Raw genomic sequence first — 542,226 nt, forward strand, 5'->3', positions numbered from 1 at the left:
AAAGAATCAGAAATCCAAGTTGCTGTGGCGCCAAGGTGGAGGTAAGTTACCTTAGCCTGATGTATCATTTCAGGTATATTTTCTTCTGATACTAAAATGGAGCCTCAACTGGGGTGAGGGGGAGGGGGAGTAAAGCACTAGAAGTTTTTAAAAAATATTATTTAAAATGATCATGGGGGAGGCAATTGAGAGAACATGAAGTAAAACAATTTGAGGGAGAGATATTAAAAGCAATGGACATTTCTTATCCAATTTTATGCTTTTTTGGGCATTTAGAGTCAGAAAAGTTTTCTAGAGAGAGAGAGGTTTAGCTTTTAAAAGTCTTGTAAATGAAGGTCTTATTTTCAGTGAACCTTTGCTTACTTGTGCTAAAATACTTTAAGATAAACAGAAAAGAATAATCACAGAATGAGTTCCCCTAGAAAATTACAAAGGTCATTGGGCCTTACATTTCTTTTTGGGGGGAGAGGTCAATTTACGTGGCATGTTTTAGCCAGGTATTTATTGACCTGAGATTTGAAAGCACCTTCGCTAGCTGCTGCACCCATCCCTGCACGTTCTGTCTGGTCCTGCCTGTGTATGGTGTGAAAGGATCAGAGGCAGTAGATGACCTCGCAAAGTCTGGCATCTGATGCACTTTGTTCAGAGCCCACTTTCACCTTCATGCTCCGCAGGGGTGGAGTGTGGGCGTACCATCTAGACTGAGGTATGCAAACTCTTTTCTGTCATAATGTTTAATCCTGTGACTGAATCAGCATTCTATGTTTCATACCTCTGTGGCTCAGTATCTCATGGGTTTACTGTTTACCCACTGTTCTGTAGATTATCATCATATGTGATCTGATCACGTGATAGATTATCCAGCCCCAGACCATCCCTCATTTAAAGCAGAAGTGACTGTGATCTCTGATCACCAAGGAAGTATCTAATTAGGAAATCTGCAAAGTTGAAGGCTTCATTTCAATCATCTGTTTTCTCCTGTTTTAATATTTTCTTTCATCTTTTTCATTATCAAAATATGGAGAATTTAACCTAATATTTTAGAAGTTTCTGTATATAGCCATCCTCAGATATGGAATAGCATAACTTGGGATGTTAGAGTTGCAGGGGGTGTTAGAAAATCATCTTCTCCAATCTCTTCATTTTAAAGATGAGCAAACTTCCTCTTATAGATTAAATACCTTAACTTTCCAAAACTGTTACATGGGCAGAAGCAGAACTTTATCCCAGATCATCTTACTCTTGTCCAGTGATCTTTTTCCCACACCACAGTGCTATGGTGTATAAACATGAGACAAGGTGAACGTAGGAATTCTTGCAGAGTACTTTACATACAGCCTTCATCGGTGCGTAATCTATACCAAGAAAGCTTGGTCATTTATTTTTCCAAAATAAAGCTTGCTGGTGTTCTTATTAGTTTGGAGATTAATGGCCTGTTTCCAATAATCTTTTTATTTACAGCCTTATGAAATAAAATTGTTGTTTTTTAAATACTACCCCATTCTCATGAATAAATACCCTATTTAAGTATATGGCTTGCAGGATTACATCTCCACAAGAGCAGGGGCTGCCTTTTATTTTATCTCCAATGTTTAACACAGTATTTTTTATAGTGGGCAGTCAATAACTGTTTTACTGAGTTGATTTATGAGGACAGCCATATGGGATTTTGAGTTGGATGAGTTAAAGGAATGAATCATAGAAATCTGCTAACCCCCCTGGGATCCTTGCTCCAAACTTCTGCGTAGATTGATGAGTTGCTGTATGGTAGCTATAAAAGATAGCTCAATGTCAGATCACCTTTTATCCAGTATTAAATGCTTCCTGGCATTTATCAATATCCAGCAGTCATCTAAAAGCTGACACAGAAATATACCAAGGGTTACCTATGTACTTCCATCCCACTCAACCCCACTTGAAAACTTAAGTCGCCGAAAGGCAAGACCAGTGGTTGATAATACTAATTAAGTGAGGACTCCCAAACAAAATTATCACTATCCAACTTAACACAATTTTAGCTCACTCTCGTTCATTTCTTCTCTGTCTCCCTGTCTCTTACCTTAGGAGACAATAAGTTACACCAAGGTATGAATTAGGAAGAAACAGAGAAAAAAAAGTCACAAATCTCAATTCAGTACGTATTTTAAACACCTCACTAATCTGTAATCTTGAAGAAAAAGAACTGGGAGAGTGTATGAGAGAATCCATATTTCATGCCCAGAGTCATTTCGAATGTAGTTGAAGCACCCTGGCTGTATATCAAAAAAACAGAATTCAACAATCTTTCAGCATGGTGGGAAGAGCAAGGGACTTCGACATCAGACCTGGATCCTGGTTACTGTTTCTGAGACCCATGTGACTTTGAGCAAGTCACTTAAACCAGCCCAACTGAACTTTCTCATCTGGAGTATGTGAGGATTGGACTTCATTTTAAAGGTTCCTGGCAGCTTGATAACCAAGATGCAGTAATATGGACAAAACAGCTGCGTAGTTGCTGAAGAGAGCAGAATGAAGGAAGGTTTCTTGATGTCAAATAGCATGTCACCATGTTAGTCATTCACAGAGACAGGGCTGGCATTGTTAATTGTCCTTACATCTGAGAAGTTATGTAAAATCCTGTTTAGGAAGCTTAAATTCTAAATTCTACATGCTGCTTTTAAAATATGAGATCTAGACTGTCCATATATAAGGATGAGCTCTAAGCTTTAGGCTCCTACATATGAAAATTGGCCATGTTTCGTATGTGATTGTCCAGGGCACTTAGGGGTTTGCAGTAACCATCTGGTTACTTAATTTTGATGGCAAGGCCATCACTTTCACAGCCCGGCTTTTCAGTCCCTTTTCCAAATCATTACTAATCCCAAACTAAACATTGTTTCCAGGATACCTCCTTGGGGATCCAAGCCTATCCAATTAATTTTTTTTTAATATTTCCTTTAACTGCTTTTAATCATGGCTCAAAAGAGAGCCAAACCCTCTCTTTCTCTCTCTATCATTCTCTCAGGAGAATCAGAAAATCAGAGCTCTGTTTGTAGGTAGGGGAGGGTATATCAGTAAGACTGTTTCACACTGGTTCCTCTAGCCGCCTTCCTGCCCCAGATTTTAACAGTTAATGAGATTTGATAACTGAATGAAAAGCAGATGTACGCACATCTGGAATACATAGAAAACCACCCTCCTCCCATGAAGAAGACGACAAAGGGAAGAGCCGCTTACTGGACAGCCTTCCACTTGTTCCCAATATTGCATGGCTTTCTTGAGGACATCTCTGAAGGGAAGGAAACTTGATGGGGACAATCCACTAGGAGGAAGAAGAATTGGCAGAGGAGAAGGGTGAACACTCTAGCGTCTCAGGCATTGGAGTATAGGATGTAACCTCCTAATAGAATTTATTCTCTGTGTGGCATTGGGGCAACAGGCAGAGCTATCAAAAAGAAGACTTCACAAGTCTATAAGGCCTATCTGTACTTGGTGGCCTCAAAGCAAACTGAGTGAGAGGGAATAAGCTTTAAACAAATACGAAACTATCACTGTAAAAAACCAATAATCCTGCCTCTGCAAGGAGAGAGAAGAAAATTTAAATGTAGAAAACTTTTTTCACACACACACACAGAGAGAGAAAATTCTTACAGAATGGTTTAAACAGTAGTGTGGGTTCTTGACAATATTATCAAGCCATACTATTAAAAAAGTCAATACTCCACTATTATAAGAACTGAAGAAAAGGTTAAAACACAGAAGAAAACATTCTTTGATGGTTACAAGGGTGGGGAGGGAGGGAGAGGGAAGAATTATCTTCGGTGAAGGGAAGGACAACACACAATACAGGGGAAGTCAGCACAACTGGACTAAACCAAAACCTGAGAAGTTTCCTGAATACAACCAAACACTTCAAAGGACAGAGTAGCAGGGGCGGGGGCCTGGGGACCATGGTTTCAGGGAATATCTAGGTCAATTGGCATAACAAAGTTTATTAAGAAAATGTTCTGCATCGCACTTTGGTGAGTGGCTTCTGGGGTCTTAAAAGCTAGCTAGTAAGTGGTCACCTAAGAGGCATCAATTGGTTCCAACCCACTTGGAACAAAGGAGAATGAACACCAAAGACAAAAGGAAAATACGAGCCCAAGAAACAGAAAGGGCCACATAAACCAGAGACTCCATCAGTCTGAGACCAGAAGAACTAGACGGTGTCTGGCTACCATCAATGACCGCCCTGACAGGGAACACAACAGAAGAGTTCCTGACGGAGCAGGAGAAGAGTGCAGAACTCAAATTCCAGTAAAAAGACCAGACTTAATGGTCTGGCTGAGACTGGAGGGACCCCAGAAGACATGGCCCCCGGACTCTCTGTTAGCCCAAAACTAAAACCATTCCCAAATCCAATTCTTCAGACAAAAATTAGACTGGTCTATAAGACATAAAATGATACTTGTGAAGAGTGTGCTTCTTAGCTCAAGTAGATACAGACTAAATGGGCAGTTCCTTTCCAGAGGTGAGATGAGAAGGCAGAAAGGGACAGGAGCTGGTTGAATGGACTGGGGAAATACAGGGTGGAAAGTAGGAGTGTGCTGTCATATTACAGGGAAAGCAACTAGGGTCACATAACAAGGTGTGTATAAATTTTTGTATGAGAAACTAACTTGAACTATAAGCTTTCACTTAAAACACAATTTAAAAAAAAAAGCCAATACTTGTTAATCCCTGATGTATGGAAGCAAAGGATAGGAGTCCCCAGTATTAAACAACGTTACCTCTCCTTTAGACAAATGAGATAATCTCACCCCTTTTGTTTTAAGACATCTTTCAAATAAGCAATTTTATTCATGTCAAATTTCAAAAAAATGGCCACTACAATTGTGAATTGTCCTTAGTGAAGTTATGCCAGGAAATAGCACAAATTTATTAGAAGACAAACTCATGAGAAATTTGCTGATAGTTGGTCAAAAGCAAAGATGCTACTTCTGAGTGTCTGGAGCCCTCAACCCTAAGATGAAGCTGCCCCAGCTGCTGACCCAAGAAGTCAATAGCCTCCTGGCAGGTGGATGTATAAAGAGAAGATCTCTCCCAAAGCCAGTTTCTCTTACACAGACAAGGCTGAGAAAAGTTCAGAGAGACAACACAAAAAATAGAAAAAACAGAAGACAGGAGAGGATCTTAAAGCCAAATGTCACCAGAGGACACCAAAGTCTGGCTAACACCCCCAAATCTCAGAATACAGATTATAAGCCTAATCTGGAGGACCGAGAGATTATCTGAGTCCTTATTCAATGCAAAATCTATATAGTTGAGTACAAAGAGGTCTCAAGGGGGTGAGACTCAAGGGATCTCAGATATGTACCTTATTACCAAGGCAACGGTCCCAGCCCATAGTAGCAAGGTCTTGGCCAAATCTCAGTGGAACTTGAAAAATGTCCTACTCCATTCATCCCACAACCACTGGAAACAAACCTGTGGTCCATGCAACAAAATACTATGGGGTATCTCACCGAAGGAAGAGATAGAGCCATTATGGGATTTGGGGGGAAGAGGAGAGCTCAGGTAAAATTTAAATGAAGCGGTGTTTTAATAAGTGCAAAGCAGGACTGTGTGTGAAGGGGCCAACATCAGGTGTGGACTACAGAGTGGACCCAGGCACCTGTTTCCTTAGGAGCCACAGGTTAACATAAATGTGGAATGTTGTCCATCCAGAAAATCCTTCTCCGAAGTTCTGCACCTGCGTTCAAAATCAAGGCTGCCTTTTTCTGTCAAAGTGACTTAAATCTTCCAGGCAAGAGTGTGATATTTCATTCTTACTGACATTATTTCAAACAGCAAAGTTTCTCATAATGCATGGTTTTAAGAGAAAAAGATTTCTCAGGGGGTCCTTATAACACCTCACACCTGCTATGTGTCCTTGGGAGAAACATTAGCATTTTTTTCTATTTTCCCAGTCTGATGAATAGTAGGAGTTTTGCTTTCTCAATCCAAGCTAATTTTTACCTTCTCATTAAAGTAAAAATGATGTCAAGTAAACCTGTCTAAAGGAGAGACAACTTTATTTATTACATCATTATTGCTAGGTGCTGTCAAGTCGGTTATTATGACGCATAGCAACCCAGTCCTGCACCATCTTCTCAATTGTTGTTATGCTTAAGCCCATTGTTGCAGCCACTGTGTCAATCCATCTCATGAATGTTGTTCCTCTTTTTTGCTGACCCTCTACTTTATGAAGCATGATGTCCTTCTCCAGGGACTGATTCCTCCTGATAACATGTCGAAAGTATGTGAGACATAGTCCTGCCATCCTTGCATCTAAGGAGCATTCTGGTTGTACTTCTTCCAAGACAGATTTGTTCGTTCTTTTGGCAGTCCATGGTATATTCAATATTCTTGGCCAGCACCACAATTCAAAGGTGCCAATTCTTCTTTGGTCTTCTTATCCATCATCCAGCTTTTTGCATGCATATGAGGTGATTGAAAACACCATGGCTTGGGTCAGGCGCACCTTAGTCTTCAAACTGACATACTTGCTTTTCAACACTTTAAAGAGGTCTTTCACAGATTTGCCCAGAGCAACGGGTCATTTGATTTCTTGACTGCCGCTTCCGTGGGTATTGATTGTGGATCCAAGCAAAATGAAACCCTTGACAACTTCAGTCTTTTCCCTGTTTATCATGATGTTGCCTATTGGTCCAATTGTGAGGATTTTTGTTTTCTTTATGTTGAGGTGTAATCCATACTGAAGGCTGTGGTCTTTGATCTTCATCAGTAAGTGCTTCAAGTCCTCTTCACTTTCAGCAAGCAATGTTGTGTCATCTGCATATTGCAGGTTGTTAATGAGTCTTCCTCCAATGCTGATGCCCTGTTCTTCTTCATACAGTCCAGCTTCTTGGATTATTTGCTCAGTATACAGACTGAATGTTGTTATTGCTGTTAGGTGCCGTCAAGTCGGTGCCGTCGAGTCGGTTCCGACTCATAGTGACCCTATGCACAACAGAACGAAACACTGCCTGGTCCTGCGCCATCCTTAAAATCGTTGTTATGCTTGAGCTCATTGTTGCGGCCACTGTATCAATCCACCTTGTTGAGGGTCTTCCTCTTCTCCGCTGTCCCTGTACTCTGCCAAGCATGATGTCCTTCTCCAGGGACTGATTCCTCCTGACAACATGTCCAAAGTATGTAAGACGCAGTCTCACCATCCTTGCTTCTAAGGAGCATTCTGGTTGTACTTCTTCCAAGACAGATTTGTTCGTTCTTTTGGCAGTCCATGGTATATTCAATATTCTTCGCCAACACCACAATTCAAAGGCGACAACTCTTTTTCGGTCTTCCTTATTCATTGTCCAGCTTTCACATGCATATGATGTGATTGAAAATACCATGGCTTGGGTCAGGCGCACCTTAGTCTTCAGGGTGACATCTTTGCTCTTCAACACTTTGAGGAGCTCCTTTGCAGCAGATTTGCCCAATGCAATGCATCTTTTGATTTCTTGACTGCTGCTTCCATGGCTGTTAATTGTGGATCCAAGTAAAATGAAATCCTTGACAACTTCAATCTTTTCTCCATTTATCACGATTTTGCTTATTGGTCCAGTTGTGAGGATTTTTGTTTTCTTTATGGTGAGGTGTAATCCATACTGAAGGCTGTGGTCTTTGATCTTCATCAGTAAGTGCTTCAAGTCCTCTTCACTTTCAGCAAGCAATGTTGTGTCATCTGCATATTGCAGGTTGTTAATGAGTCTTCCTCCAATGCTGATGCCCCGTTCTTCTTCATACAGTCCAGCTTCTCGGATTATTTGTTCAGAGTACAGATTAAATAGGTATGGTGAAAGAATACAACCCTGACGCACGCCTTTCCTGACTTTAAACCAATCAGTATCCTCTTGTTCTGTCTGAACAACTGCCTCTTGATCTACATAAAGGTTCCTCATGAGCACAATTAAGTGTTCTGGAATTCCCATTCTTCACAGTGTTATCCATAGTTTGTTATGATCCACACAGTCGAATGCCTTTGCATAGTCAATAAAACACAGATAAACATCCTTCTGGTATTCTCTGCTTTCAGCCAGGATCCATCTGACATCAGCAATGATATCCCTGGTTCCACGTCCTCTTCTGAAACCAGCCTGAATTTCTGGCAGTTCACTGTCGATATACTGCTGCAGCCATTTTTGGATGATCTTCAGCAAAATTTTGCTTGCGTGTGATATATTAATGATATTATTCTATAATTTCCACATTTGGTTGGATCACCTTTCTTGGGAATAGGCATAAATATAGATCTCTTCCAGTCATTTGGCCAGGAAGCTGTCTTCCATATTTCTTGGCATAGACAAGTGAGCACCTCCAGCGCTGCATCCATTTGTTGAAACATCTCAATTGATATTTCATCAATTCCTGGAGCCTTGTTTTTCGCCAATGCCTTCAGAGCAACTTGGACTTCCTCCTTCAGTACCATCGGTTCCTGATCATGTGCTATCTCTTGAAATGGTTGAACATCGACTAATTCTTTTTGGTATAATAACTCTGTGTATTCCTTCCATCTTCTTTTGATGCTTCCTCAGGCATCTACTATTTTCCCCATAGAATCCTTCGCTATTGCAACTCGAGGCTTGAATTTTTTCTTCAGTTCTTTCAGCTTGAGAAACACTGAGCATGTTCTTCCCTTTAGGTTTTCCATTTCTAGCTCTTTGCACATGTCATTAAAATACTTTACTTTGTCTTCTCAAGAGGCCCTTTGAAATCTTCAGTTCTTTTACTTCACCAATTCTTCCTTTTGCTTTAGCTGCTCAACATTCGAGAGCAAGTTCCAGAGTCTCCTCCGACATCCATCTTGGTCTTTTCTTTCTTTCCTGTCTTTTCAGTGACCTCTTGCTTTCTTCATGGATGATGTCCTTGGTGTCATTCCACAACTCGTCTGGTCCGCGGTCACTAGTGTTCAATGCGTCAAATCTATTCTTGAGATGATCTCTAAATTCAGGTGGGATATACTCAAGGTCATATTTTGGCTCTCGTGGACTTGCTCTGATTTTCTTCAGTTTCAGCTTGAAATTGCATATGAGAGCACTTGATGGTTTGTTCCACAGTCGGCCCTGGCCTTGTTCTGACTGATGATATTGAGCTTTTCCATCCTCTCTTTCCACAGATGTAGTCAGTTTGATTTCTGTGTGTTCCATCTGGCGAGGTCCATGTGTATAGTCTCTGTTTATGTTGGTGAAAGAAGGTATTTGCAATGAAGAAGTCGTTGGTCTTGCAGAATTCTATCATTTGATCTCCGGCATTGTTTCAATCAATCACCAAGGCCATATTTTGCAACTACTGATCCTTCTTCTGTTTCCAACTTTCGCATTCCAATCGCCAGTAATTATCAATGCATCTCGATTGCATGTTTGATCAATTTCAGACTGCAACAGATTGAATATGTGTAGTGAAAGGATACAACCGTGACACACACATTTACTGACCTTTAGCCATGCAGTAGCTCCTTGTTCTCTTCGAACAACTGCCTCTTGATCTATGTACAGGTTTCTCATGAGCACAATTAAGTGTTCTGGAATTCCCATTCTTAGCAATGTTACCCATAATTTGTTATGATCTACACAGTTGAATGTCTTTGCATAGCCAACAAAACACAGGTAAACATCTTCCTGGTATTCTCTGCTTTCAGCCAGGATCCTTCTGACAACAGCAATGATATCCCCGATTCCACCATCCCAGTTGTATTTTGAGGGTCGTATTCCAACCTGAAGGGCTCATCTTTCGGCACTATATCAGACTGTGTTCTGCTGTTATTCATAAGGTTTTCACTGGCTAATTCTTTTCAAAAGTAGATCGCCGGTTCCTTCTTCCTAGTCTATCTTAGCGTAGAAACTCAGTTGAAACCTGTCTACCGTGGGTGACCCTGCCAGTATTTGAATACCAGCGGTGTAGCTTCCAGCATCACAGGAACACGTAAGCCACCAAGGTATGAGAAACCGACAGATACGTTATTTATTATAGGACCCTTTTAACCTTTGCTTCCATACTTCAGGGATTAATAGGTACTGACATTTTAATGGTATGGTTTGACAATATTGTCAAGGGCCTGAGTTATTGTTTAAACCATTTGTGAAGGAAAAAAAATAACTTTTTTTCACTTATTTTCTTTGTACCTAACTCTAATTCTTCCCCTATTTTTCAATAGCCTTTCAGTACAATTTTACAAGTTATAGATAGCCTAACACTTCCACGCCTTCACCCAGAGCCCTCCATTCTCTTATTCCAATACTGCTAGGTTGGTTTGTAGGCCTGGTTGAGCCTTTATCCTGAGAATTCCCTTTGCCTTTTTTGTGTTGAATCGCATACCGCCTGAATCCTAATTGTTCCTCATTCTGTTTGCTCCCTGACTTTAGCGAAGCGCATCATCTAGTAGCTTTCTGAAAAGGGATTGCGTGAAAGCCATTTCATGTTTTTGGAGATATCCCAGTAAGCTGCTTTAGAATGGCCTTTTAAATATTACTTATTTAACCAGGCACTCAGTGGGCCCTTTCAAATTGGAAATGCGTGTCTTTCAGTTCTGGGAAATTTTCTTGCATTATTTATTTGATAATTTCCAACCCGAGAACTTTAAGGATGTCAGACCTCCTAGATTGATCCTCTTACTTTTTCTCTCCCAGTAGTCACCTGTCCTGGTCATCTAGTGCTGCTATAACAGAAATACCACAAGTGGATGGCTTTAACAAAGAGAAATTTATTCTCTCACAGTCGAGTAGACTACAAGTCCAAATTCAGGGCATTACCTCCAGGGGAAGACTTTTTCTGAGGACTCTGGAGGCAGATCCACGTCATTAGTCTTCTCCTGGACTAGGAGCTTCTCTGCACAGGAACCTCAGGTCCAAAGGACACGCTCTGCTCCCAGCACATCTTTCTTGGTGGTATGAGGTCCCTGTGTCTCTTTGCTTCCTTCTCTCTTTTATATCTCTAAAGAAATTAGCTTAAGACACTATCTAATCTTGTAGATCTCATCAATATAACTGCCACTAATCCATCTTATTGCAATAGGATTTACAACACATAGGGAAATCACATCAGATGGCAAAATGGTACACAATCATGCAGTACTGGGAATCATTGCCTAGCCAAGTGGACAGATACTTTTGCGGGACACGATTCGATCCATGACATCATCTCTTTATCTTTTTATCTTACATTATGCCCTAGCAACTGATTGTGAACTCCAGGAGGACAGAAACACATTTTACTCCTGTATCCCTAGTTTCTTTCCCAGGATCAAGCAAGTCCTGGCCAATTATATACGAACCTAAATAAGAAAGTCTAGAGAGACCAGAATTACTACTTTGCTGATTTGGAAACTCTTAATTGAATAATTACTCAAGAAAAACAAAAATATCAGGCAATAAAAGGGTTGAAAAGTCATGAACATTAAAACATAAGTTTCTGTAACATCTTCTGACTCATTGCGTCTGGGCTAGGCGCTGCTTGCTTTTTTGTGCATGCTGTGAGGAGTTGGCTACAAAATTATCTGACAAGGAGTGTAGTGAGAAGTTTGAACTGCTCAGAAGAGCAAACTTCTTCTAAGTACTTGATTTAATTATTTTTATTAGGATCATTGCTGATTATAAAAATAATGCTCATCATTTTAATTAGAAGACTGATGTCATACCTATTTCTAAAAGCTGGCCATCAGAAAATTAACTCTAGTTATTGTACGTACATAAATGTACAAAACCAAAAACTTTTTTTGGTTATATTGTTGTAAAATATATATGTCTTAGTTATCTAGTGCTGCTATAACAGAAATACCACGAGTGGATGGCTTTAACAAACAGAAATTTATTTTCTCACAGCATAGGAGGTCCCAATATAGAGCAACCAGCTCTAGGGGAAAGCTTTTTCTCTGTCAGCTCCGGAGGAAGGTCCTCCTCTCTTTGGCTTCTGCTTCCTGGTTACTTGGAGATCTCCATGTGTCTTGGCATCTGTCTTACCCCATCTGTCCTCTGTATGCCTATTTAATCTCTTTTATACCTCAAAAGAGATTGACTCAAAATACACCCTACGCTAATCCTGCCTCATTAACATAACAAAGACAACCCATTCCCAAATGGGATTATAACCACAATCATAGTGGTTAGGATTTCCAACACATTTTAGGGGGCTATAAGCTATAATTCAATCCATAATAATATATAACATGAAATTTGTCCATTTTAAACATTTTTAGGTGTATAATTCAGTGACAATTACATTCACAGTATTGTGCAACCATCGCCACTATCATTACCCCAAACAGAAACTCTGTACCCATTAAGCAGTAACCCCTTATTCCTCCCTCTCCCCAGCCACTGATAACCACTAACCTACTTTTGTCTCTATGGATTTGACTAATCTAGATACAGCGAAACCTGTGAGCCGGAACTCACTGAGACTGGCTTGTTTTTCCCAGTCTCAAAAGTTTTCAGCCTTTGACAGGGTGCAGTTTTACCACATTTCTATCACTCTTTATTCAGTATCCTACCTCATAGACATCCATTTCTTTTCCATTTTATAGAACTGAGAAAAAATCCTTTTTTGTGATTTGCAAGTTTATTCAAGTTATGTGCAAATACGTGCATATACTACTCAAGTGAAGATATGGGTAAAATTCACTCGTACTTCTTGGAACTGTTTCTGGCTTTTGTATCTGCACTTCCTCGTATTCGAGTTGGAATACCAGCAATTTTCTGATTTTGTCCGTGTCCCATAGGTTCCAGCTTTCAAAGAATATTTATTAAGCTGGGGTTATTGTTTTAGTGGAAAATATTTAAGGTTTCCTTCTCTGACAGGTTTCTGCCTTACACTGGTTCTGGCTTTCTCAGGTTTTACTATATTTCATATAGTGACAGCATACAATATTTGTCCTTTGTGACTGACTTATTTCACTGAGCATAGTGTTTTTGAGGTTCATCCACGTTATAGCATGTATAGTAAAACCTGCAAAAGCTGGAATCTGTATAAGGTGGAAACCTGTCAGAGAAGGAAAACTCAAGTATTTTCCATTAGAACAAGTGACAGAAAAGTGGTAAGACTGCACCCTTCAAAGGCAGAAAATTTATGAGACCCAGAAAAACAAGGCAGTCCTCTCAAGTTCTGGCTCTCAGAAATTTCACTGTGTATATTTGAATCTCTGCTTTCAATTTTTTGAGTGTATACTTAAGAGTAGAATTGATGGGTCATATGGTAATTTTATGTTTAATTTTTTGAGGAACTGCCAAATGGTTTTCCACAGTGGCTACACCATTTTACACTTCCACCAGCAATGAACTAGAGTCACGATTTCTCCACATCCTTGTCAACAGTTGTTATTTTCTGTTTGTTTTATTTGTTTTTGTAATAGCCATCCTACTGGGTGTGAAGTGGTACTCAATATGGTTTTGCTGTACATCTCCCTAATGATTAATGATGTTGAGCATCTTTTCATGTGCTTATTGGCCATTCGTACATCTCCTCTGGAGAAACATCTATTCATGTCTTTTGTACGTTTTTTAATTTTTTTTTTTTTTTTTGTCTTTTTTTGTGGAGTAGTAGAAGTTCTTTATATATTCTGGAAATTAAGCCCTTATCAGATACATTATTTTGAAATCTTTTTCTTCCATTCTGCAGGTTGTCTTTTCACTTTCATGATAACGTCATTTGATGCAAAAAAGTTTTTAATTTTGATGAAATCCAACTTACGAACATTTTCTTTTGTTGCTCGTGCATTTGTTGTGATATCAGAATCCATTGCCAAAAATCCCACTGTTTTCTTCCAAGAGCTTTGTTTTTAATCCTTATGTTTAGATCACTTGTCTATTTTGAGTCAATTTTTGTTTATGATATGAGGTAAGGACAAACTCCATTTTTTTGCATGTGGAAATCCAGTTGTCCCAGCACCATTTGTTGAGACTATTATTCTTTCCCTGTTGAGTGGACTTGGCACCCTTGTCAAAAATCAATTGACCATAGATATGTGGGCCAAATTTCTTTTTAATTTTTACTGTGTTTTAAGTGAAAGTTTACACATCAAGTCAGTCTCTCATACAAAATCTTGTATACACCTTGCTATATACTCCTAGTTGCTCTCCCTCTAATGAGACAGCACATTCCTTCCCTCCACCCTGTGTTTCCCTGTCCATTCAGCCAACTTCTGTCCCCCTCGACCTTCACATCGCCCCTCCAGACAGGAGCTGCCCAGATAGTCTCATGTGTCTGCTTGATCCAAGAAGCCCACTCCTCACCAGTATCATTTTCTGTCTTGTAGTCCAGTCCAATCCTTGTCTGGAGAGTTGGCTCCGAGAACGGTTCCTGTCTTGGGCTAACAGAAGGTCTGGGGACCGTGACCTCCGGAATCCCTCTGGTCTCAGTCAGACCATTAAGTCTGGTCTTTTTACTAGAATTTGGAGTCTGCATCCCACTGCTCTAATGCTCCTTCGGGGATTCTCTGTTGTGCTGCCTGTCGTGGTAGTCATCGGTTGTAGCTGGGCACCACCTAGTTCTTCTGGTCTCAAGCTGATGTAATCTTTGATTTACATGGCCCATTCTGACTCTTGAGCTCATACTTACCTGGTGTCTTTGGTGTTCTTTATTCTCCTTTGCTCCATGTGGGTTGAGATCAATTGTTGTGTATTAGATGGCCACTTACTAGTGTTTAAGACCCCAGATGCCACCCTCCAAAATGGGATGCAGAATGTTTTCTTAATAGTTTTTATTAAGACCTAGATGTCCCCTGAGACCATGGTCCCCAAACCCCCACCCCTGTCACTCTGGCCTTTGAAGCATTCAGTTTATTCAGGAAACTTCTTTGCTTTTGGTATAGTCCAGTTGTGCTGACCTCTTCTTTATTATGTGTTGTCCATCCCTTCACCTAAATTAGTTCTTGTCTACTATCTAATTAGTGAGTCCCCCTCTCTCTCCCTCTCTCCCTCCCCCGTCTCATAACCATCAAAGAATATTTTCTTCTCTGTTTAGACTATTTCTTGAGTTCTTATAATAGTGGTCTCATACAATATTTGTCCTTTTGGATCTGACTAATTTCACTCAGCATAATGACGTCCAGGTTCCTCCATGTTAGGAAATGTTTCACAGATTCATCAATGTTCTTTATCAATGCATAATATTCCATGGTGTGAATATAACATAATTATTTACCCATTCATCCATTGATGGGCACCTTGGTTGCTTCCATCTTTCTGCTATTGTAAACAGTGCTGCAATGAACATGGGTGTGCATGTATCTGTTCATGTGATGGCTCTCAATTCTCTGGGATATATTCCAAGGAGTGAGATTGCTGGATCATATGGTAGTTCTATTTCTAGCTTTTTGAGGAAGCGCCAAATTGATTTCCAAAGTGGTTGTACCATTTTACACTCCCACCAGTAGTGTATAAGTGTTCCAGTCTCTCCACAACCTCTCCAACATTTATTATTTTGTGTTTTTTGGATTAATGGCAGCCTTGTTGGAGTGAAATGGAATCTCATTGTAGATTTGATTTGCATTTCTCTAATGGCTAATGAATGTGAGCATTTCCTCATGTATCTGTTAGGTACCCGTATGTCTTCTTTAGTGAAGTGTCTATTTGTATCTTTCGCCCATTTTTTAATTGGGTTGTCTTTTTGTAGTTGAGTTTTTGCAGTAACATGTAGATTTTAGAGATCAGCTGCTGATCAGAGATGTCATAGCTAAAAACTTTTTCCCAATCTGTAGGTAATCTTTTTACTCCTTTGGCAAAGTCTTTGGATGAGCATAGGTGTTTGATTTTTAGGAGCTCCCAGATTATCTAATTTCTCTCTTGCTGTTTTTGCAGTTCTAGTAATGTTTTGTGTATTGTTTATGCCATGTATTAGGGCTCCTAGAGTTGTTCCTATTTTTTCTTCCATGAACTTTATCATACTGGATTTTATATTTAGGCCTTTGATCCATTTTGAGTTGTTTTTTGTGCATGGTGTGAGGTACAGGTCTTGTTTCATTTTTTTGCAGATGGATATCCAGTTATGCCAGCACCATTTGTTAAAGAGACTGTCTTTTCCCCATTTAACAGACTTTGAGCCTTTGTCAAATATCAGTTGCTCATATATGGATGGATTTATGTCTGGATTCTCAATTCTGTTTCATTGATCTATGTACCTATTGTTGTACCAGTACCAGGCTGTTTTGACTACTGTGGCAGTACAATATGTTCTACAGTCAAGTACTATGAGGCCTCCCACTTTGTTCTTCTTTTTCAGCAATGCTTTACTTATCCGGGGCCTCTTTCCCTTCCATATGGAGGTGGTGATTTGTTTCTCCATCTCATTAAAAAATGTCAGTGGTCAGGGAGCACAACAGAGAACCCCTGAGGGAGCAGGAGAACAGTGGGATGCAGACCCCAAATTCTCATAAAAAGACCAGACTTAATGGTCTGACTGAGACTAGAAGAATCCCAGCGGTCATGGTCCCCAAACCTTCTGTTGGCCCAGGACAGGAACCATTCCCGAAGACAACTCATCAGACATGAAAGGGCCTGGACAGTGGGTGGGAGAGAGATGCTGATGAAGAGTGAGATATTTGTATCCGGTGGACACTTGAGACTGTGTTGGCATCTCCTGTCTGGAGGGGGGATGGAAGGATACAGAGAGTTGGAAGCTGGCAAAATTGTCATGAAAGGAGAGACTGGAAGGGCTGACTCATTAGGGGGAGAGTAAGCGGGAGTACGGAGTAAGGTGTATATAAACTTATATGTGACAGTTTGACTTGATTTGTAAACGTTCACTTGAAGCTCAATAAAAGTTAATAAAAAAAATTAAAAAATAAAAATGTCAGTGGTATTTGGATCAGGATTGCATTGTATCTATAGATCACTTTGGGCAGAAGTGACATTTTTACAATGTTGAGTCTTCCTATCCATGAGCAAGGTATGCTTTTCCACTTATGAAGGTCTTTTTTGGTTTCTTGCAGTAGTGTCTTATAGTTTTCTTTGTATAGGTCTTTTATGTCTCTGGTTAGATTTATTCCTAAGTACTTTATTTTCTTAGGGGCTATTGTAAATGGTATTGATTTGGTGATTTCCTCTTCATCGTTCTCTTTGTTGATGTAGAGGAATCCAACTGATTTATGTATGTTTATCTTGTATCTTGAAACTCTGCTGAACTGTTCATATTAGTTTCAGTAGTTTTCTTAAGGATTCTTTAGGTTTTTCTGTATATAAGATCATATCATCTGCCAACAGAGATACTTTTTCTTTGCCAATTTGGATGCCCTTTATTTCTTTATCTAGCCTTATATCTCTGGCTAGAACCTCCAGCACAATGTTGAATAAGAGTGGTGATAAAGGGCGTCCTTCTCTGGTTCCTGTTCTCAATGGGAATGGTTTCAATCTCTCTCCATTTAGGATGATGTTGGCTGTTGGCTTTGTATAAATGGCCTTTCTAATGTTTAGGAATTTTCCTTCTATTCCTATTTTGCTGAGAGTTTTTATCATGAATTGCTGTTGGACTTTGTCAAATGCCTTTTCTGCATCAATTGACAAGATCATGTGGTTCTTGTCTTTTGTTTTATTTATGTGATGGATTACACTGATTGTTTTTCTAATGTTGAACCATCCCTGCATACCTGGTATGAAACTCACTTGGTCATGGTGAATTATTTTTTTGATATGTTGTTGAATTCTATTGGCTAGAATTTTGTTGAGGATTTTTGCATCTAAGTTCATGAGGGATATTGGTCTGTAATTTTCTTTTTTTGTGGAGTCTTTACCTGGTTTTGGTATCAGGATTATGCTGGCTTCATAGAATGAGTTTTGGAGTGTTCCGTCCTTTTCCATGCTCTGAAATACCTTTAGTAATAGTGGTGTTAACTCTTCTCTGAAAGTTTGGTACAATTTTCCAGTGAAGCCGTCAGGGCCAGGGGATTTTCTTTGTTGGGAGTTTTTTGATTACTTTTCCAATCTCTTTTTTTGTTACAGGTTTATTTAGTTGTTCTGTCTCTGTGCTAGTTTAGGTAGGTAGTGTGTTTCTAGAAATTTGTCCATTTCCTCTAAGTTTTCAAATTTGTCAGAGTACAACTTTTCATAGTACTCTGTTATGATTCATTCTTTTAATTTCAGTTGGATCTGTTGTAATATCACCTACCTCATTTCTTATTCGGGTTATTTGCTTCATCTCCTGTTTTTCTTCTGTCAGTCGGGCCAACGGTTTATTGATTTTGTTAATCTTTTCACAGAATCAACTTTTGGTCTTGTTAACTCTTTCAATTGTTTTTTCTGTTTTCTGTTTCATTTAATTAGGCTCAAATTTTTATTATTTGCTTTCTTCTGGTGCCTGAAGGTTTCTTTTGTTGCTCTTTTTCTATTTGTTCAAGTTGTATGGATAATCCTTGGATTTGGCCAAATTTCTTTAAACAATTATAAATAATTCTGATTTTTTATTCATTCAGACTAACATTTTCCAGATCTACCTAACTGCTTTGATAAGGATTTAGAAATGGCTTTGAGAGCCATCTGTAGAAGGATGTGGAGACTGCAGCACCTCTACCAGCACAGGCGCTCCCTGGCCTAAAAGGGGGAAGAGATTTGTGCCCCACCTCACCCAAGAACTGGCCCCGTGCAGCTCCCCCAGTTGCACTGCCTAAGAGACGCTGGTGATGTTTGGGACCAACCCCCCAAACCCCTTCACTGTCGTCATGCTCAATTGTGTCCCTATGCCAGGTTCAATACTATAATGGACAGGAAGGAGGTGGGAGAAGGTTAAAGCAATAGGGAGCTGAGGAATGTTCTTTAATGGAGAGACCCACCCCCATTCCTTGGGCAGTGGCAGGAGAAAGAGGCCCAAATTTCCTCCTGTGAGGTAGAGATTGGGATCCCAATCATATTATGAAGCCTCTGTTACCTCTCACCGCCCTCCCCCTCTGGGCTATATCTTCCATGGAGTATGTGCTCAGTGTTTAGGGGGTATACCTAGAGACAAAGACTCTAAAAGTAAGTAAATACACTCAGGCCAAAATCAAGGTCAGGGAAGTCTTTACATTTTGAAAGCCCTAAGCTGATAGGGGCACTACAAGTTGGAACTGACTCAACGGCAACAGGTTTGATTTTTTTTTTTTTTAAGCTGATAATCTAATGCTGGAAAATGACATATGGGTTCTATCATGGGCATAAAAGAAGAAAGAATAGTATCACTAAGTATAAGGGTTGTGGGTAATATTTTCTCCATTCCATGTGTCTATGTATATCTGTTTTCCAAATTTTCATCATTATGGTCATTGCCATGTAGTGAATGGCTACTATACATCTGTAATGCTACAAGTTAAGTATTATTATTCCCCACCCTACTTTAAGAAAGCCCTGGTGGCGTAGTGGTTAAGTGCTAGGGCTGCTAACCAAAGGGTCAGCAGTTCAAATCTGCCAGGTGCTCCTTGGAAACTCTATGGGACAGTTCTACTCTGTCCTATAGGGTCACTATGAGTAGAAATCGACTCGACGGCACTGAGTTCAGTTTTTTGGTTTTACCCTACTTTATTGTGAATGAAGAAGGGGTTTCAAAGGCTCAAAGGTCTTAAATAACTTGCCCAGGTCATTCATCTAATAAGTGGTATAGTCAGGGGAAGTGAATTTCAGTTTCAGCTATACCTGAATTTGAGCTCTCTGCCAGCCTTCAGAGCTCTCTTGAGTCTCTTCCCCAAATAGTGGAAGCCCAGCCCTTTTGCTTGTTTGGTTGACCCATCTCCATAGGAGAGGGGATACTCTCTGAAATGACACAAAGCTCAACTTTTGAAGCTTCAAAATTTTAGTTTCACACTTACAAGTTCTTCAGAAATAGGAAACTTTTTTGGAACACCGGGAGACATAAAAGCAAATGCCTTTAGAAATGAATTATGTATTCTATGACATGGTTTTCCAGACAGATCTGGAAAGTTCAGTCAAAGTAGAACACCTTTGAAAATTCCAAAATGTCAATGTTACAGAATGGATCTTCTCCATGCTAGAAACTATTCGTTCATTCTTTGAGGGCATATAAAATAAAAACAGAAATTGTGACAGAATTTCGGTTCGACAGATGTCAGGTCTATTATTTTAATCTCAGCTCCTGTGGGGGAATGTGAGGGAAATTGGCAGGGACCTGTCTTCAATTTCCTTTCATCACCCAGTAAGCACAGGGGTAGGCCCATGAGAGCTACCTGCTCAATGCTGTTGATTAAATACATGGTTAAGAATTTTTAATCATTTGTCCTACCCTCCCTCTCCTTCCCACCAACCCCAGCATGCACACACAAGCCCGCACACATTTATGCACACAACACACGCCTAACCAAGCCTCTTATTAAGAACAATTTTAGGATTGGCAGCCAACTTTAGGTTTGGATGATCTGTCTCCTTAGATTATTTGCAAAGAGAATTGAGAATTTATTGGTGATAATGACTATGCAAGTCGTGTGCCAAGAGTGTCATCTCAAGAACTTAAGAGCCTAGAAACCTCCCTCTCCCCCCAGAATTTACCCTCTTAGCTGTGATTTCCACACCCATCTCCCACCATTTCAGCCTTACAGGAGCTAAAGAGGTTGGGAGTGCTGACACTGCTATGCCCCTGAAGGGGTTTAAAACCAAAACCAAAAAACCAAACCTGCTGCAATTGAGTTGATTACGACTCATAGTGACCCTACAGGACAGAGTAGAACTGCCCCATAGAGTTTCCAAGGAGCACCTGGTGGATTTGAACTGCCGACTGGTTAGCAGCTGTAGTACTTAAATACTATGCCACCAGGGTTTCCAGAAGGGGTTTAAGATGCAACAAAATCTATCTAGAGCTAATCCTCTTTTTCGACTTGCTGTTGCTTACAGCTTTGGTTCTCAGCTGTTTTTCTGTCTTCACAACATGCTCCCGGAAAAACACTTCTCACTCTACCCAGGGATGTCAAGACCAGATGCAGGGTCCCAAAGAGGGGGCCACCCACATTTTGAGAACTGCTTTTTTTTTTAATTTTGGTAAAAAAAAAAAAAAAAAGGAATATATATATATAGTTGTCAATGTTGTGTGCTGCCAAATCAACTCCAACTCACAGCGACCCTATATGACACAGTAGACCTGCCCACATAGGGTTTTCTAGGCTGTCATCTTTACGGGAGCAGATTCCCAGGTCTTTTCTCCAGTGAAGCTGCTGGTGAGTTTGAACCACTGACCTTTCGGTTAGCAGCCAACCACTTAACAATTGTGCCTCCAGGGCTCCTTATATATATATATATATATATATATATATATATATATATATATATATATATATGTAACATAAAATTTACCATTTTGTGTGTACAATTCAGCGATGATATACAATGGTACATTGACAATGTTGTATAATCACTATTACTTATTTCAAGATCTTATTTTATCATCCCAAACAGAAAGTCTACACTCATTGAACAGTAACTCCCCCATTGCTTCCTCCCCTCAACCCCTAGTAATCTCTGTTCTACTTTCTGTCACTATGAATTTGCCTATTCTAAATTCCTTGTGTAAATGGGATTATGCAGTATTTGTCCTTTTCTGTCTGCCTTATTTCACTTTGTGTCTGTCTTATTTCAGCATAATGTCTTCAAGATTCATCCATGTATCAGAACTTTACTCCTTTTTGTGGCTGCGTAATATTCCATTTTCTCTGTATAACACAATTATTTTATCCATTTGTCTGTTGATGAACATTGAAAACCACTGACTTTTTTTTTTAATAATTTTTATTGTGCTTTAAGTGAGAGTTTACAAATCAAGTCAGTCCGTCACATATAAGCTTATATACACCTTACTGCATACTCCCATTTACTCTCCCCCTAATGAGTCAGCCTGCTCCCTCCTTTCAGTCTCTCCTTTCATGATAATTTTGCCAGTTTCTAACCCTCTCTACCCTCCTATCTCCCCTGCAGACAGGAGATGCCAACACAGTCTCAAGTGTCCACCTGATACAAGTAGCTCACTCTTCGTCAGCATCTCTCTCCAACCCTTTGTCCAGTCCTTTCCATGTCTGATGAGTTGTCTTTGGGAATGGTTCCTGTCCTGGGCCAAGAGAAGGTTTGGGGACCATGACCACCGGGATTCCTCTAGTCTCAGTCAGACCATTAAGTCTGGTCTTTTTATGAGAATTTGGGGTCTGCATCCCACTGTTCTCCTGCTCCCTCAGGGGTTCTCTGTTGTGTTCCCTGTCAGGGCAGTCATCAGTTGTCGCCGGGCACCGTTTAGTTCTTCTGGTCTCAGGATGATGTAAGTCTCTGGTTCATGTGGCCCTTTCTGTCTCTTGGGCTCATAGTTATCGTGTGACCTTGGTGTTCTTCATTCTTCTTTGATCCAGGTGGGTTGAGACCAATTGATGCATCTTAGATGGCTGCTTGTTAGCGTTTAAGACCCCAGATGCCACATTTCAAAGTGGGATGCAGAATGTTTTCACAGTAGAATTATTTTGCCAATTGACTTAGAAGTCCCTTTAAGCCATAGTCCCCAAACCCCTCCCCCTTGCTCTGCTGACCTTTGAAGCATCTATTTTATCCCGGAAACTTCTTTGCTTTTGGTCCAGTCCAGTTGAGCTGACCTTCCCTGTATTGAATATTGTCCTTCCCTTCACCTAAAATTTTTTTCACCTAAAATATTTCTTATCTACTAACTAATCAGTAAATAACCCTCTCCCACCCTCCCTCCCTCCCCCCCTCGTAACCACAAAAGCATGTGTTCTTCTCAGTTTATACTATTTCTCAAGATCTTATAATAGTGGTCTTATATAATATTTGTCCTTTTGCCTCTGACTAATTTCAGTCAGCACAATGCCTTCCAGGTTCCTCCATGTTATGAAATGTTTCACGGATTTGGAAAACCACTGATTTTTAAAGTGCAAACTCTTAGATAAATTCAAGGCCACATCAATCCCGCTCACATCTAGTCTCATATCTACACACTTCCTGCATCACATCTGTCTTAGTTTTCTAGGGCTGCCATAGCAAAATACCACAAGCTGGGTGACTTATAAGAACAGAAATTTATTGTCACAATTTTGGAGGCTAGAAGTGCAAATCAGGGTGTCGGCCGTGTTGATTCCTATCGAGGGCTCTGAGAGAGAAGCTGTTCCATGCCTCTCTCTTAGCTTCTGGTGGCTCCCAGCAATCCTTGGTTTGCACTTCTGTCTGCCTTTGTTGTCATATGGCTGTCTTCCTCTGTCTCTCTGTATCTTCTCTTTTATAAGGATACCAGACATCTAGGATTAGGACCCACCCTACTCTGGTATGACCTCATGTTAACTGATAACATCTTCAAATACCCTATTTCCAAACAAGGCCATGATCATAGGTACCAGGAGTTAGCATTTCAACTTATCTTCTGGCAGACACAATTCAATCCATAACAACGTCCTCTGATCTCACTGCATCTGAATCCATATTATACTCTCAATGAGGGATTGCAAACTTATATGCCTGTGGAAACCTGGACACAGAACTTAAAGGAATGACAGAGGTCGAATATACAAAAAACTGGAAATGGTGCAGATTATGGCAAGTTGAAGAACTCAGGTTCCAGCTCCATCCCTTCATCCACTTGCTGGACATCAAGTCTTAGCATATGGAAAATATTTTCATTTCATTTGCTCATCAAACTTGCTCTGCACCTGTTTGAAAATATTTGTACTTATGGTACTTATTACCATCTTATACTTTGAATCACAGTTATTGTGTACACTTCATACCTGTCTTGTAGATTATGGGTCTGAAGTAGAATATACCAAGAAGGTCACTTCCTTTTTTAAAGAAGTTTTAAAAGTAGCCTCACTTCTTTTTTCCCCTCAGTTTTTAGCAGAGATGACAAGTGTAAAAAAAGATGTGGTGGGAGTATCTGACCTCCTCTAACTTCCTGATGGAGAGAGAGAATCAAAGCCAACAGCCCAAGGCCGATTCTACGAGGTGGAGGTCAGGCATACATCCTCTCTCCAGCCATTTTTACCAGTTCTCACACCAGCTATCCCTTCCACAGCACTCTCTACTTCTCTGCTGGGTTTGTTAATTTGTTGCAATGGCCACACAAAACTCACAAACAATACTCAGGATTATGGGGTTTATTAAGTAAGTATTCAACCAACCCACAGTCGTCGAGTCGATTCCAACTCATAGCAACCCTGTAGGACAAGGTAGAACTGCCCCATAGGGTTTCCTAGGCTGTAAATCTTTAGGGAAGCAGACTGCCACACCTTTCTTCCATGGGGCAACTGGTAGGTTTGAACCTCTGGCCTTTCGGTTAACGATGTAACAGGTTACAATTCAGGATCAGGAACAACTGGGAATATAGTTCTTTGACCAGGAAATCTTTTCAGTTGTGCCTACAGGCAGGCATCTCTTTTCTCTCAGCCTCTTGGCCTGGCCTCTGCTCTGCTTGGACAAGTGATACAAAGTTCTTTAGCTCCACCAGTAAATGCCCAAGGCACTCCACTCTGCCAACAAGCCTCTGCCTGAAGGCCCTTAGCTATCTTGCTCCATGAGTCAGCACACCCACTGTAGCTGCCTTGCACTGTGGGCAGGAAGCCCACCGTGCCATTTGGTACCAGTCTCCTGTTCTGCTACCTCCCTTTCTCTGCTGCTACTTCTCGTGGTCTCATACCCTCTCTGGTGTTATGGTTTTCCTGAGCCTAGGAGATTCTCAGTGCAGGGACCCTGGGTCCAAAGGATACGTTCCACTCCCAGCTCTTCTTTCTTGGTGGTAGTGAGGCCCCCTCCCCTTTCCACCTCTGGGATGGCTCATTTTAAACCTAACAGGATGGCCAAACTGACCAATAACTTCATTAGGGTTCCATACACCGTATTTGCATGGTCCACCCCTCCAAGAGTGCCATACACCTTATTTGCATCGTTAGCAAGCTGTCCAATGTGCTTGGTGGGCCACAAGCAACTTATTTGCATAGTCCCACCCAATCATTTGGTGGGAGTTACAAGACCGTGGCTAGAAAGGCCACATAAAAGTGATCCATCAAACGCTACAAGTAAAGGGGCCCAAGCACCTCTTTCCTCATGTCTTCCTTGGAACAGTCATACACATTCTCCCACTCCTTTTTCAGCCTTTTGAAGCCCCATCTGCTTGATTTACTTGAGTTATAATGAGCCTTGGCTACAAAAGGGAAAAACGGGCTGGCAGGTGGCATTGGTGAGTGTGGGTGAAAATTCCTGCAGGCCCAGAATTTGTTTAGCTTTGCACTTGATTTTTGTAAGCCTACTTTCCTACTGTTCTCTGCTCTGGAGTTCCTTTTTTCTTACTGGTAGGGTGATCGGGAGCATGTATATCTGCTGTCAGGACAAGCTTGAGAATAAAGATCATTTGATCAGTAGATAAAACAAGTAGATCATTTTATCTACTCTGATGTATGTAAAAGGAAAGGTTGGAAAAGGCATAAGTTCAGCTTGTTACTCGTGTCTGTTTGCTGCAAAAAGTGTCAAGTCTGAGCGATGAGCCAGCTGAATGAGGGATCAATGTCTGCAGTGAGATCATCTCCCAACAGATGCTAATTATGCTAATTATTGCTGAGCTTGCAGTCATTTTCAACATATAGCCAGAGGTCCACCTGCTTCAGAGCTACCTGGAGTGATTATTAAAACTTCCCATTCCCACACCCCTCCAATCTAAGGCTTGCTGGAGGAGGCACTGTGGATCTACATTTTTAACAAGCTCCCCAGATGATGCTTATGCTGTCCTTGGCTTGAGACCTGCTGAGCTGCAGAATCATGTCACTGAGTCTTGGTGGGTCCTTCACACTCAACCAAGGTTACCAGCTGAGCACAAGGACTAAGGACATGGTCTGAGGTCAGACTGGCTGATCACATATTGGCAGGGTGATTGTGAAAATGCAACTTAAATGCTCTGTACCCACCCCCAGTGTCTTCTTCTGTAAAATAAAGATGATAATGGTAGCACCTGTCACTTAGAAATGTTCTAAGAATTAAATAAATTAATGCATACAGAGCTCATGGTTCTTGGCATCTAGTAAACAGAAACCAGTTGTTGTCCAGTCACCTGACTCGCGGAGACCCCATGGGTGTCAGAATAGACCTGTGCTCCATGGGGTTTTCAATAGCTGATTTTTTGTAAGTAGATTGCCGGGTCTTTCTGCCAAGGCACCTCTGGGTGGATTTGAACCTCTAACCTTTCAGTTAGCAGCTAAGAGTGTTAACTGTTTGCACTGTCTAGGAACTCTGGCACATCATAAGTGCTCAATAAATGGTAGCTCTCATTTTCTGCCCAAGTCCATGTTGCCCAAATGTGAGTCATTCACAGACCACCTTCACAATTTTTGCCATACTTGCATAACCCTCTACTAGCATTTTCTCAACATTTTTCCTTAAATAACTCACCCTTTTTACTTAGCCTCAACTTAAAAGGTGCTTTCTGGGAAATAATAGAATCGATGCACTATTATATTCTCTTACACATTAATATTAATATATAACTACTGAAATTTTAAAATGCTAGTTTTAGGTACCACCATCATGGGAAACACTGATCTAATTTAACTTTTACTCAGGAAACTGAGGCTTAGAGATGTTAAGTAGATTTTATGAGGTCACACAGGAAGTTGTTAGAAAAGCCAGAAATAGAGGGAGCCATGCCTCCTTCTAACTAGGCCAATATTCTTTATTCCACATCAGCTGGTTTTGCACAGTGTTCTTAAAGGGCACATTGAAACCTACTGAAAAGGAAGCATCCTTTGTTAATGTGAGGTTAGGAAACCAAAATAAACATTATGTATTAAACTGGCCCACAGGAAACCTACCTTTAGAGTAAAGCAGAGAAGAGAGTTTAAAGCGTGGATTCATCTCATTTCATTCCCAACAGCCCTTGGATGGAACCTGGGTAACAGTGCTCACGACAGGTGAGGTTTAAGAAGCTTGAGCCCTGGAGGTGCCACATAAGTGACCCTTGAAGCTGTGACCCCTGGCCACTCACAAGCTTGACCGTGGACAAATTAGTTAACCTTTCTGAGCCTCAGTTCCCTCATCTGTAAGAGTCTCACAGCATTGCTGGAAAAAATTAAGTGCTATGTTGAGAAATGCTTAGTACAGAAGGCAAGCATTTATTTTTACCTCACTGTGCATTTTCCAAGACTGAATGATAGTATGCAGTGTGTTATGGACGAATAGTGTCCTCCTAAAATGTGCGTCAACTTGGCTAGGCCATGATTACCAGTACTGTGTGATTGTTCACCATTTTGTCATCTGATGCGATTTTCCTGTGTGTTGTAAATCCTGCCTCTATGATGTCAATGAGGCAGGATGAGGCAGTTATGTTAATAAGGCAGGACTCAGTCTACAACATTAGTTGTATCTTGAGTCAATCTCTTGAGAAACAAAAGAGAGAAGCAAACGGAGAGACAGGGGGACCCCATACACCAAGAAAGCAGTGCTGGGAGCAGAGCACATCCTTTGGACTTGAGGTTCTTGGTCTGTAAATCTCTATGGAAGCAGACTGCCACATCTTTCTCCTATGGAGCTGCTGGTGGTTTTGAACCACCAACCTTTCAGTTAGCAGTCGATCACTTTAGCCACTGCACTATGAGGGCTCCCTACAAACCCATTGCCTTCAAGTGGATTCCAACTCGTAATGACCCTAGAGACATATAAAATAAGTCCATGCAATTAGAGCCAATCCTGGATCTTTTGATGGAATTCTTAGGAAAGAGAACCCTGTTCACCAAACATAGGCCTAGGACTGCTGATGGCCATCTTGCCACCACGAGAGAGGACCTTCCTGAAGATGGAGCCATCACAGAGGAAAGGAGAGCAGAGAGATGCAGATAGATCAAGGGCCAATGATCTTTTTGAGCCCCTGGATACAGCTGTGCCTGAACGTAGTATCCTCTACACTTAGTATGTGCCCCAATAAATTCCCTTATTGACTTAAGTCAGTTTGAGCTCGGTTTCTTATTTTAATTTTTTAAAAATCCTGGACAATAAAATAGGCAGTATGGTTTGTTTGGAAAAATACGGACAAACCTAAACAACAAGTTGTTCAACCAAATCATTACCATGACAAGCAAAGAGAAGAGACAGATCTCAAAGGACCCAGTCTTCGTATCTTGTGGCAGCCCAGCTTGGTAAGAGGTTCTCTGTCTTAGCACTATGTTTCTACCAGGCTACCTGAGATTCTGCCAACTTTTTTACCAAGCTACTCTCATACTCAGAAGAGATTGACCCCATAATCCTGAAGTTACCACAATCAAGATCATGAACATCTCTACCATCCCCCAAAGCTTACTCATCTCCTTTCATCCCATCCAGCCCTCCCGTCCCATAGTAAACTCTGATATGCTTTCTGTCACTACAGATTAGTTCGCATTCTCTAGAATTTGGTATAGATGAAATTATATAATATGTACTCTTTCTTTGGCTTATTTCGTTCAGTAAAATTATTTTGAAGTTCATGCATGTTGTTGTGTGTATCATTTTTATTGCTGAATAGTATTTCATTGTATGGATATGCCACAATTTGTCTCCCTGTTCACTTGTTGGTAGACATTTGAGTTGTTTCCACCTTTTGGCTATTACAAATACAGTTGCCTTGGATATTTGTGTACAAGTCTTTGTATGGACGTGTGCTTCCCTATCTCTTAGGTAAATACCTAGAAGAGGAATAGCTGGGTCTTATGGTAAATGTGTATTTAACCCTCTTGTGCCAGGCGGTACATATAGTCGCCACGAAATTTTTAGCCTCTGGGGTTTATTGGGAAGTTGCGGTACCAATGACAGTGCATGCCGCCGCAAGGCAGGGGCCTTTACGGGTGTTTGAAATTGAAGAAATGAGCATGTACTACAAATTACTGTTTTTTACAGGGTATTGTATAAGGTATCTGAATTTTTGGTAGGAAAAACAGAAATTTTGAAAATTTTTGTTTGTTACACTTGTGTACCAATAGATCCCAGTGGGGTGGGGACTCTCAGGTATAATTAGTGGTACTTCATATGTACTACTAAACACTTAGGGTAGGCTTGTGGGAGGGGGCAAGAGAAAAAAATCCATACTACCTACCAAAAATTTAGACACACTCAATGATTCAGCATGCTTCCGTTAATGAAAACACATGGTACCAACAAAAAATTCCAAGCAGAAAATAATTGGGTCACCAAAGAGCCAACTTATTCCAAAGCTGTCAAACTGAAAACTGTTTACTAAAGTGACTGTACCTTTTCACATTCCCACCAGCAGTTTGTAAGATTCCAGTTGCTCCACGTCCTCACTAACATTTGGTATGGTCAGTCTTTTTAATTTTGGCCTTTCAAATAGGTGTGTGGTACTCCTGGGTGACACAAATGATTAAGCACTCAACTACTAGCCAAAATGTTGGCAGTTCAATCAAACCCACCCAGAGGCACCTTGGAAGACAGGACTGGCCATCTGCTTCTGAAAGGTCATAGGTTTGAAAACCCCATGGATCAGTTTTTCTCTGCACACATGAGTTGGAATCAACTAGATGGCAGCAAATAACAACAACAATAAATGTGTAGTAGTATCTCATTGTGATTTTAATTCACATTTCTCTAATGACTAATAACGTGGAACCTCTATTCATATATTCATTTCCCATATGTACATCTTCCTTGGTGAAGGGTCTGTTCAAATCTTTTGCCCTTTTTTTAATTAGATTGTTTGCTCTCTAGTAATTATGTTTTGAAATTCTTTATATATTCCTTTATCAGATCTGCCATTTACAAATATTTGCCCTTAGTCTGTGACTTATCTTTTCATTCTCTTAACTGTGTATTTTAAAGAGCAGAAGTTCTTAGTTTTGGCAAAGTTCAATTAAACATTTTTTTCTCCTGGGAATTGTGCTTTTCACGTCTTAACTAAGAAATCTTTGTCTAACACAAGGTCTCAAAGATTGCCTCCTATGTTTTCTTCTAGAAACTTTAGAGCTTTAGGTTTTGTATTTAGGCGTATAACTCATTTTTCGTTAATTTTGTACATGAGGCAAGGTATTAATTGAAGATTGGGTTTTTTGTTTTTTGTTTTTTTTGGCATGTGAACATCAATTGTCCCAGCACCATTTGTTGAACAGATTGTACTTTTTCTACTGAATTGCCTTTGCACCTTGGTCAAAAATCAGTTGACCAAGTGTATGTGAGCTTATATCTGAACTCTATGTTCTACTTTAACATTTTCTTCTTAATCTCACACTTTTTCTTAAAAATTCTTGGGAATTTAAATTTTTATTCCACAATACTCCCAGTTTTGTTTTAATTTAAAAAATAATATTGATGCTCCAAAAAGATACACCATGTTTAGCCTGTAGCTTTGTGTGGATTCTGTGGCACCCCTCCCTCCCACCCCACGGCTTGCGAACTCCAATTTGAGAATCTCAGAGGAAATCAGAGAATTTACAGGGACCTTAGAGGTCATTTAGAAGCGCCCCTTCGTTTTTACAGATGTGAAAACTGAGAACCCAGATCACACAGCTGCTAAGTGACAGAGCCAGCTGAGAAATAAGAAATGCTATTTTTGTGCTGCTGAGAGGTTGGCACCAAATCCTGACTGCCTCCCACTATGAGGTCTGGAGGTGACATCAACTCTCCTCTCTGCCTCTGGAAATCGGAAAAGTGAAACAATGCAATCTTCCTCAAAGGGTTTACCTTGACGGTTTACCAAGGGACAAAAATGCCTCGAAGCCAACAAAAAGGGGAGATGAAGAGACAAAAAAGCACAGCTCCCTGTAGGATTTCTAACTGTTAGGAAGGCAGCCATCTGGGAGAGAACTCTTAGAACCGGGCCATATACAAGGATGACGCTCACCAGTTCTTCTTTCTCTCAGGATGGATTGCCGATTGTAAACTCAAATAGAAAACAGTCCCATTTGTGAACTGGGATGAAAAAATGCTGACGGGCAAACATTCCTCTTCTCCTAGTTCTTGACTATTATTATAATGGTCTCTTTCCTCCAAACACAAGAATCATCATCTAATCCATCATATAAAGTGGGGTTTCCCTGTATTCTTTGAAGGAGTTAAAAGCCACTGCCCTGATCAATCAGCAGTTCCCTCGTAAGTGCAAGCTTTCTTACCAAGGAATACCTGGGGTATCTAAGTAGGCGATAGTATGAATGGCTAGCCCGTGTAGAGCGGTTAGTATAATTCTCACACTTTTCACATACTAATTCATTGAAACTCAATGAGAAGATGAGTCGAACTAGACGGTGCCTGGCTACCACTGCCGACCATTCTGACCAGGGACACAATAAGAGCTTCTGGATAGAGAAGGAGAATAACGTAGGACAAAACTCAAACTCCTAAAAAAGGCCAGACTTACTGGACTGATGGTGACTAGGAAAACCCCAGAGACTAAAAAAAAAGTTGCCGCCTAGTCGACTCTGACTCATAGCGACGCTACAGGACAGAGTAGAACTGCCCCATAGGGTTCCCAAGAAGCACCTGGTGGATTTAAACTGTCGACCTTTTGGTTAGCAGCTTTAGCTCCTAACCACTATGCCACCAGGGTTTCCAACACCCAAATAATAGATTGGCTTATAAAACAAACAATATCACCTGTGAATACTGCGCTCCCCCTAAATAATCAACTATATGAGATCAAATGGTCAACATTTCCCCCAAAACAAACATGAGAAGGTAAGGAGGGTCAAGGAAGCTTGATTAATGAAATAGAGCAAAAAGAATGTTCTGATTAATGGCAACAGAACAAAAAGAATGGAAATAAGGAGAATGTTGACACATTGTGAAAAATGTAACCAATGTCACAGAATGAGCTGTATAAAACTTGTCAAACGCAAACGTAATCTGCTATGTAAACTTTCACCTAAAACACAATAAAAAAAAATTTTTTTTAACTCATTGGGATGGTTACTGTTGTTGATAACACTAAATTATACACCCAAAAATTGTTGAATTGGCAAATGCTATGTTATATATATTTTTACAAAAATTGGAAAAAAAAAAAAAGCTCTGTGAGATGAAAACTACTATTTTCCTCAGTTTATAGAAGACAAAACGGAGGCACAGAGAACTTAAATAATTTGCCAAAGGTCACACAGCTCACCTGGGCTGCCTGGGTCCAGAGGCCTGAGTAACCCCATTGCTGACATCTCTGGTCAACATTGTGGTCTCTTCTAACGTGATTTACGGACATGGTTGTGAAAGTTCGACAGCTCCGGGTAAGCAGTGTTGCTGACCATGCTGGGGGCCAGTTGGAAAGATCATAGAGCGAGGGAGTGGACGGAGGCCAGACCTCCTGTCTGGTGGGCTCTGAGTCACACAGGTCTGCTGGGGCTGGCCCTGTCAGCCTATCCCCTTCAGCTGTCTGTCTGTCTCATGGTAGGGCCAGATCTCAGAGATGGGAACTGCAATTTATAAGCTCTCAGGCAAGATCAACTTTCAGGTGAAGAAAACACCCATTCCCAGTAGGTTACCCTCGGTTCTGACTTTCTGGTGGCACCGGGGCTGCTGGGAGGAATGAGTTTCCTTCGTTGGTTCAACTGCTTGTGCCTTTGATGTTACAAAAAGACCCAGCTGGCATTCAGGGCTAGGGCTAAGTGCTTCGGGGCCTACTTCTTTTGTTTCTTGTCATCTGAGTTTGTTTATAAGCCATTTCACAAGTAGGCAAATGTCCTTTCAAATTTTGCATGAGTTAGACAAAGGATGGAGACAACAGAGCCTTGCAGCTTCTTTCTATGACAGGACAGCTCAGTAGGTTTAATTTTCCATGACAGATGTAACATTCACTCCAGCGTTACTTTGACCAGTTACAAATATCAAGGACATGTGTTTTGCAGTTCAGATTCTGCCTTAAAGGATTCAGGGACTTCCAGGCTTTCATCCGCAGCTCGCAAGTCTTTCGTGGAAAGCAGTAGAAATGCTTTTCAATTTGCAGAGCTGGAAGGAGAATTGTGGGAGGGGGCCCAGCTGCAGGGGCACACCTGTAAAATGCATGGGAGAGCCTGGGATGTCCTGTGGCTTCAAAAACGGTAGATCTTTACTTCCAACAGAGTCTAAATGGAGCTTCAATAGAAATGAGATGTTAAGGAAAAAAGGAAGGTCTCCCACTTTTCTTTTGCTAGTGGCTGATAGATAACTCATCCCAAGGCTAGTAACAAAGATCTCTGCAAGGTTGGGAGTGGGAAGGAGAAGGCCCAGAAGTTGTGTGTGTGTGTGTGTGCGTGTGTTTGTGTGTGTGTGTCTTCAGAGTGAGAAGAATTGGAATAGATTTAGAGAAGAATTCTACCTGGTTTTAAGCCGTGATCTGTCTTGTTTCTTGGCATAAGCAGCCTTTACACTAAAAAAATAAAATATATATATATATATTTTTTTTAAGCAGCCTTTACACTAAGCTATGGGAAATGTCAGTGCTGTGTGTCTGCCAAGTGACCATTTTACTATCCTTAACTACAGGCTTTTACAAAACCAATAAGTTGTTGTTTTTCTAGCACAGAAAACAACTGTCTGGTTGTAACATAATTCATTACCATATTACATCAAATCTAAGACACCATCAGTTGTGATATATGCCATCATTTTACATACCGCTGAGGATGGTAAATTCTGTCAATAACACTATGACATGCCATTCATTGTAAGATGTATGCCCATTTCAGAGATGTTTACATGTTAAAAATATACCTTTTAGTATGGATGAAATTCAGTGGATAAGCTTCCAAAGTTCTTTTTAGTATTATAAATCAGTGCTTCCCCATAAGAGTATTCCCACTCTATTAAAACTCCATTTATAACAAGGGATAAAAGTTTCCTTATGCTTGGGTTTAGTTTTCCTTTTTTTTTTCTTTCAAGTAGACTTTTAGTGGACGAAAATAGTGGGCCTGCCTTAGGCTGTACATTCTAGAGATAGAGATTAAAATTAATTATGAATAAGAAACAAAAATGCATCAAAAGAGAAAATTTTTTTTTCATGTCATTAGTGAATTCTCTGTTAGAATCATGTTGACTAGCACACAGCTCTCTGATTTAATTTGTCTGTATCGGGTTTATTACCACATTGTTGTTGGTGTTAGTTGCCAGTGAGATGGCTCCAACTCATGGCAGGCCCGTGTACGACAGAACACAACATTGACTGGTCCCGCGCCATCTTCACAATCATCAGTGTGCTCAAATCCATTTTTCAGCCATTGAGTTGCCACATCCAAACCAAACCAAACCTGTTACATTGAGCTGATTCTGATTCATAGCGACCCTATTAAGGACAGAGTAGAACTGCCCAATAGGGCTTCCAAGGCTGTAATCTTTTTTTTTTTTTTAATTTTCATTGTACTTGAAGTGAAAGTTTACAAATCAAACCAGTGTCTCATACAAATATTTATATACACCTTGCTATATACTCCTAATTGCTCTCTCCTAATGAGACAGCATACTCCTTCCCTCCACCCTTTCTTTTCACGTCCATTCCGCCAGCTTCTGATCCCCTCCGCCCTCTCATCTCCCCTCCGGATAGGAGATGTCAACATAGTCTCATGTGTCTACTTGATCCAAGAAGCTCATTCTTCACCAGTATCATTTTCTATCCCATTGCCCAGTCCAATCTGTGTCTGAAGAGTTGGCTTTGGGAATGGTTCCTGTCCTGGGCTAACAGAAGGTCTGGGAACCATGACCACGACCACCGGGGTCCTTCTAATCTCAGTCAGACCATTAAGTCTGGTCTTTTTATGAGAATTTGGGGTCTGCACCCCACTGCTCTCCTGCTCCCTCAGGGGTTCTCTGTTGTGTTCCCTGTCAGAGCAGTCATCAGTTGTAGCCAGGCACCATCTAGTTCTTCTGGTCTCAGGCTGATGTAGTCTCTGGTTTATGTGGCCCTTTCTGTCTCTTGGGCTCATAATTACCTTGTGTTTTTGGAGTTCTTCATTCTCCTTTGCTCCAGGTGGGTTGAGACCAATTGATGCATCTTAGATGACCACTTGCTAGCATTTAAGGCCCCAGATGCCAAGGCTGTAATCTTTATGGAAGCAGATGGCCACATCTTTCTCCTGTAGAGCAGCTGGTGGGTTTGAACCGCCAACCTTTCGGTTAGCAGCCAAGCACTTTATTACCACATAGGCACCCACAAATAATAACAGTGTTAAAATCTACTTACACTTTTCATTTAAGAAAGGAGAATCTTGAGACTGTATCAAAAAAAAAAAAAAAAGAAAGAAAACAATGGTGCACAGCCTTGGAAGAGGAAAGAATATGGAACTGGAATGTATTATATGTCTCATTTTATTTTTATTTAAATCAGAAATCCTATAGAATTTTACTTCTAGTCCCATTTGGGATAGACAAGAACAGAAGGTGAGCAGACAGGTGAAGGATTTCATGTCCTTTTTCCTTTTAATATTGTATCTGTATTTTACTGAATAAGGAAATACACAGCTCATGTTCACATGTTCACATGTTCTTTAAGGCACAGCTTAGTCCTATTCTCCTTTGATTCCCCCCACTGCCTAGCATAATATAGTTAAACAACCTGGAAAGATAGTCCATGCCCTGTCTTCACTCCCTTATCTCTCATCTGCTTCAAGGATATCTCTCTTTGCTCCTAAACTTCCTAATGGCCAAATCACCTTGTTCTTTTCTGTGCTTATTTTACTTGACTTCTTTATGACACATTACATTGCAGACCCGACTATTTTCTTGAAACTTTCTCCTATCTTGACTTCCTTCACCACCCATAAAAAAAACCCATTGCTGTCGAGTCGATTCCAACTCATAGCGACCCTATATACCACAGTCTTGTTTCTCTTTTCACCTCTCTGCCTTCTACTTCTCAGTCTCCTTTAAAGCTTGCCTTCCTCTGAGCACTCCTTTAATATCAGTTCTGTCCTTGCCCTAGTTCTTCCTTTAATAACAATAGCTGTCACTTTGTGTAAGCTGCTACTCTAGAACATTCTAGGACTAGGCGTTGCATTATTTAAGCTTCACAAGAGCCCTGTGAGGTTACATTATTCCCCCTATCTTACAGATGGTAGCTTGAGGTTCAGGGTAGGCCCTGGAAACAGGCATGAGGCTATTTTGGCAGGAAATTCTGAGTCCAGGTACCCAGAAAATAAGATCAAGAAGAGAGTGGTGTTGGCTCCAGGTGGGCATATCCCTTGAGCACTGTGAAGAGGGCCCAAGACAGGGGCCTTGGCAATACTATGTGTGTACCCACCAGGGGTGTGCAAGATAATTCATTAGGGACTGAGAAGATATTGGACATTCCATTTATACTTAGTTTTCAATATCATCCTTGAAAATCTCTAATCTGCTAGTATAGTAGTAAGGAGCCCTGATGGCGCAATGGTTAAGCACTCGGCTGCTAACCAGAAGGTTGCAGTTCAAACTCACCAGTCGCTCCATAGGAGAAGAGACCTGGTGAATTACTCCTGCAAAGATTTATAAGGTCGTTATGGGTCAGAATCAACTCGATGGCACACAACAACGACACATGTATATGGTGTCATTATACATGTATATAATTATAAACAAGTATATGGCATACATTGGAGGTACATTTATTTTTCTTTTTATTGACAGCAGTATGGCTTCAAAACCATTTAGAAACTTTACAGTAGAGATTATTTTGATTACTAGTGAAGTTAGTGAAACGGGTTTTAATTCACCTCCTTCCCTTGAATCTTACAGTAACCCCATCCACTCCCACACACTGCTACCAGATGGGTTTTTTTACAACATAGACCTGACTTCATCAAACTTCTGCCTAAGACCTTTCGGTTGTTTTCCATCGCCCTCTGGTTTCTGCCTGCAAGGCTTTTCACACTCTCCCACATCTCTCACCTGCCCCCACATACACTTTCTGTAATCATCCTGCCTCACAGCCCCCTGTGGTCAGTCCCTGAGCCTCTAACTTGCCTCCATAGCCTGTATGTGAAGTTTCTTCTGCCTGGGATGCCCTTCCCTTACCTCCCACCATCCCAGTCAGTTAATTCCTAGACCCAAGTGTAACTGCCTCTAGGAGCCTTTCTCGACCTTTCCAGACTGCCTTAGATGCCTCTTCTGTCTCCCCACCGTACGGGGTAGCATTCGTTGCACTGTATTGTGAGTGTTTCTTCTCTCATCCATTTCCTCCAATAAGGGTAGAGACTACTTCTTCTATCTCTGCGTTCTTAACTGTCTAACACAAGTCCTGGCACGAAGTAGGCATTACCTTTTTTTTTTTCTTTTCTACCATGAATTTAAGAACATATACATGCATGAAGAATGAATAAGTCTCTGCAAATTAATTGAGTTTGACTCTAGAGACTGGTTTCTAGGTCACCTCTGGATACCATTTGGTAAGCCATGTGCCTGCTCCCCTCCTATGTGCTTAATTCTGGCATCAGCACATAAAATCTTTTTTATAATGATGATGACATAGACTGCTTTATTCTTGGCTGCAACAAGAATAAACTCACTCCAAATTTTTCCCCAGGGTTTTTCTTGCCCTGCCGTCACTTTAATAGGTAAAGGTATTTTCATAATAAGCTCCCTTAAGTATTTCACAATCTAAGACCTCTTTTGAATGGGTTCTATTACTAGACTGGTGTTTAGAGTATTCTATTTATGATAAATAGAGTTGTAGACGTTCTTAACTATTTGCTGTAGTGTGGCTGAAAGAATTCTTTTTAAAATATTTATATTGGAAAACAGCTTGGCAGTTCCTTAAAAAATTAAACATAGAGTTATTGTACAACTCAGCAATTCCACTCCTAGGTATATTCCATATACTCAAGAGAATTGAAAACATATGTCTACATAAAAACTTGTACATGAATGTCCATTATTCATAGTAGTCCAAAAGTGGAAACAACCCAAATGGCTATCCACTGATGAATGGATAAACAAAGCGTGGTGCACACATACAATGGAATATTATTCCGCCATAAAAAAGAATGAAGTACTGAAATTTGCTGTAACGTGGATGAACTTAGAAGTCATTATGCTAAGTGAAAGAAGTCAGTCACAAAGGACCATATTGTATGATTCCATTTGTATGAAAAGACCAGAATAGGCAAATCCCTAAAGACAGAACGTAGATTATCTGTTGACAGGGAATGGGGTAGGGGGAGAGGGGAATTGAAAGTGACTGCTAATCAGCACGGGGCTTCTTTTTGGGGTGATGGGAATGTTCTGGAGTTAGACAATGGTGAATCCTTCATTTATGAATGAAACTATTATTCAGTTTAGGGCTAAGAAGCTGATCCCTCACTGCCCCTGACCAGCACACAACGTGGTGACTATACTAAAAACCACTGAATTTTATACATTAAAATGGTGAATTTTATCTTATGTGAATTTTGTCTCAATAAAAAAAAAATGCAAAAAATATATATTTAGAGTAACCTAACCTCCTATCTTTGTGAAACAGATTCACTGATATTGTCTGGATTTCAGAGAAGGCCAAGACAGTCTAGGTTTAAATGGTCCAGGATATTGTTGTGAACAGATGGACCAGTGGCGTCACTAGGGTTGGTGTCACCCAGTGCGGTAACTCATGGTGTCACTGCCCCCCATGCCTAATTACCTCAATACTGTAGCTAAAAGATCAGAAAATTTGACACAACTCAGAGGCTATAAAAACACCGGCACCAATGAAAACAACAGCACATGTTTGTAGCAGGTGCAGACGAAACTACTGATTCGAAGCATCATTGTATTTGGGTAATAATGACAGCTCTGACTGGGGTCCATTAGAAGGTTCAAAAAGTAAATTCGCATAGAGTTTTAGCCTTGTAGGTATATTGATACATGTAAGCTGGGCTTATGAAATTTTTTTTTGTTGTTATAACTATGGGGATACTTTCATAAAAAAATAATAAATTTCTGCTGAAACACTGCAAGAAAATTTTATAGACAGTCATTTTGGTGCCACCCCGTCTGACAGTGTCACCTGGTGTGGTCCACACCCCCACATCCCCCTAATGATGCCACTGAAATAAGCCTTACACAAACGCTTTTTATTACTCCAGCTCAGATGCTGGCTTTTGTTCTGGGGCCTTAAATTCCCTCTACCTGCCAGATAGATGGAGACCAATATACATCTAAAGAAAAATCTTGTGTGCTTTCTCTTTCAGAGGGTAAATATATGTGTCATTCTCACTGCCGAGACCTGGTGCACCTGGATCATCTACCAAATGGGAAACTACCAAGTTGTGTGCCCACTTGTGAAGTAACACATTCAAGCAAAAAGACCAGTCAGGTAGGCACTACTTGGTGTTTGCATAGGGCTGAGTTTCAGGCCATCCCATCACTCATATGCCAGGAGAATGGTCTGTATACCTCCATGCCTTACCCATGTATCTTCACAGGCTTTAGCTCATGTTCATTCTTTGCTACTACTTTGCTTAGAGAGCATCATATTGGAAGCTTAACTATGGGTGTTGATTTTAGCAACAACATAATAGAACGTGTCAATTGTTTTATGCAACAAAACTGCCATAAAACACGAGGGTTTAATCTGCTTGATTACTTGTCAAGTCCAGGATGCAGTCCTGTTGGCAGATATTCCTATTGTCGTTAGGCGCCTTTGATTCAGCTCTGACTCATAGCAACCTCATGGATAACAGAACGACAGATGCCCTTTTCTAGTGATTGGTCTTTCCTGATGACAGGTCCAAAGTAAGGGAGCTGAAGTCTCTTATCGCTGCTCAAAATAGGACACGAAATTTGAATGTGCGTGTTATTTTTCTGATAAAGAACCTGAGCATGAACACACTCATAGGGAATCCATCAGCTTTTATTGGTTCCATTAAATCAAGGATTGCCAACTAGTAGATCAGGATCTACTTCCTGATAGATTCTCCAGCTGGTTTCTGCCAGCACCTCCATCTTCACTCTGTCCTCCCTGGCTTGCCGAGGTTTCCAGAAGGAAAGGGGGTACAACTGGCAGTGATATCTGTTCCTCTGCATCCCTTTTCCACTACACTACTTTGTAAAAGGTTGAGGGCACTTGCATTAAATGATCTTTGAGTGTTATGTAATGCTCCTGGATCTTTGCATGCTCATCGGTGTGTCTGAGTAGGATCACTGAAATTTATGCAATATTCATTCTGCCTTCATTTATAAACAAAACTATTATTCAATTTGGGTCAAAAGGCTGATTCCCCACTGCCTCTGACCAACACTGAGAACAAAAGACCAGATACATGCTCTTGCCACTAGTTTTTCCCCCTTTCAAAGTCAACTTTTGATCGGAATGGTAACCACTGTTTTGAACAGTTTGTTCAGCATGTGTGGTTCACATCTGCTAAATTCCCATTCAACTTAATTACACTTGGCAGGGGCAGAGCGAAGGAATGAGGAATCTATAGAAGGCATGAATAATAGCTTTTCTGGCAGACTGGTGGTTTCATTTTAAGTAGTGACTGATGTAAATTTTATGACTGGAGCCCATTGGAGTTCCTGTGGAGTTGTACAGCCTTAAAACTAAACTTCAGAAAATGCCTTCATCTCAGGAAGAAGAACTTGGATTAGGGATGCAGCTTGTAATTTAATAAGATGACTTTGGAGAGAGCAGGGAGGATAATAGAAGTATTATGAGAAGTTCTAGGGAGAACAAATATATGCTTGTTTGGCTTGAACAAAATGGAGAGTTCAAGTGTAAGGTTTAAACAAATGCCTTAGGAAGTTTCTTGAAAGGCACTTGAACTACCAACTCTTGAATAACTTACATTATTTTCACATATAAATTTTTTCAAGAAATACAGAGTATTCCTGAGTACACGGGCAAATTACCCAGTAGGTAAGGTAAGCCTGGTGCTTACCTTGCTTATCAGATCACCTGTAGTGAACAATTTCACATAGATTTCACCACATCTTTGAGTGTGAATAAGATTAGTGGTTAAGCACAAGTAAGCCCATGCTCACCTTGCTTACTAGATCATTCACCACGGTCAGGGATTGTAAATTTGAAAAGAGGCTCTGATTCTGTGGGAAGATCCTGTGAGGCTGGGAGAGAGACAGATGCCAGCCATACCTAGAAGCAGAATCTTTGAATTGTTCACTACAGACGACCTGATAAGCAAGGTAAGCATCAGGCTTACCTTGTCTCTTGGATAACCCACCCCTGCCTATGTGGCTGTAGAAGTCTTAGAAAAGTGAAAATTTGCCATTTAATTTATTTTAGCTCGATTATTTTCATATTGGTGAATTTAAGACCAGAAGCTGATACTTTGGGGAGCCCTAGATTTCGTTTGTAGACAGGGCCATGCAGAAGACATGACAGAAGTTTCCCAAACAGGTTGAGTATAAAATTCTTCTCTATTAGGGTGAAAATCTCCCCATCTGGGAATGCCATTCTAGCACATAATTTCCTGTTTTCACATCTATGGAGTCCCCGAGTAGTGCTCGGCTGCTAACAGAAAGGCTGGTGGTTTGAGTCCACCCACAGGTACTTCAGGAGAAAGGCCTAGTGATCTACTTGTGAAAAACCAGCCATTGAAAACCCCACAGAGCACAGTTTTTCCCTGACACACATGGGGTCACCGTGGGTTAGAACTGACTCCACAGCGACTGTTTTTTGTTTTTGTTTTTTATGCATCTATGAAATAGGGATAATGAGATGTAACACACAGGGCATCGTGACAATTAGCTACTGAAGTTTTCCTTTTTATGAGGCATACTCAAAATTAAAACACAATCTTTAATAACATTCTATCTAATCGATTTGCTCTTATCAACTGGGATTTGAAATTCTACTTAGTTTTATTTGTTTTAAGGTACAAAATGATAAATGCAATGATTCTAAAGACATTAAAAAAAAAAAGAGATTTAATGTCTTGGCAATATCTCAAGACTTAGGATATTAGCTTTTTGGAAATGTGTGTCAGCTGATTATATAACAAGATCTCTTAGTCCAGTTATAATTCCCAGTGCTATTGGCTTCAGCCACTAACAAAAGGATAAACTTCAGAATGGTTTCACTTGAGTGGAGACATTTAAAAAGAACAGTTCATGCAGAATCTCCTAGAAGCTGTAGAATTTGGCCAATAATCAAGAAAACAATGTTCTCACGATTATTTTCCTACCATTTTTTAATATGGTGAGGATTCTGAAAGATTGTTGAAGAAAGCTTTATGACTATGAAACATACTTTAAAATATATTTAGTTATTTTTCAACATCAGATGTTGATGAGATAGGGTATTCAGTTTCTAAGTTCAATATCACAAAGACTGAAACTCAAATGTGGCTGACTTTTCAAATCAAATGACTTTTGTACTGCACATATTTTTGTGATTGTGAAAGTAATGCATGATTATTATAGAAACTTTGGAAAAAAGCTTAAGGAAAAAAATTTTTAATTGGCTATAATCCTACCACCCAGATGTAATCACTCTTTTAGTGTCTTTTCTCCCTCTCTCTTTTCGTGTCTTTTCTCCCTCTCTCTTTTCAGTGTCTATTGTCTCTCTCTATATTTCTTTGTAAAATTAGAATCATTATATACACATATATGCTGTTGTTAGTCGCTGTTGAGTCAGTTCCAACTCATGGTGACCTCAGGTGTGCAGAGAAGAACTGCCCCAGAGGGTTTTCAAGGCTGTGACCTTTCAGAAGTAGATTTCCGGGTCTGTCTTCCGAGGATGGGTTTGAACTGCCAACTTTTGGCTAGTAGTCAATCAAGTGCTTAACCGTTTGCTCCACCCAAGGATCCATACATATATGTATGTGTGTGTATACACATTTTTTCCAGTCTCTACGTGTTCTTTGAAAACATGATTTATCAAGTATAATATCTGATGCCTTTGAATTTTACTGTTGGTGAAGATTATTGAATATACCATGGACTAAATGAACAACTCTATCTTGGAAGAAATATAGCCAGAATGCTACTTAAAGGCAAGGATGGTGAGACTTCTTCTCACATACATTGGACATAACAGGAGGGACCAATCCTTGGAGCAGAACATCACGCTTAGTAGAGGGTCGGCGAAAAAAGGAAGACCCTCAGTGACATAGATGGACACAGTGGCTGCAACAATGGACCCAAACAGCAGTGATTTGGGGGATGGCCCAGAACCGGGCAGTTTTTCATTCTGTTGTTCATAGGGTCCCTGTGAGTTGAAACCTACTTGACGGCACATAACAACAACAACATTTAAACTTATGGATATTTCGTACTTAAGAATTTTCTTATTGCTTTTGGTGTTGTTTATCACTGTCATGAATAAAACTGCAATAGTATCTTTGTATGCAAATCTTTTCCCACATTTTTGCTTGTTTCCTTTGCACAGATTCCTGAAGGAAATCGAAAGCTGTAACACCTCTTGATACACATTGCCAAACTCTTTAACAAAAAGTTTGTCCCACTTCACACCCTCCCAGGCAGTTCCTAAGCAGCTTATCTCACTATAAATTCACCTGTAGTCTCCAGCATAACATATTCAAGTTTTAAAATTTTGTGCTTAAAAAAAAAAAAGCTTTGAGAGGTTGGAGTCAGAAAACGTTTGAGTGGTTTGGTCTATTCCAATTTTTCAAAATTGCAAGTAGTGGAGTTAGGACTTAGAGGTTGGTGACTTTCCGAAGCTGTGATCTGGTCCTTCTCAGGAGGGCTTCGCAGAGAGTGTGGTGAAGATGAACTTAAACAACCAGTTACCCTTGTGGGGCTTTGAGAGTGGCTCTTTCTCCAGAGTCAGGAAGGAGACAGAAGGTCTGAGTGAACTACCAGGTAAGTCGGCACAATACCCCACCAACACATGTGATTGAGGCATGGGCGGGGACTTACCTGCGAAAGTTGTCGGAAGAGACAGGGGAGATCAGAAAAACAGCCTCAGTTATTAAAGTTATTAAAGTTCAAGGGATTTGACTAAATATGGACAGAGACTTTCTACTCTTTCTCCAACTTCAGGTCCTACAGGCCACAATACGTATCTTTTTTTAAGAACAGTTTTTATTGTGGTAAATATATATATAACAAAATTTGCCATCTTTATCGTTTTAAGTGTAAAATTCAGTGGCACAATACATATTCTTAAAGTCACTATGTGTTTTGTTTCCTTTGTGTGTGTTGGTTTCTGATGTAGCTACTCAGGCTTTTAATTACTCCACATATAGCAGCAATTATTAAAGTTGACCATATGAAATTGCCATTTTTATAGATCAGAAATCGTTGAACACTGGTTCGTTTCATATAATTCAACCTCAAACATACCTAGGGAATTATTCTTAATCATCACAATTCAGTGGTAATGTTTTCTACTGAAAACACCTGTACCACGGACGTCACTGTTCTTCTGTGCTTTTGGTAGCTGCTGACGTGGCAGTCGGTAGTAAAACAGCTTTCTCTCCCTTAAGCCCCACCAAGGCTGTTACGTTTGTGAAAGAAACATCACCAGAGGGAGCTCTAGCACTGACTATGTTGGTGTGCTTGCCTTGGATTCCAAAGAAAAATATATTGCTAGAACAGACCTGTCTTGGAAGAAATGCAGCCAGAATGCTCCTTAAAAGCAAGGATGACAAGACTGTGTCTCATTTACTTTTACTCTTGTTTTGGACAAGTTATCAGGAGGGTCGTCACGTTTGCTAAAGTAGAAGGGAGTTACCCTATTGGCTGGTGTGATTGATCCTGATTACCAAGAGGCGATATTACACAATGGAGGTAAAGAAAATACGTCTGGAATACAAGAGATCCCTTAGGGCAACTCTTAGTACTACAATGCCCTGTGATTAAAGTCAATGGAAAACTACAGCAACCCAGTTCTGACAATGACTGGTAATAGCCCAGACCCTTCAGGAATGAAGGCTTGGGTCACCTCACCACGCAAGAACCACGACCAGCTGAGGTACTTGCTGAGCGCAAAGGGAATATGGAATGGGTGGTAGAAGAAGATAGTTCTAAATACTAGTTATTACCATGTGACCAGTTGCAGAAACAAGGACTGTAATATATTTCTTTCTAGTTTATTATAAGTGTATGTGTGTGTATATAAAAACCAAAACAAAACTTGTTGCTGTTGAGTGGATTCTGACTCATAGTAACCCTATAGGACAAGAAGCGGCTGGTAGATTCAAACTGACAATTTTTTGGTTAGCAGCTGAGCTCTTAACCAGTATGCTACCAGGGCCCTCTGTGCGTGTGTGTGTGTGTGTGTGTAATACTTTTGTTTTATCCCTTCCTCATCCCATTAGTTATGAAATATAAGATGTAAACAGGGCTAATGCATTTTCAGTGGTAAGAACGTTAGTTGTATCACGTTAGATGTAAGTATGACTTTCTAATTATCTTTATTTAGAGATTATACATGGTTTAAGGAGATGTCCACAGGTGCGAAGTTGACCAAGGGTAAACTGTAATGGTTAATGTTAGCAGACATTGGACTGATTGCTCTTCAATAATGCAATATAATATAATCACCTCTCTGCTATGAAAAGAGAGTTTCCTTGGGGGTGCGGCCTGCCTCCAGTACATAAATGGATGTTACAGCAAGGCTCACTCTCACTCTGGATCCTTCATTTGACTCGTCACTCTTTGACCTTCAGTTCTTGAGATGTGAGCCAGAAGCCTGCCACCTGACTTGCTGATTTTGGGGTTGTCAGCCCCTGCAAACATGTGAGTCAGGAGAAGCCTCCAGCCCGATGCCTGACCCATGGATTTTGGGACTTGCCAGCCTTCATAACTACCTGAACCATTTTCTTGAAACAAATAAATATATCTATATAGATTTTTTTTTTATATAGATACATATATATGTTGCACTGGTTTTGCTCCTCTAAATAACCCAGCCTAAGACAGTATTGTTCCCCCCTTATCTTTCAAATATCTGGATCATTACAGCTGCCATAGCATTCCCTCCACTGAGATATTTTTTCAGGTGCAATCTTTAGCATTTGTGCCATCACCTGTGTCAAGGACGGTCCATGCCCCGCCCCCCCAACACATACCACTCAGGATGGGGTCCTCTTAACCTGCTGGGCAGTGAGGGAGCCAGTCTCTAAACCCTATCTTCCCTTGTGTCACAATACTACTGCCACCACTTGGATCAGTCTGGGTCCTCTGAGAAACAGAAGCCAGGACAGGATTAGACATGCAGAAGACTGACTGGGGGAACCCTGGAGAAGGATCAAGGGGAGGGAGCCAGGATAGGCAGGTAGCGCCTTCACACAGAGATGCAGGTCTGACCCCTGTGTGAAGAGGAGAGGGGTAAGGAAGGAGGATTGAGTAGAAGATGCTACTCAACGCACCAGCACAGTTCTCAGAAAGGTTTGGACAGGCTGATGCGGAACCCTTGGGCCAGTGTCATTCATTAAAGGAATCCTGGATCTTGCAGAAATGGGCCTGCATAAGAACCCACTCCGTGCTCAGTCAGGCTAGGAGCAGCCTGTAGGAAATGTAGCCCCCAAGTGATTATGGAGGTACATCCAGAAGGGTTCCAGCGGGGGCTCTCCACAGCAGGAGATCTGAGCAGTGATTTTCATGGCCACCACAACCTCCCACCATGTCCCCTAATGCCTACTTATGTCACTGTTTTTTGTGTATCTTGTGAGTCATAGACTAAGAGGCTGGAACTAACATCAGAGATGATTTCATCTAATGTCATCATTTTAAAGATGAAGAAAGAGAGACTCAGAAATTTTAAATAAACTTGTCCAGAGTACAGGCATTTTGGACTGGACCTTTTTCTTGTTGTGAAGACTATGCATTGCAGTTTAGCTGCTATTCATGTTTTCACAGGCTAAATCTTTTCAGAAGTAAACTGCCAGGTCCTTCGTCCTAGTCTGTCTTAGTCTGGAAGCTCAGTGAAACCTGTTCACCATTGGTGACCCTGCTGATATTTGAATATAGGTGGCATAGCTTCCAGCATCACAGCAACACACAAGCCCCCACAGTATGACGAACTGACAGACACAACCTTGCTTGCTGAAAGTGAAGAGGACTTGAAGCACTTACTGATGAATATCAAAGTCCACAGCCTTCAGTATGGATTACACCTCAACACAAAGAAAACAAAAATTCTCACAATTAGACGAATAAGCAACATTGTGATAAACGGGGAAAAGATTGAATTTGTTAAGGATTTCATTTTACTTGGATCCACAATTAACAGCCACAGAAGCAGCAGTCAAGAAATCAAATTATGCATTGCATGGGGCAAATCTGCTGCAAAAGACCTCTTTAAAGTGCTGAAAAGCAAAGATATCACTCTGAAGACTAAGGTGCACCTGACCCAAACCGTGGTGTTTTCAATTGCCTCCTATGCATGCGAAAGCTGAACGATGAATAAGGAAGACCGAAGAAGAATTGATGCCTTCGAATTGTGGTGTTGGAGAATAATATTGAATATACCATGGACTGCCAAAAGAACGAACAAATCTGTTTTAGAAGAAATACAACCAGAAAGCTACTTAGAAGCAAAGATGGCGAGATTACGTCTCACGTACTTTGGACATGTTATTAGAAGGCATCAGTCCCTGGAGAAGGACATCATGCTTGGTAAAGTAGAGGGTCAGTGAAAAAGAGGAAGACCCTCAGCGAGATGGGCTTAAGCATAACAACGATTGTGAGGATGGCGCAGGACCAGGCAGTGTTTTGTTCTGTTGTACATAGGGTTGCTATGAGTCGGAACTGGCTCGATCTCACCTAACAACAACAACAACAACAAATGCATTGCAGCACATTTCATGTTCCTGGCTGCAGAGACCAGATGCCAGTAATCCCCCCACATATACACCCTGCATCATGACAAACAAAACTGCCTCCCTCCATTTCCAAAATCTCCTCAAACCAAAAAAAACCAAACCAAACCTGTTGCCTGGAGTCGATTCCAACACATAGCGACCCAGATGGAGTAGAACTACCCCATAGGGTTTCCAAGGAGCGCCAGGTGGATTCGAACTGCTGACCTTTTGGTTAGCAGCCATAGCTCTTAACCACTACGCCACCAGAGTTTACAAAAGCTCCTTAGAGGTAGTAGATCCCAGTTAGTACCCCTGAACAGCTCACTGATATCAGAGTATGAATTACTATCCAGATATGACCCCTGTAGGATGTGCTTTCCAGAACACCGAAAGCACCACTGTAACAAAAATGCCTCGGGGACCATCAACCATTCCTGCTTCTGAGGGTAGTCTGCACTCTAATGGCATCGATCTTGCATGTGTAAGTTCCTTAGACATCCTGATTAGGAGAACCATTCTAGGCAATTCTGTGATATTTCAAATGTCCTTTTTCGTATCTCCACCTGAGTGGATGAAAGATGCCTGAAAGCCAAACTGTTGCTTTTCCATCCTCTCCCTACCCCACACGCCCAATCTTCCCCTTCTAGATAAATAAGTCCACTCTTTGTTAGTTGGTCAAAGCCTGAGAACGTTCCTCAATTGTTCTTTCTTTTACTTCCCAAGTCCAATCCATGAAACAACCCAGTTGACTCTGTTTCCAAAATTATAACCAATGTCTATCTATGTCTTTTCATGTTCATTGCTACCACCCTTATCAAAGCCACTATCATCTCTCACTTGTATCGCTGTAACAGCCTTCTCTTGGTATTCCCTGCTTCTTTTACACACAGCTGTCAAAGAATGTTTTTTTAAATGCAAATCAGATTGCATCATGCATCTATTTAAACTCTTACTTCCCTTAAAAATAGAGCCCTGGTGGTGCAATGGTTAAGAGCTTAGCTGCTAACAAAAAGGTTGGCAGTTCGAATTCACCCAATCACTCCTTTGAAACCCTATGGGACAGTTCCACTCTGTCCTATAGGGTTGCTATGAGTTGGAATCAACTCAGTGGCGATAGTTTCCCCCCCCCTTAAAATAAAACCCAAATTCTTTGCTATGCCTTACAAGGCACTTCATGATCTAGCTAGCCCCTGCCTCCCTCACTGATCTTGGTTCATAACACTGCTCCACTCAGGCACGGCGTACCAGCTATACTGACTCTCTGTCCCAGAAATATGCCAAGCTCAGTTCTTAGGTCCTTTGCTGTGCCTTCCTCCTAGAACATTCTCCCTCAGATCTTCTGTCAACTGACCCTTGATTCAGGTCTCAGTTCAAATGTCACCTTCTCAGTGTGGACTTCCCTGACCACCCAACCTAAAGTAGCCTTCAACCCCCCACTATCCTCTAACATATTGCTCTGTTTTATTTTCTTCATATCACTTACCATCATCGGATTTTTTTTTTTTTTTTTTTGCTTGTTTCTTGCCTCCTCCATCTAAAATATAAGTTTCAACAGGGAAGGGGCTGTGTCTGTTCTGTTCATAGCTGCATCCCTAGTACTGATCCCAGAACCTGGCACAAAGTAGATTCTCAAAAATATGTGTTGACTGATTGAATGGTACCTTTGGTCTACGGCATCTCTGCATACCTCATGTGTCGCTGAAGATTGGCTTTTATATGATCATTGAATTAGAGCTTTTGGCTTTCGCTACACAGTAGCATCCCAAATGCTAGGGTTTATTGTCTCAAACATTGTCAATTGTCAAAATTGACTTCGACTCTCAAATGATAAGTCAATATTTGCTATTTATAAATGGAACATGTGTAATTTCAAAAGAGATTTTTTTTTTTTTTTTTTAAATAAATAAACAGCTGAGGGGCCCTTGCCTTCTGAAAACTACCATCCTAACTTTTTGGATTGAGAGCTGATCTTTCTTTATTAGCTCCCTAAGCACAGTAAATGCCTTCTCTCCCCATAACATTCCTATATATTCCTCTAACAGGAAAATAAACATGTTTGATTAAACAAGTCAGTTGTATCTTGTTTTACATTCCTAGGGCTATACTAACAAAAAATCACAAAATGGGTGGCTTTAAAGAACAAAAATTTATTTTCTCAGTGTTCTGAAGCTAGGAGTCTGAATTCGCAGCTTAGCAGAGTTATGCTGTCTTTGCCAGCCCTAGGGAAAGATCCTTTCTTGTCCCTTTCAGCTTCCGTAGCCCCAGGCGTTTCTTGGCTCCTTTGGCTTGTAGATGGATCTTCACAAGCTGTCTTTCTCCTGTGTATGTGACTCTGTTTTCATGTTTGTCTTTCTCCTTTATAAGAGTTACTCAGAAGGAATTAGGGCTAGGACCCACCCTGCTCTGGTATGACTTTCTTAACTGGTAACATCTACAAGGTAAAATCCTTTCTCCAGACAAGGTCACATTCACAGGTACAAGGGTTAGGACTTCAACATACCTTTTTGGAGACACAGTTCAGCCCATAACATGTCTCAATACTTTTTCTGTATATATGTGCATATATATACACTTTTTTGTATATTTTGTAACAAACTCAAAACTAAACTTTGCTTCGGTTTGGGGTGTGTGTTATGACGGCACTGGGGGTGGAGGGGAGATGTGCCTTTTTGCAGCAATTACAGATACCCAAAGGACTGTAGAGATTTTGTGGATGGAACTCTATCCAAAATAAGAGAGGAGGACAGCTTTTCTAAGAATGTCCACTATTCTAGACATTTCTGTGTTTTTTCCCCAAAGAATGTGAACTATCTTGTTTTACATTTCTATTTTATCATTTAATCCATTTGCATGGTACTGTTGCAAAGCATTTGAAAAACACATTCCAAGGCTCCACCCATAGGAAGCAAATTCAGCACCCAGTGGTGAGTACTCAGAAAGTATATTAAAAAGACCCAGAGATCCAGAAAAGAGACAGAGCCCATTATTTTCAGTGGCTGAATCATGAGCTTGATTATCAAAATTACCAAGAGTGTAAGTGAAAAAGTGGGAAGCTGAGGTGGTAATAAACCCTAAAACGGCAATGCTGGGAACCCTAACACAAATATGAATTGAAGGTTCCACATGCAGACACTCAGGAATTTTCCCAGGCAGAGACCAATAGTCCACAGACATGCATTACTGTCAGAAGCCCACTTGTTGTTTGTTGTTAGTTGTTGTCAAGTCTGCTTCAACTCATGGCAACCCCATGTGTGCAAAGTACAAGTGTGCTCCATAGGGTTTTCAAGGCTGTAACCTTTTGGAAAGCAGATCACCAAGCCTGTCCCCTGAGCCGCCTCTGGGTAGGTTTGAACCACCAACCTTTCAGCTAGTAGCCAAGTGCTTGGCTACTTGTGCCATCCAAGGTCTCCCAGAAGCTCACAGTGTGGTTTAAATTTAACTATGGCAGGCAGATTTCTCACACATAAACAAGGCTTTTGCTTTTCCAACGATTCTATACAAATTTGCATCTGTAAAATGGACTTTATTGTGAATGCCTGTCCTCTCTTTCCTGAATGCTAGGGTTTCCAGCCTCTTGGAAGTCGGAGGTGGTGTTTCTGTTGTTGCCAGGTGGGGGCCAAGGGCAAAAAGCAGTTGTTCAAGTGATTAGGCCCAGATTAAGCACAGCTTTATGGGCCGAGGCTGAGACCTTGACTCATATCCCTTGGCAGATCGGCAGACACTACAATTCACTGAGGGCAGGGATAATTGATTCTCTTGCGACCAGCCTAAGGAATAAGGGAGCAGCTGGGGTTTGCAACTGTTGGGGCAGATTAATTTCAAAGGAGGCCTGGTTAGAAGAAGCCTGTCACAGGAGTGCGACTGAGAGAGACAGACGTGGATGACCACAGCAGTCTGCGTGGGAGGAACCCGGGGGATATTTTGCCTGAGCCCAAGAGGGTTATATTCATACCCCGGTTTTTGGTCCTGCTTTTATCAGTCACAGCTACAGCACTGTCTTGCCTGGGCAAGTGCAGACACAAAAAAAGAAGAGGAAGAGAGAAACAGAAGGAATCCTCTCCCCATTGGCCACAAACTAGTACTTGCTCTCCATGACAACAACTAGCAGCACTCACTATATCAATGCTCTCCTCTTCTTCCTGGGCACAGAGCTGTGCTACATTTTCCAGCCTTCTTTGCACTAAGTGTGTCCTAGTGACTGATTTCCAGCCAAGAAAATGGGGTTGGAACTGATAATATAGGCCGCACTCATGGCCTGGCCCCCCACAAATTCCCATCACAGCCATCACTCTCTCTCCTATCCATTGGCTAAATGGGGACAACTGAGAACCTGCGAGATGATAGAGCCATGGGGTAGAAGGGGCCTGGGTCCTGAATGACCACTCATCCATATTGGGCTATGGTACAGTGACATGAGTAAGAGAAAACTTTGGAGTTAAACCACTGAGCTTAACCTATTACACTCTTTGAATAATACACTTTTGGACCTGCAATGGCTAGAAATGTCGTTCTCACAAAGTCTCATTGATGTAGCTGCTGGCCTGGGAAATGTGGCCTATACACCTGTGCCGCTTCTTCAAATGCTACTATTCTGCGCCACTTGGCCTCCACTTCTGCCTCTGCTTCCCAGTCATTGCTGGCAGGAGAGAAGCAGCCTCTTACACCAAATAGAATGAAGGTGTTAATGGCTCTGTAACTCAGGTTGAATACTGGAAGAGAGTCACTGTCTTTTCCCTCAAAAACTGGTGTATGTGTACGTGTTTGCTTGTTTTTCTTATTCCTATCATTGCAATGGAGTCCCTACTTGGTATAAACACTTAACACACTGGGCTGGTAACTAAAAGATTGAAGGTTCGAGTCCACCCAGAGGTGCTTCGAAAGAAAGGTCTGATGACCTACTTCCAAAAAAGCAGTGATTGAAAACCCTGTGGAGCACAGTCCTATTCACAGTGCCAATACATGGGGTCGCCGTAAGTCAGAATTGCCTCAGTGGCAGCTGGTTTGGTGTTTTTGTTTTATTACTAGAGCACCCTACCGGAGTCCTTGGTAAGAATCACTCGCTTCCATTCAAGTTGGAATGAAGCCATTTTCCACAGCTATTTTTCCTCTCAATTTAGGAACTCACCCTCCAATGCACCACATTGTGGCCATACTTCTTTTCTGAATCTCTGCCTCCAGAACAGCCTCTGGGCTCCACCAGATGAAGAGCTGTAGACGGGCACTTCCCTGTCTGTTTGGTGGCCCCACTCTACAGAAAACTCCAAAAAGTATACTTTTCATTCACCCCCTAGCTCTAGACCTAAGCTTTTTCAGAGTTAAGTTTTACTGCCATCACCTCATTAAAGTAGTCAGCCAGTTAAGGAATCTAGAAGTAAAACAGGAGAAGGGCTAGTGAGGACTAAGCTTTGCTTCCGAGAGAGGCTTTGGTCAGTACAGGTTTACACTCACTCAAGTTTTTCGGTGACCCAGACATAAGAATATATATGTCAAAATGGATAGTGGTGATGGTTGCACATCATGGTGATTATAATTAATGTCACTGAATTGCACACTTAAAAATGGCTAAGATGGAAAAAATTGGAGACAGGTAATGGTGACAGTTGCACAAGACGATGAACACAATGTCACTGAATTCTACGTGTGAAGAATGTTGAAATGGCAAGTGTTTTGTAACATATATGCAGATGACACAACCTTGCCTGCAGAAAACAAAGAGGGCTTGAAGCACTTACTGATGAAGATCAAAGACTATAGCCCTTAGAATGAATTACACCTCAACATAAAGAAAACAAAAATCGTCACAACTGGACCAATAAACAAGATCATGATAAGTGGAGAAAAGTTTGATGTTGTTAAGGATTTCATTTTACTTGGATCCACAATCAACGACCATGGAAGCAGCAGTCAAGAAATCAAATGACGTATTGCATTGGGCAAATCTGCTGCAAAAGACCTCATTAAAGTGTTAAAAAGCAAACATGTCACCTTGAGGACTAAGGCATACCTGACCCAAGCCATGGTATTTTCAATTGACTCATATGCATATGAAAGCTGGACAGTGAGTAAGAAAAACTGAAGAATTGATAACTTTGAATCACGTGTTGGCAAATAATATTGAATATACCGTGGACTGCCAGAAAAAGGAACAAATCTGTCTTGGAAAAAATACAGCCAGCATGCTCCTTAGAAGTGAGGACGGTAAGACTTTGTCTCACATACTTCGGACATGTTATCAGGAGGGACCAGTCCTTGAAGAAGGACATCATGCTTGGTAAAGAAGAAGGTCAATGAAAGAGAGGAAGACCCTCAACAAGATGGATTGACACAGTGGCTGCAACAATGGACTCAAGCATAACAACAATTGTGAGGATGGCGCAGAGCTGGGCAGTATTTTATTCTGTTGTACATAGTGTCGCTATGAGTCACAACTAATTCAACGGCACCTAACAACAACAACAACTGTATTTATCACAATAAAAAAAGAGAAAAATGGTTCAAATGGTAAATGTTTTGCTATATATATTTTACACAATTAAAAAAGAAGGGAGAGGTGGGGCCAAGAAGGAGGACTAGTCAAACACTTTCTGTAGTCCCTTTCACAACAAAGACCCAAAAAGACAAGTGAATCAATTATATATGACAGTCTAGGAGCCCTGAACATCAAAGATACAGTTGAGGAGTTGAGTGGCAAGGGGAGGCAGAGACAGTTGAGAAGCAGCGAGGATTTGCCAGACCCGACCTGGCCAGCACCCTGCAGGCTTGACTGGCTGGCACACATGGGCTAAGGCAAGCAGTGGCACTCGGGACACATTTTCCACACCTGGAGAAACTAAGCTGTGGAGAGCCTTCTCAAGCCTCCTGAACTAGGGAGAAATGGCACCGAATTGGCAAAAGATAAGTACAAACCTCTAAAAAAAAAACCTACCACGAACTTCTTGGAATTACAGGAGGTAGAATTCAAAAGATTAATACACAGAGCTCTTCAAGAGATCAGGGAGGAGATCAGGCAAAACACAGACCAAGCCAAGGAACACACAGACAAAGGAACGGAGGTGCTTAAGAAGGTTATACAACAGCATAATGACAAATTTAACAGGCTGCAAGAATCCACAGAGAGACAGCAAACAGAAATCCAAAAGATTAAGAATAAAATTTCAGCATTAGACAACTCAATATAAAGTCGTAAAAGCAGAATTGAGGCAAAGGAAGTCAGAATTAGTGAGACTGAAAATAAAGCACTTGACACCAATTTATCTGAGGAAAATTCAGATACAAGAATTTGAAAAAAATGAAGAAACCCTAAGAATTATGTGGGGCCGTATCAAAAGGAATAACCTACAAGTGATTGGAGTATCAGGACAGGGGGCATAACTGAAAATACAGAGAGAATTGTTGAAGATTTGTTCGCAGAAACTTCCCTGATATTGTGAAAGATGAGAAGATATCTATCCAAGAATCTCATTGAACCCCACACAGGGTATATCCTAAAAGAAAGTCACCAAGATGTATTATAATCAAACTTGCCAAAACCAAAGACAAAGAGAAAATTTTAAGAGCAGCTAAGTATAAACAGAAAGTCATCTACAAAGGCGAGTCAATAAGACTAAGCTCTGACTACTCAGCAGAAACCATGCAGGCAAGAAGGCAGTGCAATGACATATATAAAACTTAGAAGGAAAAAATTGCCAACGCAAGAATTATATATCCAGCAAAACTGCCTCTCAAGCATGAAGGCAAAATTAGGGCATTTCCAGATAAACAGAAGCTTAGAGAATTTGTAAAAACCAAACCAAAATTACAAGACATACTAAAGGGAGTCCTCTGGCTAGAAAGTCAATAACATCAGATAACAACCCAAGACTAGAACATACGACAGAATAACCAGATATCAACCCAGACAGGGAAGTCATAAAAATAAATCAAAGCTAAAACAATGAAAACAAGGAAACAGAGACATCAATATATAAAAGACAACAACATTAAAACAAAAAAGAGGAACTAAGTAATGTACTCATAGAACTTTCATATGGAGAGGAAGTCAAGGCGGTATCCAGAAATAAAAGATTGATATAAACTTAGAAAAATAGAAGTGAATATTAAGGTAGTCACAAAGGAAGCTAACAATCCTACACATCAAAATAAAAAAAAAAAAGAAAAACATAAAGACTCAGCAAATACAAAATTGATGACAATGAAAAAGATGAAAAGAAAATACATAAAGAGAAATGATTCAGCACAGAAAATTAAGTGAAACAAAGATACTGTTAACAACATACAAAAAATACATCAGAATGTCACCACTAAACTGATCAATAATTATGCTGAATGTAAATGGACTAAAGGCACCAATAAAGAGACAGACAGTGGTAGAATTAAAAAAAAAAAAAACAGAATCAGTCCGTATGCTGCCTACAAGAGACACACCTTAGACTCAAAGACACAAACAAATTAAAACTCAAAGGATGGAAAAAATATATCAAGCAAACAACAATCAAAAAAGAGCAGGAGTAGCAATATTAATTTCTGACAAAATAGGCTTTGAAGTTAAATCCACCACAAAGGATAAGGAAGGACACTATATAATGATTAAAGGGTCATTACTCCCGGAGGACATAATGATAATAAATATTTATGCACCCAATGACAGGGCTCCAAAATACATAAAACAAACTTTAACAGCATTGAAAAGAGAAATAGATAGCAGTACAGTAATTGTAGGAGACTTCAACAAACCACTTTTGGTGAAGGACAGAACATCCAGAAAGAAGCTCAATAAAGACATGGAAGAGCTAAATGCCACAATCAACCAACTTGATCTCATAGACATGCACAGAACACTCCCCTCAAAAGCAGCCAACTATACTTTCTTTTCTAATGCACATGGAACATTCTCAGAATAGACCACATATTAGGCCATAAAGCAAGCATTAACAGAATCCAAAGCATTGAAATATTATAAAACATCTTTTCCAACAATAAAGCCATAAAAGTAGAAATCAATAACGAAAAAGCAAGGAAAAAAAAATCATATACATGGAAACTGAACAACACCTTGCTCAAAGACTACTGGGACATAGAAGAAATTAAGGACAGAATACAGAAATTCACAGAATCAAATGAGAATGAAAACACATCCTACCAGAACCTTTGGAACATGGCAAAAGCAGTGCTCAGAGGTCAATTTACAGCAATAAATACACACATCCAAAAAGGAAAAAGGACCAAAATCAAAACATTAACCTTACAATTTGAACAATAGAGAAGAGGAAAAGAAGTCCACAGGCACCAGAAGGAAGGAAATAATAAAAATTAGAACAGAAATAAGTGAAATAGAGAATAGAAAAACTGAAAAAGTTAACAAGACCAAAAGCTTGTTCTTTGAAAAGATCAACAAAATCGATAAACCACTGGCCAAACTGACAAAAGGAAAAACAGGAGAGGAAGCACACAACCTGAATAAGAAATGAGTTGGGCCATATCACAACAGATTCAAATGAAATTAAAAGAATCATAAAAGAATACTAAGAAAAATTATACTCCAATAAATTTGAAAACCTAGAGGAAATGGACAAATTTCTAGAAATACACTACCTACTTTACCTAAACTAGCGCAGAGGTAGAACAACTAAATAAACCTATAAAACCAAAAGAAGAGATTGAAAAAGTAATCAAAAAACTCCCAACAAAGAAAAGCCCTGGTTCTAATGGCTTCACTGGAGAATTTCTATCAAACTTTCAGAAATACTAAAAATATTTCACAGCACAGGAAAGGAAGAAATACTCCTGAACTTATTCTGTGAAACCGCTGTAACCCTAATACTAAAACCAGGTAAAACCAGGTAAAGACACCATGAAAAAAGAAAATTACAGACCAATATCCCTCATGTACTTAGACGCAAAAATCCTCAGCAAAATTCTAGCCAATAGAATTCAACAGCATATCAAAAAAAAAAAAAAAGAAATCCACCAAGACCAAGTGGGATTCATATGAGGTATGCAGGGATGGTTCAATATTAAAAAATATTAGAAAAACAATCAGTGTAATCCATCATATAAATAAAACAAAAGATAAGAACCATATGATCTTATCAACTGATACAGAAAAGGCATTTGACAAAGTCCAACACCCATTCATGATAAAAACTCTCAGCAAAATAGGAATAGAGGGGAAATTCCTCAAAATAATAAGGGGCATTTATACAAAGCCAACAGCCAACATCACCCTAAATGGAGAGAGTCTGAAAGCATTCCCCTTGAGAACAGGAGCCAGACAAGGATGCCCTTTATCAACACTCTTATTCAACATTGTGTTGGAGGTCCTAGCCAGAGCAATTAGGCAAGAAAAAGAAATAAAGGGCATCCAAACCAGTAAGGAAGAAATAAAAGGACCCCTCTTTGCAGATTATAACATTGTATACACAGAAAACCCCAAAGAATTCACATGAAAACTGCTGGAACTAATAGAAGATTTCAACAAAGTATCAGGATACAAGATAAACATACAAAAATCAGTTGGATTCCTCTATACCAACAAAGAGAACTTCAAAGAGGAAATCACAATATCAATACCATTTACAGTAGCCCCCAAGAAGATAAAATGCTTAAGAATAAATCTAACCAGAGATGTAAAAGGCCTATACAAAGAAAACTACAAGACACTATTGCAAGAAACCAAAAGAGACCTACATAAGTGGAAAAAATACCTTGTTCATGGATAGGAAGACTCAACACTGTGAAAATGTTTATTCTTCCCAAAGTGATCTACAGATACAATGCAATCTCAATCTAAATTCCAATGGCATTTTTTAATGAGATGGAGAAACACATCACCAACTTCACATGGAAAGGGAAGAGGCCCTGGATAAGTAAAGCCTTACTGAAGGAGAAGAACAAAGTGAGAGGTCTCACACTACCAGATTTTAGAAGCTATTATACTGCCACCGTAGTCAAAACAGCCTGGTACTGGTACAACAACAGATACATAGACCAATGGAACAGAATTGAGAATCCAGATGTAAATTCATCCACCTATGAGCAGTTGATATTTGACAAAGGCCCAAAGTACATTAAATGGGGAAAAGACAATCTCTTTAACAAACAGTGCTGGCATAACTGGATATTCATCTGTAGAAATAAGAAACAAGACCCATACCTCACACCAGGCACAAAAACTAACTCAAAATGGATCAAAGACCTAAATAGAAAAATCTAAAATGATGAAGATGATGGAGGAAAAAAATAAGGACAATGCTAGAAGCCCTAATACCCACCCACCACAGCCCTAATACATGGCATAAATAGACTATGAAACATAACTAACAATGCACAAACACCAGAAGAGAAACCAGGTAACTGGGAGCTTCTAAACATCAAACACTTGTGCTCATCAAAAGACTTCACCACCCAAGAGACAGAAAAGGCCACATAAACCAGAGACTCCACCAGCCTGAAACTGGAAGACTAGATGGTGCCTGGCTACCACCAATCACTGCCCCGACAGGGAAGACAACAGAGAATCTGTGATGGAGCAGGAGAACAGTGGGATGCAGGATTCAAATTCTTATAAAAAGACCAGGTGTAATGGTCTGACTGAGACCAGAGGGACCCTGATGGTCATGGTCCCTGGACCCTTTGTTAGCCCAAGATTGGAACCATTCCCAAAGCTAACTCTACAGACAGAGATTGGATGGGACTATAAGATAGACAATGATACTGGTGAGGAGTGAGCTTCTTGGCTCAAGTAGACACTTGAGACTATGTGGGCAACTCCTGCCTGGTGGTGAGATGAGAGGGAAGAGGGGGACAGGAGCTGGTTGAATGGACATGGGGAATACAGGGTGGAGAGGAGGATTGTGCTGTCTCATTAGAGGGAGAGCAGCTAGGAGTACATAGCAAGATGTATATAACTTTTTGTATGAGAGACTGACTTGATTTGTAAACTTTCACCAAAAGCACAATAAATAAATAAATAAATAAGACTTCACCAAAAGAGTAAAAAGACAACCTACAGACTGGGAAAAAAATTTTGGTTACGACATACCCAATCAGGGTCTAATCTCTAAAATCTACAGGATACTGCAAAACGCGAACAACAAAAAGATAAATAACCCAATTAAAAAATGGGCAAAGGATACGAATAGGCACTTCACCAAAGAATACATTCAGGCAGCTAACAGATACACGAGGAAATGCTCACGATCATTAGCCATTAGAGAAGTGCAAGTCAAAACTACAATGAGATATCATTTCACCCCAACAAGGCTAGCATAATCCAAAAAACACGAAATGATAAATGTTGGAGAGGTTGTGGAGAGACTGTAACACTTATAAACTGCTAGTGGGAATGAAAAATGGTATAAATCGATTTGGCACTTCCTTAAAAAACTAGAAATAGAAGTACCATATGATCCGCAATCCCAGTCCTTGCAATATATCCTAGAGAAATAAGAGCCATCACACGAATAGATATGTGCATACCCATGTTCATTGCAGTATTGCTTACAATAGCAAAAAGATGGAAACAACCTAGGTGCCCAACAACAGATGAATGGATAAACAAATTATGATATAATCACACAAAGGAATACTATACAATCATAAAGAACAATGATGAATCAGTGAAACATCTCACAATGTGGATGAATCTGGAAGGTATTATGCTGAGTGAAATTAGTGAGTCGCAAAAGCACAAATACTGTATGAGCCCACTATTATAAGAACTGACGAAAAGGTTTAAACACAGAAGAAAACATTCTTTGACGGTTACAAGGGTGGGGGAGGGAGAGACTGGGGAATTCACTAACTTGGTAGTAGACAAGAATTACTTTAGGTGAAGGAAAGGGCAACATGCAATTCAGGGAAAGTCAGTACAACTGGACAAAACCAAAAGCTAGGAAGTTTCCCGAACACAACCAAACACTCTGAGGAACAGAGTAGCAGGGGCGGGGGGCTGGGGAACATGGTTTCAGGGGGCACCTAGGCCAACTGTCATAACAAAGTTTATCAAGAAAATGTTCTGCATCCCACTTTGGTGAGTGGCGTCTGGGGTCGTAAAAGCTTGCAAGAGGCCATCTAAGAGGTATGAATTGGCCCCAACCCACCTAGAGCAAAGGAGAACGAAGAACACCAAAGTCTCAAGGAAAATATTAGCCCAAGAGATAAAAGGGCCACATAAACCAGAGACTCCATCAACCTGAGACCAGAAGAACTAGATGGTGCCCAGCTACCAGCACTGACTGCCCTGACAGGGAACACAACACAGTCCCTGAATGAGCAGGAGAAAAGTGTGGTGCAGAACTCAAATTCATCTAAAAAGACCAGACAATGGCCTGAATTAGACTGGAGGGGCCCCAGAAGACATGGCCCCCAGATTCTTCGTTAGCCCAGAACTAAAACCATTCCCAAAGCCAACTCTTCAGACAAAGATTGGACTGGACAATAAAACATAAAATAATAACTCATGAAAAGTATGTTTCTTAGTTCAGGTAAGTACAGGAGACTAAATGAGCAGCTCCTGCCTGGAGGCGAGATGAGAAGGCAGAGGGGGACAGGAGGTGGTTGAAAGGAAATGGGAAAGCCGGGGTGGAAAGAGGGAGTATGCTGTGACATTATAGGGATTGCAACTATGGTCACATAACAATATGTGTATAACTTTTTGTATGAGAAATTAACTTGAGCTGTAAACTTTCACCTAAAGCACAATAAAAAATTTAAAAAACTGGGGGGAAAGAATGTATATGTCAATGGCAGCTTCTTGCTTGCCTCTCTCCAGGAGTCTCCCCCACCAATGTTCTCTCTGCCAAAATTACTCCCCACTCTTGATACCCCTGGAAACCCTGATGGCATAGTGGTTAAGAGCTATGGCTGCTAACCAAAAGGTCGGCAGTTCAAATCCATCCTGCACTCCTTGGAAACCTTATGGGGCAGTTCTACTCTGTCCTATAGGGTTGCTATGAGTTGGAATCGACTTGACGGGAGCAGGTCTTTTGGGTCTGGTTGATACCCCCTTCTAGAAAGGCCATCCTTTGCTGTTATAATTGGAACCGCTGGGGTACCTTTGGGGTACAGCTTTTCAGCACAAATGAGGAAAAGGCTCCTTCTCTGGCAGGCACTGCTCTACACTAGGATGCCCAGGTTGGCTGGTGGAGTGCAGGCTGGATTTCAGCCTCCACTTGGCCTCCAGCCAGGTGACTTTGTGCACCTGCAGAGCTGGCCCCTTCCACCTGGCTGCTGAAATCTTCACCACTACGTGGCCATAATTTACAACTAGTTCCTCTCTCACCCTGAGGGCTCAAAGGCACAGTCTCGGGGTTCTCAGGGTGACCAGAAGTGATTTTAGTTACACTGTGCCAAATAGAATTCTGTGAACTGATCTGAGAACACAGCTAGCTATCTTAATATCCTTGTTCCTATGGGAAAATGTATTCCTAGGTCTTTTCAAACAACCAACTTAAAAATAAGACTTTAGGGTACATTCTGCCCATAAAAACTACAGGATCTGCTTATAAGGTATTTCACTTTCTTCTCCTAACCTCTGGGGCATGTGAACGTCACCGGCTCACTGTAACTTTGGCTGTAGCTAGCTCACATTTGGCCTCAGTTCTCTCAGACTTTGGCCTACAAAGTGTACTAGCTTTGGAGAATAGATTTCTGGCTGTAGTATTTCCTTTGAAACCTGAACCCCAAGGAGAGAATATGTCTTGGTGAATGATTGATTTAATGAAAAAGTGGGCAGATGCTCATTATATGCTTTTCTCCTCCTCGAGCGCTTATTATGGTGCCCTCCTAGCTGACGTGGAGTGGCTGGTGGATTAGGCAGACAGATGTTTTAGCTCAGCCTTCTCTCACTGATATTTCTCATCTGGGCATAATAATAACATCAAGGGACAAATGAAGCTGAACTCAACACCATCCATTGACCTCATTCCTGATTTATGAATCTCACTGTGATCATGCAATTTGAGGAGAAGAGCCATCTCTGAAGTGTGTTTTGAATTTTAGTATCTTTTCGTACTGGCCTTTCTTTGTCAAACTACCACATGTACATCTGGCTAAACTTGCCGACTAGAAAATTGAAACATACTTCTAACTGACAGCCAGAAACAAAGGGAAAAATAGTCTTTCTAAAGAGCCATTTAGCTGCCTGCATTACTCCACCCCACCCCCACACCCCTATCTGATATGAAAGGATCTAAGATGCTTTTTGAATTAATGGCAGTCATGGTCGCAATGAGTTGGAATCAACTCGACGGCAATGGGTTTGGTTTGGCTTGTTTTTTTTTACGGCATTTATCACAGGGCTCTTGTTTAGCCTTGAACAAGTATGGGTTCTACCATTTCAGCATGGTTCACTACAGTTCTGTGAAGTGTTCTGCCCTGCCACAGAAGAGGAACTTGAGATGCTTCTTAATCTGGGGGTCTCAAGTCATCTGGCATGCCAGAGTCAGGGTTAGAAAGTATCTAGAAACCTTGCTCAAGGTTATGTCCTTTAAGCTCTGCCTGCTTCCTGGTTCCTTAGAAACCAGTCAAGCTTGTTTCAGGGAACTGGCGGTGACTTCATCTGGAAGCATTTTCCTGAAACATGTAAATATTTGTACCTCATGAGACTCTGAGTCCAGAAAGTCTTGCCCCAGTGTCGGCTCTGTGGAGATAAAGCATTACTCAGGGGACACCCTCAGGGGAGACCAAGTTTTACCTCAACCGTAAGAATTTTGAATTCCAGTGAGAAGAATAACCCATGACAGGAATTAGTCCAAATAGCAAGGGCACATAAGAACAGAGAACTAGGGTGGGCATAAAAGAGGCAGTACCTGAAAGTCAGGCTTCCAGCTGTTAAACAGTTAAACTTTTCTCCCAGCGATACCTGGCTGCCTAACTCTCTTGCATGGCCAGATATGAATGACATTTTTCTCTGAGTTTGTGCTGCTCTGAGCTTTATCATGACACTCTGCAGATGCTGGGCCCTGAAATCTCCAGGCAAGAAAGAGGGGCTGTCAAGGTTTTCAAGACAAGGGCTTCGGAGGACTACGAGGCCACCTGAGAACAGGAAATGAGAACAACTCCCTCAAACCCGTGCCGGTGAAGGCAGCTATGAAGCCGGGCAAAGAAAGGGAAAGCACAAGCGATGATTTTTGTCTGGACATCCTCTGGGCTGGGCTGAGGCTTCCACATAAATAAGCGCTCTGATCATTCAGCACTCTCCACTGCACTTTCTTTTCTTTAAGACACCTGTGCTTTTTGGCTGCTGCTAGGGAAAAAAAAAGCCAAGCTCTTGGCAGCCTCCTCTGGTTTGGTGTTAACAGCATCACACCAGTCATTTCCAGCAATTATCTCCCTATCATAGATGTTCTGTAGGGAGATTTGTGACACTTTCTTTGTGAGGTTCCAATGCCCACATTTAAACTGGGAGATAATTCTGTTCAAATGGTCTCTTCTCTCTCCTCCCCCTGGTTCCCAAGTACTTGGCCAAGCCCAGCCTTAATGGCTGCACGCACAAAACACCGAGGTAGGCTGATGAGGACAGCAGGGGCAAGCAGAGTGATTTTTCAGGTTCTGCTGGTGCTGGGATCACTCACTTTAATCTACTCTTTCTGATAGCTAGAAGACAGAGATCTTTCCATCAAGCTCAAAATTCATAGACAAGTCATAGATTGTGATGTTTATAAGGTTTGCCTTACCTTGTGTAGGTTCCTGGGTGGCACAGATGGTTTGTACTCAACTACTAACTAAAAGGTTGGCTGTTCGAACCCACCCAGGGACATCTTGAAAGAAAGGCCTGGTGATCTCCTTCTGTAAAGATTACAGCTAAGAAAACCCTACGGAGCACAGTTCTACCCTGAAACACATGGGGTCACCATGAGTCAGAATCGACTCGCGGGCAATGAGTTTGTTTTGGTTGTACCTTGTGTGTTGATCAGAATTCTCTAGAGAAACAAAATATATCTCTGTATGGATACACCCGTTGAAAAACCAAACTCGCTAATGTCGAGTCGATTCCGGCTCGTATATGGGTATAAAGAGATTTATTTTAAGGAATTGGTTCACGTGACTGAAGGGGCTGGAAAGTCTGAAATCTGTAGGGCAGGAGGGCAGGGTAGAAACTCAGGTAGGAGCTGATGCAGAGTTGAGTTGATTCAGGTAGGAGTTGAGGAATAATTTATTCTTCTCTGTGAAAACTCAGATTTTGCTCTTAAGACCTTTAGCTGATCGGATGAGATCCATCTACATTATCAAGGGTAATTTCCTCTACTTAAAATCAACTGATTAACTGTATTTAGAAAATACCTTCTCACCAACATCTAAATTAGTGTTTGATTAAATAATTGGGTATTATAGCCTAGACAAATTGACACATGAGATGAACCATCACCCCTTGGATTGGGCCATATTCATTTCTCCCAGGACTCCTTGAAACCTTCCTTCATGGCACTTATCACAGTTTGTGATTGTAGATATCTGTGTAGGATTATTTGTTTTAGGTATTTCTCCAGTTAGACTGTAAGCTTCATGAGAGCAAAAACCACAACAGTTTTTTGTTCATCATTGAATCCTAGCACCAAGCACAATGCCTAGCATATTGATGGAGTCCAACAAATATTTGCTAAATGAATGAGTACTTGACTGGAGCTAAATAGAGTAAGAGTAAGGCTAGTACCTTCACTTAATAGAGGTGAAAACAGAGGTTAAGTGACTTGTCCAAGTCTATCTATGCAGCTTGTTTTGTTTTGTATACATGAAGCCATTCGATTTGCCAATTAATTCCAAAGTATTTATTAAACATCTATTCTGTGGTATTCAGGAATTTGAAAATGAATAAAGGACAATCTCTACATCTAAAAAGTTTTCACCTTAACAGTAGTTAAACTGTTAGGATAACAACACCCATACCTGTTGCTGTCTAGTCGATTCCTATTCATACTGACCCTACAGGACAGAGGAGAACTGCCCCATAGGGTTTCTGAAGAGTAGCTGGCAGATTTGAACTGCTGACCTTTTGGTTAGGCCCTGAGCTCTTAACCACTGCACCACCAGAGCTCCAAGATAACAGTAAGGACTATTAAGGACATTTTAATACATTATTTCATTCAACCCTCACAACAATCCTGTGAAATAGGTCTTATTATTCCCATTTAACAGATATGGAAAGGCAAGCTCAGAGATAATATTGCTAAATTGTATTGAGCTTTTACTAGGTGACAGCACTGTTCTACATTTTTACCTCCATTTATCAATTCGTTTAATCTTCAAGGTTTGACTGGGGAAAAATCCACTTTAAATTGTGGTAAGGTCATGCAATGGAATATTATACAACAATGTAAATTAGCTACTGTTACACTCAACAGTATGGATACATCTCACAGAGTGTCGAGTCAGAGAAGCCAGACTCAGAAGAACACATGCTATATGATTCCATTTATATAAAGTTCAAAACAAAATGAACCTATGACATTGGCAGTCTGGAGAGTGATTTCCTCTGGGGAGAGAGAAGAGATTGGCAAATTGTGTTGAAATTTTCAAATGGGAACCTAGCTTGCTGTGTAAACTTTTACAAACAACACAATAAAATGTTATTTTAGAAAAAGAGAGAGAGAGGAGCAGGAATCGGGATTGGGAGGGGGCTTGAGGGGCTCGATGCTGCCTATGTTGTTTTTAAAACTCTAGCTGATGATTACATGGTTGTGTTTATTTTGTGATAATTCATTGAGCTGTACACTTAAGAGTTTTGTACTTTCATGTGTGTAAGTTATACTTCAATTTAAAATCGTATTTTTTAAGAAAAAAGCCTTCAGTTTTGAGTATATGGGGCTGTGCTCTGGGGAATGGCAAACTCTGATTGGCTCAAGATTGCATACCCCAGACAATCACTGGTACAAGGGTTAAGGGATTATCTTGACTGATTTTATTTCTCAACAGCACGCTTTTGGCATTTTGGGAGAGTAATTCTTCATTAAAAAAGATGGTCCCACAGCATTCCTAGCTGCTCAGGCTCAACATGCCTGTTGATACTCACCACACAGAGACAGACATTTCACAATGCCTCCTGGGGGCATTCTTCTTTGTTAAAAAAAAAATCAGTTTAGACTAATCAGGACCAAATGCTTGAGGTAGGTTCAATTCCTCAAGGCTGCTTCATAATAAGGAGGGTGTGTGAAATGGTTGTGGAGTCCCTGGGTGGTGCAAACCATTAATGTGCTGGGTCGCTAACAGAAAGACTGCTAACAGAAAAGTTGAAGGTTCAGATTCTACCCAGAGGCACTTCAGAAGAAAGACCTGGAAATCTACTTCCAAAACAGAGGCTTAGCGAGAGTAAGGCGTGCCCAGGGGCAATCTCTAAATTGTGCCCCCCCCCCAATTTGAGCACCCGAGGGACAATCTCTAAGTTGGGCACCCCCCCAAATTTCAAGATGAGTAGATGTTGATAGCAGCAGCATGTCAGCAGAAACACCTTACCCGCTCTTGTCCAGCTGCCTCAGTCAGGCATCTTTCATATTTGTGGCGCCTTGGAACGTCATTCCGGGTCTTGTCTGGCACCCCCTCGGACTTGCACCTTGGGGAAAGAGCCCATCCCTTTCCCACCTCCATGCCTCTGTTTCAAGAAATCAGTTATTACAAACCCTATGAGCACAGTTCTACTCTGACACACTCGAGGTCGCCAGGAGTCAAAATCCATTTGGCAACTGGTTTGGTTTGGTTTGGAATGGCTGTGGGGAAAAACCCACAGCGTCCACTACACACTGTTAAAAGTGAAACAGAATTTCTGTAAAATAAATGTTTTATTCAGATTCAAATATTTGCAAATTGGGAAGTGTCAAAATGAAAGTTCAAAATGGCATTCCGAAGAAGGGTGTAAGTACATGTCTTTTACCCTTAATTTTGCAGAACTCTGTACAGAGCTGGGAAAGAGTGCGGGGGTACATTTGATTGATTGATATTCAACATGCTGTGTAAGACTTCTGGGCTGGGTATAAGACTCATTTACTGAGAATTTCTATAGGCTGGAGTACTCAACCTTACCCTCAATTTCCTGCCCTTAAGTTCCAGAGCTAGTTCCTGCAACAATCTGGGTGGGCCACCTCAGAATGCTGCAGAAAATTTATCTTGGTCAAGACTGCGGTCATGGGTCACTGTTTTAGTCATCTAGTGGTGCTATAACAGAAATACCATAAGTGGATGGCTTTAACAAACCAAAGTTTATTCTCTCACAGTTTAGCAGGCTAGACTTCCGAATTCAGGGTGCCAGCTCTAAAGGAGGGTTTTCTTTCTCAGTCAGCTCTAGAGGAAGGTCCTTGTCATCAATCTTCACCTGGTATAGGAGCTTCTCAGTGCAGGGACCCTGGGTCCAAAGGACACACTGTCTTCCCGGCACTATTTTCTTGGTGATATGAGGTCCCCCTGTCTCTCTGCTTGCTTCTGTCTTTTATATCTCAATAGAGATTGACTCAAGACACAACCTAATCTTGTAGGTTGAGTCCTGCCTCATTAATATAACTGCCTCTAATCCTGCCTCGTTAACATCACAGAGGCAGGATTTACAACACATAGGAAAATCACAGCATATCACAAAATGGTGGACAATCGCACAACACTGAGAATCATGGTCTGGCCAAGTTGACACACATTTTTGGGGGCACAATTCAATCCATAACAGGCACATACTCTAAAAAGCAGAAGCAGTGGCCTAGGACAAAATGGAGTCTAATTCAGACCTGTGTTAGCCATTTTAGTTATGCCAAGCACCTCAGTTTTAGAGTGCTCTTTCACAACACCTATGAAAAACTGGCACTGAAGAAATACTAATCACCTTCTTCTGTCTGTATCCAAGTTGCCTAACAGTTTCAGGGGGAAATTGAATCTTTCAAGGGAGGTAATCTGTTCAATTAGTAGAAATGCTAATTTAATTGCTTTGCCTAGGAGAAGTAGGTAGATAGAAAATAACTGGTGAGCTGGTAAACCTTTCTTTGTTTGCAAGTTAGTCTAATATCTTCACCATACAGGAACTTCTTTCTGCTCACACAGAGGGGAGTAATTTTGATATATATGCTTTTGTGAAAGCACAAATAACTCCTGAAAACTAATTTAAATGACCAAAAATATGGAGTGGTTTACTAGATTGTAGCATATTCACACAGTAATCTAAGATGCTTTATCATGAAATGTTGTTGATGTTTTTGTGATGTTCGTTTGAGTTGATTTCAACTCACAGCAACCCCAGGTGACAGAGTAGAACTGCCCCATGAGGTTTTCTAGGCTATAATCTTTACAGGAGCAGATCTCCAGGTCTTCCTTCCAAGGAGACACTGGGTGGGTTTGAACTGCCAACCTTTTGGTGAGCAGCTTAACATGAGCACTTAACCACTGAGCCACAAAAGCATCTCTGATATCATGCAGGCTGCACAGAGGCATGCACACTATAACGGCAACTGTGTAAAATATGAATCCACCTGACCACGGACTGAAAGGTGTTTTGTAAAAATAAAAACAATTACCTTAGCATAGTGATTTCTTTTCTTGTCTCAAAATTATTACCAAGATTTCTGCATGACCTTTTTATAAATGATAAACTGAAAAAGAAGAGAAAGCCCTTCTTCCTTTTGAAAAAATCCCATTTTGTCCAGAAATGTAGTACAGGTTATTAAGTTCTACTCTGATGAGGTTCTTTCAAGGGAACTGGCCCACCCCATAGGGGTCCTTCCTGGAATTCTGGCTTCTATTTTGAACCGCGTTGACAGACTGATGATGGACCTCACACGTGTCCTGTAAGCTTTTCCCATCTTTGAAGCTGGGAACAGTTCCACTTGCTGCTACCATTAAGCGCTATAATATCATAAAGATTAATGAGGTGCGTTTAATTCCCATGAAGTTCATTAGCCATTTCAAGTGATAGTGTGTCTTTGAGTATTCGGTATTGTTTGTGAAGGAGGAAAAAACAGTAACAGTCTGTTGTGTTGTTACAAATTGAATTCAACCAACATTTATTACACACTGTGTGCAAATTGCTGTGTTTGGAGTTACCTGGTATATACAAAGATGTCTAAATCATGGTGTCTGCCTTCAAGGAGCTTACAGTCTGATAACAATTTTTTTTTTTTTTTAATCCTGGTTCTTTGATGAGGAAACAGACCTGGAGTCCTTCAGAACTCTTGGCTGTGTTTTGGTAGTCACACTTTGAGAAACACACAAAGGCTGTGCCAGAATTCAATAGTTAAAGCATTGGGCTGCTAACCAAAGGGTTGGCGGTTCAAATCCCCCAGGTGCTCTGTGGGAGAAAGGCCTGGTGATCTCTCCCATGAAGATTACAGCCTAGAAAACCCTCTGGTGTAGTTCCTCTGTCACCTTGGGTCTCTATGAGTTGGGATCAACTGGAGAGCACCCAAGAACAAAATTGATTTTCCTATGTGATTTTTGCCAACTTGCATGTCCAGGGGCGGATTAACCAGTTTGCAAGGTACTCACGCAAGGGCTTACTTGTATTTACTTACTAGTCTGTTGTGCACGATTTCACATGGGTTTCATCACATCTTTGATAATATATGCCGTGTTCTTTTATTTCCTCACTTCTCACATAGGAGGGCTGGAAGTGTAGAGGGAGCTCTGAGACACTACTTCTCATTCTGAAGAGCTCAATCAATCTCAGTACATCAGCTCTGGGCCTCTAAGTGCACACAATAAAAAGAGCCCTCTCTTTTTTGCTTGCAAAACCTGCAGTTCTCACCCCTGCAGAAAGTACCTTTACCCCACCTCCACCCCTCTTTCTACCCAAGGCAAGGGGAGGTACTAGAAGAGCTGACACTGGAGGGGACAGGACATTGAGGCTTTGTCCCTGAGCAGGAACAAACTGATCTCCACCCTCTGGCACAGTTAATGCAGCTGCTTTGTTTGGGCTCTTTCTGAAATTAAAAAGAACCCTTTTTAAACCCACTGTTAGTAAGTGAAAAGCTCAAGTGTTCCTTGTCAAGTAGGGGAAATGAGATTTGTGTTTCATATAAAACCAGTGGTTCAGTCATCCATATGTTGCAATTGCTCCTCCTTCCTTTCCCTCCAGTTCCTCCCTCTGGTCAGTCCCCACCTTATAATAAACAAGAATCTGGGTGGTAGAGTTTGCTGGACTGCTTGTCCCTCAGTCAGGTCCACTTCCTGTTTTCTTTTAAAGCTCGCTGGCAAAGTCTTATTTTACATGAAAAAGATGGTGGTCTTATCTATGCTATCAATTTCTGATGAGGTTGTGTTTTAGTTTCTGTCAGCCAGTCTACCAGACACTAACATTGCTTAAATGTAGCTGCACAGCTCTTGTCCAGAAATGGTGTCGTCCAACTAAAATCATATATTCAGGCAGCTGATTACAGCGAGAGAGAATGACCTTGAGCTACATTACTGTTCAGTAATCCAAACCATCTGCACCCCACAACAATTAAAACCTTCAGATCTCTCCGGCGTTTCCTTCCTCTGATTATAACTTATGGGTTGCAGTAAAACTCAGAGGGAAACAGAGTTAGATAGAGCAGGCCTTGGTGCCAGCTTGATTTCTGCAGGGCAGTTCTAAACAGAGAAATCTTACTTTATCTAACAGTTCTTTTCTCTGCGGAAAGGCAGGTACTTAACATCTAACAAACCCTGAGCAATTAATCATAAAGATTCTCCCTTTTGTCCCACAAGGGAAGAAGGACCTTTTGGTTATGGAGTCAGGCAAAATCACAAGCTTAAGTTTGTCCTGGAGATCGCATATTTCCCGTTTTCCATACATCTCTCTTAGAATTTATTGTATTTAAGGCTTGTTGAAGTGCAGGATCAGAGAATAAGAGGAAGACCCTCAACAAGATGAATGTTCTGTTGTACACAGAGTTCCTATGAGTCGGAACCCATTTGATGGCAAATTTTTTTTTTTTTTTTTTAACAACGGTACCTGGTGACCAAAGGGTCAGCAGTTCGAATTGGCCAGGTGCTCTTGGAAACTCTGTGGGGCAGTTCTACTCTGTCCTATAGGGTTGCTGTGAGTCAGAATCGACTCGATGGCACTGGGTTTGTTTTTTTTTTTTTAACAACAATACATACAATAAATACATTCACACCAAAGTGTCAATGAAGGACATCTTGTCACCCTTGAAGATGGATTTAAGTAATGGTAAGAAATAGTCTTGTATGTTGTTGTTGTTGTTGTTAGGTGCCCTTGAGTAAATTCCAACTCACAGAAACTCCATATACAACAGAACAAAACACTGCTCCGTCCTGCACCATCCTCACAATTCTTGTTATGCTTGGGCCCATTGTTGCAGCCACTGTGTCGACCCATCTCGTTGAGGGTCTTTCTCTTTTTCACTGACCTTCTGCTTTACCAGGCATGATGTCCTTCTCCAGGGGCTGATCCCTCCCGATAACATGTCCAAACTACGTGAGAGGCAGTCTCGCCATCCTTGCCTCTTAGGAGCATTTTGCTTGTACTTCTTCCAAAACAGATTTGTTTATTGTTTTGACAGCCCATGGTATATTCTTCTCCAACACCACAATTCAAAGGCATAAATTCTTCTTTGGTCTTCCTTATTCATAGTCCAGCTTTCGCATGGATATGATATGATTGAAAACACCATGGCGTGGGTCAGGCACACCTTAGTCTTCAACGTGATATCTTTGCTTTTTAACACTTTAATGAGGTCTTTTACAGCAGATTTGCCCAATGCAACCTGTCTTTTGATTTAACTAGATTTCTAAGGGAAAGCATCAAACCCTTAGCAAGCCACTGGGGGAAGGAAGGTTTGGTTGGCTGGAAGCTATCAAGTCTCACTAAACCCACTGCAGTAGCTCTCTACTGGAGCTCTCTGGAAAAGCAGAAAAGGAAAAGCTCCACAGGCTCCCCACTCCCCCCTCCCCCCCGCAGGATGGGTGCTGCCAATCTCATCCTGGGGACTCCATTAGGGATTTATTGTGTGATCAATGAAAAATCCAAGACCACAAAAATTTCCTTCCTAAACTGGGCACCAGGCTGGGGAGCAAACTTTAGGGATGTATTGCTTTTTCTTAAGCATTGGGATTTGTCAGAACGGCTCCTACAAAATCTATCTCGATGTTTTAAATTCATTGTTTCACCAGTCCTCTTTAGAACCTGACTTAATAAGCATTTTTATTTTCCAAAAAAAAAAAAAAAACTTTAGGAAGTGACAATCTCCCATAGCCTACTCTCCAGAGAAAATCATTATTATGTATTGTTGTGTTATTATTACCTGCATTTTACAGAGGAGAAAACTAAGACTCAAGAAAAGTAAAATAATTTACCCAAAGCCACTTAATTAGTAAGTCAAATGTTCTGTTTTCAAACTTTTATGCTCTTTTAAGGCTACTTTTTCATATTTCTTTCTTTTTTTAAAATAGTGGAGTTGTGGTGTGTGTATGTGTGTGTTTCTTTTGTTTTCTTCCCCCTAAGGGAAAATCGGAGCCTGAGTGGCCCAGTGATTAAGAGCTTGGCTGCTAACTGAAAGGTCAGCCTTTCGAACCTACCAGCCGCACCATGGGAGAAAGATGTGGCAGTCTGGTTCTGTAAAGATTTCAGCATTGGAATTCCTATAGGGCAGTTCTTCCCTGCCCTGGAGGGTCGCTATGAGTCGGAATCAACTCGATGGCAGCGGGTTTGGTTTCACTTTGTTTGGAAGGGGGAAAAAAAAAGTTAATAGTTTGAGAATAACCTAGTGTAGCTGCTTTACCTACAAGACATATGTTGCCTGGACAGAGAATTCTCAAATGGAGTGTAAAATACATCATTTAATTTAAAAGGCCTTGGTTTTGATAATTATGATGTTGGTGAAGAATAGTGAACATACCATGGACTGCCAGAAGAATGAACAAATCTGTCTTGGAAGAAGTACAGCCAGAAAACTCCTTAGAGGCAAGAATGATGAGACTTTGCCTCATATACTTTCGACATGTTATCAGGAGGGACCAGTCGCTGGAGAAGGACATCATGCTTGGTAAAGTAGAGGGTCAGTGAAAAAGAGGAAGATGGATTGACACCATGGCTGCAACAATGGACTCAAACATAGCAACCATTGTGAGGATGGCACAGTACTGGGCAGTGTTTTGTTCTGTTGTACACGGGGTCTCTATGAGTGGGAACGGACTCCATGGCATCTAACAACAACAACATTCATAGGATTAATGTGTCTGAAACCTAGTGGTATTAAGTCTCCCCCTCTCCTTCTCTTGTGGGATAAGAGACAGATGCATCTGGAGCAGAGGGTGGCATTTTGTTGGTATTTGCCAAGCTGCTGAACTTTCACAGTTGTGGCTTCTATACTAGGATGGGAGGTCTTGGTTGGTGTTTATCATTCCAGCCACTTCCAACATGTAACTGTTTGAAGAAAATAGAAACTGGAGCAGTTCTATTTTTGTATTAGTTAAAAATATACCAACATAGACAATGGTATCTCAACACAGTGTTTTTTCCAGATCATAGTATTTGGTTGTTTCACGGTATTACCTAAATGAACACCACCCCCTAGCTGCATCTTGGAAGTTTCTGTGTTTATCAAAATCTATGCACTAAATCTGTAAATCAAGAAAGAGCAAGTTATTCCAAGCTTTGCTCATATGGTTACTGAGAGTAAAAAGAGGGAACAGAACAAAAATATCACAGGGGAATTTTTCTTCGCAATTGGGCTTTCGCTACTAGTGAAAGATGGAAAATTAGAAAAGTGAATTTTTGAATTGTCCAATCAACTGTATATTTTACAGTCCATTTCTACACGCCATAGAGTTCCTGGGAGCTGTGTGTAATCACTGTTAAAAATATCCACTATTGTAAATTAAAATCTGGAATAGAACAGACTTTAAAAAATTTTTTTCTTATGATGAAAATAATGCATGTTTATTATATAAAGTTGGTGAAGCGTAGAAAAATAAGAAAAACAGAAGAAAAATGACCCATAATTCTACCTGTCTAAATTGCTTGATAAGCATTATGGTGTATTTCTTTCTAGACTTTTTTTCTGTGCGTATATTATTTTTGGAAGCCCTAGTGGCCTAGTGGTTAAGTGCTATGGCTGCTAACCAAAAGGTCGGCAGTTTGAATCCACCAGGTGCTTCTTGGAAACTCCATGGGGCAGCTCTTCTCCGTCCTATAGGGTTGCTATGAGTTGGAATCGACTCGACGGCAGTGGGTTTGGTTTGGTTTTTGGTTATATTATTTTTAGACAAAATTGGGAACACTGTATTTTTGATTTTGTATCCTACTTTTTTTTGACTTAATATTAAGTCTTGAACTATTTCTCATGATATTGAATAGTTTTAAAAAAGAATTTAAAGACTATATGATATAAACATATAAAGATCTCTTTAAATGTAACTTTAAATGTGATTGAAGATTTTTAATAGGGTCAGTATGCATGCTTTTAATTCCTATAATTTCTTACCATACCTCTTTTTCTTTTTTAATTTACAAAAAGCTGTTATGACCTACTTTACAAGAAAACCAAAAAAAAAAAGAAATTGTTAGACTGCCTTTTGAAAAAATAATAAAACAAAACATTCAAATAATACCAAATGTGCTACCTCAATCAGACAACAAGGGCAAGAGTTTAGGTTGGAAGTCAATTCTCTTTTTCACATTGAAAATGTCAGGGTAATCAAACAGTTAAAAATGACACTCCACAATTAAAGACTAAAGATAGCAATTCTGTATTTAAGGCCATCTTACACACCAGTATTGCTTCAGCAAATATAGGCATGGTTTTAAAACATTTAGAGGTACTGTTTTAAATCAAAAACTTTACATATATATGCATATAGAAAAGGTATTCAGACTTATCCTTGCCCTGTAATGATACATTTTGTTTATTTGATGAATGTTACCTTATTAGCTCAATTCGTCTCTATAGGAAGGAATGGGGACAAGATAGCACAAGCACATTTAAAAACCAATGTGTTCTACCATGATTGCTTTAGACACAGTCCATGAACCTGACTTTCAAATAAAGATAAAGGGACACCCTTGATTTTACAGTAGTGTTGAGAAAGGAGAAAGATATACACACATTCACACACACCCAGAGGCTTTTAACTAGTCCTAGACTATGCATGTAAACCCTGGTGGCTTAGTGGTTTAAGAGCTACGGATGCTACCAAAAATGTCAGCAGTTCGAATTTACCAGGTACTTCTTGGAAACTCGGTGGGGCATTTCTACTCTGTTCTACAGGGCCACTATGAGTCGCAATCTACTCGATGGCAGTGGGATGATGATGGGATGAGACAATTATTTAAAAACAAAACAAAACCCATTGCTGTGAAGTCAATTCCAACTCATAACGACCCTATAGAACAGGGTAAAACTGCCCCACAGGGTTTCCAAGGCTGAAATCTTTTCAGAAGCCAACTGCCACATCTTTCTCCCTTGGATTGGCTGGTGGGTTTCAACAACTGACCTTTCAGTTAGCAGATGAGCGCTTAACCATTGTACAACCAGGGCTCCCAGGACTATGCATTACATATGAAAATTAGGCTTTTAGTGGACCTTTCTAACACATATACTATTTAACCAGGGTGCTGGAGTAAAAGTCAAAATATTGTGAATTCTAATCTCATCTCTTGATGTTAACTAGCTGTTAGGAAACCTGAGTCCCAGTGTCAGCTCCACTATGATCATGGACAGGTCAGTCAAATTCTCAGAGACTTAGTTTCCCACCTGTGAAGTGATGATAATTACAGACCCTTCAGGTGAAACTGAGATAACTACTTGAGAAAGTGCTGTGAGCATTTAAAATAGCATGGCCCATGACACATGGAGCTATTATTATTACCTTCCTGCTGTTTAATTTCTCCATGCAGAAAGGCAGCTATTAATTGAAACACCTTTCAATGACACAGTGACACTCTATTGCTAAGATTTTTAAAGAGCTTTGAAGATGAAAGGATGCTAAGAGATTTATATACTAGAGTTCAGATCTGTTCCCATGTGAATTTGTGTTAAATGGCAAAAAGGGGCGGTGATTGTGTTCCAATGGAGTTATTATAAATGGAGATCTTGTGCTTCTTTTTAAAATGTTTATTATAAAAATGATTATCAGATAGAGTAGTAAAATGATCCCCCCATATACCGATTACTCAAATTCAACAATGATTAGCTTTATCCATTTCTTTTGTTTTTTTTGCTGAAGCAAGTCCCAGACATCATGTCATGCCATTCATACATACTTTAAGATATATCTCTAAAAAATATGAACACTGAAAACAATGCCCTCCTTATCATTTAATTGCTTTATCCTGACAAAACAAGTACCAATATAATAAAAATATATATATATATATATAATACTAACAAGAAATACTGTTTAAGATTACTTGGTGATTAGTAGGTATTTAGAATATACTGCACCAAGGAATACACAGTCAAAATACTCTATTTTAAAGTCATTTAAAGTAATACTCTGAATGTCTTTGAATACTGTATATCTCTGACACTAAATACTCATTTGGGTTCATTTATTTTAATTTGTTTCAAATTTGTAGTGCTGGCTTCCCCACTCCCCCTTTGGTAGTTTTGCTATTTCCAACATGTTACCCAAAACACAGGAGTCCCTGGGTGGTACAAATGTTAACACGCTTGGCTGCTAACCAAAAGTTCGGAGGTTCAAGTCCACCTAGCGGCACCACAAAAGAAATGCCTGGTGATCTACTTTCAAAAAATCAGCCACTGAAAACCTTAATGGAGTGCAGTTCTACTCTGACACACATGGAATCTCCAAGAATCGAAGTTGACTCTAAGCCAACTGGTTTACCCAAAACACTGAATCTTATAAGTCCAGTGGGAGATTGAATTTTGTTTAACCGTTTTTGACAACAGCCATCAACGATTAGCAAAGTTCAGGGACTTGAGGTTATAGTTCCTAATGCCCAACCAGTGCTCATCCTCTGCACTGTAGAAGTGCCTCTCAAAACCACAGGAAGTTTCACAAGAAATTGTCTGCTTCTCTCTAGTTTAGTGTTACAACACAGCCCCTCTCCGCCCCCAACACTGCTTTCTTCAAGTCATCCTTTGATAGTCCCCAAGTAAGGAGCCCTGGTGGTGTAACCCAGCGAGGGTTCTTGTCCTGTCCTATTAGCCGATCGAAATACGACAGATGCCACATCACCAGTTGTAAGGGAAACAGAAAGTGGAAATTTAGGAGCAACGGGGTCTAGTGACCATAAGGCCACGTGCTCGCTGTCCCGCGGGGCTGGGGAGGTTTTTATTTCCAGTGGCGTCTGGGGGTTGGGTTTGGTGCCCGGAACTCTCTGCCCTTAGCCCTCCCATGTCCACATTTGGAGGTCCAGATGTTGAATCATGTCGGTAATGTTCAGATCCAAGGACAGACTGAGGACACAGCTCTTCAGGTCCTGTGCATGCACCAAAATCTTGGTTCTTGTATGTGCAAGATTCTGGCACCAAATTCAAACTGTGGTTATGGCCACAGCATGGTCGGGACAAACTGCAGTTAGAAGCTGTGACTTGGTGGGCTGCGAGGGGGTCGGGGAACCGAGGCGAAGTGGGGGGAAGTCTTGGCAGAGGCTTCAGTGGTGCAGTAGTTAAGCACTTGCTGCTAACCGAAAGGCTGGCAGTTCGAACCCACCAGCCGCTCCTTGGGAAAAAGATGAGGCTATCTGCTTCTGTAAAGATTACAGCCTTGGAAACTCTCTAGGACAGTTGTACCCTCTCCTATGGGGTCGCTATGAGTAGGAATCGACTCAAAAGCAAGGGTAAATTGTTGTTATTAGGTGCTGTCGAGTCACTTCCAACTCATAGTGACCCTATGTACAACAGAACAAAACACTGCCCGATCCTGCACCATCCTCATTATTGTTATGCTTGACGCCATTGTTGCAGCCACTGTGTCAGTCCATCTCATTGAGGGTCTTTCTCTTTCTTGCTGACCCTCTACCAAGCATGATTTTCTTCTCCAGGGACTGATCCCTCCTGATAACACGTCAAAAGCATGTGAGACGAAGGACAGATAAAGTTGTAACTCCTCAGATTATCTTCAAGACCTTAGTCCTCACCAACCTACTCCATTTTCCTCTCAACTTTAAGTGTTTGATTCAGCATACGAATAGGCTGTGCTTAAATTTTTGCTCAGGACCTTCCTTCTACACCCTGAACTTCTTATTCCCTTCCTCTTTATCTATCTCCTCAATTCCACCTCCTTTGAAGGCTTCCCTGGCCAAGTCTTACCACATTCTTTTGGTCTTTGTTTTACATTTTGAAACAGTCTTCATATATTTATTGATTACCTAATCAAACTCTAACCCAACCTGTTGCCATCAAGTCGATTCCGACTCATAGCGACCCTATAGGACAGAGTAGAACTGCCCCACATGGTTTCCAAGGAGCGCCTGGTGGATTCGAACTGCAGACCTTTTGGTTAAGAGCCATAGCTCTTAACCACCAGGGTTTCCAAACTGAAAGTTCAGGAGTTTGAACCCACCAGTCAGTTCTCAGGATAAAGGTGTGGCAACCTGCTTCTCCAAGGAGCAGCTGGTGGATTTGAACTGTCAACCTTTTGGTTAGCAGCTGTAGCTCGCCATAGCTTTAACCATTGTGCCACCAGGGCTCCTCCAATCAAACTCTGTCATTATTATGTAACTGTTCCATGGGGCATGTCTATCTCACCAAACCAATTGGAAGTTCTTAGAGGGCCTGGGACATATCTAATGTCTCTTTTATATCTCACCCAGGTTTCTATGGTGCTATGCATATAGTAAGGTCTCAATCAGCACTTAATATTAGAATGGATGTTGCTATAGCAATGCTAGGGAGTAGAACTAAAGGGGAGCTGGGGAACTTTAGCTCCCTTCCAGGATCTATCTCCATCTGGAATTCTCCCCTTTAATATGCAGGATTTATGCAGCCCAGTTTAAGCGGTCCCTAATGTCTCCTCTATGGAAATTCTGAAGCCACCATTATGTCTGCATTTGTATTTATTAAGGCAGATCACTATCTCCCTGCAATGCCTCTCCGAACAACAGTGCATTTCTGTGTGTCTAAAGCTGTCCTCATAGGATACAGATTTCAAAAGCAGATATTACAGGCTCTGTGTTCAGGTACTATTTATTGAAAAAGAGCCATCAGATCATCTGTCCTCATAGGATACAGATTTCAAAAGCAGATATTACAGGCTCTGTGTACAGGTACTATTTATTGAAAAAGAGCCATCAGATCATAGCCTTGTTTGAGAAATTTTCCATATTTAGCCACAGAACACCTTCTGTTTCTTCATTTCCCTCTCAACCCTCTGGCCCTCTGAGATTAAATCTCAAGCAAAAAAATTCAGAAAATGTCCTTTTATTCTTGCAAAAGGAACAAGTGGGCTCCAACCTGGCACTGACTGGTGATTCCTCACTTTGAAGGACAGCACTAATCTTCTGGCTACAGCTCAGCTTTCGGAGGCCCTGCAAGAGATAATACCAATGTGAATGGGCCACCGTCATGGTCAGTAATCCACTGCAGTGAGTTCAGATTCTCCCCGTTTTCAAAATAAGGTCTAGAGAGGGAAAAGCCTTTAGCAGGAGAGTGGGGTGGGGTGGAAAGACTGATCAAAATAAATATTGGTGATTTTAATGTCTTGGTCATTAAATAAAAATAATCTTACCTCAATTCAAAAGTTTAAATAGAGAATATCTCTCATACCAATGTATTCAGTGTAATTCACTGCAAATCATTACTGCCTGCCAGAAGCCTTCTGATTGTTCTTTGAGGCAACTGGACTCTCCTTGCACCCTAGGCCACTTCAGCCTAAGAAGCAGCATAGAAACAGTGGTTAAGAGGGTGAACTCCGGAGCTAAGAATGCTTCACCACTGGAATAAGAAAAAAAAAATTTTTTTTTTCCACTGGAAGAGCACAATAAACGTCCATTCAGTTATTTTTGTCTGTATTTGAGGGGTCTTCTTCGGGAATAACATCTTAGTATAGTATCTTATTATCGCACATGAATAAACTAGCACTTTAATGAGGGCAAAGAAAGTGTGTTTACTCAGTAAAATATGAGGACGAACTATTTGAGGAACAACCCATCTAATTAAGTTTTAGTTTCAGATTCCCTTTGGGAGGACTGTACGTTTGCCAAAAATTTTTTTTTTCTCATTTTGAGGTAGAGTTCTCTGTTGTTTTCATTCAGCCATTAACACATCCATCTATTTAGCTCAGCTTAAATAATAAGAGTAAAATTTTAATTGGGACCTACATATAAATAATAACAACAAAATATGTCATTCCAACAATTTCTACACGTACAGTTCAATAACAGTGATTACATTTTTCAAGTTTTGCAACCATTTTCGCTATCCTTTACCGAATCATTCCACCACCATTAACATAAATTCAATGTCCCCGAAGCAAAAACTCCCTCTTCCCTTCTCCTTCCCACTCTAGGTAACCACTAATAATCTTGGGTTTCTATATATTTGCTTATCTCGTATGAGGCCGTACAATATTTGTCCTTTTGCAACTGACTCATTTCCCACAGCATGATGTTTTCAAGGTTCATCCATGTTGTGGCATGCAGCAGGACATCACTTCCCTTTATGGCTGAGTACTGCGTTTTCTTAATTAAACTGATTTTTGCTCTGGAATATTTTTGCTCTTTTTCTGTTTATGCTTCCATGGGAAAAGAAATTTTTACACATAGAAGTGCTAAGTCCTTTTTTCTTCTCTTCCCAATCTTCTCTTCTCATTCAAAACCTCCTAAAAGCTCCCAAACCAGAATCATATTAGATTTTTATTCATCTAGGCTCATTGGAAGGAGCCCTGGTGGTGCAACAGTTAAGCATTCGGCTGTTAACCAAAAGGTTGGCTGTTTGAACCCACCCACTGGCTCCTGGGGAGAAAGACCTGGTGATCTGCTTCCATAAAGAAAACCCTATGGAGAAGTTCTAATCTGTCACATGGGGTCACTAGGAGTACAAATCAACTCGATGGCACCTAATAGGCCTATTAGAACTATTCTAGTAGTTACTGCCTTTTAAAAATAAGCTCTTTTGGAAAATTGTGAGAGAGTCTGCTTTCCTACGATGGCTTAAATTTTCTGGAGTTTAAGGGTGGAAGTTCCCTACTCTCATTCCATAATCTGTAATCTGTGGATGAGTTTCCTTGTAGTGTTAAATGTTCTAAAAAAATTGCCATTTTTATCTGCCCTTTAGTTTTTTTTAATGATAAAGAACTATTCCGGGTATACAAAAATTCATACAGTACTATAAAAAAAAATCCCTATGTTTCTGCTACCCAGATAAAGTCCGTATTAACATTTTGTCATATTTGCTTCAGTCTTTTTTTTTTAAAAAAATGAATTTTGTTTTTGTTGTTGTTGTTAAGAATATACACAGCAAAAAATACACCAATTCAAGTTTCTGCGTATACAATTCAGTGACACTGATGACATTGAATTGTGCAACCATTCTCACCCTCCTTTTCTTAGTTGTTCCCCCCCCTTAACATAAACTCACTGCCCCCTAATGTTCCTATCTAATTTTTGAAGTTGCTGTTGTCAATTTGACCCTGTAGAAGTTATGACCCCAAGAGACAGGAAGGGCCACATGAACCAGAGACTACATCAGCCTGAGACCAGAAGAACTAGATGGTGCCTGGCTACAATTGAAGACTGCTCTGACAGGGAACACAACAGAGGACCTCTGAGGGAGGAGGAGAACAGTGGGATGCAGACCCCAAATTCTCATAAAAAGACCTGACTTAAGGGTCTGGCTGAGACTAGAAGGATCCTGGTGGTTATGGTCCCCAGACCTTCTGTTAGCCCAAGACAAGAACCATTCCCAAAGCCAACTCTCCAGACAGGGATTAGACTGGACAATGGGATAGAAAATGATACCAGTGAAGAATGAGCTTCTTGGATCAGGTAGACACATGAGACTATGTTGGCCGTCTCCTGTCTGGAGGGGAGATGAGAGGGCAGAGGGGGTTAGAAGCTGGCTGAATGGACATGAAAAGAGAGAGTGGAGGGAAGGAGTGTGCTGTCTCACCGGGGGAGAGCAATTAGGAGTATATAGCAAAGTATATATAAATTTTTGTATGAGAGACTGACTTGATTTGTAAACTCACTTAAAGCACAATAAAAAAAAAAAAAAAAAAATATTGACCTTGTAAAGATAGATCTTAAAAGAGCATTTTGCTTGAGGCAGACATAGTGTTTTTCTTTTTAAAGAAATAATATGTCACAGCTACATTTAGAAATTGATCTCTATTCTTTTTCTCTTCACGCTCCCAAATGTGGGGTATAGTATTTCCATCTGTCTCTTTTGTTTGCCTTTTAAATGAGACAAGTAATTGTCATTTGGAGAGAGTTAAAGTAAAGTGCTTTGAGGGTCTGAGAGAAAAGGTAAGAGGATTTCTAAATATTATTATGATCAAGAACTTTTTCATCAGATATGTTCCCCAGGACCCCTGGTGGATCAGTGGTTAAAGCACCTGACTGCCAACCAAAAGGTTGGTGGTTCAAACCAACCAGCAGCTCTGCTTCTAAAAAGACTTACAGCCTTAGGAACCCTGTGGGGCAGCTCTACTCTGTCCTATAGGGTCACTATGAGTCACAATCAACTGGACTGCAATGGTTTTTCTTTTTTTCTTTTGGTATGTGCTTCCCTTAGGCCAGTTCTTATCACAGTAATGAGGAAACGCTGGAGCCAAGGAGGAGATCTACTTAGACATAGCCTTCGAACTACGAGGTTCATTTTGGAATACTCACATCAAATAGTACTCCTTGCATGAAATATTTCGGCATGTTGTAGAAGGGCCTGGGTATGCTAGATTGGTAAATCTGGATGGAAAATGCCATCTTTTTTTCTCCTCCACCTTGCCCTACAAACCAGGATAACTTCCAGGTTCACAAGTAGCATACAATTTTCTTGGGTTCTGAGGGTGTGCATAAATCAGGCATTGAACCAGTTCTGCCTGGTTCAAGCATGGCAGACCCAGTGACACCCAAACAGATTCGAATTTTTAAAATGTGGGTGAAGCGGAACAAGAAAAATTATGGGTTGAAGCCCTGCTAGAAACTTAATCTCCCTCTTAGAAAACAAGGGCAACATGCCCATTGCATAACAACCAAATCTCTTGACCAGCAGAGTTGGAAACAGCGGTGCCCAGCTCAAATATGGCAGCCCACCAAGCCGTTTTGAATATGTCGCTCTCCACAGGCGTGGCAATAATCCAGTCTCCCTCATCAGGCTCCTGAAAGGGCTCACTGCAACTCTTCCAAGTCTCCCATTTCAGGGTTGGACCATAAATTTTCCCGTTCAGCTTCACCCAAATTTTAAATATTTGGATCTGTTCTGATTTCACTTTGTTGGCCATAACTGAACTGGTTCAAACTGGCTGGAATCCCTGGCCTAAACATGGAAATATTACCCTTATGTGTAATTGTTTAAAAAAAAAAGTTACCATTGAATTGGTTCTGACCCACGGTGAATCCATGTGTCCAGAGTAGAACAGCACTCACTCCACAGGGTTTTCAAGGCTGTGACCTTTCCAAAGAAGGTTGCCAGACCTTTCTTCTAAGACATCTCTGGGTGAGTTGAAACCTCCAACCTTTGGGACAGCAGTTGAGTACTTAACTCTGGGTGATGCAAACAATTAAGCATTCGACTACTAGCCGAAAGGTTGGCTGTCTGAACCCACCCAGAAGCGCCTTGGAAGACAGGCCTGGTGACCTGCTTGAAAACCCTATGGAGCACAGTTCTACTCTGTACATGTAGGGTTGCCGTAAGTTGGGATCGACTCAATGGCAACTAACTAGAAGAAGTCTGATTTTTGAGCCCACATATTTAGCCATCAAACACACTGCCTTCCAGGTGCCATACTTTGCATTTCCGCTGTTGCAATGAATAAAATGTAAGTAACCAGGTGATAATGCCACAGGCACTAACCAGACAGAAACGATGCTGATTGTCCTGGTTCACAACCTTATGTATCACAGCACTGGAAATAACCAGCTTACGTCATCTTGGATTTTCAGTGTCATAGACTTTTTGAGAGAAATTTTTGCACTTTTTTTTCCTCTTTAAAGACAATTTAAAGACCAGCCCTTTGTGATGGGTTTTGTATTTTAAATGCAGGGGAGAATGACCTTTCTAACAATTTAGTACTATCATTTTGAAAATCTTATTTCTGATTTTATCTGTGTCTCTATTGATTCTACCCAATGTTGACCATGCGTGGGAGTGGAGGGAAGAACATAATTTGGTAGAAACACCACAGTAGGAACTCTTCCAGAAGAAAGAATAAATCAATAAAGGATGGGATCGGAATAAATCTGTTAGGATGATATGGGCTTCAAGTGAAAGAAAACTGACTTAAACAATAAAGAAAATATGTTATTTCACACTATAAAAAGTCCTAATTAGGGCAGCTTTGGTTAATCCATGGACCCAGACAGGTTCTTTCCACTCTTCTGCTTTGCCTTCTTCAGTGTGTCAGCTTGTCCATAAAATGGCTACAGAATTTCCAGCTCCACATTCAGGTGTGACAAGGTCCAGTGAAAGAAAAGAGGGTCTCTCTTTTTTTTTTTTTTTATTGTGCTTTAAGTGGGCCTCTTTTTTTTTTTTTTTAATTGTGCTTTAAGTGAACATTTACAAATCAAGTCAGTCGCTCACACAAAAACTTATATACACCTTTTTATATACTCCCAATTGCTCGCCCCCTAATGAGACAGCCCATCCCCTCCCTCCACCCTCTCTTTTTGTGTCCATTTAGCCAGCTTCTAACCCCCTCCACCCTCTCATCTCCCCTCCAGGCAGGAGATGCCAACATAGTCTCAAGTGTCCACCTGATCCAAGAAGCTCACTCCTCACCAGCATCCCTCTCCAACGCATTGTCCAGTCCAATCCATGTCTGAAGAGTTGGCTTCGGGAATGGTTCCTGTGCTGGGCCAACAGACGGTCTGGGGGCCATGACCACCGGGGTCCTTCTAGTCTCAGTCAGACCATTAAGTCTGGTCTTATGAGACTTTGGGGTCTGCATCCTACTGCTCTCCTGCTCCCTCAGGGGTTCTCTGTTGTGTTCCCTGTCAGGGCAGTCATGAGTTGTAGCCGGGCACCATCTAGTTCTTCTGGTCTCAGGATGATGTAGTCTCTGGTTCATGTGGCCCTTTCTGTCTCTTGGGCTTGTAATTACCTTGTGTCCTTGGTGTTCTTTATTCTCCTTTGATTCAGGTGGGTTGAGGCCAATTGACGCATCTTAGATGGCTGCCTGCTAGCGTTTAAAACCCCAGACACCACTCTTCAAAGTGGGATGCAGAATGTTTTCTTAATAGATTTTATTATGCCAATTGACTTAGATGTCCCCTGAAACCATGGTCACCAAACCCTGTGCGCCTCTTCTTAAGGTGTGGAAACTTTTCTCAAAAGCCACCTACCAGACTTGCTTTCCCATCTCAGTGATTGGGATCGGCCTGCCTGGGCCTAAAACAGTCCCTGGCAAGGGGATGAGACCATCACAACTGACTGGAAATCTGGATTCACCCCTGAGCTGGGGATTGAGCTTCTTCCCTGAGAGGAGGGCCCCTGAACTAAATTGTTTGGTTAACAAGGAAGAAGTAGATAATGGATGTTGAGTATGCAACAAGGTCTAATATTTGAGGCAAGAAAGAGTAATATTTGCTTAGCCTTATTCTGTGCCAACGGCTTTCACGGATTCTCTCATTTAATCCTTATGGTAACCAGTGATGAACCTGAGACACGGAGAAGCTAATTTGTTAAAGGTCACGCAAGGCTGACAGTTTCAGCATTCAAAGTCAGGTCTGCCCGGCCTCCAAGGCCATGCTTTTTCCAAATCACACAGGTTTCAGTTATCTGTCAATGTGGCCTTTAATATAAATTTATTATGTATCTCCCTGATAAACTACCTGTTTCTAGCACCAGAACAACATTTACCTACGATTATATTTACATAGATGTAATTATATTATAGATGCTGATTCATGACTTGCTTTTAAAAAATATTTGCCAATTTCATGAGTGAAAAATGTACTCCTTTGTTTTCATTTACTTATTCTCCATCCAGGTGCCAAAGGGGTCCTTTAAAAAAAAAGAAGTGAAATAAGTCAAATCATGTGACTCCTCTGCCCAAAACACTCCGGTGGTTTCTCATCTCAGAGAAAAACTAAAACCAAAGTTCTCACAAATGTTTTCAAGGTCTTGTAGGAATGATAACCTCTTTGTCCGTGTTACATTTCTGATCATAATTCCTGTTGTAGGGAAAAAACATCACAAAGTTTAGTAAAGAAAAAGAAAGTTTTATTCGGCATATATTCAAAAAGGCAAAACTGAGAAGCGGACAAGCGTGCTGTCCGAGCCATGTCTGCCCCAGTCCAAAGAATACTACAGAATAGCCAAGAGTGGGAAAACGGACAAGCATGCTGCCATAGCTATGTCTGCCGGAGCCCAGTGAAGATTACCATCATGAGTACATATTAACATTGCAAATGGGCAAAACCACTGAAAGCTTTGCCTTTTCACAGATTGGCTAAAAACTGCGATCCTACATTTTGCATTATCTTTCTTAATAATCAGTGGTACAGGTTTCAGTAACAACAGTCTGGAGGGTCTTCACTGGTCCAACAAATTTTCTATTCACTAAATGCTAACAGAAAAAGAGTGGGAAGTCTATGTTCTGTTTGATTGGCTTATGTGAAAGCTTCCCTAAAATCCATTTTCCAAGATTATCCTAGCTATTGTCTTTATACCTCAGGGCCCAGTTGATGTGTCTTTGTGAATCCTTGTGAGCCAGGCTCCAGCTGGGTCACATTCTCTATGCTCAAGGACAGGGAATAATGATTCCAATAATATTTTCTAAATCATTCCTAATATTCTCCCCTCCACCTATTCATTTCAGACACACTGGCTTCTTTGCTTTTGTTTAAACATGCTAAGCACTCTCATACCTCAGGACATTTGCACTTGCTGTCCTCTCTGGCTGAAATGCTTTCCCACAGATATCTGCAGGAGTGGCTTCTTCATCTCCTACATTATCCTTGCTCAAAATGTTCCTCCACGAGAACTTCAATAACCAGGCTACGTAAAACATCCTTTATCTTTTTTCCATGATTTATGTGAGTATTTATTATCTTCTAACACACTATGTAATTTTTATCTACCAACACCCACTAAAATATAAGCTCTATGAGAATAAAGATTTTTGTCTGTTTTGTCCAAGTGATTTATCCTTTGTGATGAGATCAGTATCTGGCATGTAGTATGTGCTTAATAAATATTTGCTGACTGAATGAATGTTTTAATATACTTATTGGTTATTTACATTTCTCCTCTCATGAACTGCTTGTCATGTTCTTTGCTTATTTTTCTGATGAGATGTTCAACTTATTTACTAATTTACGCAAGCTCTTTGTATTTTAAGGATATCAGCCCTGTGTCATTTATACGGCAAACATTATATGGCAAAAGAAAAAAGTTTGTCTTTTGTCTTTTAGTATTGTGTATGTGTATGTGCAAAATATTTGGATTTTTACATAGGCAAATCTAGAAACCTTTTCCTTTATGATGCTGTTTTACATTTATTAGGAAAAGTTGGTAAAAGAAAAATTTTACTTTTAATTGTAGTTAGTCAAAGTATGGTTGTGCCTTAAATTTCTCCTACATTTATTATAAATGAGTTTCTACCATTTGTGGACTCAGATAAACACTACTTAAGGAATCTGACTAATGATTTAAACTTTTTGGTTGATAATTACATTTATAGGATTGTTGTTCTCATTGTGGATTATCTGGTGAGCAAGAAGGTTAAACTGTTACTTAGGCCTCTTCTTTTGTATTAACTTAAAATAATTTGATTGCAGGGTTACTAAAATACAATTACAAAACGGTTGTGTGTTTATAATATTTGCAGGTATTTACTACATTTTAAATATATTCCCCACATACACAGAAATTATACGGTCTTTCTCCCGGACCGTAAATCTAAATCATTAGGGTTTTACAAATTGCTGGAACATTAATGGTCACAGAATCTACTCAAACATTCAATTCTGTGTTTGACAGCAAGTCCTTTCAAAACTAACCTTGGTTGCGTACATGTTGTTTATTCCACTCCCTTTCCCTGAATTTTAAATGTTAAAAATGTCAAGTTGCTTAACGTAGTATTTTGAATTTTTACAAACACTAAATTCATTAACCAAATTTTAAATTTGTATTTTTATTAAGAATGCTATAAAATATAGAAATATGATTATTATGCTGGTTTTGGAAACAGAAGGCCAATTCTTCTTTCATTTATTATTTTTTTGCTTTTTGTTGTTTGAAAGTAGTGCTTCTACTTCATTATTCAATCATGCCTTTTCGCTATAATTGATTCTGTTGGTTTGCTGAAGGATATAAAAATTAATTCGGTCCTTTGTAACTTACAAACAATAGAATGAAAAAATTGGTTTTTATGGCATAAAAAACCCAAACCAACCCCATTGCCATTGAGTCGATTCCAACTCATAGAGTGACCCTATAGGACAGAGTAGAACTACCCCATAGGGTATCCAAGGAGCAGCTGGTGAATTCAAACTGTTGACCTTTTGGTAGCAGCTCAGTTTTTAACCACAGTGCCACCTTTTATGGCATGGTCGACCATAAAGCACTTTCATGTATTTTCTTTTTAATATTTTCCTCAGAGTATTCAGAAACTTTAAAATAATTTGTTCTGGATGGGGTTATTTCCCCTTTCCACTCATAATAAAATAAGTTATTTGAATTCTTTAACGTACACATCACTCTTAAATTGGATTATTTAATAAGGATTACATTAATGAAGTAGTGTAAGAATGGAAACCAAATAAGAAAAATCTTTCATAAAGTAAGTAAATCGTTGTATTCTCTTCCATGAGGTTGTGTGGAACATACAGGAATCAGTTTAGACTGGGCAACACAATGTGGGGTTAGAATTCCTGGCTTCTAACCATTTAGTAGCTGTGTGACTAAGAAGGCTTTAATGTTGTGGATACTTTAAAAGGTGCTGTATGCCAATGGAGTTGTTGTGAACCACGTGGGGGTAATATACAGCTTTGCCAGTGGGATGTGTGCAAAGTGGGTCTGAGGCAAAGTAAGTAGGTGTGCAAGCCTTGTTTTTGCCTGGGGGCTAGATAGGTGATTTATGAACTAATTTTACTTCTCTCTTTCCGGCCATCTCTGGTCCAGCGCTCCTTCCACTAGTACACAAATGAGCAAGGCTGACCACCAAACAAGTGAGGGCCTAGAGGGGTATTTTTTAACATGTTAACACTTTTTTTTTTAACACCAGGATAAAGCAGAGCGGAGTGGTTCGTGCCCTGACACCTACAGCTGGCTCCCTTCCTCTCTCTAAACCTCGGCTGTTTTCAGTGTAAAAGAGGCATAAAACAGTACTGACTACCTTATAGAGTTGTTTTGAAGGTTCAGGGAGAAAGCTTAGCTATGATAGGTGAAAATTTTCTCTCTTAACCCTTTTCTTCCCCTCCTAATAAAACCTCTCCTGAAGCCTACTTACTGTAGCTGTGCTTTTCAACATCTTAGGGTTCAAAACAACCTTCAGGATCTCTGCTAGGAAATGAGTATAATTTAAACAATTTAGTACACACAAAGGTGTAAATGACTGGTACCTATAGGTGGTTTGCAGGGTGATTGTTCATTTTAAGAGAAGATTTGGGGACTTGTAGAATTTTAAAAAAGTATGGCAACTTTTTTGGTAGGTGGATGAATGAGATTCTTTGATGCCCCTCACCCCCCAAACTACTTAAACCACACCTGTAGGTTCACCATGTAAGGCAGATTTAGGAAGCGGACGTTTAAAAAGTATATTTAAATAACAAGCACACAATTGTTTAACACTTTCTCTATTGAACCAGTTCATTCCCCTCTGCACCAGGTGTCTCTGAGATCACAACGACCTTGGCTGTCCTCAACTGGGAATGACCCCGCGCTAGAGAGAAGGGGAAGAGGGAAAGAACGGAGCTCAATTAAATTGCCAGAGAGGACATTTTCATTCGAATAAACTTAACCCAGTTGGTAATTTCCCCGCCATCTCCGCTAACTTCTAACCCGCCATAAAGGGCGATCTGTTGGGAGTTTGGGACGGCAAGTTCCGGCTCCAGGACGCCCGAGGTTTAGGGTCCCCCACCCCCACCCCACCCCACCCCACCCCACCCCACCCCCACCCCCACCCCCACCCCCACCCCGGCCAGGCAGTCTTCACCGCCACCCGCAGGGCTCAGAGTGGGAGCGAGTAGGGCCGCGACCGCGGGGAAATTTCCCAGCTCTGCTCCCGCCCTCCCCAAAATGCGAACCAGCGGAGTAGGGGGCGGGCGGACAGATCAGAGACGACAGTTTCCGGGAGGTTGGGGAAGCGATCCAGGGCACCGCACCACTCTACGCAGCTCCCGAACCGGGTTTTCCCGGTTGCACAAAAACGGTTAAGAGCCGAGCGCCTGGCAGGGGCGGGCCGCTCCGCCCCCACCTGCGGCCGCCAGGGGTGGGGCCGACCGGACCGCCCGGCCCAGGCAGGCCGGCTGTGGGGCGGGGCCCCGGAAGGCGGGGCGGTGGACGCACCGGGTCCCCGGCAGCGCCAGGAGTGGGGTGGCGAGGCAGCTGGAGGGGCGGGACGGCCGGGCTGAGCGGCGGCTGCAGCTGTAGCAGGACGGCCCGCCGGCGCTTGGGGGCCGCGCGCCGGGAGCCTCGCGGGGCAGGAGGGCGCGGCGCCCCCTGCTTGGCCGCCTGCGCCCCGGAAAGGCTGCCTGTACGCGACGGGACCAGCAGCATGAGCAGCGGCTACAGCAGCCTGGAGGAGGACGCCGAGGACTTCTTCTTCACCGCCAGGACCTCCTTCTTCAGAAGAGCGCCCCAGGGCAAGCCCCGCGCCGGTCAGCAAGTGAGTGGTGCGCTCAGAATGACCCGCGCCCCATCGCTCCCTGGGGTTAAGCGGTCCCGGGCCCCCAGACTCCACGTGGCTCCGTGGGGTCGCGCGAACGATACTCGCCGCGTATAGCAGGCGGCCTCCGAGAAGTGGCTTCTGCCTCTTTGGATCCCGGGAACGTGCCTCGAGTTTGTGCATGTGGGCGTGCTCGCAGGGGGCGCCCTGGGTGAGCGAAGGAGGAGGAAGAACGCGGAGGCTGAGGCGCCCCCTCTTGCCTTCCGCGCCAGATGGGCTCTACGGCTCTGCCCCGGGGCTGCTGGTGATCGCCGCGCTCTCGGCGGAGCCGGTGCGCTGAGCCGGCTGCCGGGGAGCAGTTCCGAGAGCGATTCTGGTGCCCCGGACCACTCCTGGCGTTTCCCCCGCGTCCGGGGAACGCCCTTCGCGCCCCCGTGGATAAACGGTTGGGTCGGCGTGCCAGCCCCTACTCTTAGTCTTCTCAGTGACCAGTGGCCCTCTGAGTGCCTTGGCGGGGGGGTAGTGGAACCGGGTAACAGCAAGGGGGTGGACGCGGTGACCAGGCCGCCTCCCCCTTATTGGTCCGGGAGCGTCTTGAGGGAAGCCGAGGGCCTGACGACAGTAGACGATCAATAAATGTTGGTTGCGGGAGTCAAGGTTGTGCGTTTCCTGTGAAGTCAAGTTTATAGGTGCCTAGAATGTTTTGCAGACAAGTTCTGGTGCTAGGTAAATATGACCGCTCGAGCTAAGCTTTAGGCCGGTTTCTTCCTTTTTTGGAGGAAGCATGCCCTGGGAAGCATGACTTGGGAAAAGATGGGAAGGGAACTTGGATCAGTTTCGCCGGCCGTGACACTGTTTTTCAGGGAGGTTTTCCCAAAACTGAGTACTTCGGCAGGACTTCCAAGTCTGGCGCTTGAACTCGCACCCTCCAGGCCCTGGGAGCCGCACCAGGGAGCCCTGCCAACTCAGCCATGCTCACATCAGATTAGAGAAGTCTAATGGAACAAATTTGTTGCTCTTAAAAAGCAGCAGGCACACCAAACATTTCTAACTGACTTAGTCCTGGAGACTAGAAGCAAGAAAAATCATTCAGGGGCCTGGATGATGAGTTTTAGGGGGTCGGGAGGCAGTAATCTTTCAGGGTTTCCTTGCCAGACCTTTTAAGTTTATTTAACCACGTTCTGAGCTCAGATTTCTTTTTAAGATTCGGAAGTTGTAGTCTTTTCAACCTCTTAAGTTTCAAACTAGAAGGAGGGGGAGAGGGGACGGTTAAGGGCAAGAGTGAAGTCAAGTGCGCTTATTCAGTAACAGCAGTTAATTCAAAGTGAAGTTCTGGTGTAGTAGTTTTTCTTTGTTGTTTCTGAGGCTTAAAGGTGCACACTATTTATTAGTCTCTTTGAGTGATCTCTTGTCTTCCGTGCAGTGTATTCTAATGGCATGAGATTTCTGTGAAGTTTGGAAGCCAGAAACCAACCTATAGCCCCAATAGGTTATAGAAGAATTGCATTTTGGGGGGCCTTTTTTCCCTTGGCCCATTTGTTCCTCTCTATTCTTTCTTTCCTTTCTCCACTCTGTTTTCTCCTTCCTCTTATGTTGCTGTTACCATTTGACATGCAGTTGTCAGACATGATTATAATAGTTTGAAGTTTATTCCAGAAGTGCCTGGTAATCTCCAGTAACTTGCAGGTTCTTGGGTTCTCCTGATGTGAACTGAGAATCCTTCAGTGCTTAAAGATAAGAGCATCGATTTTTTCCTAAGTGTATGCACTTACAGTGTTTCTGTGTTACACTCATTCATTTATGTAAGTCATTTAGCATATGTATTATGCTCGTTCACGTAATATTGTTCATTTAGCATTTAGAACTAGCCTACCTTAACGAGTGTTTTCAAGTGTTGTGCTGAAAATCAGGATTCTAAGGTCTAGTTCTTTGCTTGAAGAGGTAACTACATGTGTTCTGAAGCTTTGTTGCCTGTATACTTCCCCTTTTGACCTAACACATGCCAGGTCTAGAGATAGGACTTATTTGACGGGTGAAGAAAGTGTTCTAAACTTTGAGTCTTAGATGGAATTTTGGCTTATTTAAAGAAGTGACTGAGAGAATCTTTTAAATTCCTGCTAAGATTTGTGAGTTAAGGAAGTAAAACATAATAAATACAAAGCAAGGCACTCTTAATGTAGAGGATTTCTGTCACCTAAGGCTAGGCAAGCCTTCATTGTATTGTGCTGGCAGTTATAAGGAAAAGATAAACACCACTGACGTATAATGTAATATAATCTTTTCTCTAGAGAGATGGAAAGAGAATTGTTGCCATAAGAGCTCTTATTGATAATACTGGGTTTTTTTGGTACTGTACCACCTGGTGGAAAAGCTGGGAAAACTCTTGAAAATATCCAGAGAAAGCAAGATGTTTGTGGTCAATACAGGATGAGGAGAAAGGTGGGGGCAGAAGAAATCTTTCTTCTCTTACCAGGCAACGGAACATATCCCAACTTCTGTCTCCCAACTCCTTTCCGTCCACAACAATAAAAAAAAAAAAAAAAAAAGTTATTTTCCTTCTTATTTTGGTATCCTGTTCTCTTGGAAACAAAAAAAAAAAAAGGAAGAAAACAGTTAAAAATTCACTTATATGGGTGTCAAGTGAATGAACATATGGCCTTTTGTAGCTGTTTGAATGTCACGTTTGTCACTGTATCCTCAGGGCCTAGACCAGTACCAGTTGTTGCTCAGTGAATACTAGTGACTGAATTAATGCTTTCCTGGTTTGATAATAATTGGCTCTTTGTTGTTTTCAAAAATCTTATGATTCTTCCAAGAATCCTCTGAAGCACTAACCTAATGAAAGGTGAGGTGCTGTTAAGCGATCACCCTGAAAGGCCCACACTTGGGGTAAGGGCTGGAACTCAGGTATTCTGATACAAATCCCAGTCTCCTTTTTGTTGCTTTATCAGCTATAAAAATAATTTAAAAAAATCCGTTTTCATTTGGCAAATGTGGACAGCTATAATTTAGGAGTTGCTTAAAATTTCAATCTGCTGCCCTACCTATAAAATCCTGGGTGGCACAGACGTTTTCTGGAGTAATGCTTAAGAGCTACAGCTGCTAACCAAAAGGTCAGCAGTTTGAATCCACCAGGTGCTCCTTGGGAACTCTATGGGGCAGTTCTACTCTGATCTATAGGGTCGCTATGAATTGGAATTGATTAGAAGCAAACAAGGTTTTTAAATTTTTTATTAACCAAAAGGTTGATGGTTTGAACTTACCCAGCAGCACTGCGGAAGACAGGCCTGGCAGTCTGCTCCAAAAGGTCACAGCCTTGAAAACCCTGTGAAGGAATTCTACTCTGCACACATATGGTCACCATGAGTTGGTTGTTGTTTCAAGGAGACCATAGGTAATAGACAGTTCTGTAGCTCATAATTTGCCTATTCGGGTATTCCAATAAAATCAAACTACCTATGGATACAGGACACGTTCAGGACACACAGAATGGCCTAGAATCATTTATATAATCTATTGGAGCACATCTTGCCTCATAGCTTTTTCTTCTTTGGTAGTTAACGGGAATAAGGAAATGGGACACTGATTTTGATTTAAAGTATAGTAGTCAAGAAGTCTTGAAAAGCTTGAAATTGTCTTCTAAACCATACACAGCTTTTAAAATTTTTTACTGAGGGATTGTTTAGTAAGGCAAGCTTGTGAGATGCCGTGTACCAGGCCTCAGATATCTCCCTCGGTGTTTTCTTCTTCTCGTAGTTTAGATATTTTTGCGGCTCTTTATTTGGTTCTGTGTCTTATTGTTAGAATCAACAGCAACGAGTCCACTGTTTATTCAGTATTTCCATTAGAAGTTTTGGAGGTGGATCACGGTGGGCAAAGATACTTTGGCTGTAACTTATACTAACTTTTAATCTTTTAATATGTTTAATGTATAAACATATACATTAGTCATTTTGCCTTGTCCAAGGTGGTTTGGGTCACTCTAGGGTCACTATGAGTCAGAGTGGACTCTGGCATCGGGTTTTTTTTTTAAAGGTGATTGGTACATCTCATCTCCTTTTTTGATATAGTCCCTTTTTTACACAGTATGAATCCTTTGGAATTTTGTCTGTTTGCTTAGGACTCACAAAGGCATATTCCATTAACTGAATTTCAAAAGACAATGGTCACTGGTCTTATATACCCTGTTATGTGAACAGTGCACTCCTTGCCACATTCCTCCTTCTGGCTAATTTGCAGGATTTGGAATTATTTGGAAAGCAGTGACACAAAACATTTATGAAAAGAAAGGCTAAAAATATCCAATAATGTGGTTATTCTTTTTAGACTTCCTTTGGCAGTGAGTGCACGTCATACTGTAAACATTCTTTTTTCTGGGAGAAAAAAAAACAAAAAAACGAGGCTGACCAAATTCTTTTCAGTGTGGCCTCATTACCAACTCTTAGCCCTAGCATCAGCCTTTGATTCCCTCTCACCTCCCAGCATAAGTAGCTATTCTTTGAAAGGCCCCAGTTCAAATTTGCATATTGGGTTAACTCCTCATTTGGCCCAAGGGGCACTATTAGCTAGTCAGTCCTTCTGAAAGGATGGTGGAAAGACGGAATAGGATATATGATTAAAAAACAAACAAACCAAACTTGGGGCCATTGAGTCGATTTCAACCCATGGTGGCCCCACGTGTTACAGAGCAAAACTGCTCCATAGGCTTTTCTTGGCTGTAATCTTATGGAAGCAGATCACCAGGCTTTTCTTCCTTGGTGCTGCTGAGTGGGTTTGAACTCCCAACCTGTAGCTTAGTAGTCTAGTGCAAACAGTGTGCGCCACCCAGGGACTTTGGATATATGACGTTACTGTTAATTAAACTGATAGAAGTTTCCTTTAAGTACCTAAAGGAGCAAGCTCTTTAAAGGTCCATTAGAGAAATGTTTTAATTTGTCCATTTTGGTAAGCTTTAAAAAAATATATCACTACCAAGGCTGGAGACTGTTTTGTTCACTGCTCTGTCCCCAGAGCCTAGAACAGTGCCAGGCACATGGTTGTTGTTAGTTGTCCTTAAGTCATTCCAAGTCATGTTAATTTTCGACTCCTAGACCCCGAGTTACAGTAGAACTGCCCCATAGGGTCTTCTAGGCTGCAGTCTTTAAAAATTTTTTTTTTTTTTTTAGTCTTCACTGGTGCAGACCTCCCGCAGAGCAGCTGGGTGCGTTTGAACCTCCAGCCTTTCAGTTAGTGGCTGAGCACTTAACTGTTACACTACCAGGGCTCCTTGGATATATGATGCATACATGCAAAGGAGCTGATCTCAGAGGAAATACATCTGGGTTTACTTAGCCTGCTTGTGTTCAAAGTCTCATTGAAAAGCTATATACATTGCCTAGTAGGAAGTTTTTATTCTTCCCATGCCTAAGCAAGCTTTACCTATATCACAAGGCCCAGCATATTGCTCACCCTCTGATGCAACGTCCTTTAAATAGTAGAAGGTAACTGGGACTCATATTAGCCGTCTCAGTCTCTTTCAGAATCTAAGTGATTCTCTATTTCAGCTCCTTCCTCCAACCTCCTTCACATGTTAACTTAAGTCTCACCTTTTCAGAGATGCCTCCCAGAGCCTCCAGGCTAAAGTAGGCAGTCTCTCTCCCCTCTTGAAGTCTTCTGCTCTTTCCCTTCATAACAATAATTATAACTTGTAATTATATATTTTTTAATGCCTGTTTCTCCCAGGAGACATGGGGACAAGAGACCATGTTTGTTTTATTCACTGCTTGTTTACCCAGCAGGTAAAGTAAATGTGTCTGGCACTTAGTAGGCACTCAGTAAATATTTGTTTAATAAATGAAAGCCTGCTCATAGGTTGTCCCTATACCTTATGCTGTTAGTTTTCTGTTACATACAAGTGTACACATTGTTCCCCCTTCTCCTGACCAAACCTTTGGCCATCATAGTTATAAACTTAGTAGGCATTTAAAAATGGGTGATTTTGATGATATGTTATGATAGCTAGGTATAAAAAAAAAGGTATAACTTACTTTATATACTGTCCTTACCCCACATTTTAAGAAAGCCTATCATTCATTCATTCATTTAGTCAGCAATTTATTGAGTACCTACCACTCAGAAGTGCCTTGAAGGCAGGCCTAGCAACCTGCTTCCGAAAGGTCACAGCCCCGAAAACCCTATGACTTGAGGGCAGTCAACAACAACAACCACCACCACAACCATGTGCCTGGCACTGTTTCTAGGCCCTGGGGATAGAGCAGTGAACAAAACAAAATCTCTAGCCTTGTTAGTAATATTTTTTAAAAAACTTACCAAACGGACAAATTAAAGCATTTCCCTAATGGATCCTTTAAAGAGCCTGCTTGCTCCTTTAGTGTATTAAAAGAAAACTTCTAATTGTTTACAGTTTTTCAGGAACACACGTATTGTGTAAAGTATGGTAAAGCTCATATTTGTCTATTTAGACTGACATGTTAATGGAGAAATGTTTGCCTGTAAAACAAATCGTATTTACCTATTGACATTTGTCATAAAATTGTAGGTGCTGTATTCTAACAGAAACATTTTCAAGGATGTAAAATGTACTAGACAGAATTAGGAGCCCTGATGGTGCAGTGGTTAAGATCTTGGCTGCTGACCAAAAGGTCAGTTGATCAAATCCACCTAACTCTAACCAGAGTTAACCAAACTCTTCTGAAAGGTAAATTTTCCAGGTTTCTCTTAATAGTTTAGTTCCGGTTTGCGCTATTAGTGGCTGGTCAAATGGGTTTTTTTCAACTTGTTAATTTTTTTTTTTTATTACTGGAGAGGGCCAGATAGGCAGTAGGAAAGATATCAGAGCCCATGAAAAATTATTAAAATGTGAAATACATGTAAAAAATGTTACAGTTGGTGCTGAGATAGAAGAGCCATGCTATCCAATATGGTGGTCACTGGTCATGTAGCTACTGAGCGCTTGGAAGGTGGCTGATGGGAAGCGAGCTGTGCTGCAAGTATGAAGGGTACGCACTCAATTTTTGGGCACAGTATGAAAGAAAAAAGAACGTAAAATAGCTGTCAATATTTTATATTACATATTGAAATGACAATATTTTGCATATGTTGGGGCAAATAAAATTACTTTCACTTGTTTATTTTTACTTTTTTACAAATGATTTTTTTTGTTGAAAATATACAGAGTAAAACATATACCAATTCAACAGTTTCTACGTGTATAATTCAGTGATGTTGATTACCTTCCTCAAGTTGTACAACCATTCTCACTCAGCCTTTTCTGAGTTGTTCCTCCTCCATCATTATTTCACTGCCCCCTAAACTTCCTATCTAATCTTTCGAGTTGCTGTGGTCAATTTGATCCCATATAGATAGTTCTTTAAAAGAGCATAATGCTCTCACCTGTCTGTTTTTAACATGGCTGTTGGAAAATTGAAAATTACACTGTAGCTCTTATTGTATTTCTCCTGGGCAGCGCTGTGCTAAGCAGAACTGGTAGCCCTCCCTTGCCAGGGGCTCGGATCTTCATTGCCTAGGTGGCTGGAGATGTGGACTGTTGGGTACAAGCCAGGCGTGCTGGGGAGGTTTTTCTTTGTAAGGGGAAGTTGCCCTTTACTGTTATAGTTTCTTCTCAGCCTATCTTGGGTCACGGATACCAGCATTTTAGGGTTGTGAAACTTCTGTGTTGGGGCACTTTCCTCTTTTTTGCACATATGAGCTGGTAGGATGAAAACTGTCATAATGGCATCCTAACTCCAACTCCTGCCTTTAGTTTACAGAGAGACTAGTGCTCATTACTTTACAGAATATTAAAACAGCAAGCTTAACGTGCATTTTATGGACCGTAATCGACTCGACGGCAGTGGGTTTAATTGCTAACTGCTGCTACAGGAGTCAGTCAACTAAGAATAATTTACTAATTATATATTGCAGCACTTTTAGTTCTTTTTCCAGATGCTAAACAAAGTGAGATAATTAGAGGAGGAAAAAAAGGATAAATTTGGAAATTAATTGGAGACCAGAAGAATAGATTTAGAAGATCTTGGATTTAAGAGTATTAGAATGTAATCAGCTGAGTGTTTGTGTGAAATTAATGTAGTTTGTGCCAGGTGTGTGTGTCTGTGTGTTAGTATTGGTGAAAATAGTTTTCTAAATTCATTTCCCAAATATTTATCGAATATTTACAATGTGGTAAAACCTCCGAGGTGCTAGGAATTCAGTCGTGAAGAAAATAGAGGTGAAGCCTGCCCTCATGGAGCTCAGGTAGTAGTGGTCTGTATAGGCCATCTCTCATCCGTGCTGAAGAGCAGGACCTTAGTTTAAAAGTTGCCCCATCTTTGTTTTATATACTCTAAAAGAATCAGTGATTTCTCATAAGTATGCCATTTTTCCTGGAAAGATTTTAAGCTTGGGGTTTTATGGATAGCTAAAGCTGTATAGGAGCCCTGTTGGTGCCGTGGCTAAGAGCTCAGCTGCTAACCAAAAGGTCAGCAGTTAGAATCCACCAGCCACTCCTTGGAAACCCTGTGGGGTAGTTCTGCTCTGTCCTATGGGATCACTATGAGTCAGAATCGTCTGTTTTTTTTAAGCAGTATGTGCGTTAATTTTTTAAAATAACGTCAGTGCTATAAAAAAATGACATGAGAGTTTGGGGTGGTACAAATGGCTGACAACTGAAAGATTACAGGCTCGAGTCCACCCAGAGGGATCTCAGAAGGAAGGCCTGATGATTGACTTCTGAAAAAAGCAGCTATGGAGCACAGTTCTACTTTGACACATACGGGGTTGCCATGAGTTGGAATTGACTCGACTGCAACTGATAATATAATTCTCATGCTGTTGAATTGTTTTCTGGTCTTTTTCATTTATCTGTTTTAGATACATATAATCTTACTTGCTCACAAATTTCAGTTATACTCTTTAAACTTTGAATTATGGGATACTGCTACATGACCGTAGCTCTCATTTTGATGTCTACATTGTATTTTATTGAGTATGCAGACCATTATTCCCCAGTATTGGAAACTTTGGATTTTTCTAATTTTTGCTATTAAGAATAGCACTGTAGTGAACATTTGAGCATGAAGCTGTTTCCGTTATGGCTTAAATTTTTTAGGATAGAAGTACAAAAGTGAAATTTTACTGAATATGAGGTAGAACTGTTTTTATGGCTGTAGTAACATATTGCCATGTTTTGGTGACATTTTAAATTTATTTCATCTTACTCTGATGAACTTTGATCATCGTTGGCTGTAACCATGAAAACAGAAAAAACAAAACCCGCTTCACTGTTGTTTAAGTTGCATTTCTTTAGCTAACAGCGAACTTCGTATTTTTCTGTACTTCTCTGTGGCTCTTTCTCTTTGTGTGACCATTGCCCATGGCCTCTGACCATTTGCCTGTTAGGTAATGCTCTTGAGAGAGCACTACTCCTGAGCACTAAGCATATTCAGCGAGGCAGATGGTTCCCTTTTTTGTGGTCAGCTGAACATCAGGTTATTTTTTGACTTTCTGTTTGTACGAAAGGGCCATTACATATTCTGGTATTTTGAAATACTTTAGAATGTGTTTCAGACTGACATCACTGAAACTTGGAGCAAAATACTTTACTTGTTACTCCTCTAATTACAGCATAGGAAAGGCATTGCTAAGAAGGCATCACCGTCCTGTGAACATACTGTGGCAGAAATTGGGTGGGGAGTTGGATGATGTGTCTTTTACTAACAATAAAAAAAAGGAGTGACTCGAAGTTCCTGTTTGTCTTTGAATTTTTATAAGTTTTTTAGGTCTAGTTTTTTAATCACCCCTGTAAAATGCAGAGGAATCTTAAGTTATCTTAAAAATAGACTAGGTAGTGAAAAAAGGATGTTAGGGCATAGTACAAAAAACCTTACCCACCAAAAAGTGTCTTTATACTGTTTACTGACAAACTTACTGTCTTTCGTTGCAAAATTACAGTTAGGACAGAATTGGCATCACTCTGTACTTTAAGCTTTGTTGGCACCTCTCTTGAAAATTGTTACTTAATCTGATATGCTGATAACCTTGTCAGCTGATTTATCTTCTTTTAGAATGTTTTTATCAAGTGACTTTTTAAAAAAGGTGTGAAGAGTTATTCTTGACTTTATTTATGTATAATCCCTCCCTGGTCCCCGTAGTTTTAGACAACCAAAACAAGCTTACAACGAAAACTTCCCACAAGTGCTTGTTTCAAGGGATTTTTTTTTGATATTTTGCTAGCTAGTCATGAAATTTGTGTGTATATGTTACAATTCTCAAACAGCAAAGTAAACAAAAAAATCATGAAAAAAGAAAACAACATAGCTAAATGTTTTACATGGCAAGAAAAGTGCAATACCAAAATTAAGTTCAGTACCCCATGTTTTACAATTAATAGAGCATTCGGAGGGAATTAATATACAGTTGATTTTAATTTCAGTGGAACTTTAATATGAAAAAACTTTTCTAGGTTTAGGCCTTTAGTTAGATCCAGGTTTTTTTTTTTTTTTTTTTAGAGAGGAGGTGAATTAGGGGTGCTTTTCTACTCTGTCCTGTGGGGTTGCTGTGAGTCAGAATCGACTCAATGGCAATGGGTCTGGTTTGATTTTTTTTTTTTTTTTGGCTATAGTGAGTGATTTCCCAGCTATGGGAAAAAGTCAATATTATGTAAATAGTTTAAGAAGGAGTAATATTAATATTGTCCATTTAAGGCCTGTTTCTGTTTGTTTAAACAGGCTCGTCGATTGCTTTTTCTTGCCAGTTTTCCTTTAGGGGGGAAGTACTGCCTTTTTGAATCTTCTAAAGTTTGAAAATTGCTTTCCTGCTTTTCCTAATGACCAGCTGTGGTCACGTGGTGCTGTCCGCTAGCCTGAATGTGGTGGTGCTGCTGTGCTGAGGTGGGGGGTTGATCCTGGGCTGTCTCTTAGCCTCTGCTAGGGAAGCTTGTTCTACAGAGGGTACCCAAAACATAATCATTCCTGCCATTTGGTGGAGAGGGTTTGAGTAGGTACGTCACGTAGGGGAAGACGGGGTACCTTTTAAAACGATAAGCCTAGCACCAGTATCAACAAAAGAACTTAAAATCCATTCCCACTGGAGGTAGACCTCCGTGTTCTGTTACAGTTTTAAACTTAATTTTACAGTGGATCAGAATATCTTGAGGTGAGGGCTAAAAACTCTTAATATTGAAAAAGGTAAACAGGATTTTGTCATGAGCTAATAAAAAGGTAAAAAAAGGTATATGTTCTTAATTCATTGACTGATTGCAAGCAGCTTTGTAAGGTACCCTGTGTTTAAATAAATTTAAAGCCTCTGTTTTCTCATCAGTAAAGCAGCATGCCTGGCTTTTATAGTAAACCAAAAACCAAACAAACAAACAAACAAAAAACCAAAACCTGTTCCTGTCCAGTTGATTCTGGGTCATAGAGACCCTAAAGGACAGAGTAGAACCATCCTATAGGACTTCCAAGGAGTGACTGGTGGATTCGAACTGCTGAACTTTTGGTTAGCAGCCATAGCTCTTAACCTCTGCACCACAAGGGCTCCTGGCTTGTAATAAGCAGTGATAAATGTTAGTTAGCAGTTGGCTGTCTTTAAAAGATTCTACTGCCTATGGTCATGTACCTCTTTCATTGGAGAGTCCTAGTCTGTATGGAGAACTGACAGTGGTTGAGAGATTTGAGGTGAATTAATAATTCCGGAGTCCCTGGGTGGTGCACATGGTTAAGTGCTTTGCAACTGACTGAAAGTTTGGAGGTTCAAGTTCACCCAGAGGAACCTCCGAAGAAAGGCCTGTTTGGTGATCTACTTCTGACAAATCAACCGTTGAAAACCTTGTGGAGTACAGTTCTGCTCATGGGGTTGCCATGAGTTACGTTGTAGGGAAAAAAAATAACAAAATTTAGTATGGCAAAAAGAAAATTTTATCTGGCATATATTCAGAAAGGCAAAAGTGGGAAGCGGACAAGCATGCTGCCTGAGCCATATTTGCCTGAATTCAAGGAAATATTACAGAATACACAAAAGTGGGAAAACGGACAAGCATGTTGCCACAGCCACGTCTGCCCCAGTCCAAGGAACATTACAGAATTGTCAGTATACGTTAACATTACAAATGGGCTTCACCTTTTCACAGATTGCGTAGAAACTGTGATCTACATTTTGGATCTTCTTTCTCAACAATCATTGGTACATGTTTCAGTGAGGACAGTAAAGAAAACAAAACAGAACAAAACCCTTGCCATAAAGTTGATTCTGACTCAGGGACCCTATAGGACAGAGTTTCCAAGAAGCGCCTGGTGGATTCGAACAGCCGCCCATAGCTCTTAACCACTGTGCCAGCAGGGTTTCCAAGGACAGTCAGGAGGGTCTTTATTGGTCCAGCAAATTTTCTATTCACTCAATGCTAATAGAAAAAAATAAGAGTAGAAAGTCTTGTGTTTTGTTTGATTGGCTTACGTGAAAGGCTCCCTAAAAGATACTTTCCAAGATGATCCTTGCTATTGTCTTTATACCTCAGGGCCCAGTTGATGTGTCCTTGTGAGTCCTAGTGAGCCCAGCTGCAGCTGGGGCACGTTCTCTATCCTCAAGGACAGGGAATAATGATTCCAATATTATTTTCTAAATCAGTTGGGATCCACTTAAGGCAACTGGTTTGGTTTTAGTACTAAATAATCCAGTCGAAAGAGGGAAAGATGGCAGGAAATCAGATGTGCCTCTTTGAAGACTGTGTTGACCAAAATGAATTGGGAGTCTCAGTGTAATTGATTAGGAAAGATCTTCAGTCATTTTTGGAGGCTTCACTTTTTTTAGCCACATCACTGTGGCTCCTTTGTTCTGGTAAAAGAGCAAAGTTTCCTCCTGACCAAGCCCGAGGCCAACTTCACAAACACGTCTTCTTTTTCCTTCAAAGAGCTCCGTCCCTGTGGTCAAGCATATGAAGGTATGATTCTTTTGCCCAATAATTTATGTTTGAGTTAACACATTGTACCATATTTCCTAAGATTTATTTATTTTTTACTTCCTCTTCATTCCCTCTCTTATCTACCTCTGACTTCAGGAATCTGGCTGCAGAGTTCTGCACCGGCATGACCCTGTGACAAATTCTGCTTCTTTGGGGGCGGGGGGCGGAAAGGGGCTCTCCTTTTTCCCTCACGCACCCCAAAGCCTCATGTGCTCATTGTGTAGGAACTTAGTCACTACCTTGCGTCTGGTTTTCAAAAGATCAAGTCACATGAGATACTCTATGTGACCTGTCAGCTGCTGTTATTAGGGTCCAGTTCTACTCCGGTGTTCTGTGCTCTCTGGTCTCCCACCCACAGAGTATCTGTCTCACTATAAGGGATTTCAGGGTGCTGGACATATTCACAGTTTGGAGACAAGCCTGCTGATGCAGAATTGGAATGCAGGCATTAAAGACACACACTCAGTGAGTCCTCTGATTCATTTCATTTGGCCAGTTATTCAGAGTTCATTGATACTTTATAAAAACTGGTAGGAGTTTTGGAATCTGGTAGAAAACCTCTTCCTGTGGGTGGGATGAGCCTCCTGGGTTTTGATATTCCCTTTCCACCCCCAGTCTTCCCCCTTCCCTTGGTTGTGTGTTTCTTACAGTAAATTGTATGTCTGAAACTAAAGCCTGAAATAGTATGGCTTTGTTATTTGTATTAATTCCGAACACCATTGTGAATATTTTTAACCACCTTTAATAAAAATTTTAATTTGAGCTGTAGTACTAATGTGGTTCCTGAGTGGTACAAATGGTTAACAAGTTTGGCTGCTAACTGAAAGGTTGGAGGTTCGAGTTCACCCAGAGGTGCCTTGGAGAGAGAGACCTAGTGATCTATTTCCGAAAAATTAGCCGTTGAAAACCCTATGGAGTATAGTTCTACCCTGACACACATGGGGTCACCATGAGTCAGGGTCAACTCAATGGCAACTAGTATTGCTGATGTAGTCGTATGTATATTATATTATCATTTAACTGAACTCATATAAAGGACTCGGAACAGTGTCCAGCATGTAGGTAAATGTCAATATAGGTTATTTATTATTTTTAGTATGTGCAAGAGCTTCTATTAAGATAGTGTAGTTCAGTAGAAAGCTCTGGGGATCTAGAATCAAGAGACTTGTACCTTAGTTTTTGACCTGTTACTTACCAAGCTCTTGGGGCTTCAGCAGTTACCTTGAATATCAGCTTCTTTATCTTTAAAACAGAAATTATAGGGGGTTTAAGTGAGAATATTTGTGAGAATTATTCCTAGATTAGAAATTGGGCAATTGTAAGTATGACACCTTCAAAGCATTTTCTTTTGCTTTCAATATATATCTTGTCTCTTGTAAATTGATTATAAATTCCCAGTCTGTCATAGTATTGGAGGTGACACTTGATAAATGATTGTCAAAAAATAAAAAGTTTCCCTGTCTCTTTAACACATGCCTATTTATATTTTTATCTGCAGAGTGGTGAATTGTGTTTGGGGACCTGAACAACGTATAACTAAGCAGCAAGTTTAAATTACTTTCTGAATTGATTGTGGTGTCTGTGAAGCACTTTGATGCTTTAGAGAATGAATGCGTTCTAGCTCATCGTTGAGTGTGTCAGGGGACTCAGAGTAAATTTAATTTTATGCCTTCCTGATTATCCTGACTGTGAGCTTCATGAGAGCAGGCCATACCTGTCTTGCTCACCACTCCTCTTCAGTGCTAGGACTGTACCTGGCATAGAGGGATGCCCAATCCATATTTGTTAATTGACCAACTGGTTTTCATATGATCAGGCTAGGGCAGAATTATATTCCAGAAAAAGAAGTTGGGTGAAGGCAGTGAAACAAGTTTCTTTTGGTTTCAACTCATTTCTTATAATGTCTTGTCCTGTGATCGGTACACAGGTGTATTTAAGTATTTCCTTTCTGGCGAGAATGAAGGCTTCAGGAGTAGGGACTTTTGCTGTACAGAGGGCACTGGCATGTCAAATGATTCATGAATGTGATGGTTAACTTGATTCATTGAGACATTGCCTTTCCAGAGAAAGATTATTTTTCATCCGAACTGTTTATTTTTTTTATTTAGAATTTCCCCCTAGCTGTTTCTAACTTCGTATATTTCAGCAAGAACTGATAGAGAGAAGTAGTTTTTAAAAATTGAAATTTTAAACATTTGAGGGATTATTTATTTAGCTAAATAATGCCACTCCAAAGGAATGGACTTTTAAGGAATGGTCCCTTTTAACCTGAAGAGTCTCGATTTCCCTGCTCTTTTACAAAGTTTTAATTATACAACGTTTTGTTTTCAGAGACATGATAATTGTATTATTTTTCTGACAACCTTTCCTCTTTTCATTAAACTCATCCTAGTATCTCTGGAATTCCATATTGCATTTTGGATTTGGAAAATATGTGAGATAATTTGAAGAAACAGATTTAGCTAGCTGCGCACATGTTGTGTTCATTTTAATTTTAAATGTTGGCAGTATGAAAATGAGTATTGTGTTAAAATGCTTTATGTGAACTAAAATGCTGTGTTAGCATTTTATGGCAAGCATAGCACCAAGTTCCCAAATCCTGACTGTTACAGTTATTAAACATTATTTGAAGTATCTGAATTTACACACAGGCAGTTCATTTATTTAGGCACGCATTGGTTTTAACAACTTTAGTGATCAAAAGAGAAAATGTGGGCTGAACTATAAAAGTAATAGATTCTACCAGATGTCTAATTTATGTCAACACAAAAGATACCAAACCAAAACCAAACTTGTTGCCATTGAGTTGATTCTGACTCATAGCAATTCTATAGAAAGAGTAGAACAGCCCCGTGGGGTTTCCAAGGCTGTTATCTTTGTGGAAGTAGACTGCTACATCTTTCTCCTGGAGAGTAGCTGGTGAGTGGTGAGTTCGAACTGCCGACTTTTCGGTTTGCAGCTGAGTGCTTAACCATTGTGCCACTAGGGCTTCTTAGCAAAAAAGAAAAAAAAAAAGATATAATAAACTTAAGCTGTTTGGGAATACTGACTTGTCTTTGCAGCTCTCAGTATATATAGATATACAATCATATGTCTCTCCTTCAGGAGTAAGTTCTAGCCAGTGACTGTTCAGTTATTGAGGTAGAATGAAGGCAGTGACAGTAGGAATAAAATGGAGGAGGGGCCATGTTGGAGATACTTGTGGATTGAGAGGATTTAGTAACGTTGAATGTGGATGTAGGCAGTGGTGAGAGAAAGAGGAGGAGGGATGAATGGTGGGCTTCTGGCTTGGGTGACTGGGAAGGTGGTGCTGTTATTCATCAAGAGGGAATATAGAAGACAGATCAGATTTGGAAGGGAAGATGAGTTAAGATTATATGTGGCACCTTGAGGCAGTCAGTAAACGTTGAATGAATGAATCTGTTGTGTGGTATCAAATTTACTGGGCTTGTCCAGAAGGTAGAGAAGGTACCTGGTCTGGAGAGCTTTTGGAACTGTTGAAATCATGGATTGGATATAGACACCTGGAGTATGTGTGTGTAAAGCAAGGAGTCTTCAGACAGAAGTATGGAGGCACCAGCATTTGGGGGGTAGGCAAAGAAGGGGGGTATCCATAGAGGAAGCCAAGAAGGAGTGGCAAGAGAGGTAGGAGGAAAACCAGGAGAGCTGGTGGCCTGGGAGTTGAGGTTGGGGTTAGCCCCAAGAACAGAGATGTGCCAAGACTAGAACTGGGGTTGAGCCATTAGGAGGTCTCCAGAGACCTTGGGGAGAACCTCTTCAACAAACTGGAGAGGGACAAAACCACATTGCAGTGGGTGGAGGAGTGAATAATTGGGGAGAAAATGGGAAAGTAGGTGTAGACTGCTTTTCCATGAAGCTTAGCTGGGAAGGAAAGGATAGAGGTTGTGGGGTTGTTGTTGTCATCATTTTTTCTTTTCTCGTGGGAAAGATTTGGTGAGGAGAAGGGAATTATTGAAGGAAATGGCTGCCTGCACAGTGGAAGAGATGGTGTTTGGACCATACGTGGTAGAGGACTGCTGACACTGAAGAGGGCTTATGGTAGAGAACAGAGGAACAGTTAACCTGGGAACATCTACATGATGCAAGGAGGGAAGAGTTAGGAGTTTGAGTTTATGGGCAGCTGGATATTGAGGGAGGAGGTGATATGCATATGTGTTGGGTTTTGTGGAGAGAAACCCACAAAGGCACAGAGGTGAAGAGGGAGGCTGGTGTATCTGGAGAACCAGTTGGAGCAAAGGATGTTGCGTTCTGGCTGGAGCAAAGGTGTCACCATATGGGTGTGGTGGGAAACTAGACTGGAAAGGGAGGGTTGAGGCAGGCTCTGAAGTACCTTGCTTGCCAGCCTGAGGACTTTGGATTTTATTTTGTGGGTGAGGAGGAGCCATTTAGGGAGAAGTAATGTGGTTAGATCTATGATTTTGAAACCAACAACACAGTTTAAGGCATAGTTTGCAGTAATTAGGTAATTAGTAATTAGGGCTAGAAATAGGGTCCTTGCAGTGGATGAGGTGAAGATTCCAGAGGTTAACTGGGCAGATTGGCACCTGATTGACTAGGTTGGGGTAGGGGCAGGGAGGAGAGGTGGAAGAGGCCCGAGTAAAAGGGGAGGAATTGGCCGAGATGGTGGTGATGCCATTGTGGAGAGCACAGAGAACACAGGAGGAAGAGAAGCGGATTTAGGATATGGTAGAACAGGTGAGCGTTAGGCACATTTACAGAACATTTGTGGAGAACCCAACTGGCAACTGGTATCTGAGGTCTGATGCTCAGGTCAGAGGTCAAGGCTAGAGATAAAGATTTGGAAGCATGAGATCATCATCCTTGAATTGCAAATGGTTAAGATTAGCATGAAGGAACAGAAGAGATATCAATCTTCATGTGGACATGGTACTGTAAGAGCAAACTTTGCAGATCGTTTGAGCATATTTTTAACTTTCTTAGAAAAGCCTTTGATGACCAGAATGTAGACATATCCCCCAAATAGCTCAAAATTAACCCGACAAGAGTAAGTTAGAAAATAAATTCAAGACATTTCAATGGAAATTCTGTTATCTTGATTTGGCTGTTCTTTTTTTCCTATCAGGTCAAAATCCTTTTTGTTTGTGCTGTTTGATAAGAGACTTCAGAAGGCCGAATAGGGATTAGCTGGTTGCATTTTGTGAAAGTCTTTGACGCTGAAACATGTTGTCTTGAGTGTAGTATCATTGTAATATGTTCCCCAGGCTTTGGCACCAACAGGTACCTGATAGATATTCTAATGCAGCATCTAGAGATGGATTAAAAAAAAAAAAACCTTAAGTGGTTTATATCTCTTTTGGGGAAATAGGCTGATTACAATTTATATTTAGCCAAATACTAATTTGTAGAACCTTGCTGTGGATCTGCCATAAAAAAAAAAAAAAAAAATTGTAAAGGCTACATTTTTTCCTGCTTTCCTTCCTAAAATGTATAAGCAAATAGTACTGCTGTTCTGTGGAAATGTTAATTAAACGAGGAAAATTCCTCATTCCTGTGGAATTCTCAACAGTGTGATGGGGATTCCAGAATTCGTGCAGTGATGTGAGTGATATGGTTTGTTCTCCCCAACTCCATGCTACTCTGTTGAACTGTCTTCACTACTTGCCTTTGATTTAATGAAGTAGAAGAGAGATTACCATTCCTGCTGTTATGATATCAACAGTTCAACCAACATACATTGTGAGTGCCTGCTTTGTATCCAGTGCTGTGCTTGGTGCTAGGGATTCAAAAAGGAATAAGTCAGTATCTCTGCCTTCAAGCCCATGCAGTCTAGTGGAAAGACGGAGCCCTAAACAGACCCTGATAGATACACGTGGAAGAATAGTGAAGAGGCACACACCGTTGATAATGTCTATGGCACACTTACAGTGCCTTTTATAAAACTTCATCGACTCATCCTCACAATAACCCTGTGAGGTGGGCATGATTCTTCAGATGAGGCATAGAGAGATTAATTAGTAGCTGGTAAATAGAGAAACCTACGAGCCCTGGTGTCTGGTGGTTAAGCTGCTCCATGGGAGAAAGATGTGGCAGTCAGATTACAGCCTTGGGAACCCTGTGGGGCAGTTCTACTCTGCCCTATGGGGTCTCTATGAGTTGAATACAGTGGGAAATAGAGGGACCAGCATTAGAACCTGGGCAGTCTGAGACTAAAATGCATACTTTAAAAGTGTGAAGATGTATTCCAGTGTACATTGCAGCACTGTTCACCATAGCCAAAAGGTAGAAACAGCTTAAATGTCCATCAGCAGATGAGGGGGTAAACAAAATGTGGTATATGCATACTACATACAGAGAAATGACCTCTAATACATGGATGAACCTTGAAAACATTATGCTGAGTGAAATAAGTCAGTCACAAAAGGACAAATATTGTATGATACCACTATAAAATATCTAGAATAGGCAAGTGTATAGAGACCAAAGTTTATTAGTGGTTACCAGGGGAAGGTGGGCGGGAGGGGAGAAAGGGGACTCATTGTTTCAGGGGCACTGAGCTTTTGTTAAGGGTGATGGGAAAATTTGGAAATGGATAAAGGTGATTGTTGAACAACATGATAAATGCAATGTCACTGAATTGTACGTGTAAAAAATGTTAAAATGACAAATGCTTTGTTACTTATATATTTACCACAGCTAAAAATGCAAAGAAGAGTAGGGGAAGTGGCAGTCTAATTAAGGAGACTTTGCCCACATTAACAAAAGTCAGGGGATGGGAACTTAATGCTGTGAGAATGGAGCTTGAGCTGGGGGCCAGGAGGCCATGGGAGAGGAAATCTTAGGGCTAAGCTTAAATTATGGCTGCGCGGACTACTCTGAAGTTTTGGTAAAAGGTAAGGATGGAGAGAGGCTGGGGACCAGTTGTGGAAATAGGCAGAGTGTCTCTTTTTATATCAAGGGTTACTGTGAACTTCTTAAAAATATATTTATGGTTTTGCATCTATGACGCATTTACATGGAGATTCAGAAGAAGCCTAGGAGGGCTTTTTGAGTTTACAGCATTGTTATTCCAATACTGATTACATTCATTGTTATTTAAAAAAATATACATGTATAATATGGGTGGAAATTATAATGAGATCCACTCACAACTCTGAAGAATTTGGGAACTTTTGCAAAGCTTATTGTAATTAAAAAAACAATTTCATTAGTAGGCCTTAGAAACTTCTTCCACATAGTGGTAAAGTGAAGGAATTCTAGAGTCTGGTTGTATACTGCATGTTTGTTTTCTTCTCAGATCAGAAAGGAAATTAAAAGGACCTGGGAGGGTTCCAAAAATTGAAATAAGTTATACACACCCTAATTGGCACACTGGAATTGCTCAAGTGTTTGTGGTAAGTATTATTGAGCATGGCCCATGAGCAAAGCTTTGTACTATTTACAATTGGGTTATTAAAAAAGAACCCTGCTTCCTCTCTGTGAGGAACTTTCTTGGGCTTATTGAGTAGACCCACATAATGTAATGTAACAAAAGCTGTATAAATGAGCATAAAGCAACTCTGAAGAGGTTAAAATAAGCACATTTAGTAGGACCATAATAATGTTGTTGTTGTTAGGTGCTGTTGAGTTGGTTCCGACTCATAGCAACACTATATACAACAGAATGAAACACTGCCGGGTCCTGCGCCATCCTCACAGTCATTGCTATATTTGAGCCCATTGTTAACAGCCATTATGCCAGTCCATTTCATTGAGGGTCTTCTTCTTTTTTGTTGACCCTCTACCAAGCATGATATCCTCCAGGGACTGGTCCTTCCTGATAACAAGTCTAAAGCAGTGAGATGAAGTCTTGCCATCCTCGCTTCTAAGGAGCGTTCTGGCTGTACTTCTTCCCAGACGGATTTTTCCATTCTTCTGGCAGTCCACAGTATATTCAGTATTCTTGCCAACACTATAATTCAAAGGCATCAGTTCTCACTCGTTCTTCCTTATTCGCTGTCCAACTTTCGCGTACATATGAGGCAACTGAAAATATTGAGGCTTGGGTCAGGAGCACCCTTGTCCTCAAAGTGACGTCTTTGCTTTTCAACACTTTAAAAGAGGTCTTTTGTAACAGATTTGCCCAAAGCAATACATCATTTGATTTCTTGACTGCTGCTTCCGTGGGGGTTGATTGTGGGTGTCTTAGTTATCTTGTGTTGCTGTAACAGAAATACCACAAGTAAATGGTTTTAACAAAGGGAAATTTATTTCCTCACAGTAAAGTAGGCTAAGAGTCCAAATTTAGGACGTCAGCTCCGGGGGAAGGCTTTCTCTCCGCTCTGGAGGAAGATTCTTTGTCATCAGTCTTCCCCTGGTTAAGGAGCTTCTCAGGCACAGGGACCCCAGGTCCAAAGGATGCGTTCTGCTCTTGGTGCTGCTTTCTTGGTGGTATGAGGTCCCCCTGTCTCTCTACTTGCTTTCTCTCTTTTAGGTTGAGTCCTGCCTCACTAACACTACTGCTTGCCCATCCTCCCTCATTAACATGATAGAGGCAGGATTTACAACATATAGGAAAATCACACAGTACCAGGAATCATGGCCCAGCCCAGTTGTTACACACGTTTTTTTGGCGGACATAATTCAATCCATGACAGTGGATCAAAGTAAAATGAAATCTTTGACAACTTCAGTATTTTCTCTGTTTATCATGATGTTGTTTATTGGTCCAGTTGTGAGAATTTTTGTTTTATGTTGAAGTTTAATCCATACTGAAGGCTGTAGTCTTTGATCTTCATCAGTAAGTGCTTCAAGTCCTTTTCACTTTTGGCATGCAAGATTGTGTCTTCTGCATATTGCAGGTTGTTAATGAGTCTTCCTCCAATCCTGATGCCACATTCTTCTTCATGTAGTCGCCATACAGTCCAGCTTTTGGTATTATTTGTTCATCATACAGATTGAATAAGTATGGGGAAAGGATATATCCCAGACACATCTTTTTTTTTGTTATATTATTTATATATTTATTATGCAGATTTATTACTATATAATAAATATATAAAACTATATATAATACATAAATGTATAATACTTTAGATGAAGGTTTACAAAACAAGCTAGCTTCTCATTAAACAATTAGTACACATACTGTTTTGTGACATTGGTTACCAGCCCCCCTCATGTCAACACTCTCCCCTTCTCGACCTCAGGTTCCCTATTACCAGCTTTCCTATCCCCTACTATCTTCTAGTCCTTGCCCCTGGGATTGTGTGCACCTTTAGTCTCATTTTGTTTTATGGGCCTGTCTAATCTTTGGCTGAAGGGTGAACCTTAGGAGTGACTTCTTTACTGAGCTAAAAGGGTGCATAGTGGTTAAGTGCTATGGCTGCTAACCAAAAGGTCGTCAGTTCGAATCTGCCAGGCACTCCTTGGAAACTCTATGGGGCAGTTCTACTCTGTCCTATAGCTAGGGTCGCTATGAGTCAGAATCGACTCGGTGGCACTGGGTTTAAAAGGGTGTCCAGAGGCATACTCTTGAGGTTTCTCCAGTCTCTGTCAGACCAGTAAGTCTGGTGCTTTTTTGTGAGTTAGAATTTTGTTCTACATTTTCCTCCAGCTCTGCCCAGGACCTTGTATCGTGATCCCTGTTGGCAGTCAGTGGTGGTAGCCGGGTGGCATGTAGTTGTGCTGAACTCAGCCTGGCGGAGGCTGTGGTAGTTGTGGTCCATTAGTCCTTTGGACTAATCTTGCTCTTGTATCTTTGGTTTTCTTCATTTTCCCTTGTTCCAGACAAGGTGGGACCAGTAGACTTATCTTAGATGACCGCTCACAAGCTTTTAAGATTTCAGACGCTACTCATCAAAGTAGGATGTAGAACATTTTCTTTATCAGTTGAGGTAGATGTCCCCTGAGACCACGGTTCCCAGCCCTCAGCCCAGCAACTAACTAACTTGGTCCCTCAGGGAATTTGGATGTGTCTGTGAAGCTTCTGTGACTTTGCCTTGGTCAAGTTGTGCTGACTTTCCCAGTATTGTGTACTCTCCATCTTCTTTTTTTAAAATTGTGCTTTAGATGAAGGTTTACTGAGAAGTTAGTTTCTCATGAAATGACTAATACACATATTGTTTTGTGACGTTGGCGGCCAACCCCATGACTTGTCAACACTTTTCCCCTCTCGACCTTGGGTTCCCCATTACCTGTCATCCGCTCCTGCCTTCTCATCCCTGCCCCTGGGCTTGTGCGCCCGTTTAGTCTCATTTACATGGTTGAGGTATGTTTATTGTTTGTTTTATGGGCCTGTCTAATCTTTGGCTGAACAGTGAACCTCAGGAGTGACATCAGTACTGAGTTAAAAGGGTGTCCGGGCACTATAAGCCTTCCATCTTTTGTTGCTTTGTGCCTCGTTCAGTTTTTTGCCCAAAGAATCCTTCAAAATTGCAACACAAGGCAGGAGTTGTTTTTTTTGTTTTTTTCCTTTCAGCTTGAGAAATGCTGAATGTGTTCTTCCATTTTGGATTTTTATCTCCAGGTCTTTGCATATTTCATTATAATTGTCTTCTGTAGCTGCCCTTTGAAATCCATGATAATACTCCTGATTTATTCATTTGTGCAACTGTTGCTGAGCACTGGTCACCAGGGGGCTGAGTAGAAGGTGGCAGGTGTAATTCCGGAGACCCCTTGAGGGAGGTGGGAAGCTTGGGCTTGGGTTTTGGAAGGATAGAGGTTAAACAGTGACCAAACTGGGTGTCTTTTATTTTTCTGTAGAAAAAGCACTAGTGTATATTTTGAAAAGGTTTACATCAGCCTGAACAGTATTAGGAGTTTTATAGATAGACTTTCAGAAATGCCATGTATCTCTCTAATGGGGTTATCTCCAGGAGTCATTGCGTAGTACGAGTAGTTACTTTCTAGAAAACATTGCTAAGTATATCTGTGAGGTTTGGGTAGTTCTAAAATTAGGGTATTCTTTTCTACTCCTTTCTATTGTCAAATCAGGTATTTATCCTAGAGGATCTAAGATTGCAATAGAAAGGACGTTAATTTTAGACTGTTATATTGTCAAAATAGATCTTAATTTCTTGAAGCAGGTGAAAATAATAAGTCAGAATTTTTTTGTTATTATAAAGCAGTCAGACATACAGAAATTATTATAAAATATTTTCAATACCTTTTTAGCCACCATCCACCTTAAAAGGTACAACGCTACAGATATATTTGATGCCCCTGGGTCTCACTCTTCTGCCCATTTCTCCCCAGGGGTCACCACTGTCATGAGTTCCGTTTTTATCAGTGCCACCATGTATTTCATTCTCTAACTCTGTATGTCTATGTATATATTCAGTGTTATTTTACACATTTTAAAAACTTGTACAGTGGTATCATATTACATATTTTCTCCTGCAGTTTGTCTCTATTGCTCAGTGTTGTTTTTTGAGATTAATTCTCTTCTAGTTCATTTCTTTTTAACTGTTCAACACACCAATGTATCCATTTTCCTGTTGCTGAACATTTAATTATTTCCTTCCATTTTTCTCAGCTATATTTTTTTTTTTTTATTATAAGTGATACTGCAGTAAACATCTTTATATGTCCTTTTGCGTGTGAAAGAGACTTACTTTAGGTTGTTATCCTAGGAGTGGAATGCTCAGTCAATAGGGAGGAGACTGTGTGTCTTCATGTTTACTGGCTACTGTGTAGGTAGGTTCTTCAGTTCTTTCAAACAGGAGGTTTGAGGATTTAGAAATTATTTCTCTTTAACGTGTATGCTAGTATTTTCTTGAAACTATAATGGAACTGGAGCCCTGGTGGCTCTGTGGTTAAGAGCTTGGGTGCTAACCAAAAGGTCGGCAGTTTGAATCCACCAGCCAATCCTTGGGAAGCCCTGTGGGGCATTCTCCTGTGTCCTATAGGAGTTGGAAACCACATGACAATAGGTTTGTTTTTTTTTTTTGGTGTATTATGGCACTATGAAGAACTTGTGGTTTAAGGGAAAAAAATGGAAAAGGGAATTGCTAATATCTATTGTATGTTAGTGGTTTTAACTTTTCAGATTTATGTAAAGTACCATTTAATTAAGGAGTCTCCAGGTGGCACAAGTGGTTAAGCGCTCAACTACTAGCTGAAAGGTTGGTGAACCCACCCAGGCAGGCCTGACATTCAGCTTCGAAAATGTCACAGCTTTGACAACTGTGTGGAGCAGTAATACTCTGACACCCATGGGGTTGTTGTGAATCAGAATTGACTGGACAGCAATTAACAGCAAACATCACTGTTTAATTGAATAATATATGATTGTACTTCTTACCGTGTGAGCATAATGAGAAACTCTGTGGAGAAAAGAAATTCCTGAACTCTATTTCTTTGGCGTATCAGTGCCCACTTGAAACTTGAGATATGATAAGTATGGCTTAGTGTGGCAGAAGAGACTTTTGAACATATAAGATTTTGTGGCATTTGAAATTTCTATAATTTATTCAAAAATCTCTTTTTAAACCCTCAGTAAGTCTCAGCATGATAAAATAGAAAGGGTATGTGACTAAATTATGAAGAATGGCACAAATTATGACACAGGGTATTTTTGAAATAGCCTGGTGTTGCTCCCTTTGGGTGAAAGAGGGTTCTGTTTTCTTATCGTATTCTTCCTGCTCAAGTTGCCCAGGTTTAATTTGTGGTTTCCAAGATTAGCCGTTGGACTGGCTTTAGGCTGATAATATCAGTTCCTTCATATTTCCTCCACATCTTTTTTTAGAACTTTAATGTAACTCTCATTCGTTAATGAGGTCCCAAAACAATTTGCTGTCACACTTGCTTCTTCAAACATGGTCCTGTAAGGACAGATTTTTTTTTACCTACTGGCAGGAATCAATAAGAGAGCCACTTTTATTGGATCTTGGCCACAAGCTCAGTGATGTGTCATTGGCAGAGACCTCCTGAGAGAATGCTAACATGAAAAATCTCCTTGCCACCTGTTGTGGGTTCAGTTGTACCCCCTCAAAAGGATATGTTGAAGTCGTCCTATACTCTCGTACCTGTGAATGTGACCTTATTGGAAATAGGTTCTTTGCAGATGTAATCAAGTTAGGATGAGGTCATACTCAATTAGGGTAGGTTCTAATCTGATATAAGAAGACAAGACACAGACACACATGGAGAACTCCACGTGACAGCAGAGGCAGGGATTAGAGTGATGGGTCTACAAGCCAAGGACTGCCAAGGATTGCCGGCAACACCAGAAGCTAGGAAAAAGGCCTGAGACAGAGCACCCTCTAGAGCCTTCAGTGAGAGAGCATAGCCCTGCTGACACCTTGGTTTTTGACTTGAAACCTTCAGAACTGTGAGAGAACAAACTTCTGTTGTTTTAAGTCACCCAAGTTTGTGTCCTTCCTTACAGCAGCCCTAGGAAATGAATATGCTAACCTACGAAGAAGGAATGAAGGGTAAACTTTGCATGTGTGCGGACTTATTGTAGGTAGATCACTGACATATTTGATTGACATGAGGCTTCTGTGGACCTTTTACAGTCTCCTCCATTCTGCTAGTTTGGACTAGAACATCAAGGCAGGTGATGTAAAAGTTGTAAACAAATGGGAAACCCTGTGGATGTGGGGGCTGGTGGGTCTGTACAGTTGCTGAGACTGGGTTTGAGAATTCATTGACTCCAAGGGACACTTAAGGAGTTAATCTATTTTTGAATTACCAGCATTTCTTTAGTCGTCTGTATCCTCTCTTGCCACTGTCAGAAGTACCTAGTGATTCTTATCCTTATGCTAGGAGTCATCTAATTACAATTATTTATTGCAAATTATCTTTTCTGCAACATTAGGCCCCCTTACAAGCTAATGAAAATGTGCTGTAGTTGACAGCTTATCTGATTGTTTATTTACTTTGTCCTCTGACCTAGCAGTTCTATTTCTAAAAATTTATCCTAAGGGGGTTGGGATCAAGGATGTATGGAAAGATCTCTTACAAGAAGGCTTATCAAAGCATTTCCTTTCTTTTTTTTAAATTGTGCTTTAGGTGAAACTACAGAGCAAATTAGTTTCTCATTCAACAATTTATACACAAATTGTTTTGTGACATTAGTTGTAATCCCCTTGATGTGTCAACACTCTCCCATTCCACACCCCAGTTCCCCGCTTCCACCCATCTATTTGTCCTGTCTCTTCCTGCCTTCTTGTCATTGCTTTTGGGCAGGCGTTGCCCTTTTGGCCTCCTACACATGGTTGAACTAGGAAGTATGTTCCTCATATGTGTTGTTTGTTTTACAGACCTGTCTACTCTCTGGCTGAGGGTGAACTTCGGGAGTGGCTTCAGTTCTGAGTTAAAAGGGTGTATGGGGGCCATAGTCTCAGGAGTGCCTCCTATCTCTGTCAGACCAGTAAGTCTGTTTTTGTTTTGTGAATTTGAGTTTTGTTGTATATTTTTCTCCTGCTCTGTCCAGGACCCTCTATTGTGATCCCTGTCAGAGTGGTTGGTGGTGGTAGCCAGGCACCATCTAGTTATTCTGGACTCAGACTGGTGGAGGCTGTGGTACTTGTGGTCCATTAGTCCTTGGGACTATTATTTCCCTTGCGTCTTTGGTTTTTGTCATTCTCCTTTGTTCCAGACAGGATGGGACCAGTAGATGTATCTTAAATGGCCACTCACAAACTTTTAAGACCTTAAACGCTAATCACGAAAGTTCAATGTAGAACGTTTTCTTTGTGAACTTCGTTATGCCAGTTGACCTAGATGACCCTGTGACCATGATCCCCAGCCCTCAGCCCCAGTAACTCAGTCCCTCAGGGTGTTTTTGGATGTGTCTGTGAAGCTTCTGGAAGCCCTGGTGGCGTAGTGGTTAAGACCTACAGCTGCTAACCAAAAGTTAAGCAGTTTGAATCCCCCAGGTGCTCCTTGGAAACTCAGCAGCAGTGAGTGGTGGGTTATGATGCTTCTGGAGTCCAGGTGGCATGATGTAGTTAAGAGCTAGGCTGCTAACCAGGAGGTCAGCAGTTCGAATCTACCAGCTGCTCCTTAGAAACTCTATGGGGCAGTTCTCCTCTGTCCTTTAGGGTTGCTATGAGTCGGAATCGATTCCATGATAATGGGTTTGGTTGTTTGGTTTATGAAGCTTCTATGACTTTGCCTTCATCAAAGCTTTCTTTCTTCCAAAATGTTGTTTTTAATAGTGGAAAATTTGGAAACAAATTAAAGGTGACAGCTCATCTGTTTACTTAAATTATTTACTTTGTCCTCTGACCTACAATTCTACTTCTAAAAATTTATTTTAAGTGGGGGTGGGGGGTAGGAGGGACTGGGGTGGTGGTGTGGGAGGGGGGAATCAAGGATGTATAGAAAGATCGCTTACAAGAAGGCTCATCAAAACATTTTTTTTTTCCCCTCAAAGCATTGTTTTTGATAGTGGAGAATTTGGAAACAGTTTAAAGGTACAACATTAAACCTGTTGTATAATGTAACGCCAGATGTATAGACATTCAAGTATTTAAAATTATTTGTAGAGGTAGAGTACAGTAGTTAAAAATACAGTTTCCAAATCCAGACTGAATTTTAATCCTGGTGCTGTCACTTAGACCTGTGTGACCTTGGAAAAGTTTTTTATATACAATTGATCATTGTAACTATTAACAGCCCTCCTCGGGTTATTTTGAATATGAAGTAAGTTAATATATGTCAAATGCTTAGAATATGCAGGGTGCATAGTAGATGCTCAGCAAATGTTAGCCATTATTGTTATTAAAGATGCACAGATATCCACAAAATAAATTTTAAATGGCAAAGATTTTTAAAGGGGGCATGTATAGTATATCATTAAATTGAAAGACAAAACTGGAAGAAATTTCTCTGGGTGATAGAATAATGTTTCCTCCCCCCCCGCCCCCCCAAACTGTCCTGTTTTGCTTTGTAATAGGGAAAAAAATGTATATGAATTTTATTCTGGGATCTTCACTGATCATGTAAAAACACCCAGAGGTTACTAACAGGTTAATCCTAAAAAGAACAATTTGATTTTCCACTTCATCTCAGGGTTTCATTTGCTCCCTAGTGAATTTAAATAAAATAAAGATTCGTTGTGGCTTGTATACAGTTGTGTTGAAAATATACTTTCATACAAAGGCAAATTCCTAAGGGTACTCTTAAAAATTGTATATAGTCTGTTAATCTTATTGTGGTATTTTGTTTTTCTTAAATATAGTTTCCTGTTCTTTTGCTTTTGTATGTCGACATTGCTGAAAATAAATATTTTGCTCGACTAAGTTAATAGGCCAGATGGAGTGGTGTTTATAATTCAAGGAAATAACCTAAACCGTCATCAGTTAAAATTGCATTAAAAACAGGAGTGCTTTGGTTAGAGTTTATAATAAAGGTAAAGAGCCAGGAATATTCTAAATTCTCTATGCCAATGCTGTTAAAATTTTCCCCTGACCTAGTAATTCTACTTCTACAACTTTATCCTAAGAAAAAAATCTTTTACTCCTGAGTTAAGAACAGGGCATGTTGTACCTTCAGTCACAGAATCTTCATCTTTATTTGTGTAGATATTTGAATTTTTTAAGTTGAATTATAACTCATATACAGTAAAATGTACAGATCTTAAGCGTACAGTTTAACATCTGTCTTTCTTTTTCTTCCTCTCTCTTTCTCTCTCAGATCAGATATAGAACATGTGTGTCGCCCCAGAAAATTCTCTTGTATGCTTTCTCATCCAGTAACCTCTCCAACCCTTGAGCCTAACCACTAATCGGACTTTTATCACCATAAATTAGTTTTGGCCATGGTAGATGTGGTCCGTTAGTCCTTTGGACTAATCTTTCCCTTGTGTCTTTGGTTTTCTTCATTCTCCCTTGCTCCAGACAGGGTAAGACCAGTGGTGTATCTTAAATGGCTGCTCACAAGCTTTTAAGACCCCAGACACTACTCACCAAAGTAGAATATAGAACATTTTCTTTATAAACTATCTTATGCAAGTTGAGCTAGATGTTCTCTGAGACCTTTGTGTCAGTCAGTCTTTTTTTAGATGTTTGATTTTTAATTGTATCTTCAAGTGGGGAGCTTGGGAGAAGGTTGTTGATTAGTGTGGCTTGGATGTGATAAAGATAAATTCCCAATAATGCAGCCATAAGGCTGTGCTCAGCAACTTATTTAGACATAGAGGTTATTTTCCAAGATAAAAGACTTAGTCATTTTTTCCATCATATTCATGCTGAGATATTAAAAAAATCATTTGACTTTAGATTCCTATAGGAAACATTATACTTCAGAAGGGATCAATGTTTGGTTTCTCCCCACTCCAATTTACATGCCCACCAGCTTGTAAATTGAAAATGTTGAAAATGGAGTGAAAGACACAAATACCACTGTGTGTACATTTTAAGGATTCAATAACAGTAACAACTCCAGCAGTTATTGAGAGCCTTCTCTATATCGGGCCTTGTGCTAAATGATTTGTATTCCTTAGCTCATTTATGGTCCATTACAACCTAATGAGGTGTAAACCAAACCAGACCAAACCCAGTGCCGTCGAGTTGATTCCGACTCATAGTGGAACTGCCCTATTGAGTTTCCAAGGAGCGCCTGACGGATTCGAGCTGCTGACCCTTTGGTTGGCAGCTGTAGCACTTAACCACTACGCCACCAGGGTTTCCTAATGAGGTATAGGTATGGTTATATGATTCCCATTTTACAGACGAGGAAATTAAAGTTTTGAGAGGTTAAATAGTTTGCCCAAGTTCATGTAGCTAGTAGTGGGGAAGCTGGAATTTTGATTTGGGTCTGTCTAAATATAAAGAACCAAGTCAGTCTCCCTGCTCATGATTATTAGCTTGTCAGTAATTAACCAAATGATAAATCTCTGCATAGTTACGATTTACTGATCTAATTTCTCATCTTTTTAACTGATCTTCTCCCTCCTCTCCTTCATGGCAAAAGAAAAATGAAGCCCTTACTTGTTTTATTTCCAGGGTTGTGACTTTAGAGAAGGCCTCTTAGGCCCTTTGAGGGGTATAAAACAGAATGAATGGAAAATAGGTCCAATCTTCAAGAGGTACTGCATGTATTACCCAAGATTAGAAATGCATATGGCCAGCCATAATATAGGAAGTGAGGAAAGTTGCAGAAGTGCTGTGGCTGTCTGCGGCACCAGGCCCTGCATAGGAGAGGAGGTGTTTGAGCTGTGTTTTGCACAGTGGCTGGACCTCAGACATTTGGGCACGAGGGCTGGGGTGGGAGGTAGAATTAGAATCTGTGCCCAAAATTGCAGACACTTGAGTTTGATGGGAGTATAGGATGTATAACAAGCATAAACTTGAATGTCTGCCTGTGCAGTGTTTGAGGTATTTCGCTCTTTGGGAAGATTAGCTGGATAGTGACATGGCAGCATGTGGAGGTAGAGGGGTTGGTGGAGAGTTTGCAGGAATACTGGCCATGTGGAACCAAAGGTGTAGAGGATAGCCTGAGCTGGAGAAAATAGATGTGGGAGGCATAAAACTGGTTGTAGGAGCCGTGGGAGTGGACAGAGTCTTCTTGGTACAGCTCTAGAGTTAGCCAAGGGTGGGTGTCGAAATTGCTCTTAAAAGCTCTTGAGAGTACACCAACTGAGCCTGACCGTGGACTGTGGTGGGCTGCAGACATCTGAATTTAAAAAAGCACCTTGGTTTATTTTAATGCGTAGTCTTCCCCACCCTACAAGTAAGAATCAGTGAGGAAAATAGTCCAGGGCATCCTTCTAGAACAGATTCACTTCTCAGGGACAGGAGAATCAGGAGAAATTCTGCTGTTCTGATAGCTAAGAGAGCAGCGTTAAATGCCTTGAAAAAGTCTCATTTTCAAAGTGGTCATGCTATTTCTGCTTAAACACTCATAGAACAAAGAGCTTGCTAACTTCTAAGACAGCGATTGTTGGACAGTTTTGAGGATCAGAAAGTTTTTTGGCAAAATAAACCAAACTGTCTCCCGTATCGCTTTCACAAAATGGGTCTTGCAGGGAGCGCAAGGCTAATCTATCCTACATACGATATTTTTTTACGGTTGTGAAGACAGTTTTCACATCTCATCAGTTTTCCTTTTCCCCCACACTAAACATCCCCTGTGTATTACTGTATAGTTTTCAGTCCTTGCTATAAAAAAACCCAGTTGTCATGGAGTCGACTCTGACTCGTGGTGACCCCATGCGTCTCAGAGTAGAACTGTGCACCATACGGTTTTCAGTGGCTGATTTTTGGGAAGTAGATGGCCAGGTCTTCTGAGGCACCTCTGGTTGGGCTCACCCTCCAGCCTTTCGGGTAGCAGCTGAGCACATTGCACCACCCAGGGACTCCATCATTATGATCTCCTCTAAACTGTTCGTCTTTGCCAGTATTGTTCTTCAGTTGTTGTTGTTGTTAGGTGCCATCCAGTTGATTTCCGGTTCATAGCGACCCAGTGTAACGGAATAGAACTGCCCCATGGGGTTTTCTAGGCTGTAATCTTTTTTTTTTTTTTTAATCTTTACGAGAGCAGATTGCCAGGTCTTTTCTCCCGAGGAGCTGCTGGGTGGGTTTGAACTGCCAACCATTTGGTTAGCACGAAGTAGAGTGGAATCATTTGTTTTTCTCATGATGTAGATAATGTACTTGTGCAATTTTGTCGTTTTGGGATCCCAAGTGTAGACCTTAAATGTATCTTTAGTTTCACCCTGTGGATCTTAACTGTGTTAGCTGGCTCATTTGCCCAGGTGTCATCTGTAAATTTGAAAAAGTTCATTTAAGCATCTCCATGCAAAAGAGGGAGCAGTACCTCAAACCAGGGCCCTGCCTTGATGTCTCCATCACATGACACCCCTGTAATGTGTATAGTTATGAGCTTATTGGTAAGACCAAATTCAAATATTTAATCGATATCTGATTAACGAGTTGTTCTCAGCATGCCAAAGCAAAAATTGCTTTTTCATCTGGAAAATCTTTACTAGCAAAGAAAAAGTTTTAGGAAACCGCACTAAAGCCTTTTCCTGCACCTCATTAAAGAAACAGTTTCACTAAAGTGATCTGCTGTTTTGACTTTTTAATACTGATTCTTAAACACATCTTTACTTCATTTGCTTAAATGTATTACACTCATTGGAAAGTCCCTGCACTGAGTATTTACTTTAGTTACACTGTCCTGTAAACTTTATGACTTGTGTATGTGAGATTGTTTGTATGGTAGGTTCTTTGGCTTTTGCCTCTACTGCCACTAACTGATTTTTTACATGCTGATAAAGTGGTTGCCAGGAGGATTTTGCTGTACATGCTTTGCTGTTTGATATAAATAGATTTGGACTTGAGGTTACACACACACACCCGTTGCCATCAATTCGGACTCTGTCTTAGGTATCTAGTGCTGCCATAACAGAATTATCACAAGCGGACGGCTTTAACAAACAAATTTATTTTCTCACGGTATAGGAGGCTAGAAGTTGGAATTCAGGGCGCCAGCTCGGGGGGAGGGCTTTCTCTCTCTTGGCTCTGGGGATAGGTCCTTGTCTCTTTTTCAGCTTCTCTTTCCTGGTTCCTTGGAGATCTCCCTGTGGCTTGGCATCTGTCTTCCTCCATCTCTGCTTGTTCATTTGATTGTTTAATCTCTTTTATATCTCAAGAGAGCTTGACTCAAGGCTCAGCCTACACTAACCCTGACTTATTAACATAAAAGACAGCCCATTCCCAAATGGGATTATAACCACAGGCATAGAGGTTAGGATTTATAACACATTTTGGGGGGGCATAAGTCAATCCATAACATTCCACCCTTTGTGCCCCCCAAATTCAAGTCCATGCCATGTACAAACACATTCACCCTATCACATCATCCCAAGAGTCTTAAATCAACTCCAGGTCTCAAATCTCATCTTTTGAACTGCCCCATAGGGTTTCAAGGCTGTACACATCTTTCTTCTGAGGAGTGGCCGATGAGTTGAACCGCCGAGCTTTTGGTTAGCAGCTGAGAGCTTAACCACTTTGAAAAAGCCATATAACCATATACAGAACTAACTTACTAAAGATATGTTACTACATTTCACACACTTAAATCTAATAATAGAAAAAGAGACTCTTAAGAGGCTGTGCTCTCTCTTCTGTCCTTCCCCCTTTTAAGTGAGGACTGAATGTCAGGGACTTCTGCAGCTCATCTAATTTAGGTCTGGGATATTTGGAGGGACAATGAAAATGATAATGACTATAGTGTCTGTGGATGCCTATGTTAAAAAGTTATTTTCAAGACACCATTTAATGTTTAATTGTAGATTTGGCGATTCTTATGCATAAATTGTTAAGCATTCTTACTTTAAATAATTAGAAGTGCTAAGGCAGTAGTTAAAATAGACCAGTTGGTGTTTAGATATTACCTTACCATACTTTTGAATATTTGCTTGAATTGGCAATTTTCTTTGACGAATAGGGGTGAGGAAGGGAGGTATCTTGGTTCTAGAGAGCGGAGGTTCTCATGGCAGAATGAACACAGTAGTTGTATGATTCCTTGAATAATTTAATTTTCTTAATAGGTATTATATTTTTATTTTGGTTTATAGAATTAGATCTATACCTCTTTGAAGACACTGTCCATTTTTAAACTTTATCTTTCACAGTGTCTGTTACTGCAAAGTGCTTCCTTCCCGGCAGGTACTCAAGCCTTTTGTAAACACACCCCAGGACTATAATTTTATAAACATTTTGCCCAATTTGTAGAAGAAACAGACTGATTAATTCATTTGTTTACTCTGCTTGAGCAGCCCCCAGATTCTGGGAACATCAGATGCAAAGATGAATGAGGAGGACTTGTTACTTTTCGCTCAGTGTTGTCTTTTGCCTCATCTTATCTCTGGGAGAGTTCCTTGAATATGTGATGTAATTATGTTGGGGTTCCCACAGTAATCACATACTTACGTTTTCTAATTGTGTGAAACTTGGAAAAGTTGCAGCGTGTAATTCTGAAGCACTGTGTGCAGGGTGATGCAGTCCAGCTCAGAGGCTGCCCCTCAGGGACCACCAGGTTGATGGAGGCAGTTATTGGTGGCACTCCTTCTGCATGAATCTGAAGCATGTTTGCTTAGGAAAAGGATGACGATGCTCCAGGGTCAGGCCGCCAGTTCTCCCCTTGTTTTCCAGTATAATTCCAACTAAAATCAATTTAGGGAAGAGTCATTTCTACTTTGACAAAACAATCCTGCCAATAGTCTAATTTTTAATTAAAACTCTAGATTCTCCTTGGAACTAATTCACTGACATGGTCACCTTCTCTTATCTCCCAGTAAATGATTCCAATAATTTTTTTCTTTGGTAATTGTATTAACTTTTGTGAATGCTATAAAAATTACTTACATGTTATAATTTACCTGCTTCATCCATGAAACAGTTTGGAAATAAAGATCACTCCTCCCTTGCCCTCGTTTCACTTTGGGATTGATTTCTCTGGGGGCAGATGTTGGTGTAACTAGTTTTTTAATGCAGAACTATTTCATGGATGAAGCAGGTGGACAGATCTAGTCTACTCACGGCTGTGGTGAGGCAGGGGAAAAGAGAGGAGCGCCTCTCCAGAAATGTACACCTTAGAGCCGCTGTTACTTCTTCTTTTTAAAAGGTTTTGATTGTGAAACAATAATTGAAACTTCAAAACAACAGCAGCAAAATGTTACTGCTTTAGGAACATACATCTTGTTTTCAAAATATCATAATTTTATTCTTAACTGTAATCTTAAATTATTGGAGAAGGAGGAGATCTTGGGACATGCTAGTAACAAGTTTTTGAACATGATGTTTACTGGAACGAATTATTTTTGAGATTTTTTGCAGTATACATGTATATGCATTTGATGGCAGCGGAAGTAATTCAATTTCTAAATACTTGCTAAGTTCTGTGGGGGATATAGACTGTTCATCAACTAGAATATAAACTGTAAGATCTTATTAATGGCATGAGTTGGGTGAGGAGTGACTTCTAATGGGTAGAAGTTTCTTTTTGAATTGATGAAAATGTTCTAAACTCAGGTCATGGTGATGGCTGCACAACTGTGAATATACTAAAACTATTGAATTGTATACTTTGAATGGGTGAATTTTGTGGTGTATGAATTATGTCTTAATAAAGATACTTTGAAAAAGATCTTAATAAATTTGTGGTACAGAGAAGTTTTCAAAATTGCTTGTGATTCTTGCTTTCTTTTTTCATTCCCCAGATCTCCCAAAGCAGTTGCAATGAAAGATGAAGAACAGCAAACGCTCTTATCTTCTGGTTGTGGGGAAATGCTGAGTGGCCCCTAATTTGTACAGTGAAAGTTGTTTACATGAGCCTGAGTCTGTAAGCCCAGAGATAAGAAAAATCTCTCCAGGCTGAAAGCTCACTCAGGCAAAAACTGACCAGAGTACTGGGCCTGCCCATCTGATGGAAAATCCAGCATTTCCTGATACTGGTCCCTTAATTTGTGGACCATTCTAGGCTGTAAACAAACTGATGTTTTAAAGTTAATAGTTAAATCACTTAGAGGAAAAGAAATGGGACCAGGCATCTTCCGTGATGGCCTGCTCCGCCATTGCCCTCTGAGTGTGAGGAAAGGTGTGGCGGGAGGGCATATGGGGCCCACCTCCACTGGCACCATCTTCTTTCTAGTCTTTCCACCAGGGCTGCATGTTCCAGATACTGATCTCAGCACTTGAGGGGATAAAAATATGCTCCAAGGCGTTTCTAAGCTGAAGGGAGGTCAAGAGAGATAGCTTTGCTTTTTTAAAAGATGGACATATTGCATTGTGCCCATCTGTGGTAGAAGTGTGGGTGGCACTATTTAGGTAGTACTGGGAGTGACAGATGTCTGGAGACCTATTTTAAGGTAGTAAAGTCAACATGTGGGAGAGATTTGATACCCGAAGAAGTATTCTTTAAAAGACAGAGTATCGCTAGAAGAGTTAAGACTTGTCTATAGCCTAAAAATTCTTTATGGAAAAAAGTCCTCACAGTGCCAGAGGAATTGTGCACTTTTTATGAGGAGCTGCCAGGATGAGTAATTTTATGGCTACTGTTTGCTGAGGTGCCATAAAAAGACACAGCCAGTTCCTTAAGGATTCGATGGGTTGGTTAGTCAGTGGAGGGACCAAAATACAAATGTAAAACATCAGAGAAGTATATGTTGTTGCTAGTTGCTGTCAGGTCGATTCCAACTCAAGTGGAAATTAATTTATTAAAGACAAATTATGGAAGAGAAGTACCATGAACTCTGTCTTGGTCACCTAGTGCTGCCATAACAGAAATACCACAAGTGGATGGCTTTAACAAAGAGAAATTTATTTTCTCACAGTCTGGTAGGCTGTAAGTCTAAATTCAGGGCGTCGGCTCCAGGGGAAGGCTTCTTTTCTCTGTCCGTTCTGGAAGGAAGTCCTTGTCCTCAATCTTCCCCTGGCCAAGGAGCTTCTCAGGAACAGAGACCCCTTGTCCAAAGGACGCACTCTGCTCCCCCGTGCTGCTTTCTTGATGGTATGAGCTCACCCACTCTCTGCTTGCTTCCCTTTCCTTTCATCTATTGAGAGATAAAAGGTGGTGCAGGCCACACCCGAGGGAAACCCCCTTTACCTTGGATCAGGGAGGTGACCTGAGTGAGGGTGGTGTTACAATCCCACCCTAATCCTCTCAACATAAAATTACAATCACAAAATGGAGGACAGTCATATAATACTGGGAATCATGGCCTAACCAAGTTGATACACACATTTTGGGGGGGATATAATCAATCCATGACAAACTCCAAAACTCTTAGTTTCAAAACACACTTCATAACACTGTTAATGTTTTTAGGAAGAGACCATTCTCAGAGGCAGTCTTCATCTGTTAAATTTTTTACTGGGGAGGAGGAGGTGAGCAGGTGGAGCAGAGGTGAAATGAGTTAAGGATGTGATTATTTTTGGAGCAGTTTGAGACACAAAGTAATTTCCTGATAAAATTAATGTCCTCCTAAGTTAAACTTGGACTGTGATCACTGTCATCATTTTTTTACTAATAAGTCAGGCAAACTGGACAAGCTTGGAGGAACTGGGTTCTTAGCTCTTATATTGAATTCTGTCCAGAGCACACTCTGAAAACTTGGCTTTAGGATAAGGAGGGATCAGTTTTTGTGGGTTACCTTATTTTGATCTGAGATTTATTTGTGAATTTCACAAAGTAAAACAGTCTTTACTGTAATTTTCTACCTTGGGACAGGAGGGTTGCAACAATTTAGGCTACAGGGAATTTTGAAAGAAAGTTTATAAAAATCAAAACACTAAGAATTATTAACACTGTGTCCTGGTGGCACAGTGGTTAAGAGCTCAGCTGTTAACTGAAAGGTCCGCTCCTTGCGAACTCTATGGGACAGTTCTGCTCTGTCTTATAGGGTTGCTATGATGGCATCGACTTCATGGAAATGGGCTTGGTTTTTGGGTTTTAACAGAACATAGCTGGAAACAAATCCTTTGTTTTTCAAGAACAGGATAACTAGAAAATAATTACAGGAAAAGTGATGCTTTTTTCCTTCCACTTGCTCACAATTCCATTATCATTAACCAGTTACATTCAAGAGCTATTGTAATTTAAAGAAAATATTAAAGAATTATCTCGTGTTTAAGAGTGCAGTATTACAAAGGAGTCTCTGTTGGCTAATATTGTTGAGAATACTGTTGCCTGGACCTGGCTTGGTGCGATTAGGGACAAATACAACTTTATGCTTCGTAAATAAGGCTGATGCTTTTTCATTAATCTAATTTCTTGGCCTTTAAGAAGAAGGTTACAAAGCTCTTAAAAAAAAAAAAAAAAGGTGATTGACTCGTTTGCTTTTTCCTCATAAAAGTAAGGAAACACTTTTTAATATATTTATTTTCCCCAGTGACTAAGACAATACATAAAATAATAATGCTCAATGCAGAAAACTTGGAAATTAGAAAAAAAAAGGAGAACTGAAAAATCTCTTCCTTTCAGACAGTCTTTTTCAGCATAACTGTTGGTTATGCTTTGAAGTGAGAAGCAAGCTTTGTCCCTGCTAACTTGTAGTCTTTATTTCATCCTTAACAGTCCTTTCTGGAGGACAGGCTTGTGGAACGCTTGTCAGGGACAGTCGGGAGGCAACTGGTGTTCCCTCTCCACTTAACTTTCTTTTTCACAGAAGCACATGGAGCTTTATTTTGAATTTATTAAAAATTGAGTTTAGTTGTTGTTGTTAGGTGCCATCAAGTCAGTTCCGACTCATAACGACCCTGTGCACAACAGAGCGAAACGCTGCCTGGTCCTGAGCCATCCTTACAATCGTTGTTATGCTCGAGCTCATTGTTGCAGCCACTGTGTCAATTCGCCTTGTTGAGGGTCTTCCTCTTTTCCACTGACCCTGTACTCTGCCGAGCATGATATCCTTCTCCAGGGACTGATCCCTCCTGACAACATGTCCAAAGTATGTAAGACGTAGTCTCACCATCCTTGCTTCTACGGAGCATTCTGGTTGTACTTCTTCTAAGACAGATTTGTTCGTTCTTTTGGCAGTCCATGGTATATTCAATATTCTTCACCAACACCACAATTCAAAGGCGTCAGTTCTTCTTCGGTCTTCCTTATTCATTGTCCAGCTTTCACATACGTATGATGGGATTGAAAATACCATGGCTTGGGTCAGGCGCACCTTAGTCTTCAAGGTGACAGCTTTGCTCTTCAACACTTTAAAGAGGTCCTTTGCAGCAGATTTACCCAATGCAACGCGTCTTTTGATTTCTTGACTGCTGCTTCCATGGCTGTTGATTGTGGATCCAAGTAAAATGAAATCCTTGACAACTTAAGTCTTTTCTTCGTTTGTCATGATGTTGCTCATTGGTTGTGAGGATTTTAGTTTTCTTTACATTGCGGTGCAGTCCATACTGAAGGCCGTGGTTTTTGATCTTCATTAGTAAGTGCTTCAAATCCTTTTCACTTTCAGCAAGCAAAGTTGTGTCATCTGCATAACTCATGTTGTTAATTAGTCTTCCTCTGACCCTGATGCCCCGTTCTTCTTCATATAGTCCAGCTTCTCGGATTATTTGCTCAGCGTACAGATTGAATAGGTATGGCAAAAGAATACAACTCTGACGCACGCCTTTCCTGACTTTAAACCAATCAGTATCCCCTTGTTCTCTCTGAACAACTGCCTCTTGATCTACGTAAAGGTTCCTCATGAGCACAATTAAGTGTTTGGGAATTCCCATTCTTCTCAATGTTATCCATCGTTTGTTATGATCCACACAGTCGAATGCCTTTGCATAATCAATAAAACACAGGTAAACATCCTTCTGGTAGTCTCTGCTTTCAGCCAGGATCCATCTGACATCAGCAGTGATATCCCTGGTTCCACGTCCTCTTCTGAAACCGGCCTGAATTTTTGGCAGTTCCCTGTCTGTATACTGCTGCAGCCATTTTTGAATGATCTTCAGCAAAATTTTGCTCACGTGTGATATTAATGATATTGTTCTATAATTTTCATATTCGGTTGGATCACTTTTCTTGGGAATAGGCATAAATATGGATCTCTTCCAATCAGTTGGCCAGGAAGCTATCTTCCATATTTCTTGGCCTAGATGAGTGAGCACCTCCAGCGCTGCATCTGTTGAAACATCTCAATTGATATTCCATCAATTCCTGGAGCCTTGTTTTTCACCAATGCCTTCGGAGCAGCTTGGAATTCTTCCTTCAGTACCATCGGTTCCTGATCATATGCCACCTCTTGAAATGGTTGAACATCAGACTAATTCTTTTTGGTATAATGACTCTGTGTATTCCTTCCATCTTCTTTTGATGCTTCCTGCATCATTTAATATTTTCCCCATGGAGCTTTATTTTGAATTTGTTAAAAATTGAATTTAGTAGTCTTTGTATATACATGAAGAGTGCTTAGAAGAGTGTCGAATATTCAATATGTTTTAACTTTTATGTGTGGTATGAAACTGAAAGCTTCAAATAGAAACCAGAGGGACCACTTTATTGGAAAAAGTGCCCAGTGCTAGAAATAGTAATTTCGTAAGTGGGCCAAATTTGGAGCACAGACACAATGTTAATCCCCCTTCCAAATTTTCCCACACTAGTACTTCTCTTTTCAATTTTCCCATCTCCTCCTCTTTTTGCCCCACTTCCACCTCCTGCGACCAGTTTGGAGGACTATGTTCTAAGGCAGGAACACAGGTTAAGTATATAGGAAAGGCCTTCTTGTGTTATTATCCGTGAATCAACAGCAAAGAAGAAATACGTTTTTAAATAATATTTAAAAAAATTTTATTTATTTTGTTGTTGAGAATATACAGAGCAAAACACATACCAATTCAAGTTTCTACATGTACCATTTAGCGACATTATCTTCTAGTTGTGCAACCGTTTTCATCCTCCTTTTCTGAGTTGTCTCCCCCCCGCCAGTTAACATGAGTTCACTGCCCCCTAAGGTTCCTATCTAACAATTCAAGTAGCCCTGGTGGCACAGTGGTGATTCGGCTACTAATCAGAAGGCCCGCAGTTTGAATCCACCAGCTTCTCCTTGGAAGAGGAGGCAGTTCTACTCTGTTCTATAGTTCGACTCAACAGCAACGGGTTTTTTTGGTTGTCAATTTGATTCCATAAAGATCTTAAAAGAGCTTTCTGCTCAAGGGGAAACCGTGGTGGCGTAGTGGTTAAGTGCTACAGCTGCTAATCATAAAGGTCAGCAGCTCAAGTCCACCTGGTGCTCACTGGAAACTCTATGGGGCAGTTCTACTCTGTCCTATGGGGTCGCTATGAATCAGAATCGGCTCAATGGCAGTGGGGGTTTTTTGGTGGGGGAGGGGCTTTAATGTTCAAGGCAGACTTTTTTTTTTTTTTAAAGTGAAAGCTTACAAATCAACTCAGTCTCTCTTACAAAAACTTACACACACCTTGCTGTGTACTTCTAGCTGCTCTCCCCCTAATGAGATAGCACACTCCTCCTCTCCACCCTGTATTCCCTGTGTTCATTCAGCCAGCTCCTGTCCCCCTCTGCCTTCTCATCTCCACTCCAGACAGGAGCTGCCCACATAGTCTCATGTGTCTACTTGATTCAAGAAGCTCAGTCCTCACCAGTATCATTTTCTGTCCTATAGTCCAGTCCAATCCATGTCTGAAGAGTTGGCTTCAGGAATTGTTCCAGTCTTGGGCTAACAAAGGGTCTGAGGACCATGACCTCCCGGGTCGCTCTAGTCTCAGACCATCAAGTCTCAAGGCAGAGATTTTTTACTAGTTAAGTTAAACTATTGTTTGGTTTTAAGAAGACTTCAGGGGATATTTTTGGTTTAAGGTTTAAAGATTATCTCACGGCAACAGTTTCAGCGGTTTATCTAACCTTTATGGCTCCAGGAAGTCTGGAATGCATGAGAATTTGAAATTCCGTTCTGCATTTTCCCTTTTGATCAGGATTCTTGTATAGAATCTTTAGTCAGAATATTCAGTAATGGTAGTTGGGCACCATCCAGTTCTACTGGTCTCATGACAAAGTAGGCAATTGTTCTTGGAGGCAGTTAGCCACACATTCCATGTCTTCCTTCTATTCCTGACTCTCCTTCTTCCTGTGTTGGTTCAGGTGACTAGAGACCAATTGCTGTGCCTTGGATGGCTGCTTACAAACTTTTAAGACCCCAGTCACTATGCAACAAACTTGGAGGTAGAACTGATGCACTAAACATGCTATTAGGCCAATTAACAGGGATGTGCCATGCAACCATGACCCTAAACCTCCAAACCAAGAAACCAAATCCTATGAGGTTTTTGGTTGTACATAAGCAGTCTCAGCAGCTGCTCTTTTTTTTTGGGGGGATGGGGGAGGTCATTATTGCAAATATATCTATCACATAACGTTTGCCAATTCAGCTTTTTACAGGTGTACAACTTATTGACAGCAATGACAATAACTGGCTGTGCAACCTTACTCTTAATCAATGCAATATTTCCGTCACCATTAAACCCTATGCCCCCTTTCCTCCTCCTTCCTGTCCCTGGTAACTACTAATAAACTTTGTGGTCTATACATTTGTCTTTTTTGTCTTTTTATGTAAGTGAGGTCATACAATATTTTTCCTTTTGTGAGTGACTTATTTCACTCAGCATAATGTCTTCCAGCTCCATCCATATTGTAGCATGTATTGAGACTTCATTTCTCCTACTGTATTCCATTGTGTGTATGTACCACATTTTGTTTATCCATTCATCTGTTTACATTCTTTCCACCTTTTGGTGATCGTGAATAGTGCTGTGGTGAACATTGGTGTACAAGTCTCTGAGTATCTGATTTGAAGTCTTTTGGGTATATACCCAGGAGTGGAATTGCTGGGTCACAGGGTAGTTGTATTTTTAGTTTTTTGAGGATATGGGTAGGCTTTTAAAAGTGTACTTGGATAAAGGGACCAATCAGTTGCTGTCTGAGTCAATTCTGACTCATGGAGACCCCATGTGTGTCAGAGTAGAACTGTGCTTCATAGGGTTTTCATTGGCTGCTTTTTCACATATCGATCTCCAGGCCTTTCTTCCGAGGCACTTCTGGGTAGACTCAAATCTCCAACCTTTTGGTTTCCATCTCCAGGGAACTGCCATAGAGTACCAGGTCCTGCTGAGTGCTCCTTGAGTGGCATCTTAAAGGTCTGGTGCATTTGCATAGTCTACCTGAAAATTCCTAGGAAGCTTCCAACTTTTGCTTTCTTCTAAGTCGATCTGTTCACCTGAGAAATAACTGGGCTGCTGCTGCTGCTTCTTAGTTCCCGTAGGAATGAGAGTCCAGCCCGTAATCTCTGTCTTGCAGAGAGGGAAATAGGCTGGAAAACCAGGACAGACACATTGGTCACCAGACACCCTGAGCAGGCCTGGGTGGATTGTGATTTGTATCACGTTCTTCCCTTCCTTCGGGATTCCCGATGTTGGGGCTCTCCAGGCAGCTGTTAACTTGCGTGGTATCAGCATTTGGCTGTTTTTATACTTCATAATTTTGAACATCTGATATACCCAATACTGCAGTTACCTGGAAATGAAAAGTTTAAAGTTAGAATGCAACATTACTTTTTTTCATTATATTTGTGCTTGTTTTTTGTCTTTGAATGTTGACATTTTAGGGAATATGGGTCAAAGTTATATTGGTGTTACAATGTTTTAAAATAAGACCAAAGAGACTTAACAAACCCTCATTGGATCAAAAATAGCTATAATAGACATTTTTGGGGGCAAACAGGGAATTCAGGATCTGGGATGGATATTGGATGATGATATTAGGGAATTATTGATTTTTCTTAGGTACGAAAAGAGTGTTTTGATTATGTAGGTGAGTAGGGTAATTTTTAAGAGATGCATGCTCAAGCATGTAGGGGTATAGTGCCATCATGTCTGTAACTTAGACATCGTTCTGCAAAAGTAAATAAGGGTCACCCCCTGCACAGGGGTAAGTTTAAACCCACTGAGGGCAGGGACCTTATCTCCCCTAAAACCATTGCCGTCGAGTGGATTCCAGCTCATGGCCACTTTACGTGTTGCAGAGTAGAACTGAGCGCCATAGGGTTTTCTTGTCTGTTATCTTTATGAAAGCAGATCACCAGACCTTTCTTCTGGGGGGTAGGTTCAAACCACCAACCCTTAGGTTAGTAGTCCAGCATAAACCAGTTGTGCCACCCAAGGACCTATATCTGCCCTAGTGCTTGACATATTGTACGTACCATGCACTGTAAGGATTGCTGAATAGAGGGGCCGCTCCAAAGAAACCAGCCACTTTCTTTTGTTAACCCTGGCCCTTCCCCCCAGACTGAGTTCCCCGGGGCAAGGGTTTATCTTTGACTCTTCCCAAAGCACCTTGCACAATGACTGGCACTCATTAATTTCTGTTGACTGAATGAAAAATGTGAATAGTATAACTGGCATAAGAGTGGAGAGCATTGGAAATTGTGCTCTTTTGTTTTTGGTACAGACTTGCTGACTGGCAGAAAGCCAAGGATGAGGGGAAATCTGACTGGTTCCTAGGGGATGTTCAAGACAATGAGGCTGAGTTAGTAACAGATCTGAAAAAGGAGTGGAAGGGCACTGAGTGGTCCAGCTAAAATCTCCCAAGACAAATATATATTTGCAGCAAATACGCAGATGCCAGGGTATGTAGTGAAAGCCACATAGACAGATGCCGAACTTTCTGGAACTTTCCATCCCAAACTTTGGAATTTGGTTTGGTCTTAGGCTTGGTCAGTCCAGGGAGGTTTTAAGAAACCAGGGAAGGCTTGGGGCCACGCTTAGGTTATAAAATGTAGTTTAAGTTCTTAGGCAGTGTTGTGAAGGGAAAGAAATTAATTATTGCTTATTGCTTATATGTGTTTTACATTGTTCAGTGTTTTCTCAAAATATGTAGTGAGAATTTAACAGCTGTAGTCAACTTTCTTCTCTCTGTACTAAGCAAATGCTTATGATGTTCAGGCATAGAATGGAATTAGTTATGGAATGCTGTTCATTTTCTCTTTTAAGATGAAAGAAATGAGGTACAAAGAAGGAAAGCCATTTCTTTTTCTTGCTATAGATTTGAAGTAGTTTTCTTAATTACAGTAGTTTTTCATTTCCCCTTTCCTTCCCTCTATCGCTTTCTTGCTTCCTTTCCTTTCTGAAGAACTACTGAGAAGTTCAGTTGTTCACTGAAACAGATTCTAAAAATACCCTTTGGCAGCATGTTGAAGTATTTTCTCTTTGCCTAAAATTAGCAGATTTCAGTTGTGTTCTCTGGTTTTCTAAAGCTTCCCATTAGTTGCACTAGCTACTTCTCTATATACAGTTACGAGCTCTGGATAACATGTTCGATTGGGGAAGCAATTAGGAATGACTTTGTCTTTTACAGAAGACTTTGCAAATATCCTTGGCAGGTTCCAGCCTAGATACCATATCCTCCAAGGAGACTTCTCGATGTGTTTTCCTCCTGCGCCCCTTCTAATACCACCTGTCGCTTTATTATCCTCTGTTAGCACCACTTTCTATGTCCTTCAAGGGCATAATCTGCGCTGTTCACTGGCATATTCCAATGCCTCACACAACTAGTGGCTAAGTATTTAGTTGCTTAACAAATACTTGTTGAGTGACAGAATTGGTCCATTTACTAAGCAGAAAGAATGGAAAATATTATTTGTTGGTGGAGCCAGGGAAGGGGCTTATCTTTTCCCGTGAAAACTAAGGAAGTGGAGACAGAAAAGCAAGGAAGTGGGAGAGAAACCAGTTGAGATTGGAGTGGTTTAGGGTTTTGAAGTGTTGACTTGGATGGGGTGTGGTAGCAGCTGAGAGCCAGATAAGGAGCCACTGAGAGAACACCCCTCCACAGGGTGGTGACAGGGACAGGTCTGGAGGAAATGAGTAAGGTGGGGAGAGGAGACAGTAACGGCCACCTTTCCTCTGCTGGATGGCATTGGACAATTCTTAGGAGTGTTTTTATTTTGAAAACAGTATCTGTGCCTTCAAAAATGTGGTTAATCTTTGCAGATGGGGAACACGTTTATTTTGGTGAATGGAGGTACACCTAGTTAATGGTTTCCATTTGCTAATTTCTGGAAATTTTTTCAGTTGTTTGTATGTGTTCTTTTTTCTCTTACATTACAAATTTGTTGAGAGAGGTGGTCTCATATTTTTTATTTTAGCTTAATAGAATTAGTCTAAATTCTAGACAGCTTTGGAAATTTCCCCATTTTACAAGTGTTGGGGTATTCAAGGAGGACCACATTTCACCCCTTTCCCACCTGCATTCCGAATCAGTTGAGAAAGGAAGACAGGAGTAAGGCAGATGGAGACAAAGCTGATACAGAGAACGTGGCTTCTCCCTGTGGGCAAGTGGCCTTCCTGCAGGTGACCTACAGTGTTGTGCAAGGGTCAGGACCCCTTACAGGTCAGAGCACAATGTTGGTCCCCAAGAGAGGACAGAGGGAGGGGTTGGCCACACCTGCATGCCTGCCTTTCTCCTTGCAGACTCAACTGGTACTGTTGGTTAGTTCTTCCTTGAAAGGGGAGGGAGGGGGGAAGGAAGGAATGGAGACAGGAAGCCTTCCTTCCCTAAGAGGTAAGAAAAGGACACCTCCAGAGAGGTTATATACTTGACCAAGATCACACAGCCAGTTGGCAACAGATTTTTCTCCTGGACTTTTGAGGTCTCTTGGTATGAATAGAAAGGGCAGCATTTTAGAATTGGCCAGGCTTCCTGTTCATATTCTACCTCTGTGACCTTCTCAGCCTTAGTTTATGCATCTGTACAAAACAAACAAAAAACCCCAAACCTGTAGCCATCGAGCCAATTTCCAATTCATAGTGACCCTGTAGGAGACAGAGTAGAAATGCCACGTTGGGTTTCCAAGAAGCAGACTGCCACATCTTTCTCCCGTAGAGTGCCTGGTGAGTTGGAAATGCTGACCTTTTGGTTAGTAGTCCCGAGTGCTTTGACCACTGCACCACCAGGCTCCTTCAGTGCATCTGTACAATGGGGTTAAAAAATCTACCTCAAGGATTCCTGGGAGGGGGTTACATAAGATATAAACCAAAAAAACCAAACCCACTGCTGTCGAGTCAATTCTGACTCATAATAGAACTGCACAACAGGGTTTCCAGGGCTGTAATCTTTATAGAAACATATTGCCACATCTTTCTTCAGCAGAGCAATTGGTGGGTTTGAACTGCCGACCTTTTGGTTAGCGGCCGAGCACTCTAACCACACTACCACCAGGGTTCCTACATAAAATATGTTGTTGTTGTTAGGTCCCATGGAGTAGGTTCTGACTCATAGCAACCCTACGTACAACAGAACAAAACACTGCCCAGTCCTGCGCCATCCACGTTATCGTTGTTATGCTGGAGCCCATTGTTGCAGCCATTGTGTCAGTTCATTTCATTGAGGGTCTTCCCCTTTTTTGCTGACCCTCTACTTTACCAAGCATGATGTCCTTCTCCAGGGACCAGTCCCTCCTGATAACATGTCCAAAGTATGTGAGACAGAGCCTCACCATCCTCGCTTCTAAGGAGCATTCTGGCTGTACTTCTTCCAAGACAGATTTGTTCATTCTTTTTAGGGTCACTATGAGTCAAAATTGACTCAAAGCAAACGGGTTTGGTTTTTTGGTTTTGGGAGTGCATGATATACTCAGTATTCTCTGCCAGCGCCATAATTCTAAGGCATCAATTATTTTTTGGTCTTCCTTATTCATTGCTTTCCCGTGCATATGAGGCCATTGAAAACGCCATGGCTTGGTTTAGGCACATCTTAGTCCTTAAAGTAACGTCTTTGCTTTTTAACAGTCCAAAGAAGTCTTTTGCAGCAGATTTGCCCAATATAGTGTGTCTTTTGATTTCTTGACTGCTGCATCTATGGGCGTTGATTGTGGATCCAAGTAAATTGAAATCCTTGACACCTTCGTCTTCTCTGTTTACTGTGATGTTGCTTATTGGTCCAGTTGTGAGGATTTGTGTTTTCTTTATGTTGAGCTGTAATCCATACTGAAGGCTGTAGTCTTTGATCTTCATCAGTAAGTGCTTCAAGTCCTCTTCACTTTCAGCAAGCAAAGTTGAGCCATCTGCATATCTCAGGTTGTTAATGAGTCTTCCTCCAATCCTGATGTCCTGTTGTTCTTCATATAGTCCAGCTTCCCATATTATTTGCTCAGCATACAGATTGAATAAGTATGGTGAAAGGATACAACCCTGATGCACACCTTTCCTGATTGTAAACCAGGCAGTATCCTCTTGTCCAGTTCAAACAACTGCCTCTTAATCTATGTACAGGTTCCTCATGAGCACAATTAAGTGCTCTGGAATTCCCACTCTTTGCAGTGTTATCCACAATTTGTTATGATTCACACTTTGCATAGTCAATAAAACACAGGTAAACATCTTTCTGGTATTCTGCTTTCAGCCAGGATCCATCTGACCTTAGCAGTGATATCCCTCATTCCACGTCCTCTTCTGAATTTGGCTTGGATTTATGGCAGTTCCCTGTTGAGGTACTGCTGCAGCCGCTTTTGAATGATCTTCAGCAAATTTTACTTGATTGTGGTATTAATGATGTTTCTACATTTGATTGGATCACATTTCTTGGGAATAGGCAGAAATATGGATCTCTTCCAGTTGGTTGGCCAGATAGCTGTCTTCCAAATGTCTTGGCATAGAAATTCCAGTGCTGCATCCATTTGTTGAAACATCTCAATTGGTATTCCGTCAATTCCTGGAGCCTTGTTTTTCCGCCAGTGTCTTCAGTGCAGCTTGTACTTCTTCCTTCAGTACCGTTGCTTCTTGATCATATGCTACCTCCTGAAATGATTGAACATTGACCAGTTCTTTTTGGTACAGTGACTCTTTGTATCCCTTTCATCTTCTTTTGATGCTTCCTGCATCGTTCAGTATTTTGCCTATAGAATCCTTCACTATTGCAACTCCAGGCTTGCATTTTTTCTTCAGTTCTTTCAGCTTGAGAGATGCCGAGTGTGTTCTTCCCTTTTGGTTTTCTAACTCCAGGTCTTTGCACATGTCATTGTAATACTTTGTCTTTTCGAGCTGCCCTTTGAAATCTTCAGTTCAGTTCTTTTACTTCACCATTTCTTCCATTCACTTTAGCTACTCTACATTCAAGGGCAACTTTCAGAATCTCTTCTGACATGCATTTTGGCTTTTTCTTTCTGTCCTGTCTTTTTAATGACCTCTTGCTTTCTTCATGGGTGATGTCCTTGATGTCATTCCACAGCTCATCTGGTTTTTAGTATTAGTGTTCATTGTGTCAAATCTCTTCTTCAGATGGTCTCTAAATTCAGGTGGGATATACCGAAGGTCGTACTTTGGCTCTTGTGGACTTATTCTGTCCATACGTCTGTCAGTTTGTCATACTGTGGGGGCTTGTGAGTTGCTATGATGCTGGAAGCTATGCCAGTGGTATTCAAATACCAACAGGGTCACCCATGGTGGACAGGTTTCAACTGAGCTTCCAGACTGACAGACTAAGGAGAAGGACGTGGCAGTCTACTTCTTAAAAAGATTGGCTGGTGAAAATCTTAGGAGTAGCAGTGGAATGTAAGATATATCATGTTTGAAAAGCACCTGGACCAGTGCTTGACTTGTCATTTTCACATAATCAACGATGCAGGTTATCATCATGCCAGCCTGTTACATAGTCCTCAACACTCGACTGTTCCCAGTCCCTTCATGTTTTCTTTCTAATCACTCTGGCTTGGAGCCTCAGAAAACCTGGTGATTGAGGGAGTTTCAGCATAGTGGGACTTGGAGGTTCACTATTTTAACCTCGATTTTTGGGGGGAGGGGCGGGAGTTGGTTTTAAGGAAGAAAAGTCATAAATTGAGAGAATTTTACACATTACATGCACCCTAGAATAGCTTGAGTTATACCTGGAATTGGTTATGTAGTCAGGAGTTGAACAATATGGCCTATCTAACCCTGGGGAATAAATGCCTTTCATTCTAAATATTCCCATTTCTTTTCATGGTCATTCTTTAAGTGCCTGTTTCAAAAGTTTTGTTTCGCGATGTGTGTTAGAAGACTATGAAAGCGTTCCTGGAGGTGAAATTAGTGACTTAGGTCAAAGAGTGAAAAAGATGAAACATTCACATTTTTGTATAAATTATCTGGCCTCAGGACTTGTAAATGTGATGAAGTCCTCCTTGGCTGAGCGTTTCCTTCTCTGCACTGGATAAAAGAGTTCCTCACGTCCTCAGGGACGCTGTTGTTTCAGGCGAGTCTCACGTGGGGATGAGGATGTAGCTCCAAGCAGGCGCATATCCTGTGTTTAATGCTGTGTGCGTTGACCTCTTTTTCTCTGTGTCTGCTACTTGCTTCCTGTCCAGATACTCAGTTTTGAATGAAGCGCGACTCTGAAGCTGTGCCTGGTTTGTCCATATGGTTGTTTCAGAACCCTAATACTAATAATAGTTCATTGGATTAAATTCCTTTTTTTCTTTCTTTCATTTCAAATCAGCCTTTTACTTTTAGCTGGTTTCCTGTCCAGAATTCCTACCTGAGTCACCGCTCTCCTTGTCCTCCCCCACAACCCCGCACAAGCCGACCCTCCCACCCCCGCCCTGGTGGGGCTGGCTTTGGCTGATGACCCCAGCACTGAGGAAAGGTGGGGTGTCAGGGCACTTCCTCCCAGCCTCTGACTTCCTGTGCACAAAGCCGAGGAGGAAAACTGAGTAGAGGGGCAGGCATGTGAACCCTTAGGTTATAAAAGGCACACAAACACTCCTGGGCTACAAAGAAAATTTAAGTTGCTGTAAATTAAAACCCTCTCCCCACCAAATACTGAGCCCAGTTTCCAGCACAGCTGAAGGGTAGCTTTTATTTATATATCGGTCAACAGATTGGGTGATGTTAAAAACAAAACAAAACTGTCTTTCCTTTGGCAATCCTTAATATAGCATTTTTTTTAGTAGTTGGAAAAGCCTTTTTGTTCCTCAGCTCACAAAGCCATATCTTTACCTAAGGGATCTCTGGTCTTGCTCTCTGTAAAAAAACAAAACAAAACAAAACAAAAACCCCTGTAGCTGCTTCCATATGTTGATCTCTGTAAGTGCAACTGGCTGTCAACGTTCAGGAAAATGGATGGTTTTGCCTGTGTTGGTGGTGCCTCTGTTCTCAGCGTTACAGTTGTTTATTTGGAGGTGGCTTGCCTTGTGAGCGAGCATATCAAAGCTGTGTTCAGTTATGCTGGCAACCTACTGAGTTGCTTTGTGTTTGCTTTTGTTTCCGTGGCTATTTTTTTTTTTAATTAGATTTTTTTTTTTTACACAAATATGCCTCACTATCAGATTTTACATTTTTCTTCCTGATTAATAAAATCATATGGACTTTGGAGGAGATTTTTGAAATTTTGGTAAAGAGAAAAAAAGTCGGGGGAGGGGAATCACCCCCAACTTCACTATCTCGATCCATAACACTGTTAGCATTTCAGCTTCTTTCCTCCCTGTCTTTACTCTGGGCACTTCTTTTTTCTTTACATAGTTTGTCATATTGGATGTAGAATTTCTATTCTGATTTTTTTTTTCCATTAAAAACTCTAGTGTAGGCTTCATGTTAACAGCTCCTACATAGTACCTCTTAATGATATGAAGGTATTTATTTAGCCATTTCCTTAATGTTAGGCATAATAGTGTTCTATGTTTTAAACCAATTCTCTGTGGTCCTGGTCAGATTTGTTGTAGTGGTGTGCCATCGAGTCGATTCGAACTCATACCGATCCTTTAGGACAGAGTAAAACTGCCCCTATACAATCTCCAAGGCTTTCATCTTTACAGAGCGGTTGGGTTTGAACCACTGACCTTTCAGTTAGCAGCTGAGCACTTAACCACTGTGCCACCAGGGCTCCTACCCTGGCCAGATTACTAATTCTCAAATCAGTTGCGGGTTAGGTTAGTATCCCATCCTCCGACATTCAGGTTGAATACTGTAGAAAACCAGCAGTGGGCAAACATGAGGGTTTAAACAAATTTTCATTGTCCCTATCCACATTCTTTCCTCCTTTCTTCCACTCTGTTGGGTTTATTGGCTTTGAATCATACAGACCTGGGTACACACTTCACTTAGACCCTCCACTAACTGTGTCCTTGGGCAAATTAACCCTCCTAAGCCTCCATTTGCTTATTTGCAAAATAGGGATAATAGTAGTACCCACTTACAGGGTTATTATAAGAATTGAGGCAGGCTGTGTAGGGTCGCTATGAGTTGGAATTGACTCGACGGCAGTGGGGTTTTTTTTTTTTTTTGGTGAAGGGTTTGGCATGGTGTCTGAGACACGGCAGTGATGAACATTTACTGAGGGAGTTGCTGCCATCCTCCTGACTGTGCCCAGTCTCAGGGATTTGGGTTGGCTAACCCTGTCTGGACAGGTTTTGGGAGAGGGACAAGAAAGGAAAGGGAGACAGAACAGAGGAGACATAGTTGACAAGAAATAATTTTTTCCTTGTAAGTATAGAGAAAATTTAAGTGTTTTAAGCAGTACCTGAACTCTTAAAGGCAGTAGGTCTGGACTGGGACTGGCCTGCCTGGCCAGCTTCAGTGAGGTAAGGTGGCAGAGATGGGCCAAAGGTGGCCAGACCTTTGGGCCTTCTTCCTGCGGGGATATGCCTCCCTGGTCTCTACAGTTCTTTCAGTGAGCTTCTGTGGGCTCATCCCAGGCCTTCTGACTCCAACCAACCTTGCGTTCCTGACATTCTCCCAATGACCCATGTGTTTCTCATTCTGGTCTACAACTAAGCTGAAAGACAAGGAAGGATTTTGGTAGAAAAGAATGTCTTTAGTAATTGCTTCAGTGAGGCTCTTTAAGGCACCAATCCACCTGATTTTATTTGAAATTGCTCTAACTTATCTTTGAATTGCTACTCCAGAGTATTTTACCTCCTTGGTAGGAAGGAGGAAGGTGATTCCTCAGAAGCAACACCTGGGGTTGCACTTCCAAGAGAAATGGCTGGTAAGGTAGGTGTTCTTGTGCCCGTGTTAAACATCTGTCAGTGTCCTGAGGATGGAGGGCTGCAGTGGGGTATCTTTCATGGTTCTTTGTTGTGTATTGCCAGTGGCAGAAGAATGAGTCCTTGCACAGTTCCAACTTCAGCCATCCCTTTTAAGGGTTATGAACAGATTTATCCAAAGAGCCATCTTGAGTGGAGGATGGGGCAGAGGGGAGAATTCAGGACGAGCGAATGGATTGAATTAATGGGAACAAGAAGAGTGATATAAAATAGTTTAACCCCTTATAGCCCTGATAGTGCAGTGGCTAATGCTTGGCTGCTAACTGAAAGGTTAGTGGTTCATACCCACCAGCCATTCCATGAAAAGAAAAATGTCTGCTTCTGTAAAGATTACAGCCTTGGAAACCCTATGGGGGCAGTTCTAGTCTGTCCTATAGGGTCGTTATGAGTCGGAATCAACTCAATGGCAGTGGGTTTGGTTTGGTTAGCCCCCTTTAGACATTGAAGTTCATCTTTTAAAAAAAAAAGATGTTTATAATTCAGACACCTGGCTTGAAGGGACTGTTGATTCTCTGTCTTCCTAGTGGTGGCCTCTCAGTATATCAGATTTTATGATAGGTAGCTATACAAATGTATTTGGGCTAGTGCATTAGTAAGGCTGCAATGAGTAGGAACTGGAGATTTATAAACCCAGGCCTTAAAAGAGTTAAGTGTGACTCTCTACCTGAACATAGAAGTTGTCATCATCTGAACTTTAACTCTGCAACCAAGTCATCAATAGCGGTATTTGTGTTGCCAGAAAACGTAGAACCCGATGCCTGATTTTATGAGGCACTGGTGTTTAGTGGTAGAATTCTCACCTTCCATGCAGGAGACCAGGTTTGATTCCTGGACACCTGTGCAAAGCTACCACCAGTCCATCAATGGAGGCTTGCATGTAGCTATGACATTGGTTTCAGTGGAGCTTTCAGGCTAGGACACGCTAGGAAGAAAAGCCTGACGATGTATGTTGGAAAATGAGCCAGTGAAAACCTTTTGGACCACAACAGTCTGATCTGCGACTGATCACAGGGATGGTGCAGGACTGTTGTGCATGGGGTTGCCATGCTGTGGGGGAGGGGGGACAACTTGATGGAAGCTAACAGCAAGAACCAAAACCAAACCTGTTGCCATCTCATGGCGACCCTATAGGGCAGAGTAGAACTGCCTCATCGGGTTCCCAAGGCTGTAAATCTTTACAGAAGCAAGACTGCCACATCTTTCTCTTGCAGAACAGCTGGTGGTGCTGGTAGGTTCGAACCTCCGACCTTCTGGTTAGCAGCCAAATGCTTAGCCATTGTGCCGCTAGGGCTCCTAACAACACGAAATTGGTTTCAAATCTCCTTTTGTTATGTGGTGGCAACTTAGACACCATATTATAACAAGTAAGGAAGAAGACACCAAGTATCTTTCAGATAAGCTTGCTTAGGATGATTTTTCTGGTCTACAGGGTGCCTTCAGCAATTTCTGGTTTTCTTGAGACTTTCTGTTCTCTGATCAAATTAGGTTTCAGTTGGCAAAGCTTGTTTGCAAGCCTCTGCCCTTGATTTTCAGATTCCTGCCCTTGCTGTTAGTGGAGCTGGAGTGGCTGGCCCGGAGGCTGCTGAGTCTCCCAGATGGGCTCCACCTGCCTCCCTTGGTTGCTGCAGCATTCCTGCGTGCTTCCTGTCTGGCCCTCCTCCAAATGAGCCTGCTCAGTTCCTTTCTCTGGAACCTCCCCTGTCGCCAAAGTTCAAAGGTTTCATGACTGTGACCTTAGTAAGAGCTATCGACGACGGCGCTGGTTTTTTTTTTTAAAACCCTAAGTAGTGGACTTGTGGCTCCAAAGTTACAATTCTGATTGCTGTTAGCAGAAAGCTGCTGGGTGATCCTAGCACCTTGATCAGTGAGGTGTTTTGGTCTGGAATTGGAGTCATTTTGTGTCACCACTCTGTATCCTGGTGCCAGTCTTGCTTCCCTCCTGGCTTTGTAGTCATTTCTTATATTGATTTTTTTTCCGGTGAATTTTTCTAATACCCAGTGACTTAATTTGTAGGTCCTTGATTAGAGTAGCACCGTAGATAGAATCCTGGGTAGTACAAACAATTAATGCACTCGGCTGCTAACTGAAAAGTTGGAGGTTTCGAGTCCACCCAGAGGCACCTTGGAAGAAAGGCCTGGCGAACTACTTCTGAAAAATCAGCTGTTCAAAACCCTAGGGATCACAGTTCTACTCTGACACACGTGGGGTTGCCTTGAGTTGGAACCGACTGGAGGGCAACTGGTTTTGTAGATGGTACAGAATATTAGAAGGGGCCAAGAGGCTCGTTAACAATCGGGGAAACTTCAGTACATGCATTCCTTTGAAAACCAAAGAATCAGCTGCTGCTTCCATTCCAAGACCTCAGCCTGCAGGGCTGTGGCAAGAGTGCTGACTCACCTGTGGTCATGTTCTTTTTCTAGTTATTGAAGCAGGTGAGCTGGATTTGGGTGTGAACTGCTCTGAGGTCTCTAATAATCTTTCTTTGTTACCCAGCTCACCTAGAATCTGAAGAGAGTTAAACCAGTTGTGAAGTGTATCACCTTTCAGAAATGAACAGCATCTTAATTGGCCCCCTTTGAAAACATGTCAAACAGATTTCTAAGTCCCAGTGTAATATGGTACACCCCAGGGTTGGGACCTCAGGCGGGGCACTGCGGGGAGGCTGGTCCACCTCCAAGTGTGTTTTCTGGCTCCAAACAAATGAGTGGCTGTTTGACTATTGGCACGCGACCCATTTTTAAAAGTACAACCATATAGGGTATGGCGGACTGGTAACCAGGGGGTTTAAAAAGTGAGGTCATGGAAGGCCCAGATGCAACCCTTTTAATGTGTATCACAACTGCAATTAATCTTATTAACATGCTGGGCCTGTGCCCGCTTTCATTGCCCCTGGGTGTGTGAGGGTATTTAAGGGGCATGCTTTGAAGCACAGTGGTTCTTTGATGATGCAGATGGATAACAGAAGCGTGTAAAACGTTCTATCTGGTAGTATAAAGGCCTTTTGTATGTCTCTGCAAACTCATTCTGTTTTGAAAAGTAAGCAAAAAGCCTCAAGCAGAAGCAGATTGATAAGATGTGCAAAAGAGGACGGATTACGAATGCTGCTTGTGGCAGTGGGCTCTAGGACCAGCGTCAGAATCGCCGGCATAGGAATGGAGCCCCTCTCATGCCCAGCCCCTGCTAGTTTCAGCACAGAGTCCCGTGAAAGATTTAAAAACATTGTAGGTAGTTGAGAGGCAAACGTAAACACAGGAAACGGCAAACCATAGCCGTGGCTCCGAGGGTGGGGCGGCAGGTGAGGGGTGTTGTGGTTAGGACGGCCTCCTGCGTGAAGTGGCCGAGAATACGCAGGGCAGATTGGATTCTTAGAAGGGGGCTGGAATGTTCTAACTGAAGGGGCCGAGGTGAGCAGCAGGGTGGGGGGATGAACTTGGTGTTCCCAGGGGAGAGTGAAGCATGGGCTGATGGGTAGGGTGGTGCGGTGGTGGGGGGTAAGGTTAAAGGTTCGGAGAGTATAAAGGCAAAAGACAGTATACTTTGATCTCCCTATCTTTTTCTTTCTTACAAGTATGTTTTAGAGAAGGCTAGTGCAGTATTCCATCCTTACAAGGCTGCTGCTTAGTTCTATTTCTGAAGTCTGTTTTTTTTAGACCAGTACCGGTTGCTGTCTAGTCGATTCTAACTCAGAGCGACCGCATGTATGTCAGAGGAGGACTATATTCTGTAGGGTTTTCAGTGGCTGGCTTTTGGGAACTAGATCACCGGGTCTTTCTTCTGAGGCACCTCTGGGTGGGCTCCAGTCTCCAGCCTTCCATTTTTTAGAAGTCATCTAAAATACCCGCCTAGTCTCCCCTGTGCTGTTCCTGTTACCACTTAACAGGTAGCCTTGGGGATACAGAGGTGGTTTTAAAAATTGTGAAGTTCAACAGGTGTGATTTGGGTATGCTAATCCCCTAATGAATACAGAATCCACTCACTAATATTCCCTAGTGTAAGAGAAAAGAGATATCCATTTGCTCATAATGAAGGCACATTCATTACATTAGAAATCTGTTTTCTTGAGGCTCCCTTGCTCTGCTTATACAGGTTTCTAAACTGCAGGACTTCTCAGAGCCTTTAGTATTCTAAGGAGCATTGGGAATCACTAAGGGTAGTTGGGAGAGGAAGAGGAGGAACAACACCTTTCTGTCCACAGAACATCATGGAGGATCAGTGTTGCACAGAACACTCTTGCTGTTCAACAGTGCTGTGTGCATTGCCCTTGCCCTTGCCCTTGTCCCCTCCATCTGCTCCTCACTTTTCCTGCCCTAATGATGCATCTGCTGATAATGGACGATGAAGGGGCTGTTACATCCCTCCCTTCTCTTCCTTCGCCATTGGAAGCATGAACAGAGTGGTCACTTTACATGGCTGCATTAGAAGAGATGCTGCAAGCCAAATTTGGGCAAGATGAGCCCCATAACTCTCACATAAATGAAAATAAAGCCTCAGCTCTATATCCTGCCATTTAAAAATATCTCCCCATTTGCAGGGGAAAAAATCCCAAGCCTAAAGTGGCCAGGCCAGGATGAATCAGCATGCCAGGGCTGCACACCAAGATAAGCACTGAGTCCCTAGACATGCCACCCGGCAGCTTGTCAGCACAGGGCTGTGAGAACAGGGCAGCAAGTAGCATGCTGTACATTAAGGTCCAGAACAGCAGCATCCACAGCCCCAGAGAGACGCTCAGGAACAACAGTTCTCATTCTTATAGAATTAATTTTGTTTGCTTTAGAACAGTTGTCTTTATACTTTAACAATTGTTTTCCTGTGAGCTTTTTCCTGCCTCACTACATGTACACCTCTATAAAGTATGGTCTGAAGCATTGGTGGTTCGGTGGTAGAATTCTTGCCTTGCATCTGGGAGACCTGGGTTTGATCCCTGGCCAGTACATCTCATGTACAGCCACCACCCATCTGTTACTGGAGGCTTGTGTGTTGCTCTGATGCCGAGTAGGTTTCAGCAGAGCCGACAGACTAGGAACAAAGGCCTGGTGGTCTGCTTCTGAAAATCATCCAGTGAAAACCCTATGGCTCACACGGTCCCATTTGTAATCCATCACGGGCATGGTGCAGGACTGGGCAGCGTTTTGTTCTGTTGTGCGTGGGGTTGCCGTGAGTTGGGGGCCTACTTGGCAGGAGTTAACAACAATATTACAGTCTAGGTTCTCACTGTCCGATACAGAACCATTAGCCGTATGTGGCTATTTATGTTTAAATTATTTAAAATTAAATAAAAAAGTTCAGTTCCTCGTTCCAAGTGGCTACTACGTTGGGCAGTGCAAATCTAGACTGTATGTACACAGGTATATAACATCTCCATTAGTGGGAAAATGCTACTGGGCAGCACTGGTCTAAGTTCCTTATCTGAAAAAACTCTCTGGGCCTACTTTAATATCGTAAGAGGCTATGGTACTGAATGTGAAGAATGTAGACAGATGTTCAGTGTAAACACATGGCTGTCCCCAGCGGCTCATCTCATACACATTTGTTAGGTTGAGCAGCCTAGATCTAAGACCCCCATAGGGCTATGCCGGATTAACTTTATGTGACCAAAACCAAACCAAACCCGTTGCTGGCAAGTCGATTCTGACTCATAGCGACCCTATAAGACAGAGTAGAACTGCTCCATGAGAATTTCCAGGGAGCGCCTGGTGGATTCGAACTGCTGACCTTTTGGTTAGCAGCTGTAGCACTTAACCACTGTGCCACCAGGGTTTAGGATCACCTAATTTAATCTGTTGAAAATTTCTTTGGAGCCCCCATACTGCTGCTTTTCTAGCTTCTAGAAATCTCTGGCTTACTTAATACCATGCTTGAGTGCAGACCTGCTCTGGTTTACTAACAGACCTCTCCCTGATAGTGATTGAAAGATTTCCCCAGAGAAGGTCTTTCTGTTTCAGGCAGGTCCACGGTGTTTGATGTCTTTGCTGGAACAGAACCTGGAAACATCTAAAGGAGTCAGTGCCTGGAACTGATTGACCTCACGCTGTCCCTGAATTCCGCTTGCGCAGGGACCCACTGCTCTAAGGAATGTGTGATCTTAGGTACCAAGGTGCTGATGCTGTATTCTGTATGCAGTACAAGGCTGGGACCTGTTCTCCGTGTATTGTACTGGGTACCCCAGCCTGTTTCCAGAGCTAGAGATGAGGTAAAAAAAAAAAAAAGGTACATTCATGGAATCTAGCCTCACTTGGAGAAAGTACCTGTTGGCCTGGTCAGTTTACCCCTCACCAACACAGGCTGGACCCCAATCCTGGCCAGGTGTCAAAGGAGCTTTGCATGAGAGTTGTGGGATTCCTCCCAGAGAAAAGAGGGCGATGACACCATTTACTCAGTGTCTGTATCATACCCCTGGTGTCAGGCACTGTGCATATATTTTACCTATGCTATGTGCATTATTTTTTTGGAAAAAGGGTACATAGTTTTATTTCTTAAGGAGGTCTGTGAGACAAAAAAAAAGGGGGAGGTGGAATGGGGAGTAAAGATTAACTAGACTATCAGCCAATAAAAGGTAGGAAGGCAGGGACTACAATAGTGTCTCCTAGCTTTAAGAACTTGGCATAGAGCCTAGCACCAGTAGGCTCTCAATAAATAGTTGTTGAGTAATGGGTTGTATTATATTTTTATAACAGTCCTATAAAGTAGGTATTGCTTTGCACATTTTACAGAGGTGAGAAAACTGAGGCTCAGGTTAAATAGCTTGCCTCTGGTCACATAGCTATAAAGTGTCAGAGCTGTGATTCAGACCTCACAGTGTGTCCATACCATAGCCCACGTGTCTCCACTAGGCTAACATAGAGGAGAGGGTCTACGGGTAAACTCTTCTTCTCCCTCTTTCCAATAATTGCTTTATTTTTAGTTGTTTGGTTTTGTCTTTTAATTTTTTATTTGGATATAATTGCCAAATTACTGAAAAGTTGCAGGAATAGTCCAAAAACTTCTCTGACCCTTTACCCAGATTGTTGTTATGTGCTGTAGAGTCTATTCCAATTCATGGTGACCCTATAGGACAGAGTAGAACTGCCCCACAGGGTTTCCTACGCTGTAGTCTTCACAGGAGCAGATTGTCAGGTCTTTTCTCCCAAGGAGTGGCTGGTGGGTTCGAGCCACTGACCTTCGGGTTAGCAGCCGAACACTTAACCATTGTGCCACCAGGGCTCCCTTTACCCAGATTGGTATGGGTATTTTCTTGGAAAGTCTGGTTTGTATCGGATTGGTCCATGCTCCTTCAGCACAATCTGGACCACACTACATAAGGACTCCTGTATCTCTGTGAGGCAGGGCGTGTCCCTATGAGAAAAGACTAAAAACACACACAAAAAAAACTGTGATATGACCCCACCCAGGAACTGCAGCTAACCCAAGAGCAACTCTCAGAGGGCTTGCTGGGTGAATATAGGAGAAAGAGTCCAGGGTTTATAATTGTGCTGGAAAGAACTCTCCCTCTGAGAAGTTTGAGGGTGTGGGGAATATAAAATGAAAGTGACTTATAAAAAGATGACTTGTACAGTAGCGCACCAAACAGACACTTTGAGGTGCAGCATCACACCCTTACCATCTGCCAAGAACAATACCCCATGTATTATTCACGGGCTGCCGCACCCCATGCCATTTCCTCTCTCACCATCGCAATTAAAGATTCATGTTTATATGTTTTATCTTTTCCACAATCACCACACTGTTTTGTTTTAAACCTCTCTTTGCTTTTCACCCTTTCCACCTGTTGTCTCTGCTGTTCCCGTTCTGTGTCCTATTCTCTCCCTCCTTCAGTTAATACAGCTATGTTCCCAAAAGCTATAGTTCCCGTGTGAGGAGAGTGGTGGTTCAGTGATAGAATTCTCACCTTCAGTGTGGGAGATGTGGGTTCGATTCCTGGCTTTGCACCTATGCACAGCTGCTGCTGTCATTGGAGGCTTGTGTCTTGCTATGATGTGAACAGGTTTCAGTGGAGCTTCCAGACTAAGAAGAAAGGCCTGGTGATCTCCTTCTGAAAACCAGCCAGTGAAAACCCTATGAATCATAATGGTCTGATCTGCAACCAGTCATGGGGTTGGTGCAGAACTGGGCACCATTTCATTCAGTTGTATATCATGGGATCACCATGAGTTGGGGGCCTGACTCCACATTATCTAACAACAAATAGTTTCCATTATTATTCAGTGTATTTTGAGGAAGGGCCGGAGGATTCTTCCCTATGTGAGAGAAAAGGGGATGGTCTTTCTTACAGGGCTAACCAACTTGGAAATTTTCCAAACAAAACGTCTCTATCCAGCCCTGACACAATACGAAACCAGTGTTCTCTGCCTTAGGGCCTGCCTTGTGACGTCTGTGCCTTCTCACCCTGCTGCCAGACCCCTCACTGAGAGAAACGGTGCTTAGTTATTTTTTTCATTTTTTAAAAAATAATTTTTATTGTGCTTTAAGTGAAAGTTTACAAATCAAGTCAGTCTCTCACACAAAAACCCATATATACCTTGCTACACACTCCCAGTTACTCTCCCTCCCCCTAATGAGACAGCCTGCTCTCTCCCTGCACTCTTCTCTTTTTGTGTCCATTTCGCCAGCTCCTAACCCCCTCCACCCTCTCATCTCCCCTCCAGGCAACATAGTCTCAGTGTCCAAGAAGCTCACTCCTCACCAGCATCCCTCTCCAACCCATTGTCCAGTCCAATCCCTGTCTGCAGAGTTGGCTTTGGGAATAGTTCCTGTCCTGGGCCAACAGAAGGGCTGGGGGCCATGACCACCGGGGTCCTTCTAGTCTCAGTCAGACCATTAAGTTTGGTCTTTTTATGAGAATTTGGGGCCATCCCACTGCTCTCCTGCTCCCTCAGGGTTTCTCAGTTGTGTTCCCTGTCAGGGCAGTCATCGGTTGTGGCCGGGCACCATCTAGTTCTTCTGGTCTTAGGCCGATGTAGTCTCTGGTTTACGTGGCCCTTTCTGTCTCTTGGGCTTGTAGTCACCTTGCATCCTTGGTGTTCTTCATTCTCCTTTGATCCAGGTGGATTGAGACCAATTGATGCATCTTAGATGGCTGCTTGCTAGCGTTTAAGACCCCAGACGCTACTCTTCAAAGTGGGATGCAGAATGTTTTCTTAATAGAGTTTAATATGCCAATTGATTTAAATGTCCCCTGAAACCATGGTCCCCAGACCCCTGCCCCTGCTACGCTGGCCTTCAAAGCATTCAGTTTATCCAGGAAACTTCTTTGCTTTTGGTTTAGTCCAATTGTGCTGACCTCCCTGTATTGTGTGCTATCTTTCCCTTCACCTAAAGTAGTTCTTAGCTACTATCTAATTAGTGAATGCCCCTCTCCCACCCTCCCTCCCTCCCTCCCTCCCTCCCTCCCTCCCCCCTCTCGTAACCACAAAAGAATGTTTTCTTCTTAGTTTAAACTATTTCTTATAATAGTGGTCTTATACAATATTTGTCCTTTTGCATTAGTTATCATTTTTGAAGCGTTCTCTTTTTTTCTCCGTCATTCTTCTCTCATACTCAACCTATGCTAGACTGTAAGCACCAGGAGGGTGGGGAAATGTCTGCCTTGTTAAGTCTCATATCCCAGGCTTGGGCAAGTGCCTGGCATGCAGCAGAAACTTGGCAAATATTTGTTGAATGACCAGGCCATGGTCTGTGGCCTTGGTGTATGATTGCTAATTAGTTGACTTAAAAAAATACAGGATCATAGCCCTTTAGGTTTTAACTGATCTCTGGAATTTATTTCTCATTTGATTTTTAATAAGGAGATGTTTAGCCTGGAAGGGATTTTTGTAGATTCTTGGCTCTATCTCTTTTCTGTTATTGCTCCCTGCAGTTTCCTTGGTTTTTAATCTGAGAAACCCTGTTGCTATCAAGTTGATTCTGACTCATAGTGACCCTATAGGACAGAGTAGAATTGCCCCATAGGGCTTCCAAGGAGCAGGTGGTGAATTTGAACTGCCGACCTTTTGGATAGCAGCCGAGCTCTTAACCACTGTGCCATTTCTCAGTGACTTAACATGTGAGTGATCTGGGGAAGATTTCTCCTTCTAGACCAGCTTGCTTTTTTGATTTTTCCCCAAAGCCTCTGGGACTGTTGCCTTTGGCCTGCTGATGTGAGGGAGCGTAAGGATGGTGTTAAGTCTGATAGGTAGACTCATGGTGACGTATGTCAACAGAACAAAATGTCTGGTCCTGCATTCTCAGGATTGCTGCCATGTTCGAGTCCCTCATTGTGGCTGTTGTGCCCATCCATCTCACCCAGGGTCTCCTTTACCTTTGTTGGCCCTCTCCTTCCCTTACGATGGTGTGTCCAAAGCAAGCAAGTTGGACGGTGTTCTGTTGTGTGATCTATAAGGTTTTCATTGGCTAATTTTTGAAAGTAGATTTCCAGGCCTTTCTTCCTAGTCTGGGAGCTCTGCTGAAACCTGTCCACCACGGGTTACCCTGCTGGCATTTGAAATACTGGTGGCATAGCTTCCAATGTCATAGCAACATGCAAGCCACCACAGTATAACAAACTGGTTGGCTGTATAACCCACTAGAATATATATATATGCTATGATATACATGGAAACCCTGGTGGTGGTGTGGTTAAGAGCTACGTCTGCTAACCAAAACGTCAACAGATGGAATCCACCAGGCGCTCCTTGGAAACTCTATGGGGCAGTTCTCCTCTGTCCTGTATAGGGCTGCTATGAAATCAGCTCTGTGACAATTGGTTTATTGTACACATGCAACCAGTCATTTTATGGGTGTTTAATGATGAGCCTTTGGTTTCTTTGATTCCCCAAATAGAACGGTCTTGCCCCATCGGTCACAACAGTGAAAGCAGCCTCAGATCTTTGCAATCAGATCCTATTGGACCAGGAAGCACCTTACAGATGATCTTCCTTAGTCCCTTCATGTGGCAGAAAATGTGGAAAGGTTATAAGCCCCAGGGCATGGGCTAACAGTGATAGACTAGAGCCCAGGTCTTGCTGGAATGATAATTCTTTCAAGTGCTTTTGCCTTGCCACCTTCTCCTCCCACATCTGTGAAATCCTGAGTTTCTTATTGTGGATGTTTTAGTATATGCTTTAATAGGCTTTGGACAGTTAGTACTTAAAAATGAGTGTAGAAACAAAGACGACCTTGTTTTCTTCTTTTGTTATGGCTGCTAGCTAGCTAATTGTGGATTAGACAGAGCAGGGCAAGCAGAGAGAGGTAGTGTATGTTTTAAGTTTCTTTGAAAATAGTCATTGAAGCTTCTGACAAGTTATTTTAATCCACAGCCTTTTCTTTCGTTCTTTAACCAGTGACACCAAATCTAAGATTCTCTGGGGTTTTGCACTGGCAGATAGAATGCTCCCAAGGACTCTGAGGCCTGCCCTGAAGCTAGGGAATGAACATACTGTCTTGTGCTGATACCGCTCCAAACAAACCAAACCCACTGCTGTCCAGTGGATTCTGACTCACAGCGACCCTATACGACAGAGTAGAGCTGCCCCATAGGGTTTCCAAGGCTGTAATCTTTATGGAAACAGACTGCCACATCTTTCCCCTGTGGAGTGGCTGATGGATTCGAACAACTGACCTTTTAGTTAGCAGCCAAGAGAGGGCTTAGCCCCTGTGCACTAGAGCTCCCTGATATCTCTCCAGGATTACTTTATCAATTGACCTGTCAGACTTCACCAGGACAGTGGAGTGAAAAGTTACTGAGATAACTTATAATCAGCACACCCTTTTCAGGGTCTAAAAGCAATGTACTTGAGACTTGGAAGATCAAGAACTGTTTTATACTCTATAAGGTGTTCTTGCAAGTTCTGTTGTAGCCACTCCGTGTGTATTTGTCACACCAGCCCGGTGAGCAGTGGGAGCAAATCCTTGCTTGAATGATAACCAGGTGTGAGGGTGGCAAGATGAGATGGCTGGAAGAGGAACACAGCAAGGTTTTATTGGGGGCAGGAGGACATAAATCATCACATTTTAATTGCTCTTCCTCTCTTGGTCTTGAAGATATTTGGGACTCTTCCTCTTCTTTTCTGAGTTGCTTCTGAGGTTTGAATCTGATTATACAGCCTTTCTTTATCTAAGTTTTCAAAACAGTCACACCCAGAACTTTGGGGGCCTGACTGATTTAGTGGAAAGAACACAGAGGACCTGGATTAAAATGGAGTTTGGCGCTTTAACTAGTTGTGTTGCCCTTGGAGAAGACATTTGACTCCTGTAAGGCTCAGAGTTCTTACCTGTAAAGTGGGGATGCTGATTTTGGGGGAGGGTAAATGGGAGGTCCTGTGTGGCAGTACTTAGAGGTCTCAGCTAGTTAGGGTTGGTGGGCTTTGGGATCAGAGTGCCCCTAAGTTCCATTAACTTCCACTTAACAGTTAAGTTTCTTTTGGCAGGTTAATTTACTTAGAACTTGATCTCTTCATCTGGAAACTGGGAGTAATAATACCTATTTGTTTAGGTTGTTGGGAGAATTAAACTCGATACAGGGCAGATGCCTGGTATACTTGGCTTTGTCAGGGTCACAAAACATGCCAGTTTGGCTGGTGGTGATCCCGTATTGGCCATAGCATGTTATGGACAGGGTGAGCTCTAGATAATAGATCATTAGTGAATTCTTCACAGTGATAAGAAGAGCATTTAGCAAATACCTTCTTGACTCTCCACCCAGACTGCCCGGGATATACGTGTGTGGAGGCGGGAGGCGGGAGGCGGGGAGGTCTGAGTACTTGGGTTTTCACAAAGAGGTTTGTTTGGAAGATAAATTACCTCCTACCTCCTGGTAGTTTGATGGCTCAATAATAGTTCCAATTAATATTTATTAACTACCATACAATGGGGTTGCTATGAGTCAGAATTGACTCAAGAGCAATGGGTTTGGCTTGTTTTTGTACCATACTTCTAAGGTCCCTGGGTGGTTCATATAGTTTGCACTTGGTTAGTAACCAAAAGGTTGGTGGTTTGAATCCACTCAGCTGTACCGTGGAAGAAAGGCCTGGTGATCTACTTCCATAAGATTGTTGTTGTTAGAGTCAGTTCTGACTGGTGGTGACTCCATGTATGCAGAGAAGAACTGCTCCACAGAGTTTTCACGGTTGTGACCTTTCAGAAGCCGATCACCAGACTTGTCTTTTGAGGAGCCTCTGAGTGGGTTTGAACCACCAACTTTTGGTTGGTAGTTGAGTGCTTAATCATTTGCACCACTCGGGGAACCCATTCTTAAGATTACAGCCATTGAAAACCCTATGGAGTGCAGTTCTACTCTGATACACATGGGATCACCATGAGTCGGAATTGACTCGACAGCAATGGTTTTTTTTTAACCATACTTTTTGCTGATAAATATTGTAAAGCTAAAAGACCATCAAGTTAATAGAGAAAGCCTTTGGTATATATCTAAATATTGTTTAAAACAGAAATGGCTACCTGAGCAGGTATTCTGAGGGAATGATGTTTTTGCAGAAGGGAAATTAAGCAAGACAATTTTTCAAAATGATATTTAATGAAGTGTTGCTTTTAGTTGCTGACATATTAATTTTATTTGATATATTCCCCAGGAAGACTGTAATCCCAAAAGAAAATGAACCATAATTTGTGGGTGAGCTTGGAGAGTTGGAAGGAGAGGAGAGTGTGTGTCTGTATGTGTGCTTCGACGTAAAATACACCACCAGGGTGGTTCTTGTGTGAAATGTAAAAAGAACCTTGGTTTATCTGCATTTTTTTTTTTTCTGTGATTGCTCATGTGTGGCATGACTTGTTTTTCTTCTAGGATGTGGAGAAAGAGAAGGAAACCCACAATTACCTCAGCAAAGAGGAAATCAAAGAGAAGGTTCATAAATACAATTTAGCAGTCACAGACAAATTGAAGATGACCTTGGTAAGCGCTCAAAAAAACATTGCTGTTTAGGTTGACACTTGTTAAAAGACAAATGTAAGTTGCTGGTATGACAGCTTAATAATTTTTAAATCTCTAAATAACATTTACAGAGGTTTAATGGTCATGGTATGCCAAACAGGAAAATGGAATGTTTCTGCATCTTTCAAATTAAATCTGTATTTAGAAATACCTTATTCTCAAAATCATTTGCTGGGTTGGCTTTAAAAAAGGGAAACACTTCTTAAAAATTGATTTAGAAAAAAAATTGAGATTCCCCCCCCAAAGATTTTTAACATTGAATGTAACCAGTGCTTATTTAGCATGCACATAGGTATACACACATTCGTACATAATGTATGCACATATGTGTACATATAGTAACTCAGATTTTAACAAGACCTCAGACAGATTTTAGCATGTGTAAATAAATTTGAAAGTGTTACGAAAAGGATTTTGTGCCCATGGATTACGGTATAACTGAGCTGGGATTTTTCTCAGCTGGTTGTCAGTGTAAGCTGAAAAAAAAAAAAAAAAAATTTTTTTTTTAAATTTATTTTCAAGCTGAGGCATGTAATATTCAGCCTCCTACCCATTTGTTGTTACAGGTTTCTACATCATTCTACCACACTGAAGCACAGTGAGGAGTGAAGGTGTAGGAGGGAGAAAGGGACAGGACAGGACTTAGGGACAATGAAACAAGAGCTAACAACAAAGATAAGAGTATTCATGTTACCCTGAACTGAGCTGAGCCTGTGCCTCGCCCGCCCACTTGGTGACCTTCCACATGGTGCCTGCCATCTCTTGGTGCCAGTTTCCAGGGCTCTCGGACCCCTGCCGCTCAGTCTGTTGTCTGTGAACTGACACAGTTCAGCAAAGGACAAGGTGACCCGTTTAAAACAGGCTCCACTGAATTCTGTGACCCTTAGGAAAGGGGCTTTTAAATATAAGCCCCCGTGGTAAAGGATCTCTCTCCTTTTTCCAGGGGGACTCCACCAAGGATGGGGATGGGGTCGGATAATTCCAAGATTATTCTTCATTATTCCACCGGTGATATTTCTTCTTTTTTCAGATACATTTTTAATCAAAGGAGAAAAATTCCCCTTGCCATATTCCCCCCCCCCCATAGAGATTAAAACAGACACAAGTTTCCACATGGTTTCATACACAGAACTTTGAAGTACTGTACCATACTTTCTATAAGAATTAACAAGTGAATTAGTATTATAAGTGGTCTTAAGGAAAAGAAAATAATGGACCACAAAAAGGTTTTTAATATTTTACTTGAACTGTGTCATTTATAACACCTGAGGATTTGTTTTAATAAAGCATTACAATCTTTGTTTTCTAAATATACTGAATTAAAAAAAAAAAGTGAAAACAAGACCAGTTATTACTACTTTTGGCAATTCACAAAATTGTAGTTCTACCATAAATTAGGACAAGTGCTTATAATATCTGTAGTTCACATGGTAGCTAGAATTTGTTTTAAAAATGTTGCTTGAGATGCCTGAAATACATCATTATGTGTCCCATGTGATAGGGAATAAATGCCATGTAAAAGCGGGGTAAGCAGAATTTGTATCTAGTACATACCATAATAGCCACTTGGACTGAAAATAACTTTATTTTTTATTGGCTTTAGGTGAAAGTTTACATAGCAAATTAATTTTTCAGTCAATGATTCTTGCAGATTGTTTCATGACCTTGGTTGCGGTCTCCACAATGTGTCAGCACTCTCCCTATAACCTGTTTTCTTATTGTCAACTCATTGTTTACTTAGGCATTTCAGTCTTGTGACCTTCCTTTTTTGTGTAATAGTTATTAGTTGAGGATGATGTTTCCTTTGAGCCTTTAGCCTAGGCATACTCCCCAAGCCCCAGTAAGCATTGTGGTTTGGCTAGCATTGGTTCCCAGGGAGCTGGACACTCACAACTGAGCCCTGACCTTTCACGTGTAGCTGAGGAGGCAGGAGCGATCAGGGGGCAGAATTCATTGGCCACACCATCAGAAGGAGCCTTCAGTCACCACATTGCCCTTCAGACCTTGCCTCTGGAAGCATTTGGCTAGGGTGTGTTATTCTCCCTGTTAGGTCATTGCTTCAGAGGAAATGGCCAATGAAGTTCTGCCACCAAGCTGTAAAAGAAAAGGACAAGGGAAAGACTATTTCACTTTCCTGTTGTCTTGATAAGCCCTGTACTGGATTGAATTGTGTCCCTCCAAAATATGTGTTGGAACCCTGACCCCTATACCTGTGGATGCAGTCCCATTTGGGAGTAGGGTTATCTTTGTTATGTTAATGAGGCTGTATCAGTGTAGGGTATGTCTTAAACCTAATCACTTGAAATATAAAAACAGCAGATTAGATACAGAGAGAAGCAAGGAAGCACAAATGGGGGAAGGATAGATGCTACATGGAGATTGCCAAGGAACCTAGGAACACAGAGGCTAGAGAGGCTGAGAGACAAAGGTTTTGCCCAGAGCAGACAGAGAGCCTTCCTCTAGAGCTGGTGCCCAGATTTCAGACTTTTAGCCTTCTAAACTTGTGAGAGAACAAATTCCTGTTAAATTTCGTTGAAGCCACCCACTCGTGGTATTTCTGTTACAGCAGCACTAGGAAACTAAGACACACTCCCTTTCCCTAAAATGCTACTGTCAACCCACCTAAGCCTGTGCTTTTCTTCCCCCTTCAGAATTCAAATGGGATTTACACTGGCTTCATTAAAGTACAGATGGAACTCTGCAGACCTCCACAGACTTCTCAGAATTCTGGAAAACTCGCTTCCAGTAGCAACGGCTGTATGAATACACTTCATATCAGCAGCACAAACACTGTTGGGGAAGTGATTGAGGCCCTGCTCAAAAAGTTCCTCGTGACTGATAGCCCTGCCAAGTTTGCACTTTATAAGCGTTGCCACAGGGAAGATCAAGGTACTTGGCCATGCTTAAAATGAACGTGGTCTCTGCTTTTGTTTCTGTCTTTTGTCCTCTTTAGCAGGAGGAAGACTTATGGGTGTGTCTGTGTGAATTATGTCAGAGCCTGGGGCACAGATCCTGTAGGCCTTTGTGATGGGGCCTGCACTTAATGTTTCCTGAGTGGGAGATTGTGGGTATCCACGTGTGATGGGTGTTTAGGGAAGGCTTTGTGATGTGCACATGGGGGTGGCTTTGGGTTTTTTTTGGGGGGGGGGGGGGATGGGGGTAGCTTTGATTTTCACGCTCGGTAAAGAAAAAATGAATGCCTCTGTGTCTGAAGTTTTCAATAGCACATTCCACATTTGATTTGTGTCTGAACACAGTGGTGTGGTAGCCTTGAGCTCTGTGAGACCTTGGGGATGGGGAGAGAGACACGGGTGTATTACAGCACATTTCAGACTTAACTGCTGTAAATGGCACAGCCCTGGGTTCTTCTTTTTCCTCAGCTTGTCTCGCTTGGTATTACACCGGGACGTTTTGGCACTCTGCCCCCCAGAGGCACCTAAAGTGGGCAAATAACATTGTGATCTGGGGTCTGTCTGTCTGAACTTAACACTTAGATTCAGTGGATAGAAAGAGACTACTAAATTACTGCATGATACTGAATAAGATATTCCAGGTCAAGCAGTTAGGCAGAAATTGATACCAATGGTGCACAAGAGTGATTTAGTTATTCCCTAAGTGCCAATTTGAAAATGGTGTATATGTGTGAGAAGTAAGCTATTTAAGTCTTGTCTGGCTTTTCTGGATAAAGTCTAAAGCAGCTATTGAAGAAAACATACTAACCTCGACATGATAGGACTGTCCTCTGGTTGCACAGGAATGAAACCCAGCAAGTTGCAGAGCCGGCAAACATTGATTGAACACATACCATAAGGTGTTGTTGGGTGCCGTGGAGTTGATTCCAGAATACAAAGATGAAGAAGCCAGGGTTCCTATCCGCAAGAAGCTACAGGCTTAGCTGCATGGGGAAGTTTGTATTTACAGGGAAATCTGCACCTACATTTAAGATGAACTTGTGCTGGAGATGTGTATGTGTTTGTATCTGGAAATACCAAAATAATGTAGGTGGGCTCGGGTAGCATTTTCATCTTGCCAGCTTCTTTGCCTGCTTACTTGGACTTCAGCTGCACAGTCTGACAGTAAGAGCATCTTGTTGAAATATTACCCTCGTGGCTGGCAAAGCTTTCAATACCACAGGCAGGGTCCGTACCCTACATGTGTATGGATAGCAGGGGATGTGTATAGCTGTGCTTGAAGCCACCAGAGCTTGTGTTCTGATTGCTTAGTGGGAGGATGCTAATTCTAAATATTAATCTGTAGAGAGATTTGCTCCTAGAGCTCTGACTTCATGTTTTTCGATGGTATCTTTTTACTGTCATTAAAGGACCTACAGAATTGTTTCTTATTTTGCTTTCTAAAAGGAGGAGCAGAACTAATTATAGGTGTATTTTGGGACTAAGCTGGTTCCTGTCGAGTCAACTCTTAAGTCATGATGACCCCATGTGTGTCAGAGTAGAATGGCTCCATCAGGTTTTCAGTGGCTGAATTTTTTTGGAAGTAGGTTGCCAGGCCTTTCTTCTGAGGTGCCTCTGGGTAGACTCGAACCTTTAAACTTTCAGCTAGCAGCCGAGTGTATTAACTGTTTGCACCACCCAGGGACTCCATTTTGAATAGGACTACTACCCATTTAAAAGGAGCCCTGGTGGCACAGTGGTTAAAGCACTCGGCTCCCAACTAAAAGGTCGTCGGTTTGAACTCAACCATCGGCTGTGCAGGAGAAAGATGTGGCAGTCTGCTTCCTTAAAGATTTACATCCTTGGAAACCCTATGTGGCAGCTCTGCTGTGTCCTATAGGGTTGCTATGAGTTGGAATCAACTCGACAGTGGTGGGTTTTTTTTTTCTTTAAATATAAATATCCATTTAAAATTATTCTTGAAAACTACTTTATTAATCACAGCACAGTTTATATTAAAAAAAATATTAGGTAGGTAGAAAAGAAAAAGTATAGATTTCATTCGACCATGGGCTACTGGTAATAAGATGAGGAGGATGGCGACTCAGAGGCTGGGATAATATGAATTGTTACCTTTATCTGAGGGGCCCTAGTGGCACAATGGTTAAGTGCTCTGCCGCCAATGGAAAGGTTGGCAGTTCAAATCCACCAGTGGGAGGAAGGACCTAGCGATCTGGTTCCGTAAAGATTAAAAACCCAAACCTACTGCCGTGGAGTGGATCTGACTCATAGGGACTTTATAGGACGGAGTAGAACTGCCCTTTAGGGTTTCTATGGCTGTAAATCTTTGCAGAAGCAGACTGCCACATCCTTCTCCAGCAGAGCAGCTGGTAAGTTCGGACCACCGACCTTGGGGTTAGCAGCCCAGCGTTTTTACCACTGGGCCACCAGGGGGCGTTATGAGTCAGAATTGACTCCATGGCTACGTGTCCCATAAAGATTACAACCTAGAGAGCCCTACGGGGCAGTTCTGTTCTGCCACATGGGGTCGTTAGGAGTCGGAGTTGACTCATGATGCGACACACCACCACCGTTATGTGGAGGAAGGGGTAGTAAAGGGGGGTGATTTAGGGAGTGATCAGATACTCTCTAACACTCTGCTTGTTTTCTTATTCAGTCTACGCCTGCAAGCTCTCAGACCGGGAACATCCGCTCTACTTGCGTTTGGTAGCCGGGCCCAGAACAGATACCCTTAGTTTTGTTCTTCGTGAGCATGAAATTGGAGAGGTGAGTGAGGGTTCATTATTGCCTTCAAATATACAGAAAGCTGACCCCATTTTATTGCTCTACTCTAAAAAAAAAAAAAAAATTTTTTTTTTCTAGTGATGTCACCACTCACTTAGGGTGGGGGCTAGGGGGAGTCAGTGTCTGTCTGCCTGTCTATATGTATCGTGGGGAAGTAGTCCAGTAGAAGAAAGCTTTCTGTGTGTTTTTGAATTGTCAGAAATGAGCCTACAGTTAGTCTACAGTATAATTCTTTTACAGTGTCATCCTGGTCTGTAATTTCCATAGGTGGGAAGCAGTCAAGTTTGCAAATGATCTCCACCGAAGAGAAAGAGTCATTTTCACCCCATCCACCTCCAAATTACTCTAATCCAGCTGAACTTTGAAAGTTGACACCCTCCATATGTTTGCTACTTAAAAAAGTCTCTAAGTTAATTTGTTCTAAAGGGAAATAAAAGGAAATTCAATCTCTTTACCAGGAAAGAGACACTTTCTACAATCTTTTTTTTACCCCCCGACCCAGTCAAATGATTAAGAAATTATGTTTGCATAGGTATCATTTGCTGTTTTCTCTCCAGGGAGGATTGTATTTAGGCCAATTCGGCTGAAGGAAAAAGCACTTTAGACTGTCCTAGATCAGTTATGAACTTTAAATGACACTTGAGCAAATCTCTCAACCAGTTTGCTGCCTGGAACAGGAAATGGTATGAACTGCCCATGTTGAACAATTCTCAATGCAGTGGGCATAGGGCTGCTAGGTTAAAAGTTAGGTAACCAGGACTCTTTCTGCAATTCCTCTTGCTAGATTAGGGGGTAAATCTTCCAACCTCTTAGTTCTCAGTTTTAAAATCTGTACAGTAAGACTAAAGACTCTAAAAGGTGGTTTAGAGTCACAAATGTGAACTGTATGCAAATTTGCTTTGTAAATAGTAAATTTGTATGTAAGTGTAAATTAGAACTTAAGCAGTTTTAGGAAGATTTTTTTTTTTTTAATTGCACTTTAGATGAAGGTTTACAGAACAAACTCGTTTTTAATTTAACAGTTAGTACACATATGGTTTTATGACATTGGTTAACAACATGTCAACACTCTCCCTGCTCAGCTTTGGGTTCCCTATTACCAGCTTTCCTGTTCTCTCCTACTTTCTAGTCCTTGCCCCTGGGCTGGTGTGCTCCTTTAGTCTCGTTTTGTCTCATGGGCCTGTCCAATCTTTGGCTGAAGGGTAAACCCCAGGAGTGACTTCATTACTGAGCTGAAAAGGGTGTATGGGGGCCATACTCTCGGGATTTCTCTAGTCTCTGTCAGGCCAGTAAGGCTGGTCTTTTTTTATGAGTAAGAATTTTGTTCTACATTTCTCTCCAGCTCTGTCTGGGACCCTCTAGCGTGATCCTTCTCAGAGCACTCAGTGGTGATAGCCGGGCACCATCTAGTTGTATTGGACTCCGTCTGGTGGAGGCCGTGGTAGATGTGGTCCATTAGTCCTTTGGACTAATCTTTTCTTTGTATCTTAGGAAGACGTTTTTGAAGTTTCTTTTGATTCTGATGTTTTGACACTTTTAAAATTCCGATTTATTTTGGGGAGACAGCCAGTGCTGAAGTCAAGCTTGGCTTTGCAGTTTGGCATACGGCAGCCTTTCCTCTGAAAGCTTAAACCAGACACATTAGTATAGTCTTCTCACAGTTTTATTTTTCTCGACATTGGTCTTTTAAGTATTGCATATATTTTAGGTGGCTACATGATCTGGGAAGGAATTCTCTTAACTTAGTTTTGAACTTTACATTGTATATGAAGTTCCAGGCTGCTTTATTGGACCTTTGTATATGGTGTAGAAACCCTGGTGGCATAGTGGTTAAGTGCTACAGCTGCTAACCAAAAGATTGGCAGTTCAGATCCACCAGGTGTTCCTTGGAAACTCTATGGGGGCAGTTCTACTCTGTCCTATAGGGTCACTATGAGTTGGAATCAACTGGATGGCAGCGGGTTTGGATTTTTATATATTGTGTTAAGGCTAACTGAAACTGAGGGGGTAGGAGGGGAAGATAGTTGCAGGGGGTGGAGGGGAAGATATTTTATAATGTCTTTTCTTTGGAGAACTTAACATGTACGAAGAATAAAATGGGGAAGGTCCTTAGAGTGAGGAGGCTGGGTAAGAGGCTGTCCCAGGGGTCCAGGAGAAATACGATGGTGGCTACCACTAGGGGGCAGTAGAAGTGAAGAAGAAAAGTAAGTTGGAGAACTGTTTAGGAGGTGATAAGATTGACTGTGTCCCTGGGTGGTGCAAACTGCTCAGCTGCTAAACGAAAGGTTGAAGGTTCAGGTTCGTATCCACCCAGAAGTGCTTTGGAAGAACATCCTGGTGATCTGCGGCTGAAAATTCAGCCACTGAAAACCCTATGGTGCACATTTCTACTCCGACACACATAGGGTAGCCATGAGTCATAACTGACTGGATGGCAACTGGTTGTAGTGAAGATTGATTGTGGGACATGGGAAAGAAGGTGGTGTCAATGGTGACTCCAAGTACAAGGAAGAGAATGTTTTAAGATGGGGGTAGTGGCAGCTTGTTCCTAATGCTTCTGGGGATCAAATCAGGTAAAGAGTGAAAGTGGTTAATGGCATTAGGGACATGGAGGTCTTTGGCCGTAGTGGCAGCCATTTTGGAAGAGTGTTGGGAGCTGAAGGCTGACTGGAGTGAGCTGAGTTGTGAGTGGGAGTGGAGGGGATCCATATAGCTGGTAACATGGCTCGTGTAAACCACTGCTTCTGAGGCGGTGGGCTGTGAGCCGAAGGAGCATCCCTAAGTTACGACTCTGACTTAAGTACCTGGTGTTTTTTCTCTTTTGCGTTCCCTCACAGTGGGAAGCCTTCAGCCTTCCAGAACTACAGAATTTCTTGCGCATCTTGGACAAGGAAGAAGATGAGCAGCTCCAGAACCTGAAGAAGCGTTACACAGCCTACAGGCACAAGCTTGAAGAAGCCCTCAGTGAGGTGTGGAAACCCGATTAAAGTGAGGGGCTTGCTGCCACTCAGGAACGGCGTGGGCTGTTTGGAGTGAGTGGAACGTGCTCACCTGTGTACAAAACAGCAGCAAGTGTCTCTTTTTTCCGAGGGCCATTTTCTTGCCCTGTGATGCGAGGGTCTTCCCCCTTTTCTAATCTCGAGACTTAGTTCTTCAAGCCAGGTCACACAGCATCCTGCACCTTAAGCATCCTGTGTAAGGGACTCAGCAAGCTTGTAATGTCACAGCACTGCGATATTACCTCTCGCCAAGCTGTGAATCTGTAGTGCTCATCAGGCAGCATTCTAGAGTGCTTTGAAGCCTGAACTCTGGGTTGTTTTTATTTTTCTTCTTTTTAGGTATTTTAATTATATGATGATGATGTTAAGCTTAAGGATGTGCAAATAATTTTTAGAAAGCTTAACAAGGAATCTGAATACTTGTTTTATGTTGAAACTACCTTTTTTTTTTTTTTAAATGTCAAAGGAAACTATGCATGTGAATTGAAAGGCACAGGAAGCCAGGAACAATGAGGAGTTTGTGAAGGATTTTGTGGGCGATGGACAAAGAAAGTAAAGAGCAAGTTTGGAAGAAGGCATGAGTTGAGGCGGAGAGTGCTGAGGGCTGGGGAGGACTGTTGGGTAATAAGTTTGTGGTAGAGGAGGAAGGGGTATTTGTAAACTAGTTAAAAAGCATTTGGTTTTGAGATGTTAAGCCCATTTTAGGATGGTTTGATTTCCCGGTGGGTAAAATGTAGGAACCTAGTCAAAGAAGGGAGGAGTAAGCCAAGGAGGGGCTCATGAGCTGACAAGAGACTTACAAACTTGGACAGAGAAGGGCCTTGTGTCCCCTGATTCTGCCTGCGTGGAGTGGAAAGTCTAATTGGTATAGCTTCTCTGGGCGGGGGCAGTTCCCAAGGTCTAATGACTGCTAATAACTCCTGTTAAGCTGTAGTTTTTTCAGAGGTGGTTTTCAAGGTTCAGCCGGAGTTTGGGGGAAGAATGGGGCAGCCGTTTTTCTTGATTGTCAGCTAAGGAGGTTTACCAGGTAGAAGACTCTCAGCAGATGGTTGTTACAGCCGCTCTTCCTTTCCCTTCCCTTCCTTTCTTCCATTCCCTTCCCTTTGTATATTTTCCCCTTTCATCCCCTTCCCTTCCCTCTTCCTTTCCTCTCCCTTACTTCCATTCTTCCTCCCTTTCTTTTATAAGTTGAATATTATGTAGAACAGAGATAGTGATTAAACACCCAGTCCACTTCCAAATCCTCAGTTTCAAGGACTACTTGACTATCAGGAGGAGGCAGCAAGAAAGAGGAAAGTATGTACCCAATTGACTGTGTAACAGGGTTGTTGTTTTTTTTAAACGGAAATATTTATTTTAACAAAAGTGTATGTTCCTACCAACCAAAGAAATGGCCTGTGCAATAGAAGCCTTCCTTAAATCAGGTGAAATAACCTCATTTTATGCAGTGATTATCTGAGAACAATGGGCAAGTTGTGCTGTTGTTACACAGAGGCCTGACAGTCTTTTTAGTCTAGGTATTTTCGGTTTATAAATTCCCAAGGAATTGTTAACACTTTGGTGACACCTAATGGATTCTTTTTGAAATTCCATGGTGCTTTAGTTCTTTGCCTCTTAAGTGAACTGTGCCTTTGATTGCATTTCTCTTCCTCTCTCGGTGGCTCTTCTGACTTTTCAAAGAATACCCATCTTGTTGGAGGCAGATTTAAGTGTTGGCTGTGCTGTGCCACACAATTACTGAGACAATCATATCTTCCTAAGCTTTTAAGGAAAGTTAAAAAAAAAAAAATAGTAGAACTAACTATAAAATATGTATGGCACATCTTGTTTAATTTTGCATGTAACTTTTTAGTGCATTGATGAGGTTTTAGTGACACCGTCATCAAACACTTTGCCTTTATTGTTCAGGGACTACTTCCATGATTTTTATCCTGGTTTTACTATTCAGATTAAGGCTGGGGTTTGCGTGTTCTGTTATCAACCACCTGGTCTTTTTAATTACCCATCCTGGTTCAACTGTAAGCTTATATTCTGTGAAGCATTTGTTTCTCAGATGAAGACACAGTTAGAAATCTAAAGTCCTAGCAGATGGGTATGTGTGAATTTTTTTTTTTTCCTTACTTGAAGTAGATTGTCTAAACAGGCATCATCCTCATCTGTATTATCCAGAACCTCACTTTTTGTCATGTGCACTACAAGTTTTGATTTGGAAAATTTACTGTATTGAAACTCTGTCTGTTCATGGTTCTTCAAGAGACTGGTGTTCTCTCCCAAACACTGGTTACCACAGCAGCATTTTTTAATGTTTCAAAGAAGAAAAAGGGCACTAAGGCCAAAGAAAGATTGTTAAAAAATCATTTTACAAATTCTTATGTTCCATGAAAGTAAGCCTTGCTGGAATACTGTTTTCACCGTGTGATGGTACAGGAGATGTTAAAGGAAGGTGTGGTATTGTGGGGGAGCATTTGAAATTGCAGAAGTAAAATTATAATATTTATAATTTTCAGGAGTCTAATTTTATTTTTTATAGGGAAGATTTTTTTCCCCCTGAAGTTGCTTCTGGAATGACAAATTGTTTTCATTAAAAACTGCAGTTGTTAGCTGGTGCGTGTGGTGTTTTTATTTATGATATATTCCGGATGACAGGAGGTCCCAGGAGTGGGGATGAGCTGCGCTTGCAGATCCATGGGGACAGCGTGACTCTCAGTAGGTTTGGGTGGGCCGCATTTGTTTCCTAAATGTCATTTTTCCTCTGCCTTATGCACTAGGGAGGAATAACCCTAGCTTAGTGTCTGCCCATACAGGACTTTCCTATTCTACTTGAAACAGTTGCTTTAATTGTGAAATATATCATACATTCTAAAGGGTATAAAGCACAGGAATTGTTGTTGTTCGTTGCCGTTGAGTTGATTCTGAGTCATGGTGACCCCATGTGTGCAGAGTAGGGTTTTCAAGGCTGTGACCTTCTGGAAGCGGATTACCAGGCTTATCTTCGGAGGCATCTCTGGGTGCATTCGAATTGCCAGCCGTTCAGCTAGTAACCATTTGCACCACCCAGGGACACACATGAAAATAGTTTAAAGAATTATAAAGCAAACACCCCTGTGACCGCTACCAAACTAGAACACTGTCAGTTCCTTAGAAATCTCCCTCCACCTCTACCCCACCACTGTTCTTGCCTTGAGGCCTCCTACCCTCCAAACAGACCACTTTCAACATGAAGTGAATATCTGTATTTTCTGGTGCATGTAACTGACTTACATGGGATGGTGAGTGTTTGGTGAACATCACTGGTGACTAGGAAGATTTACCTAAGGCTGAGGTACCCGGGTCTTAGCACCCACACCTACTGTAGGTAAGCATTTTTACTACTAGACTGCCCTCTAGAGGGACTGGTGAAATAGAAGCAAGGCTGGCACCAGTCAGTGAGGGGAACACATTTCAAGCACAATAACTGCTTTATAGATGAAAGTATTATGATAGAAAATTATGGTTCTGTATAGATGTTTGTTTTCTTTGATGTATGCAGAAGAATCTAGTTAGGGAGTCCAGCCTGGGTTACTACCCAAGGTGCAGGATGAGTGTTTTAGAATTTTTATCCAGTAAGGGACTTAACTCCCTGCCCTAGGCTGCTTTTCAATTAGTCACCAATTGTTAACTGTTGTTTAAATAAATTATTCTTACGGTGCAAAATGTTCCGCTGCTATTCAGAAGGTTTTCACTGGCTAATACTTTTCAGAAGTAGACTGCTGGGAATAAGGAAGACCAAAGAAGAATTGATGCCTTTGAATTGTGGTATTGGCAAAGAATATTGAATATACCATGGACTGCCAGAAGAATGAACCAATCTGCCTTGGAAGAAGTGCAACCAGAATGCTCCTTAGAAGCAAGGATGGCGAGACTGCATCTTACATACTTTGGACATGTCGTCAGGAGGGATCAGTCCCTAGAGGAGGACATCATGCTTGGCAGAGTACAGGGTCAGCAGAAAAGAGGAAGACCCTCAACGAGGTGGATTGACACAGTGGCTGCAACAATGAGCTCAAGCTTAACAACGATTGTAAGTATGGCTCAGGACCAGGCAGTGTTTTGTTCTGTTGTGCATAGGGTTGCTGTGGGTTGGAACCGACTCGATGGCACCTAACAACAACAACAACAACATGTTGCAAAATCAGTTTTTAAGAATTTTATTCTGGGGAACATGGTTTTGGGGGATAGCTGGGTCAACTGGCATAAGAAAGTTTATTAAGAAAATGTTCTGCATCTTTGGTGAATGGCATCTGGGGTCTTAAAAGTTAGCAAGCGGCCATCTAAGATGCATCAATTGGACCTAACCCACCTGGAGCAAAGGAGAATGAAGAACACCAAAGACACAAGGAAAATATTAGCCCAAGAGACAAAAGGGCCATATAAACCAGAGACTCCATCAGCCTGAGACCAGAAGAACTAGATGGTGCCTGGCTACCAATGACTGCCCTGACGGAACACAACAGAGAATCCCTGATGGAGCAGGAGAAAAGTGTGCTGCAGAACTCAAATTCACATAAAAAGACCAGACTTAATAGTCTGACTGAGTCTAGAGGAACCCTACAAGACATGGCCCCCAGACTCTCGGTTAATCCAGAAATAAAGCATTCCTAAAACCAACTCTTCAGACAAAGATTAGACTGGAATATAAAACATAAAATACTACTTGTGAAGAGTGTGCTTCTTAGTTCAAGTAGATATACAAGACTAAATGGGCAGCTCCTGTCCAGAGGTGGGATGAGAAGGCAGAAAGTGATAGGAGCTGGTTGAATGGACATGGGAAACCCAGGATGAAAAAGGGGGAGTGTGCTGTCACATTATAGGGATTGCATCTAGGGTCACATGTTTATAACATTTTGTATGAGAAATTAACTTGAGGTGTAAACTTTCACCTAAAGCACACAAAAAAATTTTTTAAATCTGCATTTGGGACACTGTCAGATGATCCCAATTATGGTTTTTTTTTTTTTTTGAAAGAAGGGAAAAAGTATTGTATAATAGCAAATGTATATATAGTGCTAAGGATCCCTGGTGGCACAGACAGTTAAGTACTTGGCTGGTAATACTGGAAAGTTGGTGTTTCTAACCCACGCAGCGGCTCCGCAGAAGAAAGACCTTGAGATCTGTTCCTATAAAAATTACAGCTGAGAAAATCCTATGGGGTAGTTCTACTCTGTCACATGGGGTCACTATGAGTTGGATTTGACTCAACACTCAACAACAACATACATAGTGCTTAGTATGTGCCAGGCACTATTCTAAAATATTTGATCTGTAGTAACTAATTTTCTTCCCCATGGGGTAGGTGCTGTTAATATCCCCATTTTACAGATAGGGAAACAACAGACACATTGAAGTTCAACAACCTGCCCAAGACCGTTCTGTGAGTGAGTGGCAGAGCCTGGGTCCAGTCAACCATGCTGCCCTGCTGCTCCAAGCTCTTGTCCTGTAAGCTCTATCAGATTTTTCGGATAAGCTGCCCATTAAAGTCCTCCTAGGTTGCCTCTGGAGCCCCCTGGTGGCACAGTTAAGAATTAGGCTGCTAACCAAAAGGCCGGCAGTTTGAATCCACTCCTTGGAAACCCAGTGGGGCAGTTCTACTTTGTCCTGTAGGGTCGCTATGAGTTGGGGTCCACTGGATGGCAGTGGGTTTGGTTTTTTTTTTTTTTTTTTTTAGATTGCGTCTAATAGAAAGGTCCTCTGAAAGCAGGCCTGTTTTGGTGCAGTTAGAATTTGTGGGAAATGAGAGGACAGCCTTAATGCCTCAGTGCTTTATCCTTTATCATCCTTTCTGTTGCTGTTACCCATTTATCTTTCCATTTAAGTGATTATACTCAGTTACATAGAAGGAAACAGTTATTGTGTTTTCATCTAGAGAGGTTCTGTTGCATGAGCGCAAACCCAGTGTTCTCACTGCAGCTGGTAAGACAAGTCCCTGCAATAGCAGAAGAATAACAGCTTCAGGGAGAAGTCAGAGGTCGGCAGGAGCCACCAAATGCTTGCAAAGGTTTGACTCATTTAATGTTTTTCTCTCCATCAAGGATCATCCACCATAAAGTTTACTACTGGTGTGACTCACCACTTGCTTAATTAAGTGTACAAGAAGTACGCTTCTTGTGGGAGGGGAAAACAGTTAAAAAAAACAGCTTTCTTGTAAAATGCTATTAATTCCATTTGTAGGTTTTTTTTTTTTTTTTTTTGCTTTGTTTTAGTTTTTCTTGGCAAATCTTTCCCTGTTAATTCTAAAGCGAGAGTGGCAGTGTAGGGGACAGACCTTTTTCATCTCAAGTAACATCTTCCAAAAGACATTTTTGATTCTTCCTCTGAGACAGCACTTGGCAGTATCTGAACTTGAGTACCACCACTCTGTTTCTGAGAAACCTCCAGCATTAGAACCTTTAAACGTTTATACACAAACATCAAACCGTTTTGTAAACTTCAAAAGAAGTTGGGATTTAGCTGGGTTTTGGGAGGAAGTTATTTTAACCAGCCTACAGTTCGTTTATCTGTAAGGAAAAAACCAAAAAACCAAATCCATTGCTGTCGAGTCGATTCCGACTCATAGCGACCTTACAGGACAGAGTAGCACTGCCCCCCAGTTTCCGAGGAGCGTCTGGTGGATTCAAACTGCTGTAGCACTTAACCACTAGGCCACCAGGGTTTCCAAGTCTTAATTAAAGTGCACCTTGGCCTTTAAAGGCATCTATCTGGTTTGCGTTTGCCTGGTATAGCACTCTTCCCTCAATTTAGCAATTATGGACGTGTGGGACTAATTAGCCCTAAGTGCTTCCTTTCTCTGGAGTGGAGTTCTGGGGGCTGGCTGCTCTAGAGGGTTTTCCAATTGACAGGTGCAGTAAAATTTGCTTAAATGCTGCTCCAGAATTCCTTAAAAACTTTAGCATCTTGACAAAACTTAGAATCCTTGAATTCTGCTGCAGGCCAGGGAGGCAACAGTGTAAATTCAAAATCTCTTATTCATGGTAGAACTATAAATGGTGTGTTCCAGTTCTTTTCAAAATGGCAAGGAATTCCAATATTGTGTGTGTGAGCTCTCAAGGAAAATGTTCAAAGTGATTTTTAAGTAAGATTGGGCATGTCATCTAGTCACTTTATCAAGAAAAGATGCTTGCTGAGAATATAAAGGCAAACAGGAATTAAGTAAGGAATCCAGGCAGCAGCCCTCAGGCAGCACTAATTAAAAGAAAATTAGAGCATTGGGTTAGAGTGGCTATATCAGCATCAGATAAAGTAGATTCAAAGGAAATATTACCAGAGATAAAGAGGGTCATTTCCTAACGATAATGGGGTCAATTCATCAAGAGGACAGAATAACCCAAAATGTTAATGCACCTAATAACAGAATTCAAGTACATGAAGCAAAAATTGATAGAACTGCATGAATAGACAAACTCACAATTGTGATTTCAACAAACCTCTCAGTGACTGATAGAAACAGTAGAGAGAAAATCAAAGAATGTAAGACTTGAACCACACTATCAACTATTTTGACCTGACAGAGAACACTCCAACAGCAGTGAAACACGTTGTTTTTAAATAACACATAACAAGACAACACATTCTGGGACATAAAACAAATTTCAATAAACTTAAAAATGGTTTAAATCATACAAAGTTTATTCTCTGACCACAAATAAATAGGAGGTCCATGAAAAGAAAAAATACCCAAAAACAAATATTGGGAGATTACTTCTAAATAACCTATGGGTAAAGTAAGAAATCAAAAAGGAAATTATAAAGTACTCTTAACTGAATCAAACACATCAAAACGTGGATACAGCTGAAGGTGTTAATTAGAGGGAAATTTATGCACTAAATGCCTATATTAGAAAAAGATGAAAGGTCTCAAATCAGTGACTTTGTCGTCCATCTTAAGAAATTAGAAAAAGAAAAGCAAATTAAACCCAAAGTAAGCAGAAGAAATGAAGTCATTCATAGAGGCAAGAGTAGAAATCAATGAAATAGAAAATCCATGAAACCAAAAGCTGGTTCTTTGAAAAGGTTAATAAGAGTTGATAAGCCTCTAGTCAAACTCATCAGGAAAGAAAAAGAATTGGTAATTGGTGCAAATTACTAATATATCAGGACTGGGAGAGGTGTCATTACTACAGATTCTACAGATAATACTTGATGTGTTCACATTTGAGATCCTTGAAATAAGTTTCCTTAGAAATTACTGTTATTGACTGCAAAAAAAAAAAAAAAAAAGTTTTACTAAACCAAAACCAAGCTCATTGCTGTTAAGTTGATTTCAACTCATAGCAACCTTATAGGACAGAATAGAACTGCCCCATAGGGTTTCCATGGAGTGGCTGGTGGATTTGAACTGCTGACCTTCTGGTTAGCAGCCATAGCTCTTAACCACTATGCCTTAAAAAAAAAAAAAAAAAAATGCCTACACAGTCCTAATTTTGCCTAACCTCTGAAAAGCTTGCCAAATTACAAGTGTTGATGTTGCTGCTGGTTCCTTGTTTATACAAGTTTACAGTTATCTGCAGTATGTGACTTACATGCATGTATCAGTAACATTCTAACTTGACATTTGACTTTTTATCATTCAAAACGCAGTAGGGTTTACATTTATTAAAATGAGACTATAGTCATAATTTTTTTTTTTTTTTTTTTTAGCAGCCCACATTTTGGAAACTAATTATAATGATACAGAGGGATGAGTGTATCTTGATTAATGCCCTTGGAGTCTGTGATATATATACATATACATATATATATTTCATATAAACCTTTAAATTAAAGTCACTTGAATTAGTTTGTTCTTGCTTTGTAATCAAAAGAACTTGACTAGAACACCTAATTTCTTGATCTCATTCATTCAACCAAAAAATCCCAGTTGCCGTTGATTTGATTCTGACTCACGGTGACCCCATGTGTGTCATTGTAGAACTGTACTCCATAGGTTTTCAACGGCTGTGATCTTTCAGAAGTAGACTGCCAGGCCTTTCCTCCAAGGGGCTTCTGGGTGGATTTGAACTGCCAACCTTTCGGTCAGTAGTGCTTAACCATTTGCGCCACCCAGGGACTCCGATTCATACAACAAATATTTATAAAACACCCCAAGAATGTCATACATTGAGTAGGTTATAGTGAGAAAGAACATTGTAGTCCCTGTTCTCATGGAAATCAGGCCCCGGTGATGCAAACTGTTAAGTGTTGTAAAGGTAAAGTTCTGGGTGCTACAAGAGTGTATAATCTAGGAAGTCAAAGAAGGCTTTCTTGAGGAAGTAATTTAGAGCTGAGATTGTAAGGATAAACGGATACATCCTAGCAGAATTCATAAATTATCTACATGAAATCTTCTACACAACAGGGGACTGGTTTCTATTGGCAACATGTTCTATCAGGGCCGTTCTTGTATTTTTATTATGAGAAAAGAACTTTTATCAGGCTAAATAATTCCCCTAGGTTGAGAGTTCATCGTTGGCAAATGCAGAGTTAAAATTGACATTGGCAATTTTTCTGGATCAAATCCAGTTTCTTGTCCTCTGGAGATGAGATAGCATCACCTGTGTGCTCATTTCACAGGGCTGTTGTGAGAACCAAATTAGTGAACATGAAGGCACCTCATATGCTATAAAGCCTGATAAAAGGTGGGATTGTTTTCTAAGCTCTTGTGCCTACCCATCGTGTTGACACTGAAGTTCATCTAGAAGTACCCTAGGTGCTGATTTCCAAGAGGGACCTTTTGACAGTGGAGATGTATCTGATAAGCAGAACAGTTTTTATTTTTGTTCTTTAAATTCATGCTGAGGGAAAGAAATGGTGTCATAAGCGAAATACTCAAGATTCTTGGGTTATTGATAACCAAAAGATCACCATTCGGTGCCTTCCCCTGTGCTTCCAATAAATACAGTTACACAGCATTATCTTTCTTCCCTGACAAATTAGAGCCAAAATGCTCAGAGCTGCTGGGACTAGGGTTAACCCATGCTGTCCTGTCAGGGTAAGGCAGGGAGTGACGCTGCATGATCCAAACCAGAGGCTGCCTGTAGGCACAGTGAGTGCAGGGGCGTTGGCCTTTGTTCCTGGTCACGTTTCCATGCATGTGAATTCTCCCCCTAGAGAGTTCTGTGCTTTGCAGACTGGAGCATAACTTAAACTCCTTGAGTATCTCTCCTAGCTGCAGGGGACAAACCTTGTGGAACTGAATGTTTCACAGACATGTCGGGAAACAGCCACTAGGGTAGCACTGAGACAGGAAGGAGCTCTTCTAGCAGGAAACCCTGAACTGCAGCTTCCTGCCTCTCTTCCTGCAGCCAGTGTTCACCTTTGGCTGAACTCTTTGACTGCGCTTCCCGTGGCATTACAGGAAGAAGGAAAGGGGCCAGGATGATCGGGGACACAGTTCTGTTTTCACTTACTATGCAGAAGACCAGACTGGGCACCAGGGTCTCGTTCTCTGTGGGAGCATTCACATAAAAGCAGGCTGGGCTGCCCTGATGACTCAAAATGAAGACTGCTAAAAACAATCCAAGTTGTTGTGTTCATCTGAGGCCTAATAAAATTGTAGCTCACCTAATCTGGGAGAGGCTGGGAGATAGGGGGACTGGGAAAGAAAAGACTGAAAAGCAGCCACTTTCTTAGGGACTTAGCGGGATCGGAATCAATTGTGCACCTGAGCTACTTTCCCAGCGTTGCGAGGAGGCAAGGGAAGAGTGACTGATGGACTTGCACAACAGGTGCCTTGGAAACCCAGCCAGAGTCCTGGTATGCAGCAGCTGCTCAAAGAGCTGCTCCTCCCCTGAGCTGCTGCTCTCCCCAGCACTGGCCCCTCTGAGTTATGGAGACCGGCTGGAGAGAAGACTTTGAGACTGGAACCAGCCAGCCAAGAGAGCCCATTAAAATATTTTCCAACATGTGCTGAGGAGCAACATTTTAGCAACCATTCTAACAAAGAAGCTTCTATTGGGTTGTAGTAACAATAGCTGGGAGCCTGTGTTGGTACTCTTGAAGTATGCAATGTACTTAAGACTTTTTTCCACTCGGACAGAAGTTGAGCCTTAAGCACTGGCCAGCTTTACGGTGCACCTCAGGTACCTACAATTGGATGCATTTTGGTTAAAGGCCTGCTGTAATTTCTCTCTTGGCAAACCAGCCATGGCCATTGTATTAGTCATATATTGTCATGTAACAAATTACCCAAAAACTCGTGGCTTTAGACAACATTGAATATTTATTATCTCACATGGTTTCTCTGGGTCAGGAGTTTGAGAGTAGCTTTGCTGGGTGGTTCTAGCTTGGAGTCTCATGAGATTGCAGTTAAGATGTCAACTAGACCTCCAGTCACCTGAAGTCCTGACTGGGAATGGAGGGTCTGCTTTCAAGACAGTTCACATATATGGCTGGCAAGTAGGGACCAGTTGTTTGCAGGTCTCAGATCCTTACCATATGGACCTGCCCACTGGGTCTTCATGATATGACGGCAGGTTCCCTCCAGAGTGAATGATCCAAGAGATTAAGGAGGAAGTGGCCATGTTTCTTATTACCTAGCCTCAGAAGTTACATGCCATTACTTGCATCGTATTCTGTCACAGAGACCAACCCTGATGCAATGTGGGAGGGGGCTATGCAAGGATCATTGGGAACCATCTTGGAGGCAGGCTACCATAGCCATGCTGGAAATAGTTAAATGAGGTGTGACAAGAAGAACCCTCTTTTTTTCTTCTTGTCCATCAGCCATGATGTGGTACAACAAATCTGTCTTGGAAGAAGACAGCCAGAATACTCCTTAGAAGCAAGGATGGTGAGACTGCGTCTCACATACTTTGGACATGTTATCAGGAATGATCGGTCCTTGGAGAAAGACATCATGCTTGGTAAAGTAGAGGGGCAGCAAAAAAGAGGAAGACCCTCAACAAGATGGACTGACAGTGGCTGCAACAATGGGCTCAAGCATAGCAACAATTGTGAGGATGGCACAGGACTGGAGTGTTTTGTTCTGTTGTGCACAGGGTTGCTATGAGTTGGAACTGACTCGAAGGCACCTAGTAACAACATGATGAGGCATAGGATAAGAAACCACTTCAATGATAGTAGCACCCTTTAGTCTGAAAGTAGTTTCTCTGTGTGGGCACCAGAGGGAAGTTCTCTTTGCAGCTTTCTACACAATAAGTTCCTGGAGGACAGGAATAGACCATTCTTTCATATTTTCATAACCAAGCTTACTACTAGGCAGAGTAGGTACTCAGATATATGATGTGCTGGGAGGGGAAATCTTTCATAGACCACAGAGCAAGCAGAGTGTAAAAGAAAGATGGCTTTGAAGCCAGATCTTCATCCAAATCCTAAATCTTTGACTAGCTTTGTGAGCTTGGGTTGATTAAGCTGAGGAAAATACCTATCCCAGAGAGCTATTTTAATCACATAAATAATTAAAGCATCCTTTGTATCTCTCCATCCTTTGAGAACCTGCTAGTCTCCACTGGAGCTTCATGTTAAGAGGACATACATGGATCTCAAGTCTCAATGGCAGAAGGTGGCTATGAAATCTTACTCTCAAAGACTAAGATTTAGAACTGTCACCTATTCTACAGTACTCTAGGAGCTACTTCCCATGTCCCACAATCTAGACCTTACATAGTAGCTCCTAGGACATCAGCAGAGGTCTCAGCACAAGCTTTCAGCCTGCGTCCTTGGTTTCTTTGGTTGGCTGTTGTCTCAACAGTTTTTATATGGTACACATATGACTAGCTCTTTAAATTCATTAGCAGTAGAAGATGAAACCAAGACCAATTCTGTATGGAATCTGGTTCTATAGGGCCGGGTACGGCCTTAGTGGGAATAGGTGGGATAAGTTAGAAAAATGGAGCCAGCAGAGTCTCTACTTCATTTTATGAGTCTACGAACATAAACTCTCTCCTTGTTGACGGTTTGGCTCATGTGGTCAGTAATCACAGAGCCTCTATTCTATTTCCCCCTTTACTCCAGTATTTAGACAAAGGTTAGGTAGTTCTCAAAGGATAACATTGTGTTATCCTTTCCCTCTCCCTCACTTCAACAGGTCTTGGTGGCTCCTGTTTTGAAATCTTAAAGGCCAGCCAGCACCTGTCTTCGTTACTTATCCCACACAGTTCCTTGGCCTTGGGCCCTGGGTAAAGAACTCTTCTTTAAGCATTTAGGTCTACAACTGTTCCCTGGCCTGATCTAGCTCTTTAGCCCTTGTGGAGGGAGGAGGGTAGAGCATCCAACTAGGTGATCCCCTGTTATTAAACAGCTGACAGTTGTTGGGAAGCAATTCATTATGGGCCTAAGTGTTCCTGAATGTTCTTTTTGGGTATGCTGAGAATGCAAGGGCCTGACCACTCTTTACCCGGGCCGTTTCTAAGGACTGTGTTTGCAGTGAGCAACCTTGAGGAGTAAGGTACTATATTTCTCAGGACAAAGAGTAGGCTTGCTTAGTGTTGCTACAGAATGGCAGGTTCTCCAAGCTTAATGTCCCTCTCTTGTAACAAAACCCACCGCATATGCAGGTATCCATCTAGGACCTTCACACGTTGTACGTGTGGGACCTAGGGCGAGGGTGAACTGATGTGCTCGTGCCACTTGCTGTTCTGTAATAGTCTTTTGTCTCCGGCCCAGGAGTCTCAAGTCTTCTGTCAACAACCATGAAACAGAAACAGGCTAACTTATTTGTTTATAAAGAGAGTAAAATCAAACCCCAGACCTACACCAGTGCGCCTGACATTGTGATATACCCAAATTATCTGTTCTGATAGCATTACCTGTCAACTTTTATGAGTGTCTTCTATTATCCTGTTTTTTTTACTTTGTCTTCAGATAGAACAGGAAAGATACAAAGCATCCTATTAAGTGAGGGGTTGGCAAATTACAGCCTGCCTGTGTTTGTATGTAAAATTTTATTAGCCCACAGCCACAGCCATTTGTTTATGTATTGTCTCTGGATACTTCTGCACTACAACAGCAGAGCTGTAAGCCTAAAATATCATCTGGTCTTTTAAGAAAAAGTTTGCTGACCCATTTAAGATTAGGGCAATGGATCACATGATTGGAAATCAAGTACAAAGCATCTTGGAAGGTGAGCTCAGTCCATTTTAAAGCCAGCCAAGATAAGATTGCTTCTCCAAAGCTGTAAATGAATAAAGATTTATCAGGAAGGATTTTCTACATGGTGCTTCATTCAGGGGCTATCGGTCTGTACGGACCAGGTGTCTATGAGCTACGTGGGTAGAGACTATAGATCCCAATAGTGAAATATCCCATCCTCAGTACTGAGCAATTAAAATATTAAACAGCATCGAGGAAAAAAGCATCTTATCAAAATTATTATTTGGGGACTAAAACAAAGGACACATTCCCACTAGACACAGAAATAAATTTTAATTCATTGAAAAGTGCAGCAGTGAACAGGGTCCTTTCAAGGGCACTTTGTAGGTCAAATGATTGAGATGACACAGAGCTGGGGTAGAATAACTTCTAGGAACAGATGATGCAAACATAGAAATTTACAAAATTCAATGAGGCCTAAGTGGTAGTGAAATGACAGAACTCAAATACACTCATCTCTTTCCACTGATGGATCACTTGAAATATCCTTTGCTTTCTCTGAAAAAGGGTACTGGGACAACTTTTCTCCTTTCATTAAAAAAAGCACTGATCCTTAATTGAGACACGTAAAGATAAATTTAATAACATTTCTCACAGATTAAGGTACAACTTCCATGGCTATCATTACTATTTTGTATAAAAACTCCCTGTTGTTGTCAATTAAAATGTATTTGCAACAGCACCATTTGTCAAATTCAAAGATGCTCAAAAGTTGCTCCCTACCTTGTAATTGTATTTTAGAGACAGCTGTGTAATAAGGACTCTTATACTACACAATCTCTATTCATTCCTAAGGCCTCTGTTCATTCTTACTGGTTATATGGCTCTCTGTTGTGCTGGCCAAGAACACTGAATATACCATGGACTGCCAAAAGAACAAACAAGTCTGCCTTGGAAGACGTACAGCCAGAATGCTTCTTCGAAGTGAGGATGACAGGACTTCGTGTCATGTACTGTGGACATATTATCAGGAGGGACCAGTCTCTGGAGAAGGACATCATGCTTGGTAAGGTAGCAGGTCAGAGAAAAAGAGGAAGACCCTCAAGGAGATGGACTGACGCGGTGGCTGTAACGATGGGCTCAAACACGGCAACGATTGTGAGGATGATGCAAGACAGGGCAGAGTTTCGTTCTGTTGTACACAGAGTTGCTGTGGGTCAGAACCGACTCAAAGGCACCTAACAACAACAATTCTGAAAGTCACCAACAGACATGGACCTAGCCTTCTTAAAAGAGAAAATAATTGAACTCCAAGTCAGCACAATTAAAAAGGTAGCAAGGAAAGCCTCTTGCAGTGGTTCGTTTGTATATACACATTCTGAGAAGTGGAGTGTATTTTATAGTCTATTAGGCTATAAACTGAGGTCTCCTTGTATTATTTTAGCACAGATCCAGAATGATGCCAATCCAAGAGAAAAAGTAAAATAAGAGCTTATGCAAAGGTTAGGTAGGAAACGTACCCAAACCAGAACAGGTCCACAGAGAGTGTCTCACCACATCCCACCACCACACAGAAGCCAGCTGAATATAAGAGCACAGGGGCAGAGATACTATTGCCACTGACTTGTTTCATTTTAAGACTTAATGTGCTTTTAGGAACCAGCGTCATAAAGCTGAATAATGTGATGTCATAGTCCAAAACCTGGTAAGAGTCAGTTTCTTTTTATTTGGGAATAACTATGGTCAACCTTCATTAATGCTGACGTTGACTTATAAGGTTAAGAACCAAAGCAGAGAACAAAGCTGATGCCCATATTCAACATTATTAGTTTGCTTTTAGTTACAGAATTTTTGGAATTTCTTTCCCTAAAACATTCATAGCAGAGGTGTTCATTTTGCTTGCTTATTTTACCTCTAGATACCCCCACAGTTGCTGGGTTCACATGAGGTAAAGGAATAAACCCAATGGCTATCTTAAGTTCTGGTAGCATAGTTAACTTGTGGCCATGTCTTACAAATGGAGTGCTTAAAGCTCAACGTAAGACCTTAAATAAAGCTAAAATCACTTATCGCCTGAGTCTAACAAGTTATAAACCACAGCTCTTTCCCCTTCCTTGCTGCTTTACCACCAACTAACCTTCTGGTGAAGAAAACAGTAGAAATGGGATTGGTCTTTGAGCCTAGGTGTCCTAAACAGAAAGGACACCTAAACAGATCTGATTCTGACAGAGGAATACTGAATGGGGGCTGAAGACTTCAAAAACTTAGGAAGAACTTAACTGAAAGGGGAGAAGTTGGGGTTCTCCAAGCTCAATAGTAGCTGGTATTTTGCATCAACTGTAAGAAATTTTTATAACAAACAGAATGACAGCAAGATGCAGAAAGTCCAAACAACTTCACACATGGGACTGAAACCCAGCTGCCAGGCACCCTGCTGGACAGGCACTTAGTTCATCCCAAGTGCAGGCCTTCAACCTGTAAACCTGAAAGCACTATCTACAGAAGGCCCTCAGAAGACACTAACTTTTTTCCCCCATACTGATACATCTAAGTCACCTTTTTTCAGATCTCAAAAGGAAAGAGACATGCCTTCACTATTCCTGATGTTCACTGGCGTTCTATGTGGTTAGCAGCCACTGGAGAGTAGGTGGTTCCCACCTTCAAGAGCTACCTGGAATGAGCCTTTACCAAATGCTTACTGCTATATTTCATTGCAGCACCAGCCCAGAATTCCAAAATAATGAACAGAGCTTCATTGACATATTTTGAATTTGCAACCTTATCACATTGTGATGTATAGGTAGGAAATGTACCAATATATTCTACACATCTGAAAACAGTCGTACTTGCTCTTAATCATCTCTGACGGTTATTTTTCAAGCCATAGTAGTATTTTTGATAGTGAAGTGCTCAATCTGAAATGCTCTGCAAGTCCTTTGCTTTTGGGTCAAGCTGTATTCCAAAAAGTCTTTTTGCCCTAAAGTATTGCTATTTATCTGAGTAGATTTCAAATTCAGACTTTGACCACACAGGGTAGGATCAAGAATGGTGGCCATGGGACAGAAAAGGTATGGTGAGAACAAAGACCTCAGGGGTGTTCCTTATCAGCTGAATGGAGGGACCAAGGGCAGCCACTCCCCACAAATGGGCAGAGTTCACAGTTTAACACATTGCAGGAGGAAGTCAGCTGGTTGGGCTGCTTTTTCAAATAGGACTTAAAACAATGGCAGAAACTTTTCCAGGTATGGTCTTGAAGACTAGCTACAGACACCTACTATCATTTCATCAGAAAGAGGCGTGCAAGGATCCAACTGCAGAGGCTGGGCAAAATCGCTACAGAGGATGTTTAGAAAACCTTCGAGTCCTGACACTGCCATGATTGCTGAACATGAGACGGGGGTCAAACCTGTACCTGGAGGGGGAAAAAAAGTCACATTAACTCTAGTCGGCCATTGAGTATTTTATTCAGAATATTACTATGTGGAAAGGCTAGCAGGAAGGGCTATAAAAGGATCAATTAAATCACCAGAAGGGATTCCAGTGAGAGTCTGTAGCATAAAACATTAGTAAATAATTAAGAACATTTACAGGCCAGCAAGCGCAAAATAATGTAGTATAAATTGAAAGGAAAGGAGAAAAGAAACAAGTAACATTAATCTTAGAAGGTTTTAGAAGAGGGCAAGTTTTGAGCTGGGTTTTTTTGGGAGGTGGCGGAACTAACTGTATAAAGAGGCGAATAGAAGAGTCTAGCCCTTGCTGAATGCCCTACCAGCAATTTCAAAGCCCTCCATTCCTTTAGTTAGACACACAGACTGTGGCATTTAGGAGTACAGGCGTGGACCTCAGACATGGATTTGAATTTGGCTACGAACTTGGACAAGCCATTAACCTCTCTGGCTACAAATAAAATAGCAAGGAAGAGCTCCTAAAGGTCAGGCTCTTGACAAAGGTAAAATGTCTGCATTTATTGCTATAAATATTCCTCTGCCACTTTGCTGAACCCTCCTATTAGTTCCAGTAACTTTCTTGTGAAATCTCTGGGATTTTCTATGTACAGGATCACACCATCTACGAATAGGGATAATTTTACCTCTTCCTTACCAATTTTGATGCCCTTTATTTCCCTTTCTTGTCTTATTGCTCTGGCTAGGACTTCCAGTACAATATTGAATAAAAGTTGTGATAATGGACATCCTTGTCTTGTTCCCCTTCTCAAGGGGAATGCTTTTGATCTCTCTCTGCTGAGAATAATGTTGGCTGTTGGTTTTGTATATATACCCTTAATTATGTTGAGAAATTTCCCTTCGGATCCTATTGTGCTGAGAGTTTTTATCAGGAAAGGGTGTTGGATTTTATCAAATGCCTTTTCTGCATCAATTGAGATGGTCATGTGATTCTTTTCCTCTGTTTTATTTACATGGTGAATCACAGTGACTGATTTTCTAGTATTGAACTACTCCTGCATCCCTGGTATGAATCTCACCTGATTGTGATGTATTATTTTTTTTTGATATGCTGTTGCATTCTGTTAGCTAGAATTTTTGTGTCTATATTCATGAGAGATCTTGGTCTGTCATTTTCTTGTTTCCTGGTATTTTTGCCTGGCTTTGATATCAGGGTTATGTAGCTTCACAGAATGAGTTAAGGAATATTCCTTCCTTTTCTATGTTCTGGAATAGTTTGAGCAGAACTGGGGTCAGCTGTTCTCTGAGTGTTTGGTAGAGCTCTCCAGTGAAGCCATCTGGGCTGGGGCTTTTTTTTTGTTGGGAATTTTTTTAATGACATCTTCAGTTTCTTCTTTTGTTATGGGTCTGTTTAGGTTTTCTGCCTTCGTGTCAGGTTAGGTAGGTAGCATGTTTCTAGAAACGTGTCCATTTCTTCTAGGTTTTCAACTTTGTTATACTTTGTTCAACTTTTTATAATATTCTTTTACGATCCTTTTTATCTCAGTTGGTTCCGTTGTAATGCCACCCATCTCATTTCTTACTTTGGTTATTGTATCTTCTCATTTTTTTCCTTTGTCAATTTGGCTAGTGGTTTGTCAATTTTATTGATTGTCTCAAAGAACCAACTTCTAGTCTTGTTGATTCTGTTGTTTTTCTGTTTTCTATTTATATCTGTTCTAATCTTTATTATTTCCTTTCTTCTTGTGACTGTGGACTTCTTTTGCTGCTCCTCTTCTATTTGTTCAAGTTGTAGGGTTAAGCTATTTATTTTGGACCTTTCTTCTTTTTTGATGTGTGCATTTATTGCTATAAATACTCCTCTGAGCACTCGTTTTGCTGTGTCCCAAAGGTTTTGGTGTGTTGTGTTTTCATTCTTAAGTTTTATTCTAAGAATTATTTAAATTTCATTTTTAATTTCTTCTATTACTCAATAGTTTTTAAGTAAGGTGTTATTCAGTTTCCTTTTTTTTTTCCGCTTGTTTTTTCTGTTACAGGTTTCTAGTTTTATAGCATTATGGTCATAGAAGATGCTTTGTATAATTTCACTGACAAACTCTTAGCATTATTTTAGAGCAGAGGTTGGCAGACTTTTTCTGTAAAGAGGCAGATAATAAATATTGTAGGCTTTGTGGGCCATAGAGTCTCTATTACAACTACTCAACTCTGTTGTTGAAGTGGAAAAGAAGCCATAAAAGATATGTAAATAAATGTGTGTGGCTGTGTTTAAATAAAACTTTATGGGAAAAACAGGTGGTGAATGGACTGGGCCCACATGATGTTGTCTGCCAACCCCATTTCACAGGATTCTATAGGCCTGAACGTTTGGAAGGAAAGAATAAGCCAGGGCTAGGAATTTAAAACAGAAAATCAGATGGAGTTTAAATAGCTTAGGCTTACACCAGCAAAGCTAGCATCTAGAACCTTACCTATAAGCTTCTAGAATGTGGGCAGCCAATTAATTACAACTTAAAAAAAGAAAACCAAACTCTGCTGGGTTATCAGGAGGCCTAGCTATGTTAGTTCCTAACAGGGTGACCTCTAAGCCAAATCACAACTCCTAGGTCAATTTCCTCATTTCAAATTTAACTGTTCATGCTCTAAGGGCTCTAGAAAAATTCTATGATTGAGTCCTTTTAACACACAGGGCCAGATGTTCAGAAGAAACATGGCAGCTGCTGCATCTGCCTTGTGCTGGCCAAGCAGATGCCAGGCGTTGCCATATTCTAGCAGTAGAGTGGTCAAACTGTTTGGACATCAAAGAATTACAAGTTCCTTGATCCTCCAGTCAAGATTTTGTTAGATGTTGGCTTAAAATTCCAAGAGTCAGTCAGGCAGTATATGGTTTAACAGCATTGACTACTACAGACATCTAACTTTATTTGGTTTGATAAAACATTCTGAGCAAAGTTGCTATCGGAAATTGTGAAATCAGGACATGTGAGGTGGAAGCCTTGTGCTTTTATCTTAAGAGACTAAACTTTCTATTTCAAGGAACTGGCACGGAGCTAGGGATGCATTTCATTAAATTGAAGGAAAGATCAAAGCTGGGTAGTCAGAATGCCTGAATGACCTTTTTGTACTAACAGGATGATCCATATTTTAAACAAGTTATTTAAATGGATATAAAAGAATGACAAATATTATCTTTCTATACTGTAACCTAGTTTTAATTTACTGGTATCCATGCCCCTTTGGTTCTATATATAAGATTTAAATGTAAAATTATTACATTTTTAAATAAATGTTCTACAACACCAATTTTTCTACTTATACTACATACATCCCCTGCCCCCACTTTTTTTTTAGATTGAAGATATCATTTAACCTAAAGATGACTAAATCAGTTACAACTTTCCATCAACTTGTGACAACATTCTTCCCTTTGTCCTACAATCAAATTAGTGTTAAGAACAGAAATAATCTTTTCCCAGTGAAAGTCTGATTTTTAATCTTCACTCAAAAACAAATTTGGCTCCTTGCCATAGGCAACTCAAATGCATGGTATACTGACACTCAGTGATACTGACACCCAGTGTTACTGCTGAAAAGCTACTGTTTAAGAGGTACAGACAGGAGTGGGAGGAACAGATCTGACTTTGAAGATGACAGTTACACATCTTTTATAGCCTCATATTTATTTCAAAATTTGAGTGCTTATAACTTCTACTTCACCGTGTGTATTTAGCATATTAAATTTACTGGCAAGCATTTAAGTTTCTATAATTGAGTTTTTTTTTTTTTTTTTTAGGACAGAATAGAACTGCCCCACAGGGTTTCCAAGGAGCAGCTGGTGGATTCGAACTGCCAATATTTTGGTTAGCAGCCGAGCTAACCAAACTGTGTCACCGGAGATTGACCAAATAAATATTGGTATACCCATGATAATAAACCTTAAAAATCTACAACTATTATTGTTGTAACGTATATAGTAATAATGATAATAATAATAAATAGTTAATATCATTGTATAGGAGCCCTGGTGGTATAATGGTTAAGCTCTTGACTGCTAACCGAAGGTCAGTGGTTTGAACCCACCAGGGGCTCCATGGGAGAAAAGACCTGGATACCTTCTCTCTCCTGTGAAGCTTACAGCCTAGGAAACCGTATAGGGCAGTTATTCTCTGTCCTGCAGAGTTGCTATGAGTCAGAGTTCAAAGCACACAACAACAAAATTCCAGGCATGGCGCAAAGTTTTAAAATCACTCTCCCACTCCGTTCTGCTAGCCCTGGGAGGTGGTACTCTAGTTTTCTACAAACAATGGGTGGCCTTGGGTTTGTTCTACCTTTAGGCCCCACCCCCTCACTCCCAACTCAAAGTGACCCTATAGGACAGAGTAGAACTGCCCCATAGGGTTTCCAAGGAGCAGCTGGTGGATTCCAACCATGAATGGATCACTTAACCACTGCGCCACCAGGGCTCCATAACTGACCTAGTGCTGAATTAATTGCTTTTTTTCCTGGCCCAAACGCAAATCATTTCACCTAAATCAACAAATTGTATAATTTGTTACTTTATCATGCATTAAAATAAGGTTGAAACTGAACAGTCTTGGAGAAAAGACAACTTCTCTAAACGTTAAGGAGCCTTGGTTGCCCAGGGTTTTAAGGTCCGTGGTTTGGAACCCAGCCACTCTGTCGGAAGAAAGATGTGGCAGTTGTTTCCACAAAGATTAAAAATATTACAGCCTTGGAAACCCTGTGGGGCAGTTCTACTCTCTCCTATAGGGTCACTGTAAGTCAGAACTTTGTTGTTAAAAGTTATCCAGTGAGTTGGCAGTTTTGATAAGCTACTTTGTCCTTTCTATGTAGAATCTGTAAGCACAAGGCATAAACGCTGCCTGTATGGGACAGGTGTTCCCTTATATGGAAACCCTGGTGGCATAGTGGTTAAGTGCTAGGGCTGCTAACCAAAGGGTTGGCTCTTCAAATCCGCCAGGTGCTCCTTGGAAACTCTACTGGGCAGTTCTACTCTGTCCTGCAGGGTCGCTGTAAGTCGGTATCCACTGGAGGGCACTGGGTTTGGTTTTTTTTTTTTTGGTATTGAAAATATACATGACTGATTTTTTTTTTTTTTTTTTTTATAATAACTTTTATTAAGCTTCAAGTGAACGTTTACAAATCCAATCAGTCTGTCACATATAAGTTTACATACATCTCACTCCCTACTCCCACTTACTCTCCCCGTCTTGAGTCAGCCCTTTCAGTCTCTCCTTTCTTTATAATTGAGTTTTTTACAGAATTAAAATAAAGGCATATACCCTTGGGAACCCTAGGGAACAGTGTAGCACTGGGCCAAAGGTTACTGTAAAGAAGCCCCAGGTGTCACCTGTGCTACCAAGTGATACCACCACAAGATGACAGCAGGGAAGAGGAAGAGCCCCGGAGGGAGGACGGCAGGGCTATGCCTCCAGCTAAAGCTGACTGGCAGTGTACAGCAAGCTTCAAACAGCTTACAATCCCAGCACAAGGGGCTAATGTACTAAGACACAGCAATCCCACTAGAAAGCAAAGTGATAAACACGGCTCAGTTCCAGGCCAAAAGGACCCATCTTGAAGGCTCCCTTTGCCCGCAAGAACAGCATGACAGCTAATGGCAGTTTGGAAAAGTAATTGAAGAAAAAGAAAACTTACCCAGGGTCAAAAACCCCTGGAGTGCGACAGGTTGGTCCAGAACAGGACTGTAACATCATTAGCCGATAGTTCATCTTTCCTAAAAGCTCTGGATCTATAGTTTTAGCAATGTTAGTGATTTGGTCTGGGTCTGCAGTCAGATTATAGACTTCCACGAACACCTACGAGATAGGAAAGGATGGAGGAAAAAAGAAAATGGGTCATGCTTGAAGAAATATACCTAATGGGAATTATTTCTAAACGGGAAAGGAGGAGGTAAGTTAAAAAACCAAGACCCTGGAGAATATCATCTGGTCTCAAGATCCTCAAAGAGCCAAACTGCCTACTTGAGACAATGGAGCATCTGTTCTGGAGTTAAATTGCATGAAGTCTATAGCCCACATGCTGGACAGGGACCCTCCAGCACATGCTGTCTGTGCCTTAAGGCAGTCAGGAAGGAGCACAGGGGAGGATATTTATTACCTTGTGTAATTAAAGCAGAGAACAGAAGGCAGGACCCTCAAATGGCAGTCTCAGAAACAAGACTTAGTGATAAAGGTACTGAAATGAGAGTTAACATATGTACATTTATTTTTGCCTTAAAATAGTAAAGATTCAATTGAAAATGGTATGAGAGTACTTGAACTTGTATTGTTCAGATGTTAGGTTTTCCTATTTTAAAAGGCAGTCTTAGATGTATAATACCAACTGGGCAGAACACAATTCTAATTATCATGTCTAGTGTTGTTGTTAGGTGCTCTCAAGTTATTTTCAACTCACAGAGACCACATATGACAGAGTAGACCTGCCCTATAGGGTTTTCTAGGCTATAATCTTTATGGAAGCAGATCGCCAGGTCTTTTCTCCCTCCAAAGTGCTGGGTAGGTTTGAACTGCCCACCTTTAGGTAAGCAGTTGAGCACTTAACCATTGTACCACCAGGGCTCCTTATGTCTAACATTAGACCTGTCTAGTATATTTTTTACCTCTGGCTTGTATGTTCTTCTCCAAATTGGAGTCAAATGATAGGCTAGGAAGACAATAGGCAAATTTTGCCTATAATGACTTCAAATAGCTGTGCTTAGACTATCACTTTGATAAAGTAGTTATCAAACTGATAAATGTGGAGGTGAGCAGAACAGGAACTGAGTCTGTGATGGTTTCTCAGTAGGAAGGGACTTAACCCAGACTGAGGAGGTGCTCCCGCCTGTTGTCCAAAGTGCTTATGAGCTGCAAATGGAATGGCTGAGCAAGTCAATTTCTGAGAGACACAGATGAGAGTTTCTTCCACATAAAGATATGGTTGCCAGACGGGGCAGGTGAGCACAGGCTGATAAATGGTATGAAACCGCAAGGGACTGGAGTCTATGTGATCCTTGAGATAATCCACACTGATCCGTGCTGGCTAAAAGCCACATTCTTCCAAGGATGGAGCTCCTGGTTCTGCCTTTGACCCCACTGCTGATCTACTTGGGCATCAGAAGACCACTCTGTGTTGGAAACAGAAGTTTCTGAACAAGTCGGTTACTGGTAAGCTTTTTAGAGAATGCCCCAACAGGGCTCGCTCTGTTGAAGCATCTTATGTTCACTCTAAACTATCAGGGAAGCTAAAAGACGAGGCATGTACCATTCTGAAAAAGTGAACTGTGTATTTAAAGTGTGCGTGTTTGGTGGGTGGTGGTAGTGCATAAAACTCCACCTAGAAAGACCGCAGTTAGAAAAGTGAGAGACATGGCCTTGTAGAATTGTTTTTCTGAACTGAAGGAAACCTAAGATTAAGTACAGATTAGAAACACGTCTTCCCTGGGAAGCATCCTGGGAATTGCTCTTATGCCACCAAGCCTAATGAACAAAGCACTGGCAATAAACAAAAAGGGTGGGGGAAGTAGCAGACAGAAGTCCCTCTTACCTCCTGGTCATCAAACTCGCAATACTGTAAATTCCACAATGCCGACATTGTCCTCACACAAGCATATGTGTTGTTATAGGAATCTTCACATACGCAGTCTGGGAAACATTGCTGTAGGAATATTTACCAGGTTAGTGAATATACTTCTCCCACAGTAAAAAATACCTAGTTACCTAGGGGGGCAACCAACCAGGCTTAAGGTGGACATGCATTTGACAGAAATTAGGAAAACTTCCACAGACAAACCAGTAAACCAAAAATAGATCTGAGGCTTTGTTCCTTATTGAGGGCTAACTTGATTACGTGGTTGTAGATTGGTGCAGTCCCTGTCTACTAACCTCCTGACCAGAATTATTTGTAATGAATACCCTTAAAATGTATGGTAAAGAGAAGAAATTAATACTCAGATGAGCCATTTCTAAGTACTCTCAGGAATTATCTTCCTACAGGGTTCGAGAAGGATAATACCACAGGCTAAGATAAGCTTTGTGGAATCATCTCCAGCTACGTTATTTATGAGTATTCCTATCACCCAGTATGACTTAACTCTTATTTCTTCATGTTTCCCATAGCATCCGCTCCGCTACTCTACTTTTGGTTGTGTCTTTACTAAGTCGTAACATCAGTTTTAGGTGAGCCAGCTACAAAGAGCAGCTTATTTCCCGTTCTCCAAAGCAAGGCCAACATAGCTGTTACCGCCTCCCTGACCAGCCTGGCTGCTACCAGTGCATGGTACTTGCGATGGCATGGTCACAGCTGGGAAGCCCGGTGCTACTGGTTGCCACTGATAATAACTCTAATTAAAAATGGTACAGATATTAGGAGGGGGTTGGACACAGGTACTGATAAGGTAAGAATATGGGCAGACAGGTGGATTTGTTACAACAACTGGAAGAATTCAAAGGGCACATTCTGATAAAAGGTCAGCACCATCATTTTCAGGATTGCTGGATTACCTTGGTCCATCTACTAACCACCCACAGTCAAGTGATAAAGACAGAGGAGCAGAGCTCAGATTAAGGATTTCAATAGTTGACATATCTAGACCAACATTGTACTGTGTTATCAATGAAAAAGTTGTCTAAGCCAAGTCCAAGCTATTACTCACAGATACTCCAGGACCCACGGAAGGACATGTTGGGTCGGAGACATTATGGCCTTCTCCTTGATATTCCACCAGGATATCTGATCGCCAGGTCACATTACTAGCTCCTCTCTAGAAATAAGAGAAAGGTGGTTTCTGTTAGGCATACAGACTGTGATAATGATCACAAAGTTATTTACCCTATAACTAAAGAGGACTCAGGAATAAAAACTAATTGGACTGTTCATAAATTAAAAGGAATGACTTCAACAGATGCATATAAAGGCCACTGAGCGCTGTGCTTGGTATTTATAGAGCCCTTACAAGTGATGGTCAAATGCTTTGAACATTTAATAGCTGCTCTCTAAGACTACTGCTGTGAAGCAGGTCAGGAATGGAAACTGACAAAGTAGCTATGCAAGGATTAAAATCACACAGCAAATTGCTGAAAGTTCAGATTAGAATACACAATACTGTGTATACAAGAACTGTCCTAAGCTTATACCGCAAGAAGCTTATAACCCAGCAGACAGAAAGACAATAAATCAATACAGAACAGGGCTGACTGTGCTAAGGACTACAACAGGTTCAAAGTACCTCCTGATGTTCCGAATGAAAACACAATACATATATTAACTCATTTAATCTTCACAGCACACTGATGATATAGAAGGAAAGAAGCAGCACCATTTGAAATGGGCAAGTGTAAGACAGGCACACACATGATAAAAAGAGGAAGAATCCAGGAGTCAGGGGCAGTTTGGTATCCAAGGAACAACATGGGTATAGGACAGAAGCAGAACATTTGGTAGTGTGGTTTCCTGAAACATGGCTTTCAAACAAGAAAGCAATGCAAAGTCAGGGTGGACAGGCAGGCTGGTAAGCAGATAGGAAAAGGCTCTGAACATCAGGCTGCACATTTCTTTCTATGAAGAAGAGAAGGTGATGGGAAGAAGTTTTTGAGCATGGAGTAACACAAGCAAGGCTGTGCTTTAGAAAAGTTAGCCCTGTGGCGGAATGGAATGGAGACAGGGAGACCAGGTTAGGAGGTGCTCTTGAAATGGTCTACAACATTACTATTCAAAGTCTAGTCTGTGGTCTATCAGCAACACCCAGGGGCCTGTTAGAAATGCAGAATCTCAGGCCCTCCCCTAGCCCTAAGGAGCCAGAATCTGCATTTTAATAAAATCCTATGGTGATTCACACCCATTGCCTTCAAGTCAATTCTGACTCATAGTGACCCTACAGGACAGAGCTGAATTGCCCCACAGGGTTTCCAAGGAGTGGCTGGTGGATTTGAACTGCCAACCTTTTGGTTAGCAGCCAAGCTCTTAACCACTGAGCCACCAGGGCTCTGTGGTGATTTAGATGCACATTAAAATGTGAGAAGCACTGCTCTAAAACTGGTTCTCAAAATGTGGTGTGGGCAACAGCAGCATTAATATCACTTGTTACAAATGCAAATCCTCAGGTCTCAACGGGGGTGGGGAGCAACCTGTGGTTTAATAAGCCACACAGGTATTTCTAACGAGTGCTGGTTTGAGAAGCGCCGCCCTCAAGGACCAGCGCTCAGTAGGCCTGGTCGCTGCAGTAGGGAAGGGGCAATACCCTTGTGCTGGGCTCTGAGTGCCACAGCTGTCTGGAGAGGGGGAGTCTGCTGTTCTACAATGAAACCTGAACAGTCCTGTGCAGCTCTGGGCCTCAGCAGCCATGAGTCGCAGGAGGCTTCGGAAGCCACTGACTCCTCACTCTGTCAATCCTGAGCCCCGGAAGCTGGGAGTCAGGGCAGAACTGATCTATCAGACCTGAAAAGACTTCAAAACCCGACACTTGATGTCAAAGAGTCCAGAGGATACGACACTATCTGGGGAGTCTAGGTCTGCAGTTCTCATACTTTGCTGTGTATTAGAATCACTACAGAGCTTTAAAAATCCCAAGGGCCAGGTTATATTTCATGGCAATTAAATCAGCACCCCTGAAGGTGGCACCCAGGCATTTGTATTTTAGTTTCCCAGGTGATTCTAAGGTGTGACCAAGTCTGAGATTAGAGGTACAGGGTACACTTTTGTATGCCAGTTATTAACTGAACAAAGTTAAAAGATACAAAATTTCTCCTAAGTGACCTATAGATTCAAAGCAATTGCGATCAAAAGCCCAATGTGACTTTTCAGGTTATCTGAAAAGCTGATTCTAAAGTTTACATGAAAGAGTTGTGCAGGTGATAAAGGCCTCCTTCAGTTAAACGTTTCCCTTATCACCAGTGAAGTAATCTTCCTGAATTCACTTTTGGTCATTTTTAATTCTTCTGTGACTTGATTAGTCATCATACCTGTCTTGGAAGAAATATAGCCAGAATGCTCCTTAGAAGCAAGGATGGCAAGACTTTGTCTTACATACTTCAGACGTGTTATCAGGAGGGAGGGGACCCTGCAGAAGTACATGCTTGGTAAAGTTGAGGGTCAGTGGAAAAGATGAAGGTCCTTGATGAGATGGACTGACACAGTGGCTGTAACAATGGGCTCAAGCATAGCAATGACTCTGAGGATGGCTCGGGACTGGGCAGCATTTTGTTCTGTTGTACGCAGGGTCACTATGAGCTGAAACTGACTTGACGGCACCCAACAACAACAATCTTTTGCCCATTTTTATCCTGTGACATTAATCTTAGATTTCTAAGGACTCATATTAGGACTAACTACCTTTTTCCACATAGCAACTATTTCCCTAATTTGTCACTTGTCTTAATTTTGTTTATGATGCGGTTTTTCTGGGGAAGGGAAGACATAGAACTTCAATGTCAGTATGTGGTCCATCAGTCCTTTCTTTTAGAAAACTCCTTCTCACCACAAGGGTCAGAGAATAAGTCTATTCCCTGTCCCTAGAATGGTTTTAGTTTATTTCAGAATCTTGACTCAGGCCTGATTGAGGATTCTATACTCACCAAAATGGGCAAGAAAGACATCCCGTCCATCTGTGTCTTATTCAGATCATAGCCAGCGATGTCCAAAATAGTAGGACCCAAGTCAATGTTGGCAACAAGCATCTATGAAAGTAAAGGAAAAAAAAAACAATTTAGAACACAAGTGTTTCCGTTCTTCCCTTTGTAGCTAACCAATATAATGTCAAATATTAAAACCTGCAGAGAGATAAAATGGTGCTTGCCAGTCTCACCAGGAACTGCCTCAATATATATACTTATTCCAACCATACTGCTATGGATGAAAACTTTTTTAAAAAACTCTTCTGGAATTGCCTTAAGTCCATTTATGAATCATGAGAAAAATGTCAGTCTATTTTATATAAAGTCTCTTGTTATCTGCCATTCAGTTGATTTCAACTCATTGTGGCCCTACAGGAAAGAGGAGAACTGCCCCATATGGTTTCTAAGCTATAATCTTTACTGGAGCAGGTTGCCGAGTATTTTCTTCCACAGAGCAGCTGGTGGGTTCGAATCACTGACCTTTCAGTTAGCGGCCAAGCACTTAACCATTGTGTCACCAAGGTTCCTCAGAAAGTGTCTTACAACCTGATTATTCAGATTACTTCGCTAAATTTGGCTTCAGATGAACTCCTGATATATTTTTTAAAGGGTCAAAGTTTGATCATTTGCAACTTAGCCGTTTTTATAGTTTCACAAAGCGACAACACTGCTAAAACATGTTTACGATGGGCTTTAAAGGCTGCAGAAAACATATTCCAAAAATAAAGTTTCCTTAAAAAGCAAAAAACTTAAATGTCTTTAAACAAACATTCTGGAAATTAAAAACACTGTCCTACCTTTATACCGTCCCTTATTTCCTTGGTCTATTAAGCTATCTTCTTTCTGTATACAATGCCTCTAACAGAGCCTAAACCAGCACTGTCCAACAGAAATACAATGGGGCCACATATGCAATTGAAAATTATACAGTAACCACAAAAAAGTAAAAAGTGAAATTTACTGATGCATTTTATTTAAACTGACAAATAAAAAATTAACATTTCATAATATGTGTTGTTAGGTGCTGTTGAGTAGTGACCATGTACAACAGAACGAAATACTCCCTGGTCCTGTGGCTGGAATATCATGCCTTGAACCTACTCATTTTTAGCTCTTGAAGAATGATGGTACTGTATATTTAATGAAAAACAAGAGGAAGGCAATGGGTTCTTAAGAGAACACATCAGGTGTCCAAACAGATACTTAAGCCCTGATGTTAAAAAATTCATTTAGGGCTATCAAAGAAAGGACTCAAAGCATACCAGGCAAGGCCCAAGTCCATTTAATGAAAAGCACTGTAACTGTATAAGTCAGAAAGCAGACAACTACCCACATCCTGGCCTCCTCCAGCTGCATTTGCCTCTCAGCCTCAGATTCTAGCACAAGGAAGAAGTCAAAGCCTTTCCTGCATATAATACTCCTGCCAAAGCTACCATCGGTGGACTTACAGAGTGCCTTATCCAGCGTCCAGTATCCCACACAGCACTGCCTCTGATCAAGGCACTCATTTCACAGCAAATGAAGTGTGGTAATGTGCCCATGTGCATGGAATTCACTGTTCTTACCATGTTCCCCATTATCATGAAGCAGCTGGTATAACAGAATAGTGGAATGGCCCTTTGAAAACTCAATTATGGTTCCAGTTAGGTGGCAATATCTTGCAGGGCTGGGGCAAGGCTCTCCAGAAGGTTGTATATGCTCTAAATCAGCAACCAATATATGGTGCTGTTTCTCCCATAGCTAAGGTTCACAGGAACCTATTAGAATTTAGAGATGCTTTATTTTTTTTCCTGAATGTTACTTAAAAGCAGGGTGACTTGACATCTTCCCACATTCCACAACTGGAAAAACCAAGGCTCTGAGGAGTTAAGTACTTTGTCCAAAGTCCTTCAGCCAATAGGTGGTTGGCCTGAATCCCAGTTCTGTTCCATTTCCCCTGGACCATAATATTTCTAGTTTTCCTACTAACATTTTTCTTTCTAAAAACCCTTTTGAAAAGCTTCCACTACCAAATCTAAAAGTAGGTTAACTTCTAGTCAGAGGAGAAACCAACTTCAACAGAAATCTTTGGCAGCCACACACACTCTCTGTTCTGCTCTCCCAAACAGCCGATGAATAGCTAAGTCCACGGATTAGTCACGCGCACACTGTTTTGGCTGTCAGGTTGTTGACAGCTCAGCTCATTATGCCCCACTCACCCAGAAATGGCACTAAGGCAACCGTCCTGCCAACGCATGATGAATCACCTACCATCTCTGACATTCTTTGTGGTAAATGAAAGCTGTTTCATTTCATACTTTTCAAATGGTATCTGTCAGCACAGCAGTGCAAAAAAGCATAGATTTTGAGTGGGCACAATTAATTTTCAATCCTGGTTCTGCCACTTAATATGTGCCCTTGGCAAAGTCCATACAACCAATGTATATGCCACCCAATGTGTGTTAAGGGCTGTGTATTCTATGTTTTGCCAGCTCCTCCCCTCTAGGAACTCCCAGGGAAAGAAAAGGCAGATGCAACCTGGTGTGATGAGTGAGAGGCCAGCTGGGAACATGTAGAAAGGTTACCTACCCCATGTGGGGATATGGTTTAGAGTAACTTCCTGGAACGGAGTCCTAAACCAAAGACCTAAAGGACAATCAAGTTAGCCCAGTGCAAGGGGCATGAGATGAACATTCCAGACACAAGGAGCAGTTATACAAAGGCAAGGTAGCAAGAGACATGGTTCACTTAAGGAAGTTCTCATTCATTTGTTCTCATTTATCCATCACCTTCTGGTAGGCTATAAACTCCCTCAGGGGTAGGAACCTTATTTATCGCATTTGTCATCAAATCCTGAGTACCTAGGACAGTGTCTGGCCCAGGAGAGGTGCTCATAAACATCTGTTGCCTGAATGTAGCAGAGGATTAACAGAGCAGGGTGGGAGTCAAGAAGCCTGGAGAAGGTGTCAGATTGCTAAGAGGTCTTCAGTCTCTCAAAGAGTTTCTATGGGTGAAAAGGAGCCAGTATGAGATTTCTTACCCATTTTGAAACCCAGTTTCCTTGGGTCTCTAACGGGGCCAATAAAGGTCTATCACTCAGGGCCATGAGAGAACCTGTGAACCAACTGACTGGCAATATCTCAACTGTAGCCAGTTTGATTTCTCCAGCTTTGAGATGAGAGCCTGAGGGCAGCAGCTTTGCTTTATTGATGTTGGGACGGATAAGGAAGACCTTGGACACGGATTTAAGAACTGATCTTCCCTGAATTCAAGGCAGGCTTCTGGTGTACTTTGCTGACATAAGAAGATAATAAATACTGTTGACTGAGATACAGAATAACAGTTAAGCATATAAACTCTGGAGCCAGACTGCAACTAGTTCAATAAAGGGCTCTGCTACTTTTTAGCTAAGCAACCTTGGGCAAGTCATCTAACTTTTGTACCTCAGTTTCCTCACCTTTAAGATACGGGTGATAGTACCTATTTCCTAAGACTGTGAGTTCCTACAGGTAAAACACTTAGAATAGCATCTGGCACATCCTAAGCATTTCATAAATGCTGTTATCGTTAAGATGGCTTCCTAGGGACCAGGCTTCATTTTAGATCTCTGAGAGTGGTGAAGTTCCTGACTTCAACATTTAAATGTGACTCTTAGAAGAGGAGAAAAGGAACATTTTGTTCCATGAGCATTTCCTGACATGTTTCACCGTATTTTTATTCAGCTTTCTTCACCACACTGGTTTGTAAATGGCCCTAGCAGGTCTGCCCCTTGGAAATGCACACATGCTCTCTTCAACAAGCTCTGAACACCAGGCTCAATAAAACACTCTGGTGATTTTAATGGTCTTTTAGATTTGCCTATCTCCTTTGAAAGGAGAAGCCACATTTAGAGGGCACTAAAATTTGTAGTGGAAAGTGAGTGGCTTTATGAATGTGGGTCTTAAGAGAAAAAGAAAACTCCATAGATAATTATGAAGGCCATTTTGCTTCTCTAATAGACTTTTAACAGCACTCCATCAAGAGCATCGTATTTAGCTTAAATTATGTATCTGGCTCATGTTCTCTTGTCTCCCAGAGCTAGGACTGAAATTGTGATATCAGGAAGGAGACATGACATTACTGGTAGAGCACTGGAGGAAAGTGTTTTGGATCAAGGTGCCCATGATCTCTAGGAACAGAGTAGCACAGTGTTAGGCACCAAGTTTGGAAAGACTTTTAAACCAAAAGGAAATGGCAACAAAAGAATGTGCTACACTGTGACTAGCACAGAGAATCAGTAAAGCAGAATGTTTTCTACAGCTGACACAACAGCCACAACAAAAGATTCTAACACACCAATGATCAAGAAGATGGTGCAGGAGTGGGCAATATTTTGTTCTGTTATATGTAAGGTCCCAGTGAATTGGGATCCAACTCAACAGCAACTAACACCAACGTATACTCAAAGTAAGGTCAAATAAGCAACACCCACCACCTGGCTGGTCAGAAATGCAGAACCAGTATTTTAACAAAGTCTCCAGGGGGTTCATACGCACAATAAAGCCCAAGCAGCTCTGCTTTATAGGATATGGGCCCCAAACCAGGCTACATCTTGGTATCATCTGAAAATGTTAAAAAAAAAAAAAAAGCAGATGCTGGGTCCCTATTCAGACCCAGGAGTCAATGAGAATCTTTGTGCATACTGCCCACGCATTCTTCTTTTTCACAATTTCAGAGGGCAACTCTGATTTGCAACCTGGTTGAAAGTCACTGCTCCTAGACAAAGTAAAGATCTTAGTCTCAAAAAATAAAAGCTATCCACACTGATGTTTATTATCCAGGGGGGAAAAAAATCTCATTAATGGGAGTTGGGGGGATGGAAGACTTTAAAAAAATGGAATCAATGTTTCCAAGCTGATAAATATGCTTACAAGATCTTAAGCTGACCAGCCTTCATCCTCACAGAAGCAGATACTCAACCAACTTCTTCTAAGGTGGAATAGCCTCATTTTCTCGGCAAATGCCTATCCTACCTTCTTGTCAGGCACGTACCTTGCTTGTCTGATTTGGTTTGATCCCAGGTCCTCGAACCAACAGTGGAACTTTGATGTCAAATTCATACAGCTGTCTTTTGTCTATTGGTAAAGAAAACTGTCCTGAAAACAAAACAAACAGGGTAAAGATGGAGCCAAGATAGAAGTGCTGCTCACATTTTGCTTCATTCATTCAATCTATAGCAAAACTAAAAGAACTTCATTTTACTAATTATACTGTTTTAACAGAAAGCTTAAGTTTGCCTGGGTCTCTTATTACCATATGGCAGAGAACACTGAGTTCTTCTTTAAGTAAATGCCAAGAAAGCACTTCCACTAGTCTTAGGAAAAACTGAGCAAAAACAATGACTGGAACATACTGAAATACAAATACACAAAAATCTAGGTTTACAATGATACTCAACCTTGATCACAATTGAAGGAGGTTACTCCCTAACTGCTAAATAAAGGGAAATAAACATTTATCCTGCCTTTCCTGAATGAACTGCATTTTAAGATAGCCTAAGAGTTGATGGGAAACCCTGGTGGTATAGTGGTTAAGTGCTACGGCTGCTAACCAAAGGGTTGGCAGTTCGAATCCACCAGGTGCTCCTTGGCAACTCTATGGGGCAGTTCTACTCTGTCCTATAAGGTCGCTATGAGTCGGAATCGACTCGATGGCACTGGGTTTGCTTTTGGTTTTGTAAGAGTTGATGAGGGGAAGTTCCTTTCTGAGGAATGCCAGCTAACAAATGCAAAAGTAAGGACAGAATTACAAGTCAACATTTTGCAACTTCTAAGGGAATAATGGATTTGGGCAACAATCAGCAATGGAAGCTTTAACTATACAAAGGCTCACAGGAAGGACTCAGACTGGTACCACCTGAGCCACCATCGACACCAGCATCCCTAAAAGAGGGGCAATCAGACACCATGGACCTCATGATGCAATGCAACAGAAAGCACCCACCATCACCTATGAAGCATTCTTGCCTGAAAACACAAATCTCCATCAAGTCTCTAGATCTACCTACCAATCTACAGGAAATGCTGCGTACAGATGAATAAAACTACGAGATAGCAATTAGCCAAATTCAGAATGTAATACATTCTAAAGGACAAAACACCCACTTTTTCCAATAAATCAGTGGCAAAACAAAAGGCTTAAGAGACATAACGACCAAATGCAATGTGTGGATCTTGTCTGCATACTGATACAAAATAAACTGCTAAAAAGAAAAAAAAAACAAAGAAACTTGACTATATTCTGGGTATTAGATAACATCAAGGACTCAGTGTTAATTTTCTTAGTGGGGACACTGGCGTGGTGGAGTAAAAGTGATCCTTATCAGTCAGATGTACGTACAAGTGTTTACACGTGGAATCACATAATGTCTGGGATGTGCTTCAAAAGTTTCTAGCAAAAAAAGAAAAACAAGGAGGGTAGGAAGTATTCAAAAGACTGACCACATGTAGTGAAAAACTGAAGCTGGGTAAAAGGGATTATTTTATTAGTCTCTACTTTGTTTAAAAATATTCACAATAATGCATTAAATGCCGAATCAATCTGCTCCTAGGCAAGGTTCATGTTAACTCCATTCAGATTTACAGGTGGGGAGAAAAGAAAACATTTAACTACAGAAGGTCCAAGTAGAAAGGCTGAAAGGCAAGGGCAAGGGTCGGACTCATACTGCAGTTTTTGGAGGTGGAGGGAGCGGGTAAGAGAATCCAAAAAGCAAATTTCACAATTTTTCCCCAAGACAACCTTCTCTTGGTATTCTTGTCTAGAAGGTGTCATCTCTACTAAGTTCTACTTATTCCTTCAATCTAGGTCAATTCCTTACCTCTTCCACGAAGTCGATCCGACTCCAGCTAACAAAGATGACTACAGTACTCCTGACTCCTAGAGTACCATGTAATTTAGAAACTGAAATAGCTAATAACAAAACTTGGTCTCTCCATGTGGGAATGCTTGGCCTTCTAATGAGAGAGGCCTGATGTCAACTTTGCTGATCTCTGGCATGTCCATTTCTATAAAAGGACTAAAGCTCCCTGCCGGGGCTACTGTTCAGGTGAGAAGGGAAGGACACACCCACAAAGATCACAGAAATCACTACCCCTGCCCCTTACCTGTGTGATAGCCATTGTCTGATGTATAAAAGATGTAAGTGTTGTTGAGTTCCCCATTGAAGTCCAATCTCTTTATCAGTTTCTCTACAAGGTCATCAACTGAGAGTAGAGTTTGCCACCTGGATGTGACAGAGGATGGCAATGGTGATTTCAAAGGCAGCGGCTACCATATCACTATCTTGCCAAAAAAAAAAAAGGCAAAAACAAAGTCCAAAAAGAAACAAAAACCACTCCCTCTCCCAAAGCTCAAATTCCAGAGGCCCTGCTCCTAGACATTCAGTGCAAAAAACAAGCTAGAAAATTACAGAACATAATTAGTTCATTTCACATTTAATTTTATCCCAGAAATAAGCCAGGCTTTTTCTAGTCAGTTGACTTTATTTACTATCTCTGGTGATAAGAGTCGTGATAATTGGAAAGGAAGTTATCAATTCAGTACTAATTCCTACAGAGGTATTCAGTTCTATTTGTGCTACAACAGTGTTTATTAGCCCACACCAGGAGTTTGCAAACTACAGCCCATGGACCAAAGACAGCCCACCATCTGTTTGTATACATAAAGTTTTACTGGAACACAGCAATGCTCATTCATTTATGGATTGTCTAGGGCTGCTTTGTGCTACAACAACAGGGTTGAGTAACTGTGACTGAGATGGTATGGGCTGCAGGCCTGTAATATTTACTGTCTGACTCTTTACAGATAAACTTTGCTGATCTCTGATATAAACTATCTACGCAGTAAAAGCAAATAACAGATTTTTAAAACTGACTTAAAAGAATTTCTTAAAAATCCTAAACAGCAAAAGCAAGTATTTTGCTCTAGCCTAAGTCTTTGGGTCTTCTGCCAAGTATCTGGGCAGAACTCTCTCACCAAGTGACCATTTTTATTAGGCGTAGGAGAAAAATTTTCTAATACATGGCTCATTTCTTTAGTGAGTCATAAAAATGGATTATTTAACTAGTCTTGGGATCCAAAGGCCACCTCACACACCTGAATGTAAAGGAATTGCTGCCTGCTTCTTGAGACAGTGGGCTCTAATCATAGCATCTCTCCCATCAACTTGCTTCCCTCTGACTTTGTCTCAAAGATAACAATGTGGCTCGGTGCCTTCTTTATGAGCTGATTTGGAGGGTCCTCAAAGACCACACAGATCAAAAAAGTAGTGGCTCTTACCTTCCCCTAAATGCATTATCTAAAAACTGTATTGAAGAATTACTCATTGGGGTCTTGGCTTGCCTAATTAACCAGTGCTTGTTCTAAAATTTAGAAGAAAAAAAAAAGTTAACACCAAATCATCACAGTCAAATAAACTACCAGAATAGATGATGAAAAGGATCATTTCATACTTTAGCAAGAAAAGAAACTAGTTTAAGAAACCTCAGACCTTCCCTCCCCTTCTCTGGTGTTCCTAAAGTTTTTTCTGCAGGTTAACTCTCAGGTATCACTCATTTTTCAGCTTCTTTCTGCCGCCTCCCAAACCGTAAAAGGTCCTGGCTCCTTTGTTAGCAGCATGAGTAAGAGATTTAGTCAATGAAATTGGGAAACTACTAGCTCAAATGAGATCGGACTTATAACTCTGACCCTATGTTTTGGGTCTACTACAGTTACAAATAGGTTAAGATTAGCTTTACCTTCCTCTGAGTGTTGCCCTGTATGTGATTATTCCATCTGCCCTCTATTTTCCTACCCAAGATATCAATCATCCTAGATCCTTGAGGAAAATCCCATCATACAGATTCCCTAAAATTTCCAGTCCAAATCTGGAGGGTCTTTCCCATTTAAAAAAAAAAATCACATTTTTGAAAAAGGAACATTCCCACGTACCATTAATGCTCTCCTGTTTATAAGAGGATAAGCCAGAATTTCCTAAACTGTGTTCCTCTATGTATTATTTAGGTAACAAATTTGAGAAATGTTACATAGCATATCCCTGTTAGAAATGCAAATTAGAACATAAATAACTCTGAGAAGTCCTATAGCAGAGAGACTTACTTAATCCAAAGTTTCCCAATTATTTGGCCATGGGAACTTCTATTCACTTATATTGAAACACTGTATGAGAATGGCCCTCTAGTCAATAAAACTCAATTCACTCAGCTTTGGAATTCCACTTAAGAAGTGCATGGCTATGATATGCCAGGAAGTATGCCAGATGCTTCCACGTACTTCAATCCAACTAACAGTCTCCTGAGGGATCAAGATCTCCCACTTACAACTGCTCTGACTGGAATCACAATAGAGGATCCTGGACAGAGCAGGAGAAAACTGCAGAACAAAAAGTCAAATTCACAAAAAAGACCATACTTACTGGTCTGACAAAGACTGGGGGACCACCCAAGACTATGGTCCTAAGACACCCTTCTGACCTAGAACTGAAGCCATTCCCAGAGATCACTGCCCAGCCAAACAATAGACAGGCCCGTAAGATAAACAATAACACCTAAGAGGAACATAATCCATTATACAAAATCAAAAGGTCAATATCTGCCCAAAAGCAAAGACGAGAAGGCAGGGAGAGAGAGAGAAAATCAGGACAAAAGGTAACAGGAAACCCAGGGCAGAAATGGGGAGTGCTGACACATTGTAGTGAATGAAACCAAGGTCGGGAAACACTTTATGTACCAACTATCGAATGGGAAACTAATCTGCTCTGTAAACTTTCACTTAATGCACAATAAATAAATAAGTACAACACAATTTAAGGACAAAACCGTATGAATGCAATAAACTACTGAAATCTGTGATACCACCTGAAAGGGAGGTTCAGTTTGAGCATTTGGGAAAGGCTTTATGCCACATAAACAAAACAGAGTAGTAGTTAATCTGATGGGCTTTGACTGCAAATTGCTTTGGTCCAAAGCTCACCGGTGCTGACATTAGTTGCGAGATTTAGGAAAAATAACTTATTTCTGCCTTAGTTTTCACCTCTATAAAATGGGGACAATAAAAAGTACTTATCTCAGAAAACAAACAAGATCTCCCACTTTAGATGGAAAAATAGAAGTCAAGCATTTTGTTCATAGTCCTTAGCCAGAAAGTGATAGTGCTGGGTCTGACTCCAAGACTTCCTCTTTCTACAACCTCATAAGCAATTAAGATATTCAAGTAACAGGCATGAGGCAGTGCAGGCCTTCTACCTTTGAACCTGTGAAAAGCCTATACCCTGTGCCAAGGGAAAAATAAGTAATGCATGTGAGGCAAATATTTAGGTTATTTTGGCACTTAATCATGTCCCTTACCCTGGCTTATTTCTCCATTCAACCTCCCTTCCCAACCATACTGCACTGTCATCTCTCTTCTTTCTATGCTGCAGGCCTGGCAAGGACCACCTAGAGGCTGCTGCAGGCCCAGCTCAGCCCCAAGGGATGTGTATTAGCCACTGCAAGGTGGGAAGACAGCCAGCACAAAGCTTATCAGGAGAACCTGAGTGCTACTCCTAGAACCAGGGAAGATGGCATTTCCTTAACATTCTCTGTGGATTCTCTGGCTGCTTACTGGACGTGTGGCAAGTTTATACATCTGTGATACTAAGGGCAGATGCAGTAACTATAAAAGATCTTGAAGGAAGACCAACTACATGGCTTAAAGGCTTCCTGACAAGTATATTACACAATGAATGACATCAGTATGGCCTGATTCAAGAGTTAGGGGAAACTACCATTCCATGGATGTTGAAGTTTTTGTTCCTTGGTGCAAAGACATTCTGGAAACTCTTCTGGTACTGAGGGGCAGCTGTCCAAGGTGAATGAGGTGCTGGAGTGGAGATCATCATGAAGAACGGCTCCGAGTTAGACTTGTAGTCCAGGAAGTCCAAGGAGACATTAGCCTGACACATACAAAGATTTGTCATTTCTTGCCCCACCAGGTAGCCGAGTACTTAGCAGATAAATGCTCTCTGGTGAAGAGAGGACACGGGGTTATCTTAGCCTTTAACCAATCTCAGCACACAATCTTAAGTCACTCTCATTTGCAAGGGTGTTGTTGGAACAAATACATTTGACTTTTAGGCAACATGTATATACTAAAAATTTGAAAAACATTAAGGTCCTAAGAGATAAGACCTTGAAGATTTTATGTGACCTAGAGATTGCTATGCCTCCCATAAGAAACAGTAATCATTTTAGTACTAACCTACATTAATGCAACTTAAACTGTGTACATATACACTTGATGCCTTAAAAAATGTATAAAGTCAACCTAATCAGAACAGTGGGGAAAGCAAATTAAATTACCTTAGCCTTACGTACAGAACGGATGTCATAAACTATGCCAGCTGAAGCAGTGAAGCTAAATGAAATACATTAAATCCAAATTCTTCACACCAGATCTTCAATTTATATGCACTCACATTTTTCATTTGCTTCTATGGAGAAACTACAAAAATGAAAGCTTCTCACAATATTCTGTATTTTTAATTGTTCCTGTTGATTTATATCTTTGTTCCCATCGGTAAGTTCAAAAGATACAGATGGAACTGATTTTCTACCACTCTTTCACCTGCCTACTTTACTCCAGCCACATCAGCTCCCTTGTAGTTTCTCGAATATGCCAGGCTCATTCCTGCCTCAGGGCCCTCACACCTTTTGTTCCCTCCACCTGTGGCACTCTTTCCCCTAATCTGTCTAGTTCACGCCCTCCTCTTCAGGCTTCTGCTTAAAAAGTCATTGCATACCCTGCTTTATTTATCTAGTTGATCAGCATCCGACATGGTAATAAAGGAGTGTATGTGTACACACATACACACGAAAATAAAATCTCCTACCACTAGAAAGTTACCTTCCATAGAATGAAGGACGCGGCTTCACTCACTGCTGAACACCGCTATCATGGGTGCTCGAATACTTGGTGAAGGAGGGAATACTTTACGGAGGGTTGCTATTAGAAACACCTTAGACAGGACAGGAGAGCCCCAAATTCACCTGATTTCAGTACTTTGTTACACACACACACACATACAGGCACACACAGGCACACATATACACATGACACCTGAGGAACTCCCTGCCCCCCCTCTCAAGATAAAGTCTATGAAGCCCCCACCTTGTAGCCTGTGAGTAAAACTGGGGTCAAGAGCAGGAACTTTTAAAAAGTAAAACCTTTGCAAAGTAATCTTTATCATCTTAAATATTAGCCTTTGTAAAAGGGATTTGTTGCTGGAATTTCATTTAAGATGTGAGCCCAGCTTACAGACAAAGAAAAACACCCTCCTGAGTTTTTAATCTGTTGGAAATATTCTTTGGCAGTTAGACCAAGCTCTTATGCATTTACATTACCCATGTGACCAAATAAGACTAAAGGTATTCCATACAGAGTCTTCAGTCAAATGTGAGCAAAACCTGCCAGGCAGAGCTTCAGTAACTCACCAAAACATCTGTCAGGTAGTCCACACTGTAGTTTTCACCATGCTTCCGTGCCTTTCCATTGATAGAGAGGGTATAATTGTAGTATTTAGAATTCTTTTCCTAGTTAAAAAAATAAAAATGTAAAATTCATCATGATCTCAGCACACAAAATAAAAAGTCTGAATTGAGGTTGGCCTCAACTGTACACTGTTTGAACAGTGATAGGATATAAAACGGAAACCCTGGTGGCGTAATGGTTAAGTGCTATGGTGGCTAACCAAAGGGTCAGCAGTTTGAATCCTCCAGGCATTCCTTGGAAACCCTATGGGGCAGTTCTACTCTATCCTATAGGGTCACTATGAATTGGAATCGATGCGATGGCACTGGATTTTTTTAAGATATAAAAAAAGGCAATTACCCATGTCAATACTGCATTGGATTTTTTTTTAACTAGGGTTTTATTAACTGCTAGTGGAGTTTCCATATATTCTAATTTAAAAGGCAGAAGTGGGTCAGGTAGAACAGCAAACCATGATACATTCCGGAAAGGAGTGACTCACAAATAACAGACTTTCTTTTAAGGAGATAAACTGCCAATGGTAAAAAACAAACCAAATATGTCAATATTAGAGCTAAATTATACAGCAAACCCACTGTCACCTGCAGGGCCACAGAGAGTTGTTACTGACTTCAGTAATTACTCACCAAGGCATACCAGTAACTCCAGCCGAGAGGAACATGTTCCAGTCCACCTGCACCAGGGGCTCCATACTGAAAAGCAACACAAGCAGGACGTTAGCAGTCCCTAAACACAACCAGACCAGTAGGGTAGAAAAATAACAGGTAACTTTCAGCACATTTTTAGATCAGTGCTTGAAACATAGTAGGTGCTCAATTTTTCAAAACATGTAAACTAGTCAGAAAATAAAGGATACCATAATCCTAGGAACTTCTAAAGCAGGAGTTGGCAAACTTCAGCTGGTGGGTCCACCACCTGTTTTGTATGGCCTCAAGCTAAGGATTTTTTTTTAAACCATTAAAAATGTAAAAACGAATCAAAAGGAAAATACTTCGTGGTATGTGAAAGTTATATGAAACTCCAATTTTAATAACCATAAGGGAAGTTGTATTGGAACACAGACATACTCATTCATTTACATAACATCTATGGCTGTTTTCATGCTACAATGGCAGTTGAGTAGTTGCAATTGAAATATATGGCCTGCAAAACCTATTTATTACGTGGGCCTTTACAGAAAAAGACCACACGGCCTATTCCACAGGGGCCATCAACTCAACCATTCACAAGGTGAGTACTGAGCTACTAGTGGCAAAGATTTAATACTCCTTGATTTAACTGACCTTGTGGCTAATAACAGTCACAATAAACAGAAGATAAGCTGTTAGTCTATTACTTCAGTTATCCTGCTGATGGAATCCACTTTTCGAATTCAATTTATCTGATGCGCTGAGTAAGTGAAGAGACCACAGAATGACCTCATTTTATCTCAACAAGATTTAACCTTGCCCTACAAGCAGAATCTAATGCCTGAGAACTGAATCTCTGTACTGTAAAGAATTTCTCCTGATTTTATACACGTTAGATGCCCTTTAATATGAAAGGTAGTGTAAGTTCTCTTTATGACCCACTGCCTCAATCCAACAACCAAGTATCCATACCTGTTCTTACTTCCCACGGTTCTTTTCAAACTTCACTCATCTTCCATTAAACCCACAAAATTGCAAAATCCCCCAATTATTGGGGGAAAGGAGAGAATTAACAGAAAATTCAGATCAGTCATTAAAATGTCTAGCAACCACAAAGTAGATCAGAAAATGTACCTCTTCCCTTTGTCTTGCATTCCCAGTTTTCCTGTAAGTGCTAACCCCAAATATTCCCACATACATCATTCCTTTAAATTTGGATTTTGACTAAAAACTTAGGCCAATGTGGTGAACTTGGACCTGTGAAATCTGAGACTGTAATTTCTTTATCTTGTGTGAGACTCTTGATGGGTCACAATGAGTATCCCTCCATTCAGACATCCGAACCATCTGCTTAATGGCCTGAGTGCTTCAGGCTCAGGGTGCTTATCCTGTTATCACTGATCTCCACATGTCATGCTCTGGTTTTGCAGATAAGAAAACAAGTAAAGCACTAACTTGTCATAATTCAGAAAAGATTCTAGAAATCTGAGGAAATATTCTGAGAGTAAAAAAAAAAAAAAAATCACTCTGATAAAGAGGAAATGGAAACAAAAGATCAAAGACAGCCACATGACAAGCAGGATTCCCGAGGAAAAAGGGACGATGTATCAGAGGGCAGCAGTCTTAAGACAATTTTTAAACAAATGCTCCTGTGACTATTTAAAGGAAGAGTACACTACCCAAATCATGTAAGTACATTTTTATTTAACAGATGAGAAAAAACATACACCAAAAACCCTTTAACATAACTTGAGTTGATACTGATTAAGAAATGATTAATGTGAATTATATTAATTTACATTTAATAAGTTATTACTCAAAAAAAAAAGAGGAGTGAGAAATAATTAAGACCATTCAACACACCTCATTCAGGTATTTCCCTGCAAAAAAGGTCTGATAACCACACATTGATCTGAGGATTGCTGGGAAAGTACTTGGTTCTTGGATCTTCTGCCAAGAGTTACTACTGCAGTTTCCCTCTAAAGTGTTGTTAACCACATGATGGTTATGTGGGTACTTCCCTGTCAGGATGCTGGCTCGGCTAGGACAGCAAAGAGCAGTTGGCACATACTACAAAGGGAACACAAGAAAAAAGGTTACACAAGGAAAATGGATTTCTCATCATTTCTAAAGAGAATAAAGAAAGCTTCTCAACACTATGACTTGGAATTTTTATTTTTCCATGGAATAGAGATTTTCTTTACACGACACACATTTCAGAGCTGCTTTATATCATCTAGTGGAGAGAACAAAGCAGATAAAACAAGTGGAGAGAACAGATTTCTTTTTCAGGTGGTTTCTACCTGCAGGGAAATGTAACAATAATTCCAATCTCATCCCCCTAGAGAAATAACATTTATAATAAGCAGCACAGAATGGCAGGAGCTGGGTGTTAACCAAAGGTAAAGAAAACTACTTGAATCTGATGTAACTGAGAAAAAGAGGTTCATTTTCAGGCTGATACGCAACTTTATACATTTACTGTATTACTTGATACATTTGACACAGATTTTTTTCCCCTACCCTATGTTTCTATTACCTACTGTTACCAATGATTTTCCTCATTCTACCAAATATTGGTACAAGTATACATGACCAAGTCACTTTATAGAAAGTTAATACCAGCTTACAATCTCATCAGCAAAAAGTGAATGCCCTTCTGGAACAAAACTAGATGTCTTCCCCTTTAAACAACCAGGATTTTTTTCCCTTTCAAATGGGATTTTGTATTTTTAAATATTGCTGAGGATGAATGATCTCCACATATATATAGTGACCAACTGTGCTTACATGAACTGTCTGTTCATATGCTTTGCCCATTTTTCCTCCTGGGCTGTTGGCTTCTTGTTACATGAGATTTGAGTTAAGGAAGGATTCAGTCATGTTATAAATACTTCCTACTTTAACTTCTGGCTTTTAATTTTGTTAAGATGTTTTACTTCTGTAATTTGTACACTGGCAACTCTCTTCCTTTTTTGCTTCTGTTCTATTTTATGGCCCCCAATACACGACTTTTTGTATTTTCATATCTGGTACGCTAATTTCTTCTTTTTACAAAATTACCTTGATCGTTCTTACCTACTTATCATTCCAGGTAATTTTTGGTATCACTTAAGTGTGTCTAGGAGAATCTTGTTGGGATCCTGATTAAAATAGACATTCCATAATGTTGTGTCTTCCTACAGAAAATGATATGCACATCTGCTTAACCAGGTGCTTTCATTACGTCACTCAGCAACCTCTGTAACTTCATTTACATAGTTCCTAACCACTTCTTGCCACCATCGGCTATTCTGAGAGTTGAAATTTTGCTGCTATTACACAAGAAATCTTCCCACCCATCCTTTTATTTCTCTAACTGGTTATCCAGAAGTTATTAATTTTTACAAAACTCAACTCTATTAATTAAAAGTTTTCCAAAAATTCTCCTGTGTTTCCTAGGTAGAAAATCCAAGCAAGTGGAAGTAGTAATTTCGTCTTTTTTCCAACAGCTTTGTTTCCATAAGCCTATGGCAATGACTAGGCTTCCCAGTACAACATTAATAAGCGATGTTAAGCCCTCCTCTTGTTTTTAATAGGAATGCCCCTAGTTTTCATTTTAAGTATAAGATCCGTCATTCGTTTGAAATATTCTTCAGAGTAAGGATATATTCTTCTACTAGTTTAATAAGTTACCAGGAAAAGATACTAAATTTTCAGAGGCCTTTTGAGCATCTATTAAGATGATTTGGTCTTCGGCCACTAGTGTTCAATGCATCAAATCTATTCTCCAGATGGTCTCTAAATTCAGGTCGGATATACATCAAGGACATCATACATGAAGAAAGCAAGAGGTCACTGAAAAGACAGGAAAGAAAGAAAAGGCCAAGATGGATGTCAGAGGAGACTCTGAAACTTGCTCTTGAGCGTCAAGCAGCTAAAGCAAAAGGAAGAATTGATGAAGTAAAAGAACTGAAGATTTCAAAGGGCCTCTCGAGAAGACAAAGTAAAGTATTATAATGACATGTGCAAAGAACTGGAGATAGAAAACCAAAGAACTGGAGATAGAAAACCAAAGAACTGGAGATAGAAAACCAAAGAACTGGAGATAGAAAACCAAAAGGGAAGAACACGCTCAGTGTTCTTCCCTTTTGGTTTTCTATCTCCAGTTCTTTGCACATGAAAGAAAAAATTCAAGCCTCGAGTTCCAATAGTGAAGGATTCCATGGGGGAAAATATTAAATGATGCAGGAACCATCAAAAGAGGATAGAAGGAATACACAGAGTCATTACACCAAAAAGAATTAGCTGATGTTCAACCATTTCAAGAGGTGCCATATGATCAGGAACCAATGGTACTGAAGGAAGAAGTCCAAGCTGCTCTGAAGGAACTGGTGAAAAACAAGGCTCCAGAAATTGATGGAATATCAATTGAGATGTTTCAACAAACAGTCTGTGCCAAGAAACAGGGAAGACAGCTTCCTGGCCAACTGACTGGAAGAGATCCGTATTTATGCCTATTCCCAAGAAAAGTGATCCAACCAAATGTGGAAATTATAGAACAATATCATTAATATCACACGCAAGCAAAATGTTGCTGAAGATCATTCAAAAACAGCTGCAGCGGTCTATCGACAGGGAACTGCCAGAAATTCAGGTCGGTTTCAGAAGAGGATGTGGAACCAGGTATATCATTACTGATGTCAGATGGATCCTGGCTGAAAGCAGAGAATACCAGAAGAATCTTTACCTGTGTTTTACTGACTATGCAAAGGCATTCGATTGTGTGGATCATAATAAATTATGGATAACATTGCGAAGAATGGGAATTCCAGAACACTTAATTGTGCTCATGAGGAACCTTTACATAGATCAAGAGGCAGTTGTTCAGACAGAACAAGGGGATACTGATTGGTTTAAAGCCAGGAAAGGTGTGCGTCAGGGTTGTATTCTTTCACCATACCTATTTAATCTGTATGCTGAGCAAATAATACGAGAAGCTGGACTATATGAAGCAGAATGGGGCATGAGGATTGGAGGAAGACTCATTAACAACCTGCGTTATGCAGATGACACAACCTTGCTTGATGAACGTGAAGAGGACTTGAAGCACTTACTGATGAAGATCAAAGACCACAGCCTTCAGTATGGATTACACCTCAACATAAAGAAAACAAAAATCCTCACAACTGGACCAATGAGCAACATCGTGATAAACTGAGAAAAGACTGACGTTGGAAAGGATTTCATTTTACTTGTATCCACAATCAACAACCATGGAAGCAGCAGTCAAGAAATCAAAAGACACACTGCATTGGGTAAATATGCTGCAAAGGACCTCTCTTCGAAGTGTTGAAGAGCAAAGATGTCACCCTGAAGACTAAGGTGCGCCTGACCCAAGCCATGGCATTTTCAATCACATCATATGCATGTGAAAGCTGGACAATGAGTAAGGAAGACCAAAGAAGAGCTGATGCCTTTGAACTGTGGTGTTGGCGAAGAAGACTGACTATACCATGTACTGCCAAAAGAACGAACAAATCCGTCTTGGAAGAAGTGCAACCAGAATGCTCCTTAGAGGCAAGGATGGCGAGACTGCGTCTTACATACTTTGCACATGTTGTCAGGAGGGATCAGTCCCTGGAGAAGGACATCATGCTTGGCAGAGTACAGGGTCAGCGAAAAGAGGAAGAACCTCAACGAGGTGGATTGACACAGCGGCTGCAATGATGAGCTCAAGCATTAACAAGGTTTGTAAGGATGGGGCAGGACCGGGCAGTGTTTCATTCTGTTGTGCATAGCGTGGCTATGAGTCAGAACTGACTCGACAGCACCTACCAACAACCATTAAGATGATCAACTACTTTCCTTCTTTCAGTTCCTTATTTCATATTGGTAAGCAACTACCAACTTTACTCTATCGCCGTAAATCAGGAACCGATAGAAGTGAACTTTACATATATCAACTCACTTAACCTCACAAAAATCCTAAGGTAGGTACTATTACCTCCATTTACAAATGGGGAAACCAAATGGGCCTGATAGATTAAGTAACTTGCCCAACGTCACACAGCTAGAAAAAAGGGAGAGAAAGTATTTGAAACTTTCATGTGCAACTTTCATTTGAAAATGAAAGTTGGCTCCAGAGTCTGTTTTCTCAAGCACAACACTATGGTGCTGTTCAGTGGGTTTCCTACTATGAAGCTACCCTTCATGCCTAGAATACCATCTACATGGTCATGCTGCATGGTTCCTGAATTTAATCTGCTGTTACTATATTTTGGATCTTTCATTTTATGTTTATACATGAAACAAATACGTGCATTTTTCTTCTTTTTACTTTTTTGGTGGTACTTTGTCAGGTTGTGCTGTCAGAGTTAACAAGGCTTTGTAAAGTGACATGCAAGTTTTTACCATGGAACAGTTTACTAAGCATAAATGTTACTTAATTCTTAAATCTACTTTCAAAACTTAAATAGTGAGATTTTAAATAAATTTCTCTAGTTCTGAGTTGTAAACAGATTGGCTTATAAAATACCTGTAATTAATCTTCAATTGTTAAGAATAAATATTTCAATTAAAATCAAATTATATCACATTAAATAAGGTCCTCCTTTCAGATCAGGTATTTAACTAGGGGGAAAAAACAAACATGTAGATTACACTGGAAACCCTGGTGGCGTAGTGGTTAAGTGCTACGGCTGCTAACTAAGAGGTCAGCAGTTCAAATCCACCAAGCACTCCTTGGAAACTCTATAGGGCAGTTCTACTCTGTCCTACAGGGTCACTATCAGTTAGAATCGACTCGACGGCAGTGGGTTGGATAGATTATATCAGGAACCACCCAGAAGACAATGTTCCTTCTCAGACTACAACCACAATTAAAGTCTAAAAAAGCTACAAAAGTTAGCTTCAAAACTTACAGCACTGGAGAAGGTCATTCCCATCTGTCCGATGAGGGCCTTGGTTTTCTTTAGGGGTGTCTGTAAAGTAAGTAATTATCAGTTAAATAATTTCTTCCAATAAATTAAGACATACAAACCAGAATTTGTGTTTTCTTGCAACCTAATTCCCAAATGGTCAGCTCCATCTGACACTAAGCAGTGACCGAGAGAGTCCTGCGTGATTCTGAAGATGAACCTAACAGGCTTGGTTCGTCAATTGGATCCTGTGTCAAAGTCCATGAGGACAGAATGCTCGCAGGAAGGGGGGTCCACAATGATGGCATTATTCTGGCAATGCTGATTTCAGTGTAACAAACGTGTGGTGCCCTTCGCTTATTTTCACCAGCCACCTTACGTGGTAGAGAGGGCAGAATTGTCTCCATTAATTATTTTAGAAGCAGAATTTGAGAAATGACATGAAAGGAGCATTCCACCCTTTAAAATGAAAGTAAAACAAAGCTTGGATTCTGAAAGCCAGACAAGACCCTGAGGCTCAGAGCCTAACTCAAAAATCAGACCCGCAGTGGTGGAGCTCAGGTGCACACTTCTCGGCAGATTCCTGCTTTCTGCACTATACCAGTCACCGCCGTAGAGTAAGGGCTTGAAACACGTGGAAAACAGGTATCCGCAGAACCTGGCCAAGCAAAAGACTAGTGAGACACCACTTTGTTTTTTTTTTTTTTGCTTTCTATCTTTCATTCAGAATTTAAGACCCTGACAAGTACAAAGAACAATTACTTCAAAGCCTAGAGTGAGGATAAAAGTTTGAAAATGGTCCCTCATATACAAGTAAAATGAATGCTAATAATCTGTATTCAGATTACAAACAATAAGAGCAGTACCACCGGAGAGGGTCAATTTTGTTATATTAAATGAGTTAATTTTCATGAAAATTCTGAAGTACCTTTGAAATCTGAGACCATATAAGTTTTAAGTATATCTTGTTATATACTGATTCCTTAAAGATTGACCACCCCATACCTTAGCTAAAAAGAACCTCATTTTCAATACTGTATGATTTTTCCCCGTTGTCTCATACAAGTAGTGGAAAACCTAAGGAACCCATAAGCTCAAAAGGATGAGACTTCTAACTTACTCAAGAGGGGCTTTGATAATTTCATGGGTAATCCATATCATGTTGCCAGGAGATCTGAGAGATGGGTAAGGATAAGGTCTTTGCTAACCTTTGGAAGAAGCAAAGTCATCAACCACGCTCTCCCACAAAAAATTCCTGGGTACTACCCATGGGAAAGGGAGTCCTGGGTGGTGCAAAAGGTTAAGCACTCAACTACTAGCTTAAAGGCTCACAGTTGAAACCTACCCAGGGGTGTCTTGGGAGACAGGTTAGGCGATCTGCTTCTGAAAGGTCACAGCCTTGAAAAAACCTATGGGGCATTTCTACTTTGCATGCATGGGGTCTCCACGAGTTGGAATCAACTCAATGGAAACACACAAGAAAAGAACACTGGGCTCAATGATTTGATGGGAAACCTGAGTTACTAAGAGGATGTTAAAAACAAACAGTTGCCGTTGAGTTGATTCCAACTACTGGTAACCCCATATGTATCAGAGTAGAGCTGTGCTCCACAGGGTTTTCAATGGTTGATTTTTTTTGAAGTAGATTGCCAAACCTTTCTTCTGAGGTACTTCTGGATGGGCTCAAACATCCTATCTTTCAGTTAGCAGCCAAGCACGTTAACTGTTTGCACCACCCTGGGACAGGAAAATGAGGGTGGGAAGTGTAAAGTGAAGAAAAAAGACCATGGAAGTTGACATCAGTATGAGGGTTAATGATCAAATTGTTTGGTAAATACGCAAAGTTACTGCAGAATATGTGACTATATTGTGTGGTTATAATGCATTTATTAAATACTTCATGTATGTCAGGTACTGATCTAGACAATGGTAGACAAAAGATAGAAGGTTGCTGCCCTCGTTACTTGTACTCATGGTAACTTAAACTGACAGGTAAACAAAAAGAATCGTTTCAGGGAGTGATAGTGCTATGAAGAAAATAAAAGCACACGAGATTGTAGCTGGTGAGGGAAAAGGGGGAGGCTACTATAGATGAGTGATCTGGAAAGGCCTCTTTCAGGAGGTAACTTCTAAGCTAAGACCCACATGATAAAGTGTCTGTCATGCAAAGATCTAGGAGAAGATGTTTTCCATCTGAGTGAATAGCAAGTACAGAGGCTGACAGAGGGAGGAACAGAAAAAAGGTCAGGGTGGCAGAAGCAGCACAGTAAATATGTGGGAGAGTGAGGCAAGACAACGCTGAAGATGTAGGCAGGAAGCAGATGAAGCAAGCATGCAAAGGGGATTTTAATCTAAGTAAGAAAGTTTATAATAGTAACTGATACACTACTAAGGAGCCCTGGTGGTGCAGTGGTTATGCGCTCTGCTGCTAACCAAAAGGTCTGAGGTTTGAACCCACCAACCACGCTGTAGGAGAAAGATGTGGCAGTCTGCTTCTGTAAAGGTTTACAGCCTTGGAAACCCTATGGGGCAGTTCTACTCAGAATCAGCTCAACAGGTGTGAGTTTGGTTTTGGTTTATATACTACTAATAGTAAGACAAAACTCATAGTTGAGTTAGTCACTAGCCAACTATGGCAGCAAGTCTTAATCTTCTTTGGGCCAAAGGCTTCCCTCTGTCCACAAAAAGGAAGATACTTATACAAAGTTTTACATGTTAATTGAGGACCCCCACTGGGGTCCCTGAATCTCACCTGAAGAACCTCTGATCTATGAAGTGGCTGTGCTGGTGTGGGCATGTACGACATCTAATAAGTCAGTACTACCACAGTATTCTAGAACAGGAGCAATGGCCTGGGGTTCTGGGATAACATACTTGGCTTTGCCACTTATGAGCTACATGAACTTTGGCCAAGTTACTTAAACCCCTGTAAAATATGGTGGGGTAGGAGTGTCTGGCCTCCTCTAACTTCATGATGGGAGGAGAGAATCAAGATCAACAGCCCACGGCTGATTCCTATGAGGTGGAGGTCAGACATACCTCCTTTCTCCAAACTTTTAATTCTAACACCAGCAGTTCCTCCCATGGCACTCTCTACTTCTCTGCTGGGTTCAATAATTATTTGCAGTGGCCACAAAGACCATACTCATGATTGATGGGGTTTATTAGGGAAGTAACAGGTTACAATTCAGGATGAGAACCAACTCAGGATTACAGTTCTTCATTCAGGACAGATTGTTCTCACCCATGCCTGCAGGCATACCTCTCTCTGGCCCTTGGCCTCCTGGGGTCCCTGGCATCTGCCCTGCTTGGGCAAGTGTTACAAAGCTCTTTAGCTCTGCCAATAAGTGCCTGGAGGCACTCCGCTCTGCCAGCAAGCCTCATGCCCAAAGGCACCCAGCTCTCTTGCACCGTGGGCCAGGAAGCCTACCCACTGTCTCCTGCCAGTCTTCTGGTTCTGCTGCCTTTACTGCCCATTTCTTTGATGCTACTTCTCGCCACCTCCAGTGTTACAGCTCTGTCTCCTCAGTCTAGGAGTTCTGAGCACAAGGATCCCAAGTCCAAAGGAGATGTTCCACTACTGGATCTTCTTTCTTGGTGATTGTGACGTCCCCCTTTCTGCCTCTGGGATAACTCATTTTAAGCCTAGGAGGATGGCAAAATTGACCAATCCCCTCATTAAGGCTCTATACACCTTATTTGCATGATTCCACTCCCACAAGGGTGCCAGGCACCTTATTTGCACAGGCCCACTCAATAATTTTGTGGGAGTTACAAAACCATGGTGAGAAAGGCCATATAAAAGCAATTCATCACACCACACCCTCTCTGAGTTTTGAGTGATGTAAACAGTTTGTACTCAACGACTAACTGAAAGGTTGGTGGTTCAAACCCACCCAGCAGTGCCAAGAAAGGAAGGTCTGACAATCTGCTTCCATAAAAATTATGGCCAAGAAACCCTGTGGAGCAGGTCTGCTCTGTAACACATGAGGTTGCCACGAGTCAGAATCAACTTGATGGCAACAGATTGACAATACCTCCATCAGGGGACTCCCATGATGACTGAAGCACAAGTGTAAAATACCTCACAACCTGCCTAGCTCCAACGAGGTTTTCAAATGCTATTCTTGTCTTAGATCTTCCCCATCAAATCCTGTTTGATGACTTAAAAAACCAGCTTCCTTTGAATGGATTCTGACACATGGTGACCCTGTGCGTGTGACACCAGGACTGTGTCCCACAGGGCTTTCAATGGCTGATTTCTCAGAAGTAGATCACTAGGCCCTTCTTCTGAGGAGCTTCTGGTTAGACTCGAACTTCCAAATTTTTGGTTAGTAGTTAAGCACATTAATCATCTGTACCACCCAGCCACCCCATTTGACAATTAGTGGTAGAATATTCAGAAAAAGGTTACAAGAGAGCCCAGAATTCTCCAGAGAATTCGAAGCATTAAGTTTGACTTATTTCCTCCACTCAGTTTGGTTCCTCTCTCTAGGACAAACACCTACAAGAAAGAATTTGCTACTGCTTTAAAGAAGCGAATAGGAATAGCACGCTGAAAGGAAGAAACCTTAAATATACACAGACCATAGGTTGTTTTCTATGAGAATTGAAGGAACTGAATTCTAAAGTCTTATATTTAATTCATGAATTTTGTTTTCAACAAAGGTATGCAAGTGTGACCTTTTACTTAAGTGCTTTAGTCAGTGAATTATTAGCTCGTGATAGGGATAGCTAGCTTTTTCGGGAGGATAAGTGTAACAGTTGGAAAAGTGGCAAAGCCCAAGTAAAATCTACAACAAATGGGAGGGTGGGTACAATCAGGTTATTAAACAAGTAGAAAAAGATGTGACTTCCTCACTACATCAGATTTAAGACTTAGTGAGGAAGGGAAATGAAACTAAATGACAACAAGGCATATGTGGCTGGAAGAAGTGTGGACTCAAATGCAAATATCTTAATCATCAGCTAGCTAGAAAAGACCCCCATACTCTAGAACACAGCCCAGGGTAAGAAATATAATTTACCTCACAATCTAGGCATATATACATACGGGTATGCCTACCTTACTACATGTAACACATGGATATTTCCCTAATGCATTCTACAGGAAAGCAAAAATGCTGTAGCTACTCACTGAACTGGTTTCACAATTCACTCATGGGTTGAAACTAGCAGTTTGAAGGACACTGGGCTAGGCTGTTACCACACAGGAAAAGCTGAGAACCTCTTGCCTTAAGTGCTTTCATATTTCAGCATTCAGCTGAAAACAAAAAGAGAACTAAAAGCAAGCAATAAAGCACTTGGCGGGACCCAGGACCACAGAGAGGACCAGGAAAGATTTTGACCTGACTCTGCCTAAACCATATATGTGACCTTGGCGAAGCCACTTTCTGTGGCTTAGTATGGATTAAGGTGAATGTTCACCAAGGCCATGAATTCCGGAACTCTAAGATAAAATATATATATATATTCTAAGATAGCAGAAGCAAAATTAACTCTGGTAAAGAATGAAGTCTCATGACTTTTGATACAAAATGGAACACTGACAGTAGCCAATGCATCACCCAGGTGTTTAATTAGGCTGATTGAATTTTCTTGGTTCTTGGGAGAAAAAGCACACACTGAAGACTCTGGCGTAGTGGTTAAGAGCTCGGCTGCTAACCATAGGGTTGGCAGTTCCAACCCACTGGCCCCTTCTTGGAAACCCTATGGGGCAATTCTACTCTGTCCTACAGGGTGGCTCTGAGTCAGAAACGACTCGATGGCAACAGGCTTGGGCTCCCAGATTAGTCCCTTTCAGCACTTTACTTTATAAACGTCAGGAACAGATGGGGTAGCCACAAATGCAGAGGTGGCCCTTCTAAGTCCCTCATAAATGGGGGCTGGATTAGTGGTCTGATCCAAAAGAAAAACAATCAAGGCTTGTGTGCTCTTAGCCAGCACCTACTCCTCCCTGATTTAACCCACCCAAGGAGTCCACGTTTATTTTGAGATTTGAGGGCAAACTCCTGTAGCAGAAGCAGGGTCCGGAATAGGAACCCTGTGTTATATGTACGTGTGTGTATGTGGGAGAGAGAAGATACACGAATACCCAGAAAAGATGAGGAAGAATGAAGAGGAAATAAAATCTGGCTGTCTCTCAAGCCTGAGTAAAGGGCCTGGCACGGCAAAAACAAACCAGGGTCAAGGCAGTCAGTTCAGGGAGTGCGGGACAGGACTGGGAAAAAGAGCAAAAAACCAGAGAGTCCGGAAGGTGGAGGGGGCGGGGCAGAAATGGAAGAGTTACCATGCCGCCGAGCACTTCGTCCTGGTCGTCGGTGAGAAGCAACACCACATTGGGCCTTCGAGAGCTCGCCGCCGCCCCGGAGACCCCCAGGCAGCTGCCCAGGAGCAGCAGCAGCAGCGTTGGGGGCCAGCCACCGCAGGCAAGTAGGCAACGGGAGCTGCCCTGCCAGGGCCCACCTGAGGCCAGTAACAGGAGCCGCATGGCGGACAGGGCGCCGGGGGTACCCCGGGACCGGTGGGGGACCGCGCAGGTGGCGGGAGGGTAGCTGGCTAAGAGCCGGAGAAGCAGCAGCCTGTACAGCGAAGGCCAGGGTTGGGGGGGTGGTCAGGCGTTTTCCCCTCTGGCGCGATCACGTGAGGCGGGACAGGGGGCGGAGCACGCCGTGCGGTCACGTGACGGGTAGTCGCGGACTAGGCCGGACGGGGCGTGGCTGCGGGCGGAAAGGGAGGGAGATCGGGAGCCGCGGGGAGGGAAACCCCGGGAAGTGACAGAAAAGCCGGTAAGGAGCGGGGAGAGAGAGAGTGTGTCTTACCTCAAGCTGAAGCTGAAGCTCAGCTTGGGTTCTGGTAAGACCTACTTCTGAGCTTATGATGGAAAGATTACAGTGGAGGGAAGATTAGATGAAAAGATGGGAGTCATCAAACAGTAACCGATTGAAAGGGAAAGGAGTCATGCGGCTACCAGATATTAAGATCATCTGGTGGGTAAAGTATGAGCTCTACCATATTTACATCCAAGTCAGGGAATACTTATTGAAAATCCTTACACTTAATCATATTTAATTTTCTCTACAACTTGTTAGGTAGGTATTAACATTCTCATTTTTCTCAGCCATTAAATTTAGAGCAATGTCAGCTATTAATTCCAAGCCTAGTGTATTCCTGCTTTTCCACTGATGACATAGTGGTTAAAAAAAAAACAAAAAACGAGTTAGTGTTATCCTGATACCTTTACCTTAACAATCCATGGTGAATTTTTGAGATCCTACTTGGAAGATGTTGGAGGTTGTGCACATTGAACAAAAACAAAATCTCTGAAATATGGTCATACAACCACGTTATTAAGTAATCCTGGGGAAAATTCCATGAGACACAGAGCTCCAAACATTTCTGTGGTTACTCTGCTGAAATGTATGAAAATGTAAATTTCCCTGGCAAGGTGAACCTGTCAAACCTATTCTAACTCAGTACAACAGGATGACAATGAATGTGACACCATTCCTCTTCAACTGGTCATTCCAGGCATAGCAGACCGTATGGTTGTCCAATTCAAAATGGCCAATACCAGTCCATTTCAGCTCACTAATCCCTATAGGGTTGCTATGAGTCGTAATTGACTCAACGACGATGGGTTTGGTTTTTTTTTTTTTTAATGCCTAAGATATAGATCTTTACGTGTTCCACTTCATTCTAGACGACTTCAATTTTCCTAGGTTTGTACTTCGTACATTCCACATTCTACTAATTAATGGGTGTTTGCAGCTATTTCTTCTCATTTTGAGTCATGCCACATCAGGAAATGAAGGTCTCCAAAGCTTGACTCCATCCACATCATTAAGATCGAGACTACGTTGAGGAGGCAGCTCTTCCCCAGTCATATTTTGACCTCCTTCCAACCTGAGGAGCTTATCTTCTGGCACTATATCAGACAGTGTTCCACTGCCATTCAAAAGGTTTTCATTGGCCAGTTTTTTCAGAAGTAGCCTGCCAGGTCCTTCTTCCTAGTCTGTCTTAGTCTGGAAGCTCCACTGAAACCTGTCCACCATGGGTGACTCTGCTAGCATTTGAAATGTCAGTCACATAGCTTCCAGCATCACAGCAACATGCAAGCCACCACAGTACAACAAATTGACAGACTAGTATTCATTGGCAAAAAGAACTTTTCAAGATATGTTCTGAAGTACAACCCCATCCATGATAGAATAATATCTATAAGCCTACAAGGAAGCCTAGTTAATAAGACTATTATTCAGATATACACACCAAGCACTAATGCCAAAGATAAAGACATTGAAGATTTTTTATCAACTTCTACAGTCTGAGATTGGTCAAACATTCAATCAAGATGCATTGATAATTGCTGGTGACTGGACTGTAAAAGCTGGAAAAAAAGAAAAAGGTTTGGTAGTTGGAAAATATGGCTTTGGTGATAGAAATGATGCCAGAGATTGCATGATAGAATTTTGGAAGACCAATGACTTCTTCATTGGTCTTTTTTCAACAACATAAACGGCATCTATACACGTGGACCTTGCTGGATGGAATACACAGGAATCAAATTAACTACATCTGTGGAAAGAGACAATGGAGAAGCTCAATATCATCAGTCAGAACAAGGCCAGGGACCGACTCTGAAACAGACCATCAAATGCTCATATGCAAGTTCACATTGAAGCTTAAGAAAATTAAAACAAATCCATAAGAGCCAAAATAGGACCCTGAGTGTATCCCACTTGTATTTAGAGACCATCTCAAGAATAGATTTGATGCATTGTACATTAATGACCAAAGACCAGATGAGTTGGGGTATGACATCAAGGACATCATGAATGAAGAAAGCAAAAGGTTGTTAAAAAGACAGGAATGAAAGAAAAGGCCAAAATGGATGTCAGAAGACACTCTGAAACTTGCTTTTGAATGTAGAGTAGCTAAAGCAAATGGAAGAAATGATGATATAAAAGAGCTGAACAGAAGATATCAAAAGGTGGCTGAAGAAGACAAATGTATTATAATGAAATGTGTAAAGACCTGGAGTTAGCAAACCAAAAAGGAAGAACACATTTAGCGTTTCTCAAGCTGAAAGCACTGAAGAAAAAATTCAAGCCTTGAGTTGCAAAGTGAATGATTCTACAGGGAAAATATTGAATGATGCAGGAAACATCAAAAGAAGATGGAAGGAATACACAGAGTCACTGTACCAAAAGAATTGGTTGACATTCAGCCTTTTCAGAAGGTAGCATATGATCAAGAACCGATGATACTGAAGGAAGAAGTCCAAGCTGCACTGAAGGCATTGGCAAAAAAAAACAAGGCTCCAGGAATTGACAAATACCAGCTAAGATGTTACAACAAATAGATGCAGTCCTGGAGGTTCTCACTCATCTATGCAAAGAAATTTGGAAGGACAGCTACCTGACCAACTGACTGGAAGAGATCCACATTTCTGCCCATTCCAAAGAAATGTGATCCAGCAGAGTGCAGAAATTATTGAATAATACCATTAATACCGTGCAAGTAAAATTTTGCTGAAGAGCATTGAAAAGCAGTTCCAGCAGTACACCAGCAGGGAACTGCCAGAAATTCAAGCCAGATTCAGAAGAGGACGTGAAAAGACATTGCTGATGTCAGATGGATCCTGGCTGAAAGCAGAGAATACCAGAAAGATATTTACCTGTGTTTTATTGACCATGTAAAGCCATTTGACTGTGTGAATCATTACAAATTATGAATAACACTGCCAAGAATGGGAATTCCAGAACACTTAATTGTTCTCATACAGAACCTGTGCATAGACCAAGAGGCAGTTGTTCAGAGAGACCAAGGGGATACTGTGTGGTTTAAAATCAGGAAAGGTGTGCATGAGGGTTGTATTCTTTCACCACACTTATTCAATCTGTATGCTAAGCAAAGAATCTGAGAAGCCAGACTATATGAAGAAGAATTGGCGGAAAAATTATGTGCCTGCAATATGCAGATGATATAACATTACTTGCTGAAAGTGAAGAGGACTTGAAGCACTCACTGATGAAGATCAGAGACCACAGCCTTCACTGTGAATTACACCTCAACATAAAGAAAACCAAAATCCTCAGAGCTGGACCAATAAGCATCATCATGATAAAGTGAGAAAAGATTGAAGTTGTGAAGGATTTCATTTTACTTGGATCCACAGTCAATGCCCATGGAAGCAGCAGTCAAGAAATCAAAGGACACATTGCATTGAGCAAATCTGCTGCAGAAGACCTCTTAAAAGTGTTAAAAAGCAAAGATGTCACCTTAAGGACTAAGGTGCACCTGACCCAATCTCTGGTATTTTCAATTGCCTCATACGCATGGGAAAGGTGGCCAATGAATAAGGAAGACTGAAAAGAATTGATGACTTTGAATCATGCCGTTGATGAAGGATATTGAATATACCATAGACTGCCAGAACGAACAAACTCGTCTTGGAAGAAGTATGGCTGGAATGTTCCTTAGAAGCAAGGATGGCAAATCTCATATACTTCGGCCATGTTATCAGGAGGAACCAGTTGCTAGAGAAAAACATCATACTTGGTAAAGCAGAGGGTCAGCAAAAGAGAGGAAGACCCTCGACGAGATGGATTGACACAGTTGCGGATTATGAGGATGGCACAGGACTGGGCAGTGCTTCGTTCTGTCATGCATAGGGTCACTATGAGTCAAAACCAACTCGATTACACCTACCAACAACAGGATGTACTTCCTTGCTCTAAGAAATAAAGTATATTTTCTCTAAACTGGGCTGTCAGACAAGAAATGTCTTTTAAAACTCACAAAAGCACTATACTTCAAGTTAAAAATAATTGTAAAAGTACTTTGGAAAGTCATACAACTGTAGGGCTTTCTGCAAAAGGAACGTTGCCTTGTTTTACTGCATGTTTAAAAAAATTATCTTTAGAAGGCAAGAGAATCTTAAAAAAATGATAAAGAGTTCTGCTGCGAGAAAGAATTGTGCTGGGAATTTGGTCAGATTAGTTTCTAAAATAGCTAGGTACTTGATTACAGTCTCTGGATAGGTAATTTTGTGAGCTGGTGGAATAAGTAACCCCTGTTTGTTCAAATGCAGGAAGGCTTTCTTGCCCGTGTGCATGCACATGCGTGCGCGTGCGCACACACGCAAAAGAATTGTTCCATCTGCGTTGATGCCCCAAATTTCAAAATCATCTCATTGTTTTTTATTTAAGGCTAAATTGAAAGCTGTTTGAGGCCAGAGATTGTGCCAACTTTGTTCCTAGTGCTGAGGACACACTGTCTTCCTTTCACATCAGGAGTCAGTAGTCTATCACTTTTTTTTTTTTTTTTTTTGTAAAAATGGTATACATAACTGTCTTAGTCATCCAGTTCTGCTATAACAGCAATACCATAAGTCGATGGTTTTAACAAATAGAAATTTATTTTCTCAGAGTTTCGGAGGCTAGAAGCCCAAATTCAGAGCACTGGCTCCAGGGGAAGGCTTTCTTTCTCTGTCAGCTAAGGAGGAAAGTCCTTGTCTCTACACAAAGGCCCTTTCTTGGATCTTGCAGTCTAGTGGTGGAGAGACAATGTAATAATCACAGAAGTATATAATTACAAATTAGGAGACGTGCTAGGGTTTGCACATTTGGGGAGGGGGTTGGAAATTGACCTAGTCTAGGGTGCCCACCTAAGTGAAGTTTGAGTGATCTGAAAATTGAGTAGGAGATAACTTCGTACTGGGGTGTTGGGGTAGTAGAATGTCTTTTAGGCAGAGTACAGAGTATGCAAAGGCCTTGGCGGTGGTGCATTCAAAGAACTGAAAGAAGCCAGTGTGATTAGATCATAGCAGGAGGGAGGCCCTAGATTCTATATTAAGGACTTTGGTCTTTATCTTAAGGCTGATTAAAACCACTGAAGGAGTAAAGGAGAGATATAACTGTGGATTCTTAGAAGATCCTTCAGGCTGTGGTGTGGAGAACAGATTAAAAGAGGCCAAGAATGGAAAAGCGTTGACCAGTTAGAGGGAGAGCGATGACAGTAACAGGGAGAGAGACAAATTTGGTGGGCCCTAAGTTCATGTACAATTGCAAGTGGGTGGGAGGAGCTCGTTAAGAAAAAGAATAAAAGTATAAATACAAAATTAGGTACAAAACAATATTTATACTAAGAAAAGCTTCAAAACATTACACATTTTAAAAGTTAAAAAATGTAACAAATAATGTAAAATAAAAAATAACATAATATGTTGATTAATTAACTGCCAAGCACACCTTTTTATACTCTTTTGTCTACATTTTATGGCTATATACGATGTGGTCCTCTCTTCATATGAGCCCTGGTGGCGCAGTGGTTAAGAGCTACGGCTGCTAACCAAAAGGTTGGCAGTTCAAATCCACCAGCTGCTCCTTGGAAACCCTGTGGGGCAGTTCTACTCTGTCCTGCAGGGTCGCTATGAGTATGAGTTCTATAGAGATAATAGATAATGTGCAATATTTCCTCTGGTATACTTGATCAGTATTTGTTTAGAAAATTTTTTTTTCACCTTTACAGCTCATTATTGGTAATATATAAATTTTCAGTATTGTCAAATTTCAGAAATCAGGTTTTTTTCCAATATGGGCATTTAAAGTTTTCTCACAGTTACTAATCTTATGTATTCTTTGAATTGAGGGTACTCATTAGTCATCAGTACTTATTGTAGTCATGTAATCTTCATTGATGTCAAAGTTGAGGTCAAATCAGAAAGAAATGTATAAAGTGTTAATGTGTTCATATAATTCACTTCTCTTCATGAATTAGATTATCAAACAATCCAAGAACCTATTTATTATTTTTATTTGCAATTTATCTCTTCCTTTTAATGAATTACTGCTTTTGGTATGATCCGAAAAAAACTTTGTTACTGTCTTAGTCATCTAGTGCTGTGATAAGAGAAATACCACAAGTATATGGCTTTAACAAAGAGAAGTTTACTCTCTCACAGCCCAGTAAGCTAGAAGTACGAACTCAGGGTGCCAGCTCCAGGGGAGGCCCTCTCTCTCTGTCAGCTCTGGAAGAAGGGCCTCATCATCAGTCTTCTCTTGGTCTGGGAGCATCTCAGCACAGGAACCTCAGGTCCAAATCACACACTCTGCTCCCAGCACTGCTTTCTTGGTGGTATAAGGTCCCCTGTCTCTCTGCTCGTTTCTCTCTTTTATATCTCAAAGAGATTGGCTTAAGACACTGCCTAATCTTGGAGACCTTATCAACACATAATTGCCGCTAATCCATTTTATTTCATCATAGTGATAGGATTTACAACACATAGGGAATCACATAAAATGGTAGACAGTCACACAGTACTGGGACTCATGGCCCAGCTAAGTTGACAGATGTTTTGGGGGGACACAGTTCAATCCATGACAGTTACCATTCATTTCTCAACATCAGAATAACTTCTCTTGATTTTCTCGTTCATGTATCACTTTGTTTTTATACTCCATTAATTTTTTTAATCTGAATTTTATATCAGTGCCTTAACAAAATAAAGATTACAAAAGAAGGTACCTATTACATCCATTCACATCAGGAGCCAGTAGTCTTTCAGTGTTTTTTGTAGAAATGGTATACATAACTCTCTTAGTTATCTAATTTTTCTATAACAGAAATACCACAAGTGGATGGTTTTAACAAATAGAAATTTATTTTCTCATAGTTTAGGAGGCTAGAAGTCTGAATTCAGAGCACTGGCTCTAGGGGAAGGCTTTCTGTCTTTGTCAGCTATGGAAGAAGGTCTTTATCTCTTTGGCTCCTGCCTTCTGGTTCCTTAGAGAGCTCCATGTGTCTTGGCATCTATCTTACCCCTGTCTCTGCTTCCTAGCTTGCTTGTTTAACCTCTTTTGTATCTCAAAAGAAATCGACTCAAGATACACCCTACACTACTCCTGCCTCATTAAAATAACAAAGACAACCCATTCCCAAATGGGATTATAACCACAGGCATAGAGGTTAAGATGTACAACACATGTTTTGGGGGAACACAATTCAATCCATAGGAGCAACAAAACATACAGCCATTCAACATTTTCTACATGTACAATACAATGACATTGGTTACATTCTTCACATTGTGCCACCATTCTCCCTATCTCTACCCATATTGCTTCACCGCCACTAACTTAGACTCTGTCTGCTAAACTTCTCCTCTGTGTTTTACAGTTACTGCTGTCAATTTGATCTCATATAGATAACTCTTTAGAAGAGCGCACTGCTCGAGGCAAACATTCCTTACTAGATAAACTTAACTTTTTTATTTAGTTTAAGGATGACTTCATGGGATAATTTCATTTCAAGGCTAAAAGATTATCTCAGGGCAATAAATTTGGGACTTCCCCCAGTCTCAATGGGTTCAATAAGTGTGGTTTCTATAAGGATTTGAAATTCTGTGAGACATTTTTTCATCTTTTGATTAGGATCCATCTATTGGGTCGTTGATCAAAACGTACAGTTAATAGTAGCTGGGCATCATCCTGTTCTTCTGGTCTCATGGTAATGAGGGTAGTGGTTCACGGAGACAATTAGACCAGCAGTCCATTTCCTTTTCTGACTCCTGGTTCTCTGTCTTCCTCTGCTGTTCCCAGCAAACAGAGACCAATTGCTGTGTCTTGGGTGGCTGCTTACACGCTTTTAACACCCTGGACACTACTCACTGAACTAGGAGGTAGAACAGAGTATCTAAAAACAATATTAGGCCAATTGACTGGACAGGCCCTTGAAACCATGGCCCTAAACCTTGAACCAAGAAAACTCATCCCACGAGGTATTTAGCAAAAAAAAAAAAAAAAAATTTTTTTTTTTTTTTAAGTATCAGGAAACCCTGATGGTGTAGTGGTTAAGTGCTACGGCTGCTAACCAAAAGGTTGGCAGTTTGAATTCGACAGACGCTCCTTGGAAACTCTACGGGGCAGTTCTACTCCGTCCTATAGGGTCGCTATGAGTCGGAATCGACTCGACGGCAGTGGGTTAAGTAGTATTAACAACTGCTGCCTCTTTTTTAAAGCTTATTATTGTTATTATATTTTGGCTGCTATTTTTGTTATAAAAGTATGTATAATACTATGTTTACCATTTTACCCCTTTCTGGTATACATCTTAGTGATACCAGTTACTTTTATCAAGTTGTATAGCCATTACCCTTAGTCAATGCCGATTTTCCCATCACCATACACAAAATTTCATTACATCCCAGAAATTGATTCCCTCTCTTTCTTTCCCCTCCCACTCCTGGTAACCACTAGTAATGATTGGTCTCTACATATTTACCTGTTCTTCTCATTTCATATGAGTGAGTTCATACAATATTTATCCTTTTGTGATTGACTTACTTCACTCAGTAGAATGTCTTCAAGGTTCATCCATGTTAAGCATGTATCAGGACTTCATTTCTCTTTAAAGCTGAGTAATATTCCGTTGTATGTACGTACCATATTTTGTTTATCCATTCACCTGTAGATGGACAGAGGGAGCCCTGGTGGTGCAGTGGTTAGGAGCTACGGCTGCTAACCAAAAAGTCAACAGTGAGAATCCACCAACCACTCCTTGGAAATCCTATGGGGCAGTTCTACTCTGTCCTATGGGGTCGCTGTGAGTCAGAATCTACTCTATGGCAATTGATTTGGTTTGGTTGGTTCGGGTTGTCTCTACCTTTTAGCTATTGCGAATAGTGCTGCAGTTAACGTAGGAATATATATGCCTGTTCATGTCACTACTTTTAGGCCTTAGGGTATAGACAGACCTAACAGTGGAATTACTGGGTCATGTGGTATATCTATTTTTAGTTTTTTGAGGAATTGCTATAATGTTTTCCACAATGGTTGTACCATTTTACATCCCACCAGCAATGAATAAGGTTCTGATCTCCCCATAGCCTCTCCAACGTTTGTTATTTTCTTATCACTTGTTTTTTCAGATGTTCCAAAATATGTTTCCAAATTACAGTTAAAACGTTATATTCAATTCATGAGTAGTGTCTGGGGTCTCAAAAGCTTGCAAGTGGTCATCTAAGATATAACTATTGCTCTCTTTGCATCTGGAGCAAAGGAGAGTGAAGGAAACCAAACACTCCAGAAAGAAATTAGTTTACAGGACTAATTTCCCACTAGAACCACAGCCTCTTCTAGCCTGAGACCAGAAGAACTAGATGGTGTCTAGCTACTACTTCTGACCATTCTGACCAGGGATATACTAGAAGGTCCCAGTTAGAATGGGAGAAAAATGTAGAACAAAACTCAAATTCATGAAGGCCAATACTTAAACTGAACTGATAGAGACTAGAGGAATCCCCAAGACTATTGCCCTAAGATGCTCTTTTAACCTGGAACTGAAGCCACTCCTGGAGGTCAGCTTTCAACCAAATAAAAGATTGGCTTATAAAATAAACTATAACACCCATGAAGAATTTGGTCCTTTAAACAATCAACTATATGAGACCAAATGGTCACCATTTACCCAAAAGCAAGGATGAGAAGACAAGGAGGGGCAGAGAAACTGGACAAGGTGGAGATGGTAGAGTGCCAACACATTGTGGGGACTGCGACCAATGTCAGGAAACAATTTTTGTATGAATTGTTGAATGGGAACCAGATTTACTGTGTGAGCTTTCACCTAAAACACAAAATATTTTTTAAAAAATGTTGTATTTAAGTTTTATCAACTATTTGAATAAAGTTTTTACATCTCATTTGTGTTCGGATTTCTCTTCTGAGTTGTTAAAAATTTATTTTAGAGAATATGCTTCTTAGTTCAAGCAAGTATACGAGACTAAATGGGCAACACCTGCCCAAAAGCAAAGACAAGAAGGTAGGGAGGGACAGAAAAATTGAACGAAAGAACACAGGGAACCTGGGGTGGAAACAGGGAGAGTGTTAACACTTTGTGGGCATTGCAGCCAATGTCACAAGAAAATTTGTATGTGAATATTTGAAGGAGAAGCTAATTTGTGCTGTAAACTTTCACCTAAAGCACAATAAAATAAAAAATAAAATTATTTTAGAGTCCAAAAATTGTCATTAAACCTATGTTGCAAGGCCTTTTGTAATGCGCAGACCATTTCGTTACACTTAGACTCTTCAAGGAAAAATCCAAGTTGGCATATGTGTTAAAAAATACTCCCTATAGGAGTTGAACCTCAAAGGTTCACACACAAAATAAAACACACAACTGTTGCAAAATATCTAAGTAGGTAACACCTTCAGGTACTGTGATGGCATCCTTTGCTTTAACAAAATTAAGGTGCCTGGCCCATGTTCTGCAAAGTTGGTTTTAAACAGTGTGCAGCCCTTTCTCCTAATTGTTTTAATAGCTCTGCTGACATATGAGTGATTGTGAATGTTCTCCAACCACAGATTAGAATAGCCCAGATCTTGAATTACTTTCTTGAATGATGTCTCGGATTAATCTTTTCAGTTGACCTAAAAAGTTAAAAATTTCTAATAGGGTTTCCTGTTAGAAGAGCGGTACACAGTAATTGCCAACTGATCAGTGTTTGTCACGTTCAGTATAGGATGTGTAATGGTAGTAGTATTTGGTGTATGGTTATATATTTGATTTACCTTTTTAAAAAAATTGTTTTGGTAAAATAAGTCATTTTTTTTCACTTTGACATTTTCCCAAACAGTTGAAGGATTCTCGTGAAATTTCCTTATAGGAAGAATACCACTATTCATCATGACCTCTGCAGGGTAAATTTCTTAAACATTTAATAACCCAAAGACTTCTACCTATGGCCATGATGGTGTAATAGGCCGGACTAACCCTCCTGCTATAGTTAGCTAGAAAACAGTACAAAAATATGTTTCTGCACAGTGGACAATAATCAGTGCAGGAGTGTGATCCATGAGTAAACAGAAAAAATTGCCCTAGTTTTCTGCATGGAGGCACATTATGAACCAGAAAGCAAGGAAGAGAATCATATGCAGAGCAAAGTTGTTTTGCTTGGGTGAGGGATAAAAATCAAAGTTAAGGGAAAACTGAGGCAGCTGGAAGTTGTGGGACAGAGTTCCAAAGAGGAGGAAGCTATGGAGATTTAAAAAACTCCATCAGTGTGCACATATGTCCTCTTGATTCTTTGAACACTAAGATGTGCATTCATAGGGTAAAACGCTACAAGGCAGAGTGATGACTGACCTAAGAGATATAAGGTAAATAATTCTCAGAGGGCTTGGAGATGTTTGAGATTCAACCAGCCAGAGAGGGATAACCCTCCTTGATTACAAGCGGCATCCAGTAAATACCCCAGAAAGGTCATGCCTTAGTAGTAGGGCTAAACTATTACGAATAAAAAGTCCTCTACACCCACAATGGCAAAGCTGAAAAACAAGCCTCAAAAGATCAAGCTGATGTGCGAGTAATTTAACTTGCCTTCCAGAATAAAGCCCCGCACTCTCTGAGGGGAGACACAAAACCGAGATTCTCAACAATGTAAATTCACAATGCCCTGCATTTAATTAAAACAAAAAAACTAAACATGCCTCAAAACAGGAAAATGTTACCCATAACCAAGAGAAAAATTAGTAGACACAGATAAGAAATGAGGAAATAACAGATCGGGGGTTGAAAAAACCTATTTTAACTATGTTCAAGTATTTAAAGGAAAATATGAACCGAGGGAGAAGAGAAGCAGAAGAAATCAAAACAAATGGAATGAAACGAACAATTAGAGCTGAGAAGTACAATATCTGAAATAAAAAATTCACTGTATGGATTAACAGCAGATTAGACAATATAGGCAAGAAAGGATAAATCACGAGTGAGGCCTGCCTGTTGGAACAACCGAGAAGTTGAGAGTTGTCCTGGTTAGAAGCTGTCCTGACTGATGAACTGTATCCTGTATCCTGTTACTTTCAAATTGATCCCGATCCTGAGTTGCAGCCTGTTACTTTTCTAAAACTCCATAATTGTGAGTACGGTCTGTGAGTTGTGTGTGGCCACTGTAATGAATTATCGAACACACCAGGGAAATAGTGCTGTGGGGGAGGACGGTTGTTGTCAGAATTGGTAAAAGAGGCTGGGGAGTGGAGGTACGTTTAACCTCCACCTTATAGGCATCAGCTTTGTGCTGATGCTAATGATGACTCTCATTACCCTCCCTAGAGTTAGACGACTTCAGCTTCCACTATATTGTATTATGCTTTATCACAACGCTCATGTGTACATTTTCATTTTGTAATTTTTTGCTGAAAAAGTTTACTGTCTGAACAGTGGCAGTTCCTGTCCCAGCTCTCAAGGGCAATGGAGGGAGGGGTTTATCATTTGTGCAAACACCAAAGGGATGAGATTTAGGGAATGAATAGGCAAGCTAGACTCCCACAGCAGAGCTCAGTGCTACTCCTATGCAAAGCCCTTTTCTGCTGCTGCTATGGCCACCTCTGCTGCTTGTCTGCTGCTTTCTCCACTACCTGTTGCCAACCTGGGCTCAGGTCCCTATCTGGCCACCTTGGCACCTTGAGGTGTCCTGGACTGTGCCAAGGCATGTACCTGTGCCAGCTGCTTGGTGTCCATGCTGCCTGGTATTCCCCCTGGCTTGGTGTTTCTCCATTGGTCACACACATGCTCCATTGTCCCATTGAACTTCACTTACAAAACACACGTACAAATATAAAATTAGTAACCATTTCAAGATAGTGACAACAAAGCATTAAATCAAGCCTGGTACCCTTCTGAGAAAGGGGCTTTGTGCAGCAGCACAGCTCATGTGGCCATGAAGCTGGTCCTAGCAGCAGGTCCGAGCTGTGGTACATATAGCCTTGCTGCTTGGGTTATACAATCTGTGAAACCCTATGGTGTTCCAGGTATCAGTGTGGCAAAAAGATGCAATGTGCAGCAAGCCCCAGTAGAAGCCTTACAATGAAGGCCCCTGGGATTTTGGAGCAAGGTCATGACTGACACACTTTTTGAAAAACAGTTCCTGGTATACTGAGCCCTGATAGAGATGAAATCCTTGATCAAGAGGCACCAAGCCACCATGCTTCCTGAACTAACCATCATAAGTTGGATCCTCCTGGATTCACCAAGTCATAAAGTTGGGTAGGACCAGCAGTAATCCATCGCAAGATGAAAATGGTGCAACCAGGATCAGGCATGAGCAGGACGAGGGCACAAGCAAGTGATGTGAACAGGTAGCCCAGACTCCCATATCATTCACTGTTGTTACACCAGTTCTCTCTCAACTCACACTCGGGTCCTATATGACCAAATTAAGGAAGATGAAAAAGCCCAAGCTTGGTTTACAGATGGAATAGCTTAGTACATGGGTGCAAGCTGGAAGTCCCTGCATTACAGCTTCACTCCGGGTTGGCCTAGAAAGACAGTGGTGAGAGAAAACCAACCTAATGGGCAGAGCTTTGGGTGGTCTGCCTGACCACCCAGTTTATGTGGGAGGAGTGATCTGAAGTTGGAATACATATGAACTCACTGGCTATGGTGAATAGTCTGGCAGGCTGCTCACGGGCCTGGAAGGAAAATGATTGGAAGACTGGAGACAAGGAGATCTGGGGTAAAGGCATGTGGATGGACATATAGGAACAAGCACAAAGTGTGCAGAGCTTAACCATATGTTACGTCCACCAGCAAGGATTCACCATGGAAGAGGCACCAACAACCAATTAGACAAAATAACTTAGCCAATTGATGTTAGCTAGCCTTTGTGCTAGCTAGGCCCATCACCTACTCTAAAAGCATGTCACTTGAGAGGGGTGAGAGATCAGAGGTTTGATTCCCAGTTGATATGCACTGAGTAATCACAACCTTTCCTGCTACTATTGCAATGGAAAGTCTATATTCTGCCACTTCGAAGTCTAATGTAACGAATAATTAAGTAGTAGTTAGAAGATCTCCAAACTTCTAAGCACTCAAATTTTATAACTTAAATATCATTTACCATTAATCACTCTTATTTATTGACTGGAGTCCCTAGGTGGTGCAAATGGTCAACGGGCTCAGCTGCTAACAGAGAGGTTGGTGGTTCAAGTCCACCGTGCCTCTGAAGAAAGGCTTGGTAGTCTACTTCTGAAAAATCCGCTATTGAAAACCCTATGGAGACAGTTCTACTCTGACATATGTGGAATAAATCAGAGTCAACCCGACAGCAAATTTTTTTTTTAATTTGCTGATTGTCTACTATGTATCACTATACATTGCCTAAGATCCGTCTAACACTCTATAGCTTTTAAAAGTACAAGTATTCCCCAACTTAGGATATATTCTAGTTACAACAAACCACACTTGCAACTGTTCTTTTTTTTTTTTTTTTTTTTGTATAGCTTACCATTTGTATAGCTTCCTGGGAGGAAGTTATGGGAAAATGCATGCAGGGAATATGGAAAAAATTGCTGAGTTATGTGAACACGCTCCAAGCATTTGATCAGGATAGTATGATGGAAAAGACTAGTGGAAAAACCGTCCATATGGCAAGAATGCTGAATTTAGAACTTGATATTGCCGATGTGGAACAGCTCATAGATCATGAAGGAGGGGAACTGATAGATCAGGACTTAATGAATTTTGAAGAGGAAAGGAATGCTGAAGAAGAAAGAAACAATGTGGAAGAAGGAGAGATGTCGAAAAAATTTTCAGTGAAATGATCAGCTGGAGTTTTTTTCTAAACTAAACCAGGGGCTTCAGTTGCCTGAAAGCATGGACCCATACACTGACAGCTTTGCTAAAGTCTATAGGCAGATTCAGGAAGCAGTGAGATGTTACCGTGAAATACATGAAGGGGGAAAAAAAGACACATAAAAGAACCACACAGACAGCTCTCCCTGCTTTTCTGACTTTCAGAAACGCGATTCCCAGAGATAATCCAGATGATCCAGAACCTTCCACAAGAGGAGTTATCACTGCAACTGACAAAATGCCGACGTTGTCCAACTCTTCATCGCCAGAGTAAATTTTTATGATTTGTGTATTTTTTAATGTATGCATATATATTAAAATATATCTGTAAGTTTATACGTAATGTTTCCAACACCAAAAGACAAAGATTGGATTTATAAAGATACTGATAATAAAAGGCAATAATAATGAAAACTAAAAATAAAAAATGAGGTATTTGACTTACATTAGAAATGATCTACGACAGCCATTTTTTTTTCGTAAGTGGGGACTACCTGTATGAAAACCTCCTTCTACCACTCATCCCAATTTTTAGGATTGAAAAATACAATAATCTTTTTCATATTTAGTATAACAAATTGAAAATACAGATTGTATTGTATCCCAGTAATATAAATTGTAATCAGCAAAATTACAAAGCAAAACTGAGTTCCCATGAGGACAAGCTGAAACCTAGCGATGAACTTTTGCACTTCTTGTGTGACTGTGGGGATGAGTAATCTGAAAGACTAGTGCAAAAGGTTAACTACCAGATTTTAGAAACCATCTAAAGCATAACCATGGCTTTCATCATAGCCAATTCAGTCTTTGTATCCTTCTGCACATGCTGAAAAATTATCAAATTATCAAAAATGTTGAGAGTCTTGTGAAGTTAGTTTTAAATGATGAATGTCAAAAAATTATTGGCAAAACCTGGGTGTCTATACCGGTTTAGAAGTAATTTAAACGGTCATAGTCTGTAAGTGGAGCCCTGGTGACACAACAGTTAAGAGGTTCGCTGCTAACCACAAGGCTGGCCCTTTGAATCCACCAGCAGCTCCTTGGAAACCCTATTGGGCAGCTATACTCTGTCCTGTAGGGTCGCTTTGAGTCGGAATTGACTCGAAGGCAATGGGTTTGGTTTTGGTTTTAGTTCCTAAATCGCATTTTATAGTCTACAGTAAATTGTACTCAATTTAGAGGTAGATGTTTCTTATGTATCCCAGTTGTCTGGTATAACATTATTAGTACAATTACAGGTACGCGTCGCTTAACATCCGTTAGAGCAAAGTCTGACCGCATATATATCCGTGGACCCATAAGGTTATCTAGATTAGGGAATGGGAGGTGTAGCGGACGTCCTTTGCTCAGTAGGGAGATCCATCTGTCTCACTAGCTCTCCCTAGTTCTCCAAGCCCCTCTTCCGCCCTAGCGCTGAGGCGGCAGGAGGAGGGGATCCTGGCGTCCACCCGCGGCCGCCCGTTCACCGCGTTGGTCTCAGGCCAGGACCGCGCAGACGCCTGCGCGTGAGGCCGGCCCGAGGCCACAGGCTCCTTCCGCGGTCACTAAGCAGGACTGGGGCGGGCAGGACTGAAAGGGCGTAGAGCCCATTAGAGGAGACGGTGAAGGCAGGGAGGAAGGAAGGGAAAGGAGCCAGCGGCTTGGGAGGCCGAGAAGCGGCAGGCTGGACGGCGAGTGCGCGTCCTGATGGGTGGGAGCCAAGAATCTGTGAGACCGGATGGTAACCACGCGGGACGCGCAGCTACAGAGCTGTCTGTTGGCTGGGTGGCGGAAGCACGGGTCCGGCTTGACCATTGACCGTCCTGCGCGCCCATCTCCTGTATATAATACGGTGTTCGCACAGTGTCAAAATCACGTAACTTCCTAGTTCACAGAACCTGTTGTGGACGTTAAGCGACGCATACCCCCAAAAAACCCAGTGCCTGTACTTAAGTGGCTAACATTAAGGCAAATTAAAATACTGATTATTATCAGTAACATAATTAACCTTAGTAAATCCCATTTTAACTCTTATCTTTAATCATGATAAAGTTAGGGAATAATGTTCTGTTAGACCAAAGGGTTCTCTCAAATATAATTAGTGAGCTTCAGAGTTTTAGGGAACTTGCCTGAGGGCCTTCCAGTCACCAGGCAGCAGCAGTGGAGGGTGGAAAAACTGGCTGCTCTTCACCAACACCACCTCTAGGATTCTATTAAAGAGAATTCACTTTTTCTTAGAACAGTAGATCATTGGCTGGCCTTTTTCCTAGTATTCTTTTTATTCATTTATACTTTCAATTAATTGATTCAACAAATATTTACTGAACACCTGTAATGTCCCATATATTCCAGGTGGCAGGGGTATATCAGTAAACAAAACAAACATTAATTCCTGCTCTCAAGGGACTTATATTTTAGGGACAGGAAACAGACAATAAATTAGTAAATTATATAATATGTTGGAAACTGGTGAACATTATGGAAAAAAGAGAGCAAGGAAGGGGGATAAGGGAATGCGGGGTGGTGGCAGGGAGGTGCAATCTCAAATATGGTGGTCAGGGAAAGACTCACTGAGAAGGTGACATTTGAGCAGAGAACTAACACAGCAGGTGAGAGCTGAGCCATGTGGATATCTGGGGGAAGATCGTTATAGAAAGTGCCTTGAGCAGGGTTTCCTTGTCGGTTTTTATTTTACTAATTTCCCCTCCTTGGGTAATTTGGTAATGATGGGGAATGGGACATGATTTTTTCTTTTTTAAATTTTTTTATTGTGGTATATATATATATCAGAATACTTGCCAATTCAACATTTTTTACATGTAAAATTAGTGACATTGATTATGTTCATTATGTTATACAACTATCACTACTATCCATTTCTAAATTATTCCACTACCATTTAAGTCAGGAAAGGTGTGTGTCAGAGTTGTATCCTTTCACTATACCTATTCCATCTGTATCCTGAGCAAATAATACAAGAAGCTGGACTATATGAAGAGAATGGGGCATCAGGATTGGAGGAAGACTCATTAACAACATGAGCTATGCAGATGACACAACCTTGATTGGTGAAAGTGAAAAGGACTTGAAGCACTTACTAATGAAGATCACAGACCACAGTCTTCAGTATGGATTGCACCTCAACACAAAGAAAACAAAAATCCTCACAAATGGACCAATGAGCAACATCATAATAAATGGAGAAAAGATTGAAGTTGTCAAGGATTTCATTTTACTTGGATCCACAATCAACAGCCATGGAAGCGGCAGTCAAGAAATCAAAAGACGCATTGCATTGGGTAAATCTGCTGCAAAGGACCTCTTTAAAGTGTTGAAGAGCAAAGATGTCACCTTGAAGACTAAAGTGTGCCTGACCCAAGCCATGGTATTTTCAATCGCATCATATGCATGTGAAAGCTGTGTAGTGAATACGGAAGACCTAAGAAGAACTGACACCTTTGAATTGTAGTGTTGGTGAATAATATTGAATATACCATGGACTTCCAAAAGAACGAACAAATCTGTCTTAGAAGAAATACAACCAGAATGCTCCTTAGAAGCAAGAATGGCGAGACTGCGTCTTACATTCTTTGGACATGTCGTCAGGAGGGATCAGTCCCCGGCGAAGGACATCATGCTTAGTAAAGTACAGGGTCAGCGGAAAAGAGGATGACCCTCAACGAGGTGGATTGACACAGTGGCTGCAACGATGAGCTCAAGCATAACAACAATTGTGGGGATGGTGCAGGACCAGGCAGTGTTTCGTTCTGTTGTGCATAGGGTCACTATGAGTCAGAACCAACTCGACGGCACCTAACAACAACAACAACATTCCATTGTATGTACGTATCACATTTTGTTTATCCATTCTTCTGTTGACAGACATTTAGGTTTCCACTTTTGCCTATTGTGAAAAGTGCTGCAATGATCATTAGTGTAACAGTTTTGTTTTGAGTTCCTGCTTTCAATTCTTTTGGGTATATACCTAGGATTGGGATTGTTGAGTCATACAGTAGTTCTATGTTTAACTTTTTGAAGAATCATTGTATTGATTTCCATAACAGCTGTATCATTTTGCATTCCTACCAGCAGTGGATGAGGGTTCCAATTTCTCCACATCCTTGCCGACACCTGTTATTTTCCACTTTTTAAAAAATCGTAACCATTCTAGTGGGGGTGAAGTGGTAACACGTGGCTTTGATTTCATCTCCCTAAAGACTAATGGTGATAGCAATGATGCCGGAGATCGCATGATTGAATTTTATAAGACCAGCAACTTCTTCACTGAAAATACCTTTCTTGACCAACATAAATGGCGACAATACACATGGACCTACACATGGACCTCACCAGATGGAATGCATAGGAATCAAATCAACTACATCTGTGGAAAGAGACTATGGAAAAGCTCAGTGTCATCAGTCACAATAAGGCCAGGGGCCGACTGTGGATCAGACCATCAATTACTCATATGCAAGTTCAAGTTGAAACTGAAGAAAATTAGAACAAGTCCATGAGAGCCGAAGTATCACCTTGAGTATATCCTACTTGAATTTAGAGACCATCTGAATAATAGATTTGATGCGTTGAACCCTGATGACCGAAGACCAGATGAGTTGTGGAATGACATCAAGGACATCATACATGAAGAAAGCAAGAGGTCATTAAAAAGACAGGAGAGAAAGAAAAGACCTAAATGAATGTCAGAAGAGACCTGAAACTTGCTCTCGAACATCAAGTAGCTAAAGCAGAAGGAAAAAATGATGAAGTAAAAGAGCTGAACAGAAGATTTTAAAGGGCGGCTCGAGAAGACAAAGTAAAGTATTATAATAACATTCGCAAAGAGCTGGAGATAGAAAACCAAGAGGGAAGAACATGCTCAACATTTCTCAGGCTGAAAGAACTGGAGAAAAAAATTCAAGCCTCAAGTTGCAATACTGAGTATACCATGAGCTGCCAAAAGAAGGAACAAATCTGTCTTGGAAGAAGTACAACCAGAAAGCTCCTTAGAAGCAAGGATGGCAAGACAATGTCTCACATACTTTGGACATGTTATCCGGAGGGATCCATCCCTGGAAAAGGACATCATGCTTGGTAAAATAGAGGGTCAGTGAAAAAAGAGGACAACCCTTAATAAGATGGATTGACACAGTGGCTGCAACAGCGGGCTCAAGCATAGCAACAATTGTGAGGACGGTGCAGGACCAGGCAGTGTTTCATTCTGTTGTGCATAGGTTGCTATGAGTTGGAACTGACTTGATGGCACCGAACAACAACAACGACTAATGGCGTAGAACTGGCAATGTTTCATTCTGTTACAGATGGAGTCGTCACTGACTCAGAGCCAAATGGATGGCAATTAACAACAACAACGACTAATGCGAGTCCTCCAGTGGTGCAAAAGGTTGGCAGTTCAAGCCCACCCAGAAAATAGAACCAGTGATCTACTTTCAAAAAATCAGCCATTGAAAACCCTATAGAGCACAGTTCTACTCTGACACACATGGGTTTGCCATGACTCCATGGCAGTTGGTTTAGTGGTTTAGTAACTAATGTCAAACAGCCTTTCATGTGTTGGTCATTTGTATATTCTCTTTGGGGAAGTGTTTATTCAGTTCCTTTGCCCATGTTTTGATTGTATTGTCTTTTTGTTGTTAAGTTGCAGGAGTTCTTTACATACTCTGGATATTAAACCCTTATCAAATGTATGGTTCCCCCAAATTTTTCTCCCAATGTATAGGTTGTCCCTTTACTTTGTTGATAAAATTCTTTGATATACAAAAGTTTTTAATTTTGATGAAGTCCAGTTTATCTATGTGATCTTTTGTTTTCAGGGAAATGATTTTGAAGTTCTCCATGACATAGAAAATGCTGGATGTCAATGACTTATTGCTTTTCCTGGCCTCTTTCTCCATTCCCTTCAGTTCATTTTGAGTTTCTTTATTCATAGGTCCTAATAGGGATAACTTAAATGTAAACAGTGCTGAAGACTAGTAGTTATCACATCTCTTTTTAGTGGGTGAAGACAGAGAGAAAGGACTGGGAAGTCAGTTAAGAAAAGAGATCCAATCTCAGTGTTTCCCCCTATGAAAGTCCTGCATGTTGTGAAGTTTGGCATATGAAGGAAGGCTCTCAGAACTTTATTCAGTGGAAGGGGTGATAGAAAAAAAAGACCCCCCAAAACCAAACAATAACAAAATAATTCCACTCTCCCCATTTCATACATTTTTTAATTAAAATGGAAATAAACAGTAGTTAATACAGCTATAAAACAATAATTTTAAATTCTGGATACCTAAGGGAATAGTCTGAATTGAAGTTGTCAAGGATTTCATTTTACTTGGATCCACAATCAACACCCATGGAAGCAGCAGTCAAGAAATCAAATGACACATTGCACCGGGCAAATCTGCCGCAAAAGACCTCTTTAAGGTGTTAAAAATCAAAGACATAACCTTGAAGACTAAAGTGTGCCTGACGCAAGCCATGGTGTTTTCAATCACCTCATATGCATGCGAAAGCTGGATGATGGATAAGGAAGACTGAAGAAGAATTGACGCCTTTGAATTATTGTGTTGCTGAAGAATATTGAATATACCATGGACTGCCAAAAGAAAGAACAAATCTGTCTTGGAAGAAGTACAACCAGAATGCTCCTTAGAACCAAGGATGGCAGACTATTTCTTACATACTAAGGACATGTTATCAGGAAGCATCAGTCCCTGGAAAAGGACATCATGCTTGGTAAAGTAGAGGGACAGCAAAAAAGAGGAAGACCCTCAATGAGATGGATTGACACAGTGGCAGCAACAATGGGCTCAAGCATAAAAATGATTGTGAGGATGGCGCAGAACCAGGCAGTGTTTTGTTCTGTTGTACAATGGGCTGCTATGAGTCAGGACTGACTTGATGGCACCTAACAACAACAAAGGGAAAAGTCATAAAACCTCCGCTTTCCTTATACTAACTCCAATTTTAGAAAGCATCTGATTGCTTTCACTCTGTCTACATATGTTGCGGTGGTAGTAGTGTCAAGGGACCTCAGGTTTTTATCTATAGGATCAGGCTCTATTATGAAAATGCCTTGAAAAATAAAAAGTGTGGTAAACAAATACAAAACACCATGATTGCTCATGAGGTGCACTCCTTTTAGAAGTTTGGCAAGTATTTAATAGCACTAGGAAATAGATGAACATGCATCTCATCCATCATGAACTATGTATTCATCTGTAATGAAAGCCAGACACTTCAAGGAATATGCCTTCTCAGCTAAGCTTTAAGAAAAAGTCAATTTGTGCCCCGGGGTCTTAAAAGCATGCCAGTGGCCATTTGAAGTACAACAATTGGTCTCTGTTCCCTGGAATAGCAGAGGAAGCAGGAGACCCAGGAATCAGAGAAGGAAATGGACTGCAGGTCTAATTGCCTCCATGGACTACTACCTCCATTGCCACGAGATCAGAAGAATGGGATGGTGCCCAGCTACCATTACTGTATGTTTTGATCAAGGACCTAATAAATGGACCCTGATAAAAGGAGGAAAAATGTCTAACAATTTCAAATTCTTACAGAAACCAGACTTATTGGATCCACTGAGACTGGGGGAAACCTCAAATCTATTGCCTTGAGATAATGTTTAAGCCTTGAACCAAAACTATCCCTTTAAACTAAACAGCAGTTTAGTCCATCTAATAATGTTTGCCTTGAGCAGTATGTTCTTTTAAAGAATTTTCTGTGTGAAATCTAATCGACAGCAGTAACTGTAAAGCACAGAGGAGAGTCTGAGTTAATGGTGGTGAAATAATAGGGAGAGTGGTGACACAATATCAAAAATGTAACCAAGATCATTGCACTGTGTGCTGTTGAGTCAGTTCCAATTCACAGTGACTCAATATGATGGAGTGAAACTGCCCCATAGGGTTTCCCAGGCTTAATCTTTACAGGAGCAGATTGCTAGGTCTTTTCTCCCGCAGATGGGCTAGTTGGTTCAAACTGCTGACCTTTCGATTAGCAGCCAAGCTCTTAACCATTGTGCCACCAAGCTCCTTCATTGAACTGTACATGTAGAAAATGTAGACTTGGTGTATGCTTTATGTACATCCTCACCAAAAAAAAAAAAGAAAGCTACTATATTCTTTGTGAAGCGTCAAGTTATTCAGCCTCTCTGTGCCTCAGCTTTTTCATCTGAAAAGTGAAGATAAAATAGTACTTACCCGTTTTTTAGGGTTAAAGTGAAGATCAAATAGGTTAATTCATGTAAATCACTAAGAACGACTCTTGGCATACACAGAGTGCTAAAAAAAAACGTTAACTATTAAATTCACAAAAATATCTGCGGCGAAGGGGCACCACAGAATTCTTCCACCAAAGTCTAGTGTAAAGACACATCTCTCATGATCTCTTGCAAACTTTTGACTATAACGTCAGAGCTGGCTCCATCCCCTTATCAATGCAGTTACCCCATGGACATTTCTGAAACCCTCATTCTGTCCTAGGTCTTATGCCAGGAAACAAATCGCTCTTAATCCAGTACTTTATTTTTGCTAAAGAAAAAAGTTCTGTTATTAAGTCTCAATTATATGCCAGGTTTTCAGAGCTTTGGAAACTATGGTGGCCTAGTGGTTAAGAGCTACGCTGCTAACCCAAAAGATCGGCAGTTGGAATCAACCAGTCGCTCCTTGGAAACCATAGTCTGTCCTATAGTGTCACTATGAGTCGGAATCGACTCGATGGCAATGGGTTTCAGAAGTTTATTGCCAGAAAATAAGAACTCTTAAATAAATAAACCCTCTGCAGCCTAGTTGATTCCGATTCATAGCGACCCCATAACAGAGTAGAACGGCCCCATAGGGTTTCCAAGCCTGCAGTCTTTTTTTTTTTTTCCCCATTCTGTTGACTCGGAATCCGCTTGAAGCCACCTAACAACAGTCTTTATGGAAGCAGACTGCCACATCTTTTCCCGCAGAGCGGCTGGTGGGTTCGAACTTCTGACATTTCAGTTAGCAACCGAATGCTTAACCACTGCACCACAAGAACGCTTTTAAAGGCCCTCAAAGCAGGTGGGGAGGTGAGAAGAACTGGGCTTTCTGCTCGAGTATGTGAAGAAGGGAACTCCCAGCCTGGGTCTCTTTATTGGTGTTTAGAACCCTCCCAGACATTATTTCTAGCTGGAGGCTGAACAGCGTTCAAGAGCCGCCCTCTTCTTGAATCTTAAATCACTTGACTGAGAGAAGGTGGCAGCGGCCAGAGCGCCCTCCCCCCTCCAGACTGAAGCCTTCCAGCTCATCCTGTTCTGGCCACACCCTGCTCCTTGGCTCTCTTCGGAGAATGCCCACCGGTGAGGTCGGGCCTCACCTGTAGCAGGTGTCCCCAGGTAGCCCAGCGGCCTAGGCGCCCCCCTTCTTCGCCTGGCCGGCAGCCGATGGCCGGCGGGCCCTGGGGAGGTTCGGGTGCCTCGGGGATCCGTAGCCGGTTGGCGCCGCGCCCGGGCCCAGGGCAGCCCAGCCAGGGATGCGGCCACGCCTCCTCCCGGAACTGGCGGGCGCTGCGGGGCTCGGGGCACCGCGGACTCGGCGGGAGGAGCGGCGGGTGCGGGGCCGCGGCGCGCCGGGGGCCATGGCGCTGCTTTCCGCGGGCGGGGCCCGAACCGGGCGCCTGGAGTTTGAATTGCGCGGCGGTAGCCAGGCAAGGCCGGCTGACGCGGAGGAGGAAGCCGAGCCGGGAGTGCTCCCGGACGCAGCCCTTCGGGGGGCACCACCGGTGGAGCGGCCGCTCGGTGCCCCGGGAGCCTGGGAGGGCGGGGAAGACTCGGAGCCCTGCGAGCCGCGGGGCGGCCGGACGAGCCACACGGCGTCCCTGGTGAGCGGGCTGCTCACCGAGCTGTACAGCTGCGCCGAGGAGGAGGAGACGGCGGGCGGCGGCGGGCCACGCGGATCCGGGGGCCGCCGGCGGCGCTGCGACAGCCTGGACAGCTCCACCGAGGCCTCGGGCTCCGACGTGTTCCTGGGCGGCCGCGGCGGCGCGGGCGACTCCCGCGTGCTGCAGGAGCTGCAGGAGCGGTCGAGCCAGCGGGACCAAATGCAGTACCTGCGGCGGAAAGGTGAGGGCCCGGGGAAGGGGCAACCCAGGCGCTTCCCGAAGCCGAGCTGTCGTCCGCTCTGCCCGTGCTCACTCGCTCACCTGTGGACGCTTGGACTGATTGGCCAGGAGCTCAGATGTTAAGTTTGGGGCATCTCCTTGATCCGAGTCTGGTGGACAGGGTTCACAGATTCATGACTAAACTTAGTTCTTAATGCAGTTTCCCACTGCTCCGCCCCCCCCCATCGTTTCTCGAGTTGTCAAGTGGAGGAGCCTCATTTGTTGGAATGGTGGTGGTAAGGCTCCCCATCTCCACCCTGCAGGAGGTAGGAAGGTCGTCAGAGGCCCTGGGGGAGAGAGAGGTTGCTAATTTCATGGAACAGCTGTTAGCATAGGCATGGAGTTTCCGATAAGTACAACTGAGGTTACCTAGAGGGCGCCAGGAAAATAGAGGCCTTGAGTCTCCTGGGGCTGGGGTGTTTGTGTGTGTGTGTTATTTGTTTTAAATCCTCCATCCTTGGACACACAGCTTGATAGTGTTTAACTAGTGAGGCGGAATAATCCGGTAATGCAGTTTTCGAACATAACGTGTGAATTCCATTTCTGCCAGAACGCCTGGTTCTGAAGAGCCACTAAACCAAAGCAAATCAGTAGCCATCGAATGGATTCCGATTCACTTAGTGGCTGTTTTTCTCCCTGGCATATTAGTGGCGAGCCCTAGAGTTTGGTGTTATCAAAGAATTTAATCCGTGGTACCTTCGGTTGGTGTGGGGAGGTCAATCTGCAGAAATGGCCTTGGTTTTCAGGGGGAGAGGCTAATTTGATGTTTTATTATCAGACTCTGATACTTGAATCCTGATTGCCCCCCCTCAACTGTTCATAATAACTTGCCTTTTAAGTATTAATGCAATTATAGTTGTATTTTTGTATAGACACAAGGTCCCAATTTACAAAATTAAGTAAGGTGAGGAAGACATGCTCTGCCACCATAACATAACAGTATGATTCTCCTGTTTCCTAATTGTAAAATTAGTCTTGCTGGTGCCAGAAAAAATAAATGACCAGAAAAGAATAAATCTGTCTGCTTTCTCAAATCTACGTAAACAGCTTCCAGCTTCCTCTTTTGGCTTCCTAATGAAGGTCCCCCCCCCCCCCCCCCCCCCGCCACAGCTGATTGTTACAAATGGCTTCCACCTTCCTCCCCCTGCCTGGGACTTTGACTGGAGTGGTGCCATTTCATTTTATACAATTATTTGGCTGTTTTCAGACTGTCTGTTTATGTCAAGAGTTCCTTAGGGCAATAGTTCTTTCAGACTCCTGCAAAATCAATTTTTAAGAATTATGATTTAGTTTCTCTTTTTACAAAACTGTTCACTTTTCATTACCGAGGGAATTTTGGGGATTAGTAATTTCCTTTTGGAAGAGGAAAATTGGCAAGCTAAAATTTAAAGAAGAGATACAGCTTTGCAAGGTCACAAGAGACCTATAAGTGTTTAGTCCAAGTTCCAGTCTTATTGCATGGCTAGCTGCCTGCTGAGCCTTTCTTTAGTTGATCCGATTAGGATGAAAAGGTGCCATATTATAATAGTCCTACACACACATTCAAGGTGCCCTGGTGGCTCAATGTTAACGCTGGGCTGCTAGTCGAAGGATTGGTGATTCAAACCCATCCAGCCACTCCTCTGGAGAAAGACCTGGCGATCAGCTCCTGTAAAGATCACAGCCTAGAAAACCCTATAGGGCAGATCTACTCTGTCACATGGGGTTGGTATGAGTCGAAATCAACTCAAGGGCATTTAACCACACCACACACACATATACCCACACCTTGACTGATAAACATCATTAAAGTGGCAAAGGATCTGGTGATGGAAACAGCTGTCTGCCTGAATAGTGATACTTATTGGGTTTTTTGACTTTATATTTGAGGGTCAAAAAATATCCCTTCTAAGATAACTACTCTGCATCCAGTAAGAGCCTTATACGATATTGATAACCTGTGATACGATTGTTAATTCTCTCCTCTCGCTGTCAGGGATTTTGCACCTATTTAGATATTTAGCATGTGTTGGTCCTTTCCGTGAGGCACCAAAGACGTGTCTCAGGAGATCTAGGCTTTTTGCTCCCTCTCTCCTCCATGTTGCCATGGTTGAGGGGATGAACTTTGGAGTCAGACTGCCTGCATTGATATTCTGCCACTGCTCCTTACTTCCTGTGTGACCTTAGGCAAACTAACCTTTCTGTGTCTTAGCTTCCTCACTTATGGACAGTCCTAGATCCCTTTTAATAAAATAAGCAGCCTCCCTTTGAACAGTTAAATAATCTCTGTATCTTTTATTTCTAGAAGGAAAATTATTTAAACGTTCAAAAGAAGGCTGTTTTCTCTGAAGGGATCTAGGAGTGGAGGGCTTTTGGACTCCTCTTGTAACTCAGTCCCACATTTAATCATCCTTAGAATCCAAATCTTTTCATTTAACCTAACTCTTCTCTTGCTTCCTATTTTATTCCACCACGTTTGAATTCAAAACCAAAACCAAACCGACTCATAGTGACCCTATAGGACAGAGTAGAACTGCTCCATCGGGTTTCCAAAGAGCAGTTGGTGGATTTGAACTGATGACCTTTTGGTTAGCAGCTGAGCTCTTAACCACTGCACCACCAAGACTCCACAGGGTGAGAGGAAAAACTCTTCTCTGTTCTCATCTTCACAGCAATTCCTTATACTTAAGGTGTTATTTATAGTGATGTTTACAAAGGCCATTCACATTTGAGTCATAGAATAGTCTTTTACGCTAGGCATAATTTGAGACTATTTTGCTCAAGATCACACAGGTTGATCCAAAGGGAATTGTTCTTGACTCTAGGTTAAATGTATTTTCCATGGTACGGTCAGGTATGACAGTTGTTAAATCACCACCCAGACTTCTCTTTTACAAAAGTTCATTTTCTTTGACCTCTGAGCTACCTTTCCTACTTTAGAACATACCTTTTGTTCTTTTATGTACTCTGGTTTCTCCAAATTCCTTTGAAAATGAGTAGATCCAGACCCCACACAGGGTCTCTAATGACGGCCTAGCCAATGCCCAGCTGAGTAGAAAGCCTCGCCTGTCTCAGAAGTCACCCTTTAGTGACTAATGATGATATCAAGTGTGATGAACAAAACTCCCAAGTCATCATGATTATTCCTGTGGAGCTTGTTGACAATTCTCATTCCCACGTCTTTTTTTCACTTTTAGGAAGGCCGTTGTTGAAAATCTTAGTTTTATGAATGTAGAATTATCCTTATCTGCATTTAAAAGAAATGTCTTTTCTACCGTATTTGAGAAATTACCGAGTCTCTGAGATGAAAGATTGTGCCTAACTGGCTGTCAGGAAACTCTGTATGTAAAACAAAACCAGAATTGCCACATTCATCTACTGTTAGAAAATGTGGTAATATTATTTACTTTTAGCTGATCATTTACAAACAAGGGTGAATGCTTTTTAAACATTGTTACCAGATGTGAGGTTTAGCATTAACGTAACTGACTCAAAAAGATTCTTTTCGTGCAAGCTTACCATCTGAACACTTTAGTGATACGAACGTATCTGTCAGTTTTCAGGCAATAGAAAGTAAATTAGCAAAAGTAAGATTCTTTGCTTACATGTTACTAGTAGCTTCAAGGGTAAAACTTATGGTATTTGTCTCATGGACAGGGACAGAAGATGACTGACTGACTTGTTCACTCAGCATGTCTTAGGTGAATAGGTGCATATAATCCTGGGTAAGAACCCAGAATTAGATTAAATGGATATTCGAGATATACTAAAAACCCAAACCAAACCAAACCTGCTGCCGTCGAGTCGATTCCGACTCATAGCAATCCGACAGGACAGAGTATAACTGCCCCATAGAGTTTCCAAGGGGCGCCTGATGGATTCCAACTACCGATATTTATCTTTTAAATAATATGACATTGGAATTTGTATTCTTCTCAAGGTATTTATTGTTCTGTGTTTAATTTTCCTTTACAATAGACACCAGCGAACTGAAGATGATCCTTCAAGAGCTGAAGTACAGAATTGGCATTCAGTCGGCGAAGTTACTTCGGCAACTGAAGCAAAAAGATAGGCTTCTGCATAAAGTGCAGAAGAACTGCGATATCATGACTGCGTGCTTGCAGGCGGTGTCACAGAAGAGAAGTAAGTACTGGAGTGGAGTCAACCCTTTTGCCACAAGAAAGTTAGTGAAGCTGAGCCATTGTGTTTCTGAATATATTGAAAAGTTGTAAATGGAAGCTACTAACCGCTACACTAAGACCTATGTACAAATGTATCATGAGACAATGTGGAATGCAAGATTTCTCTATCATTAATTGTGTAACTAGGACAGCTTCCTATTTTTTTCAGTTAAAATGTATATTACATGTCTAATGTTACAGTTTTATTCTTCTAGATTGGAGGTAGTACTTAATTTTGACAATGGTTGTTTTACCTGATGTTGAACAAGGACTACAGTCTTTATTTTATAAATAGCGTCAAGTAGACACAACCTAAAAGGAATACCCTTGTTCTCTCATTCTCTGTGTTCCTCTAATAAGTGAATTGAATGATTGGACTTAAAAGAAAGAGGTTCTTGTAATAGGATCTTACAATTTGCTCTGGAATCTGAAAAGGACAAAATATTTTAACAAATTGAACTCATCTCTTGGGTAATGCACTCATAATGAAGAGCTGTGTGATTTGTTAACTGAGTTAAAAGTAAGTTGTTAAATTAATTAGTCCATGTTAAATACTGAGTATAAAAACTCATGAATTAGTTTTGTTATTCTCCATGCAGCAGCGTTCACATTTTATTCTGCTAACTTGTCCCTATTTTTGTTTTGTATTTTTTATTAACATGCAGCATGGCACCGCAGTATGTTCAGGTATGGTAAATATAGGCACAGATGTTGGTTTCGATAGAATGCCTTGTGGCAACTTTTCAGGTGCATGTGAAAGTTGCCTTTTCTTGCTCTCTTACTCTTTTCACATTTTACATGTAGAGTGGCACCTTCTAGGGTTTGTTTGTTTGTTTTTTTTAATTCCATATTAAGATGAAGGAGCCCTGGTGGCACAGTGGTTAAGTGCTTGGCTGCTAATTAAAAGGTCAGTGGTTTGAACCCACGAGCGGCTTTGTGAGAGAAGGATGCGGCAGTCTACTTCCGTAAAGATTACAGCCTTAGAAACCCTATGGGGCAGTTCTACTCTGTCCCATAATGTCGCTATGAGTTGGAATCGACTCAATGGCAATGGGTTTGAATTTGGTTTTTTTTTGTTAAGATGTGTTCATTTTCATGAAACAATTTTCAGGGCTTGATTAGTTTCAGATAATAAAATTGATGGCTTAAATTCCATTCTCATGTTTTATCATCAAAAGACAGTTTGGTGTTTTCTTTTTCCTCTTTTATTCTATCACTGTTTGTTAGCCCCAAACTATTATTCTTACTGCTTACTCGAAGGTTTCAATTTAATGTGTACTAAACAGAATGCTGCTTGATTGTCATGATGATATAATGTGATTCTAAGCGGGAATGTAATTGAATAGACAGGTTTTGAACAGAATTTTCTCCAGAGCTAGGCACTGGTCTGCAATAGTGAGAGAAGGAGAAAGGGCATATATGTCTATACAAAGTTAGCATGTGTTATAAGTATTTGTTTGCATGGATTCTGGTTCTGATTGATTCACAAGCACCAAGTGAAAATGTTACTATTTTCTCTTTTTATTTTGAGATTTTTCTCTTTGCCACTGCTCTTTCACATATACGTGGTTGTTGTCTATATAGAAGCTAAAAGCACAAAGTGGTAAATGCATGGAATTTGGACATGTGGGAAACTAGGAGTGGGGATGGAGCCAGTGTCAGGAGACAGGGAGGAATGTCAGGTCAGCACAGAGCTATAGGTTGATGAATTCTAGGAACTTGTAATCCTTTAGAATTTGAATATACTGGACTGATAAAGGACCAGCGTTTATGTTTTTTAGAAAAATGTGTCCACAAGCACTCAACTTAATTTGTGAATTTGTGATTGCATCCTTCCTATGTAGTTTAGAGTTTCTATCTCTAATTCCAGCCAGAGTTTTGCATTTCAGAAAACTTGGAATTTTCTGGCTCTTGTCCTTGGGAGTTCAAGCCTCACCTTGGTAATAAGACTCTATTAAATGGAACAGAATGTTTTTTGTTAAGAAATAACAAGAATTGTCATTCTCATTATCAGATACTGTATTAAGATGTGGAAACCCTGGTGGTGTAGTGGTTAAGAGCTACGACTGCTAACCAAAAGGTCAGCAGTTCAAATCCACCAGGTGCTCATTGGAAACCCTATTGGGCAGTTCTACTCTGTCCTATAGGGTTGCTATGGGTCGGAGTTGACTGGAGGGCAACAGGTTTGTTTGTTTGTTTGTTTGTTTTGGTGTTACCATGTAGACAGTGTTAGAAATTTGACTAATGGGTATTTATTCATTTTAGAAGAACTCCAAAGGTTAGATATTTTGTGAATAAATGCCTGGGTCCAGTAGTTGCACATTTGGCTCTTTCCTCAAAGTCAACTAATAAATTAATTTAATTAAAGTACTAAAAAATTGATATTTCAATATCACACTGGATAACTGAGCTTTCATTTTAATAATAGTTGGCAGTGATGCATTCAAATAGAACATGTTGACTCGTTTATATCAGGGCTTTGAATTGGTTCTTTCCAGCTTCCCAGTAAATTTATGGCTGAGGAAGCAAAACCGCAACAGACTCGAATTTTTAAAATTTGGGTGAACTGGGACAATAACTGGAATGAGAAGAAATACAGATGGAAGCCCTACTAGAAACCTAATCTTACTCTCAGAAAACAAGGGCAGGTATACATTGCATAGCAAGTAAATCTCTTGCCCGTGGGATTTTGAGCAGAGTCAGAAGCTTAGGTGCTCCACTCTTAGATGGTAGCCGACCATGTACCTTTGAATGTATGTCGCTCTCTACAGTCCTGCCAATGATCCAGTCTCACCCACCAGACCCGGGAAAGAGCTCACTATGCCTCTTCTGAGTCTCCCATTCCAGGGCTTCGACCCATCATTTTTCCCATTCTGGTTGTTGTGCCATGTCACCCATATTGTAAACATTTGGATCTATTCTGGTTTTGCTTAGTCAGCCATGACCTAACCGGTTTGAACCGGTTTGAAGCCCTGGTATTATCTGTAATACAGAAAAGTCCAGATGATCCCCTGAATTTTTGTTTCTATCTGAATTCAGTGTTTATTAACATAAGCGATTCCCCCTTTCTATAACAAGCTATAGAAACCAACTACTTCAACCTTTTATTAAGATGAATTATTTCTTGTTGATACCTCAAAAGGGATATAATCATTTTGAAATAAGCAAAGTAAGTGTAGATTATAAGCCAAAATATCAGTTTTCTTTCTAGCACAGATGATAAAATTGCTTAGACTCCATGGTTTTCTCACCCAAAGTTTTATGGTACAATCTATTTTAAAACTCAGATGGGAATAAGGAAGCAGATTTTTTTTTCTATATTTAACCATCCATCTAAGCATAAACATGGATAACTAAAGATTACAAATTAAGTCCTAATAATAAAATTAATAATAAGAATGGCTGAAGCCATTAACATGGAAGTACATGCTTTATGAGAAAATGTTGTTTTTATTTCTCATAGTACCTCCACAAAGCTATGTATCTTTTAGGCACATTTTATTAGGAAACCGAGATTCAGAAAGGTTAAGTAATTTGCCCAACATCACACAGCTGATTAAGTAGTCGAGATGGATTTTGAAGATAGGTGTCTCAAAAGCCTACACTTTCCACCATAAGAAGACTCTGCTTTTTCTTAGTTGTTAGATAGACACCTCTGTAATGGTGGAATGTGGCTGGAACAATAGGAATTTTTAACATGCAGAGGACATGATATAAACTTTCAGGTTTATTAGAATGCTGTTTCAGCACCGTTTGCATTTGAAATAAGAACTTTGTCTTTTCTTGGCTAGATGAATTATTGAACACTTACTGCATAGTGTACAGGAAAATCCACCTCAGGGCTTAAGACAATGAGAAGAATAAAATGGATGTTTGACCAGAAGGTTGATTCTGATTTTAAGATTTAAAAAATTTTGCTTGCTTCACTTTGCTGTGATTTTTACCTATTTTTCTTGAAAGCGGAAGGGAGGTCATCTTAATTATTAGCATTGCATAACTTGGCAACTTTCTGGATTGGTGTAGTAAATGTTTAAGCTATGAAAGTTGAGTTTGTAAAATGTTCTTATAAATCAAGTGATAAAATCTGGCTGTCCTTGGAAAACCTGTGACAAGAAAAAAGTATGAAGAGAAGGCGAATATACATGGAAATGTTGCCTTTTTTTTTTTTTTTTTGGTCTTGTCAATAAATACAGGACTTTTAGGCAGCTTACAGCCTCATTTTATTAATGTATTCACCTTGGAATCCTGACAATAAAGTGATTAAATCTTACCAGCTATCATAAATGCCTATTGGAGACTAATACTTTGTCAAATAGGTGAGTGGTCTTTTTCTTTTTCCATGGCTGCCTGCTCAGTAACAGTACCTTGTCTTCTGTGGCAGAATAAGAAATTTGTGTGGCCCTGTGTTTGGTGGCACTGACATTCAACATTTTAGACTGAAAAATAATTCTGTTATTTATTTTTTATTATTATTATAAAAGTAGTACACTCACCTAGAAATTCTATTCCTAGGTACATACTGAAGAGACTTGAAAATATATGTCCACATAAAAATTTGCACAAAAATGTTAATAGTAGCTTTATTCCTAATAGCAAAATGTGGAAGCAACCGCAAATGTCCATCAACTGATGAATGGATAAACAAAATGTGGTGTATTCATACACTGGAATATTACTCAGCTATAAAAAAGGAAAGAAGTATTGAGATAAGCTACAATCTGGGTAAAACTTGAAAACATTATGCTAATACGAGAAGCCACATATTATGTGATTCCACATATATGAGATTTCTAGAATAGGCAAACCCATAGAGGAGTTGTTGTTGTTAGGTGCCATTGAATCAGTTCTGACTCATAGCAGCCCTTCCTTATGTACAACAGAGAGAAATACTGCCCAGTCCTGTGCCATCCTCACAATCATTGCTATGCTTGAGCCCATCATTGTAGACACTGTGTCAGTCCATCTCATTGAGGGTCTTCCTCTCTTTCACTGACCCTCTACTTTACCAAGCATGATGTCCTTCCCCAAGAACTGGTCCCTCCTGATAACATGTCCAAAGTACGTGAGATGAAGTCTCGTCATCCTTGCTTCTAATGCTGTACTTCTTCTGAGACAGATTTGTTTGTTCTGACAATCCATGGTATATTCAGTATTCTTTTCCAACACCATAATTCAAAGGCAGTGATTCTTCTTTGGTCTTCCTTAGAGACATCCATAGAGACAGAAAGTAGATTAGTGGTTGCCAGGAGACTGAGTGACTGCTAATGAGTATGGGGTTTCTTACTGGGGTGATGAAATGTTCTAAAATTAGACAGTGGTGGTGGCTGCACAAAATTTTGTGAATATACTAAATCCCACTGAATTTTATAGTTTAAAAGGGTGAATTTTATGGTATGTGAATTATATCACAATAAAACATATTAAAAAATAATACTCATGGAAATTTCAAAAAATACAGAAGTATGCAAAGAAGAGGAAAAATGATTTTCTAAAGATACTGCTTTAATATTTTGCACTATTTATTCAAGTGTATTTTTACATATGGCTTTTTCAAAGTCATTATACTATATAACATTTCTGTATTCTGCCTTTTTCACATAACGTATCCTAAGCTGGTACCATTGGTATAAATTATTCCTAAACATGATTTTTAATGGTCAGTGCACTATTTTTCAGTCTACCATTTTTTGTTACAACATTGTAATACTGAAGACTCTTAGTTGTGAGTGATAGAAAGACAACTCAAATTGATTTAAGCAAAAAATGAAGTCGCCTGGCTTACATAATTAAAAGTCTAGGGATGATGTGCTTTGAGATACAGCTAAATCAAGGACAGGTGCTCAAACAGAATCTTTAAGAATGTGACTTCACCTCTTAGCTCTGCTTTCCTCTATACCGAACAACACAGAAATGGCCGACAGCAGCTCCAACTCAGCAACCCTATCTGAAAGCAGAGATCTCTTTCTCCACAGATGCAGAAAAGGTCCCACAATTCACTTTGCTTAGGCTACTTGTATCACCTGCTCACTAGGAATCAATCAATCAATTTATGTATGTATGTGAGAAGTTGATAGGGTGATATGTGCCATGGGGTGGGGGGGAAGAGAGCAGGGAGAGGAGGTTTTGGAATGGCCAACAATTGGTATTTCTATTGCTGATCTTTTAAATTTTAGCTGTCTGGAGAGGGTATGGAACCCCTGGGTAGTGTAAACGGTTAATGCCCTTGGCTGCTAACCCAGAGACTGGTGGTCTGCATTCACTCAGAGGCACCTTGGAAGAAAGTCCTAGTGATCTACTTCTAAAAAATCAGCCATTAAAAACCTTATGGGGCCCAGTTCTTCTCTGACACGCGTGGGATTGCCTTGTGTTGGAGTCAGCTCTGCAGCAGCTGGTTGTGAGTGAGTAGCGGCTGCGTGATTTTCGTTGTGATTTTGCCGATTACTGATGTGGTCCAGTGACTTCTCACATGTTTATTGGCGACTTGGGCATTCGTTTTGTGTGAGGCTCCTGTTTAAGTCTCTCTTGCCCATTTCTTTATTGGAGTGTCTGTCTCTCGGGGGTGGCGGGAGTCTTTTAGAGCTTTGGAGGAATTCTTTATGTATTCTGTATACAAGTCCTTTGTCAGATATGTGTTGCAGATATCTTCACTTTTTTTGGTTTGCCTTTTCACTCTCTTAAGTGCGTCATTTAATAAACAAAAGTTCCTACTTTTTATGTAGTCCAGTTTATCCAAATTTTATCTTTATGCAGGGCTGGCCTCATAGATGTGTGACCTGAGGAATTGTATAGGGCCCTGTGCTCAGCAGAGCCCCTCATTACTCTGCTTTTGCTGTCTTGAAATTTTTGATAATTTTTGAACAAGGAACCCTGTGTTTTCATTTTACACTGGGTCCCAAAATTATCTGGCTGGTTCTGCCTTTATGGCTGGTGCTTTACCTGTCCTGTTTAAGGAAACTTTTTTACCTCAAACTCATGAAGATACTCTTCCATATTATTTTCTACAGGGTTTATTATTTTGCTTTTCACATTCATAAACAATGTAAAAATTTTTAAAATAATATTTTGTTGTGTTTTTGGTGAAGGTTTAAAGTTTACACAGCAGTTTAGGTTCCCATTCAACAATATAGAATTTCAAAAAACCAAGTAGCAAGCTCAAGCCTAGTTGTGTAGGGAAAAGGTAATGTTATCACTGGTAGGTAAAAGCTCTCAGAAGGTAAGCCAACAGAGTCTTGGGGTCAAGGTCTGATTTTGGGTTCCCCAGTGAATTCACAGGAACCGCTTCTGGGAAAGTCCACAGGGCAAGGTCATAAATGAGTCTTGGGACATCTGCCGGGGCTATAGTTTGGGCTAGTTACTCAACGATACCCTAGGCTGAGAGAGTGGCCTGCTTTTTACTTTTGATTCAAATTTCACCTTGGCCTTGCTCCTGCTCTCAGAAGTAGGTCCAAGTAGAACACTTCTGTGGGCATGAAGGGCAGAACAGATACTCTGTCAGCACATTGTTGAGAAAAACAAGTACAAATGAGAACCTGGACCAGTTCCTCTGGGCATTCTGCCCTTAAGTTGGAATGATGGTCCAGTAGCAGCAAGCATCTTGATGTGGACCACCTTCACCATACCTGCCGCTTGACCCACACTGCTCTAGTCTGAGCCAGTTGTGCTCTGTCTGGTGCACAGCTCCCATCTTGGGATTTCACTTTACTCTTGTTCTGGAGGATCTCTGTCTTTCCCCTGTATTGGATAACTTGTTTCCTGTACCCCACATTTTCTTCTTTCTTGATTACTCTTTTATATTATTGTGCATATCCCTGAGAAATGGTGCAGGAGAGGCAAATATTTAGAAACTTATGCATGTGTGAAAGTGTCTTTATTCTACTCTCTCCTTAACTGACAATTCTATACTTGCTCTGTTGCCTTCTTGCTGCCATTGTTGCTTTTGAGCAGTCTGAAACCTTTCTCATTCCTGATCCTTTGTACTGGACTTGTTTGTTTTTTCTCTTTGAAAGCTTGTAAAACTTTCTCTTTGTTCTTGGTTCTGAAATTCACAGTTACATTGCTTGGTGTAGGTCTGTTTTCATCCGTTGTGCTAGGTCAAGGCATGCTTTCAATCAGGCAACTTGTTTCCTTTAAATCTGGGAACTTTGTGTGAATCATTGTCTTCTTTTTCTCTTTTTCCTCTTTCTGGAATACTTTTGTTTGGCTGTTGGAACTTCTGGACTAGTTTTGTAATGTTCTTATCTTCTCCTAATTTTCTCTCTTTCTTTTTTTGCTTTACTTTCTGGGAGATTGCCTCACCTTTATTTTCTAGTCCTTTTATAGAGACCTTTTTTGGGTTGTTATTTGAGTGTTTTATATGGTGTGCTGTTCTTGTTTCATAGATACAGTGTATTTTCTTATTGCTTTAAGGATATTAATGATACAGACTAAAACAGACAAATAGAAAACAGCAACTTGGAGGAAATAGATTATACAGGGACAAAAAACTTTAAAAGCCTGCTATTATGTATGAAGGCTTTCCTCTGATGACTGTGCACCCTTGGTTATCCGCTCAGAGGTGTGAAGGTTTAAAATAGCTGACTGGACTTGTGAGCTTCCAAGGGAGGCTTGTTCACTCTGAGCTCCCCTGAAGAGTGACTTGGATGGGCCATTTGTTCTGGAGTCCGCATGTCAATATCTTCAGTCTTTCTTCTGAGGCTGGTAGGGTTCCACAGGGAAGAATCTTATGAATTCCATTTGAAGGTCTGGCTACTGGTGTTCTGGGAGCTGAGTGAGGAAAGAGAGCTTGGGTTGGGGTGGGGGGGTTCTGCATTCAGTGTTTGATGTGCAGGTAGTTTCTGAATCACCCTGATTTGGTGCCCACCCTCTGCTAGTTGTCCGAAGACCATCTGTCTTAACCCACTCCAGAAATGAAACCTCAAAACTTTTGTTGGGATGGGAGAGGGATAGTTACCTAGCTTCACAAATTAAAGGGGAGTGGCTAGGGATCCAACAGCTTCTCAGCAGCTTTCACCCAGTCTCCTTATTTAAGTCCCATTCCCTTTACCCTCTAGTTCTGAAGAACTGGCTGCCGGTCCTTGAGCCTTTTGTGGACTATTTGGTGTAATATTGGTTGGATTTCAGCTTTACCTGTTAGTTTGGAATTCAGCTTTCTAGGATCTGCTACATGAATTTTCGCTTACCCTGATGCTCTTCCAGTTTTAAAATTTCATTGCTGTTGTTTCTGTTCCTTTTTTTCTTGGCCCTTTGTGAATTTATGATTAAAAAAGCAAAAACAAAAAAAACAAGAAATAACTCTAGTGTATTTTTAATGTGGTTCTGGTTGGAACCAAAATTAGATGAATTTTTTTTAATCTGCCATCTCAACCTAGAGGTGCTTATTCCTTTTTCATAATCTCATTTCAATTTGGTAGAGGAAAAGAAGTTAACATTTAGATTTATATTAAGGTAGATATACCTTGGTTATACCTTAAATTTGGAACTTAATTGAAGAATTATGACTTTGGTCACAAATTTGTTAATATTGACAAGAGTTTTAGGTATGTTTTTCATATATAGCTAGCAGCGTGGTCTGCCCTGAAGTAACTTGATAAGAATATGACTAAATGAAAGAAACCGGATTATAATTGCATTCAATATAGTGTAGTAACAGTTTTCTCCTATTTTCTTTAAACTCTTTAGCTAAAAGTTCTTTTTCTGTTTTGTCATAATTTACCTATTTTTATACATATTGCATATTTTGTAAGTACAGTAATAGCTTTTAGCACCTCTAACTTTTGAGAGATTCTTATGGCTTTGAAAAAGAGTAGGTATTTCTTGTGACCTTATTATGAAGGAAACGATTTTTAAAAAATTTCTTAATATCAAAGTCATGGTAACTTAGATCTAGAAGAGAACTTAGAAATGATTTGTATGCACCCTCTTTTCTTATATCTGAGCAAGTAAGGTGTGGAGGAGTTAAACTCACTCAGTTGGTGAATTAGTCTGGGCTCCCCCGGTTGGTGTCTTTCCTATCAGTTATGACAAAAGAACACAAATATAACCAGCAGAGGGAATGCTATTTTTCTTCTGAGCTTTCGTTAAGAGTGATATTAAATTTATTTATGTTATTTATATTGCCAAAAAAGTAAAAAAAAAAAGTAAGAGAGCCTATAAAGCTAAACATGATACAAGCTAGGACAGACATCATATGAGATACATAAAGAAATCCTTTTCGAAGAATCTCTTGATTATGTATTGTGACCATTTTTATTTTTTAAAAATTTTATTTTAGTTTTTGTCGAAAACAAACACAGCAGAACGTACACCAGTAATTTCTACACGTACAATTCAATGACATTGATGACATCCTTCAGGTTGTGCAACCATTCTCACCCTCCTTTTCTGAGTTGTTCCTCCCCCATTAACGCAAACTCATTGCCCCCTAGGGTTCTTATCTAATTTTTCAAGTTGCTGTTCTCAATTTGATCCCGTGTAAACCCTGGTGGTGTAGTGGTTAAGTGCTATGGCTGCTTACCAAAGGGTCGGCAGTTCGAATCCAACAGGCGCTCCTTGGAAATTCTATGGGGCAGTTCTACTCTGTCCTATAGGGTCACTATGAGTAGTATCGACTCGATGGCAGCAGGTTTTGTTTTGGTTATCTAATTAGTGAAAACTCCTCTCCCTCCCTCCCTTTCTGTCCTCATGACCATCAAAGAATATTTTCTTCTCTGTTTAAACTATTTTTTTGAGTTCTTATAATAGTGGTATCATACAATATTTGTCCTTTTGCAACTGACTGATTTCACTCAGCATAATGCCTTCCAGGTTCCTCCATGTTATGAAATGTTTCACAGATTCCTCATTGTTCTTTATTGATGCGTAGTATTCCATTGTGTGAATATACCATAATTTATTTATCCATTCATCCTTTGATGGGCACTTTGGTTGCTTTCATCTTTTTGCTATTGTAAACAGTGCTGCAATGAACATGGGTGTGCATATAGCTCTTCTTATAAAGGCTCTTATTTCTCTAGGATATATTCTAAGGAGTGGGATTGCTGGATCGTATGGTAGTTCTATTTCTAGCTTTTTAAGGAAGCACCAAATCGATTTCCAAAGTGGTTGTACCATTTTACATCCCCACCAGCAGTGTATAAGTGTTCCAGTCCCTCCACAACCTCTCCAACATTTATTATTTTGTGTTTTTTGGATTAATGCCAGCCTTGTTGGAGTGGGATGGAATCTCATGGTAGTTTTGATTTGCATTTTTCTAATGGCTAATGATCATGAGCATTTCCTCATGTATCTGTTAGTTACCTGAATGTCTTCTTTAGTGAAGTGCGTGTCCATATCCTTTGCCCATTTTTTAATTGGGTTATTTGTCTTTTTTGTAGTTGAGTTTTTGCAGTGGCATGTAGATTTTAGAGATCAGACACTGATCAGAAATGTCATAGCTTAAAACTTTTTCCCAGTCTGTAGGTAATCTTTTTACTCTTTTGGTGAAGTCTTTCGATTAGCACAGGCGTTTGATTTTTAGGAGCTCCCAGTTACCTAGTTTCTTTTCTGCATTGTTGGTAATGTTTTATATACTGTTTATGCCATGTATTAGGGCTCCTAACATTGTCCCTATTTTTTCTTCCATGATTTTTATCATTTTAGATTTTATATTTAGGTCTTTGATCCATTTTGAGTTAGTTTTTGTGCATGGTGTGAGGTATGGGTCTTGTTTCATTTTTTTGCAGATGGATATCCAGTTATGCCAGCATCATTTGTTAAAAAGACTGTCTTTTCCCCATTTAACTGACTTTGAGCCTTTGTCAAATCTCAGCTGCTCATATGTGGTTGGATTTTATGTCTGGATTCTCAATTCTGTCCCATTGGTCTATGTATCTGTTGTTGTACCAGTACCCAGCTGTTTTGACTAATGTGGTGGTATAATAGGTTCTAAAATCAGGTAGAGTAAGGCCTCCCACTTTGTTCTCCTTTTTCAGTAATGCTTATCTGGGGCCTCTTTCCCTTCCATGTGAAGTTGGCGATTTGTTTCTCCATGTCATTAAAAAATGTCATTGGAATTTGTATCAGAATTGTGTTTTATCTATAGATGGCTTTTGGTAAAATAGACATTTTTACAATGTTAAGTCTTCCTATCCATGAGCAAGGTATGTTTTTCCACTTATGTAGGCCTCTTTTGGTTTCTTGCAGTAGTGTCTTGTAGTTTTCTTTGTATAGGTCTTTTACATCTCTAGTTAGATTTATTCCTAAGTATTTTATCTTCGTGGGGGCTACTGTAAATGGTATTGATTTGGTGATTTCCTCTTCAATGTTCTTTTTGTTGGTGTAGAGGAATCCAACTTATTTTTGTATGTTTATCTTGTATCCCGATACTCTGCTGAACTCTTCTATTAGTTTCAATAGTTTTCTTGAGGATTCTTTAGGGTTTCCTGTGTATAAGATCATGTCATCTGCCAATAGAGATACTTTCACTTCTTCCTTACCAATCTGTATGCCCTTTATTTCTTTAGCCTAATTGCTCTGGCTAGGACCTCCAGCACAACGTTGAATATGAATGTATTGTGACAATTTTTACATTTAGTTATGCGAGTGTTTCTAGAAGTGGGGTATTTCACCATTTTTTTTTTTAAAGAGTCCTTTCTGTCACACCATTCCTTCCAGAACTATATTTTCAGAAGCATTGTTCATTCAACAAATACTCTGCATTTACAATTTAACCAGTTGCTGTTGTGTTGATTCTAACTTATGGTGACCGCATGTGTTTCAGAGTAGAACTGCACTCCATAGGGTTTCCAATGGCTGTGACCTTTTGGAAGCAGATCACCAGCACGTTTCTTCCATGGTGCCTCTGGGTGGATTTGAACCACCAGCCTTTCAGCCAAGTGTTTAACCATTTGTGCTACCCTGCATTTACTATTGTAGGTACTGGGAATGCAGCGATGAGCAAGGTACCAAGATTAACGCCTCACAATTCGAAGCGTCCTTTATTCTAAGTGTAAATGCAAGACTAACTGAAATAAGCACTTTTTCTTTTTCAAAAGGGTTAATTCCTTTATTTTATGGTACAATTGACTTGATTTTTCTTATGCCAGATGATAATCTAACTTGAATGATTACTTTTAGACAAAGCAATAGACTGTTCCAGAGGTTCCCAAACTTTACTGCATATTGGAATTACCTACGAATCTAATGCCCTGAGATAATCTCAAAACTATCCCCTGAAGTCATCATCAAACCACAGTTCAGCTCAATTAGTAAAGAATGTTTACCTTGAGCCTAGCTATCTACATGAGATCAAACTGACAACAAAAAATCCGTAAATCCCCCGTCGTGGTGAAATAATTTGGATAGCAATAATGAGAAAGACAGAATAGAGGATAGTGTGAAGAATGTAACCTATGTCAATGATTTAATTGTGCATGTGTAAATTGTTGGATGGCTTTTTTTTTTTAATGATCCTCTTAATTTCAGTTGGGTCTGTTGTAATGTCCCCCATTTCATTTCTTATTTGGGTTATTTGTGTCCTCTCCTGTTTTCTTTTGTCAATTTGGCCAGTGGTTTGTCGATTTTGTTGATCCTTTCAAAGAACCAACTTTTGGTTTCGTTGGTTCTTTCGTTTTTCTATTCTCAATTTCATTTATTTATGCTCTGATCTCTATTATTTCCTTTCTTCCCGTGGCTGTGGGATTCTTTTGTTGTTCTCTTTCTATTTGTTCAAGTTGTGTAGCTAATGTTTTGATTTTGCCCCTTTCATCTTTCTTGATGTGTGCATCTATTGAGCACTGCCTTTGCTGTGTCCCAAAGGTTTTGATATGATGTGTTTTCATTCTCATTTGATTCTAGGAATTTTTTGATTCCATCTCTGATTTTTTCTATTACCCAGTGGTTTTTAAGCAGAATGTTATCCAGTTTCCATGTAATTAATTTTTTTCCCTTGCTCTTCCTGTTGTTAATTTCTACTTTGATGGCATTGTTGTCAGAGAAGATACTTTGTATTATCTCAATGTTTTGGATTTTTTTGAGGGTTGCTGTGTGGCCTAAGATGTGGTCTGTTCTGGAGAATGTTCCATGTACATTGGAAAAGAATGTGTACTTTGCAGCTGTCGGGTGGAGTGTTCTATGTATGTTTTTAAGAGGTCAAGTTGGCTGACTGTGCCCTTTAGCTTTTCTGTATCCTTATTGAGTTTCTTTTTAGATATTCTGTCCTTTACTGAGAGTGGTGTGTTGAAGTCTAGTATTATTGTGGAGCTGTCAATTTCTCTTTTCAGTGCTGCTAGAGTTTGTTTTATGTATTTTGGAGCCCTGTCGTTGGGTGTGTAGATGTCTGTTATGGTTAAGTCTTCATGATGGATAGTCCCTTTAATCATTATATAGTGCCCTTGTTTCTGTTTTATTGAATGGGCATATGTTTTGCTGTGTATATTTTCACCAAAAATTATATATAGAGATAGAGATAGATACTGATGCCTGGCTCACACCTCCACACATTCTGGCATGGAGTGTGACCTGAGAATGGTGAGTTTTAAGATCCCTGGGTGATTCTAATGTGCAGCAAAGTTTGGGAATCACTCAACTGTTTCCCCAGCTCCCTAGCTACAAGATTGTACTGGTACATTTCTTGAGAGGGGTGTTTCTTGACAACTAAATTTGATCCAGTTTTGGCTTGTCTTGTGGGGAAAAAAATCATATATATAATTTTTTCAGTTTTTAAGAATTCAGAGGTATTTTATTAATAATGTTTAGCCCTAGGCCAGGTAATAAATCCAATGAATCAGTAAGTTTTGCTTAGCTATTTTTTATGTCTGCTTTCCCAACCTTATGATGACAAACATCTATAAAATATTGTAAACTGCTCTTTTAAGATTATAAAAATTCTCTGTAAATTGGGGTCATTGTATGCTAGGACATCCTGCACTTGAGTCTTTGCCTATCTCTGGTCTAGGCAGATAAACACCCTTTTCCAATCTGTTGCTAAATCTTTTTTTTAATTGTGGTAAAAATATATATAACAAAGCATGCACCAACTCAATTTCTGTATGTACAGTTCAGTGACACTGATGACATTCTTTGAGCTGTGGAACCATTCTCGCTATCCTTTTCTAAATCATCCCGCCATCATTAACATAAACTCAGTGCCCCCACGTGTGTCAGAGTAGAACTGTGCTCCATAGGGTTTTCAATGACTGATTTTTTTTGGATGAAGAACACCAGGTCTTTTTTTCCAGGCACCTCTGGGTGGATTTGAACCTCCAACCTTTCGATTAGTAGCCGAATGTGTTAATCATTTACACCACTCAGGGACTCCAATACTACAGAAGCCCAGTAATATCTGGAGCCTTGGAGGAGGGGCCACCAGATGGTGTGACACAGGTGTTGTCAAAGACAAAGTGCTGAAGCCAAGGGGGAGCAAGAAGAAGTCTTTTGACCTCTTTGATCTCTCTCTCTCTACCAGGGCCACCTACTGACCACACCCAAACAGAATGTAGCTGGCAAAAGAGCCCCAGTGATGCAGTTTACAGAGGTTGGCTTCCTGAAACACGGAGCAGGGTAGAGCTGAGGCTGAAGTTTAGACTGGGTCCTGTAGCAATATCACTGAAAAATTTATAGCACAGGAGGGCTGTGATTAGATTTTCATGTTTCAAAGGTCACTTTGGCATCAGTGAGGAAGTCAGGAGAGAGGAAAGGGGAAGGTGGATATGAGGGGTATTGGGAGAATGCTAACCCAGTAGACAGGGAGGCTGATGGGACACGAGGGAAGGAGCCCTGGGAATGGAGAAGAGGCACTGAGATATTTAGGAGGGAGGATTGGCAGGATTGGGAAGGGTGATATGGGAAGAGGAGGAATCTGGGTTGACTTGAGGGCTTGGGTAAGGTTTGGGAGGCACCAAGAAAACTAAAAACAAACCCATTGCCATCCAGTTGATTCTGACTCATGGCAACCTCATGTGTTATGTGGTAGAAATGCTCTATAGGGTTTTCTTGGCTGTGATTTTTATGGTAGCAGATTGGCAGGGCTTTCTTCCATGGTACTGCTGAGTGGGTTTGAACCACCAACCTTTAGGCAAGTAAACAAAAACAAAAAACAAACCCGTTGCAGTAGAGTTGAGATCCCTGAGGGGAAGTGCATAGGACTGCTAGGGAAGAATGTTGATGTTACCGGGTGGAAACCCTAGATTCTTACTCAGCATGACTCGTATGGTGGGAGAACGAAAGTGTCACCTTTATTTTGCTGAACAAGGAATGGAGTAAGTTGGAGCTTTACTACTGCCAAGACTGCTCGCTAAGGGTGGGCAGGTAAGTTACTTTTAAAGGGGCTTACAAGTAGGGAGTTCATACAAGTTACATCAGCAAAGTTCCTAATCATACTACGCAGGCGCAGTGGGGCTTACATATAACCTCCAAGCAAAAGCAGGATTCACATGTAAAGCTCAGGTGGGGGAGCCCAGCAAAGGAAATAATTTTTCAGTATAACACTGTAGGGGAGGAAGCCAGGTAAAGAAGATAGCACTGTGGGGATTCTGTCTCATTGACCTGCTAGAGAAGAACAAGACCCTAGGAGAGGGAAGAGTCAATAAAGAGGGCAGTGTCCAAGAAGCTGTTGGAGGACAGAGGAAGAGGTTCAAAGAGATGCAGATTTAGATTCTATAAGACGGTGCTGCACAAAAACTATTATAAGTGTGTATATGCACCCCGCCCCCAAATACGTAATTACTACAGAAAAGTCAAAGAGGAAAAGGATTGAAAACAGCATGGGATTTTTGCCCCCCCCCTTTTTTGGAGGTGTTTGTTTCTCTCAAGTGGTAGAGGCAGAAGCCAACTTAAACTTGATCTATTACAGCAACCATAAATTCTTCCCAAAGTTTGTTGGTGGTGAGCTGGGATGAGAGCTAGGTTTGCAGCTCACCTGTATTCCTTTCTGCTCCCCCTGCCCACATCCCCCTCAGAGTTGATTAACTCCTTTTTCCACTCAACATACTTCTGTTACAGCACCAATATTTGCTTCTTTGTGAATCTGTTTTTCCCTCTGCTAGACATAGATGTTCTCGGGGCAGAGGCTGTGTCATTCATTTTTTTACTTCCAGCATCTATTTCAATGTTTGGCATTGCAGTAGGTCTCAATACATGTTTCATGGCTGGATTGGTGGGTGAGTGGGTGGTTGGATAAATTAAGAGTTTAGTTCGAAGTTAAAGTGTGTATGTGTGTGCGTGCACGTTCATGTACATGTGAAACAGGTGACTTTGTCATGAGAGTAAGGGAGATAGGCCTGAGTAGGCTCAGAACTTGCAAACAGCGGTGGATATTTGGAATCAGGACTTTGAGAAATGGAAAGGGGACTGATTAGGAAGGAGCAGCATCAGGGCTCTGCTGAGATGGAAACTTGTTGCTTTGCAAACAGGCAGGAATTTTGAAGTGGTAACATCTTAGAATTTTGGAGCTAGAGGGAACCTTAGAATTAATCTAGTGCCACTGCCTGTTGAACATGGGACACTCATTTATGTGAACTACCTTCCTAGCTAGATTGAAAGCTATTTGAGAGTATGGCTATCTGTTGTTGTTGTTAGGTGCTGTCGAATCGGTTGTGACTCATAGCGACCCCATGCACAACAGACGAAACACTGCCCAGTCCTGCACCATCCTTACAATCATTGTTACGCTTGAGCCCATTGTTGCAGCCACTATGTCGATCCATCTCGTTGAGGGTCTTCCTCTTTTCCACTGACCCTCTACTTTACCAAGCGTGATGTCCTTCTCCAGGGAATGATCACTCCTGACAACGCGTCCAAAATAGGTAAGACATAGTCTCGCCATCCTTGTTTCTAAGGAGCATTCTGCCTGTACTTCTTCTAAGACAGAATTGTGCATTCTTTTGGCAGTCCATGGTGTATTCAATATTCTTTGCCAACACCACAATTCAAAGGTGTCAATTCTTCTTTGGTCTTCCTTATTCATTATCCAGCTTTCATATGCATAAGATGCGATTGAAAACACCATGGCTTGGTTCAGGCGCATCTTAGTCTTCAAGGTGACCTCTTTGCTTTTCAACACTTTAAAGAAGTCTTTCACAGCAGATTTACCCAATGCAATGAGTCGTTTGATTTCTTGACTGCTGCTTCCATAGCTGTTGATTGTGGATCCAAGTAAAATGAAATCCTTGACAACTTCAATCTTTTCTCTGTTTATCGTGATGTCGCTTATTGGTCCAGTTGTGAGGATTTTTGTTTTCTTTATGTTGAGTGCAATCCATACTGAAGGCTGTGGTCTTTGATCTTCATCAGTGTTTCAAGTCCTCTTCACTTACAGCAAGCAAGGTTGTGTCATGTGCATAGCTCATGTTGTTAATGAGTCTTCCTCCAATACTGATGCCCTGTTTTTCTTCATATAGTCCAGCTTCTTGGATTATTTGCTCACATACAGGTTGAGCAATCCTGACGCACACCTTTCCTGACTTTAAAGTAGGCAGCATCCCCTTGTTCTGTTTGAATGACTGTTTCTTGATCTATGTACAGGTTCCTCAGAGGCACAATTAAGTGTTCTGGAGTTCCCGTTTTTCCCATTGTTATCCGTAATTTGCTATGATCCACACAGTTGAATGTCTCTGTGTAGTCAATAAAACACAGGTAAACACCTTCCTGGTATTTTCTGCTTTCAGCCAGGATCCATCTGACATCAGCAATGATATCCCTGGTTCCACGGCTTCTTCTGAATCCAGCCTGAATTTCTGGCAGTTCCCTGTTGATATACTGCTTCAGCTGCTTTTGAATGATCTTCAGCAAAATTTTGCTTGCATGTGATATTAATGATATTGTTCGATAATTTCCACATTTGGTTGGATCACCTTTCTTGGGAATAGCCATAAATATGAATCTCTTCCAGTCAGTTGGCCAGGAAGCTGTCTTCCATATTTCTTGGCATGGCTGAATGAGCACTTCCAGTGCTGCACCTGTTTGTTGCAATATCTCAGTTGGTATCCCGTCAATTTCTGGAGCCTTGTTTTTTGCCAGTACCTTCAGTTCAGCCCTGGTTGCACAGTGGTTAAAGCTCTCCTTTGCTAGCCAGAAGGTCAGTGGTGTGAACCCATTAGCCACTCCACGGGATAAAGGTGAAGCAGTCTGCTTCTGTAATGATTACAGCCTTGGAAACCCTATGGGGCAGTTCTACTCTGTCCTACAGCATCATCGTGAGTCAGAATTGACTTGAGGGCAACAGGTTTATGGCTATCTTGTAAATATTTATTAACTGACAGTGTTTATGTAATCTTATCTCTATATGAGGGTGGAGTGGATGTAGAAAATTAGGTTGCATCATTGTAGTTAGAAATCAAATCTGAAAAATAGTTTGAAAATTTCTATACCAGGCAGCAGGAGAATAGCAAAGACATCAGTTCACATGTCTTGTCTTACAGAATCTCTCCTTAATTAATAGCATTGTGAAATTTTACCTGCCCAGTTTTAAATATCCATCTGACCCTAGCTCCTCCATCCTCAAACACTAGGGGATTTTTCCCTATCTGCTTCTTGGCTTCTTTGCCACGTTTGTTACTTTTGAGGATTATACGCCATTGAACAATAATGTATCACAATTTTTTTTTTTAGGACATGAACAAGTAGATGTTTGTGTTGGACACTGCATAGAAATATATTTGGTATCTTATGTGAGAAAAGAATAGCTCCTAATCAATGCATGTCATATCCCATGACTAGCCTTTTAGAGCTCTTTTCAGGTCCGTATCCAGTGGAGTCTTCTCAGAGCCATTTTCTAGATATGCAGGCAGGACATGGTCATCAAGGCAGCATCAGAGTTTGTCCTTTGGCCTGTGATCTCTCCTATAAGATTTCTGTCCTGTATGAAAGTTGCTATAGCCAGGCGCCTTCTTTTTTTTGTGTGTCTGGATTGCCCAGCTCAGGATAGAGATGGGAAGGGCGTCCTTCTCATATCTTGCTGCCACTACCCAAGATGGCCATTAGAGGGCAGGCTGGCTTCTTTCCCTGGTCTCAGACCTAGCATACCTCCTTCCAGCCTCTGAGCCCCAGTAGTTTTCTGATGCATCAGATCACACATAGATTTAGAATATGTTATGAAATATAATTAAAAAGTGATGGAAAAGGGGGCATAGAAGTCTTTTCCTTGTTTTCTCCATAGAGCTCGACTCTTGAGGGCAGGCCCCTTTCAGGTCACACTAGTTTTCCTATCTGAGCCTTTTCTGTCCTAATTTTCTTGAGGTTCCTCACAGAAGTTATAAGGGACTCAACACTCAGACCCTCCAGTGTGGGGAGATTTGTGGTCTTCAGGTGTTGATGATGATTCTTTTTTTTTTAATTGTGCTTTAAGTGAAAGTTTACAAATCAAGTCAGTCTCTCACACAAAAACCTATATACACCTTGCTACCTACTCCCAATTACTCTCCCCCCCCCTTTTTTTTTAATGAGACAGCCCGCTCTCTCCCTCCACTCTCTCTTTTCATGTCCATTTCGCCAGCTTCTAACCCCCTCCACCCTCTCATCTCCCCTCCAGGCAGGAGATGCCCACATAGTCTGAAGTGTCCACCTGATCCAAGAAGCTCACTCCTCACCAGCGTCCCTCTCCAACCCATTGTCCAGTCCAGTCCATGTCTGAAGAGTTGGCTTCGGGGATGGTTCCCGTCCTGGGCCAACAGAAGGTCTGGGGGCCATGACCACCTGGGTCCTTCCACTCTCAGACCATTAAGTCTGGTCTCTTTACAAGAATTTGGGGTCTGCATCCCATTGCTCTCCTGCTCCCTCAGGGGTTCTCTGTTGTGTTCCCTGTCAGGGCAGTCATCGGTGGTAGCCGGGCACCATCTAGTTCTGGTCTCAGGTGATGTAGTCTCTGGTTCATGTGGCCCTTTCTCTCTCTTGGGCTCGTAATCACCTTGTGTCCTTGGTGTTCTTCATTCTCCTTTGGTCCAGGTGGGTTGAGACCAATTGATGCATCTTAGATGGCTGCTTGCTAGCGTTTAAGACCCCAGACGCCACTCTCCAAAGTGGCATGCAGAATGTTTTCTTAAGAGATTTTATTATGCCGATTGACTTAGATGTCCCCTGAAATCATGGTCCCCAAACCCCCACCCCTGCTACACTGGCCTCTGAAGCATTCAGTTTATTCAGGAAACTTCTTTGCTTTTGGTTTAGTCCAGTTGTGCTGACCTCACCTGTATTGTGTGTTGTCTTTCCCGTCACCTAAAGTAGTTCTTATCTACTAATTAGTGAATGCCCTTCTCCCACCCTCCCTCCCTCTCCCCTCTGGTAGCCATCAAAGAATATTTTCTTCTTTGTTTACACTATTTCTCGAGATCTTATAACAGTGGTCTTACACAGTATGTGTCCTTTTGCAACTGACTAATTTCACTCAGCATAATGCCTTCCAGAGTCCTCCATGTTATGAAATGCTTCACCGATTCATCATAGTTCTTTACCTATGCATAGTATTCCATTGTGTGAATATACCATAATTTATTTATCGACTCATCTGTTCATAGGACCCTTGGTTGCTTCCATCTTTTTGCTATTGTAAACAGTGCTGCATTGAACATGGGTGTGCATATAGCTCTTCTTGTAAAGGCTCTTATTTCTCTAGGGTATATTCCAAGGAGTGGGATTGTGGGATTGTATGGTAGTTCTATTTCTAGCTTTTTAAGGAAGCACCAAATTGATTTCCAAAGTGGTTGTACCATTATACATTCCCACCAGCAGTGTGTAAGAGTTCCAGTCTCTCCACAGCCTCTCCAACATTTATTATTTTGTGTTTTTTGGATTAATGCCAGCCTTGTTGGAGTGAGATGGAATCTCATGGTAGTTTTGATTTGCATTTCTCTAATGGCTAATGATCATGAGCATTTCCTCATGTATCTGTTAGCTACCTGAATGTTTTCTTTAGTGAAGTATCTGTTCATATCTTTTGCCCATTTTTTAATTGGGTTATTTGTCTTTTTGTAGTAGTGTTTTTTGCAGTATCATGTAGATTTTAGAGATCAGGCGATGATTGGAAATGTCATAGCTTAAAACTTTTTCCCAGTCTGTAGGTAACCTTTTTGCTCTTTTGGGGAAGTTTTGGATGAGCATAGGTGTTTGATTTTTAGGAGCTCCCAGTTATCTAGTTTTCCTTCTGCATTGTTAGTAATGTTTTGTGTACTGTTTGTGCCATGTGTTAGGGCTCCTAACGTTGTCCCTATTTTTTCTTCCATGATCTTTATTGTTTTAGATTTTATATTTAGGTCTTTGATCCATTTTGAGTTAGTTTTTGTGCATGGTGTGAGGTATGGGTCTTGTTTCATTTTTTTGCAGATGGATATCCAGTTATGCCAGCACCATTTGTTAAACAGACTATCTTTTCCCCATTTAACTGACTTTGGGCCTTTGTCAAATATCAGCTGATCATATGTGGATGAGCTTATGTCTGGATTCTCAATTCTGTTCCATTGGTCTATGTATCTGTTGTACCAGTACCAGGCTGTTTTGACTAGTGTGGCAGTATAATAGGTTCTAAAATCAGGTAGAGTGAGCCCTCCAACTTTGTTCTTCTGCTTTACTTATCTGGGGCCTCTTTCCCTTCCATATGAAGTTGGTGATTTGTTTCTCCATCTCATTAAAAAATGTTTTTGGAATATGGACCTGAATTGCATTGTATCTATAGATCGTTTTTGGTGGAATAGACGTTTTTACAATGTTAAGTCTTCATGTCTATGAGCAAGGTACGTTTTTCCATTTATGTAGGTCTCTTTCGGTTTCTTGCAGTAGTGTCTTGTAGTTTTCTTTGTATAGGTCTTTTACATCTCTGGTAAGATTTATTCCTAAGTATTTTGTATTCTTGGGGGCTACTGTAAATGATGTGGATTTGGTGATTTCCCTTTGGTGTTCTTTTTGTTGGTGTAGAGGAATACAACTGATTTTTGTATGTTTATCTTGTATTCTGATACTCTGCTGAAATCTTCTATTAGTTTCAGTAGTTTCCTTGAGGATTCTTTAGGGTTTCCTGTGTATAAGATCATGTCATCTGCACATAGAGGTACTTTTACTTCTTCCTTACCAATCTGTATGCCCTTTAGTTCCTTATCTAGCCTAATTGCTCTGGCTAGGACCTCCAGCACAATTCTGAATAAGATTGGTGATAAAGGCATCCTTGTCTGGTTCCCGTTCTCATGGAGAATGCTTTCAGACTCTCTCCATTTAGGATGATGTTGTCTGTTGGCTTTGTATAAATGCTGTTTATTATATCGAGGAATTACCCTTCTATTCCTATTTTGCTGAGAGTTTTTATCATGAATATGTGTTGAACTTTGCCGAATGCCTTTTCTGCATCAATTGATAAGATCATGTGGTTCTTACCTTTTGTTTTATTTATGTGATGGTTTACATTAATTGTTTTTCTAATGTTGAAGCATCCTTGCATACCTGGTATGAATCCCACTTGGTCATGGTGAATTATTTTTTTGATATATTGTTGAATTCTGTTGGCTAAAGAATTTTGTTGAGGACTTTTGCATCTATTTTCATGGGGGTTATAGGTCTATAATTTTCTTTTTTTGTGGTGTGTTTACCTGGTTTTGGTATCAGAGTTACGCTGTCTTCATAGAATGAGTTTGGGAGTATTCCGTCCTTTTCTCTGTTCTGAAATACCTTTAGTAGTAGTGGTGTTAAGTGTTCTCTGAAAGTTTGGTAGAACTCTCCAGTGAAGCCGTCTGGGCCAGGGCTTTTTTTTTCTGTCTGGAGTTTTTTGATTACCGTTTCAATCTCTTCTTTCATTATAGGTTTATTTAGTTATTCTGCCTCTGTGTTAGTTTAGGTGTGTTTCTAGGAATTCATCCATTTCCTCTAGATTTTCAACTTTGTTAGAGTACAATTTTTTGTAGTAATCTGATATGATCGTTTTAATTTCAGGTGGATCTGTTGTAATATCGCCCATCTCATTTCTTATTTGGGTTATTGTTTCCTCTCCTGTTTTTCTTTTGTCAGTTTGGCCAATGGCTTGTCAATTTTGTTAATTTTTTCAAAGAACGAGCTTGTGGTTTTGTTAACTCTTTCAATTGTTTTTATGTTTTCTATTTCATTTAATCTTGCTCTAATTTTTATTATTTGCTTTCTTCTGGTGCCTGAGGGTTTCTTTTGTTGCTCTCTATTTGTTCAAGTTGTAGGGATAATTCTTTGATTTTGGCCCTTTCTTCTTTTTGGATGTGTGCATTTATTGATATAGATGGACCTCTGAGCACTGCTTTCACTGTGTCACAAACGTTCTGATGGGAAGTGTTTTCATTCTCATTGGATTCTATGAATTTCTTTATTCCATCCTTAATGTCTTCTGTAACCCAGTCATTTTTGAGCAGGGTATTGTTCAGTTTCCAAGTGTTTTATTTCTTTTCCCTGCTTTTCCTGTTATTGATTTCCACTTTTATGTCCTTATGGTCAGAGAAGATGCTTTGTAGTATTTCAGTGTTTTGGATTCTGCTAAGGCTTGCTTTATGACCTAATATGTGGTCTATTCTAGAGAATGTTCCATGTGCACTAGAAAAGAAATAAACTTGGTTGCTGTTGGGTGGAGTGTTCTGTATATGTCTATGATGTCAAGTTGGTTGATTGTGGCATTTAGATCTTCAGTGTCTTTATTGAGCTTCTTTCTGGATGTCTTGTCCTTCACCGAAAGTGGTCTGTTAAAGTCTCCTACTGTAGTTGTGGAGCTGTCTATCTCACTTTTCAATGCTGTTAGAGTTTGTTTTATGTATCTTGCAGCCCTGTCATTGGGTGGATAAATATTTAATATGTTTATATCCTCCTGGTATATTGTCCCTTTAATCATTATATAGTGTCCTTCCTTATCCTTTGTGATGGATTTAACTTTAAAGTCTATTTTGTCAGAAATTAATATTGCCGCTCCTGCTCTTTTTTGATAGTTGTTTGCTTGATTTGTTTTTTCCATCTGTCGATATTTGGTTTGTTTGTGTCTCTAAGTCTAAGGTGTGTCTCTTGTAGGCAGCATATAGATGGATCCTTTTTTTTATCCATTCTGCCACTCTGTCTCTTTATTGGTGCATTTAGTCCATTACGTTCAGTGTAATTATAAATAGATATAAGTTTAGTGCTGTCATTTTGATGTTTTTTTTTTGGTGTGTTGTTGCCAGTTTCTTTTTCCCACTTAATTTTTTGTGCTGAGTAGTTCATCTTTATATATTGTCTTTTCCTCTTATTTGTTGTTGTTGATTTTGTTTCTGCTCACTCTCTATTTTTTTCTTGTATTTATTTTGATGGGTAGGATTGTTAATCTGCTTTGTGGTTAACTTAATATTTACCCCTATTTTTCTAAGTTTAAACCTAACTTTTATTTCGTTATCTCGCCTTTTCTTCCTCTCTGTATGAAAGATCTAAGACTACATTTCTTATTCCCTCCTTATTGTTTTAATGTTTTCTTTTACATAATAACATCATTGTTTCCCTGTTTTGAGTGTTTTTAATTTTGGTTTATTTTTGTGATTTCCCTGTCTGGGTTGACATCTGATTGCTCTGTCCAGTGTTCTCGTCTTAGGTTGATACCTGATATTATTGATTTTCTAACCAAAGAACTCCTGTTAGTATTTCTTGTAGTTCTGGTTTGGTTTTTACAAATTCCCTAAACTTCTGTTTATCTGGAAATGTCCTAATTTCACCTTCATATTTGAGAGACAGTTTTGGGGGCTATATGATTCTTGGTTGGCAATTTTTTTCCTTCAATGCTTTATATAAGCCATCCCATTGCCCTCTTGACTGCATGGTTTCTGCCGAGTAGTCTGAGCTTATTCTTACTGACTCTTCTTTGTAGGTGGCTTTTCGTTTATCCCTAGCTGCTCTTGAAATTCTCTTTATCTTTGGTTTTGGCAAGTGTGATTATAATATGTCTTGGTGACCTTCTTTGAAGATATACTGTATATGGAGTTCAATGAGCATTTTGGATAGATAATCTTCTCATCTTTTACGATATGAGGGAAGTTTCCTGCCAACAAATCTTCAACAATTCTCTCTGTATTTTCTTTTATCCCTCCTTGTTCTGGTACTCCAATCACTCCTAGGTCATTTCTCTTGATAGAGTCTCACATGATTATTAAGGTTTCTTTAGTTTTTAAAAATTCTTTTATCTAATTTTTCTTCAGATATATTGGTGCCATGTGCTTTATCTTCAATCTCACCAATTCTGTCTTCCACTTGCTCAATTCTGCTCCTCTGACTTTCTACTAAGTTTTCTAATTCTATAATTTTATTGTTAATCTTCTGAATTTCTGATTGCTGTCTCTGGATTTTTGCAGCTTATTAAATTTTTTATTATGTTCTTGAATAACGTTTTTAATTTCTTCAACTGCTTTATCTGTGTATTCCTTGGCTTGTTCTGCATATTGCCTGATCTCCTTCCTAATGTCTTGAAGAGTTCTGTATATCAATCTTTTGTATTCTGCATCTGGTAATTCCAGGAATGCACCTTCATCCAGAAGATACCTTGATTCTTTTTTTTAAGATCTTGTTGAAGCGATCATGGTCTGCTTCTTTATGTGATTTGATATTGACTATTGTCTATGAGCCATCTATAAGTTATTATATTAGTTTATTTTATGTTTGCTTACTGTATCCTAGCTTCTTGCTTTCTTTTGTCTTGATATGCCCAAATGGGTTGCTTGAGTGAGCTAGCTTGATTATTTTTGCCTTTGAAGTTTTAATGTCCTGTCACCAGATGGCTAAAGTTGTTTTCAGGTATATCAACCTAGGAGTCCATTGACTTTTCTTGTATGGATTCAGCTCAGGTGTCCAGGTAGCTGGTCATCAAGTAAGTAGTACAGGCTCTGTCCTACAGTCTTAGAGGGGCAGGGGTGATTGGTGTAGGTACCGGTATCTGGTTGCAGCAGAAGGTCATGCTCTGAAAAAGGCAGGAGGCTGACAACCATCCCCCGAGTGTCTGTGAGGAAAGGGCATCCATATTCCCTAAAGTGTACAGGTGGGTGGGTTCTGCAGATGGACCATGGGCACCCAGTGATTTTGGTTGTAAGGACTGGGAGGTACCAGTTATCCTTGGACCTCTGTCACAGGTGGCTGGGTGACCTGAGTGGAGCCACCAGTCCTTAGGCCCCTGATGTGAGTAGGTGAGGACTGTGTTTAACAGGAAACCAATGTCAAACATCAAACACCCACCTCTCCACTGCACAGCTGAAACAGTTGCAGTCTGCCAACCAACGTCTATTCTTCTGAAATAGGCCCACACAGGTCCATCAGGGGGGAGAGTTATCCAAAATGCACGGGTGTTTATGCCTGGACAGGAGCAGCTTCTGTCCTGAGCTCCCCATGTTAGCAGAGCTGGCAAATTATATTTCCCCCCCGATTGTGAATTTATTCATTTTCCAAGGCGGGGATAATGGCTCAGGATGCTCAGCAGGACCCATCTTTGACCCATGGAAATCAACAGCCACTGAAGCTGGCTTGGGGGCTGGGGGCACAGTAAAATATATGCAAGTACTTAGCTTTTGCTGAGAGCCCGTTATTCTCTGGTTCCAGAGGTATGAATAGGCTGTGCAGCTGGTTGTTTCTCCCTGAGGAAATTGTGACCGAACACTACTACCAGTCTGCTGCAGCTGCTACCGGGAATGGTGCCTGAGGGATCCCAGTGATTCAAATCCAGATTCAAATCTGAGCCATTTCTCCCTCCTGCTGCCGTTCAGTCCGTTTTCTAACTTTGCCTTTGATGTTCAGGGCTCCTAGCTTGTCATAAATATAATCGTTTCACTTGTTTTTTCGGGTCTGTCATAAGAGAGATCACTGGAAGTGTTTGTCTATTCTGCCATCTTGGCCCTGCCTCCAAAAACATGGGCTTTTATGAAACTGAGCAATCCACACCTTTGCAGCTTAATAGATTCTTTGTTCTTGGGAAGATGTGATAATATTAATCCTCCCTTTTAGAGGAGGAGCTAAATTTGTGAACATTATTTAGCACTGTTATGGATTGAATTGTGTCCCTCCAAAATATGTGTCAACTTGGGTAGGCCTCAGTTCCTAGTATTGTGTGATTATTCAGCATTTTGTCATCTGATGTAATTTTCCTATGTGTTGTAAATCCTACTTTTATGATGTTAATAAGGCAGGACTCAATCTACAAGATTAGGTTGTATCTTGAATCGGTCTCTTTTAAGATATAAAAGAGAGGAGACAGCAGAGAGATAGGAGGACCTCCTACCACCAAGAAAGCAGAGCTGGGAATTGAGTACATCCTTTAGGCTCAGAGTCCCTGTGCTAAGACATTCCTAGACCAAGGGAAGATTGATGACAAGGACTTTCCCCTAGAACAAACAGAGAGAGAAAGCCTTCCCCTGAAGCTGGCACCCTAAATTCAGACTTCTAGCCTCCTAAACTGTGAGAGAATAAATTCCTTTGTTAAAGTCATTGACTTGTGGTGTTTATGTTATATAGCAGCACTAGATAACTAAGACAGGATGTATGAGTCCAGGAGTCTTGGATTCTGTTTTTGATGTGACTGGTTTTCTTTCTTGCCATTGTTTACCTGTCTGTGAAACAAAGTTCTTCCCAGGGACAGACTTCATCAGGGTGTCTCACTGAGAAAATACATTTCCTTTTTTAAAGTTTTAGTTGCGGTATTTGCGCTACTAAATGTTGGGGGGGATTCACCCCATATTAGAAAACATAAGAACAGATTTCCTGGGAAAATGACCATTGCTCTCTGCCATCCTGGCTTGACCATTTTTTAAATGCAGTTACAATTTTATCCTGTGGTATTTTAAGTCACCTCATGTGCATGTGAAAGTTGGACAATGAATAAAGAAGACTGAAGAAGAATTGATGCCTTTGTATTATGGTGTTGGCGAAGAATATTGAATATACTGTGGATTGCCAGAATAACAAATAAATTTGTCTTGGAAGAAGTACAGCCAGGATACTCCTTAGAAGCAAGGATGGCGAGACTTTGTCTCATGTACTTTGGATGTGTTATCAGGAGGGACCAATCCCTGGATAAGGACATCATGCTTGATAGAAAGTCAGTGAAAATAAGGAAGATCCTCAGCGAGGTGGATTGACACAGTGGCCGGACAATGGGCTCAAACATAGCAATGATTGTGAGGATGGCACAGGACTGGGCAATGTTTTGTTCTGTCGTACTTAGGGTCATTATGAGTTGGAACAGATTCGTGGACACCTAACAACAACAACAACAACATGGGTGAAAATTGAACAATGAGAAGAAGGTGTCTCTATTATAGTCTTTGCTAATAATCAACCACACCTGTGGAATGACCAGGGAAATGTAAAATTGGCTCCACCTGTGTGTACCAGTCAACTTTGGTATCCAGTGGTATCCATGTCCTATCCATGGATAGGCAGGACCAGACACTCTTGAATATTGACATTGAATGTTATTGCTCTTTACACTTGAATTTCAATCTGTGTTTTACTTGAAACCACAACCAGAGTGTGTGTCAGTACTGTGCACAACAATTTAGGAAATATGAGCCTCTGAGTGACTAAATGACCTGAGTTTTCCCAGTAAATCATCTTAATTCTCCCCTCAATTCATAGAATAATGAAATTTGAGCTGTTGGGGATCATATAGTCCAACATGTTCATTTTACAGATGAAGAAACTGAAGGCTCAGAAGGATAATATGCTTAAGGCTACTTGAGTTGTTGGTGCTGTATTTATTCTTAACTCCCTATGTAGTGCTTGCCTAATATGTCATTCATGGCCCCTTTTTTACAAAATTAATGAGTCAAAGGCTGAAGCACCCTTTAGAAAAATAATTTCCGTTGTTGATGCTTGGATGGTGTTTGACTCTCTACCTTCAACTCTTCTTCAACTCTCTTCTGCCCACTCTGCTTCCCAGGCACAATGAGTTACATGCAGTACTTAAAATTCATCACATTCTCTCTGGCCGCGTACTGTTATTTCTGCCTGGTCGTCTTTTCTCTATCACCTGTATATGGTAACATCTGCTCACCTTTAGGGTTCAGCTGAGGCATCATCTCTTCTGGAAAGCACTTATAACCAACATAGTCTGAATTCTTTCTGGGGTCATCTTGGCCATGCAGAATTTTTGTAATACTCTTGTTTCTTGGTGTACATCTCCCACTGGACTGTGTCTTGTCAGTCTCAGTGTTCCTGGTGTCTTGTACAGGGTTGTTGTAGTTGGTTGCTGTTGAGTCGATTCCAACTCATTGCGACTCCATGTGTGCAGATAGAACTGCTCCATAGGGTTTTCAAGGCTATAACCTTTTGGAAGCAGATCACTAGGCCTGCCTTCCAAGGTGCCTCTGGGTGTGTTTGAATTTTCAGCTAGTAGTGGAGCACTTAACCATTTGTGCCACCCAGGGAGTCTTCTGCACAGGGTAGGTATTCAAAACCAAAAGGTGAACTGTATTCAAAACTTCTCAGCACCAATTGCTGATCTGTAACTTTTTGGCCCTTTTAACGTGGCAAGATTGTCCTTGTGCCATCCTCCCAGTGCCATATCCAAAACACACTTTAATGTCCTGAATTGTTTATATTCTCCATCCTGGACCATTTTTCTCCACCCATCTGCTTTCTAGCCTGCTCCAGTTCCCCCAGGCTTTGATCTCATGGCTTGTTTTCCTCACTTAAACCGTTTCTCCAGCTTCCCCCTGCATCTGTGATTCATGTGCACCCCCTGGTTTGTGGCTTTGGATCAATAGTGCTGCTGGTCCCATCTAATGACTTGATCCTTGTAGTGAGTTGAATAGTGTCTCCTTAAAAATCCATGTCTATCCAGAACCTCAGAATGTGACCTTATTTGGAAATAGGGTCTTGGCAGATATAAATTAGTTAAGGATTGAGATGAGATCATATTGGATTACAGTGGGCCCTAAATCCAATGACTGGTACCCTTACAAGAAGCAGAGAAGACATTCAGACACAGAGAAGAAGGCCACGTGAAGATGGAGGCAGAGATTGCAGTGATGCATATAGAAGCCAAGGAATACCAACAATTGCTGGGAACCACCAGAAACTAGAGAAAGAAAGGACAGATTCTTCCTTAGAGCCCTCAGAGGAAGCATAGCCCTGTGACACCTTGATTTTGGACTTCTAGCCTCTAGAATTGTGAAAGAATAAATTTCTGTTGTTTTAAGCCAACAACAGTGGTACTTTGTCATGGCGGCTCTAGGAAACTAACCCAGTCCTTTACCTCATGGAATTTTGGATCTCTTGGTCTTCCCCTCCCTTTCTCTCCTTCACTTTCTTCTCCTTCTACTCTCCACCAGGTCTTTATCTTCTACATTTCCAGCTATTCTCATTGAAGAAAGGAGAATTAGCTGACAGCAGCTTTGTTCCGCATGAAGCATTCCTTCCTTACCCCTACCCTGCTGTGCCCCCCACCTTCCACTTGCTTACTTAAACTTAGAAGACCTTGGGGAAATGAAAAGTGATATCCTGTACTGGAGACAACCAATAGCAAAATATTGCCTCCAGTCCCAAAAGCCCCTGTTAGTAGATCTATGGGGAAGGGCATTTGTTTCCTGTCTTCCCTGAGTCTGGCCTTCCTACTTCTCCATTGTCATTCTGCTCTCTCTTCCTGCAGCACCATCTTTTCTTCCCATTCCTTCACTTCACTCTAAACCTGCTTCATTTCCTTTATTCTCCAAAATACTATGGACATGAGGCTGGTTGTATTTAACACTTTACTGAAAGCTTCAGGGTAACATGGACAGAAGCTCCAGCATGAAAGGACATAGAAATGGCTGAATATTGAATTAAATATTAGGCAATATTCTTCCTAAATATTCTTTGGCCTTCTCCCCCTGGGAACTCCCCTTGACAATCTTTTTCTCTAAGCATTAGTAATCTATTTTAGAGATCAACAGTCCTCACTGTTAGGAAACCAGAAGGCTTCGGAGCCTACCAGGTAAACACACATCACTGGCCTAACCTAATTTTTCCTGCATGGAAGAGTCAACAATAGATAAGAAGATAGCCATAGATGCCTATTTAAAAAACAAAACAAAACCCAAACCACTTGACACTAAATTGATTCTGACTCATGGTGACCCCATGTGTGTCAGAGTAGAACTCAGCTCTGTAGGGTTTTCAATGACTGATTTTTTGGGAAGTAGATTGCCAGGCCTTTCTTCTGAGGCACCTCTGAGAGGATTTAAATCACCAAACTCTTCGATAGTAGCTGAGCCCTTAACTATGTGTAAAAGGAATTCCTGTTGTTGTTGTCAGGTGCCGTCGAGTCAGTTCCGACTCATAGAGACCCTGTGCACAACAGAACGAAACACTGCCCAGTCCTGTGCCATCCTTACAATTGTTGTTATGCTTGAGCTCATTGTTGCATCCACTGTGTCAATCCACCTCGTTGAGGGTCTTCCTTTTTTCCACTGACCCTGTACTTTGCCAAGCATGATGTCCTTCTCCAGGAACTGATCCCTCCTGACAACATGTCCAAAGTATGTAAGATGCAGTCTCGCCATTCTTGCTTCTAAGGAACATTCTGTTGTACTTTTAAGACAGATTTGTTCATTCTTTTGGCAGTCCATGGTATATTCAGTATTCTTCACCAACACCACAATTCAAAGGTGTCAGTTCTTCTTAGGTCTTCCTTATTCACTGTCCAGCTTTCACATGCATATGATGCGATTGAAAATACCATGGCTTGGGTCAGGTGCACCTTAGTCTTCAAGGTGACATCTTTGCTCTTCAACACTTTAAAGAGGTCCTTTGCAGCAGATTTACCCAATGCAACGCGTCCTTTGGTTTCTTGACTGCTGCTTCCATGGCTGTTGGTTGTGGATTGAAGTAAAATGAAATCCTTCACAACTTCAATCTTTTCTCCGTTTATCATGATGTTGCTCATTGGTCCAGTTGTGAGGATTTTTGTTTTCTTTATGTTGAGGTGTAATCCATACTGAAGGCTGTGGTCTTTGATCTTCATCAGTAAGTGCTTCAAGTTCTTTTCACTTTCAGCAACCAAGGTTGTGTCATCTGCATAACGCAGGTTGTTAATGAGTCTTCCTCCAATCCTCATGCCCTATTCTTCTTCATCTAGTCCAGCTTCTTGTATTATTTGCTCAGCATAGAGATTGAATAGGTATGCTGAAAGAATACAACCCTGACACACACCTTTCCTGACTTTAAACCAATCAGTATCCCCTTGTTCTGTTTGAACAACTGCCTCTTGATCTACGTAAAGTTTCCTCATGAGCGCAATTAAGTGTTCTGGAATTCCCATTCTTCGCAATGTTATCCATAAGTTGTTATGATCCACAGAGTCAAATGCCTTTGCATGGTCAATAAAATACAGGTAAACATCCTTCCGGTATTCTCTGCTTTCAGCCAGGATCCATCTGACATCAGCAATGATATCCCTGGTTCCACATCCTCTTCTGAATCTGGCTGAATTTCTGGCAGTTCCCTGTCAATATATTGCTGCAGCTGTTTTTGAATGATCTTCAGCAAAATTTTGCTTGCGTGTGGTGTTAATGATATTGTTCTATAATTACTGCATTCAGTTGGATCACCTTTCTTGGGAGTAGGCATACATATGGATCTCTTCCAGTCAGTTGGCCAGGAAGCTGTCTTCCGTATTTCTTGGCCTAGACGAGTGAGCACCTCCAGCGCTGCATCCGTTTGTTGAAACATCTCAATTGATATTCCATCAATTTCTGGAGCCTTGTTTTTCACCAATGGCTTCAGAGCAGCTTGGACTTCTTCCTTCAGTACCATCAGTTCCTGATCATATGCTACCTCTCGAAATGGTTGAACATCGACTAATTCTTTTTGGTATAGTGACTCTGTGTTTTCCTTCCATCTTCTTTTGATGGTTCCTGTGTTGTTTAATACTTTCCCCATAGTATCCTTCACTATTGCAACTTGAGGCTTGAAATTTTTCTTCAGTTCTTTCACCTTGAGAAATGCCAAGTGTGTTCTTCCCTTTTGGTTTTCGATCTCCAACTCTTTGCACATGTCATTATAATACCTTACTTTGTCTTCTCGAGACGCCCTTTGAAATCTTCTGTTCAGTTCTTTTACTTCATCAATTCTTCCTTTTGCTTTAGCTCGTCAACGTTCGAGAGCAAGTTTCAGAGTCTTCTCTGACATCCATCTTGGTCTTTTCTTTCTTTCCTGTCTTTTCAGTGACCTCTTGCATTCTTCGTGTATGATGTCCTTGATGTCATTCCCCAACTCGTCTGGCCTTCGGTCACTAGTGTTCAGTGCATATCAAATCTATTCTTCAGATGGTCTCTAAATTCAGGCGGGATATACTCAAGGTCAGATTTTGGCTCTCATGGGCTTGCTCTGATTTTCTTCTATTTCAGCTTGAACTTGCATATGAGCAATTGATGGTCTATTCCACAGTAGGCCCCGGGCCTTGTTCTGACTGATGGTATTGAGCTTTTTCATCGTCTCTTTCCACAGATGTAGTCAGTTTGACTCCCGTGTGTTCCATCTGGCGAGGTCCATGTGTATAGTCACTGTTTACATTGGTGAAAGAAGGTATTTGCAATGAAGAAGTTGCTGGTTTTGCAAAATTCTGTCATTTGGTCTCCAGCATTATTGCTATCACCAAGGCCATATTTTCCAACTACTGATCCTTTTTCTTTGTCTCCAACTTTCACGTTTCAATCGCCAGTAATTATCAATGCATCCTGATTGCATGTTCGATCAATTTCAGACTGCACCAGCTGATAAAAATCTTCTATTTCTTCATCTTTGGCCCTAGTGGTTGGTGCATAAATTTGAATAATAGTCGTATTAACTGGTCTTCCTTGTAGGCGTATGGATATTATCCTATCACTGACAGTGTTGTATTTCAGGATGGATCTTGAAGTTGTCATTCCCAGCATAGTATGATTGTCTGGTTCAAAATGCCCAACACCAGTCCATTCCAGCTCACTAATGCCTAGAATCATATACATGCCTTTTTAAAAAAAAAAAAAAAAAAAAACAACTTTGCTGTTGAGTTGATTCCAACTCATAGGGTTTCCAAGGAGCAGCTGGTGGATTCTAACTGCCAACCTTTTGGTTAGCAGCTGAGCTCTTAACCGATGCACCACCAGGGCTCCATAGATGCCTATAGCATCCCCGTATGTAGTTCCAGGAAACCCTGGTGGCGTAGTGCTTAAGAGCTATGGCTGCTAACCAAAAGATTAGTGGTTCAAATTCACCAGGTGTCCCCTTGGAAATCCTATGGGGCAGTTCTACTCTGTCTTATAGGGTCATTGTGAGTTGGAATCAACTCAACGGCCGTGGGTTTTTAATATAGTTCTACCTCATCTGAATGAGGTTGGACAGGATGGTGGAGGCATTCTAAACATTCCTCTTTGACTAACATTCATTTTGAATCAAATTGTACACCAGATTTTGCAATTCAAGTGCTGGACATACGGCACGGGAACGTCTGAAGTGTTGACTCACTGCATCAAAGCTTCACCATCAGCAGCTGGTTAATGAGATTTTTCAAGCGCGTGTGATGCTGTGCAAGAGTTTTCAAACACGTTTTTAAAGTCTGGGTAATTTGGTTTGAATCATCTCAAATGTTATCCTAACTCTGAGACACGGTGATTACGACAGCTGCTCCCTGCACAAGAGGGAACACAACAATAGCACAAAAATTATTCAAAATCAATTCCACGGCCTCACGATTGATCCTGAGTCTGCATCATTTAACATTTTCTCTCTATGGACAGAGTCGTTGGTTTTTTGCTTCCTCAGCTAATTAACCAACCAACCAGGATTATTTTTAGAGACAAATCATTTCTGCATTTTATTGGGGAGCTTCAAGGTGGCTGATATTTCTCCTTGGTGAGTGAGAGGGTGGTTGATGTAGAAGAGGGGTGTCTGTCCAATGGGGTCCCCACCAAGCCCTGTCTCTCTGTGTCCTGACTCCTGCATGCCCCGCCATGATGTCGTATAAGGTACAGCCAGTCTTCTGCAGTTCCTCACCTAAGAGCTTTACTGGTTTGCTCTCGTGTCATGGGTTCTTTTTTTTGTTGTTGTTGTTAAATGGCAGAGCTAGGCTAACCTTGCAGAAGTGCTTCTTTGTTATCTCTACAGTGTCTTTGTTGTTTTAGTAGGAGATAATACAAGGGGAGTTTGAGTAAATGATGGACTGTGAACACGTCTCCTTTCAGGACTTCAAAAATGTTTTTCATCCTGCTGAGGTCAAGAAGGTCTGGCTATATTTCATTGGCTTAGTGGGTAAACTGTGGCTTTGGTGTGAGACTCACCTGGGTTTAAATCCCAACTCCGCCATTTATTAGTTGTAGAACCTTGGGTAAGTTATTTAACTTCTTGGTTCCTTCTTCCCTCCTTCCTTCTGCCTTCCACCAGGAATTTAAAAAGGTGACTAATGTACAAGGAAAAATACAATAACCCTCATGTTCCCACAACCCAGAATTAACTGTCTGTATTTGGTTATATTTTCTCTTAGTCATTTTTTTTCCTACATCTGGTAAAATATTACTCCAATTATTTATGGCTATCCAAAAAACTAAAAAAAACTCATTGCTATCAATTCAATTCTGACTCATGGTGATCTCATGCATTACAGAGAGAACTGCTCCATAGGGTTTTCTTGGCTATAATCCTTACAAAAGCAGATCGCCAGGCCTTTCTTCCAAGGCACCTGCTGGGTAGGTTCGAACTGCCAACCTTTAGGTTAGTAGGTAAGTGCAAACCACTTGCGCCACCTAGGAACCTTACTTTATGCATATACTGTCTTTTAATTCCCTGTTCGTTGGGAAATAATTATTAGGTTAAATGAGATCAGATAATTAAAGCACCTAGTCCAGTACCGGACCCATAGTAGATGATTGGTACTACTGTTGCTGTTGTAATTAATGGAAGTTGCTGTTGTTATTAATTATCGTTATCCTCTTCCTCTATTCTTTCTCCTTTGTGTATACCCATTAGAAAATATGTTGCTGTTGTTAGGGGCTGCTGAGTCAATTTCTACTCAGAGCGACTCCATGAGACAGAGTAGAACTTCCCCATAGGGTTTCTAGGCTGTACTCTTTACAGGAGCAGATTGCCAGGTCTTTTTCCTGCAGAGCCACTGGGTGGGTTCGAACCATCAATCTTTTGGTTAGCAGCTAAGTGCTTAAGCATCGTGCCAACAGGGCTTTAAACCAAAAAAAAAAAAAAAAAAAAAAAACCAAAAACCAAACCCATTGCCGTCGAGTTGATTCTAACTCATAGTGACCCGGTAAGACAGAGTGGATCTGCCTAACAGGGTTTCCAAGGAGCAGTTGGTGGATTCACACTGCTTGGTTAGCAGCTGAGCTCTTAACCACTGTGCCCAGGGCTGTAGTGCTGATAAGTTAATAAACTTATAAACATGACTTTTTTTTTTTTGGACAAGCTATTTCTCCTTTTAGGATGTCTTTGCCACTCCCTCAGTTTCAAACCCGGAGAATTGGTGTTAACACATCTAAATCCAAAAACTAAACCCGTTGCTGTTGAGTCAGTCCTGACTCATAGCAGCCCTGTAGGACAGAGTAAGGAGCAGCTAGGGGATTTGAACTGCCGCCCGTTTTGGTTAGCTGCCGAACTCCTAACCGCTGTGCCACCAAGGCTCCTTAGTACATCTAGAGATGTAGAATATACAGTTAAACTTACTTATATTGCAAATAATAAAAACATATTGAAAGACCAGAACTTTCTAATAAGTAATGGGCTACATTTGCAAATCATTTTAAAATAAAATGGCTGAACCAATTTTAGAAAATTGCATGCTTTATTAAAAAAAGCTATAATATTGGAGGAATAGGAAGATTGAAAAGAAAATTGCTCACTTAAAGTCCACTGTGGAAGATTGACTTCCTGCTTGCAGTGATCTCACAAAGCAAACAGCTGTTGGGTAATTGCTGCTGGGGCTTTCTTAATTTATGAAGAGCAGGGAAGAAACAGCACGTCTGCACTACAGCAAATTCTCCCCAAGTCACAATGGGAAAAGAAAATCAAGATGATGAAAAATGTGAGCAATTTTTCAATTTAAATGAATATTCCTTTTAATGGACTTCCTGGGTTTGACTTGCTAAATTATTTAGGCCAAAATGGATGGTCACATAAGTAAAGAGCCAAGAAGCTGGAGTGACCTGGTGGCATTCTTTGTAGTCTACGACATTGCTGTTTAAGTTTAGAATGTCTTTCCTTTAAAAAATATGGTGTATATAATATTAATAATGTAATAACTAATTTTTACATAGAGCTTACTTTGTGTAAGGCACTGTGGTAAGTGCTTGACCTGTATAGTTTTATCTTTAGAATAAAAAATAAAGACTTTGAGAGACAGTGTAGCAGGGGCAGGGGTCTGTGGACCACGGTTTCAGGGGACATCTACGTCAATCGGCATAACAAAGTTTATTAAGAAAATATTCTACATCCCACATTGGTGAGTGGCATCTGGGGTCTTAAAAGCTAGTGAGCGGCCTTCTAAGATGCATCAGTTGTTCCTAACCTACCTGGAGCAAAGAAAGAATGAAGAACACCAAAGACAAAAGGAAAATATGAGCCCAAAAGACAAAAGGGGCCACATAAACCAGAGACTCCATCAGCCTGAGACCGGAAGAACTAGATGGTGCCCAGCTACCACCCTGAGGGAACACAACAGAGAGTCCCTAATAGTACAGGAGAAGAGTGGGGTGCAGAACTCAAATTCTAGTAAAAAGACCAGACTTAATGGTCTGACTGAGACTGGAACCCTAGAAGACATGTCCCCTGGACTCTCTGTTACCCAGAACTAAAACCATTCCCGAAACCAACTCTTCAAACAAAGAATAGCCTGGATTATAAGACATAAAATGATACTCGTGAAGGGTGTTCTTCTTAGTTCAAGTAGATACCTGAGACTAAATGGGCAGCTCCTGTCTGGAGGCAAGATGAGAAGGCAGAAAGGGACAGGAGCTCGTTGAATGGACATGGGAAATCTAGGGTGGAAAGGAGGAATGCACAGTCACATTATAAGGATAGCAACTAGGGTCACATAAGATTGTGTATATAAATTTTTGTTTGAGAAACTAACTTGAGCTGTAAACTTTCACTTAAAGCACAATAAAAAAATAAAATAATTAAAATGAAACCACTTGCTGTCCAGTCAACTCTGAGTCATGGTGATCCCATGTGTTTCAGAGTAGAACTGTGCTTCACAGGGTTTCAGTGGCTATGATGTTTCAGAAGTAGATCACCAGGCCTCTCTTTTGAGGTGCCTCTGGGTAGATTTGAACTGCCAACCTTTGGGTTAGCAGCCAAGTGCTTAACCATTTGTACCACCCAGGGACTCCTATCCTTAGAATAAACCTATGAAGCAGGACCTTTAATGGTCCCATTTTAAAGATGAGGAAATTGAGACAATTTACCCAAGTCAATTTTTATGTAGCTACTACTGGGATCCCTGGGTGGTACAGATGGTTTGTGTGCTTAGCTGCTAACTGAAAATTTACCCAGAGACACCTAATGAGTTCACCCAGGGGCACTTCAGAAGAAAGGCCTGGCAGTCTACTTCGGAAAAATCAGCCATTGAAAACCCTGTGGAGCACAGTTCTATTCTGACACACATGGGGTCTCCACGAGTCAGAATCAACTTGATAGCAACTGGTTATATAGCTAGTGAGCAGTGGAAGCAGGTTTCAAACCCAGGCAGCTGGCTCCGGAGTCTGTGCTTCTAGTTACTATACAATACTGGCTGATATTATATGTAGAATTTCAAGGGCATCTTTTACCTGATGAGTAGAGAAACTATGTAATATTGAAGCATCGCATATTTTGGAAATTTGTCAGGGAGGCTAAGAATAGGGTTTTGTGGGTTTTTTTTTTTTTTGTACATTGCACAAATGTCACTTGGAATAACAGTTCGTAAACACATCTGTGCCTTTCTCTTGTAGTTGAATAAAAGGTCTCTTTTTAATGAGGGGGAGTGTATGGCTCCCTTAACGACATGATAAGTTTATGATTTTATTTATTTTTAACGTTCATGTACTGAGTGTCAAATATGTACAGAGCCCCATGCTAGCTGTAGGCAGGGGAGGGGAGAGATACAACAATGAGCAGGACTTAATCCCTGTGCTCAAAAGAGTTTATGATCTATTGAGAGAAAAGGTCTGCCTGTAAATAATACAAGGGGATGAATGAATCGGGTGTGGACATGGGGAAAAGTATAAAATACGGAATACAGGTGTTAAAGCTGGTATCATTATTTAAATGTCAAATCAGCAGGATCCCAATCTGGTATTCTTTGTGTGCCATAGATACAATTAAAAAAATTATTGAGTGCCTACCGTGTATCAGGCCCTATGCTGGAAATAGTTCTTATTTACAATTTCTTAAAATATATTGTGGTACGCAGTTTTGAAATATCAGGAAGGTTTAAAATTAAAAAAAATGAGAGGTAATTTTTTTTTTTTTTTTTAGACATAATCTATTCTCTCCCAAGCCCCCGGGAGCTGGCATAGCTGATTGATGCTGGCATTAAGCCAGACAACGTACTTGCTGAGTAACACTCTGTGGTAACTTGGGATTAAAGACAATGGTAATTAAAGGTGCCAGTATTGCTATTTTAAGTACCTGAGTATAATGAGGCATGCTTTATTGCTTCTAGAAGAGAAGGATAACAGAGAAAGTGTATTAAGAACTAGCCCTCTGCTTCCATAGGAGTTTTTAATGCAAATCACCCCTTAAAGATGCTGAGGCCTCTACTGATTGACATACCATAAAATTCTTACTCTCAAGTTTCTGTAATCTGTGCAATTCAGGAGACATAATTTTCTTTCTATGTAATTTGTAACATGATTTTAAATTCCTTTAAGTTCACGTCCCTATGATTCTTTCGACTTAACAGCTAAGTGTTCTGTTGACATTCATCTTTAGATAAAAGGAAGAAAGTTGATCATTTCTGTTAAATGTTTCTTTTGAATCAATTTTTAAAAAAAATATTGACCTCTGAAATGCAATGCAAATTCCCCATAATCAGGCCTAGGTTGTATTTGTGGGAGTCATCCTGCTTAGTGTACATTTTTGGCTAGTATTTTTTTCTGGTTTCCCGAACAGTTTTGAAAATAAGTTTTATTTAAAGAAATAAAGCTCCCTAGCTTTATGGAAACCCTGGTGGCGTAGTGGTTAAGTACTATGGCTGCTAACCAAACGGTTGGCAGTTCGAATCCACCAGGTGCTCCTTGGAAACCCTATGGGCAGTTCTACTCTGCCCTGTGGGGTCGCTATGAGTTGGAATCGACTCAATGGCAATGGGTTTGGTTTGGTTTTGGTTTAGCTGCTTTATGGTGTTTCTAGGTTAAGTAGCAACAGAAAAGTTGAATATATGGAAACAGAAATTATGAATTTTAGCTATTAAAAATTATTTTTCAAAATGAGATTCTGCTAAAAATGATGAGTCTCTACTTCCATCTTCCTAATTAAAGCTTAAATTGATTTCAAAGTAAGACTACTAAAGTGATATCCCATTTAATTGGAATACAACAAATGTAATCATAAAAATGATAAGGAAACAAACAAAATCTCTATCAAGCAATTAGTTTTACATACATACATAAAAACAATCACACAGAAATATAAATTTTTTAACTTTCAGATTTTAGGTGATGACTTGGGCTCAGCTGAACGGACTGAACTTATAATACCTGGACTTCACTGAATGGAATACACAGGAATCAAATTGACTACATCTGTGGAAAAAGACAATGGAGAAGCTCAGTACAGTTAGTCAGAACAAGGCCAGAGGCTGACTCCAGAACAGACCATCAATTGCTCATATGCAAGTTCAAGTTGAAGCTGAAGAAAATTAGAACAAGTCCACAAGAGCCAAAGTATGAGCTTGGGTATATCCCACATGAATTTAGAGATCATGTCAAGAATAGATTTGATACACTGAACACTAATGACTGAAGACCAGATGTGTTGTGGGATGACATCAAGGGCATCATAAGTGAAGAAAGCAAAAGGTCACTAAAAAGACAGGAAAGAAAAAAAAAGACCAAAATAGATGTCAGAAGAGATCTGAAACTTGCTCTTGAACATAGAGTAGCTAAAGCTAATGGAGGAAACAATGACGTAAAAGAGCTGAACAGAAGATTTGAAAATGTGGCTCCAGAAGACAAAGTAAAGTATTACAATGAAATGTGCAAAGACCTGGAATTAGAAAACCAAAAGGGAAGAATATGATTGACATTTATCAAGATGAAAGAACTGAAGAAGAAATTCAAGCCTCGAGTTGCATTTTTGAAGGTTTCTATGGGCAAAATATTGAATGATGCAGGAAACGTAAAAAGAGGGCAAGAATATGATTGACATTTATCAAGATGAAAGAACCGAAGAAGAAATTCAAGCCTCGAGTTGCGTTATTGAAGGATTCTATGGGCAAAATATTGAACGATTCAGGAAGCATAAAAAGAAGATGGAAGGAATACATAGTCACTGTACCAAAAAGAATTGGTCAACGTTCAACCATTTCAGGAGGTAGCATATGATCGAGAACTAAAGATACTGAAGGAAGAAGTCCAAACTGCACTGAAGGCATTGACAAAAAACAAGGCTTCAGGAATTGACAGAATACCAGTTGAGATGTTTCAACAAATGGACCCAGCACCAGAGGTGCTCACTCGCCTATGCCAAGAAATTTGGAAGAGAGCTACCTGGCCAGCCGACTGGAAGAGATTTATATTTGTGCCCATCCAGAGAAAGGTTATCCAACAGAATGTGGAAATTATCAAACAATAACATTAATATTATCAAAAGCAAGTAAATTTTGCTGAAGATAATTCAAAAGGGTTGCAGCAGTACATTGACAAGAAACTGCCAGAAATTCAAGCTGGATTCAGAAGAGGATGTGGAAAGAGGGATATCCTTGCTGATGTCAGATAGATCTTGGCTGAAAGCAAAGAATACTAGAAAGATGTTTTCCTGTGTTTTATTGACTATGCAAGGGGATTTGACTGTGCGGATCATAACAAATTATGGATAACATTGTGAAGGATGGGAATTCCAGAACACTTAATTGTGCTCTTGCAGAACCTGTACATAGACCAAGAGGCAGTCATTTGAACAAAACAGGGGATACTACATGGTTTAAAATCAGGAAAGATGTGCATCAGGGTTGTATCCTTTCACCATACCTATTCGATCTGGGAAGCCGGACTACATGAAGAAGAACGAGGCATCAGGATTGGAGGGAGACTCATTAACAACCTGCAATATGCAGATGACACAACCTTGCTTGCTGAAAGTGAAGAGGACTTGAAGCACTTACTGATGATGATCAAAGACCACAGCCTTCAGTATGGATTACACTTTAACATAAAGAAAGCAAAAACCCTCACAACTGGACCAATAAACAACATCATGATAAATGGAGAAAAGATTGAAGTTGTCAAGGATTTCATTTTAATTGGGTCCACAATCAACAGCCATGAAAGCAGCAGTCAAGACATCAAAAGACACATTGCATTGGGCAAATTTTCTGCAAAAGGACTCTAAAGTGTTAAAAAGCAAAGATGTCACTTTGAGGATTAAAGTGTGCCTGACCTAAGCCATGGTATTTTCAATTGCCTCATATGCATGCAAAAGCTGGACAATGAATAAGGAAGACTGAAGAAGAATTGATGCCTTTGAATTATGATATTAGTGAAGAATATTGAATATACCATGGATTGCCAGAAGAATGAACAAATCTGTCTTGGAAGAAATACAGCCAGAATGTTCCTTAGACATGAGGCTGGTGAAACTTTGTCTCGTGTACTTTGAACATGTTATCAGGAGGGACCAGTCCCTGGGGAAGGACATCATGCTTGGTAAAGTAGAGGGTCAGTATAAAAAAAGGAAAACCCTCAACGAGATGAATTGACACAGTGGCTACAACAATGGGCTCAAACATAGCAATGATTGTGAAGATGGTGCAGGACTAGACAGTGTTTTGTTCTGTTGTACGTCGGGTTGCTATAAGCCAGAACCGACTTGTCAGCACCTAAAAACAACAACAAGAGAGATTCTTACACGATGAAAATAAAAAGAATGTAAGATAATAAATAAATACATAGTTGTTCAATCTGTTCAGATTACTCATTTTAAGTCAAGAAAGTGTAATAATACTTTTAGAAATATTCTTTGTGAGGGCTGAGACCAAAGGATTTATTTTTTGCTTAAACTTTAGTTTACCTGAAAATATAACAACCCAAACTCTATTCTCCAAGCATTCCAGTTGGTCAAGAGTTATAGTTCTTAGAGTAATAAACTCATTGCTGTAGAGTTAATTCTGACTCATAGTGACCCTATGGACAGAGCAGAACTGCCCCAGGGGTTTCCAAGGAGCAGCTGGTGGATTCGAACTGCTGATCTTTTAGTTAGCAGCCATGCTTTTAACCACTGCACCACCAGGGCTCCTACAGATTCATAGACTCTCTAAATACCAGTTAAATTGATCTCAGAGAATCATAGTGTTGGCAGCTACTATGTGTATTGACAGCCCAAACTCACCCAATTCTAAGTGTAATTTCACAACACCCCTGACTTTCAGCCTTTGCCTGAGTACTCCAAAGAACAGGACATTTACTACCTCCTGAGGCTGTGTTTTATTACGGTTAGAACATTAAAAAAAAATTTTACTGACATCTGCCTCTACATAATTTCCATTTAGTTGTTCTAATTTAGGCCTTTGGAGCGAACACAAAATTAATCTCAGTATTCCTACCAAGTGAGTGAGGGCGACATAGCCAAAAAGCACAAGAGTGCCTGGCGAGGACCTCAGTGGTGTGTTCTGGGCAGTCCGACTTTACCTATGGGCCAGAACCTGGGTCTTCTGCTGGGTAGACTGCTCATGAGGCCATTTTAGCCTATATCCTGTACAGGGACAACAAATACTACTAAAAGAAGGGCCCTCAAAAGTAAATGTACTATTTGCTTTGTACCACACACTGTGCTAAATTACTAACTTGTTATGTCATTTAATTGTCACAATAAGTCAAAAATATTCATTCGGTAGATGAGGAAACTGTAACTTCAGAAGTTAAGTAACTTGCCCAAGGACATGGAGCTGGTAAGTACTGGTGTTAAATTCTAACCCTGGTCTGCTGGCCTGCGTAGCCAGTACCTTTCTAACACAACATGTTGCCTCGCTAGAGGACCTTATCAGATACGGTGGCCTGTGTGCCTTCACACATTCCCTCCTTAGTCCACACATTCTATATCTTCCCTTCTGAATGAACTCAGCTCAGAGATCTAAGGCCACCAGGCCAGCCAAGCAGCCGCTGATGGTGATTCTGACCTCTTTCATCTTCCTGTTACTTCTCTCTTCTCATCATCCAAATTAAACATTTTGTCTTCAAAAGCGTCACCCTTCATCTAACTAGGGACATATTTCTAAACCAAACTAACCTGAACTAATAGATATGGGACTCCTCTTTTTCTGTCCCTCAGTTTGGTCAAAAGGCTCTTAGAGTGGTTTGGTGTAAAAGGTTGGGAAATCTGAACTAAACAGTTAAGGTTGACTAGGTTACACAATGATTTCATCTTCCACAGTGATGAGTCTAAATCTTCTAGTTCCACTCGTGATGTGAAGTCAAGAGGTGAATACCACAGTTCTAGAAGAGCAGAAGCAAGCTTTGTTCTTGGCTGATTTTCAGGTGAAATTTAATAGCTCAATGAAATAAAACTCTGGACAAACACTGGCACATACAGGACTTAGGAGGAGGCAGAGCTAATGGTCACCCCTCTAAGCACTCGCATAGAATTTTAAATGAAACTTTCACACTGTCCTTATCAATACCCACTTTATCTCATTCTTGGTAAACTGTAAGCCCACTGAGGGTTTGTATTCAAACTTTTATTTCCCACAAGGCCTACAACAGTACCTGTCCCATAGCAGAGGAACAACGAAGATCTATTTCATGAATGAATGGATAAATAAAAGAAATATAAAGATGTCTTTATATGGTCAGCAGAAACCTGGCTTAATTGAATCAACTTATCAGTTTGAAACAAGAAAATACTTAACAGAAGAAAACAGGCCAAGAGTAATATGATGATTTCTCAAATTTTTGGTTAGTTTTGTGTCTGAGGTTACATAAATCTGTCTAAAACCGAAAACACCAAACCCAGTGCCGTCAAGTCGATTCCGACTTATAGTGACCCTATGGGACAGAGTAGAACTGCCCCATAGAGTTTCCAAGGAGCGCCTGGCAGATTTGAACTGCCGACCCTTTGGATAACAGCTGTAGCACTTAACCACTATGCCACCAGGGTTTTTGCAGGGTTTTAAGTATATTTCTAGTATGGTACTATGAATGCAATTTCTACTCCAGCTGTGAATTAAATTATTATATTAGGTAAGTTTTAAAAATTTTTAAACAGTTTTATTGAGATACAATTCACATACCGCACAATACACCCATTTAAAGTGCACAACTCCGTGATATTTTTAGTATATTCATAGAGTTATACAACCATCACCACAATCTAATTTTAGAACATTTTTGCTGCTCCAAGAAGAAGCTCTGTATCCATTAGCAAGGTTAATTTTTCCTTTTTTTTTTAAATTGAGGTTATGTCACATAACATAAAATTAACCATTTTAAAGTGAACTATTCATTGGTATTTAGTATAGTCACAATGCTATGCAAATACCGTCTCTATCTAGTTTCAAAACTTTGATCACCCCAAAAGGAAATCTTGTACCCACTAAGCAATTACTCCCTGTCTCTCTCTTTTCCCCAGCTCCTGGGAACCACCAAAATTCTTTCTGTCTCTATGGATTTACTTATTCTGGTTATTTCACATAAATGGAATCATTCAATATGTCACCTTTTGTGTCTGGCTTCTTTCAATTATGTAGGTCTCTTTTGGTTTCTTGCAGTAGTGTCTTGCAGTTTTCTTTGTATAGGTCTTTTACATCTCTGGTTAGATTTATTCCTGAGTATTTTATCTTCTTGGGGGCTATCGTAAATGGTATTGATTTGGTGATTTCCTCTTCGATGTTCTCTTTGTTGGTGTAGAGGAATCCAACTGATTCTTGTATGTTTATCTTGTATCCTGATACTTTGCTGAAATCTTCTATTAGTTCCAGTAGTTTTCGTGTGGATTCCTTAGGGTTTTCTGTGTATGAGATCATATCATCTACAAATAGAGATACTTTTACCTCTTCCTTACCAATTTGGATGCCCTTTATTTCTTTATCTAGCCTAATTGCTCTGGCTAGGACCGCCAGCACAAAGTTGAATAAGAGTGGTGATAGAAGGCATCCTCGTCTGGTTCCCGTTCTCAAGGGGAATGCTTTCAGACTCTCTCCATTTAGGATGACGTTGGCTATTGGCTTTGTATAAATGCCCTTTATTCTGTTGAGGAATTTTCCTTCTATTCCTTTTTTGCTGGGAGTTTTTATCATAATGGGTGTGGGACTTTGTCAAATGCCTTTCTTGCATCGACTGATAAGATAATGTGGTTCTTGTCTTTTGTCTCATTTATGTGATGGATTACATTGATTGTTTTTCTAATGTCAACGATACCTGCAGACCTGGTATGAATCCCACTTGGTCATGGTGAATTAATTTTTTGATATGTTGTTGAACTCTATTGGCTAGAATTTTGTTGAGGATTTATGCATCTAAGTTCATGAGGGATATTGGTCCGTAATTTTCTTTTTTTGTGGTATCCTTGCCTGGTTTTGGTATCACGGATATGCTGACTTCATAGAATGAGTTTGGGAGTATTCCATCCTTTTCTATGCTCTGAAATACATTTAGTAATAGTGGTGTTAACTCTTCTCTGAAAGTTTGGTAGAACTCTCCAGTGAAGCCGTCGGGGCCGGGTTTTTTTTTTTTTTTTGCGGGGGGGGGTGGATTTTTAAATTACCTTTTCAATGTCTGCTTTTGTAATAAGTTTATTTAGTTCTACCTCTGTTTGTGTTACTTTAGGTAGGTAGGGTGTTTCTAAAAATTTTTCCATTTCTTCTAGGTTTTCAAATTTGTTAGAGTATAATTTTTCATAGTATTCTGTTATGATTCTTTTTAATTTTAGTTGGATGTGTTGTGACATTGCCCATCTCATTTCTTATTCAGGTTATTTGCTTCCTCTCCTGTCTTTCTTTTGTGAATTTGGCCAATAGTTTATCAATTTTGTTGATCTTTTCAAAGAACCAGCTTTTGGTCTTGTTAACTCAATTGTTTTTCTGTTCTCTGTTTCATTTAATTTTGCTCTAATTTTTATTATTTGCTTTCTTCTGGGGCCTGAGGGCTCCTTTTACTTCTGTCTATTTGTTTGAATTCTAGGGATAATTCTTTGATTTTGGCCCTTTCTTCTTTTTGAATGTGTGCATTCGTTGGTATAAATTGACCTCTGAGCTCTGCTTTTGCCATGTTCCGAATGTTCTGGTAGGAAGTGTCTTCATTCTCATTGGGTTCTATGAATTTCTTTGTTCTGTCCTTAATTTCATCTTTAACCCAATTGTTTTTGAGCAAGGTGTTGTTCAGTTTCCATGTGTTTGATTTTTTTTTTTTCTGTTATTGATTTCTACTTTTATGGCTTTATGGTCAGAAAAGATGGTTTGTAATATTTCCATGTTTTGGATTCGTTAAGGCTTGCTTTATGACCTAATATGTCGTCTATTCTGGAGAATGTTCCGTGTGCATTGGAAAAGAAAATGTACTTGGCTGCTGTTGGGAGGAGTATTCTGGATGTGTCTATAAGGTCAAGTTGGTTGATTGTGGCATTTAGACCTTCTGTGTCTTTATTGAGCTTTTCTTCTGGAAGTTCTGTCCTTCACCAAAAGTGGTTTGTTGAAGTCTCCTATTATTGTTGTGGAGCTATCTCTCTTTTGAATGCTGTTACAGTTTGTTTTATGTATTTTGGAGCTCTGTCGTTGGGTGCATAAATATTTATTATGGTTATGTCCTCCTGGTGTATAGAACTTTTAATTATTATACAGTGTCCTTCCTTATCCTTTGTGGTGGATTTAACTTTTAAGTGTATTTTGTTAGAAATTAATACTGCCACTCCTGCTCTTTTTTGATTGTTGTTTGCTTGATATATTTTTTCCATCCTTTGAGTTTTAGTTTGTTTGTGTCTTTGAGTTTAAGGTGTGTCTCTTGTAGGCAGGGTATAGATGGGTCGTGCTTTTTTAATCCATTCTGCCACTCTCTGTCTCTTTATTGATGCTTTTAGTCCATTTATATTCAGTGTAATTATGGATAGTATGAGTTTAGTGCTATCATTTTGATGTCTTTTTTGTGTGTGTGTTATTGACAGTTTCATTTTTCCACTGAATTTTCTGTGCTGAGTCGTTTTTCTTTATCTTCTTTTCCTCTTTTTGATTGTTGTTGCTTATGTTTTCCTGAGTCTTTATGTTTTTCTTGTTTTTTATTTTGATGTTTAGGACTGCTAGTTTTCTTTGTGGTTACCTTAGTATTTACCCCTATTTTTCTAAGTTTAAACCAACCTTTGTATTTCTTTATATTGCTTTTGCTTCCGCTCCATATGAAAGATCTATGACTACATTTTTTAGTCCCATTTTTGTTTTAGTGTTGTCATCTTTTACATAATGACGTCACTATTTCCCTGTTTTGAGCATTTTAGCTTTAATTTTTTATGATTTCCCTATCTGGGTTGATATCTGGTTGCTCTGTCCTGTGTTCTGGTCTTAGGTTGTTATCTGATGTTATTGATTTTCTAACCATAAGACTCCCTTTAGTATTTCTTGTAATTTTGGTTTAGTTTTTGCAAATTCCCTAAACTTCTGTTTATCTGGAAATTCCCTAATTTCACCATCATTTTTGAGAGACAGTTTTGCTGGATATACAATTCTTGGCTGGCAATTTTTTTCCTTCAAGACTTTATTTATGTCATCCCATTGCCTTCTTGCATGCCTGCTTTCTGCTGAGTAGTCCGGGCTTAGTCTTACTGACTCTCCTTTTTAGGTGACTTTTTGTTTATCACTAGCCACTCTTAAAATTCTCTCTTTATCTTTGGTTTTTGCAAGTTTGATTATGGTATGTCTTGGTGACTTTCTTTTGGGATCTACCTTGTGTGAGGTTCGATGAGCCTCACACGATGTCAGGAAAGTATTCTGTCAACAAATCTTCAACAATTCTCTCTGTATTTTCTGTTATCTGCCCCCCTCCCCCGTTCTGGTACGCCAAACACTCATGGGTTATTCCTCTTGATAGAGTCCCACATAATCCTTAGGGTTTCTTCATTTTTAAAAATTCTTTTATCTGATTTTTCCTCAAATATGTTGGTGTCAAGTGTTTTATCTTCAGTCTCACTAATTTGCACTTCCATTGCCTTAATTCTGCTTCTATGACTTTATATTGAGTTATCTAATTCTGAAATTTTATTGTTAATCTTCTGTATTTCTGTTTGTTGTCTCTCTATGGATTCTTGCAGCCTATTAAATTTGTCCTTATGCTCTTCCCTAATCTTCTGAAGTTCCTCTAATGCTTTGTCTGTGTGTTCCTTAGCTTGTTCTGTGTTTTGCCTGATCTCCTTCTTGATCTCTTGAAGAGTTCTGTGTATTAATCTTTTGTATTCTGGTAATTCCAGAAATTCTCTTCATCTGGAAGATTTCTTGATACTTTGTTTTCAGAGCTTGGTGAAGCCATCATGGTCTGCCTCTTTATGTGATTTTATATTGACTGTTGTCTCCGAGCCGTCGATGTTATTGTATTTATTTATTTTATGTTTGCTTACTGTGTCCTAGCTTCTTGTTTTTTTTTTTTTCTTTCCTGTTTTGATATGCCCAAATAGGCTGCTCGAGTGAGCTAGTTTGATTATTGGTGACTTTGAAGCTCTAACATCCTGTCACCGAGTGGTTAGAGCTGTTACTAGGTATATAAGCCCAGGAGTCCACTTGCTTTTCTTTTATGGATTCAGCTCAGGTGTCCAGGTAGTTGGTCACCAAGTATTTGGTGCAGGCTCTCACCTACAATCTTAGGCGAGCAGGGGTGGTTGGTTTAGGCACAGGTATCTGGCTGTAGTAGGGTGTCACGTGCTGAGCAAGGCTGGGGGCTGACAACCACCTCTGAATGTCTTTGAGGAAAGTGTGTTCCTTTTCCCTAGAGTGTGCAGGTGAGTGGGTTTTGCAGGTGGACTGTGGGCACCCAATGCTATTGATTGTAAGGGCTGGGAGGCACCGCTTATCCTTGGACCCCTGTTGTGGGTGGCTAGGTGGCATGGTGGAGCCACCAGTCCTCAGGTCCCTGATGTGGGTAGATGAGGACCCTGCTTAATAGGCAGGGTGGTGGCAAACATCACAAACCTGCCTCTCCACCACATAGCTGAAATAGTTGAAGTTGGACTTCAGGTATATACCCTGTTGTACTGTGCTAATGAGGGCCTACACTGTTGAAATGGGCCCACACAAGTCTGCCCAGAGGTGAAAGGTGTTCAAAGTCTGTGGACCCCTTATGCCTGTGCTTAGGCAAAGGAACTGTTTCTGCCCTGAGTTCTGGCTTAGAGGAGCTGGAAGATTATTTTTTCCCTGTTTGTTAATTTGTTCCTTCTCCAGGGCTGGAAGAATGGCCCAGGGCATGTGACAGGTCCTCCTTCCAGCCCAGGGAAAGCAGCTATCACTGAAGCCAGCTTAGGACTTGATGCAGAGAGGGGCAGGGTCAGGTAAATGGGAGTTTTTTCCCAAAGGGGTGTTCTTTGATTCACGCAGTAGATCAGACAGATGTACTTATCTTTTGCTGATGGAGTGCCTGCCGCTTTTCGCTGACTCTGGAGGTGTGAATGAACTCTCTGCTGCTCGGTCTCTCCCGACGTGGAAGACGTGTCCTGAATGCCACTGCTTGTCCCACTGCACTTGTGTCAGCTGATCTGGCCTCTGGGGTGCCGGTTGCTGCCAGGTCAGGTCTGGCAATTCCTCGCTGCTTCTGAACTGTCTTTCTCTCCTCCTGCTGCTCAGTCTGACTTCTCAACTTTGCCCTTGACGTTCAGGGCTCCCAAGCTGTCATATATAATCGATTCACTTCTTTTTTCAGGTCTTTGTTGTAACAGGGACTACATGAAGTGTCTGACTACTCCAGCGTCTTGGCCCCGCCTCCTGGCTTCTTTCATTTAGCACAAGGCTTTTGAAGGTCATCCATGTTGTAACATGTATCATCAGTACTTCATTCCTTTTAATGGCTAAATAATATTCCATTGTACATACTGCAATTTGTTTATTTATTCGTCTGTTGATGGACATCTGGGTTTTTTTTTCCAGCTTTTGGCTCTTGTGAATAGGACTATGATGAACAAATATGCAAGTATTTATTCGAGTACCTGCTTTCAGTTCTTTTGGGTATATACCTAGGAGTGGAATTGCTGGTTCATATGCTAATTCAGTGGTTAGCTTTTTGAGGAACTGCCAAATGGTTTCCTGTAGTGGCTGCACGATTTTACACCCCCACCAACAATGTAAGAGGGTTCCAATTTTTTCACAACACTGTTGACACTTGTTATTTTCTGTTATATTTTGATTATAGCCATCCTTAGTGGGTTTTGGGTAGTGGGTGTGAAGTGGTATCTCATTGTGTTTTTGATTTGCATTCCCTGAGTGACTAATGATGCTGAGCATCTTTTCATGTGCTTGTTGGCCATTTGTATAACTTCTTTAGAGAAATGTCTATTTAAGTTATCAAAGAAGAAAATCTGGTACTCTGTTAGGTGGAAAGAAAAGGAGATTTATTGAGGAATTATACAGCTTAGCTGGGCAGTGCAAAGTAGAAATATAAAGCACTCCACCATTCAAGCAGAGAGAGGTAGGGGTTAATGATTGCTAAGATCAGTTTCTTAGGCTGGATTCTCTAGAGAAGCAAAACCAGTAAATTGTATAAATATATATACGCAGAGAGATTTATATCGAGGAAATGGCTCACGTGATCGTAGATGCTGGAATGTCCCAAGTCCTTGGATCAGGATAGAGGCTTCTCTCAATTTATGTAGCTGCAGGGGCTGGCGAACCCAAGATTGGCAGGTTGAGGATAGCAGGGGTCTTGCTCACAGGCTGTGAAGGTCGATGAATCCCAAGATTGGCAGGCAAGATCTCAAGGTTTCTCCAGATTCATGTAGCTGCAGGGGCTGGTGAACCTAAGATCAGCAGATTGGAGAACAGGGCTCCTGCTCTCAGGCTGTGGAGTCTGACGAATCCCAAGATTGGCAGATAAGCTGATAGTTCAAGTCCCAAGAGCCAAAGGTCAGATGAACAGGAGGCAGTCACAGGATCCAGAGTGAGCAAAAAAGCCAGAACATCTGTATATATTCGTATGCAGGCCAAATGCCCAAGGAAACTCCCTTTCAACTGATTGGCTACTCACAGCAGATTCTATCATGGGAGTGATCACATGTAAACACTGAAAATCATGGCCCAGCCAAGTTGACACATGAACTTTTTTTTTTAATTTATTTTTTATTGTACTTTAAGTGAAAGTTTACAATTCAAGTTAGTTTCTCATATAAAAATTTATAAACTCTGTCTTAGTCACCTAGTGCTGCTATAACAAAAATATCACAAGTGGATGGCTTTAACAAAGAGATTTTTTATTTTCTTATGGTCGAGTAGGTTACAAGTCCAAATTCAGGGCGTCAGCTCCAGGGGAAGGCTTTCTTTCTGTGTCAGCTCTGGAGAAAGGTCCTTGTCCTCAATCTTACCCTAGTCGAGGAGCTTCTCAGGCACAGGATCCCATGTCCAAAGGACACGCTGTGCTCCTGGTGCTGCTTTCTTAGTGGCATGAGGTCCTCAACTCTCTGCTTACTTCTCTTTCCTTTTATCTCTTGAGAGATAAAAGGTGGTGCAGACCACACCCTAGGGAAACTACCTTGGATCGGGGAGATGACCTGAGTAAGCATGGTGTTACAATCCCACTCTCATCCTCTCGACATAAAATTACAATCACAAAATGGAGGACAGCCACACAATACTGGAAATCATGGTCTAACCAAGTCGATACACACATTTTTTGGGGGACTTAATTCAATCCATGACACACACATTGTTATGTGACCTTAGTTGCTCTCCCTATAATGTGACAGCACACTCCTTCTTTCCACTCCGGATTCCCTGTGTCAATTCAACCAGCTCCTGTCCCTTCTTGCCTTCTCATCTCACCTCCAGACAGGAGCTGCCCATTTAGTCTCATGTTTCTACTTGAGCTAAGAAGCACTCTCTTCACGCGTATCATTTTACATCTTTTAGTCCAGTCTAATCTTTGTCTGAAGAGTTGGCTTCAGGAATGGTTTCAGTTCTGGGCTAACAGAGAGTCCAGGGGTCATGTCTTCTGGGGTCCCTCCAGTCTCAGTCAGACCATTAAGTCTGGTCTTTTTAACTAGAATTTGAGTTGTGCACCACACTTTTCTCCTGTTCTATCAGGAACCGTGTGTTGTGTTTCCTGTCAAAGTGGTCACTGGCGGTAGCCATGCACCATCTAGTTCTCTTGTCTCAGGCTGAGGAAAGATGAAAGGGAAGGAAGCAGAGAGTTGGGGACCACATACCACCAAGAAAGCAGCACCAGGAGCAGAGCATGTCCTCTGGACACGGGGTCCCTACGCCTGAGAAGCTTCTCGACCAGGGGAAGATTGAGGACAAGGACCCTCCTCCAGAGCTGACAGAGAGAGAAAGCCTTCCCCTGGAGCCAACGCCCTGAATTTGGACTTGTAACCTACTAGACTGTAGAAGAATAAATTTCTCTTTGTTAAAGGCATCCATCTGTGGTATTTCTGTTATGGCAGCACTAGATACCCAAGACATGGAGTCTCTGGTTTATGTGGCCATTTCTGTCTCTTGGGTTCATAGTTTCCTTGTGTCTTTGGTGTTCTTCATTCTCCTTTGCTCCAGATGGTTTGGAACCAATTGATGTATCTTAGGTGGTCACTTGCTATCTTTTAAGACCCCAGATGCCACTCACCAAAATGGGATGCAGAACATTTTGTTAATAAGCTTTGTTATGCCAATTGATCTAGATGTCCCCTGAAACCATGGTCCCCAGATCCCTGCCCCTGCTACTCTGTCCCTCAAAGTGTTTGGTTGTATTCAGGAAACTCCTTAGCTTTTGGTTTAGTCCAGGTGTGCTGACTTGCCCTATATTGTGTGTTGTCCTTCCCTTCACCTAAGATAATTCTTATCTACTATCTTATCTACCCCCACGTGTCTGTCAGTTTGTCCTGCTCTGGGGGCTTGCGTGTTGCTGTGATGCTGGAAGCTATACCACCAGTATTCAGGTACCAACAGGGTGACCTAGGGAGGACAGGTTTCAGCTAAGCTTCCAGACTAAGACAGACTAGGAAGAAGGACCTGGAAGTCCACTTCTGAAAAGAATTAGCCAGTGAAAACCTTATGAATAGCAGCGCAACACTGTCTGATATAGTGCTGGAAGATGAGCCCCCAGGTTGGAAGGCACTCAAAAGATGACTGGGGAAGAGCTGCCTTCTGAAAGTAGAGTTGACCTTAACGACATGGGTAGAGTAAAGCTTTTGGGACCTTCATCTGCTGATGTGGTATGACTCAAGATGAGAAGAAACAGCTACAAACATCTATTAATAATTAGAACCTGGAATGTACGAAGTATGAATCTAGGAAAATTGGAAATTGTCAAAAATGAAATGGAATGCATAAAAATTGATGTCCTAGGCATTAGTCAGCTGAAATGGACTATCGGCCATTTTGAATCAAATAATCATATAGTCTGCTATGCTGGGAATGACAACTTGAAGAGGAATGGTATTGCATTCATTGTCAAAAAGAATATTTCAAGATCTATCCTGAAGTACAAGGCTGTCAGTGATAGAATAATATCCATATGCCTACAAAGAAGACCAGTTGATATGACCATTATTCAAATTTACACACCAACCACTAAGGCCAAAGATGAAGAAATAGAAGATTTTTATCAGCTGCTGCAGTCTGAAATTGATTGAACATGCAATCAGGATGCATTGCTAATCACTGGTGATTGGAATGCAAAAGTTGGAAACAAAGAAGAAGGATTGGTAGTTGGAAAATATGGCCTTAGTGGTAGAAACAATGCCGGAGATCGAATGACAGAATTTTGTAAGACCAACAACTTCTTCACTGCAAATACCTTCTTTCACCAACATAAATGGTGACTATTTTTTTTTTTTATACACATGGACCTTGCCAGATGGAACACACGGAAATCAAATTGACTACATCTGTGGAAAGAGACGATGGAAAAGCTCAATATCATCAGTTGGAAAAAGGCCAGGGGCTGACTGTGGAACAGACCACCAATTGCTCATATGCAAATTCAAGCTGAAACTAAAGAAAATCAGAACAAGTCCACAAGAGCCAAAATATGACCTTGAGAATATCCCACCTGAATTTAAAGACCATCTCAAGAATAGATTTGACGCAGTGAACACCTGTAACTGAAGAGCAGATGAGTTGTTGAATGACATCACACATGAAGAAAGCAAGAGGTCATTGAAAAGATAGGAAAGAAAGAAAAGTCCAAGACGGATGTCAGAGAAGACTCTGAAACTTGCTCTCAAACATTGAACAGCTAAAGCTAAAGGAAGAATGATGAAGTAAAAGAACTGAACAGAAGATTTCAAAGGGCAGCTCGAGAAGACAAAGCAAAGTATTATAATGACATGTGCAAAGAACTGGAGATAGAAAACCAAAAGGGAGGAACACACTTGGCATTTCTCAAGCTGAAAGAACTGAAGAAAAAATTCAAGCCTCGAGTTGCAATAGTGAAGGATTCTATGGGGAAAATATTAAACGATGCAGGAAGCATCAAAAGAGGATGGAAGGAATACACAGAGTCATTATACCAAAAAGAATTAGTCGATGTTCAACCATTTCGAGAGGTAGCATATGATCAGGAACTGATGGTACTGAAGGAAGAAGTCCAAGCTGCTCTGAAGCACTGGTGAAAAACAAGGCTCCAGGAATTGACGGAATATCAATTGAGATGTTTCAACAAACAGATGTAGCGCTGGAGGTGCTCACTCGTCTATGCCAAGAAATATGGAAGAGAGGTTCCTGGCCAACTGACTGGAAGAGATTCATATTTATGACTATTCCCAAGGAAGGTGATCCAACCGAATGCAGAAATTATCGAACAATATCATTAATATCACATGCAAGCAAAATTTTGCTGAAGATCATTCAAAAACGGCTGCAGCAGTGTATCGACAAGGAACTGCCAGAAATTCAGGCTGGTTTCAGAAGAGGATGTGGAACCAGGGATATCATTGCAGATGTCAGATGGATCCTGGGTGAAAGCAGAGATTACCGGAAGGATGTTTACCTGTGTTTTATTGACTGTGCAAAGGCATTCAACTGTGTGGATCATAACAACTTATGGATAATATTGCGAAGAATGGGAATCCCAGAACACTTAATTGCGCTCATGAGGAAACTTTAACAGATCAAGAGGCAGTTGTTTGAACAGAACAAGGGGATACTGATTGGTTTAAAGTCAGGAAAGGTGTGTGTCAGGGTTGTATCCTTCCACCATACCTATTCAACCAGCATGCTGAGCAAATAATCCAAGAAGCTGGATGATATGAAAAAGAACCAGGCATCAGGATTGGAGGAAGACTTATTAACAACCTGCAATATGCAGATGACACAACCGTGGTTGCTGAAAGTGAAAAGGACTTGAAGCACTTACTAATGAAGATCAAAGACCACAGCCTTCAGTATGGATTGCACCTCAACATAAAGAAAACAAAAATCCTCACAACTGGACCAATGAGCAACATCATGATAAACGGAGAAAAGATTGAAGTTGTGAAGGATTTCATTTTACTTGGATCCACAACCAACAGCCATGGAAGCAGCAGTCAAGAAATCAAAAAAGGCATTGCATTGGGTAAATCTGCTGCAAAGGACCTCTTTAAAGTGTCGAAGAGGAAAGATGTCACCTTGAAGACTAAGGTGCGCCTGACCCAAGCCACGGTACTTTCAATTGCATAATTGTGCATGTGAAAGCTGGACAATGAATAAAGAAGACCGAAGATGAGTTGACTTCTTTGAATTGTGGTGTTGGCGAAGAATATTGAATATACCGTGGACTGCCAAAAGAATGAACAAGTCCGTCTTAGAAGTACAACCAGAATGCTCCCTAGAAGCAAGGATCTTACATACTTTGGGCAGGTTGTCAGGAGGGATCAGTCCCTGGAGAAGGACATCATGCTTGGCAGAGTACAGGGTCAGCAGAAAAGAGGAAGACCGCCAACGAGGTGGATTGACACAGTGGCTGCAACAATGAGCTCAAGCATAACAAGGATTGCAAGGATGGCGCAGGACCGGCAGTGTTTCATTCTGTTGTGCATAGGGTCGCTTTGAGTCAGAAACAACCTGAGGGCACCTAACAACAACAGCAACATCTTATCTACTATCTAGTCAATGACTACCCCTCTCCCTCCCTCCCCGCCCTCATTATAAACATCAAAGAATGTTTTCTTCTGTATTTAAACCTTTTGTTAAGTTCTTACAATAGTGTTCTCATACAATATTTGTCCTTTTGCAACTGATCAGATTTATGGCAGCCAAAATTTTTTTCCTAGTCTGTAGGTTGTCTTTTACTCTTTTGAGGAAGTTTTTTGATGAGCATAAGTATTTGATTTTTAGGAGTTCCCAGTTATCTAGTTTCTCTTCTGGTGTTTGTGCATTGTTAGTAATGTTTTGAATGTTGTTTATGCCATGTATTAGGCTCCTAGCATTGTCCCTATTTTTTCTTCCATGATCTTTATCATTTCAGATTTTATATTTAGGTCTCTGATCCATTTTGAGGTCATTTTTATGCATGATGTAAGGTATGGGTCTTGTTTTATTTTTTGCAGATGGATATCCAGTTATGCCAGCACCGTTTGTTAAAGAGACTTTAACACACAATCTTAGCCATCACAATCAGCTTCAGCTTGAAGTCCTTTGAAATGTAAAGGTTGGCCACTTGCCTAGGAGGGAGTGAGTTACCACTTAGATGATTGGCACCAGCCAGTTTGGTTAGACAGGATTGAAGTCATGAACACATTTTTCCTAGGAAAAAATTGTTTACATCTTGACACATTCTTCCCATGAACAAATGATTTACATCCTGACCTTTTGCTTCCTGGGAATGCATGTTGGCCCCATCATTCTTAAGCCTGACATGAGTGCCTACAGTTTGAAACTTTTCCATTTACAAAACCCTTTGCTCATTTTTAAATTGAGTTGTTCAGATAAATTTTTAATTCTAAACTTTCTGGCCTGTAACTGGTTCTTCTTTTTTTATGGCCTAATGTTAAAAGCATTATTATATAATAAGAAAAGTTATAACGATATCATAAAGTAAATAGTGAGGAAATGTATCCATTTATTAATAGAATTGGTTCCGTGGTTTAAAGTTTAATTAGTAATTTATTTGCATATTTTTTTATTGTACTTCAGATGAAGGTTTATAGAACAAACTAGTTTCTTACTAAACAAATAGTATACATATTTGTGACACTGGTTGCCAACCCCACCACATGCCAATTCTCTTCCCTTCTCCACCTTGGTTTCCCTATTACCAATTTTCCTGTCCCCTCCTGCCTTCTCATCCTTGCCCCCAGGCTGTTGTGCCCCTTTAGTCTCATTTTGTTTTATGGGCCTGTCTCATCTTTGGCTGAAGGGTAAACCTCAGTAGTGACTTCATTACTGAGCTAAAAGGGTGTCTGGGTGTCATACTCTGGGGGTTTTTCCAGTCTCTGTCAGAATAGTAAGTCTGGTCTTCTGTGTGTGTGTGTGAATTAGAATTTTTTCTACATTTTTGTCCAGCTTTATCCAGGACCCTCTATTGTGATCCCTGTCAGAGCAGTCAGTGGTGGTAGCCAGGCATCATCTAGTTGTGCTGGACTCAGTCTGGTGGAGGCTGTAGTACTTGTGGTCCATTAGTCATTTGGATTAATCTTTCCCTTGTGTCTTTGATTTTCTTCATTCTCCCTTGCTCCAGATGGGGTGAGACCAGTGAAGTATCTTAGATGGCTGCTCAGACGCTTTTAAGACCCCAGATACTACTCACCAAAGTAGCATGTAGATTTTCTTTATTAACTGTGTTATGTCAGTTCAGCTAGATGTTCCCCCAAGACCATGGTCCCCACAGACCTCAGCCCAGTAATTCAGTCCCTCAGGGAGTTTGGATGTGTCTATGGAGCTTCCATGACCTTGCCTTGACTTCCCCAGTATTGTGTACCGTCTTACCCTTCACCAAAATTACCACTTGTCTATTTAGTGTTTTTCCATTCCCACCTCTCCCCTCCATTATAACCATCAAAGATTGTTTCTTTTTGTGTGTAAACCTTTTCATGAGTTTTTATAGTAGTGATCTCATACAGTATTTGTCCTTTTGTGATTGACGTCTTTCACTCAGCGTAATGCCCTCCAGATTTATCCATGTTGTGAGATGCTTCACAGATTCATCATTATTCTTTATTGCTGCATAGTATTCCATTGTGTGTATGTACCATAGTTTGTTTATCCATTCATCTATTGATGGGCATCTAGGTTGTTTCCATCTTTTTGCTATTCTGAGCAATGCTGCAGTGAACATGGGTGTGCATACGTCTATTCGTGTGATGGCTCTCATTTCTCTAGGTTATAGTCCTAGGGGTAGGATTGTTGGATCATATGGTATTTCTATCTTTAGCTTTGTAAGGAAGTACCATATTGTTTTCCAAAAATGGTTTTAACATTTTGCATTCCCACCAGCAGTGCATAAGAGTTCCAGTCTCCCACAGCCTCTCCAACATTTGTTATTATTATTTTTTATTTGTGCCAGTAATGTGGAGGGTGAGATGGTATCTCATTGTGGTATTGATTTGCATTTCTCTAATGGCTAGTGATCGCAAGCATTTCCTTATGTGTCTGTTAGCTGCTTGAATGTCTTTTTTGCTCATTTTTTAATTGGATTGTCTTTTTGCTGTATGTAACTGGTTATTCTTAAAATAGTCATCCTGATTATAGGTCAGCAATGCCAAAGTATCTGTGTATGTTTGGGGGGAATGTTGGGAATGGTTTTGTTTTTGAGAGTACTGAATAGAGAGAATGGTCCTGAGAAAGCATAAACAGGGAATACCGGGAGTTAGAAGATGGTGCTGAGTATACTTTGGTGTTGGAATTTCAGAGCTTCTTGGTTCCATGCTCAACAGTATCCTTTCTCTGAAATAAACAAAATTGCCTTAAAGGATGTTGTTGCTGTTAACTGCCGTCAAGTCGGTTCCAACTCATAGTGACCCTATGTACACCAGAACGAAACACTGCCTGGTCCTGCCTGTATTTAAATAGAGTAATCCGTTTTTAAGGAGCCCTGGTGGCACAGATGGTTAAGCACTTGGCTGCTAACTGAAAGGTTGGGAGTTCAAACCCACCCAATAGCTCCTTGGGAGAAAGATCTTGCAATCTGCTTTGGTGAAGATTTCAAAAAGATTTCCTTTGTAAAGGAAACCGTGGAGGGCAATTCTACTCTGTAACTTGGGGTCACTGTGAGTTAAAATGAACTCTAAGGTACCCAACAACAATAACAAATAGGTTTTTATGACTAAGAGGAGAAAATCAGCTAAAAAGACAATAAAATGTTTTGTGATGTGACGTGTCAGATAATTCTATAGCTTTTTCTTCCACCTCAGTTTCTCTCTGCTGCTCTACCTCTGTGTCTCTTTCATGAGGGAAGAATGGCTATGACTGTTCACCACCATAAGCTCCTAGTGTGTGGGCTCCGTCACACACTATGTAGTTGAAGAAACTACTTATTAAGGACCTACTTTTAGGTAGGTCTGAGGAGAGTATTAACTTTTTATGGTACTAGCCATAGTTGCTGTCCTTTTAGGTAAAAGGTAATAATTACTTTTAATATCTAGAACTATCCCTTTAGATAAAAGGTATTAATCACTTTTATTATTCAGGACTATTCTGTAGATAAATTGTAAAAATCACTTTTACTATTCAAGAATTGCTTACAGACTTCAAAAATTGTGCGGATAGGAGACAGGAAAATAGTGTCTTTTATGCCACCAGACCCCATCTTTTTTATTAGCATGAGTATGAAATGGCGCAAATGGTTAAGTGCTTGGCTACTAACTGAAAGGGTGGTGGTTCAAATCCACCCAGAGGCTCTGTAGGATAAAGACCTGGCGATCTGCACCTGTAAGGATTATAGCCTAGGAAACTCTATGGAGTAGTTCCACTCTGTCACATGGGGTCGCTTTGAGTCAAAATTGACTCGATGGCACCTTACAATAACCACCTGCTTCATGAGAGACCGTACGAGCTCCTGGCTAGAAAACTACAGCAGAGCAGAAACTGAGACCTAATGGTCTAGTAATATGTCTTCTGGCCCTCAGAGACCTGGGTGCTGAGGAACAACTGTCAGGGAGCTTGCAGGCTGTATGGATGAATTCCAAGCCCACTTCCCCAGAGCAGGCTAGCTCATTGTGATTTTTCTTTCCTTGCAGCAGCCTTCAAGGGCTTTTCTCTTGGTAATTGTCGCTACTAGTTCTGTTCCGTCCCTGAAGATAAGCACGTAGGCCCTTTTTATTTTAAGGATTTTTAGTGTTAAACATAAATAGCATTAGGAAATGACAAAAGTCCCAGGCTTGATTCCCTTCTGAGATGGTAACTGGAAGCCCCTTGAGACATAGCTTCTATCCCTTATTTTAGGATTCCTTTTCCTTCTGACATCGTCCCCCTTTGCCATTAAAGGAAGGGTTAACCATCAAGGAAGTCCCGTTCTCAGCATGTGAGCTTGCAAATGCAGGAATAGAAGAATGATCTAATTAGGAAACAAGGAATTAGCCTTATTTCAGCCTGGGAACTTGCATCTCTGGGGGTATCCCAAGGGTCCTGGGCTCTGAGACATTCAGGGCATTCCCTTAAGCACTCACTTTCTTTAGCAATCTAAGTAACCTGTTACTCAACCAATGTGAAGTTTTCATCTAGCCTTCCTTTCTCCCAAATTCAGCTTAATTCATAACTGTTCTGGGCTGTGCCAAGGGATAATTTGCCCAAATGTGAATTCACTGGTATTGTTTGATTAGTAAAGATTAGTCAGTGAGCAAAGAGTGATGGTAAAGTGACCTCACTGGAAAAATCTCACCACCTGAGATCCTCAAGCAAAGTCCAGGCTGCAAGCTATTCCTCTGAAAGTTGACTTCATACGACATCTTCAGCTTTTGGAAAACAATACTCCAGACATGAAATAAGAAACTAGGAGTCATACAATAAATATAATACTAGGCTTGTGCCGTGGCTGCTTTTGGTGTATTGTGTCTTAGTGCTCGTTTAATTATCTGTTTGCTGTAAAAGTTGGCAGTCCTGGCTTTCCTCTCCAACATAAACAAAACAATATTGTTTAATTCCTTCGCTGTTCATTGCTGTAATAGTAGAAACTCTTAAAAATGTTTTCTTTGTTGATTTCAACTTCTGTGCGTTTAGAATGGGAAGTTTTCAAGAAAGCTTTTTTGTTAATAGAGTCAGTTTTTCCTTATAATAAATCTAAGGGAGGGGACATTGACTTTTCGTTTTGAAAGTAATTAAGCCTTTGTCACTACTAGTAAGAGAAGTGTTGTTATTTAAGAGAAATTCCAGAGACAGAAGCCTTTGTGTTGGGGCAGATCTGGGTGGGGTTGGCCATCTAGGATCTAGATGTCAACTTCGGTACTTCAGAAACTTGATTTCTTCAACTCACTGAGAGTTTACCCAACTCAGGGCTATTGACTGTCATTAACTGGAGTCCCTGGGTGGTGCAAATGGTTAAATGTTTGATTACTAACTGAAAGGTTGGCAGTTCGAACCCACACAAAGTCACCCCAGAAGACAGGCCTGGAGATCTGCTTCACAGCTTTTCTCTGACACACATGGGTTTGCCATGAGTTGGATTCAACTTGATGGCAACTGGTAACTGGTTGGTACATTCTCTCCTCTGCGGCAAAGTCTATGTGGGAAGCCAAATGGCAATCAAAAGTTTGCTTTGGTGAGCATGGTGACAGATCCAACGTGAACTGGATGATCTGAGTGGCATGTATCTTACAGCCCCGGGAACTTGATGCTTTCCTTTTCTTTCGTCTCAGCTCCAGAGACAGTACCCTGGGGCTGAGCAGATTGCTCCTTCTCTTGGCCTGCCCAGCTGTCTTCTGGCCCAGTACTGGAGGCTGAGAGTGAATAACCTATGTTGTTAATTTAGAGCACAAAACTCCATAAGGCTTGAGCAGATGAGAGCTCTGGAAGGCGAGACTAAGCATGCAGTTACCATCTTTGTCTCCTGGACTTTCTTTTTTCTTCCTGTTCTCTCACTTTGATTCTGGGTGTTAATCACCATTTTTAGCCCCAGGGACACATTATGCCTTCTAAAACAATTGGCCAGATAAAGCCAAACAACAGATCCCTTTGATTACTGCTCTCAGCACAGATGAGATAGGCTGGACCAGTGCAAGGATATCTTATTAACATTAAGAGAAAGCTCAAGGAAAAGGAACATGTACAGAGACTATAAAAGCACCAGGCTAATGGATAGATTTCTGTGCCTGAGTCGTCTTCTCCTTTTGCAGTATACACTCACCCTGGGTGAGTGGGTCTGGCTCTCACTCCTCCCTGAGCTTCAGATCCATATTTCAAACTGCTTAAGAGTCATCTTCAATTGGATCCCTCAAACTCAACAGGTCTCAAAGGAAGCTCATTATTTAACTCCCTCAATATGCTCCTCCTCCTCATTCTCATATAGCTAATGAGATCCCTTATACTCCCACATTCAATCAATCATCAAGTCCTGATTCTGTCTTCTAGGTGTCTCTTGACTAACCTCCCCCAACCTGGAATTAGTCCTTCATTAAATCTCAACTGGAACATTGCAACAGCCTCCTATTTGGTCTCCTTGACACTTTTCTGCATTCCAATCCCCTCTCACACTGTCAGAATAAGCTTTCTAATAGGCAAATCTGGCCGTATCATGATTCTCCTTAAAAACCTACGAAACTGCCCATTGCTTATAGAATACAAATAGAACTCCCACGGTACAAAGCGCCAACATCTTAGCATCTAAAACAACCCTTCCTGACCATCCAATTCTCTAGCCTCATCTCTCTCCAGTCCCCTTCCTCTCTTGTCCTAAAAAACACAGCTGACTATTATTAGCTTCCCCAGAGATTTCATGAACTTTTGCCCCATTGTGCCTTTTCCAACTTTTTCCTCCTCTGGTGGCAATGCCTTTCTCTCCATTCCATATATGATGATCCAGTAAACCCAGTGGTGTCAAGTCAATTCGGACTCATAGCGACCCTGTAGGACAGAGTAGAACTGCCTCATAGAGTTTGCAAGGAGCGCCTGGTGGATTCGAACTGCCGATCCTTTGATTAGTCCATCAAGTCTGAGCTGTTCTGGGAAACTTTTTAAGCCTCTCCCAAGTTTATGTCCCTTCAGTATTTATCACCTATTAAAATTTCTATGGAGTTCCTGGGTGGTACAAACAGTTAATGTACTTGGCTGCTAATGAAAAGGTTGGAGGTTCGACTCCACCCTGAGGCACCTTGGAAGAAAATGACCTTGTACTTCTGAAAAATTAACTATTAAAAACACTATGAAGCACAGTTCTACTCTGACACACACAGTATCACCGTAAATCAAGACTGACTTGGCAGTAACTGGTAAAAATTTGTATGTATCTGTCTCTCACAATGGATGGCAAATTCTTCCATATACCTTAGTATATAGAAGATGGTCAATAAATATTGTTGAATGGTCCTGTAATAGGATCTGGTTTAAACTTACACCTCATCTAAGGGCTCTATTCTGAGAATTTCCCTTTTTTTAAATTTTGAGGTTCTTCTGCCCATACTACCTTTCCTTTTTAGAGGATGGGTTCCACCCCACAGGCTTATCCCATGGGATAATAGTGTGTCTTTGGCTGGGTTCTCTAGGGAAGTAAAACCAGTAATGCGTATAAATATATATAGAGAGATGTACATTAAGGAAACAGCTCACATGATTGTAGGGGTTGGGACGTCCCAAGTCCTTGGATCAGGATAGAGTCCTTTCCCAATTCATGGAGCTGCAGAAGCTGGTGAACCCAAGATGAGCAGGTTGGAGAGCAGGGATCCTGCTCACAGGTTGTGATGGTCAAGGAATCCCCAAGGTCGGTAGACAAGACCACAAGGTTTCTCCTGAGTCACTTAGCTGCAGGGGCTGGTGAACCCAAGATAGGTAGGTTAGGGATCTGGACTGTTGCTCGCAGGTTGGGAAGATATCCAAATCCCAAGATGGATAGGTAAGCTGCTAGCTCAAGTCCCAAGAATCAGAGGTCAGACAAGAGACAGCTGCTGGATCCAGAATAAGCCAACAACCTTTGCAAGGCCAGCAGGAAGGAAGTAGGCAGCGGAAGGGGGAGAGATGAAGGCTGAGGGGGCAGTGAGCCGCCACAGGCCCCACCCCTGCCGGTACCACTCAGCAGATTCCATCGTGGGGGTGATCACATATCAAATTTCAAGGGGAAAGTGATCATAAGATTATACAACTACCAAAACACTGAGAATCATGGACCAGCCAAGTTGACACACAATCTTAAAGATCACACAGTGGGTGCTAACTGAGATTAAGGAACTATACCCAGTGACCAAAGCAGTCCTCACACCTTCTCAGGCATCAGGATACTCTCCCTGCCCCAAGCTGCTCCCTCACCTCTTCCCCAACACAGGAAGGATCAGGGAGATTTCCTCATAGCAGAATATTGACAATATCTCTGGAAACCTTTGCCCTAGAGTCCAAGCATCCTTACCTCAGTCAGGAAGGCAGAACTAAACAGCTTACGTGTTCCTTATTAGCCTTGTTTATTTTTGCAGATAACTAATCTCATTTCTACCAGATGCTTATAGGTTTTATTCTTAGAGTATTACCATTCCTGACATTGTCCTCAAATTCTGGGGGCACTTCATAAAGCCCAGAATGTACTGAATACAAAATGACTGTGCTAGAGTCATAGGAATGACTTTTTTATTTGGCCCTTTCTCAAAATATCGTTATGAATGCATTTCAAAATATTCAATATTTTTCAGTCAATAGCAGTCATTATTCTCGATGCTCAAATTGTTCCATCTTTGGTCAATGATAGCCTATTCATGTGGCTATTGTGTCCTTTTGACATGACCCCATTAGTCTTGGAGCATTTTCTTTCTGAGCTCATCAAGGTGTTTCAGGCTCATCTTGTACTTTCTTAATTCTAGACCTGGAATCCGTCACTACTCCAAAGAGCCCTCGTTCCTTTTATTAGGGAATGGATTTTAGAGACCACAGTCTGGGTGCTAGGGTTGTTCATTGCTGATGGATTGTCCTTATTTCTAAATAGACATATGTATTTTTAAAAAGGAAAAAAGTTCATACTGGTATTTCCAATTTAAATATACTAAAAAACCTGTTGCCGTTGATTCCAACTCATAGTGACCCTATAGGACAGAGTAGAACTGCCCCATAGAATTTCAAAGGAGCGCCTGGTGGATTAGAACTGCCAGCCTTTTGGTTAGCAGCCATAGCTCTTACCCACTATGCAAAACAGGTTTCCTTAAACATACTAATACAAGATTTTAAATGCCCTTAATTTCTTTCATTATACCCTTGAATTTTCTGTTGCACTGTAACATGTTGGTTCCTTACAACATTAACTATTTGCTTTATCCTATTTTTTTTTATAGTATATTTAAGAGTTTCAGAACAATAATACCAATAGTATTAATAACAACACTACTGAATGAAGTTGAAGATTTCCAGGCAGTGTCTTGCCCTTAGATCACGTACCAGCACAGGTGTGTCGGCATAGTGTGCTAGAGCAACCTGAGATTATTTTTCTGCATTCTTACGCCATCAACTGGTTTTTCCATTATATTCATTTATTTCAGATCAGTTTCAATTTTTAGGGTTTGACTTTTTGCTTTTACTTATTATCAATATAACATGTTTTTCCAAAGTCAAAACTATGTAAAGGACATGCAGAAAAGTCTCAGTTTTTCAGACCTGTCTCCTACAAACTGTGTCTTTCCTAAATATGTTTTTTTAAATTAGTTTTTGGTTTATCCATCCAGTGTTTCTTTTGCTAAATGTTAGCAAGTACATATATCTTTATATTTCTCCTCGCGCCCTTTCCTTCCTATCCCTCATTAATTTTTATGGCTGCTTAATGTTCCATTAAGTGAATATCACAGTTTCAGAATGATTTTTTTTTTTTTTTTTTACGGTATGATGGTTAAATAGTTCTGAAGTCTCTCTGGCTGGAGAGATGATGAAACTTTTTTTTTTTAACTGCTTTTAAATGGGAACAATTTTCTTTTTTATTGAAGCTTATTCTTTCAAGAGAAAACAACCATTTTTCCCCCCACATGCTCTTCAGGCCTTTCTACTCTAAGCTGGAAAGAGTTTAAGGCAATTTGGGGCGAAGGCTGTGCTTCATCATTTGCCAGTTTATACCCCGCGTGGCCAGACTGGCCCTGCAGCCGGCTGACTGACCCTTCCGAGGCTGCTTTCTGCACATTCCACACTGAGACTTGCTCCCATTGGGGCCCCCTCTGGTCCCTCTCAGATTTTGCGAGAAGCCGGATATCTCTGTCGGGGCTTCTAGTCCTCAGGCGCCGTTGCTCACCCGCCGGCCCCCGCGCTCCGCTGCTCGCTCGCGGCACAGGTGCGAGAAGCCGGGCTGGGCGCGCGTGGGAGTGAGGGCCACCCCGCCTGCGCACGGTGATGCCGGGATTGGGGGCGGGAGCGCCGCCTCCGTCTTCCCTGCTCACTCGCTCCCGCCAGCCCTCCCCGCCCCAAACCCTCTCCTGCCTCAGCCGTGCAGGCTCCGCACTGCAGATGCCCGCCGACCTCCCTGTGCTCGGCAGCTCCCGCGGTACCCCGCAGCTCCTCTTGACCCCGGAGCGCCTGCCTCAGGCTGTCGCTCCACCAGTGGGACCCCCGCCTGGGCCGACACACAGACCTCCGGTGTGCGAAATCGTGCTGCCCGCCGGGCAGCAGGGACCGTGGAGGATAGTGGCCGCGCCGGAGCCCGGGGTGCTCTTGGATGCGGCAGGACAAGCTGACCGGCTCCCTGAGGCGTGGGGGGAGATGCCAGAAGCGGCAGGGCGGCGGTGGCGGTGGCGTGGGCACCATCCTGAGCAATGTGCTCAAGAAGCGCAGCTGCATTTCCCGGACCGCGCCCCGGCTGCTTTGCACCCTGGAGCCGGGTGAGGACCCCAGTGCTACAGATGGGGCATTGAAAGTAGCACGGCGGCCCCGGAGCTGGTACTGCTTGCGGCTCTGCCTTGGTTGAACACCGCCTCGACTAAGCAGCATTTGCGAGCCGCTCTATACGGGGTACCGGGGCACCGCCGCTTGCCGCCAGCGGGGCCAAATCTGCCGGGGTGGGGCCTCTGAAGACGGGGTGCTTCCGTAGGCTGCTCGTGGGGAGCCCCCACCCGCGCAGGGGTTCAGCCCTGCTTGTGCCTGGGGCTGCTGGCGAGCCGAGCGCTCGGCCTTCTCCAAGCGGTGGGGAAGTGCGGGCGGGCGCCCTGGGCATCCGAGGCTGCGCCACCTATTGTGTTCCGGGCTCGAGAAGCCAGAGGTTGAAAAAGGTGTGTGGGGTGGGGAAGGGGAGCCCTTTCGGCACATGGATAGGAGGGGAACGCCGGGGTCTGCTCATCTAATTGTGTGACCTGGTGGGGAGAAGCTAGAAACACTTCCTGCGGACTGGCGATCCTTTCTATGGGGGAAGATCTGAGAGTGCGCCCGCCCCTGTTAGGCTAGGCCCTTTCTGCTTTCAGCATGTGTTTACATATCCCTGCTTCTCCAGGCTGCATAACTCTGCTTCTGCTCCACAACCTGGCATCACTCCCCGGGGTTTTAAGAGCCCAGCCCTGGCACAGAGGTTTCTGGCAAGGGGTGGCCGCATAGGGAGCCAAATGTACACGCACAAGTGCTTGTTGCTCACCTGTCCCTCCTCCTTCCCTCCTCCCCCACCCTCAGTGCCTTCGGGGACTTGCTGTCCTGGAGCTGCTGAGGAAAATCAGCTGTGGTACAGAGTCCCCAAGGGTGGAACGTGTCACTGTCTTTGCGAACCTCGTGGTTTCTTTGTTTTTCTCCCTAAGGAAGTCTCTAGTTGCAAAGATTGTAGTATTTATTCACTGTCTTCCTTTACTTTCTTTTCTTCTCTCTCTCTAAATCTCCTTCCCACGTTAAAAGTGTTTTGTATTTCTGAATCTGGAACAGTAGTGATTATCAGATGAAACATAAACCTTCTCCCTTCCCTTATTCAGCTAGAAGAAAAGGGGTGAAAATGACCTGATTTCAGCTTTTGCTGCAGGTGCTGAATGACCAATTCCAATTAAACCCTCTTACTCAATTTGGTTGTAAGATAGTTTTTGCTTTGACTAACCAAGCCCAGCCAAGTTTTGGCATGGGAAGGCGATCAGTAGGACATACAGCAGGTGCTCTGAAAAAGTCAAGGGAGCTTATTTACACACACACACACGCACACGCGCACGCACACACACACACACGGAATCCGGGACTTCTAGGGCTGTAGGAATAAGGTCAGTGGAGAATGAGTTTCCTGGTCTTTGTTATAATAAAGCAAACACCTGACTACACCCTCCCTTCAGCACCCCGGGCCTGGACAGCAGCCTCACACCCAGATCTGTTTCATCTGCCTTAAATCACTCACTGGGGCTGGAGGAACTCTTGTGGCCATTGTATCGCTACTCTGCACTGGGGCAGGACTACATTTAAACCAAACCTAGGGAGAGGAGAATCCGTGGGTATTTAATATACCTTTGGAGAATAAAATCTTATCTATCCTTCTAGAGTATGGTTTTGGCCCTGAAGCTTTGCAAATAAAAAACCAAGGCATTGGTTGGATGCCTGTGGTTCTCTACCACAGCTTTACCTTAGACATCAAGGATCCAACTCATTTATTCACAGCACTCTTTCAGGGCTCCAAGGCATCTGCATACTGTCATGAACTTGGGCAAATCAGACATGTCTCTTTCCAGCCTCTTGACTCCATATATATGTCTACATTGTTATTATTCAAATTCTGAAGATTGTTCTTATTCACAGACCTAAGCAGGGGAAGATGCAGAGGGGTTCTTAGTATGCCTGCTCAGCAAATGGCATCTTAGAAGCAAATAGTATCATTTCTGACTTTTGTAATTTGTAAAACTGTAATTCGCTATTGTTAATGTTTGATGGTTCTTGATCTTTGAACTTTTAAGATTTAAGTTATAGCCCTTAACAAATGCAATTTAAAGAATGTTATTTAATTTCAAAATTTTAGAAAATATATATATAGCATTTGACTATGAGTCAGAATTGACTGGATGGCAGCAGGCACAGGTATGAGAAGTAAACATTGGGTCATGTAATTTCACTTCAATAATCGCAGTACATACCTTTAACATGGAATTCTACTTAGTAAAACCCCGTATCAGTATTAAACATATAGCCCATTTATTTACTTCTATTCCGTAGATTTGGGTTGAGTCAAGGAAATTTATCTAAAGTTGCAGATTACTTGGAATTAGAGTTCAGTTCTATTTTTAATTTATAATCTGCAATGAACCACACACATTGCTCTATTTTTAATAAATAAAGATATCAAGACAAAATTTTAAAACGTGAAAATCTCCAAATGGACTTGTTATAATGGGTTATTCTGTAAGGCAGAAGACAATGATATAATTTTTTATAACTTTTGTTATTCTACTTAAGGTTCCTTAATAGACTTATTCCATATAAATAGCCTAGAAAAACAAATTCTCTAAATAGAGAATTCTCTTTCTGAGTTTCACAGATATTAAGTATACCATGCTAGTGATTTACAGTACTGAGTTAATTATCACAACAAGCTTCTGAGGTGTTACTGTCCTTCTCTTAAAGATAAAGAAATGTAAAATTCTTTATCAATAAAGCCCCTAGACTTTGGATCTGAGTCTAGGAACCAAAGTTGAATGGAGGGCTTTGTGACCCCAAAATACTGCAGTATCATTTTTGCTTTTATGTTTCCACCATTCTAGGCATTTGTGGAAACCACAATCCTAAGTGATAAGCTCTTTTTTATAGACATAGGGTATTTTCCCACTTTAATAATCAATATTCTTACGTAAATGACACACTGGGATTGGAGGCATTGTTGTGGCCATAGCATCACCATTCTGCACTTTAAAAACACTTTTTTAAAGGAAATTTATGTCAATTCAGAAGAATCAGGTTAATTTTTGCTTTTATTTTTGATACAACTTGTCATTTTCTCCAAAAATAACAGCTATTTGTATATTTTTCTTTTAGGAGTTGACACAAAGTTGAAGTTTACTCTTGAGCCATCTTTAGGTCAAAATGGTTTTCAGCAGGTAATTTTACTTTTGGTTTTAACACATTTTCATTCTGGGGTATCTATAGGATGCATCGAAATATATTTTCAAAGAGGAAACGTAACATATACTTAGACATGCATAAGAAGATGAGTCAATTTTTTAAAATTATAGGTAAAATGACTTACAGAGCTACGCATAACCTGAATTTATAGTTGCAATGAAAAATTTTACACTTTAATTTTTTCTTTTGTCATTGTTGTTGAACATATACATAGCAAAAATTTTGCACTTTCTTTTCATAGTCAATGTGAAAAAAAAAAACCCAAGTGTCTGTTATTCTGAACCCATCATACACGTTTTAGTTTGTATACCAGAGCTTCCCAACCAATATGAGTGTGCTGCAGATGGGTCACAGGTATGTTAAGGGTGGCCGATGGGTAGGTCATGGGGCAGCCATAGCCCCCAGACCAATCCCATCTGGCCAGGAGAAGCTTTGAGTGTTTACCCCAGTGTACTGTACAAATTTTATCATACTCTATGGGTGCCAAGATGGGAAAAAGGTTGAGAGTGCTTATCTAGGGCAACATTCTCACTTCCCCGGATATTTCTTCTTTGTTCCTAGTGGTATGATGCTCTCAAAGCAGTTGCCAGACTATCAACAGGAATACCAAAGGAATGGAGGAGAAAGGTAAGGAGGATTCGTAGAGCTAAGATACAAAAGGACCAATATCTCTGTCTCTCTTTGAAGCATCTGGAATGTCAAAAAAGAATATTCTAGATTCAGTAACTTGAAACTTGTCTTTTTTCATTATTCATTCATTCATTCAGTAAGTATTTATTGATTGTCTATGCCTGGCACTGTTCTAGGCACTGAGGATACAGCAGTAGGAAAAATTAAAACAGACAGAAGTTTTTATCTTCATGGAGTTTACAATGAATAAAATATAAAGTCTGTCAGATAGTGATAAGTTACATGTTTAAAAATAAAGCAGGGAAAGAGATAAGGAGGGTATAGGGGAATGGAGGTAGAGAGTTTGAATTTAAAATAAGAAGGTAAGGGGAGACCTCACTGAGGAGGTAGCGTTTGAGTAGGTCTCTGAAAGAGGTGAAGAGTGAGCCATACAGGTACTTGGGGGAAGAGCATTCCGGACAGAAGGAATAACCAATGCAAAAGCCTATGGTGGGAGCATCTCAGGAGGATTCAAGCAAATGTAATAGGCCAGGGTGATGAGAGCACTAGGAGATAGGGTTGTAGAGATAAGGTGTTGATGGTGGTGGTGGTGCAGGAGGAAGGCAGATCATGTGGGACCTTGAAGGACATAGTAGGACTTGGGCTTTTGGCCACTGTGAGATGGGAAGCATTGGAAAATTTTGAGCAGAGGAGTAACATGATCTGATTTACATTTTAAATGAACCACTCTGGCTACTGACTTGAAAATAGACTGTAGAGGAGCAAGGGCAGAAGCAGGGAGACTAGCAGGAGACTTGCAATAATTCAGACATGAGGTGTTGATGACTTGGATCAGGGTGGTGGGAGTGGTGGTGGAGAGAAGGGCTCAGATTCTAGATATATGTTGAAGGCTGAGCTGACACAAATTCCTGTTGAACTGAATATGAGATATAAGAGGGATGTCAAGGATGATGTCTAGATTTGGCTGGAGCAACTGGAAAGGTAGAGTTACTGTTTACTCAGATGGGAGACGCAGTTACGTGTGTACGTATGTATGTGTATACAGTAGGAAGGGGGTGGAGTAGGAGACTGGTTTTGGATCTATTAAGGTTGAGATGCCTATTAGATATCTAAGTTGAAGTTGTCAGGTAGGCATTTGGACATACGATTCTGATGCTTAGGAGAGAGGTCTGGCTGGAGACATTAATCAGTGTTATTCCTGATAAGCTATGTTCAGATACAAAACTTGAAATGTTCTCTTAGAGTATTAATTTATAAACCTACTCTTAAAACTCCTAGAATTTAAACATTAGGGGTTCCTCAAAATATACACTTTAAAAAATAGCATGATGAAATCAATCTTTCTGAGACAGCTTTTCAGGATAAGGTAATCAAAGGAGCAAAAATATCCAGTGACTTTTTTTTTTTTAAGTTACGCATTATGGGAGCCCGTTTGTCAGTTTTGTGTGTGAGACAGTTGTTGTGTGCCGTCAGATTGATTCCAACTCATAGTGACCCTATAGGACAGAGTAGAACTGCCCCATAGGGTTCCCTAGGCTGTCATCTTTATGGAAGCAGACAGCCACATCTTTCTTCTGTGGAGTGGCTGGTAGGTTTGAACTGCTGAACTTCCGGTTAGCAGCTGAACTGCTTAACCACTGTGCCACCAGGGCTCTACTGGTTAAGTGCTGGGCTGCTAACCAAAAGGTCGATGGTACAAATCCACCAGTCGCTCCTTGGAATATGATGTGGCAGTCTGCTTCTGTGAAGATTACAGCCTTGGAAACCTTATGGGGCAGTCCTACTCTGTCCTGTAGGGTCAATATGAGTTGGAATTGACTTGATGGCAATGGGTCTGAGACAGGGATGGTATAAAAGCCGAGGCCACTCCATGATGAAAAGCGCTCCTTCTTTGTGAGTGACCAGGTGGCTCTTACTCAGTTGTTCATAGGGAACAATTCAGAGCCAAGTATAAGAAGCTTATAAGATACTAAAGCTAATTCAATGTACTGAAATTAAAAAAAAAAATGTTTTCTTAACAGTATCCTCAATGCCTGGATAACTGCTTGGCACATAGGAGCTCAGCCAATATTTATTAAATGAATAAATGAAAGTCTCTAAATGGTACAATTCAAGTGTAGCAAACATTTCAACAAGCCTCTTGTAGGTGTCTACATGTGCACTATATCTGGTCTAGGAACAATTGCTATTTTCTTAATGGATGCAGTAGCTACTTTCCAATAAAGAAAGGTGAAATTATGTATTCTATGTTAATATTCTTTATATTGTATTTTAGGTTTGGTTGACCTTGGCAGATCATTATTTGCACAGTATAGCCATTGATTGGGACAAAACCATGCGCTTCACGTTCAATGAAAGGAGTAATCCTGATGATGACTCGATGGGAATTCAGATAGTCAAGGTAATGTTCCTGACTTGGTCTGTTGTCCTAACTTAGCTAACTTAGAAGAAAGATTCTAACAGCCTAAGGTTTCCTGGATAGAGGATTGAATGATCTCTGTCTTCTGGTCTGGATGTCTATTTTTTGCTTCCTCATTTCATTAGTTTAGAGCTTTTTATGGGGAACCTTGACTATGTCTTGTCTTCATAAATTTTAATGTTGCCAGTAAGAATAAAGTGTTTGTGAGTTAGCTTCCATTTGTAATCAATTTATTCATCTTCCTCAGATGATAAAAAAACCAAAAAACCAAACCCATTGCCACTGAGTCGATTCTGACTCATAGCCACTCTATAGGACAGAGTAGAACTGCCCCATAGGGTTTCCAGGGCTGTAAGCTTTATGGAAGGAGACTACCGTATCTTTCTCCCTCGGGGTCACTGGTGAGTTCAAACCGCATTTAACCACTGTGTCACCAGGGCTTCCTCCTCAGATGATACCCAGACCCAGATGATAGGAGATTGATATTCCTTTTTGTTCTTAACATGGGTCAGTGCTTCCAACTGGATTTTTACATCAAAGTGCCTGAGAAATTTAAAGCTAAGTATATTTCATATAAGAATAATTTAACTCTTATTAGGTTCTTTGATGATTTCTTTACTGTCAATTTGTAAAGTTGACTGGCAGATCTGTTCTAAACCAGATGGTTGAGGTTCAGGCCAGCTGTGGAGACAGCTGTGCTTTGCCTACTTGGATTATTACAGTTGATTAGAACCTGGTGCTAAAAGCCAAGGACCCCGATTCTGTTTGATCCCAGTGTTATTCTCTCACATAAGCCTCAAGCACACGGCTTTTGATTTATGTGGGTACGTGACAGTGCGATGCTAAGCCAAGGTTTTAAAAGGAAAGTTGTTACATCCAAATTTTGGTGACCGGAAGATTAGCCAGTGTTCTGGCATCCTTGAAGATTTTTTTTCAAGAGGAAGTACAAACTAAAATGAGCTACTTGCTGGGCTAATTTGATCTGTTTCAGACAAATGCTAAAAAAATGAATAAATATGGAATTTACATTGTGTGGTTGAAAAGCCTTTTCATCATCCACATTTCAGTTATTTGAGATTTCAGAATGTCTCACAGAGATGAGGCATTTCATATTTGAAATATTTTCTTTCTGTTTACCTTGAGGATTAAGGCAATGCACATTTTGTAATGATTCTATTGTTAAGAGGATCTCTTATTTTCTCCTTGAAGTGAATGCCATGTCAGTAAAATGACTTCAATTCCTGAAAATCGTAGTCTCTGCTTGGTAACTAAATTACAGATACTACCTTTTTTTTTTTTTTACCTTCTTACCTTCTTTAAATATTAAAGTGCAGCAAATGTTTCTGTCCTTCTTACACAAATTTACAAAACAAATTGAATAGAATGATTTTTTTCTCTTGATATTTATGATATGATAAAAATAGCTCTAATATGTTTTCGAGTTTTGATAGCTAAATATTATACTATGTTTTGTAGGAAGGAATAATGGTCACATTTCTCATATATATATGAAGCCTATTAGAATAAACTCTCGGTTTATATGAAATTATAATTTTTCTCAGTCCTGAATCAAATTTTGTGTTAATTCTGGAAACACTCTAAGTAGAAAATTCGCCTGACTAAAATCCTCCTTGCAATTGCCATTTATATATCATGTTAGAATTCATTAAAAAAAAAAAGCTAAAGATAATTGTTTTAAAACCAAACCCATTGCTGTTGAGTTGATTCCGACTCATAGTGACCCTATAGGACAGAGTAGAACTGCTCCATAGGGTTTCCCAGGAGTGCCTGGTAGATTTCAACTGCTGAGCGCAGCTCTTAATCACTATGCCACCAGGGTTTCCAGTTGTTTTGGGCCCATGCATATAAGCACATGTACATCTTAAAAATTAAAACCCACGTTGATAATTTGACTATACTTAATGGTGAGGCAAAGAAATAACTAAATGAAGTCCTGATACATGCCACAACATGGATATACCTTGAAAACATTATGCATGCTGAGTGAGATATCAGTCACAAAAGGACCAATACTATATGGTCTCACTCATATGAAATCGGCAAATATATAGAAACCAAAAGTATGGGTGTTTACAGGGAGGGAAGGAGAAAGGGAGAGTTATTGTTTAGGGGGCACCACGTTTACGTTAAAGGTGGTGGAGTAAATCAGAAAAGGATAGTGATGATGGTTGCACAACTGAAGATTGTAATAAATATCACTGAGTTATTCATGTAAGAAAAAGGAATAATTAAAGGTGTTTTTTGGGGGATATAAGAAGTTATTTTCTCCTGTTTTAGGATCTTCACCGCACAGGCTGCAGTTCTTACTGTGGTCAGGAGGCTGAGCAAGACAGAGTTGTCTTGAAGCGGGTCCTTCTGGCCTATGCCAGATGGAACAAGAATGTTGGCTACTGCCAAGGCTTTAACATCCTGGCTGCGCTAATTCTGGAAGTGATGGAAGGCAATGAAGGTGATGCGCTCAAAGTGAGTATCAGGCTCTGAAGAAGACAACTGAAATTCTACCTAGAGTGAAGGATTGGAATTATAATTTCTCTTATGTCCCACCCCTTCCATGGTATGTGCCACACCTTTGCAGCTATCCATGATAGGGTTTCCCCCAAGTTAAAGCCAGGCTAAATGAAAGGCTTATGTACCTGCCAGATGGGAGGGGGAATGATTACGTTTTCAGTCTCACTTATAAGACATATTTTTAAAGCAAGTTAAATACCAATTGTGTTAGTTATCTACTGCTGTTTAACAAATTAGCTGCTTAAAACAGCAAACATTTATTATCTCACAATTTCTTTGAGGCAAGAATTTGGGCATGGCTTAGCTGGGTGCTTCTGGCTCAAGGCCCCTCAGGAGGTTACACTCAGACTGTTGGCCAGGGCTGCAGTTTCATGTGAAGGCTTGATTGGAGGGAGTACTTGCTTTCAAGTTTATTCGTGTGGTTGTTGGCAAGACTCAATTCCTTAAAGGCAGTTGGACTTAGGGCCTCAATTCCTTGCTGGCTGTCGGCTAGAGGGCTCCCTTAGTTCCTTGCTACTTGAGCTTTTCCATCTCACAACAGGGTGGCTTTCTTCCCTCAGAGTGAGCAAGAGAGTATAAGAGTGTGAGCAAGGCAGAAAAGATTAAGTTACAGATGTTTAACCTAATATTGGAAGTGACATCCCATCATTTTTGCTATATTCTATTCATTAGAAGCAAGTTACCAGGTCCAGCTCATACTCAATGGAATGTTTTCAGTGACTACCAGGAGGTGGGGACCATTGGGGGCCATCTTAAAACTGCCTACCACACCAGTCATGTTGGTTTTGGTTCGATCTTGTTAGGTTGCTTTACGTGGGTCATATTTGGGTGAGAGTATGGAGGAGGTGGGCTTAGAGGGAGTGTTTATGATGGAAGGTGTTCGCATGAAGAAGGGTTAACCAAAATCTGTTGCCACCAAGTCCATTCTGACTCATAGCAACCCTATAGGACAGAGTGAGACTGCCCCATAGGGTTTCCAAGGAGTGGCTGGTGGATTCAAACAGCTGACGTTTTGGTAAGCAGCCAAACTCTTAACCACTGCACCACCAGGGCTCTGGAGAAAGGTTATGGAAGTGAATTATCTTTATTATCTTTTAGTCTTTGAAGTACAGAACCTTTATTATTAAAAAATAAAATAAAAACCTGGAAACACTTGGAAATGGGACATTTAAGATTATTGATCTGAATGTGAGTCAGTGAGTCACCAGAAATCTAGTCTTCGTGAAAATTAAAGCATTTCACAGGTAGAGGATGGCCACTGCCTTGTTTGCTTAGGGCACTGTGGGGTTACTGATTGATATTTGAACCTTTGAACTACAGTTGATTGCAGTGCTTTATGATGTATGAAATGGATACTTAGTCTTTGTATTTGAGCAGGGAAGGAGGGGGTGGCTTTGTGTTTGACTGTGGTAATACCCTAGTGATATTCTCAATTGCTAACTAACGTAATATGGAAAAATAAACAAATGTTCCTCCTGGTTTTATACACATTATGGTGGAATTAATTAAAATTCCAGGCTAACATGGTCTAAATCTGGATTCAGCCTCTCACTTTTTCCAGTTACGTATTTAAGGAAACAGCTTTGAAGTTACTTGTTCATCAAATGGAAAAAAAGAGAAAAAAAAAAGGAAATGACAAATTAAATATATGAGTTTAAAATACCCTCTATTAAGAAGCAATTTTCTTTGTTTCCTGAGCCTATCAGCTTTAGTCAGTTATTTTATTGCAGATGTAATCTGGATGACTATAAAATGGGAACTTTTCTTTTGAAAAGTTAGAATAAGAGATTAAGGTTAAGGGTGGCAGGGTAGGGGTGTGGTTTGAGAAAGGAGAGGTACATGCCAGTCAAGTCATGAGAGGGCTCAGTGAATACTTGAGAAACTAGGAATTCACATAAAAAGATGGATTAGATTAAGCCAAGAAACCAAATATTTATATTTCTGCTCATAAGAAGTTGAGCCCCATGAGATGAGATGCTATCATCAGCATTTAGGAATGTGTAGACCTTGTCGTTAGACATTTAATAGCAGGAAAAGTTGGGCTCAGGAGGAAACACTTCTGATGCAAAGGAAAAAATTGGGTGTCAGTGTTTTTCCAGTAGCTGTTTTGGCTTCTGCAAGTTGTAATTACCAGGGAGATAATATTGTTTATTAGCAACAGATAAGATGCTTTTCCTAATTTTCAGCACTCACTGTTCTTTTTTTTTTAGTAACTTTTGTTTTTCACTATTTATTAAAAATTTGAAGCTCCCCTTATTTATCTTAATTTTTTTTTTTTTTTTTAAACTTCTGATGGTTGGTCTTTGAAGTACAGTAGGGGGTAGAGTGGTGACCTGGCTCTTATGTCTTAAGTCAGACCTGCAGAAAGAGAATTTCATTGTGTCACAAGAATTACTATGATAATTGGGAAGAAAGGTTTTGTTTTTCTTGTTTGCATTTGATTTTGAGGGATAATTTTTTTCATAAAAACTTAAATATCTCTCTTAGTACTATATAGCTTATCCTTAGATAAAAAAGTACAATGTAGAAGCTCTGTGACCTTTAAATTTTGCCTTCATGATCTTGTAAATTCCCCTTCTCCTGGCCCTGCAGAGTACTAGGTGCTCAGCAGGGCACTGTGCTCTGCTGGGAATCTGTTCTGTCCCTCACTGACCTGACCTCTCCAGGACTTCACCCTCCACACAGACTGAACGTACTTCTTTTCTTATAGCTGAGGTTTTGTTTCCAAGGGGATGATACATTTACCCAGTAAATTCTGTCCTAACAGAAGACTAAGGAAACTCCCTGGTTCTGTCCCACCCCCTGTAACAAAGCCCTTCCAGGGATCTCCTGGAGATTATGCCCTTGTCCTTTGGACTTATTCTAAAGTATGGCCCTAATGGTAAAAAATAACAGGCTGGGGATGAGAAGAAAATGGTCTTTTGGCAAGGCTGGGAAATAAATTTTTTTTTTTTTTAAATGGGAGTTTTGCAGTATTCTGAAAATAAAAATGTGAAACAGCTACTTCTCCACCAACATATAGAGCCAGCCATGATTTTGTTTTCAATTTTGTTTTACATGTGCTGCAGGGAACGAGAGGGTCTTATAGCAAGTAGGACATACATAGAGCATCCAAGCTGACAGGGAAAGGACCAGATATACAGAACTCATGTGCATTTTGGTGGGTCATACTAGTGCTTTTGACATTCTAGAAAAGGAAACACACACACACACACAAAACCAAGATAAAAATAGTAATTTGAGGAACTTGCATAGTTGTGTTGACAATTTATGTCGACTTGTGTTGACAGTCTTATGAAAGAAATCCAGGTTAAAAAAGGATTTAAAAAGCACCACAGTTGTTTGAATAAAGCCTGTTGCATTCTCCCAGGAGAGGAAAGTGGACAAAAGGCCAGGTTCAGTTGCTCTAATAACCCAGGTTGATGGTAAATGAATCTTGAGTCCTGCTTCAGAGGGGGTGCTTTATGACAGGCCAGCTCTTGGTTTTCAGATGAAGGTTGTAAAACTGTGCTGACATCAGGGAGCCAATATGGAGGCTTCTGCTGGCTGCTGATGAAGGTGTGCTCTGTTACCCCTCAGAGTGAGGCTGAGGGTTGTATAATCACAGCTACTTCAGGGGGGAGCTCAAGTCTAGCGGCCCATCTAGTAATTTCAGACAGGCACAGACTTTGGGTCTGAATTAGATAATTATGCTGCTCGCTACTTGCCCAGGTGTTGATGGGCCTTGAAAATTGGGAACATTTTGTGCTGACACATTTAAAAGATAGCACGCCTTGGCCCACTGCGCTTTGTCAACTGGAGTATGTTCTTTCTATTGTTAGGATCCTGGTTGTACTGAAGCAGTCTTGTTCTTTATCTTTTTCTTCAGATTATGATTTACCTTATTGATAAGGTACTTCCTGAAAGCTATTTTGTCAATAATCTCCGGGCACTGTCTGTGGATATGGCTGTCTTCAGAGACCTCTTGAGAATGAAGCTCCCTGAATTATCTCAACACTTGGATACTCTTCAGAGAACTGCAAACAAAGAAAGTGGAGGTAGTGACTCAATGCTATTATATCTTTGAAAATGTTTTACTTCTTCAGTTCCACCGTGCATTTGCCTTAACCTTGACTGGAAATACATTCTTCAGGTATTTCTGATGGTGAGCGTTTGGCACAATGAAATAATTAGATCTATAAAGGCAACAAAAACAAAACTGAAAAAACACAGGACCACATATAGAACGTCTAACTGGTTGTGGCTAAGAAGTTGGTTGGGAGCCTAATACTTTAACCATATCAGATCAACAACTAAAATTATCTAGCACACTCTGAATGAAGAAGGCTGTACATTTAACATGTCTTAGTAACTAGTTGGAGCCCTGGTGGCACAGTGGTTAAGAGTTCGGCTGCTAACCAAAAGGTCTGCTGTTCGAATCCATCAGCTGCTCCTTGGAAACCGTATGGGGCAGTTCTGTTGTGTCCTGTAGGGTCACTAGAGTCAGAATTGACTCCGTGACAACAGGTTTTTTTTTTTTAATGGATAGTCTCTGGTTAAGCTGTGCTAAGCTGGCACCAAATCCGTAGTATTTCTTGAAAACTGAGCTATAGGTACAATTTAGCACAAACCGTGGCTTTGCCTGAACCATTGAGGTTATGGGAGAGTGGCATTTTCGTAAAGTGTAGGAGCTAAAAGCAACACTGTAGGTTGAAATGTTGAATGTTCCTTTTATTTATTTACGCTAAGAGTATTTAGACTTAACTGAGATGAATTGGCCAGTTCTTGCTGGAGAAAGGCTCTTCTTGACCTCCAGGTAGAATCGGAACCACTGAAGGAAGGCACTAGAATGGGGCAGTAATGGAGATGGTTCCAAAAGCAGCTCTGAGAGTCGCCACTGTCTTGCGGGCGTTATCCAGCTTTCAGGAATACCTGAGTTAGTAGCTGTAATTACACCCACTGAGTGCGCTTTCTAGGCTGTGCTCAGGAAGTCAGAAGGAGTTGTTAGAAGTTGTAGTATTTTCTGTAAATGGTTGCCTGTTCCTGTTGTAGGGCATGTATTTGCAGTCTTGTCTGTCCCACACATTTAAGTCTGGGGAAATAGTAAAGGATTTTGAGGACCTAACCTGTGATTAAAATACATTGGAGATTTTTGTAACACCTAGGTGTCTTTAAGTATTTCCATTTGTCTTGGTTACTTAACCACTGCTGTAACACAAATACCACAAATGGGTGGCTTTAAAGAACAGAACTTTATTTTCTCACACTCCTAGAGGCTAAAAGTCCATATTAGGGTCTCAGCCATATCAATTCTGTCCTTGTCATTAGCCCTGGACATTCCATGGTTTCTTGGCTTGTAGACGATCCTCACATGGCATCTGTCTTTGTGTCTGTGCTGCTTTTTATATAACCCAGAAGTGATTAGGTTTAGGATCCGTCCTACACTGGCATGACCTCAACTGACTGATTATATTATATTTGATTTCATTATGGAAAGTGATTACGTTGCGTTAGGTGAGATTACATGTGCAGGTATAAACCCATTGCTGTGGAGTTGATTCTGAGTCATAGCATCCCTATAGGACAGAGTAGAACTGCCCCATAGGTTTTCTAAGGAGAGCCTGGTGGATTTGAACTGCCAACATTTTGGTTAGCAGATGTAGCTCTTAACCACTACGTCACCAGGGTTTCCACTGCAGGTATAGGGGTTAAGATTCCAGCAGGTATTTTGGGAGGACAGGATTCAATCCATAACACCTTCTAAGCCATTTGAACAATCTTCATTTAATTTGGCTGTGCAGAATAACTGTGTACCTGAGTGGTCTTCCTGATGCTTCCCAATAGACCAAACTTTGCTGATCTAGTAGTCGGACACACTTGACTAGGCTAAATGATGTCACCCTGCCCCATGCTTTGCCTTGCACTTGGCTACAGAGAATGACCTCAGACTCTAGACTCTGAACAAAGGTACTCCTCTTGTTCCTAGATGAGGGGAAGAAAATGACTGCAGAGAGACAGATCTTTTTTTCCTTACACTTGACTAAATGCATATATTGACTATAATTTGGAGGGGGAATCAGTCTAAATACCTAAATTTTTTAAAAGGTGAGGTTTTGTTTCATTAAAGCACATACTTATACTATTGTAGGAAGTGAGAGGGGTTATGTTTTTTAGTGAATTTGAAACTTCAAGTGGGCTGGATCCCAGATCTTTAAAACTCTATATAATTTAAGAAGTAGACAAAAAAATTTATAATGTGACACTTCTTACCAGTAGAATTTAAGTAAAAGTGGACTTTACAAGATTCTGAAAATCTGATGCTTCTGCTTTTAAGAGGAGTCCCTGGGTTGCGTAAATGGCGAAGAGCTTAGCTACTAACTGAAGGGTTGGCGGCTGGAGTCTCCCCAGAGATGCCTTTGAAGAAAGGTGTGGTGATCTACTTCCAAAAGATTGCAGCCGTTGAAAACACTATGGAGTGCCGTTCTACTCTGACACACATGGGGTCGCCATGAGTCAGATTTGACTCAGTGGCAACTGCTTTCTTTTTTTCTTTTGAGAGGCTAAAATCCTTTTTTTAAATCCTATTATTTGTGAGGAAAATAGTCTCCTTAATTTCCAGCATCCCACACTAGGTAGAGACAAAGTAAGCTTTAAGTTAAAGTTTCTCAAATATCGTAAAAAAAAATTGTGAAGTTCTTATTATTGCTTTTTTGTTTTTATTTTTTAGTTAGACACACCTATGTTCTTACAGAAAAGTGGAAGGAAAAAGGAGGAAAGAGCCAGATATTAGCGCTGTGAAGAAATCTGTTAGCAAAGATAACTGTTTTTGGTGGACATGGAAGGCTGAAAAGGGTATTTGTATATCTTGCAGGTATCAGCTCTGAAGGAATTTAGTGTGTTTGCTTTATTTCAGGTGGATATGAGCCCCCACTTACGAATGTCTTCACGATGCAGTGGTTCCTGACTCTCTTTGCTACGTGCCTCCCTAATCACACCGTTTTAAAGATCTGGGATTCAGTCTTCTTTGAAGGTTCTGAAATCATCCTAAGGGTGTCACTGGCTATCTGGGCAAAACTGGAAGAGTAAGTGATTTTTGTCTTCTGAACAGCTCTCTGTTGTTGAGGGCCTTAAGCGATTTTCATGCTGTAACTTGTGAATCATCAATATTTAAGTGTGAGGAAAAGCGAAAGTGGTGAACCTTGTTCAATTGCTTTGTTGATGTTGTTAGGTGTCGTGGAGTCAATTCGGGTTCATAGCAACCCCAATGTGACAGAGTAGAACTGCCCCATAGGGTTTCCTAGGCTGTAATCTTCAAATGCTTTAGCCTTCTGAAATCGCAGCTGGTGTGTTCTTGATTGTTTCGGGGGGCAGATGGAGTCTTATTTTGGAGGGAAGGGGGCAGGAATTTTTAGGCCTGTAGCTTCTCCTCCCCCTCAGTGCTCATCTCCTGATTGGTTCACCCTGTCAGCCTCTCCCTGGACGCTAGTTGGGAAGGTGGAGAGGGAGGGGAACTTACATGGAAGAGGATCTGCAAGGTTCGGAGAGGAGTAGGTGGATTTGTTGGTTAATATCACAATTGGAGCTACTTATGAATCTTTATTATTTATTTTGTTCTGTTATAAAAATAAGCAAGATAACAGGTACAAGGCATCTAGCACATGGCATATGCTCGGTATAGAACAAAGGGAACTTATTCTTTCCTTTCTTCCAAAATTAATGTTATACCAAAATCTGTTACTGCCAAAGCCTATTACCAAAGCAATGTTGCTTACATTTTTTCTTACTAGTTGTTGTTATTGTTAGGTGCCGTCGAATTGATTTTGACTCATAGTGACACCATGAGACAGAGTATAACTGCCCATAGGGTTTTCTTGGCTGTTATCTTTACTGGAGCAAATCACCAGGTCTTTTCCCCCCAACGCCACTAGGTGAGTTTGAACTGCCAACCTTTCAGTTAGCAGCTGAGCATTTAACCATTACACAACCAGAGCTCCTTTTTTTTCTTTAACTAGTATAGTTCTTTAACTATATTGTAACAACTACATTAAAATTCTATCTTTTGGGTAGTGGAAGAAACATTAGAATGAAACTGTTACAGTTAACTTAAGATTCACTGAAGTTTTTCATGTTTTTTTCCCGGAGATATAAATGACTGGAGTGGGTAGACAACATGCCAGAAAACATGCCATGCCATAGACAACATGCCAGAAAATGAATCAATCACTGGAAGTGTTTTATTTCAAAAAACTTTTTAACTAGTTTTTTTTTATTTATGATAAGTTGGTTCCTGGGAGACTTGCAACCATTTTTACTTTTTGTAAAGAAAGATCCACCAACTATCAATTCAGGGTTTTAAAAAAATCATTATTGAATATAAGTATTTTTAAAGACCACATGACTATCTCCCTTGCCTTTGCTTTATTGTACATTGCTTTTCAGCTAGGCAAATAAATTTGTGGGGAATTTGGTATGTTAAATTTATTTGTCTTTTTATTTCCTTCTGATATCTGCCTCTTTGCACTGATGTATTTCCAACCTACTCTATACCTTGTGGCACAGTGGTTAAGAGCTCGGCTGCTAACCAAAAGTTCAGGAGTTAGAATCCACTAGCAGCTCCTGGAGATCCCATGGGCCAGTTCTACTGTGTCCTGTAGGGTGGCTATGAGTTGGAATCTACTCGATGGCAGTGGGTTTGGTTTGGTCCATACCTCGTAAGCTTTTTGAGCTTTGATAATTTCTCTGGGTATAATAGTCCTGTTACTGGGCAACTGTTGTTGTTTGCTGCTGTTGAGTCACCCCTCACTCGTGGAAACCCCAAGCACAGTCTAATGAAATCTAATGAAATGCCATCCCCGTGATGGGTTGTGGATAGGACCGCTGTGACTCATAGGATTTTCACTGGCTGATTTCTGGAAGTAGATTGTCAGATTTTTGTTCCTAGTCTATCCTATTCTGGAAGCTCCCCTGAAACCTGTTCAGAATCATAACAACATGCAAGCTTAACTGACAGATGGGTGGTGACCGTCTATGAGGTGCATTGGCTGGAAATCGAGCCTGAGTCTCTTGCTTAGAAGGCGAGAATCCTACCACTGAACCACCACTGCCCCCAATGGGGCAAACTAGTTAAGCAACTAGTTTGTACGATTAAAATAGTAAAGGAGTTTACTGTATGCCGAGTCAGTTATATTCACCTTTGTGTTAGTTATTAATGATGGAGCATGAGGAAAAACTGTGATTCAAGTTTTGTTCCCAGGTACCTGTAGGATCAGAACTTATGTGTATGGTCATCCCAGGCATGTTCAACTATTGAAATAATAATAGTGCAACTCAAAGCTAATACTTATTGGGCACTTACCATAGACAGGCACTCTTCTTAGCACTCTAGATGTATTAACTCGTTTAGTCCTCACTGTTGTTTCATGAGGGTAGCTACTATTATCATCCCCATATTACAGATGTGGAAACTGAGGCCCAAAGGAAAAACAAAATTGCCCAAGGTCACTCAATTAGTAAGTGGAAGGGCCTAATTTTAAATCCAGGCGTCCTGGCTCTAAAATCTGTGCTTTTAATAATAGTATGAGTCTACTGATAAATGGCTACTGTTTCTGAAGTTCAGGGAATGCCTGAATTAGACTATGATGAGGGTTTTTTTTTTTTTTTGAAAATTGAGGCAAAATTCATCTTAAAGTGAACAATTCAGTGGTATTTATTACATTCACAATGCGCAACTACCACCACTATTTAGTTCCAAAACATTTTTAACACCTCCAAAAGGAAACTGATTAAACATTAAGCAATATTTCCCCACTCCTTTCTCAGCCCCTGGCAATTGCCATTCTGCTTTCTCTCTCCATGGATTTACCTCTTCTGAACATCTTATATACATGTAACCATACAATATGTGATCTTTGTGTCTGGCTCCTTTCACTTAGCAAAATGTTTTTGAGGCTTATCCACATGGTAGCATATACTAGGACTTCATCCATTTTTATAGCTGACTAGTACCCCATTGTATGGATGCCAGAATTTACTTATCCAGTCATGTATTGGTAGACGTTTCTACCTTTTTGCCATCATGAATAGTGCTGATATGAACATGTGTGGATATGTATGTATTTGTGGTACAGAGTTTTCAATGTTTCAGAGTCTTTGCTTACTATAATTCTATATCTTGTTAATCAAGGGACAGGAAGGCAGCCAGCATCAAGTGACTATAGTGCCTGTAATTATGTTAAGAAATTTAAATATATCTCATTCAATTTTCCCAGTAACCCTGTGAAGTAGGTAGGATCATTCTTCCTGTTTTCTCAAGTGAGAAAACTATGTCAAGAAGGGTAAGTAACTTACCCAAGGTCACACAGCTTAGTGTAGAGCTGTGGTTTAAATTCGGATCTTTCTGACTCCAGTGTCTATAATCTTCCCCATAAACTTTCCATTGAAAAAAATCATGAACAGATACAGGTAATCTCTGGTTTATGTATACCTGAGTAACAGATGTGTCATATACGATTATCCATGGGACCCCTCCTTTCACCTTGCTTCTGCAACTTGGAATTTCTTCCTTTTACTCACAATAAGGGTACTTTTGGGAGCCCTGGCAGCATAGTGGTTAAGCACTCAGCTGATAATCAAAAGGTCAGTAGTTGAACCCACCAACCGCTCCACCGGAGAAAGATGTAGCAGTCTGCTTCTGTAAAGGTTTGCGGCCTTGGAAACCCTGTGGAGCAGTTCTACTCTGTCTTATAGGGTCGCTATGAGTTGGAATTGACTGGACAGCAATGGGTTCAGGGTACTTTTGGAATATGTAAGTTGTAGACTATCTCACCTTCTCTAGTATCTCTTTGAAGTGTTGTTTTTTCTTCAAACCTACTACTTTGGCTTGCTCCCTCATTACCTCATGCCCTGGCCTGTCGCAGTGCCTCCTCCCGGGTCCCCCACACTTGCCATGCCACCTCCAGGCAGAACTTGCCAAGGGCACATCTGTTCCTACACTTCCTATGAAGAGCTTTTCAGCGATGTGTGCCTTGCAGAGTTCAGCTGGCAGGGGAGGCCCTCTGTGGATCTGGTCTCTGCCATCTCTTCACCCTCAGCTCCTGTCATTTCCCTCCTGACCATGCATCCACTCACCTACTCCATTCTTGCCGAACTCCTTGTGGTTCCTGGAATAGGCCCCGTGTCTCCTTAACCCATGCCTTTCGAGTACTTTTTCTTCTTTGTTAGCCTGGAGAACCTTTTTCAAAACTTGTCTCAAGCATTATTTCTCTTCCGCATCTCCTAAGGTAAAGTCAGTCACATTTTCATTTATGCCCAGAACTACTCTGAATCTTTGTAATAATGCTTCAACAGGTTTATTTCATTTATTTATTTGCATGGATTTGAACAATACCCCAGAGCCTGAGGTTTTTCCATTATCAATTTTTCTTTCCTCAATGGTTCTTTGGTAACCCCCCAACGTTAGTGTAAGTCAAAGCATATTTCTTACTGTTGATGTGCAAATAGAGTTATCTTTATATCCAGAGAACAATGTAATACACAAAACAGAAATACCCAGTGCTTTTAGCTTTCGACTATTCCTCTTTCTCCCTCTGGAGGAAGGATTAAAGTCTAACTTGCCTCACTTACAGGTTGCTAGGGTGATAGATTTCTTGATTTACATGCAAAACTGGAATTCAAGAAACTGCGTGCAATTTCCAGCTAGCAGCAGAGACCCGAGAAGACCTGAGAAAACTCTGCCTGCAAAAACATCTTGCTGACTGATGAAAGATGCAGTTACAGTTCTTGCTTTTGTCATCTGTTACGTCAGCTGTGAGTTGGTTTCAGCCGATTCGCAATATCACCGTTTGTAGATTGAGAGCAATAAATTCCCTACAGGGGATAATTGTTCTTCAGTATCCAGTCTCCTGTTATAATTTTCCATCAGTGGTGGGTACTTTGATGTGTGGAACGTGTCACATGGAAACAATAAAAGTGCCATAGGTGGGGCGGTGAGGCTGGGGAGCAGTGCAAGAGAGATGGGCACTCATCCTCTAACCAGCACCTCTAAGTTGCCTTTGGTATTGTTTTTTTTTTTACTCTTTTCTCTGCCTACAGCAGGCTATGCTGTGGATGCATCCCACGATTTTGATTTTTGTTGATTGCTAACTTGATTGATTTGACAGCAAGAGGCAACAAATCCTGTTGCACCTGTAGCATGGATTTATTATATAGTATGTATAAAAAAAATTTTTTTTTTTTTATGTATGTCATAACAGTTTCTTTTCCTATTCTTTCTTTATCTAGGCACATAGAGTGTTGTGAAACAGCAGATGAATTCTACAGCACCATGGGGCGCCTTACCCAGGAAATGCTAGAGAATGATCTTCTGGAAAGCCATGAGCTCATGCAGGTGTGTGGGCAGTGTGGCCTGGTCTTGGCTTATCGAACCCCGTGTACTGAGGGAACAACCAGTGCTGGAGCTGGGGTCTTGGGACATGTGTTTGGCCTCAGATGTAGTTTTTCAGTTGACCAAGAGGCTATACGTATAATTCAGTAAGAATCTAGGTATGCCAAAGAGAAACAAAGACATGAATAATGGATGTTTCTTGTGACTTTCATTCAAACTCTGTTGCTTAGAAATCACTAGGTACAATACAAAAATAGATGTAAAAAAATGAGAAAAATCAGAAAACTCAAATTGCTAGGTGCTTATTCTGAATCAGATTCTTAGCCTTCTTAGAGGGAGACTTTTGTGGGGTGAAATAGTTATTTTTTAGGAGGAATTATTGGGGATAAAAAGAAGATTATTCTGATTAGCATTTTGGTTTATTTGACTTGGTTTTGCCCACGTTTTCAAGTGAGGTTATTCTATATTATTTATTGATTGAATTTATTAATCATAAATTTCAATATGAAAGATTTGAAGAGTTTATTTTCTGACATGTTACCACATCTCAATATCATACTCACTGAATTATTAAAATTGTTAGTGAGTATAGAAAAGATGGAAACCCTGGTGGCGTAGTGGTTAAGAGCTACGGCTGCTAACCAAAAGGTCGGCAGTTGGACTCCACCAGGCCAGGTGCTCCTTGGAAACTCTATGGGGGCAGTTCTACTCTGTCCTATGGGGTAGCTATGAGTCGGTAATCGTCTCAGGGGCAGTGGGTTTTTTTTTTTTTTTATAGAAAAGATAGCAGATTGTTAACCCTTTCTCTGCCATTAGGTTCTATAACATGACTTTATTCTCCCCCTATGCCTCTGACTGCTTCTTCTCTTCTTGGTTCTCCTTCTCACTCACTGAGGAACTCGATCTTGTCCAAGACTCTGTCTTTGGGCTTTAGTTTCTTCTTTCTCTGTGACCTCTTTCTCCTTTCTCTTGGCTTCAATTTTCACCTTAGGTTGGGTTCCATGCCTGAGGTCATTTTGGGTACTGGGGCTCAGTCAACAGGTAAGAAAACTAAGACTCAGGCTCTGATTCAGGATTTGAGAAGTGAGGAGCTTCTATTCCTTACTCATCTCCTGGCATACCCAGCTCCTTCCTAGAAACCTATATTCTTATCAGCTACCCAATGTATTGAGGATATTGACCACTTCATATAACTTCTCTGAACATTCACATTTCTTATCTCAACATTTCTTCTTTCTTGTGTGTTTCAGAGGAGGAAGCGTTCTATTTGACTCAGACATCTGTGTTCCACCGCTTCATCACTCATTCTTTCTCTCATGCATCTTCAATTCTTTCCTTTCCACTCATTCTCTTTAGCCTACAAAGATGGTCTAGTCTCTTGGAGGGAAGTGCTTTTATTGAGCATCATTCTATGTGCCCGGTCCGCATTTAGCATTCTCCACATAGGAGATTCTTTACATCCTGCGAAGTTGACCAGGTCATATAACAAAGCAAGACTCTGAGAAATCATTTCTCGTCCCCCCACTCATGAAGCTTTAATAGCTACCTATTACCTACAAAACAAAGCTTAGATTTTTCCCCTTCTCATCCAGTGCTCTTGACTACCTGGCCTTTCAGCCATTTTCCTACTATTCCCCTTTTCATCCTCTTCCAGTCAAGCCACACTGGCCTGCGTAGTCTCAGACATACCTGGGAAATATCTCCCTCCACACCTTTGCTCTCTCTGCTCCCTTCATCTGTCCCATCTGCGTGTGTTTAAATCCTGACTCCCTTTGAAAGTTTTAGTTAAGATGCCATCTTCTTTATAAAACATTCTCTGTTCGTCTCAATTAAAGTCATCTATCCTTTTTTTGAATCACCACACCATTTTATTTATACCTCTCTTGTGAGCCTTTACTGCTTTCCACCTTGATTTAAGACTGTATTTCATTTACTCAGGTACACTGTAAGTTCTTCAGGGGCTTTATTCATAACACTTAACAGCGTGCCCTTTACTAGAGGTGCACCATAATTTTTTTAGTTCTTTTTAGCCTTTTCTTTTTCAATTAACGTTTTCTGAACTAAACATAACTCTTAGATGATTACCTTTCTCCCAGATTCCCTCTGCTTAAATAAAATCTTTTTGCTGCTAGAATAATCTTCCATTAAGATAAGATATTAAGACTGGGGGTTTGTCCTTAGAGGGCTTCTAGTCTCCCTTAATACTGTAAAGTGTTGTACACACACATGTAAAGCAGGGAGGGAATTTGTGATTGAGGGTGCAGCATGAGCAGAGGCATGGAGGTGAAATAATGTAGGGTATGCGAAGGAAACTCCAAAGAGATTTCATTCAGGGACTGGGTTATTGAAGACCATAAGCCATAATTAGGAAATTGGACTTGAGCTTTTAGTTCAGTGGTTCTGCAACCATGTTTGTTGGAGCCCTAGGGCTTTAATTGAGCCTTTGGAAAGGAAAAGACAAGTGCTGTGGACCTGAAAGATGTTAAGAGAAGGAGGGAAATGGTCTGAGTTGTGTATTGTGTCAGCTACGTGGGCAGCTCTGTGAAGGATAGATTTGATGGAGTCAAGTCTGACAGCAGAGCATGCCTGTGAGGAGGCAGTGATGAGGGTAGAGACAAGAATGGAACAGAGACAGTCCTTAGAAGGAGAAAGGGACTTGACTTGGCCTTTGAAAATGGATGTGGGAGTGAAGGAGAAGGAAATGAAGGTGACAAGGGAAACCTCCAAGTTTCTAGCATAGGAGAAGGAGGGTAGGTTCATGGGGAGAGGATGATGGGTTCATTTTCAGATGGGTTACACTGCAGGTGCACTTTGGCTCCCTATTCCTTACTTATCCTAAGGTACTTTCCACCACTTCACAGTACAAACCCATTGTACTGGTCATAGTTCTGTTTCTACACAGCCCCCTATTGGCCATGCTCATTCCTGTGACAGGGCTTAGGGTTCCCTCTGATGCTCCATCTGTACATACCTTATCTGTCCACCTGAACCAGGCTCAATCTCTGCTCTTCCCCACTCTCCAGCAGCCTCTGTTATCTCAGCCCTCATTCATGATGGCTCCTCTGTATTCCTTCAGTACTTAGATTTTCAACAATTGATTTAACAAACATAAAATTTATAAGATTATCTTACATTATTTTCTTAGTGAATTGGCAAGTTCCTTAATGATAACCAGTAACTAACTGCCATTGAGTTGATGCCAACTCATGCTGACCCCATGTGTGTCAGAGTAGAACTGTGCTCCATAAAGGTTTCAATGGCTGACCTTTCAGAAGTAGGTTGCCAGGTCTTTCTTCTGAGGTGCCTTAGAGTGGACTTGAATTGCTAGCGTTTTGGATAACAGTTGAGCACTTAACTATTTGTACCATGCAGGGGCCCCTCCTTAATGATTAGAAAAAAAAAAAAAAAAGCCAGTTGCCGTTGAGTTGATTCATACTTATGGCAACCCTGTGTGTTGCAGAGTGGAAGTGCTCTGAAGGGTTTTCTTGGTTGTGACCTTTTGGAACCAGATTGCCAGGCTTTTCTTCCAAGGTACTGCTGGGAGGGTTCAAACCACCAACCTGTCAGTTAGTCGTCAAGCGCTTAACCATTTGCGCCACCCAAGGACTCCTCCTTAGCGGGGAACTCACATTACTTTGTATCCCCATAACAGCAAGCACAGTGCTAAGAATACACAGAATCACAGAACACTAGAACTTAAGGCAATGATTTTCAGACTTGACTGTGCATAAGAAGCATCTCAAGAGTATTTTAAAATGCAGATATTTGGCCCATGGGTGGTTCTGATGCAGAGGACTTTTAGATAACACTTAGAGAAACAACACTAGTTTAAAAGAAGCTTAAAGATCAGATTCTGTCACTTAACAGAGAAGAAACTAGGACTTGGAGAGTGTGAGCAACTTGTCACTTTCTTAGCTTATCTAGTGTCAGACCTAGAACTGAGACCCAAGTGCCTGACTCCAGGCTTGTGCCTTTTTCCCACAACAGACTGCTTCCACTGTATTCAAAACATGTCCTTTTAAAAACTAAAATCCTCTTCTGAAGAATAAGGCAGCATCTTATTTAAAGTTTAAAAATTGTCAGAAGGCAGGGGTCACAATAGAGGGTCCCAGACAGAGCCAGAAAAAAATGTAGAACAAAATTCTAACTCCCAAAAAAGACCAGACTTACTGGCCTGACAGAGACTGGAGAAACCTGAGAGTATGGCTCTTGGACACCCTTTTAGCTCAGTAATGAAGTCACTCCGGATGTTCACCCTTCAGCCAAAGATTAGACATGTCCATAAAACAAAACAAGACTAAAGGGACACACCAGCCCAAGGGCAAGGACTAGAAGGCAGAGGGTACAGGAAAGCTGGTAAAAGGGAACCTAAGGTCGAGAAGGGAGAGTGCTGGCATGTCGTGGGGTAGTTAACCAATGTCATAAAATAATATGTGTACTGTTTAATGAGAAGCTAGGTTGTTCTGTAAACCTTCATCTAAAGTTCAATTAAAAAAATTGTCAGAAGGGATGAGTGATATCAGAAGCTTTGGTTTTGTTGGATACCATCTTTGTCCTCTAGGAACTTCCACTCTTAAGCATTAGGAGAAAAGAAACGTCTTCTTACCCTGCTTTAAGAGAATCCTAGAGGGAGAAATGTTGGCTGTGGGTTCATTGATTAGATTCCATCTTAGTAGCTTTTCTCCTGTAGAGGAAAATATCTGGGTGAAGATGAACTGAACCTAATTTTATACAATTTTTGTTTTCATGTTTCTTGTAAAACATGTCAATAATGAAAACGGAAATCTAGTTCCTTTTCAGCAGTGCCTAAAAATAAGTGTCTTTTTAAAGTGTGTGTTGCTAGTTTAGATAGTAAATAGACTTGTTGGTTTTCCTTGACAACCCAGAGTATTAGGGAGAGAAACGATGAATGTCATTTCAAGCCACTGTCTTCTCTGTATTCACTCTTTTTAACAAAATTAATTCAATGGCTGTGATCCAACTATGGCGGGCCATGAATCTGTCAGCAAACCTGAAATGGCTCCAGATGAAAAACATGTACTGAATGTAAGGTCTTTATATTGGAGCTGAAGAGATGAAAGGATTCTCCCCTTTTGGTCTTCTCTCTTTCTTTCAATTCTAAAATAATCTGCCCCCCACCTTGTAAATAGCATCACTCCTTTCTTATTAGCAAAGATCCTTTTTTTTTTTCTTAATCCATAGTGTTAGGCACCGGGTTTTTTTTTTTTTTTTTTATAGTGTTAGAAAAAAAGATTGGAGGGATGCTGAGGAAATAGTGTGTCTGGATTTCAGAAAGACATTTGACAAAGTCTCTCATAAATTCCTTGAGGATGATACAGAGAGAGGTTAGTTAGATGCTGTTATGGATTGAATTGTATCCCCCCAAAATGTGTGTCAACTTGGCTGGGCCATGATTCCCAGTATTGTGTGCTTGCCCTCCATTTTGTGATCTGATATAATTTTCCTATGTGTTGTAAATTCTAATCTCTCTGATGTTAATGAGATAGGATTAGAGGCAGTTATGTTAATGAAGCAGGATGAAGTCTACAGGATTAGGTTGTATCCTGAGTTAAGCTCTTTTGAGATATGAAAGAGGCAATCCAGTAGAAAGGAGAGGGACCTTATGACTACCAAGTAAGAAGGGCCAGGAATGGAACGTGTCCTTTGGACTTGAGGTCCCTGTACGATAAGCTCCTAACCAGGGGAAGATTGATGACAAGGACCTTCTCCCAGAGCTGACAGGGAGAGAAAGCCTTCCCCTGGAGCTGGCACCCTGAATTCAGACTTCTAGCCTCCTAAACTGTGAGGGAATAAATTTCTGTTTACTAAAGCCATCCATTTGTGGTATTTCTGTTATAGCAGCCCTAGACAGATGCTATCAATTAGAGGGTTTTGTTGTTGTTGGTTGCCATGGAGCCAGTGCTGACTCATGGCAACCTCCATGTGTACAGAGTAGAACTGCTCCATGGGGTTTTCAAAGCTGTGACCTTTTAGAAGCAGATTGCCAGGCTTGTCTTCTGAGGCACCTCTGGGTGGGTTTGAACTGTCAACCTTTCAGTTAATGGTCAGGTGCTTACCTGTTTGCTTCAGGTGCTTGAAAAGCCTAACCCAAAGTGTTTGTTAATGATTTGCTGTTACTCTCTCAGGCGCCAAGAGGCAGGGTGCCCTTAGACCCACAGCGTTCATTTTTTACTGTCAGTGATGGGGTGGAAATTACCAGGAAGTAGATGCTTGCTCAGTAGAAGGATGGTGTTTGATTAATTAGTACTGTCAAAAATTGAAAATGTCTGCTCTGCAAAATAGTGTGTGCCTATAACTGGAAGTGTTTAAGCAGCGCTTTTATGATCATCTGTTGGAGATGTTCTAGAAAGGACTCTGGCTAGGGACGGAAGTTGAACTAAATTATGTTTAAATTCTTTTCTAACCCTCAGATTCTATTGTTGTTGTGTGCCGGCAAGTCAATTCCGACTCATAGTGACCCTAAAGGACAGAGCAGAACTGCCCCATAGGGTTTCCAAGGCTGTAATCTTTACAGAAGCAGACTGCCATATCTTTCTCCCACAGAGTAGCTGGTGGGTTTGAACTGCTGACCTTTCGGTTAGCAGCCAAGTGCTTAACCACTGTGCCACCAGGGCTCATTAAGATTCTATTACTCTACTGTATTTTGGCTCTAAGATGACTAGTAAAATTTCATACTTGGAATTTGTTGTAAATCACTGATTTACAAAGTTAGAAGCCTAGACCTTATCTCATCCTGAGCTTATCAGCTGCATGTTAGGACTGTGGTGGTGTGCCAGGGATAAACATACCTCCAGACATGACTTCAGACCTGTGAGACCTTCGAATAAGTGAGAGGATATATATGAAGAAGGACTATAAACAAGTCATACTTTGATTTCTTCAAAAGTAAACAACAGAGAAAGGAAGACCTGAAATAGAAAACAAATGCTCAACAGAGCCAATTTTTTGTTGTTGTTGGTTGTGGTCAAGTGTCTTTAGCTAAGCAGCTCCTAAAGAAGTTTTTTAACCAGAAAGATGCAGACCATCTGGACTGGGACAGAGTGAGGTGAAGTACTTCCCATTCTTCCTTATAAATACATCCCAAGGCTGGACAGGGGAATTTTATGGTACCTTTCTACAAAACCAGTAAAAATAAAACACTGGTAAATCTCCAGGTCATCAGCCTCCAGTTGTTTTCAATGAGACATCTGACTTGTAAGGAATTCTTAAATTCTTAGCATCAATAATCTCTTTTTTTAAAGTTGAATACAGATAGTATGGGTTTCTTAGAAGTTTGAACCAAGTTTCTAAAATGTTAAGGGAAAAAATCCCATGAGCTCGAGGAGGGAGACCTGATGCTTGGCCCAACTGTTGGATCATCTTTGGTCTGTGGTGACACACTTAAGCCTATGTTGCCCCCCAATGAGATCCAAGCCAGTGGTGTCTCTAGGGTTGGTGTTACCCAGTGTGGTAACTCATGGTGTTATCTGCCACCCCCCACGGACCTCCTTCTGTACCAGACCATATAGAATTCCTTAAAAAAAAAAAAAAAATTGCCATTGAGTCGATTCCGACTCATAGCAACCCTATAGGACGGAGTAGAACAGCCCTATAGGGTTTCCAAGGAGTGCCTGGTGGATTCGAACTGCTGACCTTTTGATTAGCTGCTGAGCTCTTAACCACTGTGCCATCAGGGCTCCATACAGAATTCTTAGTAATTTTTTTTATACTAATGTTACTCATAAATTGTAATTCCCATGTATCACTCCTTTTCCTTTAATTGCTACTTTATTCTCAAAAAAGTTATTGATACAGGTTCACAAGTACTAATTACCACAATATTGCAGCTAAAATACCAGAAAATTTAACAAAATCAAAACAAAAAAAAACCTGTTGCTATTGAGTCGATTCTAACTCATAGCAACCCCACAGGACAGAGCAGAACTGCCCCATAGGGTTTCCAAGGGGCAGCTGGTGGATTTGAACTGCCACCCTTTTTGTTAGCAGCTGTGTCTCTTAACCACTGTGCCATCAGGGCTCCTTGACAAAATCAGTGACTATAAAAACACTGGTAACAACCAAAACAACAGTGTGTGTAGCATGTGCAGATGAAACCACGTGTTTGGAAGCGTCATTGTAATTGGGTAATAATGACAGCTCTGACCGGAACACATAAGAAGTTTCAAAAAAATAAATTAGCCTTGTAGGTATATCGATACATGTATCTGGTCTTAGGAAAAATGTTTTTGTTGTTATAACTAACTGCAGGAATATTTTTATAGACTGTCATTTTGGTGTCGTCCCCCTCTGACAGTGTCACTTAGTGGGGTTTATACCCTCTGCATGTCCCTAGTGATACCACTGACCCAAGCAGAGACCCCATGCACTGGACCTAAACTTGGGGTGCTGAGAGGATTTCACATCTCTCCATCTCCCTAGAAAGGGTGTGTAAGACATCATCATAAGAGCTCTGTACTGGCAGGGAGGGAACTTCTTGAGGAATGAACTGCTGGGTACCTTTGTGGGATCAAAGAATATGAGAGTTCAGTCTAACAACATTATTAATAAAATTATGGGAAGTATTTCAGGCATATAGAATATATTAAGAATAATGTAACAAAGCCTACATATTCACCACCAAACTTAAGAAATAAAACATTTACAACACAAGTGGATACTCTCATGCACCTTTCCCTGATCTTACCCTTTCCTCCTCTCAGAGGTAACTAAGATCCTGAGTTTCACACTTTCAATTTTTCAGATAAGGAAGAGAATGCTTTCACACTCTAGGCTGGTGGGGACCGCAAGACACCTCCTTTTTTCCAGAGGGACAGGTCACTGTTAGTAAATATGCATTGCTTCTCAGCCTATAGGGTACAATCAGGTTTATGTTATATGTGATAAGACAGCTTAGAGATGACTTTTGTGGTCACTGTGGAGCCCTGGTGGTACAGTGGTTAAGAGCTTGGCTGTTAACCAAAAGGTCAGCCATTAGAATCCACCAGATGCTCCTTGGAAACCCTGTGGGGCAGTTCTACACTGTCCTATAGGGTCACTGTGGGTTGGCATTGACTTGATGGCAACGGGTTTGTTTTTTTTGTTTGTTATTAGCCATTGAAAACCCTATGGAGCACAATTCTACTCAGACATACATGGGGTCACTATGAATCAGGGTCACCTTGATGGCAACTGGTATAAGCCATATGGCTGTGCAGGATCAGCGATGGAGAATTGAAGGGACTGACTTTTCACCAGCACTTACTTGTTTGGCATTTTGGGCAAGTACAGCAAGCGTAAGCTGGTGCCATTGAAGTTGGGGGGGCCAGATGTGGAGGCTGTTTAGAATCCAGGTTGCAGTGAACTGTCATAGTAGTGCCACTGAGCTATAAAGTGAAACAGCAGCAAAATGAAACTGCTTTCAGAGCCACCTTTGCCTACCCAGGCAAATATGTGACATTTCCAAAGCCTTCAGAAAAATAGTCCTGCTGAAATGAAAAATACCACTTTTAAATATTTTCCTAGAAAAGTATCATCAAGCTATTTGAATGACTTCCTGGGGGAAATGAAAGTATGATTTATATACATTTTCTGGTGTGTAAGAACCTGAAAGATTGAAGAACTGTTTTTGGAGCAATTAGTTTTAATAAAAATAAGAGCACAAACAAGATTACTTTCCTCCAGCTGATAGAAGGATGCATACTTTTCAAATTCTGTCAGGAGCACTGGTCCCTTGTCCCATTTTCATTTATAAATTTATTAACAGCCTATGCTTTATCACCTTTTTTTTTTCTTTAAAAATAACAGCTAACAATTTTCACCTAGGACTCACAGTCATTTGAAAAGGTGTTATCTTCGGAGAAAGCTTGCAGTCGATCACAAGATCTTCCACTAGACTTAATTTTATTCAGAAGCCTGGCATTAATGTCTACAAAAATCATCAAACCAAGTTTTGAAAAGTGAGCACTATATATGCAGAAACTGCTGGGCCCTTTGGTATAGAGTGATAGGGAACTGGGGATTTCTGAATTAACCCATCCACCAAATGAGCAGGAGGAAGTACCTATTTGTCCACGCATGTCCACCAGCTGGATGGTCTAGTAGTGCGGTTGACTTGAGATCTCACTGTGGCGTTCACCGAGATTCTTTGTCTTTCTCCACAGTGAATATTGAAGTGGGGTCTCTCCCACCCACTATGTAAGGAGCAGTATCTGCCTCTTCGCCCTCAAATTCATAAAATTTCACTGTCGTCATGGCATTGATGAGAGTTGTTTAAAGCCAACCTTTCAGATCTAGCATTTTTGCTTTTGTTTTACAGACTGTTTATTCTATGGATCCTTTCCCTTTCCCACAGTTGGCAGAGTTAAGGGAAAAATACACCTACAACATTACACCATTCCCAGCCACAGCCACAGTAAAAGCCACCTCAGTTTCTGGGTAAGGTTTTTTTTTTTTTTTTCCTTGTTGTTTTCATGATGGAAGATTTAATACCTTAATTTGTTGTTGTAAACAGATATTCCTTAAACCCCAGAAATATGTTCAAAGTAATTTGGCATTTAACAATCTGAATACCTCTTTCCTAAAGAATTTGACTTCAAATTCAAGACAGAGTATCAGTGCAATTATGATTTTTTTAAGGTATACGTTCCAAAGAAGTTGAGTACAATTAAGAACATAAACTGGAGGGTATATTTACCAATGCTTCAACAAAACAGTAACAACTTATTTTAAAATATCAGATATTAAAAATCTCAAAAGTAAGATAGTGTGGAACTGGTGCATAAATAGATGATCTAATTTAAAATAATACAAAGACCAGAAATTGACCAAAATAAATACAGGATTTTAACATATGAAAAATTGGCATATCAAATCAATGGTGAAAAGTTATACTATTGAGTAAATGGGTCATGAGCCCTTACCTGGAAAGAAATACAGTTCATGTCATATCTCACACCATACATCTGGATAAATTCCATATGGAGGAAAAAATTCAATTAGAAAGAATGAAATAATAAAATTAGCAGAAGGAAATTTAGAATTCCTTTAGTTCTTTGGAATTGGGAAAACCTTAATACTGATTAAAAAAAAAAACAAAATATTAATTTTCAGTACATTAAAAAATTTTCTGCAGGACCCAAAATAAAATTGAACAAAACAAAAAATTGCTTAAGCAGATTAAAAAATATTCGTAACTCACAGCACAAAATAGGGACTTGCATTCTCATATATAAAGTTCTTAGAAGTCAGTAAGAAAATGACCATCCAATTGAAAAGTGGTCAGAGGATGGCAATAGATAGTTCACATAAAAGGCAAGATCACTCATAATAAGAGAAATTCAACTTAAAATTAGATTGAGGTATTGTCTTTTACCTATCAGATTGGCAAAAATTCAAAAGGTTGATAGCACACTGTTGATAAGGCTGTGGGGAAGCAGCCACTCTTACACATTGCTGTTGAAAGATTAATTACTTAAGGATTTGTGGTGGGCAATTTGGCATTATTTGCCAAAATTGCTAATGATTATATACCCTTTGACCCAGCAATTCTCCCACAGATATACTTGCACACATGCAAAACACAGTATGTATGAAGTAATTTATTATAATAGTGTAAGATTGGAAACAAGCATGCACCATTAGGGGCTTGGTCCCATGACATGGACTACATATGTATAACAGTACAGCTTAAGCTTTATGTATGAAATGGAAAGATTTCTTAGGTGAATAAAAACAAGGTGCAGAAGAGTGTGTACAGTGTGCTAATATCTATGTAAAAAGACAAGAAAAATAAGACTATATAGTCATATCTAGTTATATATATATAAAAAACTAAAGAATACTAAGAAACTAGTAACAATGATCACCTGTGGGAATTAAGTGAAGTGAGAACTGTGTATTCAGAAATGTGTACTGTATATGTATATATACACACACATATGTATTTATGTATGTAAAATATATATGTATATATATATATGGTGAGACTATGTCTCACTTACTTTGGACATGTTATCAGGAGGGATCAGTCCCTGCAGAAGGACATCATGCTTGGTAAAGTAGAGGACCATCGAAAAAGGGGAAGACCCTCAGCGAAATGGATTGACACAGTGGCTGCAAGAATGGGCTCAAGCATAACAATGATTGTGAGGATGGCGCAGGACTGGGCAGTGTTTCGTTCTGTTGTACATAGAGTTGCTGTGAGTCAGAACTTACTCAATGGCACCTAGCAACAACATATATGTGTGTGTGTGTGTGTGTGTATGTATATATATGGCTTTTAAACCATGTAACTATATACTTACTTTTTTAAATAGCACTATTTTCTTTGAATATTTGTTTCTTTTTCTATATTTTTCAAGGCGACACAGTAAGGTCAGAGACAGTGATGAAGAGAATGACCCGGATGATGAAGATGCTATTGCTAATGCAGTGGGATGCCTTGGACCTTTCAGTGGGCTCCTGGTGCCTGAGCTGCAGAAGTACCAAAAGCAAATTAAAGGTAGATAGAGGTGACTCTCCCTTTGGTTTTCATAATATGTTTGTTCACTGTAACCATGGTATCATTGTCCTGTACTATAGATATCTCAGTAACCACTCAGTGGTTATAGTGGTTACCACAGTTAAAGGTCTGTTACTTTATCATTCAGTAGGATATTTTTGTATTTTGTGTTATATACATAATACATATTTATTTTTTAACTTTGTTAATGGTGACTTTTAACCTCTTCACGCCCCTCACCCCATTCATCTGATTCAACTTTATATGCTCAGTTCCTTAGCACAGAGCCTGGCATATAGTAGTTGCTTAATAAATTCTATTTCAATTGAATTCTTTCTAGATCAGGATCTCTTCCGTTACAGGAATATACCCTCTAAATCTAAAACATTGTGGTAGGTTGTTATCCAGGTTCTACTTGAATTTCTTGACTGACAAGAAAATCTTTATCTCAGAAGGCATTCTGCTAGATTCCTCTGTTTACTCCATGGTTTTTAGTTAAAACAAGATAGCCTCCACCTACTGGTTCTACAAATAGTTCTTCTCCTTGGAACAACACAGGACAAGTCTATTCTCTCTCCTGCCTAATGTTCCTTCAGATCTTTGAGGATAGCCTCCATATCCCCCAATGCTTTCTCCATGGCCAAATTCAGAATTTCTTTTAGCATTTTCATCAGTTATGGCTTCCAGACATTTTAAGATTCTATTAATTCACTTCTAAATGTACCATAGTTTAGTAGTATCCCTCTTAAAATGTGCTCTGAATTGAATTCATATTGTAGATTTGTTTTCTCCTGTACAGACAATTATATGTACATTACCTGTGAAATGAACTCCTTTGAAGCAGTTCATGGTTCTCATATTATGTCCTTTCCTGCTTTGGATGGCAGCTCTTCCTTTAGGATATTTAGTCCTCCTCTTCTAGTTTGAAGATCGTTCTCTTTGCTGGAAGGGGACAGAAACAAAATAGATGGCATGCATCTCTGCATTCTCTCTCGCTCTTTTTTTTTTTGTTGTACTTTAGATGAAAGTTTACAGAACAAACTAGTTTCTCGTTAAAGTTAGTATGCATATTGTTTTATGACATTGCTTAACAACCCCACGACATGTCAACACTCTCCCTTCTCAAACTTGGGCTCCCTATTACCAGCTTTCCTCTCCCCTCCTGCCCTCTAATCCTTGCCCCAGGGCTTGTGTGCCCCTTTAGTCTCATTTTGTTTTATGGGCGTGTCCAATCTTTGGCTGAAGGGTGAACCTCAGGAGTGACTTCATTATTGAGCTGAAAGGGTGTCTGGGGCCCATACTCTCAGGGTTTCTGCAGTCTTTGTCTGGCCAGCAAGTCTGGTCTTTCTTTTTGAATTAGAATTTTGTTCTACATTTTTCTCCAGCTCTGTCTGAGACCCTCTATTGTGATCCCTGTCAGAGCAGTCAGTGGTGGTAGCCAGGCACTATCTGGTTGTACTGAACTCAGTCTGGTGGAGGCCCTGGTAGATGTGGTCCATTAGTCGTTTGGACTAATCTTTCCCTTGTGTCTTTAATTTTCTTCATTCTACCTTGCTCCTGAAGGGGTGAGACCAGTGGGGTATCCTAGATGGCCGCTCACAGGCTTTTAAGACCCCAGATGCTACTCACCAAAGTAGAATGTAGAACATTTTCTTTATGAACTATGTTATGCCATTGAGCTAGATGTTGCCCAAGACCAGGGTCCCCAGAGACCTCAGCCCAGTAATTTGGCCCTTCAGGGGGTTTGGATGTGTCTATGGAGCTTCCATGACCTTGCCTTGTACAGGTTGTGCTGGCTTCCCCAGTATTGTGTACTGTCTTACCCTTCACCAAAGTTACCACTTATCTATTGTCTATTTAGTGTTTTTCCAACGCCCACCCCACCCCTCCCTTGTAACCATCAAAGATTGTTTCTTTTTGTGCATAAACCTTTTTGGTCCATTGGTGGTCTCATACAATATTTGTCCTTAAGCGATTGACTTATTTCACTCAGCATAATGCCCTCCAGGTTCATGCATGTTATGAGATGTTTCACAGGTTCATCGTTGTTCTTTATCATTCTCTGCATTTTCTTTGCCATCTACTAACTTGATTCTCTTTATGAAGCCACAGTTCTGTTTCTTTTTTTTCTTGCTTAGAAAGCGTTTTTTCTTTTTGAGTGGTTTTGCATTAGCTTGCTTAGAGTTTTAATCTGCCTGGTGGCACACTGTTTTGTGTGTATGTCCTTGGTTTGTGCTCTCCTCTCATCTTTTTAAATGGCTTTTAAAAATCTGAACCCAACAAGAGAATTCTTTCTGATGTCCTATTAATTTCTGTAATGTACTCACCCTTGCTCTGCCTCTCTCTGTCTCTCTCATTCTCGTTGCCTGAATTTCAATTTTTGCTTTCTAGGCATTTTTTTTTTTTTTTGTAGGCATGGGATCAATATGTATCTTAACGCTAATGTTTTTTAAATTTTGTTTATATATATTTTTTAATGTGTAAAAATTATTTATTTGTTTATTTTCTCAAATGTTTTAGAAAATTTGCACTTCTATAGCCTGGTCTGTGTTCCATTTCCTTTTCCTCCTCCCCCATGATTTTTTGTTTGTTTTTGTGTGTGTGTGCAATTACGCGCTCCAGAATGACATGATATTTCCTTTTAAGGTATCTCATCGTTAGTCTTTATTGTTGGTTTTAATTAAGTTGAGATTAGCACTTCCCTTTTATTTTTCTTCTCCTTAGAGAAGTGATTTCAGTAGAAAGGAAGTGAATATATCAGACGTCCAGCTATTATCTGAATAAGACTTTTAGCAGATGTGAGGATAGTAGAAATCCCCCCATTCATTTCTCTTTAGCTGGTCTCCAGGCCAGTTTTACATATTGTACTAGAAAAACCACATTCCTATCCTCCTTTGGTCTGTGCGGTCCACTGTACCCTCACCAGTATTTGTTGCTCTTTCTTGGAGGTAATCACAATTTTATTCAAGAGACAAGTCTGCTAATTATAGGGGTCACAGGAGCAGACACCTCCCCCAGCTTGTCTACTGCTGTGCTCTTTGTGTTAGGATAGCACAAATAGCAGATGATCAGGAAATGTTTGCTAAATGGATAAATACATTCATCTCTAGTGATACAGTGATCTGAAGTCTTCAGAGTGTATTATTTTTAACTCAAGTAAAATGCATCCAAAGGCTGACTAACCTTTACAAACTATAAACCCCTTATAAATCCTCATGCACTTATGTGGAAATCTGTTGTTTTTATTCATGCTGAAGACTGCACAGTGATTTCAGACATCTGGAGTCACATTTTTCTAAGGGGATTTTAGAAAATGGCAGTGATTTTTATCTGGCAACAGATGATCATGTGTCCATATAATGAACAAAGAAAATCAAACAGTGAACCCACACTGCCCATTTCAGACCTACAATCAGGCTAATAAGAAAATACAGAAATAAAACCAAGTGCCAGAATAATTCACTTCTTCTGTACATTTTTTCGTGGTTTAGAATTTGCTGGAGGTTAAGGTACCACACTGGGTTGTAGTGTAATCAATCCCCATGTAATCCCTCCCTCTCTGTTGACCATCTCCTTGTGTCTCTTCCCTTGAGTACAGAGCCGAGTGAGGAGCAGAGTCTGAGATCTAATAACATTGCAGAGCTGAGTCCTGGAGCAATCAATTCCTGTCGAAGTGAATACCACGCAGCTTTTAACAGTATGATGATGGAACGCATGACCACCGATATCAACGCACTGAAGAGGCAGTACTCTCGGATTAAAAAGAAGCAACAGCAGCAGGTTCATCAGGTGTATATCAGGGCAGGTAATATGATTCTTTGTTTGCATCAATTCCAAGTCTATCATTTCCACAATCTCAGCTTGTGAAAGGAAGAACCAATAGTTCCCAGAACAGCCTCAGAATTACTGACCGTAGTTCAATAGCCACAAACACAGCTGGCACGAGATAATAGCATTATTTAGAATCTCGTTTTTATTTTATCTTATCAGGCTCTAAAGAAGAAAAAGACCATGGGTTCTTTTTAGGTCCCAAGGACCAGGCAACTGATGGTATTAAACACATCTTTACTATGTGGGCTTGTGGAGGGGTTTACTCGTGATTTGAATGTTGCAAAGCTCTGCAATCCTTGGACTTGAGAATTTTGGAGCTATCGTCTCATAAATTTGATGCATCTGAAAATAGACTTTAGCCACCCAGAAAAACCCTAGGTGCTAGTAAATTAAGCTATTCACTAATTATTTAGGTAGCAGTATAACAGATGTGGAGCCCTGGTGGCGCAAAGAGTTACATGCTCGGTCGCTTAACTGAAAAGTCGGCAGTTGGAACTTACCCAGTGGATCTGTTTGAGAAAGACCTGGCAACCTGCTTCTGTAAAAATTATAGCCAAGAAAACCCTATGGGGCAGTTCTACTCTATCACATGGAGTTGCTATGAGTCAAAATCAACTCGATGGCACCTACCAACAACATAACAGATGCTATGATCAGAGAAAAAGGAAAAAAAAAACCTCAAAAGTCTGTGCTCACTGAGGGGTTAGCAGTGTCTTGGGAGTCTGTTGAGGAACACAGCTGTAGTACAGTTGGGGATTCCTTGGGTGGTATAAACAGTTAATGTTCTTGGCTGCTGACCAAAAGTTTGGAGGCTCAAGTCTACCCAGAGGTGCCTCAGAATAAAGGCCTGGTGGTCCACATCTGAAAAAAAATCAGCCATTGAGAAGCTAATGGAATGTGGTCCACCCTGACACCCATGGGGTTGCCCTGAGTTGTAGTTGACAGCAGCTGGTAGTACAGTTAGAAATGCTCTTTTCCAAGGACTGTCAAGCTGCTGCTGCTTTTTTTTTTTTAATTCCAAAAATCAAAGTGAACAATCTGGTTTGTTGTTTAATGTATACTGATTTGGGAGTTGGTTTGTCTTGTTCTAAGTGAATATCCTAATGAAAAAATGATGCCTGTTCAAAATTAACCCAGGTGTAAATTTGGCATGTTTTTAAGAGGTAAATGAGCATGTGACTGACCTTGCACAAAAACTGAATTTGCCTTCCACTTATTGAGGGGGAACAGACAGAACTTCTTGAAGATTCCTATTTTCTCCTGAGTCATCAAGAAAAGCAATCACCAAAGAAACTTAACAACAATTACAGCACTTTAACTTTCAAAACATTTTCACACATATCTTCTCATTTTGTCCTTAAAATAAGTCTGTGAGGAAGTCAAGGACTGATACTCTCTTTAAAAGGAGTTTTAAAAGATGAAGAAATGGCTATGCAAGAAGGTTTAGCGGTTGTCCAGGGGGTGTGACTGTAGCGAGTGATCCGGCCAGAGCTGGGACCCAGAAGTTTCGATTCTCTGTGTAATTCTTTTCTAGCTGCACGGTACAAATCTTTGGGTGGGATGGTGAACCTTTGTCACTGGGGACTAAATCGGCCTGCTGGTTGTACTCTAGTCGAGGGGTCTGTGAACTATGACCCACGGGCCAAATCCTGCCAACTGCCTGTTTTTTTTTTTTTTTTTAATATTTTATTGAGTTTTTGGTGAAAGTTTACATGCAAATTGGGTTCCCATTTAACAGTTTCTGCACAAACTGTTCAGCGACATTGGTTATGTTTTCTACATCACACCAGCTTTCTCATTATTTCCATTCTGGTTGTTCCGTTTCCATTATTCTTGCTTCCCTGTCCCCCTTTGTTCCCCTGATCTTCTCATCTTTGCTTTAGGGTAAATGTTGACCATTTGGTCTCAGACAGATGATTATGACTGCCTGTTTTTATAAACGTAAGTTTCGTTGGAACACAGACATGCCCATTTGCTTATATATTGTCTATGGTTGCTTTTGTACTACAACAGCTAAAAGATTTATAAGCTGCTCCTTTACAGCAAAAGTCTGATGACCCCTGCTCTGGATCCTGGTTTACATGGTTCTCTTTAAGGTAGAGACTGTTGCTCCAAGGCACAGCTCTAGAGCATTGAGTCTCACTTTTTAGTATGCATCTGAATCACTTGGGGCTCTGCTGAAGTGCTGAATCTGTTTTAGTAGGTTTGGGTGGGGCTGAGATTCTCCACTTCCAACAAGCTCCTAGGTGATGCTGTGTGGGGACCACACTTTGAGTAGCAAGGTTTTAGAGGGGATAGTATAGGATAGGATTAGCAGCAGGCGGAGAGGTTGGCCTTGAAACAAAAAGCAAAGGACTTCCATTTTGAGGTGTTAAGAATGATGGTTGAGGTACCAGTTTCCTAGTTTAGTGAGGGCAAGAAGTTGAGGCCTTTCATACCTGATAGCGTCAGTTTTCATGGAGTAATTGGAGGGAAAGTCATTTGCTGGGAGTAAGCTGAGGGTTGAATGAGAGCTTGAAGAAAAATAATGAAGATTTGGATAGGTCATTGAAGGGGATAGAAGAGGGAAAGAAAAAGATTGTTTAGCAGTATTGAGAACCCAGCAAAATAGAAAATGATGAACTTGAAGGGCTATCAATCTTTATGGCTTTGTGATTCTTTTCCTTAATATCTAGCATCTAAGGTTTCTGTAAAGAGAATGTGGATCATAGATCCAGGCTGGGTTTTTCCAGGCATGTGTGACAAAGGGATAGGGATCCCTAGACTGTGTGGTTATTGGTGAGACAGCAGTTGAGGTGATCAGCCACGCTCCTAGGCAGGGTCGGGATGTAAGTGAGCCAAAAATGGAGGTGAGGTTATGAGAAGACTGGGGTGTCAAGGGCCCAGAAATCTCTATGGTGCAGTACCAGATCTAGTTAGACCGAGAGCATAAGAGCTAAGAGAGTCAAAGAGAGCAATATTAGAGTTAAATATTTTTCACATCATGTGGATCTGGGTGATAAGATTTAGGATGTAAACATAGGTGTGGAATGGAGTTGAAGGTCATGGAACTAGAGAGGTTGAGGAACTATGAAGCTAGGTAATGAATGGGATGGGTCAGTCACAGAGGCAGTAAACACACTGAAGGAGGTGGTAGGACATGGAGTGAAGAGAAGACAGGTGACATGTCTTCAGTGAAGACTAGGGTGTGACCAAGGGTAGATGACAGCAGTGGAGAAGTGTGGAAGGAAGTTCAGCCAGGTGACATGGACATCAGGGAAGAAGGGTGTTTACACAAAGATGGAGGGGTCTTCTCCCTGCTTCTTCTGCCTGCTGCTGTCATCCCTGGGGTTGTATGTGTTCAGTGCTGGGGCCTGGTCGTAGTCAGAGGAGAGAGACAATAATACTATCAACAGCACTCTCCAGGAGAACACCGCTTTTGGTGCTTGCTGTTTTTTGGTTTGTCTGAAGTCCATCTAGGACACTGAGTGGTTTTTCATACTTAGACCAGGCATTGGATAATAGCTGTGATTATGCTGCATTTTTACTCTCTTCTTATTGCTTCTCTCACTCTGCTGTCTCTCACTCCATAATGTGCAGTGTTTTCTCACAGAAGCTGATGGCAGATCATCCGTATGCTCAGAGTATTTGTCTTATTATTTTAGAAGAGCTTGAAAGATTTTCTAGATAAAAGATCTCTGAAGTTGCAGCTCAGAGACAAAAATCCCTGTAAAAGAACGTTAGGAAGTCTGGGCTGTAATTAATAATGAGGGGTCAGAGTCTTCTCTTTGAAGAGGAAGGAATCGGTACTCTGGCCATATTGTGGAATTCAGGTTTTGCTGCCTTCAGTCACATGACTCTGCCAACGCCTGGGAAGACATGGGAGGGGTCCAGGGAAACGTCCCTGTAACTTCTATTCTGTAATGGATATGTCTCTCTGTTGTGTTTCACATAACCTTTCAACATTTCTTTCAGACAAAGGGCCAGTGACCAACCTCCTCCCATCTCAGGTAAACAACTCTCCAGTTATAAACCACCTTCTTTTAGGAAAGAAGATGAAGATGACTAACAGAGCTGCCAAGAATGCTGTCATCCACGTCCCTGGTCACACAGGAGGCAAACTTTCTCCTGTCTCCTATGAAGACCTTAAGACAAAGCTCAACTCCCCATGGCGAACTCACATCCGAGTCCACAAAAAGACCATGACGAAGACCAGGAGCCAGTTGGGTTGTGGGGACACCATCGGGCTGATAGAAGAGCAGAATGAGGGCTGCAAACCTAGCAGCCTGGAGGCAGCAGAGGCATTTTCCTCCAGGGAGACAGCAGCGACAGCTCAGAGAGAAGACAGCAGCTCAGAGGGCAGCACTGGGAGGACAATTGAAGGGCAGTCCCCAGAGCCCATGTTTGGGGATGCTGACACCAGTGTATCTGAAGTTCAGGTGAAGTTAGAAGCCTTGGAACTGAACCAAAGGGATGCTGCTGTTGAAACTGAGCCCAAGGTGTACCCGCCTGGCCGGCGGTACTTCCCAGAGCCGCTTGACGCACCTGGAGAAAACAAAGCCACCAGCAAACCTCCCCAGGGCAGCAACCCGAAAACTCCCATCTTCAGTCCCTTTCCCAGTGTCAAGCCACTCCGGAAGTCGGCCACCGCCAGGAATTTGGGATTATATGGTCCCACGGAAAGAACACCAACGGTACACTTCCCTCAGATGAGCAGGAGCTTCAGCAAACCTGGCGGTGGAAATGGTGGTAGTAAGAAACGATGATGTCTTCCAGGAACTTTGTCTTTGATACACCTTTTTATGGTGGTGTAAGGGCTCCAGCTGCACGGATCCAAACAAGTCTGAATTGTCCTATGAAATCAAATAGACAGGTTCAGAGCTGAGCGACTGTCCATAAAATGGCAATGGAAAGTTTTATAATGGGAGCTGGAATAGAGGTGTTTTCCCACGGGGCAGTTACTGACATCCACTTGAGAACCGAGGAAGTGGATTTTAACAGCAAAATAAATATTGTGATTTTAAAGTGTAAAGTGTTTCCATTTTTCATTGTGAGCTGTTTAGAGAAGACTATGTATCTAGACTGTTAAACCCTCTTCTTCCTGTTCTGTGGGCCTTCAGGATCCCTGTGACAGCGCCCCCCTCCCCAAACCATTCCAATTCTCTGAGTGTTTTTAATACTCAAGCCTGCACACACTAGCTTGGGAGAACAGAAACTGTCAAAAGAAAGTAAGTTATTAGTTGCAAAAAACGTGCAGATTTCCCTCTTTCTGCTCTACTGAGGGCATGTTGGTGACTGTGAGTTTTCTTTCAACCAGTCTTAAATTGTTTTTTAATCTTATGATAAAATGCAGGAGGAGGATCTAGATAGCTTTCTTTAACTTTCTATTTCTACCTGGGAAATGAAGAAAACCTTTAATCTGTTGAGATTTAGGTTGATAACCAACTTGAAGATCTTATACAGCGAACAGACGTGGATATGCATTAAGCAATTGCTCGGAAGAGCCTGCTAGTTCCAGTAAGCTGCTCCCAAGGTTCCTTTTCTCCTCTCCAGGCGAACTTTGGTCCCCAGTACTGTGGATGACTTGATGGGCTCCACTGGAGCTCCTGCTTCTCCTCCGCCACGCAGCTCTCTAACCTATGTGCTCTCCACAGCAGACACGGCAAGGCCTCTACTCTCTTAAGAGCCTGCAGCTCAAATGCCAGAACACAAGCACCCCTGACTGTTACTTGAATTTTGTGCTTTTTTTGGAGTACCTTGTTGAGTTCTTTGTTACTTGAACACTGCCTTTCTCCAGAAAAGGCCCCGGTACTTTCTAGCTCTCTCTCACCCACTCCTCTCCGGTTCCAGTGGGTCAGAGGCAGCCCATTCTCTCCACTATGCAGATGGGAACTCTGAGAACACAGAGATGAAGTAACACTTCAGCTACTCAAGGTAAATACCCCTGTATTTCATGTGACTTAGCCACATGTTCTTCAATACAATAGTCCAGCTTAATGCTCTTTGTACAAAGATGCGTTGGCTACATAGGTCATAAAAAACCAAGACTGGAAAGCCGTTCCCTACATTCCCTCCTGACTCAAAGGACTTTTCTCTGAATGGTACAGAGCCGTGGCATGGCGTGTCACAAAATCAGCCCTGACCTTTTTATCCTGAAAATGTAGTTCAATTTTTTAGTGCTCCATGCAGCTGCTATTTGGTTGAACAAAAGCCTCACTCCCCAGCCCCCCTCTTCCCACCATCGTCAAAAGAGTAGACTCAGCATCTTTATCCTCATCTCTGGAAGACCTTGGAGATGCTTGCAGGAATATTGTTGATGCAGTCAATGTTAATTTGACCTAACTGGATTGCTAATTCTGAAACTGAAGCTATAGTTTTACAGAGGGCATTTATTATGAGAAGTACTAATTTTTATAATAAAATGGAGAATGTGATTATGTGGGCTTTTTGCACACAAAACACAAGAATGGCCTACACAATGAGAAAAGCAAATTTTATCCCCTTCGTGGTATTTTTACCCCCAAGTGAACTGAAGGTGGAAAATATGACTAATAAGTGATTGTAGTTTTGATCATGGATTCTGTTACATCTGAAGTTAGCCTGCAGCTTAGCTTCTTAAAAAGCAATCGTGCCCACAGTGCGAGTCTTAGAAAGGGCGTGGGTGGAGAGTTGGGCTTACTTTGCCTACCACCCCCAGGGGAAGAGACTGACTGCTTTTTCCAAAGTGAAACCAATGACACGTTTTTCTTCCATCTGCTAAACTTTACAGATAGGAATGATTCCACCTCATATTATTCTCTCCTCCTCCATCCCAAGTGAGTCAGAATAGTCATGCTTCCCTTGAGTTAAGTCTGATTGAATAGAGAATTGCTCTTTCTCTCTCGAGTCAGCTCACTAGCACCCTAATGCCCTGGGTTCCAGGAGGTGGGTGATGAGGTGGAGGCGGCATACTATGAGTAAACTTTAGGATTGGGCCATTGCTGTGTACCAACTGTCTTGATGTTAATAGTCCATACTGTGCCCCATAAAGAATCTCCTTTCACCCATTTCCTGGTGTTGGTCTTTCTGGGAGGGGGATGGATTAGACGGTATAAAGTTTTGGATAAGGATTTGTTGAATGAATAAGTAACTGGAAGGATAATAGTCCTTTGAGGTAAAATGACCTTTAAATGGCCGTTAAAGCACTCTTCTGTACCAATAACATGCATGCATTGTACCAAGTAATCACAATGTGAATTGGTCAATTTATGAGCCTTGCCTACTTTAGAAAATAAAGAAATCTGCAGTAGCCTCTACCACACAGCATGTACAAAGACCAGTAATGACTTGTGATCTTCCCTATGTACTGGACACTGTATGCAAGCACTGGCAGTACTTAACAAGTAGTGGTTTATTTTTAGACAGTCTGTACCCTCTCAACCCTTATGCTGGGAGTCGACTCATTCCGATGCCTCTGCACCTCAGTTCTCTTACAAATGCCTACAGGTGATCTAAACCTAGTTTGTAATGTTGATCTATGGGCTGTAACTGTTTCAAACATTGTATTCCTTATTTTTTGTCTCTCTTGTTGTTCTGAAAAGTTGTATTGATTATGAAGATATATGCAAAAAAGATTCTCACTGTTGTATCTGGGTGCCATTTTCTGAGCACAAGCTTAGAACGCTCTTGTTACATTCCCCTCCCTCTTCTATTCTGTCTTTAGCACCCACCCCTTGGTCATGGTGAACCAGGGACGCAGCTCAATAAACCCATCTTACCCAATCTAGTCACTGGATTGCAGAGTGACCTGTGACCGGGCATAGCTGGTTCATAAATGCCATTAAGCAGAGAGTTTACCTAAATGTGTATGTGTGTGTGTATGTGTGTGTAAGTATAAAATTAACCTTTACATTTGTCATTTTCGTTTGTTTTGTTTTAATAAAATAGGACAATAAGAATGCAATTTAGCTTTCTGGTCTTACGGATTCTAGTTGAATAGAGATGTGATCAAGTACACAGCTGCTCCCATCTCCCCTCATAAAACCTCTCTTTACTCTGTTTCCAAGCCAATTTCTTTGCTGCCTACAGCAGACATTTGAGGCAGCATTTAAAATATATTATTTTTCCTAATTAGAAAAGTAACAGATGCTTAATTAAGAAAATTTGGAGAACATGAAGGAGCACAAAGGAACCATCAGTATTCTGGTCTAAATCTTTCCCGTATTTTCAAGTGTGTTTGTGTGTGTGTGTGTGTGTGTGTGTGTGTGTATACACATAAAGATACATTAAACATACTAGTTGAAGCTATTTTTACCAGTTAGTGCTGTTCTACAGCATCATTTTCAATGACTAGTCTTCCATCAAGGAGCCCTGGTGGCACAATGGTTAAAGTGCTTGGCTGCTAACCAAAAGGTCGGTGGTTCAAAACCACCAGTGGCTCCTCAGGAGAAAGATGTGGCTGTCTCTTCCCATAGAGATTTACAGCTTTGGGAACCCTATGGGGTTGCTATGAGTCGGAATCAACTTGATGGCAGTGGGTTTTTTTTTTTTTTTGTTTAGTCTTCCATGATGGGTTCATGCCAGAATTCACATACCCCAGTCCCTTGTCGGACAGTTAGGTTGTTTCTGATTGTATATAGTACTGGCGAGAGCATCCTACTACGTACATCTTTGTGCACAATCTTAAATATTTTCTTAGGGTATGTTCACAGAGGTAGAATTGCTGGGTCAGAAAGTAAGTACATTTTTCAGGCCTTTATACATATTGCCAGTTGCCATCCATAAAGGTTGGACTTACTGTACAAGCAATGAATGAGGATGCCTGTTTTTCTAACTCTTGGAAGAGGTACTAGTTTCTTTCCCTCCCCCTTTTTTTCTTTTCTAGGGCCCCCAGTACAGCGTTGATAAAGCAGGGGCAATGGAGATTCATATCTCATTTCTGACTTTGAAGGGAACCATATAGTTAGATATTTTCTAGGTTTCTAGTAGGTACCCTTTATCAAGTTAAGGAAATGACCTTTTATTTTTTGCTTCCTAAAAGTTGTTTTTGTTTAAAAAATCATCAACAGGTATTGAATTTTATCAAATGATCTCTAATTGCATCCTTTAAGAAGGAAATAGTGCTTGAGACTTAGTATCTTAAACTCAGGAAAATAACCATTACCAGGTTCCGTCAAATAATATTAGACATTTTAGAGTTACAAGTGATAGCAGTAACTCTGGTGCCTACCAGCCTCTGGAGAGTTTTGGGGTCTATATTAAAAAAAACAAAAACCCTCCCCAAGAAAGTCAGATGCTAAACTAGGTTTGGCAACCACTGGTCAACCCAACTATATTAATGGTCTCTTAACTATTCTCACTGTCCCTCATCTTGCATTCTCCCTGCTTCACCCCACCTCTCTCTGCTGTTGTGGCTATGTGTGGGCTGCCGGAGTGATCTTCCTGAGACAAAAAATTTGACCAGGCCATCCCTCCAATCAAAGTTCCTCCTTTGGCCCCATTTTTTGGAGGATAAAAGTTAAAATTCTCATGTTAGCATTAACTGGCCCACACTTATTTTTCCAGCTTATTTCCCCAACTTCCTCATTCATCACTTTCTGGAACTACTATCAACAGCAAAATAATCACTTGTTGAGCTATGTGCTAGACACTGTACCATCTCCTTTATTACATTATCTCACTTATTTCTCCCAAGAACCCTGCAAAGCATATTATCCCTGCATTATAGACGAGAAAACTGAGGTGAGCAATATGTCTTTGACTTAAGTCACACAGCTGGTAAGTAGCTGAGTCCTAATCTGTCTTGACACCAGAGTCTGTGCTCTCTCTACACTGTTTTACAACTCTGCCAATAACTTGCAGTTCTCTGGAGGCCCCCCACTCTTCCAACGCCCCCATACCTCTGTGTATTCATAAGCCTCTGCTTAGAGCACCAGTCTGCCTGGGAAATGCCAACCCATCTTTTTAGTCTTGTTGTTGTTAGGTGCTGTCCAGTTGGTTCCGACTCATAGCGACCCTCTATGTACAACAGAACGAAACACTGCCCAGTCCTGTGCCATCTGCACAATTGTTGTTATGCTTGAGCCCATTGTTACAGCTACTGTGTCAATCCATCTTGTAGAGGGTCTTCCTCTTTTTCACCGGCTGTCTACTTTACCAAGCATGATGTCCTTCTCCAGGGACTGGTCTCTCTTGATAACATGTATGTGAGACATAGTCTTGCCATCTTTGCTTCTGAGAAGCGTTCTGGTTGTACTTCTTCCAAGACAGATTTGTTTGTTCTTTCGGCAGTCCATGATTTATTCAATATTCTTTGACAACACCATAATTTAAAGGCATCAATTATTCAGTCTTCCTTATTCATCACCCAGCTTTCATATGCATAGTAGGTGATTGAAAACACCATGGCTTTGGTCAGTCACACCTTAGTCTTCAAGGTGACATCTTTGCTGTTCAGCACTTTAGAGGTTTTTTGCAGCAGATTTGCCCAGTGCAATGCATCTTTTGATTTCTTGACTGCTGCTTCCATGGGCGCTGATTGTGGATCCAACTAAAATGAAATCCTTCACAACTTCAATCTTTTCTTGGCTTATCATGATGTTGCTTATTGATCCAGTTGTGAGGATTTTTGTTTTCTTTATGTGGGGGTGTAATCCATACTGAAGGCTGTGGTCTTTGACCTTCATTAATAAGTGCTTCGAGTCCTCTTCACTTTCAGCAAGAAAAGTTGTGTCATCTGCCTAATGCAGGTTGTTAATGAGTCTTCCTCCAATCCTGATGCCCTGTTCTTTTTTTTATAGTCTGACTTCTCAGCTTCTTTGCTCTGAAAACAGATTGAATAGGTATAATGAAAGAATACAATCCTGACGCACATCTTTCCTAATTTTAAACCATACAGTATCCCCTTGTTCTGTTTGAAAGACTGCTTCTTCATCTATGTACAGGTTCCTTGTGAGCACAATTAAGTGTTGCGGAATTCCCATTCTTTGAAATGTTGTCCATAATTTGTTATGATCTATACAGTCAAATACCTTTGAAGAGTCAATAAAACACAGGTAAACATCTTTCTGGTATTCTCTGCTTTCTGCCAGGATCTATCTGATGTTAGCAATGTTATCGCTGGTTCCATGTCCTCTTCTGAATCCAGTTTGAATTTTAGTCTTATCACACATTAAATCAGTTGCCGTGGTGTTGATTCTGACTCATGGTGACTCCATATATGTCAAAGTAGAGCTGTGCTCCATAGGGTTTTCAATGACTGATTTTTTGGAAGTAGACTGCCAGGCCTTTCTTCTGAGGTGCCTCTGGGTGGACTTGAATCTCCAGTCTTTCAGTTAGCAGCTGAGCTCATTAACCGTTTGTGCCACCCAGGGACTTCTGTCGCACACTAATATGGTCAATTCCAACCTTTGCCGCTTTCTAGTTGTATGATATTAGGCAAGCCACTTAACGTCTTGGAGTTTCAATTTCCATACCTGTACGATGAGAATAATAATTTCAACCTCATAGCATTTGTTGTGGACATACGCTATTTTTGCTGCCTGGAATTTGCTATCTTTCTTTGGCAGCAGTGCCCTGATTTTGCTTGGGGAGCCAGCCCTCTTTTGCTCTCTGTTTGTGTTGTGAGGTTGATGCCCCTGGAGCACAGAGGCCAAGGTAGACCACTCAGTGATCTCCCTCTTTTTGGCCACAGTGTTTGACCCAAGGGCACATGGACAAAGAAACTGAATTCCTTGGTTCTTGTCTTGAACTTTCCGGGAAGCTGACTTGCTCATTTCTATTGGATTTGACCCTAGAAGGAAAAAGCCCAGGAGTTGTTGCTGGCAGTCATATTGTAACCATGGGGGGAGAACTTGTTGACAAGGAAATCAAAGCTGAGTAAACAAAGCTGAGGAACAGGGAAAGAAATGAGGACCTTTTCATAACGTTTGAATCCTGGAGCAGGACATACCTGAAGCTAAATCCCACCCCTGTATCATTTATTATACCAGCCAATTCCAATTTTCTGTTTTAGCCAGTTTGGATCAGGTTTTGTCATTCATGCTGAAAACCTCTTAACTGGGATAGGGATGTTATGAAGATTCCATAATACAAAGGCAAAATAGCAGACGTATAATCAGTGAATGGCAGTTAATATTTTTACCTTACAGTGATTCACACTTCTCCTGAGCTGCTCTGTCTCTTATTTTTGGTTTGGTCCCCCAAAGCCTCATAGAAAGGTGACAGAGCCAGGGAGCATGGTTCTTGTTTTATGAAGGGGGAGTATTCCTCAGGCTCTTGGAACATTCTTTTATTTATGTTCTGTTCCCTTGTCTTAGTTACCTAGTGCTGCTGTAACATAAATACCACAAGTTAGTAGTTTTAAAGAACCAAAGTTTATTTTCTCACAGTTCTGAAGGCTAAAAGTCCAAATCAGGGTCTCAGCCATGTCCTTGCTTGTCAGCAGCCGTGGGTGTTCCTTGGTGCGCCTTGGCTTACCAATGATCCTCACATAGGATCTCTCTTCCCCTGTGTGTTTCTGTGTGTGTATCCTGGTCTTTTTATAACTCAGAAGTGTTGAGGTTTAGGATGCACTCTACCCTGGTATGACCTCATTAACATGACAAAAGAAAAACCCTATTTCCAAACAGGATCACATCCACAGGTACAGTGGCCAGGAAATCAACAATTTTTTTTTTTTTTGAGTGACATACTTCAACCCATAACACCCCTTGTCACAGGTGATTCTGAGCACTAAACTGTCTTTCACCAGTTATGTCTAGCATTCCAGCCTCATCTGCATTCACGGCTGACTTCTGTGGGGGAGCAGAGTGTAAGAAGAACACGAAAGAGCTGTTTCACCAAATTCCACAAACCTGGGGAGCTCAAGCAGCCTATCTGTGGGCTTCCTCTTACAGGGTGTAATGCAAGCCTTCCCCACGTGCCATGCAGCTTTCTCACAGAGCAGGCTCTGGTGTCTCTGTGGTGCCTGCTGGGAACAGCAGGGCTGTGGCTGGAGCCTCCTGGGAACCTGCAATGTTGAGCCAAGGGAGCATACTTGTTCTGGAACACATAAGAGGCACCCCCTGAGGAATTAGAAAAAACGTTGCCAAGTTAGTGGGATGGGAGATCTTATGGGTCCTGTTTCAAAATATGTCAGTGAGAATGTTGACTTGAGTCAGCACTGTTACAGGGGCCCTGGCTGATCCAAAACTTTGCTGAAGTCTGGGGAAACTCAGGTTACATATAACTGTTACATGATAAACTCCGCAAATGTATATGCCACAGAACTTAACAGATGGTGAAAAGCTTAAGAATTGCTGTTGAATATGGAAGTATGGACTAGATTTTCTGGAGTGTTTTTCAAGTGGGACACAAATCACAGTGTCATGGAGTTCTTTAATAAAAAGTATCTGGAATAATCAAATCACTAATAAATGTCAGATCTAGAGACCACACAATACAGTGGTTTTTAATGTTCTTTTAAGCAACAGTGTTTACAAAATTATTATCTGAGCTTCTACTTTAAATAGGTAATATTTGCACATGAAAACTAAAATGTACAAAAACAGCACATAGTGAAACTAGGTCTCCTCCACATCTTGTCCCTAGCCGCCCAATTTTCCTGCACATGAGAAACCACTGCTACTACTTTCTTGTGTATTCTTCTAGAGATAATTGATGCATATTTAAGAAAATTCACATACAGACATATATTTTCATAGCTAGTAGCATAATAATCATCCGAACCTTTCTTTTTTCTCACCTAGCAAAGTATCATGGTATATTGGTGTCGTGGAGCTGCCACAGCAAAGTACCACAAATTGGGTGGCTTGAAACAATGAAAATTTATTCTTTTAGAGTTCTGGAGACTAGAAGTCTGACGTCTAGGTATCAGCAGTATTAATTTTTCTGATGGCTCTGAGGGAGAATGCCTGTTTTGGTTATCTAGTGCTGCTATAACAGGAACACCACAAGCAGATGGCTTTCACAAAGAGAAATTTATTCTCTCACAGTTTACTGTGTGAGTTATCTAGTGCTGCTATAACAGGAACACCACAAGCAGATGGCTTTCACAAAGAGAAATTTATTCTCTCACAGTTTAGGAGGCTAAAAGTCTGAATTTAGGGCGCCAGCTCCAGGGGAAGGCTTTCTGTCTCTGTCGGCTCTGGGGGAAGGTCCTTGTCATCAATCTTCCCCTGGTCTAAGAGCTTCTGAGTGCAGGGACCCCAGGTCCAAAGGATGTGTCGTACTCCCAGAGTTTCTTTCTTGGTGGTAAGAGGACTCTCTTCTCTCTGCTGGATTCTGTCTTTTGTATCTCAAAAGATAGTGACTCAAGATACAACCTAATCCTATAGATTGAGTCCTGCTTCATTAACATAACTACCTCTAATTCTGCCTCATTAACATCATAAAAACCCACTGCCCGTTGAGTCGATTCCGACTCATAGCGACCCTATAGGACAGAGTAGAATTGCTCCATAGAGTTTCCAAGGAGCGCCTGGCAGATTCGAACTGCTGACCTTTTGGTTAGCAGCCGTAGCACTTAACCACTACACCACGAGGGTTTCCATTTATTAATATCATAGAGGGTAGGATAATCACATCAGATCAGAAAATGGTGGACAACCACACAATACTGGGAATCATGGCCTAGCAAGTCGACACACATTTTAGAGGGACACAATTCAATCCATAACAGTTCTTCTCTCCTAGCTTCTGGTGATTTCCTGCAATCCTTGGTGATTTCCTACAGTTCCTTGGCTTGTAGATGCATCACTTCAATCTCTGCCTCTGTGGTCATATGGCATTCTTTCTCTCTGTGTCTCAGTCTCTCCTTCTCTTTTTATAAGGATACCAGTCATAAAGAGATTAGGGCCCACCCTAAGGTCCTCATCTTAACCAGTTACATCTGCAAGGACCCTATTTCCAAGTAAAGTCCTATTCACAGGTACTGGGGTGCTAGAAATTGAACATACCTTTTTTGGGGGGGATACAATTGAACCAATAACACATAAAGATCATTGGATAACAATACATAAAGCCACAATTTTTTTTTTACTGAGGATATATTTCCACTACGGATTTTCATTTTAGGTCTGTGGATTTATCCACTCATCCATTGTTAGATGTCTATGGAATATGTATATCCTGACACATATGTTGTTACATTACAAATGTGCAAGTTTAGCTATTGGATAAACTCCTAGATATGGAATTACTTGTTCTCTTAGTTATCTAGTGCTGCTATAACAGAAATAACACAAGTGGATGATTTTAACAAAGATAAATTTATCCTTCACAGTAAAGTAGGCTACAAGTCCAAATTCAGGGTGTCTGCTCCAGGGGAAGGCTTTCTCTCTCTGTCTGCCTTCTTATCAATCTTCCCCCAGACTAGGAGCTGCTCCACACAGGGACCCCAGGTCCAAAGGACATGCTGTGCTCCTGGCACTACTTTCTTGGTGGTATGAGATGTCCCTGTCTCTCTTCTCGCTTCTCTCTTTTCTATCTCAAGAGATTGCCTCAAGACACAATCGAATCTTGTAGATTGAGTCCTGCCTCACTAACACAACTGCTGCCCATCCTTCATCATTAACATCATGGAGGCAGGATTTAAATATATAGGAAAATCACACAATACTGGGAAACATGGCCCAGCCAAATTGATACACACATTTTTGGGGAGACATAATTCAATCCATGACACTTATCAAAAATGTGTATTTTAAATTTTAATTAAAAAAAAAAAAAAAAACCCTGTTGCCATCAGTCAATTCTGACTTATGGTGACCTATGTGCTATAAAGTAAAACTGCCCTATAGGATTTTCTTGGCTGTAATCTTTACAGAAGTAGATCACCAGGCCTTTCTTCCATAGTGTTAGGTTAGTAGTTGAACACAAACGGTTTGCACCTTCCAGGGACCTTACATTTTGATAGATGTTGCCAATTTACTCTCCACAGATGTTGTATAGATTTCTACCCCTATCGGTGATGTATGGAAGTGTCCAATTCTTCCTATCCTCACATTACTTAGTATCTTATGAAACTTTTTGATCTTTGCTTATCAAATAGGTATGTTTAATGTGTATTTTTCTTGTTATGCATGAAGTTGACATACACTTAAAAGCCACTTACATGTCATTTGTATGTAGGCTTTGCTCATTTTTTTTTTCTTTTTCTTACTGATTTGTGTGTTCTTTATGCATTAAGAAAAACATCCTTGGAGGCGGGGCCAAGATGGCAGAGTAGTCAGATGCTTCCAGTGATCCCTCTTACAACAAAGGTTTGAAAAAACAAGTGAAACAATTACATATATGACAAGGTAGGAGTCATGAACATCAAAGGTAAAGTTAAGAAATCAGACTGAGTGGCAGGGGAGAGAGAGACAGTTCAGGAGTGGTGAGGAGTTGCTGGGCCTGATTCAGTGGGAACTGGCGCCCCTTAGACACGATCCCCTGGAGCAATCCTGGCAGGGCTGGTGGTGTTCGGGACGCAGTTTCCTCAGGGAGAGACAGTGAGCTGCACAGTCTACTTAAACCTCTGGAACCAGAGAAGAACAGCTCTCTTGGCAAAAGCTAAGTACTTGCATTTATTTTATGAAACCCCCAGCCCCTAAACTGGCTTCAGTGGCTGTCAATTTCCCTGGGCTTGAGAGAGGTCTGCTGCGCACTCTAAGCCATTCTCCTGGCCTTGGAGAAGGAATAAATTAACAATTGGGGGAAAGATAATCTGCCAGCTCCACTAAGCTGGAGAGTTCAGGACAGAAGCAGCTCCTGTCCAGGCACAAAACGGCCCACAGATTTTGAATACCTTTCATCCTTGTATGGACCTGTGTGGGCCCATTTCAGGAGATTAGACCCTTGTTACTGCAGTGGTGTATGTGCTTGCAATCTGACTTCAACTGTTCCAGGTGAGTGGTGGAGAGGTGGGTTTTAATGTTTGACACTGCTTTGCCTATTAAACAGGGTCCTCACCTACCCACATCAGGGGCCTGAGGACTGGTGACTCCACCCATGTCATCTAGCCACCCACGACAAGGGTCCAAGGATAAGTGGTGCCTCCCAGTCCCTACAACCAAAAGCATTGGGTGCCCATGGTCTAGCTGCAGAACCTACCCACCTGTGTGCTCTAGGGAACAGGGACACACTTTCTTCACAGACACTCGGGGGATAGCTGTCAGCCTCCTACCTTTGTTCAGAGCATGAAGCCCTGCTACAACCAGATTCCTGTGCCTACGCCAATTACCCATACCCCTCTTGGACTGTAGGACACAGTCTGTCCCACACACTTGATGACTAACTACCTGGACACCTGTGCTGAATCCATACAAGAAAAGTGAGTGGACTCCTAGGCTCTTATACCTGATAACAGCTCTAGCTATCTGGTGACAGGGCATTAGAGATTCAAAGGTGCAAATAATCAAGCTAGCTCACTCAAGCAGCCTATTTGGACATATCAAAATGAAACAAAGCAAGAAGCTAGGATACAATAAGCAAACATAAATTAATACTATAACTTACAGATGGCTTGGAGACAACAGTCAATATCAAATCACATAAAGAAGCAGACCTGATTGCTTCAACAAGTTCTCAAAACAAAGAGTCAAGGAATCCTCTGGACGAAGGTGTCTTCCTCAAATTACCAGATGTAGAATACAAAAGAATACAAAAGATTAATATACAGAACTCTTCAAGAGATCAGGAAGGAGATCAGGCAAAATGCAGAACAAGGCAAGGAACACACAGATAAAGAGGTTGAAGAAATTAAAAAGGTTATTCAAGAACATAATGACAAATTTAATAGGCCCCAAGAATACATAGACGCAATCAGAAATCCAGAAGATTAACAATAAAATTACAGAATTAGACAACTCAATAGAAAGTCAGAGGAGCATAATTGAGGAAATGGAAGGCAGAATTAGTGAGATTGAAGATAAAACACTTGGCACCAAGATATCTGAAGAAAAATCAAGTAAAAGAAAAAAAAAAAAAATGAAGAAACCCTAAGGATCATGTGGGACTTTATCAAGAGAAATAACCTACGAGTGATTGGCATACCAGAACAGGGAGAAAGAACAAAAAATACAGGGAGAATTGTTGAAGATTTGTTGGCAGAACAAATATCATGAAAGATGATATCATGAAAGATGAGAAGATATCTATCCAAGATGCTCATCGAACCCCATATAAGGTAGATCTCAAAAGAAAGTCACTAAGACATATTGTAATCAAACTTGCCAAAACCAAAGATAAGGAGAGAATTTTAAGAGCAGCTAGGGATAAATGAAAAGTCACCTACAAAGGAGAGTCAATAAGAATAAGCTCAGACTACTTGGCAGAAATCATGCATGCAAGAAGGCAATGAGATGAGTTATATAAAGCACTGAAGGAAAAAAATTGCCAGCCAAGAATCATATATCCAGCAAAACTGTCTCTCAAATATGAAACTGAAATTAGGACATTTCTAGATAAACAGAAGTTTAGGGAATTTGTAAAAACCAAACCCAAACTAAAAAATACTAAAGAGAGTTCTCTGGTTAGAAAATCAATAATATCAGATATCAACCCAAGACTAGAACACAGGACAGAGCAACCAGATATCAACCCATATAGGGAAATCACAAAAATAAATCAAGATAAAAAAATGCTCAAAACAGGGGAACAGCAATATTATTATGTAAAAGATGACAACATTACAACAATAAAGCAGGACTAAAAAATGTGGTCATAGATCTTTCATATGGAGAGGAAGATAAGACGATATAAAGAAATAAAAGTCAAGTTTAAACTTAAAAAAATAGGGGTAAATATTAAGGTAACCACAAAAGAGACTAATAACCCTACTCATCAAAATAAAATACTAGAAAAACATGAAGACTCAGCAAAAAGAAAACAGCAATGAAAAAGAGGAAAAGACAATATATAAAGAAAAACTACTCAGCACAAAAAATTAAGTGGAAAAAAGAAAATGTCAACAAACAAAAAAAGACATCAAAATGACAGCAGTAAATTCATACCTATCCATAATTACGCTGAATGTAAATGGACTAAATGGACCAATAAAGAGACAGAGAGTGACAGAATAGATAATAAAAACACCATCCATCTATATGCTGCCTACAAGAGACGCACCTTAAACTTAGAGACACAAACAAACTAAAACTCAAAGGATGGAAAAAAATATATCAAGCAAACAACCATCAAAAAAAGAGCAGGAACAACTGGACTAAACCAAAAGCAGAGAATTTCCCTGAATAAACTGAATGCTTCGAAGGCCTGAGTAGCAGGGGCAGGGGTTTGGGGACCATGGTTTCAGGGTACAGCTAAGTCAATTGGCATAATAAAATCTATTAAGAAAACATTCTGCATCCCACTTTGGAGAGTGGTGTCTGGGGTCTTAAATGCTAGCAAGCAGCCATCTAAGATGCATCAATTGGTCTCAACCCAGCTGGATCAAAGGAGAATGAAGAACACCAAGGACACAAAGTAATTATGAGCCCAAGAGACAGAAAGGGCCACATAAACCAGAGACTACATCAGCCTGAGACCAGAAGAACTAGATGGTGCCTGGTTACAACTGATGATTGCCCTGACAGGGAACACAACAGAGAACCCCTGATGGAGCAGGAGAGCAGTGGGATGCAGACCCCAAATTCTCATAAAAAAACCAGACTTAATGATCTGACTGAGACTAGATGAACTCCAGTTGTCATGGCCCCCAGACCTCCTATTGGCCCAGGACAGGAACCATTCCCAAAGCCAACTCTTCAGACATGGATTGGACTGGACAATGGGTTGGAGAGGGGTGCTGGCGAGGAGTGAGCTTCTTGGATCAGGTGGACACTTGAGACTATGTTGTCATCTCCTGCCTGGAGGGGAGATGAGAGGGTGGAGGGGGTTAGAAGCTGGTGAAATGGACACGAAAAGAGAGAGTGGAGGGAGGGAGTGGGCTGCCTCATTAGGGGAAGAGCAATTGGGAGTATATAGCAAGGTGTATATAAGTTTTTGTGTGAGAGACTGACTTAATTCATAAACTTTCACTTAAAGCACAATAAAAAGCAAAAAAAAAAAAAAAAAGCAGGAGTGGCAATATTAATTTTTGACAAAATAGACTTTAAAGTTAAATCCATCACAAAGGATAAGGAAGGACAGTACATAATGATTAAAGAGACAATATACCAGGAGGATATAAACATATTAAATATTTATACACCCAATGACAGGGCTGCAAGATACATAAAACAAACTCTAACAGCGTTGAAAAGTGAGATAGATGGCTCCACAACTACAGTAGGAGACTTTAACAGACCACTTTCGGTGAAGGCCAGGACATCCAGAAAGAAGCTCAATAAAGACAAGGAAGATCTAAATGCCACAATCAACCAACTTGACCTCGTGGACATACACAGAACACTCCACCCAACAGCAACAAACTATACTTTCTTTTCTAGTGCACATGGAACATTCTCTAGAATAGACCACATATTAGGTCATAAAGCAAGCCTTAGCAGAATCCAAAACATTGAAATATTACAAAGCACCTTCTCTGACCATAAGGCCATACAAGTAGAAATCAATAACAGAAGAAGCAGGGAAAAGAAATAAAACACTTGGAAACTGAACAATACCCTGCTCAAAAAAGACTAGATTATAGAAGGCATTAAGGATGGAATAAAGAAATCCATAGAATCCAATGAGAATGAAAACACTTCCTATCAGAACCTCTGGGACACAGCGAAAGCAGTGCTCAGAGGTCAATTTATATCAATAAATGCACAATCCAAAAAGAAGAAAGGGCCAAAATCAAAGAATTATCCCTACAACTTGAATAAATAGAAAAAGAGCAACAAAAGAAACCTTGAGGCACCAGAAGAAAGCAAATAATAAAAATTAGAGCAGAATTAAATGAAATAGAAAACAGAAAAACAATTGAAAGAGTTAACAAGACCAAAAGCTGGTTCTTTGAAAAAATTAACAAAATTGATAAACCACTGGCCAAACTGACAAAAGAAAAACAGGAGAGGAAGCAAATAACCGGAATAAAAAATGAGATGGGCGATATCTTAAGAGACCGAACTGAAATTAAAAGAATCATATCAGATTACTATGAAAAACTGTACTCTAACAAATTTGAAAACCTAGAAGGAACGGGCAAATTCCTAGAAACACACTACCTACCTAAACTAACACAAACAGAGGTAGAACAACTAAATAAACCCATAATAAAAGAAGAGGTTGACACAGTGGTAAAAAAATTCCTACAAAAAAAATCCCTGGCCCTGATGGCTTCACTGGAGAGCTCTACCAAACCTGCAGAGAAGAGTTAACACCACTACTACTAAAGGTATTTCAGAGCATAGAAAATGATGGAATACTCCCAAACTCATTCTTTGAAGCCAGCATAACCCTGATACCAAAACCAGGTAAAAAAAAAAAAAGACACCACAAAAAAAGAAAATTACAGACCTATATCCCTCATGAACTTAGATGCAAAAAAAAAAAAAAAGATGCAAAAGTCCTCAACAAAATCCTAGTCAATAGAATTCAACAATATATCAAAAAAATAACTCGCCATGACCAAGTGGGATTCATATCGGTATGCAAGGATGGTTCAACATTAGAAAAACAATCAATGTAATCCATCATATAAATAAAACAAAAGACAAGAACCACATGATCTTATCAATGGATGCAGAAAAGGCAGTTGACAAAGTCAAACTCCCATTCATGATAAAAACTCTCAGCAACACAGGAATAGAAGGAAAATTCCTCAACATGATAAAGGGCATTTATACAAAGCAAACAGCCAACATTATCCTAAATGGAGAGTGTCTGAAAGCATTTCCTTGAGAACGGGAACCAGACAAGGATGCCTGGAGAGTGTCTGAAAGCATTTCCTTGAGAACGGGAACCAGACAAGGATGCCCTTTATCACCACTCTTATTCAACATTGTGCTGGGGGTCCTAGCCAGAGCAACTAGGCTTGATAAAGAAATAAAGGGCATCCAGATTGGTAAGGAAGAAGTAAAAGTATCTCTGTTTGCAGATGACATGATCTTATACACAGAAAGCCCTTAAGAAAACTACTGAAACTAAGAGCTCAGCAGAGCATCAGGATACAAGACAAATATACAAAAATAAGTTGGATTCCTCTACACCAACAAAGAGAACATCGAAGAGGAAATCACCAAATCAATACCATGTACAGGAGCCTGCAAGAAGATAAAATACTTGGGAATAAATCTAACCAGAGATGTAAAAGACTTATACAAAGAAAACCACAAGACACTACTGCAAGAAACCAAAAAAGACCTACATGGAAAAACATACCTTTGTCATGGATAGGAAGATTCGTTGTAAAAATGTCTATTCTACAAAAAGCGATCTATAGGTACAATGCAATTCCAATGACATTTTTTAATGAGATGGAGAAACAAATCACCAACTTCATGTGGAAGGGAAGGAGGCCCCGGATAAGTAAAGCATTACTAAAAGAGAACAACGTTGGAGGCCTCACACTACTGGACTTTAGAACCTATTATACCGCCACAGCAGTCAAAACAGCCTGGTACTGGTACAACACCAGACACATAGACCAATGGAATAGAACTGAGAATCCAGACATAAATCCATCCATATATGAGCAGCTGACATTTGACAAAGGCCCAAAGTCTGTTAAATGGGGAAAAGACAGTCTCTTAACAAATAGTGCTGGCATAACTGGATATCCATCTGCAAAAAAAAATGAAACAAGACCCATACCTCACACCATGCACAAAAACTAACTCAAAATGGATCACAAAGACCTAATATAAAATCTAAAATGATAAAGCTCATGGAAGAAAAGATAGGAACAATGCTAGGAACCCTAATACATGGAATAAACAGTATACAAAACATTGCTAACAATGAACAAACACCAGGAGAGAAACTAGATACCTGGGAGCTCCTAAAAATCAAACACCTATGCTCACCCAAAGACTTCACCAAAAGAGTAAAAGGATTACCTACAGACTGGGAAAAAGTTTTTAGCTATGACATTTCCCATCAGCATTTGATCTCTAAAATCTACATGATACTGCAAAAATTCAACAACAAGAAGACAGCCCAATTAAAAAAATGGCAAAGGATATGAACAGACATTTCACCAAAGGAGACATTCAGGCAGCTAACAGATACGTGAGAAAATGCTCACAATCATTAGCCATTAGGGAAGTGCAAATCAGAACTATAATGAGATACCATCTCACTCCAACAAGGCTGGCATTAATCCCAAAAACACAAAATAACAAATGTTGGAGAGTTGTAGAGAGACTGGAACATTTATACACTGCTGGTGGGAATGTAAAATGGTACAACCACTTTGGAAATCAATTTGGCACTTCCATCCAGCAATTTCCCTCCTTGAAATATACCCTAGAGAAATAAGAGCCTTTACATGAACAGATATATGCACACCCATGTTCACTGTAGCACTATTTACAGTAGCAAAAAGATTGAAGCAACCAATGTGCCCATCAGTGGATGAATGGATAAATAAATTATGATATATTCACACAATGGAATAGTACACATCGATAAAGAACAATGATGAATCCGTGAAACATCTCATAACATGGAGGAATCTGGAAGGCATTATGCTGTGTGAAATCAGTCAGTTGCAAAAGGACGAATATTGTATGAGACCACTATTATAAAAAATAGTTTAAACACAGAAGAAAATATTCTTTGATGGTTACAAGGGTGGGGACGGAGGGAGATGGGTATTCTCTAAATAGTAGAAAAGAACTATTTTAGGTGAAGGGAAAGACAACACACAAGACAAGAGAGGTCAGCACAACTAGGCTAAACCAAAAGCAAAGAAGTTTCCTGAAGAAACCGAGTGCTTCAAAGGCCAAAGTACCAGTGGTGGGAGCCCGGGGACCACGGTTCCAGGAGACTTCTAGGTCAATTGGCATAGGGCCCATTTAAGATGCATCAATTGGTCTCAACCCACCTGAAGCAAAGGAGAGTGAAGAACACCAAAGACACAAGGTAATTATGAGCCCAAGACACAGAAAGGGCCACATAAATCAGAGACTACATCAGCCTGAGACCAGAAGAACCAGATGGTCCCCAGCTATAACCAATGACTGCCCTGACAGGGAACAAAACAGAGAATCCCTGATGGAGCAGGAGAGCAGTGGGATGCAGACCTCAAATTCTCGTAAAAAGGCCAGCCTTAATGGGTGACTGAGACTAGAAGGACCCCAGAGGTCATGGTCCCCAGACCTTCTTTTGGCCCAAGACTGGAATCTTTCCCAAAACCAACTCTTCTGACAGGGATTGGACTGGACTATGGCATAGAAAATGATACTGGTGAGGAGTGAGCTTCTTGGCTCAAGTGGACACATGAGACTATGTGGGCAGCTCCTGTCTGGAAAGAAGATGAGAAGGCAGAGGGGGACAGAAGCTGGCTGAATGGACACAGGGAATACAGGGTGGAGAGAAGGAGTGTGCTGTCCCATTAGGGGGAGAGCAACTAGGAGTAAATAGCAAGGTGTATACAAATTTTTGTACAAGAGACTGACTTGATTTGTAAATTTTCTGTTAAAGCACAATAAAAAAAAAAAGAAAAACATCCTTGCCTGTGATGAGTTGCAATATTTTTTGCAGTTTGATGATCATATTTTGGCTTTATGTTAATTTATTGACACGTATATAGGCTTAACAAAGAGATGCAGCTCTGGAGGAGCTCACTCATCTACCCCACAAAATTTGGAAGACAGCTACCTGGCCAACCAACTGGAAGAGATCCACATTTGTGCCATTCCAAAGAAAGATGGTCCAACAGAATGAAGAGATTATCAAACAATATCATTAATTTCACACACAAGTAAAATTTTGCTGAAGATCTTTGAAAAGTGGTTTCACCAGTACATCGACAGGGAACTGCCAGAGATTCAAGCCGGATTCAGAAGAGGATGTGAAACAAGGGATATCATTAATGATATCAGATGGATCTTGGCTGAAAGCAGAGAATACCAGAAAGATGTTTACCTGTGTTTTATTGACTATGCAGAGGCATTCGACTGTGTGGATCATAACAAATTATGGATAACACTGTAAAGAAGGGGAGTTCCAGAACACTTAATTGTACTAATGAGAAACCTGTACATAGACCAAGAGGCAGTCATTTGAACAGAGCAAGGGGATACTGCATGGTTTAAAATCAAGAAGGGGTGTGCATCAGGGTTGCATCCTTTCACCATACTTATTCAATCTGTATGCTGAGTAAGTAATCCGAGAAGCTGGACTATATGAAGAAGAATGTGGCATCAGGATGGGTGGAAGACCCGTTAACAACCTGCGATATGCAGATGACACAAACTTGCTTGCTGAAAGCGAAGAGGACTTTAAGCACTTACTGATGAAGATCAAGGAACACAGCCTTCAGTATGGATTACACCTCAACATAAAACAAAAATTCTCCCAACTGGACCAATAAGCAACATCATGATAAATGGAGAAAAGATTGACGTTGTCAATCAATGCCTACGGAAGAAGCAGTCAGGAAATCAAATGACATATTGCATTGGGCAAATCGTCTGTAAAAGACCTCTTTAAAGTGTTCAAAATCAAAGATGTCACTTTGAGGATTAAGGTGCACTGACCTAAGCCATGATATTTTCAATTGCCTCATTGACCCAGTGCAATGGGTCAGTGAAAAAGAGGAAGACCCTCAAAAGGATGGATTGACACAGTGGCCACAAAAATGGGCTCAAACATAACAAGGATTGTGAGGATGGCATAGGATTGGGCAGTGTTTCGTTCTGTTGTACATAGGATCACTGTGGATTAGAACTGACTTGCGACACCTAACAACAACATATAGGCTTAAAAACATTTTTATTTCGTCAAGCTTATCAACATTCTTTTAGAGCTTCTGAGCTTTGTGAGATATTTAAAAAGGCATTATCCACTTCTTTGTTAAAAATTTTCCATTTTTTCTCCTACTACTTTTACAGTTTCATTTTTCATGTCTAAATCTTTGATCTATCTGGAATTTCCTTTTGCATAATGTGTGAACTAACAGTCTATCTTAACATTTCCTCCAAATGTTTACCAAGTATTCCCAGCATCATTTATTAAATAATCCATCTTTTCCTTATTGATTTGAGATGCCATCTTTATCACATACTATATCCTGGTATGTTTTAGGAGTGTACTTCTGGACTTCTTCAGATCTACAGCAGAACCCTGTATTTGAACCAAATCTCCTCAGCACTATCAGAGCGACTCTGGATGAAGGGGTGTGCAGAAGCCAAAGGCCTACTCGCTCCTTTCCTCTTTTGTTGCCTAGATCACTGCTGAAGATGCTGTGTTGAAGCCTTGGTGTTCTAGAAAGCAAAGCTTAAAAATCACCAATCTGGCCCACTCTGTTTTTCACTGGCGACAAACTGTAGGTCAGAGTAACGGTGTGACTTAAAATGATGTTCTGGAAAGAATGCCGTGCATGCCCCTACCTTCCACATGTGTATGGAGTGCACCACTGGTGTAGAAGCTGGGAACAGTCTTAGGAAGTCAACCAGAGAGCACATCACTCTCGTCAGGGACTGCTGTAGTGCCAAAGGTCCCCATGCAGGTACTTGCAAACCAGGTTCTTTTTTTGTTATCTGGAACTCCAGTGGAAAGCTTTTCCTGGCATCGATGACGACATACTCAGGTGAAGCACTCTGGAGCATCCCTCAAGGAGCTTGAAGTCTAGCAGGGACAGAGAGATAGTGGAGAGATGGCAAATGCCACATGGTAAGTGCATACACAAGAACTAGGGTGTCCCTTTCTTTGAGATAAGAGGGAAGAACGAAGATACTGAGAAATGTTAAGACAAGAAGGGGATGTATAACAGGTAGAGAAGGGAGGCTGTGAAGGAATCTCCGCTTCAGGTGAACAGGAGATGAGAGTCTGCTGTAAGTGAAGGGAGTGGGGTGCACAGGGGCTGGAGAAGAGTGAGAGAAGGGAAATAAATACAATAAAACAAACAAACCAAACCCATTGCCACTGAGGCAATTCCGACTCATTAAATCTTTTAAAATTTAAAAAGAGAGATGTAAATGTAAATAGGATCTTTTTCTTTTTCCCCCTCCTGGCTAAGGGGGGAAAAAAGAATGGAGCATAGGTAAGTTTTACCTCGTGAGAAACAGTTTCAATTTTCATGAAATCCGGATTTCTGGGTCCCTGGAGGTTGAAGTGACCCAACCAAGCTATGGCCTGAGATGATCTTTGAACCTTGAACCTTGAGAAAACCTAAGTCACCTTTAAGTCAAACAATAGTCTAACCTTGGGCATTGTGGTCGTTTGAAGAATTATCTATGTGCGGTTTCAACAGAACTCCAAAAGTCAGACTAGAGCTATGTTTTAGGGTAAATCAGTAATTATTTTAATTGTTCTTCAAGACCATGCTGCATGACATCCTTCCTGACCACAAATCACTTGTCAGTTCTATTCTAGCCCTTAATGATAAGATGGGATATAAGAATCTTTGGAAGTTCTTTCCTCTTTGGAGCATTTTTGACTCTCTAGTCAAGTGTTACCCCAATTTGCAAATCGTATATTAAATAAAGGTCAATGAATTTCTATTATTGTCTTAATGTGATTTTTGTTTTAACATTGGGTAGCCATCTTTCCATTTGTTCCAGTCTGTGCTTGCAACACTTGTATTTAGTAAAATATTCCATGAACAGATGAAATATGAGTGAAAAAGGGAAGAGTTTCAGTTTTTATAAAATTTAAGTTGGATGCTTTGGAAAGACGATAAAGCTGATTTGCTAAAAACACATAAAAAGTCAATGACTAACAAGAAAGGCTGTAAGAGAAAAAAAAAAAACTGTAAAAATTAGTGGCGGGAATCTGCCCTCAGGTGGCTTCACAGGGGTCTTAAGGTTCTCACTCCGTTCACAGAAGTCCAAGCTGGACATCGAAGGTGATGCCTAGTGGTCTGATTTAGGCAACATAGACGAGCAAGGGGTGCCGTGAATCCGCATTCCCAGAAGGTCCTGGCGATGCATCAAATGATCAGTGAACGAATGCACAGCTAGATGTACTTTAGGTTAAAGTGTTTATAAGCTCCGTATGTGTCACGATTATGATTCCCTGTTTTATCAACTTTTCCAGTTCCCTGACCAACTCCCCATCTGGTCTGGTTGGAGGGCTAGAAGGCTTGAGTTTTATCATCTTTTTTTCTCAGTTAACTGAGCCGTTGTGTGATTAACTTATCTCATCACTAGATGCCACTGTTGCTTCATGCAAACACCACCAAACGCATGTGTCTCACTACATGCTGGGGATTGTACGCTTCTGCCTTCTACGTTCAGGGTGTTTGTGTGAGGAAGGCAACAGGAGGGCTCCTATTCCACCACTCTTCTCCCCCCTCCACTCCATACTCCCATCTTGTAAAATGTTTGAAGCACATAGAACTGGCTATCGGGTAAGGTACAAAGTTCCCAGCCAAGATCACTGCTTCTGAAGAACAGCTTAAAAAACAGCTTCCTTTTAAAACAAGTGGAACATGACGCATGGTTGTTGTTATTGTTAGGTACCGTGGAGTAAGTTGTGACTCATAACGGCCCCAAGTGACTGAGTAGAACTGCCCCGTAGGGTTTTCTAGGCTATAATCTTTATAGGAGCAGATCACCAGGTCTTTCCCCCATGGAGCTGCTAGGTAGGTTCAAACCACTAACCTTTTGGTTAACAGCCAAGAGTTTAACAAGGGCTCCTTTTAAGGGGAAGACAGTGTTGTGGCTGTGTCCAGTGTGTCACAAGTGATGCCACAAAGGATTATCCTTGACTATGCAAACAGTAAAGTTGCAGCCTGGAGCCCAGTGGCATGCCTCTTTGAAGAAAAGGATGCATAGTAGGGACTCACACTGGAGAGGGAAGTAGGGCTGTCCCTGCTGTGTCCTGAGCCAGCCAGGAAGACTTCCTCTTTGGGCCCCAGGTCTGTTCCAGAGACCTCAGAGCTCCGAAGTTCCTGGAAGTCATCCATTTCAATCTCCCACCTAGTGTAAGTGATTCTTTGGTAACATCCCTGGTACCAAAACCAAAAAACCAAACCCAGTGCCGTCGAGTCGATTCCGACTCATAGTGACCCTGTAGATTCCTGGTAAATGGCCATTTATCTTCTGCTGGAACACTCTTCATACTAAGATCCCTGCTTTGTTGTGCATCCCATTTCATCATGGGGCAGCTCTGTCTTAGTTATCTAGTGCTGCTGTAACAGAAATACCACAAGTAAGTGGCTTTAAAGAACATAAATTAATTTTCTCATGGTTTAGGGGGCTGGGAAGTCCAAATTCAAGTGTGGCTCTAGGGGGAAGTCCTTTGTCTACTTCAGCTTCTAACCAAAAAACCAAACCCATTGCCAATTCTGACTCATAGTCCTATAGGACAGAGTAGAACTGCCCCACAGGATTTCTAAGGAACAGCTGGTAGATTTGAACTGCCAGCCTTTTGGTTAGCAGCCATAGCTCTTAACCACTAAGCCACAGAGCTCCTTCAGCTTCTAGTAAGTAGCCAGCTATCCTTGGGGTTCCTGGGCTTGAAGATTTATCTGCCTCATCATCTTCAGATAGGTCCGTTTTCCCTGTGTCTGTGCTTGTTGTCTATGTCTATGCTGCTCTTTATAAAACTCAGAGTGATTAGGTTTAGGACGCACCCTACACTGATATGACCTCAGTAGCATAACAAAGAAAGCCTTATTCCCAAATGGGATTACATCCGTAGGCACAGAGGTTAGCGTTCCAATACATATTTGGGGGAGATACAACTCAACCCATAATAGTATAGTCTTAATAAACCCAAAACCAAACCCAGTGCCGTCGAGTCAATTCCAACTCATAGTGACCCTATAGGACAGAGTAGAACTGCCCCATAGAGTTTCCAAGGAGCGCCAGGCGGATTTGAACTGCCGACCCTTTGGTTAGCAGCCGTAGCAATTAACCACTATGCCACCAGGGTTTCCATGATCTTAATGTTAAGCCAAAATCTGCCTCCTTTTAACATCCCTTAGTCATTTTTCATGTGATACGATTTCCATACTCCTCGTTGTCTGTTCAGGCAACTCAGTACTTCTTTATTGAACAGCTTTATGTCCATGTCCCTGTGTGCTAAGCAATCTGGGCCTTCCTCTAGAGACAATTGGGATTTTCAATGGCCTTCTTACTGTGTCTTCCCTGGAACTTAACATTCCAGGTGAGGTCTGATTCATGCCAAATGTAGAGACAATAACTGTACTTGATCTAGAAGCTTCCATCTAGTCCTAAGATTATATTAACTTTTTATATATTATAATGCTGCTGGTTAATTTGTATTCGAAGTGGATTAAAAATTTCAGACCTTTTTTTCCTCAGGATCTATGTCAAGTTTTTTGATCCTATATTTTTAAACTGAAATTTTCATCACAAATCCAGGTCTTTATCCATTCATTCAATCAATTAATGACCACTGAGTACCTTACAGTCATGCATGCCACTTAGCTAGGAGATGTGACAATCGTTCTATCTTATGTTCATTTAGTGTGCTAGCTAACCCTTCTAGGGCTGTATCATTCACACATTCAAAACTCATGTCTGGTCTGACTTCAGCCACATAATTGCTAAAACATGACTGCTTGTGCTTGTTTGTTCTACAGGAACTTCAGAAGGATTGACTAATTTTTATGGAATTTGATTCAAAACCAAGAAGTATGACTGAAACTTACATTGCATTTGGGATTCTATTTATCATCTTGTTGTAAAAATGGTGCTTGTAAAAAATTTATTTCCACATTTTTAGTAAAATTTGGGGCATACAGATACGTGATTATATTCAGGGAGATCACAGAAAAATTATGTACCTGAGGGAAACCAGAAATAGATAATATGAAAGAGTATTAAAAAACAAACAAACAAATGAATAAAACGGTTGTTGTTGTGTCAATTCCAACTTATGGTAACACCATATGTTTCAGAGCAGAACTGTGCTCCATGGGGTTTTCAATGGCTGGTTTTTCCTAAGTAGGTGGCCAGGATTTTCTTCTGAGGTGCCTTTGGGTGGACGTGAGCTTTCGACCTTTAGGTTAGCAGCCAAGTGTTAACAATTTGTAACACCCAGGGACTCCTGAAACATATGCTGTCCTACAAATCTGAACCATCACTAATATTTACTTCCTGCAGGTCAATACTTGTTAGGAGGAAATATGGCCGCAAAGTTTCCTTTTAATAATAACCTTTATGGTGATGAGAAGCAAAGACCAGGCAGCTTCAGCTTTATGAGGGAGTAAATGTTTCAAAGAGGGCACTTATCTGTTGTGAGCAAGAAATATAACAGGTGTCTTTTTTCTCACAAAGACATCGACCTGAGTTCTAGTTGTGGCGTTGTTTGTGCCTTGCAAAGGAGTACCTGAGTGGCGCAAATGTTAGCACACTTGGCTGCTAACTGAAAGGTTAGCAGAGGTGCCTGGGAAAAAAGTCCTGGAAATCTACTTCTGAAAATCAGCCATTGAAAATGCTATGGAGCACAGTTCTCCTCCGAGAAACATGGGGTTGCCGTGAGTTGGCACCAACTTGACGGCAACTGGTTGGATTTTTTTTTTTGGTTTTTATGTCACTGGAAGAAATAACTAAGTCAAGTGGTCCCAAACATTCAGTAAGTATTGGGTGAAATCCTTGAAATCAGCTCTTTCCTCCCAGTTTTGGTCCTTAGCTACTCATTTTGGTAAATGACAAGAGCAGTAATTAGATAATATTGCAATTATTACAATTCAGATAATAGTCATATGTGTTTATGTTATTTCATATACATTTGCTCTATTCATATAACACCTAAGCTTCAGTTTATTTAGTTAAACTTCGACCATCATAAATAGGAAAAGAGATGGAAACTGCACGTGATAAATTAATGGGCGATCAAGCACAGCGATGAAAGAAATATTTACATTCTGTGCTGCGTTTTGGTATACAAGTGGTTTGATTATGCATTTCCTGGAGAAGTCTCTGAGATGAATCTAGGTTTAGAGAGAAACCCTTGACTCACAGATTTTAGCTCGTTGATAGACTTTTTCATGTAGCTTGCAGGGTGTGACACTCTCTTGGTTTTCTTCTTATCTCATGCATTGCTGCTTTTCAGTCACCTTGCTGTTCCTCCTCTTCTTCCCACTCATTTAATATTGGGGTGCCCCAGGACTCAGACTTTGGACTCCTTCACGTGTATTCACTCCCTTGGTGATCTGTTTCAGGATCATGTCTTCAAATACCATCTATATGTTGATAACTCCCAAATTTATACCTCCAGCTCAGAACTCCCTGTGTTTCAGACTTAGAGATCCAGTGTCAACTCCACACCTCCACTGGATGTTTAAGAACATTTGAACGTGATGAACTCCTGATCTTTCCTTCCAAACCTACTCCCCTCAGCTGATGATAATTGAAAGTAACAGTGTATAAGCTCAGAGAGGTAACAAGAAGCCAGATCATGTAGGTACTCGTAGGCCCTTGTAAGGACTTTGATACTTTCTGTGTAAAGGATTGGTTTTGTGTGGCCTTTCTTGCCATGGTCTTGTAACTCCCACTCAGGAGATTGGGCAGGACTGTGTGACAGGGTAATTGTGGCCCACCAAAGGGATTGGTCAGTTTTGCCATCCTGCTGGGCTTGAAATGAACCACCCCAGAGGCAGGTGTCAAGGATTGAATTTTGTCCCCTAAAAGCATCTGTCAACTTCACTAGCTCATGAATCCCAGTATTGTATGATTGTCTACCATTTTGTCACCTGATGTTATTTCCCTAAGTGTTATAAATCCTATCACTATGAATCGACTCGACGGCACTGGGTTTTTTAATGTAATAAGATGGATTAGTGGCAGTTACATTGATGAGATCTACAAGATTAGATAGTGTCTTAAGCCAATCTCTTTTTTAAGATATAAAAGAAAGTAGTGAGCAGAAAGACATGGGAACCTCACACCACCAAGAAAGCAGTGCCAGGAGCGAGCGTGTCCTTTGGACCTGAGGTTTCTGTGCAGAGAAGCTCCTAGGCCAAGGGAAGATGGATGACACAGACCTTCCTCCAGAGCCGACAGAGAAAGACTTCCCCTGGAGCTGAAGCCCTAAATTTGGACTTGTAGGCTACTAGACTGTGAGAGAATAAATTTTTCTTTGTTAGAGCTTGTGGTATTTCTGTTATAGCAGCCCTAGATGACTAAGACGGGAGGGAAAGGGGGAACCCACCACCACCAAGGATGAACAGCCAGGAGCCAGCACGTCTTTTAGGCCTGGGATCTCTGTGCTGAGAAGCTCCTGGAAGTAGGAGACCGAGAGACAGACAGACAGCGAGAGAGAGGGAGAGAGAGAGATTAAGCTGTAACCCTGAAGACAGTGAGAAGTGGTGATAGGAGAGATCTGGCAGGAGAGACCCATAGGAGAGACCCATAGGAGATGGCACAGTGGGCTTCCTGGGCCACAGAGTGAGAAAGCTGAGTGCCTTTGGGCAGAGACTGAGGGCCAGGGAGAGGTGTGCCTGCAAGTACAGCTGGAAAGAGGCTGTCCTGATGGACAAACTGTATCCTGAGTGTTCCTGAACCTGAATTGTAACCTATGGTCTTGAGTTCGGTGTGGCCATTGCGATGAATTTAAAAACCCAGCAGAGAAGTAGAGAGTGTTGTGGGAGGGGTGATTGCTGTCAAAATTGGTAAAGAAGGTAGAGAGAAGAGGCATGTCTGACCCCCACCTCATAGGAATCAGCCTTAGGCTTGATCTTGATTCTTCTTCCTCTTTGTGAAGTTAGAGGAGGCCAGACACTGCCCCGACGCCATTTTTACAATACTTTTCTCTGAGTAATATGAGAAGACATTGGAGGGTGTTGAGCAAGGAGTGACATTATATGACATGTTTTAAAAGGTGCACTATGGCTGCTGTGTTGAGAGCAGACAGTGGGGGGACAAAGATAGAACCAATAGACCAGTTAGGAGGCTATTGTGATAACCCAAATGCGAGATAATTGTGACTCAGATCAAAGAAGTATAGAGATTCTGGGTGCATTTTGAAAGTAGAGTCGACCAGGTTTCTTCATAGGATGCAGGATTTGAGAAAAAGAGTGACATCAAGGGTGGCTCAAGTATTTTTGGTCCAAAATTTTTGGAAGTGTGGAGTTATCCTCAATTGAAAAGAGGTAGATTGCATGTTGTATCTGAGATGTCTGTTAGATGTTGAAGTGAAATATTAAAATTGGAACTTGAATATACTAGTCTGGAGTTCAAGAAATACGTCTGGTCTGGAGATATGAATTTGGGAATCATTTGCATATAGATAGTATCTAAAGCCTCAAGACTGGAAGAGATCACCAAGGTCTAAAACATTTAAAGGAGAATTTTCTATAAAACTTCTAAGTGGTTCTGAATCAGGGCTGATTTTGCCCCTCAGGGGATATTTGGCAATGTTTGGCAATGATTTTGGCTGTCACAACTAGTGGAGGGGGTGCTATTGGCTTTTAGTGGATAAAGGCTAGGGCTGGTGCTAAACATAACACAGCCCCCACAACAAAGAATTATCTGGCCCCAAATTTCAATAATGCCAAACTTGAGAAAACTTGGTGTAGATGGAGAACACCAAGGTCTGGACCTGGGATGCAACAACATTTAAGAGATCAGCTAGAAGAGAAGATTGAGCAAAGGAGAACGAGAAGAAGCAATCAGTAAGTAGGTGTAAACCAAAAGTGTATGTGTCCCGGAAGGCAAGTGAAGAAACTTTATCAAGGAGTTTGACCAATCAATTCTGCTGATTTGTCAAATAAGATGAGAGCTGAGAATTAATCATTGTATTTAGCAACATGTAGGTCATTGGGGATCTTGATAAAAACAGTTTCAGTGCAGTGACAGAAAGGGTTTAAGATAGAATAGGAAGAGAGACACTGAGGACAACTAGTACTGAAAAGTCTTTATAGAGGTTTTGTTGCAAAGGCGAGCAAAGAATTGGGGCAGAGGCTGGCCAGAGGTAAGTATCAGAGAATTGCTCAGGAGTTTTGAGTGCTGACTCTAAGACCACAAGCAGGAAATGAGGCAAAGGATCAGAACGAAGGACAAGGCAGATCCATTTGAAATGATTGAGAGTAAGGCAAGGGAATAGGGATCAATTATTTTTGGTTGTTGGTTTCATAGGTGGAAGTTGGGCCTGATGGCTTGGGCCAAGCTGGACCAGAAAGTTCTAAGACATCCTATCCTTCATAGGCTATCTTTTCAAATAAAGGACTGGAGTTGGCCATATGAATTCCTCACAATAGCTCAACACAAGAATCCCTGTTATCTCTAACTTCTAGGAGTAGATTTATTTTGTGTTGCTTTGAAGTTGCAGATAAATTTCAGAGCAATGGATGCCTGGACTATTACAGCAGCCACTTAACTGACTCCAACTTGCTCCCCTTTAGTCCCTTCCCCACAGCCAGAGCAATCTTTCTAAATGTTAATCCAACTGTATCATTCCCCTGTCTAAAAAGCCTTTATGACTTTCCATCCTACTGAAGATAAAAACCCAGGCTGTCTTGTGTGGCCTACAATGTTATCTGGGACTTAGTTCCTACCCATGTTTTCCAGTCTTATATCCTGCTTTTCTCTGCCCTGCAATGTACCCTGGACTTGTTATCTACCTCCACTACCCCTCATGCACTTTCACATTCCATTCCTGTGCTCATGCTGCTTATCTTTCAGAAACACCCTATCTATTTTTCTGTGCTTGGCCAACTTTGGTTCATCTTTCAAGACTCATTTCCTTTACCAAAAAACAAACAAACAAACAAACCCATTGCCATCTAGTTGATTCCAACTCATAGCAAACCTTAGAAGTTGTATAAATTAGAATTAAATTTGGTTGCAAATGACAAAAAGTAGCAGTGACTTTGCTCCTCCTGGGGTATAAATATGAGGAAGTTAGGGCTGTTTAGAAGTCAATGGAGTAGAATATCACATATTTCACAATCTATTCGTGGAACAACTATCACCTAACTAGCTGTCGTGGATTGGATTGTGTCCCCCCAAAAATATGTGTCAACTTGGTTAAGCCATAATTCCCAGTATTGTGTAGTTGTCCTCCATTTTGTGATTGTAATTTTATGTTGAAAGGATTAGGGTGAGATTGTAACACCACCCTCACTCAGGTCACCTCCCTGATCCAATGCAAAGGGATTTTCCCTGGGGTGTGGCCTGTACCACTTTTTATCTGTCAAGAGATGAAAGGAAAGGGAAGCAAGCTGAGAGTTGGGTACCTCAGACCACCAAGAAAGCAGCACCAGGAGCAGAGTGCGTCCTTTGGACACAGGGTCCTTGCTCCTGAGAAGCTCCTCAACCAGGGCCGACAGAGAGAGAAAGCTTTCCCCTGGAACCGAGGCCCTGAATTTGGACTTGTAACCTACTAGACTGTGAGAAAATAAATTTCTCTTTGTTAAAGCCATCCACTTGTGGTATTTCTTTTATGGTAGCACTAGGTGACTAAGACACTAAAAAAGACACTAGGACTGGCAAATCTCAGCCTGTCTTTCTTAAATCATGAGGCTATGTTGTTGTTGCTGTCTATATGTGCCTTCAGCTCTAGGGGATCCAGCGGCTTTTGTTTTGTTTCAAATTTTGGCTTGAATCTTGTTTTAGATTAATTTATTAACTCATCAATTCATTTAAGCAATGGCTATTTGATTCACATGCTAGTTTATTTTAGCTTACTATATATAGCGAGCCTGTTTCTTCTGGCTCAACCATCAGAGTTGTTGGCGGTGTAGAATAGCAGGCCACTTATCCCTCTGTAGCCCATCATGTTCTTGAGATTAACTACCCATAGCCTTAATTCTTCTCTGCTCACTCATGTGACTATTAAAAAAAAAATTATTGATCATTCATCATTTGCCAGACGGTGCTTGGTGCTCAGGATGTAGAATGAAAGACACATTTCTTGTCCTGAAGGAGCTTAAGTCTAGTGTCAGGGTAGATAAGTAAAGTGACAGTTACACCGGAGTGTGATAAGTGGTTAGACCAAGGTATACCTGAAGTGTTATGAGAATATAGAAGAGGGACATGTGATTCAGACTAGGGTGTCAGGGAAGACTCACAAGAGAAACTGATGCCTGAAATGAGTGATGAGAGACCCCGGAGTTAGCAGGAAGATGAAGTGGGAGTTAACCAGGGGCAGCTTGATGGCAGTAGAACTTCTCCAATCTCATTAGGCCTAACCTATGCTCCCCACTCCCCCACCCCCAAAAGAATATAAAATCAAAGTAGAAACAGCTTGGTAGGCAAACACTATTAAAAGTTCCCTAATCTCCATTACCCCTAGCCCAAGTTACCCAAATTCCCCAATTCCAACTAGATTCTTACTTGAATTCACTCCTATAGAGACATTCTAGAGGTATCATGGCCCTATATCCATCAACCCCACCTCATCCCTCAAGCTCATCTTCATTCCTGATACCGATAAAGCAGTGACATCCTCATCAGCATCATTCTTTGGCTAATCCCAAGGAAAGATGAGGGATGGATGGGGTTGGAGGGCAGAGCAAAGTGTTGGGGTGGGATGGGGCTTTAAGATGAGTAAGGTGGGGATTACCACGACACACATTACTGGGTATTATGTGGCCTGTCTCCTGTGAAGTATACCTCAGAAAAACTCTCTCTCTCTTTCTGATAGTAGTGTAAAGAAGAACTTGGAGAAAGTCTTATTCACTTGTGAGGGAGCTATTGAAATAGCCAAGTGGGATATGACAAAGGGAGTTTAGCCAAGGAGTATAGTGAAGAATGGGCATATTTGAGAGGTATTTTTTTTATATTTCTTTAACAGCACAGTTTTCTTCTAATTATAAAAGAAGTATAATTCATTGCACAAAATTTTGGAAAATATGTTGTTGTTGCTAGGTGTCGTTGAGTAAGCTCTGACTCACAGAGACCCTATATACCACTGAACAAAACACTACCTGGTTCTTCCCATGCTCACAATCACTGTTATGCTTAAGCCCATTGTTGCAGACACTGTGTCAGTCCATCTTGTTGAGGGTCTTCCTCTTTTTCACTGACCCTGTACTCTACCAAGCATGATGTCCTTCTTCAGAGACTGATCCCTCCTAATAACATGTCCAAAGTAAGCAAGACGCAGTCTCACCATCCTTGCTTCTAATGAGTGTTCTGGTTGAACTTCTTCCAAGATAGATTTTGTTTATTCTTTTGGCAGTCCATGGTATATTCAATATTCTTTGCCAACGCCACAATTCAAAGGCATCAGTTCTTCTTCATTCTTCCTTTTTCATTGTCCAGCTTTCCCATGCATAAGATGCAATTGAAAATGCCACAGCTTGAGTCAGGCACACCTTAGTCTTCAGGGTGACATCTTCGCTTTTCAACACTTTAAAGAGGTCTTTCGCATCAGATTTGCCCAGCAGAATGCGTTTCTTGATTTCTTGACTGCAGCTTCCATGAGTGTTGATTGTGGATCCAAGTAAAATGAAATCCTTGGCAACTTCAATCTTTTCTCTGTTTATCATGATGTTGCTTATTGGTCCAGTTGTGAGGATTTTTGTTTTCTTTACGTTGAGGTGCAATTCATACTGAAGGCTGTGGTCTTTGATCTTCATCAGTAAGTGCTTCAAGTCCTCTTAACTTTCAGCAAGCAAGGTTGTGTCATCTGCATAGCGCAGGTTGTTAATGAGTCTTCCTCCAATCCTGATGCCCCGTTCTTCTTTATACAGTCCAGCCTCTCGAATTATCTTCTCAGCACACAGATTGAACAGATATGGTGAAAAGATGCAACCCTGAGGCACACCTTTCCTGACTTTAAATCACTTGGTGTCCCCTTGTTTTGTTCAAACAACTGCTCTTGATCTACATACAGGTTCCTTATGAGCACAATTAAGCGTTATGGAATTCCCATTCTTTGCAAAGTTATCCGTAATTTGTTATGATCCACACAGTTGAATGCCTTTGCATAGTTAATGAAACATAGGAAAACATCTTTCTGGTGTTCTCTGCTTTCAGCCAGAATCCATCTGACATCAGGAATGATATTCCTGGTTCCATGTCCTCTTCTGAATCTGGCCTGAATTTCTGACAGTTCCCTGTTGATTCACTGCTGTAGTTGATTTTGAATGATCTTCAGCAAAATTTTACTTGTACGTGATATTAACAATATTGTCCGATAACTTCCGCATTCATTTGGATCACCTTTCTTAGGAATAGGCATAAAATCTCTCCCAGTCAATTGGCCAGGTAGCTGTCTCCCAAATCTCCTGGCATAGACGAGTGGGTGCTTCCAGCACTGCATCCGTTTGATGAAACATCTCAACTGGTATTCTGTCAATTTCCTGGAGCCTTATTTTTTGCCAGTGCCTTCAGTGTAGCTTGGACTTCTTCCTTCAGCACCATCAGTTCCTGATCAGATGTTACCTCTTGAAATGGTTGAACGTCAACCAATTCTTTTTGGTATAATGTCTTTACATTCTTTGCATCATCTTCTTTTTTTTTTTTAAATAATTTTTATTGTGCTTTAAGTGAAAGTTTACAAATCAAGTCAGTAGCTCACATATAAACTTATATACACCTTACTGCATACTCCCATTTACTCTCCCCCTAATGAGTCAGCCCACTCCCTCCTTCCAGTCTCTCCTTTCGTGACCATTTTGCCAGTTTCTAACCCCGTCTACCCTCCCATCTCCCCTCTAGACAGGAGATGCCAACACAGTTTCAAGTGTCCACCTGATACAAGTAGCTCACTCCTCATCAGCATCTCTCTCCAATCCATTATCCAGTCCAATCCACGTCTGATGAGTTGTCTTCGGGAATGGTTCCTGTCCTGGGCCAACAGAAGGTTTGGGGACCACGACCACCGGGATTCTTCTAGCCTCAGTCAGACTGTTAAGTCTGGTCTTTTTATGAGAATTTGGGTCCATCTTCTTTTGATGCTTCCTGCATTGCTTAATATTTTCCCCATGGAATCCTTCACTGTTGCAACTTGAAGCTTGAATTTTTTCTTCATTCTTTCAGCTTGAGAAATGCTGAGATGGTCCTCCCTTTTGGTTTTCTATCTCCAACTCTTTGCACATGTCATTATAATACTTTGTCTTCTTGAGCTGCCCTTTGAAATCTTCCGTTCAGTTCTTTTATTTCATCATTTCTTCCTTTTGCTTTAGCTACTCAACATTCAAGAGCAAGTTTCAGAATCTCTTCTGACATCCATTTTGGTCTTTTCTTTCTTTCTTGTCTTTTTAATGACCTTTTGCCTTCTTCATGTATGATGTCCTTGATGTCATTCCACAATTTGTCTGGTCTTTGGTCATTAGTGTTCAACGTGTCAAATCTATTCTTGAGATGGTCTCTAAATTCAGGTGGGATATACTCAAGGTCCTACTTTGGCTTTTGTGGACTTCCTCTAATTTTCTTCAGTTTCAACTTGAACTTGCATATGACCAATTGATGGTCTGTTCCACAGTCAGCCCCTGGCATTGTTGCGACTGATGATATTGAGCTTTTCTATCATCTCTTTCCATAGATATAGTTGATTTGATTCCTGTGTATTCCATCTGGCAAGGTCCACGTGTATATAGTCACCGTTTATGTTGGTGAAAAAAAGGTATTTGCAATGAAGAAGTCATTGGTCTTGCAAAATTCTATCATGGAATCTCCAGCATCATTTCTATCACCAAGGCCATATTTTCCAACTACTGATCTTTCTTTGTTTCCAACTTTCGCATCCCAATCGCCAGTAATTATCAATGCATCCTGAGTGCATGTTTGATGGATTTCAGACTGCAGAAGCTGGTAAAAATCTTCAATTCAGCTGAATGTTAGCTGTATACATTGGCTAATGACTTTGTTGATAATAAAAACATAAACATTAAATACTTGTGTGTTAAACAGATAATTTTTGTAACTACGGGCATAATAAAGAGATGGTTTAAGACCACCAGAATGTTGGGAAATAAGTACTTTTTTTAATTAAAAAATAAATTTGATACTTAGGAGGCAGTATATGTGAGAAGAAGGCTAAAGCTTCAGATTTAGGCTTTGTAAAATTATAAATGTGGGTTCAACTAGGTAACTTGAAAGAGTTCTCCTTTCTCCCTTTATTTACTATTTGTTTATTTTTCACAGTTATGGGTTTATTAGGGAAGTAACAGGTTACAATTCAGGTTGAGGAATGCTCAGGATACAGTTCTTCCATCCGGACAGCCTCTTCTTAGCTGTGCCTGCAGGCATTCCACTTTCTGGTCCTTCAGCTTCTACCCTGCTTGGGCAAGTGTTACAAAGCTCTTTTAGCTCTGCCAATAAGTGCCCAGAAGTACCCCACTTTACCAGTAAGCCTTGGCCAAAAGGTGCTCAGCTCTAGCTCTCTAAGTTGGCAAACCTAGCTCCACCAAGTGCCTAGAGGCACCTGACTCCTCCAGCAAGCCTCCTAACTGAAGACACTCAGCTTTCTCACTCCATGGGCTGGGATGTCTTCTGCTGGTCTCCTGGTTCTGCTGCTGCCATTTCCCTGCTGCTGCTTCTTGCCATCTTTAGTGTTGCAGCTCTCTAGGTCTCCTGGTTCCATGAGCTTCTCAGTGCAGGGATCCTGGGTCCAAAGGACATGCTCTACTGTTGGCTTTTGTTTCTTGGTAGTGGTGAGATCCTCTCCTCCCACCTCTGGGTTGGCTCATTTTAAGCCTAGCAGAATGGCAAAACTGACCGATCCCCTTGATGGGCCACAATTACCTTATTTTCACAGTTTCATCCAATCACTTGGGTGGGAGTTAGAAGACCATGGTGAGAAAGGCCACACAAAGTAATCCATCACACCACACACCCACCACATCCTGGCTTTTCTTGCCATAGTTCTTACCCACTTGAAGGGGATTGGCTTCCCCCCTCCTGATCATTTTACCAGTCCAAAACAGTCATTAACAATTAGTCCTCCAGTAGGGCAAAAGAGTCATCAGAGCAAAGCTACTCAGGTACCAGCCATTCAGGTCTGCCACCAAGTGTCTGTCTGATCTGGTCAAGTTCTCCAAAAGTCATCTCAGCTTCACCCTTCCTGGTGTCTGATAAAAATTTAACTGCGATAAGATTATTCCCTTGCCCTGAGCCTTACATAGCAAAACTTTTAAGGGACTTCAGGTTTAGGCACCATGCTCCAGTCCAGCAACGCCTCCCCTTAGTCTACTCTTTGACAGTTACTGCTTTTACAGTTAGAGTTTTGACAATCACAATTAACCCTGTTAACAATCAACACTCACAACTGAATCATATAATCCTATGAGCATCTTCCCCCGCCCTCTTTCCGAGACCCATCAGGAAAACAGGAAAGTATTTCAGTGGTCATCCTCCCTTGTCCCCCTCATTTTGAGTGTAAGTACATGAACTAAAGCATGTAAGCCAGCTGCTTCCTGCCTTTATCTCCTCCCATTTTAGATAGCCAATGTTTCAATTGCCCATCCCTATCAAACTAGTACTCTGAGAAGACAAGCATGTTCCTTGGTCTTGAAGAATCTTTTGTTCTGGTTGGAACTTTGAGCATCTGCATCCATAAGCAAAGTCCAGTCCAGAACAAGCCATCAAATTGTAGTAATCTACACCAGCTCACGGTGTCAAACATTTTTTCATTTGGTCGTGTTTTGGTCCGCTCATCCCTAGCCATCCAAGCTAGGTCACAATGGATAGACCCTCTCTCTCTTTCATCTCTAACCCCTTTGGGCTAGGTCAATGAGCTCCATCCATAAACTCAGGAGTCCATACAATTCCCTGAACTTCTGATCAACCAGCCCCTCCTTTCTCTCTCTCATCCCTAGCCTCCATGTGCTAGGTCAGCAGATGCCAGTGGAACACGTCCAAACTCATCCCATTTCTTCATTGCTGCACTTCCGTCAGTTCCACTTATTGAGTGGACCCAGGTGGTCACCCCATTGAGTATACTAGGCTGTCTACTTGCTGGTTCCTTCTGATGAGCACTGACTTTTACTGCTTCAACGCACCCAAAGGCAAACTACTTGCTTGCTCGAAATTAAAAAAGCAAAACCGCCTTTTTTTTTTTTTTAACCCCTGCAGGTCCTTCCTTCAAATGTAAATCTGTTCTCTCAGCAGTTCTGGGTAGGTCTATGTGTCTTTTCAAATGCAAAATTTCTGGGTGGGGCTCAGGTTTTCAATCTAAGTCAAGCCCCTACTCTATACACAGGGCTACTGGGTTGAAACAAAACGCCTGAGCTTCTTTTGGGTGAATTCTAATCCCCCTTTTAGCATATTCAATCAAGTATTGGCTGAAGGTAGAGTTATAAGCCCTCTGTAATCTATAATACCCAATATTCATTTCTATCGTATGTTTAGGTCAGTTTTACAACACTAGGTAGGAGAAACACTCAATATCCATAGTATAGTCAAATAAACACATAAATGAAAAACACATAATCCTGTTTAAACATTCCAGTTTCATCTTCTCTTCTCTACACCTTAACTATCTTTCCATTCATATGCATGTGGCTTTGGGCCTCTGGCAGGGTGGAACCAGTAGAACCTGGCCCCCTATCAATCATCTTGCTTATCTGGCCTGACTTTTGCCCCAGGCCACTCCAGATGAGGCTTTTCTCCCCTCAGCTTCAGCATAACTTTCCTTTCAGCCATTGTAGGTAACAACAACAAAAGTAACCATCTAATAATCAAAAGTTTCACTTCTTAAACCTCTTTGTTCTTTCTCTTACAAAGCCCCATGCTTCCATGAGTCTGGAATAATTGCGAAGAATCCCGCTTCTGATGCCAGCTGTGAAAATGGCATGGGGGCAGCGTCTGACCTCCTCTAACTTCACACGGGGGAAGGAGAATTAAGATCAACAGCCCAAGGCTGATTCCTCTGAGGCTGAGGTCAGACGTGCCTCCTCTCTCAGCCACCTTTATCAGTTCTGGCACTAACTGCCCCCCCACACCCACCCCAACACTGTCTACTTTTCTGCTGAGTTAAATAATTCATTGCAATGGCCACACAGAACCTACAGGCCATACTCAGAGTCACAGGGTTCATTAGGAAAGTAACAGGTTACAGTTTAGGTTGAGGAATGCTCAGGATACAGTTCTTCCATCAGGACAGCCTCTTCTCAGCTGTGCCCCCAGGCACGCCTCTCTATGGCCCCTCAGCCTCTGCCCTGCTCTCGAAAGTGTTACAAAGCTCTTATAGCTCTGCCGATAAGTGCCCGGAAGCACCCTACTTTTCTGGCAAGTCTGCTGCCTGAACGCACTCAGTTTTCTCACTCTGCAGTTTGGGCTGCAGGTCTCCTGGTTCTGCTTCGACTGTTTCTCTGCTGCTGCTTCTCACTGTCTTCAGCATTACAACTCTCCTTCTCAGTCCCCTAGTTCCAGGAGTGTCTCAGTACAGGGATACTGGGTCCAAAGGACGTGCTCTATTCTTGGCTCTTCTTCCTCGGTGGCGGAGAGATCCCTTCCTTTTATTTTTCTTGTTTGGGTCAGTGGCACAACTGTCCATCTAGTGCTCTAATTAGAAAACCTGGAGCCAGGTTTCACTTGTCTCCGTTCAACAACCCTAGTGAATCAAAGCAGGTATGGAGGCAAGAGCACCCATGTGACTGGGTGACACGCCAGTCTTCCCATGGTCAGGGAGAACTCTGTGGCTTTCATCACGTCATATACCTCTCTAACCTGCTTCCTCATTGATGACAGAAAACAGGGTTAAAACCACCTGTGATTGAGGGCTAGAGATAATATATGTAAAGTACAGAGCGCAGCACCAGTCACAGAGTAGGTCCTCAATACATATTAACTATGAGTACCAAATAACAGCTAGAGTTTAATAAAAACAAAAACTAAACCAGTTGCTGTTGAGTTGATTCTGACTCATGGGAATCCCATGTGTGTCAGAATAGAACTTCGCTCCATAGGGTTCTCAGTGGCTGATTTTTCTGCAGTAGATTGCCAGGCCTTTCTTCTGAGGTGCCTCTGAGTGGACTTGAATGTCCAACCTTTCTGTTAGCAGCTGACCATACTAACTGTTTGCACTACCCAGGGATTCCAACTGCACATTAGCAGTGTGCAGAGGTTCCCCTTTCACCACATTCTTGCCCGCACTGGGCTTTATAGATGTTTTAAAGCTTCATTAGGCATATTTTGTGGACTGATATCAGGCCTTAACCAAAAATAGCATAGTTTTTCTAGGGGAGAATGTCTTAACTAAACAGCCAACTTCAAGATAGCTTTATTCCATAAGTGTGGGGTTGCCTGTGAAAAAAATACCCTGGGATCTTTCTTGAACACCGTTCATTAGAAAATGTACCAAGGCATGAAGTGGGTCACTCCAAGATGGTTTAACTGTGGACCAAAATAACCTTTCCTTTAAGGGAGCCTCGTGACATGCAGCTTCATGACAACATTAAAATGTTGTCCTAGGGAATATTTATTATGCATTAATGGGAGTAAACAGGTCAGTGGCTTCAGAATTATACTCCAGGACTTTGAAAAGATTCAGGGCAGGAGATAAATTGGTCAGGCTCCTCCAAATATAGCTTTTAGTCCAGCAAATTATATTTAGACACCCAGTGCTAGAAATATGTAGACAAATTGGAGAGAGTTCAGAGAAAAGCAATAAAAATGATGAAGGGAACAGAGTGACTGATTTATGAGGAGAGATTAAAGAGACCAAAACACAGAGCCAGGACCCAGAAATGACTTTAGGGGAACATGATAACAAACAGCAAATATTTGAAAGTTGTAAACACCATAGTGAGGACTGGCTTAGCTTGGTACCAAAAACATAATCAATGGCAGTGAGGCAAACTGAAAGAAAAGAATGGGACTCATGAATTTATTCAGAAGTATCTCTAGAGATATGTTAGAAGTTCCCTGACTGGAAACATTTAGCACCAGACAGCACTCAATCCCTCAAGGAGAGGATTCTAGACCGGAAAATAAGAAAAGAGACTCGCAGGTTAGATCATGCCAAAGTTTGGAGCCCTTCCACACTGTTACCTCATGGTGACTGTATACATATACTACCTGGGATCCCGAAGGTAAAGTAATACGGCTCAGTTCTTTCTCATTTCCTGCCTCTAATGTCTCTTTAAGTTAGCATGTTGAATCATGATTCAGCATGTGATTTTTCAATCAATTCTCGCCACATGGTGCCTTAGTGACAGAGGTGGGATGCTGAAGCTATTGTTCAGGCAGACAATGGAAATATCCCGGTGTCCTTCAGTGCCTGTTTGAAGATGTGAAGGAGGACAGGGACATGAGCCCGCCCACCCCAAGCCACAGAGGAAGCCTCTCACCAGTTAAGCCTCATGATTTCTGCCCCAAAGCTTACCCCCATTTATGAATTGGATTGTGTCTCTCAAACACATGCATTGAAGTCCTAACCCTGTACCTAACCCTTTTTGGAGATAGAGGTTTTCTTTTGTTACATAAATGAGGCCATACCAGAGTAAGATGGATTTTAAAACTAATCACTTTGGACTTATAAAAAGAGCACAAAAAACACATAAATACAGGGGGAAGATGGATGCCAAGGATTGATGGCAGTCACCAGAAACTATGAGGGAGGCCCACAGAAGAAATTGACACTACCAAGACCCTGATTTTAGCTTCCAGAATGGTGAGAAAATAAATATTTCTGTTTTTTAAAGCCACCCACTTGTGGTATTTCTGCTACGGCAGCACTACCAAACCAAGACACCCATAACAGAGATGCAGGGGCTTTGTCTCTTTAAGAATTGCTACAGAAGAGCGGTCCCAGGGGAGATGGATAATGCATGTGAGAGCCTGTTTTGGGGTATGGTCCTGATTTTGGTCTCCTTGTTCTGCTGTCAGTAATAGAAAGTTAATTTGCTTGGATTTGCTCCAGCCAGCACTCAATTATCCATAAAATGGGGAGCAGAACAATAACGATAATTGAAATGAACAATAATACACACCCCACACACATCTATATTGTTTAAAGCATTTTGTGTCTTCAAAGCAAACCAACAAGTGTTTAATCAGCAGTTACCATGTGCCTGGTGCAGGGATGGGTGCTGTGAGGAATGCAGAAGGAGACAGTTGTGTAGTACCTAGAATCAGCTCTGGGACAGCTAGAGCTGGTGACAAGAAAAGAGGGAGAGAAAAAAAAAAAGCAGACCGTGCTGACATCTTGTATTAGTCAGGCTTCTTCAGAGAAACAGAACCAGTAAGATATTTATAGAGAGAGAGAGGAAGAGAGGAAGAAATTTGTTTTAAGGGATTGGCTCACACGTCTGTGGGAGTTGGCAAATCCAAAATGTGTAGGTCAAGTGACAGGCTAGAGATTCTGGCAGTCTTGCCTACGTTATAGTCTTGAGGCAGAATCCTTCACCCTCAGGAAACCTCAGATTTCGCTTTTAAGGCTTTGACTGATTGGATAAGGCCCACCCACATTATGAAGGGTAATCTGTTTGATTTAAGGTGAACTAATTTGTATGTTAATCATGTTAAAAAATACCTTCTCAGCAACGTCTAGACTAGTGTTTGACCAGACAACTGGGGACCATTACCTAGCCAAGATGACCCATAAAATTCACCACCACACATCCCTCTTTAGGTATGTATAAGTGTGAGACAGAAAACCTTTATAGTGTTTAGGTTAGGGGCACAGGCTTTGGTCACAGACAAGGGTTTCTCCACTTACTAGCTGTGTTCAAATTAGTTCAGCTCCCTAAGTCTTGATTTCTTCATCAGTAAAAGCTGGGGTAATAATGGTACATATCATAGGACTGCTGGGAGGATTAGATAAATAAAGCACACAATGTCCTTGACCCTGTCTTGTACAAAGCAGGCACTCAATAAATGTTAGTTATAACGCCACCTCTTTCTCCCTGCATGCACACATGTGTGTTTGCTCTCGTGTGTGTGTGCGCGTACACACACACACATACCAACTCATCTTCAAAGTCCTCAAGGGCCTATGTACATACACATGCGAAAAAGAAAAATGAGCTTCACCTCTAATAGTATTTCTTAAGCCCTAGGCCCTGAATTCCTGGGGGTTCCTTGAATTTGGTGAGAAGTTTTACATTTTGATTTTTTTTATTTCAATGATAATATTAAAAAAAAAGAATCAAATCTGATTTTGGATCATATCTATGAGCACCTGATAGCCAAGCACTGCCATTCAATTTTAGTGTCCTCACTCACTTCTAGGGTTATAACTGCACTGACTCCAAGTGATCATACAAAGGTACAGCTTTAACTTTTCAGGGTGTAAGTCCCCCTCCCCCACTTTTTTCTGTATGTTTCTCAATTTAGAGAAGGACTGAGGTACAATGAAGACCACAGCAGGTAGGGGTGTGGAAGATGGAAGGGCATATGTGAACAGCTGCAGGAGTACCTGAAAGAAGAAGAAATATTCAGAAATGGGAGGTAGCGTCAAGTTGTGGTTAAGTATGGGCTGTGAGGCACGCTGATTTGGGCTAAAAGGCCAGCTGAACCACTGAGCTGTGACCTTGGAGCCTAGAGGCCATCGCAGACTGCTGGGAATTAAGGAAATCAATCACCTGTGTAAAATTCCTTGCCTTCCCCCTCCCTCTACAGACATGAACTCATCTCCCCTAAATAGCAATATCCCTTCTCTGATTAAAAAACAAAAGAAACAAAACACCATTGCTGTATAGTCAATTCCGACTCACAGCTACCCTATAGGACAGAGTAGAACTGCTCCATAGGGTTTCCTAGGCTGTAATCTTTACAAGGAAACCCTGGTGTTATAGTGGTTAAGTGCTATGACTGCTAACCAAAAAGTCTACAGTTCGCATCCGCCAGGTGCTCCTTGGAAACTCTATGGGGCAGTTCTACTCCGTCCTATAGGGTTGCTATGAGTCGGACTAGACTGCACCATGTTTGTTTTTTTGTTTTTAATCTTTACGAGAGCAGACTGCCACATCTTTAACCACTGCACCGCCAGGGCTCCTGTCCTTCACTGATAAAGCACAACTTACGGGCGATAGGAGTGGATTTAGAACACGCTGTGAAAAACTCTGGCCAGTGCTTCAGTTGCTTCCATTGAAGCCTGTTTACCTTACGTAGCTGCCTTGCAGATTTCTAGAAAAAAAAATGACTGTGTCTTTTATCAGTCGCATGTATGCAACTGAGGCTTTTGCTTGCAGGGGGATGAAAGTGCTGGGGGAAGAAGGGCTACACTCAGTTTCCTGGGACTGACTATGCCAACTTCTCTTCTCCAGTTAGGTGCTGGGGCTATGGACATGAGCATGTCTGGTTGACCGAAGTACCCTTTTTTATTTTCAGTCTGTAGCAGATTAAGGTGAACTTAAACTCTGTAGGTGGTAGATTTCAAATACGAGTGTAGGGACCAACATTTGTGTGTAATGATCATAATGTGTCACCTTGGGAAGACTCAAGATATTCAGGTTCTAGTTCATCTTTACTCTATGACCTATGACTGGCCCTTCACTTTTGGGGGGCCTCAATTTCCCTATCTACAAATCCCTCAGAAGACTGGGTTAAATGGTCTCTATGCAAGGCCTTTCATCATTTTTAGTTGATCTAAAAAAAAAAAAAAGTTTTTTTTTTTATGAAGGTGTTACTGAGGTGCCTGGGTAGTTTCTGGCCTTCCTTAGAAGTCTTGGAGCCAGCCACATACAATAGAAATGTAGAATTAAGAGAATTCTGCTCTGTGAACCCTCACTTAGAGGAGGATGATCCTTTGAGGATCATCCCAGCCTTTCAATTCATCTTTTCTCTTCTACTCTCTGCATTGAAACATCCATGAGGCAATGGGAATAAAAGGAGGTGGATACCCTGTGTATAGCTGTGAGGAAAATGTGTTCATTGACAAACCCAGTGCATAATGGGTTTTATGGAATTTAGGCCCACTGGAGTATGTTCAGAGAAGAGACTGAAATGACCTGGAGAAGCAGTAAGAAGAAGAGAGAGAACACATGACTGAAGAATCCATCTTTACAAAGCTGCCTCCCCAAATCAAGGCTCACGGGTCTCTGGAGAATCTTTATGTGCCTTGAGAAAATGAAAACATTTTCACAGTCTGGTCCACCAGTACTGCAAACCTCTAGGTATTGGTAGTGCTACTGCCAGGAGGCTCCCCTCTGAGGGCCAACCCCTGCAGCTCCTCTTCTTCAACTCCACTGCGTAAAATTCAGGATAGGAGAGAAGTAGTTCATGACAAAATCAAGAGCCCCAAGAGGGAAGTTGGATTTTGCTTCTATAATATTTCCACCTCAGGTCCAGGAAGCACAAAGGGAATTTTATTTGAACACTGCTGGCTCTGAAGTGGAAACTTTGGTGGTGTAGTGGTTAAGTGCTATGGCTGCTAACAAAAAGTTTGGCAGTTTGAATCCACCAGGCACTCCTTGGAAACCCTGTGGGGCAGTTCTACTCTGTCCTGTAGTGTCACTATGAGTCAGAATTAACTTGACGGCAATGGGTTTGGTTTTTCTGGCTTGGCTCTGAAGTCTCTCTGAGCCAGAAAAACAGGAGCTAGATTTTCTGTAACCTGTGTTCTTCCATTAAGTATTTCTGTGCAGTTTGAGGGATCTGAATATCATGAGGTTAAGCGCCTAATGGTTTTACTAATTCCTTCACAGAAGATGACAGGCACCTTTCCAGGAGTGGCTGAGAATAGAAGAATAGATCATTGCTGTCTGGCTCCTGGTGGGGCCCCTGAGGGCAGAGATGAGTCTGGTTTATGGTTTTATTTCTGGTACCTGGCACACAATAGACACTCAGTAGATATAGAATAGATATAGAGTAAGTGAATAAATGAGATGAGTGGTCTTTGTTGGGTCACATGGGTCTTTCTGGGGTGACGCTCAGGTGCAGCCTACCTCTGGGTTCCAGGCCCAAGCAACAGAGCTGCCACCACCTACTCTATACCTGGACTCCTTGGAAGCACAGTATCATTGGCTTGCCTCTTTCTCATTATTCCTGAAGGCAAATGATCAGGCCTTTTAAAAAATTAATCATTTTATTGTAGTTAGTATATACAAAACAAAAAAATTGCCATTTCAATATTTTTTACATGCTCAATTTAGTGATGTTACTTTTATCATATCGTGCAACCACCATCGCTGTTTCCCATTTTTCCATCACCCTTAACAGAAGCTCAGTGCCCCCAAAGCAATGACTCCTTCTTACCCTTTCCCTCCCACTCCTTGATCAGGCCTTTCTTTGACTCAAAATCGTTGCTGTCAATTAGAAGTAAATGAGAATTTCTTTCTCTAAGTTTCTGGACTATTATAAAACTCTTAGTGTCCTTGGCCCTAGAATGTAGTTCTTACCTGCACTTGCAGTGGTAACTGAATGCCCCTTTGATCTCCAGAGATCAGCTTTTATTTACTATTGCATCACCCTTCTTCCTGTCTAACATTATTTGTCTTCTTGATTATCATCGGCCTCATTCTCTTTGGATGTAACTCCCAAGAGAAGGACTCTGTTCATCTTATTCACAACTACATTTCCAGGGTTTTGGGGAGGGCCTCTGCTATAGTGGGCACTCAGCAACTGGTTGGAGAAATAATAAATGGAAACCCAAGAGTCAAGGCCAGTTTGGAGAAGATAGTTGAACTTGAGCTGGGAAAGTTAGCAGAACTCAGAAATATGGATATCTAACGTATCCATTCTTCAAAAATGATGACCTAAGTACTAAGTGCCAGCTACACTATGTGTGCTTCATATACATGCTTTACTTTCTCCCTCAAATGTTCAAGCCCAGGAATAGAACCTTCAGACCAAATTGTCAACTAATTTCTACAGCCGGTTTGCTGTGTGGGTTGGACCAAGTCACTTATACTCTCTGTGTGCAAAGTCGGCTAGCTGATTCTGTTTTGCCCCATAGGGAAGTTGTAAGGAGTAATTGGCATTTATAGAGTACTTTGAGATCCAGAGATGAAAGGTCTACCGCTTCTGCCAAATAGCATGATTACAGTAGTGCGGTGAGGATGAATGATTTAGAGCTTACGGAGGACTTTGAAGATGAAAAGAGATTAAGTAGTATTATGATTTCATTTAGCTCCTGGGCAGTGTTGACCTCTAACTTTATGTGCCCCTGAGTCTGTCTGACACCACTGGAATTCTGTCTGTATTTCTTGTCCTTCCCAGGAAGTTAAATTGCCCCTCACAATTTTTATTTTGCATAGTTTCCAAAAGAAAAACCAAAAGGCGCATCCTGTGTTGTAGAAACACAACTTCAATGAGCCTGGGGTAAAGGGAGGTGGAGGAAGACACAGGATAGATTTTTCTCTGATGTTTTCATCTCTGGATTTATGTCCAGTTGCTCACTGATTGTTGGTACCAATGAATTCTACTGAAGGACAGAGTGACTCCCTCAACAAAACAAAGCTAAGTAGAAACCAGCCAAAGCCATGGTTTCAGGCATCAATTTATTTGATATTAGATTTAGTCCAAGTCTGTGAGGATTAATTAAAATTGCTTCACATGAAAGACAACATATTTACCTGTATCCTGTGTCTTGTGGGTTCCAACGGCCACCTTTTCATTGGCAGCTCACCGCTTAACATTAGCACAACTAGGGTTCCCTATATGTCAGGTAAGCAGTGCGATATAAAAAACCCCTGGAAAAATGTGAGAAACCCTAAACTTTCTCTCTGGTTGTCTGAAAAGTGTGATCTTCTCCTGCCTGGAATATCTCAGCTCTTTGAAGTTTCAGTGCACACCTCAGGTAAGATGAGAGGTCTTTAGAATAAGGACCAACATTATATTCTTTTTTCTTAAGGTTTTTTATTGTGTCTTTCTGGAGTTTCCCTCCCCCTTAAGGACCCCCGAGACCCCTGGAGGGTGGAAAGTTTCCATCTGGCACTGCGGGGCCTCCCACAACCTCCTTCCAGGTTCTCTGGATTCTGGTAGAGGCCACCACTGGAATGTGCCTAAAGCAGGCCTCTTGGGACAAAACTTTTGAAATGGATGTTAATTTAATGGTGTTCAGAAAAGAGAATATGGTACAGTCCCCTGAGGCTTCCTCCTTCCCTCCTTAGTGTGGGATCAAGAGTCACTACCCAAGGACAGACCTGTGCAGTAGGGTTTAGGTGGTGGGTGCCTCTGATTTTCACCTGGCTGGGAGGTTTTGTGGTAGACATTTATGCAGTGTTCATGATAGAAGAGCTTGATCCTGGATGCAGTTGACCCAGATGGAACCTGGATCTTGGTTACATTCATAAATCTGCTCAAGGAAACCTAAAAGACTAGGAAGATGTTTCAATTTCTTAATTCCAGAAGGGAAGTAAAACTCATCTATATTAGCTCTTCCCAAAACATGACTGGTGGACAGAGGTAGTTTACTTTATTTGGCTGGCCTTGATCCTTTCCCACTTCCCATATCTTTTGCTACTTAATTTACTCTAGTTCGAGGGCTGATTTTTATTGTATTCCTTTAGGGTATATACCAGTTAGTATCAGCCTGGAAGCAGGGCATATTTTAATTAGTACATTGCCCCACTTTCTAGGGTATTTACAGGTGAATGAGGGTTTGACTTGGAAAAGCACAAAGCATGAGCAATTGAAGCCAACAACAACAGCAACAAAAACACAGAGTCTCCCTGAGACCCACTTCTGGGAATTCTTTTCACTGTGTGAAAGTCACTACTATGCTACACTTAAAGTAAAAGCTGTGATTCTATGTTTTGACATTTCTGGCTAGAAGAATTTCCGTCTGAAGGACGTGGATCCGAGTGCCAAGCAAGGAAAACACCCATATCTGAGTGAGAGTAGATCTGAAAGGAGCGTTTTCATCTATTATTTCAAAGTCTTGTAGTACTTCACAAACAGCCAGGCCATTCAGTGACATAATTGAGTTTTCCACTTCTAAACAGTGATATAATAACATAGTAGTTTGATCCAAAATTCTGTCCCACAATGTCCCATTTCTTGAAAGTTATTTTAAATAGTGCAACTGAGCTTTACTGGATTTGGGGATTATTTCCTGTCCTCTACTCAGTTCTTTCTGAAGCCATAAGATTGCTCAATGAAAGGTGCTTTGTGAAAACACTGCTTTATTTTAAGAAAATATTATTCAACTTTTATGGTATATATTTTCCCAGTATTTGTATTAATATATGGCCCTGGGTGTATCTAGAGTTGCATGATTTTTAAGTGCAATTCCTGCACATATTTATTATTACAATGTTATTTTTTATCATCTCTGAAGATTGTTCTCAGTAGCCCTCTATATATCTTGTTTTTGTTATGTCTGATTCTAATTTTATCCAGGGGCTTCTGTGGTTTGATGAGTTTAAATCACAGGAAGGAAATGTGCCAAATTAAAGGTTTATGGTAATTTTATTTTTTGATGTTGAGTATTTTTAACCCTTCCCTATATTGCTGGGGAGAAATAGGTTTTTATAAGAAAGTATATTAAAAAATTGTTTTTATGCATGAAGAAGTCTGAGAATGTTGCAATTCAGGCTGGGAGATCGTTTGCAAAAGAAACATAAAAATGAAATATTAATATGATCAGGCACTAGCTTCAAGGCATTTGTTCTCCAGAAAATAAATGCTGCCACATTTCATCTCTCTAAGCCCACTGTCTAACATGGTTGATATCTCTGTCTTCGTTATTTAATTATAGGCCTAAAAGAGTCATGGGGGAGGGAGAGCATCTGGTCTTACAATTCATTTTATTTATTAGTTGTGGTCAGGTTGGAGACCTCTGGGAAGCAAGCTGTTTCCAAGAATAGCAGACTTAGATGTTACTTAGTCACCTTATGCAAAGACCCGGTCGTTTAACCAGAGTTCAGTAGCTGTCTGATGACTCACAGGTGCAGCACACTGAATGTCATCATCTTTATAAAGAGTCCATCAAAAAATTATCTGGGTACTCATAATAAAAATCACCAAAGTAGAGTTGGGATGAAAGTGAGGGTTGCCTAGCTGGCTAGGCTCAGCAGCTTATTCGAGTTGGAATCTTCATTGTGAGATGAATGATGAGGTGCAACCAGTTCTGTGGATCAGTTCCGACTCACGGCAACCCCACATGTGTCAGGGTAGAACTCTGCTCCATGCGGCTTTCAATGGCTGAGTTTTTCAGAAGCAGATCACCAGGCCTTTCTTCCGAGATGCCTCTGGGTGGATTCAAATCTCCAACTTTTCAGGTAGCAGCTGAGCACATTAACTGAACCACCCAGAGATTCCAGATGAGATACAAGTGATCCTGTATCTACTGAAAATATAAGCAAAATTTTATGTGGCTGTGCATTCTTCTGGAAAGAGAGTGAGTAGCATTTATGAGATTCCCCCAAAGAACCACGACCCTGAAAAGCTGAGAACACTTTCCTAAGTGGATGACTCATTCAGTCTTGGCCACACCATGGCCCGGCTTTCAGCCTCCCACATACTGGCCCTGACAGGGAGGAAGGCCAGCCCCTGGGTGAGCTCTGCGATTATTTATTGAGTTGGATTTGGAAATCAGGAGACACTCTCAGCTCACTAAAGGCCCCCGGAGGGTGATGTAAGTGAGTGGAGAAGGGCTGGGGCCATGGCGGTGATGTGAGAGGCATACTCCCTTTCTGGAGGAACCACTGAATCCTCTTCAGGGTGAATTTTTGCCAGGCCGCCATGCAGCCCAGTGTTGCTTGTTGGAGACATGAAATCTCCCGATGTTAAATGTCATCAACTGATTGAAAATTTTGAAGAGCACTGAGGAGGGCACACAAAAACATTTGCAGGGCAGAATCGGCCATGATTCACCACCTCTCTGCTGGAGCAGCGGTTTCCATTGTTAGCAAACTCAATGCCCCTTTCTTATAACGTACTTGGTGATACTTTCTTTGCTATCCTAAAATGGTATTCATGGATCATATAACCATTTACACACAAAATTAAAAAAAAAAAATGATTATGTTGCCTTAACTGTAATACAAAGGAGAAGTCTGAGAATGCTGCAGTACAGGAGAGTAACTGATAATAAAAGTGTGCATTTTTAACCTGTCACTCAGGCATGACTGTAGTGGAAGTCAAAAAAGCCTGTACGGTATACATTTCCAAAATGTCCCCTAGGGGGCAAATTGTCACCATTACAAAGCGCAATGCTAGAAGCTTCTTCCTCATATGAATCCAAACTTACTTTCTTGAATTTTTCACTCATCAGTCTTAGCTCTGCTCCTTGTGCTCCATAAAACAAAACAAACAAACAAAGAAAACAGTTGCCGTAGAGTTGGTCCTGACTCATGGTGACCCCATGTTTTTCAGAGTGGAACTATGCTCCTTAGGGATTTCAATTTCTGTGATCATTTGGAAGCAGATTGTGAGGACTTTCTTCTGAGGCACATCTGGGTAGATTGAGCCACAACCTTTTGGTTAGTAGCCCAGTGCTCAACCGTTTATACCACCCAGGGACTCCTAATGCCACACAAAACACATTTAATTCTGCCTTTGATATGACAGGTTTTCAAAAATATGAAAAGAATTTCTGTCTTTCCCCTTACTTCTTGTCTCCTTCCCATACCTAGATCTTGTCTTCTCTGGCCAAGCATTTCCAGTTTCTTCAACTATTTCTGACGTAGCTAATCTCCCAATGACCTCTTTCTTGAGCCCTGCCTCTTCCGTCCTCATTTTCCTACGTTTGGGATCCCATCCCAACCTGAGTCAATTTCTGAGCTGCATTGCCCTTCCTGTCTTTACCCCCAGCCAGTGGGGATTTGTATGGTCATTTGGATAGAATGAGTAGGATTGTGGCGTTTCATGTGGCAGCCAAAACCATTCTTCAAGAAGTCCTGGCTCTGAGTGCTAGACTTCTGGGGTGGTCCCGTCTAGATGTTATTTTCCCCCTGGGTCTCTCAGTTTGTCGTACTGTGTGGGCTTGCCTACTGTTGTGATGGTGGAAGCTATGCTACTGATATTCAAATACCAGCAGGGTCACCCTTGGTGGGCAGGTTTCAGTGGAGCTTCCAGACTAAGACAGACAAGGAAGAAGGACCTGGTGGTCGGCTTCTGAAAAAAAATTAGCCAATGAAAACCTTACGAATAGTAGCAGAACATTATCTGATACAGTGCTGGAAGATGAGCCCCTCCGGTTGGAAGACACTCAAAAGACAACTGTGAAAAGCTGCTTCCTCAAAGTAGAGTGACCTTAACGAAGTGGCTGGAGGCGAGCTTTCAGGACCTTCACTTGCTGATGTGGCATTACTTAAAATGAGAAGAAACAGCTGCAAATATCCATTAATAATAGGAACATAGAATGTACAAAGTATTAACCTAGGAAAATTGGAAATCATAAAAAATTAAATGGACTGCATAAACATTGATATCCTAGGCATTCATGAGCTGAAATGGCCCGGTACTGGCCATTGTGAGTCGGAAAATCATATGATCTACTATGCCAGGAATGACAGCTTGAAGTGGAATGGTGTTGCATTCATTGTCAAGAAGAATACTTCAAGATCTATTCTGAAGTATGGTGCTGTCAGTGATAGGATAATATCAATACACCTACAAGGAAGATAGTTAATGTGACTATTATTCAAGTTTACACACCAGCCACTAAGGCCAAAGATAAAAAAATTAAAGATTTTACCAACTTCTGCAGCCTGAAACTGATTGAACATGTGATCAGGATGCACTGATAATTATTGGTGATTGGAATGTGAAAGCTGGAAGAAAAGAAAAAGGATTGGGAGTTGGAAAATATGGCCTTGGTGATAGAAATAATTCCAGGGATTGCAAGATAGAATTTTGCAAGACTGACAACTTCTTCATTGCAAATATTTTTTTTCAACAACATGAATGGACCTCACCAGATGGAATACACAGAAATCAAATTGACTACACGTGTGGAAAGAGAAGATGGAGAAGCTCAAAATCATCAGTCCAAACAAGGCCAAGGATTGACTGTGGAAAAGGCCATCAATTGCTCACATGCAAGTTCAAGTTGAAACTGAAGAAAATTAGGACAAGTCCATGAGAGCCAAAGTACGACCTTGAGTATATTCCATCTGAATTTAGAGACCATTTCAAGAATAGATTTGATGCACTAGTGACCAAAGACCAGACCAGTTGTGGAATGACATCAAGGACATCATACATGAAGAAAGCAAGAGGTCATTAAAAAGATAGGAAAGAAAGAAAAGATCAAAATGTATGTCAGAAGATATGCTGAAACTTGGTCCTGAATATTGACTAGCTAAAGTGAATGGAAGAAATGATGAAGTAAAAGAGCTGAAGAGAAGATTTCAAAGGGTGGCTGGAGAAGACAAAGTAGAGTATTATAATGACATGTGCAAAGACCTGGAGTTAGAAAACCAAAAGGGAAGAACACACTTGGCATTTCTCAAGCTGAAAGAAATGAAGAAAAAATTCAAGCCTTGAGTTGCAGTATTGAAAGGTTCTATGGGAAAAAAAAAAAAATTTTTTTTTTTTTTTTTTTATGGGCATAATGCTGAATGAAGAAGAACGGGGTATCGGGATTGGAGGAAGCCTCATTAAGAACCAGCGTTATGCATATGACACAACCTTGATTGCTGAAAGTGAAGACTTAATGCATTTACTAATGAAGATCAAGGACTCCAGCCTTCGGTATAGATTACACCTCAACATAAAGAAAACAAAAATCCTCACAACTGGACCAATAACCGACATCATGATAACAGAAAAAATATTGACATTGTCAAGGATTTCATTTTACTTGGATGCACAATCAATACCCATGGAAGCAGCAGTCAAGAAATCAAATTACACATTCAACTGATAAAATCTGCTGCAAAAAACCTCTTTCAAGTGTTAAAAAGCAAAGCTATCGTTTTGAAGACTAAGCCATGGTGTTTTCAATCACCTTATATGCATGAGAAAGCTGGACAATGAATAAGGAAGATCAAAGGAGAATTGATGTCTTTGAATTACCGTGTTGGTGAAGGATATTGAATATACCATGGATTGCCATAAGAACAAACAAATCTGTCTTGGAAAAAGTACAGCCAGGATGCTCCTTAGAGGCAAGGAAGGCGACACTTTGTCTCACATATATTGGACATGCTATCAGGAGGGACCAGTCCCTGGAGAAGGACATCATGTTTGGTAAAGTAGAGGGTTAGTAAAAGAGAGAAAGACCCTCATTGAGAGAGATGGGTTGACGAAGTGGCTGCAATTATGGGCTCAAGCATAACAATTACTGTGAGGATGGCGCAGGACAGGGAACTGTTTTGTTCTGCTGTACGTGGGGTGGCTGAGTTGGAACTGACTGGACTGCACCTAACAACAACAAACGTTATGTTATATTAGACTGAAGCACCTGAAATAGCAGATTTGACTGTATTTGACCTGTGTAAAATTAGCTATAAACCTAATATTTTCACTCATGCACTTACCTGCATCCACGTGTCATTTATTGGTTTACTTCAGGGGGATCCATTTTTGCTTACATAGCCTTATGAGTGTTGACATTTTCAGTGCAACAAGTCAACTGTTTTTCCATACTCTGCTTTATATTTGGGACATTTAGAGGAGGCATGGAAAGCTGATAAAAATCAGCATTTTTTGCAGGTCAAAAATGGTCAGGTATCAAAATTCAGTCTAATAACATGTAGCTTCTTGGTACCATTCACATCCTCTCTCTCTACAATGTAATCATTGTTTTTCTTTGCCCTTGCCGAAAAAGCCATCCTGTCAGATGTGTGGATTTCCATGTACCTTGAGGTGCGGTGTTTTCGCTTGTACAATTCTGTCAATGTGTTTCTTTAGAGAATTTATAATTCTCTCTTCATTCTAAGTTTTCAGTTATTCTTGTTTCCAATTCCCCGCATATTGTTATTTAGATAACTAAGATGGTGAATCTGGCATTCTAGAATTTTTGTCATTGTGAAAATATTTAGCTAACTTAATTAGAGGAAATTATGGTCCAGAAAGGGAAAGTGAGCTGTCTAAGGCCACATAGTTTGGTAGTAAATAAGCAAGGACTAGAACTCGAATCTCTTGAGTTACAGGCTAGGCTTTTCCCATTACACCATTATTCCCTGGAGATTTTCCCCAAAATCTCCACATTGGACCTTTCTTTGCCTTACTTGTCTTTTACTAATTCCTTGTACTTGATTTTATAAATTTTATCTGCACAGATACCTCCCTACCTTTCTCATCTGCCTTAAATTCCTCTCGGTCAAATTCATGCGTTTCCTACTATTTTCCTCCGTTTTCTTGTGAGATGTTTCTTCTTGCTTGTGAGAGGCCTGTCTTTTATTACTTGTACGGAGTTACTTGTTAACTTACCTCTTTCCCATACAAATGAGGGAAAATACATTTACATTTTTAAATTATGCTTTCTAGATTGTTCCTCCAATTGTAATATTTGTTCCCGATTGCAAAAGTAAATGTATATTTTCAAGGGCTGTTTCTTATGCATCTTTGAGTCTTTGACACCTAATAATAAATGGATTAATTTTTAAAATATTAATAAATACTGAATGAGCAGATAAATGAACACGTGAATGAATGGTATCACAAGTTAAGTTCTTGAAAATCAATTTTTGATCTTCAACACTATCTACATAGCTAGTAGTCTATGTCCTGTATCCTTTTTCATACTTCAAAAACATACATTTCCACTGAAACAAGTGAAAATACCAGCTGTGATCCTAAGTTCTTTAATTTTCTACCTCCAAAGTTACTGTAGGTTTCTCTCTGGATGTCTTGTGGCCTCATTTATTTCCTTGTGTTTCAGTAGAATTGGGAGTAATTGACATTTTTAGATCCACCTGAAACTTTAAGCTCTTTTGTCCTAATGGGCTGCCTCCGTCTCACTCCACATCAAGTCCGCTGTGAAACTTGGCCTCTTCTTTAAATCTACAAAATGTTAAAGCCACTTACAATTAGAATTCATGAGTTTTTTTGGGGGGGGAGTGTTGCTAGGAGTTACCACATTCGTGGTATATAGGATTTTCACCATCTTACTGGCTGTTTTCTCCCTTCTCTTCTTCTTACTCCTTCTTCCTGTATCTCCCATGAAATTTCAAAAATGCATTTCCTTTTGATGAAGAATAATTTAATTCTCATTTCTGAAGCTCTGGTCCTAGCCAACATTTAGGACCCAAGCAGGGAATGGGGTGAGAGGGGAGGGGAGAGGGCCTCTCACTATGCATTCCAGTCTTTGTTAAAATTATTTTCAGGGAGGTGAGGCCAAGATGGTGGAGTAGTCAGATGTTTCCGGTGATCCCTCTTACAACAAAGACCAAAGAAACAAATGAAATGATTATATATATGACAGGCTAGGAGCCCTGAACATCAAAGGCAAAGTTAGGAAATCAGACTAAGCAGCAGGGGAAGGGAGAGATGGTTCAGAAGCGGTGAGGAGTTGCCGGACCTGACTCAACCAGAATCAGCGCACCTCAGGAGAGGCTGGTGGTAGTGTTGAGGGATATGGTTTCCTCAGGGAGAGACAGAGAGCGGCACAGTCTATTCACACCTTTTGAACCAGAGAAGAGCAGCGCTCTCCACGAAAGCTAAGTACTTGCGTTTATTTTGCGTGTGGCCTGCTTTGAGTGTGAGTGGATGTTCAGGCAGGGATGGGGAGGTGTTGCAGGTTCTGGATCCTGCAGCTGCCCCCTGTTGGTCTGACCTCCAGTTCTTGGGGCTTGAGCTAGCATCTTACCTGCCCTCTTGCCTGCCAAGCTTGGCATTTGTCAATCTTCACAGCCCGTAAGCAACAGCCCTGCTTTCTGGCCTGCCAATCTTGGGTCACCAGCCCCTGTGGCTAAGTGAATCAGGAGAAGTCTCTTTTCTGACCCATGGACTTGGGAAGTTACTGCCTCTACAATTGTGTGAGCCATTTCCTTGATACAAATCTTTCTCCATATATATACATTTATACGCTTTACTGGTTTTGCTTCTCTACAGAACCCAGCCTAAGACACTTACCAATTTGTTGTTGTTAGGTGCCGTCAAGTCAGTTCTGACTTGTAGCAATACTGTGTACAACAGAATGAAACACTGCCTGGTCCTGTGGCATCCTCACAATTGTTGTTATGCTTAAGCCTATGTGGAGCCACTGTGTTAATCCATCTCTTTGACAGTCTTCCCCCTTTTTGCTGACCCTGTACTTTACAAGCATGATGTCCTCTTTCAGGGGTTGGTCCATCCTGATAACATGTCCAAGGTAAGTGTTTCAAGTCCTCTTCATTTTCAGCAAGCAAGGTTGTGTCATCGACATTTCGCAGGTTGTTAATGAATCTTTCTCCAATTCTGATGCCCCGTTCTTCCCCACATAGCCCAGCTTCTTGGATTATTTCCTCAGCATACAGATTGAATAAGTACGGTGAAAGGATACAACCCTGACACACAGCTTTCTTGACTTTAAACCATGCAGTATCCTCTTGTTCCATTTGAAAGGTTGCCTCTTGGTCTATGTACAGGTTCCACATGAGTGCAATTAAGTGTGCTGGAATTCCCATTCTTCACAATATTATCCATAATTTGTTATGATCCACACAGTTGAATGTCTTTGCACAGCCAATAAAACACAGGTAAACATTTTTCTGGTATGCTCTGCTTTCGGCCAGGATCCATCAGACATTAGCAATGATATCCCTCATTCCATGTCCTCTTCTGAATCTGGCTTGAATCTCTGGCACTTCTCTGTTGATACACTGCTGCAACTGCTTTTGAATGATCTTCAGCCAAATTTTACTTGCATGTGCTATTCTTTGACAATTTCCACATTCTGTTGGATCACCTTTCTTTGGAACGGGTACAAATATGGATCTCTTCCAGTTGGTTGGCCAGGTAGCTGTCTTTCAGATTTCTCGGCATAGATGAGAAAGCACTTACAGAGTTGAATCTGTTTTTTGAAACATCTCAGTTGGTATTCCATCAATACCTGGAGCCTTGTTTTTCACTAATGCTTTCAGTGAAGCTTGGACCTCTTCCTTCAGTGCCATCAGTTTTTGATCATATGCTACCTCCTAAAATATTTGAACGATGACCAGTTGTTTTTGTTACAGTGACTCTGTGTATTCCTTCCATCTTCTTTTCATGCTTTCTGTCATTTAATATTTTACCCATAGAATCCTCAATATTGCAACTCAAGACTTGAATTTTTTCTTCGGATCTTTCAGCTTGGGAAATGCCAAGTGTGTTCTTCCCTTTTTGTTTTCTAACTCCAGGTCTTTGCACATTCCATTATAATACCTTATTTTGTCTTCTCTAGCTGCCCTTTGAAATCTTTTGCTCTCTCTTACTTCATTTCTTCCTTCTGCTTTAGCTACTCTACGTTCAAAAGCAAGTTTCAGAGTGTCTTTTGAGATCCATTTTGGCCTTTCTTTTCTGTCTTTTAAATGACTTCTTGCTTTTTTCATGTATGATGTCCTTCAACAACTTGTCATTAGCATTCAAGGTTTCCAATCTATTCTTGAGATGGTCTCTAAATTCAGGTGGGATGTATTCAAGGTGGTACTTCGGCTCTCGTAGATTTGTAATTTTCTTCAACTTCGACTTGAACTTGCATGTGAGCAATTGATGATCTGTGCTGCAGTTGGCCCCTGGTTTTGTTCTGACTGATGATACTGAATTTCTCCATTAACTCTTTTCACAGATGTAGTCATTTGATTCCTGTGTATTCCATCTGGCATAGTCCAGATGTATAGCTATGTATACACATAGTCCATGTGTATGGCTGCAATGTATGTTGTTGAAAAAGGGTATTTACAACAAAGAAGTTGTTCATCTTGCAAAATTCTATTGTGAAATCTCTGGCATCTTTCTGTCAAAGCCATTTTGTCCAGCTACTGATTCTTCTTTGTTTCTAATTTTTGAATTCCAATCACCAGGAATTTTCAATGCATCTTGATGGCATGTTTGATCAATTTCAGACTGCAGAAGTTGGCAAAAATCTTCGATTTCTTCATCTTTGTCCTTAGTGGTTGATGTGTAAATATCAGTAGTAATCATACTAATTGATCTTCCTTGTAGGCGTGTGGATATTATCCTATTACTGACTGCCTTGTGCCTTAGGATAGATATTGAAATGTTCTTTTTGACAATGAACACAATGCCATTCCTCTTCAATTGGTCATTCCCAGCATAGTAGACCACATGGCTGTCTGATTCAAAATGGCCAATATATCCGTTCACTAATGCCTAGTATCAGAAATCCTGGTGGTGAAGTGGTTAAGGTTGGCAGTTTGAATCCACCACCAGGCATTCCTTGGAAACCGTATGGAGCATTCTACCCTGACCTATAGGGTCTCTGTGAATCGGAATTGACTCGACAGCAATGGGTTTTTTTTTTTTTTTTTTTTAATGCCTAGTATATCAATGTGTGTGCATTCCATTTCATTTTTGATGACTTCCAATTTTCCTGGATTAATACTTTGTACATGCCACATTCCAGCTGCTAATGAATGTTTGCAGCTGTTTGTTCTCATTTGAGACATGCCACATGAGCAAATGAAGGTCCCTAAAGCTTGCCTCCATCCACATCATTAAGATTGACTCTACTTTGAGGAGCATGCTCTTCCCCATTGTATTTTGAGTGCCTTCCAACCTGAGGGTCTCATCTTCTAGCACTATTTATCAAACAGTGTTCTGCTGCTATTTATGAGGTTTTCACTGGCCAATTTTTTTCAGAAGTAGCCTGCCAGGTCCTCTTCCTAGTCTGCCTTAGCCTGGGAGTTCCACTAAAACCTGTCCACCAAGGGTGACCTTGCTGGTTCTTGAAATACTGGTGGCAAGGCTTCCAGTATCACCACAACATGCAAGCCATCACAGTATGACAAACTGACAGGCATGTACTGTACCAATTTAGAAGCCTTTTATTTCTTTTTCTTGCCTTATTGCTCTAACTAGGACTTCTAGCACAATGTTAAATAGGATTGTTGATAAAGGGCATCCTTGTCTTGTTCCCATTCTCAAGGGGAAAGTTTTCAGCCTCCCTCCATCGAGAATGATGTTGACTGTTGGTTTTGTATACATGTTAGGCATACCTTTTAACCTCTCTGAGTCTCAGTTTCCTCATCTGAAAAACATACATTCTAGAGTTGTGCTGATGTAAGGTAATGTGTGGTACAGCTAAATTATTCAGTAAATGGTAGATTTTGGAAACCCTGGTGGTATGGTGGTTCAAGAGTTCGGCTGCTAACCCAAAGGTCAGCAGTTCAAATTCATCGGGTGCTCCTTGGAAACCCTATGGGGCAGTTCTACTCTGTCCTCTAGGGTTGCTATGAGTTGGAATTGATTTGACAGCAAGGAGTTTGGTTGGCCTGGTTTGTCATATTGCTCACTAAAACCTTAAAATCTAACTTACTGAACAGGGATCTGGGGGATGTAAAACTTTGTACCTATGTGGACAAAAAAAAAAGAAAGGAAAGAAGTTGATAGCTGAATACAGGCAGTCCCCAGGTTATGAATGAGACCCTGTGTCTAAGTCTTTCAATCGAATTCATAGGTAAGTAGGAACAGGCACCTATGGTTCTTATTTAGCTTGCCTTAGTGCAAGAAAAGGCTGGAAGCCTTTTCAATGATTTAAAAGCTGCATGTGTAGCCTGTGAAGTTTATTGTGATGAAGAATTTGTTGCAAGGTTGGTTCAATTGTTTCAAAGTGAGGGCAAATTTGTTGATATTGTTGTTAGGTGCCCTCAAGTTGTTTCTGACTCATAGTGACCCTATGTACAACAGAATGAAACACTGCCTGGTCCTGCATAATATTAAAGGACAAAGGCAAGTTGTCCAGAAGTGGGACATTCATAACCCAGGGTCTGCCTGTATATGTGAGAGGAAACCAGTCTGTGAAGAAAATTTCCTACGAAAGCCTGGTCTCACTCTCTTTATCACCAAATAGGAAAATAATAATGAAGGTGTTTCAAGAAAATTATTGGACATCAGTGTCCCTCTCTGCAAAAATAAGGATTGGATTAGATGGTATTTTAAGACCCTTTCAATCTAAAACATGTCATTCATTTCTGTTTCCAGAATAATTACTAATGAGGGATATTAATTGTAAAGGTAAGTATTTAGAGCCGTGGTTCTAAGCAATGGTTACACATTAGGGTCCCCAGGAAGCTTTCAAAAAGTACTGATGTCCAGGTCTCACCGCAAACATATTAAGGGGCGATTCTACGGAGCAGCCAGGATTGAGGATTACACTCGCAGTTAGAATAAAGAATCTTGTCTTTGATTTTTAGCTTATAGTGTCATTTGTAGGTCACCTAAGAAAGAATCAGATGGTAAATGTGAATATTGTGAATTGCATTTGTTCTTTGTTTTTCTCCTCAAAGTGAATAATTTGGCTTTTTAGAGACATACATAATTGCTAGTTTTTGAGTTTCCTTTACTAAAATATTCATAGTTTAAGAACTTATGTTGCCAATTATGTTTTTAATTAGAATGGAAATGTGTGTAAAGCTCTCTCATAAAAATGCTTACTAAATCTGTTTTAAAGAAACTTACTTGTAAGACTTTTTTTCTTTTTATCCAATTCCAATTCAGGCTTTGGTCTCCATTCAAGAGAAGCCACTACAATGAAATATTTTCTGACACTATGTGGAAATAACTGTCCTTGATGTGTGTGTCTTTATTTATGTCAGGGTTCCTAACAACTCTTACAAATAAAACCTGTTTTTTCCAATGAAAAACATTTCAAACTGGAATAGAGATGTATGTCATGTTGCCCCCAAAATAGCACAAGTATAATGAGCCCAACATGGAAGAGACTTTTAAGGCCCAGCTCTCCATGGGAAATCCTTGCTGATTTCACTTCACTATAATTGGTGGAGAAAACATAATGGTATTTTAGCATGATAATTTTCTTAATTAGTACTTATTGAACATCAATACGTGTGGACAGTTAAAAAGAATTTCATGGTAGAAATTTTATAAGTTGTATATATTCTATTCTCTCTATATAAGTTTTGTTGTTGTTGTTAGTTTCCATCAAGTTGGCTCTGACTCATAGCAACCTCACTTAAAACAGAACAAGACATTGCCCAATCCTATGTCTTCTTCACAATTGTTGGTATGCTTGAGTCCACTGTTTGCTGCGCTGTCTATTCAGAGTGCCTTCCAACCTAGGAGGCTCATCTTCCAGCACTATATCAGACAATATTCTGTTGTGATCCGTAGGGTTTTTGTTGGCTAATTTTCAGAAGTATATTACCAGGCCTTTCTTCCTATTTTGTCTAACTCTGGAAGCTCTGTTGAAACCTGTCCACCATGAGTGACCCTGTTGCTGTTTGAAATATCAGTGGCATAGCTTCCAGCATCACATCAACATGCAAGCCACCACAGTGACAAATTGACAGATGAGCGATGGATAATAACTATACACATTGATTGTAACTTGCTTGTGTTTGCTTATTAATATATGGTAGATATTCTTCCTTGTCAAAACCTTTGATCTCTGTCAGTTTAATGACTGCAAAATACTCCTTATTTTAGATATATCTTATAGATATATCAGATTTTATTTAACCAATCCCTTATTGTTGGGCATCTAGGTTTTTTCTAACTTTTTCTGTTCTAAACAATGTCACAATGAAAACTATTCTTCATATGTCTTCTTTCCCTTGTACAATTATTTCCTTAGGGTGGATTCTTACAAGTGGGATTGTTGAGTCAAATAGTGTTCATATTTTTAAGGCTTTTGATGCATATTGCCAAATTGTATTGAAGGCTGTTTCAATTTAAAAACCTACCAGCACAATTGTTTCTGGTTCAGAAGACTCCCTTCAGCAATGCAGTATTACCAAAGTAACTAACTTCCCTAGTAATTCAGCAAATAACCTTTCAAACTCTCCAAGTTCACTCTGCCAGGTAAAATGCTAGCAAAAGTGAAACAACATTTGGAGAAACAAGAGTGGAGGACAGGTGAATGAAGAGGAGGAAGAGATTGTCACCAATTAGCATAGAAGAAATTAGTATTTTTTCACTTGCCTATGTCTGCCCCAGCTGCTGGAAACAATGAGATTCCTTCCAAAGAAAAGTTGGAATTTGAAAAGAAGGGAAAACTAGAAATTTCACTTAAATTCCATTGGGTCTCATATTTGAGATTGTAGCACTGAGGCATTCCAGATGGCTTCATCCATTCTTTTGATCTTATTTAAATTTCCTCATCATTTCACCTGTTTTGGGTTTATTGCCTGGAAAACAAGCAGGTGAACATATTAACCCCTCCTTGAGTCAACCATTAGACTACGGGAAATTTATGCTCAAGTCAGGAATTGTATAACATGACTACATGCTTCACATTTATGGGCAAATTAAGCAACAGGGAGTTTTATACTGGGATTTATGACACAAAGTTGTAGCAGGCACATGGTGAGCTGGGAGGGAAATCAAAAGAAAAAAAGAACTCTGTCTATAATATTTATTCAAATTTTCCAGTTGATAGAAAGAACATGTAAGGATTTTGATTCTGCAATTGCCTGTGAGTTCAGGCAAGAAGCAGGAAAACATAAATTTTATAAACGCATTACTCCTTCTCTCCCCATACACTGATTCTCCTCTTTCAGTTGAAGTCATTTCAGTTTTCTAGTCAATATGTATACAGACCAGAATTGTCTAAAAGCATTTAATTAGATGTACTAGAAACTTCCGTCCCCATTAATTCCAGGAGGTCTGGGGCGGAGAGAGAGCCATGTGTTGAGTTGAGAGGGCAAGACTTCTACATTCTCAAAAAAAACTGACCTACATCTTATGTACCTGTCCTTAAAGCCCATAAAAGCAGGAGTTTGAACTGGTTCAGTCATGGCCAACAAAGCAAAACCAGAACAGACAGAATTTTAAAATTTGGGTGATCAGAAACAATAACTGGAATGGGAAAAATTATGGCTCAAACCCCTGGAATGGGAGACTTATAAGGTGTGTAGCAAGCGCTTTCAGGAGCCTGATGGGTAAGATTGTATTACTGCTAGGACTGAAGAGTGAGACATACATTCAAAGTGGCATGCTGTTTCCAACTCTGCTCAAAAATCTCACGGGCAAGAGATTTGGTTGCTATTCAGTGTGTATGCTGCTCTTGTTGTCTAAGACGGAGATTAAGCTTCTAGCAAGGCTTTGACCCATAATTTTTCTCATTCCAGTTATGGTTTTGGTTCAACCAAATTTTTAAAAGTTGGATCTTTTCCAGTGTTGCTTACTTGGCCATGACTGAACTGGGAAGAACCGGTTTGAAGTCTCGCATAAAAGCCAGCACAAAGGAGAGCACCAGCTGGAATCATTCAGTGAAGGCAATGGCTTTTAAAGACCTGGTTAGCAGCAGGTGGAATTTACATTAGGGGTCCATTTATTCTTCAAATAGTACTTATTTTCAGTGGGAAGCAATATGTTTCTTATATAGTCAATAAAGAGCAAATCCAAGGTGTTTGCCCTTTGGCCAGTGTCGTCCATGATTTGTGACAACTCCAGCATCACACCATCACGCTTAGAGCTCAGAGAACACTGGACTAAAATACTGGAGGTCATGGACCTTGGTTTGCCAGAGTTGATTCTTTAGACTCATGGCGAGGTTCATGGGCACGCAGCTTATTGGCCAGAATGAATTCTGAGTCTTGGGCTGCTAGTACAGTGGTTGTTTGGAAAACTGTTTCCCCTGCCTGGATAATTCACAGTTATGGTTTGGTTACGAGAATAATTTGGAAAAGCAGACCTGGGACCCTTCCCACGTCCAGGCCCTTCTGAATGCTTCCAGGTAAAGTTTCAATTCAACTCTGTTAAGACAGCCTTGAACCCTTCCATACTTGAATCTTGTGTCTCTAGAGAGGTAGTTCTCACACTTTTTTTTTTTTTTAAACCAGTCCCTTATCCCCTGATCTCTTGCATCTTCTATAAAAACCTCCAGCAAATCAGAACAGACACTTGCCCTGAGCATGGATGGCCACAGGGCTGGATCATTAGGGTGGGAAGGCTGTCAACAGAAGGCTTAGTATCCTGCTAGTTGGCATCCTGGGGGCAGCCTGGACCTCCCCATGGAGATACCTGCAAAGAGCAGTCAGGGGATGTAGTGGGGGCGACAGGGTTACATACTCTGAAAAATTGTTCTTTGCACTATTTTTCTTCATGTGCAATATAGGTTGATGCTTCCTACCTTGGAGCAGAGTCAGTCTCGCTATTTTGTCAAAAGACAGGTATTTCGAGAACACATTTTAGCTGTACCACAAGTGTTTGGGAAAATAATGGAAAAATTTTCCTAAAAACAACCATTTCCCATAAATTACATTCAGTCAGTACACCAATTAATTACTGCAGCTGTCTGTTCTGCAGTACCTATAACTTATGTGTTGCTGAATATTTTTAATATCACCCCAGATAACTAGAATAGAAACAACTACAGTGATTTTCACCAACGCCTTTGTGCAGCTTGTCTTCTTTCTTCAGTACCATCAGTTCTTGATCATATGCTATCTCCTGGAATGACTGAATGTCAACCAATTCTTTCTGGTACAGTGACTCTGTGTATTCCTTCCATCTTCCTTTGATGCTTCTTGCGTCATTCAATACTTTCCCTGTAGAATTCTTCAGTATTGCAACTCGAGGCTTGAATGTTTTCTTCAGTTCTTTCAGCTTGAGAAATGCCGAGTGTGTTGTTCCCTTTGGTTTTCTAACTCCAGGTCTTTGCACATATCATTATAATACTTTACTTTGTCTTCTCCAGTCGCCTTTTAAAATCTTCTGTTCAGCTGTTTCACTTCATTGTTTCTTCCATTCACTTTAGCTACTCGATGTTGAAGAGTAAGTTTCAGAGTCTCCTCTGACATCCATTTTGGACTTTTCTTTTTTTCCTGTCTTTTTAGTGACCTTTTGCTTTCTTCACCTATGATGTCCGTGATGTCCTTGCACAATTCGTCTGGTCTTTGGTCATTAGTGTTCAACGTGTCAAATCTATTCTTGAGATGGTCTCTAAATTCAGGTGAGATATACTCAATGTCATATTTTGGCTCTCATGGACTTGCTCTTATGTTCTTCAGCTTCAACTTGAACTTGCATATGAGCAGTTGATAGTCTGTTCTGCACTTGGCCCTTGGCCTTGTTCTGACTGATGATTTTGAGCTTCTCCGTCGTCTTTTTCCACAGATGTAGTTGATTTGATTTCTGTGTATTCTATCTAGTGAGGTCCATGTGTATGTTGTTGAAAAAAAGTATTTGCAGTGAGGAAGTACTTGGTCTTGCAAAATTCTATCATGGGATCTCTGGCATCGTTTCTATCACCAAGGCTGTATTTTCCAACTAATGATCCTTCTTTATTTCTAACTTTCACATTTCAGTCACCAGTAATTATCAATGCATCCTGATGGCATGTTTGATCAATTTCAGACTGCAGAAGCTGGTAAAAATCCTCAATTTCTTTATCTTTGCCCTTAGAGGTTGGTGTATAAATTTGACTAATAGTCACATTAACTGGCCTTCCTTGTAGGTGTACAGATATTATCCTATCACTGACAGCGTTGTACTTCATGATAGATCTTGAAATGTTCTTTTTGACGATGAATGTAATGCCATTCCTCTTCAACTTGTCATTCTTGGCACAGTAGAACATATGATTCAAAATGCTAAATACCTGTTCCATTTTAGCTCATTAATGCCTAGGATATTGATCTTTATGCTTTCCATTTCAATTTTGATGATTTCTAGTTTCCCTAGGTTCATATTTCTTACATTCCACATTCTGATTATTAATGGATGTTTGCAGCTGTTTGTTCTCATTTTGAGTTGTGCCACATCAGCAAATGAAGGTCACCTTTCAGCCAAATAATAGACTGGCCTGTAAAATAAACAATAACGCACATGAGAAATGTGCTCCTGAGAACAATCAATGATATGAGACCAAAGGGCAACATTTGTCCAAAAACAAAGGTGAGAAGGCAGGGAGGGACAGGGAAATTTGATAAATGGAAACGAGGAGTCCAGGGTAGAAACGGGGAGAGTGCAGACACGTTGCCAAGATTGCAACCAATGTCATGAAACAATTTGTGTATGAATTATTGAATGAGAAATTAATTTGCTGTATAAATTTTCACCTAAAACACAATAAAATGTTCAAAAAACAAAAACAAAGAATCGCCTTTACCAACCGATTTTTATAGAAACTTTGATTGTCTCCAATATCCCCCATCAGATGCTGGCTGCCTGCTTTACTTGTTATAGCCAAAGGATTCTTTCTTTAATCTGAGTATTCTACCTGCCTTCTTTGCTTTGCTGCTGTAACCTGGCAGTGGGAGAAAGTGACAGACAGGAAAAGGCATTTTCTGATTGGAGTTTTTCCTTTTGTGCAGCATCACTTCATGCCTTGTGTCACACACCTGGGCATTCTTCCAAGTGAAGTAACTGGCATATAATCACCATATAGCCATTATTACCCAGTATCAAACAATATCCCAATATCTGTGTTGACACAATCCTATGAAATCATGCCATGTCATCAGACCACTAAACTTGCTGTTGTTATTGTTAGGTGCTGTCGAGTTGGTTCTGACTCATAGCGACCCTATGTACAACAGAATGAAACACTGGCCTAGTCCTGAGCCACCCTCACAATTGTTATGCTTGAGCCCATTGTTGGAGCCACTGTGTTAATCCATCTTGTTGAAGGTCTTCCTCTTTTTCCTTGACTGTGTACTTTACCAAGCATGATGTCATTCTCCAGGGACTGATCCCTTCTGATAACATGTCCAAAGTATGTGAGAGGTAGTCTCATCATCCTTGCTTCTAGGAAACATTCTAGCTGTACTTCTTCCAAGACAGATTTGTTCCTTCTTCTGGCAGTCCATTGTGTATTCAATATTCTTCACCAAAACTGTAATTCAAAGGCATCAATTCTTCTTCAGTCTTCTTTATTCGTTGTCCAACTTTCGAACTCATATGAGGCAACTGAAAATATCATGGCTTGAATTTCTGGCTGCTTGAAAGCTTTTAAAACCCCAGATGTTACTCACCAAACCAGGATGTAAAACATTTTCTTCATGAAATATGTTATGCCAGTTGACCTAGATGACCCCCAGGACTATGGTCCTTAGCAGTAAAGATGATTCTTAATTGAGCTTTGATCAGTTGCATTTCATCTGAATAAACAAATAAAATTTGAAAATAATTGAAATAGTCTTGATTCAAAGACACAACCATGTCAACACAGACTGGCATAGGACAAACACACTGTGTGGCACAGTATCAGATCAGGTGGTTCAGTGGTAGAATTCTCACCTTCCATGTGGGAAACCCAGGTTTAATTCCCGGAGAATGCACTGTATCGCATGTGTAGCCACCAATCACCTGTCAATGGAGGCTTGCATGTTGCTGAATAGGTTTCAGCACAGCTGTCAGACTAAGACAGGTTAGGCAGAAAGGCCTGATGACCTGCTTCTGAAAATCAGTCGGAGAAAGCCCTATGGATCACAACAGTCTGATCCACAACTGATCGTGGGGATGGTGCAGGACTGGGCAGTGATTTATTCCATTGTGCATGGGGTCACCATGAGTTGATGGCAGCTAACAACAAAAACAACAACCTAGGAGAAAAGGAATCCAGCCCAGGCCCACCCTGAGCACTAGTCTGTCATCTCCTTAAGCTGCCTCTCTTGACCATGGCAACATGCCCCATGCATTGTGCCAGCCTGGCAGCAATGACAGCAGAGACAGTTCATCAGACACAGTGTTCAGACTAACTGGAGCAAGCAGAGCAAGATACTTTTTCTCTGTTTAATAGAAGTGAATGAAAAATGAGAATCTGAACCATTGACATGGCGATAAAAAATAAACATGTTCATATCTCAAAAACATGGCACACTTCTCAAAAGAATACAAAAGAAGAAAATGGCACTTTCAAATGTAAAAGCCCTGCTAAGGTTAGGAGTCACATATGTGAGATTCTGTCAAATTGCACCATGGCTTCAGTTCTTAAGAGATAATTGGGAGCAATACGCACACAAAATCAGAGTATGTCAAACTTTTTTTTATTAAGTGAGCATATTAAAAATTGTTTTTGGTCTGTTACTTTTTTGATATCTTACACAGATAGAATATTTTTTCAGTTTAATTCAACCTGTATTTACTGGACAGTTGTTACATACTGGAATCATGTTAGACGTTGGGGTATAGAGATGATTGATTAAAAACTATATGTCTAAACCCTTCTCCCATGCTCACCTGGGGGAAGACGGATGTCACATGAAGATTGCCTAGGAACCAAGGAATGTCTGGGGCAACTGTCAAGGAAGGAACGGACAAGATGAGACCCTGATTTGGACTTTAGCCTTGGAAATTGTGAGAAAATAAATTTCTGCTTAAGCCAAAACAAAACAAAAATGAACAAAAAACTTTTTGTTTCCAAGATATCGTATCAAGAGGGGTGTGTGCATATGTGTGTGTGTGTGTACCTTAATTTCTGCATTAGGTTTGTGTGTGTAGATGGGGACAGAGTTGGAAGAAAACTATTTTTTTTTTATATATATTTAAAGAAAGCATCATTGAAGTTCCCTGATTTCCAAAAGGTTAAAAACAAACAAAAAAACTTCCAAGTGACAGTGGTGGCTTTTGTAAAGGATAAGTGGAAGTCACAAAGGACAAACCAATCCCACTCCTGGACTGTCCCTTCTCATGCTCCCTGGACAGAGCAGTCCCCTTGAGAGTACCTGCCTCCCTCTGGTCTAACGCAGGCACTCTTAGTACCTGGAGTTAACCCCAGAATCACACTCAGCCCTGCTCAGCCAATCCCAGGCAACTCCAGTCAGCCTCCAATCAGCCTCGAGTGAGATTAAGTTGAGTATTTTCGGAGAGTTAATGTTCTCTTTCTCCCTTCCATCCTCTTATTCGTGAATCAGAATGAATCCCAAGGCAATTTTCCAGGTAAAGTTAGAATGAAATTTGCCATATTCTAGAAGAAAAAAAAAAAAAAGCCTTAAAAAGGGAGGGGAAAGAAAAGGACACTCTGGAAATCACATCTATCCAACCAGTACAAACTAAAGACTTAACAGAAAGGAAAACCGGCACATTCCCTGAGTTGGTGAGGAACAGCAGTGACCTTGAAGAGGAGACCGTCGGCCTGCAATGTGTACAGTTGCTTTCCCAGTGTCAGTTCAGCACTGTAGTTATAAAAAATGAGTAATTTTGGGGCCACCTGAGTCAATGGAAGACACCCCTATAGTCTGACCATTGCTTTACATCCAAGTTCTTGTAAGGCACCTGGGGATGCATGAGATTCCCAGGCTTTAAAACTCAAGCTTTACCTGGTTACTTTGCCTCCACAAGGTATGGGAGACAGCACATCCAGTCCTGGGTAAATATGTGTGTTTGTGTCCTTTTTTTCTGTCATGACTGCATACAAATTCAAGAAGATTTCTCTGTGATCGCTTGGGTGTTAGTCTCATGTGTATTTACCACTAGCCATGGACCCATCACTCCTGGATTGATGCAATCTTGTTCACAGCCTTTGGTGGTCAGATTATGAAATCATAACTCCTCAAAGAAAACCTTTGAGGTCAGAGGATAGAATCTTCTGGGAGTTTCTAGGAACTATTAAGAACTCTGGGTTCTGCTACTAATTATTCTAAACCTCACCCTATGACTAGACCAAAGATTCCAATGTTCCCTGGTGACCAAGTTATTGTTTTGGAGACTTTAACATTTTTGTGGAGTGAAAAGGAGTGGCTACACATACACACACACTCTACCACCATCACCACCACAAAAGAATTCCAAGACCCTAGGCCCTGTGGCAGACCTCATCCTGACCTAGACCCCATCAGAGAACATTTGGGGACCCAGGGACCCTAATGGCTCACGTTCATTCAACATTTACTGAATGGCAGTCCTGTGTGAGGCCTAGAAGTGGGTGGGAACAAGGATTAAAAAGTGAAGAAAAGATGAACATAATTTTTGTCACTGAACTGTACATGTGAAGATTGTTGAAATGGCAAATGCTTTGTTATACATATATCTTTACCACGATAAAAAAAAATGAGGAAAATATCCTCCTTGCCATCCTATAAAAGGAACAACAGAATCATTGAAAGGCTTTAGACCTTCAGTTGTTCTCAATACATAGGTAAATATTTGGTTCACTGTAGGTGATCAATTAATGTCAACTTGAGTGAGGATCTGACTCTCAGCGGGCACATAGATTTGGCAACTTCCTGTAAACATCAAGATTCTTTCTAGTACATATAGATGGAATCCCTGGGCGATGAAAATGATTAGCAGCCTTGGATGCTGACCAAAATGCTGGAAGTTTGAATCTACCCAGAGAAGCCTCAGAAGAAAGGTCTGGCAATTTACGTCTGAAAATCAGCCGTTGAAAACTCAATGAGTACAGTTCTACTCTGACACACATGGGTTTGCCATGACTCAGAATCAACATGAGAGCAGCTAGGTCTATATAGCGTATGTTTTAACCCTGGATTTGCTGGAATTTGGGGGAACAATGACAGGATTTTCAGGCTGAGGAAATTCTACTCCATGGGTCTCTGTAGACAACTTACGAAGTGGGTATCTCTGTGGATGACCAAACCACAGATGAGTTAAATGGTGTAGGGGCTGCATATGACCTCCTCTAACTTCACAAGGGGGAAGAATTGTCAACAGCCCAAGGCTGATTGCTATGAGGCAGAGGTCAGACATGCCTTCACCCTTCAACCTTTTCACTAATTCTGACACCAAACTGTGCCTCCCACTATTACAGTCTGGGACCCATGGACCCCAAAAAGTGAGTCCTTGTCTTGCCCATGAGAAAAGAATCACTCAGGGAGACTTAGCTGACTTTTGAAAGGAAAACCTTTATTAGAAAATGAAAGCACTGCACAGTGGGGCAGCAGCCCAGTGTTTAGCACTCTAGCAGTCCACTTCTGCACACAAGTCTTTGTCTCGAGCTTTTATTACTCACTAAGAAAAGGAAGTCAGGTAATAGCGAAAAAACAGCTAGAATTTCAAGTAATTCCTTTTTTGATATAAGCAGTCCTTCGTGGCTCTTTAGTTCCTTATCTGTGCACACTCTGCCGGTAAGATGAAATCTGTGACAAAGGCTTCTGGGAAGGGGCGTTGCGCCTACCCAGTCCCTCCTGTGGTGCCGGTTTGATTCCTGCCTCTGGCAGAAGTCATCCCTCGGTCACCTTGCAGAAGTCTTCGCATGGTCCAGGAACTAGATCGGCTGGTCCTTCTCAAAAAAACATCTTACAAGGCAGTACAATGTTTGTTCTTTCCTTATCACACATTCCACTTAGTTTTGTAAGCTGCAGGTTGCAGAGTTCTTTGCCTAAGGGCTCACTCAGTCCCTGGTTCTTCCCTATCTCACCAAGGCACCCTCTACTTCTCTGCTGGGTTTGATAATTCGTTGCAATGGCCGCTCAGAATCACAGACAATACTCACAGTTATGGGGCTTATTAGAAAAGTAACAGTTTACAATTCAGGTCCAGGAACGCTCAGGATACAGCTCTTCAATCAGAACTTCTGTAAATGAACTTCTCTACCATTTCAGATTTAAGATCCACAGCGTCTTTGGGTTAGGCAGCACATCTGTTGCTATTAGCTGTGTCAACTTGCAATTCTGCTCACCACTCCACGTTAAAAAAAAAATGTATATATATATACACACACATACACATGCATAAATAATATTGTCATACATTCCACATTATACTATATATTACATATTATACATTACAAATTATATGTGTATACTTGTCAAAGTCATAAAAGCAAGCAGCAAATTGAGACAAAGATATCCAATATATATGCTAACGTGCTAATATTCAAAGGATCCCTGGTGGTACACTGGTTAAGCACTCAGCTGTTGACTGAAAGGTTGGAGGTTCAAACCCACCAGCCATTCTGTGGGAGAAAAATGTGGCAACCTGCTTCCAAAAAGATTACAGCCTTGGAAACTCTATGGGGCCAGTTCTACTCTGTGCTATAGGGTCTCAATGAGAATCGACTGGGTGGCAATGGGTTTTATGTTAATATCTTTATTGTACAGTGAGGAACGGTTAAATAAAATTTAAAGTGAAAGAGATCTTTTAGTTTTCTGTAGCCTCTTTGTAAATAATGTGGCCACACATTGAGACCGTTCTAGTAGTTTAAAAAAATGGGTCTCACCCTCAGAGATGTGATTTAATTGGTGTGGGGTGTGTCCTGAACATCTGGAGTTTTCAAAAGCTCCCTAGGTGATTCCAGTATGGAGCTGAGGTTGAGACACAGGGATCTAGGAGCGGACAGCAAATCATTTTTCAATAAGTGTTCTTCGTTTTGTGAAAAATTGCTCTAAGTATAAAGCACATTGTTGGCCCTTGCTCCAGAGGAAGTGCTCCAGGGTGGGGAGGGGGGAACTTCTTGTGGTTTGACAAGGACAACAAGTGTAGAAAGGGACTGAGGATCCTTTCAGGAGGAAAGGGATCAGGATTTCGACGGCTGCTTTTTTGAGATTCAACCTTCATAGGGCCTCTCTAGTGGATTGAGAAGGTCTCAGTGAAGGTCCACCAGCAAGAAAAGATTTCAAAGGACTCCAAGAAGAATTTTGCATGAGAGAAAGCTGAGTCCGGAAATCAGGGTCTAATAACCCATTGCCATACAGTTGATTACAACTCATAGCGACTCTATAGGACAGAGTAGAACTGTCCCACAGGGTTTCCAACTGCCGACCTTTCAGTTAGCAGCCGAGCTCTTAAATGCTTCGCCACCAGGGCTCCCAAGGTCCAACACCCAAACCCAAACTCACTGCTGTCAAGTTGATTCCAACTCATAGTGACCCTATGGGACAGAGTAGAACTGCCCCATAGAGTTTCCAAGGAGTACCTGGTGGATTTGAACTGCTGACCTTTTGTTTAGCAGCTGTAGTTACATCACCTGGGTTTCCCCAGGGTCCAATAGGAGGTCAAATTTATAGCAGTAATCATAAAAACAGCAAAAGTAATTTTGTTAGCCTGTGCCTAGGTGGCATACAGTGATTAATAGTCCCACGAGGGTGACTCGGGCTGGGAGAGCATCAGCTCTTTAATAGAAAGATGGATAGTATGTTGGGAAAAAAGCAGCAGTTGTGCATCCTTTCCCCAGCTAGCTTGTGAGCTCCTTGAGGGCAAGGATTCTGTTTGGCTCCAAAGTTTCAAACTTCTTTGAAGATACAAGAGTGTGGTTAATTATCAGCTTACTCCACTTTTTCCAGCTGTCACTTATCCTTAGATGTCAGTTTCCTTGACTGTAAATTATTTTCATGGACATATGAGTCATTAAAATGATGAAAAGTCTTTACACACAAGCACCTTCTATGTGCTGAATGAGAAAGGCAAGAGGTTCCTTGGCCCTTGTGTTCAAACTCCTGGTGCCTTTGAGCAATAGTGGAGGAGGCTGCTGGCACCATCACTGGAAGACAAAATTCAATTCATGTCTTAACAGTCTTTGAAGTCCTTTGGATGTTCTTAGTGAGTTGAATGAATGTTACTTCAGATGTGATGAGAAGCTGAAATGGAAACTATTACATCAAAACATTTCATTTGGTGGGGGGACTGTTTGGAAAAATCCTAATTTTTTCAAGGAACAAAGAGTAGTTGATGAAGGGATTTGTGGTTGTAATGACCAAAGTCTCCATTGCCTCCCTTCTTTCCCCCACCCTTATTCCACAGTGGAGAAAAGAAACAAAGCCAGAGAAATGTCTTGAATATTATGTTTGCCACGCCAAGCTTTTAGCTGGGATAGCGTGTAGTAGTAATACCTTTTAATTATAGTTACGTAATTATAAATAGGAAAGAAATTAAAAGATGAAGATGTGGTTTGTAATTAAATTACCATAAATACCATGGCAACCTTTATAGTTGTCACGAAAATTCATAATACAAAAACATGAATGTGGAGACTAACTTCTCCCAAAACTAGAAATTAAAATTTTGTGGATTCGTGGTCTTTCTTGTTAACTTGGTATTTCCTCCTAAGTACACATAAGCACTATTGGTCATGCAGACATAAACAGATCTTTAAAGAGTCGAGTCCGGTTGGCAACTCTTTATGCTCCTCAAGCCACTTGGGCAAGCTGACATAGAAATGACTTGAGTTCCAAAGACAAATTGTGGAGACATCAAAAGAAGTTAAGTCCCATTGCCTGGAAATTTTTGATTAGTTCTTTGGAAGTTGGCATGTGCTTTGTGTGTAATACTTTAGTTTATCTTGCAGTCTTAATTTGAAGACCCGTTTTATTTCCCACTGAACTCAAAAACTTTCAGGATTGAGGATAGGGGATCATAATTGCAAACTGCTGCATTGGTCCTGGGGCCAACCTAAGATGCTTGATCAGAGCACTTAGACAGGTTACATCATCTTTTGGTGAATTTATTTCCTCACAGGTTAGCTCCTGTTTGTTGAAATACTGCTAACGAGATCACCATTATGAGGTCAATTTCCATATAATCCTGTTCCATAGCTGCACACAACTAAGACATCCTGAAAATATGAAACCTTAAGCAAAAAAGAGATCAAATCAGTGAGTCTGGCTCAGCCTATTGCAAACCTTTCCCCAATATTGTGAAAATGTTTAACACATGCTTTATAGTGATGATTTTGTCCTCTTTTTGCAACTGACAGTGTCCTTTCTTCGCACATGACACAAGACCTTTCGTTCCTAAACCAAGAGCAATTATTTTCCCACCTCTTGTTTTTTTTTTTTTTTTTTGACTATCATTAGCTTATGGGTAGTACAATCAATGAAGAGGTATAGTTTTTGTACCTCTGCAATGAATAAGAAGTCTTGCTCTGATGGCTACCCATGATTAAAGGTAGCACAACAAAGTAAATTAGAGGATGCCAAATATAGAAAAGTAATGAGAAAAAAAGGGCAAATTAGAGATGGTCTTGTATGCTGTTTTTTTTTTTTTAATCCTACGCGTAATGGAGACCTATTGAAGATGTTTGAGCTGGGAAGTTACATGATTGAAGTATTATCTGGGGATAAATTGAAAAGGGGAATAAATAGGAAGCTGGTCTCTTCCTGCCTTATTAACACTGTGTGGCAGGAACACAGTAGCAATAGCCTAACCTTAGCTTGAGAATATGGAAAAGTGAGGGTCTTGCTACTAGGAAGCCTGGCTCCTGATGATTCCCTCCTTCTTCTTCCCACCTTCTTCTTCCCACCATTCACTCCCATTCACATAGGTGATTTCAGATGAAGGATGTAGCTCTCCAAGCAGAGCAATACCCCAGGTAGAAGAAGAAGGAGGTTCTTAGAGGGCAGGGTTACCTGGTTGGGAATGTGTGTAGTTGTATGTGGTAGTGGTGGTAGAATTTGAAATGGCCAAAAAAGAGTGGTCTCATTTTCCCACACTCCTTTCTAAGTTCTCAGGAAAGAATCAATCTAAGGCCTGCGTGACTTTGATTGGCCTCCCTTCAGGGCCACATTACTAGTCACAACAGCTGGTACGCTGAACTCATTGGGGGAAAATAAGGAAAGATTGGAGGAATTCAACTGCTATAAAAGAAAGATAACAAGCTGAACAATCTACAGCAAAGGAAGTTAGAAATTGCAGACCAGAGAGCATTAGAATATAAAGTAAAAATTATAAGTATCCTTAAAGAAAAAAAAAAAAAAACGGGGGAAAAAAAAAACAACAACTTGGAAATAGGAAAAGAAATGAGCAGCCGTTATAAATAAGATCCATCTATAGATATTAGACAAGAAGACAGTAGTAGATGAAATGAAGAACTCAATAACTAGTACCAGTTGCTGTCAAGTTGATTCTAACTCATGGCAACCACATGTGTGTCAGAGTAGAACTGTGTTTCACAGGATTTTCTATGACAAATTTTTCAGAAGTAGATCGCCAAGCATTTTTTCTGAGGTGCTTCTGGGTGGACTTGAACCTCCAATCATTTTTTGTTTGTTTGTTCTTCAACTTTTTTATTGTGCTTTAGATGAAGGTTTACAGAACAAACCTGTTTCTCACGAAGTCTGTACACACTTTGTTCTTTGACATTGGTTAACAAACCCATGACATGTCAACACTCTCCCTTCTCATCCTCAGGTTCCCTATTACCAGCTTTCCTGTCCCCTTCTGCCTCCTAGTCTCTGCCCCTGGGCTGGTGTGCTCCTTTAGTCTTGTTTTGTTTTATGGGCCTGTCCAATCTTTGGCTGAAGGGTGAATCTCAGGAGTGACTTCATTACTGAGCTGAAAGGGTGTCCGGGGGCCATACTCTCAGGGCTTCAGCAGTCTCCTTCAGGCCAGCAAGTCTGGTTTTTCTTTTTAAGTTAGAGTTTTGTTCTACGTTTTTCTCCAGCTCTGCCCGGGACCCTCTATTGTGATCCTTGTCAGAGCAGTCAGTGGTGGTAGCAGGGCACTATCTACTTGTACTGGACTGGGTCTGGTGGAGGCCGTGGTAGGTGTGGTCCATTAGTCCTTTGGGCTAATCTTTCCCTTGTATCTTTAGTTGTCTTCATTCTTCCTTGCTCCCAAAGGGGTGAGACCAATATCCTAGGTGGCCACTCACGGCTTTTAAGGCCCCAGATGCTACTTACCAAAGTAGAATGTGGAACATTTTCTTTATAAACTTTTATGCCAGTTGAGCTAAATGTTCCCTGAGACCATGGTCCCCACAGCCCTCAGCTCGGCAATTCATTTCCTTAGGGACTTTGGATGTGTCTATGGAGCTACCCTGACCTTGCCTTGTACAGGTTGTGCTGGCTTCCCCAGTATTGTGTACTATCTTATCCTTCACCAAAGTTACCACTTATCTATTGTCTGTTTAGTGTTTTTCCATCCCCGCCCCTCTCCTCCCTTGTAACCATCAAAGATTGTTTCTTTTTGTGTGTAAACCTCTTCATGAGTTTTTGTAGTAATGGTCTTATACAATATTTGTCCTTCTGTGATTGACTTATTTCATGCAGCATAATGTCCTTCAGATTCATGCATGTTATGAGATGCTTCACAGATTCATAGATGTTCTTTATAGTTGTGTGATACTCCACTGTGTGTATGTACCACAGTTTGATTATCCATTCATCCCTTGATGGGCGTCTAGGTTGTTTCCATCTTTTTGCTATTGTGAACAATGCTGCAATGAACATGGATGTACATACGTCTATTCCTGTGATGACTCTTATTTCTCTAGGATATATTCCTAGGAGTGGGATTGCTGGATCATATAGTATTTCTATTTCTAGCTTTCTAAGGAAGTGCCATATCATTTTCCAAAACAGCTGTATCATTTTGCATTCCCACCAGCAGTGCATAAGAGTTCTGATCTCACCGAAGCCTCTTCAGCATTTGTTATTTCCTGTTTTTTTGATTTGTGCCACTAATGCCAGGGTGAGATGGTATCTCATTGCAGTTTTGATTTGCTTTTCTCATATGGCTGGTGATCTCGAGCATTTCCTCATGTGTCTGTTGGCTGCTTGAATGTCTTCTTTGGTGGTGTCTGTTCATTTCCTTTACCCACTTTTTAATTGGATTATTTGTCTTTTTGTTGTAGAGGTGTTGGATTTTCTTGCGGATTTTAGAGATTAGACCTTTGTCTGATTTGTAATAGACAAAATTTTTTTCCCTGTCTATAGGTTCTCTTTTTACTCTTTTGGTGGTCTTTTGATGAGGAACCTCCAACCTTTTGGCTAGCAACCAAGGACATTAACCGTTTGCACCACCCAGAGACTCTGAGGAACTCAATGTTTTTGTTGTTGTTGGTTGCCATCAAGTCAGTTCCAACTCATGGTGACCCCATGTGTGCAGAGTAGAACTGCTCCATAAAGTTTTCAAGGCTGTGACCTTTTGGAAGCAGACCACCAGGCCTGTTCTCTGAGGCACCTCTGGGTAGTAGTTGAGGTGCTTACCTGCTTGACACCCAGAAACTTCCGAAGAACTCAATAAAAAAAAATTGCAGAATGGAAATGTTGTATGAACTGACCAGTGGGTTGGAAGATCAAGTTCTTAAACATCAGGAGGGGATAAAAAGAGACGAACTGGGTAAAAGAAAAATTAAGAGATAAGAGATATAGATATATAGGTGTCCATACAATAGGAGTCCCAGAATGAGAGGAAAAAAATAGCCAGTAGTGAAGAAATATTTCAAGAGTTAACAACTTCAAAGTAAAAAGACTTTTAGAATGTCATACAGTAGAGATAAGAAAAAACTTAAACCTAGACACATTATAGAGAAGTTTAAGAACTTAGAAGACAAAGAGAAAATCCTAGGAGATTTCTCAGAAAAAGTGAAGATGACCTTGGAAGGAACATGAATAAGCTGTCATCAGACTTCTCAGTAGCAACACTGATGTGAGGAGACAGAGTAATACTTTCAAAGCACAAGAGCATCACTCCTAGAATTTTACACCCAGATAAATTATCCATGAAGTACACAGGGTGAAATGAAGATATTCTTAGGTATACGAGGTCTGAGAATATTTATCGCACAAAGACATATTTTGAAATGCTGTTGGAGTAACGATGATCAATTAGGAGGGTGATAAGAAACATGGGAAGAGTATCACTGTGTCCAGTCAGGAAAAATAGGAATCATTTTAGATAGAACTGAGAGGGATTTAATACAGGGAATTGATTACAAAGATGCTGGAAGAGCTAAAGGTAAAAGGTATTTGTATTAGTTTCCTAGGGCTGCCATAACAAAATACTACAAACTGAGTGGCTTACAAGAACTGAAATTTATTACAGTTCTGGGGTCTAGGAGTCTGAATTAAGGGCATTGGCAAGGCCATGCTTCCTCCGTCTGCTCTAGGGGAAGATGCTCTCTTGTCTCTCCCAGCTTTTGGTATCCCAGATATTTCTTAGTGTTCCTTGGCTTGTAGATGCACCTTCTTGTGGCAGGTCCCTGGTGTGTCTCTTCTCTTTTATAATAACAGCACTCAGATTGGATTAGGATCCATCTTACTTCAGTATGACTTCATGTTAACTGAAAACCTCTTCAACGACCCCATTTCGAAACAAGGTCGTGTTTGCAGGCACTGGGTGTTAGGACTTCAACATAACTTTTTGGAAGATCTCATTCAATCCATAACAGTGTTTTACCCAGAGCTCAGGTCACTACTACTGCACCTGGATACGGAGCCTACAAGCTCGCACTCATTGCAGAGGCTGCTGGAGCTGCACTGCCAATGCTGCTGGAACTACAGAGCCACAGTCACCAGTGCTGCTGGAACTGTGGGGCTGCCACTAAGCAGGAGCCACCACTATGGCTCAGGTGAAGTCACAATGTCTTCGACCTTCTTTCTACCCGCTAATCAGGTGCGTGTGCCTCTCACTGGCAGAACCTCATCAGAATCTAGCTGGCGATTCTGGGAAATGCAGTTAGCAGGTCTCCTGCTCACCCTTCTTCCAGAGAAAAATATAAAAGTGTGAATGTGGGAAGTAAGGATGTATAAATAAGCTAGGAGAGTTAATTTCTGTGTAAATAGGCAGGGTAGAAAGAGAGAAGACAAGAAAGGGATATCCATTATAATCTAGAACAAAACCTGAAAATATCAGTATGGCAGGAGGTGAGAGTGTGCTAAGGTACCTGTCTGTTCTAGGTAAAGACGGAGGTATTGAAAAATGTATGAAATTTATAGTGTTTCACTTCTAGTTGTTGAAGGAAATATAACTAAAATGACAGTGAGATATCATTTTACAGACACCAGAATGGCAAATATTACAAAATTGAATGACGGCAAATATTACAAAATTGAATGACTGCAAATATTGGCAAGGATGTGGAAAAACAGGAATCACCATGCATGGGAGAGTTAACTGGCACAGCCACAATCTGGTAATACTTAGAGAATCTGAGAATGTGTGTATACGGTATATGACCCAGCAAACCTACTCCCAGGAATATATTCCCTTGCAATGTGTCCATAAGGAGGCATGTACAATGTTGTCCATTGGTGAATTGTATGTGGTAGCAGACAGGTGGAGGGAACTTAGGTGTCCATCACTAGGTGCCCATCACGAAGTAAAACATAGGAGATGCATACTATGGAATATAGTGCAGTGGGAAAAGCAATGAACGAGGTACATACAAGCATTATGGACAGACAAAACTATAGCATTAAGTGAAAATATAATATATGGAGTGAGCCATATAGCCCAATATTAATTAAAAAATAATAACATATACAAAAAAATCCCTACATAGCTTTTAAGGATAGTTTGTCCACGTCCCAGGACCTGTGAATGTGATCTTATTTGGAAAAAGGGTCTTTAAATATGCTAAGGACCTCAAGAGGAGATCATTCTAGATTATCTGGGTGGCCCCTAAATCCAATGACAACTGTCCTTATAAAAGACACACAGATTCACAAAGTAGAGACAAACAGAGAAAAGGAGATGGTCATGTGAAGATGAAGGTAGAAATGGAAATTATGCAGCCAGAAGCTGAGGATTGCCCAGAGCCACCAGGATGGAATCTTCCCTGTAGCCTCTGGGAGGGAGTGAAGCCCTGCTGACACCTGGATCTCAGACTTCTGCCCTCCAGAACTGTGATAGAATAAATTTCTGTCATTTTAAGCCACCAAGTGGGTGGTAATTTGTTACAGTAGCCACAGGAAGCTAATACACTGGCTCCTCACTTATTTATATGGTTAGGTTCCAAAGACCAGGTTGTTATGTGAAAACTGGCATTATGCAAAAATGGAGGATGACCACATCAGGTCACAAAATGAAGGATGACTACATCATCTCAAAACTGCCAAATTAGATCATTACATAACTGCCAAACCACTGAGAATCATGGCCCGGCCAAGTTGACATACAACATTAACCAGCACAGGCAGCGTTACTCTCACCTCACACCTCAGCATTCCTTACTGCCAGACGTGTGTCTTTAATGCACAAAATAGTAAGTAGATTCTTTGCTATTGTTGTAAATGCAAAATGTTGGATAAAGAAATAGTTGATAAGTGAGGAGCAGGTGTACAGATGACTATACAGCAGCACACATTTGCACGTTAGAGTGGGTGCCTATGGTGATGGAATAGCATGGGAGTGAGTGAAATTAGGAGTAAAGTTAATAAAATAAAATAAGTAAAAGATGGGTCTTGCAGAAACTGATCAGACAGTATGCTGTAATTGAGGTATATAACCAACTGTCCGCATCTGAGGTTAAAAAGGTACTTTCCTGTTTCAATTTACTGTTTCTTTGAACTCTAAAAGGATTATATATGTTTCATCCTTGCCAGTTGGGGATTTTCTTTTAAAGAATTATCTAGTCATGGGCTGTTTATTTGTTTTGCATAATAATTTGGGTGAGATTTTTACATTATATAAGATACATTAGTTTCAAATATATAGTTTTAAGTCTGTTGCCTGCCTTTTTAGTTAGGGGTAATTTTTTGAGCTACAGAAGTCTGAAATTTTCATGCAGTCGAATGTGTAGCAGAGTACTCTTTTTAAGTTTACTTGTGCCATAAAGTGAACCTCATGCACAGGCCTGCTCTTGGACCCATTTTATATACTTGTCAGCATATAGTTGATTTATACATCAAAGTAAAAGCAATTTATCGTAGGAGAAAGTGCCTGATCCTGATTTGAAATCTTTCTGGTAAATTTTCTGCAACAAATAGTGGCCCTAAGGAGTAGGTGGCATTTGTGGTGCAAATTCCATTTGGTATGTGTCAGTCCTCTCTTCATTTATTTACAGCCTTTAATATAAGATGAATTTAAGTGTTTTTCTGAGGAAACACTCTTGATGCTGACAAGATAATGAAAAGGGCAAAGAGGCAATGACGGCTCATGATTTTCAACTTCAACAATGGAGGTAATTCAAAGTTGGGTTCCCAAGAACGTGTGTTTTTGTTGGTTTTCAATTGTTATTTCCTGCAATTCTGGAATTGAGGCTGCAGGAAGTAAGGCTGTATACCTCCAGGCTCTTCTCTGACCAGTTCCTGATTGGTTCCTGTATTAGTTTCCCATTGCTACTGCAACAAATTACCGCAAACTTAGTCACTGAAAACATGTGAATTGCCACAAACTTAGTCACTGAAAACAACACATGAACATAGTGGCTTAAAATAACACAGATTTATTCTGCTATAGTTGTAGAGATCAGAAGTCTGAAATCAGTTTCACTGGGCTACAGTCAGGATGTTGGCAAGGCTGGTTTCTTCTGGAGGTTTTGAGGGGACGATCCATTTCCTTGTCTGTTAGCAACCACCTGTACTCCTTGGCTTTGGGCCCTCTCCTTCACCTTCTAAGTGCATCACTCCAGTCTCTGCTTCCATTCTCACATCACCTTTCCCTGTGACTCTCAGAAGGACTTCTGTATTAGTTTCCTAGGTTGTGGCAGCATAACTCCAATCTCTGCCTCCGTCTTCCCATGACCTGCTTCCCTCTGTGTCTCTTGGTCTCTGTGTGTGCCTTCTCTCATAAGGACACCAGACATACTGGGTTATGGCCCACCCTCATTCAGTATAAACCTCATGTTAACTAATTACATCTGCAAAAACTCTATTTCCAAATAAGATTCACATTCACAGTACTAGGGGTTAGGACTTGAACATATCTTTTTAGGGGACAAATCAACCCGTAACAACCATTGTGATTACTAACTAAGGCCCACTTAGACAATACAGGATAATTTCCCCATCTCAAGGTTCTTAAGTTTAATCACATCTGTACAGTGCCTTTTTTAATATAAGGTAGCATTAATAGGTTCTGTAGATTACGATGTGGACATATTTGGGGGGGAGGTGGGCATTTTTCAGCCTACCACAGTTCCTAACCACAGCAGGGAGTGTACTCTGAACCTCCATCCCATTGCACTGTGGGACCTAGAATTTGCTCTGTTGTCATAAGCATTGCATCTGCATTCTTTAAACCCATCAAAACGCAGGCTTCCTTTAGGACCCATCATGTTGGCCTAAACTCTAGAATAAGTATTCTTTCTTGGTTTCCTGCTCGTGACCTCCAGTCCTAAAAAAAAAAAATCCAGTCCTACCACTTATTAATAGAGTGACCTCATGAAAATTAATTAACCTCTGCCTTAGTTTCTTTTTTTTCCTTTTTTTTTTTTAGTTTCGTCATCTGTAAAAGTCAGGTAATGGTACTTCTCTAGGCTGTCCTGGGGTTATAGGAAGCGATGCATGTGAAATGCACACAGTATACTTGATGGTAGGTACACAGGAGGCCTGGCCCTATCCTTCCCCTCATTATCTGGTTATCCACTAAGTGCATAAAAAAAAAAAGTGCATAGTGCTGAAATATTTTGGCCTTTGCTAGACAATTATCCAGAGCATCCAAGTGCACATAGAAAGAAAACAGCTCAGCGAGAATGGCCGCCTTTGTAAGCAGAGGGTTGGTGTGTGTAGGGGCTGGCTCGCTGCCTGGGATGCAGGGGTCAGTGGGGCTGCTGCCAGTCGTCTGCAGTGTTAGCCAGGGAAATCAACTCTCAGCCCTCCTGGCACCTACTGCTGGACTTGAGTAAACATAATTACAGCCTTTAAAAAGAGAAGTAGGAAAGCAACCAAGATCCCCACTCGCCATGTAAACAGGATATTTGCTGAATTGCAGCCGTGGTGATGTTTATGTTCTGTCTAGGGGGTAATTGAAGAAAAGCCTCTGGAAGCCTTTATTGCTACTGGGGCAATGGTCTGCCATCAGTGGTGGCAGTTGGGTACTTCCCAGATTTGTCTCTATTGTGCTCGCTGAACTTCAATGGAGAGTTCTGGGGCTCTGTTGGCTGGCACAGGGATGCAGTCCTTTGAGACTCTGGGTCTGGTTATCTGCTGAAGGCCCTTTATGAGCAGATAAGATCGTTCTGGTGTCTGATAAAGTTTGCAGCGTGCCTCCTGTGACCTAGAGGTTGCATGGTTGCAGCCTCTATGAAATAATAATCTCAACGATAGCTACCACTTACTTATAGCATAATTGTGGGCTAAAAACTTCACCTGGATTATCTCATTTAACCCTCAAAATAACCCTTTGCAGTAATTTGATCATCCCCATTTTATACCTGAGGAGGCTCTGCAAAGAGAAGCAACTTGACTTGAAGTCAGGACAACTGGATTCTCAAACCTGTGCCAAATAGTAACCTAGGTAGAGGCAGGTACCATCTATCAAATTCAACACTCCATCTCTAGAGTGAAGCATAGTGTCTCAGAAAATATTTGTCGAATGAATTACACACACATACACATTTTATTCTACCAAAATACTGTTCTCCACTGACTTTCTGCAGAGCATATTTTTTCCCAGTAGTGAGATTGTGTTGCACCATTTATTCCACAGGCTGCTATGTCTGCCCCCATGACCCAGGGTGCACGTTGGCAAATTTTGGTTGCTGTTTGGTCTTCTTTTCTTTTTTTTTAATTTAATTTTGTTGTTGCTAAGAATATACATAGCAAAACATACACTAAGTCAACTGTTTCGACATGTACAATTCAGTGACATTGATTACATTCTTCAAGTTGTGCAACATTCTCACCCTCCGTTTCTGACTTGTTCCTCCTCCATTAACATAAACTCTTTGCCCACTAAGGTTCCTATGTAATCTTTCGAGTTGCTGTTGTCACTTTGATCCTATACACCAAAACCCACTGCCATCGAGTGAATTCTGACTCATAGCTACTCCTCAGAGTTTCTGAGACTGTAAATCTCTACAGAAGCAGACTACCACATTTTTCTCTTGTGGAGCCGCTGGTGGTTTCGAACCAGCAATGTTTTGGTTAGTAGTTGATCCCTTTAACTACTGCTCTACCAAGGCTCCTTTGATCCCATATAGATAGTTCTTAAAAGCAGACCTTTTTTTACTAGTTACACTAAACTTTTGTTAGGTTTTAAGAAGACTTTGGGGGATATTTTTGGTTTAAGTTTTATTCTATTGGGTCTTGAGGCACCAATGCAGTGGACTAATTGGCTAAGTGTTTAACCAAGAAGCCAAGGCCTACTTTTCTGTAATCCTACGCAAGGAAAGCATCCATTGAGGTTCCAATCCAGCCTGTTCCCAAAACAACAGAATCAGGGAAAGCAGTCATTTGTTTCCAGCACATAATCCTGGAGGAGTGTTGCTGCCCCTCTTCAGGATGCAGGTGGACTTGAGGGGAGTTGTGAAAATAGGCTGAGAAGGTTTCCCAGGAACTACAAAAGGTGGGCCCTCTACGTTTATAATTCCAAATGGAATTGGCTGAGACCTGAGAGCCCATTAGCCTTCTAAGTCTTGAGTAGAAGGGAGGGGGCATGCTTGTTCTATAGGAGAAATTAGGACATTGACATGCCCAGTTCTGGAATAGACCACGGCCTTTCTCCATAGCTTGGACTTTTAGATTAAAGGAAGACATAACCATCAGCCTTCTTCCTAGTCTGTTCAGGTCTTTTCATGGGGTGGCACACGGGCAATGGCAGGGACTCCTCCTGAAGCTGACCATTTCCCTGCCTGGAAATGAGGCCATGATTACCTCAATATTGTTAGCATATCACAATCAAGTGCAGATGGTTGTTTTGAATGGTCCAAGTTGTAGGGATATCACTAGAAAATAAAAGCATTTCGAAGACTGCCTGAAGCAATATTACTTGGTGATGGTAAAACACTGGAAATGAGATATTGCATATCGTGTGTGTTGTTGTTATTGTTGGTCATGGTGGTCATAGAATTTTTGTCGTTACCCATCACATTCTGAATTAAGGAAGCCCCTATCCCAGAATCCTGGACCCATCAGTTGATGTGTTTTGTAGGAATGCACCCTGTCATGGATTGAATCATGTCCCCCCAAAAATATGTGTCATCTTGGTTAGGCCATGATTCCCAGTATTGTGTGGTTGTCCTCCCTTTTGTGATTGCAATTTTATGTTAAAGAGGCTTACCATGGGATTGTAACACCACCCTTACTCAGGTTACCTCTCTGATTCAGTGTAAAGGGAGTTTCCCTGGGGTAAGGACTGCACCACCTTTTATCTCACAAGAGATAAAAGGAAAGTTGGGGACTTTATACCACCAAGAAAGCAGCACCAGGAGCAGAGTGCATACTTTGGACATGGTGTCCCTGTGCCTAAGAAGCTCCTCGACTGGGGAAAGATTGAGAACAAGGACCTCCCTCCAGAGCTCACAGAGAGAGAAAGCCTCCCCCTGGAGCCGATGCCCTGAATTTGGACTTGTAACTTACTAGACTGTGAGAAAATAAATTTCTCTTTGTTAAAGCCATCCACTTGTGGTATTTCTGTCATGGCAGCACTAGATGACTAAGACATACCCAAACTTCAGATGGACCTGGGATTTCAGGGAGGAGTCTGGGCCAACAGGTATCATTCAATGTCCTTCTCAGTGGTCTCTTTCCCTTATGATCACTCATTTCTGCATACAGCACGGCCTTCCACCTTGCTATCTTCCAGCGTGAAGCTCCTGGGCATCCAGCCAAGGCTTGCATTCCAGCTGCTTCTCCCACAGGGTGCAGTCCCACCAAGTGGGGTGGCCTTGTCCAGCTTCCCTGGCATGCTTGTGTACAATATTTTCTTTATCTTACTTTATGAAGAGAGGTCCTGTACTTGTCCCTACCACTGTAAATTTAGAATAGACTGGAAAGAAATCTTCTGTGCCTTGAATCACGTCTTCTGGCCACATTTCCTATACAACGTGGCAATTCTACCTCAATCTGCCAGTGCCAAATTTTGGACTTGATGACCTGCTTCCTCTGGTCTCATGCCTCCCTGTCCCCCACCACACAAAAGTCAATAACCAAGAGGTATGCAGATAATGGTCCACGTTTGGAAAATCTCTCCCTCTCCCTCACAACCTTTCCCTCTTTAGTTGCTGTTGAATCTGTACATTCTATCAAAACCCTAGAGCTGGTTTTCAATTTTACAGGCATGGGTTTGGAGCTGAGCTTCTGCTGAATGTCACGTTGGTCAGACAGCAGGTAGTACAGAAGTTCCAGGTGATCTGACATGACTTAATAATAGGTCTGGAATTAGGGATGTGGAAAGTATCAGTATTTATCTTTGGTGTGGGTCATCTTCCTGCTCTGGAATCAATTTTATTAGTGGCAAAGTAATTTGGAAATATTTTTCCTCAAGTAACCCCTTTTTTTTTTTTTTTTTGGCCTGGGTCACATGAGCCGTAGTCACGAATGGGATCCAGCCTTCCAAATTTTTTTGTTATTGTGACTGAAAATTGTGATCCAGTCCACTGCACCAGCCCCCCTTCCGAACCTTATTGGCCTACTGTACCTGGCCTTTTGGATATGGAATGTGTGTAGCCAGGTTTCCTTCTTTCCTGAAGGTCACTCCTGGCTAATGTTGCTGCTGCCCCAGCTCTAACCATCTCTCTCCACAGCTCCCATCCCTAACAGCTGCTGCTCTGGCAGTTCCTGTCATGCTGCCATCGCTTCACAAAGACCCTGCTCCTCCCACCAACCTCACCTGAAAGTCACCAAACCAAACCAAACCCAATGCTGTCGAGTCAATTCCAACCCACAGCGACCCTATAGGACAAAGTAGAACTGCCCCATAGAGTGTCCAGGGAGTGCCCTGACAGTCACAGTTCTCTTCAAATCAATGTGGAAGGATATTTTTGTCTCCCAAAGTACATGTCTTTCAGCCAAACTTAGAGCTGAAACATTACCTTGGTAATTCAGTTTTGTAACTAGTTTGCTAGAGTCCTAGAGGAGCACACAGAACAAGTTCAGGTTCAGGAAATGAGGCAAGATTGCCCAAGTGTCTGAGGTCTGGGGCTCTGACCACCAGCCCTGAAGTCTCCTTTCCCTCTCTCCTAGGGAGTTTGGAGCCCTCATAGAGTTGGGACTTTGCTGGGTCTTCCCTGACACCCTGAGGTCTTACACGTATTTCCAAAACTCCCATCAGCAGCATTGTCAGCCAAATAGAGACCTGTCAGGGTCCTTTTCAGGTTTTTTTCAGGCTAGACTCTAGAAAATATTACATTTTTTGAAAACAGCAACAAAAACATTAGCTATAGTTATGTTTGGGAGGCAAGAGTTGTTTATTTTTTAATGTATGCGTTTCCTTAATTTTCTGCGCTTTTTAAAAAAAGGAGGGCAAAATGGGACTCAAAGAACCCAGTGGATATTTAATGTTAACCTGAAAACGTTTTCCAATCCCATTCATTGTCATTCCTCTCACTTACGAATCTATAGAATTCGGAATCATGTTTTCCAAGGTCCAAATGTCTTAAAAATGCCTCCATTGATTATTGGTTAAGTAAGCACCCACATGTTCTATTTTACAAATCACATAAATCTGATGGGTCCCTTTCATCTCTGTATTCTCTGTAACCTACATGGCTCCTTAGTCCCTTGGTTTCAGAGCTTAGTTAGCTGAAGTTCATTGTCAAGCTGAGCTCTCATTCCCTCTCGGCCCAGAGGAGTCAGTAATAGTTGTGATAGTTGCTTGGCCAGCAGAGTTTGCCTCTTCCGGGTCCTGCTAGGGAACTGGATAGGAAGGCAGGTAGCTGCAAACTCAGCAACTGTGAAGACTGTGGGCTCCGCTAGATGCTCACTTGCCTCAGTCAATAGAAAAACAAACATGATTATCAAGTGCATGCTCTCATTGATAAGTATTGATAAGAGTCTTGCTGGAGGCTGTGGGGGACAAGGGAGAAAGGGGATCAGATCTGAGTGGAAGGATTCAAATTCATTAGGACTGCTGGTGTAGACTGTTAATGATTCAAAGCCTTTGGATCAGAAAATGTAAATTGAGCTTTGGCAGGAAACTTGCTTCTTCTTGCCATCAGAGAGTCATGCGATTCTCAGGAATGGCAAACATCTGTTTGAAGGGCATCCCGACCTTGGATTGGCAGAGAGCTCAGAAGAAACTGCATCAGGATTTGATGCGTAGTTTTCATTCAAGATAGCACGTGTGGTGAGTAGCATCATGGCCTAGAATTTGAAAATGGAGCAATATGCGTTTTTTAATTTAATAAATATCAATAAATAACTGTTAAGTGCCTACTGTGTGCCAGTTACTGTGCTAGGTGCTAGGGCTACAACAGTTACAAGGACAGAGCTTGTTGTTTCCTGTGCAGCTTAGAGTTTGGTGCAATGTAATATGCACCAGGGGGAAAGGTGAAGCCTAGTGGCGTCACTATCATGCATGTCAGCTGGGTAGCTAGTCTGTTTTCTTCCCTCTCTTGACACGCTTCTATTAAAATATTGGCAGACCCTCCTGGCATGGTAGTGTTGAGATTAAAATTATGAAAATAGTCTGAGATTCACTATGAGTGCAAGTTTGTTCCTGCAAACTCTGTGCCAGACATTTTTCAGAACTCATAGGTTTTCATATCTTAGATAGGTGAAATGGTACAGATATAATAAACTATGTAACACTCCCAGTGGGCATTGGGAAAGTATCTTTTAATTAAGCATATTAATATTTCTGCAGTTAAATGTATGAATATTGACATTAATTATGATAAAGACTACAAATAGTCTCACATCATTTCAGGTTGGGCATTGCTGCTGAATGAGTTATGAAAAAGCTTTTGGTTTTCAAGAATTTTTAAAAAATTTCAGAAGGAAGATAAGGGATGGTGGACTTATAGTATTAATGAAGATCATTCACTATGACCCAAATAGTTTGTTTCACATAGACACTGGAATAAAACTCCACTAAGTGTTTGCCCAGAAGATACTGTATTGCTTGAGATTATTTCGTCGGATTTAATTAGTTTTGACTTTCCCCTACAAACAAGTTTAATTGGAGGCAAAAACAAACAAAACACAGGCACACACACACACACAAACACGCAACCCCTACTTCAAATCTTTTTCTATTTGTATTCCTTTCTTAGTCTTCAAGTCTACAGGAATTACTCTGTTGGTTGATGTCTTGTGAACCACAACATGAAGTGGGAAAGAGAATTCTGCCAGAGCCACATTAAAGTTTCTGAGTTGGAGCCAGGTAGTGTTTTATTTATACACTAAACAACATAAAGCCAACATCCTGGCCCATGGCACCAGTGGCATCAGCATCAACAACTGAATGACAAGCGTGAGATGTGAGGGAGATGAAGGAGGACAGTGGTGGTTTATTGGTAGAATTCCTGCCTTTCATGGAGGAGACCTGAGTTCAATTCTGGCAGATGCAACTCATGCACAGCCACCATCCATCCCTCAGTGGAGACTTGCATGTCGCTATGTTGACAAACAAGTTTCAGTGGAGCTTCCCAACTAAGACAGATAATGAAAGTGATGATGAAACCGGTGACCTACTTTTGAAAATCAGCCAATGAAAACTCTATGGATTACAATGATCCAATCTGCAACTGATCGAGACGATGGCACAGGACCTGGTAGCCTTTTGTTCCATTGAGCATGGGGTTGCCATGGGTTGGGGTCAACTCCATAGCAGCTAACAACAGCAGCAGCTAACAGTGACTACATTGGCCTTGTTTCTGTAATTTTGAGGTCTCCAAACTTGGTTGCAACTCAGGACCTTTATACTTTCTGTTTCCTTTTCCTGGAATACGTTTTTCTTGTGACTTTTAAGTAACTACTCATTTAGGCAGTCTTTGACCACCCTATTTAACGTTGCTCACATTTAATCCTTCTTGATAACATTACCCTGTTTATTTTCTTCAAAGCCCTTAGGTGAAAGACCTTGTTATTTATTTGTTTACTTATTTCATTGTTTATTATTTTTCTCCTTCACAGAGCAAACACCTTTCTGATTTATTCAAAGGATCCTTAGTTCCTAAAGCAATGCCTAGCACATAGAGGGATGCAATAAATATTAGTTGGGTGAATGAGTAACCCTTACAATATTACAAGTTGCCCTACTTTATAATGTGTTGCACCCCTCACATCCCACATCCAGTGTTCCCTTTGTGACAAATGTCCCAGAAGAAAAAAAATATTGCAAATGTGGAAAACGTGATACAGCATGAAGCGTGGTAGAATATTAAATTAGCTTTATAAACTGTGAATCATAAATCATGGTTCCATCTGTTTTGTGACAGAGTGAAAACAGCAAAAATTTCCACAAGATAGAAACAAAAAGAAAAGCCATGAGTTTCAACTCATGAGTGTTATTAGGCCCTGGGAGGAGAGTATTATTTAAACAGACTATCAGCTTTGACTTTGGAACTGCAGGTGAGTCTCTGAGTGTCCCCAGCTTAGGGGACCCTGCCTACCAGGAAATAGCTGGTGCCATCTCCCAGCTGCCATATTGGCTGCAATTGCCACTGGCCCTTTTAGTCTCATAAGGACACAGGTGCTCTTCCTTATCATGGAATGAAGGAGGAATTGGGCAGCTCTGGCTAAACTCTGGAGACCAGATTTGGGCCTTTGTGAGACTTGGAACTTAGGAAAATGTACACCTTCTACACCATGCAATGAGGTCCACTTCTTCAGCTCATGGCCCTGTGTTGATAGGCAGGGAATCTGGCAGTAAATATTCCTTCTATATGTATGTGTGTAAAAACAGCTGCAGACAGTCCTCAGTGTCACAAATGCTAGGAACCTCTGCTTTTGGAGTGGACTTGATGCATGACTCTTGAACAGGATGATCTGACTTCTGGTCAGAGACCAAGTTCAGGGGCAGGGACCCTGTCACATTTCAGAAGAGACTTTTAAAAAATACCCAAGTATTCAACCATTCACTAGAATATCTGGGAATCAAACAGAATTTTCTATCACTTCTTTAATAGAGGAATAAGGCAGGAGCCCTGGTGATACAATGTTTAAGTGTTCAGGTGCTAACCTAAAGGTCGGTGGTATGAACCCAACAGCAGCTCCACAAGAAAAAGACCTGGTGATCTGCTCCTGTAAAGATTCAAAACCAAACCAAACCCATTGCTGTGGAGTTGATTTCGACTCATAGTGTCAGCCTAGGAACTACTATGGGGCAGTTCTACTCTGTTCTGTAGGGCTGCTATGAGTTGGAATTGACTCGAGGCACACAACAACATGCCTGGATTTTACACTTGGGGAAATTTACAATTTATAAAATTTACAATTTAATTGAATATCCATTATCCCTAATAGATTAATTAGGAAGCTATGGTCCAGAAAGCTTAAATAATGTGCCCAAGACCACATAGCTAGTAATGGCGTAGTTACTTAATTAGTTTTAGAAAATTAGAGTAGGATTCTTTGCCTCCAAGCAAATGTCCCCAAAATCCATTTTATTCTGATGCCTACAAGTCCACATTTAGGTTTCATTCTGTCCCTTTAAATCTCTTGGGACAAGTCACTACATCTTTGGATTCCCAGTAACTAACACAATGCGTGTAATACATCACAGACTCAATAAATACTTGTTAAATAAACAGAAGAAAAAACTTATCTAGTCACTAACACTCTATGTGAATTGGAATTAGTCTATTGACGATTGTTTTCTTCATATTACAATAGTGTATTGATTAATTACAACAGTTTAACAGTTACTATGACTTCCCCATTTCAGTTCATGGCGACTCAGTTCTTGCATTTGCTCAACCCAAAATCCTTGGAGTCATCCTTGACTGTTTTCCTCTTCTTACCCCTCACATCTAATATGCCATCAGTCCTATTGGTTCTACCTTCAAGAGATATCTGGATCTGACCGATTCTCACCACCTCTGTTGTTCCCACCCTGGTGCAAGCCACTGTCAGCTCCTACCTGGATCATTATGGCAGCCTCCTAACTAGCCTCCCGCTTCTGCCCTTGGCTTCTGCAGTCTTTTCCCCAACCAGCCGACAGGTGAATTCTATAAAAACATAAGTCAGATCATGTCACTCCTCTGCTCAAAATCCTTAACTCAGAACACAGGACAAAGCCCTACATGGTCTATGCTCCCTACCACCCCGCCCTTCCTTGGAACTATCTGATCTCATCTGCTACTGCTCTGCTTTCTTTCTTTGATATTTTTCACTATAAAAGATTTTTATTAATTTCTGTTTTATTTTCCTATTGGAGGCTGTTACTTTCAATTTGTCTAGATTCCATGGTACTATGAGTTAATAAAGGTTATCCTATAATTTATTGACTTCTTACTATGTGCCATAAAAAATAGCTTCATTTAATTCAGTGGTTTTCAACTCTGGCTGCACATTAGAATACCCTCAGGAGCTTTTAACATACATCCCAGCGTCTAGGACTCACATCCAGAGATTCGGAAATGATTGGTTGTGGAGGGTGGGTGGCTGTTGGGCATCAATATTTTTTTTAAAAGTTCCTCAGGGAATCTAATGTGTCGTTGGAACTGAGAAGCACTTATTTAATCCTTTAAGAAATCTCCTGAAATATGTGGTTTTGTCCCCATTTTGAGCTTTGGTATGGCAGGGGCTCCACATGTCATTTTCACCGGTATAGCTTTAGTGCCTAGGAGGGGTACCTGGCATAAAATTATTGCTCAATAAATATTTTTTAAATGAATGAGGAAACTGAGGCATTAAAAACTGAGATAGCTTCCTAAAGGTCACACAGCTAATAAATGACAAGAATTATAATTCACATCTTTCTCCAAGGCCCGTATGATTTTTTTTTTTTAATTCTGGTGAAAATGTACATAACAAAACATACAGAAATTCAACAATTTCTGCATGTACAATTCAATGACATTGATTATATTCTTCAAGCTGTGCAATCATTCTCACTATCTTTTTCTAAATTATCCCACCACCAGGGACAGACACTCAACACACCCCAAACAAAACCCCCTCTTTTCCCCCCCTTCTACCCCTGCTAACCTCTTATTTCATATACCTGAGATCATGCAGTATTTGTCCTTTTGTGACTGATTTATTTCTCTCGGCATAACATTTTCTCAGTTCGTCCATGCTGTGGCTGGCATCAGGACTTCACTCCTCTTCATGGATGAATAACATTCCATTGTATGTGTATATCACATTTTGTTTATCCATTCATTGGTTGATGGACATTTTGGCAGTTTCCACCTTTTGGCTATTTTGAATAGTGCTGCAATGAACATTGGTGTACGTGTGTCTTTTTGCATCACACCTTTCAGGTATTTTGGGTATATACATAAGAGTGGAATTGCTGGGTCATGTGGTAGTTCTATGTTGAACTTTTTGAGGAATCGCCAAACTGTTTTTGACAGTGGCTGTACCAGTTTGCATCCCTGCTGGCAATGTGTTAGAGTTCCTGTTTCCCTGCAACCTTGCCAACGCCTAATGTTTTCTGGTTTTTTGATCATTGCTATTCTAAAAAAGACCAACACTCATTAACAACAACAAAACAAAAACAAGAAACAAACATAAAACGGTGGCCATCAAGTCAATTTCCACTCATGGTGACCTCACGTATGCAGAGTAGAAGTGTTGCATAGTGTTCTCATGATTTTGACCTTTTGGAAGCAGATCACCAGTTATTTCTTCCAAGGCCACTGAGTAGTTAGTAGCCCAGCATTTAACCATTGGCATCACTGTCTTGCTAGACCCTCGCCCATACAGCAGATGGGAGGAAGTGAAAGATGGGAAGGTAGGGGACACTGAAGACCACTTTTTTCTGTTTTACAACACCTCCTAGGTTTTGACAAAAACGATACTGCTTGTTAAAATGGGTTAGAACTGATAGTAAACATGTTTCAAGCATATTTGGTGAGGCTAAATCCTTTGGGAAAAGAATGGATTAAGTTGAAGGAGAAAGCTAGTAATTTTGTTTTCTCTGAACTGAAATGACTCATACTATGCTTTAGAGCAAAAACGAAATCTTTCTGTCAGTATTCTGTTTGATAGTAATTGGACCACAAGTCATTCCTAAAACAGCATAAATCTATGTTTCCTGAGATGAAAGTGTAGGCCACAAACCACATCGCGAAATTTCAAATATAATGTGGTGAGCCTGTGATTTTTAACTTTTGTTGTCTTAATGATAGAGGTTTTCCGTAAAATACTATGTGTACAGGTATGTGAGTGTGGATGCTTGTATGAGAGGAAGAGAAAGATTACAGGGGCAAAAATGGGAAGGGAATTGTGCCAAGAACCAAACAATGTAATATCTGAACACCTTTGGAAAAGGGTGGGTGGCTTTAGAGACCTAAAAACATGATTTCTGTGTCACAATGGATTCTCTAATACTGTGTCAAGGCCTTTTATTGAAGTTCATTTCCAGAATCTTTATTGGAGAAAAATTTTAGAAACCACTGCTTGGAACTGAATTTACATGAAAAAAAAGTAGATCAGTGCTCTCTACAAGTTAACCCATTAAATAGAGTTCAAATACTATAAAAAGAAAAAAAGACTATGCAGACCTAGGGATTGTTCTCCATGGCAAGATAGATGTTTGTTTGGCAGGTCAAGAGGAATTTTTGAATAGTAAAATTAAAATAATTAATATAGTCCTTTTTTGTTCATGCCTAAAGTAATATCATTTATCAAAATTTCTTAATTTAGTACAGCTTCACTTGTCATTCAAACTTCTGTGAATATATTGAATTCCTTTTGCTAACCGTCACAAATCTGATTTCCCAAACTTTTTCTTTTGTGTGTGTTTGCGAAACAGTTTAGAAAAACAGTTAAGAACTTGTAGGCGTTTTTTGCTTCTGGGTTGTTGTTGTTGTTAACTGCCATTGATTCGGTTCCAACTCAGTTATTCTATGTACAACAGAATGAAACACTGCCCACTCCTGCACTGTCCTCACAATCATTGCTATGTTTGAGCCCATTGTTGTGGCCGCTGTGTCAAGTCATCTCGTGGAGGATCTTCCTCTTTTTTGCTGCCCCTCTGCCTTACCAATCATGACATCTTTCTCCAGGGACTGGTCCCTTTTGATAACATGTTCAAAGTACACGAGAGAAGTCTCATCATCCTCGCTTCCAAGGAGCACTCTGGCTGTACTTCTTCCAGGACAGACTTATTTGTTCTTCTGGCAGTCCATTGCATACTCAATATTCTTCTCCAACACCATAATTCGAAGGCATCAATTCTTCTTCTGTCTTCCTTATTCATTGTCCAGCCTTCTCATGTGTATGAGGCAATTGTAAATAGCACGGCTTCGGTCAGGAGCACCTTAGTCCTCAAGGTGGCAGTAGATTTTCCCAATGCAATATATCATTTGATTTCTTGCCTGCTGCTTCCATGGGTGTTGATTCTGGATCCAAGTAAAATGAAATTCTTGACAACTTCAGTATTTCCTCCGTTTGTCGTGATGTTGCTTACTGCTTCTGGGTAGGATGTAGAAAGTCATGAAAGGTCTTATCTTCTATGGAAACACAAGAAAAACCTAGAAAAAAATCATTTTTTCTATGGGACTAGTGTGTTTACACAGGAAGCCTTGATAAACCGAATTCCAAAAAGGAAGGAGCCCTTTATAAGTACACAGAGAGATATGGCAGCTTCCATACCTGGGGCAGCTTCCTGATCTGGCTAGGGTGGGTCTGATAAAGAGATAGAAAAACTCTAGAGTCAAGGGGAAATAAGGCATTCCTTGGACCAAGCGGGGCTGTCAGGACCAATTAGAGTCTGGAAAAGCCTCAAACTCAGGCACAGATTACTGGGTTCAGAAATTCTTCCGCCTAGTAGTAGAATGGCTGGTAAATAGAGAATTTGCTTAGTCCTATGCATTCTTGTGGAAACCGTGGTGGCGTAGTGGTTTTGTGCTACGGCTGCTAACCAAAGGGTCGGCAGCTCAAATCCGCCAGGCGCCCGTTGGAAACTCTCTGGGGCAGTTCTACTCTGTCCTATAGGGTCGCTATGAATCGGAATCGACTCGACGGCACTGGGTTTGGTTTTTTTTGGGTTTATGCATTCCTGTGGTGTTTGGATTCCAGGTGCCTGCCTGAGATGAATACAAAGATGAACCAAAAATATCTGAAGCTGCAGCCAGCTCCCTCCCAGCTCAGCTACAAAAAACATAAAGTCTGTGACTCAGGTTGGGGATTGGGCTGATTTCAGGTGATTTCAATCTAATTAAAGCTGTAACCCAACCCCAGTTCAACTTGACTCTAAAAGGAATATGAATGATCCTCTCCTCCCCCTAATTTCCCGGTAGAGAAATGGGTGTGCATTCTCTGAAAAACAAAACAAAATATTATACTTCAATTACCGCTGTTCTTTTATATGCAATGTTTTATACCAAATACAGCAATATAATAAAATAATTCTGCGACATGTTAAGAAGCAGGGAAATGGGATCTATAAGAAGAAGAAATGATAGTCAATAGAAACAGACCCTAGATTACTCAGTTACTAGAACAGACAAGGATTTTAAAACACTGCTATAAATACATTTTTTCAAATTTCAGAAAAAGATAGATATAATGGGTGAAAAGATTGGGCATTTCACAAGAGAAAAGGAAACTCTGGAAAAGAACAAAAGGGAAATTCTAGAACTAAAAAATACAATGTCTGAATCAAACACTTATTAGATGGTTTTAACATTACATTGTACACTGCAGAATTAAGGATCAGTGAGCTTGACGGAAAACTGGTGTATGTGTAGAAATATCAAACAAAGTAGACACTAAGACAAGTATTACCAAGGGAAGAAGGACATTTCATCATAATAAAAGGGAAAACCATTACGGATCATAATATTTCTAAATGTATATGAACCTCAAATATATAAAGTAAAAATTGACAGAAACAAAGGGAGAAATAGACAAATCAACAATTATAGCTGGAATTCTTAAATACACTTCTCCCTCAGTAATTGATAGAATTTGTAGACAAAAAATTAGAAAGGATATAGAAGGTATAAACCACCCTGTCAACCATCTTAACTTATTTGGCATTTAGAGAACACTACGTAGTGGTTAAGAACTCAGGCTGCTAACAAAAGTTGGAGGTTTGAATCCATCAGCTGCTCCTTGGAAACTCTGTGGGGCAGTTCTACTCTGTCCAATAGGGTTACCATGAGACAGAATTGAGCAAGAGCAATGGGTTTGGTTTTTCTTTTTTCTTTTTTAACACCAAACAAAAGGAGCCTTGGGGGTGCAGAGGTTAAAGCGTTGGACTGCTGAACTGAAAGGTTGACAGTTCAAAACCACCAGCAGCTCCTCACGGGAGAAAGATGTTGCAGTTTGCTTCTTCAGAGATTTATAGTCTTGGTAACCCTTTGGGGTCACTATGAGTTGGAATCTACTTGACCCCAGTGGGTTTGGTTTTGGGTTACCAAGCAACTGCAGGATACTCATTCTTTTCAAGTGCATTTAGGATATTTACCAAGATAGAACACATATGAGTCATAAAACAAGTCTCCATAGAGCTCAAAAGATAGAAGTTATGTAGAGCATGTTCTCTGAACACAACAGAAAACAATAACTAAAAGATATCTAGAAATATCCTCCAAAATTTGGAAAGTAAACAACATACTTTAAATAACTCAGTGGTCAAAGAAGGAATCACAAGGAAAAGGAGAAAATATTTTGAACTGAATTATAATGAAAACACAACATATCAAAATTTGTGGAATGTAATAAAGCAGTGCTCAAAGGGAGATTTGTAGCTTTAAATGTTTATATTAGAAAATTAAAAAGGTAATGAAATCAATGCTTTCATCTCCCCCCTTAAAGAGCTTTTAAAATAAAAGGCAAATTAAACACGAAGTAAGCAGGAAAAAAAAGCAGAAGGAAGCCAAAAAACCAAACCCGTTTCCGTCTAGTTGATTCTGACTCATAGCGACCCTATGGGACACAGTAGAACTGCCCCATAGGGTTTCCAGGGAGTGGCTGGTGAGCTCTGAGCAAAAATAAATGAAAGAGAAAAATGAAGAATGTCAACAAAGCCATACGTTGATTTGTTGAAAAGGCTGATTAAATGTATAAACCTTTAACAATACTAATCAAGAAAAAATGAAAGAAAACGCAAATTACTAATATCAGGAATGAAAAAAAGCATCATTAGGATCCTATAGATATTGAAAGGATAACAAGGGAATATTAAGGTCTACATTATACCAATGAAAAGATGCTCAAAGCCATTAGCTTTTCAGGATCCTATCATGCCTGGTTTTCTGGTGATTTTTAAACAACTAAAACTTTGTTCACTTGTTTTTTCTATCCTTTTGTGTAAGGCCTTTCTGGAGAATGACAAAGAATCGTTCAGCTCAAGTGTTTCCTGCCTTAATTTAGTTCAAATAAGGGGCTCAGCTAAAAAGTTTGTATAAAATCCAAAACAAAACAAAAACCCAAACCAAAACAAAAACCTAAACCCTTTGCCATTGATTTGATTCCAGCTCATAGTGATTCTATAGGACAGAGTAGAACTGCCCAGTAGAGCTTCCAAGGAGCGCCTGGTGGATTCGAACTGCTGGCCTTTATGTTTAGCAGCGGAACTCTTAACCACTATGCCACCAGGGTTTCCAAAATTTGCATAGTATATGGTAAATTTGTGAGCAATCACGGTAGTGGCTGGAGGAAGCATTTCCTTCTTTTTTTTCTTCTGCCTTTCTTTAGAAGGAAATACTAAGAGCCAGTGAGACTAAATTCTTCAGAAGAATTCTTAATCGCATCAAACACAGGAGGCATCCAAAATTCTTTGACTTCAAATGATTGATATTGCACTTTCCAGAAACCCTAGGAAAATGACAGTGTCTACTGAAGAATTTTCACAGTAAGAATGTCTGAGTACTAAGTATTTATAACCAATGACGTGATGAAAACCCTCCTGTTCTGGATACTTTTTTTTCCCTATCCTTCCTGATTTCCTTGCCCTCATTGCTGATTAACTTTGAACCTAATTTTTTTTTTTTTTTTTAACCCATCTAAAGACTTATTTAGGAGTCTCTGAGTGGCACAAGGAGCCCTGGTGGGGTGGTGATTAAGAGCTCAGCTACTAACTGAAAGCTCTGCAGTTCGAGTCCACCAGTTGCTCCTTGGAAACCCTATGGGGCAGTTCTACTCTATTCTACAGGACCGCTATGAGTCAGAATTGACTCAAGGGAAATGGGTTTTCTTTTTTGGGTGGCACAGACTGTTAAGTACTTGACAATTAGCCTCAAGGTTGGTTACCCAGAGGCACCTCAGAAGACAGGCCTAATGATCTGCTTCTGAAAGGTTGTAGCCTTGAAAACCCTATGGAACAGCTCGACTCTACACACATGGGGTTGCCATGAGTCAGAACTGACTCAACAGCAATTAACAACAATAACAATAATAGTCTAGAGGTAGGTTTAAAGTCCATGGGTGGTAAATGGCTCCCCAGAGCCAGGGACATAACCTTAGGTCTATGGGCTCCTGGGAAGCCATGCATAGAATTCAGAGGCTGTTGAGCTTGGATGGAAATGTTAAATCTTTATTTCGACTAACCTCTAAGTAAGATTTATCATTTCCTTCAGTTTTGAATCTGGAAAACAAACAACGGTGGTATTAGTACTCAATGACTTTGTAGGAACACAGGTAACTTTATATCATGTACATTTATTGCAGATATCTTAAAATACTATTTATACTAAATTAACTATAGCTATTAGACCTCTAGAGCTTGCTATTTAATGAGTTAATATAGAAAAATAAATTATGATATTAAAACTTTAAATATAATTTTGAGAAGTAAATTTGAATATATTTTTCTTTTTAATTCTATGTATTTTATTTTATACATTTATAGACATCATTTATATATGGGCTCAGTAGGTTTCACCAGGCTGCATAAGAGTCCCACAGTACAAAATAGGTTAAGAATCTTTGCTCTGTGTTGTTTCGCTTATCCACAGGGTAGAATCTGACTTCCCTGTACCACATCATTCCATTTTAGTCTGAGGGAAGGGCATAAGAGGAAGTGGAGGTCAAGATTTTTCCTCATAAGAAAATGATCCAGAAGTTGTATACATACCTTCTGCTCATATTACGCTAGTGATAATATGGCTAAAAATATGGCTATATGACCACAATTAGCTGCGAAAAATGTTGCAGTCTCTACCTAGGGTCATAAAAAAAAAAAAATTTTTTTTTTTTTACGCCCTGTTAAAAGGAAGAAGAAGAGAATATATACTGGGTGACAGCTAGTAGTCTCTACCACTCCCATTTGAATGTATGTGCATTCTGAAATCTTTGCACGATGCTTTAGTTAAATGTATGATTTTTTTCTTGATCTGGAGCATCAAGTACATTGTAGTTGTATTTTAGGTGTGTAATCGACTCGACGGCACTGGGTGGGTTACACAGTTTTACTCCAAAGAGTTCAAATCACATTACAGACATTTTCGTAAGAAATTGGTCTGCAGGACTTTCAGACTGTCCATTGTGTTTGTGTGCTAGAAGAGTATTGTGAATATTAAAACAAACAAGCAAAAACCAAACCCATTGCTGTTGCAATTCTGACTCATAGCAACCCTATAGGACAGAGTAGAACTGCCCCATACGGTTTCCAAGGAGGCTGGTGGATTCGAACTGTTGACCTTGCAGTTAGCAGCTGAGCTTTTAACCACTGTGCCACCAGGGCTCCATCGTGAATATAGAAGGTACTTTTCTGGCCCCCAAATTGTTATCCAACAAATGCAGATAATTACATTCAACGTGAGACACAAAAGCATATTCCAGATAAATTCCCATCTGGCTGTGGTAGCTCTTTGTACAGAGTTAAATGCTTTATTCAAAGTCTAATCTATTCACATATTTGAGTAAACATACACTGAATGTCTACTCTGTTCCAGGCAAGAGTCTGAGTACTGTGCACACCAAAATGAATATGATGGGTTCTTGCCCTAAAGAAGCTGAGAATCACATTTGAATGTGGGTGTAGCATGCATGTGTGTATGTATGGGATGGGGGATGGAACATGTAAATACATTGTCTTTAAGGGTGACTGTTCTAAAATAGAGAATAAAGGTGTAACAGAGACAGAAAGAAGGAAGTGAGTTGTCAACTAAGGAATGGAAGATAAATTTTAGAAGAGGTGAAGGCTATTACTTTTTACTATTATGCTGTTGTTGTTGTTAGCTGCCATTGAATTGGATTCCAACTCATGGTGACCCTGTGTATGATATAAAAAAAACGTTGCCTGGTCCTGTGCCATCCTCACAATCTTTGTTATGCTTAAGCCCACTGTTGCAGCCACTGTGTCAGTCCATCTCGCTGAAGGTCTTCCTTTTTTCGTTGACCCTCTACTTTACCAAGCATGATGTCCTTCTCCAGGGACTAGTCTGTACTGATAATGTATCCAAAGTATGTGAGATGAAGTCTTACCATCCTTGCTTCTAAGAAGCATTTCGGCTGTACTTCTTCCAAGACAAATCTGTTCATTCTTTTGGCAGTCCAATTCAGTATTCGTTGCCAACACTGTACTTCAAATGTATCAATTCTTCTTCGGCCTTCCTCATTTGATGTTCAGCTTCTGCATGTCTATGAGGCGACTGAAAATACCATGGCTTGAATCAGGCTCACCTTAGTTCTCAAGGTGGCATCTTTGCTTTTTGACATATTAAAGAGATCTTTTGCAGCAGATTTGCCCAAAGCAATGCATCATTCATTTCTTGACTGTTTCTTCCATGGGTGTTGGTTGTAAATCCAGGTAAAATGAAATCCTTGGCAACTTCAATCTTTTCTCTGTTTCTCATAATGTTGCTTACTGGTCCAATTGTGAGGATTTTTGTTTTCTTTATGTTAAGGCACAACCAATAAATTTTTGTTTCTTTATGTACACATATAATGTCATCTGTCCCTGAGCACTATCTTTGTTTTCACTCTCTTTTGACTTAGAAGTAGGTATCAACACTTTTTTGCACTCATCTTAAGGGATTTTCTACCACCAAGACACCAACCAGCAATATTAATTTTACTAAAGATTTTGTAAGGAATGAGGGTAACTGACATTGTATAGTCCATATTATTGCACATCAAGAAGTCTCTTTAGAAATGCCTCTTCTTCAAATAAGTGTTTTTTTTTTTTAAGTCTCATCTGGACTTCCACAGCCAGATGGGAATTTATCTGGGATCTGCTTTCATGTCTCATGTTGAATATAATTACCTGCATTTGTTCGGTCTTCATATTTTACAATTTTGGGGCAAGAAAAGCACCTGCTGTATCTCTGCTCTTCCTCCAGTCATCATCTAGTTTTTCATTCTGGTTTTTCGTGCTCTCAATCTATACCATCCTATTCCAGCCCCTCCCCGACCTGTCCTTCTTCTGCAGAGTGACTTAGTTTTATCCAGCAACTCCAAACCTGTTGACCTACCTCCATAGTTCAATGGTGCCTTTATAAGTATGGAAAAGAACATTCTTTCACATGGTATTGTGCTGATTAATTAAAAAAAAAAAACAAAACCTGTTGCTACACACCCATTGCTTGCTTTAGTCAGACAAGTGAAGCAATATATGGTTAAGTAGTGTGAGAAGAGTAGAGCTGAAGGGTTCAGCAACCCTTAATGATTTCATTATTTGTGATTTCCTATAGTTGTACACATTAGAGACTCAGAGTGATAAGAATTTCCAAAGAGGGCTTTTTGAAACTCTTAATCCAGTACAATATTTGGGCTCATCTTTTCAATTTTCCTGGAAAAATAAATATTTTTATTTATTTTTTATGTACAAATTAGGAATACAGGAGGAACATGAATAGAGAGGATGCAAGAAAGCATTCTAGGTTGGAAAAAGTGGCAGACCTAATACTGAGACATTGTGGTGGTAGTAGAGGTGGTGGTGGAGGTGGGAACAGAATCTAGGCTCTCTTCATACCCACACCATGTGCCTAACTCCCTAAAGTTAATTCATTTCTGGTCTTGAAGGTTGGGTCAATCTCCTGGAACACATCTGACCTAGGTGTCATCTCAGAGGCTTCATTCCCTCCAGGGTACATGCTAAGAAAGGGTGGTCATGCCAAAAGACACAACAGATGTGAGGTTGGCTTTGAACAGGAGCTACTGGGTCAATGGACAGTACTGGGTGCATATGTGTGAGTGTGTGTGAATTTTTTTTTTTTTTGTATTGTTTTGTTCTCGCTTTTAATGGAAAATTGAGCTATAGTCAAGCAGGAAAAGGAAGGGTGGGGAGGTGGTTATGATGGGGTAGTTGATATTAAATATTTCTCCAGGTGTGGGTAAGAGAGGAGGGAAAGAGAGTTTGGATGCCTCTTTATTAGGCTCCCATCAGATATTTCACATTATGTTGCAAGTATTAGCAAACCTAACCCAAGCTTATTGACAGAATACTAATTGACATATTTCAACAAACAGATGCAATGCTGGAAGATACCACTCACCTATGCCAAGAAATTTTGAAGGCAGCTATCTGTTTACCCAACTGGAAGAGATCCATATTTGTGTCCATTCCAAAGAAAGGTGACCCAAGGGAATGCAGAAATTATTGAACCATATCACAACTAAAATTATGCTGAAGATAATTCAAAAACGGTTGCAGCAGTACATTGACAGAGAAGTGCCAGAAATTCAAGCCAGATTCAGAAGGGGACGTGGAATGAGGGATATCATTGCTGACATCAGATGGATCTTGGCTGAAAGCAGAGAATACCAGAGAGAGGTTTACCTGTGTTCTACTGACTATGGATCATAACAAATTATGGATGACATTGTGAAGAATGGGAATTCCAGAACACTTAATTGTGGTCATGTGGGACCTGTACATAGCAAGAGGCAGTTGTTTGAACAGAAGATGATACTGTGTGGTTTAAAATCAGGAAAGTTGTGAGTCAGGGCTGTATCCTTTCACCATATTTATTCAATCTGTATGCTGAACAAACGATCTGAGAAGCTGGACTATATGAAGAAGAATGGGGCATCGGGACTGGCGGAAGACTAAATAACAACCTACATTATGCAGATGACACAATCTTGCTGAAAGCAAAGAGGACTTGAAGCATTTACTGAAGAATATCAATCACTACAGCTGTCAGTATGGATTACACCTCAACATAAAGAAAATATAAGTCCTCACAACTGGACCAATAAGCAACATCATGATAACCAGACAAAATATTGGTGTTGTCAAGGATTTCATTTTACTTGGATCTGCAATCAACACTCATGCAAGCAATAGTCAATGCATTGCATTGGGCAAATCTGCTACAAAAGTCCTCTTTAAAGTATTGAAAAGCAAATATGTCACTTTAAGGACTAAGGTGCACATGACCCAAGTCATGGTATTTTCAATCGCCTCATATGTATGCTAAGCTGGACATTGACTAAGGAAGACAGAAGAAAAATTGATGTCTTTGAATTATGGTGTTGGTGAAGAATATTGAATATACCACAGACTAACAGAAGAACAAACAAATCTGTCTTGGAAGAAGTAAAGCCAGAATGCTCCTTAGAAATGAGGATGGTGAAACTTTGTCTCACATACTTTGGACATGTTATCAGGAGGAGCCAGCCCATGAAGAAGAACATCACGCTTGGCAATGTAGAGGGACAACAGAAAAGAGGAAGACCCTCAAAGAGATGGATTGACATAGTGGCTGCAACAATGGGCTCAAATGTAGCAATGATTGTGAGGATGGCACAGGACTGGGCAGTATTTCCTTCTGGTGTACATAGGGCTGTACACACGACCTGACGGCATCTAGCTTTCTTAAAACAATAGGGAAATTTTTTGGCTCTTGACACTGGAGTGTTCAGAGGTAGTAGAGTTCATGTTTTGATTCAGCAATTCAATGATGTGCCCAAGGACCTAAGTTCTTTCCATCTCTCTGCTCTGCCATCTTTAAGACATGCTTCAAATTCTGCCTGAATCAGTTCCTGTTTCAAAATACAGTATGTTTGCTTACATTCATGCAAGAGAGAGAAGGAGAGTATCCTGAGAAGTACTCTGATTGGGCTGGCTTACATCGCATATCTAACATGAAACCAACTGCTATGATCAGAGAGGTGAAAGATGATGATTGGCTAAAGGCAATTAAAGTCCATCTCTGGAGTTGAGTATGGAGTCAGATTTCCTCCAAGCACACGGGCAGTGCTTAGGGGCAGTGCAAACCCAACCAAAAATCAGGATTATTTATCAAGGGTGAAAAGCAGAATAAACTCACTAAGAGACAAGATCTTCATAACTGAGCACTGCAGTCATTTTGGAAGGAACATATTGTGTTATCATTACAACATAATTAAGAGAGTAAGCTCTGGAGTAAGACGGCTTGGGTTTGAATTCTGACTTTAGCACTTGTGATCTTGAGTAAGTTATTCAATCTTGGTGTTTTAGTTTTTTCATTTTGAAAAACAGATTAATAATGGTACCTATCTCACAGGACTTAATAATTTAATAAACGTAAAGCACATAGGAAAGCTCTTGGCTTATGGTAAGCTTTCAATAAGTGTTAACTATTATTTATATTATTATTATGATGTTAAAAAAAACAACCTCCCAAACCTATAAAGTTAGTTTACAAAAGTCTCCCAGGCAAAGGGGAATAATAACATTTTTTGCTTTGCTGTAGCTTGATACACTTGGCAGTTTAAATCACTATATTCACACCACTAATTATGCCTTTCTCTGCATAAAATTATGCGTGTATATGAATTAAAGTGCTCTAATTCGAAACACTGAACTAAATGCATGTGTAGTCACTTTAATTGTATAAAAACCTACAAAGTGTTTGAGTACAAATTATGATCTTGACTAAACACAGAAAGACTGCAGTTACCAAAACTTTTACTCAAATTGACTGTACATGATGGATAATTGGATGGTGGTGTAAAGAATGCTCATGAGGGCTGCTGATGTTTGACAAAAACCCAAAGTTTGTTAATTGGGGAAAAGACAGTCTCTTTAACAAATGGTGCTGGCATAGCTGGATATCCATCTGCAAAAAAATGAAACAAGACCTATATCTCATACTATGCACAAAAACTAACTCAAAATGGATCAAAGACCTAAATATAAAATCTAAAATGATAAAGATCCTGGAAGAAAAAATAGGAACAATGCATAGCATAAACAGTATACAAAACACTACTAACAAAGCACAAACACCAGAAGAGAAACTAGATAACTGGAAGCTCCTAAAAATCAAACACTTAGGCTCATCCAAAGACTTCACCAAAAGAGTAAAAAGATTACCTACAGACTGGTTAAAAATTTTTGGCTACGACCAATCCAATCAGGGTCTAATCTCTAAAATCTGCAAGATACGGCAAAACCTCAACAACAAAAAGACAAATAATCCAATTAAAAAATGGGCAAAGGATATGAACAGGCACTTCACCAATGAAGACATTCAGGCGGCTAACAGATACATGAGGAAATGCTCACGGTTATTAGACATTGGAGAAATGCAAATCAAAACTACAATGAGTTACCATCTCACCACAACAAGGCTAGCATTAATCCAAAAAACACAAAATAATAAATGTTGGAGAGGTTGTGGAGAGACTGGAACATTTATACACTGATGGTAGAAATGTAAAAAGGTACAAGCACTTTGGAAATCAATTTGGCTCTTCCCTAAAAAGCTAGAAATAGAAGAACCATGTGATCTAGCAATCCAGTTCTTTGGAATATATCCTAGAGAAATAAGAGCCTTTACACAGACAGATATATGCACACTCGTGTTCATTGCAGCACTATTTACCATAGCAAAAAGATGGAAGCAGCCAAGGTGCCCATCAATGGATGAATGGATAAATAAATTATGTTATAGTCACACAATGGAACACTATGCATCAATAAAGAACAATGGAGGAATCTGGAAGGCATTATGCTGAGTGAAATTAGTCAGTTGCAAAAGGACAAATATTGTGTGAGACCACTATTATAAGAGCTCAAGAAATAGTTTAAACAGAGAAGAAAACATTCTTTGATGGTTACGAGAGTGGGGAGCAGATGCAGGGAGGGAGAGGGGTATTCATTAATCAGATAGCAGACAAGAACTAATTTAGGTGAAGGGAAAGACAACACACAATACAGGAGAGACCAACACAGCTGGACTAAACCGAAAGCAAAGAACTTTCCTGAATAACCCGTACCTTTCTAAGGCCAATGTAGCAAGGGGAGGGGTTTGGGGACAATGGTTTCAGGGGACATCTAGGTCAATTGGCATAATAAAATCTATTAAGAAAACATTCTGCATCCTCCTTTGGAGAGTAACGTCTGGAGTCTTAAATGCTTGCAAGTGGCCATCTAAGATGTACCAGTTGGTCTCAACCCACCTGAAGCAAAGGAGAATGAAGAACACTAAAGATACAAGGAAAATATGAGCCCAAGAGACAGAAAGGGCCACATAAACCAGAGACTCCATCAGCCTTATATCGGAAGAACTAGATGGTACCGGGCTACCACCAATGACTGCCCTGACAGGGAACACAACAAAGAGTCCCTAATGGAGCAGGAGAAAAGTGGGGTGCAGAACCCAAATTCTAGTAAAAAGACCAGACTTAATGGTCTGACTGAGACTGAAGGGACCCCAGAGGACACAGCCCCCAGATTCTCTGTTAGCGCAAAACTAAAGCCATTCCCGAAGCTAACTCTTCAGACAGCGATTAGACTGGACTATAAGACATAAAATGATACTGGTGAAGAGTGTGCTTCTTAGCTCAAGTAGATACATGAGACTAAGTGGGCAGCTCCTGTGCAGAGGCGAGATGAGAAGGCAGGGGTGGACAGGAGCTGGTTGAATGGACACGGGGGAATACAGGGTAGAGGGGAGGAATGTGCTATCACATTATTGGGAGAGCAACTAGGGTCACCTAACCATGTGCGTATAAGTTTTTGTATGAGAAACTGACATGAATTGTATACTTTACTTAATGCACAAGAAAAAAAAAAAGAATGCTGGCAAGGACCACACTGGTACTAATTAGTTCTTCTGTGCTATTTAAATGCTCTCCAAGTTGGAATGCCCAGAAGGCAGTTGGACATTAGCCTTGTGGCTTTTGGGGCAACCCACAGTTTGTCAGTACAGGGATGGGGGTGAGCACCATGGGACTTTTCCCAGGGTGCTGGTTAACACACTGTAGACTTAATCCCTTATATCAATAAATGAACAGAAAGGGACCAACTGAAAGAAAAGAGAGAAAGAAAGAAAAAATGGAAAGTAGAAGAATATCGATGAAGCGACTTCTGTGGGCCAGGCACTTTCTAGGAACTTTCAAACATTGTTCTCATTTCAACCCTGTGAGAAGGCATTACTATCGCCTTTTATAATGTATTATTGGTTGGCTATATAACAGCTACTCCTCTCCTTTTTTTCTCTTGTTGATAGAATTTTGATTTTTTTTTTAGCGTGTACCTCCCTCATATGATTTAGAACCCTTACATGACCTCATCCCTCAGCAAGAGGGCTAATCCTGATAGGTCATTGTTTTCCCATTATCCTTGAAGGGATTGTTTAGGTATGAACAAGAGATGAAATTCTAGTCAATAAGAGGTGAAGGGAAGGCTGTTGACGAGCTTCTGGGAAAGACTTCTTGTCTTTACAAGAGTCTCCAGGAAGACACAGGCCTTCTGCTGCTGTGCATAGTCTGTGTTTGCAACAGGATGCCTGGAAGTATGGCTGCAGTCTTGCTATCATAGGGGGAACTAGCCTGTGCAAAGCAGATATACTGAAGTGCCTCCTATCTTTGGACATTTGTGCGTTCTCATTGTTTAGTCCTTGCTTAGTTACTTGTAGCCAAAGGTATCCTAACTGATATAACATTTTACATATTATGAGAAAACTAATGTACAGAAAGGTTAAGAAACTTGTATATATAGTAAAGAGTAGAGAGAAAACCTGCATGTGCCTGTCATTTTGTTGTGCTGTGGGGGCTTGTGTGTTGCCGTGATGCTGCAAGCTATGCCACCGGTATATAAATACCAGCAGGGTCACCTGTGGTGGACAGGATTCAGAAGAGCTTCCAGACTAAGACAGACTAGGAAGAAGGACCTGGCGGTCTACTTCTGAAAAGGATTAGCCCATGAAAACCTTATTAATAGCAGTGGAACATTGATATAGTGCCAGAAGCATCAAAAGAAGATGGAAGGAATACACAGAGTCACTATACCAAAAAGAATTGGTCAACGTTCAACCATTTCAGGGGGTAAAGTATGGTCAGGAACTAATGATACTGAAGGAAGAAGTACAAGCTGCACTGAAGGCACTGGTGAAAAACAAGGCTCAGGGAATTGACGGAATACCAACTGAGATGTTTCAACAAACAGATGCAGCGATGGAAGTGCTCCTTGTCTAAGCTAAGAAATTTGGAAGACACCTACTTGGCCAACCAACTGGAAGAGATCCATATTTATGCCTATTCCCAAGAAAGGTTATCCAACTGAATGCAGAAATTATCAAACAATATCATTAATAACATACACAAGTAAAATTTTGCTGAAGATCATTCAAAAGTGGCTGCAGCAGTATATCAACAGGGAACTGCCAGAAATTCAAGCTGGATTTCGAAGAGGACATGGAACCAGGGATATCATTGCTGATGTCAGGTGGATCCTGGCTGAAAGCAGAGAACACTAGAAAGATGTTTACCTGTGCTTTATTGACTATGCAAAGGCATTTGACTATGTGGATCACAACAAATTATAGATAATGGAGGAGAATGGGAATTCCAGAACACTTAATTGTGCTCATGAGGAATCTGTACATGGATCAAGCGGTAGTTGTTAGAACAGAACAAGGGGATACTGCATGGTTTAAAGTCAGGAGAAGTGTGAATCAGGGTGTATCCTGTCACCATATCTATTCAATCTGTATGCTGAGCAAATAATCTGAGAAGCTGGACTAAAAAAAAAAAAACTTTTTTTTTTTTATGAGGAAAAACGGGGCATGAAGATTGTAAGAAGACTCATTAACAACCTGCGTTATGCAGATGACACAACCTTGCTTGCAGAAAGTGCAGATGACTTGAAGCACTTACTAATGAAGATCAAAGACTACAGCCTTCGGTATGAATTACACCTCAACATAAAGAAAACAAAAATCCTCACAACTGGACCAAGAAGCAACATCATGATAAACAGAGAAAAGTCTGGGGTTGTCAAGGATTTCATTTTACCTGGATCCACAATCAACACCCATGGAAGTAGCAGTCGAGAAATCAAAAGATGCATTGCATTGGACAAATCAGCTGCAAAAGACCTCTTTAAAGTGTTAAAAAAGCAAAGATGTCACCTTGAGCACCAAGGTTCATCTGACCCAAGCTATGGTGTTTTCAGTATCTTCATATGCATGTGAAAGCTGGACAATGAAAAAGGAAGACTGAAGAAGAATTGACGCCTTTGAAGTGTGGTGTTGGTGAAGAATAGTGAATATGCCATGGACTGCCAAAAGAACGAACAGGTCTGTCTTAGAAGAAGTACAACCAGAATGATCTTAAGAAGCAAGGATGGAGAGACTATGTCTCACATACTTTGGACATGTTATCAGAAGGGATCAGTTCCTGGAGAAGGACACCATGCTTGGTTAGGTAGAGGGTCAGGGAAAAGGGGAAGACCCTTAATGAGATGGACTGACACAGGGGCTGCAACAATGGGCTCTAGCATAGCAACAATTGTGAGGATGGGGCAGGTCCGGGCAGTGTTTTGTTCTGTTGTGTATAGGGTCGCTATGAGTCAGAACTGGCTCGATGGGACCTAACAGCAACAACAACAGAGACAGAACCAATTATGACCTCCAGTATGGACATATGTACGTTTCAGATACACAGGCCAAGATGACAATTTCTATGTTGAACTAGCAAATTAGTCTATTTATACTTATTGTCATTGCTGATATATTGGGTTTGTTTCTATTACTTTGGTTATTATTTCAATTCGTTCCACTTTCTCTGTTTCTTTTCAACCGTCTTCATTTAAGAAAATAGACTTCTATATCTTCCCCCAACAAGATGAGAAGTCTATATACTCTTTTTTTATTATTATTTTTTAAAATTTTTATTGTGCTAAAAATTTTTTTTTATATAAGTGAAAGTTTACAAATCAAGTCAGTTTCTCATACAAAAATTTATATACACCTTGCTATTACTCCTAGTTGCTCTCCCCCTAATGAGACAGCACACACCTTCTCTCCATCCTGTATTTCCATGTCCATCCAGCCAGCTTCTGTCCCCCTCTGCCTTCTCATCTCTCCTCCAGACAAGAGCTGCCTACACAGTCTCATGTGTCTATTTGATCCAAGAAGCTCACTCCTCACCAGCATCATTTTCTATCTTATAAAACTAAACCCAGTGCCGTTGAGCTGATTCCGACTCATAGCGACCCCATAGGACAGAGGAGAACTGCTCCATAGAGTTTCCAAGGAGCGCCTGGCGGATTCAAACTGCCAACGCTTTGGTTAGCAGCCACAGCACTTAACCACTACACCACCAAGGTTTCTATCTTATAGTCCAGTCCAATTCCTGTCTGAAGAGTTGGCTTTGGGAGTGGTTCCTGTCTTGGGCTAACAGAAGGTTTGGGGAACATGACCTCCGGGGTCCTTCTAGTCTCAGTCAGACCATTAAGTCTGGTCTTTTTACAAGAATTTGAGGTTTGCATCCCTCTACTCTCCTGCTCCTGCTCATGCTTCAGGGATTCTCTGTTGCATTCCCTGTCAGGACAGTCTTCAGTTGTGGCTGGGCACCATTTACTTCTTCTGGTCTCAGGCGGATGTAGTCTCAAGTTTATGTGGCCCTTTCTGTCTCTTGGGCTTATAATTACCTTGTGTCTTTGGTGTTCTTCATTCTCCTTTGCTTCAGGTGGGTTGAGACCAATTGATGCATCTTAGAGGGCCGCTTGCAAGCATTTAAGACCCCAGATGCCTCTCTCCAAAGTGGGATGTGGAATGTTTTCTTAATAGATATTATTATACCAATTGACCTAGATGTCCCCTGAAAACATTGCCCCCAAACTCCTCCCCCTGCGACGCTGGCCTTTGAAGGGTTCGGTTTATTCAGGAAAGCCCTTTGCTTTAGGTTTAGTCCAGCTGTGTTGATCTCTCCTGTATTGTGTGTTGTCTTTCCCTTCACCTAAATTAGTTCTTGTCTACTACCTAATTAGCGAATACCCACCTCCCTCCGTCTGTCCCCCCCCACTCTTGTAACCATCAAAGAATATTTTCTTCTCTGTTTAAACTATTTCTTGAGCTCTTATAATAGTGGCCTCACATAATATTTGTCCTTTTGCAAATGACTAATTTCACTCAGCATAATGCCTTCCAGATCCCTCCATGTTATGAAATGTTTCACTGATTCATCATTGCTCTTTATTGATGCATAGTGCTCCATTGTGTGAATATACCATAATTTATCTATTCATCCATTGATGGGCACCTTGGTTGCTTCCATCTTTTTGTTATTGTAAATAGTGCTGCAATGACCATGAGTATGCATATATCTGTTTGTGTAAAGGCCCTTATTTCTCTAGGATATATTTCAAGGAGAGGGATTGCTGGATCATATGGTACTTCTATTTCTAGCTTTTTAAGGAAACACCAAATCGATTTCCAACGTGATTGTACTATTTTACATTCCCACCAGCAATGTAAAAGTGTTCCAGTCTCTCCACAACCTCTCCAATATTTATTATTTTGTGTTTTTTGGATTAATGCCAGCCTTGTTGGAGTGAGATGGAATATCGTAGTTTTGATTTGCATTTCTCTAATGGCTAATGACCATGAGCATTTCCTCATGTATCTGTTAGATACTTGAATGTCTTCTTTAGTGAAATGCCTGTTCATATCCTTTGCCCATTTTTTAACTGGGTTATTTGTCTTTTTTTGTTAAGTTTTTGCAGTATCATGTAGATTTTAGAGATTAGATGTTGACTGGAAATGTCATAGCTAAAAATTTTTACCCAGTCTGTAGGTAATCTTTTTACTCTTTTGGTGAAGTCTTTGGATGAGCGTAGGTGTTTGATTTTTAGGAGCTCCCAGTTATCTAGTTTCTCATCTGGTGTTTGCACATTGTTAGTAATGTTTTGTATGCTGTTTATGCCATGTATTAGGGCTTCTAGAGTTGTCCCTATTTTTTCTTCCATGATCTTTATTGTTTTAGATTTTATATTTCCTTTTTTTTTTAAAATTGTGGTTTAAGTGAAAGTTTACAAAGCAAATTAGTTTCTCCCTCAAAAATTTAAAATCAGATTGTTTCATGGCTGCAATCCAATATTTTGTCTCCACTCTCCCCCTTTCCCTTTCTATCTTGGCTTCACCATGTCCATTTGCCCAGTTTTCCTGTCCCCTCCTGCTTTCTTATCTTGGTTCCTGTGCAGGTGTTGCCCATTTGGTCTCGTATGCTGGAATGATTTAAAAGCACATTGCTCATGTGTGTTATTGTTTGTCTTATAGGCCTGCCTAATCTTTGGCTGAAAGGTGACCTTCAAGAGTGGCTTCAAGACTGAGTTAGAAGGATGTTGGGGACAGAAGTCTATAAACTCTTACGTTCTTAAAGCTATTCTGGCATCCTCCTTCACCCTGATCCTATCATATTGATATTATCTAGAAATTTAATTATGGGAATGTATTTTTTCAAACTTAACTTTTTTAAATAAGAAAAAACTCTGAAAATATATTTATTTATAGACTACAATTATAAGTTTATTTTATAGTTAAAATTTATATTGTTTACTTATTTCGAAGGCAGTTATTGGCTTGATGAGTGCTTGATGTTTGTCTCTAGTATGTTAAAATTTGGGATATAACATTTTGCAGTGTGTATAGTGATTTTTCATTGCAAAATTTAAATTTCTTTTAAAATTTATAAAATTTGAATCAAGAATTTGTGTACTCTTTGAAGTCTTTTGCTTCATATTTCTCAGATTTTTTCTCTTTTTAAAATACTTCATCCAAAACTTTTCTTCAGTGTATGTCTTTGTGTGACCATACTTCTGCAGACTTGAGTGACAGAATATTTTTACCATGTCTTTATAACTTAATAACAGGAAGTTCTAGAGTCTTTTCCTTCAATATTTTGAAAATTGTCTTTTCATTCTGTCTTCTGTGTACCTTATTCTGTCTTTCTTCTTTCTCTTTTCTCTTCCAGCTGAATATTAGATAATTTCTTCAGCTTGTTCTCAAAGTCATTAATTCTTTCCTTGAAGTTATTTAGTGAAATTTTAACTTTTGATTATTGCATTTTTTATGTCCAGAAGCTCTCTTTTGTTCTTTTTCAAATTTGTTTGCTGCTTAACCATACTTTCCAGCCTCTCATCTATTTGTTGAAATGTATTAAACATTTTTATTTCTTATTGTGATTCTTGTGATTTTAGTCTTTGAGGGTCTGACTCTGCTGTCTGAAGCTTATTCCGGCTTTTCTTCACTGTTCTTTGTTTAGTGTTTTTATTTTTTTGTTTTGATTGAGGGTCTACTCATTTTTCCAGGCTGAAATTCTCTGATGCTCCAGCAGTATGAATTTGCATTTGTTTCTTTCAGGTACTTGAGGGGAACTTAGTCTCGTCCCCTGTAAACTAAATTCTTACATTGAGGTTCTTTAGATCATTCAGTTGGGATAAATTTGGTCCAGTTTTTTTTAGGTTATGGTGATGATTTCACAAGGGGAATTCTTTTTCTTTTTTTCCCCCCTCTATTCAACATGATTACTTCTGCCCATATTCCTCTGGCCTAGCAAGTCACATGGCTGAGTGCAAATCTGGGGTAGGGAGGTATGCTTTTTGGCAGGGGGGTGGGGGAGATGAACTGCCAAGTCACAAAGTAAAAGTGTGAATATAAAAGGGGTTAAAATTTCAGATTACTAATTCAGTCTACCACAGCAACAAACCACAGAAATCTAGACAGCATCAATGGCTTTGTCACCAAGAGAAATCACATATTTTGAAACCACATCATAGTTCTTTCAGATATCTTTATTAACCTCCTGGTAGAACGCACAAAATCAAAGCCTTCCTGTCTACAGATGTTCGGGCAATATATGTGGCCAACTCTGTGCCTAATAATTATTCAGCCACTAAACACTGAGGTCATTTGGTCTCACCTTGCTGACCTAAACATCTACATTGCTTTCCACTATTCCCTTATCAATATGTGGAAGTTTGTTTATCAGTATGTAGAAGGAGGTATGATAAGCATTTCCATAATGTAATGTTTTTACTCAAACTAAGAATAACAGCCTTCACACTGCTTTGTCTTAAAAAGATAAAATTTAACTTTAACTTGTTTATATTTCAAAGGCATTGGCTTGTTATTTAATGTATTAATAAAGAAGCCCATCTTGTTTTATTTTAATATTTTTCTGACCATATTTCAACATAACTGGTTTCCTTTGTAATCTTATATAAAATGCATTAAAAACCTCTGACAAGGGGTTCCACAGGCTTCACCAAATGCCGAAGGAATCCATGACACAGAAAAATTGAAGAATCTATTTTAGCTATGCTGCTGTTGAGAGGAGGGTCAAAAGCCTACACTTAAACCACAGCATTTATTAAATGGACAGCAGCACGGCCTGACTCTTTACTGGCTACCATGGTATGTGACATCCCCAAGGAGAAAGTGAATCTGGAAGAAGAGAGAATAGTAGAAGCTATCTGGTGTGTGCCCCACCCCAGGAAGAGATGTCTTGCAGAGGTAACCTTTCAAGATTTCGGTTTTTATTTAGGGATGGGACAGTTTTCACTTTGCACCTCTACTTCCCTCTTGGCATCTTAGGAGCAAGATTTTCCTAGGAAGGCTCTGTACCTCTACACTCTCCACTGTGAAGCCTCCCTTAAGGCAGACATCACTAAATGATTGCAATCTTCGTTCCTACAGAGCTTAGACTCTTTGCCTCCAGACTCCTTAAAATAGAGCTCCAGGCAGCAGCTAATACTAATTGGGTAGGGCTTGCACACGAGATAAAACTTATTTGTCATTCCCAATCCAGGCTAATTTCCTAACTTTCCTCCAAAAGGAAATATATTAGTGCCCTCCTCATTCCCTGAGGTGCTGTCTTTGCCAAGGTATAATGCTTATTAATGAGTTGATATGCTTTTCTTCCAGATAAAATATTTTTATTTATAATGTAGCTCTTAATGCTAGAAGCTTCAGTAAGTCAAGTGAACAGGAAGGCAGTATAATATGACAGAAAGAGCTCAGGTTTTGGCATAACAGGCAGTCAATAGGCATTAGTTCCAGTCCTTTCCCTGTGTTAACACAGTGCCTTCTGATTGTACCATGAAAAATACCTAAAAAGTTTAAGATACGGACTTTCTCTTTAAAAAGATTTTATTTATATTGAGGAGGCAATATAGGACAACTTTTTATTTTCTTCAAATATTACTATGTTGTAGGCAGCAGTCTGGCTAATACAATTGATTTAAAATTTAGAAAGAAAAGGAAAAACAGCCAGCCATCTGCTTCTGGAGTGTACATAATCTCAAACCAGCAACTGCTGAGTTTTTTCACTGAGCACTTTTTGGTATTGGAGGGCAGACTAACTACTTGCTGGCCAGCAACTTGAAGATGGAAAATACATCTTTTGATTAATTAAAAGCAAAAGGTTGGAACTACTTACCTTTCCATTCTTTAATTAACGAAGCCCACAGGCCACATGAGGAAGTAATAACACTTATTATGCTGTGATGAAGAACTGTGACGACGAGTTAAGTCAGACAGGACTCCAGGCACGATTCCTTTCAAGGCTTCCCCAAGATGTTGCCCTGAATGTAGACAGATCCTTACTTGTTGAATAACTCTATCTTACCAGTCCTGGCACATGTGCCCTTACAGAGCACGTATTCTTTCGCAAGAAAAAGAAGAGCCCCTGAAACAAAGGGTTATAGTTTAATTATGCTAAGGCGCCCTGTCTGGTATTTCCTTTATTGAAAGAACACCTCCTTTGATTTGTATCTGTTTGTGTTAGTCTTTGGAACAAAAAAAGATTGATCCCTTCCAGGCAGAACTGTCCCATCTGAATGATCAAAAGCCATGTCAGCTGGCTTACAAACTAGCAAATTATTTTCTTATTGTCCCTTGAATCTCCCAGGAAGCACCTTTTGAAGATAGTCTCCCTTACTCAGTCTTTGCTCACCATTTTTTCATGTTTGTGGGTGGTCTCAATGAATTTAAGGAACTGACACAAACACTCACTCTTCCTGCCGATGGAAGCTCCCATCTCTCCCCCAACTTCCTTCAGAGCCCTTGGCTCCAGAGCTCAGAGCCTGAGAGGTCTGCCTGTCTGTGCCACCGAGGCACCACTGCAATTTTTAGTCAAATAGTTTTCCATCCATGGGGAAAGTGAGCTTTAAAATGTATTTACTACGCATTCAACTACAGAATACCTGTTAAGACACTGCCCGCACATGAATGTGAAAGAAGAATGAAATCATGGACTCAGTTTCCATTCTTAAATCCACTTTCTGATGGGAATAAGAAATAATAGTAATAGTATGGACCATTGGGTGTCCGGTTTTTGGTCTGCATTTCCCATTTTTGGGAGATTAAATTCAGTGGCTCCATTATCTTTAAGAGTCAGAGATAGCGATGGCTTTTCAAAATGGATTTTTTCACCCCAGAAAGAAAACAAAGACTTAAATAAAATACGAATTTTGATGATTTCATGTAAAACCCAAACTGAGCAGCAACTGAGTTTTCTGGAAGTCCTACATATATACCTTTTTGGTGGTGCTCTGATGGACTACCTATAGAAAATTCTTGGCTCTTCATATGAAGATTTTTATTCACCAGCTTTAATTATATAATAGAACGATTCCTTCAAAAGTTGCCCTTTTAAGTCAAGTGAATGCTAAACTAAATTTTACTTGCATTTCTAACCTTGCTTTTGAAGAATGGAGCGATGAAGTCTTTGCGGGAAAGTCTGAAAATTTTTGTGGCTGACTTTGCTTGCCATGTTTCAGCATGTTGTAAATTTTATGGCTCTTGAAATACAATGTTAGCAGTGGAAATGCTGATCCCTCTTTTTTCTATGACTATAGTGGCACAAATAGCAATGCTGTAACCTCTATCATTGAAAAATCTCATGCTGCTAACATTTTGAACATGATTTAAATTGTAGAAAGTTTTAAAACTAATTGAAGGAAACCATCTTAAATTCTATTGATGTTGGTGCCTGCTTTCACCAGCTTAGTTTCACTGAAGGTATGAAAAATACCCAAATATATGCTCTGCTTCTTTTAGATCCTGAGATAATTTGGTAGAATGTGAGGATTCCTATCTCTAGCTCTAGGCTGGTGGGATCACATCTAGTACCTGCGTGCTAGGAAAGAGCCTGGACGGATAACACGCTGCTAAAAGCAACCACTAACTCTTGCCTGGCCTTCTTAGTTTCCTAGGGCTGCTGTAACAAAATACCACAAATTGGGTGGCTTTAAAGGACAGAAATTTATTGTCTCACAGTCCTGGAGAATAGAAATTCAAATCAGGATATCTTCTGCGGGCTCTGAGAGAGAAACTGTTCCCTGCCTCTCTCCTAGCTTCTGGCGGTTGCTGCCAATCTTTTCCGTTCCTTGACTTGCAGATGTATTTTTGCATGATCATCCTTCCTCTGTCTGTCTTTCTGTGTCTCTTCTCCTCTTTCATAAGAACACCACACAGATTAGATTAGGACCCACGCTACTCCAGTATGACCTCATGTTAACTGATAACATCTTCAAAGAACTTATTGCCAAACACGGTCACGTTCACAAGTACTGGGGTTAGGCCTTCAACATATGTTTTTGTTTTTTGGCTTTTCTGGCGGGGTGGGAGTGGAGGTGCGGAACACAATACAATCCATAACAGTGGCCTGTTGGTATTGCTTTCTATCTGGTCTTTCCAGATCCATTCTGACACTCCTCCAATTTCTTCTCCACACAGCAACCAGAATGATCTTTCCAAAATGGCAATCCGATTATGTCTTCTAGAATGTGTCCTCTAAGAATCAAATTCCGGGATAGGATTAGATGTGCAAGAGATTTATTGGGAACAGAGGGTAGAGAGCTAAAATAGATGAAGGGAACCCTTGGAGAGGGTTGCTGATCTGACTGTCATGAAGGACAGAGGAGCAATGAGGTTAGCGAGCTTGCCCAAGGCTTCACACCTGGTAAGAGACAGAGCCAAGGCTTGAGCCAGGAAGCCCAATTTTCAAGCTCAGGTCTTGCTATACTCTACTACCTCCTGATGATGAATGTGAATACATTACATCATCTGCTATGCACTATACACTCAAAAGTGCTTTCTTCCTTTTGCTCCTTCCCTCTTCTTTTTTTTCCTCCTTATCTTTCCAGTCTCACCCCTGTTAGTCCTCCACACTGCACCTCATTTCAGGACACACTGTTCAAGCGGTATAACCCCACTCCCTGTACATTCGTTGGGAAAGGGGTGTGAGATCTGATTCTCTTTCGCTCATTCACTCTGGTTGTATCATTAGCATCTGTAAAGAGATTGTATTGAAGGGTTGCATGAAAAGGCCTGCATTCTGGAGTCCCCATTTTAGATCAGAATGAACCTGCTAATAAATCATTGAGGAATCTTAGAGCTTAATGATCTCTCGATAATTTATTAGTCTCCTTTTATTGTCAAGCATTTCCTGTGGATGCTAGAGGGATTCTGCCATTGGAGAACCACCGTCTTCAGCTTGCCAGATCTAAATTTGCGGAGAGGGGAAAAGTGAAAGTTGAAGGTCAGAGACAGCATAGAAAAGAAATAAAAAGTTTGAACAGGTCACAGAATTTGGTCCAGGGAATTACAAATCTTAAACAAGTTATGTAAATTCAAAGAAAGGAAACATTTTTTCAGTATATAATGGACTGATTGAGAGGGAAAGCCAAGTCAACTGAGCATCAAAGCATTTTATAAAACCCATCTTCACTGAAGCCCCTTTAAATTGAACTTTGTAGCTCCTTCATTCTTCAGGTAGCGAAGCTCTGTCAACAATCAGTCACTCTGTCCAAAGCCCTGAGATCAGTTCAGCTTCCTGCCATCTAACAACCATCAGATTTCACACTCCACTGGAGCGGAATCAAAAAACGAACAACCAGTAAATTCTGTATTCTCCTGTGTAACGGCAGTGTTTTGCGTCCATAGCAATGAAATCATTGCCTTAGGTTATCTGTTAATTCCTTTGGCTAAACAATAAGCCTGGAATGTCATCAGTTACAAAAGGGAAGGGGTTTGAGTAAGACATAAAAATAAATAGAAAAGGAGTGGCTGGACAGGCATGAGGCTAAGCTCTCCAGAGCCCAGGATGCTGGCTTCTATGTAGTAGCCAACTCTGGTCTATAAAATCCAATAATCAATTGTATAAGTCTTGGAGGAAATTCCAGGCCACAGATTCATCAATGCCATGTATATTTAGCTGTGCAACAGTCTATGGTTTGGAAACTGAGTGAGATTATTTTCTAGCTGGACTGGTTTGTGGAAAAAACTCTTTTTGCTCAAGTTGTCTGCCTGAGAAGGAAAACACCACCTCTTAGGCTTCCCCCTGTGATGATGGATTCAGAGAGGCTCTGAGGTTGCGGATTTAGTATACATACTTTTATCTGTCATGCCTTTCCAACAGCACTCCTTAATCTGAGCAATAGAAACAGACGGACGCAAACTCTTTCTGACAGAAACAACCTGTAGGCTTTTATCAACGTTTCCAGAGATCAGGGGAAGAAGGAAACTTGAGAGACAAATGGAACCATCCAAGAATGTATTAAAGGAGCCATAAAATTCAGCATGAAAGAAAATAAATATTAGGGATGACATTTAACTAAGGGGAAAACGAGTTCCAGAATCCCTGAGCTACTCATTGAATTGGAGTTAATGAATAGAGGGCGATCTATATTATGCTTCTAGAGCTATTGCTGATAGAAATTATTATATAGAATTTGAATCCAAATTCTCTTACATCTTATTACTAGCTATATATTTAGCTGATGCAGCTGTTATAGGGAACCATGAGGTAAGTATAAAACTGTGGCTTCTCTAGAAGCTGTTTTGTTTATTAAACCCATGGAGTATATGTGCTGGGAGGGGTATTAGAGATTTTCTAGCATGCTATTCCCATAACTGAGGCCCAGAGAGAATAAATGACTTGCCTGAAGTCATACAGTTAAAGATGAATGAAATAGAACATCTGGATTCCGCTTAGGGTGTAGAAGGATGGAAAGAGCATCATTATCACCGTAACAACAACAAAAAGTTCTGGACAATCTTTAAACTCACAACTTTTCTTAAACCTACCAGAAAGCTGAGATTATAGGGCAATCAACTAACCTGAAATCTAAGGACAGACATGTACCTCCAAGGAAAAATGAGGCTCAAGCACTTGTTTACATGGTGGGGATTCCACTGGTAAATAGAATTTGGCTAAAAAAATTTTAGCAACTTGCTGAAGGCTAAATGTGGGCTAGTGAGAGGATATATAATTCCTGGGGGTGGTTGGGGGGCTGAGGCACAAACACAAGAGAAATACACAGCCACTCACAGGCTCTTCTCCTTGAACCTCACCAAGTGCTCACAAAAAAGACTGAGGGCAGGCTGAGAGCCCTAAGAGAGCATCTCTCATGGTGTAAACCTGAGGAAGGGGAGCAGGTGTTACTACGGGAAAGCTACAAGTCCTTCTCCCCTATCTCTCCTGTGTAACAAGACCTTAGACTACCACACTGTTGCTCTTAGAGCACTGGTGAAACCCACTGCAGTTGAGGGAAGGGGACTGAAAGAAACTTCTACCCCCAGGAGTGGGGTAGGAATATGAGCAGGTCCCAGATCCACAGCTGAGGGCTGGACAGATCACTGAGATGATCCTAGCCCGGAGATCCAGGGACACAGTCCCTGCCTAAGACTGAGGCTAAAGAACTGAGATCTCCCCTCTGTCACCAAACAAGGTTAATAAACATCAATTAACAAGTAACATTACTGAGGTATAGTGCAAAGAGAAGACCTAAAACCAGGCATGGAACATACATACAGATAACCAGATTCCACTGTAAACCTCAAGTACCACTAGAGGAATTTGAAGCCTGTGGTACACTGTGGGTAACCATACAATACCCATTACCATCGAGTCAATTATAACTCATGGCAACCCTATAGGGCAGAGTAGAATTGCCCCATAGGGTTTCCAAGGAGTGGTTGGTGGATTTGAACTGCCGACCCTTTGGTTAGCAGCTGAGTTCTTAACTACTGCACCACCAGGGCTCCATGGGTAACCATAGCAACAATAAACCTCAAACACAGCTCAAATCTGGACTATATTTAATCAAGCTGCACCCCCCCCAATAAATATCTGGAAGAAGGAAATGCATGTCCTTATCCTGTCATAAAACATAGTTATCTTAGTCTCTACTGTCCTACACAGGATGTATGGCTTTCAACAAAAAGTTACAAAGCATACAAAGAAGCAAGAAAAACAAACACACTGTCAAGAAACAAAGCAATCAACAGAACCAGACTCAGAGATGGCATGTATGTTGGCACTATCAGACAGGGAATCTAAAATAGCTATGATTAATATATTAAGGGCTTTAGTGGAAAATATGGGCAACATGCATGAAAAGATAGAGAAATTCAGCATAGAGATGGAAACACTAAGAAAAAACTAAATGGAAGTACATAAATGAACAACATAGTAATAGAGATGAGTATTTCTTCAATGAGGTCATCTGTAGACTATTCCAAACAGCCAAGGAAACAGTCGGTAAGCTCAAAGATAGGTCAGTAGAACTTAACCAAACTGAAATACAAGGAGAAAAAAGAGTGAAAAAATAAAACAGAATGTTCAAGAACCATGGGTCTATATCAAATGGTTTAACATATATAATCGGAATCCTAGAATAAGAAGAGAGAGTGAACTGGGCAGAAGAAACATTTAAAGAAATAATGGCTGAGAACTTTACAAAATTAATGACAGACACCATACCAGAGATTCAAGAAATTCTGAAAACACCAGCCATGCTTCAAAACAAGAAATTCAGCTTGAATTTACCTTTGACTATAGTTTTAGTCCCCCACGTGTCTGTCATTCTGTCATACTGTGGGGGCTTGCATGTTGCTGTGATGCTGGAAGCTATGCCACTGGTATTCAAATACCAGCAGAGTCACCCATGGTGGACAGGTTTTAGCTGAACAGCCAGACTAAGACGGACTAGGAAGAAGACTCAGCAGTCTACTTCTGAAAAGATCTAGCCAGTGAAAACCTTATGAATAGCAGCAGAACATTGTTTGATATAGTGCCGCATGATGAGCCCCTCAGCTGGGAAGGCATTCAAAAGATGTCAGGGGAAGAACTGCCTCCTCAAAGTTGCATGGAGTTTAATGACATGGATGGAGTCAAGCTTTTGGGACCTACATTTGCTGATGTGGCACAACTCAAAATGAGAAGAATTAGCTGCAAATATCCATTAATAATCAGAACATGGAAGTATGAATCTAGGAAAATTGAAAGTCATAAAAAATGAAATGGAACACATAAACATTGATATCCTAGGCATTAGTGAGCAGAAATGGACTGATTTTGGTCATTTTGAATCAAACAGTCATGTGGTCTACTATGATGGGAATGACAACTTGAGGAATGGCATTGCATTCATTGTCAAAAAGAACATTTCAAGCTCTATCCTGAAGTACAGAGCTATCAGTGATAGAACAATATTTATACACCTACAAGGAAGATCAGTTAATAAGACTATTATTCAAATTTACTCACTAACCACTAAGGTCAAAGGTGAAGAAATGGAAGATTTTTACCAGCTTCTGTAGTCTGACATTGATTCAACATTGGTCAGGATGCACTGATAATTACTGGAGATTGGAATTTGAAAGCTGGAAACAAAGAAGAAGAATTGGTAGTTGGAAAACATGGCCTTGGTAATAGAAATGATGCCGGAGATCCCATGATAGAATTTTTCAAGACCAATGACTTCTTCATTGCAAATATCTTTTTTTACCAACAAAAGAGGTGACTATACAAGTCGACCTCGCCAGATGGAATACACAGGAATCAAATCAACTACATCTGTGGGAAGAGACCACAGAAAAGCTCAATATCATCAGTCAGAACACAGTCAGGGGGCAACTTTGGAACAGACCATCAACTGGTCATATGCAAGTTCAAGTTGAAACTGAAGAAAATTAGAACAAGTCAACAAGAGCCAAAGTATGATCCTGAGTGTAACTCACCTGAATTTAGAGATCATCTCAAGAATAGATTTGACACATTGAACACTAATGACCAAAGATGAGTTCTTACATGAAGAAAGCAAGAGGTCATTAAAAAGACAGGAAAGAAAGAAAAGACCAAAATGGATGTCAGAAGAGATTCTGAAACTTGCTCTTGAATGTCGAGCAGCTAAAGCGAAGGGAAGAAATGGTGAAGAAGAAGAGTTAAACAGAAGATGTCAAATGGTGGCTCAAGAAGACAAAGTATATTATAATGACATATGAAAAGACCTGGAGATGGAAAACTAAATGGAAACGCTCAGCATTTCTCAAGCTGAAAGAACTGAAGAAAAAAATTCAAGCTTCAAGTTGCAATAGTGAAGGATTCTATGGGGAAAATATTAAACGACACAGGAAGCATCAAAAGAAGATGGAAGGAATATACAGAGTCACTGTACCAAAAAAAATTGATGGGTATTCAACCATTTCAGGAGGTACCATATGAGCAGGAACCAATGGTACTGAAGGAAGAAGTCCAAGCTGCACTGAAGGCACTGATGAAAAACAAGGCTCCAGGAATTGACAGAACACCTACTGAGATGTTTCAACAAACAGACACAGTGCTGGAAATACTAACTCATCTATGCCAAGACATTTGGAAGACAGCTACCTGGACAGCCGACTGGAAGAGACACATATTTATGCCTTTTCCTGAGAAAGGTGATCCCACCAAATGCTGAAATTATCGAACAATATCATTAATATCACATGCAGGTGAAATTTTGCTGAAAGTCATTCAAAAGCAGCTGCAGCAGCATGTCGACAGAGAACTGCCAGAAATTCAGGCCAGATTCAGAAGAGGACACAGAACCAGGGATATCATTGTTGATGTCAGATGGATCCTGGCTGAAAGCAGAGAATACCAGAAGGATGTTTACCTGATTTTATTGACTATGCGTGGGTCATAACAAATTATGGATAACATTGTGAAGAATGGAAATTCTGGAACACTTAATTGTGCTCATGAGGAATCTGTACATAGATCAAGAGGCACTCGTTCGCACAGAGCAAGGAGATACTGTGTGGTTTAAAGTCAGGAAAGGTGTGTGTCAGGATTGCATCCTCTCACCATACCTATTCAATCTGTATGCTGAGCAAATAATCCGGGAAGGTGGAGTATATGAAGAAGAATGGGGCATCAGGATTGGAGGAAGACTCATTAACAACCTGCTTTATGCAGATGACACAACCTTGCTTGCTGAAAGTGAAGAGGACTTGAAGCACTGACTGATGAAGGTCAAAGACCATAGCCTTCAGTATGGATTACATCTCAACATAAAGAAAAAAATCCTCACAACTGGACCAATAAGCAAAATCACAATAAATGGGGAAAAGATTGAAGTTGTCAAGGATTTCATTTTACTTGGATGGACAATCAACACCCATGGAAGCAGCAGTCAAGAAACCAAAAGACGTATTGCATTGGGCAGATCTGCTGCAAAAGGCCTCTCTAAAGTGTTGAAAAGCAAAGATGTCACCTTGAAGACTAAGGTGTGCCTGGCCCAAGCCATGGTGTTTTCAACCAAATCATATGTGTGCGAAAGCTGGACAATGAAGAAGGAAGACTGAAGAAGAATTGGTGCCTTTGAATTGTTTTGGCGAATAATATTGAATATACCCTGGACTGCCAGAAGAACGAACAAATCTGTCTTGGAAGAAGTACATCCAGAGTGCTTCTTAGAAACAAGGATGGCGAGATTGCATCTTACATATTTTGCACATGTTGTCAGGAGGGATCAGCCCCTGGAGAAAGACATCATGCTCGGTAAAACACAGCGTCAGCGGAAAAGAGGAAGACCCTCAATGAGGTGGACTGACACAGTGGCTGCAACAATGGGCTCAAGCATAACAAGGATTGTGAGCATGGTACAGGACCGGGCAGTATTTTGTTCTGTGGTACATAAGGTTGCTATGAGCCTGCTTTCAGCCAGGATCCATCTGACATTAGCGATGATATCCCTGGTTCTGCGTCCTCTTCTGAATCTGGCCTGAATTTCTAGCAGTTCCCTGTCGGTATATTGCTGCAGTTGATTTTGAATTATCTTCAGCAAAATTTTGCTTGGGTGTGATATTAATGATATTGTTTGGTAATGTCCACATTTGATTGGACCACCTTTCCTGGGAAAAGGCATAAATATGGATCTCTTCCAGTCGGCTGGCCAGGTAACTGTCTTCTAAATTTCTTGGCATAGATGTGTTAGTACTTCCAGCGCTGCATCAATTTGTTGAAACACCTCAATTGATATCTCATCAATTCCTGGAGCTTTGTTTTTCTCCAAAGCCTTCAGAGCAGCTTGGACTTCTTCCTTCAGTACCATCGGTTCCTGATCACATGCTACCTCTTGAAATGGTTGAAGTAGACTAGTTCTTTTTGGTATCATGACTCTGTGTATTCCTTCCATCTTCTTTTGATGCTTCCTGCATCGTTTAATATTTTCCCCATAGAATCCTCCACTATTGCAACTCGAGACTTGAATGTTTTCTTCAGTTCTTTCAGCTTGAGAAATGCCAAGTGTGTTCTTCCCTTTTGTTCTTCTATCTCCAGCTCTTTGCATATGTCATTATAATACTTTGCTTTGTCTTCTCGAGCCACCCTTCGAAATCTTCTGTTCAGTTTTTTACTTCATCATTTCTTCCTTTTGCTTTAGCTGCTCAACTTCTGAGAGTTAGTTTCAGAGTCCTCTCTGACATCCATTTTGGTCTTTTCTTCCTTTCCTGTTTTTTCAATGATCTATTGCATTCCTCATGTATCATATCCCCTATGTCATTCCACAGCTCGTCTGGTCTTTGGTCATTAGTGTTCAGCGCATCAAAACTATCCTTGAGATGGCCTCTAAATTCAGGTGGGACTTATGAGTGATCATGATTGTTGTTTTAAGTCAATGAGTTTTGAGGTGATTGGTTGCACAGCAATAGCTACCTGATGGAATAACTGACTTAGCAAACCAGAAAAAGCCCATGATGGGGAAGCCAACAAAAAGCAAGCTAATTCCTTCTGTAAAACTTTCCTGTAGAATCAGAGCCATCATGTTGCATCATTCTATGCATAGTAGAGCTAAAAGTCTTGTTGAGAGTCTTCAAAAGGAGTATTTAGAGCCTAAAATCTTTTTCCCAATCCCCTGCATCCAAACAACTATTTTTCCCACACCTTGGCACAAGATGGGAGGTTTACTCTCTGAAGAGGTCTTTTGACTCGGGTGCATCAGGCACACTGAGGGTAGAGGTGGTGAGAAATCATATTAAAATAGGGAATAATTAAAAGTCATCAAGTATAAAGGTAAAACTCCGAGCCCCCAAAGTGTCTCCAAGAACAATAGCAGCCAGGCTTAAAATTTTGAAACAGAATATCAGAGGGAAATCTGACCTGTTCAAGAAAAGGAATTTACATGAACTTTACCAGTTGACAGGCTCTGCTCCTGTGTGCAGAGGGCTTCTAATCAGTGTTTAAACAGGATCTTTCAATCAAGAATCATCAGTTGTGTGAGAAAAGTCTTTAACACGAAAGCCAGAGAAGGCCAAAACAAATAAACAGAAAGAAGGAACACAGACAAAATAATGGAGACAATGAAGAAAGCAGAAGAAAACTTAAAAAAAAAAAAAAAAACCTAAAATTAATATCTAAGAGAGAGGAAAGAAGATATTGTATCCATGAAACAAGGCCAGGACACTATTTAAAAAGTAATAATCAGAGAAAAAGAATACTCTATTGTAAACAAAATGTCTGACAGGGTAACTAAAAAATTTAACAGGAGTTGAAAGGTGAAGTTGAGGAAATCTTCCAAAACATAGAACAAAAAGACAAAAAGGTGATGATAGAAAAAAAAAAAAAAAGATTATATATATTTACAGTAGCAACCCAGGATGCTTAAAATAGCAGTCTATAGCATCAAAATAAATTTAGTCAGCATTCTATGACTTAAAATAGTTTCCAATTTTTTCAATTATCAACAGTTGTTCCAGGGAATGTCCTAGAAGCTAAATTTTGGCCTATGCCATGATTATTTCTTCGGGGTAAATTTACAGAATGGAACTGCTGGACTAAAACACATAAACGTTTTAAGGGCTTTTGATATATATTGGCAACCAGAAAGATTGTTTTAATTTATAATGCCAGGATATGAGAGCAATTGTTTGTGAATGTTTCTTAAATTTAATCATGCTTGTCTCAATCTACTGGTAATGGGTTCCCACTGTATCAACAGTAGGTAAAGGAATTGAGAGTTGCAATTTAATTTTACTTCCTAACAGAATTCAGCAAAAATATCATTGTATAAAATCTTGAATTATCTTGGTACCTTCTGCTTAGTTCTATAGATCAAAAACCGTGACTGAGAATTCAGAAAAGCCCGGTATTGCTCGGAAAAAAGCTCTGTGACATCCATCTTTCTTACTTTAATTATTGCTATTTCAGTGTCTGTTGGCCTTTATACTGGACCCCTCTTAGGTTCGTGACACAAGAATTTCATGTAAAAATGATTGTTCAATTTCTGACCAGCTTAGTTTAGGGGGGGTGTGGAAAGCCCAGATTAAGTAAAACAAAAAGGTGGCTCAGTGAAAAGAAAGAACTTTCTTGTATTCTAGGTGTTTAGCTCTATTGGGGAAGGAAACTAATTGTACATGAGAGATGCATCACCAACTAGTATCTGGTCTCTATGACATTAACCAATCGGAAATTTTTAACTCAGTAAATTTAATAAAAGTGGATGGCCTAGTCCAGATGAGAAAATTGAAGCCCACAGAGAGAGTGACAGTTGTTAGTGGTTACATATTCCACCTTGGTTCCCATGTTTGAACTCCAAAGCAAATCTCCATGATATTGTTGTTGTTGGGTGCCATAGAGTTAAATTTTGACTCACAGCCACCCCATGTGTCAGAATTGCCCCATAGGGTTTTCTTGGCTGTACTCTTTATGTGAGCAGATCACTAGGTCTTTTTCCCATGAAGGCACTGGGTGGTTCGAGCTGCCAACCTTTTGGTTAGCAGCTAAGTGCTTAACCGTTGTGCCACCAGGGCTCATTTGATGCTAGATTACCAGGTGAAACTTTCTAGGAAAAGGGGATAGGATACAAGTTACGTTAGAGGCTATCCTCTGTTGCTTAAAGGACAAACTTGAGAATAACTTCCTGTTATTGTCAGACAAGACAGTGACATTAAAACATGCTCCCAAAACACACACACATACATGCACACACAAAAACCGAAAATCAAAAACCAAAAAACCTCACCAACACAAGCATTCAACTATGGTAAAATGATTCTAGCTTCTGAAACTACCATTATCTGAGATTTTATACTTTTAAGCACACTGTTCCTTGCTGCTATTCTTGTTTCAGCTTACTCCAATCTGATTTCCATTTCCACCATTCTGCCAAAACTGCACTCATCAAGCTCATCATCAACTTCCATGCTGCCAAATTCGACATTTCCTTTCTCAATTTACTGTTGAATGAATGGGCTACTTTTTGTTAATTCCACTCCAATCTTCTAGTCATTTGAAAACAGTACAGGTTAGCTGTGCATACTGATGAATTTCTTAATTCAAACCCTGAGATGTGATGTTGGTTGTTTACAGATGATGACATTTTGCCTACTAACAGTCTCAGTGACTTATATGAAAAAGGTCCTTTCTTCTTTTTCTTTCTTCCTTTTCCAAACATTTATAGAGCATACACTTTATTAAGTAGACTTTCATTGTCCCCCCGGTAATCCTTAGCACTGCTAACGTATAGTCATACATGGGCTGTACCAAGAGTAGGCTCTAAAGTTGGAGCAACCTCATCCTCATTTAGTATTATCTCTTTTTAGGTCAAGACTAAAACATGTGCGTGAAGCTGTAATGGTAAAGGACGTTTTAATCTGCGATTGTCAGTGATCGCCTTGTATTCATACCTGATTGATTCTGGCTAAGGCAAAACTGTAACCCACCGAACAGACTAAGGCTGGGTCAGGTCCAGGTCCCCGCTTGGCGCAGCCTGTCTGAACAGAGAAATGGACACGGCTGTTAAAGAAAAGGAAAAGTGTTTATTTAGTTGGCCAAGTAAAGCAGCATGCAGGGACTCCAGTCGCCAAAGCAGCTCCCTGAAGCTAGGAGGGGGTCAGCTTTTATGAGGCCATCGTAGTATACAGAATCAGGAAGTTATATATATTCATGATTTTTGCTGATTATTCATTGTGGGGCAGGGCTAGGAATTGGCACGGAAGCGACTGACGGACTCTTTGCATCTGAAATGGGCTCCGGTACCGTAGATGACATAAATCTGGTGATTTTTCATTCCTTGGCATGAGTCATTTGGTTCGTTGACATGAGTTTTCTGATTTATCTGCGCACGTCTGGTGGTCTGGTGCTGGTTTTTCTTGGAACTTGTTTATGGCTTTTAGCTGCGGAATTAGCCTAGGAGTTAAAACAATGTAAAGAGTAGAGAAGTGGTTAAACACAGTCAGGCAGTTTGGACCTGAAGCGCCCATATAGCCTGCTTCTGTGATGAGGGCAGGAGTGCAATTTAGCAACCGCCTCAAAACTGTTGTCATTGAAAAAAAAAAAAATCAAATCTGTGATTCAGATCATAAAACAAGGAATTAAGATTTAATTTTTTTTCACTGTGGTATTGTAGAAAGTGCACTGAATTTGGCATCAAGCCATCTGGTTTGAGAAATAGATCCATTTTATACCAGATATGTGATATTGGGCAAACCATCTAACCTCTTTGACACTTGGATTCCTCTTGTTTAAGAGCCAGTTCACAATTCCTCGTTCCGCCGCCAGAATGACTGTTGATGTTTGGGGTGGTAGAACCTCCATCAAACTGGATTTCCGGTGAGGTTGCCACAATGGAGAAGTAGCATTAACGAGAAATTAGCTTTTTTATATTTTATATTATGTAGGTAATATATAATATATATTTTAAATTAGGCCAGTGATTTTTTTGGGGGGGTAGCTATTTGTTACTGTATCATAATTTGGACTATACAAACTAGTAGAGAGGGAAGCAGAGAAATAAGACAGAAACTGAAAGAAAGTGTAAGATTTAAGGAAAATAATTTAGAATGGGAGAAAGTTGAGTCTGTTTGTCGGCCGAAAAGAAGGAGCTAATAGGAGAAGGAAAAATTGAGTATATAGGAGAGAGGGTGGAAGGTCACTGAAGGGCCAAGGTCTAGGAACAGGTTTGTCCTTAAACAGGAAGAAAGCGACTTCATCTCTGGGACTGGATGAAAAAAAGTAAGACTGGTTGGATGGAGATGCTTGTAGATTTTGGGGCAAGCTGTCAAGGGAACTCATCCTTGATCATTCAATTTTTTTGGTGAAATATTGAGTAAGGTTATTTTCTGAGAAGGAGGAAGATAGGGGATGGATTAAGAAAAACGAGAAAGTTGGGCTGGTGAAGATTTGCAACAGTTGCTGATGAGAAAGGGGGCTGGCCGAGGACAAAGAACTTGTCTGTCTCTCCCATTCACTTGTGAGCTCCTTGAGGGCAAAGGCCATATCTTTGTTCCCCTATACGTGTCAGAATCAACTTGGTGACAACGGTTTTTTAAAATCAGCATCAAGCATAGTGCCTGACATAGTGGAATACTCAAGAAATTCTTGTCAAACTACTGCCAATTACTGTTATTCAACCAAGAGTTTTAATGCTGAATGGATGGAATTTTCCCTTTCATTTAAAATATCAGCCTGTCCTAGACTTACCCTTACATGCTTTCTGTAAAAGTTGTTACTAAAAGAAACAAAAACAAGTTCCTGCTTAGAACACTAAATTCCAACACACCCACGAAGCAAATGTTCGGACTTAGTAAGACTCTGATTAGTGGCGTTTTTCCTGTTGTATTCCAAACTCTTTCATAGATCGTGGCAGCTTATCAAAAGGACGTTTTTTGACAGAAGGCTTTCATCATGTTATATTCTCATTCCAAGCAGGTAGCATTGGAATGCATTTGTAGTGTGAATTATGGTTAATATCCTAAAGAAACGTGAAGTTTTCCGGGGCCTCACGTAGCACAGTGGCAATTAGGCTCTGGAGGAGTTAGCATCATGCGTCTATTTTAATGAAAGTGTATGCACTTTTTTAAAACCTTTAAAAAAATTTGCGATGGTAATATTAGCGCATTGCAAACATTGTAAAGATACATAAAAAATAGGTTTAAAAGTTCTGCCTTCTACATACCTATCTACTGGAGATAATGTTAACAGCTTTTTTGGGTTTTCTTCATGCTTATAAAAATGCATATAAATGTAGAGAGCCTGATGGAAGACACACTGTTACTCTGCAACTTGCATACATAATTGTGTGCAATTATAATTGGGTATAATATTATCATTGATAATCCCCCTGGATTAGTTACTGTAGATCTAACTGTATTACCAGAGTATTAAGCTATTATACTCATGAATATTCAGGTTTTTTTTTCTAGTTTTCTGCCACTAAAAAAGAAAAAGAAAGAAATGCCTCAATAAATGTCCTTGAATGTACCTTCCTGTATATTTGTTTATTCCGTTTTCAAAGCATCCCCCCAGAAATTCTGTTTTGGGGGGTTTAATCAGAAAGCCCACTTTGATAGCAGGAGAAAAATGTGTCTAGCAAAAGAGAAAGTGTGGAGTAGTACTTCAGATGGAGAACAGAGTAATAGGAGACCTGAAGCAGATTCTAAGTCTTGTTCTGAATTTGCTGTACATTGGGAAAGCCTCTGTGATTTCATTCCTTTTCTTGAAATAAAATTATTAATGCTTGCACAGTCATCAAAATAGTTCCTCATTATTTCTGTCATACACCCTCTTAGGTTTGCTGGATGAAATGCTGCTAATTTATTATATATACATACACGGGTATTATGTGTCTAATACAAATGACTGCTGGCTCCATAGTTCCCACTGAGATTTTCCCACAGCCAGTTAGTTTTTGGAATTTCCAAAGGGAAATTTCTCTGCTGTTCAAAAATTCGTTTGGAGAAGATTTATGCCCATGCACAACCACTAATTGACCGTATTCTTGCCAAGGGTCTGACTCCAAATGCTCATTCAATGCTTCTAATCCTCTCAATTCTCAAGGTCCCAAGTTCTGCCACCCCACTGAGCACCCCAAATAACTCTCTTCTTTTGTACAGAATCATACAAGGTTTTTCTTAAACTGCCTTATGAGCCTTGACGGGAAGCAGACACCAAACTTCCCTTTCCATCTTGCGTTTCTTCTTTGGGGGCCCTAATTAGCTGCTAAATGAAAGATTGGAGGCTCCTGTCCACCCAGAGGTGCTTTGGAAGAACAGCCTGGTGATCTGCTTCCAGAAAAAAAAATCAGCCATTGGAAACCACACGATGCACAGCTCTGCTCTGACGTAGAAGGGGTCACCATAAGTCAGCATTGACTCAATGGCAACCAGTTACTCTTTGGGGGATTTTCTGATCACCCCTCCCAAACTCCTATTCCCAGAACAGTTTTGGGACAAAAGTTCACATGTGTACAGAATGTCATAGTCAGCTACCAACAATGACTGCCTTGACAGAGAACTCAAACATTAACAGACAGTTCCTGATGGAGCAGGAGAAAAGAGAGGTACAGAACTCAAATTCTAGTAAAAAGACCAGACTTAATGGTCTGACTGGGACTGGAGGAACCCTGGAAGACATGGCCCTTGGACTCTCTGTTAACCCAGAGCTAAAACCATTCCTGAAGACAACTCTTCAGACAAAGATTAGGCTGGACTATAAAACATAAAATGATACTTGTGAAGAGTGTGCTTCTTAGTTCAAATAGATACATGAGACTAAATGGGCAGCTCCTGTCTGGAGGCAAGATGAGAAGGCAGAAGGGGACAAGAGCTGGTTGAATGGACATGGGAAATCCAGGGTGGAAAGGATAAGTATGCTGTCACATTATAGGGAGAGCAAGCAACTAGGGTCACATAATAATGTGTGTGTAAGTTTTTGTATGAGAAACTATCTTGAGCTGTAAACTTTCACTTAATGCATAATAAAAAAAAGTCTTAGTCATCTGTAACAGAAATATTGCAAGTGGATGGCTTTAACAAAGAGAAATTTATTTTCTCACAGTCTACTAGGCCAGAAATCCAAATTCAGGGCATCAGCTCCAGGGAAAGGCTTTCTCTTCTGTTGGCTCTGAAGGAAGGCCCTCTCATCAGTCTTCCCCTGGACTAGGAGTTTCTCCACGCAGGAACCTAGGGTTCAAAGGAACAACTCTGCTCCCAGCGCTGCTTTCCTGGGGGTATGAGGTCCCCCTGTCTCTCTGCTCGCTTCTCTCTTTTATACCTCAAAAGAGATTGGCTCAAGACACAATCCAATCTTATAGATTGAGTCCTGCCTCATTACTGCCGCCTATCCCACCTCATTAACATCATAGGGGTAGGATTTATAATGCACAGGAAAATCACATCAGATGACAAAATGGTGACCAATCACACAATACTGGGAACCATGGCCTAGCCAAATTGATACACATATTTTGAGGGAACAAAATTCAATCCATGACACAAAAGAAGGCAAATAGATGTGTTAGGAGGAGAGCAGCAGCCTTCCCCAAAACCCAGTTACATATATATTTATTAGGTAGTACTATGTTCAGTATTCTGAAACTTAAATATTCTGTTAAATATGTTCTTGTTGTTGTTATAAGGTGCCGTTGAGTCAATTCTGACTCATAGGGGCCCTATGTACAATGGAACAGAACACTGCTTGGTCCTGCACCATCCTCACAATTGTTTGTATACTTGAGCCCACTGTTACAGCTACTATGTTAATCCATCTCACTGAAGGTCTTCCTCTTTTTCACGGACCCTCTGCTTTACCAACATGATGTCCTTCTTCAGGGACTGGTTCCTTCTGATAATATGTCCAAAATATGTGAGATGAAGTCTTGCCATCCTCATTTCTAAGAAGCATACTGGCTGTACCTCCTCCAAGACAGATTTGTTCATTCAATATTCTTCACCAATGCTATAACTCAAAAGCGTCAATTCTTCGGTCTTCCTTATTCACTGCTCAGCTTTTCCATGCATATGAGGTGATTGAAAACATATAAATATCAGAGCTTTATAAATGAAGGATAATAAAGAAAGGAAAGAAAGAGAAGAAAGGAAAAGAAAGAAAAAAGGAAAATGATTACTTTCACTGCACGTATATGGGTGAAGGGGTTTGTCTTAGTTTTCTAGTGTTGCTATAACAGAAATACCACAAGAGGATGGCTTTAACAAATAGAAATTTATTTCTTCACAGTGAAGTAGGCTAAAAGCCCAAATTCAGGGCATCAGCTCCAGGGGAAGACTTTCTCTCTCTTTCGGCCTTCTCATCAATCTTCCCCTGGACTGGGAGCTCCTCACACAGGAACCAAAGGAGGCACTGTGCTCCTGGCACTGCTTTCTTAGTGGTATGAGGTACCCCTGTCTTTCTGCTTGCTTCTCTCTTTTATGTCTCAAAAGAGATTGGCTCAAGATACAATCCAATCTTCTAGATTGAGTCCTGCCTCACTAACACAACTGCTGCCCATCCCCCCTCATTAACTTCATAGAGGCAGGATTTACAACATATAGGAAAGTCACACAATACCGGGAATTGTGGCCCAGCCAAACTGATACACACATTTTTGGGGGGACATAATTTAATCCATAGCAAGGTTGTTATCATATTTGGTGGCATTTCATATACAAATACACATACAGTGAGGACCAAAAAAAAAAAGCAAAAACCAAACCCATTGGCATCAAGTCAATTCTGACTTAGTGGCGGATTATCCAAAAGGCAAGGTAAGCACGGTCCTTCTCTTGCTTATTAGATCATCTGTAGTGGGCAATTTCACATTTTTTTACCACGTCAAATATTCTGCTTCTAGGTGTGGCTGGCATCTGTCTCTCTCCTAACCCCATAGCTCCTTCCCACAGAATCAAAGCTTTTTTTCAAATTTACAGTCCTTGGCAGGGGCTGATCACCCAATAAGCTAGGTAAGCACAAAATTACTTGTGCTTACTTACTAAACTATAGTATTCCAGAAGACATTGGGAATCATTCATGGAGAAAGACCTTGCAGAAATTTCGGGGTCACTGTGTTTCTGAAATTGTAAGTTTGCTAAATAATAGTGTAGTGATGTGAATCCTTCTCCATAAATGTGGGCATGCAAGAAAGGTTACATGTCTTTATTTTCTTTATATTAAATCAAATCTAACTTGTACACAACATCCTCCCTCCCTGCCCCCATATGTTGGGTTGGCAGAAAATTTACACTCAGTCAAGTAGGCTCCCCACACCCGTCTCCCAGGGTTGCATAAGGTCTGTGGAAACGGAAGATGTGTCCTCTAGCCTTCAGTCTGTTATTGCTATTGATGTCCTCACTGACCAGATCCTCATGGTCCCTTGAAGACAGGTGGTCCCTGGGCTTAAGGGGCTGCTCCCCAGTGGTCAAGCAGCCTATTTTCAAAGTCCTCACCATCTCCTCGGTACACCACTGAGGTGGAGGATGCATCCTCACCACTCTCAGGGCTCATGGACCTTCCTTTTAATCTTTCTGCCTTTCAGCATAAACCTTTCTTGAGTATCAGAGCCATGAAAGTCTGGCCACATGCTTAGAATGAGGTGGGCAAAAATACGAAGACAACAAAATATAAATTGTTGTTGTTAGCTACCACTGAGTTGACTCCGACCCGTGGTGACCTTACATACGACAGAATGAAACATCGGCCTGTTCTGCATCGTCCTCACAATTGTCAGCATGTTCAAATCCATTGTTGCGGCCACTGTGCCAATCTATCTCACCAAGAGTGTCCCTTGTTCTTGCTGGCCCTCTACATCACCAAACATAATGTCCTTCTCTAATGATTGACCCCTCCTGATGACCTCTTCAAAGCAAGCAAGTAGGATAAGGTTCTGCTGTGATTCATAAGGTTTTTGTTGGCTCATTTTCAGAAGTAGATTGTAAGGCCTTTCTTCCTAGGCCGTCTTAGTCTGAAAGTTCTCCTGAAACCTGTCCATCATAGGTGACCTTGCTGGTATTTGAAATATCAGTGGCATAGCTTCCAGCATTGTAACACCCCACAAGCTACCACAGTATGGTAAACTGACAGATGGGTGGTAGAAATACAAATTAGTATCTAAATACATGATCCTGTCACAACAGCATGTAGGAACGGTGTTGTTGATCCTACTTTCCATGCTGTGCCTGGCAGAGCAAGGATTTGAACTCAGGCAGTTTGACTACTGAGTCCATATGGAATGAATTCATTGATTTGTTCATTAAACCAACTACTTACCCAATCAACCAAGGGTATTTATCACGGATCGCTCGTGCTAGGTGGTAGTAGTGCATCCGTGAGCAAAATAAGTATGGGGGCCTTTCTTTGTGATGCTTAAAGTCTAGCCATAGAGACAGACATAAACAAATGTAGCAGAGTTGAAATTTATACCTTACCACTCAGAAGTACAAAAAAAAAAAAAAGATTTCCTTTATTTTTTATATAGATCTCTTTCCTGCTGATGGTAGGAAAAATTCTTAAAATTATCAATAAAAACAATTCACTTTTTAATAGTTTAAAATAGCCACTTTTGGTCTAACTCTGTCTCTTTTGGGTACTTGCATCATCTTTTAGAGTTTCTTACCCCTTCCCTTTCTCTTTTCTGCCTTCCTGGGTGGCACGGGGGATCCCAAGAAGCATCATGTTTGTGGGAGAGTATTTTCTTTGAGCTATACCCTGAAAATTGTCCTGGGATTTTTCCCACCAGATCTTCCTACGGCTCCTACAGCCTCCAAATCCCTGCCCCGGGAGTTTCAACCCTGAGGGAGAGCCAGGACCCTCCAGTCTGACATCTTAACTTGCTCCCCCTTTTTTCCCCTTTCAACAGCTTTCCCCAGCAGTGAAGGAGATATTACTTCTTGTTATATGAGAGCATCTAAGCTATATTCTTCCCTACTGTATGATCATCTTTGATACAGCCATCTGCTTCTTTGGGCAGTGTTATGGCCTGAATTGTGTTCCCCGAAAATGTGTGTCAACTTGGGATAGTCCATGACTCCCAGTATCGTGTGATTGTCCACCACTTTGTCATCTGATGTGATTTTCCTATGGGCTGTAAATTCTACCTCTGTGATATTAATGAGGTGAGATAGGTGGCAGCTATGTTAATGAGGCAGGACTCAATCTACAAGATTAGGTTGTGTCTTAAATCAAGAAGTTAAGAAGAGAGTAGAGAGACAGGGGGACCTCATACCACCACGAAACAAGAGCCAGGAGAATAGCACATCCTTTGGACCTGGGGCCCCTGCACTGAGAATCTTCTGGATCAGGGAAGGTTGATGACAAGGACCTTCCCTCAGAGCTGACAGAGAGAGAAAACCGTCCCCTGGAGCTGGCACTCTAAATTCAGACTTCTAGCCTCCTAGACTGTGAAAGAATTAATTTCTCTTTGTTAAAGCCATCGACTTGTGGTATTCTGTTATAGCAGCACTAGATAACTAAGACAGGCAATTTGCTTGTGTGCTCAACTATTCATGGAATGCCTACTTTGTACCCGGCACTGTTCTACATACTTGGAATCTACCAGTGAGCCAAAGATTCCTACCTTTGAGAAGTGTGCATTCTAGTGGGGCAAAGAAAAATAATACCAATAGATATAATAAATAGGTAAATTATATTGTGTGTTGTTGCTGGGAACCATCAAGTCAATTCTAACTCATGGTGACTCCACATGACAGAGTAGAAAACACTATGGGGCAGGTCTACTTTTTTCCATCAGAATTAGCCAGAATGTGTTTAGTACTTCCATATTTGCTGGTACTGAAGGCACTCAATAATTATCATTAAAAAAATTTTTTTTAACAGCTGTGATTACTTGGACATGGTTCTACCTAGCAACAAGGTGATGAGCTAACCTCCCTTTTGTAGCTCAATACATCTCTATATTCCTAACAAGGTTGCACTTTGTCCTGTGTTATAGTGAAACATTTCTGGTTTACATTCAGATCTATGCTTGTTCTGTTGGCATAGCCTCAGTCAGGTTGCAGCAAGAAGACATTCATTCTGTGTTGCTCCCTGATTCATTAAGACACCCAGAGACCACATTCCAGGGGGGAAAAAGTCAGCAGGGTTAACAATGGTGCTTAACCCAAGAGCACAGGGCCTTATGGGTAACAGATGTTTTTGCCTAAAAGAATGGTATTCTTATTTAATCTTTAGGTAAAAAAAAGGCAGCTGTAAATGGTCGTCTCTGGAAATTCATTGCAGGAGTTTGCCTCATCTGTGGAGATGCTTCAACTGGGTGATATATATTTTATATCTTTGAAGTTGAAGGTTTTCTAACAAAGCTAACGACAGGTGCCACTCCTGCTCAATCAGTTAGAATAATCTCTGGCCCGGAATCCCATCTCATGTAAATTTTTTTCAAACTTGTTTTCTAAAGAGAATCTGGATAAGAATTCAGGAGCTGAGAGTCTAGTAAGTTACTTTTCTGTGTCTGAACAACTAAAGAAATATGAGGAGCATATTGGAAGAAGAGGAACTACACTTCAGTGTCTGTTAAGAATTAACTGTCTTTGTACTATATACAAGTACAATCTGTAAAATATCACATTGCTTGAAGGTGGATTAATGAAATTCTGAAACCACCTAAATATGATACACCTCTTGGGCAATTTCACATATGTTAAAATTGTTACAGCGATTTTCCCATCTCCACAATCAGAAGTTTTGTGCCTGTGGAAAAAAAGGGAAAAGAATTCATAAAATTAAAGTAAGTACTTCTCAACATGTGGCAAATCCATCAGCTACGTGATAAATCCTTTTCAGAGCAGTGCTCTACAGGGCAAAAAGTGCCCGTTCTCATCCAACATGGCCTGAGCGCTAATAACTCATGAGTTCAGTGTATAATTGAACTTTGCATCAGAACAAAGGCCTTCAGTGGGCAGTTTGTTTTTTGCTGAGCACATTTTAAGGTTGAATTTTGAGTTGTTTGCCTTTCCCCTTCTTGAAAGCAGTTTACTGGAGCAGAATTGCTTTTTTTGTGTCCTTTCTCCTTTCATGCCCTTTCTGGCTGGCTCTTCAATAGTGTGGCTGTTGGCATGAGCTGTAATGCTTGGGTAACTGGGCAAGCAATTAGTAGAGCTGGGCAAATCTCCCTTCTTGCAGCCAGGTTTTTCTTGGCCCTTCCGAACACAGCAGGCCGAACAATGAAGACCATGGGAGGAGACCAAACAGCAAGTCACTCCTTTCTTTAAAAGAAACCAACTCAAAACATTATTAATAGTTGCCATTTTGTAGCTCAGGACAAGCAAGATGCTTCAGAAACTGTTGCTGTAGAGATAACACTAGAGGGGATGGCTAGATGCCATCGTAGCCCAGCATTTCCTGTGTGCTCCCTTCCTCCCTTGCAGCACATTACTTTGGGGGCAAACATGCAGATCTCAGATCAAAGCATGGCTAAGGGAAGAAGTCTCTGGAAATCTCCACTGACATTTGAAAAGACTAGCTTACAGAGTAAGAACCAAGTGAGACACCTCTTCAAACATCTTGGAAACAAATGACAGATTAGTGCTGGAGCTGTAATTAGAGCCTAAGTCGAGATTTCTTCCATCCTGGAAACTAAACAAACTAGAGGAAAAAAAAACCCAAAGCATCCAAATATAATTTATAGACACAAAAGGAACAATTGAATTATGGGAACAGGCAAGAGCTCAAAGGTAAATGTGAGCGTGAATTCTGCAGGCCCAGGATCAGATGAAATGTATTTTTTAAGCTTTTCAAAACTGAATCGTTCTGCTTTTGAAACAGTCGAAGAAATGGAAAAGGCACGACTGGAAGCACTATTGAAGCCGGGGAGTAGAAATTCTTGGTTCTAGCAGGCTGGGCTCATCTCAGGGATGGGAAGTGAGGAGCAAAAGGAGTTGTGTTCCCACATCGTTCCTGCAGAGTACACAAGAGCTGTAGACTCACCCTTCATCTTTGTAGACACCAGATGGGATCAATCTTGGTGACGATGATATGTCCTTGGTGACCGCGATATTTCCCTTTAAGATCCTTCAGACTTGACGTGGGACTGGGGTGGGGTGGGAGGGTGGAGAAGGGGAGGGAGAGAAAGGGATCATTGAGGATGAAAGAGGGTAATGAATTTCAAACAAACCACAAGAAGACAAAAAAAGATTGGTTCCTCAGAGAATTTTCAACACTTCCAAAACAAGTAAGTTAGGAAAGCCTCAGTAAATGTGCCACCATTAATTTAAGGTAGTAAGGGAGAAGATTCCTTTGTATAGTGCTTTTTGAAGGCTGGAATAAGTTCTGATGAATGCTTTTTCAAATAATACTGTAATTTTTAATTTCTCAACTTGCTGCAGTTTGTCATTTAAGCAGGACACCTAGGATAAAGTTGGTTTGTGTTTTTCCAACTTAAAAGAATAATCATGGGAAAACAGTGTTGTATCGGGAGACAGCAGATACAGGTTTCTGTCACTGACTGCTTGACCTTAGGTATATCAGTTAGTGTCTCTGGATCTGCTTTCTGATTTGTAAAATTAGGGTGTTGGGTAGGATGACCTTTCAGAACCCTCTAAGATACAGAAATGGCTCTCGAATTTAACACTGTACAGCTTTAAGTTTACTTATTACTCTCCATTGACATATCTCACAGTCATCTCTTCAGGGAACTTCCTCAAAAATTCTCTTTAAAAGGAAAACTTCATGTAACAATATTTCCTACATAGCAGTATGTGTCTTTAGATTTTCTTTTCTAAAGACGTGTGTGTTAGTTTCCTTAGGCTGCCATAACAAAGTACCACAAATTAGGTGGCCTATAAAAACAGAAATGTTTTGTCCAGATCAGGTTATCAGCCATGTTGATTCCTTCCGAGGGCTCTGAGAGACAAGCTGTTCCATGCCTCTCTCCCAGTTTCAGGTATTTCCAGGCTTTCCCTGGCTTGCAGCTGCAGTGCCACATTGTATCCTTCCCCTGTCTCTCCATCTCTGTGTATCATCTCCTCTTTTGTAAGTACAAATAGTCACATGGGATTAGGACCCACCCTACTCCACTACTCCATGTCAACTCAACTGATAACATTATCAAAGATTCCGTCTTCAAACAAGGCCACGTTCACAAGTATGAGAGGTTAGGACTTTAACACACCTTTTTGGGGGACATATTTCAATCCATAACAGCCTGTGACATTCATTGCCATCCGTATCAGCCCTCTCCCCCTCCTTGCTAGTCTTCTCCTTTTCTTTCTGTTCCTCATTTGAATGCAAAGGATAAGACCAAAGTAAAACCTGTAAAAACAGTAACAGTGAGAGGAGAAATAAAGGAGGGAGAGAAGAAAAGTGAAAGGAAAGATCTGGCCAATTTGAGAGGGAAATGAGAAGGAAACGAGGAAAGGATTGGTGAGGGGAGAAAATACACTGGTATGTGGAATAAACTTTGTCTGTGAGAAGCCCTCAGGATGAGAGGAGTTCAACAATTCTGGGTTCGACAGCCCTCCAATGGCTCAAAATTTCTAAAAAGAACTAGGGATGTTTTAGTTGGCCTAGCGGAGAATATATACCTACTTCCTCTTGAGCTCTCTGGGCCTCTGTTGTTGTCAGGTGCGGTGGAGTCGGTTCTGACTCACAGAGATCCTCTGTACAATGGAATGAGGCTCTATGCTACACTATAATAGGATACTTGGGCCTGACAGTCCCTGAGGCAGAAATGGAATCTGATGACATATAACTGAGTTCTTCCCAAAGGAGCAGCACCACTATGGGAAACTGGGGAAAGATCTATTGAGATCTCATATTAAAAAAGCAGGGGCTGAACTCCTTTGGGGACATTTAAGAATCATGCATGAAGCATTGGGGGTTCATTGGTAGAATTCTCATCTGCCATGAGGGAGACATGGGTTTGATTTCTGGCCAATGTACCTCATAGTCAACCACTACTCATTTGTTGGGAGCAGCTTGGGTGTTGCTATGATGCTAAACAGATTTCAGTGGCACATCTAGACTAAGACAGACTAGGAAGGAAGGCCTGGTGACCTCTCCCAAAAATCAGTCAGTGAAAACTCTATAGATCACAATGATCTGATCCACAACTGAGCATGGGGATGGCACAGCATTGGGCAATGTTTTCTTCTGTTGTACATGGGGTCACTGTGAGTTGGGGGGTGCCATGAATCGAGGCCAACCCTACGACAGCTAACAACAAGAACTATGCAAGCCCATGAATTGCCATCTGATCCACAAATAAAGCTCACTATTCCTGTCCACTCATTTTTCCAACCCAAACAACTTTCACACTCAGGGCTGCCCCTAGGCCTTTGTGTGAGATGTATGCTGTTTCCCGCCACATTGCATAAGGTCTGACAAAAGGAGTACAGCTAGATTTCACCCTATACTTGTCCCTCTGGTCAGGACCCCTTGAGCAGACCCCCTGCTGGCAACAATATGCAGCAGCCTTTCCCCAATTCTTACTTGAGAATCATTGTTTAGGTCCATAGACCAGGCAAAGCTCAAATTGCCACTCATTAATCAGCAACTCGTAGCACCATGGAGAAGCAAGGTCAGGTAACTGCACAGGGAAATGACGTTAGTACTGTGTGATCCTGGTTCCCCAGGAGCAGAAGCTCAGTTCTGGAAGAACCAGTACTTTGCTTGCCTCCTTCAAATATCCTTTAAAAATGAACTGCTTCAGCAAAACTAAATCTCTTTGTTAAAAGTCAGGAGAGTGATTAACCTTATCTGGGGAACAGGTGAGGGGTGGCAGTGATTGGAAAGAGCCATGAGGAGGCTTCTGGGGTGCTGGCAACATACTCTTTCTTAATTTGAGTGATAGTCACACAAGTGTGTTTGGTTTATAAAAATTCACCGAGCTGTACAATTATGATTTGTGTGCTTTTTGTACATGTACATTGAAGACCAGTTTTTTAAAGTTTTCTTTAAAAACTGGTCTAGGCTGGGCTGTCTTTGAGGAGAGGACCATGTTTTTCTTCACAGCTCTGTCCCTTGCATGGAACACAATGTCTGGCTTATCGTAAGTACTTAATGAATATTTGCTGAATGAAAAAGAGAGAGAACTGCTTTTTTTTTTTTTTTAATTAACTTTTATTGAGCTTCAAGTGAACGTTTACAAATCAAGTCAGACTGTCACATATAAGTTTACATACATCTTACTCCGTACTCCCACTTGCTCTCCCCCTAATGAGTCAGCCCTTCCAGTCTCTCCTTTCGTGACAATTTTGCCAGCTTCCCACTCTCTCTACCCTCCCATCCCCCCTCCAGACAGGAGATGCCAACACAACCTCAAGTGTCCACCTGATATAATTAGCTCACTCTTCATCAGCATCTCTCGCCCACCCACTGTCCAGTCCCTTTCATGTCTGATGAATTGTCTTCAGGGATGGTTCCTGTCCTGTGCCAACAGAAGTTCTGGGGACCATGGCCGCCGGGATTCCTCTAGTCTCAATCAGACCATTAAGTCTGGTCTTTTTATGAGAATTTGGGGTCTGCATCCCACTGATCTCCTGCTCCCTCAGGGGTTCTCTGTTGTGCTCCCTGTCAGGGCAGTCATGGATTGTGGCCGGGCACCAACTAGTTCTTCTGGTCTCAGGATGATGTAGGTCTCTGGTTCATGTGGCACTTTCTGTCTCTTGGGCCCTTAGTTGTCGTGTGACCTAGGTGTTCTTCATTCTCCTTTGCTCCAGGTGGGTTGAGACCAATTGATGCATCTTAGATGGCTGCTTGTTAACATTTAAGACCCCAGAAGCCACATTTCAAAGTGGGATGCAGAATGTTTTCATACTAGAATTATTTTGCCAATTGACTTAGAAGTCCCCTTAAACCATGGTTTCCAAACCCCCGCCCTTGCTCCGCTGACCTTTGAAGCATTCATTTTATCCCGGAAACTTCTTTGCTTTTGGTGCAGTCCAGTTGAGCTGACCTTCCATGTATTGAGTGTTGTCCTTCCCTTCACCTAAAGCAGTTCTTATCTACTAATTAATCAATAAAAAACCCTCTCCCTCCCTCCCTCCCTCCCCCCCTCGTAACCACAAAAGTAGGAGAGAACTGCTTTTTTGGGGTGTCCCAGTCCCAACGACCAATCTTGCTTCAGAAGGGTTGGCTTCTGACCACTGAGCCACGGCCCCAACCCTACTGACAGATGTCAGTTGGTGGCAACATCTCAGCACCACCTGAGCAAGGGAACTCAATGGACACATGCCTGGTCTTTTGTGTGTTAAGTTCTCTCAAGCTTAGGGTGGATTTTCAAGCCTGGAGAAACCATGTAAATAACAAATGTAAATCTTCAGGGGCAAAAACTCCATGGTGGAGAGAAAATTCAGACTTCAAATGGAAAGGCCCAGCTGCTCTTGGAAGGGCCAAAAGAACTGCTCCAGAAGGTTCTTACCCACTGTGTATAGAGCAGCCAACCAGATACCCCGAAATTTCCAGGACAGCCCTGCTGTCTGGTATCCTGTTGTCACCGTAGGATATATTTGTCTTGGTTTTTAAAAAATACTTTAAAAATTCAGTTAAAAAAATTGCAAACTTATAGAAAAGTTGCAAGTATGCTATTGTCTTAGTCATCTAGCACTGCTATAACAGAAATACCACAAGTGGATGGCTTTAACAAAGACAAGTTTATTCTCTCACAGTTCAGTAGGCTAGAGGTCCGAATTCAGGGTGTCAGATCCAGGGGAAGGTTTTCTCTCTCTGTTGGCTCTGGAGGAAAGTCTTTGTGATGCATCAGTCTTCCCTTGGTCTGGGAGGATCTCAGTGCAGGAATGTCAGATCAGAAGGACAAGCTCTGCTCTGGGCACTGCTCTCTTTGTGGTATGAGGTCCCCTCTCTCTGCTAGCTTCCCTTTTCTTTCATCTCTTGTAAGATAAAAGGTGGTGCAGGCCACACCCCAGGGAAACTCCCTTTCCATTGGATCAGGGATGTGACCTGGTAAGGGTGTTACAGTCCACCCTAATCCTCTTTAACCTAAAATTACAATCACAAATTGGAGAACAAGCACAGAATACTGGGAATCATGGCCTAACCAAGTTGATACACACATTTTTGGGGGCCACTATTCAATCCATGACAGGTATAAAAATTATTCTTCTGAATAATTTGAGAGTAAGCTGCCGACATGATACCTCCTCATCCCTGAATACTGTGGTGTGTTTTGTCTGTTCGGTACCACCCTCAGATTCAGATTCAGGAAGTTAACAGGGAAACATTACCGCTCTCTAAAACCTCAGGCCTCATTATAGTTTCACCAATTGTCCCAATAACGCCCTTTGTTGTAAAAAGATCCAGTTGAGAATCACAAGTTGTATTTAGTTATCTTGACTCTTTGATTTTCTTCAGTCTGCAACTGTCCTTGAGTCTTCCCCCGACTCTCATGATTGGATTATAGGCCAGTTATTTAGGAGAATGCCTCTCAATTTGAGTTTCTTTGTTTTTTTTCTCATGATTATATTTTGACTATACACCTTTGGCAGGGATATCACAGAAGTGAGGCTGTGTTCCTCTCATCGCATCCTATCAGGTGGCACACAAGTTTGATTTGTCCTGTTACTGATAATGTTCACTTGGATTACTTGATTAAGGTGGTATTTGCCAGGCTTCTCCCTTTTCCCCTTCTCCTCTTTTCCTCTTTGCAAGGAGCAAAACACACACACACCACCATACACACACACATGCACGCATACACTCATGCACACACGCATCACACACACATGCCACACACACACGTACACATTTACATCTATCTTTATTTCTGCATCCTACCCACCTCAAGCCAGTCTCCAGGAGTTTAGGACTAGCTTTTGGGCCAATATGTATATTGGAGATGTTTAATCCATGGTTTTAAGACCAAACACAGTTTACCAACATTACTTTCAGAGATCTTTCATGGCCACAGTTCTCCTGGAGGCTTGTCCTGGTAAGCCAGAGGATCCAACTGTCTCTGAAATCTCCCCTACTTTTAAAATCATGGTTAATAGATATCCTTCTTTTAAAAGATTCTGAAGTGATATATATCAAAAGAAATCTAGTAATGTATAATACCTGACATGGGAAAATAAGAATTCAAGTGAATAGCTGTGCCCTCGTTGGTGCTTATTAGTTTCTTTCTCTTTAAGCCTGTTGTTGTTGGGTGCTGTCAAGTTGATTTCAACTCATAGTGACCCAACGTGATACAGTAGAACTGCCCCATAGGGTTTTCTATGCTGTAAACTTTATGGAAGCAGATCACCAGGTCCTCCTACTGCAGAGCCATCAGGTGGGTTCGAACAGCCAACCTTTCAGTTAGTAGCCAAGTGTTTAATCATTGCTCCACCAGAGCTCCTTCTCTTTAAGGCTAAAAAAAGAAAACAAAAACAAACCCATTGCCGTCGTGTCAATTCCGACTTATAGCGGCCCCCTAGGACAGAGTAGAACTGCCCCCATAGAGCTTCCAAGAAGCACCTGGTGGGTTTGAACAGCTGACCTTTTGGTTAGCAAACATAGCTCTTAACCAATACACCACCAGGGCTTCTAAAAAACCCATTGCCAATGAGTAGATTCCGACTCATAGTCCAGTAGTTAAAGTGGTAGACTGCTAATAGATAGGTCGCCGGTTCAAAACCACCAGTGGTTCCGCTTCCAAGGCTGTACATGTTTACAGCCTTGGAAACCCTATGGTGTCTCTCTGATTCGAAATCAACTCCATGGCAGTGGGTTCTTTAAGCCTAGACATAAATAAAAATAAGATAGCTAATCATTTTTTTGTACTCTATTTAAGCATTACTAGGCAACCTTTTCTACCCAACCCCAACAAGGTTATGTCCAGTCCATCACCCTGGATTTTGTTTTATAGATCTTACCCAGTTATAGCTAATTTGTCATGCAATTGCTTATTGAACATCTGTATTTTCTATTTGCTTCTAGGCTCCATGAAAGCATGAACTGTATCAGGCTTATTTGCCCCTGTAACTGCAGTGCTTAGCATGGTGCCTTACTGTAATCTTTATGGGAGCAGATCACTAGGTCTTTCTCCCTGGGAGCACATAGTGTGAATTTAAAAATTTTCTTGAATGATTAAGTGAATTAATATTTTCTGAGCAATTATTATGATATTATCAACATCACATTGTTTAATCCTCACAACAACCATCTTTATAGACTGGAAGACAGAACCTGAGAAATTAAATAACTTTCACAAGTGTGCCCTGAATTCAAACCTATTTAAGGAAAGAATAACTCGGAAAGGTTAAGAGCATGGACTCTGAAGCTAGATGCTTTGACTCAGAAGTTTCATAGGTTGCTGTGGGAACTGAGCCCATGGGTGGTGCAAATGGTTGACATAATCAGCTGTTAACTACAAGGCTGGAGGTTTGAACTTGCCCAGAGGAAAGGTCTGATGATCTACTTCCAACAAATCAGCACTGAAAACCCTATGGAGCACAGTTCTACTCTGACATACCCAAAAAAAAAGGGTCACCATAAATCATAAACAAGTCAATGGCAACTAATTTCTGGTGAGAATTGAACTGGTTGATGCAAAACACTTAAAACAGAGCCTGGCATAGAGTCAGCGCTCAGGAAATGTTAGAAATTCATATCACTTCTGCCTCTCAATCTGCTCCCTTTTCACTCTGTCATGTTGTCTCCTCTCAATCAATGGACTCTTTCATTAGCTAAACCTCTTCCTCATCAGCTAAAAGACTACTCAAAACTAATATACCATTTGGGGTCTGTGATAGAAAAAAATATCAAAGTAAACTGGAAAGAGCCTGGATCCCTGAATCACCATGTGGAGGAAAGCTGCCTGGGAACATTTGCTTTGAACTTCTATATAAATGACAAATCAACTTAGATTAAGCCTCTAAATTTGTGGACTTAAGTTACAGCAGCCAGTGATACCCTTACTAAAACTTTTTTTTTTTTGACCAAACAACTGCGTGGGTAAACCAGACAATAGCTGTTTTGCAGATTTGATGATATTTGTCTCTTAGTTTCTCTCTTTCTCACTCTGTCTTTCTGTTTATTTTTGCCTGTTTCTTTCTCCTGGAAATCATACCTGAACATTATTTAGATTTTGGAGGGAATAGAGAAAAAAACAAACAAACAAGAAATCTTACTTCAGCCTGTAAGTCTGTGCACTGGGGAATCAGAGATTTGCACAGATACTATTAAAGTGAGATTTTTGTTCCTGTTCCTCTATCCTCTTTTTTTGTGTGTGTGTGAGATGGTTTCCTTAGAAATTCTGTGACGAGGAAGGCGGCGGTCAGGGGAACACCTGACATTCCTGGATCACTGTAAGTAATATAATCTTAATAGCACCAAAAACTCATCTCTCAATTCTGCAAGGAGAGAATCTATGCCTTTTTATTCAAAAGAGTGAATTTAATATAAAGGCTTCCTGCTTTTTGTATTAATTAACTGCACCTATGAGAATCCTGGCTGTTTGAAAAAGAAAGGTGAGACGGCAGGCTAAAAACCCAGATTAAGACATTTGGAATGTAAGACATACTGCTTATGAGTGGAAGGCAAGAACCTCACATCTACCATGCATTATATTTATAATTAGAGAAAAATGCTGTTTTCATAAAATAAATAAATAATAACAGTAACTATAAAAGCTGGCAGTATCAGGCTTATTTTCAGAGTGTTTTATGTAAGACATTACAAAAGCCACTCCCCTTCTCTGCCTGTCTCATTTGTTTAGGAATTAACCTGAGGCATTTCATGTAGAAAGTAAACTTGCACCCCAGTTCAGGCCTGAATCAGATGTTCCCGCAGCACCCTCTGCACACATGTAGCTGTTCCCGCAGCACCCTCTGCACACATGTAGCTGTTCCCGCAGCACCCTCTGCACACATGTAGCTGTTCCCGCAGCACCCTCTGCACACATGTAGCTCACAGAACTCTAACAAATAGTCGGCTCTACCCCCAAACTAAACCAAAAACCCAGACCAGTTACTGTCATGTCAATCCCACTTCATGGCAACCCCATGTGTGTCAGAGTAGAACTGTGCTCCATAGGGTTTATTTATTTATTTATTGTGCTTTAAGTGAAAGTTTACAAATCAAGTCAGTCTCTTGTACAAAAACTTATATATACCTTGCTGTGTACTCCTAGCTGCTCTCCCCCTAATGAGACAGTGCATTCCTCCTCTCCACCCTGTATTCCCCATGTCCATTCAACCAGCTCCTGTACCCCTCTGTCTTCTCATCTCACCTCCAGACAGGAGCTGCTCAGATAGTCTCATGTGTCTACTTGAGCCAAGAAGCTCACTCCTCACCAGTATCAATTTCTGTCTTATAGCGTAGTCCAAGCCCTGTCTGAAGAGTTGGCTTCAAGAATGGTTCTAGTTTTGGGGTAACAGAAGGTCCGGGGACCATGACCTCCGGGGTCCCTCTAGTCTCAGTCAGACCATTAAGTCTGGTCTTTTTACAAGAATTTGAGGTCTTCATACCATTGTTCTCCTGCTCTGTCAGGGATTCTCTGTTGTATTCCCTGTCAGGTCAGTCATCAATTGTAGCCAGGCACCATTTAGTTCTTTCGGTCTCAGGCTGATGTAATCTCTGATTTATGTGGCCCTTTCTGTCTTTTGGGCTCATATTTACCCTGTGTCTTTGGTGTTCTTCATTCTCCTTTGCTCCAGGTGGGTTGAGCCAATTGATGCATCTTAGATGGCCGCTTGCTAGCGTTTAAGACCCCAGACACCCCTCACCAAAGTGTAATGCGGAATGCATTCTTAATACATTTTATTATGCCAATTGACCTAGATGTCCCCTGAAACCATGGTCCCCAGACCCCCGTCCCTGCTACTCTGGCCTTTGAAGCATTTAGTTGTGCTCAGGAAACTTCTTTGCTTTTGTTTTAGTCCAGTTGTGCTGTCCTCTCCTGTATTGTGTGCCTTTCCCTTCTCCTAAAATAGTTCTTGTCTACTATCTAATTAGTGAATACCCATCTCCCTCCCTCCCCACCCTCGTAATCATCAAAGAATGTTTTATTCTGTGTTTGAACTATTACTCAAGTTCTTATAATAGTGGTTGCATACAACAGTTGTCCTTCTGCAACTGACTAGTTTCACTCAGCATAACGCCTTCCTGATTCCTTCACATTATGAGGTGTTTCACAGATTCGTCATGAATGCAATGATTCATCTTAGTCTTTGCATAGTATTCCATTATGTGAGTATACCATAATTTATCCATTCATTAAAAAATGCCATTCGAATTTGGATCAGGATTACATTGTATCTATAGATTGCTTTGGGTAGAATTGACATTTTCACAATGTCAATGAGCAAGGTATGTTTTTCCACTTATGTAGGTCTCTTTTGGTTTCTTGGAGTAGTGTCTTGTAGTTTTCTTTGTACAGGTCTTTTATGTCTCTGGTTAGATTTATTTCTAAGTATTTTATATTCTTGGGAGCGATTGTAAATGGTATGATTTGGTGATTCCTCTTCGATGTTTTCTTTGTTGGCATAGAGGAATCCAACTGATTTTTGTATGTTTATCTTATATCCTGAGACTCTGCCAAACTCTTCTATTAGTTTCAGTAGTTTTCTGGAGGATTCCTTAGGGTTTTCTGTGTGTAAGATCATATCATCTGCAAATAGAGATACTTTTACTTCTTTCTTACCAAATTGGATGCCCTTTATTTTTTTTATCTAGCCTAATTGCTCTGGCTAGGACCTCCAGCACAATGTTAAATAAGAGTGGTGATAAAGGGCATCCTTGTCTGGTTTCTGTTCTCAAGGTGAATGCTTTCAGACTCTCTCCATTTAGGATGATGTTGGCTGTTGGCTTTGTATAAATGCCCTTTATTATGTTGAGGAATTTTCCTTCTATTAGTATTTTGCTGAGAGTTTTTATCATGAATGGGTGTTGAACTTTGTCAAATGCCTTTTCCGGATCAATTGATAAGATCATGTGGTTCTTGTCTTTTATTTATGTGATGGATTACATTGATTGTTTTTCTAATGTTGAACCATCCCTGCATGCCTGGTATGAATCCCATGATCATGGTGAATTATTTTTTTAATATGTTGTTGAATTCTATTGGCTAGAATTTTGTTGATGATTTTCACATTTAAGTTTATGAGGGATATAGGTCTGTAATATTTTTTTTTGTGGTGTCTTTACCTGGTTTTGATATCAGGGATATGCTGGCTTCAGAGAATGAGTTTGGGAGTATTCCATTATTTTCTATGTGCTAAAATACCTTTAGTACTAGTGGCATTAACTCGTCTCTGAAAGTTTGGTAGTATTCTCCAGTGAAGCCATCAGGGTAGGGCTTTTTTGTTGGGAGTTTTTTTTTTTTTTACCTTTTCAATGTCTCATTATGAGTTTATTTAGTTGTTCTACCTCTTGGGTTACCTCTGTTGGTGTTAGTTTAGGTAGGTGGTATGTTTCTAGAAATTTGTCCATTTCTTCTAGGTTTTCAAATTTGTTAGAATATAATTTTTTGTAGTAATCCGATATGATTCTTTTAATTTCAGTTGGTTGTATTGTGATATCGCCCATCTGATTTCTTATTCAGTTTATTTGCTTCCTCTCCTGCTTTTCTTTTGTCAGTTTGGCCAGTGGTTTATTGATTTTGTTAATCTTTTCAAAGATCCAGTTTTTGTCTTGTTAAGTCTTTCCGTTGTGTTTCTGTTCTCTATTTCATTTAATTCTGCTCTAATTTTTATTATTTACTGTCTTCTGATGCCTGAGGGTTTCTTTTGTTGCTTTCTATTTGTTCAAGTTGTAGGGATAATCCTTTGATTTTGGCCCTTTCTTCTTTTTGGATGTGTGCATTTATTGATATAAATTGACTTCTGAGCACTGCTTTAGCTATGTCCCAAAAGTTCTGATAGGAACTATTTTCCTCCTCATCAGATTCTATGAATTTCTTTATTCCGTCCTTAATTTCTCCTATAAGCCAGTAGTTTTTGAGCAAGGTGTTGTTCAATTTCCAAGTGTTTGATTTCTTTTCCCTGCTTTTTCTGTTATTGATTTCTACTTTTATGGCTTTATGGTCAGAGAAGATGCTTTGCAATATTTAGATGCTTTAGATTCTATTAAGGCTTGCTTTATGGCCTAATACGTGGCATAGTCTATAGAATATTTCATGTGCACTGGAAAAGAAAGTATACTTGGCTGCCGTTGGGTGGAGTATTCTGTATGTGTCTATGAGCTCAAGTTGGTTGATTGTGGCATTTAGATCTTCCATGTCTTTATTGAGCTTCTTTCTGGATGTCCTGTCCTTCACCGAAAGTGGTGCATTGAATCTCCTATGATTGTTGAGCTGTCTATCTCACTTTGAAGCCCTGTCACTGGGTGTGTAAATATTTAATATGGTTATATCTTCTTGGTGTATTGTCCCTTTAATCATTATATAGTGTCTTTCCTTATCCTTTGTGGTGGATTTAACTTTAAAGTCTATTTTGTCAGAAATTAATATTGCCACTCCAGGTCTTTTTTGATTGTATTTTCCTTGATATATATTTTCCAATCCTTTGAGTTTTAGTTTGTGTCTTTAAGTCTAAGGTGTGTCTCTCATAGGCAACATACAGATGGATTTTTTTTTTTATATCCATTGTGCCACTCTCTCTTTATTGGTGCATTTAGTCTGTTTACATTCAGCATAACTATGGATAGGTATGAGTTTAGTGCTGTCATTTTAATGTCTTTTTTTTGTGTGTGTTGTTGACAGTTTCTTTTTTCCACTTAATTTTTTTGTGCTGAGTAGTTTTTCGTTATATATTGTCTTTTCCTCTTTTTCATTGTTGTTGATTTTGTTTTTGCTCAGTCTTTATGTTTTTCTTGTATTTTATTTTGATGAGTAGGACTGTTAGTCTCCTTTGTGATTTCCTTTATATTTACCCCTTTTTCTATGTTTAAGCCAAATTTTATCTCTTTATATCACCCTGACTTACTCTCCATATGAAAGATTTATGACTACATTTTTTAGTCACTCTTTATTGATTTCATGTTTTCATCCTTTACGTAATGGCATTGCTGTTTCCCTGTTTTGAACATTTTTTTTATCTTGATTTATTTTTGTGATTTCCTATCTGGGTTGATATCTGGTTGCTCTGTCCTATGATCTAGTCTTGATTTCCTAACCAAAGAACTCTCTTTAGTATTTCTTGTAGCTTTGGTTTGGTTTTTGCAAATTCCTTAAACTTCTGTTTATGGAATGTCATAATTTTGCCTTCATATTTGAGAGACAATTTTGCTGGATATATGGTTATTGTTTGGCAATTTTTTTTCCTTCAGTGTTTTATACAAGTCATCCCATTGCCTTCTTGCCTGCGTGGTTTCTACTGAGTACCCAAAGTAGTCCGAACTTTTTCTTATTGACTCTCCTTTGTAGCTGACTTTTCATTTATTCCTAGTTGCTCTTAAAATTCTGTCTTTATCTTTGGTTTTGTCAAGTTTGATTATAATATGTCTTGGTGACTTTCTTTTGGGATCTACCCTATGTGGCGTTCAATGAGCATCTCGGATAGATAGCTTCTCATCTTTCATGATATCAAGGAAGTTTTCTGCCAACAAATCTTCAACAATTCTCCCTGTATTTTCTGTTCTTTCTCCCCGTTCTGGTACTCCAATCACTTGTAGGTTATTTCTCTTGATAGAGTCCTAGATGATTCTTAGGTTTTCTTCATTTCTTTTAATTCTTTTATCTGATTTTTCTCCAAATGGATTGGTGCCAAGTGTTTTATCTTCAATCTCAGTAATTCCGACTTCCATTTTCTCAATTCTACTCCTCTGACTTTCTACTGAGCTGTCTATTTCTGAAATTTTATTGTTAATCTTCTGAATTTCTGACTGCTGTCTCTCTTGGGATTCTTGCAGCCTATTAAATTTGTCATTATGGTCTTGAATAACCTTCTTAATTTCCTTGACTACTTTACCTGTGTGTTCCTTGGCTTATTCTGCATTTTGCCTGATCTCCTTCCTGATCTCTTGAAGAGTTCTGTATATTAATCTTTTGTATTCTACCTCTGGTAATCCCAGGAAGAGATGTTCGTACAGAAGATTCTTTGATCCCTTGTTTTGGGAGTTTTTTGAAGCAATCATGGTCTGCTTCTTTATGTGATTTGAAATTGACCATTGTCTCTGTGCTGCCTATAAGTTACTGCATTTATTTTATGTTTGCTTACTGTGTTGTAGCTTCTTGCTTTGTTTTGTTTTGATATGCCCAAATAGGATGCTTGAGTGAGCTAACTTGATTATTTTCACCTTTGAAGTTCTAATGTCCTGTCACCAGATGGTTAGAGCTGTTACCAGGTATATCAGCCTAGGAGTCCATTCAATTTTTTTGCATGAATTCAGCTCAGGTGTCCAGGTAGTCAGTCACCAGGTGTGTGGTACAGGCTCTCTCCTACAGTCTTAGACCAGCAGGGTGCTTGGTTTAGGCACAGGTTTCTGGTTGCAGCAGGGGGTCACACTCTGGGCAAGGCAGGTTGCTGACAACCATCCCTCCAAGTGTCTGTGAGGAAAGTGTGTCCCTGTTCCCTAGAGCACACAGGTGGGTGAGTTCTGCAGCCAGACCATAGGCTCCCAATGCTTTTGGCTGTATGGCCTGGGAGGCTCCACTTATCCTTGGACCCCGTCACTGGTGGCTTGGTGGTGTGGGTGGAGCCACCAGTTCTCAAGTCCCTGAGGTGGGTAAAGACCCTGCTTAATTGGTAGAGTCGTGTCAAACAGCAAAAACCCACCTTTTCACTGCACAGCTGAAACACTTGAAGTCAGATCTTAGGCACATACACCGATGCAGTCTGCCAAAAAGGGGCTAAGCTGCTGAAATGGGTCCACCCAGGTCCATGCAGAGGTGAAAGGCATTCAAAGTCTGTGCACCGTTTGTCCCTGGACAGAAGCCACTTCTGCCCTGAGTTCCCAGTTTAGAGGAGCTGGCAGATTATTTTTCCTCCATTTGTTAATGGAGAATGGCTCAGGACGCGCAGCAGAACCTATCTCCAAAACCCAAAAACCCACTGCCCTCGAGTCAATTCCGACTCATAGTGACCCTATAGTGACCCTATCTGAGGCCCAGGGAAATCTACAGGTGCTTCAGTCAGCTTGGGGGCCTGGGGCAGAAGGAGGAGGGATCAGATAAATAGGAGAGAGTTCTTTCACAAGGGGTGCTATTTAATTCATGAGGTAAATTAGACACAAACACTGATTTTTTGCCAAGAGTGCTGTTCTTCGTTGATTCCGGAGGTGTGAGTAGGCTTTGTGTGGCTTGCTGTCTCTCCCTAAGGAAACCGCATCCCGAATGCTACCTCTAGCCCCACCATGGTTGTGCCAAATGATCGTGCCTGAGGCACCAGGTCCCGCCAGTCAGGTTAGGCAACTTCTTGACGCTTCTGAACTGTCTCTCCCCCTCCCCCCGCTGCTCAGTTGAATTTCCTAACTTTGTCTTTGATGTTCAGGGTTCCTAGCTTGTCATATATACAATCAATTCACTTGTTTTTTTCAGATCTTTGTTGTAAGAGGGATCACTGGAAGCGTCTGACTGCTCCGCCATCTTGGCTCCACCTCCTCCATAGGGTTTTCAATGGCTGATTTTTTTGGAGGTTGATAACGCAGAGACTTAATTTATTACTAACCCTGGGCCCATGGTAGGAACTCAATAAATATCTGTCATGTGATTAAATTAATGGGCAAACATTTAATTCTGCAGCTACCTTTGCTGTGTAAAATACTTTGGACTTGAAAATACGGTTGTCCAAGGGGCACACTCCAGCCCCTCAGGAAACAGTGGATGCAGAACCTTCCCGTTAGGGAGGGAAAACAGTTTCTGGGAGCCTTTCAATGTTTCATGGGAATCCACTTTTGCCTCCCTTAAGGGCTTTCTTTTGTGTTTCTCACTCTATATGCCTATGAGTCTAATTACCATGTTTTTCTGGTGATTCAAGATGTTCTTGGCTACAGACAGATGAAATCCTGCTACAAATTGAGCCTCCAAGGAACTTAAAAGGAGATGTTTATCATGGAAACCTGTCCTCCGGTATGCCTTAAGTGAGGCACAGGCATTTGAAGACAGAAGACCCAGACACCAATATGAAATTAACAAGAAGGGGTTCCTAGGAGGGTGATGGGGAGCATTAGAGCCAAAATAAGCAGTCAGCTGAGTCCAATGAGGGTGCTAATGAGCTGTTGTACATGGTCCTGCAAATTGGCCCCACATACATAATTTTCCTCAAGGTATTGTTAAAATCAAATGATTCCCTTATTTTGAGTATCCATTTACACAGTAATTATTTTGGTATTTTGTAGTGACTTTTGCGGTTAAATTAGGCAATTCTTCTCCTGCTTGTGTAGATAATGTAATGACTTTTTAATCATTTGTTTTCTACTGGCCAAATTGTTTCCATGATCCCATTAGAAAATCTTCTGTAGTGATTCCAATGGATTTATTGAACTACTGGTGACAACTACACTGATGAACTGCAGGCTGCCTGCTGCTAAATTCAGCCAATGAATATCAAATACCTTCCATTTTCTTTGGAACACAGAGAGAAGCTAATCATTCTGAACTATGGACATACTTCTTTTTTTTTTTTATTGAACTTTAGATGAAGATTTATGGAACAAACTAGTTTCTCATCAAACAGTACACACGTTGTTGTATGACATTGGTTAACAACCCCACAGCATGTCAACACTCTCCCTTCTCAACTCTGGGTTCCCTATTACCAGCTGTCCTGTTCCCTCCTACCTTCCAGTCCTCGCCCCAGGGCTGGTGTGCACCTTTAGTCTTTTTTTGTTCCATGGGACTCTTCAATCTTTGGCTGAAGTGTGAACTTCCAGAGTGGCCTCATTACTGAGCTGAAAAGGTGTCCGGGGACCATACTGTCAGGGTTTCTCTCCAGCCTGGTCTTTCTTTTTGCGTTAGAATTTTGTTCTACATTTTTCTCCAGCTCTGTCTGGGACCCTCTATTGTGATCCCTGTCTCTCCCCAAGGAAACCGCATCCAAATGGTCCCTATAGCCCTCAGCCCAGCAATTCATTCCCTCAGGGAGTTTCGATGTGTCTGTGGAGCTACCATGGCCTTGCCTTGTACGGGTTGTGCTGGCTTCCCCAGTATTGTGTACTGTCTTACCCTTCACCAAAGTTTCCACTTATCTATTTTCTATTAAGTGTTTTTCCATCCCCAACCCTCGTAACAATCAAACATTGTTTCTTTTTCATGAGTTTTTACAGTAGTGGTCTCATACAATATTTGTCCTTTTGTGACTGACTTATTTCACTGAGCATAATGTCCTCCAGATGTATCCATGTCATGAGATGATTCACAGATTCATTGTTATTCTTTAGCATTGCATAATACTCCATTGTGTGTATGTACCACAGTTTGTTTATCCATTCACCTGTTGATGAGCATCTAGGCTGTTTCCATCTTTTTGCTGTTGTGAACAATGCTGCGGTGAACAAGGGTGTACATATATCTATTCGTGTAATGACTCTTATTTCTCTAGGATATATTCCTAGGAGTTGGATTGCTGGATCATATGGCATTTCTATTTCTAGCTTTCTAAGGAAGCACCATATAATTTTCCAAAAAGGGTGTATCATTTTGCATTCTCACCAGCAGTACATGAGAGTTCTGATCTCCCCACATTCTCTCCAACATTTATTTTCTGTTTTTTTGATTTGTGCCAGTAATGCTGGGGTGAGATGGTATCTCATTGTGGTTTTGATTTGCATTTCTCTGATGGCTAGAGATCCTTAGCATTTCCTCATGTGTCTGTTGGCAGCTTGAATGTCTTATTTGGTGAAGTGTGTTCATTTCCTTTGCCCATTTTTCAATTGGATTATATGTCTTTTTGTTGTAGAGGTGTTGGGTTTTCTTGTAGATTTTAGAGATTAGACCTTTGTCTAATTTGTAATAGCCAGAAATTTTTTCCCAGTCTGTAGGTTCTCTTTTTACCCTTTTGGTGAAGTTTTTTCGTGAGCTTAAGTGTTTAATTTTTAGAAGATCCCAGTTATCTAGCTTATCCTCTGGAGCTTGTGTGTTGTTGGTTGTGATTTGTACCTTGTTAATGCCGTGTATTAGGGCCTCTAGTGTTGATCCTATGAACGTCATGGTTTTTGGCTTTATATTTAGGTCTTTGATCCATTTTGAGTTAGTTTTTCTATATGCTGTGAGTTATGGGTCCTGTTTCATTTTTCTGCAGATAGACGCCAAGCTTTGCCAGCACCATTTGTTGAAAAGACTGTCTTTTCCCCATTAGATAGATTTTGGGCCCTTGTCAGAGATCAGGTGACTATAGGTGGATGGATTTACATATGGATTCTCAATTCTGTTCCATTGGTCAATGTATCTGTAGTTGTGCCAGTACCAGGCTGTTTTGACTACTGTACCTGTATACTAGGTTCTGAGGTCAAGCAGTGCGAGTCCTCCTACTTTATTCTTCTTTAGTAGTGTTTTACTTATCAGGGGCTTCTTCCCTTTCCATATAAAGTTAATGATAAGTTTTTCCATCTCTTTAAAGAATTTTGTTGGTATATGGATCTTGATTGCATTGTATTTGTAAATCGCTTTGGGTAGAATTGTTATTTTCTGAATGTTGAGTCTACCTACCCATGAGCATGGTATGTTTGTCCATTTATGTAGATCTCTTTTGGTTTCTTGCAGTAGTGTTTTGTAGTTTTCTTTATATAGGTCTTTTATATCCCTGGTTAGATTTATTCCCAAGTACTTTATTTTTGGAGGGGCTATTATAAATGGTACTGTTTTCCTGATTTCCTTTTCATTGTTCTTTTTACTGGTATATAGGAATACAACTGATTTTTGTATGTTTATCTTGTATCCTACAACTCTGCTGAATCTTTCTATTAATTCCAGTAGTTTTCTTGTGGAGTCTTTTGGATTTTCTAAGTACAGTATCATATCATCTGCAAATAGGGACAGTTTAACTTCTTCATTACCAATTGGGGTGCCCTTTATTTCTGTTTCTTGCCTTATTGCTCGATGGCACTAGTTTTTTTTTTTTTAAGACTTCCAACACAATGTTCAATAGGAGTGGTGATAAGGACATCCTTGTCTTGTTCCTGTTCTCAAGGGGAATGTTTTCAGCCTCTCTCCACTGAGAACGATATTGGCTGTTGGTTTTGCATAGATGCTCTTTATTACGTTGAGAAAATTTCCTTCCGTATCCATTTTATTGAGAGTTTTTATTAGGAATGGGTGTTAGACTTTGTTGAATGCCTTTTCTGCATCCTTTTCTTGCCTTTTATTTATGTAGTGGATTACATTGATTGATTTTCTAATGTTGAACCATCCTTGTATACCTGGTGTGAATCCTACTTGGTCATGGTGTATTTTTTTTGATATGATGCTGAATGCTATTGGCTAGAATTTTGTTGAGAATTTTTACATCTAAATTCATGAGAGATATTGGTCTGTAATTTTCTTTTTTCTGGTGTCTTTGCCTGGTTTTAGCATCAGGGTTATGCTGGCTTCATAGAATGAATTCAGAAGTATCACTTCCTTTTCTATGTTCTGAAATAGAACATACTACTGGTGTAAGCTCTTCTCTGAGTGGTAGAATTCTCCAGTAAAGTCTTCTGGACCAGGGCTTTTTTTTTGTTGGGAGTTTTTTTTAGTACCTTGTCAATCTCTTCTCTTGTTATGGGTCTGTTCAGCTTTTCAACATCATTTTGTGTTAGTTTGGGTAGGTCGTGTGTTTCTAGAAATTTGTCCATTTCCTCTAAGTTTTCAAATTTGTTGGAGTAAGGTTTTTCATAATACTCTGTTATAATCCTTTTTATTTCAGTTGGGTCTGTTGTAAGGTCCCCAATTTCATTCCTTATTTAGGTTATTTGCGTTCTTGCCTGTTTTTCTTTTGTCAGTTTGACCAGTATTTTGTTGATTTTGTCGATCCTTTCTAAGAACCAACTTTTGGTTTTGTTGATTCTTTCTGTAGTTTTTCTATTCTCTATTTCATTTATTTTTGGTCTAATCTTTATTATTTTCTTTCTTCTGGTGGCTGTGGGCTTCTTTTGCTTTTCTCTTTCTATTTGTTCAAGCTGCGTAATGTTTTGATTTTGTCCCTTTCCTCTTCTTTGATGTGTGCATCTAGTGCTATAAATTGACCTCTGAGGACTGCTTTTGCTGTGTCCCAAAGATTTTGGTATGACGTGTTTTCATTCTCTTTGATTCTAGGAACTTTTTGATTTCTTCTATTACCCAGTGGTTTTTTTAAGCAAGGTGTTATTCAGTTTCCATGTCATTGATTTTTTTTTCCTTACTCTTCCTGTTGTAATTTCTAGTTTGATGGCATTGTGGTCGGAGAAGATATTTTTGTATTATTTTAGTGTTTTAGATTTTGTTGTGGGTTGCTCTGTGGCCTAAGATGTGGTCGTTCTGGAGAACGTTCCATGTGCTTTGGAAAAGATTGTGTGCTTTGCAGTTGTTCGGTGGAGTGTTCTATATATGTCTACGAGATCGAGTTGGCTGATTGTGTTCTTTAGCTCTTCTGTATCTTTGTTGAGTTTCTTTCTAGACATTCTGTCCTTTACTGAAAGTAGTGCGTTGAAGTTTCCTACTATAATTATGGAACTGTCAATTTCTGTTTTCAGTGCTGTTTGAGTGTGTCTTACGTATTTTGGAGTCCTGTCATTGGGTGCATAGATGTTTATTATGGTTAAGTCTTCATGATGGATCATTCCTTTAATCATTATATGGTGCCCTTCTTTGTCTTTTATGGTGGATTTTGTTTTAAAGTCTCTTTTATCTGAGATTAGTATTGCCACTCTTGCTCTTTTTTGGTAGTTATTTGCTTGATATACTTTTTACATCCTTTGATTTTTAATAAATTTGTATCTTTGTTTCTAAGGTGTGGCTCTTGGAGACAGCATATTGATGGATCCTATCATGCATTCTATCACTCTGTGTCTCTTTATGGGTGCATTTATGCCATTTACATTCAGTGTAATTATTGATAGGTGTGAGTTTATTGCTGTCATTTTGTAATGCTTTTTTTTTGTGGTGCTAACATTTTCTTTGTTCCTCTTACTCTTCCGTGCTGAGTTCCTTTTGTTTGTGGATTTCTTTTTGTTTTTGTAGATTTAGTTTTTATTGAGACTTTACATTTTTCTTCTTTATTTTGATGAGTAAGTTTGTTAACTTTCTTTGTGGTCTCCTTGAAATTTACCCTTGTCTTCCTAGGTTTGAACCAGTCTATTATTATTTGGTATCGCCTTGCCTTCCTCTCCATTAGAGAGTTCTATACCTATACCATTTATTCCCTCTTTTATTGTTTTGACATTGTCATTTACAGATTAACCTCTCTGGTTCCTGTTGCAATTGTTTTGGCTTTGGATAGTCCTTGAGAGTTCATTTCCTAGGTTGGTATCTGGCTGGTACAATCTTGCATCCTAGATTCAGGCTGTGGTCTGATATTGTTTGTTCTCAGGCTGACGGACTCCCTTTAATAATCCTTGTAAGTTTCATTTGGTTTTTACATATTCTGTTAATTTCTGTTTATCTGGAAATGTCCTAATTTCACCATCATATTTGAATGAAAGTTTTGCAGAGTATATTATTCTTGGTAGCACAATGTTGAATAAGAGTGGTGATAAAGGGTATCCTTGTCTGGTTCCCGATCTCAGTGGGAATGTTTTCAGGCTCTCTCCATTTAGGGTGATGTTGGCTGTTGGCTTTGTATAAATGCCCTTTATTATGTTGAGAAATTTTCCTTCTATTCCTATTTTGCTGAGAGTTTTTGTCATGAATGAGTGTTAAACTTTGTCAAATGCCTTTTCTGAATCAGTTGATAAAATCATGTAATTCTTGTCTTTTGTTTTATTTATGTGGTGAATTACATTAATTGTTTTTCTAATCTTGAACCATCCCTGCATACCTGGTATGAATCCCACTTGGTCATGGTGAATTTTTTTTTTTTTTTTTGATATGTTGTTGAATTCTATTGGCTAGAATTTTGTTGAGGATTTTTGCATCTACATTCATGAGGGACATAGGTCTGTAATTTTCTTTTCTTGTGGTGTCTTTACCTGGTTTTGGTATCAGGGATATGGTGGCTTCATAGAATGAGTTTGGTAGTATTCCATCCTTTTCTATGCTCTGAAATACCTTTAGTAGTAGTGGTGTTAACTGTTCTCTGACGGTTTGGTAGAACTCTGCAGTGAAGCCATCTGGACCATGGGTTTTTTTTGTTGGGAGTTTTTTTATTACTTTTTCCATCTCTTCTTTTGTTATGGGTCTATTTAGTTGTTCTAACTCTGTTTGTGTTAGTTTAGGTAGGTAGTGTGTTTCTAGGAATTCATCCATTTCTTCTAGGTTTTCAAATTTGTTCGAGTATAGTTTTTCATAGTAATCTGATATGATTCTTTTAATTTCAGTTGGGTCTGTTGTAATATCACCCATCTCATTTCTTATTTGGGTTATTTGCTTCCTCTCCTGTTTTTCTTTTGTCAGTTTGGCCAGTGGTTTAGCAATTTTGTTGATTTTTTCCAAAAACTCGCTTTTGGTCTTGTTAATTCTTTCAACTGTTTTTCTGTTTTCTATTTCATTTATTTCAGCTCTAATTTTTATTATTTGTTTTCTGGTGCCTGAGGGTTTCTTTTGTTGCTCTCTTTCTATTTGTTCAAGTTGTAGGGATAATTCTTTGATTTTGGCCCTTTCTCTTTTTTTATGTATGCATTCATTGATATAAATTGGCCTCTGAGCACTGCTTTCACTGTGTCCTAAAGGTTCTGATAGGAAGTGTTTTCATTCTCATTGGATTCTCTGAATTTCTTTATTCCAAACTTAATGTCTTCTATAATCCAGTCTTTTTTGAGCAGGGTATTGTTCAGTTTCCAAGTGTTTGATTTCTTTTCCCTGTTATTGTTTTCCACTTTTATGGCCTTATGGTCAGAGAAGATGCTTTGTAATATTTCAATGTTTTGGATTCTGCTAAGGCTTGCTTTATGACCTAATATGTGGTCTATTCTAGAGAATGTTGCATGTGCAGTAGAAAAGAAAGTATACTTGGTCGCTGTTGGGTGGAGCCTTCTGTATATGTCTATGATGTCAAGTTGGTTGATTGTGGCATTTAGATCTTCCTTGTCTTTATTGAGCTTCTTTCTGGATGTCCTGTCCTTCACCGAAAGTGGTGTGTTGAAGTCTCCTCCTATTATTGTTGAGCTACCTCTATCACTTTTCTATGCTGAAAGAGTTTGTTTTATGTATCTTGTTGCCCTGTCATTGGGTGTATAAATATTTAATATGGTTATATCTTCTTGGTGTATTGTCCCTTTAATCATTATATGGTGTCCTTCTTTATCCTTTCTGTTGGATTTAACTTTAAAGTCTATTTTGTCAGAAATTAATATTGCCACTCCTGCTCTTTTTGATTGTTGTTTGCTTGATATATTTTCTTCCATCCTTTGAGTTTTAGTTTGTTTGTGTCTCTAAGTCTAAGGTGTGTCTCTTGTAGGCAGCATATAGACGGATCTTGTTTTTTAATCCATTCTGCCACTCTCTGTCTCTTTATTGGTGCCTTTAGTCCACTTATATTCAGGCTAATTATGGGTAGGTATGAATTTAGTGCTGTCATTTTGATGTCTTTTTCTGTGTGTTGTCAGTTTCTTTTTCCCACTTGATTTTATGTGCTGAGTAGATTTTCTTTGTATATTGTCCTTTCCTCATATTTGTTGTTGTTGATTTTGTTTCTGCTGAGTCTGTATTTTTCCCTTGTGTTTTATTTTGATGAGTAGGATAGTTTGTCTCCTTTGTGGTTACCTTATTATTTACCCCTATTTTTCCAAATTTAAAACTAACTTTTGTTTCTTTGTATCACCATATCTTCCTCTCCACATGGAAGGTGCATGATTACATTTCTTAGTCCCTCTTTATTATTTTAATGTTGTCTTCTTTTATATAATAACATGGCTGTTACCTTGTTTTGGGCTTTTTTTTCCTTTTTTAATAATCTTGCTTTGTTTTTTTGGATTTCCCTGTCTGGGTTGACTTCTGGTTGCTCTGCCCAGTGTTCTAGTCTTGGGTTGATACTGATATTATTGATTTTCTAACCGAAGAACTCCCTTTAGTATTTCTTGTAGTTTTAGCTTGGTTTTTATGAATTCCCTAAACTTCTGTTTATCTGGAAATGTCTTAATTTCACCATATTTTTCATATTTAGGAGACAGTTTTGCTGCATATATGATTCTTGTCAGGCAATTTTTTTCCTTCAGTTTTTTAAATACGTCATCCCATTGCCTTCTTGCCTGCATGGTTTCTGCCAAATAGTCCGAACTTATTCTTATTGGGTCTCCTTTGTAGGTGACTTTTTGTTTATCCCTTGCTGCTCTTATAATTCTCTCTTTATCTTTGGTTTTGGCAAGTTTGATTATAATATGTCTTGGTGACTTTCTTTTAACATCTACCTTATGTGGAGTTTGATGAGCATCTTGGATAGATATCGTCTCATCATTCATAATATCAGGGAAGTTTTCTGCCAACAAGTCTTCAACAATTTTCTCTCTATTTTCTGTTATCCCTCTGTTCTGGTACTCCAATCACTCGTAGGTTATTTCTCTTGACAGAGTCCCACATGATTCTTAAGGTTTCTTCATTTTTTTTAATTCTTTTATCTGATTTTTCTTCAAATATATTAGTGCCAAGTGACTTGGCACTAGTATTCGAGTTCAGAAATTCTAGCTTCTACTTGCTCAATTCTGCTCCTCAGACTTTCTATTGAATTGTCTAATTCTGTGATTTTATTATTAATCTTCTGACTTTCTGATTGCTGTCTGTGTATGGATTTTTCCAGCTTATTAAACTTTTCATTATGTTCCTGAATAATCTTCCTAATTTCTTCAGTTGCTTTATCTGTGTGTTCCTTGGCTTGTTCTGCTTATTGCCTCATTTCCTTCCTGATCTCTTGAAGAGTTCTGTATATTAAACTTTAGTATTCTGCATCTGGTAATTCCAGGAATGAACTTTCATCTAGAAGATCCCTGGATTCTTTGTTCTGAGAGCCTGTTGAGGTGATCATGCTCTGTTTCTTTATGTGACTTGATATTGACTGTTGTCTCTGAGCCATCTATACGTCATTGTATTAGTCTATGCTTGCTTACTGTGTCATAGCTACTTGCTTTGTTTTGTTTTGGTAACCCCTGTGGGTTACTTGAGTGAGCTAGCTTGATTATTTTCACCTTTGGAGCTCTGGTGTCCTGTCCCCAGCTGGCTAGAGCTGTTATCAGGTATATCAGCCTAGGAGTCCGTTCAGTTTTCTTGTATGAATTCCGCTCATGTTTCCAGGTAGCTGATCATCAAGTGTGTGGTACAGGCTCTGTCCTACACTCTTAGAGGGGCAGGGGTGATTGGTGTATATACTGGTATCTGATTGCCACAGGAGGTCACGCTCTGAACAAGGCAGAGGGCTGAGAACTGACCCCCAAGTGTCTGAGGAAAACACATCTCTGTTCCCTAGAGCGTGCTGGTGGGTGGGTTCTGCAGAGGGACCATGGGCACCCAAAGTTGTTGGTTGTAAGGACTGGGAGGTACCGGTTTTCTTTGGACCCCTGTCACGGGTGGGTTAATGATTGTATAATATTCCATTATATTTATTTGTTCTGTAAATATCTTTGGAGCTTCTATTATGAACAAGCACCAGATTTACTGTAATTTATTTAGCCATTTCCCTATTGTTTGAACATTGAGATCCTTTAAAAATGTAAGTCCCATCATATCACTTTTCTCTTCTGAACACTGCAAGGGCTCCCAATTTTGCTAAAAATAAAAGCTTAAGTCTTTATGATGGCCATTGAGGACTTTCATAATTGCCCCTGTCATGGATTGAATTGTGTCCCGAAAAATGTGTGTCGACTTGGCTGGGCCATGACTCCCAGTGTTGTGTGATTGTCCACCATTTTGTCATCTGATGTGATTTTCCTGTGTTGTAAATCCTATCTCTATGACGTTGTTGAGATGGGATTAGTGACAGTTATGTTAATGAGGCAAGATTCAATCTACAATATTGTGTCTTGAGCCAATCTCTTTTGAGATATAAAAGAGAGAAGCAAGCAGAGAGGCAGAGGCCTTCCCACCACCAAGAAAGGAGTGCCGGGAGCAGAGTGCATTCTTTGGACCCAGGGTTCCTAAGCTGAGAAGCTCCTAGACCAGGGGAAGATTGATGACAAGGACATTCCACCAGAGCGAACAGAGAAGAGAAAGACTCCCCTGGAGCTGACACCCTGAATTTGCACTTGTAGCCTACTAGTCTGTGAGAGAATAAATTTCTCTTTGTTAAACCCATCCACTTGTGGTATTTCTGTTACAGCAGCACTAAATGACTAAGATAGCACCCAATTCTTACCTCTCTGAATTCATCTTCTATTCCTCTCCCACTCATGCCATTTCAGCCACACTTGAACTCTTCGGTTTCTCTAATTGCCAGATGCGCTCTTGCCCCTGAGTCTTTGTACGAGCTGTTTCCCCTGCCTGGAACACCCGAGGACTCACTACCTGGGTATATCACCTTCTTCAAATCTTTGCTTAAGTGTCACCTTCTTAATGAAGCAACTTGCCCCTCCCCCTCTTGCCTTTTGCTACTCCTTATCTCTCTTAACTTGCCCTGTTTTTCTTTTTCCATGCCATCTATTCCTTTTTTATAGTTATTTGCTAAGTTTAATGTTTATTATCTACCCCTCCTACTATAATGTAAGTTCCATGAGGTTAGGAATTTTTGCCTGGTTTGTTCACCAATGTATTGCAAGTGCCCAGAGCACATCCTGGCACATAGTAGATGCTCAAAAAATATTTGTTGAATGAATGGAAATATGCTCATTATTGTGGCTATTATGAACAACGCTGCATTGAATCTAAGACTTTGGCTGAATCTCATTCTTTTTGTAGGATAGATCTTAAAAGTGGAATTACTGTATCAAAGAGGCAAATTTTAAGACTCTTGATATGTATTGTCAAATTACTTTTTAGAAAGGTTCTTCTGATTTACACTTCTACCAGAAAAGTATAACCATGTTCATCTCACTGTATTAACATATGGGTTAAGTATTATTTTAAATGCATCCTTGCCAATTTGATTGATGAAAAATGTTACCTTATTAAAAAAAACTTACAATAAAAATTTTTACAATAATTTGATTACTTGTAAAGTTGAAGATTTTAATGACGAAGTTTATTAACCATTGGTATCTCTTTTTTAGGGAATCACCTGGTCATAGTCCTTACCAATTTTTCGATTGTGAATGTTAGGATTTTTCGTTCATTTTTATTAGCAGTAACTGATAAGTACAGAGAGACATAAATACTCATGATTCCACCACCCAGCTTAAGAAATAGAGCATCACCAATTCTTTTGAAACCCTTGTGTGTACCTCCTGATCCCATTTCTCAGCATCTTCACAAAGAAACCACTATTTTTCTATGTGTCTCCAAATGGTATATTGTTCAGTTTTGCCTTTTTTGAACTGAATAAAAATGGAATCATACTCTATGCAGTCTTCTGCACTTCAACACTGCTTTTCTAAAATTCTTTACAGTTTAATTTCTATGGCTCTAGTTCTTTTATTTTTACTGCAGTATGGTATACTATTGTGTGTATATACCACAAGCTGATGGATTGTTGGGTTGTTTCTAACTTATTATTACTATAACTAATACGGCTACGAATATTCTTGCTGCCTAAGTAAAATGAAATCCTTGATAACTTCTATCTTTTCTGTTTATTATGATGTTGCTTATCTCAAGAACAGATTTGACGTGTTGAACACTAAGGACCAAAGACCAGACGAGTAATGGAATGACATCAAGGACATCCTACATGAAGAAAGCAAGAGGTCATTAAAAAGACAGGAAAGAAAGAAAAGACCAAAATGGATGTCAGAAGAGACTCTGAATCTTGCTCTTGAATGTTGAACAGCTAAAGCAAAAGGAAGAAATGTAGTAAAGGAACTGTCTAGAAGATTTCAAAGGATGGCCCAAGAAGACAAAGTAAAGTATTATGATAACATGTGCAAAGACCTTCCCAAAAGGGAAGAACATGCTCAGCATTTCTCAAGCTGAAAGAATTGAGAAAAAATTCAAGCCTCAAACTGCAACGCTGAAGGATTCTACAGGTAAAACATTAAACGATGCAGGAAACACAAAAAGAAGATGGAAGGAATACAGAGTCACCATACCAAAAAGAACTGATCGACGTTCTGCCATGTCAGGAGGTAACATATGACCAGGAACCGATGGTACGGAAGGGATAAGTGCAAGCTGCACTGAAGGCATTGGCAAAAAACAAGACTCTGGGAATTGATGGAATACCAGTCGAGATGTTTCAATAAACGGATGCTGCGCTGGAAGTACTCACTCATCTATGCCAAGAAATTTGGAAGACAGCTACCTGGCCAACTGACTGGAAGAGATCCATATTTATACTTTTTCCCAAGAAAGGTGATTCAAAAGAATTCAGAAATAATCGAACAATATATTTCATATCACATGAAAGAAAATTTGCTGAAGGTCATTTGAAAGTGGCTGCATCAACGTATCAACAGGGAACTGCCAGAAATTCAGGCCAGATTCAGAAGAGGACATAGAACCAAGGATATCACTGGTGACATTAGATGGATCCTGGCTGAAAGCAGAGAATACCAGAAGGATGTTTACCTGTGTTTTATTGACTATGCAAAGGCATTTAACTGTGTGGGTCATAACAAATTATGGATAGCATTGCAAAGAATGGGAATTCTGGGACACTTAATTGTGCTCATGAGGAATCTGTACATGGATCAAGAGGCAGGCATTCGAACAGAACAAGGGAATACCGCATGGTTTAAAGTAAGGAAAGGTGTGCGTCAGGGTTATATTCTTTCACCATATCTATTCAATCTGTATGCTAAGTAAATGATCCAAGAAGCAGGACTATAGGAAGAAGAACAGGCATCAGAATTGGAGGAAGACTTGTTAACAACCTGCGTTACGCAGGTGACACAACCTTGCTTGCTGAAAGTGAAGAGGACTTGAAACACTTACTGAGGAAGATCAAAGACCACAGCCTTCAGTATGAAATGCGCCTCAACATAAAGAAAACAAAAATCCTAACAACTGGACCAATAAGCAACATCACGATAAACAGAGAAGATTGAAGTTGTCAAGGATTTCATTTCTCTTGGATCCACAATCAACAGCCATGGAAGCAGCAGTCAAGAAATCAAAAGATGCATTGCATTGGGCAAATTGGCTGCAAAAGATCTGTTTAAAGTGTGGAGAAGCAAAGATGTCACTTTGAGGACTAAGGTGTGCCTCACCTAAGCCATGGTGTTTTCAATCGCCTCATATGCATGTGAAAGCTAGACAGGGAATAAGGAAGCCTGTGGAAGAATTGAAGCCTTTGAATTGTGGTGTTGGCAAAGAATATTGAATATACCATGGACTGCCAGAAGAATGAACAAATTTGTCTCGGAAGAAGCACAGTCAGAATGCTCCTTAGAAGCGAGGATGGTGAGACTACAACTCACATACTTTGGACATGTTATCAGAAGGAATAAGTCTCTGGAGAAGGACATCATGTTTGGTAGAGCATCAGTGAAAAAGAGGAAGACCCTCAAAGAGATGGATTGACACAGTGGCTGCAACAATAGGCTCAAGCATAGCAACAATTGTGAGGATGGTGCAGGACCTGGCAGTGTTTTGTTCTGTTGTGCATAGGGTCACTACGAGTCAGAGCTGACTTGATGGCACCTAACAACAACAACAATAAGCTGTCTGGTGAACATTTGCAGTCAGTTCCCACTCTCAGCCCCCATCCCTAGGCAACCACAAATCTGCTTTCTATGTCTATACATTTTCCTACTCTGGACATTTCATGTCAAAGGAATCATATAATGTGTAGTCTTTTATGTCTTCCTACTTTCACTTAGCATGAGGGTCATCTGTGTTGTAGCATGTATTATTAATTTTGTTCCTTTTCATTTCTGAATAGTGTTCTGCTGTTTGGATATACATTTCGCTTATCTATTCACAGGTTGAGAGACATTTGGGCTGTTTCCACTTTTTTGTCTATTATGAATAATACTGCTATGAACACTCTCGTGCAAGTCTTTGTAGAGGCACATGTTTCCGTTTCTCTTGGGTATCTACATAGGAGTGGAATTGCTGTTAAGTTCTTAAGTTTTTAAGAGACTGCCAAACTGTTTTCCAGGGTGACTGCATATTTTATATTCCCTGTTATTCACTTTTTTTGGTATGAGTTCTGTCTCCCTGTATAAGCTGCAGACTTCTTGAAGGCAGCAGTATGTAACCCTAACTCTCTGGACCATAAACTAGGTTATGGTATTGATGTTGTTGTTGTGTGCCGTCGAGTGATTCCAACCAATAGCAACTCTATAAGACAGAGTAGAACTGCCCCATAGGGTTTCCAAGGAGTGGCTGGTGAATTCGAACTGCTGACCTTTTGGTTAGCAGCCTGAGCTCTTAACTACTTGATAAGAATTGCTTGATAATAGCTGAATGTAGCAAGAGTTAAAATCTGAAACACACCATATTTTGGAGGTAGTGAACATACTGCTGGACCCAAGAGACTTGAGGAGTTTTTGTTTCTTTGGGGGAAGACTTTCTCATGAATGAAATGAATTCATTTACTCATTTGTTCATTTGTTTTTCAATCATGTCCAATAACTTTATTTGACTGCCCCTACTATATTGTGAAAACCTTGGTGGCATAGTGGTTAACTGCTATGCCTGCTAACCAAAAGATCAGCAGTTTGAATCCACCAGGCACTCGCTGGAAACTCTACGGGGCAGCTCTACCATGTCTTATAGGGTTGCTATGAGTTGGAATCGACTCGACGGCAATGGGTTTGGTTTTTTGTTTTTTACTATATTGTGCGACTTCATTTCACATACTTTGGACATTTTTCAGGAGGGACCAGTACCTGGGGAGTCAGCAAAAAAGGGGAAGACCCTCAAAGATATGGATTGACGGTAGCTACAACAGTGAACTCATAAAGATAGCAACAATTGTGAGGATGGTGCAGGACCCGGTCGTATTTTGTTCTGTTGTACATAGTGTCTCTATGTGTCAGTACCGACTCGACTGCACCTGACATAACAATAACACTATCCTGTGGACATGTTTTTATTTCCATCTGGAAAGAAAGTATGCATCTGCCATTGCTTGGATATGCCTAATTTTCTGTTTTGTCCAAATCAATGTTACTGTCTATAAACATCAGAAGTGCAATATTCTGGAACCAGACTGCCTGCGTTCAAACACCGGCTCTGCCACTAACTAGCTGTGTGGCCCTGGGTATGTCACTTAACCTTTTCATGCATCATGTGAATAATAACTGTACCTACTTCATAAAGTTATTGTAAGGATTATATAGTACATAAAAAAAAAAAAAACCAAGAATCTTGATTTATAGCATTTGCTGATTTCTGTGGTATAAATTTTCCTACCATGGATGATTGTAAGCTATCAACGTAGCATCACTGAATGCAGAGTTGGGAAGAGATGAGTAATAGTTCACTGTTATATATTCCCTCTATACACATACAATAGACATATATAACCTCAAGAACATAGATAACATTAAAATGTAGTAAACTAAGAAGAGATTAGTGGCATTTGTTACCCTTGTTTTTAATATAATTTATTTAAATGTAAGTTTGCATAATTTATTTTTTTAAATGGCTGAGTTTAATAACCAGCCCCCAAATTGCCTAAAAAAGTATAAATTAATTCTCATATGAGTTTATGGCTCCAGCACATCTGTTGTAGATTAAATTATGTCCTCCCCCAAAATATGTGTCAACTTGGCAAGTCCATGATTCCCAGTATTGTGTGATTGTCCATCATTTTGTCACCTGATGTGATTTTCCTATGTGTTGTAAATCCTACCTCTAGATGTTAATAAGGTGGGATTAGTGGTAGTTGTGTTAATGAGGCAGGACTCCATCTACAAGATTAGGTCGTGTCTTAAATCAATCTCTTTTGAGATACAAAATAAAGAAGCAAACAGAGAGCTATGGGGACCTCATACCACCAAGAAGCACTGGGAGCATAGTCTGTCCTTTGGACCTAGGGTTCCTGCACTGAGAAGCTCCACAACCAGGGGAAGATTGATGACAAGGACCTTCCCTCAGAGCCAACAGAGAGAGAAAGCCTTCCCCTGGAGCTGGTGCCCTGAATTTGGACTTTTAGCTTCCTAGGCTGTAAGAGAATAAATTTCTCTTTGGTAAATCCATCCACTTGTGGTATTTCTGTTACAGCAGCGCTAGATAACTAAGACAACATCTAAATTTATGTAAAGCAACAAAGCCTGGCATACAGCAAATAGTATGTTAGTATTAGCTAATTACTACTGCCAGTACTATTACTTAGTACTGAGATCTACAAAGGCTGGAATTAAATTTCTATATATGTATGTATATATATATATATATATATTTTTTTTTTTTTAAAAACTAAAAAAGCCCTGGCACTAACCTGGGACTACCTTGTCTTAACCCCAGGGATAATTATTCATTGTTAGAAGATTTTTAAGAGCATGAGTGCACAAGAACAGCACTACATTGGTAGAAAAAAGAGGAAAATGGCAACTTCTTTGTCTTTTTATCAGTCAGGGACTAGATGCATACAGATCACTTTGGGCTTGGGAGTCATTTGTAGAAATGAAGAAAGGGTCCAGAGAGGAAGACAAGGAAGGCAACATCTAGTGTAAGATTTGCCATTTTAGGGATCTTGGAAGAACCATCAGCTAGTGAGTGGTAGAGTAGAAGCTTGGGTCTTTTCTTGCCCAGTATACTGTTCTTCTTGGTACACCATTGTCATGGATTGAATTATGTCTCCCCAAAAATGTGTGTATCAACTTGGTTAGGCCATGATTCCCAGTATCCTGTGATTGTCCTCCATTTTGTGATTGTAATTTTATGTTAGAGAGGATTAGGCGGGATTGTAACATGCTTATCAGGTCATATCCCTCATCCAATGTAAAGGGAGTTTCCCTGGAGTGTGGCCTGCACCACCTTGTATCTCTCAAGAGATGAAAGGGAAGCAAGCACAGAGTTGGAGACCTCATACCACCGAGAAAGTAGTGCCAGGAACAGAGTGCTTCCATTGGACCTGAAGTTCCTGTGCTGAGATCCTCCCAGACCAAGGGAAGATAGATGACAAGGTCCTTCCTCCAGAGCTGACAGAGCAAGGAAGCCTTCCTCTGGAAATGACACCCTGAATTTGATCTTGTAACCTACTAGATTGTGAAAGAATAAATTTCTCTTTGGTAAAGCCATCCACTTGTGGTATTTCTGTTGTAGTAGCACATGCTCCCAGTTCATCTTTAGATGTGCTCTTCTGCTCTCTACCCACACCACCACACCTGATTTAAAATTGACTAATGTAAGAAGTAATATGGAGATTAAGAATTGATGAAATTGTCATAAATACAATCCAAAGGCACCTTATTTAAAGAAGTCTTTTGGCCAGGTAATTTTCATGGGTTTCCTAAATGGTGCCTTAAATACCTAGAAAATTATTTCAGTATAAGGATTCCATTTATCCTTGTGTTGGTGAGGCTAATTCCATAAACTGTGAAATTTTATCTAAAGTTTAAAATGCTTGTAATAATTAAACTGCTTTCAGTTGTTCCTATAAATGAGAAAAGCTAGAAGAAAACAGGTCAATTTATTCTGGAATACATAGGGAAAAAATAAGCAAATTACCTAAAACCAATTGATTTACGATTTAAACCAGAAGTTCTTTGTGTTGTAAGTTACAAATTTCAGTTATCCTTGATTTAGCCTCAAACCTTTAGGGAAACATTAAAAATGCTGAGGACAAAAGGAAAGTATAGTAAAGACCCAACTTCAGGGATTTTAAACTACTTCTTCCTAGGGCTGTGCTTTCCAAAGTATGCTATGTGGAATCTAATTTCTGGAAACTGCTCTGAGGAAAAAGTTCTTTTGATGAAATGAGTTTGGGAAATGCTGTATAGTGGTTTCCCCTTGAAGATGTATGATACATGGTAGTGTGGTGAAGGCTCTGAGAATTGCGACAATAAAGTCACCTCTCTAACTTGGTGTCCCCCCACACCCATCACTTCCTTTTTTGACCCAGAGTCTCATTTTCATATAACTTCTATTAACATCTCAAGCAACTAGTGTTCTCCAGGACACAATTTAGGAGCCCTTTCACTGGGTTGGTTTTTGCTTCTAAATTATTTTGTGATCTTCAGCAAAACCTAGGCCTCAGTTTCTCCTTGGAATTATTAACCCCCTAATAGAGATGCTGTGAGCCAAAATTTCTATAGAATGGCTCTCTAAAAAATTTGGAATGCTACTTCTGTGCTGGGCTAACCCTCTAGCTGAAAGCCGCTGTGTTGGTTCTCCTACCACTCAACTTTGCTAGGACTCTTAGTAACGAACATCTGGGAAATGTTGACCTCACTGTCTCTCAGGTTGGCACACATGTAAAAGCACTGCTGGATTCTTGGCAATGCTGGTGAAGCTACAACTTGCTTCAATTTCAACCTGATGTTCTGTTTCAAAGGTCATTTGTTTCTTCCAAAGGAGCAACCACCATAGCAATTTCCTTTAGTACAGTCTTAGCCATTTAAGACCAAGAGAAGTCGTCATGGAATAACCTATGTTCACGTCGTCATTTCAAAGGTAGCTTAAATGTGGAGCCAGGATGGCTGCAGCCTGAGGGCTCACCCTGGCTTGTTACTCTGAAGCTACCTCCTCAGACTGGTTTTGGTTTAGAAACAACATAGTACATAACCCAAATAAACAAAGCTAGGGCAGGAGATCCAAATGACTGAAAAGCAAAGCAGCTTTAGAACTCCAATAGACTCCTTAGAGTTTAGCTCTTGTGGCACAAGCCAGGGATTCATTATTCAAGATACCCAGTGGACGAGCTGTCCATGGCTGGCCTAGCTTCTGCAGAAGCAATTGGCTCCTTCTCCAAACGTGTTATGTTTCAGGCTGGGATGCAAACTTTGACCAAATATTCATCTTTTCAAAGTAGAAAATCAGAGATTTGCTCTTTTAGCTTTGAGCATTTCTTTAAGTGAGACAAGACTAATCTGGGCTTTGAAGACTTTGTCTTTGGGGTTCCTGGAGAGTGTCATTTGTCTCTTCATTGAATCAAGCTGCCATGGGTGGGGATGAACTTCATTTCTGTCACAAGGCTTAAGAGCCCAGCTCCAGCCAGGTTTCTGTCTTTCTGTCTGCTAATAAAGAACAGCAGTTATGAATTGGAATAAGCCAAGATTATCCTTTTGGTTAAAGTATATTGTTTACAGAGTTGGGAAAACTATCTTTTCCTTGTGAGCTATAAGCTTAAAGCTTCAAATTCTTTCTTTCATAAGCAGGAACTAAGGTTCAAAGAACTTGACTTGATATAAAGCAGTACATTTTTTTCTCCTTATTTTGCCCTCTACTTTCTTTCCTAATATGTTTGCAGTATTAATACAGAGGAAATTCCATAAATCACCTCCAACTTAGCTGGTTTGATGGCTAACGAGTCTTCCATTCTCAAAGCCTGGATCCTAGCAGCCAGACATGAGGCTGAAGTTGAGTGGGGAGATGAGGGGAGAAGCTAAGGGAAGAAGAGCTCATCTGGCCATTTCCTGTTGTTAGGTGCCATTGAGTTGGTTCCAACTCATACTGACCCTGTGTACGACAGAAC

At 40.7% G+C, this 542,226-nt stretch overlaps 3 protein-coding genes across 6 annotated transcripts; 2 read left to right on the forward strand and 1 right to left on the reverse strand.

Moving 5' to 3' along the window:
* The first annotated feature begins 91,038 nt into the window (after positions 1 to 91,038).
* Positions 91,039 to 170,013, forward strand: RASSF3 (Ras association domain family member 3). The gene is made up of 5 exons (XM_049883784.1): positions 91,039 to 91,408; positions 158,572 to 158,679; positions 161,370 to 161,607; positions 164,287 to 164,396; positions 167,252 to 170,013. Exons 1-5 carry the CDS (start codon positions 91,298 to 91,300, stop codon positions 167,399 to 167,401), a joined length of 717 nt encoding a protein of 238 aa, XP_049739741.1. The 5' UTR covers positions 91,039 to 91,297; the 3' UTR covers positions 167,402 to 170,013.
* Positions 170,014 to 181,791: 11,778 nt separating this feature from the next.
* Positions 181,792 to 223,234, reverse strand: GNS (glucosamine (N-acetyl)-6-sulfatase). Its single transcript, XM_049883782.1, has 14 exons — positions 222,866 to 223,234; positions 216,580 to 216,639; positions 211,541 to 211,747; positions 209,675 to 209,740; positions 208,991 to 209,089; positions 207,286 to 207,453; positions 204,801 to 204,883; positions 203,627 to 203,745; positions 201,516 to 201,619; positions 196,467 to 196,568; positions 193,550 to 193,657; positions 192,442 to 192,552; positions 190,555 to 190,715; positions 181,792 to 184,889 (listed from the first exon to the last, which is right to left on the reverse strand). The coding sequence occupies exons 1-14, from the start codon at positions 223,064 to 223,066 to the stop codon at positions 184,811 to 184,813; spliced, it is 1,668 nt and encodes a 555-aa protein (XP_049739739.1). The 5' UTR covers positions 223,067 to 223,234; the 3' UTR covers positions 181,792 to 184,810.
* Positions 223,235 to 223,412: 178 nt separating this feature from the next.
* TBC1D30 (TBC1 domain family member 30) lies at positions 223,413 to 367,214 on the forward strand. 4 transcript variants are annotated; one of them, XM_049883776.1, is made up of 15 exons: positions 223,413 to 223,431; positions 238,375 to 238,479; positions 252,280 to 252,444; positions 324,706 to 324,767; positions 325,354 to 325,419; positions 327,698 to 327,823; positions 330,140 to 330,325; positions 334,239 to 334,407; positions 337,263 to 337,431; positions 342,629 to 342,734; positions 353,047 to 353,165; positions 355,091 to 355,230; positions 358,829 to 359,035; positions 359,221 to 359,280; positions 363,016 to 367,214. In XM_049883776.1, exons 2-15 carry the CDS (start codon positions 238,401 to 238,403, stop codon positions 363,804 to 363,806), a joined length of 2,445 nt encoding a protein of 814 aa, XP_049739733.1. In that variant the 5' UTR covers positions 223,413 to 223,431; positions 238,375 to 238,400; the 3' UTR covers positions 363,807 to 367,214. The 4 variants fall into 4 exon arrangements, with proteins under 4 accessions (XP_049739733.1, XP_049739732.1, XP_049739731.1 ...); XM_049883774.1 differs by lacking the exons at positions 223,413 to 223,431; positions 238,375 to 238,479 and adding an exon at positions 247,445 to 248,284; XM_049883775.1 differs by lacking the exons at positions 223,413 to 223,431; positions 238,375 to 238,479; positions 359,221 to 359,280 and adding an exon at positions 247,442 to 248,284 and having other exon boundaries at positions 363,016 to 367,212.
* The last annotated feature ends 175,012 nt before the right edge of the window (positions 367,215 to 542,226 follow it).

Source organism: Elephas maximus, chromosome 4 (assembly GCF_024166365.1).
Source record: "Elephas maximus indicus isolate mEleMax1 chromosome 4, mEleMax1 primary haplotype, whole genome shotgun sequence".
NCBI classification, from domain to species: Eukaryota; Metazoa; Chordata; class Mammalia; order Proboscidea; family Elephantidae; genus Elephas; species Elephas maximus.

Bases quoted from the DNA above. Each gene is read 5' to 3' on its own strand.
- RASSF3 (XM_049883784.1), top strand. From the start codon at position 91,298: ATGAGCAGCGGCTACAGCAGCCTGGAGGAGGACGCCGAGGACTTCTTC. The intron at 91,409-158,571 runs GTGAGTGGTGCG...TTTTTCTTCTAG, and splicing joins AGCCCCGCGCCGGTCAGCAA to GATGTGGAGAAAGAGAAGGA. The intron at 161,608-164,286 runs GTACTTGGCCAT...TTTCTTATTCAG, and splicing joins TTGCCACAGGGAAGATCAAG to TCTACGCCTGCAAGCTCTCA.
- TBC1D30 (XM_049883774.1), top strand. From the start codon at position 247,696: ATGCGGCCACGCCTCCTCCCGGAACTGGCGGGCGCTGCGGGGCTCGGG. The intron at 342,735-353,046 runs GTGTGTGGGCAG...TTTGTTTTACAG, and splicing joins AAAGCCATGAGCTCATGCAG to ACTGTTTATTCTATGGATCC. The intron at 359,036-359,220 runs GTAATATGATTC...TTATCTTATCAG, and splicing joins TCAGGTGTATATCAGGGCAG to GCTCTAAAGAAGAAAAAGAC.
- GNS (XM_049883782.1), bottom strand. From the start codon at position 223,066: ATGCGGCTCCTGTTACTGGCCTCAGGTGGGCCCTGGCAGGGCAGCTCC. The intron at 209,090-209,674 runs GTGAGTAATTAC...TTTTTTAACTAG, and splicing joins GGAGTTACTGGTATGCCTTG to GAAAAGAATTCTAAATACTA. The intron at 190,716-192,441 runs GTAAGAGGGACT...CCTATCTCGTAG, and splicing joins GCGAGTTTGATGACCAGGAG to GTGTTCGTGGAAGTCTATAA.